This window comes from Callospermophilus lateralis, chromosome 8 (genome assembly GCF_048772815.1).
Source record: "Callospermophilus lateralis isolate mCalLat2 chromosome 8, mCalLat2.hap1, whole genome shotgun sequence".
Classification (NCBI taxonomy): domain Eukaryota; kingdom Metazoa; phylum Chordata; class Mammalia; order Rodentia; family Sciuridae; genus Callospermophilus; species Callospermophilus lateralis.
This window is the reverse complement of record NC_135312.1, coordinates 122,819,096-123,395,811: the sequence shown is the minus strand read 5'-3', so window position 1 is coordinate 123,395,811 and position 576,716 is coordinate 122,819,096. Positions and strand designations below refer to the sequence as shown.

The window sequence follows — 576,716 nt, the reverse complement described above, 5'->3', positions numbered from 1 at the left end:
CAGTGCTATGTTAGGTGCCTTGCCTTGTCCATCCCTACAACAGTATAATTCTATATACTTAAACATTGTTTATGTTTTCATAAAATGGTCAACAGATGTATTTAATTATGTAATGGTGCAGATGTTTCCCAGAGTGCTCTATCATGACACAGGTTCATTTAAAGATCAAATAGGGGGGCATACAACCCGGTTTTGCTGGGAACCTGTATCCCTCACTTTAGCCATCCTATTAGGAATAGGAGTTGCTGCAGGGGTGGGCACAGGAACCACTGCCCTGGTCCATGGGACACAACTAATTGCTAACTGTAGGACCTTGTTTGCTCAACTGTGTAGTTTCCTTTCTCCGAGCTCAAATTGGACAAGTTAAACTTATGGTAATCAGACAACAATATACCCCATTAGCAGACATAGAATGTGACACCCCCCAATGATCACTTTTATGATTAAAAGTAGCCAGAAGAAGAAGTGGAAAATGAAAGGTTAATAAAATAGGTACTTGTCACTCCGTTTTTCTGTATGCTTAACAAAACACTATTGAAATCTTAAGAACTGTTTGCTAATCTTGTCCCCAGAATGTGCTGTCCCCAACTGCGAACTGTTTGCTAATCTTGTTCCCAGAATGTGCTGTCCCCAACTGCCAAACTGCAGAATGTAACTTCCCTCCCTGTCCTCTCCAAGGAAAGTATATAAGCTCTGCTTAAGCTGTTCTCAGGGCTCTTTGCTCTATTCAAGTGAGCTCTGAGCCCCAGCATGCTGGACTCCCAATAAACCCTTTGCTGTTGCATGAGACAGTCTCTTGGTGGTCTCTTCCTCTGACGCTTGCCTGATCTTTACAAATGAACCTTTAAATTCCCATCCCTTCAACCTGGGGTGTGGGCTCTGCCCCCCTTTCTTTGCGATCTCTGTGGGGTTTCCATTTGACGTGGGTCAGAGATCCCAGTCTGATGTGAATGGAGGGCAGCCTCACTTCCATCCTGTACTAGATGCGGACCCCACCCCCTCCCCCTGGGTCTCTGATGTCACAGAGCCACCCGTGTGTTCCTGGTGGGTTTGGTACCGCAGACCCTCCACTGAGTGTTTTCTTCTGAATTGGTCCCTTCCCCATGGACAAGAAACGTGAGGCCAGCTTTTGTACTTGCCAGGAACTGGCCTTTCCAGTGACCCCTGTGTCTTCACCCATCTCTGAGTCCTAAGGTCATTCAGTCCACCAACAGGGACTCCTCTCATGAAGGGCAGGGGCAGGGGAGACCGAGTCCTTTGCCGTTGGTTTCCCAGGGCCGTGGTTGGAGGAGTGTGTTTCTCCAAAAGTGCTGTTGAAACTCCCCTCCCTTTGAGGGTGTGGTGTTGTGGTCCTTCAGGAGGGTGAGGCCCTGGGACCCTGGCTTCCCAAGGGGATGTGTGCCTCAGGGCTGGACCTCCTTTGGCTGGCACTAGGCCCTGGTTGTACCCTCTGCACCACACATGGTCGTGCTTGGTCTCAGGTGTGCTCATGCACACACACACACACACAGACACACACACACACACAGACACAGACAGACAGACAGACACAGACATGTCACGGTGGGCAAGGTGGTGACTGCCTTTCTACTTGTGGGTTGGGGAGGCTGAGCAGGGGCATTGCCAGTTCAAGACCTGCCTAGGCAAGTGTGTGAGATCTTTCGTCAAAGCAGAAAGGGCTGGGAAAGTGGCTCAGGAGTCGAGCGCTGGCCTCACATGCATGACCTTGGGGTCTCCATGACTATGACCAAGGAGGAAAGAAGGGAGGAGAGCGGGGAAAGAGACTGAAGGAGCCCAGTCCTCGGCCTTTCAGCCATGTGGTGTGGGACACAGCTACAAGGTCCCTCCCTGGAAGGAGAGAGCGAGACCTCCCTAGACACCCAGCCTCCTGGTGCCTGACACATGGATGCCTCAGGTCCCAGAGCGGGGAGCGGTCAGTGTGTGGGTTCCAAAGGAGCCAGCCCAGGCTCTATGGACAGAGCAGCGGGAAGGGACCGGGGCATCAGGGACGCCTCCATCTCTCTGCACCCCAGGAAGGGCACCTGCTGGCCCTAGGGTTCTTGGCTGGCAGGTTCGGCCTTCATCCCTGGAAGGTGACCCAACCTCTCTCTCCCCTGTAGGCTGCAGGAAGGGTTCTGGTGAGTGACCTGATAGGACCTTGTGGGGCAATGATGAGGCAGGTGCCCTGCCCTGGCCCCCACACCTCACAGAGGTCGGGAATGTGGTCCTGGAACTCAGGGGGCAGAGCGTCCCGTGACAGTGTCCTTGCATAAGGGGACTGCTACCACGCTCTGGACGCCAGTCTGTCTGAATTGGAGGAGACGGATGCTGAATAGCTCCAGAAGACCTGGGCTGGGGTCTTCACGGGGCAAAAGCCACGACAGAGTTGTGTACTGGCGAGGCACGGCCCCGCGCTTGGTCCAGCTCCTCCTTTCTCAGCAAGCAGAGGTCGGATTCCTGAACACACGGGAGCACCAAGGTTCCACAGACCCTCCTTGTTCTGACCAGGAAGGTGGCCAAGACCCGGAGGCCCGAGTGGGAGATGCCACCGTGGGCCACCCCCCGGGTGTGAGTGGGCCACTCCTGGCTGTGTGTGACCTCACAGGAGCAGCATTGTGAGGCACTTGAGCCAGCGGGGATATAAGGCCCGGCCGAGGTGGGGAGCTTGTCCACAAGCACAGGAAGCTCTAGGCAGTGACCTGTGGGACTCCCATAGTTAGCGCGTTTGGTGGTTGGTGGTTTGGTGGTTTGGTGGTTCTGGTTGCGGTCTCGGGTTGGTTCTTTGATTTGGGGCTTTCTGTTGGGTTTTGTTGTGTTAGTTTTGCTTGTGTTCTTTGCTTTGTTTGTTGTGTTTGTTTTTAGCTAGCGGCCTTAGTGGGCGTGGGGTGGAGGATGTCTAGAGAGAGCAGTGAGCGTAGTGCGGTGCAGAGGGTGTGGCGGGACCTCGCGGCCAGCTCCTCCTTGGAGGAAGCCCTGACAGGCCGCTATGAGCCCCTGGGGGTCGTCGGGCAGGGCAGCTTTGCCAAGGTCTTCCTGGCCCGACACATCCTGACGGGGACGAAGGTGGCCGTGAAAGTCCTGCAGAAGGGGGTGGGGGCCACCTTGTCCTGGGTCTTGTCGGAGCTGGACATCATGAAGGACTTGGAGCACCCGCATGTGGTGCAGCTGCTGGAGATCGTGGAGACCCCCAGCACTGCCTACGTGGTGATGGAGCACATGGCTGGGGGCCAGCTGGGCCAGCACATCCCGGAGGTTGTGGGCCTGTGGGAGGACGAGGCCCGCATGCTCTTCCGGCAGGTGGCCAGCGCCGTGGGTTACTGCCACGCGCAGGGCATCGCGCACCGGGACGTGAAGGCGGACAACGTGCTGCTGGATGCCGCGGGCCGCGCCAAGCTGTGCGACTTCGGCCTGGCCTGCAGGTTCAGAGCTGGAGAGAAGCTGGGCCTGCTCTGCGGCACCGTGGCCTACTGGGCCCCGGAGCTGCACCGGCAAGAGCCCTACGATGGTCCAGCGGTGGACGTCTGGAGCCTGGGTGTCCTCCTGTTCCTCATGCTCACGGGCTGCATCCCGTTCACCGGGGCCAGTTATGCGCAGGCCAAGGAGCAGGTGCTGCAGGCCAGGTACCACCTCCCGTTCCACCTGTCCCTCGAGGCGCAAAGCCTGGTGTCCTGGATGCTGACCCTGGAGCCGGCACACAGGCCCACGCTCCAGCAGATCCTGGGGCACCCGTGGCTGAGCCAGGATGGGGATCGCTGCCCGAGTCCTCCCGCTGAGCTGCTCCCCAAGCGCCCGGACACCTCCATCCTGCTGGCCATGCTGGACCTGGGCTACGGGCTGCAGGAGACCTGGGTGTCAGTGGCCACACGCCAGTTCAACGAGGCCATGGCCACCTACCTCCTGCTGGGCCACCAGAAAACCCAGGGGGCGGGTTGCCAGGTGCGGCTGCAGATACCTGGGTGGCCACAGGTGGGGCCTTGCCCGTCCCAGTCCATCTTCTCCAGCTTGACTCTGGGCCCAAGGTGGGGCGTCAGCAGGCCAGCCATTCGCTCCTGGCCCCTCTCGGCCTGTGAGCAGCAGCAGCAGCAGCAGCAGCAGCCTGAGGAGCTCAAGCCTTCAGGGCAGGTGGGCAGCAGGAGAGCCAGCCTGCCAGCCATCATGCTGTGCAGCCTGTCGGCCAGCATCCCTGCTCCAGGCCCCACCGCCCCTCTGCCCGGGTCCTCCCAGGCCCTGGCACAGGATCCAAGCTCCTACTCCACCAAGCAACCCCCGACTGGAACCAGGACCCCTGGCCTGACCCGTGACACCACCAGGGGATGGAGGGGAGTGGTCCGGAGGATGGCCACCTGTCTGGCGAGGCTGTGCTGCTGCTTGAAGACCCCCAGAACCAGCTCCGGACGCTCCAACAGAGTGGCTCCTGCAGCTGGAGGACCCGCGCCACCACCAGCACCGAGGGACCCCCCGGAACCTGCCCCCACCAGAGGTCAGGCCCTCAGAAGATTCTTCAAAAACAGAGTGGCTCCCTGGCCAGCGCCCAGCTGAGACGCCCACGGAGCCGAGTAGGTGGAGTAGTGCCGCCTTCTCATGTGCCTTGATGAGTGTCATTTCCAAAGGATGCATGGACACCCTCTGCCCTTGGGGGGAGCCACCCGGGTTAGGTCCACCTGGGCGCCACAGGGTGGGCAACTCTGACTCCTAGCCCTTCTCTGTGTCCACAGACAGGTGGAGCGAGAAGTGCAACCTGCCCTGGCCGCCGCCTCTCGGAACCCTCAGGCAGGAGGACACCTGAAGACACCCGGACACCAGTGGGCCCCTACGCCCCACCCGGATCCCACATCAGGGACTTCTCCTTGGATATGTGCCGCAGCCCTGCTCTACTCTGCTCTCCCACCCACCCTCTGGGGCAGAGATGCTTCCCAATAAGCTCTTTATCCTTTCCCGCATCCCACGGATCTTGGAATAAATTTAGTGCTCCGTGGGGATCAGCTGTTGCGTTCCTTGGCCGCCTCCTGGCAGCAGTGAGAGAGTGGGTGGTGGTGTCACAGTGGGGAAGGTGTAAGGGAGCAGTGACAGGAAGCCCTCCGGAGGTCCCCAAGGGCAACACGTGACCCAGAGTGGTTCCAGGGGAGGAGACTGACTGCAGGGGAGGAGGCTGGGGGGGCAAGGAGAAAGGCAGACCTTGTGCCTGACCTGACACTGATGGTGCCCGGTCACCACTTTCGGAAGTGAACCATGGACAGGAGGAGCCACAAGCCCAAGCCCATCCTGGGGTGACACCCAGATTGGCATGAGGAGGGCCCCATGTCACAGGTTCCGGGGGCAGTCAGAGTAGAGCTGTGGGTGCCTCCCCCAGAGTGGCTTGCTCCCTCCTCTGAATGTACCTTCCAGGGGCTGGCTCTTGCCCTGGTGAAGCTTTATCCTCTCTAGATCTTCGGCTGCGTGGGACCGTCCCTGTGAGCATCCTGACCCAGGGACGGGCCCTTCAGCCTGCCACCCTGAGCTCCCCAGGGCTGCTGAGCAGGGAGCAGGGCCACCTATGGGCAGGGGAGCTGGGGCGCAGGTGTGGGCAGGGGAGGGTGTGTTTCCATTTGATGTGGGTCAGAGATCCCAGTCTGATGTGAATGGAGGGCAGCCTCACTTCCATCCTGTACTAGATGCAGACCCCACCCCCTCCCCCTGGGTCTCTGATGTCACAGAGCCACCCGTGTGTTCCTGGTGGGTTTGGTACCGCAGACCCTCCACTGAGTCTTCTGAATTGGTCCCTTCCCCGTGGACAAGAAAAGTGAGGCCAGCTTTTGTACTTGCCAGGAACAGACCTTTCCAGAGACCCCTGTGTCTTCACCCATCCCTGAGTCCCTGCCTAAGGTCGTTCAGTCCACCAACAGGGACTCCTCTTATGAAGGGCAGGTGCAGGGGAGACTGAGTCCCTTGGTTTCCCAGGGCCGTGGTTGGAGGAGTGTGTTTCTCCAAAAGTGCTTTTGAATCTCCCCTGCCCTTGGAGGGTGTGGTGTTGTGGTCCTTCAGGAGGGTGAGGCCCTGGGGCCCTGTCTCCCTGAGGGGATGTGCACCTCAGGGCTGGACCTCCTCTGGCCGGCAACTAGGCCCTGGTTCTACCCTCTGCACCACACATGGTGGCGCTTGGTCTCAGGTGTGCTCATGCACGCGCGCACACACACACACACACACACACACACACAGGAACACACAGAGACACAGACACACACATGTCATGGTGGGCAATGTGGTGACTGCCTTTCTACTTGTGGGTTGGGGAGGCCGAGCAGGGGCATTGCCAGTTCAAGATCTGCCTAGGCAAGTGTGTGAGATCCTTTGTCAAAGACACCAGAAAGGGTGGGAAAGTGACTCAGGAGTCCAGTGCTGGCCTCAGCAAACTTCTAGCTGCCAGCTGATGATTGGCTCACAGCGACCCTAGCAAACTTCTAGTTGCCAGCTGATTGGCTCCCCTTCAGTGATGCTCATTAGGCTGTTTCCTGGCCCTTTCAGACCACGGAGGTGCTCAATGGGGGACTTTTTTTTGGCTCTGCCCACACAACCCAGCCAATCAGCCTCAAGAGCAGGAGGAGAGGGGGTGTTGAGAGGCTTGTGGGAAGCCGGTGGTTGCAGTTGGGCTCTGAGGGGATTCCTGAAGAGCTCATGTTGTGGCGTGTGTTTGTGTGTGTTCTAAACATAAAGTTCGTTTCTGCTTGACAAGTGGCTCCTGAATTATGCCCAGCCAGACTTCGGCAACTGCTCAAACCTATAAGCCTTTTTTTGATTTTAAATCATGGATCACGGTGCCAAAGAGAGGTGGGTATCCTTTCTCCACCAAGAGCACTCCCTGGTCCGACAGCCTGGCTCAGGTCAGGACAGCAGCGTTGTACACACTAGTTCTGTTAAAGACAAACCACTAATTCCAGACCATTTTACTTTATTTTTACACAATATATATTTTTTTTTAATGTGGTGCTGAGGAACGAACCCAGTGTCCCATATGTGCAAAGCAAGCACTCTGCCACTGAGCCACAACCCCAGCTCCAGAACCATTTTAAAAAGGAGAACTCAGTGACCTTCAGTACCTCCCTCAAAGTCTTATCATAAATCACAGTAATTCAGAGCATATGGCAGTGGCCTGAAGGCAGATATCTATCAAATACAAAAGCATGAGATATCAGATATAGCAGAGGCGCAAACGTGTTCCAATTGTCTTGGTCAAGGTGGCAATGAATCAGTGGAGATCCCACTCTTCCAAACAAATGTCCCAGAACTTGGATATCCAAATACAAAAGTGAAGCCTTGGTCTGTACACTAAATCTGTGGTGCATAATAAGTGAGTTTTGTATATAGTATTTTGTATAATCTATGAAATACATAGAAGAAAACCCTCATATTCTGGGTTAATTGGGCACTAAATGCAGAAAACAAAGAAAAGATTGATAGAACTAACTTTGCCAAATTTCATAACTTCTGCTGTTTGAAGCACACTGCTATGGAAGTGAAAGACAAGCCACAGATTAGGAGGAAACGTGTGCAGACGTATCTGGGGAAGAGCACATATCCATCATGTATGAAAAACCCTTACAACTCGATAATAATGCCTGCAAAAAAGACCTCCAATAGGCACATGAGAACATGCTCAACCAGTGGTCATCAGAGATCCAGGAGAAGAAATGCCAACAAGACAGCAGCGCAGAGCCACCAGGAGCTAATAAGAATTGGCAGTGTTGTGTAACTGGGATTCCTGTGTGGGGTGGAGGGCACGGAAGATGGCACAGCAATGTGGGAAACAATTTGCTGATAAGCTGTATTTATTCTGCACCCCACGAATTCTACTCCTGGATAGTCCTTCAAGAGCAATTAAAACATATATTCATACAAATACCTGGACCTAAGTGTTCATAACAGTTTAATTCATGATTTAAAAAACCTGGAACCCAACCAAATGCTTATCAGCTGACAGATGGATAGACAAATTGTGACAAAGCTGTCCGACTGCATGACATTCAGCAACAAGGAGTGAGCGATGATACTTGGCCCAGGTAGCATTGATTTCAAAAGCACTGTGCCAACGAAAGAAGCCCCACATAAAAGACCTCACACTCCGTGGACTTCCAGGGGAGACAAAGGCTTGGGGCAGAAATAGGCAGGGGCCAGGGGGCTGCTCAGAGCTAGTGAAGTTTAGGCAACCGGAACAAGGCTCGTAACATTGTTTTGTATCATAAAAACTGATATTTTGATTCTGATAATGCTCATTTGACTCTATATACTTGTCAAAATTCACTGAATTTTATACTTTAAAATGATAAAATTATTACATGCAAATTATACTTTGATTTTTCAAAGTAAGTAAATTTCGCTTTGAAATGTAAATTGCCTACTCCTCCACTGCTTTCCCCGCTGGAGAGCAAGGCCAGCTACAAGAGGGAAAGGCTCTGAAACTGCCTGCCACCCCCTAGGACCAGACCGAGGCCATGCTGATTCTTCCCAAGAGAACAACAGACCAGTGCTGCTCTTAAGGGTTTGTGCTGTGACAGGTGTCCCTGTCCCAGACTGCCTGATTCCCTAATCTGACCTCTACAAAACCCCGGGTGGGGTGCGACCAATGGCAGTAGGCCACCACAGACCTGAGCGGTGGCCAGATGCCCTGCGGTGCTGGCCCTGGGACCTTGCTGGGGTTCACCATAGCCATAGGCACGCTGTGTACAGCTGCTGGTCAGGGGAATGGGATGCTTTCAAGCCCAGACGAGGAGCGCAGCAGAGATGTACATGACACGGTGGAGCCCATCATCTTGACCAGGGCACTGTCCTGATAAAGGCCTGAGCCTGCCTGGATAGGCGACAGAGGGTCACCTGGGCCTGGCGTATTTGTGACATCATGTTATCAGCAAAAGAAAAAACAATGGGGAAGATTGTGCTCTGGGAGGACACCTGTGCCCAGAGAGTGAAAGAGCCAGAGATGGGACTTGGAGAGACTGAGAGGTGTCTCCCTGGGAGTGTTCAGAGGTTGGACACCCCTCTAAAGCGAGTCAGCAGCTTTGTACCTTGAACTCCTGCCACTGATCGATGATCACGAACCCTCGGGTCTGGAGGCATTTTACTCTGCTCCAAGGGCACAGCTTTGACCTGCTATTGGTGGAGTGGCAGGCTGGTGGCTTTGAGTGTGTCCCAAAGTGAGGAAGAAAGCTGCAGCTCACGGCTGAGTCCATGTGGCCTAGAAGACCCAGTGGTGCAGGCTACAGCCCATGAGAAAGCCCGTCACTTGGATTAGATGACCCGTAAGACCCCATAGTCCTAAGGTGTCTGTGTAGACAGGGGTGTGCCTTGGGGCCTTTGGGAGGTCCCTGTGTGGGGAGCCGCTGTGTAGGAGCTAGACTTCTGGAACGAGCAGCCTCCTGTAGCTGACAGCTGTCCACAGTCCAGTGGGGCCAGGTGGAGACTACGTGCTCTCTCCAGCACTCTGTGACAGCACACCTTGTCATGCATGGGTCTGTCATCACCATCAATATCAGTAATGGATGGAAGTCGCTCCTCCAGTGTCACGGGAGCAGGTCCAGGACTCATAGGAAAGTCCCAGGAACTTCCCCTCGGCACCACCCACCCTGGGGCTTGAGCCAGCCCGACCGTCAGCTGCTGAGAGGCCACTGCATCTCCACTGTCTCCACCGAGGTCTCCCCTACAGCTGCCATCTGTGCCTCAGGTACCCTCGTGGTGAGGATACTTGCGTCCTCTGGTTGGTCCATCTATCATTATGAATGTTCCGTTTTGTCTTTTAGCAACTGGACGAAAACTGCATTATTGAAAGACCATTTCATTTCTGAATATACCTGATACAATGTCTAAAAAATTGCATACTGCTGTTCAAAACAGAAACACTAATTCAAAAATAGAAACAATTTTTAAAGGGCTGGGGTGTGGCTCAGTGGTGGAGCGCTTTGCCTGCATGCATGGGTCCTGGCTTTGATCCCCAGCACTGCCACAAACAAAATCAAACAAAAAAATGGAGAAAAAAAACCCTGCGCACCTATCAAGAAGAAGGTCAGAGGGAGTGGGCGGCAGCCCCCTCTGTTTCCAGGGTGCTCACTGCTGGGGCAGGCAGGAGGTCACACTGTGAAACCTTCCCCTCTCTGGAAGTCCTGAGGGTGAACCTGACCTTCTCCACTCCCACCTTGACCTCTCCCCGCCCCTGCACCAGGAGTCTCAGCCCTATCTCCGTGGTCTGTAAGGTCAGCAGGCTCTAAACACAATGTTGAGAGCATTTCTACTCCTAAAGTAAAGAGGCGGTCGGGCCACTCACAGGATATAGCATCTGGGGCTTTCTAGGGAGCCCAGGCCTCAGCTAAAACCCAGAGCATCTCTTGGGAGCCCAGACGGACAGTGCTGTCCTCATTCATTTACTCAACAATACTTTTGAACCTCAGACGGAGATACCCTCCTTCCTTCCAGATCAATTCTTTCTTTTCTAAACCAGGTAAGGTTGGAAAAGGTTGGTTGGCAAATTAAATAATAGAGGAAAGAATTTTATAAAACCCAAATGACTTGTAAGCTTCATTGGCAGCCATAACTACTGACTTAGCCCTGAGGCCCCTTCTCCTACTGGCTAGACTTCTGTTTTTCAGAACTAATGTTATGATTTATTGATTATTATTATTATTGCTTTTTGTTTTTTGGTACTGGGGGTTGAACCAGAGGCACTAACCACTGAGCCACATCCTCAGCCCTTTTTATTTTTATTTTTTTGAGACAGAGTCTTGCTAAGCTGATTAGGGCCTTGCTCCTGCTGTTGCCGAGACTCACCTCTAACTTGCCATCCTCCTGCCTCAGTTTCTATAATTTGTTGATTGTAAAAAAGAAATAAGTGAGGTATTGTGGGGTTAAGAACAAACTCTAGGAGACAGGAAGTAGACGAACTCTTGCTCTAACCCCAGTGGCTTCTGGTCACCAGGCCAGCCTCCTTGGCTGCTGCAGTCTGCAGGAATGTGCTCACTCAGGAAAACTCACAGAGAAGCCATGAAAAAGGAGCCACCTATCTCTAACGACTTAGCAAATGCAACCTTTAAAGAAGGAATTTAAAGGAAGAGAAACATCTGAGAAATGGTGCTACAGGTCCTCCCTGAGGGGAGCAGTTCTTGCAGGGGGGACAGCTGTTCTCTGATTCTGCCAGCCCAAGGGGCTTCAAAAGCAGGTGTGGAAAGTCTCTTCCTGCAAAAGGCAGTGAGAACAGGTTTATCCTCTCCCCCACCCAGGATCCTACCAGAATGGTCCTAGAGGAACAGCATGAACCCAAAGCAATCAGGAAGAAGAGGGCCATTAAGTGCATAAGGACCCTCAGTTAGTTTCTCAGGGGAAACTGGATGTTGATTATTCATGATTGTAACCTTGAAGAAAAACAGGAGGTCATGCCCAAAGCAGAGAACTGTGTCTTCAGAAGAATACTGGACTGGGGATCTTTTATTTTTAACTAATGGAAAAAGAGAGACAGGGTGGGGTACAGAGAGGGGGAGGAAGATGGGGGAAGGGAGGTGAAAATGTCTGCAGAGAACAACTAGCCCTTCTGGTCTACCCCATGAAACACCAGGAACAGAGCAGCCATCCAGAAGGCACCACCCCACCCCAGTGCACACCCATTTCCTCTGTTAAGAAATTGGAGGTGTCTGGGGAACGCAGCAGTTAGTATAAATATTGGCAGGTTCTGGGAGGCTGGAGCGCCCATGCCTGGTGACCCAATCACCCCAAACCACGGCCAACCCAGGGCCACCCTCAGCCTCTGACCCCAAACACACATTTCTCTACTCTTAAAGGATGTTAGATGTTTTGCAAAACCCTGAGAAATGGAGGAGCAAGACTAAAATAAAGAGATGGATAACTCCTGTGGAATCATCAAATAGTTTAAGGTAGCAAAAGAGAACTTAGAAATGGAGCCTAGTTAGTGTTCTCATGGGGCCTGAGAGCCTGTTTTTACAAAATCATGATAAAGTGTGCTAATGAAAGGAAGAACTGGATCAGTAAAGCTCTTAGGGGTTAAAAGCAGATTGCCAGCTCAGCGTCTTCATCTCCCATCTTCATCTCTGCCGACGTCTTCAGAGGTGCTCTGCACCGTGGGCAGCGGAAGCCTCTGGGGCCTGAGCACCTTTCAGAGCACAGGCTGGACACCGGCATTTCCCCCAAGTGGCCTGAGGACAGATGCACAAAGGGACCGTTACAGAGAAGTGAGCAGAGTGCAGAAGGCAGGAGCGTAGCACGGTCTCGCCTCCGGTGATGGCAAGGCCCTGTTGCCACCCCAGGCCCGATGGGGAGACAGGCAGCCTGGGGTGGGGGAGCAGAAGGCCTGGAGGGATGACCACCTGTGTGGAGCTCCAAGCTAGGCAGAGGCGGGCAGTGTAGGCCACCCTTGGAGGAGATGCGTCGCCCTGACGCCAGCCTGCCTCTGACCTGCTGGTCACCTCCATCCCCAACACTAGGCATGGCGAAGGACTCTCAGGGGCAAGGAGGGTGGTTCTGGGCAGGAACAGCCCAGTCCAAGGCTCATAGATCAACAGTGGCCTACATGGGTGTCAAAGTCTAAGTCACAGGTCCACTCCCTTCAGCACGTGCAAGTCTGTACTGCTGATATATCTGTTCCGAATTCTGACATCAGGCTGAGATCCCAGTTTCTCCCTCCAACGTCTTTTCAGACTTACTCCCTTGCCTAGATCCTGCACATCTCACCCCCATGCAGTTAGGCGTAGGTTTTGTATTCTGTCAGTTTAAGATTTTCCAACACCTGAAGTTCCTAACTTCTGCTTTGGGAAGTTCTTGGTCATCATCTATCCCTCTCTCTTTTTAAAAATTCTCCTTTTGGAATTTCTAGCATATGGATTTAACACTTCTCTATTCATTTGACTTTTCATGAATAGTTTTTTCATTTTCTTAAGCTTCCTTGATATTTTTTAGGAGGTTTCTTAATCTGATATTCTCACCCAATGATTTCTTCCTTTGCTGGGTCCATTCTACTCTTTGTCCCAACCTACAATGCTTTCATTCCATTCTGCATTTTGCAGGTCAAGTTCACCCACTTGGTCATTGACTTACTGTCCTTCTCCTCTTCCTGCTACCAGAACACTCTCACTCTCTGGGGGCACGTTCCTCAGGCCTACTTCAATTCTTGAGTTCCTCATTCATTTATTTTGCCTGGTGACTGTGGATGGGGTTGCCACTGACTTTAATGGCAGCTGTGTTCCTCGGAGCTCTCCTAACTTACCAGTGGTGCTGAGGATCGAACCCATGATAAGGCAAGTGCTTTACCACTGAGCCACAACTCCAACTCCAATGACATACTTTTGACGGTGGCCTTATTAAGAGCCCTGAAGTGGGAAGAATCTCATGATCTCTGCCCTTGGTGTTTGCTGTTTCTCAAGACGGCAGAATACACGTATGGAAACATAGGAGCAAAGGGTGGTGGGAAGAGAGACAGGCATGTTACCATGGATACTCGGAGCCAGTGCCTGTGGAGTTGGGCAGACAGCAGGGAAACAGGGGGACTGGACAGCTGAGACCAGTTATGGGGTTGCTGTGATCTGGGGGAGAAGTCGTGTTCCAGGTAAGGAAAATGCTGTCAATAGAGATTCCTGGACGTGGTGAGGGAGCATTTTGCAGGAATTAGAATAAGGCAGTTTTGAGTCAAGGTCATTTATTCAGTGTAAGACTGGTATATGGAGGTCAGATGGTGCAGAAATGGCCCAGAGCAGTCACCTATGGGGAAGGTGGTCACCGGGGATGGTTGAGGGGGATTCTGAGTGGACGGTGGGGCACAGAAGAATGAGATTTCACAGGCCAGGGTCAAAAAGGCACCATGATCTGACCATATTTCCCACCAATGCCAAAGAGAAAAATAGATCAGCAAAGATGAGGATTACAAAGAGGTGTCTCCTGAAGACATAGCTGTTCTGCTTTATTAATGGGAAAAAGTGATGAGAAGCAGAAGACAGGGTGGGAGGGAGCTGACCTGCTCAGGACCAGTGGATGTGGCAGGTCACCTGGGTCACCAAGCACACGGGGGCTGGGAAACATGTAGGACAGGCTTGTGTGTGTACGCGGGACAGAGGGTCGTCCTCCGTGTTGTTCCAGCTGGAGCCTGCATGTGGCCGAGCTTGGGGACCACTTGCCCTCACAGGGCTCTGAACGAGTGAGGTCTCTGGTTTCCACATCTGGGGCTCTGGCCCCTGCAGAAGACCTTTAGGAACTCAGCATCCTTGGGAAATGCAAGAGGAGAAATGCTCGACACCAAGACTGCCCGAGAGGACCCAAGTGCTGTCCCCTAGTTAGGGCCAACATCCATCTCCCCAGCAGCTCTATCCTGGACATAAGCCCATGTCGCAAGACAGATGAGGTCAGATACGGAGCTGAGTCTCTTCCAAGATGTCAGTGTTTACTGGGCAGAGAAAGGCAAAGAAGTGCCCCGATCTTTATATTTTCTGAGCCATCTCCCTGTGTGGTAGACAGAGCAGGGCATGTTTTCCTGAAGAGCTCTCTCCTGGTGCCTAGGGCATGCACCCTCATGGCACACGTCTCCGGCACTGCTCCTGCACTGCCTTCTGTTGTGGCCTGCGAGCTCCTTGGTCCTCGTGTCCCCCGTATCGTGTACTTGTGGATAGACTTCTGTCTGTCTGGGGCAGGCTCCCTCGTTTCGCCCTCTCTGGGTCCCAGAACCTGGATGGCGGGTGAAGACGCGTGGCCCTGTGCCTCAGTAAGTCCTGGGGCATCATTAAGCCAATGGCAGTTCTGACTCTGTGGGTAAAGAGGCGTCTGGGCTGCGCTGATGCTGGGCTCATGGCCTTGCCCAGTGAGGCTCCCCAGGTCATCCGAGACCCGCATTAGGAGGCTGGGGTTGGTCTTCTTTCACCTCTTCTGAAAGTGGAGCTCTCTGTTTGAGGACTCAGGTGTCTGGCTTGGTGCTGCCTCGTCTCTGGCTGCTCCTGTGGATGCCAGCACTTTCCTGCCCTGGCACAGTGATAAAGGAAAGGGGCGAAGTCCCGTGGGGCACCTTGGTTCCCAGTATTTGCCACACCAAAAACGTTCAAGCTCTTTCCTGTGAACATCTCCTCCTTCCCCAGGCCTCTGACTGGAAATGCCTTACCCCCAGCTCCAGAAACTTCCATGACTAGTGGAAGCCCAGTGGTTGGCTCAAGGATGAACACATGGCCAGCGAGTCAGCCCAGGTGTGTCCTGCCCGATAGGAATGGAAAGCCTTGGCTTTCCTGTGCTCCTGGGATCAGGGCCCCGTGACAGTCTTGGGAATGACAACTGAAGAAGTGAGACACAGAGGAGGAGACCCTAGACTCCGAGTGCAGGGTCATCCAGCGAGATCAGATCCAGGGGTGTTCAGATACGTGTGCCAAGAAATTTAATTTAGCTCAAGCCATTTATAATTTATTTTTATCACTTGCCATTAAGAAAATATAATCAGCTGAATGTGGATTTCCCTCACCACTTGGAATTTGAAGTGCAGAGGGATCCCTGGAGTACTGCCTGAGGCTTTCCTAGTGTCCATTTATTCACTCATTCAACACATCTGTTTGGGGCTTGTTCTGAACCAGAAATGTTGCTGGTTCTGGAATCCAGTGGTGAACCAAGCAGATGTGTCCCCTGCTGGGAGGCTGGACACTGGACAAGGAAAGGTCACCTGGAATCAAGGCTGGAAGAGTCAGAGAGGTAAAGAGCTATCACAGGAGGACAGGCAGGCTTTGCCGGTGCCTGGTGCTGAGCCGGCAGAGAGCTGGACCCAGGCTCCCGGCATGTGAGAGGTGGACGGCACACCACCTACAGAGGCAGAGAGTCTGGAGGGGAGCAGGTGTCCGCCTGCTAGACATGTCCAGCTGACTTGCCTTTAGACCTCCAAGGGACCCCCAGGCCAAGTAAACGGATGGGTAAAGCACTAAATGTCCTCCTTGACAAGTGGCTTCAATTGCCACTCAAATATTTCATGCTTAATATTGTGTGGCTCACATTTATGTCTTGTCTTGCTAAACAATTCTCAGGCCCCTGGGCAGGGGAAGGAATACGATATGTATATTTATATATGGGAACCAAAGCACAGGGCTTTAAACATCACAGCGATGCAGTCTGAGTTGGTGGATTTGGGTTGACATGTCCCTTTCTTTTGTACCCAAGAGTCATGTGGATTTGTTTTCACTCTGTATTTATAAACAACTGAAATGCTCTCTAGGCAAACAAGGCTGTGATCTTGAATCTTTGCTCTGGAGATAGCTAATGTTTTATATGTCTCGAACATGAAAGTTCTGAAGATTCGCATGGGCAGCTCAGATCTTCCAAAGACCAAACATTTTGGCTAACGGGAAGATGGAAGATGGGCCTGACTGAAGCTCTGCATGTGGACTCGCCTCTGTTGGTCGAGAGATGAGAGTCTGAACGTGACCACGGGGTTCACCCCAAGAAGTCGGACTTTCTAATGTGAGTGGATGACGTTCGTTGTGACCTGGAGCAAACACCGTGTTGTCCCCCACACCCACCGTGCCCTTAGTCATGTATGCAGTGTGGACAGAGCAGGGCCAGGAAGGCAGCAAGGTTCCCGAGCCCCCTCTGCCACCTGTTGGTGGAGTCGGCTTGGTGGGCTGCGTCAACACTCTGCATCTCAAGTTCATGATTCATAGATTAAGGTGACACGATCCACAGAGATTAAAAGTTTAAAACCAAAAAATCAGAAATGTAAAGCACAGCATTTCAACTTTTCTACACACATGATTTTCAAAAGAAAAAAAAGGGACAGATGAGATGCATAATTAAATAAAAATAAACAAAGTCTAAGTTTTCTTTTAGCAAAAACAATAGAGATTTGAGATACATGATAAAATAAATGTGTTTAGGTAAAGGACTAATTTAAATTGGAATAGTTCAAGCAAAATTTTATCTCCATTAGCTATTTGGGACCATTTACCTGAGGTTTACCTGACCTTCTCAAATCATGGAGAGAATGAAACTCAAGACCTAAAAGGAAAGCAGATATTTTTATTTGTCCACTGTGATTGAAGTATAAAACAGTAATTGAATTTTAAATTTTAAAATTTCCAGACTTAAAAATTATTGTTGCCTCATGATTATAAAGATAAAATGGAAAAGACAGAAAATAGATAAACCCACTTGTATTTGGCATTAAAATTCAAGTGCATTTAAATCGCACCATAACTGTGCTTGGTGGTGGAACTTTCTTACTTTGCCAAAACAGTGACGTTGTGCTGATGTACTCATTAGAGTGACATGTATTTATTAAGTGGATGCTGTAGCTAATACTCTGGGCATTTTTATATTTATATTTTTACTATATATATATATATATATATATATATATATATATATATATATATACACACATATATTTATATTTAACACAAAATAAATGCTCACCCTGGGGACCTCTATTCCTTATTGGTGTAAGGAAGGTAGAAAATTTTCGGGCAACATGTGCAAATCAAGGAGAGTAACCTGAAACCATGGAGGAACAGGAAGTCTGGAATGGTGCCGGGCAGGGAGACCAAGCTGGAGATGGGAAGGAAAGGGAATCACCAGCCCATAAAAGAACTGACCATAAATTGGAAGGAAAAAATGTAAATAACAGGCATTTTTAAAAAAGTATTTAATAATTTTAGTCAGAAATTAATTTATGGGATATTGAATTTCTATGTCCTGACATTTTTGATGGATATATTTTTTCTCTTATTTTGCTGTTGTTCTTTTCAGGAGTTTTGCAGAAGTGTTTCCCTGTGTGGCTTCTTTTCCCATCTTTCTTATAGAAGATACACATGATACAAGATACCCAGCACTTCAGCCAGGGTAACTGTGGAGCACAGCTGTGCTGCTGTGCGACCTCCACTCCAGCCATTGCTATCACTCTTCTGTCTTGTGAGACTGAAAAGCTATGTTCCCTAAGTAACTACTGTCCCCTTGCCCAGCCCCCAGCGACCACCATCCCACTGTCCATTTCTATGATTTTTGTAAATTTCTTCTTAGAAGTCAAACCCTGCAGTATTTCTCGGGACTGGCTTATTTCACGTAACCTCATGTTTTCATGGTTCATCCATCTTGAAGCAAATGTCAGAGTTTTCTTGCTTTTTAAGGATTAATACTAGCTGGCGCAGTGGCTCATGCCTGTAATCCAAGAGACTTACTTGGGAGTCTGAGTTCAAAGACTTACTTGAGGATCATGAGTTCAAAGCCAGCCTCAGTAACCTGGTGAGGCACTGAACAACTTAGCAAGACCCTGTCTCTAAATAAAAAATAAAAAAGGGCTGGGGATGCAGCTCATGGGTTAAGTGCCCCTGGGTTCAAGCCCCAGTACCCCCCCCCAAAAAAATCAATATTATTCCACGTCTGTGCCTCACATTTTGCCTGTGTCCTCTTCTGTCCATGGACACCGGGTGCTTCCACACCTTAGCTGGCGTGAACAATTTGTGGTGAAGCTGGCACAAACGTGTCTTCAGGACCCTGCCTTCCATTCCTGTGTGCGTGTGCCTGGGAGGGGGTTACTGACTTTTAAGGAACAGTGGGCTCCCCATCCATAGGGGAGGGCATTCCCATCCCCTCGGTGGATGCCTGACATGCTGATGGTACTGAACTCTGTACGTGGTATGCTTTCCCATTCAGCACATACATACCTGTGATAAAACCTAATTTATAAATTGGATACAGTAAGCAATTAATAACAACTAGCACTAAGAACAATTGTAACAATGGACTACAATAACAATTTATTTAAATTCATGAATTATTTGTAGAATTTTCCATTCCATATTTTCAGACCATGGTTGGCCAGGGGTAACTGAAACTGCAGCAAATGAACCCGTGGAGAAGGGGAGACGACTTTAATGCTATTTTTGATGAGAGTCTCCATACGGTTTCAGTAGCGATGGCTGATCACAAATCCTACTGGACAGGAAGTATGGTCTATCTCGCATACAGCCCCCTTAGGGACCTGGTGGCCATCTCTCCACCCTGACGTTTGTCAGCTGGCTATCGGTCTTTCCTATTGGGATATCCCTGATAAAGAGGATCCCACTAAAATTCTATTAAATCCCTTCCATACCATAGATAATGGAAACAAACATTATAGATATAGGGACACGCGAGCCAGATGCAGGTTGGCTAACCTAGATTACTATGTTTGCCCAGCGGACTATCGAAGCCACAAACAGTCACAGCTGTATGGGGGAAAAGCCAGCTTCTTCTGTAAGTCATGGGGATGTGAGCATACAGGGGCTACCTGGTAAAACCCAAACTCCTCATCAAATTTAGTACACAGCATTGGCCATATTACCAATTAGATAACTAAAACCGATGGCCCCCAGAGGGGTCTCTAGGTCCTCAAATTCTGCGTGACCTTCTTAACTTCTGCAAGTGCTCAAAAGGGTGGAAGGAGATTCCCCTATGTGGAGGCCTTTTCCCTCCTTCACTCACATCCTAAACTATGCTTCTCCAATAGATCCTCACCCTCTGCCTTCTGCTCCAGACTCTGCTGTCACTTCCACCTCAGCAACCTGATTTCTCCCCTCCAATTACTAGATCAAAAACCCAAACCTCCGCCAGTTCTCAGACCATTGCCCCCTTGCGGAGGTAGCAGGTACTGAGGTACCCCTCCACCCACTCACTCCTCTCCTGTCAGTGCCCACACCGGGTCCCACCAGGTCCTCTTACCAGCTAACCCAAAGCTCAAACCAGCTGAGGAGAGCCCTCAGACCCCTATCCAAGATGTAATGAAAATAGCCTTTAAAGTTGCTTTGTCATCACTGAAAACAGGTTACTAAGAATTTAAAGTCCCTCACAGGCTTTTTGGGATACTCATTCCCGTCTTCCCCTCTGCTCTACCTGTTCTACTACTCAAGATTTTGTTGCTAGGAAAATCCCAAACCCCTTTCCCATTATCCACGGAGCTGCTCTCAGCCCTGCTTCCCCGTATTCCCCCTCTGTACCAGGCCCACAGAAAAGTCTTAACTGACCTTCTCCAGAAGTCTTCACCATGGCTGACTTTAGGACTTTCAGCAAAAGAATCCCTATGAAAGAGTTCAGTGTAGATAAACTTCCTCTTTTCGCATTGTCCTGTTCTACTTGGCCACTGGCTAAAAAAATCAGCACTCCTAAGCTAGACACCCCCTTACTAGTTTTTCACAAAATATGTGAACAAGGCCTCTGGCCTTGAGCTGGGCTTCACAGAGATGGCTACATTTCTAAGATAAGGAAGTTACCAACTGGGCTCCATGGGAACAGCTGGCAGGGGGAAATTCCTCCCCCTCCCAGGTGTCCTTGAAAAGTTAACTTGCCCAGAACAGAGGAAAAAACAGAAACAAAAACTGCTTTTTATAAACTTCTGCAGACTGTGAACTTCTGAGCCCCTTCCCTTATATGTTGGGTACAAAATTCTGAAACTACCTAAACTTGGGGTTCAGGGGATTAATTGATTACAACAGAAACACTGCCCTCTAAATCCAGTTGCAACCAAATAGGACTGCTTCCCTGTCTTCAGTGCTATGTTAGGTGCCTTGCCTTGTCCATCCCTACAACAGTATAATTCTATATACTTAAACATTGTTTATGTTTTCATAAAATGGTCAACAGATGTATTTAATTATGTAATGGTACAGATGTTTCCCAGAATGCTCTATCATGATGCAGGTTCATTTAAAGATCAAATAAGGGGGCATACAACCCAGTTTTGCTGGGAACCTGTATCCCTCACTTTAGCCATCCTATTAGGAATAGGAGTTGCTGCAGGGGTGGGCACAGGAACCACTGCCCTGGTCCATGGGACACAACTAATTGCTAACTGTAGGACCTTGTTTGCTCAACCATGTAGTTTCCTTTCTCTGAGCTCAAATTGGACAAGTTAAACTTATGGTAATCAGACAACAATATACCCCACTAGCAGACATAGAATGTGACACCCCCAATGATCACTTTTATGATTAAAAGTAGCCAGAAGAAGAAGTGGAAAATGAAAGATTAATAAAATAGGTACTTGTCACTCCGTTTTTCTGTATGCTTAACAAAACACTATTGAAATCTTAAGAACTGTTTACTAATCTTGTCCCCAGAATGTGCTGTCCCCAACTGCCAAACTGCAGAATGTAACTTCCCTCCCTGCCCTCTCCAAGGAAAGTATATAAGCTCTGCTTAAGCTGTTCTCAGGGCTCTTTGCTCTATTCAAGTGAGCTCTGAGCCCCAGCATGCTGGACCCCCAATAAACCCTTTGCTGTTGCATGAGACAGTCTCTTGGTGGTCTCTTCCTCCGACGCTCGCCCGACCTCTACAGTAGAATGTGATACACCTGTATCATGTTAGTGTTCTTTTTCAGGAGGTAAATAATTTTGTGCATTGTTCACATATTATTCTTTGATCCAGTGAGATAAATGATTAGGAAACCAAATAATGATACATTCTAAGCTCTTGATAATGTTTGCTGCTTTGGCTTGGCCCATGATGACATAAATGTCAAACTTATTTGAATCCTTTGTGGCTCCAAATAGTAATTCTATATGTTCATTGGCCCTTATGCTTACTCCTCCAAGCCAAGGATATTTTCCCCAAAGGCATCTTTAAATGATTAACATTCAACAGTTTCTTACCACATTAGTGATTTAGTAAGGAACAAGTAGTACATGTAATTATTCCACACATTATTTCATGACTTTGGCACCACCATGCCAACTCAAAGTAGCTATCCAGTGGCTGCTTCCAGGGGATGGCAGGCCATCAGTTTGGCATCTTATTCACCTAACATCATCCCATAGAAATCCTATAGGGTCTTCCATAATTGAATCTCTAGTACTAGAGAATTCCTATTGTTAACTCATCAAGATTCTTACATTCTTGACCTCACAGTTAAGCCATCGGTTACTGTCCATGACTCGGGCAAATATCCAAACATCACCCAAAGTAAAGAACTAAGTTCTCCCTCCTCTGTCCTGAACAATGCTCTCAACTTTGCCCAGGGCATGAACTTGCCTTCGCATCATGTGGGTCTTTTCTCTCCATAGGGCGAAGAGTAGAAGGTTGTACAGGCATTCCTGATATATAGGCATTCTTCTGGATAAATGAATACAATTCTCCAATTTTGGTGGAAAGAGAGTAGTGATGTCTAGACCATTCAGCAACAGAAGTGGGCTGCTTGTCGGTTCTAAGACAGCGATGCTATCTGCTCAGGTATGTCTCATAACTCCCCAGAGACACTTCTCATGACAAATTCTTTTGAGAATTTTATTGTTCTGCTTTTATTCTACTTCTTTGTGATATCTCCAACTTATAATAGGTAGCTTTGATTTTAAAATAATGTGATGCTCTTAAGTTGTGGAGATTGTTTTCATGAGAGCTCAATAGCATACTGGCAAAAGTTCCCTAGTCCCATCATCAGGAAACCTTCTAGGTCAAAATCCTGGTGGTTGCCACAAGATGGCAGTATTATCTTTCAATCAAAGCCTTTAATTCCCATGTATCTTGGAGTTAGAAACTTACACAATCATGTGAATGTGCTGGAATTGGAGGGTCCCAGTGATGTACTCAGGTCACCGACCATTACATATTGGCCACAGCTTGTCAAGTAACCCCTCAGGTTTTATGCCTCCTTTTTACTGTCAGGATCCTGGAGGGAGAGGAATTTATTATTTACCTTTTGTGGAATACCTCTAATGGTCCAAAGTTATCTTTTGATATTTTGCTGATTAAGGTAGGTTCTGAATCTTAGCAGGATGCATTAACCAGTCATAGGCTGGTAATGGGTATCACTACAACTCTCAAATCTTTCTGAGTTTCTTCTTCCAAGGCGAAATCATCCTAATGTCATCATCAAAGCAATGAATTAACTTGATTTTCATTAGTGATCACATCTAAATCCAATCTCACCAAAGTGTGACAGCAAGTTGAGGAGGTCAAATGTCATCATAGAAAGGCCATAAACATGCACAAGCAAACTAAGCTGACTCTTGAGTGAGTTCAAGGAGACAGCGTTGGCCTAATCTCTCACCTAAAGGTTCACATTCAGCATATTAGACCTCTTGTGCAGCTTGTGTGATGCCTGGAAGAGCAGACATTTGTTTAAATCCTGGAAACTACATTGCTTAAATTCAACAAGAGTAACCTCCAAGAGCTGTCTTGTGCTCTCCCTGGCCATGCAAGATTAATAGAGAGCCATGCAAGATAAACAGAAAGTGTCAGTGGAGATTAGCATCTCTTTCTCCACTGCTTCTTAATGAAAGACAAGATGCCTGTGTCCTTCCAGCATTTGATACTTCCTGATACTTATTATAGGGCTTTCTTTATGCATGTCTAATTAAAACTACGTGAGGGGCATATTTATCTCTCTTAAAGACAAGTAACTTAAGCTGGTAATGACAAAGGCCTTTAACATATCTATTCTAATTATGTATTTAGGAAAAAGCAAGAGCTCATTATGTTTTCCTTTTTATGTGTCCAAATACATTTTTATAGTTATTCTGGTGCCATCCATTGGTAACATGGTAATATTTCCATATGTTCCAAACTTCAGTTTCCATACCATTATATTGTCTTTTCATTCTGCTGCTTGTATTTAGTCATTTAGCACTGTCATAAAGGTACATTCAATAATTTTAAGTAATTTTAAAAAGCTTTCTACTATCCTCTGCCATTCAGCATTAGCCATATCATATTTTGGGCCATTCACCAGGAGTCAAGTGAAGGTTTCTTCCCCCACAACCTTAATAGGTGAATTAAAATCTCTACTTTGTGCTGAATATACAATTAGCCCTCTCTACCCATGAGGTCTGCGCCTGTGAATTTAACCAATTGTGGGTGAAAAATATTTGGGAAGACATTATATCTGTACTGAGCCATGAACAGATTGTTTTATTGCCATTATTGCCTGAATAAAAGAGTATAACTCCTTACATTATATTTACATTGTCTAGGGTGTTATAAGACATCTAGAAATGATTTAAAGTGCAATACCTATCTAGGAGGATGTTGTAAGTTATATGCAAACACCACCTGATTTTATATAATGGATTTAAGCATCTGTGGATTTTGCATCAGGGTGGATCCTGGAACCAATCCCTCATGGATAGCAAGGGACAACTGTCCAGCATTTTTCTTCTCAGGATAAATTTGCTATGTTCCAGACTTTACACATTCCAAAAGGAGTATTGACTTGGACATTCTGTGGATTAAATGCTGGATATGCTGTAACAAGTTGCTCATTAGTAGTTATGACAGACAATGTTTTCCATTAAGCAGTTCCTAAAATCAACAGTTCCATAGTTGTTTAGTCTGAGAATTCAAAAAAAAGCAGGAATTCTTCATTACAACTAAAAAATATAAGCAAACTCCACTATGATGTAGCCTTTGATTTCCACGTAGGTATTTGATAAGGTAAGGCAGAAGCACACAGGTTAGTTGAGAGACCCAGAGACCTAGATGAAGAAGGTCCCACCTTCTCCATAAAGCCAAAATCTAAACTGTAGGATAACCACCCCTTAGCCAGCTGCATGGAAGAAGAACAGATATGGGAGAAAGAAAGATGGCCAATCTTCCCCGAGGAATAGGACTGGTTTAATACCTGCATCAGATACACACAAGAGAATTCATGGAAAAGAGAAGAACCACGAGTACATACGATAAATTTAAATATACGGTGTTTCTGCTTCTCATAAATGCAGTTTAGCCAATTTCTCAGACTGTGACTAAACAGATCAGCATTCAGTTTTGATAATTCTAAGTTCTCCTCAGGGCCTAGGATCCTATGATTTTATTTTCATAGTATACATCCAGACTTCATTACCAAGTTCATTGTAATAATGAACTTCTGTGGGATAAAGGTTGGTGGTGCACATGTCCTTCACATGTCTAGTTTTCCACAGTGAATATCTAACATTAAAATACTATCTGGGATGTGGGGAAGTGTATTTTGCTTACTTCAATTTTTATTAACAAGGAGATGGAGGAAATATATAGATAGATAATTGCAGATAATATTTTTAAAATATAAATAAGAAATTAATACTAGTTGCTTCTGTGCAAGAGACTGAGGTCTAGGAATCTTGGGTGGGTGGGTAAAGTTATTGTTTAATGTAAGCTATCTTTTGTACTTAGAGTCTTCTCTCTGCCTTGCTCTTTCTCCTCCAGCCACACTGACCTTCTTGCTGTTCCTCCAATATTTCAGGTCTGGGTACTTGACGTTCTCGTACCTGCAATACTCGCTAGCCCCATCCCCCACTCTCCTGGGACACTCTCTCCCTTCATTCAGTGAGGCGCAAAGGTCACATTATTCCTAAGACTGCTTCAGAGTTTTCCCACACACTCCCTAATGTCCCTTCCAATACCCCCCTAAAACCCTTAATACTTTGCACCATCTGACATACTAAATATTTTTCTGTTGGTTTAGGGTATGACTCCCTTTTGGAACATGGTATGGTGATAATAGGTAATCAACAAACATTTATTGAATTAATGAATGTAACTGTACCATTTGATGTTTTTCAAAGAAAATCATGTGCATTAATTACTTTTCCAGTGAAAACAACAGTTAAGGAGTGAATGATGTATTAACTGTTAAAATGTTTACTATTATAGAGGGAAAATGTCTAAATTCTCAACATGTAAAGCGTTCCTTATTAGCTATGGGCAACTAAATTGACCTGTTTATCAACTGGAGCAATTAATTAATTGGCAGAACTAAGATTACATGTGGGTGAAAGTGCTATAAAAGTTACCAAAAGCACACAGTTACTTCTGTGCGTGGAGCCTAGGAACAGTACATGGCTTTAACTCGCTCTGAGGTTTAAGGAGAGTAAAGTACCGAGAGCAACTAGGAAAACCCACGCTGGCGCTGGGCGTGTCTGCCAGGCGCGGTTGCCACGGTAACCAGGAGAGCGTCCCGAGAGCCTGGGCACGCACGCTCTGGCCTCCCGTCTCGACCCGCCCTCAGCGAAAGCAATAGGTGGAGCGCGGGCCAATCGGAAGAGGCCGCAGGGGCGGGGCCGCAGGGTCCGGGGAGGGCGGTCCCGAGGCCTCCCTCCCCGACTTCCGGGTCGCGGTGTTTGCAGGGAGCGCTTGGCTAACAGCGTCGTTTCCGTTGCCGGCTGTTTGCAGTTGGGGAAACCGAGGCAGCTCCAGCTTCCCCTAGTTCTTCCGCTGCTGTGAGGTGGCTGCTGTTTCTCTTTTCTCACCCCGCGCCGCTTCCGTGCGGCTGCGCCGAGGGCAGCGCGAGCCCTGCGCCTTTCTGCGGGAGTTGCGCGGGCGCCTGGGCCGCGCGGCTTTGTGCGCGCCGTCCCCTCCCACTCGCAGCAGCGCGCCAGCGGGACTCTGCGGTGCTGCGCTGGGGGCTCGGCGCAGCGACGCCCCGAGGTCTGGGAGCTGCGGCGCCGCGAGTCCAGCGCTGCCTCGGCTTCTTTTGTCCTGAGGAGCGCGGACCCGATGATTGATGATTTCAATTTAAAGATACAGATCATCCCGTCGGTGCTGTGCACCGTCTCCGCACTGCTCTGCGAGGATTTCGAATCTGACAAACCCTCGGGCCCTGTTTCAGAGAGGCAGGGTCTGTGGGAATGTTTAGTGCGGGAAGGAGATGAGCATCTTCTTTTTTAAGTATCTGCCCCTCACTTGCATCTCCTCTTCATTGAGGAGCTGAAGAGTTTCCTTTGAACATCCAGTTTTATCAAGCGTGTAGTGTTTTTGTTTTCAGGGTGTGGGGGGGTTAACCTCTTATTAGTATTTCTGCCCTTCATCTATTGAATGGAAAATGATGAATTAGCTGGAGTGTGATCTACTCTGCTTTCAATCTTTGTGCTTGAGTTTGTAAGTCATTTGTGGTGTCTTTATTTGCTGACTTCAACTGACTGTGCGACAGTTGTAACAAATTATCCACAAGGGTTTAGAAGAGCTTCTTCCTTATAGAAACAATTCTGATGTTAGATATATTATACTGGTTGTTTAGTTGGGGTCCTCTTGTTCTTAAACTGCTTAGTCCCAGTTCTCAGGGACAAAATAGGAAACTATGAAATACTTGGGGGAAAAAAATGGAGACCTTCTATTAGCTTCTTTTAAGCCATTAAGTGACTGATTTTGAGTTCTTTTGATTTTTACAATTTTTAAAGCGATAAAGTGACCTTCTGGCTAGCCATCATTTAATTAATCTGGGCTGTACGGATTACACCTGTTGTGGTTTTCATATTAAACATCATCACCAAATGGACACAATGAGTTAATAGATTTTAATATAATCTCAGATTTGGTGAGTTGGGTGAACAATTTTTTTTTTTTTGTAGTTTTAAAATTCAATTTTAAAGTCATTAAGTTTGTCTTATGTATTTTCTTCTCCAGGAAAAAATGTTTGTTACTTTGTGGGAGTTCTTCTATGGGCACTTTTTTCGATTTTGGATGAAATGGCTCTTACGACAGATGACTGGAAAGTGTGAATTGCAGCGAATTTTTGATACCTATGTGGGTGCCCAAAGGACACACAGGATAGGTAATGTTATTCAAAAAGATAAAAACTAATAAAACTAACTCAATATATTTTAGTTCACATGGTGATGATGTACTTCTTGTTTGTTCTGATCAAGTTAATTAAACTAAGTTTCATAAACTTTGTAATTTCTGAATAGTTTCAGCTTTCAATTTTCTTACTTTATGGAAAAATGTTTATATGTATATTTACATTTATGTATTCCATATCAATGCAAAGAATGATCCTCTCTGGCTTCATAAATTTACCAGTTGTTCCTTAGATACTAGTTACAACCTGTTTCCTGAGAATGTTTTTTTATATTCTATTTGAAACAGTACACAAATAATGTGAAGAGTGCTTCAGTCTACATCCACTTTTATACTTAGCCTCAGTTACCAATCTTAATTTCTTACTGTTACTTATGAAAGGACAGTAATTAGTCATTCAGTAGTCCCTAGAAAAGGTTATTAGACTCAAAATCTACACTGTCCAGTACCATAGCCAGTAGCCACTTTTGGTAATGGAGCACCCGAGTTGTGACTAGTGTGAATTAAAATGTGCTATAACTGTAAAATACACACTGGATTTCAAAGACTTTATATGAAAAAGATTTCAAAGGCTTTATATGAAAAAAAGAATGGAAAATGTCTTATTAATAATTGCTTATGTTGATTATTGAAGTGATATAATATTTTGGACCTATTAAAGTGTATCAAAGTTTTGTTTCTTTTACAGTAATGTGGCTATGGAAATTTTAAAATACATATTGGCTTGCATTATATTCCTGTTGAACAGTGCTACTCTCTTTGTAAAACATCTTAGTTTTTCAATAGCTAATTAAGAATATTGCTGTAAATAGAACAGAAGAGTGAAAAATGTGGTTAGAAGTTACTTTTTTAGCCAGGGTAAGGAAGATCTGGGAACTGCTACAGATCATGAGCTCTGTATTTAATGGAAAGTCGTAAACTAAGCAGGTCCCCTTTTGTGTTGATCAAGTGTGCTTCAAATGTGAAATCATCCCTGTAAAGTGGAGAGAGTGGGGTGTTGGCAGTCTGAATGGGCATCTAAGACAGCATTGGAAGAATGACAGAAGCCGCCTCAGGGCAGCTAGATGATTGAAGTTTTAATTACTTTCCTAGTTCTCTTACAACTTACTGGTTGACTTAAATTATTGTCTACTCTTTTGACTTGCCCTTTTGACTGCTCAGAAGAACAAAGTACCTCTTGATAAGAAGTCTCTACAGGAAGCATTTGTTGGTGTTTTCTAGTGTGGGAGAAGAATATATGTTAAAAAGCTTTACTTTGTGGTAAAAGCATTTTTCTTGAATTTTTCAAATTGCTAAGAAGACTGTTAGTAACTGTGCCACACAAATGTTTTAATAGATCAGTAGAAATGTTCTTGTCATTCTTGACACAGAAGCCAGGAATGAAGAAGCTATTTTGCTCTTGGGTGAGTAGATGGTTAGCCAGATAACCTAAAGTCTTGGTCCCTTTGTTCAGGTACAGTTCAGTTGCTAGCACCTCAGGTCTTAATGCTTAATTCTTCAAGGCTGACAAAAGAGGAACATGTAGTAGAGAGCACACTGTGGTCTTCACATGAGTTTCTGGAACCTGAGCTATTTGTGGTCACTTTGGGGTCTAAACATGAACCAAGACCCTGGAAAAATTAGGTCAGCATTGCCTGTTTGGCTTGGTATGTTGTATTTGGTTGAGGTTTTTTTGAATGAAAGCTGCTTCTTTAACTGTAAGAATAAATTTTAAAATGTTTGCTATGTTATATTCATGTATAAATTATATCTTCTCAAATTGAAAGTAATTCGTGTTTTGCTATTTTTACTGTTTATGGAGCTATTTATAGAAACATTGAAGTGATAAATTCCTTTTTTTTTTTTTATTTTCAGAAAATTCCTTGACATACTCCAAGAATAAGGTAAGATCATTTTAAGACAATGACTCTAAAAAACAAGAAAATACCATTTACTTAAAAGAATGCCTCAATTTAAGAATTCATTATTTTTAGTGTCCATGACTTTATGCTATAAAGAACATTGAGAAATTTTTTCCAGAATATAAAATAAGTCTATTTTCAAAAAATTTTCTTTTTGAGTGTGTGTGTGTATGTGTGTTTGTGTGTGTGTGTGTGTGTGTGTGTGTGTGTTATGAACAAAGATGATATTTGAATAGTTCTGAGTCGTTTTCCCCTTCTACCCCCATTTAGTTTGCCTTAAGAGTTGATAGTGTTTGGGAAAACAGGGTCTTAGGGTAGAACCTTCTTTGAGACTGTGTCCTCAAAAGAAGTATATGTGAGAAAAGGGCGAGCAACTTTGCATCAAGAAATCTTATGTCATGCACCTGTGTACCTGTGTACCTTTTGATCCACAATAAGCCCTGATATATAGCAGCTTATGCTATATATTAGTCAGCATTTGCTGAACAAGAAACTTATAAAATCTCAGGAGCATAAAGCAGTATGTCATCTCTTGTGTCTGGGTTAGCTGGAATAGCCCTTCTTCGAGTTCTTCAAGTTCAGCTCTATTTCATGTGTTTTACTCTGGGACCAGGTAGGAGATGCAATTGGGTATCAACAGAATGCTCTTACAGTAGATCACTGGTGTTCAGCCACACAGATGTATGGTAAACCTCATGTGTCATTTCCATTAGCATCCATTGTTTAAAATAAGTGGCCAAGCCCAAGTGAAGGAGAGGAGAATTACACTATGCCCACCATAAGATTGTGGTAGGCAGGTAGGTCTATAATTGACTTTCAGGGCAATGAAAACTTGGGACCAATATTTCAGTCTATCACATGCTGCTACTTCCCTTAAGTAAATTTTGTTATGGCCAAAGATTGTTTGAGTCATGTAGATTCTCTGCTCAATATGCCCCCTCATCTCTCCCTGGAGTCTTTCTTTGGTTGTTTCACCTTTTTATTTTTTCCTTTTTCCATTCTCTCCTGCACAAAAGAACAAAACAAAACAGTGTTGCTTTTTTGGGTTGTTGAAAGCCCATTAATAGATCACAATCAACACTAAACAACAATGAAAGGAATAGAGTAGAAAATATATGAGATAGATTTGTGCTAGAAACAGAATGGATGTTGTTGAGTGTGAAAGCGATCTGTTATGTTCTGGAGAGTGACCTATAAAGTAGGTGCTTTACTAGTTCAGTTGTAGTCTGTTATTTTTGATTTGTCTGTGTAAGGGGAGAGGAGGCCAGAGTCCTCTTTTGTCAGAATCATAAATTGTGATTAGTGTTTTTTTTCTTTCTAATGAGACTGTGGAATCCAGAAAGCTAGCAAGTTACTGGTTCGAAAGATCTTTTTATACCTTACCCACCATGTAGTTCCTTTAATTGAAACTTATGACGTAGCTGCCTAAAGGAACAATATTTTAAATTGTAATAGATGCACTTGACAAGTGGTTTATGTCAAATCTATTAAAAGAGTAGCTCTCAAACTTGAGAATGTGTCAGAATCTTCTGGAGACTTGTTAAAGTACAGATGGTTATGCTTCACCTCCAGAATTTCTCATTCACTTCTGATTCCAGTCAACATGTTTCCAGGTGCTGCTGCTGCTGCTGGTCAGGGCCCTGCTTTGAGGATCTTCATATTTATGCTCTGGGAGGGATCATTTTGCCTCATAACTGTTCTTTGTTTCTCTAGGAAACAGTATGTGCATTTTCCAAATGACCTTAAGCAAGTTGTGTTTCAAAATGTCAAAAATTTGGAACTATTTGGATGCTAAACCCTCTAGAATAAATTGTCCTGTGAAATGTGCTTTTTTTCAGTTTTGAAATTGCAGAGTATAAAACCATAACTAAGCTCTTTATGCTGCACCCACAATCCTCAGCCATCACTCCCAGTTCTGCAGGAGTGTGTTCCTTCAAATACCTTGATACCCTCTGCCCCAGAGTGTCCCTCAGAACTCCACCTTGCCCCTCAGAATCAAAATTACCCTGCCGCAGGACCTTTATGTCTCATTTTTCTTCCTGCAGTTAAAAGCTTAACTTAATTCCTCATCCTCGGGTGTTTGCTCAGTCTTGACCCTCTTCAGGAGCCCTCTGACCACTCTCTGCTCAAAATTATGCCCCCCCACCTCTCCCTGGAGTCTTTCTTTAGTTGTTTCACCTTTTTTATTTTTGCCTTTTTCCATTCTGTCCTGCACAAAAGAACAAAACAAAACAGTATTGCTTTTTTGTTTACTGATATATCAGTGGTTCCTGAAACAGAGTCTAGAATGTAATAAGTGCTTGGAATATAAAAGGGCAAAGAGTAGAAGGTAAATGAAAGTTTCCTTTTTCTCCAAATAGAGTCTGTAGCATTTCTTTCATTGCTCCTTCACTAGCCAGGTCCTAGAATTGGGATGGCATTGTATCTGACAGTGTAACTGTTATCACTCTAATAGATTTTAACAATTTGTCTCAGAATTTATTAATGGGATCGATGCATGGTAAAATCATGCCAAGCTTAAGTGGAATAGTACATAGGGTATTACTTTAAGAACTCTGCTACACTGGTCAAATCTTAAATTCAGAATGAGTGACTACCATATGTTCAGTATTCCACTTGGGGCTTTGATATATACAAAAGAAGTAAAGTTTGGTGTGAATTTCATTATACGTAGGAGAGAAATAGAGACTGATATCAGATGTTATTATATACAGGAGTTCAGACAAGGAAGAGGTAAATTGGGACTAGAGCATTTGGGGACTCTTTCGGTACTGGTGGTATTTACTAGCTTTAAAAACTCATTTGGAAAGTAAAAATTAAATTTGTATTCTTACGACTTCATCATTAAAAAGTATAAATTGATAATAGTGCACAGGCATACTACTAAAAGATTGATCAACAAATGAGTACTTAAAAACTGAACAAAATCACGGGTGCTTTGTTCTTTTGAAGTTTTAAATCTAAGGCAAACTTGTTAAATATTAATACGTAGAGAAAGCCTATCAATTTACACATGTAGTGTGTGTCTCCTTTATTTGTATATGTCATTTACTTTAAAGAGAAAGTCTAATTCTGATTATAAGATATTTCTGTTGACCAGATCTACTTATTTATCATGTAAAAAAAGGTCTAGGTTTAATTTCTGGTTTTAACTGCTTACCAGTTGTCCTACCTTGTATAGGTTACTTATTTTTGTGTTGTAAAAACTATTAACATCCACAGGGTTTTTTTTAGGATTAGAGATTTTAATATGAAAGCAATCTTAGGGAATGCCTAATATTGATAATACTAATGATAATGGAATTAAACCGATATATATTACAAGAATTTCAGTAGTTTGATACATTCATGAAAATCTCGTAGGTTCTTAAATGTTTGTCATTACCATAATGTCTAGAATAAAAGTGATTTTATCTATTAAGGCTGGTTCTTGAAGTGGTGATCTCAAAGCATGTTTTTGTTGGGTTGTGAACTGTCCCTTATTGGATATTCTTTGATTGTTAAAAATTTAGATTCATCATCTTGTTTTTAGACTAGGGTCTCCTTATCAATGATATATTAAGGACTACTAAAAAATTAAATCCCTAAGTATATGGAAAATAAACTTTTAAGTAATCTATGGGTCAAAGAAGAATTCATAGGAAAATATAAAAAGAAAATTGAACTAAATAATAAACTCCCATCAAAATTCCAATGATATTCTTCATAGAAATAGAAAAAGCCGTCATGAAATTCATTTGGAAAAATAAGAAGCCCAAAATAGCTAAAGCAATCCTTAGTGAGAAAAACAAAGCAGGAGGCATCACAATATCAGACCTTAAGCTATACTGCAAAACTATAGTAACAAAAACAGCATGGTGTTGGCACCAAAATAGACAAGACCACCAATGGAAGAGAATAAAAAAACACAGACAAACCTACTTAAATGTTACTTCATACTAAAGTGCAAAAAATACACTTTAGTATGAAGAAAAGATAGTATGGAGAAAAGATAGCCTCTTCAACAACTGGTGCTGTGAAAACTGGAAATCCACATGTAACAGAATGAAAGTTAGCCCCTATCTCTCACCTGCACAAAAGTCAGCTCTCAGAATGAAAGTTAGCCCATATCTCTCACCTGCACAAAAGTCAGCTCTAAGTGGATCACAGACGTAGAAATTAGACCAGAAACCCTGCGCGTACTAGAAAAAAATGTAGGCCCAACTTGACTTTAGTATGTTGGCTCAGGAACTGAATTCCTTGACAAGACTCCAAAAGAAATAAAATAAAAAATCAATAAGTAGGATGGCATCAAACTAAAAAGCTTCTTCATATCAAAGGAAATAAGAGCATGAAGAGAGAACTTGTAGAATGGGAGAAAATCTTAGCTTCCTGCACATCAGATCATTAATTTCCAGGATATACAAGAACTCAAAAAAAAACTTAACACAAAACAGATAATCCAATTAATAAATGGGCAGAGGAATTGATCAGACCCTTCTCAAAAGAAATAAGAATGATGAACAAATATATGAAAAAATGTTCAACATATTTAGCAGTTAGAGAAATGCAAATTAAAACTACACTGAGATATTATTTTACTCCAGTCAAAATGGCAACTGTCAAGACTACAAGTAACAATGAATATTTGCAAGGACATGGGGAAAAGGGAACACTCATACATTGTTGGTTGGACTACAAATTGGTGCAACCCCTCTGGAAAGCAATATGGAGATTCCTCAAAAACTAGGAATGGAACGACCATTTGACTCAGTTATCCCACTCCTTAGCATATATCCACAGGGTTTAAAATCAGCATACTGCAGTGATGCAGTCACACTGATGTTTATAACAGTACAATTCACAATAGCTAAACTATGGAGCCAACTTAGATGCCCATCAACAGATGAATGGATAAAGAAATTATGGTATATATACACAATGGACTATTACTAAGCCATAAAGAAGAATGACTTTAGGTCATTTGCCAGTATATGGATGAATCTGGAGACTATCATGCTAAGTGAAATAAGCCAATCCCAGAAATTCAGTCATATGTATTATTCTTTTTATGCATTATGTGGGAGAGAGGAAGAAGAGAAGCTCAGTAGATTAGACAAAGGGGAACAAAAGGAAGGGAGAGTGGATAGGAGTAGGAAAGACAGAATAAATCTAACAGTTCTCCTATGTACATATATGAATTAGACCTAAGTGAATCCCGCTATTGTGCCTACCCACAAGAATGGGGTTGTAACTGGTATAAGATCTATTCCATGCTTATATAATTTTATCAAAATAGATTCTACTGTCATGTATAACTAAGAACAAACAATAAAAAATTTAAAATACAACAATGATATATCATCTCATACTTGATAGAATGACTGTTAAAAAAAAAAAAAAAAAGAAAGAAAGCCAAAGGATAAGAAATGTTGGCAAGGATGTGGGGGAAAAAAAATCAAAATTTGTGTAGTACATCAAATCAGTTTTTAAAGGTATATCTGTGTTTATACTTTGAGAAACTGTTAAAAAATAAAATGAAGCCCAAAGTAAGTACAAGAAGGGATATTATTAAAATAAGATTTTTAAAAAATCAGTGAAACTAGCAAACAAAAGGTTTATCAACAGCTCACAAGTTGGTTCTTTAAGAAGGTTAATAATATTAATAAGCTCTAGTAACACTGACCAGATAAGAGAAAACGCAGATTACCAATGTTAAGATTATAGAAGGGGCATTGCTCCCACCTCTAGTTATTAAAAGTCAAGGGGTACCATGAATTGCTTTATGCCAGTGAATGCCATAGCTTGGAAGAAATGATCAAAGTCCTTGAAAACAAGTTTGTGAAACCAATACAAAAAGAAGTGAAAACCAAAGTAACCATGTACCCAGGAAAGAGATGAAATATATGAGTTAGAATTTTTGCATAAATCTTCAATCTTAGCTTCACTAGTGAATTCTTATCAACATTTAAGGAAGAAGAACCAATGCCACTATGATATGAAATCCAAGGATATAGAGTAGAAACAAACACTTTATGAGACTCGTATAACTCAGACACTGACAAAGATAAATGAAATTCCAGGGCAGTATCCTTCATACATATATAACAAAACATTAGTAATTTAATTCCAGTAATGCATAAAGAATAATACATTATGACTGAATTTTCAAAAATCAATGAATATAATTTACCATAGCAACAAAGTAAATCAAAAAAATATAATTTCAGCAAATACTAGAAATACTAGAAAAACTGTTTTAATACCCATTCATTATTATAGACTCTTACTTAACTAGGAAAAGAAAGATTTCCTCAACCTCTTAAAGGTGAACTATGAAAAACCTGCAGCTAACATGATGGAAAACCTGTGCCCTGCACATTTAATTGAAAAGAAGGACAAGCATGTATACTGTCTTTATTTTTGTTCAGCATTGTGCTGAAGTTCTGGGTAGTGCAATAAGCAAGAAAAATAAATTTAAGACATAATAATCAGAAAGAAGTAAAATGTTATTAACAGAAGACAGAGTTTGTAATTAGAAAATCCTAAGGAATCTGCAGAAACTACAAGCATATTAATAAATAAATTCAACTGTCTCACAGAACACAGTGTACTTCTATATGTTAGTAACAAACTTGGACAATAAATTAAAAAAGAATAATACCATCTGTTTCATAAAGTCAGTTAAATGCCTAGCATTCAGAAACAAAATACTTTGGGATCAATTTAAGCCTTCTACACTCAAACTCTTGGAGAATAGGGTTTTTTGTTGTTGTTGTTTTGGGTTTTTTTTTTTTTTTGTAATTGTAGGTGGACAGAATGTCTTTATTTTTATGTAATAGTAAGGATTGAACCGAGTGCCTCACACATGCTAGGCAAACACTCTGCCACTGAACTATAGCCCCAGCCCAGAGAACAGTTTTGAAAAAAAGTAAAATGGAAAGATAAGCTATGTTTATCAATTGGAAGACAGTACTGTTAAGAAGTGAATTCCCAAATTGACCTATGGATTCAATTCAGTTCCAATCAAAATCCTAGCAAGTTTGCAGAAATGGTAGGAACCTACAGTAGATCAAATCATCTTCTGATAGAAGTTAGAGTACTCACACCACCTGACTTCAGGACTTTTCTGGGCAAATAGATGAATATAGCAGTTGAAAGACCAAAACAGTCCCCACAAAGAGCTCATAGAACTTTTAATAAGGATGTCAAAGAAGTTTAATAAGGAAAAAAAAGTCTTTTCAATAAATGGTGCCAGAATAACTGAATGGCCATGTAGGAGCAAGAAAACTCTGAATTCCTGTTCCTGGTTTTCTTTGATTAAAAACCCAGACAAAATATGCATATGATAATCCTTGAGGAAAATTTGAAACAAATTGGTATGCTTTTGCATTTTCATATCTGTTTCATAAAGTCAGTTAAATGCCTTAAAATATACTTCTTTTTTGGCTTTCAGGAACTTTTCTCATTTGCCTTTCTTTCATATAAATAGATTTTACAGAAAGCAACACAAGTTATTCAGAGTGAAGTGGACAGATGTGTAGAAGATATAATGAAGGAAAAGAACATTAACCCTGAGAAGGATACCAGGTGTGCTGTGTCCACATTATTCTCTTTTGTTACCCATTTACCTTCTGTGAGGTGTTGAGATCACGCACATTGCAAACCTTAGAGCTGAAGGTTTTGTGGAGATAATCGGATTTGACACTGGCTTCACTAGATGAACAGTGAAGGTCCAGAGAGGTAAGAGATAGACACAGGACTAAGACCTGTACCTCTTGGTTCCCAGTCTGTCTGCCTCTTAAGGTAGCTTAGCATTACTTTCCTAAGGTTGAATAACTTACTGTCCTTCAAAATTCAGTTCTGTGCCCTCCTCTAGCAACGTCCTCCGGTGGCTCCTCCTCCGGTGTTGGGGGCATTGCTGTGTCCTACTTGAAGCATCTGCACTGCAGTTCCTGCTGTGTTCTTCCATCAGAGGTGACTGAGTGCTGGATTCACACATTGCAGAGTTTTGCTTACTGTACTCAGGGATTTAGATGTTATCCTTTGATTTTGAAGCAAACAAGCTGCATATTACATACGTATTTAAGGAAGGAAGAGATTAGATTAGGGTGCGTGAGAGAATGGTAGGGAATAAAGGCAAAACAGGAAACCAAATCATTAGGAAAAAAAAAAAAAGATCAAGGATCAAGTCATAAATAAAGCAGGGGAATTAGTGACATGAGGATTGCTTTGAGGGACAGAAGGGCTTGAGACCTTTTTTATTATTATGTGTTTTAATTTCTTTCTCCCTCCCCACCTTTTTTTTAAAAAAATGCCTTTATTTTATTCATTTATTTTTGTGTGGTGCTGAGGATTGAAGCCAGTGCCTTGCATGTGTTAGGCGAGCACTCTACCGCTGTGCCATAGCCCCAGCCCCTCTCCACCTTTTTATTATTGGTGCATTATAGTTGTGCATACTAATGGGATTTGTTCTTATATTTTTGTACATGCACACAATATAATTTGGCCAGTATCATTTGGGGACCTTTTGATGCATGAATTCTTGATGGAGAAAAGTGGATCAGAAGTGTTCTAACTTGGGGAACTAATGTTTAGTTATGCCATTATAGATTAGAGACTTAGCATATTTCAGGGAAGATAAGCTGTTATTTTTGGGAAAACTGAGATAACCTGTCATGGAACTCTTTGTTACATATGTACTTGGAAAATTTAGGTATGTTGCTGTCTGCTTGTAAAGATTTGGTAATGTGTGGGGTTGCCCAGATGAGTCCTGAGAAGAAGAGGACAAATGCTTGTAATTGCAAAGTTTGCCATTCCTACTGCATCTTGCCCCCTTTCTAGGCCCTGATTTATCATGTCCTGTGTAATACTTTGCACAGTGTTCAGTGTTGAAGGATGCTGTTGGTGTTTCTTCTATTAAACTGAAGGCCAGATGCTTCCTGATTAATTTAGGCACCAAAACCTGGGTAATGCAGTGTTTTATTGTGCTAAAAAGGTGTGTGTTTAAAATCATGATAATGTTATCATTTTCAGTTTTAAAATCTGCATGAGGACGTGCTTACTACAGATAACTGGTTATAAACAGCTATATTTGGATGTAGAAAGTGTGAGGAAAAAGCCATATGATTCTGATAATCTGCAGCATGAGAAGCTACTCCTGAAGGTAAATTTTTGTTTGCTATATTTGGAATTGTTCAACACTGGAAAACTTCATCAGGTATGAGCTGAGTACATCTGTGAGCAGATTCTAGAGACTCATTTAGCCATACAGTTTCTCTGCCCTTTGGAAAACTTTACTGTTAGATTTCTTATTATGGAAAGTTTTCAGTCAACAATTTTTATAATTTTTTGATAAGCATCAAAGATTTTCAAATGAATTTTATTCTAATGCCTTTAATTTCAAAATAAATTACAAATTCATAAAGGGAAATCTTTTCGACCAAAAATATAGGTCTACAAGCCTCAGATTTTTCTCTCTACTTTTTATATAAATTATTCATGTAAGGTTAGCATTTTTTAGCTATTCTGAAATTATGAATATGGATGACTCATTACAGATTATTATGTCAAACCTTTGGAATTTATGAATGTTGAATGTTAATTGCCAAATAATGCCACAATAGATTGAAATATTAAGAAAGTAAGAAGAAAATTATTTAGTTTTTCTATTTCTTATTTCTGAATATAAATACATAAGGCCAATGAGGTACCAAAATTAAAGAATGTCAGATCTAGAGTAAGCTCCACAGATGTCTTCTGTGCCCTGTTGTTGTAGGGATGAGGATTCTAAGACCCAGAGGAGATGAAGTGATTCCCTGTAGGTACTAGGTCGTCGGACCTGGAAGAGACCTGAGTCTCCTGCACGTTGTCTGTACCTGTTCGAATTATATTTTAAATTGGTTAAAATGAAAGAAAAGCACAGTGGAAATTTTTATAACTAAAAGTACTGTGGAAGTAAACATTGGCAGTATCTAAATAAGAGACGAGTTTAAAAACAGCACAATCCTTTTTTCCCCAGGAAAAGTATAAAATGTATACTTCATCTAAGTGGGAAAGATAAATAAAACTTGATTTTGTAAAATGAAACTAACAAAGGGCCATTGTGTAGATCGAGTTTTTGTATTTGAATTGTTTGAAATAGTTCATGGCATTCACTGAGGATTAGCTTTCTGTCTTTGTCGTCATCATTTTTTCTTTAATTTCAGACCCTTTCTACATAATACCTTCCCTTAAGGTTCAGGTACAAGTCGTAGGATTCTAGTCCAGGGACTTTTTACCTTGGTGATTCCTTAAGAAATTTGGTTCTAGAGGCAGAGAACCAGATGGTGGTGGTGACTTACAATGGCACATATTCAGCTGTCTTACTGGGTATAGAGCTGTGGGATCTGTGTCGCTCTGCCTAGTCCAAGGACCACCTTCATTAGACTTAACCAGTATTTAATATTTATCCCTCCCACCTTATGAAATCAGAATCTCCAGGGGTGGAGTCCAGAAATGTGATCTTTATACATATTAAATCTCTTGAGTACTAGTTAGTGGTTTTACACTGCAGCTCTGACCACAACGTGGCATAACCAAACTCCTTACCAAATTCCTGGGGAATTGCTAATATGAGCAAACCACATGTGTTGGCAATAAAAGTAGGGACAAGATAAAACCCAATCTAATGATTGAATTTAGCTTTAGAGCCAGAATCCTGGCCCTATAGTTTCTAAAGGAATGTCCCAAGTCTTCACATTTTATTTTAGGTAACAAGAAACTCCTTTCATTAGGAATCCTTTACTCAACAATGCCTGAAGTATTAATGGAATGGGGAAAAATAAAAGTTTTCACAAATGTTTTTTATCAACTTCTGTAAGTCTGTTTGATGACTTGTGCTATTGATATTTGAAAATAACTAAGTTACATTGCATTGATTAGTTGATTGGTATCTAATATTTGATATCTGTTTTCAAAATTCTCAGTTTTAATGGTTATATTTACTTTAAATGAAGTCATATTTTTCCTTTCAAAACTGAAGATATTTATAAGGTAATTATCCTAAAGGTTGGAATATTGTCAGAATCATTTCTTCATAATCGCCTCCCTCAAACCTATTTCCTTTTTTTGAATTAAGGATTAATCACCCACTGTTATGATAAAGCCTAGTTAAGTATTTAGGGTTAATGGCCTAATTGTGTGTTCTTAAGCAAGCAGTTTACCAATCCTGATATATATGCACTAATTAACAGATAAATGCATCTCATCTTGATGTTTGAGTTTGTTGTGTATTTTTTTTTTTGCTGTATATTATTTGCTACCTTTTCACAATCCATACCAATCTTTTTTCTTCTTTTTAAAGATGATTGAAAAGTTTTCTGAATATAGTCTTTATTGAACTTGTGATTTGTCTGTAAAGATTGTTTAATTGAAAGTATTCAGTGACTAGTTATATAAGGTATATGAAGGAAAATGTTCTGGTAAATTAAGAACATTACTATTATTTGTAATATGGAAGCATGTTTGTGCAGCTTTGGAATCTTCTAATGCCCACAAAGAAGTTGACAGCCAGAATCTCCAAGCAGTGGGCTGACATTGGTTTCCAGGGTGATGATCCTAAGACAGACTTCAGAGGCATGGGTATACTCGGATTAATCAATCTTGTGTAAGTGAAATTGAACTTTCTTTTTTTCTCTAAATGAAATTACTTATAATCTCCAGTCTAGTTCATTTCTAATAAGAATTGATCTAGGTGTTTCATACTGTCTCTGAATTTTAATAGCTGTTGTGCTAATGTGCTGGCATCAGTCTGAAGGCACTGGAAATACACTGTGTGTGTGAGAGAGATTTCTTTACTTACCAGTGCTTTCCTCTTTCTGACCCCCTTTTCAATGCCTCTTGGAGGATTAGGTACTTTCTTTTCTTACTCTTTTTATCCTCTTGTCTCTCTGAACTCTGATTCCATTAAGAGAAGTATAACCAGATAAGGAGATAGTCTCTTCATGTGTGTTCTTCTCCACCTATGATAGCTGATCCAAATCTCCGACTTTTCAGAGTCTACATGGACTCACTCTTATTTAATACTTATAATTTGGTTCATGTGTGAAATTCCAAAATATGCAACTTAGATCTCAATTGAGAGCCAAAACTATACTAGAAAAATTAGAAGATTAATTTCCTCCTATAAGGATATGCAGATGACTTACCAACAATAAAATGTCTAGAATGGGAAGTTAAACATTAAGTCTGAATAATTCTTACTGTGAAAAGAATTACTAAACCTGAAATTGAGATATATTAGATTAATATTGAGAAAAACAATTTAGTCAGTATTGATACTGGGAAAATAGCAGACTTATCTGGGCTCAGGGGCACATGCTTGTAATCCTAACACTCATGAGGTAAAAGTAGGATGATTGCATGTTTGAGGCCAACATTGGCAATTTATACCCTAAGCAACTCAGCCTGTATCAAAATTAAAAATATAAAAGGGCCAGGGATATAACTCAGTGAGTGGTAAATTGCCTCTGGATTCAATCCCCAGTATTTGGGGAAAAAAAAAAAACTTATGGTAAGATGTCAATTCCTGCAGTTTTTTTCAGTTACCAAAGTACTTAAATTTTTTGTATTCCCTAAATTTTATAAATCCTTAAGTTTTATTGTCTGATTCTTTATACAGAGAAAACAGAATAATCTTAATTTTTTAAAAAAAATTTAATGTACCTTGATAGGGTTAGTGTACTTTCACTAGAATGCCCATGAATTTTTCCATGAAGGAATTTATCAGTACAATAAAATGATAATCAAGAACTGTGTAAAACTGTAATAGCCCTTTTCTTAAAAATGGCTATCAAAATAGTCCTTAAAAACAATTACAATAGCCAAGCATGGTGGCTCGTGCCTGTAATCCTAGTGGCTCAGGACGTTGAGGCAGGAGGATCACAAGGTCAAAGCCAGCCTCAGAAAAATTGAGATGCTAAGTGAGACCCTGTCTCTAAATAAAATACAAAATAGGGTTGGGGATGTGGCTCAGTGGTTGAGTGCCCCTGAGTTCAATTCTCAGTGCCAAAAAAAAAAAACAAAAAAACAAAAAACCAAGTACAACAAAACTGTTTCAAAGTTGAGAAATAATTACATATAATAAAACATGATACTGTAAAAAAAAATGGTTAGCATTCATCAGAAAAGATTTTAGTTTAGCTTAAAGTATAAATAATTTAATAGGATTTGACTCTAGACTGTGGGTAGGGATTCTGTTAAACCTTTAAATGATTCATAATATTTCCACACTATTTAGAACTACTGTCAAATTTTTGAAAAATGACCAGGACTCACATATATTTGTAATTATTTGATTGCCAACAATATACTAGAAATGAATGAAAATATAAAATCAGCTCTGACTCCTCCATAATTTTGCTGTTTTCCTGCATATGGAGCTATGATATTGCAATATCCAAATATACAGCTAAGGAACAAGCAAGATATTGAAATGCCCTTATTTAATATATTATCTTTTAAATTTCTTGGCCTTTGGCATGCGATCTCTTAAAATATGATTTTGCTGTGAAAGGTGGATAGTGGTTTGATAAATAACAAGACTTTAGATCATTGAATGACAAGTCAGCTGTAGAAAATGAAAGGAGGCCACACAATGCATTCAAGGGAGACAGAAGAAATCTAAATAAATTAGGCGGTAGAAACAGTAAAGAAGAAGAATCTGCAAGTAAAGGCTAAAAATGTGTGTAGGGAAGAAGGAAAAGGACGTAAGTAGAAGGGGGGAAATGAAGTAAGAAATTCAAAATGCAAATCATTTGTAAATAATAGTTTACCTTATTGTATAGATGTTTATTTTTTACCATTAGATACTTTTTTTTTTTTTTTTTTTTTTGTACAGCAGATTGGAGCCAGGGCTGCTCAACCTCTGAGCCACATCCCCAGCCCTTTTTATTTTTTATTTTGAGACAGGATCTCACTAAGTTGCTTAGGACCTCAAAAAGTTGCTGAGGCTGGCTTTGAACTTGCAATCCTCCTGCTCAGCTTCCCAAGTCACTGAGATCACAGATAAGTACCACTGTGCCTGGCTTCACCATTAGCTACTTTAAGATCATGGATAGCTAAATAAATCCAGCAAGGAGATTAAGTTACTCTATTACAGACTGAGTATTTTAAAAGTAGTATCACGTCTACAGTGCTGATGAATGCTTAAATATATGAGGAGTATTGTGCACAATGTGGAGTATAAACAGACCACAAAGGGCATTTTGGAGCTAACTTGGGGATAAAGTAGAACCTCAGAGCACTTAGGAGGACTTTTTACTGTTTGGGGTTTCTGGATCCCATGAAAGGCTTGAAAGCCTTTGGTGCTCTTTCCCCAAAAAAAGTATCCACAGAAAAATTCGTTCAAAATTTAAGGTAGTTCATGGATCCCCGTCTTTATTTATAAATGATCCTTCCTTAATGGACCTCTAAATCAACCATGCCTGGATTAATGAGTTGAAAATTCAAGCCAGGGAAACAAAATGGAAGTGTATGTATAGTATTATTCCAAGAAGAAAAATAGAGGGGGAAGATAAATTAGAAATTTCTATGCTTTTGATGAAAATTTCAGTGATTATATCCTCTAAATTTTAAATAAACCATGGAAGTCAGGTTTTATGTATAATTTGGTCTTCATATTACACCTGATCTGTGTGTGTGTGTGTGTGAGTGTGTATTTGTGTGTACGCACCACTGCACTATGAAGTGAGACAAAGGTTGTTGCCTTAATATAGGCCAAAAGGACAGATGCACCTACAGATAGATGTGTTCTGTATTTCTCATGTACCTACTGACAGTTCTGTTTACAGCCAATATTGTAGTTTATACCATTGATCAAGAAGGGTGTGAGGTACAAAAGGAAAGTTATTTACTTTTTCTTTTCTGATTGCATTGAAAATGCCACTAAACAATACAGACTTGTGTGATTCTGCAATCTGTACAATTAGAAAAATGAGAAATTATACCCAAATGATACAAATGTATGAATTGCCAAGATCATTGTAATGTCATGTGTAGATAATAAAAAAAAAAATACAGACTTAAGTTGTAGTAGAAACAGTAAGCTTAGGAGAAAAGGAAAGAGTGTCTTAACAGGTAGAGATTAACTTTTTTATAGAAATAGAATGAGCAAATTAAAGAAAAATAACTCTACAGGGTTTTTTTTTCTTCTTTTGTCTTTTTTAAGTAGGTAGAAAGTCTCTTTTTAAATGATCTATTAAAACCTTTGCAATTTTGCCAAAGGTCCATGTCCTAGAATAGATAGGCCTGATTGGGATTGAATGTTCGTTCGGAAACATCTGAATCACTGAAGTGATATGAACTGGATATCAGGATGACAGGTCAACACTGGGACCATCATTTTGACAGTAACAGTGGCTTCTGAATATATTGAATTTGAATGACATATACTTCCTTCATTATTTTCCTTATTTTTTTTAGGTATTTCAGTGAAAATTATACCAGTGAAGCTCATCAGATTCTTTCCCGCTCAAATCATCCAAAATTAGGGTAAGCTGGATGACACTGAGAAACTAGTCTCTTGCTAAGGTGATTACATGATTAAGTGAATTTGAAGGTATTTCTTAAAATGAGATTATTTTAAGAAGAAAGTTCAGTAGAGTAGAAAACAGGAGAGGAAGGCAGGTAGGGAAAGGGGAAGTTCTACAGACTGAATTGGAGCAAATTATATTTCATGCTTGTATAATCATGTCAAAATGAACCCCCCAATATTGTGTATAGCTATAATGAACTAATAAAAAAAGCAATTGTTTTATTCAGAACTTTATAAAAGGTGGGCATGGTGATGCATACCTATAATCCCAGCAGCTTAGAAGGCTGAGGCAGAAGAATTGCAAGTTCAAAACCAGCTTCAGCTGGCCCTTAGTAGGGCCCTAAGCAACTTAGCAAGTCCCTGTTTCAAAATTTAAAAAAAAAATAAAAAAGAGTTTGGGCTATGGCTAAGTGGTTGGGTGCCCTGAGATCAATCCCTAGTATCAAGAAGAAGAAAAAAAAAAAACTTTATGAAAGATATTTCATGTTACATTATTTTTAAATAAAAAATATAACCATAAACCAATTTTGTGTATGTTTTAATATATTTTTATCACAAGATATAATTTAATCTATACAATGGAGAATAGGTGTCTTTAGAAAATTTTTTCAAATCCAGGCATGGTGTCATATGCCTGATCCCAGCCACTTGGGAGTCTGAGAAGGAGGATCTCAATTTCAAGGCTAGTCTGGGCAACTTAGTGAGATCATATCTCAAAATATTAAGAGGATATAACTCAGTGGCAGAGTACTTTCCTAGCATATGTGAAGCCCTGAGATCAATCCCCTGAGATCAAAAAAAAATTTTTTTTCTCAAAATGGAGTTGAAAATAGGAATAGCTTCAAAATAGGAAAATGGGAAATAGCTTTGAAAATTATTAAGTGAAATGCAAATTGAGGTCATGTAATTAATTAGTTTTACCTTTTTATATTCTGATGAAATTAATCTTTGGAAAAAATAATGTTAGATCATAAAAATAAGTAAATATTCTTATAATGAAGAAGAAAATATCAAATTATTAAGTGTAGTTTAGAAACCAGTGAAATTTGTTGAATGTAATTCTCTTTGTTTTAGATGTCATGAAACAGAACTTTATTTTTATTTCTTATATTAAATACTCAGAAAATGAATAGACTTTAGAAAAAAATTTTTGGAACCATTCACTTTTATTTTTCTTATTTTATAGAGATTGTTATAAAATCAGTAGTGTATTAGAAATGAAGCAATTCTAATTTTACTAATTGATTGCTTACATAATTTAAAATTTATTTTATGAGTTATTTGGCTAGCTGGTATAACTGGTGATGTTTCTGACATAGGTATTCTTATGCAATAGTTGGAATCAATCTCACAGAGATGGCTTATAGCTTGCTGAAGAATGAAGCTTTGAAGTCTCATCTCTACAACTGTGTTCCTGGTGTGCCAACAATGGAACATTTTCACCAGTTTTATTGTGAGTATTAAAATAAGAAAGTTAGCTCTAAGAGAATTTTTAAACCATTAGTGTGTATTTTAATCTGATACCTCTATCACGTATAAAGTTTATATTATTTTGTTATTTTTGATCTTTGAAGCCAGGAAAGTAATGGGATAGTCCGTAAGAGTATTTGGTACTTCGTTTCTATATTTGTTTATTAAAAAAAAAAAAAAAAATTGTGACATTTTTCAAGTGTGCAAATTTAGAATTTGTGTAGTTTTTCTGTAGCTTTTCATTTTCCAGTTAACCACAAAATGAATTTTCCCTCTCGAATACTCCCTAAGGAGTCAATGATACATCATTTGCAGATTTTTTTTTATACTCTTATAGGAAAATAAATTTAAAGGAACTTTGCACCCCCTTATTTCAAGGTCAGGTTGCCTGGTGTTAATACTAGAGCAGTTCCTTTATTACAGTAACTTTTACTCTGATAATATTTGAACACTGATAGTTTAATTGAGCAAATCCCTCTTCTAAATCTACTGCTTAGAAGCAAAGAATTCAGATCTAGCTTAGCTTTGCACTCTACTTTCCTTGGTATTTCTGTGGCTTTGGAATATCATTTGCGTGTTGGGAGGATATGGGAAGCTACTTAAATACTAAATGGTCCAGTGGCTTCCTCAGTTCTGTGTGGAAAGTATCATTCATGGCTCCTTCTCGATCTCTCCTGCCTACTTACCTGCTTCAGTTTTGTCTGCATACTGAATTTCTCCTGCATTTGTCTACTCTTCCTATCTCCTTTATAATACATGACATCGTACTTGTATCAGTGGACAGTTTGGGTGTTAATTAAGGCTTTTCTTCCCAGGAGTGACCTATTCTAACTAAAGGAATAGTTTTAAATCTTGTCTTCTGAAGTCACATCATTTTGTTATTGGGAAAATGGGCCCAGTTAGCACAAATCAGTTCCAGCATCATGAATCCTTTCCAGACGAAAAAAACTGTAGAAAGATTAACTTTCTTTTTTTTTCTTTTTTTCTTTACATATGACAGCAGAATGCATTACAATTCATACTACACATATAGAGCACAATTTTTAATATCTCTGGTTGTATACAAAGTATATTCACACCAATTCATGTCTTCATACATGTAATTTGGATAATGATGTCCTTCTCATTCCATCATCATTTCTAACCCCATGCCCCCTTCCTTCCCTTCCAACCCCTCTGCCCTATCTAGAGTTCATTTATACCTCCCTTGTTCCCCCTCCCTACCCTATTATGAATCAGCCACTTTATATCAGAGAGAACATTCGGCATTGGTTTTTTGGGATTGGCTAACTTCACTTAGCATTATCTTCTCCAACTCCATCCATTTTCCTGCAAATGCCATGATTTTATTCTCTTTTATTGATGAGTAATATTTCATTGTGTATATATGCCACATTTTTTTAATCCATTCATCTCCTGAAGGGCATCTAGGTTGGCTCCACAGTTTAGCTATTGTGAATTGTGCTGCTATGAACATTGATGTGACTGTGTCCCTATAGTATGCTCTTTTTAAGTCCTTTGGGTATAGACCAAGGAGAGGGATAGCTGGGTCAAATGGTGGTTCCACTCCCAGTTTTCCAAGCAATCTCCATACTGCTTTCCATATTGGCTGCACCAATTTGCAGTCCCACCAGAATGTATGAGTGTACCTTTTTCCCCACATCCTCGCCAAGAGAAATTAATTCTTTCATATATTTTATTTCCTGGTACCCACATTTATCTCCCTCTTTCTCTTTATTCTCTTGGCCATTTTTTTCTTCCTTTTTTATTCTTTGTATGAAAGGCTGGGAATAACAAGTGGTAACTTAGCTTCTTATCTTGATTGTCACCTTCTGACCTGTGAGCAGGTGTCCACTCTCACCCTGGCAAGCTGCTGACCACAGGTCTAGCAAAAGGGCTCAGGCCCTCCATCTTTCAGATTCTGCTGTCTAGATGTCCCCATTGCAGGATTTGAGTGCCGTTGTTTGAACAGGACTTCTGGATTGGTGGTTCCAAAAAAATGACATATCCATTTTCTATGATTAAAAAGTTATAACTCAGTAACAAGTTTATTGGGGGATAACTTATATACATAAAGTTCTCCCTTTTTAAGTGTATATTCCAGTGAGTTTTAGTGAGCTTCACAAGTTAGCCAGTCATCATCAGAATGCAATTTTAGAACATTTTTTGTCACCTTAGTGAGATCCCTCTTGTTGTTTTACCATTAATCCCCCCTCTTGTGTTTTCCTTATTTTTTACCCCTAAGTACAACCATGCAGAAATTTTTAGGTTTAGTACTTTCTTAAGAGTAACTTCTATTGAGTCCACCCTCTGAGTGTCAAAAGGACAATATATATGCTTCATGAAGATCGCTCTTTTCCATTACTTTCTGTAGGGCTTAAGAGGCTTGACCAAGATGTCCTGCCCACTTCCTGGAATCTTGATATCATTTTGTCCTATGTTTCCTGATGTTTTCATAAATCAGACTACTATTGCAGTCTCAGTTTTCAGGGCAGGCTTTCTCAGACACTCAGTTACATTATAGACCAGCAACTTCTCTGTAAAGCAAAAATTTCTAGTACTTTACCAGTTTGTTCCAGGTCTGTGTAATCATTTGAATGGATCACATTGCTGACAGTAATGCAAAAGCAACTTACCATAAGGAGGGGGAAATGGCCACAACCTAATAACCAGAAATATTTTTTAAAAAGTATATCATAAGCCTTGATGATTAGCTGATTTTTCCTGCTATCCAGAACTTTATCTCTAGGTTTTTATATTGCACATCTCTACCAATCTATTAAGAGTGAAGATGAGCATAGATTCAATTCATGTATTACAGGTAATTTCTACCCATATACTATTGCTTAATGTATGTACAGAATAAGTTTTGAATGAAATAAAGATAGGAAATAGCATTGAAAAACAATTACAAGTTTACCATTCTCAGTCCCTCTTTTGGTACCCAGAAGCAGAGGATATTTTTCTGGAAGTTTCATTCTTTGATTTTTCTCATATATTCTGGTTGACAAAAATCTGTTTTATCTTACATCAAGAAATTAACCTGAAATCTTTTTATTTTGATGTTTGTTTGTTTTTTTTTATTATTTTTGGTATTCCTGAGTATCAAACCCAGTGCCTCAGGCATGCTTAAGTAAGCATTCTACTAAGGAGCCACATCCCCAGCCCCAATCTGTAATCTCTCTTAAGGTAACCTTCTTATGAAGTAAAATGTAATTGAAACATTCTGGCTCCTAATATTAATCTTTGCTTCTCTTTAAAATGGAATTTCTATTTGTTTTCCTCATACTAGGCAATAGTAATAGTCTAGGCACACTTTATATAAAGTCATTGACTTATTTTCCTGACTTAGCTGAAATAAGTCACTTTTATCCCTTCTTGAAAGTCCCTTTGGAAGGCATAGTGAGGCTCTAATGAAAACAGAAATCCAAGACCACTTACAAACTGTGCATTTGGGGCACATCATTTGGCCTCTGTGCTCCTCTGTTTCCTTTTTGGTAAAATGGAGGAAATAACACTGGGCTTACAGCATAGGGTTGTTAAAAGAGAAAATGAGCATATGGTGAGCCCTGTATAAGTAATTTAAAACTATTTAATAAATATATTTGGTTGAATGTAAAATAAGATTTAGGAGTGGTTTTAAATTTACATTTAAACTCATGTGTTTAGTTTTACAAAATACATTTTTAACATTTTGAGGCTTCATTTGGTTTACTGTAATGAAGGTATTGAAATAACAAAATTAAACCTATTTGTACTTCACGTATTCTTTTCAAAAGAGAAAGTGCTAATAGTTCATAGAAAAAATGAATCTTAGATTTAGAAATCAGGTGGGAACAGTTTTTCTTTATCCTAGTCCAACATTTTCTCATTATTCTCGTTTTTGTGCTTCAGGTGTCTCTGGGAATATTTTTTTTTCCTTTTTCCAAGGCATCTTTTTAAAGTACTGTATCTCTCAAATTTAAGAGATTTTTTAATTTTTGAGACAAACAGTAAATGTGCACTAAATATTCTATTGAATTGTTGTATATTTTGAACATAGATACTATTTCTTACAAAGTTTCACAGATTTCTTTTAGTTTTATAGCTATTTTTGATGATTATATCTGACTGTGGAATTTAAGGGTGATTATATGCTTTCTAGAAATAAGATGTTTTTAATGTGGTTTTACTGTTGAGGGCTTTATGTTTTGTTTTTCTTTAACTGCAGGTTATCTTGTCTATGAATTTGACAAGTTTTGGTTTCAAGAAGAACCAGAAAGCATTATGTATTTCAACCTGTACAGAGAGAAGTTTCATGAAAAGATTAAAGGACTCTTAATGGATTGCAATGTAGCACTTACTTTAAAAATGTAAATCATCCATAGTATCTTCTATTTCTACCACATTTTGCACACACAACAGAATTTATATGTTGTAATAGAAAGTATCTGATCAATTACACTCTTATATATAATTTCCTACGAAAATACTTCAGAAATTCTATTTAAGAAAGCTAGTGGACAATCAGTGTATGTTTACAATTGTTTATACACTGTTCTCCAAAGGTACCTTATGCTTCCAAAGATCCCCTCTGTAGAGCCATGTCAGCTACAGTTTGGAATTTGGGACTTAGCCCATTGTGGAAAAGTATAAATCAGGTATTTATATTAAATTGGTTGATTAAAATGTGTACAAGTCAGTTTTCATTCTTACGTGTCATAGCTATCAAATTGGTATCCTTTTCAAAACCCTTTAAGTGTTTTGGCTGAGAATAACTGTTTTTAATTTGTTTTGTCTTCTTTTTATTTCTAGGCTAATTAACAGCAAGAGTATTTCCTTAGGACTTTCTTTGCATCTCAATTACTTGTCTTGATGTCACTGTATTAGTAGTAACAAGAGCAGAGATGTCAGACAGGATCAAGAATCATAACCTCCTTTTTTGTTTTCTTTGGTTACTGAACATAACAGATAATGAGAGAGTGATGGTGTGACTAGCTTTGTTGTTTTTAAATAGTGCTTTAAAAAATCAGTGTTAAGGCTTACTGACATTTTCTCATTTTCAGTATTTGCTTTGTTTTTTATCCATTGTAGAAAAGAACCTTATTTACTTAGTGGTTTAGTGTGAGGGCTTCTACCTGTGTGTGCTTATGAAAAGCAGTGCATTTGCTTAAAGTCTTTTTTTCCTTTTTTTTTTTTTTTTTTTAATCCCCTTCTTTCCATACTGAGGGTCAAGCCCAGTACCTCACGCATGCTAGACAAGTATTCTACCACTGAGCTGCTCCAGCCCAGGAAAATTTTAATTTTATTCAGCAGTTTCTACTAAAATAAAGCAGTCTTGGAAATTTAAGAAGAAAGTTTAAAGCTTTTTAATAATCTTTTTAAGTATCATTGGTTTGTTTGACTGAACCATTAACTCTTACTTCTCTTACTTTGAACTCTTGCTTTGACTTCATGGTATTTCGAAATAGCAAGTATGGACCTCTGTTAACTGTCTGTGGGACACTAAAATAGCTTGACTGTGCATTTTGTATAGCTTTATTCTCCTAAAAAATCTCAGGAGGGCAGCAGGTGCTGTCAAAGATTACATGTGATGAGATCCTATTGGGAATTTCTTCTTGATGTGATTTACATGTTTGTACTCAGCAAAACTAAAGGAGCTTAAAGATAGGAAAGTTCATGTGATAACTAAGACCTCCTTAAACCCTATGGAATTCAACTTATTAAAGACATAATTTAAAGCATGATGATATTTTGCACATCTTTCATACACGCAGACACACATACACACACACATAAATATACTGTTTAAGTACTGACTTGTATGTGATATAGCAAGACATTATTTTTCAACTGTTTGCTCCTGTCTGTTGTCAGATCTCTCTTCAAACTTGTCAAGAGTGGTAAGAAAGCAACACATGCAGTGTTTTATACCACATACATTCAAGTACATGCATTAAAACGATTTTTTAAATAAAACTTTTTAAAACTTGGTCCATTTTGTCATAATAGTGACAATTTAGCTTTTCAGTATTATAGGAAGTTCATAGTTGATTTCTTTTAGGGGACTTCTCACCCTTTGGGAATATCTTCAGCTGTTTTTCAAAAGTGTTTTCATGCTCTTTCTTTCAGCTGGAGTCTTCTGATGTGTAGCAGAATTCCAGACAAATCAGGTGTTAACCATGAAGTTCACTCTGTTACTGTATTAACTATTCTATGGAAAGCAATTCAGTTAGTCTTTAATTTTTGTGCTGAAAATATTTGTTTATGTTTTAATCTTTCAACAACTGAGATCTTGATCTGATTTAACCTTTGTCAGGATGCTTATTAAAAGAATGCTTGAAGTATGGACGAGAATATTGTTAAGTAAGTTTTTCCCCTTTTAGAGGGGGAAACAATGAATGGGGTTAAGAAAATGTCATTATAAAGTTTTCTCATAACATGTTCTTCAGATTCATCTCTGTACATTACAGATGTTGTCTTGTTTTTTCTTAAAATAACCATAACTATTTCAGACACTGTGTTGTCAGTTGATCTAATGACCACCAGCAGATTCTCAGATTTGATAGTTTGGAAGGCAAGCTCTTCCCAGGTATAGTGTAGCATGAGCCTTCTGACCTTCCGAGTCATAGTGACATAAAGAAAAGGACAATATAATGTTCTTTCCTTCCTCCTTCCCCTTACTTTGAAATGTATGTTAGAATGTTATGTATTGTAAAAATCCACATTTAGAATCCCACCTTTTCTATGATTAGTAAAATGCCAAAGTAGTGAATAGGATATTATGGCATTGAAGTAGCAGGAAAATTATGTTAGTTCTAGCATCAAAAAGTAAAATCAACATGGAAATGAATTTTTGTATATGCCAGGTTGAGGAGATTACATCAGTGACAGGAGTAGTGTAAAAAAATACAGTTTAATCATTTGCAGTTTAAATACATTCTGAAAGACAATCTAAAACAGGAGAAATCAGGAGGTTATCGGTGAACGTACACCAACCTCTGGCAATATAGCTAGAGATTAAAATCAGTATCTTAAACTGGCCATTACAGTTAAACCATTTATAGTTTAGAAAGCACATTTTTTCTTACAAATGTCTGTTTTGGTTTTTTTCTAAGAGCATCTTTAATTTTTTGTATGTGTTTACACTTGTATGTATGTACATTCTTATTATTCTAGCGTTCATACAATTGTGCACGCACTGTTTCTCCCCTTTGAGAACATTCAGTTAAATAGAATTTGATCAAAGAGCTGCTCAAAGGATATATAGCATATGAGCATGCAAAGGGATGCTTATTCTGGGATAGAAAAGGTCACGCAGACGCAGCTTTGTGGCTTGCAGGACAATAACGTTTATCATCTTCCTTAAAATGGTGACTGGGGACCAGCAGCTGATTTTCTCAGGATGTGTTCACCCTGCCTCTCTGAACAAGTCTGGGGAGCCTAAACTTCCATTTTCATACTTAAGAATCTGTTCACACAAGCAATTTGTAGTTGAAGATTAATGGAATTGTTAATACTCTAAGAGAAACCATGACTTGAATTTGTGTGTTTTCTGTCTTCACCTTTTGATGAGAAGCATTAAAAGTGTAGTGCAGTAAGACCCAGCGACTACAGTACTATTAGAGAGCAATTCTGTGTTTTTGTTGAAGTATTTAAAAAAATATTTAAGCAGTAGTGTTCCCTGCAGGAAAAATTGCCAGTTGGCAACTTAAATTAATTTTTTGTCTACTTGGATAAAGCGGTTGACTTCTTAAGCAAAAGCAATAGTGTAAAACGTGATGTCATTTTGTTTGTGATGTTAAGTGATCAAATAAAAACCTGTTGAAATTGTTGTAAACCTTTCCATTGATGCACTTGCTGTCTTCTTGTCCTACCTTTATTTCAGTTATTTATATTCATAAAACAATGTTATCTTGTTTAATCATCTATCGTGATGCCATAGGTGAATCAGAATATACGGAAATTTTTATTTTTGTGACTTTTTAACTCACACACAAATTACTACTTAAGATGTTATTTAATGAGAAAAGGAGATTATGATGCTGTATATTTGCTTCATTCTAAAACAAGCCACTGCTTCCACCCCACCCTTTACAAAAGGGAGGGACAATTAATACTGTAGTGTACTATTTTTTCCTTAACTTTATGCTGTGTATCTTTGAGCTACTTTCATATTAATACATAGTGTCCTTATTCTGTTTTTTACACCTGGGTAGCATTCGTGTGTGTGTGTGTGTAATTTTGATAAACAATAATACTGTATTGAGAACTGGCTGAATAAGGCTGAAGCAGAACTTAATATTACTAATTATAAAAATGCATATGTTAGAAAACAGACTGAAAGCTAAAGACAGCATCTTAAGAAGTTTGGTTGAGAAGAACAAAACAAATGTAAAGAAACTAGAGAAGAAACTATTAAAGGTAGAGATTAATTGCAGAGAATAGAAAACAAATGTGTCATGAGATCAAAAATAAAATGTTGCTTGAAAAAGATGGATATGAATATACTTCAGTGAGACAAGATAAAAGAGCAAATAATTATGTGAAGAATGAATAAGATTACATCATGACAGCCTACAAATTTTGGAAAATTACTAAAAAAAACTTTTTGTCAAATTTTGAAAGTTAGATGAAATAAATTTCTTTTAAAATATGACATCAAAATATACAATTAAAAAAAAGGAAAAGAAAGGTTCTAGAGCCATTAAACTGAATTGAAAACCTTTCCACTGAAAACTTTGCTTGCATCAGTGAGTTAAATAACACATTTAAAATGGTGTCATTTTTTACAAACTCCAAATAATATTGAACATTCTGCAATTCAGAAAACTCATAATTTTTATTTTTTATAATTTGATGTGCTGGGGATCAAAGCCAAGGACTGATGCATAATAGGCAAGTGTTATGCTACAGAGCCACATCCCTAACCCAAAGTTGTCATAATCTGATAACCAGAAAGGACAGTATGGGAAGGAAAAATTTTATGCCAATGTGACTTAAGATGCAATGATTTAAATAAAATGTTAGCATACTGAATCCAGAAACATACCAAATTTATTATGTTGACTTAGCATGTGTGTATATATAGGTGGTGTGTGTGTGTGTGTACATACATACTATGAATTAAATATGTGATCAGTTGTGGTTCTGTTCATTTAATATCATGATAAAACTAATGCTATTTGCCACATTAACATTTGAAAATCATAATGATCTTGGACGCAGCAAAAGGACTTGATTAAAAATTCAGCTTCCATGTGGGCTGGGGTTGTAGCTCATTGTTAGAGCACTTGTCTAGCATGTCCAAAGCATTGGGTTGATTCTCAGCACTGCATATAAATAAAATAAAAGTTTATTGACAAAAAAAAAATTTTTAAAAAGTTCACTTTCCATTCATGTTGAAAACAATAGGAAATATAGAAAATGTATCTTAAAGGATAATTTTACAAAATGTATCAGTATACATCATAATGAAACATTGGGATCAAATTAAGAATTTATCATTTGTATTGCCATAATAACCACAAAACAAGATATTTATATATGTATATATATAGTACATATATATTTATATGTGTGTGTGTGTGTGTGTATATATATATATATATATATATATATATTTTTTTTTTTTTCTTTTGCACACAGAAAGCATTTACTCCACACATCTGTGGCTAGCTAGTCAGGTCTGATCATCTTAGCTGGATTCAGCTGCCCTGAAATCAGGGCCATAGGTTTATGACCTGTTTTGGTCAGCTCCATGTGACGATTCTTCTGGGGCCAGTGGAGACCCTTCTTTTTTTCGTGGTGATGGCAGACGCACAAGAACGAGCCCAATTGCTCAAACATTTTAGTCTTTCACTCACATGTCTGCTAATATTCCATTGGTCGTGACAAATCCTGTGGCCAAATCCAATGTCAACGGAGCAGAGAAAAACAATCAACTGGGAAAGTAAGAGGAATCAATACTTGCCATATAAATCCAAATTGTTACAACATTGTACTGGGGATCCTAGCTAGTACAGTAAGACAAATGGGTGGAAAGAAACAAAATTCAAAAGAAATGATATATAAAAGTTTGGCAAATTGCTAGCTATCAATATAAAAATAAATTATAGATAATAATGAACTCTTTCAAAAAAAGCTAGAAGAATTTTGAATAGTCCCACAAGAAATGATAAATTTTTGAGGAGATAATTTGGATTTGAACACTATGTAATGTATACATGAATTGAGACATTCCATGGTACCCCTTAAATATGTACAATTTTATGTGCCAATTGAGAAAAGCTATGCACTATTTCTAACATCCTTAAAACTGAAAATTATATATTGAATACCCAAATAGACCTACAGAGTAGAGTCCAGAACTGTTCTATAAATAAAAGGATACTATTTCAAAAAATAAACTACATTTTTATATATCAGCAAAATTAAACTAGAAAATAAAGTCATGAAAGTTTTATTTGCATTTTTAAAGTACCTAACACAAGAAAACTCATATCCCTAAGGATAAGACTATATATAATATTAATGAAAACAATTTTAAAAGCCTATCCTATAGTCATACATACCATATTAAAGGATTGAAAAGCTATTCTTTATATTGATCTAGTAGATTTAATGCATACTGTAGATTCAAGGCATTTATTTTTCTCATTTCTTCTCATTCATGGTGTGTACCTAGAGGGGCATTATCTGCATCAAACTGCTCCATAGGTCTCCAACATCCCCTTAGATCAGCAGCTACCAGGGCATTTTACACTCAAGGCAGATATTGGAGTGCCTGTGGGCAAACCAACTATACAAATACATTTAAATGTTCTGTTTACGTCATGTCTGTGTATACCAGTGGATAAAGCAATTGACACAGCCACACTGAATGTAGTGAGGAGGTATAGGCCATTTCCAGGTGAAGAGAGGAGTGAATATTTTTTCAACAATGATCAGTCTATCACATGTAGTAAAGAAACTTGACCCTGGTGGCTACCCTATAGAAGTTGGTGATTGTGTGTCCCAGCATATATGTATACATGTATGTATATAGACTAAATAACCCCTTCCCCAAATGACCAAGTTGTACGCACCACAACCTATGAGAATGTGACATTGCATGGTAATAGTGATCTAGTAAATGTCGTTAAATCAAGGACTTAAGAATGGGAGATTGGGGCTGGGGATATGGCTTAAACAGTAGTGTGCTCGCCTGGGATGCGTGCAGCCTGGGTTCAATCCTCAGTACCACATACCAACAAAGATGTTGTGTCCGCCAAAAACTAAAAAATAAATATTAAAAAATTCTCTCTCTCCTCTAAAAAAAAAAGGGAGATGATCTGATTATCCAGATGCATCCCAAGGTAATCATAACTGTCCATAGAAGAGGGAGGTTGATGGGAATTTGACTAAGGAGAGGGTGATACAATAAAACAGAGATAGTGGATATGTGGTCATAAGCCAAGGAGTGGCTCAAGAAGCCGAAGAGCAGAGTCCTCTAGAACCCGCAGCGGAACACAACCCTGCCCAAGCACTTTAGATTCTCAATGACACCTAGTTTGTGATGATTTCTTACAGCAGAAACAGGAAACTAATATGTCATAGGAATTAATACCAGCACTATAATAATAGAAACAAATGTTCATCAAATAGGAAAAATTCTTGAACAATCATACAATAGAACATGGTACAGCACTGATCATGAACAAACTACAGTTATATCAAACAACATGGATGAATCTTAAAATATATTGGTCAAAATTTGCTACAAATAAAAACATACTAGATGAATCTTTTTAAATAAGGATCAAAAATAAAGTAGCTGCTTTGCTTAGGGATAAATACTTAATGGTGAATCTATAGTTTTAAGAAAAAAAATCATTTACTGTGAATGTGAAATTAGGATGGTTCTGAGTGGTGCTTGTGGAAGTGGAGGCCAACCTGGGGTGCTTGCAATTTTGCTTCTTAAGCTTTGCTGTGACTACTTGTTTATTCACTTGGTAATAAGACATTAAAATATTCATTGGATTTATGCACTTTTATATTCATAATTCTATGTGTTATAGTCTAAAATAAAAATCCCATTTTAAAAAGAGATCTTTAAAAAAAAAAAGCAGGCAAATGTGATTTTTTTCTTTTTTAAAATTTGTACGGTACTTGGGATTGAACCCAGGGCCTCTAACTATTGCCATTTACTTTGCATGAAAAAGAAAAATCACTGCATAGTGATTCTCAAGCCCCGTCTAGGGGCTCTTCCCCAAGTTGTATTCCCTACCAGATGAGATTACTGAGGCTTCTTATTATGGGATGAGGAGGTCACTCAGAAAATGGCTAGATACCACATGTCTGGATACCACATCTATTCCCCTCTGGTTCCTCAGTGTAGGGCAGCGCCCAAGCCGGTTCTATTCACCACTGCATACAATGTCAGACTCTCACGTATGTCTGCTGACTTTTCTGCATACCAGGAATTTGCCAAACTAAGTTTGTGATTTGTCTTGGTTTGGATTCCTTCAGAATCAGACCTTGAGTAAAGGATTTGCAATTCATCTGGGAGATGACCCCAGGAAACACTGATAAGGGAGTGGGGAACTGAGAGAGGGAGTTGAAGTCAGCCCACACAGGGACTTTGTATCAAGCAAAATGCCACTGGCGTTTGATCATTTGATGGCTCAGCTGTATTTCACCTGGGGGTGGGGGCGGGTCCAGAGAACTGAAATACTGATACACCATCTTCAGCAAATCACTGGTCCAGGCTGTGTCTAAGGGTGTTATTTCCCAGTCATCTAGCGTGCCCGGAGCGGATGGGCAAAGCTGGGAGAAGATCCTAAAAACAGGAGGTGCTGACATGGTAGCCAGAAGTCAGGCCAGCATGCACCAACTTGTTAAGAGGAATCCTGTATGAGGGGGCCTGACAGCATGTGCCACAAGATGCTCTTACCTGTAACATATGGGGAAGGAAAGGGCTATGGTTTGAGTGTGGTTTGTCCCTGAGATGATCCTGTGCTCGAGGGTTGGTCCCCAGTATGCAGTGTTGAGGTGGAGGAGCCTTTAAGAGGAGGTACCTGGTAGAAGGTAATTAGGTCCTGAGGGGCTCCTGGTATATGGGTTGAGTCTCTGAGGAGTGAGTTCCCTTGAGAATGGATTGTTATAAAAGGAGCAAGCCTGGCCTCTCCCCAGACTCTGCCTCCTGTCTCACCATGTGTTCTCTTCAGCATGCACTCCCTCTATTGGGATGCCATAGGCCATGAGGCTCTCAGCAGAGCTGAGTAGATGTTCCAGATAAACTTCTTTTCTCTTTAAAGTACCCAGTTTCAGTAATTTGTAATAGCAACACAAACTGGTCAGACACAGTTAAGTGTGAAGTCTTAAGTGTGAGGAAAGCTGTGATCATAAATGTAATGTAAGGTTGATTAAAACAGAAACAGAATAATGCTTGGATGTCTATAGGCTCCTGGGTCCTCCTGGCAGTCCTTGTTTGGGGTTTAAAACAAGGTTGGCCTTGTCTTATACTTCTATTCATCTCTGGTCTCTGCTTTCCTTGTCTCTTCTGCACTCATTTTTAAGCATAAAAAGCTCACACATATGGATAATAAGTTTGGCTTTTCTGGAAAGATCCCATGAAGTTTTACTTTTCCTCGTAGGAATCTTGGATGCTTCCTCTGTCTGCCCAAATGGACATTCCAACTCTAAAATTCTCTGATTCCATGACGAATACATGACTCTAACACCAACAATGCCTCACATTAGAAGTGGTTATAGCTGTCATAAAGCATGGACTTGAAAAATCTATATTAACCACATTCCGTCAGTTTTTGCCAGTTAATTCTAAATACCTTCACTTGCTGTTGGATAATGTTGTGTTCGAGGTGAACCCTCCTCTTATATCCAGGTGCAGATCCCAAAAGACCAACTTCAAAAGATATTAGCAATATTTTATTGAATATATTAACTGACAACTGTGGTTAATAAATAAAACAGTAAAATTTTCTGTGATAACTTCATCTTTAAGTATTTATAAATGTGAAATGCATTTATTTTTCCTTTTCCACCAGTTGACACTATAGTTAAGACACGTTAAACTTCTTTATATTTGCTCATAGAATCCCATCCCTCAAATGATTAAACGAAGGCAGTAACTTATCAGGGCATTAACATTTCCCAGGGTGTATACTGAATGTAATGTTTTCTTCCTCTTAGCATTGACAATAAAAATCATACAAAATTTTCCTTTCCTGTTTTTTTAAAAGAAAGTCCCAAACTGTCTACCAGAATTTCTTTATCTTTTTAGAGTGAACTAAGGGCAATAGGGTCGTTTGGGGGTTGTTTTTATTAGTGATCCAATCAGCAAACGTTCCCTCTGATGTGCTACATGCTTTTCTGGAAGCTGATCATGTGGCGCAGTCCACTGTCTGCCTGGACTTCATCAATTCTCGTTTCAGCTGTTCAAAGCTCACGAACATAATGACGTTCCAGGATGCCAGTCGCAGGAAGGAAGGTACAAATCTAGAAAAGTGCATGTCACCATTCTATTAGTGTTTAACATTCTTAAAGCTTTTATGGTACAGGTGGTTAATGCCTCTCATTAGGGTTGGGGGGTGGGGTACTGGGGATTGAACTCAGGTACATCCCCAGCTGCTCAGGGCCTTGCTAAGTTGTTGAGGCTGGCCTCAAACTTCTGATTCTCCAACTTCAGCCTCCTGGGCCACTGAGATTACAGGCATGTGCCACCACTACCAGTTTCCTGCTTGTTTTACAAGGTTTGAGACATTTACTATCACTAGAATAAACCTTCTTGAAAATATTCAGAAATTAAATTCATATTATATTTTCTTAGGAAAGTGATTTATGACATGATATGATTCATATGATATGTTGTAGTTTTATGGAAAAACGACCTGTTACTTAATACTAGTTTCTAGATGAGTTAAGCCACATCATTTTCTGCATCACTTTTCTAGATGGGTGACGATGACTTTTCTCTAGTTTTGCCTTAATAAAATTGTCAAAGTTGAATCAATCTATCAAATTCAAATAATGAAAACCAAATCTTATTTTCTCATGGCCCTCTATTATTCTTTCCTCTAGTTTATAGTTCTCCTGCTCCAAGAACGGTTTAATGATTAGAATATGGTCTTACACACTTTCCTATAGACTGAAACCAATAGGAAGGATATTGATTTTGAATAAGCCTCTAAGCAAAGCTGAGAACTTATTACCATTACAGCTGTTTCTTTTCTGGGACAGTGAAATTGAGAATAGATTGGAAAAGTGGATTGGCAAGGAAAAGTCCATTCTGAGTCCACTGCGCATGCTAAGGCTGGAAAGCCAGGTTCCAGCTGCTCAGGTGAGACAGAATCCAAGGCACACAGTGCCCTGCACACCACGCAGATGCAGAAGAGCACAACCTACCCTTTGAAAAATGCCGATGGCCCTTCCTTGTGGAGCATAGTCATTGCACAGCTGGGCACGCTGGTATACTGCCCTGGCGGAGAGTTAATAAATCTGGTCTTCACTACATCAGCGGGCGAGGACAGAAGTGTGGTGCAAAATCCAGCGACGAAAGCGGACAGCAGGTGGCAGGGGACATCATCTAGAATGTATCGATGGGACAGGTCAGCACCAGGCTCATTGTAACCCTGCTGGTCACAGGAGCTCAACGTGGATGTCTTATAATTAATCATAAAACACAAGGTCATGCTGGCATCTAGGCAGGTGGTCAACAGTACCTGGCAAAATGGATTGTAAACACTTGAGAATAACTGTTTGCCTCGTGGCCTTGGGGCCCAGCATAACGCCTGGTACATGGGCAACTGACACTTTTTAATTGAATGAAAGTCATTGTCAAAAGAGACTGTCAGTGTCTCTAGAAACAATATCACTTTGAGGAACTATCCTGTGGAAGATGAAATCACTGATGGACTCCTTATATAACTAGCTTTTTTGGCTACAGTGCAGAAGGGACTTACTTCCCGAATTCTGCCATAGAAGGAATATGATCCTCACAAAAGTTCATATGTTAGTATTAAATGAGAATAATGTTGATATGAAGGGTAGTTGAATTTTGGTTTTGCAGCAGCAAAAGTACAACAAAAATTTATTGCGAAAAATTTTATTGCCGCAAAACCGTAGCTCTTTTTCTGCTTCTCAAAACATTATATTTAATGTTCAAAATTGCTTAAGTTCTAAAATGGGAAGACTATTAGGAATAAGGGATTCAGCTGGACACAGTGGCACATGACTGTAATCCCAGAGACTCAGGAGGCTGAGACAGGAGGATCTCAAGTTTGAGGCCAGTCTCAGCAACATCAGTAAAGCCTTAGGAAACAAAATTAAAAAATAAAAAGGGTCTGAGGGTGTAGCTCAGTGGTTAAGTGCCCCTGGGTTCAATCCCCAGGACCAAAAAAAAAAAAAGAGAGAGAGAGAGAAAGAGAAAGTAAGAGATTCAGTAGAACATGGCTATAAAAACTCCAAGATGAAACAATAGAGGTGCCAACGTGTGTGTTGCATGTAATAGGAAGCTACCTTCTAGGATTTTGTTTCTCACAAGAGCCCCCTTCATCAGGTCATATGTTACCAACTCTGTGCAATTGATGATGACATTTCTCAACAGATTAGGAGTAGTCCCTGGAGAAAAAAAAAAAATACAAAGTTTAATGAAGTACTCTTGGATAAATGTGTTTTAATGGTTAGAAAATGCGCCTAGAAGTTAGTTACCTTTCCAAAGACTCCTGAAGCTCTCTGTTGTTGCTATAATTCTGTACGCATTGTAGGTTCCAGTGTAGCGAGGTTTGAGACCGTGTAGGTGGCTCTGTGCTTGGAGCCTGACCTTCACGACCTCGGTGGGCTGCCCAATGAACACTGCCACTCCTCCAGTTGTGAGTCCGGCTGAGATTTTGCTTCCCAAACTGGGTGCTGCTGTCCAGAGAGAAAAAATGATTTTTCAAGATACCAAATTCAAAACCCCAAATGCATTCCTATTTCTCTTAAATATTTCGTGGTTAGTGTTTTTATATTTTTACGTCTTCTCTATTTTCCCAATTGTGTGTTCATGTGTTGACCATGTACTAACAAAGGACCAAATCATAGTTGGGCTAGGAAAATTCAGTTGCCTGAAAGTTTTTTTAAAAAATAAAGACTTTCAAGGAAAAAGTTAAAATGTCTAAATGGACAGTGGTTTCGTTCTTTCTGGCATTCAGCACAGTTCGTCCTGTGTTTTGCTGTCTTTTTCAATATTTCCCAACTATGAGGAGGCACCGGTCACCTGTGATGCTTGTCTTCCTCCTTTCAAAGACGATGTTACTCACTGGACTCTGTAGTCTTAGGAGAAGCCCAGTAGACAAGTTGCTTTAACTTGTAGTAGTAGGCTACACCATAGAAAGAGGATGAAAGTAAGAAGAAGGAAGTCGAGAAGGTGATATTTGTCTTGAAATGTTGGAAAATTAGCTAATGTCACTCAAGACAGATCTCATTTAGCGGGGCCCGGTGATGCTTTCCTGTAATCTCAGCTATTCAGTAGGCTGAGGCAGGAAGATCACAAGTTCAAGGCCAGCCTGGGCAACTTAGGGAGACCCTGTATCAAAACAAAAAAGCTGGGGTGTAAGTCAGTGGTAGAACTCCTCTGGGTTCAACCCCCAATACCACCGCAAACAAAACAAAACAAGACAGGTATCACTTAATACAACTACAAAGAGTCATGAAGCCTAATACAACTTAATACAACTACAAAGAGTCTTGAAGTCATGAAATATAAAGTTATGGTCCAATAACATTTACTCATCAAGGACTCTCTCAGTCTTCCTAATTCCGTTTCCTAGTCTGTGAACAGGGATAATAATCTAATATTATTTATATATAATATTAATATCATATATAATATTAATATTATATCATATATAATATTTTATAATTTATATAATTATTATAATATTTATATTATAATTATATAATATTATAATATTTATATTATAATAATTGTATAATATTATAATATTTATATTATAATAATTATATAAATTATTATAATATAAATATTATATAGAGAAAATATTTATATTGTATAAAAATATTATATAAAAATTAATATTATATAAATAATATATTATCCCTAATATTATATATAATATTAATATTATACATAAATTATTATATAAATATTATATTTAATTATATACATAATTATAAATTATAATAACATTATATTATTCTTAAATAATATATTATTTATGAAGTCAATAATAATATTGACTTCATAAAATCATGGTGTGAATTAAAATAATATAGACAAAGCCCTCAACACACCGGATAGTACAGAGGAAATACACAAAACTGGAAGCAAATTTTCATCTCTATTCTGTTGTGTATTTGCTTGGCCAAGAGCTGAGCTTACACTTGTTGATGTCATGGTGAAGGCTGCCTTCACTTAGTCCCGTGTCTATGATCTCACTCAGGTTCACTTACCCTACATGCCAGTCTCCTTCCTTCCTGTCCTTCTTCATCACAGGTAGGCCCCTTGAGAGAGGCCGAGTTTGCCGCCTCTTTTCCTCCTCAGTCCTCCGCTCCTCCTCAGTCCTTCCACCCCTTTACTCTGATGAAGGTGTTTTTGCAATTCTGCTTCCTGGAATCTCACGTAGATCTGTCTCCTAAGCTCATGTGCCTACTGGACATCACCTCTGGGTGAGTCCTAAACTGAATCTATTTTCCCCCCATGAGATAGCTTCTATATTCCCTCCTGAAGAAGTGGTGTCTTTAGCCAGAAACTCAGAACTCACCTTACATTCCTACCTCTCCCTTAATCCTTACTTCTAGTCCTTCACCAAGTTCAGTCAATTGCACTTCCCAAATCTTTCTGATTGACCTCTCCTTCCCTATTGCCAATGCTTTGGGGCATCACTTGATTATTTCTTACTTTCTGACTCACCCCTTTCTTATCCTTTCTTTATATATACTCTATGAGATGTGTTTATGCCATTGTCCCTGCTTAATATTTTTTCAATAATTTTTCACCACTGTCAGCACAAAGTCCAAACTCCTTAGCATTAGCATGGCCTATGATCTGCTCCTTCCTGTTTTTCTCCCTCCTGGACAACATGCCCTCCCCCTCCGCTCTGTAAGTTCTCTCCATCCTGTCTGAATCTTTTTACATTAACTTCACTCAACTTGAAAGGTCTTTTCTTACCGCTTTGCCTGGATTACTCCTACTGATCCTTCAACTCAACTCAGACATTAGCTTTAGGAAAATCTGGTATGACCACGCCCCTGCAGCTAGGTGTGTTTCCCTTCACTGTGACATAGCACGTGCCATGATATATAGTTATCTATTGGCTCCTCCTCCCCACAAGTCCCCTACTCTGAACCATGAACATCTGTACATCTAACACAGTTTTTGGCATGTTGGCAGTTCAACAAAGATTACCAAAGGAACCAAATAGTTGCACCATAGAATAGAACCAAAATATATCTCATTCATTTGGCGCCTAAAGTACTCAGTGACGGATCAGAAGAGTCATTCTGTGAAGAAAACCACCCGAACGGACAGCTTTACGTCCTTTGTGTTTCATGCTCATCTTTACCTTGAACAATTCAGTATTGATCTAGAAACATACAGACTTTATTTTCACTTTGAGAGTACTTGTGTGGATAAGTTTAAGTTATATTTGTACAGATACATAATAATTTAAAATTATCCCATATACTTACAGTATTCAAAAGTTACTCAAGACAAATTATGAAATCAAGCCAAGGAGTTACTTCAATGGTTCCTTGTTAGCACATCTCCCTGGTTTGTCTACTTCACATGACAGCATCTCTACTATGTACTGTGTGCTTTTTGTGTCAATTGACTCCTTGGATACACAGATAATACCTTCTACTCATGGCATTGCTGTCCGGACTGAAGGATGTAGAGGATCATATGCCAGGTGCAGAGGGCAGCAGGTGTAGTGGTTAAAAGCTGGGGTCAGAGAACAGACTGCCTGGGTTTGAACTCTGGCTCTGCCCCTTTCCTGGTATGTGAACTTGGGCACGTTATGAAATTACTCAGTTTCCCCATTTGCCAAGGGATCATAATATCAGTATCTTTTCAGTTGTGATGTATCTCAACTAAAAGCCCAGGATACTGGAAGGACTTAAATACTTCCTGGCTAAACGGATAGGAGCTCAGGCTACACTGGCACTCAGGAATCATCTGATTCCTCCCAGGTGTTTCTGATATACTTTGCTGTTTAGGGAACTTTGCAGCCCATTCATATTCTCCAGAGGGAGACCTAAATTAGACCCCAAACTTGCATCAAGGTCTGGGTGATTTTTATAAGTAAATTGCATCTGAAAAAAAATGATTTGCTCACTTGTTTTTCTTTCTATGAACCTGGTGAAAGGACAAGAATTCAAATATTGATATTTTGTGGCCAAATTGTTATGGAGACCACTACCCTGTTTGTTGGTTTAGTGGTGCTGGGATAGAGGCAGGGCCTCCCATAAGCTAGACAAGTGGCTCTACCACTGAGTTCCACCACAGCCTCCCAGGTCACGTTTTCAAAGAGCCCAGCCCCTCCCGGGAACCCCAGTAAGGCTGTTTGCTTACTTTCATTCCCTGAGGTGAAGAACTCCTGGACAGAATCGTAGAGGCCGATCCTAAGAGAGGCGAAGCTTATTTGCCTTTGCAATCCCGCAGGCAACCCACTGTACAGTTTCACGGGCCCCTCGGTTTTTGCCAGGGTGGTGATTGTTCCCAGGACACCTTTATACGTAATACCACTGGAGACTGGGAATTCGCCTTGGATCTGGAAATGAGAAAGGTACAGGTTAGGGTTAGTACTTTGGTGCTTAGAACTCTTAGGGCCCCCAAATTTGGGGGGGGGGGTTGGCAGTAGTTATGGTCAACCCATCATCCTTGACCTTGGTTCAACTAGTCCCTGGAAAAGTTTCCGTTTCCCATCCCAAAGCATCCAATCCCAGACAGCCACGCTGCTCTCCAAGATTGCCACCATCCTTCCCTTATTGAAAGGGTGGTTGAGCCCAAACATTGCCTCAAAGGGACACACACCATAGCGGGCGGTCCTCTCTCTGCCCTTAGACCCCCAGCTATCCGCCTCTGGCTCGCTACCTGTAGCCGGACTTTGGCGGTGTCCAGCGGGAAGGTGATCACATCCGCCAAGCAGGCTGACACTCCGGCTGAGACGATCTTGATGCCCATGGTCGGGTGCACGTCGGAGGCTGTGGGGCTCACCATCCTCACTCAGAAAGCGGGGCCAGGCGCCTGGCAAGAGCGAAAGGCTCCAACCTCCAAGGCGGAAGTTCTTTTCCCTCCCGGCCTGGGCAGCGAGCCCACTCTCTGACTTCTGGGACAGCCACCACCAGGGAGGTGGCAGTCCAGAGGTGACGGCTGCAGGCGGAGCGCAGTGGTGCAACCGAGCCCGCGCGTCTCCCCCCGACGCTCGCGCCGGGGTGACTCGCTGCGCCCAGGCAGACCCGCGGTGGCATATATAGCCGAGAAGACCTGGGCGGGGGGACCGGCAGGGGTGTGCTCTGGTGCCGGTACCTCCCACATCTCCTCGCCCAGCGCCTGCCCAGCCGTCCTTCAATCACTAAATCCTTGGCCTGGGACCCCACCGTCTGCGCCAAGCTCCGGACGTCACCCCGAAGGCGCATCTGCTACAGGCAGACATCCCCTTCCTAGGCGCGCGGCACCCTCTATCACTCTCCTGCTGGGACCCTCGGCTGGGGCGGGAAGCTCATTTAGGGATCCCTAAATGAGCGCGATCTCAGAGCTCCAGCTAAAAGGTCCCCGCCAAGCCTCCTAGAAGAGACAAGTGGCCGGCGCTGGTGGCATTCCTCATACTCCTCGGGCTCCTTGCTGGCACCTGGCAACGTTTTCTGCTTCCATTTCTCTCCATTTTTTTTTTTTTTTCACCATTCTCTTTCCTTCCCGTCACTTTTCCATCACCAAAATCAGACTCGGAAAAAAATCCACGTAAAGACCAAGCGCACTCTGAGCTTTCAAAAGAAATAAAATGTTTGATTACTTTTGTTAGGAAAATGTCCAGTGAGATTATAGACGCCCTAGAACGCGGTCAGCAAGTTGCTACAGCACTGTACAAAATGAGCTATCCCTTGCTCCTTGTAGGTACATTTCTTAGGGGACACAGAGGAAGGGATGCAAGCAATAGGCAGGTGGCTTGGCTCCAGATGCAGCTCTACCACCTTATCAGCTCCGTGACCCTGGGAAAGTCATCTTTACTCCGAATGTGGTTCCAGGGCTACCCCAGGTCTGAATCCTGCTAACTATAGTGATAAGTCAAATACCCTAATGTGTGTTTTTGTGGCAGAAGATTTTCATACCTCTACCATTGTGCAAGAATTTATTTTGAGCATTTATTTATATGTTGAAAACATCTGAAAATGCCCTTTAAAAAATGTAAGTGGGAAACCACAGGAAACAGGAGAAAGAAAGAGGGCAGCGAGAAAGATCAGGCCCCCATCTTTCAAGACCTCCCAAGATAAGATCCTATGGATATTACCATCATCCACAGTGAGTCATCTGGGTCCTGCTGGTACTCAACACTGAATGCAGCCCTAAAAGAGTGAGTGGAAGTTGGAGTCATCAGAGGAAAGCAATTAAGACATGAAGCTCCTAAAGAATAATTCTCAAATCCTCTATAAGAAAAGGGGTGTGTTCTCTGCAAGAATCCAGTTTCGTTTTTTTGTTATTGTTGTTGTTGTTCGGTTTGGTTTGGTTTGGTACCAGGGATATGAAGCCAGGGGTGTTTAACCCCTGAGCCACATCCTCAGTCCTTTTTTATTTTTTATTTTGAGACAGGGTCTCACTAGGTTGCTGAGGCTGCCTTTGAACTGGCCATCTTCCTGCCTCAGCCTCCTGAGTCACTGGGATTACGGTGTGCGCCACCTTGCCTGGCAAGAACCCAGTTCTAAGGAATTTCCAAAGGAGCACACACTCTGAGGGCTTGCCTGAGGAAGGCCATGTGCACCAATGGGTGGACTCAGAATAAATAGGAGGAAGAAGACAGAGAGGTTTCTCCTCTACAAAGACCTGTTGAAATAAAGAGCCACTAAGGCAAATGAAGATGCATGTGTGAAGATGTACAGCAGGATATACAGGGAGGAGTCAGTCTTGGAGAGAAAGGAGAAGGGAAGGCAAAAAGTTGGAAAGAGATGAGCCCATAGAAGTCAAATGAGGAGCAGATCCTGAAAATCCATTCTAATTGTGGATTTATATTGTCGCCTCATACCTGTGAAATGCTTGTAAAATGCTCTCACATAAATATCACTTTTGATCTAATAGACAATACAGATTTATGAAAGTTTAGAAGTGGAATCAAAGATTTTTCAAAAGTGAATTGTTTAATGGGTAGCAGGTTCCGTGATGTAGCAAACTTATTGTCATAAGGAAGCTGGGAAGGGAAGGTGATTTTAGAGGCAAGGAGATGAGAACAACATTTAAAATCTTGAAATTATTTGGAAAGAATGGTGTTGTTACATGTGTAGCAGCTACTACAGGAAATTGCCTATAATTTGCTGAGAGAGTGAGAACTTGAAGATGGGGAGGTACTTGGGAGTTAGTGACATGGACGTGTTGAAAGGGGGGGGCACTTGCGTGGGACTAGGAAAAGGGGTCAAGGGCCCCACTATAGGGGAACCCAGAGTTCTCGCCTGAGAAGAATGGCCTCCCACAGGAAGAGTTAGGATAAGAAACAATATTTTGCCCAGTCCTGGAATCTGGATCTCAGATATATAATTAAAGAAAGATTGAGTCTTGACCAGTGTCAGGTTTGGGATAAGTGTCAAAGGACCAAAACAAAGAAAATTCTATTTTTTGGATTTGGTTCTCACATTCTTTGTGACCTTAAGGGACCCTGCTGTCGTGGAATTAGTATGTCATGAGGTTGATAGCCAAGCAGAGATTGGGTGTATCCAGCATGCTCCAACTAAAATGTATGAGGGAAATTACTCCTTAGTCACTCCAGGGACCCTCAAAATCAACTAGTTAGTCCCCAACTCTCACCTGTACCCTACTCCTGAATCTTTCATGGTGGTTCTATATGGAATGGTTTTTTAAAAATATAATTGCAAATTCACAACATTCTTCCTATCAAAAAAAAAAAATATATGAGGGTCCATGTCCCTTCTCCTTGCCTCTGGCAGGTTTGTGAATCCTCTGACTAACGGAATAAGACAACACCAAAGCTGTGTGGTTTCCAAGGCTGGGTCATAAAAGTTTTTGCAACTTCTGCTTTATTCAGTGGGACACTTGCTCTCAGAGCCTTGGGTCACTATGTATGAAATCAAACATCCCACCAGGCATCTGGTATACTCCTATAATCCCAGCTATTAGGGAGGCTGTTTGCAAGTTTGAGATCAGCCTGGGTAACTTAGCAAGGCCCCGTCTCAAAATAAAAAATAAAAAGAGCTGGAGATGTAGCTTGACGGTAAAGCACCCCGGGTTCAATTCCCAGTACCATGTGGGGATGGGAATTAAATTTTTTTGAGGTCATCTTGCTGAAGAGGCTCCATGTAGGCATTTCTGTTCCTTCCAAACAAGACACCAGACATTTAAGAGCAGGTATCTTGGACCCCACCAGATAAGCCCATCTGCCAGCTCATTACCACTAAGTCATCTCTGTCAACGCCAGCAGAACAGAAGAACCACCCAGTCAAACCCTGCCCAAGTTCCTGACCTATGAATACATGAGATGAAATCAAATGGTGTTGTCTTTAGGTAGGACAGGGTGAGCAGAACAGCAACTTCATTTATTTGGGGAGCTGGGAAAGGCATGAGCTCTCTCTGCCTCTTCCTTCAACCCTACCATCATGATGAGGAGCTGGATGCTATGGTAGGTGTCGAGTCTTTAGATTTGGAATCTTAAATGAAGTCCCAATACAATTGTAAGGAAGAAGCAGAGTGCACCAAAAGTTGTTTTGGTTTGCATAAAACATGTGCTGGTCTATTTTAAAGGCAAAGTATGATAAACTAAAGGAGAAGGAGAGAGGGTGACTTCTAAAAGGGGTGTATGTTAGAGACACAGTTAAAAATATTAAAAAATAGATCGTGATACAGAACAGGTGAGGACAGGTTGGAGAGAGGACCCAAGACAGGATGAAGAGGTTAATTTGCTTGAAAATGTAAAGAAGAATGACTGCATGACCTTCTGGGATATTAATACTGGGCTAGACACGATCGACTGAGACTTCTCCAGGAGACAGCATCAGTGGAGCTCCGTGGTGACTGGGGACCTGGGATGTGCCAGATACAATGCTGGCTATGAAGGATCAAGGAGAACCAGAACTGAAAACCTAGGCAAGGAGACCCTGCCAGGTCACAGAAGTTCAAGACCAAGGACGGTTGTGGATTCCCAGGAGCAGACTGACCTCACAGCCTCTGGGAGGCGCAGGGAAGTAGGAGAAAGTTTGTCTCAGGTTGGAGAGAATAGTAGGGGAGAGGGTGGCATCCCAAAGGGTCAGGTTTCTGCTGTTCTGGCACAAGAAGTGGAGAGGTAAAGAAGTGCAGTGTGAGCAAGGGTCATCAGCCTTCTGTGACGCTGCAAAGGGGTGGCAGCAAATTCCAAATGGACTCAATTCCCAGTCCTTCTTTTAAAATTTGGAACATGAACAAGTGCATTTGCTCAAACTGTGGTCGGTCAATCAGGAGCCACTGGACAAAATGTGTTCATCTTAAATCCAAAAGCAAAACAAGCCATTTTTTTGATTGATTTTATTTTTTTAAATACATGACAGCGGAATGTATTACAATTCTTATTACACATATAGAGCACAGTTTTTCATATCTTTGTATATAAAGTATGTTCACGCCAATTCACATCTTCATACCTGTTTTGGTGGGTTTTTTTTTTTACATTACAATTCTTATTACACATATATTCCACAATTTTTCATATGTTTGTATATAAAATATGTTGACACCCAATCGTGTCTTCATACATATACTTTGGATAATGATGTCCATCACATTCCACCATCCTTGTTATTCCTCTGCCCCCTCCCTTTCCCTCCCACCTCTCTGCCCTATCTAGAGTCTATCTATTCCTCCCATACTCCCCTTCCTTACCCCACTATGAATCAGCCTCTTTATATCAGAGAAAACATTCGGTATTTGGTTTTTGGGGGATTGGCTAACTTCACTTAGCATTATATTCTCCAACGCCATCCATTTACCTGCAAATGCCGTGATTTTATTCTCTTTTATTGCTGAGTAAAATTCCATTGTGTATATATGCCGCATTTTTTTTTATCCATTCATCCACTGAAGGGCATCTAGACAAAACAAGCCTTTGCATCTGAACCGTGTTCAATGCTCTCCTCAGCCACAGGTAGGTTGTATCATAGTGTAGTTATGCAGATGAATGATCAAATGGAAGAAGGAACAATTTATAAAGGAGGAAAAACAAACTTAAAAAACACATGCAAAAGATAAATTTGATACAACTAACAAAGAAATGTGCATCTTTCATCTAGTAAATTAATACCTTGTCCTTATCAATATAATAACTATTGTAACATTTATACATAGTATAAATTTGGAGTTAATATTACAAATATAATTAAGTAACTTGTAAATGTTATAATTAAAAATTATGAATGTTAAACAGATAATAAGTATAACATCAATGCTGTATTAATGGTGGCTTTATAAATGACACAATTCTTTTGAAACCCATTGGTAGTGTGCGTTGAGTTAAGAAAACATCTAAGTTCTTTGATTCAGTAATACAGCTTCTGAATTTCTACCCTAAAATAATTCACCCAAATATAAAATCAGTGTATACAGAATGATGCATATCACAGTTTAACATTTTAAAACTGTAATATGCATCATTCTGTATACACTTGGAATCTATATGTGCATATCTGGGATTGTCTGAAAAGCTGTGCATTATTGATGGTCCATAAGTGTCCTCTATTTGGAATTGATGTGAAACTGGGAAAGGAGACTGCTCTTAGTGATAGAGAAAGAGTAGGGAGAAGACAGGATTGGGTTTTCCTGATCTAGCTCATCCCAGAGACAGGGGAACTCCCGAACTGTGATAAGGAGAATATTCCATTTCTGTTCTGGTTAAGGTGGCAGATGTCCTACTATTTGAGAGAACAAAGGCTCTATGTTCAAATTCTGAGATACTGACTAGATAAGAATGATCAAATTACTTTATTCCACTGAACTTCAAATTGTTTGTTGTTTTGATGCAACAGCAAACAATATTCCTGCACCATTAGGTTGTTCTCATTAATAAGTCACTCTTTGAGGAAAGCACCTGATGTACTGATATACATGGGGTACATAACCCTCATAAAAACATGAAGTATTATTTCATAAACTTAACACTTCTGTAACATCACCCACATGACACACACTGTTCTAAGGACTGTATAGAATTTAACACACTTAGTTCTCATTGTAGCCTCGAGTTACATACTCTTGTTATCCCCACTTTACAGGAAACTCAGAGGCTCAGAGAGGGTGGGTGATTTCTCCTAGGTCACATAACCAGGAAATGGCACAAGGGTCTACAGATCTCTAGGTTCCGCTCCTATGTGATATCCAATGTGTGTGGCCTGATACTTTCCTATGATGTGAAGGTATATAAGGACTAGCTACCCTAGGAATTGTTTAAGTAAGTCAAATCAAAAGTTTTTAAAGAATCACATGGAACATGTATTTTTTACTTGGTTTGTTGATATTATTAGGGGACTTTCAAAGACATCCATAAACATAATGCCACTTGTACTTAAACAGAACTTTTTTCATCTTTGGTAGCACCTGGTGGAAGAGATTTAGAATTTAACACATTTAGAATTTAACGTTGACTTTGACAGCACATTTATTCAGATTGAAACAATACAGAGAAAATTAGCATGGCCTTATTCAAGGATGACACATGAATTCATGAAGCAGTCTGTATTTTTATTTTTACCACAACCATAATTCCTCTAGCTTGCTAAAGGTGCTTCGTGCCTAACTCCCACAAACACTGTATAACCTTGGTAATGACCTAAGGGCTGAGGAAGTTCCTGGAACCTGATATAATAGTTAAATTCCTACTTTAGAAATGCTGAACTTTCATAAAATAGCAACACTAAGAAAAATCTTTCAGTTATGCTGTGTATTATAACTTAGAGGCAGTTCCTGGGTTCATTTGCAAGTTAATATAGGGCGAATACAAGCTGTAGTCAATAACTTACGAAGATGCATTTGTTAACTGAACTAGGCAAGTATAGATCTTTATGTAAATTAGTGCTTTATAATACATATGATTGTAATTGCTGTTCAGAACTACAATTAAATTATATGATTGTATTTAGAAAAGACAAATGAGATTTGTAAAAATGGAGACCAGTGAGGGGACCAGAGAATGAAAAGGAAAAAAATGACTCAGAACAGGACGTGACAGTCCTCGGACCCTGGAAGGCATGTCCGATGCACAGGCTGGATTTGTTCTGCACACAATTAAAGAAAAACAGTTCTGCTAAGGTCCCTTCCCACCCTGAGATCCTATGAGCCTACGGTGCTATAGTCCAATCAGGGACAGTTATTATCTAGGCAAAGCAGGACAGGCTCCCAGATCTCTTTATGGAGAGCTCCCAGGAGCCATATGAAGGTGAAATGGGGACATTCCAGCTGTGCGTCAGCCTTGAGGCTCCTGGTGTTCAGTGGCTGCTCAGTCCCTGTTTGAACAAGGACACAGTTGCCATGTTAGAGGTCACAGACCCACTCCAGGACTCTCCTTCCACTGTCCCTCCTTGCTAATCTCCCTGACAAGTGGATACTGTGGAGTGGTGTGAAAGGTGAAGGATTGCAGCCCAAGTGTGAACGTGACAGGCACTGGGGGAAGGAGCAGAGATGAACCGAGGTGACGAGGTGACGTTGGAAGAGTTCCTTAGGGTGTCTGTGCTTGTTGGCTGATTTCCAGGCAGCGCGTGGAAGTTGGGGGACAAGCCAGGAGACCTTCTCTGCTGGGACCCTGCCTCTGTGAAGAAACCCTCGTGTGGCCATGGATTATTCCAGAGTGTCTAGGAAAGATGAGGTTCAGACACCAGGAAAAAGATGGATTTGATTTCCTCTACAGCACAATGGAGAGGGAATAATGTAGAAACCACTACCTCTCAGAGTTTTAACTTGCTGCTTGAGCATGTTAGCTGGAGGGCAGGTGACAGGGAACCTCCTAAAGGGGACCCAGAGTCTCCACATCTGAGCTGCCCAGGGTGCTGTGGTTGAAGGAGGGAAAAACCACTGAGGAAGCGTGTATTCATGCCTCACCGTGTGCCCATACGTTTGTATGCTTAAAATTCCATAAGAGTGCTAGGTGCGGTGGTGCACGCCTGTGATCTCAGTAGCTTGGGAGGATTGGAAATTCAAGGCCAGCCTTAGCAACTTAGCGAGGCCCTGTCTCTAAATTAAAAAATTAAAATGGCTGGGGATGTAGCTCAGTGGTTAAGTGCCCCTGGGTTCATTCCCTGGTAGGAAAAAAAAAAAAATTCTATAAGAGCTTTTTCTTGTGAATTTCTTTATATGATGAAAATGATTATTTGGAAACACAAATATGATGATTTAAATGTCTGACTCTCACAGTTAAGAATGAAGCTTTTTTTTCCTATTATTGTCTAAAATCTGTAGAATGATTTTTGATGGCTCTCAGGAGGCTTTCTTTGCCTGACAGAATGTCATAATAAAACAAATCACTTAGAAACCATTCTTTGGCATTATGTTTTGGGGTCACTGATCTTTTGGGGTGTTCCTCTTTGTTAAGATCCTTTGCTAAAAACACCCTTGTTTACCATTTCTTGGTAGAGCACAAAGGGGATTTGTATTGGAGGCATCTCTCCATTGAGCAGACATCCTTGAACTCTTTGTTTATTCAGTGAATGCCTAATCACACAGACCTTTACTGAGGACCCCGGCAACCACTGTGCTAAAGTCCTGGGAGATGCTCACCTGAACAGAGGGTTGCAGTCCCATATGGTAAGTGCAGTGTTAAACATGTACCCAGGTGTTTGGGGGTCAAAGAGGAGGAGTACTGTGGGCATTTAGGAGGTGTTTTAGTCAGCTTTTACAACCCTGTGACCAAGAGACCTGGCGAGAACAACTTAGAGGAGGAAAAGTTTATATCGGCTCCTGGTTTCAGGGGTTCAGTCCATGGTCGACGGACTCCACAGCTCTGGGCCTGAGGTGATGCAGAACATCATGGTACACGGGCCAGTGGAGGAAGGCTGATCACCTGATGGCAGCAAGAAAGCAGTGAGAGAGAGAGAGAGAGAGAGAGAGAAAGGACCAAGGTGCCACAGGGAAGATGAGCCCTTCCAGAGCATGGCCCCAGCAACCCACCTCCTCCAGTCCCGTCTCACCTGCCTGCAGTTACCACCCAGTCAGTCCATTCAAACTAGGATGGGATGACTCGTTACAGTGCTCATAACCCAACTGTTTTATCTCGGAATATTCCTGCGTTAGCAGGAGCTTTGGGGGGGGGGCACCTCATATTCAAACCATAATAGAAGGCTTCCCAAGAAAGGTACAGATGGACCCAAACATTGAAGACTGAGTGGGAGTTACTCAGGCAGGGGACAGGGCAGAGGAGTGGGGAGAGCCGTGTTGCCTGACGGAGGTGACGGCACAGCCAAGATGTGGAGCCAGGGAGGGGCCTGGTGAGTCTGGATACCCAGAAGCACGTTGGTAATTCCAGAACAGAGCAGACAGGGCAGGAGAAAGCAGGAGTCAGGCTGGAGCCTTGGGAGTCAGAAAATCCCAGAGGGTTTGATCCTATTATCTCATAAATAACAAGGAGGTGTTTAGGGGGAAGCCACAAAGTGAACTTTATGTTTTGGGTAGATTTATGGGTGTAGGAGGGAGAGCTTGAGGGCCGTGAGAGGAAATCTGCCCCATGCCTCTCTCCTAGCCTCTGGTAGGTCACTGGCCATCTCTAGAGATCTTTGGCTTGAAAATGTACCACCCCATCTTTGCCTTCATCTTCCCATAGTGTGTGTGTGTGTGTGTGTGTGTGTGTGTGTGTGTGTGTACGCGTGCACAAATTTCCCCTTTCAATGAGGGGACCAGTCAAACTGGATTAGGACCCACTCTAATGACCTCATCTTAGTTTCACTAATTATATCTGCTATAAAGCCACATTCTAAAATACTGGAGGTTATGATTGCAACATATGAATTTGAAAGATGGGGGGGGGACACAATTCAACCCTTAACAGTGACAAAAACAAACTGCAGAGGCTTTTTTATTTATTTATTTTTTAGCAAGCTTTGAGTCTGCATAGGTTCCTCTTTGGGAAATGAATAAACAGAGAAAGAAGACATGTAGTGGCTAAGAGATCTTTTTTCTGGAACTAGAGGAAACTGTAAGAGAAATTGAGTGACCTATTTAAAATGAAGTAGGAAGATAAGATTTTTGAAAACAGAAGCAGAAGGTCAAGGGCAATCGTGTAACGGTGAAAGTTAAGAGGAGGAGATGCAGACAAGTTGAGAGAACGGAGAACAGGGACCTGGGAGACAAGAAAGAAAAATGTCAATGGCCAAATAGAAATCTGAGGGGGTGAAAGAGATAAGCAGACCCTTGTATAGAGCCACTTAGTATTCTGAAATGTGATTGTAAGAGTTCTTTCCTCCCTATATTTTCTTCTTTTCCTTCACCTCTTTCAAACAGAATACTGGTTCCCCAACCTCCCTGTTTTAGGAGATACAGGGTAGGATGGAAAGACATGTTTCCTGAAAAAACCTTCCTTCCTAGCTTGTGTTTTCCCAAAGAAAGGGAAAGGGAGTTAATCTTTTTTAAATCAACATGTACTAATTGTATACATTAGTGAGGTGCAGCATACTACTTCAATACATTAACACCTTGTGTGCTGATCAAATCCACCCTCCCTTTAGCCAACCTGCCCTTTCCTAAGCTCTAGAAATTACTATTCTACACTCAGGTTAACTCCTCTCCCCTGCCCCATTTTAAACTTTCACACATGAGAAAGAATACATGGTACTTGTCTTACTATGTCTGACTTATTTCATTTAATTTTCTTCCAGTTCTATCCATTTTACTGCAAATGACAGGATTCCCATACTTTTCACAGTGGAACAACATTCCATTGTGTGTATGGATCACATCTTCCATATCCATTCATCCACTGATGAGCAGCTGGGTCGATTTTATAACTTAGCTATTATGAATACTGCTACAACAAATATGGGCAGATAGGTATCTCTTTGATATGCGTGATTTCATTTCCTTTGATTACACCCAAAAGGGGGGGTAGCTGGATCCTGCATTAGGTCTATATTTAGTTGTTCCAAGGAATACCCTGTTTTCTATAATGGCTATATGCACTAATTTGCATTCCCACCAATATATGAGAGTTTCTTTTTCCTCTACACCCTCCCCCAAAGTTATATTTTTACTTTTTTGACAATAGCATTGTTTTTGTACCAGGAATTGAACCCAGGAGCACTTAACCACTGAGTCACATCTCCAGCCCTTGTTTGTATTTTATTTAGAAACAGAGTCTTGCTGAGTTGTTTAATAACCTCACTAAGTTGCTGAGGCTGGCTTTGATCTCAGGATCTTCCTGCTTTAGCCTCCTGAGCCACTGGGTTTACAGGAGTGCGCTACTGTGCCTGGCAACAGTAGCCATTCTAACTGGGGTGAGATGGCATCTCATTGTGGTTTTGATTTGCATTCCCTGTGGTATACATACCCCTGCAAGGATGGGCTGTTTAAAGAGCTTCCTTCCACCTTTGACGGTGTAAGATCTACAGCATGCCCTGGGTAGGAGGAGGTCCAATGAAAACTAAAACTAAATTTTCTATCAGGCCTTCAGAAATGAGCTCTGAATCAGAAATTATCTAGCATCCCTGCCTTTGCTAAAGTCTCAGAGGCAGGAATCTAATTTAAATCAGCTATTGGAGAAAACCTCCCAAGACAAGAAAATAAACTGATCAGAGAGATGGTAGTATGGAAAAGTCAGCCATAAGATATGCAAAGCTCAGAACAGCATCCTCATGACCTTGGGTATAAAGTAGTTGAACATCTGAGCCAGACTAGGGGCAGACCAATCAAAACTAAAAGCTAAAGAAGCTGGAAGAGGCACCCTGCCACCAGCTCCTAGACTCTTTCTGGATGTGGCTCCAGCAAGTAGCGTCTCCCCGAGCTGGGCCGGTTGCAAAGGGACTTGGTCACCAGGTGATCCAGGACAGGTGCACCGGCTTTGGGGCACTGCGCTGGACGCCAGCTCCTGTCAAGCATCCAGTCCCTGTGCTGCGGAACCAGGTGCACCCACCTCCATCTCTTGTTGGGCAAGTGGGAGAGCAAGGACCCTCTCGTGCCCAGCTATCCAGCCCACGCCAGCCATGTTGTGCACCCCAGATCTCTGCCCCGGAAATCCCCCCACTTTGAGAACCTGCAGATCCAGGAGCGGAGCCCAGCAACGTTGGGGTGTCAATATCCACAGCTTCCAGGCATGTGAACACTGAAATGTACAAAGAGAATAAGCAGCACCCAAACAGAGGGAGTCCAAATGACCCAAACAATGCTATCTGGTATTAGACCATGCTAGAGAAGACAGCTAACAGGAAACAAAGCCATGCAATATGACTCCCCCTTTTTTCAGTAGGACTTCTGAAACTTAAAACTTAAACTTAAAACTTAAACTTAAAAACTTAAAGAGTGCCTTTCCTGACAGAACTGCACTTCTTAGCACTAAGAGCTATCAAGCAGCAGTGGCTGGATGCCAGCTCCTGGTTTCTTGAGATTATACTCAGGAAAAGAAAGAAACTCTTCATGATAGATGAGAAAATCCTATCAGAATGTTATACAATAGTATGCATTGTAATAACATTCATCAGTTTTTAACTTTAAATACATCCACTGCTAAAGAGACTGGGGTATAAATACACAATGGAATATTACTCAGCCTTAAAGAAGAATGAAATTATGGCATTTGCTGGTAAATGGATGGAAATGGAGACTATTATGCTAAGCGAAATAAGGCAATCCCAAAGAACCAAAGGCCAAATGTTTCTCTGATATGTGGATGCTAATTCACAATGGGGAATAGAGGTAGTATGGACTAGACAGAGGGGAGTGAAGGGAGGAAAAGGAGGCATTGGGGTAGGAATGATAGTAGAATGAATTGGACATTATTACCCTATGCATATGTGATCACCTGACCTATGTGACTCTATATCAGGTACAACAGCCGAATGAGCAGATATATTCCATTTACGCATGATGTGTCAAAATGCATTCTGCTGTCATGTGTAACTAATTAGAACCAATAAAATATACTTAAAATATATTTTAAAAAATAATAAAGAAAAACATCCATTGTGCTGGGTATAGTGGTGCACACCTGTAATCTCAGCAGCAAGGGAGTCTGAAGCAGGAAATTGCAAGTTCAAGGCCAGCCTTGGCAATTTAGTGAGGCCCTAGCAACTTAGTGAAATCCTGTCTCACAATAAAAAATACAAACAAGAAGTGCTGGGGATGTGGCTCAGTGGTAGAGTACCCCTGGGTTAATCCCCAGTACAACAACAACAACACAAATCTATTATATTCTTTCAAGAATTTGTATATTTATGTGGTAAATTATTAGTTTTCTATTCAAATTATGTCCTTTATTTATGGCTTTTTACATTGGTAAATTGTTTGCTTTTCTACCTAAATTTATCCCAGATCCACTAAGTTTACTTGTCTTGCAGTTCCTACATTTGTTTTAGGAGCTCCGCTACATACTGAAGTCTGAATTTGAGCTTAAACTTTTCCATACCTTTTCTATTAGGTGGCGACTCTCACAGGTCTGGCTTCTACAAGGAAAAAAGGCCAGGGGCCAAACTAGCGTATCCAGTGTTCTGTCTGGTTGGGAGAAGCTGTTACTCTGGCACAGATGGTTAGGATGGTATCGGGGAAGGCAGCCCTCTGCTTGCTGTCTTTGGACCTTGAATGGGCTACTCAAAAGAGCCCTTGACTCTGGAAGACTTCCTCATCACTAGGTAAGAGCCCCACAGTCTCTGCCCAGTTCATAACTTTGTTCGGGAATCTCTTTCCCTGTTTCAGACTCAGTGTGTTCTCTTTTGTTCTGCTTAAGCATGTGCATCTGTGTTCCCAGTTTTCAATATTTCAGACTCTACCAGGGAGAGATGGGAATTTTTCTACTAGAGGGGTGCATGGAGCCCATTCAGGCTGGGAAAACACTACTAAAGCTGATGTTGCTGTGTCTTCTCTCTGTATAAGTAAAGCATCACTCCATCCAGGGATGGACTGCTGTTGTGTTCTCCTTGTCTACTCTGACGGCAAGATCCTCCTCTGGGATCACTAACCTGTGCAAGGTGTTCTGCTCCCTGGGATTGATAACTGGTGCACAGAATCTTACCAGGTAGTTTCCAGTATGAATGAACCTTGCCTTTTTTCTGTGATGCTGTGGATTGAACCCAGGGCCTGACACATGCTGGGCAAGGCCTCTACCACTGAGCTACACCCCCAGCCCCTTATTTTCATTTTGGATGTAATTCTAGGCTGTGTTCTTACCTTAGTTTACCATTTCAAAAAAAAAAAAACTGGACACTACACTATTTTAATAATAACCTTTTTTCTATACTACAGTGCAAATTTCAACCTGTATCAAGACGAACATCGTGTATATATTGTGTATGTGTATGTATACATATATATATATATAATCAATTTTCTTATTTTTATAGTTTACTAGTTTAGTTATAAAAAGCTCAGTTTTAAGAGGCCAAGTATCACATGTGAATACACTTATGAGTGGTCAGTATAGCTTTATTTAAAAAATTCTGTGTTATTGAATGAATGGAAAAACTTCGATAAAACACAATCTATTAGTAACTTGCCATGATAAAACAAAGCCAAAGCAAGAGCTTGTTACATCAAAATAGTGTGGGGGGGCAAGTTTATATACTTTGTGTTCAAAGATTTTAAAAATTCTAGAATATCCTGAGAATGATGGTTCAAAGCATTTTAAATGTTGATTTAGGATTGGGAGTACAGCTTAGTGGTAGAACACATACTCAGCAAGCACAAGACTTTGGGTTCATTCCCTAGCAACACACACACACACACACACACACACACAGAACAACACAGCAATTTGATAAAATGGTATTTTTAAAAAAGAAGACATAGTACATAGAAAAGGGTAGTATAGCAAAGACTGTATTCCTTAAACCCATATTAGATTATCAGTGGCTAGAAATTAGGGGGTCTGGGAAAGTTAACTGGTGAATGGATAAACAAACTGTGGCACAGTTGTACCTGGATGAAATCCTACTCACAATAAAAAGGAATGATGTGCTGATTATGTGCAGCTACATAGATGGCTTATGAATGAATGATGCTAAGTCAAAGCAGCTAGACTCAAAAGGCTACACAGGGTGAGCACATTTACATAACATTTGGGGAAAGGCACTGGATAGAGGAAGACAGTTGATCATTGGTTTCCAGGGGGAGGGGAAGAGTTTGAATAAGAAGGGCTTGAATGAGGAGGGTTGGAGGACAGTGGATTTCCAGTGGCTCATCATTATGGCAATGGTGGTTACATAATTCCATGAAGATACCATATGGTAGAGTTCATAGAACCATACACCAAAGAGACTGTATTTCACCATATGTGAAAAAAAGAAAGTTAAAATGACAAATCAACCCTCAAATCAATTGTCAGATTGAGAACAAAATTAAAGAGACTTCTAGGATTCTGAATAATTTGACTATCGTCTACTTGTTGTAATTTGATATGTGGGGGAAATGACATTGCAGACAGAGGGATATCTCTTTTTAACATTATTCACAAAATTGCTTGAAAAAAGCTGACAAAAAAAGTACTAGAGAAAATACAAAAGATCACTTTTATCGACCTGGGATAGGAAAAGCATATTAGAATCACACAAAACTGGTAAAAAGAAACAAGAAACTACCGATCGATTTTGTTAGGTCACAACGTAAAACTTCGGAGAGTTAACCACGAATACAGCTAAAATCGACTCAGTCAGCGATGCTTTCCACACCCCACCGCATCACGCGGGTACCTTTCTCTCCTGGGTGTTCTTTCTCACCTGCGTTTCACTCGCAGGCTGCGTCCCCTGCTTGGAAGGGCTTTCTCTCCTGGGGTTTGGCCAACTCCTCTTCACCCCTGAGACTCAGAGGAAGTACCGCCTCCTCCAGTTCATCCTCCCTGCGCAGTCCCCAGGCAGTGAGGTACCTTTCAGAGATTCCAGGTTCCCTGCACATATCCCCGCCATGGCTCTTCCCAGTTTTTGGATAATTGTTTATTTGTGCACATGTATCCTGCGGTGGACAAGGAGAGTTTCTGCACCAGATGCTACATCACTGTCTCCTTCCGCCCTGCACCTGCCGGGCACACACAAGCACAACCCATGTTTCAAATGAGCTAATTTGGCCCCATTCAAGCTACTTAATTTGATTGGGACTTCTTAACAACTCAAAGAAGTCCCTTTCTCTCTTAGACAACCTGTTCTTTCCAAATTTGCCCTTAGTAACTGGTAGCGACTATGTAGTTGACTATGTAGAGACAGTTGGCTTCAGTCTCTTAAGTGGATTGATTCACTTGATTTCATTGGTGGTTTTGGAACCCCAGATCTGTGGCTAGCCTACATTGCCATATATGGCCTGGCCTATAATGAACTGATTTAGGTCCTTTGATCTCAGCCAATCTTTTAAGTGTCAACCAAAACTTTGGCTAGCATAAATCAGTTTTTTTTTTTTCATGATTTTGAGGGTGCTGACCTGGAAACAGGCAGAGTTGCTAATATTAGAGAAATATATGAAGTGTACAGCTTTTATATTATTGTGGCTATCATAAAAAAAAGAGCATAAAAATAATAAAATGAAGCTTAGAAAGGTGGGAGAAGATATTTGTAATGTCTGCTATCTCTTCTGGGCCTGAAAATACTGCTTACCTCCTCTCAGGCTCCTGGGATGGACGTGTACAGTGACCCTCCTCCCACCTGCCCTCCTGTCCCCAGGGCTGGTTCAGGGCCCACTACAGGTTGGCTGTCCTGGAGGCTGGATTCTAAAACTTGGCATAAAGTCAACAGGTGTGATAACTTGGAGTGGTCTGCTGTTTTCATTCCCCTCTTGGGCGTGAAATTGTATCCACTTTTTAGAGACTATGATTGTAAGTTCGTTTAGAACAGGTTTTTGTTAACTCGGTTTTTCTTCCTATTTTGCCCTTTTGAATATGATTTAGGAACTCCATCATATTTCTTTTACTTAACAAATACTTTCAACACTCAATATGCTTCAAAAACTGTTCTAGGCCCTATAGATAAAGCAGTTTATTTGCCCTCCCCAAATTATATTAGGATTAAAGTAGAGGGTGGGGAATGATAGTAAACAAGTAAGTAAATTGACAATATTTTAGGTAATAATCAATGCTATGTAGAAAAATAATGCAGAATAAGGGATGGAGAGTGACTGGCAGCTGTCATTTTGATGCACTACTCAGAACAGGTGTCACTTGACACCTGAACAGATGACACTTGAGCGGTACCAGAATGAAGTAAAAGAACAAACCTGAATCTAATTCAGGAGGTGATCACAAGTGCAGAACTGATCGGGAGAGACGGGCTCCGAGAAGGGAATGACTACACAGGGATTCCAGGTGTATTACTGAGCACCTCAATGCCTTTGTCTTCCTCCCCTCACACCTCACCTATCTGTGAGGGTCCTTTCTTCTCTGGGTGGTGATTGATTGCTAAGCTGAGCTCAGGAGTACAAAAAGAAGGGTCTGAAACCAGAAAGCACTACTTCCCTTCCAAGGCCAGGCAAATCTCTAGGATTCAGAGGCTGAGGTTCCAGAAATGGCGTGTCAATGACATGGGAGCTGGAGTGTTACAGGGCCATGAATGTGGGCAGACAGGAAGGTTTGAGTTTGAATCTTGGCTGTACAATTTGCTCACTACATCAAACTAGGCAACTTCCTTTCTTTTTTAAAAAAATAAATAATAATAATAAACACTTCCCTTACAGTTTTGTTATAAGATGCAGAAATCACAGATTGCATGTAAAGCACTTGCTATGCAGTGTATCCATGCTAAATGGAAGCTGTTGTTATTGCTTCAGGTAAAAGATAAAGGCTCACTCAACTGCAAATCAGTTTGCTGGAACTTGAATGGGAACAAGGGCTGAGAGCAGAGGAAGACAAGTGGGAGATGAATGATTAGTGACCAGTGAGGGCTTTGACAGTGCTCCTCCAGGACAAACTGAAGTCCAGTAGGACTCAAGTACCAAGATGAGTTAGAGGATCATTGGCTCTTCACTCCTGCCCTCCAGGAAACCTGCAGAAGGCCCAGGTTTTCTCATAGGCTTCCTGGCTATGATCTGACTGCCTCCTGGGACTGACCTTGCGGGGCCTAGGCCCAGCCACCAGGCTGCCTGACCTTCAGGGCTGGCTTTTCAATCTGAGACAGGATTGAAGACAGAGAGCTAGTCAGCCATTTCTGAATCTCTTCAGGGAGGGCAAGAATTGGGAGGCCATTTACGCAGGCTCCAAATGATGTGGCAACTGTGGCTAAGTTTAAAAAACCCTTTGGGATTTCTCCTTGAATTTGCTAAATAAGCACTATCAGTATTGACCTTGAAGAAAAGGTCAAAAATCTTTGTTTCATACAGAATGGTTTGCACTATTATTTGAGAAAACCACTCTTTCCTCAATGCTCTTCATTGTAGCCTTTGTTGTAAGTTGAATGTAATCAGTCTGTCTGTCTGACCTGTGCCACTTGCATGTTGCCAGAATCATCATGGCTTTAAAATGAAGTTTTGGTACTTCTTTTTAAATTTTTTTTTTAACCTTTATTTCACTTATTTATTTTTATGTGGTGCTGAGGATTGAATCCAGGGTCTCACACCTGTGAGACAAGCACTCTACTGCTGAGCCACAACCCCAGTTTTGGTACCCCCAGTTTTGGTACTTCTATAACTCCACTAAGATTGCTTTGGTTCTTCTAGATTCTTTGAATTTCCTGTTAATTTTCGAACCAGGTTTCATTTCCACTAAAATAAGGCATAAAAAAATTAACATTTACTACAAGTTTGCTTGGAAATGGACATCTTTATAATATTCAGTCTTCCAATTCATGAATATGAAATTTGCTTTCATTAATTTTTCCCTCTTTACATTTCTTCAACAATATTTTATAATTATCAGTAAAGAGGTCTTAGTACACATCTTGTTGGATTTATTTTGAGGTAAATCATGAATTCTGATGCTACTGAAAATGACTTCTAAATTTTCTGTCTATCTTCTCTCCTCCTCTTCTGAGTCTGCAATAATGTATTTCACACTTCTCCCCTAAGCCTCATTTATTTTATACTCTTTTCTGTGTTCTCTATATTGTAGACCTTTCTCCCTAAGTTCACATTTATTTGATACTGTTTTTGGTATCTTTTATTCCATTTTTTTCTTTCTCTGTTTCTGTCTGGACATTCTATTGACTTTTCTTTTTAGCTCATCAACAATTTTTTTTGGGGGGGAGTGCATCTGACCTGTACAATTTATTACTGAGTTTTTAACTTTTATTATTATTTCTATCTGCTATGAAACTTATATTCACATTTTACTCTCATAAAATTCTTCATTTTAAACAAATTAAACACAATCTTTTAAAAGCTTGTGTCACAAACGTCAATATCCAATCATCTTTGGGTTTGATTCTATTGTGTATTTTTTCCTCCCAATCTTGCGCCAAGGTATGCTTAGTGACTTTTAAATTTAATGCCAGGCATTGTATATGAAAAATGGCAGAGGCCCTGGGTGATAGTATCATCATCCAGAGAGGATCTACCTTCCTTTTGACACCCCGTGAAAGTAGTCGGAGATCTCCCTGACAGAGGTTGAACTTGTTCCTGGGTGTCAGTCTTGATGAAGACTGGTCCATGTGGGGTCACGCTCTTGGGATACAGACTAACAGGAGCTCCAGCCAGCAGCCTGGGGTGTTGGCATCACCTCTTTGGCTGGCCCTGAGACCTCATTCTTACCTCCTTGGTCTGTGAGAAGTTGAGGTCAACCTCTTGCTCATGTGCTGCCTGGGAATCAGCAAACTCCCGGAAGGGAGAGGGTCCCCCAACATCTGGTTCATGCCTCTTCATTTGCCCTCCCTCCATGACATGAGCTCCATAGGTCCTCTGCGCCTTATCATTCTCAAACTCTGATTTTTGTCTGTTTAGCCTCAAGAGACTGTCCAAATCTCTGATCAGTCTCTTTGCCTCTTCATTTGACATACAAAACTCTTTCCCCTGAACTGACAAATAATTGGGGAATTTCTTAACAGAGAAAGCTGAGCAGAATGTTGTGGTCACCTCCACCCACAATTCCTCGGTCCAGGAGCTGGATCCCTGAAGTCCTTGCTTCCTTAATAACTTTCTTATGCAAGGGGGTTTTATTCAATGTTTTGGTATCTTATCCAACTTTTCCAGTTGTTTTTGCAATAGTGCTCATTTGCCACAAGACAGATGAGCACTTGATAACAAACTTGTTGTTTTTTTTGTTTTTGTTTTGTTTGTTTGTTGGTTGGTTGGTTGGTATTGGCAATTGACTCTGGGGTGCTTAATCACTGAGCCAAATCCCCCAACCTTTTTACTATTATTTTTTTAAATTTTGAGACAGGTCTTCACTAAGTTGCTGAGGTTGGCCTTGAACTTGCAATCCTCCTTCCTTAGCCTCCCAGGTTGCTGGTATTATACACATGTGCTTCTGTGCCTGATATTGATAGCATACTTTTTAAGAAGAGTAAAGAGAAGTGAGCAGCTGCTTGATATCCAAATTATAGAATTATTTTTATGTATGATAAATTATTAGTGAGCTACCATAAGTTAAACCAACCTGTACTTTAAAATATAAATTTGACTTTAAAAATTGGTTTGTACTGGAAATCCTTAAGAATTTAAAAGGATCAAAAACAGGTAGATTATTTGCTTTCACACATATCTCCTAATTTTTTTTTTTCTTTTGCATCTATGAGACACCCTGGACCAGTTTGTAAAAGTGACTGGGTTGCACTGTACTCTGCAGCCATAAGCTTACACATGCCTTTTGTGCAGACTGAGCAGTGTTTGCTACCAGCTAAAAACTAAGACGACTGTTTTTGCTGTAAATAGTGAGAAGCAGCAGAGAAGTTTATGTTTCCATGATCCAATGGAGTCTAATGCTTCCTGGGGACGTGGTGGCCTGTGGCTACAACAAATGCTTCTGTCCCCCATCTGTCTAGCCTGTGCTAGGAAAAAGTGCTCAGGACACACCTTCTGAGAGGAAAGACTGCTGAGTATCTTTTGTCAGGGCTGGGTAGAAATATTGGCCATCAAGCAGAGTTGTAGCAAAAGATTGCTGGGTTTGCTTTTATTCTATAAAATTCAAGTAGAGCTTAAACATCCAGAGTCTCAATTCCCCTCTTGGCAAAATTAGGCACTTGGGGGCTGGGGCAGTAGCTCGGTGGTAGAGCATTTGCCTTGCACGTGTGAGGCATTGAGTTTGATCCCCAGTACTACATAAAAATAAATAAATAAAGATATTGTGTCCATCTACAACTAAAAAAAAAAAAGTTTCAAAATAATTAGGGATTTTGGACCGAGTAATTTTTGATCTCTTTTAAAACATAAAAATGATAGTCTGTAAATGGGGAGTTTTCCGTACTGTGGGTGTAGAACCTCATTGTCTCAGTTACCTCCTGTCAGAGGCAGATTCAGAGTTCAGAATCCTAACTATTTGGATCTGTTACTCTAGTTACTTGGGCCCACGCAGAGCAGACTGGAATGTGGGGAATCCTCTGTCACCCATCAGCTCTTCCCAAGTGCCTGAGGTTGCTTGGATGGGCAAAGTGGGGTCACTGCAGCGCATGGGTGCCAGGAGAAAGGCCCTGGTGAGGACAGAGGGCAGCTTCCAGAAGAAGGAGGGGTTCCGGATAAGCCATGACCCAAAACCATCCATGAGCATGGGTTAACAGAAGGGACGTGTTCTGGTGTCCAGAAAATAAAACCTGCATGTCCTAAGAGGAGTCTAGCCTTGACCTGTTCTGCTCTCCGAAGGACTTTCCAGGGTAAGATAGGACCCAGTCGGAAGGGCACGTGAGTAGGAAGTATTAAAATGCTTGTTCTCAGGGGTCGCAGACCCTGGCATTGTATGGCTCTTCTCTGTCCTGCTGCCCTGGTGGACCTGGCTCACTGATCATGGCACCTTTTGTCGGCGACTCCAGAGAATGCCCCAGAGTCACCCACAAAATACACAAGCTAGGACTTGGCATAGGAAATGAAACCCCTCGCAGGCCTCAGCTGGGTTTGGGCCAAGTGTAATGCCATTAGGAGTGTGAACCCCAAAGTTAGAACCATTGATTAGACGCCTGGAGGCCTACTGTGTTAGCTTAGGACCAGCTGTGGAGCCAGACGGCCCCTCTGTCCCTCGCTCTACCCTACCTACGTATGGTGTTATGGTCAACTGGTTACCTTATAAATTGATTTCCTACTAACGGGTAGCAGCCTCCATCATTGCCTATCTCACCGGGTAGCCTGTGCGTAGGGATGTGAAATTCCAGTTTACGCACCGGAGCACCACGTGTCAGGCAACTCACAGGCACCTTCTGCCTTGGGTGCCCAGGTCTAGGACTCATGGATCTGCTCTCAAGAGGACGGGGAGAAGGCTGTGCAGGCCAGGAGGGCCTCAGGGCTGTCCAGGCAGGGACTGTGGGCTTCTGGGTTCAGGTGAGTGTTGAATGAGAGAAGCCCAGCTCCTCCGACGGCCGTCTCCTTGGTCCTTCAGGAGTGGCCGTGTAGTGGTATTCCTTCCTTTCCTCTTCTGGATCAAAGTAAAATCTTGGGCCTGCTTTGCAATTCACAAAAGTTTCAATGGCCCCCGCCTTTAGGAGAGGAGGAGAGAAAGAAGAGAGACAGGAGTCCATTTAGACAGGAGAGTGTGTGGGAGGATGTTTTCCTCTCCGCAGGGGCTCCAGAGAGCTGAGCTCTGCCTTGCTGAGGTCCCCACCACACTCCCACTCCCAGGTGGCCCCGTCTCAGGTGAGACACTTGAGACGGGGCCACAGTAGCTCTTTCCATTCCAAGCTCCCTAATCTGTGGATGGGGAGGGAGGCCCAGGAAACACGTGGGAGGTAAGCCAGCACCTGTTACCTGCTGACACAGGCTCAGCTCACAGTGTCCCTCAATCTCTCAATACCTCGGATGTCACATCCAAAGGTGACCTTCAGAGACCCCCTCAGAGGGGGCAAGCCTCCTTTACTCCTGATGATTTTGAAATCCGTTTTCCTCAGTGAGCTCACTGGGTCTTCCTCTCACATATGTTTCTTGCTTTCTCCCTCTCTCTCTCTTTTTATCTATCTATCTATCCAAGTCTGGGGAAGAAAACAATCCCACTTTCTTTGCTGGTGGTGCCGCCTTTGAGCTTTTAGTAGAAGGCTCAGACTGCACCCATCCTTCAGTCAGGGCCCAGGCTGTATTAATTTTAAGGTCACACACATGAACCCTTCGGTGGTTGTTTCATTTCATTGAGATCCTTCGGACATTCATTCCAGTTTCCTCATTCAAACCTTGATTTTTTTTTTTTTTTAAATTCAGATCTTGAATATTTTTAAGGGAGCTTTTCAAAGAGCAACAGAATTGGCCTCCTCTGTGGAAGAAAGAAAGTGTGTCATCCAATCGAGTGCCCTGAGAGTGGTGGAAGATCTTTCCAAGGTTGAAGGGTGACCTGATCTTTTCTGTGCATGATCGTGGGGCAAATGGAGAAAACTGGCCTCCAGCCCACGTTCCTCCGTGAGCTTGTGATTGGCAGGGGAGGCCACCAGGGAGTCGCTGGGGTCCTGGCCAGCACCCTGAAGGGAGGGTGGCAGACATGGCTGGCTGTGACCCCTGAGACAGCCTGTGCTGGCAGAAACTTGGCTCTGGCAGGACTAGGAGGGGATTTTGCCAGCTTAAGGCCATGAACTCAAGGGGAAATTACATTTTAAGCAGAAACAAAATTTTTGAAAATATTCGATACTAGGTAACATGTGTGTCAGGAAAGACACCTTCTCCCTCTTGGTTCCTCTTCTTTTCCTCCATTGGTTTCCTGTGTTGGTCACAGAGTAAACCCTCCTTAGAGTTGCATGGAACAATTGTTTTGGCCAAAATCTTTGATAATGTCATTTTTGTTACCCTTGAATTCATAGCTCTGCCCTATTTTCTGCCCCAATTGTCTCTAGCATGAAGAGGCAATCTGTGCTTTTAGTTTTGACCAGACAAATAAAACTTGAGTGAGAATATATGGAATGTGGGCTTCAGGTTAGGAGGTGACCATCCTTAGCCCAACACTGCCCCCTAATGGGATACAGTGGCCTAGATGTTAGTGGGATAAAATAGAAGAGATGGTAATGAGGTTCTGTGGGATGCCACGGGAAGGGTGGGACCTATCAACAGACAGTGACTGGATGCAGAGTGATGGAAAAAGAGGAGCAGAGAAGAAGATGAGAAGGTGGGTGGGGCTTGGTAACTAGAGGTGTGTCCCAAGCAACTCATGTTCAGGAAGAGAGGGCTGGACTGCAGTTGCTCAGTGTTATGGCTGCCATTGGCCACACAACATACTGTCAAATGAGATGGCTCCGGAGGGGAGCCTGAGCTGGGAGAGCATTGCGGAGTCAGTAGTAGAGAGAGTGGCATTGAACTCATGGAAGTGGGTGAGCTCATTGCAGGCAAGACCTGAGAGCGCAGGGCAGATCCCTGTGGTATTGTCACTGAAGGTTGGGCTAAGAATGCAGCCAGGAAAGTCAGTGGAGGATTTGTCAATATAATATTTTTTTTTCTTTTCTTTCTCTCATTTATTTATTTATTTATTTGGACCAGGGATTGAACTCAGAGGCACTTAACCACTAAGCCATACCCCCAGCCCTTTTTATTTCATATTTTGAGGAAGGGCCTTGCTAAGTTGCTGAGGCTGGAGTTGAACTTGAGATCCTCTTGCCTCAGCCTCTTGAGTTGCTGGGATGACAGGCATGTGTTATTGCATCTAGTTGTTTTTGTCAATATTTCAAAGATATTGGCATCACAGAGACCAGGTGAGGGAGGAGAGGATTTTAATAAGGGAGAGTCAATAGAACCAAATGCTGCAGAAAGAAGAAATAAGTTAATCAGTAGTCAAGGCTGGATGTGTGGCCCTGTGAGCTTTGTGTAGCTCAGTGAGGCCCTGGGTTCCACTCCAACACTACAAAAACAGCAGCCAGCACCACTAAAGAATCAGAATTCACTGGATCCGGCAGCAGGGAGCTACTGGTATCCTCAATAAGAGTGGTTTCAGTGCAGTGGCAAGTCCAGCAGTCTTGCTCACCTGAGCCGGGGTTAGACCGCAGTTGAAGAAACTCATGTAGAGGACTCTTGCATGGTGTTCTATTGCCTTATTGAACACAGTTAGATAAGGCAGTAACTACTGGATAACAGAGTGAAGGGACTGAGAACACACTCTCACTATCTGATGCCAATAAATCTATTGTGTGAAGACGATGTGGAAGATAAAGGAGGATAAGTGTGCTGGTTTCTTTTCTCCCAGCAAGAGGATAGAGGAAGGGAGGTTGCAGGTTCGCATGGGAAGTTGTTGTGGCGGGGCTAAGAGTTGACGGTGGCAATTGATGGCTCCAACCATTCCTGTAAACTCACCATTTATTTCCAATGAAGAGGGTGAACGTGTGGGGTTAGGGGTTTTGAAGAGACTAGTAAAAAAAATTAAAATGTTTTGGGGAGTAGGAGAAGTGGATATGGAAAAGGGCTTGTTGATTGGCATTCAGGACTCATCAGAGGAGAAAAAGACATAAAATTGAAGCATGAATCTATAATGTGAAATTTCTTCCCCTGGCTCTCTATTAATCAGCAGCCCAGATGTGAGTGAAGAAGGCAGCTGTTTCTAACAATTCATTAGGGGGTTATGGAGTGGCCAATGTGGGTGGTGGCCACACAGGATCAGGGAAATTGTATTGAGTTGGGAAGAGAGTGGATGAAGGGATAACCAGACAATCAAGCTGAACAGGAGCATCAGTGAGAGACCTCACAGAGAAGATAAAAAAACTAAGTGTCCTGTGCAGGAGTCCTGAGATCTGGGAGTGACCCAGTTGGAAAGTCATGCATCATATTTCTCAGATACAGTAGCGATAGGTAATAGATAATAGATGGTAATAAACCATCTGTCCAACACCTAAGGTCATAGGGATTCAGGAGATAAAGATTGGAGTGTTTGCTGAATTCTTTTTTTTTTTTGGTACAGGGGATTGAACCTAAAGGCATTTAACCACTGAGCCATATCCCCAGCCCATCATCCCAACAACTCCAGAGGCTGAGGCATGAGGATTGAAAGTTCAAAGCCAGCCTCAGCAACTTAGCAAGGCCCTGTCTCATAAAAAGGGCTGGGGATGTGGCTCAGTGATTAAGCACCCCTGGGTACAATCCCTTGTACTAAAAAAGAAAAAGGAAAAAAAAAAAGCCAAAGAACTTAAATGCTATATGGAGGAATCATATAGAGTGAAATACTTGGATTCTTGGCACTCACCCCATCACTTCCTGTTCTTTTCAAGTTGGAAGGTGATGCTGGAACAAAAGAACCTTCTTACAAGACAGGCAATGAAGAATGCACCATTAGAGCCCTTCACTGGAGGTAGGAGAGGTCAGGTGGCTGCCGGCTCCTCCCCTTGGTCTTCCCTGTTGAATTCAGGAAGTGGAGCTGCACTGAGACAAAGCTTCAGTCAGGGGGTCCCTGCCAAGGCTACTCTGCTAAGATCTAGAGGCCCCTGAGAATGTCTTAAGCCTAGAAGGCAAGAAGCAGAACTCTAGCCACCCTACCTAGGAAAGTTGGGCCTGAAGAGATCAGGCCGTAGAGGTGCCCTCTGCCTGCTGCCAGGGTTCCTGGCCTGTGTCACCTTGTGGGGAGGCTATGTTGCCTGGGGCTGCTTGTGGTACTTCCACATGACTTAACCCCTTCCTGGCCAGAATCAGGTGTGAGGTGGTGCTGGAGGGATTGTGTCCCCACCCCTGTTCTGGGCACCCTCATTTCCCTCACTGTGGTTTGTTCTCTTTCCCTGCCAGGAGCCTGTCCCTTTAAGTGCTCCTCTGTGAAAGCTCCCCAATATTCCACTGCCCAGGGCTCTGGAGGTGGAAGCTCAAGTCCACTGGGGTGGGACACTGAGCTCACCATCTGCAGTGTAACCATCTTGGAGTCAAATCAAATAAATGGCTAGATACTTGATTAAACTGACCAAATGGTGTTAGTGTACTAATCAGGATTAAATAGAAAAATTTCCAACCTGTTCTTACTTACCTGGGACAACTATTTTAAATCAGATGATAGACAACACTTCTCTTCCTTATTTCACATGCACTCATTAAAATGACACACGTTTTATTTCTTATCTCAAAATATTTGCCTATAAATAACTTAGTCAAACTGGTTGCCTAATAAAATTTTCCCTACCAACTTGTCAAAGAAATAACGTCATTGCCGTAGGCAGGAACTCAAGCACAAAGATAAAAAGCCATATCTGAAGTATTTTATTTCTTCACATTTATCCTATTTGAGGTTAACTCTACTTCATTTGACAGTTTAAAAATCGTTCTGTAAACAAAATAAAAAATTACAGCAGCAACAGCTAAAACGAGGACACAAGGTATAATAAAATAAAGGAATGTGTTGAAAGGAATATTCAGAAAAAGCAAAGGAAATGTGAACATGATTTTGAATTCATCAAGAAGGAGAAAAACCTCCCAACATCTGTAAAAAATGAAACCATAACAACAATAAAAAAAGAAGCAAGAATTCAAAGTGCAGGTGTGCTAGTTTTCATTTCCACATCCACTCAGGAAATAGAGCATACTATTCTTTTATATAAGGTGACAAGCCCTGTTTCAAAACATCTAGTTACATTACCTTGCAGGATTTTTTTTTCAGTTTACATGATCTCTACATCAGTTTAACAAAAAGATGGTCATATGCCATACACGGTACAACTTCTAGAATCTATGGAGAGTATGGAAATGGTACAGTCCATTGTCTTGGGTTTTTTTTTTTTTTTTGCTTTATTTGCATAACAAGAAGCTAAAAATCCAGTATCAGAAGCATCAGTATTTCTACTCTTTCAAAAACAGAACCAAACAAAATGAAAAAGCCCATCCTGAGTTCTCTCCTCTCTGCTGCCACATGCACATTTTCTGTAACAAAAGACTGTTCCCTTTCCATGGATTTTGGCCAGATGACATAAATAATCAGAACCATTTGTTAATGTAAAATTGGTCTGGTATTTGTATCAAGTACAAGTGCCCTTGCCACCGTGTAAAAAATCAGTTACACTTCCATTATTGTTTGGAACCCCAAATGTTTTCCCCTTAACGGGGAACATCTGTTGGATGTGGTTTTTGAATAGAGGATTTTTAGGAAATATATTTCAAATCTTGAAAAATATTCTCAATACTTGCTAGAATGGTGCAGGATATCCCCAGCCAACAAGACCTTCGCCAAGAACAGCTGCGTGTTTGTGGCATTTCCTTTTTCTTACAGTTCTAATTTTATTTAAAAGCCCGAATACAGAAACGACTGCTGCCTTATTTAGCATTAAACAGCACTATGTTTTTTTAAACCATGTGTACAGTTCAACAGCAAGATTAATAAGTTATAATACAAGTCACTGACAGATTCATCTGTTTTGGGGGGAATTCACTGAATAAGCGGTATTCTGGGAACCCCCCTCCCCCAGCAAGAGAGTACAGTGTCTACATTGAGGTGTTTAGATATTTCGCCACAGTTTTCACTGTATCACATTATGAAAACACTAGGCTTCGAGCCAGATACTAACAAATATTTAATTTAAAAGGAAAAGAGACCCCCACACAGAACACATGTCAGTCGCTCCGCTCCGCCGCGCAGGCGCCGGGTCAGCCCGACAGGGCAGAGATTTCGTAGTCACTGGCCGAGGTGAGGGGCTTGCCCATCATCCGGATGTTTTTTGCACTGGTGATCCTGGCCATCATGCACACGGGCTTGTCAAAGTACTTGACCAGGGCGGGCTCAGTGAGCAGCGAGGCCAGGAACTGCTCGAAGGTGATGGCCCAGTCCCGGTCCACGCTGGTGCTCCGGGGCAGCGCCGACGTGCCCTGGCCGCTGCGCACCAGCACCGTGTCCTCCCCGATGTCCTCACAGTGCAGCTTGTCCTCCTCGTGCGAGCCGGCACTCAGCACCGAGTAGGAGGACATGGAGCTGTCGTCCTTGGTGTCGTCGTCGGAGATCAGCATGGAGGAGCAGGCCCCGTTGTCGCGGGGCGAGGAGTCCTCCAGCTTAATGTCCTCCATCTGACCGCCCAGGGAGTGCTCCTCACCGTCGCCGGCCAGGCTGGCGGCCAGCGGCTCGGCGGACTCCACCACGTAGGGCGGGCCGGGCCCCTTCTTGGGGAAGAGCACGCCCGGGATGCCCTGGTGGCAGGGTGGCCCGCCGCCTGTGCCCTCCTTGGCCGGCGGGGTGATGAAGAGCTTGCCCACCTCCCCGATCTCCAGCAGGAGGCTGGTCACCGCCGCCGTGGCGTGGTACAGCTCCTGCTCGTTAGGGTCCTCGCTGAACATGTTGTACATTGTCTTGCAAAGCTCGATAAACTGTCCCTGGAAAGCCATCAGGAAGGACACCAAGAAAGTGAAATCTGGTGGGTGGGGGCGCACAGAGACAGGGCTGGTACCCCATTAGCCAAGATTCCAGAGATCCCCAGAAAGTCCCCCCCCCCCGCCCCGCCCCGGAGGAGGGAGGATGGGTACGACGTTTCTAGTCAAAGAGTTTTCATTTCTTTTTTTTTTAATTTGAAAGTTTCAACATCCATGAAAGTGGAACTAATAAGTAATAAACCATCTATCCAACACCTAACACGGAGATTGACTATGTCCTGCTTTTGCTTCGCTGCCCCCTTGTCTTCCCTGTTGACAGATCTTAAAGAAACCCTAGACTTAGCTCTCCTCACACCTCCACACTTTAGAATCCAAGGTTAGCTCCCAGGCCCTCTCCCATGATACTCCCTCCATCTCCCCAGACAGAAGCAATGCCCCTAGCAGATGATTACGGGTCCTGCTTTTAGGAAACAGCATTTTCATCCTGTTATCATTACTTACATCTTTTTTTTTTCTCCCTCATTACACTTTAGCTTTCTAAGGAAAACCTGTGTCAGACATCTTTATATCTGAGCACAGCAATTTGAAAACAGCAGGGGTTTTTCTTCTGAGTCTCTCAGGGTATTTTTTAATGACTGAGATGAGATGTGTGTAGTCTCAAAATTGAGTATTTTGGGGTTCAAATTTTCTCTGAGGAGATCATTTTCTTACAACTGAGCATATTTTTGGTGCATAAAAAGTAGATCCAAACAGATACTAATCAAGTGCCCCAGGTTACCATTATCTTTGAAGGGTGTTTATTCTACATTGATGTATGACCGGAAAAAACAGCTTCAGGATTAGAAAGTAAGCACTTACCTGATTTAATTTGGGTAAATCTTTTGCATTCTTTGATTTAGACTTATTTTCTGGAGTCCAGAGTCTCAAGTAATTACGGTTTTCTTGAGAATTTGCTCTCTTCCCTGAAACCCAAATGTGAAAAGGTAAGTGTTTGCAGGTCAAGAAACAAGGGTTCTCTTGGCAAGAAGGGAAACACAGACGAGAAAACATGTACCTTTGTCCGGCTTCAGACTCACTGTAACAAAGCCATCATCAGCACTGTGTTTGCTTCTGCTATCCAATCCAACAACTACCAAGAAACATCCAGAAGGAAAAAAGTAACGTTATACAATATTTCCTTGTTATGGAAAACAGACTTCTAGCAGGGCTGTCTGATTTAGCAAATAAAACAAACAACAAAACCAGCACACCCAGTAAAATTTGAACTTCAGATGAACAATGAATACCTTGTTGTAGTAGTTGTTGTTTTGGTATAAGTATATCCCTAATATTACATGGGGCATACTTACACTAAATAAATCACTTCTTGAAATTAGAATTTTTCTGAAGGTCTCATATTTTATTTGACAGTCCCATTTCTAAGTGAAGGACTCCCCCAGATTTCTTGCTCACACTTGGGGTTCTGTGTACAACTAAAAACTAAAGAGTTGAAGCCCCACAGTCTTTGGAATTTACAAAACAAAGGTGGTGCTTACTGCCATGAATGTGCTTTCTTTCCCTTCTCTGTGCTATTATCCTCTTAACTTTGTAGGTAGAAAGTTGATTTTATCTTTGCCAGGCCCCCCACAAAAGACCAGGAACTCACTCTTCCAAGGAAATTAAAATCTATGTTCATAAAAGAAAGATACTTTTTTCTAAACTGTTATGTGCCATAAAATATTTCAAGATTTATAATTTGGCATTTCAAAAATATGACTTTTAAGGAACCCACTTGAAACTGTTTTCTGTTTTCTTCTTAAAACAGCAAATTATAGGGCACATAAAGACTTCAAAAGGCAGGGGCAGTGTCCTCAGATGAAGACTCAGTTTGCCATCTGCAAGATGTATGGACCGCAGCACCTCTCTGGCCAGCCCAGAGGAGGCTGGTTGACCAGGTAGGTGACCTTCACAGTAAGTAAGGTCAGACTATCCTTAGCAACTGTTCAGACAAAGTGAGGATAATGTAGTATGTGTCACCAGGAAATTCCTCTCCTCTGAATATCGAAAATCATTTAATAAACAAGTAGATATCAAAAAATATTGAAGCAGATATCATGTAGACATCATGTAGACATTTCAAAAATCATGCTTTCAGAGAATTTTTAGTGGAACTATCATTCTCACTGGATTTTTAGTGAGAAAAGCAGGACACAAAGCTCTATGGGTATAATTGATAACACATACACACACACACACACACACACACACACATTTTTTCAGACATTTAAAAACAACAACAGAGGCTGCGGATATAGCTTAGTTGGTAGAGTGCTTACCTCGCACGCACAAGGCCCTGGGTTCACTCCCCAGCACCACCCAAACACAAGACAACAACAACAAAAATTGTATAGGTCATTTGATATGTGTGTGTATACCTGACAATGTATATTACATGAAAAATACTGAAAAGAAATGTTTTAATATATTAAATGCTACCTTTGTGTGGTTAGAATTTTAAGACATCTTTAGCTTATCTTACATGTTCTATCTACCGTCTTATAATTTTCAGAGCAAAGCAATAGTGCTTTTGGAATGATTAAAAAAAAAAAACATTCTTTAAAAAGAATCTTTTGAGGCTATCAAATGCTATCAGTATGTGACCATTCCTGAAGCATTTCCCAAACAAGAGATTCCTTTCCAGAAATATGTATCCACTAGGAAAGATATGTCTACATTTTGTAGCCAGAATATTATGGCTAACGATACTAAGAATATTGTAGATGTGTGAAGGCACTATGGGAAAAGCCTTCCTACATTATCTCCTTAGGTCCTCACGCACCTAATGTGACAATGATCCTTTCCATTTTCACACAGGGAAACTGAGGCTCAGAGATGCAGAACTGCCTGCACTGGCCTAATAAGTGTCCAGATCTCTCCCCTCAACTTGTCAGTCCTAAGAAGAGTGAGTCTGGCTCAATCTCTCTATCCACTCACTTAGGTGCTTGCAGTTTAAGGGCAGGTCTAAGTTGTGCTTATTCTGGGATGGCAAGATTTAAGAGGACAAAGAACCCAGGAACAACCTGATGTTTACTTTCAGACTTAGGAGAAGGGATGAAGCTGAAGACAGTAGCAAGCTGAGGAACGGTGCTTGGACTCATACAAGACAAGACAGCACAGAAGTTAATACATGCATTTGGAAATATATACAATGAACTGCATCTACACACATAGGCCTAATAATCACACAGAGGAGAGGTTGGCACACTTCCTCTGTAAAGGGTCAGATGGTAAAATATAGTCATCCTTGGTTTCTGTGGGGGGCTGGATCCAGGATACCCTTGTTGATACCAAATTCCACAGATGCTCATCTCTTATGTACAACGACACAGTATTTGCATTAACCTATGTGCACCTCCTGTATACTATGAATCACCAGTAGAGACCTAAAATACCTAATAGTGTAAATGTTATGAAAAATGTTGTTAATACTGTACTGTTTAGAAAATAATGACAGGAAAAAAAGTCTGTCCATGTTCAGTATGGATGCATTTTTTTTTTCGGAATATGTAATATGCATTTGGTTGAATCTGTGGCTACAGAACCAGTGGACACAGAAAGCTGACTGTATTTCAGTCTTTGCAGGCCATATGGTCTGCTTAATTCTGCCACTAGAGCATTAAAACAGCCGTAGGGAAAATGTAAGTAAATGAGCACGGCTGTGTTCCAGTAAAACTTTATTTGTAGGCAATAAGATTTAAATTTTATAGACTTTTCACTTGGCAAGAAATACTTTATTCTTGGTTTTAAGATCCACTTAAAATATAAAAATATTCTTGGTTTATGTGCTATACAAAATGGACAGTGAGTAGGATTTTGCTGACGGACCATGACATCTGCACCTTCTTAACTGACTACCTTCCAAGGCAAGTCTGTTTCTCAGCACAGAGGGCTCTGAAAGAGAAGTAGAGTACTCTTGGCGAAAGGATCTCCTACCATGTGTACACTCCGGAGTGACATCTTCAAAGAAGTACTGAGTTGCTTCAAAGGCAGAATCTGGCTCATCTTGATCAGAGGATGGCTCTGCAGAAGGAGGAAACAACTGTCATACTGTAGTGACATGACTCAATCAAAGTGTGCTTGAACTACGTGATAAAGTGATGGGGAGAATGAAAAGCTAAAGTTACAAGAGTGGGGTGGAGGCCCATTACTGGGGGCCTGGGAGACCCTACCATCTCTAAAACTTTAGTGGAAATCACTCCATTTCTAACCCAATCTTCCTTTTTAAACAGCCTCATACCAAACTCTATGTTTTCCTTTGTATAAAAAAAATCCCCAAATTTCATGGCATCATGCTTTATAAACCAATTTTAGGCCACTGTATACTATAAACAAAATCCCCAAATCTAAAGTTTTCCCTGTCTCTATCCTCAGTGCCAGTCTCTATTTTGTACTTCTGGTAGTTGCTTAGATACATCCCAGCTGAGAACAGCCTTGTTTAACACTGAACTCAAAAGTTCACTATTGTGTCCACTTGTGCCTGCCAATGTGAAGAGGGGTCCCCTGAGACAGGTTCCCAGCACCTCCCAGTGTCATCTTCTCTCTCACAGTCCTGGTTCCCCAGAGGTGACCCAATTTCTCTTGCAGATGCTCATGCTGTTTTCTATTAGCACAACTCATTGTCAGACCATGGTCAAGCACAAGATGATTCAGGAACTCACATCATCTGTCTCAGTGTGTCCATAGTGACCAATGAATGATTTTGCATACCAAAAAGAGGCAGAGTTGACACAAAGGACAAAAAAAAAAAAAAAAAAAAAAAAGAAGGAAAAAGAAAAAAAAAAAAAGAAAACTTGTGTGGTGTGTGTTTGGGGGTGGGGGTGGGAGTGAATTTCAAGTCAGATCCTGGTTCCTGTCTGTGTAGCTCACTCACCAGGCAAGACGTGCATCTTGTACAGAAGTTTGAGTTTCTCTGTGAGGTCCCCATGGCATGCGGCACCTAGAAGTCACATAAGTACCAGGGTGAAGCAGGTCGTGTGAGCTAGTGATCCTCCCAAGCTTTGTGCTCCAGGGGAAAGTCCACTTCATAATGCAAAGTGGAACCAAGACACTGTGTGACAACAAGTCTGTCCAGGACTTATTTGGATTAGGAGCTCTGGAACCAGGAGCCTTATTTTCAAATCCTTTGTAACTACTATGTGCTGTGGGAGAGTTAGCATTTCTGTATCTCAGTTTCCCTTCTGTGAGGTAAGATGATAAAAGAAGATTCTACCCATGATCTTGACATCAGGACTCCATGAAACATGAGAACTATGGGTGTTACACACATAGAGCACTTTGAATAGTGCCCGACATGTAATTAAGTACAGTTATTGATGAGGAAATTCATGTAACTGGATCTCGACATCCTAAGTAACCATGAGAATTCAGAAACAAATGCACAATAAGTTTGAGATTGCTTCACATTACTTATCTTAGAAATCCTTTTTAGTCATTTCTGAGTTCTCCTAAAAGTTTTTTCGTTTTAATTTAGTTGAATGTATTTGCCGCTACGTCATTATAGTTTCAATCTCAAGAATCCTGCCTTTCTTTTTCCTTTAAAGTTCACATTCATTCCTGGAATTTGAAAATCCTTAATATGTATTCTCAGAGTGCCTAAAGATGATCAGATTTGGAAAAAGAAGAAGAGGAATCCTATATCTGGGCTGGAAGGGATAGGAAAGGTTGCCTGGGCCAACCTTCCACTTAACCTGGGGCTCTCCTGTCCCCACCCAGGGGAGGGAGCAGTCTCGCCTCTGCTAGACAGTCACAGAGAGCTGCAGGTTACAGCCAGAGGCGTCCAGTCCCAGTGCACTCTCTCAACACTGAAAGTCCTGCAACTTCTACTTTAGTCTAAATTCCTCTAACCTGTGGTCTCACTACAAGGTCCATGAACCCCATAAAACGTGACATTTTGTGATTATGTACATGTGTCACTCCTTGGGAAGACAATGCCCATAAATTTGTGTCAGATCCTAGAAGATCCGTGACTGGAAAATGGCTCAGAACCACTTGACTTCCCCGTGGTCGCCTTGCTGAAGCCAAACAGAACAGACCCATGGCCTCTTGTAGGCAGTGATATTTCAGGTCTTCAGGGAAGCTATTCTGTCCCTCCTAAGCTTATGCATTCTGAGCAATTTATGTTCCCAGGTCAGGCATCTCCAACATTTCTGACTTTCTCATCTGACACAGTTTGTATACTCTTTACTTTTTTTTTTTTTTTTTTTATAGTGGGGATGCCTAGAAGTGCTCAACCACTGAGCCACATTCCCAGTCCTTTTCAGAGACAGGGTCTCTTTAAGTTGCTTAGGTCCTTGCTAAATCGCTGAGTTGCCCTTAAACTTGTAATCCTCCTGCCTCGGCCTCCTGAGCCACTGGGATGACAGGCATGTGCCACCAAGTCTGACTCTCCTGTCTTCTTACCACATCCTCTTTCTATGTCAACTCTCAATCAATAATTTCCCTGGACAGTTTCTAGAAGATATTTCCCTTTGTTATCTCAGTAGTAAAAGAATGAGCTTTGGAAACAGGTGGGCCTTACTTTACCCCTGGGGCCAGTATGTCCTAACTGTGCCTCTTGGTCCAGCTTCATAACAGATTTCTTACTGATTGCCTGAAAATCAATGTCTCAGCAAATTACTTTTCTGAACTCTCATTGCATCGACTGAAAAATGGGAACAATAACAGTAAGTAGACAGGGAATGCTGTGGCTGAATGCCCGTAAAAGTCCCGTGTTGATACTTGAGCTTCAGTGTGATGGTATCAGGAATATGGGGCTTCTGGGGTATGATTAGGGCCTAAGGAATTGGATGAATGGGATCAGCATCCTCAGAGAAGAGGTCTGAAGGAGCCTGTTTGTGCTTCTAGCATGCAAGGACACACAAAAGGAGCCACCTATGAGAGGGACAGTCTCTCCACAGAAACTAACTATGCTGCTGCGTTGATCTTAGATTTCCTGGTTTCCAGAATGTAAGTAATAAATTTCTGTTGTTTATATATTCCCTGGTCTAATTTACTTTGTTACAAGAGCCTAAGACAGGTAATCAAGCATAATAGTAACAGTATAAACCATGCCTCTAGGCTGCCTGGATTCAAACACCAAGTTTGTATCTGTGTCCCTGTAGGCAAATTAAAAACACATAAACCACTGGAGCATCACCTGACACAGAGTAAATCCTGCATGACTGGTAGCTGCCTTCATCATTATTAATTCAAAGGGCTGTTGTTTGGATTAAGTGACACAGTACCAAGTTCCAAAGCTTCAGAACTGTTCCTGTCCTTGGCAGAGGTGAATTCCTCCAAGTCCCATCGTAGACACATGGAAAGAGCTTTCCAATGTGGACATCGTTTAAACATCTAAGGCAACATTGCCATTTCAAAAACTCTCCATTTCCCCTGACCTTTATACCTTCTAGATATTACTGTTCCAGAGTTAGGATGTTCTTTAGAATCCTTGCTGGCTGCCTGCCTGCCCTTTCATCTTTCCTTGGGCTCATCATTTAAAGTATATGACCCACGGTCCTGGGCTGGCACAATTAGGGCTAAAGAGTTCTGACTCCATCCTGACGGTCTGACATAGTGCCTGCTACACCCACCGCCTCACATCAGCTGGGCCAAGCTCCAGCATTTTTGCCCAGTTATAAATGGAGCAAGAATCCAATAAGAAAACAGCGGTAAGGAGCCAGGCAAGAGGCTGGCGGACAGCAGCAGCTCGGGAGCTGCTGATGAGGTGGAGGGCGCGGGTGTGTGTCCTCCATCCCCAGGAAGTGGAGACCAACGACTTCCATTCAGCCTGCAGTGATCTCGTGTTTCTTCAGCCCTTTATTAAAAACATTGTGAAATAGTCTTAAGAAATTATATGTCATAAAATTGTGTATGATTGCATACTCTATCCAATCAATGATATTCTTTTGTCAAAGACAAGTTATACCACCTAGAGATTACTTTTCCCTGTTCACCCTACTATGGGTGAGGTCACAGAGTGTACGTTAACGTTTATTGCCTCGTGCATTCTCTGACATGGTGTTTTGAACTTGGGCTGACAGCTGCCTAATGAAGAAAATGAATTATCCATACACTAGAGCCCTAACTAGAAACACATTTTACGATCAGTTTGCAAGCCATGCACGTGCTTCTCTGTCCTCAGGACCCAACCTGCAGGGGTCATGCAGGGTTGCAACCCAGAGAACAGCATCAAGGGACCCTGGGGTTCTTGCCCCATCATCTCTGTCCCATCCCAACTCAGACTCGTCCAATAAGAGCCCGTCCTTACTTAGCCCAGAGACAAACTCTCGGAAGTTGATCAGGGAGTCGCCATTTTCATCTAATAGCTGGAACAAGCGGGAGGCCAACACGTCAGAGTGAGTGCCACATGCCCAGGGAAAGAGAAGGGCGAACATCCCCTTGAACTGCTCGAAGTCGATGCGGTACTGCTCCAGGTAAGGCAGGCTGGGGTCATGCCGGTCCAGCGCGTTGCTGCTCCCGCCCCAGTAGCAGCTGGTCAGATGTTCTGCCTGAGAAAGAATGAGCGGGATGATGACCTCCTGCTCCCGTGGCCCCCAAACACAAAACTATCACCACAGTCACACAGTCGTCCATCCGCAAGTGTGGTCTCCTGGCCTCACACCTCTGCAGACACCTCCAGAAAAATGCCTCGTATAGAAAAGCTAGGTAGAATAGCTCCCAGATCCTGCCCTGGAAGACCAGGCAGCCTCTTCAGGCACCAGGTCACTGGTGACTCTGGGAGAAGTATGAATGCATCTATGCTAGGAAGATGACAAGAGATAAGTCTGTGGTAGAAATGTCTGGAAGGAGGGCCACCCCCACACAGACATTAACAGTCTGCTCTAGGTGGGGAGGCCAGAGGAGCATGAACAAGAGGACTCTATTTTTACTTTATTCCCTAGTGGACTGTCTGGGCATCTCACCATGAGCAAATGCAATAGAATAAAACTCTTCCATAGCAGACGGCTCCCTGCCCAGGCGTTCTGAAGAGCCAGGGAATTGCATTGTGACCATGAGTACTTCAATTCTGCACTCAGAAAAGGTGCTCGGAAGACCAATGTCTAAAGCAACCACCATTATTTACTGGGAACTGAGCTAAAAATCTAGAAGGGAGTGGTGAGCAGAACCGGTCAGGTTTTTTTCTTTCTTTCTTTTTTTTTTTCAATGCAGCACCAGCAGATGGCAGACAAAAGGAAGCAGTGTCAAAGTCCCCCAGGGCCTTAGACTACCTTCCTGGCTGCAGGGTGGAAGCACCACGTGATGAGGGTGGGCGGAGACACAGAGGCGCCAGCAGCCTGCTGGTTTGAGCCATACTCTGAACTCTCCTGGGGGGAGCCCAGGAAGCCCCTGTGAATCAAATAGCCCCTTTCTGCTCAGCTGTATCACTGATAATGGTGCCCAAAGCATTTTCCCCTAAGACAGCCCCTGGGCTATTCTGAGCCAGGTCTGAACACAGTGCTGGTGCTCACAAGGGACCCAAAATAATCAGGAGGAAACAGTCTGCAAAGATCCTCTCCTCTCCTCATTCAGGGATGAGACCCCTCTGACACCACTTGGGGACATGGAGATTGGAACAGAAGAGACAATGTGAAAAGTGTATAAGAAAGACCAAAACAAAAGGCCCCAAACCACATATTCTATCAAATCTGTATCAGGTGCAGCCAGGTTTTATCCCAAAGTTAAGCAGTGAGCTCCTTGGAAAGGGGACTGAAACATTCCTTTATATTTGCAGGAAAACACCCAGAAATGGCTTTTTGTTGGGGGGGGGCGGTATTGGGGGTTGAAATCAGGGGCACTCCACCACTAAGCCACATCCCTGGCCCTATTTTGCATTTTATTTGGAGACAGGGTCTCAGTGAGTTGCTTAGCGCCTCACTTTTGCTGAGGCTGGCTTTGAACGCTCGATCCTCCTGTCTCAGCCTTCTGAGCTGCTGGGATTATAAGCATGTGTCACTATGCCTGGCCAGAAATGGCTTTTCTCAGAACTAAAAAAATCTGGCAGGGTCCCTGGCACACCACAATGCTCAATAAATGTTTGTGAAATGATTCTAAGCTAATTAAAATGTGCGGAAGACTCAAGAAAGCTTCATAACTGATTTTTATTTTTTTTAATCCCACAGTGCTGGGGCAAGGGTCGCAGGTTCTCTTCAGGAGTGATACAGACCTAGGGAATTTGGGTTGGTCACTGTGCCTCCAGGGCAGGGGTTGTGAGCATGAGAAAAGCTTGCTTTCTTCAGGCAATAGTCTCAGGGTCAGATGACACACCTGTTACCTAAAGGTGCACAGAGCAGAGTGCAGTAGCCCAGGTGAGAAGTGGCTTCAATAATTTCAGGATCTGGGACAGCCCTGGTCCTTCTCTTCTTCCTGGCTGTCCTACAGCATCTTTCTACTGTCAAAGCCTTGTCTGTTTACCTCCAGGCGCTACTCCCACTCTGCCCTCCAGTGAAGCAGATTTCTTCAGCATCCCTTTACAGTCTGATCTCCACTGCATCATTATTTTCCCCTATAAAACAGGTACCCCTTGATTTGTATAACCAGTTTACACTGAGCAATTAGCTATAGGTGCTTAACAGGTATAAAATCTTACTGAGCTGGTGCAGGCTCCCCAGTTTACACTGAGCAATTAGCTACAGGTGCTTAACAGGTATAAAATCTTACTGAGCTGGTGCAGGCTCCGTCACCCTCAGGTGCTGATCAGAGGTTGATGGGGGCATGTGGTCTACTCTGTTGGTAATGCTGCTGTAGCCTATCCTAATCGGCTGTGAAGTTAGAGTCTCTCCATCTCTCCTGGCCTCTGTGTCCTCTAAGAAGAATTCAGGGACTCTAATATATTGATAATTAATTATTAATTTATATAGGTATTTGACACACACCTTTGGCACACTTTCTAGGGGAGGATACTTTACCAGGCACCAGGGAAACAAATATTTAATAAGGCACTGGCGCCCTCTAGTGGCTAACAGGCAAGAAGGACTGTTAGAACTTTCGCTCCAAAGTCAACAATATCTAGAAGGATTGGTGTTTGGCCCTGCTGCTATTTCTTCCTCTGTGTTTTCTCCTGTGCCATCTTTGCATTGCTCTAAGTAGCCAAATTTAGTTCTGACAGTCAACTACAGATGGTGATAAAACTGGTACCTGCATCAAAGACAGTTTTTAAATATTTTCCCCTATCGATTTCCACATTTTAACCTATGATGTTCATAATAATATTTATGACAAAAACCTTTTTTTTTTCCTAGAAGAAAAATATTTACATTAATTGAGTTATTAACATAGTATTTTCTTTCAAGGATCAAGGATGTGCTGGGTCCTGGATTCAGTCCCCAGCAGTAGGGGGGAAAAAAGAAAGAAAAAGTAGGGTTCAATCCTAAAATGAAAATCCAAAAATTTAATCCATGATCCTTTTCCTGGAGCATTTAAACAAATTTGTTCTAGTTCTAGTTGAATTATCTTTTTAAAGGGCACTTTATAGGTTAATATTGGAAGTTATAAATTTTGAGAATTTTTAGGCAGATTTACTCTCATTCTTCTAACAAGCGTTAGAAGGCAAATAACCTTTTTGCTTGTCAAACAAAACAGTGACGGTATCATCTGGAGAGGAAAGAGCTAAGACATCAGCTTACACTAGTGAGGGGAATCTGTTTATTTTCTTTTTCCTACTAAGTGGTCTGGTGTTGCACTCTTAGTGTACCTTGCCACGTAGGCACGTGAAGACTCACGCAACCCCTTAACGAGTTAAAAGCGGAATCAAGAACTCACTGAATTATTAAAGCCAACTCCTCCATTCCTTCGGGCAGGCCTGGGTTTACTTTGAAACTCACCTTGAAGAGAGCATAAAGCTCTTCCAGCTCATCCATGGTGAAGGAAGTCTCCGTCACAATGGTTCGTACCTATAAAAAGAACGAGCAGGGTGAATTTCCCCAAAAGTGTCCTACTGGGAAAGCCCCTGACCTCCTTCCTCCAAGTTCTACGAGCCGGCAGGAGCAGGAGCAAGGGTGGGGACAGCAGGCCCTGCTGCTGGCGCAGGCCTTACCACGTTGCGTTTGGTCGTGTCCTCCAGCGTCTGGATCACTTTCAGTCTCTGTTTGAATCTCATCTGTTCAATTAAGTCTGCCCGGATGGTTCCAAATTTCTGCAAAGGAGCAATATCAGTGTTTCTGAAAAAAAATCTGCTGCAGCACCGAGCATCATGTGGGCAAGTTGGCTGACACATTTGTGACACAAGGACAAATGACTTGTCACATGCCAGGCAACTGGACTGCAGTTCTATTGACCATTTAAAGCCATTTGGTGACTCCAAAGAGATATCTGGAAATTCTCATGCATGTGACCAGCTGAATGACGTTTCTAAGTCAAACGTGTCTTCCATAAGTCAACGAATCACCAAGAAGATGATTTAAATAACGTTCGTTACCAGTGTTGAAAAAAGAACCCTTTAAAGAAAGACTTTTCTTGCCAAGGAGAAGGAAGTATCTAATTTAAAGCCACCTATTAGACTAGCAGGTTGGAAGAAATGTCTGCGAGAGGCCCCCTGCTCTCTCAACAGCATTTGTCTGTCTGGGCCAGAAATCACCACCGTGTTTTCCAGATGGCACTTCCTGTGAGCGAGCCATCTCTTCAGGTAAGATGCCTACCACTACCTGCAAGTCTGTTGAACTGTTTCAAAAGCCAAAGTGAGTCTTCCTATCTGAAGGCAGAGGAAGAACATGTAAGGTTTTACGTCTCTTAGTAATGCAAAAGGAAAACAAACAAACTGCTTAAAGCCTGAGGCTCCACCCACAGAATCAATGGCTACAAGGGTTAAATACACTGGATGGATAAAAGCTACAGACAATACCAAGCGTTGACAAGAATAAGGTGCAACCGATATGTTCAGATGCTGCTGGTTGGTGTATGAAGTGGTACAACCGTTCTGGAAATACATCTGAACAGATGTATTCCTATAACCCAGAAATCCCATTTCTAAGTATGTACCCCAAAGAGGGCATCAGAGATCAGAAGAATTCATATAAAGGGCTCGCAGGCCTTGGGATTTTATGTGCATGACATGTAAAGCCACTGAAGATTTAAGCAGGGTAGTAGTATTCTCTCTCTCTCTCTCTCTCTGTCTCTCTCTCTCTCACCAGATAACTATGTGACTAGACAGTTTAGTGGAGTCTTCTGATGCTCTGTAAAGTGAGACCCCAAAGCTGTTCTTGTAGAACTGCTATGAGACATACAGATATATCTCCAAATGCACTGATAATGATAACTGATGTTAAACACTGGCTTGGAATTGCTGCAGGCTGCTTGAGAGAAAGTCCTGTTTTCCCCCAAGCCTGATATTCAAAGAGCTCTGCACATTTGTAACTAAATCCACATGGCTGTTCCTCAACAGGAACTGAATGCTGCTATTTGTCAGAGAGGACCGTTCCCGGCGCCAGGTCTCTGCAACTCGTCACAGACAGAACACAATGGCCCCAAGCTCTTCTGGAGCAAATGTCCCAATCTAAGAGGAAGCTGTGGATTCTAAGGTCCAGGCTGGCTATTTATGGACTATGTCTAAAGAAAAGCAAGTGAGATCAATATGGAGGGGCTTGTCCGCCACACCCCACTTCTGGAGGAGCTCTGACAGAATGAAAAGCTAAAAAACAGGCAAATAAAAGTGGCTTGGCTTACCCTGTGGCCCAGAATAAAGACAAAAGTCTGGACACAATGCTGTCCCCCTGGCTTTGCACACCTAGGTTCCATGCAAAGAATGAAGGCACCAATGTGACGGAGATATCTTCCCCAATCAGCTGAATTCAGTGCTGGTGGTATACATATTAAAATTATTTTAATTTTCTAAAACCTCCCTTTCCTTAAGTAATAAACAAAATCATCCACCTTCATTTGTATCTCCAACTCATTTTTTTTTTTATCTGAAAAATGGTTCTGTGGCTTGTTTCTCGTTTTCTAATCTAATTTCCTACGTCTCGATGCGCACAGAGGCCGTTTTCCATGCAGACAGTGCTTCCTTCTTGCCTCCTGGCCCCTGGTTACTGACACCAACAGACAGTAGGCAGCCCTGTTCCTGCCACCTCACCGACCCTGTGTGCAGAGGTCCCCCCAACTCCAGGGACTTGGAGCAACAGCAAGTGGATCAGATAAAGGAATGAGGTGGAGCCGAGTCCGCTCAGGTTGTGTTCTCTGGTTTCTGCCACCCCTACCGTCATTTCTTCAATGTCAAAGTTTCCCACCACCCCAGTGCTGGCATCAAACCCAGGGCCTCAGGCACGCCAGACCAGTGCTCTGCCACTGAGCTGCATGCCCAGCCTAGCCACCATATCAGCCCTTCCCATGCTGGGTAGTCAATTTGTGATTCACGTTATCCTTGAAAAACAGGGACAGAATGAAAACAGATGCGCATCTTAAACAGAGACCATAAGAGCCAAATGCAATCAAGTTCAACAGGCTCCTTCTTTCTAAATCTTCAGAGAGGACAGGAAATATCCAAATGTTACAGCTTAAAAAAATAAAAACTTGGGCCATAGGTCACCGAATGATCTCAACAAGTTTGTCTATCACAGGAAATTTACTGAAACAAAAGAAGGGCATTGTTTCCGATATCCAAAGGCCTATGATTTATTTCTGTTTTTAAAAAAGATGAGGTCACCAGATGCAGTGGGGTATGCCTGTCATCCCAGGGGTTTGGGAGGTGGAGGCAAGAGGATTGCAAGTTTGAGGCCCAGCCTCAGCAACTTAGTGAGGCTCTGTCTTAAAAAACAAAAAGGGCTGGGGATAGAGCTCAGTGGTAATGTGCCTGGGGTTCAATCCCCAGTAACAAAGAGAAAAAAAAAAGGAGAGACAAAGACTTTCAAATTAGGGTAAAAAATGCCTTTACGTCTTTAAGTGCTTCTTAACTTGTGAGGTGCACAGAACAGGGCTCACTGCTGTTAGCTGGGGGCTGGGCATCATCTCCCTAGAGAGCCCTTTCTATAATCAGAAAATCTCCAAACACTAAGTGTCCTGCAAGGGTCTCCACCTTGGAAGAGTGGACGGGAGGGAGGAATCGATGGAAAATGAGTGTAAGTTCCAGGAAGCAGAGACCAGGCCCCCCCAGACCCACTGCATGCTAGGGTGGGGGCGTCTGTCTGCACTTGTGGACTCCAGGGCTGGCGGGAACCCACGCTCAGGAGTAGAGCAGGTCAGGAGGAGGAGATAAGGAGCAGCAGGGAGGGACCTGAGGTGAAGTGAAGGCTTCGCTTTTGGGATCTTCATGTTCTAGAGCAGGCTCCCCTCTCCAGGGCACTCAGATTTTTCGAGAAGTCGCAACTCGTGACTATATTCATAATAAGGAATGCTCTCATGGTTCCTGGCCAGCAGGCAGGTTTACATTTCATATATTTTAATCACATGTATATTTTATTTAAAAATCTATCACATGGTATTTCTACATTACATTTTACGCCCCTCAAGGTACTGTATCTCTTGAGGTCTTTTGCCTATAGAAAGGGCTAGAGAAGAGGTTCTCGGGTTATCACAGAAGGTAAATATGGAAATTACACAGTTATTTTAATCAGTTTCAATGTAAAACATCCTGATTGGGTTGACTGGCTCTTGGTTGTAGCTTCAACATGCTTCTAATACGTAAGAAAGAAGGAAAAGCATGCTAGAGACAGACAGGCTGGGATCTGAATCCTAGTTCTACCTACTGGAAACCCTTGAGTTAGGTTACTTAACCTCTCTGAGCTGCAGTTCTACTATCTCTAAAAGGGATAAATGAATCATCCTATCCTCAGCCTTGTGGTCATTAATTCTGATAAGATCTGAAAAACTGATGTCCTGTATTATTATATTTTGGCTTGGAATTTATTTATTTTTATTGTTATTTTTTGTGGTGCTGGGGATTGAACTCAGAGCCTCATGCATGGCCAGCAGCTCTGGACCCCTGAGTCACATCCCTAGTTGCTCTAAAGCAGAAATTATGAACAGTATTCTAGAAAGTCCATGAGTGCATTGCTTGATCCAAAGAGCAATTTAAAAATTAGGGCAGCTGAATAAAAGCAAGACTTTCAATTTCTCTTACAAAATTAAAAGTTCTGGCAGAAATGGTTCCTCACTTCAGATGGCAAAGAAGCTTTCGGTTCTAGCAGGTCCTCACTGCCTATTTCCCTGAGTTGACGGCTCCCTGGCCCCACCCCTGCCCACCTGTCACCTGCCTTGCTGCAGCACCCCACGGTCATGGGAATCTGTGACTCCACTCTGAAGCACTTTGAATACACACCACTAACACAAAGCTCGGCCTCCAGAAAGGAGACTTGGATAAGTGGGCACTGTAACGGGAACACGTGCATGGCTGGTATGGGGACAGCCCAGATGACATGGAAATTTCCCAGACACATGACTCTCAGCTTCCTCATCAGCAAAATAGGGAAAATATTCCTTCTTCCTTGGCTTGGTGTAAGAATTCATGTCCTACCCAGGTAAAGCCACTGCCATGGTAGCTGTTATTCCTGATATTGTTGACAAGAGGTAGAAGGGGGAGCACCCATTTTTGTTTACAGTTTGCGACTAACAGTCCACTCACAATAAGTGCATTTAACTTATATCCTTTTTTTAAAGGTTAAACAAATCTTTAAAAATTAAACTTGAAAATCACAGTTATAGATTAGCAAAAAACATGTCAGTTGCCAAATATCTGATAGGGATGGATCAGGAAGGGTTTGCAAGTGACACAACACACTCTCTGGAGTTGTCTTTAACACACTCCAGGAGAAATCTAAAAAGGAAAATTGATGAAACAAAGGTAAGGACAACAGGACAGGGGATGTGACTCAATGTAGAGCGCTTGCCGGCCCACCCGAGGTCCAGGTTCCATCCCTAGCACCACAGGAACAATGAGGAAAATGCTGAGGACTATTGGGACTGAGTGATGGGCTACTGGAAATGTATTATACTAGCTTTTTAACTTGTACTGTGATTGAAAATATCTATATGATAAAAACAAGGAATGAAAACAAATTCATACTGGGGCTGGGCATGATGGTTGGCATGAGACAGGCACTTATAAAATCCCGACTAAAGAACTTCTAGCTGGATGTGGTAACTGCAATCCCAGTGGCTCAGGAGGCTGAGGCAGGAGGATCTCAAGTTTAAAGCCAGTCTCAGTAAAATTGAGGTGCTAAGCACCTGTCTCTAAATAAAATACAAAATGGGCCTGGGGATGTGGCTCAGTGGTCGAGTGCCCCGAATTCAATCCCCAGTACCCCCCTCCCCATCAAAAAAACCCTTCTGAATAAATAACAGAAAATGGCTATTTAATAGAAAAATGTCTATTTCCTGCATCTGTTGGGTCTTCCTTTAAGACAATTACAGTACCTTTTTTGCTTGCCCACCCCTTCCAATTTGTTGCACAGGAAGCAGAAACAATGAACTTGAAGAAAAACTCTCTTCAGTCTCCCGTGGCTGTTGCCAATCCATTAGTGGTTTCAAGACTCCCCATATGCACAGCCACAATTCCATCTCCATTCTAATCAGCACAAACTCCCTGGCTTTAATGCTAAGGAGACTTGGATCCTGGCCCTGACACTTTCCAGCTGGTGATTTGGAACAATTAGATCAACCTTTCTTAACTTATATTATCATTTCTTACATTTGTTTCTTTTAACCTGGGAGGGCTGTCTAAGATGTAACCAGTCCCCTGCCCCATACAGCAGGCTCTCCACTAGGGAAGCTCAGTGATCACTGACAACCAGACACGCACTGCACCTTCCTGATTGCCTGTCTGTCTGCACAGGCTGCTTTCTGCACAGGCACATCCCCAGCTGCTCAACAGATTAAACTGGCCGGGCAGGGCACTTGAACATCCAGAACCTCTGCGATGGCTGTGTGTCTGCGGAAACATCTGGAAGAGTCACCTTACAGCCTCTGCTATAAATTAAACTTCAAGGCTGCAGCTCTGTCTGCTTCTCAGTCTCAGGGCTCACACAAAAGAAAACTAGAGCCTCAAATCACCCAAACAATCCTTTCCACAGGAGCTTGAGAAGACTGACAAGACAGATGTCATCCATGTGGCGTTTAGGAGATAGAGTCACCACCTCTACTTACTGGCTGATCAATACCAGACCAACCAGCATCAACCTGGGGAGCGTGTGCACCAGATCTCAAAATATGAATGTGCTTTCAGCATTTCTTGCCTGTTTTTCAACATTCATGCTAATTACCCCAAAGGACAGAAGGAAATGTGTTGCATGCCTCAGAACATTCAGGTGTCCTGCCTTAGCCTAAGACGCGGCTCCGTGCCCTGTCTAGCCCAGTGAACCTCAATGCTCAGGGATATTTCCGATCTTGTGGGGAACTTAAAAAAACAAAACAAACAAACAAAAAAAACTTATTCTTGGGCTTCATGCCAGAGATTCAGATTTAACTGACCTGGGATGGAGCCTGGCAATTTGTGTTTTTAAAAGCTTGGCTTCTGAAAAATTTTAAAGTGGTTTAATGCACAGGCAGGACCCAGAGCCAACCATCTGACAGGAGGGGGAAAGAAGATGGGCAAGTTCATCTAGAAGACTCAGAGAGCCACTGGAAATGAGCAGGGCCGGCCATTTCAGCAGAGAAAACAAAAAATCAGGCACCGCACACAGCAAGGCCAGGTAGTGTAGGTGGTGACTGGTGACGTAAAGGAGAAGGCTGTCTTCCCAGGCAGAGGAAGGAGAGCACTGCGCTGCTCTACCCTGCAGGAGGGCGTCTGGCAGCCCAAGGTCACCTCAGGGACCAGCCAGACAGGAGGTAAAAGAGACCAGCCCTTGCCTTTCCCTCAGTCTGTCACTACAGCATGAGGCTAGCTTTTCTGCTGAATTTCCACATATCAACCTCCTTTATTACTCCGGTCCAGAACTCTAACAGCACACGTTCAGGTAATGATGCCTTTAGAAAAGCACCCCACAGCCACGATAGCCTATGGCCTGCAGCCGTATGGACTCTTTTTCTGAATGAATAAATCACTTAAAATCTCTGATTTAGTACTATCCACAGGTTCACTAGCCCTGGGGCAATGATTCTTTTAAACACATTAGGATAACAACCAGTCTTGAAGACAGAGAAGTGAAACAGTGATCCTCAATCTCTACGAATGGAAATCGAAACCGGACAACCTTTGTAGAAAGTGGACAGTGTGCGGCAGAAGCTTAGAAATCGTGTTCATTTTTTGATCTACTGCAGCAAATTCATTTCTAGGATCCTAGGAAAATAATCAGAGATGTGGTATTTGTGTATAAGTTTACCACCAAATGCTATATCATGCTGAACATTTGGAAGAAACCAAAGTAAATGTCCAGTGAAAGAAGGAGACCAGTTAAATAAATTTTGTTAACTCATTAAAGCACAGTACATATAATTTTATTAAAAGCATGCCTCCTAACAAAATCTAATGTATTAGAGAATTTTTTTCTTTCTTTCTATCTATCTATCTATCAATCAATCAGGGATTGAATCCAGGGACACCACTGGGCCACATTTCCAGCCCCTTATATATTTTATTTGAGAGACAGGGTCTCACTAAGTTGCTTAGAACCTTGCTAAGTTGCTGAGCCTGGCTTTGAACTAGAATCCTCCTGCCTTAGCCTCCCGAGCCACTGGGATTACAGGTGTGTGTCATCTTGCCTTTTTTGAGGTAAAAAAATAGAAATGTGACAAAGTAGCATTTAGTAGGACCTCATTTTTTAAGTGTATGTTGCAAATATAAAAACATACTTAAGGAAAATATGGTAAAAGGCTCATAAAATAGTTATTTTTTTTCTTCATAGTCGTCTACAATTTCTACAATATTCTTGCATTTCTTTTATGATTTTAACATGTAACTAAAATGTTATCAATAAACATGATAGAGTCTCAATGAAAATCTAAGAAGTGAATTATCAGTCTTTCTCCCATATTGGATTAAAGACATACATTTCTGAAAAGCTCTCTATATCCACACCAGTTTTAATTTTTGACTCAAAGAGAGACTTTCTACCTCACCCCAAGCTTCACAATTTCTCTTGTATCCAGTGTGTTGCTAGCTGGAATACAGAATCACCAAGCACAATCCCAAAACATCTATAGAAAGCAGAATATCATTCTTTCTCTTACTTGATAATCATTTCTGCAGAAATTTGAAACCAGCCAGTGTTATGGGCACTGAATCCTTGGGGCACCCAAACCACTAGTTGCTAAGGAGGCACATGGCACTGTGGTGCCGCTACCCCAGAAGTTTGTTTGTTTTATTCTGGAATTCAGTCAGTTCTATGGCGTCTGGAGTATACTAGACCAGAAGGCTCCTCCCTCATCCAGCCCAAGCAACTCTGGAGGAATACTCGAACTCTGGTCCACTCCGGCCTGCTGAAGGGTCTTGTAAGAGTCTCAGACTGTCTACTCCAGAGGAATCTAAGTACTTAGCCCTGAACAGGAAATGAACTGAATCTCAGATGCTGCTATTAGACCAGGCTTCAGGGTGGGCATAGCAAAGAACCAAAGGCCCAGAGCCTGTCATGCCACTTACTGCCAAGGTATTAGACCCCTGGGAATTCTACGCCCACTCAGTGTCCATCTCCAGAGACCCAATTCAGACCCTGTCAGCTAGCGGGTAGCTACTTAACTCTGACAACTCGCTCTCACGGCATAAAAGGAAGCAGGTAAGCCAGTGGTCAAGGCTGTGGCTCCAATACTTTTGTCCCCTCCCAAACTGGTGTTGAGACTTATTCCCCAGTGTGACAGGGCTGGGACGTGGGGCCTCATGGGAGCTGGTTAGCGGACCTCATGGATTCAAGCTGCTAATAAAACCTCTTGCAGGAGTGTGCTCTCCACTCTGCTCTTCTGCCAGGTGAGGACGTGTCGCTCCTCCCTTCTGGAATACGAGGTGCCATCTTGGAAGCAGGAAGACAGGGCCCTAACCTGCACCTTGGTGTTGGACTTCCCAGCCTCCAGAATGATGAGGGATGCATTTCTGTGCTTTATAAACCATCCACCTGTGGTGTCTAGCGATGGCAGCAGAAGACAGGCTAAGACAGGTCAGCCACGGCGGCAGGGAACCCACATCCAGCTTTGCCCTCCCGGCAAGCCATTCACAATCAGGCAGGAACCAAGGCCCACCTCGTAGGACGTTCCAATGAGTCTGAAGATGTCTACCGCAGGGTAAGGCTCCACGTCGTCGCTGAGCAGGGAGTGGAGGTGAGGGATGGGGGGCAGCGTGCTGTCCTTGTTGGTCACGCTGTCCAAGTACCTGGAGAAGAAGCAGACCCACGTCACTGGAGACCAGCTGGGATTGTCCCACTCCGGTTCCTCACTCCCGATCCACGAACAGCAGTTTAGAAGAGGAAGAAATGCCCTTCGCTTCAAAAGAAAAGCCCTATGGAAATAAATCCCCAGCCACAGAGATTTTATGATTATCATCAAGGCCATTAAGACTCAGGAAATGAGGGAGCAAGAGAGAAAGCACAGGGAAGAAGACCAGAGAGGGTTTCCAAGGCAGGTCGCGGCACAGCAGCACAGTACCTTCCCAGGACGGTCATGGCCTCGCCGTCGTCCTTGCAGTTCAACAGTTTGTCCACGTTGGCATCCAGCACAGCCAGGGCCAACTGGAATATCACTTTGATTCCTTCATAGAAGAAACAGTCCACGACCACCACTGCGCTCTCGAAGGGCATCACGCTGAGGAAGAGGGTGAGGAACCAAGACAGGGAGATGGTGGAGATCACACCCAGGTCCTGCATGCAGTCGTACAGCTGCGGCACATAGTCCCGGGCCAGCTCCTCGAAGACACCCTGGTCCACCAGTGCGCCTGAGGGGGTGACACCAAAGGGCTCAGGTCGACCAGCTGTACCTTCTCACCAGAGAACCCACACAAGTGGCTTCACTGTGACAACCCGATTCACACCATTCTGCCAGGACTGTGTCACTAGACCAAGTGTCAACGGAGCTCAGTCTCCAGGGTAAGTCTGTGTACACCTTCTCCCTGCTGTTTTCCTACCATGAATGAGCACCAACATGACAATTCTAAGGGTTGTTGGAAAAACTTTACAAAATTTTCATGACACATGCTTAGCTGTTGTGTTGGCAGCACCATATTTGCTTAGGAATGAAATACACATCCAGGATGCTCCAAGTGTACTCCTAAGTAGTTTACTCGGTAAACTCTTCTTTATTTAAAAAATACTCTTTGGACGCATGCTCCTCACATATGACATCACTTTAAAAAAAAATAGTCGTATTTTTAAAACTTAAAGCTGCACACACTCACAAATGACTGACTGATATTTTTAGAGAATATTTTCCGTAAGTCATATTAGTATACAAAAATCTAGAAATACAGACAGGACACAAGAGGGTAACATAAAGCATATGTTGTACTATACCAGGAATGAAGAGCTTGTCCTGCTAAAGTTAATGTCTGATACATGAAGGGGTTAGAAGGAGGCAATAATTCAATGGTTGTTTGCTTTGCAATGAAACCAGTTCTGAAATATGCCTTAGGAATTCAGCTTTGGATAAGACTACATGCTGTGTTTCCCACCCCAGATAACATTTTTTGAATATCTCTGCTTTCCACGGGCTCCATCTTCTTTATTAAAGAGCACATAGACATTTCAGTGGAAATCTATTTTTCCACTAATGGTCGTGAGCCCTTGGGGTACCTCTCACATATTATGCAGTGACACCACATCAAGTGTTTCCTAAGATAACATCCGTGATAGCAATATGTGCCACACATCCATGGGATTTTTTTACTTAAAACCTATATTTACTTAAGCTCTTTCATTTCCGTCTTGGAAAACTGGAGTAGTCTGAAACTACTGGCTAATGTGACTAACTTTTTAAAATAACATTAAATTTAATGCTAATGTGACTAGGAGTGGAGCATTGGCTGCTAGACTCTAAAACCATTGTCCCCCTGAGCTGAGAGGGTAACACACCCACATACCGACAACCCTGGTGTTGTAGTAATCTGGAAGCATCCGCTCACACAAAGCAACCAGCAGCCAGAAAGCCTCCTCCTCTTTGGCATAAAGAAGTAGCACTGAGGTGACAATATTCATGGCCTAGTGGAATGAAAGATAAAGTCATCCAATACATTTTGAAGACATCAAATAGATATTAAAATACAAGCAATTTTGTTAACCTAAAAAAGATGATTGAGTTATTCTCACAGAGGCCATCAAACTCTCTGAAAAAGTCCAGATGAAATTCTGAGGCTTTGCAGGACACATAGGGGCGCTGTCTGTATTCTGAGTTTTGTTTTTTTTCATGACCCTTTAAAAATGTAAAAAATATTAGTCTTTGAGCCAGTACCTCATCGGGGGATTGTTAGCACCAATATTCACCAGAATCCCTACACAAAACATGTTCAGGCAAACCCTCCTTTCAAAAACTTTGCCCCAAAGCTATCTGACAAAGCTTTCAACCTGTAAAAATCTCTCAGTGTTCTTAATCCTTAATTCAAAGAGGTAAATATTTCCCTTTTTAACCTTCTGTAACAGTTTCTGTAACCAAGTACACATAGCTCCAGGCTCTCCTCAGAGAATAATGAAACCTTTCAAAGTTAAAGCCCTGGCCCATTATTTCCTCTGGATAAAGATGGTCCTGATAAGGAACTGTGATTTAAATCCTAAAGCCACCTTACTTTCTTAGAAGATCTTATCAGAGAGCTCATAACCACTCAACAGCTCAACTACCTTAATAGTCCTCTTAATTAAAAAAGGAAGATCAAAAGATAGGTGCAATTTCTATTCTATTAACAGCCTTCTAACTACTTTGCTTCTTTTGATCTTCTGGAAACCCGGGAGTCTGCTCATCAGACTTCCTCAATGAAAAATTCTCTTTTGGTATAATGGGCTCTTTCTTGCAAGTCTTACTCAATATTTTCCCGAGTGAAATCATTATTAAAATTCCACTTGAGAATTAACCTGTCAACTCTAGTCCATGGCTGTGGTTACAGTCAATTCCTCAGTCATTCAGTCAGAATTGGTTTTTCCAGGTTCCACCCTGTGACAGGCTCTGGTAGAGGAATTGAAGGAGGGGGATGGGAGATACTGCTTAGACAAGCCTTCCAGGGCATAGATGCTGGTATGAGAGAGAAAACACTAAGACATAAAGGTAATTGATCAATTTGGGGGTATGTTTAAATTTAATGTTATTTTAAAAAGTTAAATAATGTGGTAAATGGAGAGAGAGGGGGAGTGTGTGTGTAGGAGGGAGACAGATGTATGGATGTAAGAGCAGGAGTTCAGCCTCCTTTAGCCCTAAAATGCGTGGTCCAGGAGGCCTCCCTGATGATGCAGTCTTCCAATCTAAGGTCACGTTATCTGGAAGCCTCCCAAGTGGTCACTTAGGTTCCAGTACAGGGAATGATTTTAGCGTGTGGGCAACATTTTGCCTTCTCTTTTTGTCATACTGAGTAAAACCAAGTTGATTCTAATGTGTATTCAAGTACAACCCTAGCATACACACGCTGTAATTTCCAAGGACGTTACAGTTTAGGAGGAACACGTGGCAATCTACAGGGAAGGGATGTGTGTTTAGGATGCCGAGGGTAGACCAGGGAGTGAGCTAGACCTTGGCTGACCCACAAAGGGCATCATGTTTGGCTCCTGTCTCAGGTAGTAGGCCTTGACCCAGGGTGACTTTGTTCCTCGGCGGACATTGACAATGTCAAGAGACAATTTTGACTGTCACAAATGGGAAGTTTTATTGGCATCGAGTGGGTAGGGGCCAGGCATGTCATTAACACTAAAGCACAGGACAGCCCCCCAGGAAGAGATTATGATGCCAACTGCACTGAGGCTGAGGAACCCTGGAGCAATATTTTCTTCTGTGTAAACTCTCCGAGACACGCACCTGGCAATACCCTATGTTGGGATTTCGAAATGCATAAGCTGTTAAGACCCTCCTCAGAGCAGCAATGCCCATTTCGTTCTGGAAAGCTGGGTGCTCCGGAAGGGAGCGGTGTAAGTCCCTCTCGATCTCCTCCGTGGCGAGGTTGTACTTCCCCATGGACTTCTCCACTAGGTCTTCGTAGTACCCAGGATGTGTGGCCTTTTCGTTGATAGCACCTGGGGGAACACATACAGATTCAATATCCAAAAAGTGGAAGCCCTGCCTTGCTCTATAAATTAATGCTTTATGATTTATATCGTTGTAATTGTCCAGTCAGCTGGACCTCTTCATTTTTCTGTCACTCATAGAAAATTGGCAAAAAAGATGAAATCATGTGAAAATATGAATCAGATGAAAAATGTGGTATATTTCTATCATGGATAGCCTAAGGTCGATGACCTTTTTCAGCCCCAGAGCAAGGTGGCTGCATAAAAACCCCTTCAGGTAGAAGTTTGCAGGCTATAAACCTGTGCTCCAAGGAACTTCCACAGTCTCAAGTGGCTGCTTAAGAGAAGAGGGAGAGTGACCAGAGTAAGCCAGGCTGAGTCCTCCTCTCACCACCCCCTTTAACCACTGTGATAACCCGATAAAAGCTTTGCTTTTATTTCATGGGGAGTTTTATTTATTACAATTTGACTTGGAAATAAAGATGTCTCTCAAATTAAGTTTGAACACTATTTGCTAAAGGGCTAGCTATGAAGGACTTCAAATATGGAAGAGCAGGAAAGGCTGTAGTACACTTGGAGGGATTTTTGAAGTTGCAATCAGTGGTGAGGGTGTTCTTAGTAGTGATGAGCTTGTTACCTGTGGGAGTTCTGCAGGAGAGGGATGGGAGCCGGGCTATATCATCACCAGTTTAAGATGTTTGTATTAAGATTCTTGAAGACAGAAAAACTCTGTATGCAAACAGCTAAATTTAAATCTAGATATAAATTTATATTGCTGTTGGGGAAAATGGATTTTTATCATGCTGAAGAATGAAATTGGACCCTTACCTCACACCATATACCACAACCAGCAGCACAAATGGACTAAAGACTTAAAGAAGAAGACCTGAAACCATAACACTGCTAGAAGAAAACAGGAGAACTGCTTCTTAAAATTGGTCAGGGAAATTATTTTGGATATGACACCAATCACAACTCAAAGGCACAAGCACCAAAAGCAAAAGAACAGACAAGTAAGATTATACGAAATTCTGCACATCAAAGGAAATGATCAGCAGAGAGCAAAGGCAATTTACAGGATGGAAGAAAACTTTTTCATATCAAATATCTGATAAGGAGTAAATATCCAAAATGTAAAAAAGATACAAGGAACTAATACAACTAATAGTTCACTCAACTAACAGTAAACAACAACAACAACAACAAAAATCCAATTAAAAATGAGCAAAGGAAATGAACAGACCTTCTTCAAAGAAGACAAATATCCAACATATATGTGAAAAGATGCTCAATATCATCAATGCTCAGGAGATGTAAATAAAAATTGTTGTAGAAAACATACAAATGAATTCATTGAGGCTGCAGGATATAAGATCGATACCAAAAAATGAACTGCATATCAATATGCTAGCAGTAACCAATCTTAAAATGAAAGTGAGTAAACAATTGCATTTATAATATGATAAAAGAGAAAATAAATATTCAGAATAAATACAATGTACCTTGCAAGCTATAAAAGATTGCTGGAGGATATTAACAAAGACAAAGTGAATGGAAAGATACCCCATGTCCATAGCTTAGAAGACTTAATATTGTTAAGATAGGGAAACTACCTAAACCCATGTACATATTCAACACAATACCTACCAAACCCCCAGCTGCCCTTTTGGTAAAAATTAACTAGTTGATACTAAAATTTGCAGGAAAATTTAAGGGCCCCCCAAATGACCGAATCAATGTTGAAAAAGAACAAAGTTGGAGGACTCACACTTCTTGATTTTAAAACTTATTACAAAGTTATAGAAATCAAGACTTTGTGGTTCTGGCATATTAGACACATCAATAGGTCAATTGAGACTCCAAAAATGAACTCTCTCCTTAATGATCTATTAATTTTTGACAAGGGTTCTAAGCCAATTCATCAGGGAAAAGAAGAGGCTTTCCAACAAATGACCAAGAGATAACTGGCTACCTATATGGAAAAGAATGAATTTAGATCATTACCTCACACAACATAAATATTAAAATGAATGAATCACAAAAAACTGTCTTAGTAGAAAATATGGGCTGGCGTAAATCTTCAACATATGAAAACAGAATGATATAAGAAAAAAACACATAAATTGAACTTCACCTAACTTAGAAATTTTGTGTTTCAAAGGACACCATCTAGACAGTGAAAAGTCAGTCAAAAGAATGGGAAATTTTGAAAATCTGATAATGGATCTGTGTATAAAATGTGCTTAAAAACTCTTAGCACTCAATTAATAAAAGACAACCTAATTAAAAGTGGACAAAAGATCTAAGTAGATCTTTCTGCAAAGAAGATATACAAATGGCCACCAAGCACATGAAAACATGCTCAACATCATTAGCCATCAATACCACAGTGACAAATCACTCAACACCTAGGGTGACTTCAATAGAATAGAAAAGAGCAAGTGTTGGTGAAGATGTGGAAAAACTGGAAGCTGGTTTGGAAAATGACCTGGCAGTTCCTTAAAAGGTTAAAAACAGAGCAGACAAACCAGAAATTCCACTCCAGGTACATACTCAAAAGAAATGAAAATACACATCCCACCCCCAAACTTACATTATTCACAGGAGACAAAAGTGCAAACCACCTCAATGTTCAGTAACTGGCGAATGGCTGAACAAAGTGAATGACAACCGTACGAGGGGGCAACGTTTGGTTGGAGATGCAATGAAACACTGATACATGCTCCGCACAGGTGAACCTTGAAAGCACTACGCCAAGAGAAAGAAGTCAGTCACTAAGAACTATTGCAGGATTCCATTTATACGAAATGCCCCGAGTAGATGAATCTATAGAAATAAAAAGTAGTTTAGTGGTTGCCTACGCTGGCTGCCTACAGCTTGGGGGGAAATGGAGAATGACTGAGAAAACATGGGGTGGCAGGAGGGGTTGACGACAGAGTTCTAAAATTAACCGTGCTGACAACAATTCTGTGAATATCTTGAAATCATTGAATTGTACACTGTGTTGAATCATGAGTTGTATCTCAATAAGGCTTTTATTAAAAACCAAAAATATTAATAATATATAAAGACAGGGTAAACATTCACAGTTCACCCTTTAGAACATAGAGTCCCCAACCCAATGGCTCGCCCAGATGGTCACAAAGAGAGCCAACCTGTCATTCACTCAGGCCCTGGGAGGGGAGCCTGGCTGACGGTAAATAACCTTGGCTTTTGCTCTGTTCTCATGGGGCTGTGCTGCACTGAGTCCAAGTCCTGGTGTAGTGGCCTTCAGGGTCATGGGAGGGAGCTGGGTCTCAAGGTGGGCTCACCTATTAGAAGCTGGGTTCCATGTGAACCCCACACTGGATGGATGGGAACATGGGCAATATGTAAACGTGTCACTCTATGGTCACACACTGCCCCTCACTGTTAAAGGAGACAGTGGATGTAACCCACCCTGACTCTATCTCTGCAACAGGGCTGTGTAGGATTCTTGGTGCTTGTTCACTCTCATCTAAGATGTGGTTAAAATAACTTCTAATTTGATTAGGGAGGATGAAAATGGACTTTTTCATTTACTCTGTGAGTGATCAGAAGCTGGTCACCCAGGTGACCAGTTCACCCAATTCAAGGAAGACAAGAGGAGACTGTGTAGTGAGGCTCTTGGGCTTCATTTGTAATTAGAGGTGAGTTGACTCAGATTAGGGCTTTTAGGTAATAAGGGAGGAGGGCTGTAGCTGGTCTACTCAAGGAAAATGAAAACGGCAAGTAAATGGGGACAGAACAAACCCATTTCACATGAAATAGACAAAGTCAATGATTTTTTTCAGGATTCTGTTGCCTGCCCAGACATTTCTAGATCTCACTGTGGGACATTTTACCACTTATATGGACTTCTAGAAATACTTGTAAAAATTTCAAGGCTTTCCTGTAAGTCTGAAAACAATTCTTTTCACTTTAATGTCATTTTATAAATTAAAGGGTTTAATAATGGTCAAAACACCTCAGATTCAAATAAAGTGATTCACATAAGCTTATTTAGAATGATTACTTTTTAGGCCTCAAATCAGATAAGAGCAACTGACTTCTATGATAAAGTAAAGGTTTGTGGAATTTGAAGGCATGCCCTGGTGTTTGAGATAGAAAATATCCCTGGGATACTCTGTATTCTCAGGATGACAAGAAGTAGTGGCTGGTTAGCTGAAAGATTAAAATATTAAAATGGAAAATTCCAGAAATAAATAATTCCTAAGATTTAAATAACTATTATTATAGAATATTGTTGTACTTTGTTCTATTTCATTATTAGTTATTGTTTGTTAGTCTTTTACTGTGCCTAATTTGTAAGTTAAACTTATCATAGGTATGTGTTTGTAGGAAAATACATGGTAGACAGGGTTTGATACTACCTGTGGTTTCAGGCAGCCAGTGGGGGTCTGGGAGTGTATGTCCTGAAGATAAGGAGGAATACTATCCAAGGCATATATAGGAAGCCACCTTCATGGCCTCAGTGACAACCAAAGACCTCAGGAGGGGGCAAAAATCAAGAATGGGGTTTTCACCAGGTGTGGTGGTACACGTCTATAATCCCAGGAGCTTGGGAGGCTGAGGCAGGAGATTGGCCAGTTCCACGTCAGCCTTAGCAACTTAGAAGACCCTAAGCAACTCAGTGAGACCTTGTCTCTAAATAAAATATAAAACAGGGCTGGGGATGTGGCTCAGTCGTTAACACCCCAGGTTCAATTCTGGTAACCCCACCCCCCAAAAAAATGGGGCTTTCTCATCCCTCCACTCTTTCTCCATTTTCCAGCCCAGTGAGGGCTCTCAAAAGAGGTGCTTTCAAACATTCTCCGTGAAGTCAACACAGCCAGGAGAGAGGAGATGCCTCTGAATCACAAAATGCTGCACTCTGGCACATCCGGCTCTCCTTTTCCTAAAAAGTCTCACTGAAGAAATGGAAGAGACAGAGGACTCAGGGGACAGTGGCACCAGCATCTGGGGTGCTTACCTTGGGTCCTGGATTTTGATGAAGAGTAAAAGATTTTTGACAGAATTCACAGATTCTGGTGGGGAAATGAGCTTTAGCTCTGAATTGGAGGTTTGCCTATTTGGAAGAACCCCTGGTGCAGGACGGAAGGTGGAGGGGAAGCCCGGGTCCCCTGGACTCAGATGCCCATGCTCCAGCCCTGCCCAGGTCGTACCTGAGAGCAGCAGCCACAGCTCGCCCCGCATGCTCTCGGGAATGCCCTTCAACACCAGCTCCCGGGTTTTTTCTGTGCGGTACATGCAGATCCCCTGCCCATACTCAGCAAAGTGAATCTTCCAGGCTTGCTCTTTCAAGAACTCTTTGGCCTGAAAGACACAAGGAATGTTATTACATCCCAAAAGTACTGCGAGGCTGGTAAGGAGAGTAGAGATGGAAGGTCAGAACGGTTTCCCTGTTGAGCGGGGTGGTCAAGTTCTGGGCAGAGCACATGAGAAAAAAGAACTCAAGATTTTTCTGGAATCCTCCCCTAATTCCACACATCCATCACAGATGGCAGTTCTGCCTCAAAGCTCTCTGACCCAGTCAGAATCCCACTTCCCCAAGATGGGTCAGTAGGATGCCAATCATATTTTTAGTTTTATTTCTATTCCTCCAAGTGAAAGTGAATTCATGTTTTTAAAACGTGTGCTGAGAAACCGTGTACTTATTATTTATTGGTTGACTTACACAATAGTTAAAATAAAAAGAGTTAAAATGATTCTTGTCTCCTCCCTTAAAGCCACTCTGAAACCTAACAGCATATTTAGATAAAAACTGCTTCACCATTTACACAGACATTTATGAGTTTATTTACATTAAAAACTATTTTTAATGGTCATGTTCTACCACAGTTTGGGGGAAGAGCAAAGGGTGCCCACCAATTTGGGGTTGAATTCCTCAGGAGACCGCCGCCGGTACATGGTCATCAGGGTCTGTGTGGCTGTGGGGACGCTGTTGCCATTCAGGTTGAACTGGCGCTCTCCATCCGCGTCGGAGCTCAAGCTTCTCTGAGGGCTGGAGGACACGAGGCTGCTGGGCCGAGAGTACACCTGTTCATGAGGAGCAGAACAAGACATTGGAGGGATTTGGGCACAGAACCTGCGTCTGCAGGGTCTTCTGAGTAGCTATCAGTAACTCCGTCATGTTTTCCTGATGTTTCTTGCTACAGGAAGGACCGGGAGAAAGGCAGCAAGTTAACATCTTGTCAGGGATCAGACAGTGGCTGGGGTCATAGGCTGCAGCATTTCAATGCTCAAAGTTGGTTTCCTTGGTATTTTTTTAATATTTTTTATTTTAGTTGTAGATAAACATAGTACTTTCATTCTATTTATTTATTTATTTGTATGTGGTGCTGAGGATGGAACCTAGTGCCTCATATGTGCTAGACAAGCACTCAACCACAGAGCTACAGCCCCAGCCCCTTCCTTTGTATTTTAAGTGCATTTTTGGTAACAGAGGCTGCCTATTTGTCTCTCTGATTTGTATTTATGATGATGAATGTGTTTTAATCCCAACAGCACAGAGGGCTGAGGCAAGAGGATCACAAGTTCAAGGCCAACCCAGGTAACTTGGTGAGACACTATCTCAAAAATAAAATAAAAAGGGCTGGGGACATAGCTCAGTGGTAGAGCATCCCTGCCATCCATTCCCAGTAGCACACACGCATGCGCATGCACGTACACATACACAGAAAACCAACATAAGTGAACTGGGTAGGCAAGGACGGGGTGTTACATGTGACTTTTCCATGTTTAAAGCTTGTTCTAACTAGCAGTACCTTGCTCAGTAATTTACCTAGTCCCATGTCTTCTCAGTGCTCTATTTTCCTGGATGTGGGTCCAAATTCAATAGGGATGATGCAATTTGTATTTTATTGTAATAAAATCATCATAATGATGCTGAATTTCAGATGTGAGACTTTATTTACTGACTTCTGTACCATTCCAAACCATGTCACTCTGTGGGCAAGAGTCACTTGCTATGTCACAGATAAATCACTTAATAATACTGGCAACGGTAGAATAAGAGGTTTAAACCAAACTTCTTGAGTTTACCCAAGAGCCTGCTGAGATACTGCCTGAGAGCAGGTGGCTTATCTTAGAATAGCTACAGAGATTGCAGAACTGAAAAAATAGGAAGCAAACACTCTTGGGCACAGGAATAGGGCAAACCCCAACACCTGCAGCTATTTTCTACAGACCTCATCGTCTGAACTGTTGTAGCTTCCGGCAAACTCTTTGTCCAAGTATATTTTGGAAGTCGTCTGCTGCAGGAAATCTGAGATCCTTTGCACTAGAAAGTCTCTATCTTTCAAATTGGCAAATAGGAAGGTCATCCTGTTCCTGGTGCTGATGGACAGAGGACTCGGGAGCACACTGGAACTGTCGGCTTTCTCCACAATGGTCACCTAAAAAGAAACACGAAGCACAGAGCATTACTTTCCAGGAATCACCCCACAGCAGCCCACAAGTAGCACTACAAGAGGAACACAGCCCTCTCACCACTCTGTGGAAATCACCCATATTTTCTGGGGCAAACCGAGATTCTTTGTCTCTTTTCCAATAAAATAAAATAGCTCTCAGCAAATCTAACTGGAATTTAGAGCAGAAACTAGAATAATCTTGCTGATCTTTCAAAATCAGTGGTTCTAAACTGGGAATGATTCTACTCTTTCCCACACACCCTGGAGACATCAGGCAATGTCTGAAGGCATTTTTGGTTGTTGCAAATGGGAAGGTGACAACCATCTAGTAGGTAGAGGCTAAGGAAGCTGCTGAATGTCCAGCAGTACACAGGGCAGTGCCCAATACGAAGTCTGGCCCTAAATGTCACTAGTGCCAAGATGGGTCACTTGGCTGAAAATGAATTTCATTAAAATCTCAGGGAGTCACGAGAGCTAGGACTCCTAGCTGTCACATCACTCAGAGGACATGGAAAAGAACTAGTACTGGTTCCTTGTACCAAGCTTAATGTTAGGGAGGTTTTCAAGACCCCATCAATCTTTCAATGAATGGATCACTGATCTGTGGCTTTGCATCCAATTTTCAAGGATCTATTCCTGGACAGACATGATATAAACAGCTTAACTGCAATGCTGTTTGCATTAGCAGATTGTGTGTGTGTGTGTGTGTGTGTGTGTGTGTGTGTGTGTGTGAGAGCACAGGTGTGCATGAGTCTATGTGCACACATGTGTGTGACCACTGAAGTCACCCACAGCGGAAGAAAAGAAGGAAAGAGAAACATCTGTTTTAGCTTTGAACTGAAGACATATATATATATTGGTGGGTTTTAGTAGGATTTACATAAAACTGGAAGCAAGGATAAATGCAATAAAACTATTTCTTTAGCACATTAGGAAAAACTTCAAGGTGAGCTCTAAATGGTTTATTTATAAGAGCTCTGATTATGTACCTACAGCTAGGTCTCTTCTCCCCTCTTCTTTTCTATCTGAAGGCAGTCTAGACAGAATTAACTTTAATCTGCATATTAGCATTTTCATATGAAATATATCTTTTCCAAACAATACTTTAAAAACCCTTTCTTCTGCTCTAGCCTAGGAAATATATTAAAATACCTTAAAAAGTTGCATGGCCTCAAGTGCTGTGCATTATATGTGATATATATTAGATAACATGCATGTGATATATCAATATAGTCACATATCATGTATAAATGCAAATATCTGTTTTAAAGGAATCCGAGTTGCACCTGCAGGATTTTTCGTTGTGTTTTGTTCTAATACAAAAAAACTGCTAGAAAAACGGAGAAAAGAACCTTTTTTTCTTATGAAAAGGATTTCCCCTCAACACTTGAAAAATGTTTGTTTTAAAACTTCTGCTGGTTCTTTGGGTCATCAGGCGTCTAGAACTAAATGGCAGAGGCCAAAGGATTAAAGGTTCAAATTTTGTGTCTCAAACAGACAGGGACATGGATTTTGGTAAAGTCAAATGGAAAGCGTCTTCTCATTTACCAGAATCATGACCACCGAAACAGGAAACTCCCACATAAAGCACGGGAATGCTCACGTGGGTTATGAGACATTTTTCATTGACAAATGAGTTCTAGTAAAATCTATTCCATGAGCTTTGCCCCGCCGAGTAAAGGAAGCCAGCTGCCTCAGCATTTTCTCCACTATAATGAGACATGTTCATTACCAACGGGGCTTATAAAACAGACTGGAACTCAATCAAGTCTTGGTGGTTCATGATGAACATTTATGAGGCAATTTGTGTTGGGGGAGACACTTCATCTGGACTCTCTCTAAGTGACGATAAGGAGGAGCCTCATCAGATTCCTGTAGCCTCCTGCTTCCACTACCCCAACAATTAATTCAAAGATCTACAGCCACATGATTCGGCATAAATCTTCACCCTCTGTCAGTATGGCCTAACTGAATTCCATGTGTAGAAGGTAGGCTAACAGTCTGCAGCCCAAGGGGGTGTCCCACTCCACAGAGGCTCCTGCTGCTCCCTCAGCACAACTAGGCTCCAAAGGGTACCTGCTCCTGTGAGAACACTCTACTCAAACACCCACTGCTTTTCTGACGTTATCATTACCCACAGGTAATAAAACTTACATTAAGGCCTTTGCCTCCTCCATTAGTTGGGGTTTGGGGATCCACCATTAACATCCCTCAGCGATTCATCGGGTCAAAGGGAAGCACTGAGATCCTACCAGGCAAATTTCTTTAAAACCACACCTTCCAACCACTTCATGCTTCAGGTCTAAACCCCACCTCTGCAGACTGTCTTTGCTCTGATTTACCCTGAATTATGACTGAACGATCTCTGCTCTACTAGGGAAAACCAGCAAGCCAAAGAGAGGTGGAGAACACCAGCGAGGGGTCTCTCAGTCCTCCAGGGCTCTACTATTGTGTTCTAAATCTCACTCCAGTACAAACAGAGCTGGCTGGACCCAACACCCAGGGCGCTGATCAGAAGCAGAGCAGATGTCTGGATACAGGCTGCAGGACCTTCTCTGCACCTCTGGATGAACAGAGTGGTAACACGCTCAGAGTCACAAATGACCCATCTGCAGTACATTCTTAATCCTGGAGTGGACTTCCTAGCCATTCCAGGTTGGTCAGTGAACAAAGTTATGCCTACTAATGGGCTATGGTGGAGACCATGAAAGAGGTTAAATTTGCTAGAAAAATTATGAACCCCATGTAAGGACAACTGATCTCTCCACTCCAGCAACTTATCCTGGCCTCAAAATGTGTTCAACACCAGTTTTGCTGACCCAGAATAAGAAGAACCAAATTTGTCAATTGTTTAATGTTTTGCATTCTTATTTGGGGTGGGGGGGGGCTGGGGTACCAGGGATTTAACTAAGCAGCACTCAAGCACTGAGCCACATCCCCAGTCCTATTTTGTACTTTATTTAGAGACAGCTTCTCACTGAGTGGCTTAGCACCTCGCTTTTGCTGAGGCAGGCTTTGAACTCGAGATCCTCCTGTCTCAGTCTCCTGAGCTGCTGGGATTACAAGCATGTGCCACCATGCCCAACTGCATTCTTTTTGATCTGTCTGTTGGATTCTAGGAATTTGTAATTTGTAACTTAAGAAAAGTTTACAAACTAATTTAGGTAAAAGAATATATCAATAATGTATATATGCAGTCGTTAAAAACTACATTATAGAAGAATATTTAATTATTTAGGGAATAGTTTGAGATATATTTACTGTTAAAGAATATAAATAAAAGTAAAAATTCCATATAACATGTTTTAGATCTGAGTTATAAGATATGTACACAGCAATGCATAGAAAAAGCCTAGAAAACTGTGTACTGTGCACAGTTAAGGTGATTGTCTTTAAATGGTGAAACTAGGGGTAAATTTTGTTTTCTTTTTATTTGTTTGTACTTTTGAAAAATTTCTGTGATAACAATACATTACTCTTAAAATAAAAAAGAAAGGAAAAAAATAACTCCAGGGGCATTTGCTTACTTAAGTAAATTTTTAAAAGATATACAAGATAGAGAAACTTTAATCCTTCACTATGGGGAAGATTTTCTTTCATTCTTGTTTTTTTTTTTTTTACCAGAAATTAACCCTGAGCCACATCCCCAGCCTTTTCTATTTTTTATTTTGAGACAGGGTCTTGCTAAGTTGCTTTAGGGCCTCCCTAATTTGCTGAGGCTTTGAACTGAGCCACTGGGATTATAGGCATGTGCTACCACACCTGGCCTATTATGGGAAATCTTGACAAAGAGACACTCTCTACTAAATGTTCAAAACGTTTGACTACTTTATCTTCCAGGAAAGGATCAGGTTAGGCTGGAATTTGCCAGAAACTTGAGGGCTGCCAGCTCCTGTGTTTCCCGACCCCTGACATATAACTGGAAGTCCTTCTCAACCTAAACCTCACAGGCAACCCTCCAGATGAGTATCGGACTAACCTCCTATCCCAGGCAAAAGGAAATCCAGCTCCAACCCAGAGCAAGTATAATATCTTTTGGACTTTCCTGGACATGAGAACTGGCCTGGAAATTTCTTGAAATACAGATTGCAAAATCTGTAGAGATTCAGAGTCAGTGGATCTGGGGTGGACTAGGGAATCTGCTGCTCACCAGCAGTCTAGTGGTTCTAACGGAGGCTCTGGCAGATCAGGTGGGAACAAACACTTGCACTTCTAACCCACCCACCCACTTGCTCCTATTGACCAGGCTGCCCACGGCCGCAAGCCAGGCTATTCAGAACTGTATTTTCTTGTTTTTGTATCTGATGCTTTGATACCTTTAGGTCTTTCTGACACCTGAGAGATCACCCTCACTCAGTGCTGGCCAATTGCTAGAAAATTGTTTTTTCAAGCAAACAAACCATGCAGAGCCCACACCCCAACCAACTCCTTTTTTTCTAGTGCTTATAGTCAGGGCCACTATTGTCCTGCCCAACTCACCCTAGGGCCAGGAATTAGACAACTCCTGACAGCCACTATGCCTCAGAGCCCACAAAACTGTGCAGACTACACAATCCTAAGTCTGTCCAGTTGGTTTTTCCCCTCACAAAACACAACGAAGGCTCTTGCCCATGAGTTCCCTTATTCCTTCTGCCTCTTGACCCATCTGGTCCCTCCTGTGTGGCCCTGGTCGTGGCCTTTCCTCTTGGGATCTGTGAATACAACAAGCAGTCTTTCTAGTAGCAGTCATCCCTTAATCTGTAGGCCTCTTTATCTTTGAATGATAATAAAACCCTTATTATTCCTGGAAGATGAGATCTCACAGGTCCTAGAGACACTTCCAACTGGGACAACTGAAAGGGTAACAAATGCCACCAGTGAATTAAGCATATTCACAACGTTAAAAACCAACCAACTACTGATTTAAAAAAATGCAAAACAACAACAAACAAATTAAAAAGCAAACCAAAAAACAACTGATTTACCCAGAGAAGCACATTATAAATGAACGTCCTAATACATCCTTTCTTGCCTGAAACTTACCTCTCGGAGTGGGATTATGAGGCTGCATAGGTTTTCCTCCTTGCTGGTGAAGCAGATGTAATTTGTGGAGACAAACATTTGGCCCAAAATGTGCATTTTGTTAAACGGAGTCCAGAGGGTGCAGTCTGTGTGGCCATCTAATTTTTCATCTTTGGGCAGCCGGAATAGGGCACGGTATCTCTCACTCTTGGCCCTGGCATCGAGATCACTGGGAAGCAACAGTTAATTATAATTCACCTGAGACAAGAAAAAGGTTTCAATACCTTCTAAATAACACTGCAGGGGACGCTCCCTCAGCCTACCTGTCCACTCCTTGACCTATCTATCCTCTGTTGTCACTCCGCTCTTTAGCTTTACATTGGTGTTAACTCTAACTTAAGGACCCCAAAGCACAATAAAGTTATTTTACTATAGTTAGGTCCCTTGCAGAGCCATTTGACAATCAATATCTGTAAATGTCAAAGCACCTTGGGAAAACAAAGCCTGAATACAAAATTCATTGTCTAAAGAATGCAATAATTTCGAAAGAGGCTGTTAGAATTACTCATACCTGGAGCCACTTTGGGGGGCTCTGTCTTTTAAGAAAAGCCTTTAAGAGAATGCAAACAGCCCTATGTATCTGCTGGGTGTTGCTCTTTATCCTAATTGGACAACAGAACTACATGAAGAGACCAGGGCACAACCCAGCTCTTGGGCAACTATGGCTTCCAACCTCGGCTGGGTCCTCTCTTGGCTACTCCCTAACGAGCACCTTTTCCTGTCCGCCATGTCAGTTGTTTAAACCTTTCCCTTCCTCCTTCCCGCCAGCCGATTTCCAGCTTCACAGAGCAAAGAGGGACTGACTGGTGCAGAGCTTCCTTCAGCTCCCTCCCTTCTGTCCCCAGGATGACCTCCACCCTCACCAACTCTTACTTTCTTCCTGTTTTAAAAGAAGAGGACCCGACACACATAAGCACAACTTCCACAGTCTACAAGACGCCACTTTTTACATGATTCATATTCTTACAGCCTTATCCCTCTCTCCCTCCTGTCCCCTGACCTACCCTCACCAGCAACCTTCCCATCTGCCTCCTTCCTTCAATCCTAATGTTCAACTCTTTTCCATTCTAAATAAATAAATAAGCAAGACCCATCTCTTCATTAACTGAATTTCTTGAGAAAGCAGTCTACATTTGCCCAGTTGCCTTTCCCTGCCGTTCACCTGCTGCCCAGCTCACTGCGGTGGTGACATCTGCCCTCTACCACTGTGTCAACACATCTCAAGTCACCAAGGACATCTTCATAATAACAACCTCATTGCAGACTCCAACTTCCACCAACGATGTCCAATTTTGCAGTGATAGGGATTCAAGCCAGGGACATTCTACCACCGAACCCCATCCCCAACCCCTTTTATTTTCTAAGACCGGGTTTCACTAAGCTGTTGAGGCTGGCCTCAAACCTGCCATCCTCCTGCATCCTGCCTATCTTACTGGACTGATCTCCTACTGCATGTCCTGCAGGTAACTCTACTCAATCTCATCAAACTCAGCTATCCTGTCCCCAGGGCCTACTCTTCCTTCTCTCATTCCCCATCTCAGGAAGGGCAATTCCAGGCAGAGAGTCCCACTTTGGAAGGCATCAGCGTCTCCCTCACCCTCTCCCTAGTTTAACCCTCACATCCAGCCTTCCAGGCTTTTCTGTATCCTCTCCTCACCCCCTGCCTGTCCACTCCTAACCATGTGACTGAATTACTTCCTTCTGTGCTTTTCTCTGCATACCATGTCCCTTCCTCTGTCTGAAATTTCCATCCTACTCCTCGCCTGGGGAACTTCTGCTACCATTTTTCAGAGCTGCTATGGTTTGGATATGAGATGTCCCCCAAAAGCTCGTGTATGAGACAATATAAAATGTTCAGAGGTGAAATTATCTGTAGCCTAATTAGCGGATTAATCCACTCATATGGATTAATTGGGTGTTGGAGGTGGGTCCCTGGAAGCATGACTTTGGGGTTTATATTTTGTCCCTGGTGAGCAGAACTTCCTCTGCTTCCTGAGCTGCCTTCCTCCACCATGCCCTTCTGCCACCAGGTTCTGCTTCACCTTTGGCCCAGAGCAATGGAATTAGCCATCTGTGGCCTGAGACCTCTGAGACTATGAGCCAAAATAAACTTTTTTCTTCCTCTAATATTGTTGTTAGGCCTTTTGGTCACAGTGACCACAAAGCTGACTAAAACAAGAGCCATCTGGGCAGAGCTAACCACCCCCCATGCGTGGGCCTAGGCCCCTCTGTCCCTAGGACCCAAAGAGTTCCCATTACATTGTGTGGGAGCTGGGCACATTCATCTCTTTCTAAAGTGGAAGTCTTTCTCAGTATTGTTTCCATTCCCAGAAAAGTGTTCTAACCCTGGAAGCTATTCACAGAAGGTGCGAGTTGATAAATTTATGGGTTTCTCGGTCCTGAGGACAGAGAGACTCAAAGTCCCTTACCACCTACCGTTTCAGGGCAGACACTTTTTTGGGAGATTTCTTCTTCAGTTTGGGCAGGGACCGATCTTGCTCAAAGCCTTCGTTGTCTAAGAGTTGCCTCATAGCTATGTTGGCAAGCTGCTCCATCAGCTTGAACGTCTCGTTGATATTGAGGAACACAGAGAAGAAATGTTCGCTGGACCGTGTGCTCACTTTGATCCCGTCGGGCAAGAGCAGCGTGGCGTTCTTCTCAAGCTGAGTAATGTCCACCCACCGGATCACCAGCTTGGCTGAGCACAGGGGACAAGGCTGGGTCAACAGCAGGCTCCAGGAAATCTTTCCAAGGCACTGACTGCTGTCTCTCAACCCCTGAACTCCTGATTGCCTTGTTTGTTGGTTTTAAGAGTCAAATTGGAGCCACTTAAATTCTGAGATCAGAATTATTACGGATTTTCATCCATGTTTATTAAATTAATTATGCCTTTTGTGAACCTTTATTACTTAATGACAAAATTCCTTTAATACTGAATTGAAAATAAATGGATTCGCTTGTTAAATATTCAAAAAAGGAAGTGTCGACTCGATTATAGCTATGGATTTTTGATATTTTGATTTGGTTTATGAGTACACCGAAAGCCTTAGTAGACTTTCCAAAGATTCCCTCTGAAATTCTAGACCACTCACCTTCCTTCCCCATAAGGAAAGAATAGAAGCACAGGTGGTTAATACTGAGGTACATCCAACCCTGCCGGGGGACCTTCCCCTTCCAGTAGCTGCAAGAGTAATAGTTGACAAGCTTCTCTTCTTCAGGCATGCCAAACAGCCTATGGAATTTCACGATGGCCTCTTTAAACTTTTCTGTGTCATCGTCTTCCTTGATGTCATTGATTTTGTTATACTCTGCAATGATGCCCTAATCAGGAATCAAAACACAAAGCATACAACCGGTATCAATATGACAAGCGATACATAATAGAAACAAAGAAAGATTTCTAAGATCAGCATTTTTTAAAAATCACAAACCCTGTCCGAGGGCAATCCCCTAAATTTCAAGCCAATTAACAAGTGGCATTTGCATACTAAAAGAACAACAGAGATCTTATTATGTTTATTGGAGCCAATTATTTTCAAGTCACTCAGAATGCAGCTCATCATTTTACTCAAATGGGGAGGTGTAAACATTTTGCCAGTTGTGTTGTGTTTACTAGAGCTTATCATGACAGAGTCTTCCCAAGTGCCAACTCCTACCTTTCTGAAAATCAACAAAAATCATCATGAGAGACAAGAAAGGAAAGAAAGACCAAATGCATGTCACTTAGATGCACAGGGCCATGGACTCCCTATCTCAGGACCGTTTATGACATCCGGGACCCTAGAGAAAAGGAACAAATTGTCAGTGGAGCAGAGAAAGGGTGAATGTGAGAGCAAAAATGATACTAGATAGAATGTGTTGACAGCTGGACAGGAGATGAAGCATTTGCATAGCAAGTGACAGGCCTACTCCATTGTTTCATGATTACAGCAGCTTACGATGCTATTTCATTGTTACCCATTTCCTTTGTAATTCTTTGAAAACTGGTTTCTACATTTTCTAATAGAAAATGCCCCCCTGAATTCCACCTTTTTCTTTGCAATGTCAGATCCCCCGCCCCTCTTCCTTGTCTCTGCCTCAAGGCAGCCTGGGAATGCACGTACTGGACAGCACAATGGTCCTGGGGTTCAGATCCTGACAGTATTACTCATATCTCTGTGAATTGGGCCACCTCTTAATTCTCCTTGACGTGATGCAACCCTCCTGAATCCCTAGGACGGAAAGTTGCACCTGCCTCATTGTCCCTAGAATTCCTGCCTTTGGGTTCTTACACTTCTAGTGTATCCTTCATGTGCCCTACAAATCTATCTTCTTAAAACTAATTTTGACTAAGACATTCTGATGGTCAAAATCCTGTTTCCCCACCAGTTAGTCTGAAACTCTAGGCCTTGTACAGTTTGGGTCTGTTTTAGTCAACTTTTTTGCTGCTGTGACTTAAAGACCTGAAGAGAACAATTTAAGAAGAGGAAAAGTTTATTCAGGGGCTCACGGTTTCAGAGGTCTCAGTCCACAGAAAGCCAGTTCTGTTCCTCGGGGCTCAAGGGGAGGCAGAACATCATGCAGAAGAGTGTGGCAGAGGAAAGCGGCTCACGTAACGATCAGGAAGCAGAGAAGAGAGACTCCACTTGCCAGATACAAAATGTACAGCCCAAAGGTATGTTCCCCAATGCACCACCTCCTCCAGTCACACCTTACCCACGTTCAGTTACCACTCAGTTAATGTCATCAGTGGGCTAATTCACGGAGTGAGTGAAGGCTCTCCTAACCTAATCATGTCACCTCTGCATGTTCTTGCGTTGTCTCATATAAGAGCTTTTGGGGGAAACCTAATATCCTAACCCTAACACAATTCAACCAGCACTGAACCTTTTCAAATTCCATTGTACTACACCTGACCACAGTTTTGCATTAGCAACTCTGCCCCAGCCAGCCTTGAGGCAACCTCCAGGCCTGGACATGTGTTTGCTCACCTTCTGGCTTTTGATCCTACCATTCTGTGTGTCTAAAATCTAGAATGAGGCTGTTCTGTTTCATTAATCCTACCACACTCCAAAGTGTGGTTTAATTCTTTTCCACCTCCATGTGCACCTTCTCCCAACCGTGATTCCTTTTCCCATATTAAGTACTATCAATTTTCTCTGCATCATGTGTTGAAAATATGTCCTGAATTTTATTTCCAATACCAGATCCCTCTTCACATCCCCACTTCTGTTACCAGAAGTTTTGTTCATGAGTGATAGCAGGAGAGGGGGCTTTGGTTTTCCAAAATCTCCATCATGTTCAGTTCTAGTAAAAGTAAGAACATGAACAACAACCCTAACAGCAAACAGTGGACCTTTGCAAAGATCCCCACAAGTCTCCAACCTGTACTTCTAACAGAACCCTGCCCTCCCCTCCCCCCCACAGGCCCACCAAGCAGCCCAGGAATGAATGTGATGGCTTCCCAACTCTCTCCTATCATGACTGTCTGCACACTGATTCTGGAAGGCCACTTTCTGAAAAACATACCTGACCATAACATTCCCACCTTAAAAACTTCCCTAGACCATGGGTGAAAGAGAAGACAGGTCCACACCAAATCTCTTCCTATAAAATCTCCATTGGCCAGAGTCAACCTTTCTAGGTTTGGCAGAGATAAGCATGTTCCCTGTGACATTAAACTGATCTTCAATGAAGTCCAGGCATTCTCACCTCTAGGCTCTCTTAATTTATATGTTGGTGGAAAAAAATTGCTTATATTTTATATTATATTCATAATTCACGAATTATGAATCCCCAAAATAATAGTATCTTGAACATTTTTTATCACCGCTATCTATCATGTAAGAATAATCAATAAATTGTTATCAAATGAGAACATGTCATCTTTCCAAATTAAAATGTCACTTATGGGGTCACAGTGGTTTTGATGTATAGTCCAGAGTTGCAGATTTCTAAATCTAAAATTGTTTCAGAGTTGACTGTGCTTAGGAAAGTACACAAAAAGCTGTGAGCTCCTGGTCTGTCGTCACCAGGATGACGGTGTGGTTGGCATTATCAACAGCGATGACATTCCTAGAAAATATCTAAAATAGGATTGTTTTCTGTCATTAATTTTGATACTATTCCACCGACTGAGCAGAGACGTTGAGCTCCATGGAGACCAGGAGAGAACACTTCTGGACCCAGGCCTCCCAGGGTTGAGCAGGCGTTAGCAGAGGGATGTGTTAGGGACCAGAAAGAGCCAGAGGCAACATGCAGGCATCAGACCTCTGGGTAGGGAGAAGCCGGTTCAGAAGGAACGGGGATGAAAAAGCTATTCCCAGTTGGCAAATACACCTCCAGCCTATGTGACATTTCAAAGTTGTCAATGCCTTTGAAGACAGATCTAAAATAATGCAAGAATGAAAGAGAAATAAATGAATGAGTTATTAAAGGTGACAAGTGAAAGCCCACCAATAGGAAGCAGCAGTAAGGTCCCCGGGCAATCCCAACAGCCAATCAGCTCAGAGTAAGCCTGCAGCCCTCAAGTGGGCTAAGGTTTGCTCTTCTTCTGGACCACTCTGGTGGAGGTCTTACCCAAAGTCCAAATAGGGAAGATGTTAGAAGAGAATGATGCCCAAAAGACTAAATGACACCCCTATGTTTTTGAGTGGAAAAACACTGAGTCAGACTATAGCATAGTCAGACTATGCTATCATAAGACCTTTCCAGAATGCTCATTAAAATTTCAAAAAGAAAGTGTTTCAAAGTATGAAATGATTGACAAAAATATGAAACTGAGTAAATATCACTCTGAAACACTCCAGGGCCTAATAAACTTGTATCAGTAGACCAGGTTTTGCCAACAAATTTCATCATAAGGCTAATTAATAGGCCCCACATCTAACTCTCACACCTTTACAAAAAGACAGGGTCCAGAATGCAGAACCTATAGTTTGCTCTAACTTTTCAGCCACGAGGACTGGGTGATGAAACAAAGGGCTGGAATATCTTCTCCCCATAAGTTCTCTGGGTTCCACAGAATATAAAATTGGTCCCTCTGGTTCTAGGCAATAGCACCTTGTAACTTTGGAAAATTGATGCAATCAAAATGTGTGAGATGCCCGATGCTAATTTAAATATGCAAAAGGATATGGACAAGGATTTTACAAAAAGAGTAAAATTAACTTGGCAAACATGAAAAAATATTCACCTCATAATCAAAGACAGAAATTTTTAAAAATTAAGATATTAAAACTATAAAATAAGTGAAACAACTATAATCCTGAAAAGTAAGCAGTGCATAATCACACAGGGATTCTAATATATTGATAATATCTATTTAGGTCCACTAAAATGTTTTAACTACTTAACCCCCTAATCCTCATTTTATAATCTATTCCAAAGAGAGAGGAAAACACAAAAACCTGTGGGGAAAACTGTGAACAAAATGTTAACTGTATTTTTCATTTATACCTCTCCTCCACCACTCTAGAAGCTATTAAGGAGACTACTGGAAAGAGAAGAACCATAAAGCAATTATGGAGTCATATCCAGTTATTGAAAAAACAACTAAAATTATATAACAATATGGAAGATATCAGTAAAAGAAAAATGAGTGGACTGTCAAATTATATGTACACTGAGACTACTATTAGGATTCACAGGCATAGCAGAAGTCTAGAAAGAAATACACAAAACAGTATGTGTGGTGTTTGGATTATAGTTGCCTCTGTAGTATTCCATTGGTAATTTATAAAAGTTAATTAGATTGCAAAACAAATAAGTCTGCTGGTTCCCTTAATTAGTGGATACTCTGCGAAAATGTAAACCATTCATTTGCACATGAATGACATTCTTTTATACATAATCGATGTAATAGTAATTCCCTCCTCATATTGGTTTCAGGGGAATTAAATCTGACATTTTTTGGTGTAATGCAAATAGTAAAAAAGAATGGCAACTTGACGTAGTTTGGCCTTGATTGACTGACTCATTCACTCATTCGTGCTCATAACTACTGTCTTCTAAGCTTTGGTTTCTTCCTACAGCTCTTTCTTTGTGCCAGCTGCCTAAGGATGATGACATTTGAGGGAGGGCTGTGACAGGTGACAGACAACCTCCAGTGAGTGACCCTGGATGGAGATGCTGCTCCAAGTCTCTGTGTTTTTCTCACACCAGTGGGTGACCCCTTTCATCCAGACCCTCCTTCATGAGCAAATTAGGAGTTCTCAGACACTCCACTTACGTTATTTCAGAAATTCAGATACATGACTTAGAAATAAAATGCTGATAACACTTGGGTTCCATCAATAAGCTCTCAATTATTCAAAATTTGCTTTTGGTTTTATTTTGGTTTGGTTCAGAAGCTGCCACATTCTAGGAGATGGCCCTAAAAGGAATCATCTTCAAACTGATCCTTTCCAATGTGTCCTCCTGTCCCAGTTTTACCTTTATCATTACTCTTCTAATCTCTCTAATAAGGGTGGTATAGAAACTTAAACCACAAATCCTGTAGGTGTGCATAAAGATTCCTCCTGAGGGGCAGGTGGAATGGAGGCAGAGGCTGCTGTTCCTACCTGGGCCTTTTTATATGGTCCAGTTCAAGTTCAGCTCTCTCCTTTAACAACATCAGACCCAAAGGGGAAATCAAAGTTCAATGTATTTTTAAAATTATTTTTCTGATTATAAAATTACTACATGTTTGTGTGAAGTTTAGCAAAGTATAAAAATTAAAATAGAACTGAACATATTGGGAAATTTTATAGGAACTGTCAGACCACTTCCTAGAATTCCACCTTCCATGGGTAAAAAGGTTTCTAAACTATGCCTAAAAATCCTGATGCTATGATAGAAACAACTGCTGATCTTGACCAGATAAAAACTTACAACTTTGCAAGGCAAAATTATCATGAATGAAGTCCAGAAGACATATGATAAACCAAGGGAAAATTTCTACAACATGTATCCCCAAAAAAAGGCAGGTGGCTTTTGCATACTAAGAATTGTAACATATTAAAGAAAGATAAAACCAAAAGCCCTGTAGAAAACCTGGCAACAGGTATGAGCAGACATTTATAGAGATACAAAACTGCCTTTCGACATATGAAAAGTTGATCAATTTTTCATAAATGAGACAAATAGAAATTGAAATAACATGAAATATTATTTCTTCCTCATCAGATTAGCAAAACTCCAAAAACCTGATAATGCACATTGTTGGTGAAGCTACGGGAAAAGAGGCACCCCTTTGCCATTTGGGATTTAAAAATGTACGAATCTTGTGAAGAAATTTGGTAGTGTTTTTGCAAAACAACACAGACATTTGCCCTTTAATATGGCAATACTACTTCTACAAGCTCACCTTAAAAATACAATCCTGATAATACAAAAATATGTTCACATGAATATATATATACACATAAGAATATTTAGAGTTGCAAAATACTGGAAAGGACCTAAATGTCCAAGTACAGTGCTTGGTGAAGTTAGCTATGGTACACACTTAATAGGTAATTGTAAAAACAATGAGGAACTAAAAAAAAATGTGGGATCCTGGATTGGATCATGGAATGAAAACAAGGACATGGAATTTTAAAAACTGGTACAAATCCAAATAAAACCTGTTACTAACATTGTGCCAATGTTCATTTCTTATTTAGATAAGAATCCTAATTATGTAAGATGTTAACATTAGGTGAAGCTTGATAGAGTGTGTAAGGGGATTCTTTGTATAATCTTTGCATTCTTTATAATTATAAACAATATTTCAAAATAAAAAAATAGAACTACAAAAATGTTTTGTTTTGCTGTTCAAAAAGCATGTGAGAGAATTCTATGAATTGACGTGGCATATTATCAGGAGATTTCAAGTGATGAAAACAAAATAAATAGCAGCCTATATATGGAATACATTTTGATAACAATGGAGTTTGTAAAGTCTTACATATAAGAATTAAAGGTCAGTAAGTAAAATGTTAGTCTTAGCTTCTTTCTTTCCTTCCTTCCTTCCTTCCTTCCTTCCTTCCTTGTATGGGAATTGAACTCAGTGGGACTTGGCCAACTGAGCCACATCTCTAGCCCTATTTTGTATTTTACATAGAGACAGGGTCTCACTGAGTTGCTTAGTGCCTTGCTTTTGCTGAGGCTGGCTTTGAACTTGCGATCCTCCTGTCTCAGCCTACCGAACTGCTGGAATTACAGGTGTGTGCCACCACAAGGAAGGATAAACCAAATCACGATGGCACTGATTCACTATGGGGAGTTGGGGGAAAACAGGGTAACATACAGATACAGAACAAAGTAATGCTTTTTGACTTTTGGAAACATTCATATTCCCTGTTTTGAGAAAAAGAAAATAAAACTAACAATGTTGAGGAGGAGGAGGAATTGAAAAGCAAAAGCAAACTGAAACATATAGGACAGAGAAGACACAAAATAGGCCTGGATCATCCTGCATTACCACATGTCGGGACATATTTAAAAAAAAATTAGTGGAGGATGTCACAATGACAAAGAGGCATTTGTAATCCGTACCAATGATAAATTTGGGATTGTGAGAGTAGCAAACTAATTAGGTCCAGTAATAAAATATACACAATGGAGACACCCAGCAGTCCACATCAATAATACAGAGATACATAAACGGAGGGAGGCTCTTGCTTACGGTAGAATAGCAGTTGCTCACTGGTGAACATGGCTGAGGGCTGGGCTGGAAAAACATCATTTCCTAAAATCATCATTTTGCAAACCATCATGGCAAAAACTGATTCAGACAAAAAAATCATCAATGGATGCTAAATCCAGATGAAAATCTTGATAAGGAGCGGAATCTTTGTGGAGTCCTAACATGTTCTCCTACAGAAAATTATTTATTATTTGCAAGAATAAAAGTAGTAACTCTGCAGTGGAGAAAACAGATAGCACCTGACTGGGTTCACAGCTCCACTGAGGGGCAGGTGAGCATCACTACTAGAGAAGTTGAAGCCTTGGGTAGGACACAGGGTCACTAATGTGGCACCCCTTCAGGAGTGCACAGTGTGAACTGAATTGTAAGGAAATACCTAAGGAAACCCCAAACTAAAAGTGTTCTATTAATAAAACCAGAACAGTACAACTTTAAAACCATTTATGTCATAGAACCTAAGACAAGGCTGTGGGACTCTCCCAGACGGAAGGATGCCCAAGAAACTGAAGTGCAATAGTTTCCTAGACAACATCCTGTCCTGGAACAGAAAACAAACAAACAAACAAACAACAACAAAAAAAAAACCACACCAACAACAAACCTACAAAGAGCATAATTGGGCCATTTAGAATCAGAATATATGCCAAATAGTATAGTATTAATGTTAAATTAACTTGTAAAGTTAACTAATGAAATTGATAATGGTAGTGCTCTTGTTTTGCAAAATATCCCTGTTCAGAAGAAAACTTCACAAATTGAGTGAACAGGCGAATAAAGCAAATTAGGCAAAATGTCAACAACAGGTGAACCCGATAAGGGGTACATAAGTGTGTTTTCAGGCAATTCTGATTTTTACAATACTTCTGTGAATTTGAAGTTAGTTCCACTTAAAAAGTTGGGGTGTGTGTGTGTGTGTGTGTGTGGTGCTGGGGACTGAACCCAGGGCCTTGTGTATGCGCTGAGTCACATCACCAGCCCAGTGTTTCGCTGTTGTTGTTCCCCAGCTCACTACCTGTATTTTTCCTCTCACAAATGTGGTGATATCATTCTCGTTTTCGAAGATGGAGAGCGTCTGCAGTAGATTCTGCTCCAGCCATTCCCAATGTTCAGTGATTTCCTTTCTGGAGCCACCTGGATAAATGTAAAATGATGATAATGAATGTCAAGTTCTGTGCCTTTTTTTTTTTTTTTTTTTGGTATCAAGGTTTGAACCCAGGAGTTCTTAACCAGCGAACTACATCCCCAGCCCTTTTCAATTTTTTTATTTTGAACTAGGGTCTCACAAAGTTGCTTAAGTCCTCACTAAGTTGCTAAGACTGGCTTTGAACTCAAAATCCTCCTGCCTCAGCCTCCCGGGCCACTGGCATGCACCACCACATTCACCAAGATATTTTAAAACCCAAGCTCCCTTTATCACGACTTGACACCACCAAAGGAGACTATCCCTGCACATGTCTCACTTCCAATGCTACCTGTCCTCCAGAGGAAAGAGGTGAGACCTTGAAGAACATGGAAACTCAAGAGGAAGCAGGGCTCATTAGTGAAGTCTGACCAGGTGGGTCCAAAACTTTTAGGACCCGGTTCAGAGTGGATGACAGCAATGTGTTCTACACTCATTTTTCTGCACTGGGAGTTGACCACTTCTCTCTCCTCCCTTCCAGAATTTTCACTTTACAGGGTCCCACAGATCTTGTTATCTACGAGGTTTTCGCTGTTCAGCTGCAACACTGAGAGCTGTGGTATATGAGCCAGTGGACATGTGATGAACCACCTCCTCTGATGGGCAAAATTACCCTCACTTCAATTATGAATGAGATGTGGAAATGGACCATCTCGGGGAACAGCAGCCGTCCCTCACTAGCACAGCTACATCTCAGTTTTTAATAAGGAGCATTTATCATCTCACCTAAAGACCTCCAGATTTAACAGCCCAGGCCTTGTAGCACACAGAATGACACTCTGCTTTCTGTTCACACTATGGGCGTCATCACAGGGACACTGTCAGGATATAGCTAGAAAAACACTAGAATAAATTCCTTTTGTGATTGATAATGATCTTGCGGAAAAACTTTTTGTGAAATAAATTATCCACATGTCCTATGTATAAATTGTATGCACTACTCATTCCAAAAGTTGAGAATGATTGTGTGATTCCATTGATTTATCCTTTGGTCATCTCCTGATTCCGAGTTATCTTTTGATTGATTTCTCCCAAGTATCCTTTTTCTCTGTTGTTTGTCACTAGCAATTCAAGATCTCTCAGAATTTCAGTCTCACTCCAGATAAAGAAAGAAAGGCAGAAGACACAAAAGTATCTGCAATTATATTCAGAACTCTGGTTCCAGAACTCAACTCTCATAGAGAATGAGAGGTACGCCCGAAGGGCTTCAGACCCACTGTTCAAGGAAAGGCTAAACAGAAAAAAACCAAAGTTCATTTTCTTTTACTTTAAGATTAAAAACCAACATAGCCTCCACAGGATGCTCATGGGGCTGGGGACATAGCTTAGTGGCGTAGCATGTGCAAGGCCCTGGATTTGATACCCCAGCTTCAAAAAAATGAATGAATAAATTAAAATTAAAATAAAGAAGTATTTAGAAGGGTTGTATACGTAAAGAATAAAAATCAGGGGCTGGGGATGTGGCTCAAGCAGTAGTGTGCTCGCCTGGCATGCGTGTGGCCCGAGTTTGATTCTCAGCACCACATACAAACAAAGATGTTGTGTCCGCCGAAAACAAAAAAAAATATTAAAAATTTCTCTCTCTCTCTCTCTCTCTCTCTCTTTCTCTCTCTCTCTCTCTCTCATTCTCTCTTTAAAAAAAAAGAATAAAAATCAGATTTCTTAGTGGAGAGCTGTCCTGTGAAAACACGAAGAGAATAAAATTCTCTTCTCCGTGGGTTCTTTTCACAGCTCACTCATTTGAGGTCATAGTCAAGCACATGTAAAAGCAACAGGAAGACTCTTTACTATATCACAGCAAGATATGGCTGGTCTCCTCTCTCTGCCACCAGCCTCGTTGAATGACTATAGACAATTTGCTTAATTTCTGTCTCAAATTCTTTACAAGGAAAATGGACACACATTGAAATAATAAAAATTCTTACCCACTTTAAATTAATGTTGTGAAAATCACAAGGGAAAATGTCTTATAGACATAATTTGAAAAGTAGAAAATACTTTTCAAGGGTCTATTTGGAATATTTAGGAAATGAGTTATTTTGGGGGAGTCTGCCAGAGAGAGAGCTTGAAAACATTTTATAGTTAAAAATTTTAAATCCTAATTATAAAATTTTCTATAAGTACTGGCCCTTCCTTGTCTGCAGAGGCCACTGTCATCATGAGTCATGGTACACGGCAGATTCCAAGGGCCCTGTCCAGAAGGCGTTGGTGATGTGCCTTCCATCCATTGTTCGTCTGTGCTGTTGGCACTGACTAATGTACTGCACCTTAGGACAGAGGCACTCCTGGGGACCGACAGGACTGCTGAGTGTCTCCAGAGCCACGGGGCATGATTCCCAGCCTCTGATTTGCCTCTCCTCTGCTCCTGTCATACATCAGTCAGAGACATGCCTTCCAGAGGCGTTGGTCTGGCTGTTGACTGGTATCTCGTAATGCTCTGCCCACTAACAGGTCATCAGAACCCCGACTTTTCTTTTAGATTCCCTGTTCCATCGATCACAGAATCCAACCCAAGCATCTCACATCAAACTTAACAATCCTTGGTTGTCATGAGTACAAAAGTCCGTCAGTTGCAAACCTGGGCAGAACAGGCGGGTCCTCAGGTTTGCTCATGCTACCTTCAAAGTTTCCTTTGTGCACACGGCCAGGTATGTGCATCTGCACTACACACACTCAGAGCGTGCAGGCAAGTGCTCCTTCAACAAACATTTGCTCATACTTTCATGGCATTACATGACAATCCACATGGCTGATGTGTCTTCCCCACCCATTTTCAAATACAGTCATGCATGCCTTAATTATGGGGATGCTTTGAGAAATGCATCATCAGGCAATTTTGTCATTGCATGAACAACATAGAACAGACTTATGTAAACCTAGAAGGTCTAGCCTACTACATATTTAGGCTATGGTCTAGCCTACTGCTCTTAAACTACAAACTTTTACATCATGTTACTGTACTGAATACTATTGGTAACAGTCACTCAATGGTAAGTATTTGTGTATTTAAACAGGTTGGTTTACACCAGCATCACCACAAATACATGAGTAACACACTGCATGGAGATGTTGCTATAGCTACTTTGGTAGGTGACAAAAATTTTTCAGCTCCATTTTAATCTTAGGAGATCACTGTTTTATGTGGTGCATGACAAATGCCATCCAAGATTCTTGCAGGGAAGTTCAGGTTTACTATCACCATTGTTTCCCAGCCACGTGTCCCCACTGTACCAGGACTGCCTGCCTTCCACTGTTCATCAACCCCATGGTGCCCACCCTCTACCACCCAATGACATTTTCACCTGTGGCTCTTTCTCTACTGCTCACCTCTGGAGAGGTAATACCCATATTTTGGTCTTGCTGACCACTTCTGGCCCCCACTTCCATGGCTGTCTCTTGGCTGTTTCTCTTCTGTCCTACACCTACTGCTGTTTCTCCCACATCTGTCAGCATCAAGCAAGAAGGAGGGCCCTTTAGGGTCCCATGAGTTCAGTGGTGCTTACTCTAGAGGTCTCAACTCTTCAGCCTAGTCAGTGCTTCAGGTTTGCTTCTGTGCTACCAAAGAGGGTTTCTGGCTAAGATTCCAAGAGTTCCAGAAGATTCCAAGAGTTCCAGAAGTCTGGATTTCAGAAAAGAGAGAACTTAGTATGTCATTATATGAAATGAACCTCATCACTATTTGAGGAAAGAAAACAACAAATGCCATCAGCCAATGGTAGCTACAGGAACTAAACTATAGATCCATACCCAGTGGATACTTTCCAAGGGGAATAATATGCAAGTAACTTTTACATTTATATTAAGTGCATAAATGCACCATATTCCCTAACCACTTTCCTAAATGAATAATAAATGAGGAATAATAAATAAGAAGAATATTTTAGGACCAGTGTCTGGCCCCAGATATGAAGACAAGAAATATGAGGATACCTGTAAGGTAGGTCTGGATTCACTCCCCCACCATATAAGACAAACCTCCAAGATCTAATCCAGGAAGAAAACATTTCTGGAAGGATGTGCCCATATATTTCCACTTCTCATCTCAGAACAAAAGGTATAAGTTACCTCTCAGAGACAATAAAGCAGATGTCCCTGGACAGTTTGGGAGCAATTATCATTTTTTTTTCTGGACCATTCTTGCTGATTCTTAATAATCAGCAAGAGGCCAAAGGAAACATGCCTGAACACATAATTTGCCTCAAAAGTATATAAGCACAGTGCTGCAAGAACCAAAGTCCCAGAACTCTTGATACTGTTATTTTTTTTTCTTTCTTTTTTAAAATTTTAATTTGTGGTATTGTTGTGTTTGTTCAAAGTGAGATAATGTGACGCTATTTTGCCGTGAGTCTGAAAGGGACTGGTTTATTTACCCAGCCATTCATGCAAAATTTGTTAAGAGTTCAGAAAAGAAAGGAAGGTTTTGGCTGTTGATTTTCTGGCTCCATTTATAGATATAGAGCAGGAAAAACAAGCCGACACACTGTGTAATCAGCTGGGATGACAAAGGAATTTGGGGTCAGGTATGAGAATCCTTCAGGAAACCCCAGTCAGAGAGCTCCACTGTGACAAAAACTAGATCAGAACATGATGGGTTCGTGTTATTTAAACATTAATTTCTGAAAAATAAGAATCCCTCTCATTTAGGACAATTTTTTAGACTATCAACCACAGGTCCTCTGCAGGTTTCTGGGCAAATTTTAAATACTATCTATGATGATGGAAAATACTATGTCATTCTAGTCTAATTTCTCATCTGGTTTGAAATATATCTTGAAGTACATGAAGTCTACTTGAAATTAAGAGAAACAGTCAAATAGACCCACAAATCTTCATATCTGGCCTCTGAGGAGTAAGAACAAAAGTTTAAGGGCTCCAATGATGGAAATTTCTCACTAATCAGGAGTCTGTGCATACATGAGTTCAGCTGTATATTTGTAAGTACACACAAAAATAAAAACCACCCACAACACAGTAGAAGACAAAACAAAACTTTAAAGACAACTAAACCTTCTAGGGATTAAAAAGCAACCAAGATAGTATTGTGAGATCCAGAACAGGCTGTGTGGATCACTGAGCTGATCCAGGCTTCGAAATTACTCAAATAAAGGGAACCAAATGAAAAAAAAATTGTCTATTTTATGGTCTTGTCCAAATAGAAGTAGAGCCTCAAAGATTAAAATTTAGAAGTTTAAATGCCAAGTGAAGGCAAGAGCAATACCCAGTAGGCTGCAATAACAATTACACAGCCTGTAACTATAAAACTGCGTAAAGAAGGAAGTACAAACTTGTATTTGGAGAGGGCAAAAGAAAATCCCCCCAAACAGTGTTTTGGTTTGAAACAGTTTTAAAAACAAAAGGGAAATCCACTTTTTCAAAATCCCCACCTAATTAAACATATGGTTATAAGCACTTTAATAAGATAACACTAAAGCCAGATGCCACACTTTATAACACACAGCATAGTCACACAGTTGTGGTCTTTTTTTCTGGACAGAGAAATGGAGGTTTTCACAATTTTATAAACTAAATCTAGACTTTGTAGGTTCAAAACCTGTGCTCTTATTTGCTCCATTTCACTGCCTCCTCACATATTTTATAAGTGTGGTGAGTATGAACAGAGGCTGGAGGAGACAGGCTATGAGAGAGGCAATATAACAAAATACCTCAGACCACAGACGTGGATGTCACCAGGTACACCAGGTTTCAAATCCCTGCAGAGCCACACATTAACCCTGGGACCTTGGGTAAATGACTTAACTTCCTCTGTGCCTCATATTTTTCATCTGTAATATGTAAGCAACAGCTGAGACCACATGGTTTGTGCTAGATGCTAAGTAGATAATACACACAAAATCCATAGCATAAACCTAGAATATACAAAGCCCTGAACCGGTACTTTTGCTGCTACCACCACAATCAGCAAAACAGAGACCTCATCTTGAAATACGATGCAGAAAATATTTCGAACTTCTCATGTCAGGACACAAAGAAAAGAGCTGCTTAACTATTGCCTAACACACATGCAGCAGAAACCTCTGTGGCCCTGACGCCCTGATGTCTGGATTGCAGTGTCCACACTACCTCACTAGAGTGTGGACAGAACAACTTCTGAGTGAAGATGGTACACTCTTTATATAACTCTGGTCTTAATCTCCTCTGGGTCGTAACTGCTCATCGCTCCATAATCACTGAGAAAACAGAGCCCCAGTAACTTATCCGACACTGGCAGGAGGAATCCGAAGCTGACATTCTTATTTTACTTAAGGGCCCTCTCCTAACTCAGTGATGGGAATGTAATGACCATTTTCCTGGTGGGCAATCAGTCTAGCCATATTAAATACATACATATTCTTTGACTCATCGTTATCTACTTTTATAAATTTATCCTAAGGTCACATGCGCAAAGATTTTGCTAAAGAGGATGTTCCCTAAGGTTGTTCAAAATGCTTTACAGCAGAGGAAAAAAACCTAGATGTTCAATACAACATATTGATTAGATAAATTACATTATATGCACAATAAAAAAGTGTCCACCTATTAAATTGATGTTATAGAAATATGTTGTTGACATGAAAAGTATTCAATATATTAGTTTTCATCCTATTTCATAAATTCTAAATTTTATAAACAAATAGCTCATATATTTACATATAATGTATATATAGTATATACATAGAATGTGTATATATTATTAGGCTATTAAGTCTGGAAAGTGATAATTTATGATGTGCTATTATGGTTTTCTCTTTTTATTCTTTTTACTTATCTGTATTTTCTAATTTTCACAATGAACATGTATTACTTAAAGGAACAAAAGCAATTTTTTTTTTCTTTTCTTTTTTTAAGTTGCTGTTAACAAGGATTAAAAAAAAAATCCTTGAGATATACAGACCAAGAAAGTATTATTAAAAATACTTCAACCAGATGAATGAGAAGTTATATTCCATTTATGTATGATATGTCAAAATGCTTTCTACTGTCATGTATAACTAATTAGAGCAAATGAAAAAGAGAGAATAGAAATACCTATAACCTTCACGTTATGTCTATCTCATGTGGAAAGTAACTAAATTACCCAACATTTTCTCTGTCTACTGTAGAGAAACAGCAAGAACAGGTCAATTAGCAATCTTTAATTAAAGTCTGGGTCTTACCAGCTCAGACTAAAGGAATGTTTAATCATAAAAGCCAGCATGGTGCCACTTAGAAAGTCATGGAGTGGGAGGAGGAGAACTGAGAACTTGGCTTGAGCGCCACCTAATTAGTTAAAGCTAGGAAGGCTAACTTGGGCACATTCACTTTCCCTCTGTATCCTCCTGAAATAAGTGGGGTAGACAAGGGGATGATTGACGTGTCTCTCAGTTCTGGAACGGAATGATCGGCTAGGACCAAATGAGATTCTGGAATGGTAGAGAAAAGGAAATCTAAGTCAATGGGAAGCCATATTCAGGCACTGTTCAGGGCTATTATCAAACTACAGGGTCCATATTGCCCGGGGCCAGCTGATTATTATACTGGCAGTAAGCTACTCTAGGTCCAAAAGATTCCTGTGAATCACGTCTAAGGCAAATCAGACAACTAGGATTTACAGTTAAGACTGCTGCTGATTTACAGAAAGTGGTCAATGTTATATAACATGGATGGTCCAGCCCCTTTAATTTAACTGACACTAATGACACTTAAGGTACAAGACATAGGACAAGATCTTATACTATGATGGTTTCTACAGGGCAGTGAACCAGACTGCCCAACCTTCTGCTGAAGTTCCTCTTACAGCAACAATTCATGAAATTCAAGACAATCAGAAAGCTGTCAACATATTTTCCTACTAAATAGTATTAATTTTGTTGTTGATGAAAAAATAACATTCAAGTTGAAAGCAGAAAAGTCAGCATATTTGAGAAATCCTTTTAAGGTAGCCGCTTCTGCTCTTAAAATCTTGTCCTGAAAGGAAGCCAGTCATTTGGGTTTTAAATGCTGAATCGGAAATCGTTAAGAAAAAACAGTTAATGGGTGAATGGGACTTTCATAAAGGTTGTCACTTCCGGGAGTCTTCCATAAGGAAATTCTGGAGCTACCTCTATGGGTAATCGATACATACAAAAGCAAAAATCCATTCCGGGCTTATTATAATGAGATCATGCAGTTGTGACAGGCAATACCAGGGAAATGAAAGCACACCTCTTTGAGGCGTATTTTATGCCATCAGCAGTTACAGCCGAGTGTTCCCTAGCCTTGGCTTGGCAAACAATTCAGAACTAAATCCGCTTTGTAACTCTGGGTTCTACCCCACCTGAGCATTCACAGGAAGGTCTACTTGACAGAATGACAAAGCCCCAGAAACAGACGGAGGAACAGCAATGTCAGGCAGTGACATAAATGTCAATGACAAGAAAGGCGACAGATGAGGAGGCACAGGGAGAAGAGACACCGAGGCACATATAGCTCCTCCTATCACCAGATGCTGATAGGAAGACCAGGGTCCTGGAGGGCTGCAATGAGAGCCAGGGGTCGGAGACGCCCCTCTCCCCACCATCTCAAAACCACCCAGGGCACAAGTGATGGGATTGCTGGAGCTGAGAAGGGGGCACACCCTCATCAAGGGAGGGGTCTCAGGGGTTCCATGACCTTTCATGTCCTTGGGTTGTACTTCTTTGCTTGCTGCCTACAGTGTCTAGTTTAACACTTTCTAGACTGTTCACCCACTAAATGCAACCCTTTCCCAACCACCTACCACAGCACCCATGACACATCAGCTTCTGGTTTCCCTTTGTGCTAAGTGGACCTGCAGCTGGATGCCACCTGTGAACCTTGGTACACCAGTAAGTCTGTCTTCTTCAGAGTCCCAGTTTCCTTCCTCCTGTATCCTTTACCCCCTTCTTGCTCATTCACATCCTTCACTTCTAGGCAGTTTTCCCCAATGCCTTAAATCCTAAAGCTATTCTTTCATTCACAGAAACGTGTGAATGACAAGGAATATGTCCAACCGTCTCTCCTGAGGCTGTTTGCATCTTAGCCAGGATACTTTTAAAAGGATACAGCTATGATGTTAGAATTTCAGGTACTACTGAATTCTTGAAGGAGTAATACTAGGTCACCTAAGCCTTCCATCAGCCTGAAATCACACCAGATACTTCCCCTATTTGCATAGAAGGCTGGCCTAGAATCCTGTGTTTAGCTGGGTATTCAGTAATCAAATAGAACTCTTATTCACCTAAGGCTGCAAGTGAGTATTTACTTATATTCTCTTCAGAATTAATTTTACAAGAGCAGAGATCATCTAATTGCTTTCCTATCTTTAGATTCTAGCAAGTTACTTCTTTAAAAAGAAGAGATCAACTTAAAAAATGAATGAAGTCAACTTAAAGAGCTTAAAGACTTAAAGAACTTAAAGTCAAACTAAAGTAGCACTGGATTGCAACCCAGGGTAAAAATGTAAATACCCATGAGTCTATAGTGACATCAATAATTGAATAAATTAATAATGAAGGGAGAAAACAGAACTTCCGTGAAGAATAAATAAATTACCTAGATAGTCTATCCTCAAGAGCCCCCATCCCTTAAGGATGGACCATGTGTAGTGACTTTCTCCCAAAGAGTGCAGTTACAAAAGCAAAGAAGAGAGTGACATTATAGTGGAAGAACCAGAAGGACACTAGTTCTTGCAGGTGATCAGGGACTTTCATGGCCATAAATCATGTTGATAATATGTACTCATGACACAATAAGATGAAAATGGCATTTTATCTCTAGAATCTTCCCCATAAAAACCCATCACCCCAGTATAATGACAAGGAATAATAATAATGACAAGAAAAACATCAAAGGAACTTTCTACAATACATCTAACCGATATTCCTCTAAAAAAATGCTAAATGGGAAAGTCTGGAAAAATTTCTGAGTCAAGAGGAACCTGAGAATATGAAAAACAAATGTGTTATGGAATAGTGGTAGGACCCTGGGACAGAAAAAAACATTAGGAAAAACAAGAAAATCTGAATAAGCAATGGATTCTGTCTTATACTAATGTTCAATATTGGTTTACTAATTCTAACAAATATAGCATACTAAGATATTAATGAAAGTAGAAACTATGTATATGGGGGGTACACAGGAGGTCTCTGAATAATCTGTCCAAACTATCTGTTCAATTATGTAAAACTAAAATCCATTAATATAAAAAACCTAGGGGAAGCAAAAAAATGAAGCATTCAGTATCTATGGTGATTTTTCTGCATTTAAAAGAAAACTACCTGCAAACAAATCACTTTTAAAAAATCTGGTCATTTTGCATTGGAAGTTCTTGTGAAACACTGAGATTCTATCTCACTCCAGTCAGAATGCCAATTATCAAGAATACAAGTAACAATAAATGTTGGTGAGGATGTGGGGAAAATGTTCACTCATACATTGCGGTTGGGACTGCAAATTGGTGCAACCACTCTGGAAAGCAGTTTGGAGATTCTTTAGAAAACTTGGAATGGAAACACCATTTGACCCAGTTATCCCACTCCTTGGTTTATACCCAAATGACTTAAAATTAACATACTACAGGGACACAGCCACATGAATGTTTACAGCAGCTCAATTCACAATAGCTAAACTATGGAACCAACCTAGGTTCCCTTCCACAGATGAATGAATTAAGAAAATGTGGAAATATATATATAATGGAATATGACTAGCCATAAAGAAGAATGAAATTATGGCATTTGCTAATAAATGGATGGAACTGGAGATTGTCTTACTAAGTAAAATAAGCCAATCCCTAAAAAACCAAAGGCTGAATGTTCTCTGATATGCAGATGCTGACTCACAATAAGGGGGGAAGAGAAGAAGAGAAATTCATAGGATTAGACAAAAGTAAATGAAGGGAAGGGAGGGGGTGGGAATAGGAAAGACAATAGAATGAATTGGTCATCAGTTTCCTATGCTCATATAGGAATACTCGATCTGTGTAACTTCACATCATGTACAACCACAGAATGGGATCCTAATTAGAATAAGTTATACCCCATGTATGTACAATACATCAAAACACATTCTAATTTCATGTGTATCTAAAAAGAACAAATAAATAAAAAGAAAAAAATTCTACAAGAGATCCAATAACAGCAGGGCTGTTTGCAGCCATTATAAACACAATGTAGTATCCAGATTCTCATCAGGAATAATAAATGATCTCTACTGACAGGAGGTACTGTGTGCTAAGACAGACTAAGTACTACTCAGTACACCCAAGCAGCCCACACATTTCTCTTCATTTCCCAGCTTCCCCTGCAGTTAGGCTGGACCCACATGACCAGTTCTAATCAATGGAGAGTAAGCAGAAGGGTCTGTGCCACTTCTGGGCCAAGGAAGTTCATGTTCAAGCCTTCTCCTCCTTGCAAGCTGAACCTGGAGGACTCGTGTTCCACAGGGTGTCACTATAGATGGAGGACGCTATGTGATCCAAATAAGACTTGCTCAGAATGAGCAGGTTTATTGGGTTAAGCCATTAAGACGGGGTGGGGGGCGGTTCTTGTGCTCAAACAGCTAAAGTTCATTCCCTGAAATACCAGTGATTGCATTCACAGGTACGTGTTCCTCCCCTTCTGGCAGAAAGCTGTGGTTTAAAGCTTTCTGTAAACTCATGTCTCACCAAATACTACTTACCACAGGCGATGGTCCAATAGACCAGAGAGTCTGGAGTCTGGTACAGGATTCGGTAAGGAGCAACCCGGGCACTGGAGTCCAACACAACATCAAGGGTACCCACCAGGAGGCCTGCGGATGGAGAAACAGGGAACAGGTAAGAATTTCCTCAGGACTTTCCCCAAATCCCTGAGGCAGTGGGAACATGCCCGTTCTGCTGGATCTCCCAATAGCCCATCTCCCATTTCACTGGCTTTGATAAAACTTTCCTCTTGGACATTGTGTGCTAGCTCTCTATTACTTGTTTCAACAACCTCTAAGAGAAATTGCCACAACTTGGAAAACAGTAGGTTTCAAACCACTAAGGCTAACAAAGCTCCTAGAACAGTTCCTGGCATATGGTAGCACTTCAAAATGCCTATTAATAAAAAAATAAGTAGTAAACACTTATTATGCTGGGTTCCTTGCTTTATCCATCATATGTTTGGTATGTATTATCTGTCCTCTTTTCAGCCATGAAATAAATCCTTACTCTGAGTAAGTGGGGAGCCATGCATGGTCATCTGACTCGCTGTGCCAGGCTGCCCCAACTACTTCTTGAATCTGCCCAACTTTCCTTTTGCATTGAAAAAAAAATTCAGCTCAGCCAGCACTAGGTTTCTACTACGGGCAGGACAAACTGTGTGGGCCTAGAGCAGAATGAATAAGCTGGAGTCCCTAGAGCATCTGTAATCTAGGAGAAGAGGCCACACAGTGTTTTCATGCTGTGTTTAGCAGTGAAAAAAAGATGTGAAACCAAGACACTTTCTTCTTTCCAAGGCAGTTTTTGCCCTTTGTGATATCCATCACTATAACCACAGATAACGGGAGCCTTCCCCGTACTCTGAAATGATGCAGTCGTGAGACTGAGGCTCAAGACCTGCATTTTTTTTGCAGTACAAAGCTGACTTCTTTGTTAGGAGCCTCCATGATTCACCTCTCTGGAGCCAACCAGGTCTTCAGGGAGACCAACTCACATTTGCCAAATCCCAGAAAAGCCTGATTATTCAGCAACTGAGGTTAGCCATTTCCTTGTAAGAAATACAAATGCCAGGTACACTCTTTAAAGAAGAGACAATATTTTCTCTTTCCAGGATGGAAGTTGACAAGAAAAAGGAAATTAAGAACAAAAGGCTTCCTGGTGCCCAAAGCAGGAAGGCACCTGTAAGGAGAAGGCTGCCCAGAAGCATCTGACTGGTACCCAGTTAGCGCAGCCGCAGCAGCCACCACCCTGCTACTCAGACAGCAGCCCTTTCAGTAGTGGAAGCCAAGCTGTCAGATTCGGTGGTGACAGCAAAAGGATTCTGACAGCTTCAAAGTGGGAGCTGTCGTCAGTGCAAATTTCTCTTTTAACACCTTTCATCCAGTATCTCCAACTAAGAAGGTTGAGTCTGCATCAGACACCAAAGATGTACGCCCTATTCTAAAACACGGACACACACACACACACACACACACACACACACACACACACACACACATTCTGCAAGGTTTAATAAATAGATCTTTTCCTTGGCAGGCCCCCAGAGGCCATGTGTTCAAGGCGTGGTCCTCAGGGTGGTAGGTATTCTCTTAAGAGGTGGTGTTAACTTTAATAGGTGGGGGCTATTGGGAGGTTTTTAGGTTATTAGGTCAGTGTCTTCCAAAGGGATTATGGGACCCCGGTCCCTTCTTCTTCCCTCCTTCCTCCTGGCAGTTTGCCCTGCCACACTCCCCACCATTGCCATCTGGCACCTCCAACAAGGGAAGGGGTCAGCCCAATCTTGGCGTACCTCCAACTAAATAAAACTTTCCTCTTATAAGTTAATTATCTCACGTATTTTGCTGCAGTAACATCAAGCTGGCCAAAACCACACCCATAATTTAACTGTCCATAATTAGTCTAAAGCTGCATAGAACCCAGCATAGCAAAGGGTGTGGATTCAGAAGGACCGACTGGGAACACGGAAGAGTTGAATAACGTTGGGACATTACACGTTTATTTCCAAAGCCTGGGTTTTCTCAATTACAAAATGGAGAAATACACTGTCACAGGATTGGTTTTGAAGACTGAGGATACAGGAGTCAGTGCAATGAGGCTGGGTGGAAGGAGGGGTTTGGAATGCGGGGCCAGGCTCCTGACTAGAGCCTACTGAGACTCTCCTTAATTTAATTTTACTTTTACTTTGATTGTAGGATGACTCATTCCCGATGACTTGGGGATGCAGTGAGAGTGGCCAATGCTGGGAGAGAGATGTTCAAGGCCTACGGATTCCCTTGTTCTATCACCACCCAAACTAAACATCCCACCTAAATGCCCCAAGCACAGGCTTCTCACGAAGTTCTATTGAGCAAGAACCACAAGTTCTTCTGCAAATGTCACCACCAGTATCTCTGGATGTGCCATTCTGTGGTAGTACCACGGAGACTCACTTCTCTGCACTCTGGGAGCCAGGGGTAGCGTCAAGAGCCATGGATTAGTCACCTCGTTCAGAAAGCTCAGTTCCAGCTCTGACTCTGTTACAATCAATTCTGTGGAGGGGACAGGCCATTTAACTTCTCACTACTTTGAATTCCTCAGTTGGACAAGAAACAGAGCATTTGCCTTTCTGAACTAGGGCCATTAATCAAGATGCCTAAGTGAGGTAGACCACAGGGAAGTCCTATGATTGTCCTTGGTCTTTATCAAGGGCAAAGCATCCATTAAGACTCCCTCCAAACCACAGTGACCATTAGTGAACCTAAGCACACCAGAAAAAAAGAAAAAAGAAAAAAAAAAGACTTTTGCTAAAGTGAAAAAATAATTCACTTGCTTGGGTCTGTATAAAAAATATATCAAAAATAAAATTCTCAGAGTATGCAGTTTCTCAAGGGCATAGATTTCTACATAATGTGCTACACATGTGTATTTTTGTTCACTTTATTGTGACTAAAATTTACTCTGATCATCTCTAATTTATTTTCATTATCTATAGAGGAAGAGTATGTTAACAAGAAAATCAGAAAATAGTACTGGCTGGGAAAACTGGGTTTCCTCTTATTAACCAGAAATCAACTACATGTTAACTAGAAATGCAGACCCATCACTCGTGATAACTGAGTGTTAGTAAAACTTCTTTTTTCTTGAATCAAAAGAAGACATAAGATACCAAAACTTCCAGAAGTATCACATGTTGGTTCTCAGGCACAGACTTCAGTCTGGGGTCAGGGAACATTGGTCAAGAATCAGCCTATGTGGTTTAATAAACCTCTGAAAGAGAGTCATTGTAGACAGAGAGACTCTTCCAAGGGCACACAAAGTTCACTGAGCAGAGTGGAGGGCAGAGGCAGCCCAGGGGTGCCACTGCCCGACTCTAAGACCCAGCCTCTTAGAGGCTCAATGTCTGTATTTTTACTGGTTCACTCAACTTCTATACTCTCTAACACAAAAGAAGAAAGGCCTCTGGAAGAGTCCAACCCTAGCCACATATCTTGATCACCACAAATGGCCCCAATTAAAATCCATCTCCAACATCCATCATTCTAGTTAAGGAAATCTCTGGAGTCAATCAGAGATAAAGAAAAGTGATTTGCTTAATGTAAAGTCCCCTGGGGTGAGGTGCCAGTCCCCAGCCCTGAGTGTGCATGACAATGGGCACCTCCCAACTTCTACTAACATTTCAATGAAAACTTAACAGATATGTCCATACTTACCACAGGGTCCATAGTAAAATATTTCAAAGTAAGTTACAGGCACTATAATACTGGGATACTCATATTAGACAATTTAAAAGTCTGTGTGTATAAACATTTGAGGCACTGGATATCCATACAGAAAACTATGAGCTGAGCTGTGGATTGGCCAGTCAAGTCCATAAATACACGACACCCCAGAATCCTCAGGCCTGTAACGTCTTTGTCACCATGACCAGACTTTCCTCTCCGTTTGGAACATAGCGCTCCTTTGCCCATTCTTGACTCTTGCTACTTCAAATGGAAAACTCCTAATTATTTAATGCCACCTCTTGCCAACTGTATTCTCCATTCCAGCTCTTTTTCTATAATGCTTAATACATTTATTTAAAATTACTAGCACATATTGTTTTGTCTTCGCTCCAGACTGGGAACTCCTTGACAGCAGCATCTGATCCACTCTTGGACCTAGAGGACTTGCACTTTTCATAGAGGTCAGTAAGCATCGAACATGTGTTTGATGAATAAACAAGTCAGTATTTTTTTGAAAAAGTCAACATAATAAATTACTCTTGTGTGGCAGAAACTCTACAGATGCAAGACTCTAGAAAAGAGAAAAGACTCCTATACTTATCCTCTACCCATACAGGATACCAGAAGATGGGAAATCATCTGGTCTAGAGAATCCAAAAAAACAAAAGCAGTAATCTGAATTCTCTTAGAAGTCTTATTTCTCATAGCTCCGAAATAGCTGTCAAAATACTGAACCTCTTCATCATTCCCCACACAAAGCACTGTTTTAACAGCTGTTCTAGTCAGCTATTTCTGGAGTTAAACAATCTTTGATCGCCTGAGATAACTAAATCAAATTATGGCCCTCAAAATAACTCTTGTCTGAATCTACCTATTACATTAGCTCGGGAGCATCTTGTAATGCAAAAGAGCTATTTTCAAGGATGGTCAGAACACACACCCACAAGCGGCACGTTTAGACCTCCCATGCGGCTGTCTGCACAAGAGGGGGTGTCAAGCATGCAGTCACCTCCACACCTGGAGCGCGGGCTGGGACTAGTACAGGCTGGCAGGCCCACAGCACAGCACAGAGGCCCCCGCTGCCCTTCTGGGAGCCAGTAAGGGTCAGGAGAATGCTGGGGACTTAAAAAGGTGCTCAAGAAAACCATCAATCCACATACTGATGATCTCGGATAATTTAAGGTCATGCTGGACAGGATCTGAAGATCATTTGTCCCTACTCCTTCAGTCATGGAGCCAGTTAGAGATGAGGTCAGGATCTAAGAAGTCCCCAGCACAGTGGGCAGGGGAGCAGGCTAGTCCTTGGCTCATGCATTGCCCGGCTCTTAATCTCTCAGTTCCACCATTTCCTGGAAGTGCCTGATATGTACTAAATACTATTATTATTTAAATATTAAATATTTTAAAAATATTATTATCAATATCTAAAATGATAGGAAAGTATAGGATATTATAGAGTACAGGTACCTTCACTCCAGTGTTAACACTTTGTCTTATCTGATTCAGAGCCGTATTTTACAAGGAAGATAATATACCAGACACAGGAAAGGTCCCTTTGTATTCCCACAATGCTGATTCCCTCTATTAACCATTCTCAAACTGTACTATATTCCTCCCATCCAGGTCATTCTCCTTTTACTGCCCATGTGCATGTATTAAGGCTGATGAATATTTTAAAGTTTATATGAATGACAGAGTAGATATCACACAACTTATTTGTGCAATAAGGTTTGTTAAAATTTACTTGTGAATCTGATTAATTCACTTTTCATGTGCTGCCATATTTCACAAAATAAATGTAATGCAACTTATTCATTTTTTCCAGTAAAGAACATTTGAATTTATCCCATTTTTTTTTTTTTTGTTGTTGTATAGACTGTAATTAGATTCTAGATGCATGAATCCTTAAGTATATGAGCACATTTCTTTAGAACAGAGTTGCAGGGCCCTAGGGTGAGTGAATTTTGAAACCTTATTAGATATTACAAAACTTCTTTCCAAACTGGCTGTGCTCATTTACATCCTGACCAGGAAAGTCATCTCCAACATTTATTGTCACTAGATTTAAAAATTTTAACCAACCTCAAGGGTGAAAAATGTATCTATTTTTTGTTTAAATTTGCATTTCTCCAGTTATTAATATTTTGAATTATTAATGTCCTGTTTACTGGCCCCCATTCCAGCTTCCTTCTCTATACATTGGATGTCTTTTGTGTTGACATTTGCTGACAAGGTACAGATTAGACATTCAGAGTTTACCATTTTAGAGGCCTTCACTCATATGTACACTAGATTTTGGTTCATTTCAGCAAATATTCATGATCTCTCTAAGGCCAGAGAAGCAGAATACTTAGATTTACTTCTTTATATATTGTCTACATAAATCCAAACAATTTGGATCCGCACATGCAGCCCCTGAGCCTCTCTCCTGTGTCTGGTGAGCCACCTGGGCCAATACAAGGTTCCCCTAGGTCACCCGGCTTCATCCTTGTTCTGCTTATGGCTCCCTGAGATGTAACTGATACACTCCCTGGAAATCTTAGCATTTGCGTGGGCTACATGATACTCAGCAGAAGTAATTACACAAAAACATCCAGAAACTGCCGCCAACAGCCATTCAAACTACACCATAAATTTTCTACTTTGTTTAACAAGACATGTTTGTTTTAAATGCCTTCAAGGCTTCACAGTGTTTCATCTGATCTAAAATGTCCTTTCTTCTTCTTCTTCTTTTTTTCTTCTTGACAAACTTCTTCTATTTCCCTCAATACCCAGGTCCAGGCTCAGCTTGCTGATGTGTTTGGCTTTTTTCTGGCTTTCTCCCTCTGCCCCCAACACTAACCCCCCCAATCTCCTGACAATTAACTAAGTGTTCCCTTTTCTGAGCTCTGCAAGCCACTTTGCACTTGATGTTATTTAATCAGCACATGGTTTCCCACTTAAAAACTTAGAAAGTACTGTTTTCTCCCACCAGACTGTGAGTTCCTGGAGGGCCACACTGCTCCTAGTGGCGGGCAGCACATTATGCTGAATAATTATGACATGGACCACAAGGTGTTTGATTTGATGGACGTAAGGAGAAACCAGGAATTGCTGCCAGAGCTTATTCATCTTTCTACCACAGTTCCCAGTATAACACGGGTAGCAAATTTGCTGAAAATTTAAACTGTCGAAGAATCTCATCATCAAAGGAGAGCCAGACTTAACGAGGCCAGGAAACCCCATCTCAGACAATGAGTTCAGATTCATCTAGAACTTCTACCATAAGAAGTCAATTTCTCTAATTTCCAAAGTAATTATCGCTCAAGTTTGAGATTTTTTCATTAATTTGGATCAAATGCAGGGTATTTAGGGAAAAGAAAAGTCTTCCTATTCCCCTACTTTAGGAAATTAATCTAGAGATTAGGAATTGGTGCCAAAAAAAAAAAAAAAAAATCAAGAAAACTCAAAGATTTAATTACCTAGTTGAATACTTGTGCTCAACACAGATTGGTGAACACTGTTTGCACACCATCCTGGCCAGCGGCCCTGGGAGAGGTAAAGGAAAGAGTCTCATGGGCAGCTGTGAAGAATGAAGACATTGCCAGATGAGGGTCATCAGCACCATAATGGTAAGTGAGCCTGGGTTCCTAGTATCACTGTGAACAATGTGAGGAACGCATGGGCTAGCGCTGGACAGCCTCTTTATGTAAGAAAGGAATACAGGCCGTAGCTGTTCTCTTTAAGAAAGTGGGGGATTTGGAAGGCCTGATGGGGAGGAGGCTGTAACAGGAGATGGGGCCAATGTTCTTCTGTTTCACAACCTCAAAGAGGACTACAGTCAGTCTCAAGTCTAGGTACTACTGGACACAAGGGAAACAAATTTAAAATATATAGAGACACACATAACAAATCCCAAGATGAGGATTCTACCTTCCATCCAGAGAGTCTGGAGTATTGTGTAAACATGGTGTATTCTCCCACTCCTTCCTAAGTATCTTCAGGTAAAAGTGGTTTCTCAACAAGCCTACTCTGAAATGTTGATATAAACGGGCCAGCCACAAGTCTTTCCTCTCAAGGTCAATAGCTGCTTCTCACGACAGCATTCCAGATGTACCTCTATCATGGGCCTTCAAGATGGGAGGAGCCAGTCATGTCACACATAGGAGGTGTGTGATGGGAAGATGAGTTAATGAGAAGTCTAGTAGCAGAGCAAGTATATCACTGTCTGTCAATTAGGCAGTGCTTCTCAAATTACTTATGCTTAAGAATCAGTTTTGGTATGTTTTTAAGATTCTAATTTATTGCATACTGATATTTATATGAAATAGAATGCATTTAAATACTAAAGAATATATAAGTACTATAAAAAAGACATGAAAATACAAGCCTCCAACTATTTTACTATTAAATCCAACAGACAAAGTGCTCCAGATTTCTAGATGCTTAATCTCAATTTCTGTTCTTAGCTGGAGGCAGAATAGTAACAAAGAGTTTAAAAACCTGCACTTTAAATAGCACTAAACTAGGAAAAGGGAGGTTCAAGGGCAATCTTTTTCTCAGAATTCTGTTTATTAGAATCAGAGTAATTTTAAAGAACAAATTGAATTCTAAATCTTTTAATTTGAGAAAAAAATTATTGTTTTCACAATTCAAACTAAAATGAAAATCAACATTTCTCAATTGAAGGCCAATATATGTGAATGAGGGCAACATGAAGTTTTTATTGTGTCTTCAACCCAAGACGCTGGTTCAAGGGTGTAGAGCATGGGATCCGGTGTATCAGGTGACTCATCTCTACAAAGAGGGGAGCAGGCTAGAGGGAGCAGAGCACCTGCTCTGTAATTCTGGATCTCCGGATCTTTGAATTTTCGTGTTTTCAGAAGCAAACAGAAAGGGAAAACTCAGTAGTAGGATAGAAGGAAATCATGACTTTCATATTTTCTACCTCCAAACATAAAGCACAGGCTGGTTTAAAGATAAACAAAGAGAGCAAAAAGCTGAAATCAGAAGAGCATTTAATCTGCAGAGCCTTTGTGCTGCTGGCAATGAACATGTGCAGCTCTAATCTCCCAAGCACCTTGGGCCAAGTCTTCCAGGAGCTGCTCCAATTCACCCTGCAGGCCAGGCTCTTAAAGTCACACACACCCGGCCTGACTCTCCTCTACAGGGGAGACACCGAAAGGGATTTTTCCTTCCTTTGGGGGCAGTGTCTTAGAACATACAAATCTCTTCCAGTGTAATACCTTTCTTGACACCCAGTCAGTACTAGCTATGATTTGTGGGTTCAAAATGAAAATATAACTCCCTTTGTTTAAAAACAAAAAAAAAAATCCTTAAGAGTTTTGAGATGGCGATACTGGACACAAAACCAAGCATAAGTTGCACTCTTAGGAAGTAGCCCTGAACCCCAGCAGTGTGCTGGTGATTTCATTTCACAAACTAGCTTGTTGTTCTCAGACTGCATCCAGGATTCAAGTCCTTTCCAATATAGATCAATAAGGACAATGCAACCAATTTATTTCAAAGACACTCCAAGCACCTGCATGATCCAACTCCCCAAACAAGCCCTCAGCCCTGTAAGGAAGACAGCTGCTGTTTGGTTAGACTTATGGCTACTTTCATTTATGTACCTAGAAGGTAAATTGTTGTCTAGAGGCAAGCCAGAAAGTGAAAATCAGGGACAGGGGGCCATCTCAGATCATCTCCAGGACACTTGGCTGCAATGCTACTGGGACCCCCTTCTACACAGATGGGACACATCTGTCTGAACCACTGGCCCAGCATGACCGTCAGCCCTTCTTCTAACTCATGCATCCTCCTATTTGGTACATCTGTGAATAACTGAGAGTATCTGTAAGCTAAAGAGAAACTCCACGGGGCTGGGGATATGGCTCAAGCGGTGGCGCGCTCGCCTGACATGCGCAGGGTGCTGGGTTTGATCCTGAGCACCACATACAAATAAAATAAAGATGTTGTGTCCACCAAAAACAAGAAAATAAATATTAAAAAATTCTCTCACTCTTAAAAAAAAAAAGAAACTCCACAATGAAATATTATTAAATAGAAACACTGATGACATGATGAATTTAAAATTACATTTAGAATGTAACTTAATTCTAAATTTAAAATTATATTTTGAAAAATAATTCTAGAACAACTATAATAAATTATAGTGCATCTACATAATGATAGTTAGACATTTAAAATCATTTTCTCAAATAATTATTTAATGCCACGGTGAAAGGCGTCTAATATGTTATGTGAAAGAAAGATTGCACACAACTAATCTTTTTTTGTATAATCCCAATTGTCAAAGAAAGTATAATCTAACCTATATTACAAATTATAATAAATTTTTTAATGTTATAAAATTAAAATATATTTAAAATTGTAAAATTAAAAGAGATATGAGTATTAGTGGGTCAGATAATTTTACTTTCTTCTTCATGCTCTTCTGTTTTCAAAAATTTCTCAAATGTGCATTAGGACTTTTGTAATGAGAAAACAAAAGAAATTTTTTAAAAAGTACTTCCACCCTAATGCTTTGGAGAGATCATGCCATCAAGTAAACAGATCCTGTGCTTATAATGCTATTGCTACTTCATTACAGATAACCTTGGGTTTGAGTCTTGTTGCTAGGATACGACACAGGAAGGGTTGGTACCTCAATGAGCATCACTACAGAAACAGATGCTGATGGAGAAAGGCCTGGGCTTTGCATTTAAGCTCTTTTAAAAAGTTTGTTTTTCTTCTGTTGTACAAAGTTCATGGATGCTAGCGCTGGTACATATTCCCACACAGCACTGTTCTTCTTAACCCACTCATAGGCACTGATGTTTAAGTAAAAATGTTTATAGTCTCAAAAGCTGCAAGAATTAAATCCATCAAATCTGTTTCACCAGGTTCATCACTGAATGCTCATTAAATGTAAGAACCTATATGATGTCACGGTTTGCTGTGTATAAACAAGGCAAAGAAAGAGGCTACTACCTCTGCTTCTATCAACTTAGGAAACATCTGGAAGGATATGAACTGATACTGGTAACCTTTGGGGATGACATTGATATGGGAGAAATTGGACTTTTTTTGACTATTAGAACTACATTTTAAAAGTAATTATTATACTGATGGAACTGTACTTTATAGTCACAGTTTTATAAAATGCACATGTAATAAAGTAATAATAAAATACATACTATAGGAATAACAACACACTATAATGAAGAGCCTACTGTAGGAGTGTATACATGATGAAACTATGTAACCAATCAGTTCCAGTTACTTTCCTTTTATCCTAAGAACTGGTAACTGTCGGGGCTGTGGTTGTAGCTCAGTGGTAGAGCACTTGCCCTGCATGTGTGAGGCACTGAGTTTGATCCTCAGCATGTAGAAATAAATAAAGAAAATAAAGACAGTGTGTCCATCTACAACTAAAAAGAAAAAAAGAGTTGGTAATCCTTAATGTTTGTGGAGGGGTAAGCTAGAGGGAGATAGGTAACATATGAATAGGGCTGCCTTTGACCAGAGACGACAACCAGGGCAAACTCCGGATTAAACTGTGGCCTAAAGTGAGAAGATGAGGCAGAACCGTCATGTTCGCCTCAAGAATCTGAGCTGAGGAATGTGAAAAGTCAGGTAGCCACAGAAGCAGAAGGTGAAAGGACTCCACAAAGAAGAGATCACAGCAAGCAAGCAGGACTCCACCGCGGTAGAAGCACAGAGCAGGGGCTGAGCAAGACAGCCATCAGCAAGAGAGAGAGAAGGAGCAAAAAGGTGGAAGGAAGCCAACAAGCAGATCCCGTGGCATCCTAGAAGCCAGAGAGTGGGGAGAAAGCCACTTCCATACAGTGTTTGGCTTCTGGTCAGCTTTCCAAACCTGGGTCCAGTTCCACATATCCTGGCAACAAGACCCAGCTACTTGAATTCAAGATAACTTTAAGGAGTGCCCCACTAAAGCCCTTACCAGCCCCATGACTGCATCCAGATGGGCTCTTGGACCACATGGTTCCTCCCACACTACAGCAAGTCAAATGTAATATACCAAGGTGCCCAGGCACTAACAGCAGTTTAATAATATGCTTTCTAGCCTCACATCCAGATACTCTAAAACAGATAAAAATAGCAGCTAAAGAAGTGTAATTAAAATAATTGTGCTATTTACAGGGGACAGACACGGTAGCAGCTTGGCTTGATTGGGGGCAGTTAGGTACAACCTCTTCACTTTGAGGACCTCCAACTTCCTCTGCATTGCCTCCAAAGAATTCCAGTTCTAGCTGAGCCTCGAGCCACCTGGACAAACTGAGTGCTATTTCCCAGAGAAATTTCAGTTTGCAATTGTTAAGTGAGTGCAATCCCCACCAGATTTCTTTTAAAAGGAAACAGAGCTGGGAGAACCTGAAAATCAAGAGAAGACCATGTACCAATGCTGAGAGAAAACAAGGAAGTCTGCCAAAGGTGGTCTGATTGCAAAGATAGGCCTCCGGTAACCAGGATACACCTTCATCTTGTCAAGTGTCTATTGTAGCATTATATTTTTCAACATATGTATATAACCTGCACATGTGAGTCCCTTATGGAATACATTAGACCCGATGGAGACTTCCTCAGAAGTAGTTCAGAGTGGCTTAGAAAGAACTTTTGAAAAGTTTTCACAATGGATGGAAAGAAAGGATCACTGACAATAATAACAACAGCGTGATACTGGGGTGCGGGTGCACTTCTTTACAAAGTGATTTCAAAATCATTTCCAAGAAACTATTTTGTTTTTCATGATATAAAACTTTCACAACAGACACAGAGCAGTCTGACACCAGGTTTCACTTGTTACATATGCCTTGAACTGGAGACTAGAGAGCAAAAATGAGAGGTAGAAAATTATCTTTCATATTATTGTTTTATTTAGGAATGGGAAATTTAAAGTAACAAAGGACTTGCTAAATTGCTTTCACCTGGAATTATGTCTGCATCACCAAGCTCCCTCTTCTTTAAGGAAAAATCATATTCACCATCCCTTGGAATTTACAAGAGTGTTAAGATTTGGATATGAGATGCCCCCCCACCCAAAAAAACTGTTAATGCAGGAGGTGAAATGATTAGATTATAAAAGCCATAGTCTAATCAGTGTATTAGTCCATTTGAGGGATTAATTATTCAGATGGATTACTGGGTGGTAACTATGAGCAGGTGGGGCACAGCTGGAGGAAGTAGGTCACTGGGGGCTTGCCTGGAGAATTATCTTTTTGTTCCTGGCTTCTCTCTTTCTCTCTCTGACTCCTGGCTGCCATGGGTTGAGAAACCTTCCTCCACCATGCCCTTCTGCCATAGTGTTCTGCTCTACCTTAGGCCCAGAGCGATGGACTTAGTCACCCCTGGACAGAACCTTTGAAACCATGAGCCCAAAATAAACTTTCCCTCCTCCAAGTTGTTCCTGTTGGCTATTTTGATCACAAGGATGAAAAGCTGACTAACACAGGGGGATTGGTTTCAGGGTTCCCAAGGATACCAAAATCCACTGATGCTCAAGTCCCTTAAGGAAAATGGTGCAGTATTTGCATATAAACATATGCACATCTTCCCACAGATGCTTTAAGTCATCTCTAGATGACTTATAACACCTAACACAATGCCAGCGCTACATAAGTGGTTGTTATAACATATTGTTTAGGTAATGATAAGAAAAATAAGTCTAAGCGGTTGGGGTGGTGGCTCAGTGGAGAGCACTTGGCTAGCATGTGTGAGGCACTGGGTTTGAGTCTCAAACAAAGGTCCAGCAACATCTAAAGAAAAATATTTTTAAGTCTATAAAATACAATTTTCCTCTCAATATTTTTTATGTATAGCTGGTTGAAACTCAGGAAACAGAATCTGTGCATGCCAAGGGTCCATTACAATACACTATGCTTGTTTGAAGCATGTTCATTTAAACTGGATTTACAGTAGTTCGGACTTTAAAAAAATAACTTTCAATATGTGGTCCCAATCTATCTTTGGATTTAGTGAAATACCATGATGCAATAAAAGAGTAGGATTACATTAAAATAAATATTGTAAAATTTTTAAAAAGACAATTACATGCAAGAATTCCTTTTTTGTCAGTGTTTTTCAACCAGCATCCTCTTTGAATAAACGTAAGAGTCTCACTTTCTCCCTCAGATCCTGTTAAGGCACCCAAAATAAGAGTTAGGATTCTGCAGAAAATAAGACTTTGCTCCCTGAACTAGAAGATGCAGACAGAAGATTTTGCCCCACTTTTCTAACATCTGTACTGAGAGGAGATGCAAAGAGACATGAGAGAAAAATAGGGAGGGATAACTAAAGGTCCAAATAGTTCACTATTTAGTTGCTTCTTTAAGCCCTATGGGCCTTTCTGATTGATAGCCACTGCATAAATGGTTAAAGAATGCCCACAATTCTTCTTTGATGGTCTGCTCTCCAGCCCTCATTCTTTCAGACATGATCTGACTTTCCCTTTGTGACAACATTTTCCCTTTGTGACAATATTGTCATCCTTTGTCAGTCTAGCTGTGGACCTTCCCCTTCAGCCCAACACCAGCAAGGGTGGCCTTGGGCATATCGGCACAGCATTTGCTGGCTTTGATGCCTCCCCATGGCCGGTTGAGTCCCAGGCCCTCCCTGAAATCTAGATGACAGGTCCCTCTTGACATGAAGACTGTGCCATTTGGAGAAGTGTGTGTGCCTTGTGCTCTCAGAGGTGTCCAGTGGGTGAAACACTGCAGTCATGCCAGGTGTTCTCAAGTGCTGCCATCTCATCCCCCAAGTCTACAGGCCGCCACTGCCTAACAGTGCTCCAGGAAACAGTGGCAGGCTGGCAGCACACCTCTTCTCTCAGCCCTTGGGGCAGCTGGCAGTTCCTTGGTGGGCCCAGCAAATACTACCATTTTCTAATTGTGCTATGGTGTGAAAACAGGTGTGAGCTATGTAGTAGACATGACAAAACATAGAAAACCTTTCAGAAAATAGTGCTTTATACTGCATTTCTACAACTTCAATTTCAATGCATACTGACAGTGTCCATCAGATATTATGTCATTTTCCCATAGTTTGCCTATAAAGCCACTGTAAGAGAGGTTTGCTTTATTTAAATGCATACATGTTACGTTTTCCCTCTTTTAAGAATAAAAAGTAAATTTAGTATGCACATCAAGAGGTAACCCACATATGTGACCTTTGCCTAATCTTTCCTTCTCTTTGTGCAAGTTCTTAGAAAGCTCTTTTTAGGACAGAACAATTCTCCCTTTGTCAAAGTGTTAGGATCTCCGGTCTTCATGCTCACTTCTGTAAATGAGCCCTGGAAAAACTGAGCCTGATGGGCTGGGGATGTGGCTCAAGCGGTAGTGCGCTCGCCTGGCATGCGTATGGCCCGGGTTCGATCCTCAGCACCACATACAAACAAAGATGTTATATCCGCCAAAAACTAAAAAATAAATATTAAAAAAAATTCTCTCTCTCTCTCTTTAAAAAGAAAAAGAAAAACTGAGCCTGAAACAGGCTGAATTATCCATACCAGAGTCTCTGACCTCTTGGCTTCCCCCAGATAGGTCAATGAATGAGCAACAAGGATTGGCCATTCTCCCAGTGAGCAAGCCACATGGTTAGGAAATCACCAATGTTCCTATTTTCCAATAATTTCAAAAAAGATCATCAGGGAAACTCTTTTAAAAACCAGGCTGTTTTAACTTAAAATAAATAATCCCAACAATCCAAAGAAAACATTTAGATGTTTGCACTGATCAATGTCTTTACTGGGAACAGGAACATTTCTATCAGGGCAGTGCCAACTCGGTGTTGTGCGAAGAAATCCAAGGTGGATTCAAGTTCCCATTTTCCTCACTTGCAAGCTGTGTGACTTTAGTTAAGTCACCTAGCCCCTGTTAGCCATGGTTTCCTGCCACTAAGTCACTTATCTTCCCCACCCATTTCCCAGGGTTAATGGGTACATCGGATGATGCATTATGTAAGTTAGTGCACCATAAACTATATATTATCTTGTTCATGTCACGGAACTAGAATTTCTTTTGGGAATAATGTTTAATTTGAGGGCAAGGCCGGAGTTTCTGATCATACGCTTCCACGTTACAGAGAAGGAGACAGAGTGTTAGATGAAAAAGTGCTTGCTAAGGGTATATTCTGGATCTTTTTGGGGGGGGGCGGGTACCAGGGATTGAACTCAGGGGCACTTGAACACTGAGCCACATTCCCACCCCTATTTTGTATTTTATTTAGAGACAGGGTCTCACTGAGTTGCTTAGTGCCTTGGTTTTGCTGAGGTTGGCTTTGAACTTGCAATCTTCCTGCCTCAACCTCCCGAGCCACTGGGATTACACGCAGAGGTTAACAGGGTCTAGAAGAGGGAAAGGAAGCACGAGAGTCCATCCTCACCATGAGACTAAGAGGTGTAGAGGACCCTTTGCTGGGCATGGGAAAAATAATTTCTCTCTGCCATCCTTGAGAAGACCAGGACCTGGGTGGCAAGACAGAACAAGCACACAGCAACTATTGCGGTCACCTACATTCCGTCAGCTTCTCACACAGGAAAAGGCAAGGGCTGCTCAGCACCAAGTGGAGGGAGGTGACCCAATCCCAGTGCAGGGCTGGGGCAGCAATGAGGGCCACTCCGGGAAAGGCCAGTTCTCTGTGTTATCATTTCTATTAGGGGAAGGCTTCTTAATCCGACCTGTCCCTGAAGGACCAGCCTCTCTGAACAGCTGGTTTCCAAGGTGACTCCCGGGCTTCTAACCACAGTGACAGGTTCAGGTTGAGCAAGTTTAGCAGTCTCTGTTTGTATGCCTGGAGGTGACCACGTGACTCTTGTCATTGGAACTACAGAAAGATGTGTGCACCAAGGTGGGGCCCTGCGGCCCAATCAGCAGCTCAGCTCCTCTCCTGGCTCCTCACCAAGGTCAGTGCCCTCACCCTTCAAAGGAAGTCTCCAGACTTATTATGCTGACATTTAAGTGGCAGCAGATAACTAGACCCAAAGAGCAAGGAAAACCCTGGAGATCCTCAAAGTCCTTCTCTGAGTGTTCAGGGGTAGTCTGGGGAACAAGGTCCCCATTTTTACTAGCATCTCTGGTTGACGTCATTATGAGAAGGAAGAAATAAAATTAAAATGTGCCCCCTATGCCAAGCTATAATTTCAATTAACCCTTCAAATGATAATCAAAAATCACCAGCAACGGCTACTACCAGCAACCATAGACCAAATGCTGTCCTAATTATTTCACATGCATTTTCTAATTTAATCCTCAAGATACCCATGGCATACATACATTTGACAGAGGAGAACACTGGGCTGAGAGAAGCATAGTGACGTGGCCAGTGGTCATGGAGCTACAGGCAGCTCAAGACTGTGGGGCCAGCAGGAGGCCTCCAAAGCCCAAGTCACATCTGCACATCGGCTGCTGGGTTAACTTCCTTCAGGGAGCTGAGGATGCTCGAAGGGAAACAGCACAAATAAGAAGGGGAATAACAGGACTTTCTCTAGCTTCCAGTAAATTCAACTGTATTTCAGTCCTTTTCTGCTTTAGACCCTACAACTTTCTTCCCACTTCCATTTTTTAATAGGCAATCTATAAAATTTTCAGTATTCTCCTTGGTCCCTACTTGTGTAACTGTTAGAAACTTTATAAAATAGAGGTGTTTCCTTCACAATTGGCATGATCTTGGAAACTGTGAGCTGGTGCTTGAATCCATAGCTGGTGCTGTGGTCTGGGCGTGTCCCCTGGAATAACCCCCAAAGTCATACAGTAATGATATTTGCAGGTAGGACCTTTTGGAGGGTGGTATCCCCAATGATGGTATTAGAATAAAGGAAGAGAGACCCCAGCTAGCATGCTTTCTGTCTGGAAGTGAGATACCCTCTGCCAAGTTATGATACAGCAAAAAAGGCTCTCGCCAGATGCCAAAGCTATGCTCTCAGTCTTCTTATCTTTCAGAACTATGAGCTAAAGAATCCTGTTCTTTATAAATTACCCAGTGTCCATTATTTATGTTTTAGGAACAGAAAATAAAACTAATTGAGCTGAGCTGTTTTGGACCCAACTTTAGTCAGGCTATGAGCCTTCAATGGTCCAAAGAATTCCAACACCCTCTTCATCTTCCTAAATTTCAGAGTGAAGTAACATGAAACACTGGCGCTTGTCCAGGCTCTGGTTTGTGAGAGAGTACCTGAGGAATTCCCATCTTCCGACTGCTCTTATTAATAACAGATTATTTTGACCCAGTGTCTTCAATCCTTCTCCAGAGGCCTGTCCTTATACCATTCCCAACACCCCATTTCTCCTGAGCACCTAGTCCTTCCTTGCTTACTAAAAACTGCCATCCCTTCCCAGACCTTAGCCAAACGCTGTCTGCTAAACCCCTGCTAGAAAACATGTCTTAGCTCCGTTCTCCCATCAACATCCCCAGGATTCCCACAAGGCTTGGAGTCTGGTTTTCAATCAATGAAACTAATAACTGGTGCCCAGGCCATAGGAGCAGGCATCTTTGAGGAGGGAGAAAAGGTTTCTCAGGCCGAGCTGATGCACTAGATTCACATGGCAGGAAAGTAGGAAAGGGGTGTGTCTGAGAAGTTCTTCTGATCCCTTTTCCACTCACTCATCTGCCATCAATCAAGGAGGGGGGAAAAACAAAAAAGCTCAGAAACAAAGAAGCAGCAGTGGCACTGTAAACTGCGTCCCAGTGTGGCTGCTGAGACCCTCTCCCTCAGCCTTTCCACCTGCTCCTACCAGCAGACAGGTGAGTCGCTGTCTGAGCAAAGTCCAGACCATGAATATTTTTATTTCATCTGAACACAGGTCAGATATCTAAACATGATAATTCACTTATTATCATTTGTTTATTGAAACATTTACCGAGTGACTTGCCCGTTTCCAGCATGGCGTGAAGCCCTGGCAATGCCTTGCTGATCTTCAGAACCTTTGGTCGAGTGCAGAGTTAGTACTCTGATAAATAACGCAGGAAAAATACCACCGTGACCCAGAGCTCATGATAATTCTCACACGTGGTTCTATTCTAAACTTTCTTTTTACTCTTCAATTATTATTAAAGCAACAAAAGCACTGTTTTCTGGTGGAGAGGACCCTTTGCTGGGCATGGGAAACACAATTTCTCTCTGCCATCTTTGAGAAGACCAGGACCTGGGTGGGAAGACAGAACAGGCACACAGCAACCGCTGCGCTCACCTCCATTCCATCAGCTTCCCACACAGGAAAAGGTAAGGGCTGCTCAGCACCAGGTGGAGGGAGGTGACCCAATCCCAGTGCAGAGCTGGGGCAGCAACGAGGGCCACTTTGGGGAATGGGGAAGGCTTCTTAATCCAACCTGTCCCTGGAGGACCAGCCTCTCCGCACAGTTGGTGTCTACCCCATGCTGGTGTTAGGGTTTGTCTTTTGTCTTTTTCTGTTTTGTTTTTCCTTTTACCTTGAAGACGCCCATGGCTATGTTGTCTGAAGTGTCACCCATCTCCTCCTGGATAGACCTCTAATCCCTGTCATCTTTCCTTCTCAGGACACTGGATTCCACCAGCAATTCTCCTCTCTTTTCATTGAGGTATAGCTCATCACTCTTTGGGGTTCTCTCTCAACACCTCTCATGTTCTCTCCCCTGCCCCCTCCTTTCTCTCTCTTATTTCTTTCAACCTCCTTAGAAGGGGATGAACTTAACCTTTTCTTAGGCTACCCACTGAGTTATAAGATGAAAATCCATGTACCCACTTGTTTGGGTTCTTCTAAAGGAGAAAGGCTTTACTGAATCTGCAGGATTATAGCATCTTGGATCTCAAACTCTAAAACCTCCTAGTCATTACACTCTGTGTGTCCTGTAATTCTCAGATTCTCTTCTCAGGACCCTGGGTGGCTTGCGTAAATGAAAAGGATGTCCATCTACCATGATTTATAGCCACTATATGTTTTCAAACTAGATGATCAAATTGCCACTGTCTTTGAAGGGTTTAATAGAAGATAGTATCTCCAACAGACCTGGCATCCAACAAACTGATTTACTTCACTACTTCCCAGTCCTTGTCATAGCGTCATTCCAATCTGGACAGGTTCTCAGAATTATGGAAATAAAATTTTAATACATATGCTTCACAAAAATGCCAAGTTTAAAGACTAAAGTGTTACTTCTCCGCTACTGAGGTAGGTAGTAATGCTTTCTTGATATTTAAGCAGACTCAAAAATAACAAATGGTGGTACATTTGTGAAATGGGACAGAAGAGACCTGGTTGATTCAAGGTCACTGCAGTTACCCAGGACAGATGGTCATTTCTACTCTACCCTCTCTTCTCTCTTACCACCCAGAGCCTCAAAAAGTGCCAAGAGAAACACGATACAGGTAAACGTCAGAGTTGGGCTGTTAATAGTTCAAGAGGCAACTGAAATATCCTTGTCAGCTCCCTGAAGATTTGCTATATTCAAGAAAGGTGCAGGTTGAACCACATAAGCTCCCATGCCACACAGCTGTATCCAGCCCAGGCTTGTGGCTGCCATTTTTTTTTTCCAGTGGCAATCTAATCAGCCGGTGAGTAAGAGCTTTTGAAAAGTTCTTTCAGAATTCTCTTTGAACCTTGGAGTGATGAGGCTAACAATAACTCACAATCCAAAAACCATTAAAAATACAGGCTAGGCACAGTGGCACACGCCTGTAATCAGGCTAGGCACAGTGGCACATGCCTGTAATCTCAGCTATCCAAAGGCTGAGGCAGGGGGATTCCAAGTTTGAGGCCAGTCTCAGCAACTGAGTGAGACCCTGTGTAAAAATATAAAGGCTAGGGCTAGGGATTTGGCTTAGCAGTGGAGTGCCCCTGAGTTCAATGCAAGAACCACAACAACAAAAACAAAGCAAAACAAACCAATAGGCAAAAACACCCTGAACTTAAAAGATAAACTGGGAAAAAAGACGTGCACGTCAGATCACAGACAAATACGTGAACAATTCCTACATGTTTGTAAGAGAAGGAGCAACCACCAACAGAAGTTAAAGGAAGAGCATAAACAGACAATTTACAGAAAAGGAAATACAAATAGCTCCCAAACACGAAAAATGTTTAGCATCACTTAGAAGAAAAATGCAAATTAAAAATACCCTGAGATACCATTTTCCCTTGTTAGAATGGCAACGATCCAAAGTGTGGTAACACATTCTGTTTAGCTTGCCTGGGAAAATAAGCATTCCTCACACATTATTTGTGTATGTGTGTGCAACTTGGTAAAACTCCCAGGGAGGGCAATTTGGCAACAACCACCAAAATTCCAAATGAATATACCCATGGCCCTCCAATTTCACCTGGGGTTTATCCCACGGACACACTCTGCTTGGATGTTGACATGAGTACAAAGCCATTTTTATTTATTTTTACTGCTGCATTGTAATTATCCATAACGGTGGGATTCATTCAAAATATGCACAGAATATCATCAATTCCACTTCCCCTCTTCCCTCCCTCTGGTCTCTTCCTCTACTGGTTTCCCTTCCATTTTTATGACACAAAGTCATTTATTGCAGCCCCAGTTTTACAGTAAAAGTTTAAAAACAATATAAAGTCCATTAACAGCAGGGTGGTTAAATAATGACAACATTGTCCTATAACGAATAACAACCATCATAAAAAGTGAAAAAAAAAAGACATTTATGTTAAAAAAAACATGATGCAGAAACACCTTTCTGTACAAAATATTGGGGGGTGGGGCTGGGGTAGAACTTGATATTGGTACTTGCTGGTACTTGTAAAAAGGAACCTTGGGAGAATGGAAACACTGGTGAACAAGACAGGGTGATAAGTGAGTGGCTGGGTAATGGAACTGAGTGATTTTCTAATGCATACACTTAGAATGTTGGATATATTGGTATATTTGGATTTTTGAACCATGTGAATACACTATCATCCAAAACTTATTTAGATTTTAAAAAGTGTCTTTGTGACTGTACCAGAGGTGTTCTTTGTGTAAAATATTAATAAACCATTAACAAACCTCAAAAGTTGGGGGAGACTTGACAAGAGTTGTGAACACTTATCATTTGCAGTTGCTTCCTTCCTAATCTTTTCCCAAATGTGACCTGTGGACCTTGAAGGCAGAATCATTCTCACAAAATCGTTCAGTACCACTTCTTCTTAAAATGGTGTTACTTGACTCCACACCAACATAAAACCAAGCATAAATTTCCTATGTTCTAAGCATACTTATAATTATATATTGTACTGCAAAATAAATTTAACACATTAAATGCAGGAGAATTAGAAAGTCAATAAAGGTCTGAAATAACCACATTACTTCTTGTGAAAGATGAGGTGGTACTGCTGAAACTAAATGGCCACTTGGATCAGGAATACTGTAGAAAGCAATTAGCATGGCCCAAGTTCCCTTGAATTCAGCATACTGTATTTTGTTATGTGATAGCTACTCTACTACAGTTTTTTGTCTATAAAATTCAGGAAATTCTCAGAGCACTCTGAAACCATCAAAGTGCTCTAAGTGAGAATTGGAAAAAAACAAAACAAAACATTTTTTTCCCTCTCTCTCTTAGCAAAGAGGAAGAGCTTCATTAAAAAGTGAATGGTGAAGATAAACATTCTCAGAGCAGAGAACATTCTCAGGCTATCTCTAGAGTGAAATACACCTCTAGGGCTGAAGGTCGGAGTCCTTATTAGCTTACATGATTAGGTAGAATATGTATGATCCAAAGGGCTGGACTTCCCTCAGAATTAGGAAGTATTAAGCAAGACCATGTTTTCCCATTAGGGGGTTGGTCTGGCAAAGCTTTTCAGCTTACATCAGGTGGTCAATTTGATGATCAAGCCAGAGGATCCTGGTCTAATCAAATGTTAGCCTCTAGCTTCAGAGGGACAATGGTCTCTTTCTACCCCTTAGGCTCCTTTGCCCAGCTCATAGCTCAGAGTCCAGGAGCCGTCTGAACTTCTTTTGCCCCATTGTACATATTCCAGTTGCCTCTGCCATTTCCTCAGTGGCTCATAACCACTCACATGGAACCAACACAATCATAAATCAAAGTGCTAACTCAACTCAAATTGGGTGTCAATTGCAGACAATCATAAGGTGATCCTTCTGACCACACAGAACACACCTGAATTAAGGTTGTGTCTGTATCAACACCATAATAAAAATGAAAAATACCAAAGTTTAAAATTATAGGGAGAACCTAGACTCTGAGTTTGAACAGACCCACAGAAATTTAGAGCCTCTAGGGCAAAACGCAGCTGGAATTAGTTAATACCTGACTGGCTATCATTAGTTTGAAAGGCAGTAAGGGTTTCTATTCATCGTCCAGGTGGAAGACTCTTGGCCATGACTTTCATTCTTCCGAGAGGTCAGATCCTTCGGCTCCTGAGGATCTTCACCTTTGATTTTTCCCTTCACGTTGCAGGCCCAGGCCCCATTCCTGTATCCATTCCAAGTTCTCAAACCCCAGCCTGAGACAGAGCTTCAAATTGCACATAGCCTAGAATGGGAGTGTGGCTATTCTGTGACGGTACCCCAATTTGGCACAAATTTTTCTCCACTGAGGGCACATGTACTTTAATGTGCATTCAAAGCCCCTGTCTCTCTGACTCTTAGCAAAACCAATAAAGTGATCTTTTTACTCAACATCTGTGCAGATTCCTACTGAATCAAGTACCTCAGTCAGAGGGAGAGGCCCCATGTTTTTCAATGTGATGAGCATCCGATATCTGGTGAACAAATGAGCAAGTGAGCGAAGAGATGAATGAGCAACAAACTAGCCAGAGAATTAAAAAGGCAAAGTGAGGCCAGGCAAGACAGCGCGTGCCTGTGATCCCATTGGCTCAGGAGGCTGAAGCAGGAAGATCAGGAGTTCAAAGCCGGCCTCAGCAACTTAGCGAAGCCCTTAGCAACTCAGTGAGAACCTGTCTCTAAATAAAATATAAAAAAGGCCTGGGGATGTGGCTCAGTGGGTAAAGCACTCCCTGGTTCAATCCAAAACAAAGGCAAAATGAAGACTGCGCCTGAGAGCGTGGTCAGCCTGATCTTGGTATATCTACTATTTCTCTTTAATGACACTGAGGCAGATTAGTTTACTCTAAAACATTTCTCCACAGAATAAAAAATAATGATGCAACAGGGTTTTGGTTTTGGTTTTGACTTCCATATTCCCTTATACAAACTCCCTTGTGCAATTATTTTTATTTGGATCTGGTCAAGCGCTGTTTTGAAGGGGAAAAAAAAAAAAGATTAAAAAAAACTCAGTCTGCCAGAAAAAGAAGAGTTTCCAGCACATTCATTGTAAAGCATTTGCAGGAACAATATAGGGAGTAATTCTGATATTTGGCCTACTGCCAAGGCTAAAGCTAAAACCACTAGATCCCACTGGCCCCAAGTTAATAAGAATGTAAGGTGGTAAACACACTTCCACCCAGGGCAGTGTGTTCAGAGATTTGTAAAGGTCACTGGCTACATACTTCACACACATTCTTTTGATACCATGTTCAACATTAGTCAGGAATGTTGGCCATATTCCAATATAAGGGGAAAAAATATACTTCTCCACTTCTAGCAGTGTCTGAGTTACATCAAGAATTTTTTTTAACTATAAATGGAAGAAAAACTGCTTATAAAGCTTTGATTTCATTTAAAGTTAGCCAATTTAGAAAAGGTTGAAATCTACTTTCTTTGATGAAAAATTAGGCAAATGGTATGTGAATAAAAACTTAGTCCTGTTCTGGGGCCCATGTGAAATCCTTTGGGCAATGTTTTATTTTCCTTTCTATTCCTAATTCTTACTCCTTCCCCCTTTTTGGATTTTCTATCTGGATTTTTTTATCCGTCCTCATTTATCTCAGCTACATAACTGCCATTAATTGCTTATCCTCTCTCTTGGTTGATATTCAAGGTCTTACATCACAACAAGATAAAACCACCTTAACTGGGATCAGAATTTGATGTTCTCATAAACACAGTGTGGGTCAAGATGTACATTAGCTGATTTGGTACTCATAAGATGTTAATGATACGCATGGTTTGAATAAATGCCCAAAGTATTAACAAGTTTTAACTGATGTTGGGAGATTCTGATGACATGAAAATGCGATCACATTTACCCATGTTCTCAAGGTTTAACTCGTCCATTACAATAGCAAAGAGCCCAACAAAGACACTAGGGTAACTGCAGTCCCATATGACAGGAGGAATTCTCCTTCGTTTTGGTTTTCAAAATAAAATAAAAAATAATAATGCAACACAGGTTGGTTTGTTTGATTTTTTTAACCTCCACATTCCCTTGTAAAAGTTCCCTTGAGCAAGCACTTCATTCAGATCTGGTCAGGCACTATCTTGAAGGGATATTACAAATGACCTCCCAGACATTTTCTTGTGATCTCTATGAGGCCCCAAATCTCAACATATTTAGCAAGTGGCAGGGACTAGGTTCTCCTCACATAGACTCCTGGCTAAATAGCCAGAAAAAACTTCACCTGTGTGTTATGTAGCTATACATCGCCATGACAAAATACCTTGGATAATCAACTTATGCGGAGGAGAGATTTATTTTGGTTCATTGCTTCAGAGGTTTCAGCTCATGGTTACTCGCCCTGTTGCCTTTGGAGTTGTGGCAAGAGAGTACACCAAGGTGGGAGCACATAGTGGGGTTAGGAAAAGAATAGAGAAGAGGGCCAGTCCTCTTTCCCATTCAAGGCTCACCTCCAATGACTTAATTTTCTCCCTCTACACCCCACCTTTTAAAGTTCCCACCACCTCCCAACAGCACCACAGGAAGGCAACCAAGACTGAAATATGCACTTCATAGGGACATTAACCATTCATACAGTAACAACCCACTTTGTCTCTTCCCAGGATTTCATTGAGTCTCAAACCTTAAGTACTCGTCTGAATAAAGGCACTAAAAAGCCTTTTCTGAGAGTTTAGCCCTTGACCTGACTAGTAAGCCCGCATGGGACAAGAATGAATAACTTCCTAACCAGTCCACTCTGACAACCTACAGCTTGAAGTGTTTGGTTGGTGACTCTGAGACCAAGGGCACCTGAACAATAAAAAGCCCTCCACTTTCAATGGTCAGAACCAAGGGCAATTTGTATATCATATGAAACATTCAGAATCCTGACAAATAATGAGTCTGACTGCAATGTCTACCTGAGATACCAAGAAACAGGACATGTATCTAATGTGTACAACAAAGCCACCAATGCATGAAAATGGCAGGAAGCTGGACATCCAGGTAACGAATGCCAGCAATGGATATTCTCAACCCCAAATGGAGACAGTGTGGACAGACCCCTAGTTACTGCTCGAATAACCACTGTCCACCCTGAATATACTGACAGCTGCTGTTCCAAGCAATTGGTGGGCAGTACTTGATTGGCAGCAATGAACTCAAGTTAAATAATACTTGTCCCTTATCCAAAGATGATTAGCCATATTCTTAGTCCATGGAGCCATTTAAACTTGTGTTTGATGTTCTAGAATTTCAGAGGTTAAGAGGATTAGTTACAGAGAGCCTAGACAGATTCAAGGCAGACTGCCCAGGGCACTCACCACCACCTCTAGCACTTACCGGATGAGTGATCTCAGGCTCAGTCCCCTCCTATGCCACTCAGGAATAAAGTGCTAACATGTTGATCAAATGAGAGAACAGGTGTAGGGTACTCTCACAGTACTAGGCGTTCAGAAAGCACTCAACCGCTATTACATACGTGATTAGGATTACTAATCACTGCCAAAATCCAGAAGCTGTCTTCTGACTACTCACTAAAAAAGTTTCTGAATCCACCAAAATGACTGATTCACAAAAGCATAAATGTTTTGCAAGCTAGCGCCTGTCTTAACAGAATGAATACTTATGCTAAAATCCTACATGATCCAAAGGCAGAAACAAAACACATACACACCAAAAAAGCACCAAACATCTGCACAGTGCTTCAGGGCATCCCGATTCATTACTCATGAGATCTTTGTAAAGATCCTGAGGAGCAGATGTTTTTCTCACTTTTTACCTCTGAAAAAACTGAGGCTGGTAGAAGTCAGTCTCAAAGCCAGGTCCTCTTAACTCAAATCCTCTCTTCTTTCATCAAGAGGACAAATGTTCCTTAAGCAGCATGCTGAATCCAGGAAGAAGAATGACTACTTCAAGCTTGCACTCTGGGGTCAAGGCAGCCACAGAGAATGGGAATGAAGTCGAGGGCCACAACAGCATGCACCCACTAACTCCTCATTTTCTAACTCTTCATGATACCAGCCAGAACTTGAACTCTCGGTAGGTTTTGCATGCTATTCTAAACACCTTATGTTTACCAATATAAATAACCTCAATACATAGGCACTACCTTTATTCTCATTTTACAGATGGGAAAACCGAGGCTGGGAATTCAGCTTGTCCCCAATCACACCAGTCTGGAGTGAGAAGTGAGTTTCAATTTCAGACACAGAACTATTCCACACCTCTGAGCAATCTGTGCAGGGCATCAAAGCACTGGGTGAGAGGGATGGAGGTCCCAACATCTAGCCTCACCTCTGCCTGGCAGGCTGAACTTCCTGGTGGCCCAGTTTAGAAGGGACATCTTTTTATAACTGCACAAGGTTCTGGGTAGGACCTGCTTGGGTAGTGGCTCTAAAGCCATGTTCTTAACCACATATCTATACTCTTAAACACTAGACTGCTGGCCCTAGAGGAAGAACCAGTAGAAAACATAAACTTCACAGTGTAGTGATAAATGTATGAATAATGTATAATATGTAATAGGTTCCAAGTTATTACAGGGAAATGGGAGTTCGAGGTACAGGGCAGACTATGCTTTAATCTTCTCCAGCTGACGTCCAGAACATCAAGTCTCCATGGACATATGTCCGTCCGTGTTGGAAGGAAAGCCAAACACTGATAGTTATCTTTGTGCAGTTGTAAATACATATAAATCTGCAAACACGTTCTACATGAACAGTTAGACACTAATGTCAGAAACCTCAAATATAATTGCAGAAGACTTTTGGGAAATCAGAATACCATTCCCCACTAGGACATTGTTACTACTTATCCACTCCCCTTCTTGAAGTTTTAAATGAAACACTGCTCAGTTCTTGCCTCATTCAGTGTATTTAATTAGCTGAAATAAAATCTGGTCTTGGTTCAGGAGTATCAGACACATGATTACCAGTCAAAATCAGTTCCTCCAGGGCCATCTGTACCAAGGGTCAGGATACTCCACCAAGCCCCAGAATTCCCTCATTGTTATCAGGAAACCAGATGGCAAGTGTGATTATTTGAATCAGTAATACTTTGAGGCTAATTTCAGGGCAATGAGTGAATAACAGGAAAAGAACATTCCTATTGATACAATTCAACCAACAACATATATTTGAAAACGATAATGTTTTGCATCATGGTGACATACCCAAAATACAATTGTAGTGTAAACAGCGGCTTCTGACAGTTATTTCCATAGGGCATAGGCTCCCCCACTTCTCTTTCCCTGTCACTCCTGATTGTTTCTCTGACATTGGAGCCAAATGTCGGTTTCCATTTATCACCTCCTGCTCTTAGAAAGCACAAAACATTGTTTGTGGATATATATCTCCATAAAAATAAACTGTATCCCTACCAAAGGTGGAAAAATAAAGGACAGGCTGGGAGGGCTACACGTTTCAAAATATCTGGAGAAAGACATTTCTTTGTGTGGTAAAGCATTCAAAAGTTTTGGAAAACTGACCTTTAAAATACAGGCAATATCCCTCTCTCCTCTATCCCATCCCTCTCACTCCCCTTCAAAATAATTATTTGACTTTTAAATGCCAGGAGTTATTAAATATCCAGGAACTAATCCTTCCTTTATTTAGCTGGCATGAGGCCTAGACTTGCCCAGGAAAAACAAGTCTCTCCAAAGAAATGTCTTTGAGCATTGTCTTCTAGAGCCTTCCAGGCTTTGGATGGTTGAAAGTCCGATACTGCTTGATGTCTGTTCAACTCATCAAACCACCCGACAACATTAAGCTAGTCATTAAAGCCTGATGAACCACATGGGTTTATACTTCCCTCATTTACCCAAAGCCAGCGTCTTTCTGATTGTTCCTGGGCCTCCCGGGAACAGACCGGCTTTCTCTGCTTCTCTGTTTCCATTGTCCCAGAATGGCAGGAACCAACTCTTAAGAAGGTGCAGGAATCTAAAGAAGCTTGAACTCCCAAGGTCCACAGATCTACCTACGCTGTCTATTTACCCCTACATGATGTACAAAGAACCCATTTAACCATATCCAAAGAAAGAAGCAACAGTCATTTTGCCTCACCTGGATTGAAAAAAAAAAAAAAAATAGGCGGGCGATTTAGTCTGACCAGTGGTTTTCTCCGTTCTCTCTTCTTCCTTCCCATTGAAGGTGTGCTCCCTGGGGACAAGGCTGTTCTACTGACACACTATTCTCACTTGCTTCCTGCTGTCACAGAGCTGACGGCTGCCTAGTAGATTTCTGACACTGGCACTTCTTGTTCCAACTTGGTTGAGCACAGGGAAGATACTTGGGTAAGACAGAACTACATTTAGGAATTTACCACGTTAAACCTGACTAGCCGCCAGGTGTGGTGGCACATGCCTGTGATCTCAGAGGCTAAGGAGACTGAGGTGGGAGGACTGCAAGTTCAAGCCAGCCTCAGCCACGTAGCAAGGCCCTAAGCAACTTAGTGAAACCCTGTCTCTAAATAAATAAACAGGCAGAGGATGTGGATCAGTGGTTAAGTGCCCCTGGGTTCAATGCCAGGGGCATTGGAAAAAAAAAAAGTTATTAGCCCCTTTTTTTATCTTTCAGAGACCCAGTATCTCATCTGCTCCTCACAATAAACACATGGTGTAGTAAGAAAACCACTCCCTTTTCAGAAGGAAAACAGTCTTAAGAAAGTTAAAATCATAGTCACACATTTAGGAGACAGAATTACTAAATCTCTTTCCATTCTAGAAAGTCCTTTATCAATCACCAAATATGTTTAAACTCTTTCCCCATAAATATGATTTACAATGAAGGGTAAACAGGGTTTTATCAAACTCTATCTGCCATAAATAATCTCAAATAAGAACACACCTTCTCTTTAACATTTATTTTGTGTTTGAAGGACATTCCCAAGGTCTTTTCAAAGATGATTATCCCCCAAGATTCTGCCTATATTTACTAAAGGTTTTGAAAATACTCTTTTCCATTCTTCGTAAGCATTAATTACTATGGGTCCTCTTAAGACAAAGATCTAGCTGCCTATTAAGAGTGAAGGAGGGGCTGGGGCTGTAGCTCAGGGGTACAGCACTTGCCTCACACATGTGAGGCCCTGGGCTCAATCCTCAGCACACCAATAAAAATAATTAAGTGAATAAAATAAAGATATTGTGCACATCTATAACTAAAAAAAAATTTTTAATGAAAGAGTAAGGGAATAGAAAAGACAGTAGAATGAATCACATAACTTTCCTATGTTCATATATGAATTCACGACTAGTGAAACTGCACATCATGTACAGAATAAGATTCTCATTAGAATAAGTTATACTCCATGGATGTATAATACGTCAAAATATGCTCTCATGTATATATAAGAAGAATAAATTTTTTTAAAAGAATAAGGGAAAAACACAGTTTAGAGATAGAGCACTTGCCCAGCATGGATGAGGCCCTGGGTTCCCTAACCAGCACCAAAAATTGTAACAATAATAATGAAAATACATATATAATCCCCCATATATATTCACCTAAAGACTTTATAAAATCCTGTGTTAATCTAAACTTTAATGAAAGTGGATAATAAGCACAACAGAAATAAAAACCTGCAAGTAGCCTTTGATTAAAGCACACGCACTAGCCTGGCTCACAGGCACATGCCTATAATCCTAGCAGCCTGGGAGGCTGAGGCAAGAGGATTGCAAGTTCAAGGCCAATCTCAGCAACTTAGTGAGGCCCTAAGCAATTGAGACCCTGTCTTAAAATAAAAAATAAAAAGGGCTGGGGATATGGCTCAGTTGTTAGGAGTCTCTGGGTTTGATCCCTGGTACCAAAAAAAAAAAAAAGAAAGAAAGAAAAAGAAAAAACAACACACAGAGTAAAGTTTTGTGCAGCTTAAATACCAAAGTGCACGTAATCCCTGTACAATCCCTGAAATGAACACAAAAACAAAAGTAAGAGGTGACTTTTGCTAGACAACCAAAATTTTTATGAGCAAAAAATTTTTCCTTTTTTAAGAAAAGGGAATGGATCATATTTCTATTAGGGTATGACCTGAGTTGTGAAAACCACGAGGTGCTTGTGTGGGCAAATGCCTACCCTGAATGCCAACAAGGTCAGTAGAGTTCTGAAGACAATGGCTCACAAATTTACAACTCTATTACAAAACAGAAGGCCTCGACTCCTCATTAAAACTCTATAGAACTAGGCATATAAAGTGGGGGTCAAAGGGAGAGGGGAAACTGGGTGTTGGGGGTGAGGGGGAGCAGGCAGGGGGCCAGCTGAGCAGGCGGGGGCAGATAAACAGGTTAAAGAGGATTGGCAGGTGGCAGCTTCTAGGAATCACAGGTTCCACTCATGCAGGGCAGTGTCTGGGAAAGTAGAGGTCCAGCTGCCAAACACAGACCAGGAAGAGAGAAAGAGGTTCTTATCCTGTGATGAGCCTCCTGACAGCTGTTCAAGGGAGCAGTGCATGGGTCCTAGCGATGTGCCCTGCTGTCCAGTCAGAAACGCACCAGATGGGGCTGAAGGCTCAGCTTCAGAGTGCAGAAGGGAAAGGCCACTCACTGTTCTGCACTGCACCCCAGGCGTCTCTCCATTCTCCTATGAGGAAGGAGAGTTAACCAGGGGAGCCAGCTCTATGCTCTGTGTTACAGAGAATCCTAGTGAGGCCCTGGGAGGAGCTCTGCAGGGAAGAGGGACACCTCTCTCTCTCTGCCACCACCCCCCAACACCCCTCTTGGGTCTTCCCCACAATAAGAAACTGAGAACAGTTAAAGAAGCCACATGTAGGTATTAGTACACAGTAAGCTGGGCATGGTGGCACACACAGGTAATCCCAGCAACTCAGGAGGCTAAGGCAGGAGGATCCTAAATTCAAAGCCAGCCTTAGCAATTCAGTGAGGCCCTAAGCAATACAGTGAGACTCTGTCTCAAAATAAAAAATAAAAAGGCCTGGGGATGTGGCTCAGTGGTTAAGCACCCCTGGGTTCAACAGCTGATACAAAATAAAAAGAGTATGAGAGAACTTAAACAATTGTATCATTGTAGTCAAAAACAGGTTACATTTCTATTGTTCAAATAATATATAGCAAACCCTACATTTCTAACTGGTCAGAAGTCCAGAAACTTACCTGGAAATGGTAAGTTTTTACTAATCCTGTTGCAAGCACAACAATTAATTTCAAAAATAGCTCTGGTAGAAAGTTCAGAGCTGAAAAATACAAGACTTTAGGGTACTGGCTTCTAATGTTTTGAATCATAATCCATTTTCAAGAGCTGTAGGAAGGGGTATGCCTCAAGTCCAGAAAAATATACTTCGCTACTAAGTCTGAAAATTTTATATCTACTTGTAGGTTGTTCAAGGACCTTCTAAAATCTCCATCAGTTTAACCAATGTCTAAATTGAAAAGCAACTGAGGTATCCCAAGTTGTGTTGTTACTGGCAGCCACACCGGAGGCCAGCATGGATCCTGGATGGTCAGATTCCATTGCCCACCCACGTAAGAAATAAGCAAATAATGGAAATGGGAAAAGAATGAATTTAATGCAATTTGTACAAATAGTAGTCTCCCTCTCTCTGATCCTGCAGAAAGCAGCTATGGTTTACAGAAACAAAAGCCAGCAGACAAGACAGATATAAACTGAGCCAGGTTATAAGCATGCCAGAGAGCTGGCCACAATTCCTGTTTGCTAGATCACAGGATAGCTTCTCAGTTTCCATTCTCAGGATGAGAAGGTTCAGAGAGGAAATGATAACTTTTATCAGGAAGTTGAGGGGAAAGTAACAATTTGAGGCTTCAAATTTTAATTGGACCCTTTTACGATAATGCTCCTACAAAAAACTTGATAAGGTCCACAAAAGAAAAAAAATGATGCTAATAAAAAGTCTGAATGCTATGTAACACAAATGACATTAATAAAAATCAATGTGGCACATTGAATTTATATTTTTCCCCTCTAAGTAGACAATACTTTTCAGAGATTGACCATCCTCTCCATACACCTAGACATTTCTTTTCTGGGTTGGATACCCCTATAAACAGGTACCTGTCTAGTCTTCCTCAGAACCCTAATTTCATAATCCTGGAATGGATCCAAAAGAGCTGAACTAGAAGGCTTGAAACGTGGCAACTCTGGAAAGCTTTTTTGGGAAGCCCAGACATGGTTACAGACTTCCTCCCTGGCATGGAGCTGTATAACTATAACCCGTGACAGCCACTATCCAGTGACACCAAAACTCAGGAAAAGGTACTGCCTGGCTCTGTTAGGTCCCCTCATCTCACAAACAAGGTTTCACTTCCAAGACTGGGGCTCACCTTGCCTCAATTTCCTAGTTTACCAAAGAATGCACTCTGAGGGCCTCTTCCTCTTTTTCCTCATCTCCCCTTTTTGTCCTTCTCTCTTTCCAAACTCAGTCAAAACTGAGTACAAATCCAGCCTCGGCCTGTTCCTATCAGGGTCTCTTCAGGAAAGACACTTCTCTGCGTTCTCAGTTTCCTCATCTGTTACAGAGGGTATAAGAGCTAACCTACAAGGTTCTTAACGAAAATCAAATTGGCAGAGGTATGAAAATTTCCTGGCAGAATGCCTGAAACACAGAAGCATTTCAGCGAATGTTATCTCTTCTGCCTCTACTATATGCTAATTGTAACACTAATTTTTTTAAAATGTAATTGTGCATTAGCAAAATAATGCCACTACAATAACAATCATGTTTTGAAATTTAGCTTTGGACACGCAGATTTGAAAATTTATAACAAAGATGCTTCTAGAAAAAAAAATGTATCCTGCATTATTCATTATAGCAGTATATATGTAAATGTGATAAAAAATTTGGATTAAAAAAGAGTAAATGAATTACTGATTTCGTTTTATGCCTCAATTGTGGAGCCCAAATGTAAATCTGCTAAGTCCTGTTTACTTTTTATTAAAGACTACCCTAGTTCCTAAGTTAGCCCAAAGATTTCAAAATTCATTTGTACTATTGAAACATATAGTTTTATTTATTAAGAAACATCAAAGGCAAATAATCTAGAAAAAAAAAAAAAGAGAACAATTAGGTGGGCAGAGCACACCATTTTTTGTCGAAGTTGCGAAAGAAGTCCAAGTCCCTCATGACCTTCGCTTTGGCAAACAGCTGCTCAGCAAGCCTACGGAGAATGGGGCTGAAAGGAGAGCAGGTGTGGTCGGCTGGTATGCCTCTCCCAGGTACTAGGCACCTCTGGGCCTATCCACCTAGCCTCACACTCCCTGTATGCAAACACAGAAGATTCCAGTTGATCTTATCCACAGGAAAATTTCTTTCTTTCTTTCTATCTTTTTTTTTTTTTAATTTTTTTTTAGTTTTTCACATACATTCTTCTATTTTAAATAAATTTATTTATTTATTCTAATTAGGTATATATGACAGCAGAATGCATTTTGATTCGTTGTACACAAATGGGGCACAACTTTTCATCTCTCTGGTTGTGTACGATGTAGCGACGCACCAAATGTGCAGTCATACTTGTTCCTAGGGTAATGATGTCCACCTCGTTTCACCATCTTCCTGCTCCCACGTCCCCTCCTCACCTCACCCTCCCCTTTGCCCAATCAAAGTTCATCCTTCTTCCTACGCCCCCTACCCCATTATCCACTTATCAGAGAGAACATCCGGCTTTTGGGGATTGATCTATCTCACTTAGCATAATATTCTCCGAGTCATCCACAGGAAAATTGCTAATTCAGATGTCCCGGTGACAGGAGAAGCACAGTGTATCTCTTGAATGGATCCCACAGCTAGGAAACTGAGCCATCCAGGGCTCCCTGAGAGATGTGTCAATAACCTAACAGCAAAGCTGTGAGACACCATTTGAAGCAATCTGGAGGCCAGAGGCAACTGCAGAACCCTTTGAAAAAAATATCCAGCCTGAGCCCCTTAGAACATGCACTTGACAGGGGAAACTGGCCAGAGGAAAGTGGGATAATGACTTCTTCGCGGTGGTCTGGTTTAACCGTGTTTTCCAAATACAACTCCTGTAATACAACCATATAACAGAGAGGGACGGACAGATGGGAAGTAGCCTCTCCTCCGTCTCCCACCCAGTACTCTCCCAGGTGACCCCGGTTTGCCACCGTCGGAGAGAACCATTTGGGCAAGAAGAGGGAGAAAGAAGGTGGAAGAGAGCAGGGCAGGAAGGATCGGGGAGAATGAGAGGAAAACTGACCCTCTCCACCCACAGAGAATTTAAAATGTGCACAAAGGGAAGGAGGGAAGGAAAAATGGGAGTAAGGAACGGGGGAAAGAGGGACTGGGTAAGGGATAAAGGACCAATCCAGGCAGAAACGGAAGGCTGCTGGTCAAAATGTCTTCTTCAAAAAGCCCCAATACTGACTGAACCTTGTTAAGCTGCCTGACCATCAGACAAACATCCCTTGGCTTTAGCAGCATCCTGGTGAAAAGTGCGCTGTCTCTGAACGCAGAAGCCTTCAGTTACCACGCCCAGGGTGAGTGGGGACCTGTGGCTCCTGACACCCACAGAGAACATCGGCAAGGTGGGACTCTTCACAACAGGTGCCAAAAGGTTGTTAAGCGACATCTTAGACAAGAAAATCAAACTCAGAAAAAGAACTTCACACAGTACAGGTTTGGTGACGGGGACACTGTGATTTGAACCCAGTGGAGCCCAGCAAAGTGAGAGAATGCGAAATAGCTATGCAAAGAGCAGCCCCAAGCTTTTCCGTTTGCCCCTGGTGTTCCCTGCGTACCACGGGGCCACCAGGCATGCATGGGCTTCCACCTCCGAGGTCCAGAGCTGGTGGCCACCATCACAGCAATGAAAAGATGCCGCACTTCCAATTCCTGATTTGTATACAACTACAGACCAGGTTGTCGCCAAGCCTGGGAATCCTACCATAATTTCCAACCTGACTTCATAAAGCGGGTCCTGCCTGGGTGTGAAGATGGCAAACCAGGACAGTATCTGCAGTGTTCCTAGAACACGAAACCTGCCTCAACCTCTCAAATTGCTCACATTTCTTCAGGGAAGCTTGGAGCAGTTTTTCTCTTGCCTTAGTTTTGAGAGCAGTTTATAAATGCCAAGATGTCAAAAGTCATCTCAAATCCTACACAAATGATGCATGTTTGTTCTTATTGATTCTTTGTGGAACAAGGCAAAGTCTCAAGTCAGCTTGATGCGGGGACTAAGTAAAGCTGTCTTGAAGTTGATAATAACAGGGAGGAGGAATTCCTAAATAAAGCAAGCAAAATCTGCTGTTGGCTACTCATGCTTCTGGCTAGTAGCACTTGCTTGTTATGCAAGTTTAATAAGCCAGACTTACACACAGATACAGATTTCCCTACATGCGCAAGTTATGACATTAAGCTCCATTAGGGACGAAGACAAAATTTAACTGTTTTTGTATACATGGGACAACATTTACTAATTAGTGCACCTGGTAGTTACTTAGCTAACACTCAGAAAGATGAAAGGATTTACCCTAAAACAAGCACCTGTTTACCAGTTGGGGCTTCTAGAACACGGCTCTGTTGTTTTTCTCTCACCATGGGGAGATCTTTGGTTGTCAGATGAAGAATTCTCCTACTTGTGAAGGTCTCCATCGCACTAAATCAGATGCCATGATTTGATTCAGCCTTAATTAATCTGCACCCATACGGCCTCCACGTCTGTCCTCAGTTCTCTTAAAGGTATTCATTCAGCTCTGATCACTAGGTTAGTAATGGCCAGAAGCAGAAATTTGCCTGTTCTTTATTTCACATCTCTGTCAAATTAGCACTCTAAATACAGCTAGTCCTCAAGCACATTTCCATCAGGATAGTTTGCTGAAGAAATCCCACTTTTGATTTTGTGTAATGAAAAATTGCCTCCATCTCTGGTGACATCCCCTACCCTGAAGCCCTTACGTTCTAGTTCACGGGGAATCCATGAAGCTCCTAAAACTTTCTGGCAAGTTTTGACGCTGTCATTTTTTTGCATGGAGTCCACAGCCTTTTAAATTTTTTTAAAAGATTCTCATAGTAGGTGGGGTTTGGGGCAGGAAAATAAGACTAATATATGCCATTACAGTTAGTCTTAAAAAATACTAAATAAATACAAAATTAAATAGGCTCTCGCTTATTTGCTAGGAAACCTACAGCAAGTCACTGGATCTCTGTAAAGCCTTTGTTTCCTTTTGCATAAAAGGAGGTTAATAATAGCACCTACTTTATGAATGACAAAACGATCTGAACCAATATCCACCACGGACGACATCTGTACAATTGAACAAGATGTACTTCAAAATATCAAATAATTAGAGAGACAGATTAGCTCACCTGGGGGAAAGGGAAGCTGCAGAGCCCTGCCCTTGGGACAACTATTATTTTGGAAGGCATGTGCCTTTTCCAGAGGGGGGTCCTGAACCCCTGACATTCTAAATGTTCTTTTTCTTTTTTAATGCTTTTATTAGTTCATTGTATTTATACATAAGAGTTGGGTTCATTTTGACATAATCATACATGCATGGAATTTAATTTGCTCCCGTGCTTCCTCTTTCATGCTTTTCTTCCCTCTGCCATTTGTGTCCTCTATGCTTCTGGGCTACTGGTCTTCCTCCTGTTTGTTTATTCATTTGTTTGTAGTTGGTGTTTTATAGATACACCTGAAGGTGGAATTCACTGTATTATATTTGCACATATACACAGTGTCATTCTGTCAAGTTCATTCCACATTCCTCCCTGTTCCCATCCCTCCTCCCTCTACTCCAATGATCTTCCCCCTATCTTTATGAGATGAATGTGCTTTAAAGAGAACTGTGGACTGGACAGACCAGAACAGGAGTCAGTGCCACCAAAGAGGTAGGGAAGGAACGATTCCTTTATTTGGGATTGGGATGCACTCTAATCTTAAATGCAATCTTTTGTTTGTTTGTTTTTGATACTGAGGATTAAACTCAGGGGCACTCAACTACTGAGCCACATCCCCAGCCCTATTTGCATTTTATTTAGAGACAGGGTCTCACTGATTTGCTTAGTGCTTTGTTTTTGCTGAGGCTAGCTTTGAACCCATGATCCACCTGTAATCTTTTTATTTTTTAATTTTTATTTATTTATTTTTTGTGGTGCTAGGGATGGAACCTAGGGTCTTATGCATGAGAGACAAGCACTCTACCAACTGAGCTATAGCCCCAGCCCCCTCCTATAGTCTTAAGTGGGCAAAAACACCCAGGTTACAGCTTGGTTTTGAAATCCATCATTTAAAGTGATCTTTGCTTCCAACTGGACATAATAAAAACTCTTTTACAGAAAATAATATTGTCTTCTGCTTCAGATTGCTTCTACAAAGTAGAAATGCAATAGTCAGTACATAATCAAAAGTGACTTCACCGGGCATAAAGGATGACCTAATAGCATGAATAAAATAACAGACAAAAGGAGAGATGGGTATGGGCTCAAGATACTGAAGTTAATATAGACTTTAAAAAAACTACACTCACTCAAAAAATGATAACAACAAGATTGAATGTTATAATAAATGTGAATTATAAAAACGAACAAATTAAAATTTTAAAATTTAAAAAGATTAAGAATTATTAAGCTTAAAAGGAGAGTAAATATAGTTGAAAAATGGTAACTTGAAACATATTAAAAGAAAAGAACCAAAACCCCCAAATCAGCAGATAACAGACATAGTAAATCCAATTAGAAGATCAAATATTCATGCCATTGGAAAGTCAGGAGAAACGGAGAAAATGGTAATAGGGATGAGATGTTTACAAAACCAATGTAAGAAAGATTAAAGAAATCATACTATTTCCACACAGGAATTTTAAAAGTCCACAAATATCTTGACCATAATACAATGACAGAAAACCAATGTCACAGAGAAAATCTTAAAAGCCGTTAAAGAGCCAGGCACAGTGGTGCACACCTGTAATCCCAGCTGTTCTGGAGGCTGAGGCAGGAAGACTGCCAGTTCAAAATCAGCCTTGGCTACTTAGGCAGGTCCTGAGCAACTCAGTGAGACTCTGTCTCAAAATAAAAAATAAAGGGCTGGGGATGAGGCTCAGTGGTTAAGAGTTCCGGTTAATCCCTGGCACCAAAAAAGAAAAGAACAATTAAAGAAAAAAGACATACGACCTACAAAGTAGCTACAATTCGGAGTGAGATTATATTTATCAATGTCAATCAGAAGACAATCGGATAGTATCTTGATCATGCTTTAAAAAAAAATTAACTACCAACCATTCAGCACCAAAATATACTTCAAAAATGAAAACATTGGCAAACATGTGAAAACTGAGAAAATGTTCCACCAACAGGCTCTCACTAAAGAAAGAATAACGGGTATTTTTAGACAGTAAAAAAACAATTCCAGAAAAAAAAAAGATCAAAGATGGAAGAAGAAAGTACAACAAAAATTGTAAATGTGTGAAAATCTAACTGAACACAGGCTTTAAGAACAGCAGTAATTACACATTTTTGAGTCAAAAAGATGTAAGAATTAAAATGTTATAAGAAACCAATTAATAAAATAGGTGAAAATCCAAGTCACATATACAATGACTATCCTATTAACAGGCAAATATGTTCAAAAGGAATTAAGGAAACAAACAACTATTTATAAGACACATCCAAAAATAGGGTGCATAAAGGATGAAAGTAAAAGTATAGAAAACATACCAAACACTGAAAACAAATCAATCCTTTATAACTATAATAATGACGTGTTAAGCAACTCTGGGAACATGGATAAATAGCTCATAATAATAAAATGCCCAATTTTATTATTATGAAATTATATGTTACAATTATAAGTATATATACACCTAATACCTCAGCCTCAAACCATATGAAACAAAAACTTAACACTAAGAATAGTCAAAACCATAGGTATAATTGAAGAATTAAATATAACTTCTATAAGTGCAGAACCAAAAGATTAAAAAATTAGTTAAGATATGAACTACTTGATTATAAGCTCTCATCTTGATCAAATGAATATAAATAAATCATTTAACCAGCAATTACAATATACGTGTTTTTCTCAAGCAGAACATGTTAACATTACAAAACATTAACCACAAGCAGGGCACAAAACAAGTCAATAAATTTCAGAGCACTGAAATCATATAAGACAGGACTATGGTTTCTAATCAACATGTTTGAAAATCAAGAAAAATGTATCTAAATAACTTAAGATTTAAAAAAAAAAGAAAGAGAAAATAAAATGGAAAATAGAAACTATTTTGAGTGCAATGATCATCAAGCTACTCATCAAAATTTAGTTGTGGAATGCAGATAAAGTCATGTTTAGACAGAAATGCACAGTTCTAAAATGCATGTGAAAATAAGGCTGATGATCAATTAACTAAGCACTTTATTGTTTGGTTTGGTTCTGTTTGGTTTGGTTTGGTGATGGGCACTGAACCCAAAGCTTCACACAATTTAGGCAAGTACTACACTGCTGAGCTACACCCCCCACCCCAAAGTATCATAATTCAAGATGTGGATAAAAAAACCAGAAATTTATATATAAAGAAAATATTAAAAAGAAATAATAAAGATAAGAACAGAAATTAATGAAATATACAACAGTAAAGGCAGACATATCCAGAAGCTGATTGTTTAAAAGACATAAAATTTATAAATTCCTTAAAGAACAATTAAGAAAGGGAAGGTTCAAATAACCAATATCAGAAACAAAAAGGTGGCATTCCTGTACATTCCACAGACATTTAAAATATGAGGATATGATTGACAAATTTATGTTAATATATTTGAAAATCTAGATGAAAGGATAAATCCTACAAATATATGACTTATAATTAAGAGTCAATGAAAGGTATTTCAGTTTTTTAAATTTTGCTGTACTATTCAAAAAATAGAATCCAGGATTTAAAATATTCTCACAAAGGAAACTTCAAGGTCAGACTGCCTCACTGATGAGTTCTGCCAAACACAGTAGGATGAAATAACACTGATACCACAGAGACCCTTCCAGAAAACAGAACAGAATGTACACTCTTAAGGCCAATATGACCCTGGTGTTAGAATTTGACAAGATGTTATTAAAAAGAAAAACTTCAGGCCAATCTAAAAAAACACAGAAGTTATAAATAAAGGGTTAGAAAATGATACTGAACATAAAAAATATAGTCAAGCTGGGATATTCTACATATGTAAGTCTGGTTAAACACTTGAAAATCAGTTAAAAAGTCAACATCATGTAAGCAGAAAAATTACACCTCAATAAACACAGAAAAACATTTGAAAAAAAATCAGGATCCATATAATCAAAAATTCTTAGCCACCTAGGGATAGGAATACCCTTAAAATGAAAAATATCTACAAAAATTATCATACTTAATGAAAATACATTCAAAGTCTTTCTTCTAAGACCCAGAAATGGGCAAGGATATGTACAATAAACACATCAATTCACAATTGTACCTAGCATATGAAGGCAAAGAAAATTCTTAAAAAGCATAAAGGTAGGAAATAAAACTACCAATATTATCAGATGATGTAGTTTTGTATTTAGAAAATACTAAAGAATCTACAGATAAATCACAAAAATTCATTTCCTAAGTTAGTGACATCCTGGATGTGAGGTCAATATAAAAAACAACTACTGTTTATTTCTATATTCTAGCAAAAAAAAAAAGAATTATAAAATTAAGTTTTTAAAAAGACACAATATTCAACTAATGAAAAAAAATGCCAAACACCTAGGAATAAATCTAGTAATATGCTACAACTTCTACACAGAAAAACTATGAAATATTATTGAAAGGTTTTTATTTCTTTGAGGTTCTGAAAAGGGCCTTCACATCCAAGGCAAGTGCTCTATCACTGACTGAAACCCCGGTCCTTATTGAGAGACTTTTTCAAGGAGCTACATAAATAGAGCAGTATACCATTTTCATGGACTGGAAGACCTGATATTAAAAAGGTGACCATTTTTATAAAATTTGTTTATAGACAATGTAATCTCAATCAAAATCCCAATAGTTTAAGCTTTTGTTATTGATGTTGATTTGTTTTAGTGGAACTTAATAAGATGATTTAAAAATATTATATCAATGTAAAAGTCAAAGAATATCCAAGAACAAAGAACAAGAGAACTTTATCTACTAAACATAACCTTATGTTACAAAACTACAGTGTGATACTGGTGCAAGAACATATACAACAAACAAAAGAAACAGAAAGCCCCAAACAGGCCATACACATTTGGATACTTGATTTATGACAGGGATACACAGGATCAAATGGAAGCTCACTTAAAAAAAAAATGTGTTTAAATACAACTTGACTCCTGCCTCATACAACATGCGAAAATTAATTCCCAGAAAATATTAAATATAAACTTGGGAAACAAAGCTGTAAACCTTCTAGAAAATAATATAAATGAATATATAACAGAGAAAGAAAAGACTTACTGAACACTCAGGATACAATAAAACAGTAACATAAAGGAAACAAAACCTATAAAGGATTTGGATGTTAAAATTTTAAAAACCTGAATAGATGTGCAAGAGAAGGAAGAGCCTGCCACACATTTAAACAACAAGGGGTTCATATCTAGAATATTTTTTTAAATCCTACAATTTAATAAGAAAAATATAAATAATCCAGTTGAAAATGAGCAAGAGACTTAAACAATAATGTCACAAAATATTTCAAATGGCCAATAAACAAAAGAAAAGGAGCTCAAATTCATCAGTCAGAAAAAAAAACAAAGTAACCTCACAGTATGATATTCATACAAAACCAACATAATGGCTAAAATCATGAAAACTGACAATGTTGTCAAAGATATGGAGCCAGGGAAACTCCCAGATGCTGCTGGTGGGAGTACAACTACTTTAGAAATAGTTTGGGATTATTTACTAAAGCTAACACTACATGCATCCTTTAATCTAGCAATTCCTCTTCTGGATATGAACCAAAAAGAAACGTCCAGCCACAGGTACCATGAAACATGCACAAAAGTGACCAGAGCCACATCGTCCATAATGCCCCCAAAGGGACCACCCAAAGGTTCACCAACAACACAGCAAATAAACTGGGGATTCATAAATCGTACAATATCGTGTCACAGTTTTCCATACAGCAGAGAAAAGTGAACAAACTCTAAACACAGGCCACAACATTTATGAGTATCACCAACAATGCTGAGCAGAAAGGTCCAAGCACAAATCTATGATTTCATTTTATTCCTTTCTCAAAAAAAAAAAAAAAAAAAAAAAGGCAAGCCCAACATATTGTTTTTAGGGATATGTTCACTGTCAAAAAAACCACAAGGAAGTGTTTGCCAAGAACATCAGGAAATGTTCACCTTTAGGGTGGGTGAGAGTGGTGATGGGGGGCTTCTGGGTCATTGGCGATATTCTAGTTTTCTTAAATCCTAGTGTTGGCTGCAATATATTTACCTTGTGATAAATTACAGCACTCTACATCATATTTTGTGCACTTTTCAGTATGCATGTGAAATCTCAGTTAAAAGGTTAAATAAAAAAGTCCACATAGGACAGAAGGCTCCATAACATCAATACCTATGCACATTGCTAGAACGGAGAACAGAATTGCTTGATTTTTAAAAAATTGGCAGCATTCTTACTTTGGCTCATTCTTTTGTACATTTCCTGTGCTAACATCTTACTGAGCACTATAGTGACCACCCATGCCAGTTCACACTGGACAGCTTCCTCACGTATCTGTCATCATCCGTTTCCTGATGGACACTGTTACCTTGGTCGGATAATGCACCTTATGTAAAAGTGCTGAGATCTTCCAGAAAATCTCCAACAATTGATACCCAACTCTTTCTCATTCCTCCTCTCCTCACAGGCCTCTCTCTTTCTTCTTCAGCTCTCAGCTCAAAAGTCACTTATTCAGGGAATTGTTCCTTTGCCCCCACCTCCATCCCCATCACGTTCCTCTCCTTGTGACATCTGCACTGGTCATTTTTAGTTGTCCGCCCCCCCCCCCACCTCCCAGGTCCATCCCTAGGAGAGGAAATCAATCCTGAAGGAGACCCCATCACTAGGGTGCCCTGTCCATCTGGCTTCTAATGGGCTCTGCTTGCAAAAGTAACAGCAGAAACTGGGAGTGTGGGGGAAAAGCAGTCAGGGCCCATCCACCCCTCCGGCTGTGGTCTGTTTGCAGGGCTGACTCCTTCTTCTGGGCTCAAGCTCCTCCTCCCTGGACTCCAGCATTAATGGACTCTAGTAACATCATCCCTGCCTCTTGTTTTTCAGGCCTGAGGTGATAACAGCTTCCCACCACTAAGCCTTTCACTGATTCTGATAAACTAGCCTCCATCTCTCTAAATTGCCCTTCACTAAACTCTCCATCTGAACTAGACTGAGTTCTGGTTTTTGTTTGTTGGTTTGTTTTGTTTTTGCTGGGACCCCACAGAGCAGTAATTTTATATTAATTTATGTGATGATTTCTTCAGCATCTATCTTTTAGACTGTGAGTTTCATGACACTGACACTTCAGAAATTGCCCCCCCAAAAAACCTGTAAATTATTTAGTAAGTTAATGAACGAATAAATGAATTCACACTAGAGTTACAACATACTATATACATCATAAGCTGGTCACGGTGGCCCAGACCTATAATCCCAGTGACTAGGGAAGCTGAGGAAGGAGGATCAAGTTCAAAGCCAGTCTCTGCAACTAAGCAAAGGCCCTAATCAACTTAGCAAGACCCTGTCTCAAAATAAAAGATAAAACGGGTTGGGTATGTGGCTCAGTGGTTGAGTGCCCCTGGGTTCAATCCCTGGTACCAAAAAAAAAAAACAAAAAAACCAAAAAACTATATACCACAATTTCTAAAATGTCACTACTACATTTGAACATGATCATAATCTATCAGACCAAACATTTTACCTCTGTTGACTGAAAATAAGCTTTTGTTGGCAGGAATATTTGTACTCAGGAAGATAATTTCAATTATTTCAGAAATAAGTGCAATAGTTTTGAGTTTCTAATTTAAAAAAACTCATCTATCTAAAATAAGTCATCAATGACAAGACTCTAAGTGGACAAAATGAGAAATGGGTCACTACAGTAGACTGTAATGAGTTACAACTCTAAGTATCAGTAGGAACACAATAAACACCTTAAGTAGAAAAAGAAGGCTCTACATCCCTGAAGTGTTCATATCCTGTTGCAAATGACTGGGGAAAATAAATATTTAGTGGATATTAGTCAAAGAGAGTTAACCAATTGGATATGTTCTTTGTTATTATGATAAACTATCCACATTGCTGTCTGGAGTTTAAAGAAGGGCTATCTAGGCTGATCCCAGTATTAGATATGCAAGTTACACACTAAAGTTTATACTCAGATAACGCCTACAAAATGAATTGGAAAATTCTGATTCCAATTCACCAGTCAGAATTTCCATAATGGCACTAGAGTGTTACAGATTTTCTTTTAGTTGAAAAGTGCAAAAAAATCAGATTGCTTATCAGCCATCAGATGTACTAGCAAATCTTTCAAACATATGCCAGCATATACTGTACCACATGACTCCTGAATTTTAATCTTGAGAAATCCAGTTTATAAATATATTCACAATAAAATACATACCATATCAAGATTTTTTTTTTTTTTAATTTTATAGCAGGACATTGTGAAAGCAATTTACCTAGCAGGCAAACTCTGAAAAGAGTGAAATAGTCTCCAGCCTAAAGAGGTCATAGGTCATTTCTTCTGTAGCCTCTTTCCTAGTTAAACTTGTGTATCTTCTGCTAACTTTTTCACTGTAAAAAGCATTCCAGTTCTGTTCACTCTAACGAGGGGAAGGGAAGGATCAATTTCTCCAGTATGAGTTCAAGATTATTTGTAACCTCCCGCCATGTGCTACTTAGTTTATAAAGGAAGATCTTTCTGATATGGCACTACTTGGGATATGGGTCTGATTGATACTATAATCCTGAAAATGGCATGGCTTCCGTTAGTTACATTAGTAATACCTTGTGAGGGGGTTAGAGAAGAAGTGGCTGAGGTAATAATAGCATTTAGCTAAAATGCGGTAGTACTGCCAATTCTTTTTACAAAAGAACTAGATCACTCGCTTTTTTTAATGCCTAATTAGGTGCAACAAAGGAATTTCTTTTTCCTTATTCATTCTGTTTGGTCATAACTAATATAGGAAATGACCACATCAGCTCCTTACTGATTGTTTCCCTGAAAACAAAAGAGCGTTTTTATACCTGATCCTGCTATTGCCAGTAAAGACAGTGAAGTAAAAATTAACCATTCCATCTCTCTTTTCTATCTGTAAAGCGATGTTTTTTAAAGGAGGGAGGGGGAAGGAATAACGTATTCAATTCATAAGGGATGAGGCTCCCCCGCCCCAGACTCACTCATCCTAGTTCTCATCAACATCACCCACTAAGGGGGCGCTCAGCACGCGAAGACCCCATTGCCTGACAGGGCCAGAAAGGCAGCACCCCTCGCCCAGTCTGAGAATCCCGACTCCCGACGCCTTCCACACACCCTGGCGGGGCGGGGGGCCGACCCGGGGGACCGGGCGGCGTCCCCGGGGCCCGCAGCCCTGAGCCGCGGGCGGGGCCGCAGTGCCCGCGGTCTCCCTCCCGCAGGGAGCGGCCGAGGTCCTTACCGGCCAGTCCGCCACCGCCGCCTCCGTCGCCGGCGTGCCCCTTCCTCCGCTGCAGGATGAAGTACGGGTTGGCCCTCTCCGTGATCCACAGCGCGTTGGCCAGCAGCACCTCCTCGGGGTTCACCCACATGGTCCCAGCCGCCGACGGCGGACGCACAAAGGGGCCGCGGGTCGGGTCCTGCACACTGGCGCGCACGGGCGCGTACTCCCGGCCACACGCGCGCCCGCCCGCCGGCTAGGTGAGGCTGGCACCAGCGACTTCACCAGGGGGCGGCCCGCGGCGCCAGGGCCACAACGAAACCCCCGCGGGCGGCCCGGGAGGACCGCGAGGACCCGGGTGCTGCGAGCAGCATCCTCCTCTTGGCGCCGCCGCCCCCCGCGCGCCCGCGGCCGCAGACGCCCAGGCCCGCCGCTCCGCAGCCCGGCTCCGGCCCACCGCGGCGGGAGGAGCGGGAGGAGGATGGAGAGCGGGAGGAGGAGGAAGTGGTGTGGCTTGGTCCCAGGATCCCGCTCGGCGGCGGCAGGGCTGCGGGCGACGCGAGTGGATCGTCCCCGCGGTCAGGGCCGAGCCCGGCTGGGGCGCGGCTGCTCCGGCAGCTCCGGCTCCGGCTCCGGGCCGCCTGGGTCTCTAGCTGCTCAGAGCTCCCGAGGGCGCCGCGCGTTAACTCTCCTTCTCAGGGCCACTTGCACCAGCGGCCAGCCCAGCTTCCTCTGGAAGGACGCTCCGGACACTGCGAATGAATGACGACAGCGCGGCTCAGTTGGAGCGAACCCGGGAGACACCAGTTTTCACAGGCGCAGATCCTCCTCGGACTCTGCGCGCCGAGCCCAGCAGCCTTAGCTGGCTTCGCAGGAGCCTTCTGGGGACCTTGTGCCAAGCACTGAGCCCCACGCCCATCCCAGCAGGGAGGACGCTGCCAGCCTCTGTGAGCGTGTGTGCGCTGTTTGTGTTTCAGGTTGACAGTGAGGATAGCGCCACCCTCTTCCCAGGAAATGTGTGTTTCAAGGTTCCAGACGTGCAGCTAGATCCGAGGGTCGGAAGTGGACGCAACCAATGGTTGTCGATGTTTTTGTTTCCTGCATCCCTAGGGCAAGTCACGCGCCAAACTTGTCCCCGCCTGTGACCCCTCCCCCTCTCCATTCCATTGTAATTAAAGCGGCCCAGCTAAGTGCATTACATCACTTCTTTCCTTGACCTGTAGGGCATGAGCAATTGCGAAGTTGGAAGCAGCCCAAAAGCTTAGACTAACTAATTCACACCACAGCTGTTCCTATATTAGGCTTTTTTGGAGCTTCGAGGACCCGGCATGGCGAAATTCAGAGATTTATCCACGTTTAATAGATGGATTAAATGTTTTAAGAAAGTGAAGCCAGAGGCACAAGAACCAGGCTTTATATCCCTAGACAGTTTCACTTTCCCGCACATATGGAGTCTTTGATGGTGATCACAGCCCATCCACCTGCTTATCTGATGACTTCTGGTTTGGGCAGATCTGGTAGTTCATCTAAATAGACCTCCCTTCCCTGATGATCAGCGTTTGCTAGACTCTGCGTTGCTGAAGATGTCTGACAATCCTAGGAACTTCCCCCTTTCCCAAAGAGCAAAGCATTCAAATGAGACATTCTTGCTTTGCTAGGGTTTGAATGTGTCACCTCCCAAATTCAGGTGTTACCATGGGATAGTATTAAGAAGTGGAGCCTTTAAGAGGTGATTAGGCCATGAGGGCTCCACCCTCAGGAATAGGATTAAGGCCCTTATAGAAGTTCCAGCTCAGCAGCTTTAGGCTAGTTTACCCTCCAGCCTTTGCCATATGAGAACAAGGCAAGAAGGCCCTTACCAGGGGTGGCCAAGTTTATCATGAATTTCTCAGCCTTGGGAACTATGAGAAATAAATGTATGTGCTGTAGAAGTTACTCTGGCTCAGGTACGACATTACAACAGCACTGTGGACTAAGACACAGTGGACTTCAAAAGTTTGCTTAAGCAGCTCGGACTTGTAAGGGCGAATCTGTCAATTGGCTGGAGGATCCCCTCCACTCCTCTGAGGCTGCCAGTCAGTGAGTGCACTACTACCCACTTCCCGTGAAGGAGATGGAGTCAGGGTCACTCCATGTGGATTGGATTGGCAACTAAAGGACCACATAAACACAGAAATACCTTTTGGGGAGTTCAAGGATGGCTCTCAGACCTCAGCTCCCATGCTGGAGGGCAAGGGGAACAAGGGAGGCAGGAGGCAAGAGAGCGACCACACCCAGAACCCCTGTTTGTATTTAGGGAAAAGACATTCAGAAGAAAATTCCACCCAAATAAGGAAGGGATTGTGTAACAGCAAAGGGGGGGGCAGGGGGGGGATGTAGCCCAGTCCCACTGTGGGACACCAGAGCTGCACTTCCTTGCCAGGCGAAGGTGAAGCCCACCTGCCTCTGGCTGCTTGCAATCCCAGTTCCCACCCCCATTACTGAAGGCTAAGGGGGTGTACCCAGCTCCTGTTCTGGGTAGCCCCCACAGGTCCCTACCCTGAGCGCTGACAGGATTGGAAGGCCTCCTGTGCATGACCACACTGGCAGATTTTCTGCTCAAAGGAGATACTAGACCTCCAGGCATTTGGCACCTTCACTATTTAACAGACTCAAAATGTCATTTGGCACTTTCAGTCACAGCACAATGCCTTCACTCACAAATCTGAAAAAAAAAAAAAAAAAAAAACACAATAAGATTACTACTGAGACACATGTATTAACATATCTTTACAACAATATTTTTGAAATGCTTCTAGATATTCTTTCACATTATATAACTAGCATTTAAAAAATCATTACCAAATGCTTTAATTCTGTCGTTTGAAGGGTCCTTACATTGCTTAAACTTGTGGCTTGACATCCAAACCTCTATCCTGGCTCCAACATGTAAATTTAGCTTAGGCTTTTTGTGTTTTTAAATAAATTGGTTACCAAGGTACAACTTACTTGTACAATTCCTGCATTTGGTCAATCATTTATTCGTTTTATTTATTATATAATTATTGAATGCTTATCATACTCTAGGCCCTGGGGATGAAAAGTGAACAAAACATACCAAAATCTTGCCTTTGTGAAGATAAAAGCATAAAACTAACAAGAAAAACCAAAACAAATTTACAAAAATTTGCCTGGAAAACCAGATTGGACACCGAAAGCAAAAAAAGAAAATTTTAAAATCCTTGTTATTTTCCAGTGTCTTGGAAGAATTAGAACATATTTTCTGGGAAATCAGGGTTGCCATTATAATAAATTGCAATAACTTGTAGTAGAAGGACACTGCAAAAAATCAGAGGAATTACCAGCAGTTGATGGTGACTTGCGTGTACCATCCTGCCATGGTTCATTTATTAAAATGTGCCTTTTTTTTTTTAGGAAAACAAAGACATCAAATATGCCTGAACTAGAAACGACTCAGGAGAACCTAATTAATCTAACCTGTTCCTCCGTGAAATAGATGAGTATTTTAACTGTTCAATTCGTTCTCACTAGTTTTAAACCCAAGGATGGTTTTGAACCACCTGAAAAAAGAAAAGCACTCAGCAGATGCCTAGTAGGGTTAAGGGTAAATAATCTCATTGTGTTGGGGGTGGGGGGTTCTCCTTGAAATCTCCCACTCTCCTTCCCCAAATCAATCCACATAGGGTTTTGATGGCCTGACCCTTGAGCAGTTAGTTGGTTTATTGCTTACTGTTTATCCAACTGAGGCAAACTTATGAGAGTTGTCATTTGTCTTTGGCAGTTCTCACCCACATTCATGCTGTCCACAGTGGTGTGTTTCCTTCTAATTCTCACTCCTTTCCCAATAAACCCACTACCTTGCCTTCGTGGGATTTACCCACTCTTGGAAATATCAGAGTCTTGGATACTTTCTTATGTCTGCCCACACTCCCTCCACACCAAGTGCAGTGCCTACTCCTTCCTAACCTGGTTCTCCCAGAATAGACTAGGGATTTTACAGAGTGCTGTATTATTAACTATGCCATGTCCCAGCAGGCCCAGGAGTGGTCAATCAGAAATTTGGTTTCAGTTGCAGCAGAGAGAATTCACTAAGCAGACTAACAAAGTGCTAATAATTCAGGGAGAAGTCCATTCCTCCTCACCCCACCCCCAGGTTTTCTGTTGGAAAATAATATTTTAGCAATGAACATTAAAAAAAAAAATGCTTGTCCAACCTAGAAGGGTGATGGCTCTAGTAAGCTATTTGGAATTTTTCCTGTCTAGTGAAGTAGGAGAAAGGTGGCCAATTGGGGTAGCAAAGAATAATATTGTTTCAAAGATCCAAGGCTTTGCAGTAAAGTAGCTTTGATATCTGATATAGAGTCCTTCATAGAGGGTCCAGTTGTTAAACCAGCTGGAAAAACAAGATCAACCAGTCACCACAAAGTCAGCTCTGCAAGTAGTAGAGCTAATTGATGATAAGAAGCCACCACTTGGTTTTTCCAGCTTTAAGTGGCTGGAACATATTACAGCCAGAACCATCCTTCTGTATATGATAGGAGGGAAGAGATTCCTCAAAATCACTCTGACCTGTAACAGTACCACCACGCACCCATTCATACAATCACTCCACTTTTGAATTCTGTGCTGCTCTGGTAATTTTTAAAAAATGAATGAAACATAATTTTTTCCCCATGTTGGAATCACTTTGGACAGATGAACTCTGTCAATGCATCTGTGTTCCAGGAAGGAAGAAAGAGAGAAAGGGAGGGAGGTAGGGAAGGAAGGAGACAGGAGTTTCTGGGGTGGGGTAGGGAATGAAGCAGGATATTAGTGGAGATTTCATTTTCAGATTAACTGGGTTAAAAAGGGCACATTGTAATAATTGGAAAAGAGTGATGGAATAAAAATTTTAACTCACAGGTCAGGGAAAGGAAACACTTTGTCTGCTTCACAATTATCTCCTGCAGGTCCAATGAGGGTGAAGATAATTATTTTCCCAGGTTGAGCACCCATGAGTCTGTTAGTGCCCTAGAAGCAGGTGTGTATATCACTACCGAATTCCTAAACTTTAGTTAGGTTTCTGTGTTTAGGGAGGAAAAGGCCTGAGTATAGACTGATGTTACCCTTGTATGTAACAAAGGGAGCAAAGAATACCTTTGTTACATGCAAAGAAATTGAAACCCAAAAGAGAGAAAGGAATTGACTATGGAAACTTGGGTAATTAAATAGCAGCAGCGTTAGAAGTGGGTTTTGTTATTTTGAAGAGTATTCTGACCCAAATCCTAATTTTAACTCTTCCTCCTTTTCCACACGATTTTCCATATTTTCTCATGAATTAAATAGTTCGTATCTATATAATGCTTTCACAGCACCACCCATCATTAGGTTCTGGATGATGAGATTCATCTACTGATTGGCCGGATCTGAGTCATAAGCCTGCCCTGGTGAAGGGAGTAGCAGAAGGGTTAGTGTGTTGGGGGGGTGGGGAATAATATTTCCCAGAGGAAAATAAGAAAACCATTAAAATCAGTGACAGGGTCACAGACCAGCTTGAATATATCCTGCATTACAAAAATATGACATAATTTCTTTTGTTTCCTCTTAGCCAAACTAATTATTTGAATTTCTTGATCTAAAAAAAAAGAAAGAAAAAGAGAAAAAGTTATTGCATGGTCTTAGATAGACCAAATTAGAACCAGGGATCTTCCAGAAGCTCTGGAATTTTTTTTTCTTCTCTTCCTCACCCTACAACCCCCCAGACCCTCTGCTTATCTCTGCATATTTGCACTGGTGTCTTTCCACATTGGCTGGTCTCTTTGCTCACCCCTTGCTTCTGTTCCCCCATAATTTTGACATACACAGGACCCAGAATAACCTCTCTGGTTCCAACCTATAACTTCCTCCATTCACTCACGACTCTAGAGATTTCTTAGCTATAATCCACAAGGGAAATTGACTCAGCTTTTCTATTTGTACCAGGGAGCAGGCTGTTGCCCAGACTGCCATTGGCCACCCTATGGTCAGATTACCAACCCATGGTAGTTATGTATGAATATGTATTTTGTGCAATTGATTATTCATAAACTCTCACAAAAAAATAATGTTTATTATAAAATTAGCTATTCTAAGAGTGCTCCTTCACTTGGCCTTCAAATACTATGCTAATTGGGAAACGTCTGAAATTGCCCTTGTTTTACACAAGCCAATCAACCATCTTCATAAAAGCACCCGGTCTTGATGTGGTGCATAGTTATGGATTCTGAGAACCAGAAAACACCTGTTTCTTCCTTTTAAGGGTATAGTGTGATTGTTTCACAGTTATTCTGCTCTTTGCCAGTGACTTACTTGCCCCTTTTCTTTTTTTCACTGAAAACACACACAGGTTGGGTGTGGTGGCATATGCCTATAATCCCAGCCACTCAGGAGGCTGAGGCAGGAGGATGGCAAATTCAAAGGCAGACTCAACAACTTAGCGAGGACCTAAGCAAATTACAAGACACTGTCTAAAAAGAAAAAAAAAAAGTTTGAAAAGAGGGTTGGCAATGTGGCTCAGTGGTTAAGTACTCTTGGGCTCAATTCCCCCGTCCAAAACAAAACAAACACGAAACAAAAGAAAACAACAAAAATAAAAACATCATCAATAGGATTTCCTAAAAACAAAACAAAAACAGAAATATTAATACCAACCATATAAATATTAAAGGTAAAAGAAGTTTGGACCTGGTGTGGGACCACACACCTGTAATCCCAGCTACCCAGGAAACTGAGGCAGGAGGATCCCAAGTTTCAGGCCAGGCTGAGCACCTTAGTGAGCAACTTTTTCACTAAGTTGAAAAAGGCTGGGGTATAGCTCAATGGTAGAGCACCTGTAGGTTCAATCCCCACATCAACAACAACAACAAAGAAGATGGTAATATATTTTCTAATTGTGCAAGTGCCTATAAATATAATAAAAGGCTTTTGTCTTTTTTTCCCTCTGAAGATTAAAACTAACAGATTTATTGATCTTTGGAACATGAAATACTTTTTATTCACACATTATTTAGTATATTTTTATGGAAGACGGTGGTTAATTCTGCATAGGTTCACCTAAGAATTCAGGAAAAGGTTACGTGGTTTCCTTTTGAGGATTAGAAAACCCCAGCTGTCTTTTAATTCATTATACTGACAGTGTTCTGTGAGAGAAATACAGTATCTCTATCTCAAATTTCAAATCTTCCAAACATTTTTATCATATGAATAAATGATAAAAAATGAAGAGGAAAATCTAATAGCAATACCAACACAGAATATCACCTGCCGCCCAAACCCTCTGATTTACTAACTGTATATAAACCCTCAAACTTATCATCTGTACAGAATGTATCAACTGTAGGGATAAATTTCTTGATTTCTGTCTTCTCAGAGCTTTCAGATAAGGTTACAAATCATAGAACAGAATATAATCTGAGGATCTAAAATCTTTGAAAATTTTCAGTTATACATTGAAAAAACCACCTCCCTTTCTACTCCAAAGGAAAAACTCCCCAAGGGCAATAAGAAGAGTGGGCTATTGGGTGGCCCTTATCAGTATTAAGAAAAAAAGAAAAAACAAACAAAAAAGTAGAACAAAACATTTTAAACCAATTTTTCTTTGTCCCAAGATTCTTGAAAGTCTCATTAAGCATTGACTACTTAGCTCTCTTTTGCAAAAGATACGGTTCTCAATGATGTCTTTTACTTCTTCTATAAAATACAGACCTAAGTAGACATTTTCATCATAAAATCTTACTGACGAGGATTTTGCTTTTTTTGTCACTTGCAACCCTCTTATAGGCTGTGAAATGTAATCTTCCATAAAAAGGGAATGTGTTAAATCACACTGATTTCTATTTCAATGAAAATTACAGTTTGCTTTTAACGGGAATGACTCAGTCAGATTGATGTTCTGTCCTTAAATGAAACTTTCAAAAACATAATTTCCTCTTTTCTCCCTACACAGAACCAATCCTCAACCACCTAACAAATACTGGAAAGGCACTTATTGAACACAAAAATAAATATCACTGACTACAGCCTTCTCTACTACCCTAGAGCCCTTGGATTTTAAAACCAAGTCTCAATTAACATGCATTTTGAAAAAGATGAGAAAATCTTTCTCAGATGTGCCAATAGATCACAGAATTCTAGATGATAGTGGTTAAGTGAAACAGTGCTTTACCAGAAATTACAATTTATTAGATCAACTCTATGTGTCTATTTGTAAGCTGAAGTGGGACCCCTTGATGGTAATACCAGTTCATACATAGATTTCACTAAAACCTGGAGCAAGTAACCAACTATATCATAAGAAGCGTGTGTGTGTGTGTGTGTGTGTGTGTGTGTGTGTGTGTGTGTTTAAGGGAGTCACATGAACTATATTACAAATTTATGCACCTCCAGCTAATAGATATTTGTTTGTTTTGTGGTAGTGAGCATTTAACCCAGCGGTGCTCTACCACTGAGCTACATCTCCAGCCCTTTTAATTTTGTGTTTTGAGAGAGTCTCATTAAATTGCCAGTGCTGGCCTCAAATTTGTAATCCTCTTGCCTCAGCCTGCCTAGTTGCTGGGATTACAGACACGTTTCACTGTGCCTGGCTTGATGTTGAATTCTTTTCACACAAGTAAATCATGTTGATTTTTTTAAAAGTTTAAAAATACAGATAAGCAAAAAGAAAAGATTCTGAACCTATATGTATTAGAGATAACACTTTGAGTGAATGTCCCTCCACATGACTATCTATGTTTATTAGCACACATGAACAAAGGGACATCTTTTCTTTCTGTGCTAAGTGTTATTTTGAGACCACAAGGCTTTGCATCTGTATTCCAAGGATTTATCTGAGTAAAACCAAAGATCAGGTCTGTAAGGATGACACGACAGGTAAGGGGCTCTGGAGGAGGAAGACAGGTTTAAGCTCCACGTTCTTATATGTGTAGACTGTGACAAGGTCCTGACAAGAATCATGAGGATGTATGCAAAGCTCAGGGGGTTACCCCAGCACCTTACCGAAACTTGAAAGGGAAGCAAAGGACCATGCAAAAGGCTCCACATTTCCACCTTCCCCAATTCTGCGGTAAACTGTCTCCTACAGCTGCCAATATAGATGCCCTTTTATTCAAGAGTGGGGACAGCGGTTCACTCCATAGGGAGGGTCTCTACTGTCAACACCTGCTTGACCAAGTTCCACGCATCTCATGGGATTTGAAAACTGCCTTCTAGAACTGTTTTATAGTCAAAAACGCAGATATTTAATGCCATTTTTGTGATCTTCCCCCACCCTGCTTTTTTCTATAGCTTTACCTTGTCAAATGTGGTTTTTCCAAGCACAGCACTTAATGGAATTGATATCCCTCTTATAGTGAGGGATTGCTCTGTGTGGGATTCAGAGTAAATAGTTGTCTTTTGGGCCATTCATCCTCTTACCACTCTTCCTCCTCTTATGGAAGTCCCTCAAATAGCAACCAGACTTTATTGGTCAAGACCCACTCCACCAGAACCTGGTCCCGTTCTGCTGATGATCCACCCAAATAAGCTGGGGGTCCCTATCCAGTCCCAGAGTCTGCACACCACGTCCTCTGACTTGAATCCCATTTTTCCCAATCAACAGAACCCTTCTAGCTCTCTGGCAATTTTTATTCCCTACTAATGATATGTGGGGTGGAAAAGGAGAAAACAGAAATTTCTGTATCCTTCTCTGCCCCTCCCAATTAGGTTAGCCCTCTCACAACAGACACTGTATACCTTATGGGTTGCAGCTACTCCGACTTGATGGCAGGTGTGTGTGTGTGTGTGTGTGTGTGTGTGTGTGTAAGAGAGAGTTGGGTGGGTTAGGAGTAAGTGCAATGCATTGAATGTCTGTGTCTCCCCAGAACCCCTGTGTTGAACTTCTAATCCCAGTGTGATAGGATTTGGAGACAACACCTTGGGAGGTAATGAGGTCATGAGGGTAGACCACTGATTGGGATCAGTGCCCTTGTAAGAAGAGGCCAGAGGCCAGCTTGTTCTCATTCTGCAATGTGAGGGTACCATAAGAAGTGGGCAAACTACAGCCCACTGGAGGATCCTCACCAGAACTCAACCATCCACACCCCCTAACCTTGGACTCCCAGCCTCTAGAACAGAGAGAAAATTGCAACTGCTTATAAACCACCCAATCTGAGGTACTGTTCAGTTATAGCCGCCCCAGACAGGGTTTGTCAACTAGTGTTCTCACTGAGGAACATGATTTTCTTTGGATAAGAGGCCCAAGTCCTTTTTATTGTTGAATCTTAAACTTCAGGTAAAAACCCTAAGGTCACAACCCACCCTAAGGAGGTTAAGGACAATAAAATTTGTGTGTGTGTGTGTGTGTGTGTGTGTGTGTGTGTAGGTATATGTACACACATTCTGTATGTTATATGGTTAATATTTATTGGAAATTAACAATGTGCCAAAGCCATATCATTTATTTTATATTTTATTTAATCCTTACAGAAACTCTATGAGGTAGGGATTGATTGCACTATTGAACTCCTTGTTGCACGGGATGAAACCAAGTAACAAAGGCAAAGTCACCTGATCATGACACTCAAGCAGAAAGTGATAGAGTCAAAATGTAAAACCAGGAAGCCCACAGGTAGACTGACTCTTAATCATTATGCTACTTTCCCCATTATTATTTGTTGTTGCTTTATATTACAGTTGTCTCGGAATTAATCCTTAATAAGCTTCATTAAGTGGTGGAATTTTTCCCAGACCACCTTGAGTTCTTGTTCCAAGTGCTTTGTACACAGGCATGACTTTAAATGAGCTGGCAGAGCAACACTGAAATGGGATGGAGAGAAGTATGGTGGGGCTCTTCTCTCCAAGGTACCCTTATCTGAAAACCATTCAACACTGCTGAGAACTCATGTGTAGATTTGGTCTCCAGATCTTTTCTTCATTTTTTATTTCAATTTCCATCAAGAAACTTAAGACTCTTGTCTTTTAATTGGTTTTCCTTTCCCATTATTTGAGTGATAAGCTGTGTGGATGTCAGTGGTTCTCAAATTTTAGCATGCACTACACCAAGAAAAAGCAACTGAAGAACTTGTTAAAAGAGAGGGAGCACATCATGGCAGAAGCATGTGACAAGCATGACCAGGAAGAAAGGTATCATCAACAGAATTTAAGACTGAGTAGGCCAGTTGAAGCCTGAAAATGTGCATTTCTAACAAGTTTCTGGGTGATTTGATGCTATTGATCTAAGGAATACACTTTTGGACCACTGGTGTAGGTCAGAGAAGGGTGCTTCAGGGGGATGCTATTGTTTTAAAATAATCATGGATTTAGTTAAGTGTATAAATGGGATCTAGATTGGGGCTTTCAGCCCTGCATTGATTTATCCTTTGATACCAGGCTGATTTCATGAAATGATCCAAACTCACCTCTCAATTTTACATTGGGTCCCAAACCACCTTCATGATTTTGTATTCACTTGATGCACTCTCTTTATAGCTAACACACTACTCCACTAATTGTTAGTGAATGCATATTAAATGTCTGGTACTGGGCTAGATGCTGGGAATGCACTGCTACAGAATAGCAAACATGCCTGGCATGGTGGTGCATACCTGTAATTCCATCAACTCAGGAGGCTGAGGCAGGAGGATTGAAATTTCAAAAGCCAACCTCAGTAATTTAGTTAGGCTCTAAGCAATTCAGCAAGACCCTGTCTCTAACAAAATATATGTATATAAAGGGGGGGCTGGGGATATGGCTCAGTGGTTAAGAGCCCCTGGATACAATCCCTGGTACAAGAATAAAAAGAAAAGCAAACATGATCTGGACCCTCATAAAGTTTACAGAAGGTAGGACACAAATATCAATCAATGAATTAAATACATGTAAACTTCAATCCATGACATGTTAGTCAGCTTTCGATCAATGTAGCAAAATGCCTGAAACAATTAAGTTATAAAGAGAAAAGTTTTATTTTGGCTCACAGTTTGTGAGACTTCAGTCTGGGACTGGTTGACCTGTTGCCTTTGGGCACATAACAAGGGAGCACATCATGGCAGAAGCATGTGACAAGCATGACCAGGAAGAAAGAAAGAGGATGAGGCTGGGATCCCATTATTCCCCTGTCGGATGTGTCCCCAGTGACCTCTGCTTAGGCCTCACTTCTTAAGATTCCACCACCTCCCAGTAGCATCAGGTTGAGGACCGAGCTTTAACATGTGGGCCTTTGGCAGATAATACTTAGGTCTAAATGACAGCTTGTAACAAATGTTAAAAAGGAGAAAGATTTGGAGCTCTTCAATCCAGAAGATGGCGGGGTTGACATAAATCCTGGTTATCAGCAAAGCACTTCCCTCAGGTGATGTGTAAGCTGAGAGCCAAAGGATAAAGAAAATCCACTAAAAGACATTTCAAATAGTATTTAATTAAACAATAAATAATTTTAGCAAAAATAAGAAATGTGCAGCTATAGTATCCAAAGCCCAGGAAGCCCCTGTGGATTATTCAATGGACTAGAATGTACAAGTATTTTCATAAAACTACTAATCCCCAGGCACCTCTGTATTTTGGATCCCAAATCAAATCCCTAATTGTTTAAAATATCATATGGCACTGGAAAGAACCAGTCAGGGTTTGTTTCTCACTTCCCCAGTGAATCCACTTGTGTTAGGAAAAATATCCAGTGCGAGTTGGGAAAATCATTGCACTCCAATGTCTTTTGGTGAAGTTTACAAGTGCGGAAGGAAGTTTCTTTTTACGTTGCTCCTCCACTGAGAGAATAAGGAAAATAAAAGCTGAAGTAGCTTTGACTCACCTAAGCAAACCTGGTGTCATCCTTTGAAGTGGTTCAGCCCTGTTCAAAGTGTCCATGAAGACCCAGAATGTTTTCTCCAAACAAACAAAAAAACCCTCCTCTCTCCCAGGCTAATTAAAGAAATGTAAAGACATTCTCCAGGGTAGGACAATAAAATATAGTTCTATATTTTCTTTCTCTCTTATTCCTAGGTAGAAACTAAGAGGAAAAATTGAGTTAAAATTCTGGCAGCAGCAGAATGGAAGAGGAAAAGGATCCCAAGGCTCTGTGTAACACTGGAGGAAGAGCCTGTTTGCTCAGCATTGAGATGACTTCTGGTGACACAGCACTGTAGGTGTATTCCCTAGGTCAGGTGATAATGACATCATGAGGAGGTGTAGCCAACAAATTGCTTCCTGATACCTCTGTACATTGGGAGAATGACTGAATCTGGCAATCTACAAAATATCTATTAAAAAAATCAGAATTCTGAGTCAGTACCTCATTTCTAAAATTTTATCCTACTTACACTTGTATATGTGACAAAATTGAATGTACATCTATTTTATTGTAGCACATTTGAATTCAAGTTTAAATATCCTTTCAACAGAAGACAGACTATAGAAATTGTGCTACATGTTCATAATGGTATAAGTCACAACTTTTAAATATAAGTCCCCTCTTCTTGTATGTATACTGTGAGATGAGTTTACATGACAAATTCATGAGTTAAAAAGCTAAGGTTCTGGCCAGAATATGTAGAACATTCTCATTCATGAGGGGGCCTTATTTATCTTCTATCCATTCTTTTTTTTTTTTTTGGTTCCAGAGATTGAACTCAGGGGGGCTTGACCACTGAGCCACATCCCAGCCCTTTTAAAAAATTATTTTATTCAGACAAGTCTGGCTGAGTTGCTTAGGGCCTCACTAAGTTGCTTAGGCTGGCTTTGAACTCAAATCCTCCTGCCTCAGCCTCCCAAGCCACTTGGATACAGGTGTCTACCACCGTGCCCATCTAATCAATCTGTATTCTATTATGTTAATAGTAACATTTTCCAGTGGTTGCCTCTGGGGAAGAAGGATTACAGGAGTTGGGGGCTGGGGTAAGAGAAAGAAGTTAAATTTCTTCAGATCTCATGTGTCTCAGTTAGCTAGAGCTGCCATAACAAAATATCATGGACTGAGTATCTTAATCAACAGGCATCAATTTTCTCACAGTTCTGGAGGCTGAAAGTGCAAGACAAGAGTGTCAGCATAGTCAGGTTCCTGGACAGGGCTCTCTTGCTGGCTTGCAGATGGCTGCTGTCTTACTGTGACCTCACATGTTCAAGAGAGGAAGAGCCAGCTTTCTGGTGACTCTGATGACTCTTCTTAGTAAAGACATTAATTGCATCATGAGGGCTCCACCCTCAGGACCTTACTTCCACTTAATTATTTTCCAAAGACTCCATCTCCAGATATCTTCACATTGGGGATTGGGGTTTCAACATATGAATTTGAGGAGGACACAATTCAACTCACAGAGTCATGTCTACTGTAACACTTCACTATGTCCATGTGTGTTTCCTATACTATTAATTTAAAACAACAGGATTTTTTTGTTTTGTTTTATTTGTTGCAGGAAAAAGAACTGTGTACAAACCTGGCCTATTTGAGCGGGGAGCTGTGTTCCATGAATTCTGCAAGGCAGAAGTTGCATTCAACATCTTGGCTCTCTTGGTATATAGACCGGTCTACTGTAATATGATAGAGTGGGAAGCTTGAGCAATTTATTTTCTCAGTTTCGGAGGCTGGAAGCATTACCGTGGTCCACTTTATGCTTTGACTATAGCCCTTGCTGCTCTGCCACTGCGGCTTATTTTTAAAATGGATATATTTCTTTCTCTTCCTCCCTCTCCCTAAGTCCCCCCCTCCCTGCCACCTCCCTAATCTCAGGGGAAGCAGGATTACTTTTCTTCCCCATCGTAGGCAGAGTTATCTGTCCTTGAGCACACACCCACCACAGGAACTAAGGAATTGACTTTGGGGATGGCACCAGAAGATCTCAGAAATGACTCTCTCCCAAATTAACAAGGGAGTTCAACTCCAACAGAGAACACGTGGAATGTAGCCTTTGAATCACCTCTTTAAAAGCCCCCAGTTCTCCCTGATGGGCAGAATCACGGTCTCTGGAACAGGAGTCCCATGTGTTTCTCCTTTGCTAGAAAAGCTATAAACCTTCTTTTCCCTTTTTCTCCAAACTGTGTCCTTGTTATTAGACTGGCATCGGTGACAAGGACTGGGTGACAAGGACCGAGCTTTCGGAACAGTAGTGCAAGATCAAGGGGCCAGCAAGGTTGATTTCTGGTGTGGCCTCTCATCCTGGTTTACAGATAGCTGACTGTTTTACTGTGTCCTCATGAGACCTTTCCTCTCTGCCGGTCTTGGGGAGTCAGGGGCAGAGGGAGAGGGAGAGGAAAATGGAGAGAAAGGGAAGAGAGGAGAGACAGAAAGGCCTGTTGCCTCTTCTCCTTCTTTTCTTCCTCCTCTTTCTTCTACTTTTTTTTCTTTTCTTTCTTCTTAGTACTAGGAATTGAACCCAGGGTACTTTACCACTGAGCTACATCCCCAACACTTTTTATTTTTTATTTTGAGACAGAGGGTGTTGCTAAGTTACTGAGGCTGGCCTCAAACTTGCAATCCTCCAGCCTCAGCCTCCAGACTTGCTGGGATCTGAAGTGTGCCCCACAACACACAGTTTTTCCTCTTGTTATAAGACCATCAGCTCTATTGGATTAGGACCCTACCTGCTGACCTCATTTAGCCTCAGTTACCTCCTTAAAGGCCCAGCTTCCAAATACAGTCACACTGGGGTCATGGCTTTGACATGAATTTGGGGGAGGGAGGCACAATTCTCTTCATAACACAGGGTAAGCGAATCGCAGAGCACCTGTGTATTTTTGGATCAGCCTGGCTTTTTACCCTCCCATCAGGCCTTGCCTGTGTGCTCCTTTTGGCACCAACAGAGGTGAGCAGGGAGGTCAGAATAGAAAGGTTGTTGGTGGGAAGAAGTTGGCTGCTAACTCTCAACCTGGTGTTCTTTACGGCTCTCATCTTCTGTCACCACCATTGCCCCTCTCCACCCTCCGAAGTCCCAATGCAGTCACTGGAGGTCACATAGACACAAATCACCTTATACGGTGCTGCCTCTAGGAAGTGCAGGATAATCTAAAGCAAAGTCAATGGTGAAATAAAGCAGAGTCCTGGGAGAGGGAACTGCCTCACTGTCACAGGAACTTCCTCCTCGTCACTCCTGTTTGGATGGCAGTGGGCCTGAGTTTGAATGCAATGGCTAAGGGCTTCGGCGTCTTCCATCTGAATGTCCTTGGTTTTATCCGAGAGGTCTGGCCTGTGCCATAATCACCAGAAGTGAGCTTGTCTCATATGGTGGTCTCCAAAGTCTCTGGAGGAGACTAGATGGTCTGAGCTGGTGACATTTTTGTGTACATTGCTTTCTGAACAGAGCACATCCAGCATGAGTAACATACACAGAGGCGAAGGACAAGGAAAAGGAGAAACCAGAAGAGGAGTCAGAGGTCACATGGCAACTCAGACATGAGTAAGATGCACAGAGGCCAAGAAGGAAGGAAAAGAGAAGTCGGGAAGAGGTCAGAGGTCAGATGACAACTCAGCCGGTGCAATTGGCCTTGCTTGTGATCCTTTTTTTTTCTTTTTAAAGAGAGAGAGAGAGAGAGAGAGAGAGAGAATTTTTTAATATTCATTTTTTACTTTTCTGCGGACACAACATCTTTGTTTGTATGTGGTGCTGAGGATCGAACCCGGGCCGCACGCATGCCAGGTGAGCACGCTACCGCTTGAGCCACATCCCCAGCCCCCTTGCTCATGATCCTTATCTCTTCTCCAAGGCTTTCTGCATGAGGTCTAACAGGTCTGCAAGGGCTCTGAAATCTGCCTTGCATCCTCCTCTTGGCCTCATCCTCATGTTCCTCCTCCCATTCTGGGCTCTCAGTCACTGGCCTATACCCAATAATCAATTTCATTTTCATATTTCTTTGATCATTGTAGCTTACCTTACACTCTTCAGAGCAAGCCTCCTCTCCTCGTGGGCTCTTTTGGACAAAAGGCTAACTCTACTGACAATTTATACTACTTATTTCCCCTTCCAGCCTTCTATCTCTCTCTCTCTCTCTCTCTCTCTCTCTTTCTTTCTCTCTCCCCTGTCTCCATAACTTACTTCTGTATCCTAAGCCACTGGCTCAGGCCCTGGAGCACAGCATGTTGTCTTGGACAGTGTCATTTTAACAGGGAACTTCCTAGCCATCCAATGAGTCTGATATCTGCCCACAGCACTCAGTATCTCCCCTAGTGACAACCAAGATTGGAAAAGGCTCCTCTGGGGACCACCAGTGACATTCCTATTGTTCACTAGGTGTTTCATGCACAGATTTGCTTGGAACTGACCCTTTCACATGTTTTCTGGAAATAAAATTAGAAAACACTTCATAAGCTGGCACAGTGGCACATGCTTATAATCCCAGCAGCTCAGAAGGCAGGAAGATTGCAAGCTCAAAGCCAGCCTCAGCAATTTAGCAAGGCCCTAAGCAAGTCAGCAAGACTCTGTCTCTGAATAAAATATAAAAAAGGACTGGGGATGTGGCTTGGTGGTTAAGTGCCTCTGGGTTTAATCCCTGGGACCAAAAAAAAAAAAAAAAAAAAGAAAAAAGAAATCACTTCCCAATATGAGCAGTACGAAAGCAGGTGGAATTGCTGAGCACCTTACCCTATCTGAGTAAACACCCTTTCATTTCATTCATTCATTCCACTGTGGCCTGCCACCCTTGAGGCAGGCCTCATACTAGGTTCACACCTACTCACCTGGAACTCTCATCTTGCACACCCAGCTGATGGTTGTGTAAATAAACAGCTCACTCTGCCTTCAAGCATTTAGTTTCCTGTTTTGACCAGGAAATGGGTCAATTTGACTAGCAATTTCATATCTCAAGGGTTTTCCCCGGTAGTGATCCTTGGACTGAGCCCCGAGTATGAAATACAACTAACCCCTAGATGTTGAGTGAATCAGCTCCAACCTCCAAGCCTACACTGACTTGAATCTCCTTTATTATTCTCTTTTCAAAATTGAGATTTCAGCCGCTTGATCTACTCCTCAATGGAAGAAATTAGGAGGTAAATTAAAATTTTCACTCTAGTATATTTAAGAGGGAACTATGTTCCAAATAAATTTTTGAGAATTTGGATGCTTGCAAAGATATGTAACATTTCCCTGTAATTACAGCACACTTGTGTTAAGTGCGTTTCTCTAACATCTGTTCCTGGGGAAGGGATAGACAGGTAGCAGAAGTTCTGTGAGAGAAATTGCAAATAAGGCAAAAATCCTATTGTCAGCATGAAAAACATTTCTTCCTTTCAGACTCCTAACAAGACTTACAAATGCAAGCATTGGTTTCCCCTCCCCAAGGTGTGTTGAGGGCTAAAATCTAGGACACACCTTCTTTAAGAAACACATACTTGGCTCTAGAGAATAACAAATGCAATCCAGTCTGACTATTCCAGCAGTGTCTGTAAAGCTCCAAGTGCAGCCAGGGAAAGATAAAATAGGGCAGTTGACAGCCAGGCTGAGGGTGCTGGGATTCAGGGAAGACACCAGGACCAAACCTCCAGGTTCTTCCTCTGTGTAGAGTGACTCCCCATTGCAAAGGTAGACCAGTTGTCTCTACTTGCAATGTCAAATTATGGAGGTTGATTTCTTTTCTAAGAAATAGAATTTGTATGCACAGGCATTTTTCAGAAAGTATAACATTTAAATGTTTGGGGACTGGCATACTTCGTTAAAGAATAAGAAAGGAGAGCACCAACTCTGGCCAATTCTACTCTGTAATTTAATCCGTTGTGGCTGTTTTCACTCTAGAACATTCTATGAAGTTGAATAATACTGGGTTCACACTAACATACTCTCCTGGTTCAGAAAAAAAATTCTCTGTCACCAGTGACTGAATTCAATGGACTCTGAAGGTCAGAGGGATCAAATTAAATGTAATCTGGGTAACCAGATTCCATACATAATTCAAATGGTAACTCTGTTTTATTTTTTAAAAATGAATACTTCATAAAATACAATTTTATTCCTAAAACTGGGTGGCACCACTTCATGCTTTTTATTGAAGCTCTGTGTGTACATGTTAGCAGACCCCATACTTACCCTGAAAAAATGTCCCCAAGTTTTGGAAGGATACAAATTACAATGAACAAAATTAGCTCTTTCTAAGAATTTTTGACCTTATATATGGATCAGTTATTTTGACTGATAAACTCATTTTTGCCAATTCGTTCAGGTCAACTGTCCTGACTGATGTTTTTTGTTGAGCTGACTGATTGCTTAAAGCCTTAGGCAAAATTGACTTCATTTTTTATTTGGTAGTCACAACTAAAGAAGTTCATTAATGTTTCAAAAATAGCCTATTAATATCAATTTTAAAGAGAGCTTCTTAATATCAGTAGCCTTTTAGGCAAAATGGTGTCACTACTCATCATTCAGGAAATGGGTCAATTTGACTAGCAATTTCATATCTCAAGAGTTTACCCGGTTTGCATAACATAAGTAATTTTCCTATTTTCTTCCATTGATGCAGAAAGAACAGAAAATTCTTTACTGAGAGATCTCTTCCATCTCTAACCCTATGTATTCTATTTTTGAACAGATGGTAATTCATTTTAAAATGAATTAAAAGGTTGGGTGTGGTGGTACACATGTGTAATCCCAGTAATTTGGGAGGCTGGAGCAGGACTATTGGAAATTTGAGGCCAGACTGTGAAACTTAATATGATCCTCACAATTTAGCAAGACCTTGTCTCAAATTTTTAAAAGAGGACTGAAGATGTAGCTCAGTGTTAGTGTGCCCTTGGGTTCAATCCCCAGTACCAATAAAGAAAAAAAAAAGTGAATCATTAGATTAAAATTATTGAGTATCCAAGTGGGAATGGTTCACTGTAAAATAGCACAAAATCCTGAAGGGCTATTTATAATTACGGATTCAAGAAATATTTATCCAGCATTGAGCATTAGCAAGTGTAAAAAGATGTGGTTTCAATTTAGCAGGGAGGGTTGGAACAAGAATACTAATGGATGGACACCAAAGGGCCATGGTCAAGAAAGAAGGGGATATTTATTAAGGGTGTGACTTGGGCATGCTAACTTGAAGTCTCTGATTTTGTTTCCTTGTATCTAAAAATTAAACAATAATACCAAATTTACATTGTTGTTCACACATGAAGAAACTTTGTGTATTGTAGAGATTTCCCAAATCTTGGGATCACACATGCTACATTTACATGTGTAAGTATCAAACATATGTACTATTCATCCCATAAAAACATTCATATCTATAGCATGTAGCATGTATTTAAAGGAAACTAGAATGTGATGGGATTTCAAAGGAGATTCATGGATGGAGAGTTTGGCAATTTTCATGCAGGAGATATGTTATGAAGGTGAAGGGTAAATGAAAGAGAAGATGCTTGAGGCAGGAAGAAAAGTACTTGCAGGTGGAAAGCTTGTTCAGTGGTCTTGGAAGACACTTGCTCACGCTCTTGATGCTTGGAAACACTGTGAGCTGAGGAAGAAATCTAATCACTTACTTTGTATTTCACCATCTTGTGGAAAATGGCCAAGAGGGTGGGGAGGGGAAAGATTTGGGTAACACAGGTGCAAGGTTTATGCAGACAAATGCAGCCCTAGATGAGAAAGGCTGATCTTGGGAAAATTCTGGTGAGAGTTGGTTTTTCTTTAATTTTTACATTCTCCCATTTTCTGTTATTAATACACACACGGATACTTTTTTTTTTTTTTTTTTGTACCTGGGATTGAACCCAGGAGTGCTTAACCACTGAGCCACATTCCCAGCCCTTTTTATTTTTTATTTTGAAACAGGGTCTTGCTAAGTTGCTTAGGGCCTCGCGAAGTTGCTGAGGTTGGCTTTGAACTTGTGGTCCTCCTGCCTCAGCCTCTGAGCTACTGGTTTACAGGAATGCACCATAGCTCAGTCACTTTTTTAAACTATAAAGTTCTCTTACTTTTAACTCCATACCCAAAGCCTCACAAGCTTCCTAGACACCAGTACTTCTCATTTGCTCCTGACACAAACAGAAGCAAAATAAAGCATTTCTCTTACTTCCCCTTAGCCAGGTCAAAGTACAGTGGGATTTTTTCAAGTGTAAATTTAGTAAAATTTAAGAGCATCCAAAAGAAAAATACCACTCCAAGAAAAAGCATGAAAGTGTCATGTGATGCTGCACAATCTTTAGCCCCCACATGACCTTGTACACAGTTAAAGATCAAATCTAAGGCATGGATTCCAGCACTGCCTGTTGTCACCTTTGAAGAAGGTCAAAAACTCTCTTCTAAAGGCTAGGCGCAGTGGTGCACATCTGTAACCCCAGTGGCTTAGGAGGCTGAGGCAGGAGGATCAGGAGTTCAAAACTAACCTCAGCAACTTAGCAAGGCCCTAAGCAACTCAGTGAGACCCTGTCTCTAAATAAAATACAAAAAAGGTCTGGGGATGTGGCTCAGTGGTTGAGTGTCCCTGTGTTCAACACCCCCATATCATACTCACTTCCAGATTCTTAAGATATCCTCCACTCCCTTATTCCATTCCAAATGACATAACCAACAGTGGTATGGAGATGAAGGATCCCCATTCAACAGATGCTCAGAGTGGAGGGTATAGGAGGGAGATAAGTGGGTATGATGGCTCATTTCCTGGATTGGAAAAGGAATCTTTCTTTTGCTGGCAGGTATGATAGTCAGCTTTCCATTACTGTAACAAACCACCTGAGATGATCAACTTATTTTTTATGTTTTTATTACTGTATCATAGTAGTACATAATATTGGGAATCACTGTGACATTCTTATGTGCATGAAACATAATTTGCTTCCTTTCATTCAGCAGCACTTCTCCTTTCCCATCCCTCTTCCCTCTCCCTTCCCCTTATTCTACTCTACTGGTCTTTCTTCTATTTAATTTACTTTTAAAAAAATTGGTGTGTCAGAATTATACTTACAATGGGATTTATTGTGATAAGTCCATATGTACACGTAGAATAATTTAGTCACTTTCACTCTGTTCTTCCTCCCCTTTCCCTTGATCTGCCTCCTCCTCCGCTGCTGCTCTCCCTTTTCTCTTATAGAGAGAAGGGTCTCTTTGGGCTTGCAGTCTTGGAGATTTCCATCCATGGCTGGTTGGCCACGTCACTTCTGCCTGTGGTGAGGCACTGCACCGTGGCAGGCAGGGTGGCATGGCAGAGGAGTCACCTCCAAGGCCAGGACAGAGAGCGGAGGAAGAGGAAGAGAAAGGACTGGACTCCCAGTTCCCCTTCAAGGGCATGTCCCCAGTGACCAGAAGACCTTCCCCTAGACCTCACATCCCGAAAGTCTCACCACCTCCTGGGTGCCACGGGTTGGGGACCAGGCCTTCAACACATGAGCAACCCTCGGCAGGAGGGTTCCTATGGAATCCAATAGGTCGGCACCAATTTAAACTTCCTTACCTTTGGGAAAGTCCTCTTTGGGGTTGATTTAAGAAACGTTTTCTTCTCCAGGGTATTAGAATAGAGTTATGCATAAATAAAATTTTAGAAGAATCACATATTTAAAGCCAGAGTCTCAGGAAAGCCCATGACACATTCTTCATTGACTGCAGAGACAAACGGCTCTCCTTCCCCCTCCATTTAGTTGGTGCTCAGAGTCTTATTACTGTAATGGGGTGGAGAGTACGATGCAGGCACGAATGGTCACCATTTCCTCTCTTCTCTAGGCCCCTCGGGAGACTCCTACCATCATTAACCCAGTTTCCCTCTTTTTTCTTCAAAAAAAGATGGATTTTTTTTCCAGCTAGGCCAGAAACAAAAATAATTCTACATAATCAAGTGTTGAGGAGGAAAACAAAAACAAATAAACAAACAAACAAACAAACAAATACGAGGAGGAAAGAGAAAGGAGGAAAAGGAAAAACTGTTATTTTGAAGGTGGAGAAAGTATTCTTCCTCTGGACGGAGGGCCTAGGGAGGGCTGAGCTGGAGCATTTGTGAATGTGGAGAAACACGTAAGAGAAGAAGGGGGTTTGGGTAAATGTTGCTGTGCACTGTGCGTTTGGCTGGGTATTGGCTATGGTTTGGATATGAGGTGTCCCTCCCAAGCTCTTGTGTTCAATAGGAATATCTGGAGGTAGAGTAATGGGGTGTGTGAGCTGTAACCTGATCAGTCCACCCTAGTTTGAATGGACTGGTTGGGTGGTAACTACAGGCAGATGGGGTGCAGCTGGAGGAGGCGGCTCACTGGGGCCTGCTCTGGAAAGAGTTGTTCTTCCCTGATCTCCCCCTCCCACCCACCAGCTGCCTGGCTGCCATTGAGAGGTGAGCTGCTTTTCTCTCCTGGGCCCTTCTGCTGAGAAGAGCTGCTTCACCTTGGGCCCAGAGCGAGGGACTCAGCCAGCATGTATGGACTGAGACCTCTGAAACCATGAGCCCCAGATAAACTTTCCCTCCTCTGAGTTGTTCTTGTCAGGTATTTTGGTCACAGCCACACAAAGCTGACTAACACAGTATTTGAGTAAAGAATGGAATTTATTTTTAACTACTTCTGCCAGTTGAAGTGTATTTCTTGAATACCATACCAGGACTCAGCTGCATGGCTTCTGGGTGTAGGATTCGTTACTCAACAGCATCTCATAGCTGTTGACTGTGCAGCAGGCCAGTGTGGGTCTGAATGTACAAGGATGAACAAGATGACCATCACTGTGAAGAGGTCAAGGTGTCTATAGTAAAGATGGGCGAATAGAGAATAAGTGAGATAAAAGGCTTCACACCAGACCTATGCTTTTAAAGCATGGCAGTAAGGGGTGTTCAGGGCACCTGGGAATGGCAGGCACCAGGAAGATCATTACTTCTCCAGAGAGGTTTCTGGACTGACTAAGGGAGGTGTCAGTGGAAGAGGGAGGGAATGTGGAAGAGAATGCTGAAGAATGGAACCGTGTGTTATTTTTTTCCCCCTGGAAAGACTGAACTGCTAACATCTTTCTACAGATGCAGTTCAGGTTTGATTGGCAATCCAGATAAGCCAAGAAAGCCAGAGCGATCTCCTAATTTTTAAATAATTCTGTTGCATGAGAAAACAGAGGAAAAAGTCAGGTGGCCATCTTTCACAATTGGTACAGTACAGGGTTTCTTAAAAGGAGAAGATCTAAATGTGCACTGTTTCTAAAGACAGAGCAGGCGATTGTCAACTTCCTGCAAAACTGAAACTCATTTGTCCATAGTTTCAGCAAATGTTGACATTACACAGTCAAATGTGCAGTGTGCCTGACATAGCTGGCCATGAGCAGGTGAGTAAGCTAAGTGTCATGTTTGACACGAGGCATGTGACGCATCATTGCTAACCAGGGACACATTCTGGGTCTCGGCAGTTTTAATAGAATGGAACAAGATAGTAATGGACAAGGAAGATGAAGCCAGGTACGAGAATGTACTTTTGAAAACTGTGTCTTCTATTCATGGACTTCACTTCTTGTCTAATTCGTGAGCTTGAGAAAGGGAACATGAAGCCTGACTGAATCAGGCTTCCTTTCAAAGTTGTGCACTACCTTAGTTAAGAAAGTGTCCCTGTGCCTTGGCTTCTCCCTTAGTGAGAAGGAGGGAGAGGTGGGAAAGGAATAAGGCAAACATTTCCTGAGTGCTGATTCCTGGCTCAGAGCAGCAGGCGCAGGTGGGTTAAGGGCGGGCTCTGGAGTGGGTCCCTATGTGCCATGACTGTGCCTTTGGGCCAGCTCTTAACCCTCCAGGGCAACTGACAGTGAGATTTTGCCCCATCCAAGGGTGAAATATATGATTATCTATATTTCAAAAAAAAAAATGGAGGCAAATAAACATTAAGTGAGAAAGAATGGTATAAAGACCAAAGGCATCTGGGGTCTAGAGAAATGCTGGCGGTGTTCCCATCTCAGCTGGGCCACTGTAGGCAGATTACTTCACCTCTCTGGAGGCACTTAACAGCATGCCGGGTGTTGGCACAAAGGAAGACTCTGCGAATGTCAGCTATTATTTTGACACGGTGACATGACATGGCAAGTGCCTCTGCTAGAGAAGGTCAGAAAATGCTTCATCCCGAGTCACCAAGGCAGACAGGAGATGTGCCTTTAGGACAAGGATTTGAAGCCAGTAAACGTACAGCACTCACAGGTGTGGGTGTGTGTCTTCAGGGCTGTGCAAGGGCTCCCTGGCCCGCCTCCCCCCTGCCAGGGTTCCATGTTCCTCTTTCAGTTCTCGTCTGAGGTCTGGGGGGGTGAAGAGTGAGAAGGGGAGGGATGCCATGCTTTTATGATCTCACCGAAAAGCAAATCAAGCCTGCCCGGAATGAGTGTCCTAAAGAGCTAGGTCACACCCAAGGCAAAAGGGCACCAGCATCCTGATAAGGCAATACTCTATGACATGCAGTGTGTCCCATGGAAATGAACCTCGTTACTCAGAATTCTTCTGTTTGGGGGACTCTATTTGTGCTTCAGAACTTTGAAGCCCAGTGGTAGGGCTGATAAATAAATAAAGACACTTCTATTTTAGAATGTCAGGAGGATGCTTTAATCAACACTTGTAAACATAGCCAAAAAAAAAAAGTAGTTTGGAAAATGAAACTCTCATGTATGTGACAAAAAAAAAGAAGTGCTTATTGATTACAATAAAGATGAATTGGGTTTGTGCTTAAGCTAATTTTTAATACTGGTGCTTGCATTTTTAAAAAATTGCCCTTAATTGTCAAACCACTCAAGATCAAAAGAGAAGATAGTCAATAGAAGCACAGTTGCCATTAGCCATAGAGGGCCCTCGATGCCGGAGACCTCTTCCAAGTCCCCTGCCAATTTGGCAGTCTAAAGAGGACATCTTGGAGACCCACCAGAGACCCATGATCAGTCCACCATGAGTGGACTCCCCCATTCTGTTGGGCAGCTCTGCTCCTTTCTTTGCTCAGGTTTGACCTGCAGCTTATCATACTTTTGAGCTGGCTGTACAGAACAATCTTCAAAGGAGGCTGAATGATCCTGGGAACAAAACAGCAACATCGCTGGAAGGTTTCCATGGATTCTCCCCGGGGATATTTGATTTGAGCATCTCCCGTGTAACCTGAGTGGTTCAAGAGGCACACTCAGTGCTTCCCATCTGACTGCAGTCAGATCCTCTTGAGGTCACCATGGTGATCTGTTCTGAAGAGTCAAAGAGGCCTGGTTAAGGCCTGTAGCACAGACAAGAAGGCTCCATCCCGGGGCTTGGAGGGTATATAGTGTTTGCTTCTTCCTAAAGACTGCATTTTCTGTTTCTAGTGTGTGAAAGTAGATAAATCATAATTTTAAATAAGCTTTAAGGATAGTCAAGTGGTGCATGCAAAAGTTAAAGAATGTCTAATACCAGTAAGTTAAACCATAAATAACATTTACAATTAGCTTAATATTTTCTGACATACAAAAATAGCACAAAAATATGTGCACACTAAATGGCGTGTGTGTGTGTGTGTGTGTGTGTGTGTGTGTGTGTGTGTTATTTTTAAACTAATTGAATGAAACAAAAGGCTCTGGACACTGCTGGCAATGGCAATGGCTGTTTTTTTCTAGCATGTTGGTTCTCTGGGAAGGGATAGGGAGTAAGGGAAGGACTGTCCTCTATTGTTCTCAGTGTCCCCAATTGCTTTTCCCACTATCTGCTCCAAAATAGACAGGAGGGATTTTGAGAAGCATCAGCCTGATGAGCTGCCTGAACAGGACAGGAGAGAGATGCTCTGCTCTGCATTCGCAATGGTGTGCCCCCACCCTCCATGTTCCTTCTCCTGCCCGGGGGCTGCTGAGGACTAGGGAGCCGAATTTCCCCTCCCTGGATGGGACTGTGATGTGCCTCTGCTGCTCAGGCCGGGCCCTGCCCCTCCCACACTCTTCTCCATGTATTCCAGGGGCCTCAATCTGATGATTGGCAGGACACGAAGAAAGCTGAATTATGTAGCTGCCCTGGGCATCTGCAGAAGCTTCCATACCAGCCCTGTAACCACGGGCACTAAAGCATTTGCCATCCATTCTTGGGAAAGAGATGATCAAAGTTTCAAGGTGAAAAAGAGACTGAGTATTTACACAGCCCCTTCCTGTGTCCTCTTCTGTTCCACTGAAGAGCCTTTGCTTGTCCCTTGGCTGCCAAACTTTGGGATACTGAGTAGAGATGCCAACCTGAAGGGGTCCAGGTTGGGGACAGGTACCTCTACCCATAAAAGTCACGGCATGGAATGTAAAAATCACTTCTCTCATAAACATTGAGGCTAGAGTGTGTTACCAGAGACTGGGGAGGTCCGGGGTGGAAAGGATGAATGAAGGCCAATTCCTGGGTGATAAGTTAGGTGGGAGTTAGTTGTAGTGGGCTCTTGCACGGGAGGGTGGGTATGGATGAGGAAAATGTGCTGTACATTTCAGAGAAGCTAGAAGAAAGGGTTTTGAATGTTTTCTCTATAAAGAAATGATAAATGGCTAGGTGCAGTGGCGCATGCCTATAATCCCAGCAGCGTGGGAGGCTGAGGCAGGAGGATCTCGAGTTCAAAGCCAGCCTCGGCAACTTAGTGAGATCCTGTCTCTAAATAAAATACAAAAAAAGATTAAACATAGACATGTTTAATCTGACTTAAACAGTATAATATATATATATATATATATATATATATATATATATATATATATATATGCCTCAAAGGCTCACATGGTACCCCATCAATATGATTTTTTGTGCATCAGTTAAAAGATAAATTTGATTTTTTTAAAAAGGCATAGAAGAAAAATCCAGGAAGGAAGAAGGGGTTTGGAATTTTATACCATGACTGTGTATTTTATGATGATTTCCTGCCCTGTCTCCCAAGGTCTGCCTCCTAATTATTCTCATTAACACATCCCATATAATTTTTCTTTTTGTCTCAGAAAACATTTTTAAATCTATCTTTGGAAACACTTTAAAAACTGCTAACAAACACGTTTACTGTGCACCAGTTGTTTTCTAAGTGGTTTTAAAAATAATTGAATCCTCATAATAACATGGTGAGTCAGGGACAATTATCATGTTGGTCGTACTATTTAGGAAACTGAGGTGCAGAGAAGAAAAACAATTACCAGATGAGGCCCAAGGAGGTCCCCAGAAAGGAAAAGGGGACCTTCTCTAGCCCTGATAGGTCCTTGACTTATACCCCAGAAAGGAATTTCAAGATGCGTCAAATGAGGTACAAGTAGAGATTTATTTAGAAAAGCAAGATTTGTTCAGGAAAGGAAACCACGGAGCAGGGTATGCTCTCACGTGCGGTGCGGCTACTCCCAAGTGAGACTTGCTCTGGGGCTTCTGCTCTGAAAGGGAACCTTGTAAATGGTGAACATGGGAAGACTAAGGGGTAGTGTTGGCCTGATGCGCTGGATCCCTTGACTGTGAGGCACAGAGCCTTCATGGTGTTCTGGTTCTTCTCAGAATATTCGGGCTGACGTGATCTAGTTAACATAGAGCTCTTGGTCTGTACCCAAACCATGGGTCTTTAACAATCTCTCTAGGCTTCTATTTGGAGGGGGGTGACTGGGGATTGAACCCAGGGGTGCATGACCACTGAGCCACACATCCCCAGCCCCTTTTGCTCTGAGTTACTCCACTTTATAAAGCAGTAGTATGACCTGCGTTACCCCATTTTGAGTACAGGTGTCAAGGTAGAACGACCCCACACCTTGTTTGTACAAGTAAACAACTGCCATCTGCAACGCCAACCATAGGCACAGACTGATAAATTGTGTTAATAAAAATGACCACCTGTGGATGGTGGAACTAAATCAGAAGCACAGGATGCATGACTATGTCAAACCCATACCAGGAAAGCCAGGCCTAAGAGTTTTTCAAACACACCAGACCACCTACTGAAGCCATCTTCCCCTGAGACCCATAAAAGAAGAAGCCCCTCAAGACTGGGTGTGTGGCACACTCTGACCCACCACTGGCTGGCCATATAGTGACTGCATCGAGAGGTAAATAGGCAACATATTTCCAACCCGTCTTCCAGCCTTTGGTTTAGCTCTGCTCGGTAGGTAGGAGTTCAGGGACGCCAAGGTGGCAGGGCAGAGGACAGGAAAATGCGCTGGAGGACAAGACAGGGAGATGAGCCGTCATGTCTCTGTTTAGGATAAGTCCCGTTACCATGACGACTCCTGCCACTGAGGACTTATCACCCATGATAACTCCTGCCACAGGCTCGGTATTCTAAAATGACCAATGGGGGTGCAGTAGATGATATTTCAATTAGGTTTCCTAAAGTAACCCACACAGGAGGAAATCGGGCACTATTCTAACCAGGTCTTATAAGGGAACTAATGGGAGCAAACGGGGTAACCTGGGCCATATAGGGACGAGGATGCCTCACAGTTCAGCATATGAGACACTGATTTCCAGACATCAGGGGCCTGGATGTCTCTTGCTTGGCCCACTGCACTCTACCCTACAGAAGGATACTTCCACCTGCATTTTTAATAAAAGTATATTTTGTCTGTTATTTCTCTGTGTCTTTCTCAGTTTTTTTGTTTGGGACAGCAAGAATCTGGAACCCAACAAGGATAGCAGCTCCGTCTCCCTGTTGGACACGTGACCCACTTGGAGACCACCTGCTTCTGGACCCTGGTCTAGGATAAGTTCTCTGTCTGCTCTGACGGCTCTACACTCTGCAGTTCTTCAGCTGGTCCTCAATCTTATCTGACCACTGGGCTGCCTCTTGCTTTTATAACTTCTCTCTGCCTTGGCCTCTTGGACACTTGCAGCCGCCTTAACCCTTTCTTAGCCTTTCTGTAACACATATATATGTATTTGTTTAAAGTGTGTCCTGTGACTTGAATATTATAGATATTAGTAATTAAGATTAGAATAAATGAACCTGTGATAGTCTGACTCCTGATGACTAGTTGACCCATGAGTACATGGTGAATTGTAACCAATGAGAGTGGTACACCTTGTGATTGTGAATTTATTGTTATTCAGTAAACCTGACATTGTGGAAAGACACAAATTGTTTGGTCTATGTTATTGGCATAGCTTATGACAGATTGATTTAGAGGCTCTAAGGTATTCTTTTAAATTGACTTTCTTTTTTGTTTAAAGTATCTTGTTAATTCTTTTTGGAACTACAGATGAGTCTCTTTCATAAAAAAGATAGCAAAATGGGAATTGAGGATTTCTGCCTTTTTCTGTAACATAGATTTTTTTTGTTGCTAATGGAAATCTTGATTTATAAAATATCATATATAGACAAAAAATAGAACAGGTATTTAAAATGTCCTTTTTTTTTTTTTTTTTTAAGAAATAATGAAAAGTTCCCTGCAAGGGGCAATAACTATTAACGTATTTCTCGGCGAGGAGAACGTTTGTGGCCAAAGTTGCTAGGTGTTCCCCAAGTTACGGGTGGAACTGTGTCTCTTGCAAATTCATATGTTGAAGTCTTGACCTACAGTACCTCAAAATATGACCCTATTTGGTGACAAGCTCTTCACCAAGGTCCTTGAGTTAAAGTGAGGCCTTTTGGGTGTATCTTAAATCATCATAAGTGGGGTTCTGTAAAAGGGGGAAGTTTGAACAGACTTGTGCAAAGAAGGAAGGTGCCATGGAAGAGCTACAGGGAGAACAGAGCCATCTACAAGTTGGGGAGCATTTTTTTTCTCAGAGCCCCCAGGAGGGACCAAAGCTGCAGACAGTGATTTTGGACTTCCAGTCTCTCAAACTGTGAAATGATAAGTTGCCTTTGTTCAAGTCACCCCAGTTTATGCTCTTGGGCATGGCAGCCCTGGCAAACCATGACACTCAGCTTGAATACATTTTATCACAACAGTTCCAGTGGTGGCCTCCCAAGAACCATGCCACCCAGTATCTGAGCCCTTATGGGTCCCCTTCCCTGGAGTCTATGCTGGGCCCGTGACTTATGGTAAATGTGGCTGAAGCGATGCTGTGCCAGTTCTGGGCCTGATCTTCAGGAAGATCTGGTGCAATATATTTTGCCCTTGGGGGATCCCTGAGCTACCATTTAAGATGGCCACCCAGCTGGAGAGAGGGTGTGGAACGGTCTATGGAAAGGGAGAAACCTGAGGCAGAAGAAGTCAACACTCCACACATTTCAGCAGCAGTCAGTCTCCCAGACACCCCGATGGAGGCACCGCAGATATCTTAGACAGTGAGCTGCAGCCATTGCTGACTGTGATTACAGGAGACATCCCCATGTGACTTCAGTAGAGGACCACCATTAAATTCACAGAATCGTGAGTGATGATAAAAAGGTATTATACTTTAAGTTACCAAGGGTTGGGGATAGTTAGTTGCATAAAATATATAATTGAAATGTTCCCATATTCTACAATTTTGGAACTCCCAGGAGACCAAGTATTGGACAGGGGATGTTAGGGGCAATGATGTATCTAATTCCCTGTCTTTAAATCCCTTCCCTTATTCTTCCTCCAACCTGCTCTCTGGAATATGGTCATGGGGATAATATAAAAGTAATATCCTGAACATAGCTAAAGAATAAGATATAAGGAGCTTGGGTCCCAGTCATGCCAGCCCCAGACTGTTACATGAGAGATAAATAAACTCCTGTTGACTATTATTTCATGCTTCAGTTATAGCAACATAATCCACATCTTAATTAATCCTAAGGGATAATCCACAAATGTATTCCTTTTCTAAAGAAGTTTTCTCTGCATGTTTTATCATATTTTTTTTAGACAGTGTAGTCAATTAGGAAACTGTCTCAAAAGACAGAAGAGAAGTAAAATCTAATGAGTACATTAGATAATATATGCATAAATATGGAAACATTTCCTTAGTTTGAAATGCTAGTCCGTGTACTTAGTAGGCCTTTGTATACCTCAGAAGGAGTTTGGGAAAGACTGCAGATCATGTCTGTCTTGTATCTCAAGGTTGGCAACACACATGAGCCTTTCAAAATTAGGTTGTGTTCAGGCACCTGCATGTGGAGTCTGAAAAAATAAATGCAATGGAGGACTAGGTCGTGTTACTCAGTGGGTTGGTGGGTAGAACCTGGTTTCTCCTTTCATGGCCCTTTTGGGATTTTATATTCCGGTGATGCTTATCCTGAGGATTTGGGAGGCAACTTGAAAGTCTTCCTTCCATCTTCTGGGCCTCTTCCTCCATCTGTCGGTTCCTTCTTTCTTGCTTTCTTCACCCAGTGTCCACTGTGTTTTGATTGGGGTCCTTGCTCACCCCCTTTATGCATGCATTCTGAGAGCTTCATCCCAAGTCCACTGCCACCCCCTGCCCTGGCTTCTGGAGGCCTTGGCAGGGGCCGTCCCACCACCTTCTGTGAGTGTATGGAGTTATCTGAGCTGTGACGTGGAGGGAGCAAGAGAAGGAAGAAGCTATAGAGAAACACTGCTGAAGGTTCACTTCTGCTTTCCTCCTCTTCCCTGCAGAAACAGGAGCTGAACACTCTAGAATCTCTTTTCACCCGAGGAACCACAGATACATTTTGAGGGGACATGAATATTGAATTATAGTCTTAGTTAACCCCATATACTAATATTTCCTGCACATGCTGATTAGATACTTCTACTTTAATTGTTTTACATCTCCTGGGGCCTTTGGATCACTGTCCCAGTCAACTTGGGGACAATAGAGCTGCTCTCTCTGAGCTACACTCTCCACCCCTGGGAAAGGAAGATTGAATGGGCTGCAAGAGAGTCCTTCAGCCAGAAGGGCTGGCAGAGGAGACAAAGCTTCCTAGTTGAGTCACCCCAGAGCCCGTTATTGGAGCGTCACTTTGCTAGTTCCCCATATTCCTATTTCTCATTTTCCCTTTTTGATTAATTCCCTCCTTTTGCTCAATGTCTATTTATGGCTTCCTCAGAAACCCACTGAAAGATATTAAAAACCTAAGAAGACAAAACCAAGGGGGGCTGCTGACAAGGGAGAGCAGGTTCCTCTTGGGCCAGAGGAACACTAATGTGGTCAAACAGCACACAGCCTGCCCCCGAGGCTTCCCTGATCATTCATATCCACCACCACAAGGAGGAAATGAAGACGCTCCTGCACCTCCCCCCACGGCCTAGACACTTCTGCTTTCCTCCTCTTCCCTGCAGAAACAGGTGCTTCCACTCTAGAATCTCTTTTCACCTGAGGAACCACAAATACATTTTGAGGGGACATGAATATCGAATTATAGTCTTAGTTAACCCCATATACTAATATTTGCTGCACATACTGAATTTTTATTAATTCTCAGAGATTTACTGCAACCAGCAAATCTTGATAACAATGATGATGGGAACTCACATTTTTGAGTCCTGACTATGTGCTAAGCCCAGTGCTAAACACTGTGGTGCAGTAATTTCTTAATCTTCATATTAACAGGAGTTATGAAACTGAGGCCCAGACAAGTTAGGTTTATCACTCCAGTTACACAGGTGAAAAACGGTGGTGCTGGGAAAAGGACCCAGCAACTCCCAAAGAATTAAAATAGAAGGCTGTGGAATAGTTCGACCCACCTTCAAGAATTATTCTTTTAGATGTTCAGACTGCAGCTTCTTCCGGAGTTGATATATAAAACTGTAAGCACTTTTTATGACTTTTATTGAGGCCACCTTGGATTTGGATTATAATAATCAATTTCCTCTGTTAAATTGTCATCTCTAGGTCAGAGAACTCATCTTTTTATTTTGTTTTCCAAGGCCCAAGAAAAATGACTAGCCCTGAGTAATGGTCCCATCTATATATATATATATATATATATATATATATATATATATATATATATATATAAATAAAAAATACTTTTACTTTGTTTTACATCTGAGTTGACTGCCGTATTTTACTTCTCTGCTAGTCTCAACATTTATTCTTTTTTTTTCCCCTCTGTTTTTCCCCTGCTTTGGTACTGGGAATTAAACCCAGGGGTGCTTTGCCATTGAGTTACATTCCCAGAACTTGTTATTTTTTTTTTTTATGATTTTGAGATAGTGTCTCACCAAGTTGCTGAGGCTGGCTTCAAACTTACCATCCTCCTGCCTCAGCCTCTCAGGTTACTGGGATTATACTCGTGAGCCGTCATGTCTCAACATTTATTCCGTAGTTACATGTATCCAGCACCGGCCGTGTGGCAAGCTCAGACATGGAGATATAGTGGTGATGGACTTACTCATGGTCCTGGCCTCAAAGAGTTTAAAGCCCATCAGGGAAGACAGACACTGAAGGAGGCATTAAGATGATCTGAGGGCAAGCATCATCTTGCGGCACACGGTGAAGGAGCAGATCCTAAAGACTAGGGGAAGTGTTTAAGGTCAGAAGCTGAAGGCCGTGTGGGGTTAAGCCAGAGGAGAGGAGGAGCGAGGAGAAGTTGGAGAGCCAGTTCTTGTAGAGGGATGGTGTGTTGAAAGGTGTGGGGACAAAGCCTTTGAGGGCCCACAAGGATGTCACTGACTCATCAAGCCCACAGGACAAGAGGGAGAAAGCCCAGCCATGAGTCGGGGCCTGGCCATCTCTGGGAGGATAGTTTGGAGTGTGGACTTGTCCCAGGGCCCTGGGAAACCATTGTAAGGTTTTAAACAAACTTTATGGTGCCTCACAAGGATTTTCAGCCAGGAAGATTTCACTGTTACAGCAGAGAGAGTGGACTGTGGGGAGAAAAATGGAAGGCAGGGAGGTCTTTTAGGTGGTTCATTGCAATGGCTCTGGTGACAAAGGACGGTGATGGCTGGGACAGAGAAGCCGTAGTAACACATGTGGAGTGGATCAAGAAGATCAATGCTTTTCCTAACGAAAGCATTAGAGCAAAAATTTCTCCAAGGGCATCACATTAATCTCACCATTCATGATCTTTGTTTTGTAATGTTATTATTTTGGTATAGGGATTGAACCCAGGGGTGCTTTACCACTGAGCCTATCCCCAGCCCTTTTTTAAAATAATTTTTAATTTTAAGACAGGGTCTCGCTAAGTTACTTCAGGATTTGCTGAGTTGCTGAGGCTGGTCTCCAACTTGAGATCCTCTTGCCTCAGCCTCCCCAGTTGCTGGGATTATAGTCATGTGCCACCACACCCAGCTGCCATTTGTGATCTTTGCAAGGACAGGGGATATGCTCTGGTCATTGTTTATTTTAATCTGGTTTGAAGGTTAAAAGCACAGGACTATCTTCACAGTGGGCATGAAACCGGAAGCAGAGTTTCAACCACAGCAGGGTGGGGCAGAGGGGCCAGAGGGTGGATGCTGGCGTTTTCACGCACAGTTGTGCATTGTGAGTTGAACCATTTAAACGATGCAGATGCTGGAGCCCCAGACTAGAGATCACTCACAGTCTCCAGAGGGACTGGGGAATGTCCATTTTATAAAGCTCCGTAGAAGAGTATAGTGGCCCATACAAACAAGCCCAGTAACTTGGGAGACTGAAGCTGAGGCTAGAGGCCAGCCTGAGCAACTTAGGGAGACTCATCTTAATTTTTTATCAATTTTTTTAATAAAAGAAGGCGAAGGAGGAGGAGGAGGAGGAAAAAAAAAAGAAAAAAGAAAAACTCCATAGAAGATTCTCATGCACTTTGTTGATTTGTATACAGGACACTGCTCTCAGTGTAAGCAGATGTGGGAATCAATACGGAAGTATAATTTTCTAGACCAGGCAACCAATTGGATGAGACCAGAAGGCAAAGAGAGGTTCCATAAGTGCAGGTGTCTATCAACCTCCTTCCAGCCCCACCCCAGGCTCTTTATGACCTAGGTAGTGCTTTTGTGAGCACTAGATACAGACTAATGCCTCTAGGTTTGAGCCAAACTGGATTCAGCCTCCCATGGACCCCTCTGCCAGGCCTTTTGGTCCTGTCATGAGCCTTAAGTGGCAGGCCTGGTCCCTTCTCTGAACTGGAGATCTTGGCAGCACAGTGGCTGCTTAGCAAACAGAGTGGAGGGTTCAGTGTGGGTCAGGATGTGTTTGACAGGTTGGAGAATGCCTATTTATCTGCAGGTGTAAGAGAAGGTCAATGGAGATGGCGGTACACTGGGAGGGGGGAGCTCTCCTGCTTTTCAGGGGCAGCGTTGAGGAAACTGGCAGATTGGCAGAGGTGGAAGACCTGCAGTGTTTGATCCTGTCAAAGAGAAGATCACACAAAATAGTCTCCTGTTATTCAAGTGTAACTGGTTGCAGTTAAATGCAGGGGGAAGAAACAATCTGAAAGGAACCTCAAAACTTAAATGTTACTTTTCTGAAAGCTTCAGGAAAGTTCTCTTGAAACTTAGCCTTAAAATATTAAGATTTTTTTTTTAGTTGAGTAACTTCAGGCTTCATTGGAATAGTAGGAAAGAGGAACCAAGCAGGAGAGTCCCCTAACTAAATAGACACAGTAACATTAAACATGACTCAGATTAAAGGGCACTGGACAGTTAATGACCATGTACCACACCCTGGTTGCTAGATACATTTCAGGATTTCTCCTGCCATTTATATGAAGCTGGTGGTAAGTTCATTTTGCATTATCAAAGATAATGCTTAGTTGCATCTTAAGGTGTGCTCCCTTTCCCCCTCTGTCTGGCTTCCTGCTTAGGTGTCCTGCCTGATTGGAGTTGCTTCTTCCTGCTTTCTAGGGTAACTTGGATGTTCCTGAAAGAGTATTGCATTAACTGAGGAAGTAATTTTTCAAACTCCTCTCATTATGCACGGATCATGAAACCTCAGCTGAAGAGAGCAGAGCCCTGCAACCCGGCACTTCCTCCTGGGGGTTTCGGTTCTCTTCTCCCAGGCTCAGTGTTTTTCTCAAGTGCTTTTTACTCTTACCTTATCATTGTAAACTAGGCAGTGCTGTCTCCACTTTAGAGATGGAGAGACTGACCCTTAGCCTACAAAAACTGGTCAAGGTCAAGGTGGTATCAATAGTCAGTGCCAGGGGCTGGGATTGCAGCTCAGTGGAAGGGCACTTGTCTCACATGTGTGAGGTACTGGGTTTGATCTTCAGCACCACATAAATAAATAAAATAAAGGTATTGTGTCCATCTACAACTAAAACAAAATTAAAAAATAGTCAGTGGTAGACAGAGGTCTGAACATGGGTCTGGATGACACTAAATCCCTATGCTTTTCTCCCTCTCTACTTCTTCTTCTTTCTCTTCCTTCCTTCCTCTCTCCTCTCCTCTTCTCTCTCTCTCTCTCTCTCTCTCTCTCTCTCTCTGTCTCTCTCCTGTCCTATTTTTTCTCTCTCTCCAACTGTGGTAAAATCTTCATAACATATATTTTTTATTATTATTATTATTATTATTATTATTATGATGGGTACCATGGATTAAACTCAGGGGCACTCAATCACGGAGCCTCTTCTCCAGCCCTATTTTGTATTTTATTTATAGACAGGATCTCACTGAGTTGCTTAGCATCTCGCCATTGCTGAGGCTGGCTTTGAACTCACAAGCCTCCTGCCTCAGCCTCCCAAGTCCCTGGGATTAGAGGAGTGTACTAGCACACCCAGATTAACTTTATTTAAGTATACAACCTTATTTTGCCGCCATCACTCCCATTCATCCACATAATTTTTTTTTTTCCATCATCTCAAACTGTGACTGTACCCAAAGAACATCAACTCTCTATTTCACCTCTGCCCCCAGGTCCTGGTAACTGCCCTTCACCTTTCTGTCTCTATGAATTTGACTACTCTAGGTACCTGATACAAATGGAATCATAATATTTGTCCTGTGTCTGTTTTATTTCTCCTAGTGCAGCATCCTCAGGGTTATCTATGCTGTAGCAAGTATTAGGATTCCCTTCCTTTAAGGCTGAGTAGTATTCTTCTGCATGCATCAACTTTTGTTTCTGCATTCATCTGCATTTTACTTTTGGCTATTGTGAAGAATGCTAAATATGAACACAGGCTTGTAAATGTCCATTCAAATCTCTGAAGACCCTAATCTTATGAACTATCCAGTGAAGCAGCAAAATTACAGCTCTGAGACGGAAGTTAAACAGTCTGCAATTTCCTTTATATGATCCAGCACAAATGGCATCAGGAGAGAGCAATGGGGGAATACAGGAACTGCCACCCTCCCTAACAACTTCCCAATAAAAGTCCACATTCCACCATTCTCGGTCTGATTGTATCTGAAATCAGCTGCAGAAATGCTGAAACATTAATCAAAATACTATTTCTTCTCTTTCAGAGTTAAAAAAAAAATTTGATTTGCAATGGCATGGAAAACACTTATTTAAAACAAATGTTCTTGGGTGTAATCCTGACAATGCCACTTCAGCTCCACTCTGGTCCCTGCTGGTTTGCTCCCTGCCCATCTGCGGGAGCCTTTGTTCAGGCTGGTGTTTGCACAGACCTATATCACAGGAAGACCCATTTCTCCAACCCTTCAGTCATTTTCTATTTTGATGGACCAGGTGTGGTTTATTTCTTGGTAACTAATTAGGAAATGTGACTATAACACTCTTCCTTCCAATTCTTGCTCATCTCTCATGCTAATCCTTTTCTACAGCCTCTGCCTCAGGATCCCTAGAAGCTGGATGAGAGTCACCAGTGTCTCAGGGTCTGGGGGGGAGGGGCCTTACCTGCCTTTGGATGCTGCCATGTTCCTGCCCCCTACACTGCAGGTGTTCCCTAAGGCCCCGCCCACCTGATCTCACTGCTCTCTTCCTAACTCTACTCTGTCCTGATTATCTGTCATAGGGATGGCTCAAAATCCACAGAACTCGGACCCTAGTCCTTATGGTTCAGGGAAAGGTACACAAAACTAACTATGAGCACAGGATGTCTCCAGCTCCTGTCAGCCAGCAAGGACATAGCTGTCCCTTAACCACAACTGCAAGGACAAGAAAACAAAACCAGTGTCCAATATCTGACACGGTGCGAGGGGAGAACTGGGGAGTGAAGTCAGACTAGAAAAGAAGGCAAGGAAGGCTTCATACCAGCGTCAGAGTACAGAGCGAGCAGTTGGGCGAGTCCTGTAGGATGGTCACACCATGAAGGGCACCTGAACTGTTGACCTGCCCACCCTGGCTGGGCTGGTGGGCTCAGCATCGGGGACAGAGCCCACAACATCACTCCTAGGGGTCAAAGGGAGAGTGGGAGAGCTATGCTGAATTTGATTGGTAGATCTTGAGGAATTGGCTTTTGTAATTGTGAAGCATTGGAGTCCAGAACCCGATGGGATAGCCATAGGCTGGAAGCCCAGGAAGATTAGCAGTTTGAATCCAAAGCCCATTTGCTGCAGAATTCTTTCCTGCTTGGGGGAAGGTGGGTCTTGGTTCTCCTCAGACTTTCAACTACTGTCATGAGGACCTGTCCCATTACAGACGGTGCCTGCCTTCCTTAAAATTAACTGGGAGAGTTATTCTCATCCAAAGATCATCACAGAAACATCCAGAAAAATCTTTGGCTGATTATCTAGACACTGTGGCTCAGCCAAATTGGCACATAAAATTAACCCCCACAGTGGGATAAAGAGGAAAAGACAGGAAGACATTTATCTTAAATAGGGCAGCTTTACCACCTGCTAGATTGATGAACAAATAGAGGTTTCAGTGGATGAGCGGCTTAGAAATATCTCCTAAAGAGACTAGAAAACGAGTAATCTGGCTTCTCAACATGGGAAAGGTCAAAAAGGAGAGGCACCATGCAGGTCGCTGTGGGTTTTCTCAGGATGGTGAACAGATGGGAACTTCCCTGTGAGAACAGAAGGCAATTCCCTGGAGACTGCCTCTCCGGAGCCAGCCACCGGGGGGGCCTCAGAGCTTCCCAGCTGGTGGGCTCCTCCTGAGCTGGCTGCGGTCCAGGGCCGGCCCCTGACCCCTCCTCTGGGCACCCAGCCAGAGCCAAAGATTGAGCCACAATGCCCTTGTGCCTGTGGAGCCCTGGATCTCTCCCCCTGGGTCACTGACAGGTGGGGCCTTGGGTCTGTGCCCCTGCCATAGCCCCATTTTATCCTGCTCATCCCAGGGGACACTCCCCGCAGCTTCTTCTAGGCCCTGCTCAACTGTCTCTTTCACCATGTGAGGCTGGTGCTGGAGCGTCTAGCTGAGACTTATTTCTCCCCATACAAAACTGTCGTCTCTGTGGCCTAGGGTCCTCAAGGCAGGAGGATCCCAAGTTCAAAGCCAGCCTCAGCAATTACTCTGAATTACAGAGACTTTACTCTGAATTACGCACGCCTCACCTCACTGGACATTATCTCCCCGCTATCCACGTGACTGTCCTCATCTGCTCGGGATGCCGTAACAAGGTGCAGCCATCTAGGCGGTTAACAGGATAGATGTATTTCCTCACAGTCCCAGAGGCTGGAAGTCTGAGATCAAGGTGGCAGCAGGATGGCATCTCCTGAGGTCCCTCTCCTTGACTTGAGATGTCTTTGGCCCCTGTCTTCTGTGGTCTTTCCTCTCCACACGGCTGTGTCCAGATTTCCTCTTTTTGTAAGGACAAGTCACATTAGGTTAGGATTTACCCTAATGACCTCACTTTAACTCACCTGTGGTCACCTATCTCCCAAGTCACTTGTCCCCCCAAACGTCACACTCTGAGATTCTGGGGTTGGGACTTCAACATGGGATTTTTGGGACATGTTGGGGGGCATAATTTAGCCCATAAGAGTGTTTTAGGGAGAATTGTTTGATGACTCAATTTCCTCATTTTGGAAATGGAAATAGGAATTACTCAATAGTGCTTTGGTAAATATATATGTAAAATAATTAGTATTGAACCAGACAGATACTAATCATTTTTAAGTAAATGCAATTACTTAATGATACTTAAATTATTATTTATTAAACAATAAAACTTATTATTTACTCATTTTAAAATAGTTGTAAAGAATTTGACACATTCAGTCCTAAAAAAAAAGAAAAAAAAATCCTGTCATTTGCAACCACATGGATAAACTGGGAGGACATAGTGAAATAAGCCAGGCCCAGAAAGACAAATGGCACATGATCTCAATTATTAGGAATCTAAAACAATTTCACTAGCCAGGCAAGGTGGCACATGCCTCTAATTCCAGTGACCTAGGATGCCAAGGCAGGAGGATCACAAGTTCAAAGCCAGCCTCTGCAATTTAGGCAGGCCCTGTCTCAAAATAAAAAATAAAAAATACTGGGGATGGAATGTGGCTAAGTAGTTAAGCATCCCTGAGTTCAATCCCTGGTACCGAAAAAGAAAATAAAAACAATAACAACAACAAACAACCAATTGTACTGGTAGACAAGAGAATTCTGTGGGGGAGTGGGACTTTGGGGAGATGTTGGTTAAAGGATATAAACTTTCAGTTAGGAGGAAGAAGTTCAAGAGATCTGTTGTGCAAAAGGGTGACTATAGTTAATAACTATTTATCAGATTTTAAAAATAGGTAAGTCAGGAATTTTAAGTGTTGTTATCACATACAAAAAAATGATACCTTGGTGAGGAAATATAATTGGCTCAATTGATCCATTAAATGTATGCATATTTCAAACCACATGTTGGACAAATATATGCAATTTTAAAAACTTTAAGAAGAATTTAACACAGAATTTTTCTTATTAAAATAAATTATCTGTGTGTGTGTGTATGTGTGTGTGTGCGTGTGCACACGTGGGCTTGGTGCTCAGAGCCTTGTGCATGTGAGGCAAGCACTCTATCAACAGAGTTATATCCTGAGCCCAAGAATTCTTAATAATAAAAGAATTGGGTTAAAAGTGTGTCTTTGAGTTCATGACATGAATTCCGCACTCCACTATTCATTAGCTTTTGATCAGGGACAAAATCCTGAATCCATTCATTTCCTTGTATTAGATCTGTAAATAGGACTATGAAAGAGTCAGAGTTGTATAAAAATCCATTGAGCTCATGTATAGAAAACATATTAATCATTTAATAAAGTGTTTGTATCAGGTTAAAAGCTAAGGCAGATGCCCAAAACCAAGTGCTCAGGTGTAATAATCCATGGTGAGCAATCTGGGCTGAGAAGGCGCTCTGTGTCACAAATTAGTGGCTCCTGTACCCTTTCCCTTGTTGTTCTTCCTCCCTTGGGTGTTGTTTGTGTCCACAAAGCTGGAGTGGGATTATTGCAGGGTCCATGTCCCAGCCCATGGGAAGGTGGAAGGCAAAATCTAGGATGAGAGGGAAATTTTTGAATCGCTTTTTCCATCTTTGCTAAGAACTTGATCACCTGCCATGTCTAACAGCAGGAAAGCTGAGGAGTCATCCCTGGCCTGTGCTGAGCCCGATCCCACTGCTATCATGAAAGATGAGGAGAATGGATGGGGTGATGATGGCAGCAATGAGCAGCCTGCCACATTACCTTTGATATTACCCCTGCATGGCTCAAAAACAAAACCGGCATGACGCCAACATCTCACTGCCCTCATTACACTGTGTGGTTCTTTTTTTTCGGTGGGGGGTATCAAGGATTGAACTCAGGGGTACTCGACCACTGAGCCACATCCCCAGCCCTATTTTGTATTTTATTTAGAGACAGGGTCTCACTGAGTTGCTTAGTGCCTCGCTTTTGCTGAGGATGGTTTTGAACTTGCAATCCTAGTCTCCAGAGCCATTGGGATTACAGGTGTGCGCCACCAAGCCCAGCTATACTGTGTGGTTCTTGAAGGGAGGTTGCCTCATATCATTCTAGTTTCTGTCTCAGGTCCAAAGAGCCAAGCTATAAATGCATTTGAAACATAGCACTGATATGATTATACTTCAAAGCCCAGTTTCCTTCAATTTTGTAAAATAAATATGTCTTTTAAATACACCCTCAACGTAGTAAATAACACTTTTCTAGTTTCCTTTCATGACAAACTCTTAAATGTGTTCCCAAGAGAATTCACCAATCTGTTTGGTAAAGAAAAATTAATCCCTATGAAACACTAAAAGGGACTTAGTGTGAAAACTTTTGATTTCTTGGTTGAGAAAAAGTAAGAATTTTAAAACAAATATTTCATATAAAATTATTTAAAAGCATTCAGCAATAACATTTACAAGTTTTCCCTCTGTTCCAGCATGGGGCTGGTGCTTTCCTGGCTTTAAGATCACATCTTGTTTCTATCTATGTCATAGGTCACCTTTTTCCAAGTTCTTTATCTCTTATCGACCTGTAGACGCTCCCACTGATTCCACCATTCTTCATCCTTTCCGATTATTGCTTCACCCTTTCCAGAAGATGGTGTTCATTCTTACGTATTTTCTATACCCAGATTCCCATTTCATATTGAATTCTAGACAATGGAGGGCCTTGTCAGACATCTCCCCCTCAGTGTCCTGCAGCTAGCTCCAACAGAATGTGCCCCAGACCGAGGCTGTCATCTGATCTGTTGATCTGCTCTTTCTTCTGTATGCTTAATGAAGAATACTGTAGTCCCCATAACCTAAGCCAGGATGTTGGGATACCTGTGCTCATTCTATCCTTTGTCCTCCCCATCCACCCTCCTCAGAATCTAGTCAGTGAACGCTGCCTATTATTTGGGACATTACAATGCCTTCAAATCCATTCCCTCTTCTTCATTTCATCTATGAGCATTAAATAAGAAAGCTTATTATTTAATCTTTTCAAATAATTTAGCACATTCTGTCCTAAACAAGAAGGAAATTCTGTCATGTGCCACATACATGAACTTGCCACAGGCTTTGAAAAAAAATCTGTGGCAGTATCATGTTATCAGTTCTACCCTTTACACGCTGTTTTCTAAAATACGCGTCTGTGCTCTTTATTTCCCTTTAAAAATATTTTATGGCTTTTCATGACCATTAAGAGACTGTGTAAATGCTTTGGCAAGAGGTTCAATAATCATCTGGCTCTGAATTATTCTATACAAGCTTCTCTCCTACTGTTATTGATTATGCACCCCACAGTCTGACCCTTTGCCTCTTAGGCATTTCCCCAAATGTCTTGCAGAGTCCCATCTCTGTATTTTCTCCCATGCTAGTCCTCCATCTGAAAGAACTAAGAAAATACATAACTGCAATGAAGGGTGAGAAACAGGAGTGATTGCGGTTGTCTGGAATCACTGGCAAAGCCCGCCCTTTGGAGAGAAAGGCTTTGGGGAATAGTGAGGTACATAGTGCTGGATCTTCATGATGGGGAAAGATGTAGATGACATTGAGTATCAGGATAAAGTTTGAAAATCCAGACTTTGCCACTTTGGAACACTTAACTTTGGGCAAACTCCTTTATCTCAAAGAACCACAGGTTCATCAACTTAGAGAGCCTTGTCTCTGCTGCTGGCGATAATACCTCTAGAAGGGATGGTGTGGGGACTTCTGAAGGTTAGTGTGTGCTGGAAAACATCACCAAATCCAACCAAGGCAAACCCGAGTCTCTGCCATTGCTGGAGCTCCTTAAATCACAGAGGCTGGATGGCGCTGAGCAGCCCGAGGTGTGAGATGAGAGTGTGTAGGAACCAAGTGGATCTTAGGGGGTCCTCTCTCTTGGTGTCTTTGGGATGGGGTCGGCAGCTAGCTCTTCTGGGAGGCAGCAGAGCCAGCATTTAGCCAGGAAGTAGCTGGTTCCCATGGCTTCCCTGCTGGTGATGAGCAACACGGGAACATGCTGGTGAGCACTCAGCAAATATCCAATGGCTGGCGGAAGCAGCTACATCACACAAGATTACTGTGGGTGTCCTTTAGGTATCTGGGTAGATGGGATGGCTTTTAAGGCCAGTGGGATGTGTCCCCACGTGTGCCTTCTCTCTAATACCTACTTTCCCCTCTCTTATCTTTGGGCCATAATGAAATGTATGCTTCAAAGCTTTTTCACAAAACAAACTGTCTTACCTCATTAGAACACTATTCTAATTCTAGGGGTATTTGATTGGCCTCGACATTTTGTTTTGCAGCATTGAATAGATAATTTTGATTGGGGAAAGAGATGGAATTGGAATCAGTTCTGTGTTCCGAGAACCATTTGGGGATAGCACATCAGGCCCATGGGCAAGGTGCAGGTGGTAACACCAAGAGAAGAACATATAGAAGAAAATTCTGTAAATAATGGAAATCTTCCACATGGGGGGGGGGGATTGTCCCATTTTGTTAGAGAATAGATTGACTAGTGCCAGAACAGCACTCTCTATGACTCGCTAAGGCCTCTGGTAGTTCCACATCTACCACCAGGCTGCCGTCTGCACGTATCATATATGGGGTGTTAGCTGATGAATGAGTGCCTTAAGATATAGCACCTATACTACACTGCAAACTTATAATGAAATACACCTCTTCATTAAAGTGAACTTTAATAGAAATGACCTTGCTACAAGTGGCCAGTGTGAGAAAGCTTTTGGGATAGAAGAAAAAGAATAAGAAGTTCTGATGACAGTACTGGGTTTGTCTGAGGGTTCTGTTCCATGGACTTGTCCTTAAATCTTGAGTGGGTCTTCCCACCCAAGCAGAAATGAAGAGTGGAAGGATGGTTTTCACACATGGCTGACTATGGGCATTGCAAACCAGGGCAAGTCTTCTCAGGGATCACGGTGACAGAGGGACGCAGGGGAGGGCACACTCCTCACTTTGGTATGGCTGCTTTGGAGCAGATCTGTGTTGACCCAACCTGACCTTGGTGGTCAGCTCCAGTGCTGGAGGAAGGGTCAACTTTGATTTTGCCAACAGAATTGTGGAAAAGAGAACAGAACAAAAGGAAAGGACACATGTCCAAGAGGGGCATTAAATGTTTGGGAGGTTCTCTGTCCCAGGAAAACTCTAGGGAGTGCAGTAGGAGGCCCCACCCAAGCTGGTGGGAGTGAATCAGATAAATGTGTCATATTGAATCACCAAAAAGAGATGCTCCAAATACCCTTCGACTTAGGCCAAATCCAAGCCATGACATCACTAGAGAGACTACTTGCCGTTCTTTTCCCAATTGAATTTGCAGACTTGCAGATTTCATTTGACACAGTCCTGTTAGGTATCAAGAGAGCTTTCACATGCCACTGTGAATTTGCTCTTCCAAGAAAAGCCTGCAAAGATGCATCTTGTTTTTCTGCTGAGTCTTCTTCCATAAAATGAAATTATTAAAAGATGAACTTCAAGTTGGGCATGGTGGAGACTTGGGAGGCTGAAGTAAGTGGATTGCAAGTTCAAGAACGGCCTCAATAATTAGTGAGACCCTCAGCAACTTAGAAAGACATTGTCTCATAATAAAAACAAAAAGGACTAGGGATGTAGCTCAGGGGAAAGCACCCCGGGTTCCATTCCCAGTACCAATCCCCTGCTCCCCCAAAAGATGAGGTTCTATTTTAGATTCTACTCTGGTTCTTTTTTTTTTTCTCTCTTGCTTCTTGGTTCTTTCTTTTCTTTTCTTTTTTTTTTTTTTTTAATTATTAGGAAGGATGGCTTCATACCTGAAAACCAGCTGGGTGTATATTATCTTTGCATCTGCTACCACCTGGACCTCTCAGGGATCATTGTAGATCATTGCCAAGCAGCCTTTCTTGATATTACTAATAATTGTACATTTCTGCAGTGCTCCTAAGCTCACAGAGCACAATGACCTAACACCTTAATACATTTTCTTCTCACAAGAAAGCATTGGCTTCAATTTATGAATCAGAAAACCAAGACTCGAGTGTCTTCTTTGAGGACCAGCTGCTAATGAGACACATGCTACTAAAGTCCAGGCTTTACACCTGCATTCTCTCTGCTGTGTCACGGATGTTGTAACTACCATACATATCACCCGCAATCATTTCTAAAATGTGATCTTATGCAGACTTTGTCAACCAATGTGTTGAGCTTGAAAAAGTGTGATAACTTTTTCCTCTCTTTGATATAATTGAGCAAATAGACCAACATGCAGCTGAGAAAAGAAGAAAGGTACTGAGAAGTCTGAGGATATAATTCTGCTGTCTGTTTCTGAGACTGAAACGGATACAATGCAGGGTGTGTGCAGTGTGGCTCCCAGGGCACTGATCTTCCATACAGAGCACGTGGCCTAGGGTGTGCTCTCTATCTACAAGTGGGCTGTCTTCTTCTGTCCCTGTTCTGCTCATCTGAAAGCAGGAGATGGTGCTGGAAAGTCCAGGAAGAGAGGAGGGGTCACCTGTCGCTTGAACAACTCTTGCCTGAAGCTGCTAAACCTACAACCATCCTCCCTGAAAACACCCTGGGGCAAAGTGGGCATGGCCCATCCCTCTCCCTTGGTGGCCCATCCCTCTCCCTTGGTGGCCCATCCCTCTCCCTTGGTGGCCCATCCCTCTCCCTTGGTGGCCCCTTAATCTCTGTATTTTCTGATTTCTTTTCCCATTTACTGCTCAATTTAATTAGATGTCTTGAAAATGTTAAAGATGACCACATGATTTCATTTGCTCTGTTTAGGCATTAAAACAAATATTTTTTTTCTTATGGAATATGATTTTGAGTGATTCTTTTAAAATATATTGCTTAAAGAATCTGCTGGAGTTCCATTTTGTCTCTAGGTAAAATGCTTATCTGATTGACGTGGGTCAAATGTTTGAAACCCTGGCATCTGGTCTGTGATCACTTCTAGACTTGGGCAGGTTAATGTCTCTTTTGCTATTTTCAGACGAAAACCTCTTACCATTTGTTGGTAATTGAACATAATTCAGGACCTTAACTGAGCAAGGCCAGGTGTGATCTTCTTCCACACACGATTTCAGTATCACACGTGCTGGTTTCAGTTTCTAACATATAAAACAGGGACAATGTTTGAAAACTGCCCATTGTCTGCTCTTTGGAGCACCTTTTGTTTGTCTGGTTCCTAATCTAGTTCCATTGTGCAGTCCCTGCCTGACAGGGAACTGGAGGTCTAGACCTTGTAGCAGTGCTCCCCATGGCTTTGGACACATGGATGGGACTTGATTGTTAACACACTGGAGCTGCTGCAGAATAACTGGTTCTCGCCCATGACCTGTGTAGACAAGACAAACTGGGTTTTAAAGAGCTGGCTGCAACATTAAACTAAGAAAGCAGCAAAAAAATCACGCAACACAGAGAGGAGTTTTCAAACTGAGGGTAGGACGGTTCTGTGACCTTAAGGGTCAGCTTTCACCCTGGAAAGAACACTGGAAAAGAGAGCTCCTGCATCCAAATCCCTTTATTTATAGCATCAGAGGGGGATAAGGTTTCAAGGGTGCAGTCTTGCTTTGTGTGGCCTCCTGGTCAGCAGATTGATTGACATCTTGGCGAGTCACACCCATCTCAGGTGCTGTGGGGGATCTTAGAGCTAGAGGGGGAGGTGCACCTGCATCATGTGATCAATCCCTTGACAGGGAGCCTGTAATGCCAACCGTGTCCCTTCAAGAGGCTACAGTGTGCAACACAATCCACACATAGCACACGGATGGTTTGTGACAATTGGTCCCTTTACGCAAAGTTACTGGTGAGCCATATTCAGTTGCAGGAAAAGGAGGTCTCTTGAACTTTCCAATCACTTGTCATTTGTTAATAATGTCTTTATATCTGATATCTACATTTGAAATCACTTTCAAGTCACACATTCTTTTTTTTTTTTTTTTTTTATTTCTGGAAGAATTCTGGTTCCAGAAAGGATAATTAATTATCTGGAGTTCAAAAGTGAAAAAACTAAAAAACCTAGGAATAAATAATAACATAAATGAGAACAAAGATGACTTCTCACTGCCATTTACTAAGCACCTACTATGTGCCTGTGCTTTGTTACTGCAACACATTACCATTGACGTGGATACCAAGGTTTCCAGAAGGATCTTTAGTGTCATATCACAGGCACAGAAGCTGATGTTCAGTTGTTTATTTCTTCCATCAAGGATACACAGAAGGTGCCAGAACTAAATTCGGGAACCACTGCTACAAATCCCAGGGTCTTTGTACATGATGCTCAAGAAAACTGAGATCCTCGAACTATAAATACAGTTCTCTTTCCATTGATGGAGATGTCTCTTCATGGTCTCCTTATAGCTATTTTTGAGCTCCACCTTGATTGATATTCTCATCTACCTTCCCTTTCTCACACCCCCAGACCTCCCCATCTAAGAGGGCCTGATAAATAAGCGTTTCCCAAGATGGTGTGGTCGCACTCCAGGTTATAACCATGATATCCCCCTGCAACAGGAACTATACACTGAACCACAATTATGAGAGAGAAGGGGGTGACATTGTGGAGTATTATCCTATGCAGGGCATGGAGGGTAGAGCACGTATACTGCTCTGTCACTCACGGATTTTTCACAGTAAGTGTCAGAAAGTCTACTTGAAACAGCTTCAGGGGAAAGGCACTGACCAGTTCAGGTAGGATCTCAGGTAGACCCTGAGGAACAGCCATGTGCAGGCTCTGGCTTTTCCTGTTCTCAACACTGTCTTCCTCTGTGCTGTTCTCAGATAGGCCCTCTCCAAGTTGGTATCTTCACTTTCTAGGGCTGCTTTAACAAGTCCTGCTCACGGGGTGGCTTAGGAAACTGAAATTCATTGCCTCCCAGGTTCGGAAGCTGGAAATTCAATACTGACATGTGTGCAGTTGGTGCCTTCTGGGGGCCCTGAGGGAGAATCTGTTCCAGGGCTCCATCATTGGTTTATAGACAGTGCCTTATGTCACTTCTTGGTCTTCATTCTGTGCGTGTCTGTGTCCAAGTTTCCCCGGACATGGGTATTTGGATTAAGGCCTATTCTAATGACCCCACTTTCAATTTGATTGCTTCTGTGAAGATCCTATCTTCAAATAAAATCACCTTTTGAAATATTGGGGGCTGCAACATATGAATTTGGGGGGGGACACAATTCAATCTATATCAAGTAGGAAGATGGCTACACAAGGTTGCAAAACCTGGATGGGTCAGTGAGAGCCACCTGGAGAGGAGGTCTGACTGCCACTGGCTGGTCAGGTGTGCACACCTTAGCCAGTCGCTGTGCATGTGTGATGGCTTTTGCAGAGGTGGGGAGTCACACACATTCATTTGTGTAAGTCGCCGTCCTCAGTGGTCTAACTTAATGAGATTGTCAGTATTCTAGGGGCAGCTTCCCAAAGGCTGGGAGTCACCTTCATCTTCAAAGGTTTTATTTGTTCCTTTGCTTATTTGTTTTAATCAAGGCAATACCCATAGCAAGAATTCACAGAGCTCCCAGGAAACCACTCACTGTACCGTTTCTTAGATTCGTTCATGGATAGTCAGGATAGGCTAACTGCTCCAACAACCCCCAACTTGGGTGGAGTTACTTCAAAAGCTTTATTGTTAGTGCCATTGTTGATGCAGGACTGGCAGGTTCTGCTCCAGACAGTTGTTCAGGGACCCAGGCTTCTTCCATTTGGCTTCTATGCCATGGCTCCTTGGTCTTCCATTGAGTTCTCTGCATCCACCTGGCCACAGGGAGAGAAGATGATGTGGAGAATTGTGTGGGATATTTTAGGGGACTGTTTGGGAAGTGCCGCACATTATTTTTGCCCATGTTCTACTGGTGGGAACTTAGTCACATGGTCATTTCCAGATAGAAGAGGATGGGAATAATATAGATGTCTGCCTAAGGAAAAGGGAACACCCACCCATTTATCCACCTACCTATTGATTTGGCATTTTTTTTCAATACCAATTAGGTGCTAGGTACTTTGTCTTTCAGGAACTCAGAGCCTTGAAAACAATGACCTCTGGAATAGGGTCAGCATTATAAGGCAATATAAATAGGGTATTGTGGAAATATTAAAGAAGGGGGCATTGACCCTGTCTAGGAGTTGGGGAGCCCTCTTGAGGATGATGCTTGAGGTGGGCTATGAGGAATGAGTAGCACGTAAGGATGTTCCGTAGAGGGGACAGCATTGGCAAAGTCACGGGTCATGGACAAGCATGGTGTGTTGGAGCATTAGCCACAGTTCATGCGGTTGGAGCAAAGGCTGTTGTTTCAGTCAGCTTTTTTCACTGCTGTGATTAAAAACCCTGACAAGAACAATTAAAGGCAGAAAAGTTTATTTGGGGGCTTCCGGTTTTAGAGGTTTTAGTCCATGGACAGCAGGCTCCATTCCTCAGGGCTTGGAGCTGAGGTAGAACTTCATGGCAGAAGAGTGTGGTGGAGGGAAGTGGCTCACACGATGATCAGGCAGCAGACACAGAGAGACTCCACTCACCAAATATAAAATATATACCCAAACCCTCATCCCCAATGACCCACCTCCTCCAGCCACACCCTACCAGCCTTCAGTTAGCACTCAGTTAATCCCTATCAGGGGATATTGCGCTGATTGGATTAAGACTCTCATAACTCAATCATTTCTTCTCTAAACCCTCTTGCATTGTCTCACACATGAGCTTTTGGGAGACATGTCACATCCAAATCATAACAGGTGTGTTTAGAAACTTCTTCCCCAGGACTTTGTAGTTGCCCAAGAGGACAACTTGTCTCTCCTGGACCTTGCTTCTATGGTTCATTCAGTTATTACCTACAGTTCCTTTTTTCTTTGTTTCTGTAGTTATGATCCTCATATCAGTAAGAAGATCCCATACCCCTGTAAATTTTCTAGTTCTAGGAGATGCAGAGAATTAAAAGGGAGGAACAGTAAAAAATGAGGAGCTCATGTGTGGGTCTAATTCCTTTTGAAGTCTAAGTTTAAGTGTCATGGGTTACATGGAGATTTTGTTGTGTGAAATTAACTTAATGAACAGAATTGCCTTAACCTAATCTAACGTTAATCAAGAGAACTGTCTTAACCTAATCTAAAGTTAATCAAAATCTTCACCTTCTTCTGGAATAAATCAAATCAACCACTGTTGAATATTTTAATTTGGATCACTCCTTTACGAATTTACATGATTTTATTAGCTTTATAAGTTAATTTAATGATGGTTGTCAGGTATAAGCTCTCCCAGTCTCTCTCTCTCTCTCTTATTTATCTATCCATTTATCAATCATCTGGAACATGTCTTTATTTAGGCCACAGACTGGGGACCAGGAGAAGATGATGAAACACCAGATCTACCTCCCACTTGCCTAGTGCCTGCCAGCATCACGTTTCATCTGGTCTCTCAATACTTCCTTATTTTCTTTCACTAGCTGTTTATCTGATGCTCTTCTAAGTGCCTTATATTCTCCTGTGCCAGACCTGATTTGATCTAACATTTCAATTAGGACTTTCTTAGAAAAGTCTCAATGAATTGTCCCTTTGCTTGAAGGATTCATCCAAATAAAATAAAATAATTTTTTTTATTTTAAAAGGATTGGGGATTTACAAATGTCTAAGCCAATTGAGACATCCCATGTACCATACTCTAGGTATTACTCATGGCCTATAATTTTTAAAGTTATATAAATCTTGAGATATTTTCGAATTTACATAAAATGGAAAGATAATGTGGCAAGTTTCTATATGCATAGATTCAGCCTTCCTTGAGGTTATCATCTCCCAGTACTAAGAAATCCACATTGGCATGTTCATATCATTCAACTGCTGACTTTATTCAAATTTCACTAAATTTTCACTAATGCCCTTTTGCTGCTCCAGGATCTCACGGAGGTAAACATTGCATTTAATCATCATGTGTTCTTATTCTCCTCTGGTCCATGAAAGTTTCTCAAAGACCAATCCTGACCAGGTACTAGTCAGGTATTTTGTAGAATGTGCCTTTGTAAATTAGATAAAATTTCCAAAAGCTATTAGAAAAGGGTTGTAGATTTGGGGAAAGAGTACCACAGAGGTAAATTATTCTTCTTAATATATGATGTTGGAGGTGCACTGAACCATTATTTTAAAGAATCTATTTCTTAAAATATTGAAGGTCCTTTAGCTTGTATTTCTTCCAATTATAGATGTTTTACGCACATCTCTTTTTCTGACTTTGTTCCTTATAATCTTCCTACAAATGTTCTCAAATTTCGTCCATAAGTTATATTTTTTTTAATCTTGCTTTTTCTTTAAACTACTTATCTTCCCCACCATCTTTCCCTTCCTCTTTCTTCTCCTACTACTCTTCCCCCTTCTCCTCTTCTCTCCTCCTCCTTCCCCTCCTCCTTTTCCTCCCTCCTCCCTCCTTATCTTTCTCTTCCTTTCCTTCTTCTTTTCCTCCTCCTCCTCCTTCTTTTTCTCTTCCTCTTCTTTTCTCTCTCTCATTAACACCTTTTAAATCCTACTTTGAAATATCAGTTCACACCTTAATTACTTACAGTTTGGCTCCGATTTTGGATTTGTTCTTCAATGATCTAAAATGATCATTGTCATGGTTAATTTTGTGTGTCAATTTGACTGAGCTAAAGGATACCCAAATAGTTAGTAACACATTTTTCCTGAGTGTGTGTGAGGATGTTCCCAGAGAAGACTAGAAACAAATGAGCAGCCTGAATAAAGAAGATGGTCCTCAACAGCGTAGGTGGGCATCAGAAACTCGCTGAAGTTCCAAATAGAACAAAATGGTAGCGGAAGAGCCAAGTCTTTTTCTTGATTGGGACATCCATCTCACCTTGACTGTGAACATCAGAGCTCCTGTCCTTGGGCCTTTAGACTCTGGGATTAAACCATTACTCTCCTGGTTTTTAGACTTTTGGACTTGGACTGACTTATACCACTGCTTTCCTAGGTCACCAGCTTGTAGATGGTGTGTTGTAGGACTTCTCAGCTTCCGTAATCAGGAAAGCCATTCCCGTAAAAAGTCTCTTCATATATTATATATTTGTTTCTTTTTATCTGGAGAACTCTAATACAATAATCGCATGTCATGAAGGAGGAAGGGAAATCAGGAAAAATTTTGAGAAAGATTAGAAAAAACAGTGTGACATTGTGGAAGAAGGCACAGCTAAATCTGAGACTCTGTATGGTCACTTCTGGTTTCTTTTGCTCTTTGCATGCCCCAGACTGAGCTATAGTTTTCTATAATAGACTTAATGGGAAAAAAAGGTTTCCAATCTTGATGTCATTAGACAGCATCATCTCCCTTACCCGAGCTTCTGCTCTTCTACTCATCCTTTCTATAATCTGATAGTCTGGTAAATTTCAATTCACTTCTCAATGATCTCTTCTGAGAATTTCTTAAATCTGATGGTCAAGTTCATCATCTCCACCTTTGTGTTAGCACACACCTAGTGCATGTCTTCATTCATGTATGTAATTTACTGTATGGTAAGGTCTATTTGTTGTTTGCTTAATTTACATATACTCTATAATTTGAGGTTTCCAAAGAGAGTAGTTACCATGGCTTATCCAGGTTTCCTTTGTATTCATCACGGGGATACATTTGTCCAGATACATTTTCTCCATGTGGACCTCTCCATGGGCCACTCACAACATGGCAGCCATGTGGACCTCTCCATGAAGCCACTTCCAACATGGTGCCATATTCTTACAGAGAAAAATGAGAGCAAGAGAGAGGGGAAAGTCTTCTTGTAATCTATTCTTAGAAGTGACATCTCACCACTTTTGTGAGATTCTATCTGCTAGAGGTGAGATTGTAGATCCAGCCCATACTCAAGGGCAAGGCTTGCAGAAAGGCCTGAAGTATGGGAGGCATAGACCATTGGCCTCATCCTAGCAGCTGCCTGCCATAGCCTGTCCCCTGCTTTGGAGACAGGTACCCAAAAGTGTTTAGTAAATCGACTGAACTAGAACAGAGCTTCTGACACCCCGAGGTAGAACATATTCTGCCACCTTCCTGCCTCTCATTGCCACCAATTTGCTCCTCTAGGTGCTCTGATCTCCTGCTGAGCAGAGCAGGAAGTTCAACTCACCCTATCGAGGGTATTGCTCCCATGTTTTCTGCCCATTGTCCTCTCTGGAACTGTGCTTTATACATATATACCAGGCAATCACTTAATCATTCATTCAACAAAAATTAATTGAGCACTTTCTATGGGTCACGCCCCAAAGACTCAATGGGGAAGAAAAGGAAATCCCTGCTCTTGGGCAGACAGCCTTGTAGTAATTATTTTCCTTTTGGTCTTGAAATGGTTCCTCTATTAGTTTGGGGGAAGAGAAGCCAGGCTTAATTACAACTTCATTGCTTTGTCATGGAGATCCTGGTAGAAATATCTGAAAAGATATTTGTCCTTAACCTCCTGCTTTCCTACTCCAGCACTTTCTTCACATTGTTGCTCACCCATTCTAAGGACTATCTAAACCATTCTCTTTAATAATGCACACAGATCCCTCCTACACCCACTTCCCTATTACCATTAACCTCTCAGATTCTTTTTTTCTATGTAATCTACTACTTTCCAACACACTTATAATATACTATAGTGTCAATCTCCTCTCTGCTTGAACCTAATCCCCTGCAAGGGTAAAAATCTTCAACTACTTTCTTCTCTGCCATATCCCCAAAGCCTCGAGCAGTACCTGACACATAATAGATGCTCAACAAATATGTACTGAATGAATAAATTGAGTCCCATCAGTTCAGGCTCCAATTTGAGGCCCTGCTTTGTAGATTGAGAAAATTTTTATGAAGGAATAAAGATGCAGAGAAATCTGACCATGCTCTTGGCCAGGACTGTAGGTTCCAGGAAAAAAAAAAAAAAGAAAATTAGATTTAATTTGTTCATAGGGCTGAGAAATGGGATGTGATTAACGGATGCCAAATTGGTCAAAGATGGATGTGCTGCCGTATTCTCTCCTGCTCACTCCCACAGCTCACGGGGTCTTAATGAGTCCTTGCACATGCAGGGTGATTTGGAGTGAGTGGTGCCTAATTGGAACAGAATCAGCTGCCCTTGCCCTTTATCCTCCAAAGAATGAGGGGTGCTGGGGAGCAACAATTGCTTTCCCCCAAGCAGTTCAGAAAGTTTAATGCTGCATTTTTTTCCAGGCGTCGCAAATAATAGGAAGTGATTATGGGAAACGAAGCTACTCTGGCTGACCTCACCTTTTTGGTTTAACTTTGTTCTCTCTTCCATCTACTCCCTCTGCTCTTAATACTTGCTGGGTTTGAATTAAGTATAAATCCTCAGCTAAGCCCTTAACATTTAGGAGTATGGAAAACCTATTAAATTTTTTTTTACTTCATTATTGAGCGAAGTTCACACACACACATCCAGAGGAGGATGAGAACCAGACCTCCCCCGGTCTTCTGTTGTAGCTTCAGGCTCCGGAAGGACAGCCAGTCATCCTGTGGTTTCTCATCTTCTTTCTCTTCTGTCTGCCCTCAGGTCTCTCATCTGTTTCTTCCTCTCTACTCTAGGTTGTCATTCCTTTGTTTCAGTTTTCGTGAATTTTCCTTGGAAGTGGTTTCATGTCACGTGCAGATAATGAATGCAGGAAAAAGAATCTTTGAGGTCCAGACCCAATGTTGCTGTGACATCACGTCATTGCATAATTCAGTAATCCCCTCTTTTCTTTGCCTTATGGAAGTTTCCTTTCCAGTTAGGTGCAGTGGCACAGACCTGCAATCAAGTGACTCAGGAGGCTGAGGCAGGAAGATTGCAAACTTGAGGCCAGCCTCCACAACTTAGTAAAGCCCCAAGAAACTGAGCAAGAGCCAATCTCAAAAAAAAAAAAAAAAAAAAAAAAAAAAGTCCAAAGGGCTGGAGATGTAGCTCAGTGACAGAGTGTCCTGGGTTCAATCCTTAGTATAAACAAATGAACAAAGAAACAAGTAAACAAAGATTCCTTTCTTTTCTTTTTAGAATGCGGCAAGGCCCAGAAGTGAAGAAGGGGTGTAGCTTTCCACAAGAAGGGTACAAATCCCTCCTGCCATTTATATATCCGAATGGAAATAAAATTTCTAGAAGACGGGGCTCTCGGCAGCGTGGAAAACCTGAGCAAAACCGCAGACTCATGGCGCACAAGCATATGCTTCATCCTGGAGGGTGAGGCCCTAGTGCACCAGAGGCTCATTTCAGTTTTGTTTCATTGCTATTTTAAATTGGTATTTATTTTTGCACTTCCAAGGGAAATGCATTCATTGATGTGAGTTGAAGCCAAGCAGAAAAGTAGTAGAAAAGTAGAAAGAGGATAAAGTTTAACCATAGCAATTGAAATAATGTTTCCATTTAATTCCTTTTTAAACGCTTATTCTTCCCAACATTACAACTATAAACAACCTATAATTCTCTATTCTCTCATTTTCCATAGCATGAAACATTTTCCCATTTATTTATGAATTTCCCCCATGACCTATTTTTCAATGGCTGCAAAATACTTTAGAAAGCTTATAGATGACCAATCAATAGTCATATTGTAAAGTAAGGGTCAGTACATTTTTTTTTCTGTAGAGGGCCAGGTAATGGCTACTTTAGACTATGGGCCACTCAGTCCTGCTGCTGTAGTGGCAGAACAGCCATAGGTAATATATGAACAGATGAATGTGTCTAGGTTCCAATAAAACTTTATTTACAAAACTGAGCAAGGGGTCACATCTGGCCCACCCGCTATAGTTTGTTGATGCCTAATTTAAGCATTTTCTTTGTGTTTAAGTTTCAAGAAGATTCTGTGGGGAACATTGTACTTCCTCATCTTAGGGTCACTTCCTCAAAAAAATTTGTATTCAAAAAAATCGAAGTAAATGTCAAAAATCTTTGAAAAAGCTCTCAGGCTCTTCGTCCATAGCTGAAACTCTCTTCAGAGGACACGGCCACCAGCAATGGAGGATCCTGCCAACTTTAACACAGTTTTTCAACATTTGTTTTATTCATTTAATTGGAAGTCATGTTTAGAAAAAGAACTTGCTAAGCAGAAAAAAGTAGGTTAGAAATGTATTTAAAAAATTTAAGATGAATCAAAAGTTCGTTGTTATTTTGATGGGCAAAACCCTGAAATTTGGTCATTGTTTTAAATGGCATTTTTTTTTTTTTTCTGTTGTTGTTGGCTGGATGTTTTCCCACAGGCTTGCTAATCTGTTCCACTTCCTATTTTGTGACATGTTAGCTTTATCTTTTGTCACTTAGAATCTAGAAGTAGTTAACTATTCCACTTGACTCTTTCACCAAGTGTTAAAGGCAACCTTTGAAATCATGTAAGTCCAACTGAAGAGGAATGTTTAAATGAATTTTGGTGTATAGGGAACAATGTTATTTTCTGTGGCCATTACAGATTTTTTTTTCTTTCAAGACTGTAAGTGGACAGAAGACTTCTACAGTTGACAGACAAGCCCAGCAAGGCAACAGGATGCAAGCTCATCACACAAAAATCGATATCTTTCTTATACCTTAATAATGAATATGCTGAAGAAGACATCAGAAAATCAATCCTATTCACAACAGCTTCTAAGAACAAACAAACAAACAAACAAACAAACAAAAAAAAAACCTTGGGAATAAATCATGACAATCTGTATTCTTAGATTCGTGTAAGTCAGCTTGTTTATTTTACCTTATTATTTTTTTCCTTTTTGCTTTATATTGGTTTCCTGTGATTGCAATAATAAATTAGCAAAAATCATGTGGTTCAGAACAACAAAAATTTATTCCACCACAGTTCTGCATCTCAGAAACCTGAAATCAGTATCCCTGGGCTGAAATGAATGTTTATTGAGCCCATATTCTGTCTGAGTACTGTTCTAAAACCACGGATATTTAATCAAAATTCTGTATTCAAATCAATGAAGTGGAAACTATACTTTCCTAGTTTCAAGATGCAGAAACAAAGGCCCAGAAAGGTTAAGTAACTTGCTTGAGATCACACATCTCTATGTCTCAGAGTTGGGATTCAATCCAGATGGTCTGTAGATACTAAGCTTTTAACTGCTGTGTATGCTACCCACTTCTGCTTTGCTTTCTCTTTCATTCCCTTCTTTTCCTTCCTATTAATTAGCAAATTTTGAAGTATACAAATACCTGTCAGTGGATAAAGCTGTTGTTCTCAGGCATGCATGGTGGCTCAGATGTGAGTGTAAATAAACCAACAAGCAAGCAAACCAACAAATCCCACAGAAACAACTAAGGAAGGCTCAGCGCACTGGGCTTTTGCTCTCCTTTGCCTATGTCAGCACCTTACAACCAACTCCACTATAGAGCTCACGTTCTGTTTTGAATGTTCTGGAAGTCTTTGTTCACAGCTCTTACCATCTTCACAAGGTTCATATTCGAGGAAGTGATGGTTTCTCTTCCATGCTCAGTCAGATGGGCACAGTGAGCATCAAATGAGCTGTGTCAATGGATCTATCCAGAAACCCTTTGTGGCTGCTGGCTGTCCTCAGGCTCCCTTGGGTCAGACCTGGGGCCTGGCATGGGGACGATTCCAGATCTGGCTGGTCATTCCAAAGGATGCACAGAGGCACCGCCCTCCGAGCTGAGCATGAATAATATCTTGACGTGGATCTGAGCAAGGCCCTGGCGCTTGAAGGCCAGGCCACCTTCAGAAAATCCCAAGACTGCATTTTGCTAAGATGCAAATATCTGACTGAGAGGATATTTTCCATGTGCTTCGGCTTTAGGCATCCTTTAGGATTGGTGAGTTTTTTAGTATCTAAACCAGGTCAGGATGAACTCTGGAAGATTCCAATCTGCCATAAGCAACACATTTTTCTGAACCTGAAAAGATGACTGGGGGTAAGAAATTTAGCTTCTAGAAGAAAGCAGGCACTCCTGATGCCAGAAAAACACACGGAGTCAAATGAAGTTCCCTCTGTGCAGCGCTGCCTTCCAGAATGGGAGGGCTGGCGGGACGGCATCTCTGTGCATGGTGAGAGGCGGACCACCAGAGGTCCTCCGAATTTAAAATCCAGAGCTGTGCCTTTCAAATTCAAAGCCAAGCCTGCAGAACACTGTAGCTGGTGTCCTTCTCTGCCCAGCTGGCTTTCCCCGTGTCACCCCCTTGATGTATCTGGCACTCCTGATTTCTTGGGAAGATGGCCAGTCTTATTCTGGTTCCATCACGATGAAGAGTCTCTGCAGGAAAGTTCTGAAAAACTTCGATTTCATTCTTCTAGTAAACAGTTTATGACTTTATGCCTTGATGTGTCTATGAGAAAATCCATGTGTCAGCTGTGTGGAGTTTATGGAAAGTAACAAAGTTTGCAAAAAATATTTATTCACCCTTGTGACACCCAATTGTCTAAATAATAATAATAATAATAATAATAATAATAATCAACTTCCTTGAAGAAGAGACAGTTTTAGACTCAGTTATCCTATGTACCTCTAAGTACCTCCACTGAAGCCAGGGAAGTTGTCACAGTCTCTATGGTCAGAGATGGAGGTGTCAAACAAGGTTCCTGGGTACCAGAATGAATGACACAAATCATTCTTCTTTCCCAGTCCCTTCTTACCCAAATTTCTGCCACTATGGTAGATTATGTCCATATAGACCTCGGCTGGTGAACACCCTCAGGAGTGCATGGGATTTTGATTTGATATTTATACTTTATTTACAAAGCATTATTTATTAACACCTGTGCAAATCTAGACAGATCATATAATATTTCAATTCTAGATTTTATGCTCTTCTTATTTATCACAAGGCAGCCAGCAACTCACCAGGGGAATTTTTCCTACATAGGAGGGGATAAGTCACCTGAGAAAATAAAGTCTGAAACAATTAGTGAAGAAATAAGACAAAGTCAGGATTAGTTTTAAAAAGCATGAAGCACCTGATAGGTCCAGCTCATACAAGAGCTGGAGCTGGACAATTAAAAAATGGCCCCAGTGTTTATTTAAGGTGGTACAACAAAGTCAGGGATAAGGTTTCAGGGGTGGAGCCTTGCTTTATGGTGTCTGGCAGTCAACAGGTTGGTTGGCATCTTGGCGGGCTACACCCATCTCTGTGTGGCTGCAGAAGTTCACCCCATCTTTGGCGCTGTGTAAGATATTTGGCAGAGCTTGGTGGGAGTTCACCTGTACTTGGGCCATTTTACAGCAGAGTTCTTAGTTTTTAAGAACTAAAGTTCTTAAATACCAGACTTTCCCATTCAACTGGGTTTCCATGCCAATCTGGTCCAGGCATAGTCCACAGATGACTCTCAACACTTATTCATCTAACATTGTCCAGAAGAGAGTCTGCCAGACATCTCTTCTGAGAGAGTTTATTTATTAAACAATTACCATTTGTTTAATAAATAAACTAATAAGAAATGTTTTTTTATAAAAATATAAAATAAATGGAAATATATTAAAGTTCGGAAAAAAATGAGAGCCTTCACCAAATCAGTGAATTAATCACCTAATGGAATTAATTGAGTTGTAACTGAAGGTTGGTGGGGTGTTGCTGGAGGAGGCGGGATATTGGGGTTGTGACTTTGCGATATGTATTGGTCTGGAAACTGGTGATTTCTCTCTATGCTTTCTGACCATCATGTGAGCTGCTTTCTTCCTCCATGATGTCCAGCCTCACCTGGAGCCCCAAGGAATGGAGACTTGCTGTACATGAACTGAGACCTCTGAAACCTTGAGCCCCGAAATAAACTTTTCCTCCTCTACAATTGTTCTGGTCAGATCTTTTAGTTGTAATGGTGAAAAGCTGACTAAGACAAGTCTATTCTGATATATGTTTACTGTAGTATTTGATGTGTGTTTTTCTTTATAAGTAAATAAGTACCAGTGCTTTTCGTTATATGAGATTTTTACTCCCATTCTGGAAACAAGTAAACATGTTGAGAAATTTCTTTCCTGGCGATTCACTCCTCAGGCATAGAGCAGTACTGATTCCTGTTGACTGTTGTTGCCAAGACTACATGTACTTACAGAAGTTATGTAAACTCACAACTTCATCATGCAACTTAATGGTTTTGCTCCTATTCCTTCCTTGCCTTTTCATACTCCTTCCATCTCCTGCTGAGTGTCTTTGGCAAAACTTACAAAATTTGCTTCTCTCCTTTTCTATACCTTGTCTCTGTCTATTGTGCAACCCTCCCCGGCCTTCCAGCACTGTCTGCTACCTGTATCTCCTCATCCTGTGACCTATTCCTACCAGGTCTTGCTTTCAGATCCATATGTACCCTTCTATTCTTTCAATTCAGGAAATTGGATGGATTTTCATAGGAAATGGCTGGAAATTAAGGGTTTCAAGACTCAAATGAATTATTTTGTAATAGAGGAATTTTAGGCACAACAACTTTTTTTTTTTTTTTGCTCAGATACTGAAAAATGTGTGCTGTAGTTCCTCTGCCTTACAATGTAAATTTTAGAATAATCTTATTCATTTCTACAAAAGAAAATATTGCTGGAATTTGGATAGAAATTATTTTAAACCTGTATGTGAATTTGGAGAGAACTGAGATTTTTACTATGTTGAGTCCTCCAGTCCATGAACATGGTATGTGTCTCTATTTATTTATATCTCCTTCAGTATCTTTTATCAGCATTTTATAGTTAGTTTTTACTGTTGTGTATAAGTATGCCCTGTGCATGTCATATTTACACATACTTCTTCTTTAAAATTGATTGCTTCTGGTATCGTATTTTAAGTGTCCGTGTGTTCATTGCTACTGTGTAGAAATACGATTGATTTTTAGGTGTTGACCTTGTATCTTTTGACCTTGCTGAACACTCATTTATTAGTTTTGTGAGCTTTTTTTAGTATACTCTATGGGATTTTCTATGTAGTTATATCATTTGCAAATAGGGACAGTTTTTTTCTTTCTGATATCTGGGCTTTTTACTTCCCTTTCTTGATTTACAGCACTGACTGGGACTTCATGCATCCTGCTGAGTAAGAGTGTGGGAGCAGACACGCCTGCCTTCATCCCGTCTTGTCAGGAAAGCATCAGCTTTTCATCATTAAGTACAGTGCTAGCCATGGCTTCTCTGAAAACTTCTCAAGTTGAGGAACTACTCCTTACTCCTTTTTTTTTTTTTTTCCTTAGAGATTTTTAAATCATGAGTGGTAATTGAATTCTGTTAAATGATTTTTTTCTGTATCTTTTAATTTTTCTTCTTCAATCTGTTAGTATTATAGATTACTTGATGTCGATAGTGATAAACTAAGTTTCTTTCCTAATATTGGTGATTTGTCTTTTTCCTTTTGCTTGTTAGCAGTCTTGCTAAAGGTCTGCAATTTTATTGTTTCAAGTGTCAGCTCTTTTGATTTGTCTCTAATTTTTAAAAAATGTTAGTTGTAGATGGACACAATACCTTTATTTTATTTATTTATTTTTCTGTGGTTCTGAAGATTAAACCCAGTGCCCACATGTGCAAGGCAAGGGCTCTACCACTGAGCCACAACCCCAGCCCCAATTTTTGTCTAATTTTTTTCCCAGTTTCATTGATTTCCACTCTTCTATTATATTTTTTCCCACTTTCTTCTTTTTCTGGGTTCTTGAGGCAGAAGCTTAGATTATTGATTTGATTATTGATTTTGAGTATTGATTTTTTTTCTTTTCTAATGCATATATTTAGTGCTATAACATTCACTGTACTTTGGACTCATTGGGCCTCTCGCTCTGTGGAATGGCGCTTTTCATAAGTTCTGAAAACTTGAATTAATTGCTTCTTCATATACATCCTCTGCCTCAGTCTTTCCATCTTCACTCTCTGAAACTCCAATTGTATATTCTCTAAATCTCTTACTTTTTTTCTGTAACATTAATAATCTTGTTACTCCATCCTTCAATGTGGGACTGCCCCTTCCCCATTTTCCAATTCATTCACTTTTTCATCTCATTGAGTTTTGAATTTGGTTATTTTGACTCTCTTGTCTAAAAGTTTCACTAATTCTTTAATCTCCTCTCCTTTTTTTTTTTTTTTTTTGTTCTTGCTGAAGATCAAACCTAGGGATCATGCACCATTTGAGTCTTAAAAAAAAGCCCTGTTTTAAAATTTTAAACTATAGAAGTGTAATTTCATTTATAGTTTCCTTTTACCTTCAGATGTTATTAACTTCTAAACAAAAATTCTAAATATAGTAGAGTTAGTGTATATAATTCAAAGATTTGCTGCCTTTGCAATTGTTTCTGTGGTTTGCAATCTGCAGTACATTGCTTGTGGCATTTACTTTCCTTATATGTGTAGTTATCTTTGACTCAGTCCTGCATTTGGAAAATGTATTGGATACATCATCTGAGGCCTAATATGAGATTGCTGTTGTTTTTCCCAGAAGGGATTCACATTTGATTCTACAAGGTGCTGGAGTTACCACCAGGTTAAGACAAATTCAGTCCAAGGTTTGAAGGTCCCTGGGAAATAGAGATGTTCCAGGAGAGTTTAACCTGAGCTGTCATCCTGTGCCAGGACTGGTCTACATGAGGGCACAGCTCCTTATAGTCCAGATCATTATGGGGTAAATCTCCTATCAGGTTCCTATTTTACTGTGGTCTCTGAGCTTTACTTTCTCCCTTTCCCTCCCAGAAGGTCACCAAATGAAAACCTTACATTTTTAGGGTGGATAAAAATGGACAAAGGACACTTCTGCTACCTTTATGCTTCTGGGGTCCTAACTTTTCCTTACCAGAGGCTGGAAATTTCTTCCTAAACTCTCATTTCTTTGATTCTCTTATGATGTATTTTATATGTATTTTACCTTCATTTCTTTATCTTTATCCCATTTAAAAAGTGATTTTCTACCAGAAGTCTGAAAAATCTGGTTCAGTATTTCAGCCAAAAGGGTGGACTTTGTAAAGACAGTAAATGTCACGGAACCCCCACACCCTGGGCAAAGGGACCGCCACTTCGTATCTCTCTGCTTCAATTCCATTGAGGTCAGCAGTCTGCATTTTCTTCCAATTGGAAGTAGTAAATTCTGAAATCTGAGTGTTTTTTTTTTCCCTGAGACTGTTGTGTGTGTAGAATGGGATAAATGAATTATTAATAGACCTTTTCATTCTGTCATTCCATGTCCTTGAGGTTCTGAGCTCTCACCATAGAATAAAGGAGACACACAGATGCAACAAACTGGCCAATTATAAAGCTTTGCAGAGCTGAATTTGCACTGGAAGTATCAACGTAAACTCAAGAAATATTATTATTTTTAAATTAAAATGTATGTATCAAGGAAGAGGCCTAGAAACATTGGCCGAGGCAGGAGCCAGGAGCATGGCTAATGCCCACACTATGTCTTGACATATTATTTCTTAGAGATCAGGCTGATTCCATGTTTGGGAAGGAAATGTACAAGATGATCCTGGGAGATTTTGTTATGCCAGATAGCTAGGAAACTCTCCAAGACTAGGATTATCATGTAGAAAGGATTTAGGAACCAACCCCAAGACACCCCCATTGATGAAAGGTGGGACATTTTACAGCCAAGCCTGGGGGAAACGTATATCATCACTGTTGCAGCCCAGGTGAACAGGATCTCCCACCGTGCGCTGCTTCCTTGGCATCTATTACAGGCCCTTGCTCTTCAAGGAGAGGCTGAACTGAGTCAGCAGCTGACTTTTTAGCTTCACTTGAATCAATATGGAGTCTGAGTTTTCCAGCTCATCTCAGTCAGTACATAGAAGTGCTTACCTGCTCCCCATTCACACAAGCTTCTTGGGAGATATTTCCTGAGAAAGTTTGCCCTTCTGATGATCTGTCTCAAAAATGACAAAAATGTATCATGTGGCCTTACCTTTAACTCTTTGCTCTGATTTTTTCCTCCATGTTCTGCAGCTACACTTAAGTGTTTCCCTTACTACATTATTATGATTTCCCCCTCAAAATTCTCCCAGGGATCCAAGTGTGGAACCCAAATATTACTACTTCTAATTCCCGGGTTGAAGTGTTTTATACAATTTGGATGAAAAGAGTAAAACACGTTGGAGTGAGTTACAACAGAGGGTAAGTAAGTGATCATTCCTTTATTTATTGTTCCTTGAATACATATTGATATTCTGCTGTAGCAGGGTGCGGTGGTGCTTGCCTGCAATCCCATCAACCAAGGAGGCTGAGGCAGGAGTATCACAAGTTCAAAGTCAGCTTCAGCACTTAGTGCTGAATGTTATTTAGTGTTATGTTTATTGTATGGAGTGCACCTATCATTAGAGTTGTGAAGGCAAAGCTCACGGTGCTACATAAACATTTAGCAGGGATATATAACCTAGGAATGAGAGCAGTTTTCTCTAAGGGGGAAGCGGTTGAGTTGAACTCTGAAGGATAAATAGGCATAACTAGAAGAAGGGGGAATAGGATGAAATCATTAGGCTAAGGAAAGAGATTGTGTAAATGCTCTGTGGTAGAAGAGTGTTCTGCATGTTAGGCTAAAAGATGTTAATGAATATGAATGAATTGGAACATTTGTAACAGGTAAGAAAGGGGCCTAAGGTAATTCTGGAGATGTCAGAGGCCAGATGGTGCAGGACTCAGGAAAGTAGCTTAGGATTCTGTTCTGCAGGTAGTCTTAATAAATCATTAAAGAATTGTACTTGAGTCATTGTGTGTATGTGTATAGAGGCTTGGTCCATTTGATAAATAATTTAATACATGAGCTATATTGTGAAATGCTACATAGAATATGATGTCTGTAGTCAATCAAGAAGTGCACAGGTACCACTCCAAGAACATTTTTTTTTTTTTTTGGAGGGGGTGCATATTGGGGGATCGAACCCAGAGGTGTTTTTCCACTGAGTGACATAACCAGTCCTTTTTAATTTTTATTTTAAGACAGGGTCTTACTAAGTTTCCCAGGTTGGCCTAGAACTTGTGATCCTCTTGCATCAGCCTCCTGAGTTGCTGGAATTATAGGCATGTGCCACCAGGCTGGCCCAAGGATGTTCTTGCAACATTACTTTTCAGGCCGGATGTGGTGATGCATGCCTACTGACTCAGCCTCTCCCAGCAGCTGGGGGAGGCTGAGTCAGTAGGACCACAAGTTTGAGATCAGTCTGGGCAACTTTGCAAGACCTTGTCTCATGAAAAATAAAAAGGGTTGGAGATGGAGCTCAGTAGTAGAGCACCCCTGGGTTCATTCCCTAGTACATCAAAATGAAAGGGTGGGGGAAGACTTTACAGGAATATAAGTCTGGCCTGGGATAAGGCATTTCTATTTTTGTAATTTCTAACCTGGTTTTCATCACTTAGGGCAATGTGGTTGCAGTAGTACCTAAGCCTAAGAACATCTCTAGGGCTGTAATAAACCCTCCTCTTTTGTGAAACATCCCATAAACAACCTTGATAGTTGGTGTTGTTTAATATCCCTTTCATACTATACAAATATTACAAGAAAAATTTTGGAATGCTTGCTCTTCCTCAAAGTTATCTTGTTAACTATTCAAAATAGAAACCACACACCTCTATGGCAGGCATATTTTCCATTTGATGGTCAACAGCGCCCCCTACTGGGAGAAATAGGTCAACTACACAAATACCACCCAAAGAGTGAGTGTTGTGTGACCTCTGGCGCATTGGGCCTGTGTACTTAGCCAGTACTAAGCTGGAGCTGAGCACCAGCTAAAAGATCTACTTATTACCTTTGAATAACTCTGACATACAATTACAAAAGATCTCACCCAGCATACTTCCCTGCCACTCTGCATTGCCCAGTGATGTAAACAATTACTGCAGATCAAAAACATACAGTCTTAAAAATTGAATAAATGTCAAGAAATATTTTGGACCAATATCTTGCCTCAAGGAGAAGAACATCTGAACTTTTCCGGACAGTGGATTTTTCTGTTGTATTCCTAACATTTCTGGGGAGGAACAGTTGACAATAGCATCAGAAACCAACTTTTATATTTCTAATAATCCGATGGGTTCTTGCATTTAGCAAAAATATCTCCTTAATCCTCATTTTAGAATTGTTATAGATTTGCAGAAAAGTTATGAAGATAGTATGGAGAGTTTTTGTATATCTATCACTCAGTTTTCTTTTTTGTTAACATCTGACATTACCATGGTACCCTTGTCACAGTCAGGGGATCTACTATATATTACTTTACCATTAACTGAACCCTGGCCTTTATTCAGATTTCACCATCCTTGTAACTTCCCCCACTGCCGTCCATACCAGGACCTCACTCGGGCTACTGCATTGTATTTAACAGGGTTGACTCCTTGGGCTTTTCTGGATTTTGATGGGTGTGGCAGCTTTGAGGAGTATTGCTCCTATGTTTTGTACAAGTCAACTTGCCTGGTGTTTTCATCATGTTTCTGCTGGGGTGCCATTATTGCTGCTTGGGGAGAAAGTCCACAGAGGTAAAGGAACGTTCTCATCCCAGCGCATCAAGAGAACGCAGCATCGACATGGTGTCCCTGGTGCTGGCTTCGATCACCTGGCTGGGATAGCTTTGCTAGATTCCTCCACCACAAAGAAACTTTTGGTGCTTGTTCTTTTTGTGTGTGTGTTAATTTAAATATCTTTATTTTTATTTTACAGAGATAGAGAGGGAAACTTCTCAGCTTTGCTTTCAGAAGAAGGAAGGCAACATAATATGGTGATAAAGAACAGCTTTTAAATCAGACACAGTGACACAGGCCTGTATTACCAGCCACTTGGTGGGGCCTGAGGCTGGGGAATAACTTGGTGAGACCCTGTCTTAAAAAAAAAAAAAAAAAAAAGGTTTGTGTATGTAATTCAGTGATAGAGTGCCCTACGTTCATTCTTGTCCATGCATCTTACACACTTACATACATACACAACGCATACACCAGCTTTTCAGAACCTGAAAAACTTGGTTGTGTGAATAGTTTTACCACTTTCCAGCTGTGTGATCTTGGGCAAGTTATTCTTAGTGCCATCATCAGAATCTGTACAATGGGGTTAATAATAGTAACTTCCTAAAATTGTCATGGTGAAAGCTAATGCCTACAGGGCACTTACCTAGCCCCTGGTACACAGTGATCACTCAGGAGCCTGTCATTAGTGATAGCAGTGATCAAAAGTACTGTGCATTTATTTTAAGGACATTCCTGAGTTTATTCTTCGCTGGGAGCCAGTGCTCAGCATGCAGTTCTTTCCATGAATATGAAGCCTGGACTTGGTGACTTGGGCTAAATCCATCAAGCTTCCATGGTTTGCAGCTATTAGCTCCTCCCTGGTCCTGAGTGCATGTGGTCTAACCCAGAGATACAGTGCTGTTGGAGCCTGTGACTCAAGGGCAGAGTGTTCAGGCAGGTAAACTGGAGACACAGCCATGCTCAGACCCTGTGGGACCCTGGGGGTGAAGTCTAAGAATAAGCTTGGGGGCTGGGGTTGTGGCTCAGTAGCAGAGCCTTGCCTAGCATGTGTGAGGCACTGGGTTGGATTCTCAGCACCACATACAAATAAAGGTCCATTAACAATTAACTAAATAAAATAAATAAATAGGCTTGGCTATCCATTCCCCACCAAAATATAAAATAGGCTAAAGACGTCATAAGAGCAATGAAACATTTTTATAGGCAATATTTGGTCTTCTTCAAATCAATCATTGTAAGATCAAAGTGGCCAAGCCAAAGGAACAGTTTTATCCATTCTTTATCTACATCGATTTTGGTAGCTTGGCTGTTGAGCTCTGAACTGACTCCAAGGGTGGTTTTTAAGCTTTAAGGTACATAAGAACTTTCTGGAGGCCCTTTAAAACATTTATTTATTTATTTATTTATTTATTTATTTATTTATTTATTTATTTATTTATTTATGGTGTTAGGGATTGAACCCAGGAGCTCTTAACCACTGAGCCACACACCCAACCCTTTTTAATATTTTATTTAGAGAGAAGGTCATGCAAAGTTGCTTAGGGCATCGCTAAGTTGCTGAGGCTGGCTTTGAACTTTGATCCTCCTGCCTCGGCCTCCCAAACTGCTGGGATTATAGGCATAGATTATTGAGTCTGGCTTCTAAAACACTTATTTTATATCCTGCCCCTGATATGTTCACATCACCAATATTTCTGTACCTTCTTCCTCACTGAAACCTGTTTTATTTGTGTAATTTGAGTTTTTTTTTTTTGATCATAAATTTGGATTATATTCCTCAGAACTTGGCTTGTGAGAATTTTCTTGAGACCTGGGTTCAAAGAATGTTATTCTGGCACTGATACCCATTTAAGTCTACAAAATGCATGGTCTAACCTTTACTCTGGGATGGCTTTATACTAAATTTGTACTCTTGGCGTTCAGGCTACAGAGGCAGTTGGATTCTGCTGGTTTGCTACCTATGAGCTTGTGAATGGTTAGGGGACCACAGTGGGTGGGAGAGGCATGGTCTTTTCCTCACTTTATCTAGAACCCAGACAGTGCTGGTGAACACTGGCTACCTCCTCAGATAGGGATATTTTAAAATAATTTACCCATCAAGGGAGTGGTTTTTTTTTTATTAGAGCATTTTGGTTATACATAGTAGTTAGGTTCATTTTGAACAAATCTTACATGCATGAAATTTGACTTACTCTATTTCAGTTCCTATTCCCCTACATCCTTCCCCACCTCCCTCCCCCATTCTCCTTTCTCTACTCTATTGATCTTCCTTTTGCTGGCTTATGTATTTACTTTATTTGATTCTTTTTACATATACACAAAGGTGGAATTCCCTGTGGTATATTTATATACGCACAGAGCATGATTTTTTAAAGATTCATTCTGCATTTCCTCCCCTTTCCCATCCCTCCTCCTCCCTCTCCCTCTCCTTCTTCTTCTCCATTGATCTTCCCTGTGGTTTATGATATGCAATCCACGCCCCCGTCTCCCCTTATTTTGGTCTAACTTTTACATATGAGAGAAAACATTCAGGGCATCAGCTTTTGCGGGTGCTGTTTATGCCAGGTCTCAGGTTCTGTCCTTGAGCTTGGTTTCTGTTCCTTACAGGAGCATCCCAGACCCATCCTGCAGTATCCTTCTGTAGGGTCTTTAAGCTAAGAATGGGTGTCACATGTTTAAATGATTCTTAAAACAACATCAAGGAAAGTAACAAAACTCATATGTGGCCTATGAAGCCTTAAATATGTGTTACCTTTAACATATTTATTTATTTTTACAGGAAAAAAATATTTATGGATCCCTAGACCAGCAAGGATCAGAGAATGCACCCAGGTCAGACCTCATTTCTGGTGGTCTTGTTCCCCTGGGATAGACTTGCATTTTTCCTTTTTTATTATTTTGAGAGTTCAGGAATTTCTCTTCATTTCCCACCATCTTAGATATTCATCTTAAAGGGGATTTAATATATTTTATCTGTTGGGACTGGGGTTGTGGCTCAACAGTAAAGCTCTTGCTTAGTATGTGTGAGGCGCTGGGTTCCACCCTCAGCATCATTTAAAAATAAAAATAAATAAATTAAAGGTATCATGTCCATCTACAATTAAAAATATTTTATCTGTTATTTCCGGGTGTTCTGTAGTTGTGTGATTTCTCTGGATATGGAGTCCCCTGTAATAATTGGGGAAAGGAGTGCTCTCTCTTTACTTCCAGTCTTGCAAGTCTCTTGTCTAAGAAGAGTGGCTGTTGTCTGTGAGCCACTTTGGAAAGTACAATATCATAATGTAATATGCTTTGAAGGATAGGTCTAGAAGGTAGCTGCTTGCATTGGGATCGTTTTTTAAAAAATATCATTTATTTTAAAAAGCTTTATTGAGATAAAGACCATAAACCCCACACATGTGAAGTACATAATTCAATGGTTTATGGTCGCATTGGGAGATTAAGGCATCTTCCTGAATAGCTCAAAGTAGACAGCGTTCGCTGGGGACTCACGCTGTGGGTACGGCATGTGTGTGTTTGTATGTGTCCCTGTTTTACTGTGGTTGCAACCATCCTGTTTCTCAAAATTAGAATTTGCCTTTTTCAGATAGTTCATGTTAGGTGATAACCTTCCTATTAGTAGTCCACAGCTTTCAGTTTTTCATTTCCATTCTTGAGATTTTTTTTCCCCCTTGACCAGGTACTGAATCCAGGGGTGTGTAACCACTGAGCCACATCCCCAGCCCTTTTTCTTTTGAGACAGGGTTTTCCTAAGTTGCTTAGGGCCTCGTTAAATTGCCGAGGCTGGCCTTGAACCAGAGATCCCTCCTGCCTCAGTCTTCCAAGCCGCTGGGATTACACGAGGGCACCATCACGCCCAGCTTCATTCATGAGAATTTTGAGCAAAGAGGAGAAACCTATCTACTTATGGGAGTTATGTGGTACTGCTCAAAGTACTCTAGAAGGGGGGTCAGGGACCCCAAGTGCTGCCCCTGGCCCTGCCCCTCCCTTTTCTCTTCTTCCTCCTTGCTTCAAACTAAGGGAAACAGACATTAATGAGGCCAAAGGGCCACTTTTAAATTCCCCTAGTGCAGGGAAAGTTCCACGAATTGGACTTGTTCAGGTGCTGGCATTACCCCTCCCTCCCAGGCCACGGTCCCCTGCATTAGCCTTCCTGGGAGCTTTGTTGGTGCAAAACCCATCGGGCCCTGGCCCAGAGTGATGGAATCCTTATCCTCAGGACTAGCCCCATGTGTCTTCCACAACAGAAGAGCCTGAAGGGTCAGGGGGTTAATTTTTACTCCCCAGGATGCCCATAAAGATTGTCCCACACTGGTTGAGGACTTGGGGCGGTGTCCTATTTTGCTAGGTGCTGTGACAGAATCCAGGAGGGGGGATTTGATCATGGTGAGCAGAGGCCCCTGGTCTTTGGTGATGTGGTGGCCTCACTGTCCCTTATTTTGTTCTCACAGTTAGGAAGAAAGAATCAGCAGGTCTTGAAAGAGACACGTTTCCAGCCAGTATGACCAAATAAGAGGCAAAATAATTTCTGTTGTTGGATCACTTGTAAGAATGGAGCTAATCTTTTAAAATAACTCATACATATGAAACCTGTCCATCCTCTGGGTTTCTCATGACCTGCACTCCTCTTCCGTGGATAGCAATGATCATGGTGCAAAAGGAATTCACAGTCTCCCCTGCCCTCTCTCCCACCCAGCCTCCCCCACGCTGGAGCACTGTGTTCCTCCACCAAGGCAAGGAGCTGAGTGGCGATTCTAACGCTGGTTTGAAAGGAATTGCTGGGAAAAACTAAACACATTGGTGCTTTCAGAACTGCTGTTAAGTTTATAGTCCCTCCAACAGTGGGGACTAGCGGAGTAAGAGTTACAGGGTGCTTCGACATGTGGCTAAGTCATCCAGGGTCACTCCAGGTGATTTGGGGTTGGCACAAAATGACCACACCAAGGTGGAGAAAATACCTTTTTCTTGGGATTCTTCAGTGATGGTTCCTCTGCTCCAGCTCCCACAAGAGAAGAAGAAAAAAGAGAGAGAGAGGACGTTCTGAAGCCCCCCTTTGATTGAGACACTGGAGAAAGTTCCACCCCAATAGGTGGGGTCAGGTTTCAGGGGGTTGAGTCTAGCTTTGTGGTGTCTTGCTGTCAGCAGACGGACTGACATCTTGGAAGGCCACACCCATCTCAAGTGCTGTGTGGGGATCATAGGCAAATTGAGAGAAAAGGACACATCTGTCGCCAGCCCACACAGAGAGGCGTCACTTCAGTCCACTCAGGTGCTCATGCTCATGGCTCACAAACACACAGCCCGTGGCTGGCCCGACAACAGGGCAAAACTCTGGGGAGTTTGAACCTTCCATTCTCACAGGACGACTCTGCTGCATGACTTCTCCAAACTCCACCAAGCACAGTTTCTAAGTGGGGCGGGCCTCTCCTTCCCTGGGAACAGAGAGATACTTTGCTAAGTGGCTGCCCACTGTTCCCTGGCCTGTGTGTGCCCTGGGCAGCATCCGGGGACCTGTCCCCAGCACACACTTGTTGAGGTGGAGCAAGGTCCAGGCTGACAAGACCTGACCTTTCCCTAATGGACTCAGGATCAGGTTCAAGAGAGGCAAGGGTCTGTGGACTGTGTAATTAGACATATGGCAAACCGTAACCAGCAGCCCCTCCCACCCAGCTTGAATACCAACCTGTTCCACCCAATATGCAATGTCCAGTGCCATCCTGGAAAACATAATCCTTGCAAAAGCAGATTTTATCACTAATCAGACTCAGGAAGCGCTGTTATACAGTCCGAAATCGGTGGCATCATGAAGGGCTTTGTGAAAGTTTTAATAGCTAATACGTATTGTAGGAAGGCTGATCTCCCCTAGTCCACCTTGGAACTCTGTGCTGTCATCTTGAACACATACCAGCACGGGTCCCACGGGAACCCCTATCGAGTGGAAAGACTGGAATTGGAGTCAGGAGCGGTGGTGTCTAGATCCCAGGTCACAGTGTCCTACCTACACATCAGTGTCACAGCTGACCGTGGGTAACGTGTGGACGCAGGAGCAGAGGTCAAAGTGTGTTCCAATGTGGTAGGCTTCTCACTGCCCCAACGAACCTCAGACCCACCTTTCTATCTACAGACTAGGCATGGACCTCCCTAGGCAAAGCCTCCAGGTCACCTGTGCTTTCTGTTATCCACTTGGCAATGGAAGTGTTCTGAGTTTTTGCCAGTGGATTCTATGTGATCCCGAGTTCCAGGTGTGGCGCCTGGCCAGGGGGAAGTCCCCCACACAGGCTGAGCTGCACTTGGCATGTCCAGCCCTGTGCTTCTGCAGGAGGACTTACCTATCAGGGATCTTGGATGGGTCAGATTCAGGAAGCATAAACCACCCCAGGGAGCATGCACATTTTGAGGAGGTGACACCAACAAATCGGGACACCGTGGCCTTTGTCCTTTCCTGCCCCATCTTTCCACTCCAGTAGCCTCGTTTTAAAAATTTCCATCACTAATCCCTTGCTAATCCTAAGGGATGGCTGTTTGAAATCCTTTAGAAACGTACAAGTGGATATAAAAAAGGATGTGGCTGTGCCAACCCACCGGATGTCCCCACAGTGTAACCCTGCTTAGGGACATAAACCTACCTGAGACAGTAATGCCCATTAGCACTCAGTTCTCCCCAAATTGTACCCCCCCCCCAATTCAGCAGCCATTCTTATTCAGAATTGCTTAAAGGCTGTCAATCAATTCACCCAGGAGAGCAGAGCTCAGAGGAGGTGCGTGCCTGGCACTTGACTTACCTGAGAGAAATGAGGCAGTTATTGTCATCATCTTTGGTCTTTTGATACACTTCACAATTCAGCTGTAAAGAGATGTTTTGTAATCCATAGTGCTACTTCAGGAGCTTGAGGACAGGTGACAGTGTCAGGGGATACAGATGACACAACACAGGCATATGGTTCCATTTTATTAAAAAACAAAACCAAACAAAATTTTGCAGTGAAATTTCCTGCAATTCACAACCCTTGTGTTAAAACCTTGATAGTTGCAATATATATTTTTTAACCAGTACATAAGAACACGATTGCACTTATTTACATTGTAGTCTTCTATATAACAAAAATAATCACGTGGTATGGTTGCAACCAACTATCATCCTGTCTCCTCACTAGCCCAGCATGATACAAACTGTTGATTCTCTCCAAGCACACAGAGAATAGAATAAAGCAAAATAAAAATCTGTCTTCTAATAGAAGATCAATTCTTTCAAAGACAGGTTTTTTTTTTAAACCCAAATTTCTTTGTATATTAAGAGATAAAGTGCTTTGAAAAGAGTAGGGCAGGTGCCTGTGAAGGGGAAGAGGGAAGGAGATCTATACATAAAAAACGAACAACTGTATTGCCTTAACCACCCTCTGAATATGCAGATGACTATGTACAGAAAACAGTGCTTGGGTGAGATGGCTATATAATCCACTACCACATTACTTCATCAATTAAGAGTTCACCAGAGTCCAAATTCAAAACTCCCCATGAAAAAGCCACTAGGAGTATTTTTGTGTTTGTGTGTGTGATTTTTGATTCAGATGGCAACTAAATCAAGGAAGATCTTGATCTGACTCTGGCAAGATGAGATGGGACTGAAGACCTCTGGAAGCCTAGTGAAATGCGAACTGCAACACGGTTCATTTTAAAACAGAGCAAACGGTGTTAAGAAGAAAAAATAAAACCAGTGGATTCCCCTCTTGCTAACAGGGAGGTGCTGGAGATTGATTTATGTCATGTCTGATTAGTTCATAATTGTAAAAATCATTCTATGTAGCTTCTTTCTCCCAGTGGAAAATAATGATGTGCTATACAAAGGGCTCAGAAGAGTTGGAAGGCCCCCACCCCCATTTTTAAACTGGCAATTGCTGGTTATGGTCTGGTCTGCTGTCTACAAAACTGGGTGCTGTCTACAAAACTGGGTGTCTCACATGTACTGCTCAGGAGACTCCTGGAAATAAGAATCATCTCCCCCCAGCTCATGAACATTTGAAAGAATGGTACCTTTCAATTGTTTTCCTACAGGAAATGGCTGGAATGTAATTTTCACAAATATAAAATGACTTCAAGTTTTCTAAGTATAAGGGACATCCCACTATAAAAATAACAGCCCCTCCCCACCCTCTCCCACCCCAGAATCTTTCTAATTATAAACTGGTACAACCATTTCAGATTACTAATGTAAAAGCAGGAAGTAAATATAGTATGTACATGTACCAAACACATCAGCATTTCACACCGCTTGCAGGAAAGAAGCTCTTTTATGGATCTTCCTTCGCGATTTCACGAGAAGCGAGCTGGTAAGTTACGGGTCAGGCAGATCTCTGCTCAGAGCTCCGGACACATGTTCTAGCTAGAGGCGTCTTCTTTGCAAACAGAGCAAGAGTCCACGTCGACATTTTGCAGGAGAAAGGGCTGAAGATCTTCCACGAGGTCTCAAACTTTTAACTTTTCAGAGTTTGTGACATTCTTTCCTCTTTTGATAAACGTAGACTGAATGTTCAACTAATGAGGAGGAAAACTGTGATGGAAGGCAAATAACAAATTGTGGGAGGAATGGTGACCCAAGCCAAATTAATTTGCTGAAAGAGTAGCAGTATTGTTCCAGCAGAGGGCACCCTGCCCTTTGCAATATCATCCTACAGAACTGTAGGTACCACTGAGGCCAGCACTAATTCAGACTGCTAAGTCCACGCGTCTTCCTTAGCTGCTCTGCTGACGATCAGTACGGGCAACAGTTTGTTATTGTCTTCAAAGAGCAGGATATACTGCCACAGGCTAGCTCTTACACATGAAAATTCTTTGGCTATTTAAAATCTTCACATTCTCAAAGAGAACAATATTCTGAGTTCAATAAAGCGCTAGATTTGTCTGAAAGTTTTGCAGAAAAAGGGGCCTAGACATTAGACTTTCCAGATGGTGTGGTACTCAGGCCACAAGTCATTTATTTTAGATTTCTAGATTTAGTAAGGTCAGTCAACAGCCTGAAAAAGAAATCCCCTAAAGTTTCATTTAACAATGAACACCCCCTCCCTTTTATTTGTGAGAACATTAGGAGCAAATTTAGTCAATGGAAGAAACATGTGTCCATTTGGATGGCGATCAGTCTTTGGTTTATATAGCACACATGGTCCTCACATTTCTCTGTGTCCCCAAGTCCCTCCCTTGAGTATGAAGGACAAGCCCACGGGCATTCTGCCCAGAATGGCTGGGTCACTCAGGCGGAGTGCCCTGCTCCATGGATTTTCTCTCTTCCTGTGTTCAGAATGCAGTCTCTGAAGAGATGTATTCTCTTGCCTTATCGTTATCATCAGTGAATACCTATCAGGTGTTCGCAGAGCCAACAGCCCTGGAGTAAGTGCAAACATCAATCGTAGCACAGGATTAGACCAGCTCTGATGACAAAGGCTCCTGGAAAAGCCACTTGACTATGAAGCACAGGAGGCAGGGAAGGAGATGTAACTGACCTCTTCAGGGTCTTGTAGAACAAGCAGTTTTTGCAATTAAAGGGTGATCTGGACTCACTTTAGTTCTGGGATGGTAACTTAGTGCCATTAAAAGGCTCAAAACGGACGACTGGCTAAGGATCTCTCCACACTACCATTCCCATGACAAAGGGTCTGGGGTTGTGAGGTGGGAGGAAAGCAGGGAACGGAGAGAGGTAAATGGTAATGAGATCTCAGAATTCACTTATTTTTCAGGCTGTCTTAATCTTCACAATTATGAGGGTTTCAGCTCATGAATATTTAATTCCTTAAGCCCCGCCCCCGCCCCCCCTACAAAGCTCAGACCAGCTCTTAGTGCAGGGGATGGGCATTTCTCATCGCAGAAGCTTCCAGCCCTGCTTCGACCAGCTCTTGGCAGTCCCCGCTCCTGCCTTCCTGCAGGGTACGGGTCTGGTCCCACTGGAGCTTCATCATCAGCTGTGCTCATCAGTCCTGGACATGGAACAGCATGGACAGGGGCTTCTGAGGCACTGGACACTGCACAAGGAACCAGAGAGACCCCACTTTTTGGGGATAGTCTCTTTGGGCCTCCTTGTGAGTTTTAAGTGGCCCTCTGATCACTTATAAAGAGCAGCTGTTGTGCTACAATTTAAAAAAGCATGGGCGCCTCTCAGATACAGTACAACAACCCTGACCCTGGGGGCACACGGTGAACTAGGAAGGTCAAAAAGTCTAGTGGTGGAAGATCACAGATGTAGACAGCATTCTGGAATTTTCCACTATTTCTTAGGAAACTTTTCTGACAAGAAAATATGAAAAAAAAAAAAAAAGAAAAAAAATGGTAAGGGTTGGAGCTTGAGACAAAATTGATGTGAGAAGTGAAGGTGAGGCTCCCTGGTTTCAGGAGGAACTTAATTTGCCTCTAAAGTGACCTGGCTTTCCTATCAGAAGTAAGAATCACGGGTATGAGCGCACAATAAAAAGAAGAAAAACTCCAGCACGAGTAACAATCACAATACAAGAGCAACTCTGTGGCCATGGATTGTTTTTTTTTTTTTTTTTCTTTTCTTTTGGTCTTGAAGGTTAGAGTTTCTTGCAAGAAAGAAAATAAGAAAAAATGGAACATGGGAAAAGAGAAAGGAGGAGGAAAGGGAATATGGGAAAAGACAGACAGACAGACACCCTGTGTGTGTGTTTTGTTGTACAGTCAAACACATACACACAGAGAAGGAAAGATAAAGAAGTACAAGTAAGAGAATAGAAAAATGCTACTGGACATAGCCTTAGTGGCCCAAGTACCACAGAGGGATGGGTGCTTGCTGCACATGGGGGGGACTCCATACCCCAGATCTTCTGGAAGCATTTTGATTCTGTGAGATTTCTCTGCATTCAGCCAAGGTGATGCATTCAATGGACAACCACGTGCCATTTACTTCCTATGCTCTGTAAAAATGTTCTGCCCAAACAAAAGTCAGAAATAAGAAAGAATCCTATGTTAGAGTATCTGTCATCACGTTTGGTCCTGAAAGTTTGGTAGCCACAGGGATGTCAGGGAAGAAACTGAGATGACCACTGGGCACTGTGACTTTGGAGATGACCACACCCAGACCCATGAGCACCCACACGTGTTCCACTGGGATGAGGAAGTGCTAACAGCAAAAGAAAACAGCATGAAAACCTCTTATGAAACACAGTCACAGTCACAAGGACTCCCCTGCCACGTGACATCAAATCAGCTAGGAGTCTGCTGCTTTTATCCTTCTACCTTCTCCAGACTTTCTACCTGTCCTCTTGGCTGGGTGACTACAGTTGACCTTCCAGGGCTGATCAAAGTGAACAATCAATACTCAAATGCCATATTTATGATCAGAGCTCAGCTCTTCCAAAAGGACTAGCCACACAAGAAGTAGCAATTCCTAAAGGCGATTCTAAATTATTCTCAGAGATGCGAATGTTTTCTTCCCCACAGCCTCGGGGTTATGGGGAATGCTAATGTTGAGAGGAAAACTGGCTGCCAGAGTGGTCACAAGCCACAAGACCTAAAGATTCTTTCTCAGTAAGGCCACACAAAGTCTTGTATATAGAGTTACTATGTAATTTTTCACTCTTTCCTCCCAAATACATGAATACTAGCTGGAGCTTTAGGGTGAGGGTATACTGGAACTGGGCATAGGCCAACCACGAAGAAGAACTAGAGGATGAGGTACAGTTGGATGATTTCAGTCTGAAATTCTCTTTGGCTCCTAAGTGCCACCTATTAGCCTAAGGGTTTGTCCCAGAAGTGAGGGATAGAATTTCTTTCAGCACCAAATCCACATGGTTTGTGTGACTTAAAAAAAAAAAAAAAAACTGGTCGGAGAAGTGACAGTCAATGATAACAGACATCAGTTGATAGAAATTCAAGTAGAAATTTCAAAAAGGGTTGCTGAATCTTTATTCATTACAAAATCTGTGGGTCTCTGGGCCTCTCGTTAGGCGACTTGGGTGGTGTGTAGTTCTCCCTGTAGGTAATTAAGGTTTTAACTTACTCTTCTTTAAGGGAGGAATATTGGAGGAGCTCTAGACTTATGCAGCCTAATCGGTCACCACTAGACAAGTGGCCATTAGTGCTTGACATTTGTCTAATCCAAATTGAGATGTTCAGTGAGAGCAAAAGACACAATGGATTTAGAAGACTCAGTACAAAAAAAAGAATGGGACATGGTTCCTTGATGTTTTTTACACCAATTACATGTAAACAAAAATACTGAGTCAAATAAAACTTATTATAAAAATGACTTTACCTGTTTCGTTTTACTTTTTGAAATGTGGCTGGTAGAAAATTTAAAGTCATAGACTTCCATCATATTTCTACTGGATAATATTGGTCTACACCTTCTCTACAGAAAAATGCACATCTGCAAATACACATATAGATTGCATCACGTGTCATGTACCCTGTTGACCCTCATGTGAGGACCACTGGGTCCCCAGGTCAATCTCTTATTTGGGGGAGAAAGTAAAAAAGGCTACAAGGAAGGATTTTTCTCATTTATTTTGAAAGACAAATCTTCTGGTTAAATTTTTTTGTTTGTTTGTTTAATTACCAAGGCCACAGGGAAAGCCCTTCAAAACCTTCTGGTAATTGGAAAAATCTCACAGGCTTGGGGTGTTTGCAGCAGAATCTCTTAGAGGTTGGACCTACAGGCCTTGGATGGGCTTCTGGGTTCTCATATCATCCACTCCGTATTCTGTAGGGGTGGCTGTAGCCAAGAATTGCATATGCAACCAAATTTTGACTTACCTGATCATTGGTAGGAAGATAAAATACTTATCAGAGCTCTATACAGGCCAAGGGAATTTTCTTTCTGGGTATAGAATACAGTCATATTCCTATCGTTGTTGACCTACCCTAATTCCTCTATATTTAGGTTAATACCAAAGTTTTGCGGGCACAGCTTACTGAAAGAAGAACAGGTGATGCAGGTCGAAAAAGAAAAATAAACATCACTGAGATTAGGAATTCCACAGGGAGAATGAGGCTTCAAAGGTAACCAGAGATTGAGAACTATGTGACTGACAATAGTTCCGGAACGAGGCAGAACAAACCAACTTCTACTTGGTTTTAAAACTTATATCATTTATATCTTTTTCTCAGCCACACAGGAGTACCCAATCTCAAAGGCTGTTATTGTATGTGATGAGTCACTATGTCTTCCCTAGCTATAAAGCCTGCTTGCTAAAAGACATGGCTACCTGCAAAAAATGGATCCCACTGGCCAAGTGCTCAATGGGATTCTAAAGCTGGAAGGAGCTTTGGGAATTATCCTGCAACACTCTTCACTCAATAGGTGGAGTAGCCAGGGCCCCACAAGGGGGTAGCTGGTCAAGGACTCCTGTCCCCTGAGTTGGCGCTCTCCTCATTTCTTCCTGCCTGCTTTCCCTACCCCTAGAGGCTGGCTTTTATAACAGGAAGTGTTGGGTTAAATAAAATATAGGGACTTATGCCTGCCTGAAGGTAGGCATCATTTTCCCTGCTTGCTGCCTACTTAGAAACCACCAGATGGAAAATCATTAAAAGTGGTGGGAAAAGGAGAGCAGGTATTCCTCCACCTACACTCCACACTGAAGCCGACAGCGAGAGTGGACTGTAGGACCACGCTCTGTGTTTCAGTGAGTGGTAGCACAATGAGGTGTAAAAGCTCTCATCAAATATGAAAATACAGCTCAGTGAGAAAAATCTCTTCCTTTGTAGCTAGTCTAAGCAGCAGCATGGACATTGTCAGTTGCTTAGAGATGATAAGGTGGCCCATCTGATTGTCTGGGGACACAGGTCACTACCTGTCATCTCTGTATTATGGATAGTCTGAATACGTTACAAAATTACCCACTGGAAAAATAGCACATTTCTATCATAGTTACAAAAAAAAAAAAAAAGAAGAAGAAGCAAACATTTTAAAAACACAGGTGGATTTTAGAACTCATGGGATACCCCTTTTTTCTCTTCCTTTTATTTGTCTTTCTTAATCAGGATTAGCTTGATTTAGCAAATTCCTATGCAGTACTTTTTTGGTTCAAATGATTTATCAAGTGACATCTCATTCCTTACTTGGTATCTGCACACTCTCAGGGGACCCCTGGGAAGGTTATCTACTGAGGATTCACCTCAATCCTTCCACATGGTCTGGTGAGGTTAACAGAAGGGTATAGGCAGTAAGGTACGGTCCAGGTGCTACTGCAGCCCCCCCACTATATTTACCACTGGGCTTAAAGAGGATTGAGTTTTTTCTAAAGCTTCCATCCCCTGCAGAACCCACCTAAGGAGCTGACTACTTGCCTTGGGGAAATCAGCACAATGGGTATTTTGGTTTCAATGGAAAGAATGCGTGATCTTGGGTTTTCAATTTAGGTCTGCAGTCTCATAAGCAGCTGCCAAAGATTGGCATTTATACCTTGGAGGGGACCTCTGATTTCAGAATTTCAGCCAAAGACCCTAAACACCTGGGTGTACCTCCATGGAGCCCCTTTCTCATGTGGCCCTTGGCAGAACCCAGAAAGTGGGGGCCACTGTGATGTTCCCTAAAATAGTGAGCAGCGACTTCAGCAGAGTTAGAACTTAGTGTTGGGGGTCTCTGGCAGCTGGGATTTTCAAGACCCAAAGAATTTAGATTCTTAAGAAAGCTGGCCTCCTGCTGTTTCCGGGTGCTGAGGCACTTCTCAAAGCCATGCACAGTTCATGCTGAGAGGTCGAGACCAGAAGTCTCAGGGATGTAATATCAACCAGTCCTAACAGGAACTGGTGCTTCCAAACCGGACTCTTCATGAGAGCTAGAGTGAATCAAAGGGAAAAAACAAAAAACAAACAAAACAAAACAAAACAAAACACCCGAGTAGATGTAAACTACACACAGTCTTTACAAAGAAATCACCAAAGAAATCAATCTTTGAAAAACAAGGACAATAAGACTTGGAAAAAATTGAATTAAAACTAAGAAACCCTAAAGGTTTCCTTTCGTTCTCTACTTTAGGAGCTTTTGAAGTGTACGCCTACAAGGACACGGGAGGGAAGAATCAGCCTTCAACTTCCACACTGTCAATCAAGGACAAAGACTGTCCTGGAGATGCAACAGCATCCTGATTAAGGAGACTTTGGGTATTGCTTTCGTTATCATTCTTGGACGGAGCAGAGCGTCCTGGGGTTGCCAAGTGTCTGAAGGTGTGTGCCCGGTCCACGTATCGGAGCACTCATCCCCTTAGGTCCTACTACCTCCTCTTTTCTATGTTCGCCATTTCAAGATTTCACCTCTTCGCAGTCTTGGTCGGTGGAAAGTTCTACATCGGACAGTCCCACCTCCATTGCCATAATCAAGGAGATGTCAGAGTCGCTGCTTCCAGCCGGCTCCTGCTCACCTACGAGAACAAGCAAAGTCCACGGTGAGCACTGAGCTCTGCCTCCGCATGCTGCTTATGTGAACAGAACTGCTTCTAAAAACATTTCTTTTGGAGTCCAAGGGGAATAGTGATCATTCCTTAAACACTCCTCGCATCTCACACTACACCCCCAAATAAATTCTAAATGGGTCAAAAATTTAAACAATGACAACAACCCAAACTTAGTAAGGTTGGAAGGAAACCAATCATCTGAGCATATTTCTAAGTAGGAAAATATATATCGACTGCATCTGCCAGGGAAAGGAAAGTAATTGAATAATTTGCAAAAGAAAAGATCGACAAATGTGCATCCATTTTTAAAAATGTTACGAACATATAAAATAAAATCCAAAGGCATATGTCAGACTGGTTGGCCAAAAATTTCTCAAAGGATTGTATTCTTAATGATACAAAGCTTTAAGTTCATTAGGAAAAGGGTACAACAGAAAAAATACTCAAAGGTTACATTCACAGAAAAGTGTCATATAAATGACAAATAAATCAAAGGTAAAAATGATGAGCTCCTTTTTGCCTATGTAACCTTCACTTTTTAGAAACATGGTTTTACATTGATGAGTACATTCATAGGTACATTGGTACACTGATATAGAACTGTGGAATTTTCTTTATTATTTGAGGCATATTTGTACATTTTATGCAGTATATTATGGTAACTGAATATGTGTACCCGATGTATATTAATCACATCAAGGCAATGAGCTTTTCCATCTCTTCAAATATGAATCATTAAATGACTAGAAGAGTCACTTTGAAACATATCATAGATCATTTTAGCTGATATTTACCCTACTGTGGTACAGAAAAATCAGAAGTAATTCCTCCATTCTTGCCACAGTCTGGCTGGGCACAAAATCACGAGCCACTCACAGCTTTGTAGATTCAAACAGCAATTCTTTATTCCCGATCTCACACTGGCCCTCTACAAACACGTTCTGGGGAAATCCACGTTCTTTTCCCAAAATCACCTCCTCTGCCTCCCAAAAACTCTCTGAATCCCGGGAGAACTAAAGGGGAACTCAGGCAGCAGGATACGCCCTATTCCCAGCAGGAATAATCTTAAACCTGGAACCACCCTAAACCTGGATTGTCCTAAACCGGGAACACTATAAATCCAAGGAGAGCCTTAAACCCTGATCCGCCCTAAACCCGGATCCGCCCTGATCCTTGAGCAAGGTCACTTTACATGCAATGTCACTGCAAAATGTCCAAGGCAAGTCCTATTTCCACGAGTCCTTCCACTAAGCAACATGGGGTACGCTGGCAAGGAAATTGTCATACCTACTTGGCTAATGGCTCTCAGCACATTCTGTTTTCTGCTGCCCCTTATTGAACTTCTTCCCAATCCCCCTTCTTTCCTGCCCATCTGAGCTCTAGTGACCACCATTCCATTCCATCCTTCTGCCAGACTGCCTGGTTAGAATTGTGAAATTTAACCTAGAGATTTCATTTCTAGAATGTATTATAAAAAATAAATGAAGATGCAAAAATATTCTCTTAAGCCATTTTTTTTATAATAGCAAAAAAAGGTACCTCAAAATCCAAGAACAGAAAATATCTGAACAATCTATGCTACTTCTAAAGGACAATGTTCTTCTTACAACCATTAAAGTGAAGTTTCCAAAGAATTTGCAGTTACATGTGTAAATGCTTAACAGCATTTTCAGTACAACACTGTAGTGTTAAGTGAAAACAGAAGTACTCAAAGCTCTAAATGCAGAAGGGTTGATGGAGAACATTCACTAAAAGCAAGGAAACCCAAAATGCTAATGTGAGTTGTCTCTAGTTTGGGTAGTTACATTCATTTTCTTTAAAAGTTTATCTTGAAGTCCTATCTCCTAATATTCTGCAATGGATGTATCTCATGTATTCACTCAGACATTTATTGAGTCCCTATGACAAGCTAAAGAAGGTGCTAGATGGTAGGAATGTGAGAGCAAGACAATCCCTGTCTTCAAGGAACCTATTCTCTGGCTGGCAGGCAGACCACTAACAGGACAATTGCAACATGGTGTGTCAAGCACTCGGATGGAAGACGTACCAGATGCTGCAGGAGCAGGTGAGAGAGCTACATAATCACATGTCTGGTTGAAGAAGGTGTCCCACAGGGTACACTGCCTAAACTGAGTCACCCCAAATAATCTGCATTTTGGTGGGATGAATAAAATGGAGTAATTTTTTAAGCAATAGTAGTAGAAAGCATAGATGGCTGGAGGTGACGGGGAGCTCCGGGTAGTTAAGTATGTGTGACTGGAATGCAGAGTCAAGCTGGGAGTGTGCATGGGGGAGGCTGTCGAGCTGGGCTGCACAGAGGCAACTTTAAACCCAGAAGGTTTTGTACATTCTTCTGCCCTGCAGAAGAAACATGCAATTAAAAGACCAACAAAAATGTCTAAGTGCTAAAGAATGATGGTAGTTTTAAAATGTTTGCTTTGATAACCACTGATATTTTTTTTCCATGTTGAGGCACAGTTAAGGAAAATATATGAGTTTCATGAACGGCAGTGAATTCCTAAGATGCTTTAAAAGCAGACTAATAAAGAGACCTAACAAAGAGTTATGGCCTGAAGACTCAGTTTTAGAGAAATGGAGTGTTTCACAGGGGAATATAAACCCAAAGACTAAGCTCTGATATTTTTCCAAGACCCCTAAGTGCACGAAGCTCCCAGGGATATAATAAGATGAACAGCTAGAATATAACTTTGGAAGCAGCTTTAGCTTCTTAAAGGATTTAGTATTTAGTATTTGAAAATGGTGGCATTCTACAAATACATTGAGTCGTTTAGAAAAAAGCGAAGCTGTTTGCTTCACAATTCACAATGAAATACTTTCTAGGCTGGACACATGCACTCACAAGCACAGAATAATGAAAACTGGAATCTTTTTTTTCTCACATTTTTTATTAGTGTATTATAGTTGTACATAATGATGGGATTTGTTGTTGTATATCTGTACATGCACACAGTATAACAATATAATTTGACCAAAAGAAAACTTATTCCTAGAGATAAAAATGAGGACTATACACTGTAGGGAGTTTAATCTTTGTTTCTTCATCTTTCTGTGTATATGCACATTCACACACACACACACACATACTGGGATGGGATACCAGGGGTTGAACTCAGGGGCCCTCGACCACTGAGCCACATCCCTAGCCCTATTTTGTATCTTAGTTACAGACAGGGTCTCACTGAGTTGCTTAGTACCTCGGTGTTGCTGAGGCTGATTTGAACTTTCTATCCTCCTGTCTCAGCCTCCGGAGGTGCTGGTATTAAAGGCGGAGCCTCCACACCCAGTCATACATATTTTAATATACAAATCTTTCATCTTTATTCTTTGTCTTCAGAGCCAAATGATGCTTTCAATCTCCACCTTTGGGGAATTCCTAGTGCAAATTGGGAGGGTTCTCCTTCCCCACGGCTGCTTTCCCAGTAATCTCAGCACACGGTGGCTGGGTGGCCGAAGTGGAGGGCATGCCCTGGGCTGCTCCAGAGCGTGCCTTCCCTCTGCTGCCTGTGAGCAGTGGCCCTGGAGGGGCATGTCACAACCTACACGGCCAGACATAGAGGCTTGCTCCGTTTCTCGGCTCCACTGTGTCATTGGCTGCTCATCCCTTTTGTCCATTCTCCAGACTTTGTTATTGTTCTTCATTTCCCTGTCCATGTTGGTCTCTGTCTTAAAAAAATAAAACCCCTTTACCAGGTTTTTGAGAGGTTTCAGCAGAGACTGGAACTAGTTTTGTGTGTTTGATGCACTTTTTTTATTTAATGTTCTTCTTAAGGATCATAATGAGAAATATATATATGTAAATATGTATATACATATGTATATATTTTGTTCTCAAATATATATAGGTTTATGGTTCTCATAAATAGAATTATAAGTATGTATACACACACACACACACACACACACACAGATATATATGCTTGAAATTCTATTTATGGAGAAACTGGGAACCTATCTTAACTCTAGACCATCTTCTACCCAGCCATTAGTAATCACATGTGTTATTTCATGAAAGTCATTTTTCTCCTATAGGACTGAAATTTGATTGTTAAGAAAAGGAGAATTTGGAACTGTATGTACAGAGTTCTTTCTAGTTGCTGTTTACATATGTGTGGGTTGATGCCATTCTAGTCCAGTGTCTCATATGTGGTGGATTCTTAATAAGTAATTATTGAATAGAATTACTATAAGAAACAAAGTTGTTAAATATTTCTCTTTTTTACAACTTTTCAAGTTGTTATTTTTATTAAAAGTTTTTTTTTTTTTTTAAATCAAAACAAAGGCCTGCTTACTGTATTAATGTGTGTAAGTACACACTAACAGGAGAATTTGATAGTTACAAATATAATACAAACTAAAATCTTCTTCTTAAATCTTGAATCTTCATAAAAACGAGGACTGAACTCTGCAGGGAGGGTAGCCTTCATTTCTTCTCTCCTCCCTTGCTATGGTTTGGATCTGGAATGTCCCCAAGGCCCACATGTTAGGGTCTTGGTCCCAAGCTTGGTGCTAGTGGAAGGTGGTGGAAGCTTTAAGAAGTGGGGCCTAGTGGGCAAGGCCTTAGTTCATTTAGGGGCTGCCCTCAAAGTGGATAGTGGGATCTGGGTCTCTTTCTCTCAATTTTACATCAGCCATGAGGTGACTCGGCCATCTCTGCTACACATTGCTGCCGTGACACACTGCACCATGACAGATCTGAAGCAATGGGGCCAATGGCTATGGACTGAAACCTGCAAAATTGAGCCAAAATAAACATTTCTTCTTCATAATTGATTTACCTCCAGTATTTACCTATAATAACAGAAAGCGATCTATTACATCTCTCCACCCTCCCCACCCCTTTCTCTCCTCTCCTTCCTCCTCTTCCTTCTCTTTCTCCTCCTTCTCCATGGCTCATCAACCAGTTCAACTTACAAGAAGGCAAACTTTCCAGGTTAACATTAAACTGGAAATCAGCCCAAGAGCTTATTATGATGGAGTGATTTTATGACTTCCATATGGATCTAGTAAAATGGAAACACAGATGAGCAGCTCACTTACAGCAGCTCTACAGACACAGAGTTCATTGCTACGGGCAGTGGCAGCTTCTCACCTTCACTCCCGGCTCTGCAGCCACCAGCCTCAGCAGACTTCATGGATTCCTTCTCACCTTGGTGTTTTCTAAATGGGAAGGTGCAAATTGGAAAAAAAGGGAGGAGGCCATAGGGTTTGCTCTAACTATGGGCTGCTAAATTCATGGTGCTACTTTAGAAATTAAAATTGTCCTGCATAGCTTAAGAAAAAGTGAACTGAAATCAACAAAAAGATAGATTTGCAAAAATATTTGTATGTTGTAAATTGTTCCAACTTCATTCTCTAATTATTTCCCATTTAAAAATCTTCTTTTAAAAATGATTTGCAGACATTTGAAGTTATTCTTTAATATATCCAATGTTTTTCATTGAACTTGGTTTGTTCCATAATTTCTAAAAACAACCTTTTATTCTTTAATCAAGATAGATGTTTTTACTTTGAAGCCACGATAATATGAATGAAAACTCTGTCACTTAAACATTTAGAAGGCTCTCTGTTGGTGGTACTCACTGGAGATTGTCAGTAGCTGTCAACAACAAATGTTCACTACATTTTTCCTCCTTCCCTGTAAAAACTAATATAAAACTAATGCAAAAATAATATTTGCTTTCATTTAGTACAGCCCTTTGATGTAGGCATTATTATTCTTATTTCACAGATGAAAAATACTTTTATTCCATTTGATCCAGTAATGCAACATCTACTTAATATACCCTCTTCTCTGTTTTTTTTTTTCATTGTAAAGACATTGAGAGATTTTTAAACAGGGAATGATCTGACCTGCTTAATATTTTAAGAACTCATTAATGCTGCTAAGTGAAAACAGAAAAAACAAATGAACACGGTGGCTTGTTGTGGCAATAGGGCTGGATGTAAGGGCACAGAATGAAGGATAATTTTGAATGTTAGAAAAGCTATGGGCTGGACAATGGTAGCAACAGAGTAGAAAGTAGAAAATAATTATGTTTCTTGAGCGACACAGGAACCATTTATGGAGCTAGAGAAACTGGAGGAGAACACGTGCTAGAGATAGATCCAGAATTTAGCTTTGCATGTGCTTGAGTGTAGGATGCTTTTGAGACACAGGGGAGACGTGGAGGTGGCAGCTAGACAGAGAAGTCTGGAGTTTGGAGGGGAGGCCGGACCATTAACAAATTTGGGAGACTGCAGTACAGAGAAGGCATTTTAAACCGTGGACACAGATGATGCTCTCTAGGAAGAGATCGTAGAGTGGGAAGATAACTCTAGGGGGAGGTCTCTCAGGAACCCTAAAACTTACAGCCAAAGACTCAGACTGGTGCTGTCTGATGTTTTCTTTGGCCTTCATAATGTGTTTTTTTAAAAACATGAATTAGTCACCCATATTTAAAAGTCAGGATATTTTAAAATACAAATTTACATTTAATTTATCTTGGAAAAAGGAAGCTTTGGCAGCATACACCTGATTGCCAGATGGCAGCTGAATGACTGCTGCACTATGGAGGCCGAGGCACGTGGGTCTGGACTGCCACCAACACCAACAGCCCACTTCACTGGTTCACATCACTCGCCTGTGTAGACACTCACATTGGAAACCTCACATTTATCAGGACGGCACAGGACAGTGGAGGAGGTAAACTCTAGGGAGACTGGCAGGGATCAGGGTGGTCAGAGAAAAAGAAGAAAAGGAATGTGTCATTTTATTTTCTTCTTTTATCTTAAACACACGCCTTTTAATTTTTACCTCCTTCATAGGTTAAATCCATATGCAAGGAAATGAGATCCTGGGCTAATGAGTTAGCTGGGGTGGCCTTAAAGACTGATCCCAGGTCATCTCGTTTCAGTCTCAAATCTCTTTATCACTATGTTTTGGAACATTTGATTAGATGGAGCAGGAAATTCTCTATTTAAAATGAAACTTCATGACGTATTTGTTGACCTGTAACTACTGCTTGAATAGATTTCCACATTTGTTTCTGAGTAAAATCTATCAATAGCCTTACTTTGGTCAACCAAAAAATCCTTAGTGGTGGGATTTATTAATTCCACACATTATCAAGGTATTTGGTTTATTGAATACATAAAATGTTGCCTAAAGAGTCACAGGTTTCCTTTTGTGAAATAGGCTGAAGCTCTGGTTCTACTGGGGGTTGTTGTAATTCTCTGCTAACAGAAACCCAAGTAACTGTTAAAGTTCTGTCCAACTGAGAATCTAAGATCCAAAGAGCTTCCCCGTGCAGGACTGGTATTATGGTTTGAATGTCCTCTCCAAAACTCACGTGGAGGTGCTGGGGTCATAGTCCAGTGGTAGAGAACTTGCCTAGCATGTGTAAGGCACTGTGTTCGATTCTCAGCACCACATATAAATATTCATTGACAACTAAAAAACAAACAAACAAACAAAAAAACATGTTGAAATTGAATTCAGCGTTGAGAAGCAGGACCTTTGATTAGGCCACAAGGGTTTTGCCCTGGTCAGTGGATTAATGCCATTATTATGGGAGCAGGTTCCTCATAAAAAGGGCAAGTTCAGTTCAATTTTCTCCCTGTATTATGGGCAAGCTCCTTGGCATTCCAATGCCATCTTAATAAGATGCAGTAAGAAGAAGGTGACAGATGTGTCCCTCCAGTCGTGGGCTTTCCAGGCTCCAGATCTGAGGCTGAAGACCTTTCTAGTATGATTTTCTCAGCCTGTGACACTGTGTTATAGTAGCAGAAACAGACTAAGACGGTTGGGCATATCTGGTTCGTCTCTCCCAGCTCCCTGGTTCAGGCAGTTTCAAAGACTTACCATGTTCTTCCCTAAATAAGAGGCCCTCGGTATAAGTGCTTGTAGAATTAAAACTGAATTGAAGTTGCTCTCTGATTGTGCAGGGCTTGATTATTATTATTATTATTTTAGAATTTAACCTGTATTTATTTGTTTCTGTTTGTTTTCATGTGGTGCTGAGGATGGAACCCAGAGTCTCACCCATCCTAGGCAAGTACTCTGTCACTGAGAGCCATAACCCCAGCCCAGGCCTGATTTTTTTTTTAAACTGCTTTTATTGTACTTTTTAAAATAGCTAGTAACAATTTTAATAGTTACTGAGTTTCTGAGTACTTAGTACATGCCAGGACCATGATACAGACTTCAAATAGATTCTCTAATTTAATATTCATAATTAACCACGTCCATGGAAAGTATGACTATTTCTGTTTTCAGAGAGAAAAATCCAAACTGAACAAGGTTAAAAATTCCCCAGGTTACCTGGCAGTTAAAGTTGGAGCCAAAATTCATACCCACCACTGACTGACTCCAGAGTCTACAAATGTGACAGTTTAGATTATTCTAAACTGTATTTGAGTTATGATTCTTAACCTAGAGATTCGTGGGGCATCCGGGCATTTAAAATCATACAAACACTTTTGTGGCTACATACACATAGGCATTTTTCTGGTGTCTTTCTCCAGATTTTCAAAGAGCCCCAAAAGGGTTTGGAGTGAAGAGAATATGCTTGCTTGGACAACTGAACTGTAAGCAGCAGACCACCTGGGTCTATTTATTTTTTAAAATGCATATTTTGGTTTACATTTCACTAGCTAGGTGTACCATGAACTTGACATAACAGTCATCACATTGTCACATGAAGTCACTCTTTTTGTACTTGTTTCTTCATGGTGACTGTTCAAAGCTATAGCAGAGAATTATCCTTCCCAGGATGAGGTTTAACCTTTACTGTGCTGCCTGGCTTACAAAAGAAGCATAGAGCAATTGCAGATTGGAATAAGTTCTCCTCTGTTAGGAATTCACAAATACCACCCTGGGAATAAGTGAGTGTTCTCTGTTTTGAGAGAAAAATAATACCGTGGTGACTACAATTCCCCAGGTTCTGGATGCTCCAGAAGGTTTGGTGTGTACATCCTGGAAGCTGCTCAGTACCCATCAAAGCTTATTGTCCTTCATGCACTTGAAAAGTAAGGTTTCAAAGAGAAAAAACAAAACAAAACAGCATCTTTCTGTCCACTGCAACTGATGCTGATCTTCTTGAAAACAGGACATCATTTCCAGTCAACGCCACATTATACAAGAGCACTTGAGAGGAGACACTTTCAGCCAGGCTGGCTGAACTGTAACCTTGCAATCTTTCCATCTCATCTCAGGAGGTGGGGCTGCCTGATTCAGGCTGGAGCAGTGCCTGCACATTCTCTGTCTTCATCTTACGAGAAAAGTTAATTAGACTTTAACTGCAGCATATTTTCAATAAGAAAATGTGTTCCTTGCATGCTTTGGCTTAATGAGAATTTCTGAGAAGATAAACTACTTTCAATTTGGTTTAAATTTTCCTATTGATGAGTAACCTCTGCTGGAAGAACAACAGGCCTGGGGGCCACTTTCCCTTCGGATATGAACAGCCTCTGATATGCTCTGATATGAACAGTCACGGCGGGAAGGCACCGGCTCCTTCCTGGGTGCCAGCCCCTGTGTTCTGTGATGATAGAGACTAGGTCTTGCAACAACTCTCTGAAGGAGGTATGCAATTACCCCATGGGTGCTTGCCTCACATGTTATGTGTGAAGTCAACTTGTCCAAAGTGGAACATATAGAAAGTGGCAGGAGCAGGATCTCAATCCGAGCCAACACTACTGACATCTGTTCTGATCTGGAACAGCCCAACTGCCAGATTTCTCTCTGGCCAAACCGTTCTCACAAACAAATGCTGGGCTGCCTTTGGGAACCGTGCATTCCTGGCTTATGGTACAAATTCGTTCACTTGGCCAAGGGATTCCTAGAATTGTTTAGACATAACTGGCCATTTTGCCTTTGAAATTCCTGCTCCATAACTGCAAATACACACACACAATGAGCTCACATCAGGAATAAGCTTTCCTACCTTTCATATGGGGAGGTTTAAAGCATTGTTTTTGTTTGGGCTTGGTGAAGGAGAATTCCCTTGAAGCCGTGTATTAAATCATATCACATAGTTAAGATTTCACTTTGCTTTGATCTTTTCCCCATTGGTTTTCTTTTCCTGTGACACTTCACCCAGCAGGAGAAAGATTTTCTGCAATTGCTCACACTCTTTACTGATTTTCTTGGCAGTTCATTCATTGATTCATTCCCTACTCCATGCCAAAAGAAGGGGAAATGTGATTTCTGCATTAGTTTTACATTCAATTTTACAGGGCAGGAAGCAAAATATAGTGAACATTTATGTTGTCAGTAGCTACTTCAAACCTCCCCATTCGTACCACCTGTAGACAACTTTCTAAGGCATTAAGCATGATATGTGACAGACGGGAGACTCTTGCACAGAAGACTGGAATGTAAAGGGAAAGAGATATAGACACATAGGCAGAGATCATGCAGATTTATCCACTTTTGTAACTATATAAAATTATCTGTAGGACTCATTTGTTCAACCATCCATTTCTTTAATTCCCCATTATTCAACTGGTATTTATTGAACACTACTAGATACAAGGCACTGTTGAGCAGACATACATCTATGTAAATTTAATACATGGTAACATATCATAAAAGAGGTATAAATAAAATGTGAAGGAAACAAAGGGGTGGGAGAAGTTTCACCTCCAACTGGTTAATCAAGAGGATTCATGAAGTGGGTTATGTGTGGAACAGCAGCGAGGATCTGATTAGCACTGGCAAGTAAGGTGATAAGGCAAAATGGCATTCCTTTCAGGAGAACCAGCATGTAGGAGTCATCAGAGCCAATTTTCAGGGCATATGGGTCATTTCGATTGGCTGTAGCTTACATTGCAAAGACTGATAAGCTATGTGCCAGATGTAGTCCAGATGTCCAGGTACTTTGTCCCCTTTCTGCCCTGTGTTCTCGTCTGTTTCACTGGGGACTAGAAGGCTACATTTTCCAGACTCCCTGGCCAGCTTTCTCGTAGTTTCTGCCAAGAAAATTAGAAGGCAGAAGGAACAGGGAAGCTATTTTACTTCCAGTTCAGGCAGGTCACGGTGACTCCAGAATCAGAGGGAGGAGGATCTGGGTTCCTACTCTAAGGCAGGGCTGGTGACTTCCTGAGCAGAAGCAATAGCAGCTCCAGCAACATCAGAATGGTGGATAAAGGATGCTGAGCTCTGGGCAGCATCCTCTCCTCCTCCATTCTTCCAAAGGTATTTATTTTTTCTAAGTTGGAAATTTCAAATCTCTATAATTGTGTAAGTCAATTATACTGAAGCACAATTTAACTCCAATAAGTCACACCTATTTAGGTGCATGCTTTGATGAACTTTGATGGAAGTGGCAAGTGTATATACTTGTGCAACCCGCATTAATGTCCCGATTTCTTTTTGAAAAAATTTTGAACATTTCTACTTCTTCCAAGAGTTTTCTCAGGCCACTCTCTTTCTCCTTGGTCTCAGGTAACATTTGATTGTTTTTTTTTTTTTTTTGAATAAATCTTTATCAGGATTTTTCAGTAGTATGATTGACATCTGGGGCTGGATAATTCTTTCTTGTAGGGCATGTCCTGGGAATTGTAGGGTGTCTCCTCAGTGGTGACAACCAAAATCATCTTTATAGACTTGCCTGGGAGGCAAACTCACTCTTCCCCACCTGGTGGAGAACCATGGCTCTAGATTAAAGTATTTTCTAGAACTTTAATATGCTATAGCACATGGCAGGACTCATTTCATTTTTAGGACTAAATAATTTTAAAATGGATGTATATACCACATTTTCTCTATCCATTCACCCATCAACAGACATTTGAGTGGCTTCCACCTCTTGGCTAATATGAATAATGCTTCCATGAGTATCGGTGAACACATGGCATTTCTTTGAGAACATGATTTCAATTTTTTTTTGGATATACACCCAGAAGTGGGATTACTATATGGAAATTACTATATTAATTTTTTTGAGCAATCTCCATATTTTTTCCTCCACAGTAGCTGTACCATTTTACATTTCCACCAACAGTGTACAAGGATTCCAATTTCTCTACATCCTAACCAATATTAATTACCTTTCTTTCTTTTTTTTTTTAAACAATGGCCATCCTAACAGGTATGAGGAGATATTTTATTGTGGTTCTGATCTGCATAATGATCAATCTTGGGCATCTGTTCATATGCCTGTTGACCATTTGCATATCTACTGTCTATTCCACATGGTCATGGTGTATAATATTTTAATGTATGGCTAAATTTGATTTAATAGTATTTTGTTGGGGATTTTTGACTGAATATTTATCAAGGGGATTGATCTGTAGTGTTCTTTTCTTGCAGTATCTTTGGCTTTGGTATCAGGGTAATGCTGGCCTCATAAAATTGGTTTGGAAGTGTACTTTCCTCTTATATTGTTTGGAAGAGTTTGAAAACAACAGACATTAATCTTAAAATGCTTGGTAGAATTCCCTAGCAAAGCCATCTGGTTCTGGGTTTTTCTTTGTTGGGAGATTTTTGATTACTGATTCAATCTTCTTACTAGCCATAGATCTGTTCATGTCTCCTAATTATTCATGATTTTATCTCTTTAGGTTGCATGTGTATATGAATTTATCCATTTCTTCTAGGTTATCAAATTCATTGGTGCAGTCTTTTCTATGTTTTTTTATTTCTGTGATACTAGTTATTATGTTTCCTATCTAATTTACAACGTCAGTTATTTGAGTCTTTTCTCTTTTTAGTCTAGTTAATGCTTTGTCAATGTAGTGGATCTATAATAATACTCAAAATTTTTGTAGATTTATTTCTTTTGTTCTTCCATTCTCTACTGCACTTATTTCTGCCTTAATCTTTGCTATGTTTTATGGTTTGGATATGAGGTATCTCCCAGAAGCTCCTGTAAATGTGGGAATAGTCAGAGGTGAAATTTTTAGATTATGAGAACTGTAACCAAATTAGTCCATCCTCGTTTGAACACTGACCGGGTGGTAGTGGAGGCAGGTGGGGTGTGACTGGAGGGAGTGGGTCACTGGGGGCATGCTCTGGAAAAATGCATCTTCCTATGGTCCCTTACCCCCGCCACTCTCTGCTTTCTGACCCCACCTTGAGCTAAAGGGATAGTGAGACAGAGCCCCTCTTCTTTCCTTGCCACGATGAGGTGAATAATTTTGATTCACTACATGCTCCTGACAGGACGTACTGCCTCTATCTGGCATTTCTTTTTTTGAAAGTAAATTACTGAATTGTACAAATATTATGGGAATATTTTCTCAATTCAATTCTTTTTTTGGTGTTGGGGGGACACCAGGGACTGAACTCAGGGCACTCGTCCACTGAGCCACATCCCCAGCCCTATTTTGTATTTTATTTAGAGACAGGGTCTCACTGAGTTGCTTAGCACCTTGTTTTTGCTGAGGCTGGCTTTGAACTTGTGATCTTCCTGCCTCAGGCTTCCAAGCCGCTAGGATTACAGGTGTGTGCTACCCGCCCAGCTCTCCCTTCAACTCCGTACACGTTTACTTTGCATATATGTGTACTCTCATGTTAGTGAATATACAATTACTACACCTTCCTGGAGAATTGAATCTTTTATCATTATATAGTGACTATTTATTGTCTCACCTGATAATTCTTGACTTAAAGTTGATATGTTTGGATACCCTGATGTCTGTTTAGTAAACATTGGCATGGAATATCTTTTTTTTTTTTTCCTTTCTGTTTAACCCAAATGTGTCCTAAGTCCAAAATGAATCTTCTGCAGCCTGCACGTAGTTGGATTTTGTTTTTTTATTCATTAAGTCTTTTGACTAAAGGTTTAATCCATTTTCATTTAAAATGATTACTCCAAGGGAAACTCTATTTTCCATCTTATTATTTTCTGTTATAAGGATTTTATCCCTCTCTTCTTCTTTTGATTTTTACATTTATTTGTAGTGACTTACTTTGATTCCTTTCTCATGTTCTTCTGTTATCTCTATAGGTATTGTCTTTGTGCGTATTCTAGGATTTATATAAGTCATGTTATAGCTACAACAATCTACTTTAAACTGATAACTTCAACCACAATATAAGAACTCTAATCTTTTACATGTATCACATGCTTTAAGTTACTGGTGTTACAAATCATATCTTTTTTGGGGGGTGGGGAAGGACTGGGGATTATATCCAGAAGTGCTTTACCACTGAGATACATTCCCAGCCCTTTTTTAATTTTGTATTTTCAGACACGGTCTAAGTTGCTTAGGGCCTTGCTAAATTGCTGAGGCTGTGATCTTCTTGCCTCAGGCTTCTGAGTTGTTAGGATTATAGGCAAGTGCCATAAGTGCCAGGCACAAATTATATTGTTTTATATTATGTATCCATTAACATTTTTATCTTTCATCTTTTAGATTCTATATTAAAATAGAGTAACTTATTATAGTATTACAGAAGTCTCTATTTGTCTATGTATTTATTTTAGCCAGAGAGCTTTATGCTTTCATATGCTAATGCTGTTATCTAATGTTCTTTTGTTTCAACTAAAATGAATTCCTTGGCATTTCTTATAAGGCAGACCTATAATGATGATGAATTCCTTTAGCTTTTTTTTTTTTTTAAAGTAATTTGGGAAATCTTCTTCAATTTTGTTGGATAGTTTTGCAGGATACGGTATTGTTGATTAGCAGTCTTTTTTTTTTTTTCTTGTAGTATTTTGAACATATCATTCCACTTCCTTGTGCCCTTTAAGGTTTCTGTTGAGAGCTGGTGATAATCTGAGAGCTCCCTTGTATGTGATGGGTCATTTTTCTCTTGCTGCTTTTAATATTTCCCTTTGTCTTTGACTTCTAACAATTTGATTTATAATGTGTCTTGTGAGCCTCTTTGGAGTCATCAAGAGTCCATTGAGTTTCTTGGATTTTAACATACATTTCTTTCTTTAGATTTCAGTCGTTTTCAACTTCAAATAAGTTTTCTGTTTCACCTCCATCCAGAATGCCACTTGATGGAGTCCCATAAGTCCTTTGAGTTTTTTTTTAGTTTTTCTTCATTCTTTTATCTTTTGTCTTTTCTGACTCCGTTTCAAGTGACCTGTCCCTAAGTTCACTAATTTTTTCCTTCTGCTTACTCATGCCTACTCTAGTAAAATTTTGAACTCAAATATTATATTTTTCGATTACAGAGTTTGTTAGGTTCTTCGTATCTTCTCTTTGTTGATACTCCTATGTTATTCAGGCATCATTTTCCTGATTTTGTTTAGGTATCTGTATGTTCTCTCCTTTGATTAACTGAACATCTTTAGGACCGTTACTTTGAATTCTTTGTTTGAAAATTCATATATCTTCATTTCTTTAGGGTTGGTTTCTGGAGATTTCATTTGTTCCTATAACCAGAACATGTTTCCTTATTTATTTCTTTGAATGCCTGCTAAGTACTATTGGGACTTCAACCTCTGAAATATGAGCGGTCTGGGCTAGTCTTTGCAGACTGGTCTTATACAGGTACAGATAGCTGCCAATCTGTTTAGCTACAAATTCTGGTGATTTCTAACCTTTCTCTGAGGTGTGTCCTTTCTGGGCTTGTGCATGTAACATAATTGAAGAGGTTTACCAGTTTTGCTCAGGAGCGCCCCCTGGTGTCTGCATCACTATGGCTTTTCTGGGTGCTGTAGAAACTATACTAACAGAGCCCCACCCGCTGCGGGCGAGTGTTCAGTGTTCTTTGAGACTATGGTGCTCAACCAAGTCTGTTATTAGTTGCTCCCAACATTTCCCTGTTCCTGTCTACCCTTAGATTCAGGCAAGATAGAAACCAGTTCCACAGATAGTTCCCCAAGAGTCCAAAAAATTGAACATACTGTTTTTTTTTTTTTTTCTCTGCCCAGAAAGAAGTTTTGATTTAAGAGTTTTCTCCAATGGCTCCCTGCTTTGTAAAAAACTAAAAGTTTTACAGTGTTAGTTTTTACGTTGAAATGTATAGCCTATTTCAGGTTAATTTTTAGGTATGGTGCAAGGTAGGGGTTGATTTCTTTCTTTCTCTCTCTCTCTCTCTCTCTCTCTCTCTCTCTCTGTTTCTTTCTTTATTTTTACCAACATTCACTTTCTTGGTTCCACTGTCTTCATTGGTCTTACTTGATGTAGGCAATGCAATTAGAAAGGTTCTACTCAGACTGTGGAGGGATTTGAATGCCAGGCTGCACTTTCAGAACTTTATTTAATTTATATGGATGACATTATGCTGGTTCTCAAGAAGTGTTTATTTATGTAAAGTGCTGAAAAATGAACTTCCTTATCAGTGAAGTGCTGGCAATAATATTTTTTTTTGTGGTCTGAAATGAGATTTTGTAAATATACACCGCACACAGAGTACTGCCCATTACGTCTGGCATATGCTGTACACATATGTATCTAGTGTTGCATCTGATAGGGACTGAGACCTGCTTTATGTTTTCCCTGTTTTGACTTCTGGCTGCCTTCTTTTCCCACTGGTGTGCTGTGGACCAGGGACGCCCTTCCTTTTTCTGGCCAGTATCCCACTGTTTCCGTAATGTTCTATTTCTTTGGTGGTGTTGGATGTGGGTCAATGCATCAACATCTCATAAAGAGATCATTTGTCATGTGACAGCCTTATCCCTATCGCTTTTACAAGTGTCACCCTGTTACAAGATAGTGTAGCAGGAGAGCCAGAAGAAACTAGAGAACAGAGCTCTGATGGAAACACAAGGTCTAGTTTAAAGGTCAAGTTGCAGAACGTAGCAAAGAAGGGAATCCTGTGCATTGCTCTGGGAAGAGCTGGGAGGAGAGGACAGAGGTGAGGACATACTTTCTTAGACAAGCATTTTCTTTTCTTTTTAAAAAATTTTTTTGTAGTTGTACATGGACAGCATGCCTTTACTTTATTTGCTTATTTTTTTGAATGTGGTGCTAAGGATCGAACCCAGTGCCTCACGCATGCTAGGCAAGCACTCTGCCACTGAGCCCAACCCCAGCCCCTTAGACAAGCATTCTCAAAGAGAAAGAAATGTTTTCAATAGAGAAATCTGTGAAATATACAGTCTCCAGGAAGTCCATAAACAAATTATAAGGCTGATAGCTCAGTGCTAAACTGGAGATCCACATGAGCACATTTGGCTTTTCATATACAGGCATCATTTTACATCAACCTGTTCAGCTACCAAAGTCTATTTAGGGTTTTGAATATAGCTGTCATTTCTCACCATTTTGACCATCTGCTTCCTCCAGAAAGCATGTTGAAAAGCCTGTTTCAAGAGTGTTGAGGCTGCAGGTCATTTATTTAGAGGAATCCCTGGTTGCCTTCCCCTCCTTCAATAAATATTGTGTGATTCTCCTTTAGTTGGTTTGAAAGCAGGTCACACCTAGTGTACTGGGGGAAGCAGGGGACAAAGGTCTTGGAGAAGGAGCGTGAACAAGTCTCAAAAGCTGATAGACTCAAGTCTTCATTACAGAAATGAGGCCTGAGGTTTTGACCTCGTGCACAATAAGCGACTGAAATTCACTGAGGTGGATGTGTTTACATGCCTTCATGGAAAACCTAATGGATAATAACTAAAACGTATAATGTCGGAGCAATGGTCCAGTCATGCACGACATAACATAACCCGACCCATTCTTCCAGCTCCAAGACTGTAACTTCCAGCTCTTTGTGTTTAGAAGCAAAAATGGAATTTATAATCGACATTTGTCCTTGAGCTGGGTGTTCCTTGCTAAGGGATTAGGGTGAGAATAAAAAATATAAAATGAGGCAAGCAGTTCAGAAGATGAAGGTACACGGAAAGGCAGAGGGAATAATGAGTGGCTTGAGGTGGGCCAGACAGTCTCCCTCCATTTGGCCCCTTGGGGTCAGAAACTCCTGCTCATCTAGTTTCTTGTGTCTTCTGCTTTTTTTTTCATCATCAAGCTGATAAAGCTGGAGCCTTAGATTACCTTACCATTCAGTCAATAAAATAAGATGATGCACATGGGTCACTGAGCCCAGCTGACTGCTTCAGAAAACCCTTAAGGAAAAGTTGGCTGATGGTGACAACAATCGAGCTGGAGCTGCCGGCTATGTGGTTGGTCACGGCTGGCCTGCCCACCAAGAGTGAGGTCCCACCATTTTACAGGGGCCCAAGGTCCAGCTTTACCACATCAGGGTCAAGATCAGGCCTTCTCAGTCCCTAAACGACTCTTTTAACTTAAGATTTTTATAACTGAATATTTTCCCTTCTGGTGCACATTTTCAAACCCTTTCAAACTGCCTACTGTGGGAAGGTTTGATACCTGTGTTCTTGCCCCTCTTGTCCTTGGAAATCACAGCTACCTTTTCTGAATCCCCACGTGTCAGGAAGACTCTATTAAATTTAAGTATTGGAATTTAAAACAAAAAAAGATTAGCTTTTGGTTGTTTTCCAGATATAAAACTACATCAGCACGTTATGGGATGTTTTCCCAGACACATTCCTCTCTCACTCCAATGACTGGTTCAAAAGAGCAATCCCTTAAATACTTCGTCTGAATTTGGTACATCTTTAAAAATCTCATGGTACTGTGAAGCAGACTTTTTTTAAGGGAGGAGCTAGATATTACAAGTGCTCCCCAGTGGACAGAGAGTAGAGTGAGTGACAATGACATGTCTCTCTTAATATTGCAGCTGTTCCCTGACATTCAGGCCATTGCTCAACGTTACTTCCTTGGTCAGGACCTTCTTGGATGTCTGACCTAACAGCCCCAGGTGACCCTCTAGCCCCTTATATGGCATTATTTTATTCTGATTATCTTTAGCTATATCTCAACATTAAATTCTCAGCTCTGTCCTGTTAGATAGAATGTAACCCCTGTGAGTTGAGGGACTGCCTATGTCTCTACAGACTCCCTAGTACAGGAAGAAGGCTTGAATCACAGGGCTCTGCAAAAATATTCACTGGATGAATCCTATTATATTTAAACCTGTCTTTTTTAGTAATGCAAAATGAAAAACAAACAAAAACCCCATATTAATTCTCTTTGTACCTTCTAGATTGAAATCTCCCCAGCGAAGCAATCACTGCTCTGATTTGATAGGAATCCCCCATTGCACATTTTATACGAATGATGTGTACAAATGTGTGCGCTTCTATTTGTGGAGATAATAAATCCAAGAACAAGTTGGGTCTGTTTTGTGTATTGATTTTTTTATATTAATGAAAGCTTGCTTATGCTATTATGAAACATGTTTTTCTTTTCATGTTACTTTTCAGATTTAATCATATATTTAATCTCTGCAAACTGCTATTAACCAGCGTGTCCATCTAAGAATGTGCTATATTTATTTGTCTTTTTCCAGATAGTTAAGTTAGTCACATTTAAATCGTTGTAACCACTTCCCCTGGCATGTGTGTTATTGTTGTGGTGTATGTATTATGTGCATGTCTTCCTAATTCATATGCTGAAACCCTGCTCCTCAATGTGATGGTACTGGGGGGTAGGGCCACTGGGAGGTGACTGGGTTTTGATGAGGGGCTGAGAGTAGGGCCCCCATGATGAGATCAGTATCCTTAAGGGAAATATGAAAGACTGGCACACGTGTGTGTTCACTCTCCATTATGTCTGAACATAGCAAGGAAGAAGAAAGCTGCAAGCCAGGACTCAGACCACACTGCCACTCTGACCTTGGAGTCCACAGCCTCCAGATGATGAGAAATGATTAGTTGCAGTCAAAGACACCCAGTCTGGGGTATCACTTGTCATAGCAGCCCGAGTAGACTAGCACATTGTGTCTTTTGACACGTTCTCTATGAACGTAAGTTTCCCTCTCCTTTCCTTGTTTTCGGAGCTAAATATATAAAATCACTTGCTTCTCCTGGGAAGGGACATTTTGAAGAGTTTAATGAAGCAGCTCCCAGATGCTATTGTTTGTTTTGGCTTTCCAGAAAATAAATGTCAAATTAATAAAAGAAATGAAGAGGTGGAAAGTACCATTTAAAATCACCGGTCCCTCGAGATTAATTATAATTGCTGGTCAGATGGCTGCATCTATTACTGTATCCCACACGTATGGCAGGGGACAACGAAGGTGGGAGGAGCAGGTGAGTTACCAGGAGAAAATGGCTCAGATTTGGCCCAGCACTGTTGTAATGCGTTTTTACACAACCACATCTACTTTTATTTTATCATCATCATCTGTCGTTTTTACTTTACTTTATGGTGTTCTCTCACATATTTGAGACTGCTTTCCAGTCGGCTGCCTAACTTTTGGAAAGGCTAAGTCCCTCTCAAAGTCTCTGGAGGAACTAAGTGGCACAACTAAGAAGTGAACCTAGCTCTTCTGCCCTTCTTTGCTGGGCTTTGGGGTCCTCCATGAAGTCCTAGGGGTCTGCAGAGGTCCCCAGGGCTGCCAATGACAGTAACTGGAACAAGGACCACTCAGGTGGTCCCTTCCAATCCCATCCGTTCCCTGGTCCCTGGTCCCTGAGCCTGCAGGATAGCAAGCTCCAGAGGCAGATGACTAATTAAGAGTGTAATGAGTCTTTGTTGGGACCGTTTGTTAAACCACTTCATTTACTTCACTAATCTGATCTTCATTTCCTTTGCTAATCTGATCTTTACTTCCTGGAAAGCCAAAACAAAACAAAATGAGCATGTGGTAGCTAAAATTAACTCGGCCAAATGCCTCTTCTTGAGGCCATTCAACAGGAAGGGGAAGGGCCAGCACCTCACTAGACTCTGTGCTGAGCACTTTCCACATATTATTAGTTGTTTTTTTTTTTTTAAGAGCCTAACCTTACCTTTTTACTACACTGCAATTATGTACAAATAGAGTCATTTCTTGTTCATTGGGTGTGGTTCCTTGACTCTCCAAGGACACCTAGTTCCCTCAGCTAAAATGGTGTAGTATTTGTATATAATCTGAGCATTCCCTCTGGTACACTTTGAATCATCTCTCAATTCCTTATTATCTGATATAATGTAAATGCTAGAAAATTACTATCCTGAATTGTTTAGGGACTAATAACAAGAAAAAAAAAATATGTGCCTCTTGAGTGAGATGCACTTTTCTTTGCCAAGTATTTTCCGTCCACAGTTGGTTGAAAGCCATGTTGTGGGTCCTGTGGAGATGAGGGGTGATGATGGTACTGGGTTTGAAAGGCTTTTGCCATAAAAAAATGAAGGAAGGGTTGCAGCCAACTCACGCCTTCCACAAGATGGCAGTTTGCATCATGTGAGTTGGGTCTACTGAGTGCGCCAGGGTGGCTGGTCTCCTTACCTGGTAGGTTCCTTCCCACTGGGGATTTCTGCAGCTGGAAGAGTGCACCCTAAGGTTCAAGGTCTAGGGGTGGCGCTGCCCCATGATCCTTCCTTTGTCTGAAGAATACATGGAATCCACAACTCTGGACACCTCATTAACAGCACTGCTTTATTTTCATTATGTAAATATTCCAACACTGGATTTTTTTTTCTCCTCATTAGAGCAGAACATAGGAAATTATTTTATGCAGACAATCTCAAGACTCCATCCCCCAATGCTTTCAAAAAAGAAATGTAACCCTAATAATACTTGAACATATTAAATAACTAAGTGGGAAAATTTGAAAAAAAAATGTGGTGATTAATGAGGGCTAAAACCCTGGGGAGGGGAACTTATACTCTTCTGATTTCTACTACATAGAACACATCATTCCAAGGCATCAAGGCCAGTCTGTAGAAAGAGCCAAACCACACAGTAAGCCACAGGGTTTCATTTATGTGTACAGCCAGGAAGCTGATTCCTGCTCTTTCCAATTCTTCCACCTTGCAAGGAACTTTCTGAGACCATTTTCTGGCTTTGCTTTTGTGATTTTTTTTTTTTTTATATTTTGGTTTCTCCTTAATCATTTCAGAATCATGCTCAGCAGCTGCCTGAGAAAAGCCACCACGGGTGTGGAATCCTATCTTTGTCACCGGCAGCAGTGGGGGTTGAGTGTATTGGTTGTTCAGCTTGTTAAGCTTAAAAGTAAAGAGGTGAGAATTTGCAAAGGTGCCATTTATAGCTGGGCTGTCATGATAAGCACGTGACAAACATAGAATTGGGAAAAAGGACTCAAAACTAGTAGTTTTCCAGCATCTGGAAAACTAAGAAAGAGACGTTTCATCCTAATATTTTCCAGTATGTGTTCAAGAGCCCAAGTCCCCTGCATGAGCACACTGGGAGCTCCTGGAATTTAATGTTAGGGCTAAGGTCTTATCATTTCCTCCACCAGCAGGAGAGCGGCCAATCTGCGATTTCTCCTTTTTAAACCAGGGCTACACAAATCCCTCATGCAGACAAAGCCTTTGGCAGATCTGGCGAAAGAGACCAATTTTTAAGAAACAGAACTTGGCCAAGAAACTTCTATTTTGTCCACATCTGTTTTACATCTGTTAGAATCTGAATTCCTTCAGAAGAGGGGAAATTTCATCCTATCTCAAAATAGGCACTCATAAATATACTAAATCACTGACATCTTTGGCAAAATGTCTTCGCCTATTGTGAAAGAGACTTCCAGATTAACTTCCAGCGCAGCATTCTAGATATTTGCTGGGTGTTTTATAATTTCTTCTTTTCTTCCATATTCACATGTCTTATGACCTTCCCGTAACAAAAAGTCATTTCAGGAAGTGGCCCATGTTGATCCTGATTCTGCTTTTTCAAAAAGTATCATGCTGCTGCTCTTTGGAATGATTACTGATGTTTATAGTGATTTCCTCCTTCCTTTTTTAACCCCAGAAATATTTAGGTCAGATTATTCTAAATATTTGTCCGGGATAAAGCTCTGCCTCACCCTTTGATTGCTGCATGCTGAGCTTGTGGTCTTGCCAAGGTTTCCCAGTAGTGCTCAATCAATGCCCATTTGCAGCTTGTTTCTTTTGAAAAATCAGCAGCCGAAACTACGGGCCACGTCCTAAGGTGCAGGTACTTAACTGTGACTAGGTCTTACCACAGGGTCTTTGAGTTTTTGTTCTTTACTGCTTGCAAATATTTCACATTGCTTAATCGCAGAAGTCTAGCTGCCTTAGACCATTGCTAGCATTTCCTGAGATGTGGGATGCTTCGTCAATAACAATAAATACGGTGCAGAGTGGTTAAAAAGCCACAGATCCCAAATCACATATAAGTTGCCCATCTGGTTCTGAGCTGCCCGAGTCTCCATGGATACCAAGGGAGCATCCTCAATTCAGGGAACTTCTGTGGAAATTAGACTCCCTGAGCCCCTGGGAATCTACAAGCCTGGCAGAAAGAATCCAGGGCCTTTGAGACCCACACCTTTGTGATCCTGTTCATTAGCCGACTGGAGATGGAGACCTGTTGTCTGGTTTGCTTCCACTGCCCCTAAGACAAAATATCCTATAGAGGTTCAGGGGCCCAGCCAGCAGGAGACTGTTTGAACAATTTCCCCTCAAAACTTTCGCTGTAATCTCAGTTTTAGAGGGAAGGTGTGGCTTTTCATTTTACAGCTCCAGTTTTAGAGGAAGGGGTTGTTCAAGGGGAGAGGCACATTAGACATAGAGACCCCCTGGCAATAGAGGGTGAGCATATCCTAAGCATGGGTACGCACTGATTAGAGTCAAAATCCCAACATATGCTTTGGAAGACAAAAACATTTCTGACTCTGCAAAAAATTAGCTATAGCGGGGCCTGTTGGCTCTCCCTGTAATCCCAGCAACTCAAAAGGCTGAGGCAGGAGGATGACAAGTGCAGGGCCAGATTCAGCAACCTAGTGAGTCTCAAAATACAAAATAAAAAGGCCTGGGGATGCAGCTTAGTGGTAGAGTGCTCCTGAGTTCCATCCCAAGTCTCTCTCTCTCTCTCTCTCTCTCTCTCTCTCTCTCTCACACACACACACACGCACACACACACACCCACCCTACAAAGTATCTATACATATTATGAGAGTTAAGTCATGGTTTCATGGTTCTATAACTGTAATTATCTATCAAGACAGAAAGATAAAAACAAATAGTTTCTACCATTATTAATCCCTTCCAAGTATCAAACTCCCAGAGTATATTTTCTACCATATCTCTTTGGTGGAAGATAATACTGTTTAGCAGTTACAAATTAACTAGTACTATGTTGCAGTTCTTGGCTTCCAGGAGTCTAAAATGTAACGTTGTTGTCTTATTTTTTTTCTTTTAAGTATTTAATTTTATGATACCAAAGAATTACTTCCTTGGTAAGTTATGTATCTGAGAAAACCAATTTTAAGTCTTTCAATCATCTTTCACTGTACAGGTTCAAGGAGTTATTTTAGTATTTCAGATGTTTAAAGTATTTTCTTCATAGAAAAATGTTTCCTTTTTTCCAGTAGATAATTTGGGAGTTACTGCTCATGCTCAGAATGTACGTGGACATCTGCACTGTTACATTTGGGCCACACGTCAGGTCCACAATGTCTCACTTGCAAAGAAGTGATTATTATAGAAATGAGGGAGTGCCGTTTTGCCCCATGTGCAATTTTGGCTCCTGTGATGAAACTTCTGTCAATATCACAAGCCAAGCATGGAAAAAAGGAACACCTACTTTTACGTTCTATCCTTATTCTTTTGGGATTTGGATCCATGTTTCAAAGAGCCACTGATCACCTTTATTGCATGCCTGGATAGATATCATGAATCCATTATGAGGATTCCAACCACAGACAAAGAACACAACGTGGGTCTAACGTGTTCATTTGGGAAGTTCTTAAAGCCAAGTCAACAAGAAATAGGAGAAGTTGGTTTGCTTGAACAGAATGTTCTAGCTCTGATGGCCCTGATTAAAATAAGTATCTTGGTAAAGATAAAAAAAAAATTAAACGAACTGTAGGGACAAGAGAACACTTAGACTTTGTGAATTGTCCTGGGTTCTGTTCCCCTTGTGCAGAACATTAGCCCTCTCAGGTAGGGGCATGAGTTTTCAGACTCTAGTTTAAAAAGAACTGCTTAGGAATCCCAGAGGTTCCAGAGGCTGAGGCAGGAGGATCTCGAGTTCAAAGTCAGCCTCAGAAACTTAGTGAGCCCCTAAGCAACTTGTCTCTAAATGAACTTCAAAAAAGGGCTGGGGCTGGGGCTCAGTGGGTAAGTACTTCTTACAGAGAGTGTTATGGCATGAGATTGTTTGTTGCCCAAAGATTCATGTATGGGAAGCTTTGTCCCCAAGGTGGTAGTATTGGAGGGTGGTGTGAAGCTTTTAAGAGGTGGGGTCTAGTGGGAAGCCCTTAGGTGAACTGGAGGGGCTGTGTCCTTGGGAAAAATTGTGAACCCCCACTCTCTGGCTCTCTGTTTAGAGATGTGATCTCTTCCTCTAAGCCATGCTCCTGCCATCTGCCATGAAGTAAGGCTGCCAGTGGGGTCCTTGCCAGAGTCTAAGCCATGCTGTTTGAACTCTCAGGATCCTACACATGAGCAAAATCAACCTCTTTTCTTGGTTAGCCTGCCTCAGGTGTTTCATTATAGTAGTGAGAAACTGACTAAGTAAGGAAACCTGATAACAATGACAATTCTCAGTCCACTCCTGGAAACTGCTGTTAAGTAGATCAGGGAGGCCCAGTGAGCTGGATTCTAATTATAGGCCAGGTGGGTGCTCAGACCACACTTGAGAAACTCTGAGGTACTAGAAAGAACCTGGGCTTTGTAGAGAGTGACAAAAGAATCCTCATCCCAGCTCTGCCACTTAGTCCCTGTGTGATCTTTTACGTGGGTCCCAGGCTGCTCTCTAACTCAATTTCTTATTTGTAAAAGAATGTTCATAATTATAAAGGTTAATTAAAATATGTAAAACTCTTTGATAGATTCTGGCACACGGTGTATACCTAATAATGTGTGAATCCCATCTACCTTTTCCACTATACAATAATAACAATGGCACACTTTTTTTTTTAATGCATATTGTGGGCCAGGCACCTTTCTAAGGAATTTGTGCTACATTTACTCCATGAGGTATCTTTTTTACCTTAGTTTTTCAGTTGATGAAGCAGAGGTACAGAGAGGTTGAGCTATTTGCCCAAAGTCACACAGGTAGCCAGAGGCAAGGCTGAGCCTTGATATAGTTTTACCACCAAAAACTTTCATATTATTTTCAGAGATAAGGGGTAGGAAATATCAATACTTCTCTCTTGACCAACAAGGACCCACACTTCACCTTCCAGTGCCTTTACCATTTGATGTTCTCTGATGCTTCACCAGGTAAAATACTCTGGCTCAGTATGGATGGTCACCTATAATTTTATTAAGCTGCAAAAGTGCTGTCAATCCTAAGATATGATGCTAGAAATACACTGAATATAAAATTGGGGGTGTCTTATTCTTAGGGGAACATTTGGTTTTTGCAGATATTAAGCCTACTGAAGAAACAAGTGATACTCAAATTTGTTTTGGGGGCTGTTCTCTCTCTGGTAAGATAAATTGGAACTAGTTTTATTTCCAGAGTCATGACTAGAAATTCCAATTGTCTTTGCTAACTACTATGACATAGTTGATGGTAGTAAGTAATACGTACGTGCAGCATCTATGTATATTAGATACGCACACAAATACCTATGTCTGTATAAGTACTGCTTAGGAAGATGAGCAAGCTATGCATGAGATGCACATGGAAACACATGTATATATGCATACATGTTTTGTGCATAGATAGGTGTGTTCACATTTTCACATAAGTGTGCATACATGTGTTATGTATGTGCATATTTATGTATCCTACTGCATACATTTTATTCCACTTTAAACATGCTTTTTAATATACTAAGTTCCTGCATAAAGCTTAATTTCTAAATCCAATTTTCTAATTAACTCCTTATTTAAACAGCACTGGCAGTATTTATTATAATATTACTTTTTCTTAAAAATCTCACTCCAGCATTCGTATTGCACAGTGGGAGTTTAAGTGCAGCCGATACAGTTCTGATTAAGGCATAAGTCTTTATGTATAGAAATGAATGATGTGTTTGATAAAAAAAGTTTCCATGGAATTTTGGTCTATAAATCTACTAATTGATCTTCCCTGCTGTGAACATGAATTGCCAGGGACAGGGCTGAGGGTATGCTATTGGCTAATAGGCACACACTGTTTTACTGTACGATTTTACCAACAGGTTCTTTATTTTAAAAACTATTTCTGTGAGACTTACTAGGAAAACTCAAAACATTGATCTTCCATTGCCCTACAATTGTCCATAAAATTTGGGGTTGCAAAGCGGCAGTGAACTGCAGAGGGCATGTTTTGGAGTCAAGGGTCACTACAGGCAAACGAGGCCCAGAACTGTGTCTTGCAACTTTCCCAAATTGGAAATTCAGGTTTGTATGCAAAATCTTGCTGTATTTAAATGATGGCTTCTATTAGAATTTCATCAGAAGCATTCTGAGAACCAAACAATACATCTGCCAGCAGGGGAGTCACATGTGATACCCGTTTACCAACTCTGCCTGGAATCATCCCTGGAAATTCCTAGATAGCTAATGCCTAGTGATTTCAGGTGTTGAGCTGAGGCCTAGGTGAGGTGGGGGGCGAGTGTGCTCCTTTGCACACGCGTGCCTGAGTGTGCAGGTGGGCCAGCGCGTGCATGGGGAACCTGGCTTGATTCTCACTGTGGGGTCCTGATGCTACTCTTTGGGAGGCCTTTGGAGCAAGGAAGGACAGTTTTCAGTCACCCTGGCATTTGCAGACTTATCAGGACAGAGTAGAGGGTGTCTCAGGTGAGAACAACCCAGCTGGGCTCTAGGCAGATGTAGGGAGGAGAGGTTGGCTAAACTACTTAACCACAGACATTTTCTTCTCTCCAGGAGTCATCCTTGTAAATTTTTACCCCAAGGGGAGGAAGAACTGCAGTGAGGACCATGACAGAAGAAGCCAGTGAGTTAGGCATTTTTGTATTTTAAAAGGTCTCCCAGTGGTTTTCTCTGTGTGTGTGTGGTGGGGGGGCTGGGGGTGGGAGTCTGGAGCAAACTTGGAAATGTATATAAGACCATATTTACAAGTTTACGCTCCAAGTTGTAGACTGAAGTTGAACTTTAGAAACACATGCAAAATTAAGGCTGAGCAAATCTGAGATACTACTCGTTTATTCATAAATCAGTTGTCTGTAGGTCAGTAAGCTCAAAACACCACCTCAGGTTATTGGGCCATTGTCTGTTGAATACAAGTGGAACATCACTAGGCCACAAATACACAAAATCCAAACTGCTGCAAAGTCTGAAACCTTCTTATCACCCCACGTAATGCCACAAGGAGACAATTCCAACCTGCCCTCATATGATGAGTTATCAAAATGCAAGCACACTAAAAGCACTGTGTATTAGTACCTCAGGCTATGTGTGGAAAGCATGTGAAACATAAATGGATTTCATATTCAGATTTGGGTCCCTTCCGCATGATATCTCATTATATATATGCAAATGGTATCTCCCAGTCTGAAAAAAATCAGAAATCCAGGACACTTCTGGTCCCAAGCATTTCAAATGAGGGTCATTCAACCCGTATAACCAATGCAGAGCTGTGTATAGAAAGGGTGTGATTCTGACTCTCTAGGAATCCACTCTAATGGGTTGCTGGGTGATTGATGGGCTGATTCATGATGATGCAGATATCCTCCTGAGCGGTTTCTCTGTAAATGGTGCTCTAAGGACAGTCATTATTTTATATGAGATCATCGTCATAAAGATTGCAGTTAATAACTCAGTTGTTCTCAAATGATCAATTAGTGAAAAAAGATAAATAACGCCAAGCAAGCAGGCAGTTCTGGCCCAGGCACTAATGTAATTCTGGTAATGGAAAAAGAGCAAGGTGAGGTCAGTTTTTGTTCCCACAAGCAGATGGTTTAGGATTTACCCTATAGCTATAAGGTTTTGGAAATGTCCCTTGGAACCAATTTGACAGAGACACTTTGCAGGCATTTTGTTTATATTTATATTTTAGTTGTAGTTAGACACAATATCTTTATTTCACTTATTTATTTTTATGTGGTGCTGAGAATTGAACCCTGGGTCCCACATTTGCAAGGTGAGCGCTCTACCACTGAGCCACAACCTCAGCCCCTGCAGACATTTTTTATATCAAAAAAAATTTCAGTTGCACAAATAGATACTTGGGACATGCCTGCCCAATGTACATTCTCATGGGGAGGTGGTGTGAGGGGTGGGAACAGAAGTGATATTTATGATTTACTGAGCCAGAAACTTTACACTCAGTGACTCATTTCATTTTCACAATGAACCTGTGAGGTAGATTTGATGTTGATGATTTTAACGATGAGGAAACTGGAGCCCAGAGATGTTAAGAGAGTTGAGCTAGAGCTGGCAAGTCAGTGGCCAGCCTGGGATTGGAACTCAAATCTGCCTGATTTTCCCAGCCCTGAATTATCTCTCAGTATCATCTTCATTTCTCAAGGATTAAGATGAAACTTTTGCTGATGGCACAAAACAAAAGTAAAAAGCATCCTATGAGCCTGTATTGGCTTCTGGATATTTGGTTTTATGGCACTGCCAGGGCTTTTGCAGAAATTTATGTGCAGTTAGGCATTGAGTCTGTCTGGAACACTCTCCCTTTGCTGCTGTTTCTGATACTTCATCTCTTTTCACCGCTTTCAATTCAATTTCTGCTGTGTAGTACAATATCAATAATGATAAATAATAAATCACTAGTTCATTTCTACAAGGCATTAGTCTCCCTCCTTCCTCATGATGGGGGACCAGCTTAACATTATGGTCTCCTGTCACATGGGGACAGGGTCACAGTGTCATCCCAGGGGGAATGGCTATAGGGAGGCTTGGCTCAGCTTGAGTATCCTTGGAAGACCTATTTACCCTTTTCATTATCAAAGTACAAATACATATTATAATACAATCTCTCCACCTTTTCAACTACCACTATTGTAGTGTCCCTTGAAATTCACCTTATTCACTCATTTATCCAACTAATGATTATTGAATCTAACTGCATGTTTTGAAACAGAGGTGAAATGTCCAGTCCAAGCCCATTGAGGACCTCTATGTTCAAGGGAGGTGACAGGTAATTTCTCAAAAAGTTGTGACAGAAGATAATGGTAGGTGGTTCTGCTTGGATCAACAGAGAAGACCTCTCTGAGACTCCAGCAGATGAGATGTGATTGAAGGACACAGAGATTGGCAGGTGGAGGAAGAAGCATGGGGGACCATGTGTCTGGAACCACAAGTGGCTCAGAAAAGTGGACAGAGGACAGGGCCAGACGGGGGAGGTAGAAAATCAGGGAGAGGGGCTGGGGATGTGGCTCAAGTGGTAGTGCGCTTGCCTGGCATGCGTGCGGCCCGGGTTCGATCCTCAGCACCACATACGGGCAGAGATGTTGTGTCCGCAGAAAATGAAAGAAATAAATAGATATTAAGATTTTCTCTCTCTCTTAAAAAAAAAAAAAAAAAAAAAAGAAAAGAAAATCAGGGAGAGACATGCAGGGGCCAAAGCATAATGATCTGGTAAGACTGGCCAGCTGGAGATTTTAAACCACAGCTGATAAAACTGCTTTGAGCAAAACAGTGGCAAAATCAGATTTCCTTGGATGAGGACAGCCTGGCGGAGGGCAGCAGAGGCAGGGAGAGGGAAGTGGTGGCCGGGGCAAAAGCCAAGGGAAGAGATGGTAAGGTGGGCATTACAGTGGTGTCCAGGGAAAGGGTGCTGGAGAGACACAAGGCAGAAGGAACAGGGCTTGGAGATGATCTTACTACTGAGAATGGACGGAATATCAGGTACCCTCAAGTTACTGGATTGAGCACTAGGAAGGAATTTCACTGTAAAAATGGAAGTCACCAACTTATACAATAAACCAATACATGAGTATATGGTAAGTAGAATACAAATGTAGCCTATGAAAGGGAAATACTTAAAAATTTGGTATATGTTTTTCTGAAGTGAAAGGAGCCAAGCAAGGTTGTTTTTTCTTTCTTTCTTTTTTTTTAAAGCACATTTTTGCAGAGGAAGCTAATACAAGATGTGTGTCGAATTCGTGGATTAATTCTTCAGTGGCATGCCAACAGAGCTTTTTTTTTTTTTTTTTTTTTTGCTTTTCCTTTTCCTTATTTTTAAATTTAATTTTAAGTCAGACTTTTTCCCCCCAATGTTTACTTCACACTGAGAACATGGTTTAACAAGACAAACAGTATTCTATCTTTTTATCTTTTAATCATTCTATGGCCATTTTTCAATTATACTGCATTTTTTCAGGAATTCTTTCTCCTTCTCTGGAGACTTTCCATGTCTCACGGCGTCTGCTTCTTTTTCTGAACCCCACTCCAGCCAGGATTGGAGCATACCAAGCTTCACAGCTGCTGCCCCTTCTCCTGGGCTCTTCTGTGCTGAGTGTGATACGTTTGCCCCTGACCCCCTTAGGAGGTCTGTAGATTTCAGCTAGCTCCACTTTCCAAGCAAATTTCTACTCATTATCCATGCTAAATTTGTTGTCACTTTATCTATTGTCATCTTTTCCCAGATCTTAGTGTCCATGTAGGTTTATACCTTTTGTCAATCTTTGGGTAGATTTTGGGTAGGTAGCGGAGGTGAACCTGCCACACAGCCAGAAATCCTGAGTACATGCTAGATGGTTCCTTTGACAAGAAAACCAGTCCTGATGCCCTTGCATCTTAAATCACCCCATATGGTCATGTTTTAATTAGGTTTTCAACTCTTCTGTATTAGTTGGAGACAAGAAAGCTTTTCTGGCATTTTTTCCCCAGGAAACCAGTTAAGCCACATGGTCCAGTCTTAGAAAGACTCTTAGGCTAGAGCAGGAAACTGGATTTAGCTTCTCTGCTTTGATTTTCCCTTTTGTGATGGAAATTACTGTTTTTTCTACTGTTGGAGAATGTTATGAAGACAGAACAAGATGTTATGGGTGAATTATGTTCTGAGATCTTGGAAAGAAAATTAAAGGTATTTCTTTCTGTCAGGGGAGAGTAAGCCTTGAGTCCTTGAAAGATGATATTCAGATTTCTTATTTTTGCTGTTTCAATAATGGCTTGACATTCATGATTAAATTAATCATTCTTTACAAAACATTTTTTTTTCTGCTTTATATTTCACAATGACAAAGCAAGAAATAAACTTACTCTTTAGCATCCATCTTGTTAACCAATTAAACTAAATCCTTATTAAAATGTCTGGAGCTGAAATATTTTGGTGACAAGTAAAATAAGGCCTTAAAATACTTGCATGACCCAAAGTTATTCCTGGGTGATTAACACTAGTTTTCTATAAAATAACTGATACATAAATAGATTCACATAGCACAGACCACCCTGGAACTGGGGTCAGATGAGAGGGTTTTTTTTTTTTTTTTTTTTCCTTTGACCTGGGACCAACAACTCTGAATGTTGTACTTATGTCTACTTACAAAATGAAGATTCCAAATGAGGTCACAAGGATTTTTTAAATTTTTTCTACTTCCCTGAGAATATATATGGTATTTCCTGTAAAAATACAAAGCATTATAAATATGCAAAAATCCTAAATATAGAAATGTTTAACATATCTACATTTATCTAATTATAGATGTGTTTAGTCCTAAGAGTACTAAATGAGGATGCAAGATCTTGAGCCTTTCCTACTTAGAACCCTGCCAAGACAGGGATTCTATCTTTAATCACAGAGCTATGGGGAGGATCTTGGAAATCATGGCTAGTTCAATTGGCTAATAGACAAGCAAAGAGGGCAAATGACTTGCCCAAGGTGACACTGGTCATTGGAGGCCACAGCAAGCCCAAGGCCCCCACTTCCTGCCTTTTCTAGTCATGGTCCCACTATGACATCACACTTCAAGGAGATCCAGCAGTGTTCTGGTAGCTTTGCTGTGTTTTTTGTTTTGTTTTGTTTTTTTCCCTGAATCACTGGGTTTCTGTGATACTGTGACTCTCAGATTCTGAACTGCCAAAGACAGTCCTTAGTTCAACCAGAAGGCATTTCAGCTGTCTCTGATTTCTTGATCTTTGAACGATGAAACTTCCTTGCAATTTGCTTTTAGAACTGAAATGCAAAAAGGAATGTCATCCTACGGACACCCGATGCTGCTCAAAAACTGCAGAAGTGCTGGCTGCCACTTGTGCTTCCTGCTGCCGTCTGTTGCTGGGGCCTGGCTGGGGAGCTCCACCTGCAGCGTGTCAATGTTTGCTCCTTTTTCCAGCTCACTCTGGGAACAGCTGTTGAGCCTCGACACTTATCAAAACCAAGATCACATTGTGAGCAATTCATCAAATTGGAGACAGCATTGTCAAGGAGTAGCAAGAGCATCTGAGACCAACTCACAGCAAGGAACAGAGTCAAGCTGCAGGCAGAGTCATTTCATTTTGGGAAAGACAAGCTTCTTCCGGGTGGATGGCGTGTATCAGATCCAGGCTGAGGGCTGCAAGGCGGCAATGTATCTACGGTTGAGATTGATTAATTCTCTCACAGGCTGTTGGTGAATCTGCAGGTCTTCAATCCTCCCTGTCAGAGGGACCTGACACACCAGACAGGAAAGCCCTGCGAGTCTGGCCCTGGGTGGGCTTTCTTGGATTGGCAGGTGTTTTTAATCAAGTAGGAATGTTATCACGGAAAACCCTGTGGATTGTACATTGGATAGCTGCGCCTGCAGGCTGGATGACAGAGGCATTGCTGATTGCAAAGATCTTTGCTCTTCAGAACAGCTGTCCCTCTGCTGAGGCTGCCATTGAGCTGGAGAGCTGGAGGACTCAGAGACAAGGCGGTGATGTTGCTGCAGGGGCCTGGCACATGGGGTGTCATGGAGATGATTGTTGAGAGCATTGTCACAATCTGCAAATGCTTCATTTTGAATAGAGATTGTCCACTGTGGCTTAGCTATTTCCTGAAGGGGAGATGGCAGTGGGGTCTAAGCTCTTAAAAGGGCTGGCTGATTCCTTTGTCTGCCACAATGGAATATGCTCACAAATCAAAGCAATCATCTTTCCAGGGCTAATGTGAATCTTATGAGCACCAGGGGAAATCGCTCTCGTGGCTGGTTCCAGCCAGCATATTTATCCATAGTCAAGGGCAGATACTTTGCCATTTCTGGCTTTAATGCAAGTCAGAAAAGCAGATGTGGCAACTCACTCTTGCCGCTCCCTTGTAAACACAGGAATGCTTCATCTAGATATGTTTATTTCTGAATGCGCCCATATTTTTTATAGTCACGTAAAACCTTTGCAAACCTGTTTTGCAAATGCAGCAAAGTATAGTTGCAGATCTGCAGGGCAATGTGATGTTCATTCCACTCTCTCTCTTTCTCTCAGCTGCTTTGACTCTTAGAGGTTGAAGTTCTGAGTTTCCTGGAAAAATCCTGAACGCACATTCTTTCTGGTTTTCATGCTGAAGTTGAGGTCAGAGTAATTTGAGGAGCACTTACAACTTTTGAATATATATATATATATATGTTCCTAATGCTTCTTCATCAGCTGTTCCCTAAATAAACTTAAAACCTATGAGCAAATGTCATTTCTGGTCTGATATGAAGACCATATGTCCTTAGGAGTGGAAAATCCCCAGGGAGCTTTTATTGAGTTCCCTGAATCACAGAAAGTGAATCACTCCATGGGCCAAGCACAAGTGTCTGTATGAACACTTTGGAAGTTTTTTCCATAATTAGTTTGAAGTGTTTGTCCCTGGAGAGTCCTGGGTGGTTGCGGTGATAGCTGTTAGATCTGGCATGAAAGTGACTTTTTTTTTTCTTTTCAATGCTACAATATCATCCTGCCTTAGCTATTATTTTTGTCTCATGAGTACATTTTGAAAAGTATGTGAATGTATATGTGAAATCTCCTCCAAAAGGGCAGGTCTCTAGGGTCTTTTAAAATGGACTGTAGTTTAGCTGAGGTCCTCAGGTGAAGATGATGAAAATATTCAGGAAATAATTCTTTTGTGCTCTCTGGGATTCTGCCTGCCTCAGTTTCTCCTGAAGAGTTGTGAAGAGCCAAGAATCAGGAGACAGTCTGTACTGCTGTACCTATCCTTCTGCTGCCTGTTCATCTTTCTGGATGTACAATGGACACGAAGGGAAGCTGTCCTGTGATTCTTGACCCCATCATCCATTTAGAGGCAATACAAAGGACAGCAAAGAAGAGGAGGGCTGGAGGATGATCCATGGACACAGTGTCATCAAGCAAATCCTCTAGCTAAATGGGTAGGAAGGGAACCGCCCAGCCCTAAACCTGTGAGGGGCTGCTCACAGGACTTTGAAGCACGTTTCAGCCAAACTTCAGAAAAGATAGAACACAGTATGGACTCCGGGGTCCCTCTTGTCTGCAATGTGAGGTTGGATGTTGGAGATGGTCACTGCTCGCCCCCCCAGTGTGTGGTCAGGGGGGTGGCATGTGAGTGTACCAATGTGGCCATGTGGGAGAGTGAGCTGGATGAGGCTTGATGTGGACTCCAGGTAAAAGGAGCTCCTGGAAGTGGGAGGGAACCTTAGGAGGCAGCAGCCATTTGGGCTGGTGGGGACTGCAGAAGGTCTTGCCCAGAAGCCTCATAGATCTGTGGAATTACAGGAGAAAGGGCCTGGTGGGAAAGCAAAGAACAGCAAAACCAAACCAAACAGCAGAACAAAACAAAACGAAACACTCTGTTTCCCTGTGTTTGGTCTATAAAGGGACTCAGAACTGTCAGTTACCTAAGAGTTAACAGACGATTCCTAGGACTGTTGGGATTTGCATCAAGGGTCAGGGAACATTCCTCCTACTCCATACACATTAAGCATTTGTGTGGCAAGAATAAAGATGTGATTTGAGACTCCACAAATCATATGTGTTAATCACATTAGATGTTAGATGCACTATTCTTTCCCCAAGGATCAGAGATGATAGGAAGTTAGCAAAGACGTTTCCAGAGGAAACCCAAACTATCTTTCATTTCCATTGGCCAAGTTTTATGAGCATCCACACTAATTGGTGAGTGTTGCTTCATTTTGTAAAGTTTGGACACCAGATCTCTTCTGGCCACAGGTGTCATGCCAAGGGCTTCTCAGAATGCCCTGGGGCAGATTTCTGATTTCTCCATTCTGTCCATCTCTATCCTCTAATCTGTAGGCTGAGTGTTGGTTCCTTCCCGTGTGAGGTGGGAGGATGGCAAGAGGGTAATGACTTGTAGGCAACCCTGTAGGACTCGTGGTGATTCAAAAAGGAAGTCAAGGAACGGAAGGTGGAGTTAACAAGCTCTCTGACTGAGGGAAGGGTTCAGGCCCTCCTGAGCAGATGCCAAGTGGTGCTGTGTTGGGAAGGAGTGATGAAGTCTTCTCCCTCAGTGTCTTTCTCTGGCTCCTCTCTGAGATCTCTAAACACACAGGGCTGTTTGTTTAGGTGTGTTTCCCTTTGCTCCTTAGAAACTTTTTTTCCCTGTAGAAGAAAACACAAGAGCCTGCAGCTGAAGCCTGGGGAGGGAGATGGCGGCGTGCAGTGGCACCAGCAGGCCTGCAGATAAGACTGGCGAGTGGCATAAGGACATCCATGCACACGACTCCTTGCGCTAAGGCAAGACTGCCATGGGGACCTACCCTGTGAGGTTGCAAAAGGAGGACCTTTGGCAGCACTGGATGTACATGGTTAAGAACGTCTCTCTCCCAGAGTCAGGCTTGCATCAAGCTTGGATTTCCTTGGTGCTATAAATGCTTTTCTTGTTTCCTTTTCTAGGTGTTCACTCTAAAGCCAGTCTGCTCTACACCTGGCCCCCAGGAGCGCTAGAACGCCTTGACATGCTTTGGATCAGCTGCACATCAGCACGATTTGCCAGGAAAGGGAGAAAAGAGATAGGAATGAAGGTGGAGGAGCTAAGCAAATTATTGATCTTCTCAGAGATCTTTGAGAAAGCAGGAAATGAATAAGTCAACAAAGTGAGGAATGTGTAGGCAACTGTGTTAGACCCCCACTTTTCATTATCTGAGTACATACAGTCCTGGAGCCAGCAGCCCTGTTTGAATTCCAGCTCCACCTGTCACCAGCTAACAACCTCAGGTTGGCCACTTTGATCTGTGCCTCCCTTTCTGCATCAGAAAAGTGAGGATACAGATGATATTTACCTTGAAGGCGGTTGTGAACTAACAGATAAACAGGCTTAAAGGGTGCTTGGTATGTATCTGGGACCATGTATTTGTTAGCTGCTATTATTTCTTTCTTTTCTGTAATTTCCTGGATCTGTGGAGATGTGAGGAGGGAAAAGAGAATTTGGAGCAAAGTCAAGTCCAACCTGTTTATTGGTGGTTTATAGCTATATTGTATCTTCATTTATATTTATGTCTCCATCTACATTATTTTTAGAAATATTTAGAGAGTTGATTACACTAATGTTGATTAGAACTTGGATCTTTTCATTTATGTAGTGATATATTTGTGTTTGCTCATTTATTGATTAAATACTTACTTGATGAAGACACCAGGCAATTTAAAAATCTGTAGAGAATTTTTCCCTTAAAGAGTCTACAGCCATTTCATTAATGGTTATGGCCATAAAATTCTGTGAAAGCCCAATAAATAAAATTAATCAGACATATATGGTCTAGGAAAATATTTTGTGAGAAAAATTCCATTTCTGTGCTCAGAAATGGATCTTTCTAGCCACATTGCTATTTGCAATCAGTCTTCGAACTAGATGTGATCTTGTTGCTCCCAACTCTTCATCTCACTTTTGCCAATACCTTCCTTTGAAATTACCTGGCATTTTTAATATGTGCTTCAAGCCTAGGTTGAATGCTTTGACCTCAAGTTATTTACCAAAAGCCTGCTGTCACCCAAACGCCCCGACTCAAATACTTTGCACAGAGTAGTTTAGGGATTGTGAATTACATGGACACAGTCTATTTCATTTTTTGATGTATTTTACCCACAGTATACTTACATCTATTTCACTTTAAATGTCATTTAACCCACATTAAATTAAAATGCTTTTTCATTTGCCATCTGGGCTTTGCTAAAACACAGGAAGTATGAAGACACTTTCAAAATAAGGAATCTCACAGAGGACAAACTGTCTCTTGAAAATCAAATAATCATTCTTTGTAAGGATAATGATCCATTTTTTTGTCTTTTATGGGCTTAAATGTATTCTTGCTTTATATATTCTTGAACTGCTAGAATAATTCTATCAGGCCTTCCAATATTCTTCACTAAATCATCAGTGGTTATGAATCATGATTGAAGAAGATGTCTGATAAATGGTTTAACGATGAAACCACCTGATCCACTGAAAATTGAACTTACTCTTTGACCTGGGTCAGCCATTTACTCCTCTGGGCCATTATTTTCTCTTGTTAAAAATTTACAACTTTATCCTGGTAAAAGTCAAATAATCTTTCAGGTTCTTCATTTTCAGAAATTCCTGATCTATGTTCTCCAGTATGGTAGCCACTGGCTACATGTGATTACTGAGTTAGTCGAAACTAAAATGTCCTGAAATACATTCCAGATTTTAATGATCAAGGATACACACATAAAAAGTAAAATTGTTTTAGAAAAAAAAATTTCCAAAAGTTTAGATTTTGAAGTTAAAACTCTTATTTATCCCAAACAAATAAACCTTACCTGGAAGATATTTCCCACCAAATCCCTCTTCAAGTTACCTTGGGTGAAATGCTAAAGTTACCATCCTCAAAATGCAAATTCTGTAACATCATCTCAACTCTTATCACCAAAGATGACCAGGAAATGGCCACAATATTAAAAGCCACTATTGCTAGGTGGTGGTGTCTTGACTGAGTTTTCATTCTTTTTTTATTCTTTATCTTTCAATCTTTCAACAGGATGGTTTTTTTCTTTCTTCATCAGAAAAATGCATATCTTTACAGTTTAGCATAATTTTTTTTAAAAAGAGGATGATGTAAAAGGAACTACACCAAGATGTTTCAATTTGCTTTTATCTATTTCCAAATTTTCTATAGCGAATAAATTACTTCTATCAAGAAAAATATGCTTTGTTTAAAAATTGTAACATCCACCTACTCTTTTAATGTTAAACCTCAGTTAATTTGCATGCTGATTTTCTTAGAACTCCTAAGCTTTTATCTCTGTTACATTAGACTAAATAGTAGATACATTAGATTTTAGTTTTGATCTTTGATGCCCATACAGATATTTGGGCACTGAGACAGAACAGAATCCAGTGACCATCTATGCAGGAGATGAGATGAAGATATTTAAACATGCAGGGCACCATTTTCAGGACTTTAGGCTATGCTGCAAAAATGCCCATCTCAAGGGGTACTCAAGCTGGACATGGTGACACCCTGGCTGTCCAGGAGGCTGATGAGGAGGATCTCTCGTGTCCAGGTGTTTGGGACCAGCCTGGACAACTTAGAAAGACCAGTCCCTTAAATAAAAATAAAAATAAAATAGGTATCCTATATATCTGAGTCCTACAGCAATGGGTAAAGTGACCTTCTGCTCATAGTCCAAACTAGCTCATATAGCTACAGGCACACTCATGGAGCTCAAGTATGCACATATGCGCACCTCACGTTCACAAGTGGGCAGGACTGTGTCCTATCCAGTCTTCCTGGGCACACCATGCTTCTCTCACCTGCTGTCCACCCTCAGAGACAAGACCTATTCCCTACCTGCCTCTGGACTTGGAGAACGTGTGGTGCTGTGGTGTGTGCCGCTGGCATGAGTGTGGATGTGCAGGGCCAGGTGTGGTGTCTGCCCTGCTGGCTCTGGAAAGATCTGGACTTCTTAGGGTCCAATAGGCCTGGCTGTTGATACTGGCAATGATATACTCATTCAGTTTATACTTTTCTTCTTGGGAATAGCTATCTTCTTCTAATCCCATGAGGCAATGAGCCACTTGGGATTGGTAACAGTACCTTTAAGCACAGCAGAACTTACTGTTGGTGGTGAAGATGGCTTCTCCCTCCTGGGGCGTGGGGTCTGCATCCTGGACCACCTGCAGGGCTCCCACAGTCCGGACAGCAGGGTCCAAGGTGACTGAACTCTCGTTCACTGTTGTGTCGCTTGCGCCTGTGATCTGGTTGGTTGGTGGACCTCCCAGAGAGCCCTCGAAGTCAGTGGGTAGGTCGTCCATGCAGTCAGCATTGGGCTGAGGGAGGGAGGGAAAGATCTATTCTTAGAGTGTGTCATCAATTTAGAGATGCTATGTATACACCCTAAATATTTTGACTCAAAGAAGTATTAACATTTTTTGTACTGTTTTCTTAAGCTAATTTTTTGAAAACAGTCCAAATTTGCATTAACATGAGAAGATTTTAACATGAGCATGAAAAGATCTTCTAAAATTCATTTTCAAAGTTTCCTCTGACATGTTGGTCTATAAAGTTTTAATTCCAGGAATATCAAGATCTCTACTTTTAAAGAATTAGTTATGGAGATATTATATTTATTTATGGTGATAGAAGAGCCTTTATACAATGTGCACATCCCACATAGAATAGATAATTATCCCCAAAGATTCTTTCACTGTTTACAAATATACTAATACTCAAGTGTGAATGGGACAGAATTTGAATTGTTCCTTAAAGATATATATGTACACACAAATACAAGCAAAAATCAACTATAGAAAAAAATATCCTAAATTTCACATGGAACTGAACATACATTATTAGTCAAATCCTTTAAATTAAATCTTAGAATCAAAAAGCCACGGTGAGACCATCTTATTCCATCACCCTTTCAATACAGTATTTCTCCTCCCTAAAAACATTGACTTCTCCCTTTGAATAGCAAAAGTTGCTCTCTGCCTTGGTAGGCAGGTTGTGTTTGGTACCATCATTGGGCATCTCTGTTATTGGGCAAAATCTTACTCTTTTCAAGTCTCACTCTGATCTTAGTTCTGCTTTTTGAAGTAATAAAGAATATATTTCCCTCTTCCACAAAAAGCTTTTAAAATTACTTTCAGTTGTTATGTCTTTACCGGAACTTATGAAAAATTTTTTTTTAAAGGTAATGGTGAAAAGATAGGGTCTTCAGTAATATTAAAATAGCTTTGGTCTGAACTTCACCTTTGTCTTCAAGGATGATGATTACATGTCTTTCCACTCCCAGGGTTTATAGAATGTGAAAAGAATTTGGGGTTGACACTGAATTAGCCTCACAATGATAACACTGTATTCAAAGAGCCTTCAAAGGCAAAACCTACAACTCGTGGACTCATGGGGGGCACAGAGCAGATCCAAGTGCTGGACACTTGCCCAAGCTTTCCCTCCATGGCTGTGTAAGGATGTATCTTCCGGGACACCCCTGTGTTTCCAGTGATCAGCTGGAAGTCTCCATCATCCCACAAACTCCTCACAGTTACCTTATTCCTTTCTTCTATTCTTCCTTTTTCTTTCTCTATATCTACTGGAAGTGAGTCATTCATTAAAACTCCATTTGTCAAAAATCAACTTATAGAATGGACCATGAAATTTACTATATTTACTGGTTTTGAAGTTGGACACAAGTAGGTGTATTTATGAACATGCCTCCCCATCCCCAATCATCTTCTTCGGGTCTCTTCAGTTCCCTTCAGTCTCCATTCTCTCATCATGACATTTTTTTTCCCCCAAAGGAAACACAGGTATGATTCTTCTCTTCTCCCAGGGAGTGGATCACCAGCTCCTTAGCTTGCCGAAACAGATGCTCTGCAGCCTGATCCCACCTACTCTTCTACCTCACCTTTAGCCTTTGGCGAGGGAGCACCATACATCCCCTATCTCAGGGCTTCAGTTACACTGTCCCTCTGCTCAGGATGACATTTGCCACAGTCACCCTCCCATTCCCATCCCAGGTCTCACATGATGTCTGGCAAATTCCTAACCACACTTTAAGTCTCAGGCCAATGCCACCTTTTTGGAAGCATGTTCCCTCCCAGGGAGCTGTCCTGACTGATCCTGGAGCACTTCCTTGACACTCTTCCCACTATGGATGGTCATTTGCTAGTGTGTCTGCCTTCTGCTAGGCCACAAGCAGAGTAAAGAGAAGCAGCCATGTCATATTGATCTTGCATTTCAAGCTTCCACATAGTAACATTGATAATTATCAGGTGCTCAATAAATATTGATTTGAACATTTTATTTGAATCTCAGATTTCTGCTGTGAAAACTTGGGCACATTAGTATCTGCCCAAGATTAATCAAGGGGCAATTTGAGGAAATACTTCTAGAACTGTAAAGGTACGCTATTTAAAGATGTTCATTAAACAAAAGTAACTGTGTGTGGGGTCCTGGGGCGGAAAGGATTTCATAAGGGGGACACGGTGCTGGGTGTTCATTCAACCATGAAGTGCTGAAAGCAATCCCATGTAACAGCAACTGACATGCTTTTGGAAATACTGATTCTGGTTGTTGATACTGTTCTTTCATTTCATTAATTTCTTAATTTCCATGCCGTGCATTTCTTTGCTTTTATTTTGTAGGCCAGTAAGAGAGGTGCTATATCCTCAACAGAGGAGACAGAAGAAGAGAAAAAGCTGATTAGTTGAGTGAGACTCAGTGGTGGCAGGCATGCATAATCTGGCTTGGACATAACATTTAATAGACCATCTTTCCAGAGCCTACCAGCTTGAATCCACTTTCCATGGTTCATCTCCAGAATAATGTGTTGAAAAGAAACCAAATTTGTACCCTTCTAAGAAAAGTCTCAATCAGAATGTTTCCAAGAGAAGTCCAATGCTATCTGCAATTGAACACTGTTTAAGCGTTGAAATTCAGGCCAGCATGGGGAAACTCCTCGAAGACTTAACTGCTGACAAAACTTGTGTGTAAACTTGTGGTTACAGAAGATGTTCTGCTCAGTGGTAGTTATCACGATATTCATATCAGGATCACAGAGATAAGGGTGTGTATGCTGGCATATAAAAGACCCTTCCCAGTTCCATGGGACCTTAGAACTGTTTTCCTCTAAAGACAGACCTGCCCCTCACTGAGCTGCAAGGAGAACTAAGCACTCTAATGTAGACCAAAGGGTGACAACACTTTCTGAGAGTAAGGGACTTCTGCACAGGTGTCGTGGGCGCACCTGAAATCCCAGTGACTCTGGAGGCTGAGGCAGGAGGATGGCAAGTTCGAGGCTAGCCTGGGCAATTTAGCAAGTCCTTATCTCAAAATAAAAATTAAAAAGGGCTGGGGATGTAGCTCAGTGGTAAATCACCCCTGGGTGCAATCTCTGGTACCAAACAAACAAACAAAAAAACCCCACACAAACTTTCTCCTGTTTTCGGTTCATTCTTATATTTCTTTTGGCAAAATATGATGGAAAAAGGCATTCATCGAGATGGCACCTTCAGATCACTGAGGTGTGCTCTCATTCTGTGGTCCAACGTAGAGAATTGTATGATGAAAATTAAATGTCCCAGCTCTTGGTTTTCAACTTATATTATATTTGCCTTATAGCACAGGCAGCCGAACGGACACTCAATCAAAACCAACAAAAATGAAAACCACAAACAAAAATAAGATTCCATATGGATCTGGACAATCTTATGAATCAGAATTACAACCAAGTTGTTTGTGAGTTGACAACGTTTCAAGGGGAAACAGGATGTAATTCACAAATACAGGTCATGCACTGCCAGCCCGCAATACTCTGGAGGGTTACAGCTCTACACATTTTTGAGCTCTTCACATATATTAGGGATACAGAGTTGGATTAACAGATGTCGATTATCAGAGTGTGACAGGCTCTATCCAATTTTCCTTACAGAAGAAATGGTGTATGAAGATACAGGAAAATTGTAAGACAGTGTCTATAAGTTGCATAAAAACGGTTTTAGATAGCACAGGAATTATTTTCTAATTAAGGCTGTGTGCATATCCAATGATATGGGAAGCTATTAGAATGAACAGAAGTCATATCATTGGTATATTTTAGGCATACTGTTCCCCAAGGGTAGGGCAGAATGAAATGAAACCCCAAATTCCTGCTGGATTCTGACTTTATCATTCTCTAGGACAAAAACGGAAGAGCCCTGGAGACAGGAAGGGTAACCGTATGTCTTGGTGCTTCGTCAGAGTTGCACACACCACGGGCCTTCTTCATGGAGGATGTTCTGTTCTGTGGGGCAGGCTCGGATGTGTGTCATGCTCTTGTTTGGGTGGCCTTTAAAATTCCTTGGCAAAATACAAAAGATGCCACCGACGTTTCTTTTTCTGGGAATTCAGTATGATAAGCAAAATCCTATCCAGACAAGTGTCCAGGCCTCAAACCATGGCCAGAATATGCTCAATCACTAAAAATTAAAATGTTATTACATTTGGAAATGAGCCCAAAGGCCACTTAATAATTCTGCTTGAGCAACAGTAAGAGTGATAATTCATAACTTCTTTACAAGTACCTTCTGGAGAAACTGTACCCATGTGGGAGTTATATTTGAAGCCAAATATTATTTAGTACAGAATTTAACTCAGAGGATTGTCACAAGGAGTGGTAGGACAAACACTTACAATCTTGAAAAATATCCTGAACAATAGGAACCAGATGAAAGGATGCAACTGTGTCCTTTAATTGTGAGGATTCTGAAGACTTCAGACACCAAGGACACACAGGCACATGCAAGCACACTCATATGCACGTTTCCCCTTCCATCAAACAACTGGTCACAGCTAGGGATGTGAAAACTGCCAAAACTGGGTTTGATTTTTTTTTTTTTTTTTTAAGTCACCAGTTTTTGGTAGCGATGCTGGGTTTTCACTAACATTTCACATTCTCTGTAATTGATTTTCACCTTGAATGCACTACGCATTAGCAACTCTGATCTGAAAATTGAATGCATTGCCTTTGAAATCTAGCTCAAAGCTCCAGCCACGTGAGTTGATTTGTGTTTTGTGTATTGATCGTGAAAACCAGCACACAGCTGGCACGGGGCAGCTGATGCAGGGCGAGAAACCCAGCCAGTGCATGTCCCCAGAATGCATTGGGGGTGTCTTCTCTAACAGTCACTCTGAAGTTCCTAATTAGCCCTTTGGCATTAAGGAAGACTTTGATATGTGATCTGATGCCTTGCTTTTTCAGTGGCATCTTGTGACTGTGAACATTCTCTTTGTTCTCTGCCATTAGTAGTGAGAAGTGACAAACTGGCAGGTTGCAGCAAATACAGCGGGATGCGGGAGGCTGGCTCTGTGTGTTTGTGCGGCTTCTGTTAGACAGTGCCTTATGTTTTTGCACATCTCTGAGACTGGCTCATTTCCTACCCTCTTCTGCTTAGAGGGGATAACACACAGCAGCTGGTGCCTCACCAGCCACCACTTGTGGGGTTCACTTGATACTGTCCCAGGAAAGTCTTTCCCTGGAGCATCAAGCCAGCTGGCGGGTTCTCCTTGCATTGGAGAGAGCTTCTGAAAACATGTGACTGAGGGAAGCAGCTTAATAATAGTGCAAAACTTAAGTGTCTCTGGCTCTGCTTTCCTGTTTGCTCAAACTCTCTGCAGAGATCTCTGCAGGTCTGGAGCCTGGTTCTCAGCCGCTGTCCTGCCTTCCCTTAGCTGGAAGGGACTTGTTGCCTCCCCAAAGTAGGTGGCCATGGGGCAACACCTGAAAGTGTGGCATGCCGATCTCTTTGATGGCTAGGCTGGGGTGATGACCACAGAGGTGGTCAATATGCAGTGGCCCAGCATACCTCTGCTGGTGTCCCAGCTGCCCTCCGAAAAGACGCCTGTGAGCTGCACCAGTGGCATCTTGACTCATGGATAAATTCAATGGATGTGGTGGAATGGGTGATGTCCTCAGATTGAGAAAAAGTGACAGGAGAAATGTTTTCAAACATGGAGTTCTCTTGGGGCCTCACTGGATGATATCATTGCTACGTGACTGAGGGGACATAGACAATCCAGGTAAGAAGCTTTCTCACTGCTCTGGGGGTAAAGCAGAAAGACAGACATTACGATGGTGTAGGCTGTGCTGTGCTTACCGGGATCCCTAGGGCTTTAAGAATGTTCATCTTGCACATGGGGCAGGTGCGATGGTCTAGAAGCCAGGGGTCAACACAGGACTTGTGGAAAAGATGCCTGCAATGAGAACCATACATCTTAGAGCGGTGGTGGCGGCAGAGACTACCTGTTCCACTATAGACCAGCAGCCTGCCCAAGGTCCCTCAATTGCTGGATGGGTGGCAGGTCCAAGACTCGAAACTCGGTCACCTAGTTCTTGGGCCATTGGGTTTCCCACTATACCCTGATCCAAAATCTGTGTGGATCCCGGGATTGACCTATCTGATTTACAATGGACTTTTCCACGCTTCAGACAGTATAGAGAATGTAGAAACTGAGGGATTTCTCTTTTCCTCAATAGGAGGAATGTTTAATGGTAAGAACACAAGTGGCGAAACCCGAATAGACCCTGCAGGATGACGTGGTAGAGGCTAGTTTTTTTTTTTTTTTTTTTAAATCCAAATTCCATTTCCCACAGTCAGAAGACGACTGCAAAGTAAAGGCTGACTTTCAGGAATAATTGGGTCAAACATAAAGGGCGTAAGAGCCCCTGGGAGCATTTAATAACACAAATAACTTCCTGGTTGTCATGGCTGCTGTGAGGTCAGGAGACAGCGTGAGGGGCTCTGTGGTTCCCCTGGGGGTGCCTGTGGCTGGCTGCACCTTGGTGTGCTCCACCAGGTGGCCAATCTCATGTGCCAGTTGGGGCCTTCATATGATGGCAGAAGGTGAGCATGAGGAGGGTTTCCTAACAGAACTTTCTCTCAACTCACAAAATCCCACACAGAGATATCAGGAGCTTCTAACTCACAAGACTCCAGACCATGCATAAAAGCAGTCAGAATTTCCTGCCTGAAGCAAGGAGAGCTTTCTAGGACATTCCATCCGGACCTGCATCTGTCTGCTGCATAGAGCTCTATTCTTGAATCCTTCCATTCTGTTCTCTCATTTTCATCTTCTTCTGTTCTAACAGTTCTGAAAAAAAACTCATTTGCTTTGTATTAAGGGGCTTTGGGCTCATATTAGAGAAGAGTCTTGGAAATGCCAGGATTTAGATAGAAATCCATAAGAACTCAAGTGCTGAGGACAGGATGAGGGGTACCCAGGGTGGGATCAGACTGGGAACTAGAAAAGCAGAGGAGCAGCAGGCTGTGCTGTGGTATTTCCAGATCATTGTCCAGAATGCCCTGCAGATCAACTGCTTGGAAAGCATATATCTCATCCATTCATTCCTTTATCCATTTGTTTATTTAACAGGTAGCATATGCCAAGAACTGGGCTCAGGACCATGAATCAGCACAACAGGGACTTCGGTCCTTTCCTCAGAACAACAGGAAAGGCAGATATGAATAAAACAGTATTTGAGTAGACTACTTGGTGGAAATAATACCACTTTGGAAGGTCAGAAGGTTTGGAGGTGGGGCTTAAAGTGTGAGATTTATCCAAGTTCAGAGAAGGTTTACCTGAGGAAGTGACACAGCCCCGAGCTGGGCACTGGAAGGCAGCCAGGCCTGTGTGTGGGGGTGGGGGGGTGGGTAGGGGAACAGGGCCACAAAGAGAAGGGTGACTGGTACCTGGGGATGAAACCACTCCCTGCATCCCAGGAAGCAAGGCTGACCTCCCTAGGTTAAGGTTCCATGATTACTCAGAAAACAAGGGCCTAATTGAAACTCGCTCACCAACTGGTGGTGCTCTTGGGGAAAAGGTCAGACATCCCGGTCCCATTTGACTGTTCCTGGGAGGCAGATGACTCATCTGTTTTCTGCACGAGCGCAGGACTAAGGATGGTGACAGCACCAACCATTAGGGCTTTAACATTTTGGCCTGCATTTATTCTCGAAGGCCCCTGGTGATTTCTGCACGTCAGCTTTCTCTCCTCTGTGATGGTTGGTATTCCTGTGCCCACTCTCAGTGCTATTGTACCCAGTTGTTCAGTCAGTACTAATCCAGGTGTTGCTGTGAAGGTGTTTTGCAGATGTGGATAGTATCTATAGTTGGTTGACTTTAAGGAAAGGAGATTATCCTCAGCAATTTCCCTGGGTGGGCCTTATTCAATCATTTGAAAGGTTTTCAGAGCAAAGCAAAGTTTTCCCTGAAAAGAAATCCTGTGAGACTGTAGCATCTGCTCCTGGCCCAAGAGTTTGTAGCCCTAGGCCTGCTCTGCAGACTTCAGGCCTAACAGCCCCTTTCCCCATGCAAGTCAATTTCTGGAAACACCTCTGTATATATTGGGCGCGCTCTCTCTCTCCCACTGTTCAGTTTTCCTGGAGAATTCTGAGACATCCTCCAGTTAGTATACAAGGTCAACAAGAGCAAAATCCACATTTGTTTGATTCCCTCTTGTATCCTGGCATCTCCATTAGTTTCTGGTATGCAGCTGATGCTCAGGGCACATTTACCACGTGAGTGGATATTTACTTATCCAAGGAACCGCCCTCTCCCTGCCTCCGCTCACTCATCAGCTTTCATCTGTGCACTCTTCCTGTCTTTGCCCATTCATGGCTTCTCTGCTCTCCTCCGTGGCTCCCTCATTCACCATTCCATCATCTTTCTCCCTGTATTACTGCAGGAGCATCTTAGCTGTTCTCTGAGCTGCCAGGACTTTCCTGTTCTCTTCATCCCACTCGTTGTTGCCAGATTTATCTTCCTAAAATAGAGCCCCAGCTATGTCACCCTCTTGTTCCATTCTGTTCTGTGCCAGGAGCTGGGTACAGGGATGAATAAGACAAGGCCTCTCCCTACAAGGCACAGTCCCCCAGCCTTGTCAACTAAAGCCTTGTCAACTAAAATGAAAAGACCAAGGAAAGTTTAGAATCCTGGGTTTAGTTATTTGTTATTTTCAGTCTTAGGCAATTCACCTTAGCTCTCTAAGACTCAGTATCTCATGGTGAAATTTCATCTTGTAGGTTTTGAGTTTGCAAGTGAATGACTGTGGTGGTGGTGGTGGTTGGGGGTGGGTAGAAAACACTGCCCACAAAGCTTAAACACAATTCTTGGTACTCCTTCATATTCAGCCATCGTTCCTCTTATTAATAGCACTATACTGCACCTTAATTTCAGAAATTATGATTACTATGATTTCTATACTTCAGTAGAACCATTTTAACATAGAAAGCAAATAACTACAATTTTTAAAATTATGAACTAAGAGAAAAAAAGAAAAAGACATATAGGGCGATCATGGTACGATTAACAAATATTTATTAATTTCTAGCACCATATTTCTTGTGCCAGTCACCAAATTTGTAAACTATATCTCCATAATTAGGGTTGCAAAATAGTTTTCCCCTTCTAAATGGAAAGAAAAAGTCACTAAAGGAATAGAGAGAGAATCTAGAATTAAGTGAAACATATCGACAGTTCAGGAAACATCTTTAAGGTGCAATCTGAACCCATCTTATTTGTTCAATTCACAGCAGAGCCCTGATCCTTCCCACATTGTAACAAGCGCTGCCTAGAAAGGACATAAAGGGGAACAGGAAGGACACATAGAGGAGCAATAGGACATGACAGTCTATCTCTTAACAATCCCAACAAATTGGAAATATAACAGAAGGTTATGTAGGAGGAAGACTCAAGCTTTTACTCCTCTTCATCAAAGGGAGGCAAAGACTGTGGAAAGAGTTCAACACAGCCGGGCACAGTGACACATGCCTGTAACCCCAGCAGCTTGGAAGGCTGAGGCAGGAGGATTGCAAATTCAAGGCCAGCCTCAGTGACTTAGCGAGAGCCTCAGCAACTTAGAGAGACTCTGTCTCAAAAAATAAATAAAAAGGGCTGGGAATATGACTCAGTGGTAAAGTGTCCCTGGGTTCAATCCCCAATCCTCCTCATCTCCCCAAAATGCAAAGAAACAAGAAAGAGTTCAATACCTACAAGTGCAAGTGAAGATGCTCACGGTTACAGGATGATGCTGAGATGATTACAAATAACAAGTTCCTACATTTTTAGCAATATGACAAACCAAGCTAAACTAATCTCCACATCTATTGATTCTGGTTCTCTGTTGTTCTTTCACCTAGTTGTGGATTCCCTCCCCTAGGAAGTGACATTTCTTCTCTGCCCAGAGAAGGAAGAGGTCTTTGTGTTTGTTCAATCTCATCTACTTTTATTGGTTTCTTTGACCCTGACACCCTGCAGCTGAGTTTAGGATTCTGTGGGTGTTGGTACCAACGCAAGCTGTTTCATTCTTCTTAATGAAAGATTATTAAAAAATGTGAGTCACTCAGGTACCTGAGAATCCCATACTGCCAGGCAACATCGACTATTTAAAACAGATACCCAGAGTGTTGATGGGTAGCTGAAATGTTCCTTCAGAGCCTCTGTGTCTCATATGCAAAGTTGTCAATGAAACCAGGGTGAGTTTTAAATGGAAAAACCCCACCGACAGTGTCTGCCACCTCCTGTGTCCTATCATGTACCAAGCATGTGACATACAGAACTGATTCACAACCAGCCTTTGAGCTGAAAATTATTAGACTAGTTTTATGGAGGAGGAAGTTCAAGTTCATTAAAGAAAGTTACCTAAAGAGTTGGTAAGCTGTAGGAGAGAGGACTCAAACCCAGTCCCAACCTTGTTATAAAGTCAGTGCTTTTACCAATTCTGTATTCCTTGAGTCTTTTTGCCATGAGTCATGGGTAAGAGAGTAGATGAAAGTATTCATACTTTTATATTTTTTTTTTACAATGAACTTCTGTCCTCCAGCTTCAAGTGCTTGACCTCTCTGAGCTTTAGTTTCCTCATTTATGAGACGAAGGTAATAATAGCATCCATCCTCAATACTATTCTTCCAATATGCCAGCTCTCCCTCTTTTAGGCACCCCAAAAGACCACAGATTCTCCTAGTGGCAGCTGTATCAGTAAATAATTCTATCCAATAAGCTACAAAGAAAATAATCAATTTTACTTTGGGATGTGGCACTTCATGATTGCTCTGTCAATTAGCAATTGCTCTGTCAGTTAGCATTATAACTTGCAGGTTAAATGAAACTTATGAGTGACTGCATCATCAGTCTAGCTGTGGTGAGCAGACTCTCCACTGATACATGACAGATATGGAGCACAGGAAGTCTTTGTCATGTTAAGCCATGGGCAGATTTTGTTACTGCAGTGAAACCTTGCCTATCCTGACTAATAAAATACCTACTAGGGTGGATGTAGGGATTAAGTATTTGTTTGGTAAGGTTTCCAAGGATTAGAGTGATGTTAGTTATTTTGAATCATGTAGGTGCAACACACAAAGTGACAGGTCATTAATAGATACAAGTGAAGCCACCTTGGGATTCAGAGAAAGGAGCTATTACTTTGTGAGGAAATTAAGAAGTTGTGTGATGTCATATGGCCTTTTACATAATGTAAAGGATGGAAAGAACTTGGAAGTGGGATGATAGGAGGAGAACATGTCAGGGAGAAGGAATTTCAGGAGTCAAGGTAAAGAGGCAACATCATGGCAGGTGTGGGAAACTCAGGTTGGCTGAAATGGAGGCTATTCTAAGCATAAAGCAGAAAATAAAGTTGGAAAATAGGTGTCCACATTAGCCTTCTGAGATGGACCAAGCAGGGAGCAGGTCTGAGCAATGAGGAGAATAATGATGGGCCTCCCTGTGAAGATGGGCTGACTACCACCACGTCACTTCCTTCTGCCCCATTTCACCTTTCCATGTCTCCTATAGGGAAAGCCCTGTAATAAGGAGGCTGCAGTCACCATGTACTTGGTACCTGGTATAGATCAGGACAGGTAAGCTGGCACCTGCCCTCCTACCATCAATGCCATCCCTGGCCCAGTGCTTACCATGGGCATAAATGCTGTTATTGGTCTTGAGCTTGATGGGAAATGGTTGGGCCAATTATGAGAAACCTGTTCTCCTGATTCTCCTGTTTAGGTTTATGCAGATTCATTTAAAAGAAAAAAAGGGGACGAGACAGCAGGTACCCCAGAACCACTACTAACCATATTATGGACTAAACATAATTACTTTGTTTTGGCAAGCTAATCTGACGGCAATTTCATGTGATGGAGTGGCAGGGCAGGGGGCAGAGATAGAGAAGGCAGTACATAAATTCCTGTGCACCTCACAACCACTGTCCTTCTATGAAAAAAGGCTGCTCTGTTTCAGGCCCATGATAATAAGCTTGGAAAGTGAAACTGGACAATTTGCAGACAAAATCTTGATTTGGTTTTCTTAGGGTGTTTGGACATTTGGCTTAGAGTCAGTTGGGGATGTCTAAGAATTTGAGCCAAAACTACAGCCCCAGAGAGATGTGTGTTTAGCAGAGCTGCCACACAGAGCAGGGATGAGGGAGGGCAAGGTGTCACACGCACTGTCCCACTGTGAGGACACCTGGCTTGGCTCTGGGCCCTGAGACACCCTCCACCCTCTACCCTCTGCCGAGTTAGGATATTCTCTTGATAAAATCCAGAAGCTTGATGGTACTTGCCCTACTTGCATCACAGGCTGTTGAGATACAGATAAGACATTATATGTAAATGTGTTTTGTCAACTGTAGAGTGATTGTCACAGTTAAAATGTTATAATGACCAACCATTTATTTCACCAAGCTCTCCATTGTATGGGGCTTAAATAGCATGAAAAGAAAACCCGTCAAAACTAAAATGAACTATATCAGAATGTCTTGGCACTAAACTCAATTTCTATTTGAACTACAGGGGAGGTTGTGGATACTTTGGGAATGCAAGTTAACGGGGACTCACTTCACAGGGAGTCTCAATCCTTGGGGTTCTGCAGAGTGAGGCTCTGTGCTTAGAACTTGGCCCTGGTCTAATTATATCGCTTGGCTGGGCCAGTGAAGCTGGTTGGCATCATCCTGTGTGACTTGATGGATATGACTGAGGATCAGGATATTTGAAGTCAGAATGCCATATTTAACCAGGGCACTGCAGCGCAAGACTTCTTTCCTAAGCCAGCCTTTGCTCTGCTGAAAGACAGCAGAAACAAACAGGTCAGATAACTTGGTCTTCCTGCATCGCCTCTTCTTTCATGTTTCCTTCCTTTAATCCCTTAATTAAATGATAGCTACGTTAAATAGTGAACATAGAAATCTGAAGTAATGGAAGAAAAATGGATAGGAAACACCATCAGCAAACTTTGAACTTCAATGTTATGCCATTTTGACTAAAGTATAAAGTCAACTGTTATTTTCTTTAAAATTCTATGGCTTCTTTGGTCCTTTTGCCCTCCATTACTTTAAATGAAGGTATGATATGCATTGAATGTATAAATTGTAAGCAAGCTTGGGGCTACTTAGGTGTGAGCATATTTATGTACATACCACCATGTGAAGAGGCCCACTTCTCCATCACCCCAGAGACCCTCCTTGATCCTGGCCAGTCTGTACCCTCTCCTGCCACGTGGCCACCACTCTGGCTTCTGTCAGCATAGGCTAATTTTGTTTGTTACTGAATTTCATATAAATGGAATCATTAAAATCATCCTTTTGTTCCTGGATTCTTTTGTTCAAAATAATGTGGGGTTTTTTTTTTTGTTGTTGTTGTTGTTTGTTTGTTTCATACCCTGGTGGACATTGATCTATTGTTCCCTTTTTAAGACTGAGTAGTATTCCATGGAAAGGATGTAATCCAATTTGTTTGCAGATTTTTTTTCCTGTAATTACTGGGATATTTTCATTTTCTGATTACTGTGAATAGACATGATATGGCCACTCCTATTCAATTTTTTCTGTGAACGTGTTCATTTATTTTTCTTGAATAGGTATCCAGGAATGAAACAGTCATGTCACAGAATAGTGTGCATTTAATTTTGCCAGAAACTGTCAAACAAATTTCCAAAGTGGCTGTGCCATTCTAAACTTCCACCACTGGATGGCTTTTTATTTAACCAAGAATGTGAAACTATGTTCTCAAAAGGATAAGTTAAAAACATTTTTTTATAAACCACCACCATTGAGTGAGATATATCAGCATAAATTTTCAGATAAATTTAAAAATGTAGTTAAACCAATAAACTAGATTATTTCTTGATAGGGAATTATTAAAATAAGGAGAGAGAAAAACACAAATATAAGAATTCATCAATTTTATAACAAAACTACTTCATTCTGCTAATCAAAATATATCATTAAAAAAAAAAGCTAGGTATGGTGGTGCAAGACTTAATCCTAGTGACTCAGGAAGCTGAAGGAGGAGGACTGCAAGTTCAAGGCCAGTATGAGCAACTTAATGAGACTCCGTATCAAAATTTTAAAAGGGGCTAGGATGTAGTTCAGTGGTTCAGTGCATGTCCCCAGTATGAAAACAAACAAAAAAATCCCAAGCAGCATTTACCCAAAATACAACTAAAATGTTAAAACTACCTAATACCTACTCACAATTTATAAATTCTAGACTATACCATATCCCCCTTATTTTGACATATTTAAAATTAGGAAACATAATCAATGATAATTTACATCAGATATCATGTTATATAAAGAGCTTATAATAGAAGTAATATTCCAGAAAAAAATTAAAGATATGGAAATTAAATGCTAATATTTGACTATCAGATGACAAGATACTTTAGAAATGTGCAATTTCGTGGCCCTGGAGGATCACTAATGTAAGCACTGCTCCTACTACTAGTGAGCTGTCAATCATTACCATCTTTATCAACAGCAATTGGCTAAACTTCTCCAGATCCTTCAAAATCACTGTTGACCCAGTATAAAGATTCACTTTTAAGGATGCATTCTAGGGTTAAGTTCAGAAACAAAACAAAACTAAGGTCATAGTGATTAAAAAAAAAAAAAAACTTGTAGCAAATTAAATGCTGAAAAATAAGAGTGTGAAGTTCAACACACTCCCATCATTATTATTATACAATGATGAAATTATCTTTAAATAATTTTAAAGTCATGGAAAAATGCTTCCTTTTTAATGTAAACTGAGATAGTAGAATAAAAAACGGTATTAATGACTCTACAATATTTAAAAATATACACATATGGTGATAATATATGCTTTATAAAAATGAAATTTACCAATAATTATCTTTTTGAGGAGAGATTATTATCTTGGTTAGCTTCTTTATGCTTCTATCTGTTTTCAAAAATTTCCACAATTAGGAATGGAACCTTGAAAGCTATTTTAAAAGCATCGCATATATAAACAGACAACTTTAAATAGAATGCCCCCAAACCTAATTTGCATAACATGGGAATGAAAGAGTAAGTTGAAGCTGATGAATACGGCCAATGATAATCATTCTTTTCAAAAAAAGAAAGAAAGAAAGAAAGAAAGGAACTCGGAAGAAATCTGTTCCTAATCGAGCATACCTAACAGGCATGCTGAGTAAAATCAGGACAGGCACTTTCTGGCTAGAAAGTGCTCTTTGTTTTCCACTTCACCAATTAGAGGGCTTGTAATCCAAATCCTGATCACATTACAGCATTTTATAAAATTCTTTTACTTACAAAGACCTTGGCATTTTCTGTCCACAGAGACATTCAGTTCACTTTACTCATCTTAAAATCAGACTGATCTCTAGGTTTAAAACTCTTAAGGGGTGAGTGTCTATTTGTAAGGGTTCAGTAAAACTTGATTGGGATTCTTTGAATTTTCAAATATTAACATGGTATTCATCGATATATCATGATCTATACTTTATTGTATTATGTTGTTTGCTATGATCGTGTGCTGGGCAGGGTGCACCAATGACAGCCCCTCCTCCTCAGAGCAAAAGGGAAGTTCACAAGTGAATCTCATTCCAACTTTGATTTTGCCTTTGGTTGCCATGAAGGATTCATGACACAACAACCACAAGACTCTTGAGAAAAGCACGGGAGGTTTTGAACTGTCCAGGTGGGCTTGTTTGGAAGTATCCATTAAGGACAAGCAAATTCTCCGAAGGCATTTTTGAAGTGGACACCATGTTCTCAGCCACACTAGCTCAGTAAATCTCACTAATTTGATTCTAAGGGGGGACTTCTGGCAGCCAACTCATCTTTGAGCCTTTGTATACTTGCATGTTCAGAAAGCTTTATTTAGGGCTCCTTCTACTATTCACCCATTACTCTACACTAGATGTCTCCCAAGCTGCTTCTCTGGGAGGGGAAAATACCACCTGTCCTTGGGGACAGGAGCTAATGGAATAAAGTATTTGAGAGGTCAATTAATAAGTAGATCTGTGTTAAAACCCTTATCAGTCACATCAACTGAGAAAGAGAAGCAGCTGACAGTCTGACTAGTTAGATGATTTATGAGCATCTTGTCAGCTGCAGACACATGGGATGTGCGTAACAGACCTTTGAAGAAGCCACTGAAACTAGAACACCAAAGACAGACAATGACTTTTCAGCAGCCCTCAAAAAATCCCTTGTCCAAGTCTCCAGACCTGACCTTTTAGGTTCAGTCTAACTCAGCCATTGCAATGTAATTAGGACTTTCTTCAAAAGTTAGGATATCTATTCCCCCAATTAACACACACAAGCTTCATTTTTTTTTTAATTTGGTACCAGGAATTGAAACCAGAAGCACTTAACCACTGAGCCACATCCCTAGTCCTTTTTAAAAATATTTTATCTAGAGACAGAGTCTCTTTGAGTTGCTTAGCGCCTTCCTAGTTGCTGAGCCTGGGTTTGAACTTGGGATCCTCCAGCCTCGCCTTCTAAATTGCTGGGATTACAGGCACACACCATGTATCCAGCACAAAAGTCTCATATGTCCCTTCACTATTACTTTGTGTTGTACTTTAACAGGAACCACCATTTATTCCATTTAAAAAATTTTTTTAGCCTGGTATATCAATGTGTTTAAATCTCCATGTCATCTCTTTTAACACTAATGATGCTATTAGTCATGTTCTGATGTTTATAAAAGTGTAGCCTCACATTTAATGAAGAAAATAAAGAGAACTGATAGATAAATTTAGCCACATTTCTAAAAAGGAGAGAAGAAAAAGGAAGGGTAACAGTTTTACACACAGAATTCAACAACTGTCTGTCCAAAATAGAGCTCTGTCTACATGACCCAGTGTTGGGAGTCTTGAGGGCTGGAAAACTCTCTAAACGAAGGTTTCTGAAGATAAGCCAAAGCTGGTCAAGTGTTCTTGTTGTTGTTTATATAATTTGCTTTGTTTGTGTATGATTAAAAAAAATCTGTTTTAGTTGCTGAAATCTGCTCCTTGTGCTAAGGTTTTTGAGTGATAGTGTAGAAGCTACTGGGCTTTTTGCTATTTGAAATCTGAATGAAAAGACAGGATCATGTTTTAATTTATTTATTATATTTACTTTTTTGTGTGTGTGATGCTTGGGATGGTGCAAGGCCTCCCACACCTGAGACATGCCACTGAGCTACCATCCCAGCCTAACATGACCATGTTTTAAATGGAAAGAAACACAGATGCAGCCATCAGTCACCAACCTGAGGAATGGACATCCATTCTGTGGTGGCTTATTCCTGGGTCTCTGGAATAAATAGATCTATGTCACCACATACCAACACAAATACATGAAATAGTCTCCTAACTGGTCTTTGGACTCCAGCTACATCCCCTGGAGCCACACTCCACTCTAGAGCTAGGGTGCCGGCTGTGACTCACGAACCACAAGGATCCCCAGCACTTGGCCACCATGCAGGCCCTGCAGCTGGGCACTACATCTTTATTTTTTGAATTTAAAACATGTTAGGCTGGGGGGGTAGCTCAGTGGGAGAGTGCTTGCTTGGGAGGGAGAAGGCCCTGTACCATCCCCAGCACCACAAAAAATAAGTAAATAAATAAATTAAACTAAATGTGCTCATGTCTTTTCATTCAGCTCTGCACAACCTGGGCTGCTTCCCCTCATTTCTGTCATGGGTCTTACACTCCAGCAGCTCCAGGTTCCCACTGTTGTCTTTCCTTAGAGTGTGCTTATCTGTAACTGACTGGAAACAACTTTGCAGAATATAACAGTCAATCTGAATCATTACTTAGAAAGAAGGAAATAATGTGAAATTGTGAGCTAAGATTTACACACAAAGCTATTTAGCACAGCCTGATTGGTAAACAGCAACAAGAAGTGTGTATGGGGAATAGCTTAAACATTCAAACAAAGGCAGATGAATTATGGTACAGGGGTGCTACAGTTTGGATTTAAATGTTACCCTAAGGTGGCCTGTCAGTTAAAGCGTGGTTCCCCAACCTGGCACCAGTGGAGGTGAGGGAAACTAACTGGTGGGCTCTAGTGGGAGGTCTTAGGACTCCAGGGCTGTGGCCCTGAATGAGACAATGGCATCCCAGCCTCTACCTTGCAACTTGGCCGAGAGGTGAGTGGTTTTGCCATGTGTTGCCACACTATGTGCTGTCTCACCACACTATGTGCTGTCTCATCATGGGCCCAGAAGCATGAAACCATCAGAGTAGGGACTGAAATCTCCAGAAACGTAAGACCAAATCAGCCTTTTTTTTTTTTCTTTATAAATTGATTATCTCAGGTATTTGTTACAGTGACAAAAAACTGAGTAACATACTTGGTATGGTATGTGGATTTAAAATGACGTTATTTCAGCTTTTAAAGACATGGGACACATTTATTCTAGAAAGGTCTCTAGGTAACTTAGAAGGTGCAAATATCCAACAAGACACTTACAGTGTCAAACAAGAAAGAAAAATGAAAATGGAGATCCAAAATGAAATCAGAAATGAGGGTAGAAATACATTTTGGGTATGAGTGAGATATAAATCTGGCTCTTAGCTCTCTATCAACACAAGAAATCTGGATATGGGCTGAGGATATAGATTGGTTGATAGAGTGCTTGCCTCACATGCACAAGTCTGTGGGTTTGATCCCCAGCACCACACACACACACACACACAGAAATCTGGATAGTGTCACAATTCAGTATCTACAAAATAAGAACATTTCCCTTGGTTGGGAAAAAGCTATTCTACAGGAGAAGTGCTCTGGTGGGTCCCCATGCAGAAGTCAAGGCACAAAATCCCCACAGCAAGTGCCCTGAGACTGCTTCCACAGTGTTTGCTGGCAAAAGCTTTGGAGATGGCATGGACCAGCTCACTTCTCCTCTGGGGAGCTAATTCGACAGTTCTTGTTTTAGGTTCTTATGAATTTATAAAAGTATATTTTAGAAAAACATAAGGACTGGATTACATTTCAATTAGTTTTCCCAAAGAATATTTTTTTTCCTAGTCACAGTTTTGATATACTTGCCAAAAAAAATTCCTGAGGTCTAGCTAATCTAGATTTTAATCTGACAATTAAAAATAGACTCATCTGAATGAATATTGAAGGGGCAAGACACAAGCAGGAACTTTAGTGGGAAGTCAGGACAGAGGTGATGGTGGTAACAATGTTAGTAATGATGTAATGTAATAGTATGAATGATAATGAGAACAATGATCTTAGCAACACTTACTCTTGGTATTGCAATAATAGCCATAACAATAATAATAATAGACATAAAATTATTATTCTTTGTCAGATTTGGGGTATATAAAATTCAATTTAGTCAACCAACTTTAATTGGGTCCTAAATCCAAATATCAGTTCCAGTTTCTTTTTAGTAAAATTCAAATTGAAATTAAAAACAAAACACACGCACATACACACAAAATTCATACTTGGGGAATGAAGAGTCATTGTTTAGTGAGTTCAGTGTTTCTGTTGGGGACCAAGAAAATGTTCTGGAGATGGGGCACAGCAATGGGAATCTACTTTACCTTGAACTACAAACCTGAAAATGGTCAAAAAAGTAAAATTCGTCATATATATTTTCCAAGCCCAGAAATCTACACCAGAGTTACGTGCTTTAACAGAGGATCTTGCTCAAGCACACCTCAGATCCCATTGTGAAGAGCAAGGAGTCCAATAAACCCTGGGCCTGCGGAGCTGCTGCCTTCCTGTCAGAGCAGGCATGGCCAAGGGTGGCATCTCCATGCTGTTGGAAATCAGTTTCAATGTTTGGATGTTAAACATCAGGGGTGCACTTTCTGATTAGAAGGTTTCAGGATAGGTGTTATTAGTTCTTGACTTTATTCAACCATCTCCATGTACCCTGCTATCAAGACCTCTTTCAATTCCAGGCAGCATTGCCAATGCTGCTTCTTGGAGTACCAGCCAGGAGGCACTATTTACAAAAAGTAACTAGAGGTCAGAGGTTGTGAACAAGGTGAGAATTGGGGACCATCTGCACAAGATAATAAATTCTGTTTGAGAGGATTTTACTTGTCACCCAACTCTGCTGATAACAACCCAGCAAGACACAGTGCCTCTGCAGGACACATCAGCCAATGATAGCATCAACCATGAGACACTGTTCTCTGTCTTCCATAGTGAGGTGGAAAGGTGAACTGTGAACAGCTCATCAGTGGATTATTAGGTAAGCTCAAGGGGGCCAGGACAAGCTCCTGTTTTCCCTCCGTGGAAAAGTCTGGCTGGGCCATGAAAAGACTTTCAAGAAGGGTTTCTGCAGAAGTACTGACATTTCTAGGCTATTGGGTTGGTTTATGTAAGGAAGAGCTTGATTGGGTCTGGCTGCAGCTTCAGAGGTAAAAAAAAAAAAAAAAAAAAAAAAAAAAGGTCAAAACAGGGCACAGATAATCTAGGTCTATCTCTAGTAAATTCTCTCAATAATAAGGGAAAAGAAAAGGATATTAAATGATGTTGACAATAATATCTTGACCTTGCACAAATAGGCACAAGAAACAAAAGGAAAGAGATACGCAAAAATGTTAGCAGTAGTTACCTGCATGAGGGAGTTAGACAGATATTCAATTATTTTATTCATTTTGCAAATTTTCCATAAATTTTTTATTATAGTTGCACATATCATTCTGTATTCTGATTACTTATTGAATTTTTTTTCCCTTTAGACTATTTCCTTTAGAGCATGAACTATGCCATTTATCTTTTCATTTCTGGTACTTTCTACTACTCCTGAAATACAGCTGCTATAAAATATTTGTTGTTCCAAAGAAAGCATTTAGTTGCTACAAAGTTTTTCATAAAGATCTACTTATTACTATGCAGCTTTTAAGTATTTCTTCAATTCTGGAGGAGATTATTCCAGATCAAAGGGAAAGAATGTAGTAGAAACTAATATTTGCACAAATGAGTGATAATGATATATGATAAATTAGAGATTGGAAAAAACATTTTGTAGATTGTTGGAAAGAAATGCAAATATTGCTTTGTTTTTTTAAAAACATGGCAAACATGAACTTTTGGTCTGCCCAAGGAATTCACATTCTTTTTCAGACACTGTGTGTTTGCAATTGGATAAATAGAAATGAATAATTATTGAAGAACAGTAGGAATATAATAAGATAAAAGCCATGGAAGGATCAGAGAGCCCAACTTATTCTCCAGACAAAGGAAGACAACAAAGCTTCAATAAAATGTTGTTAAAAACATAATCATGGATATTAACCCATCACACACACACACAAAAATCTAGCCTTAAAATCTAGCAAAAGCTTAATGATGGAGCAAACCAAAGTTTCTTGGAAAATGCCTTAGCAGTGTGTTAGGATCAAATCCAAAGCACACAAGTTAGACCCATGCCACCCGACATACTAGGTGTCCTGCTGTGGATCTGTGCCTTACACTGTGCACGCATGTCCAAGCTTACACCAAGGCACCTCCTCTTTTTGTATTTTTTAATATTTATTTTTTAGTTTAGTTGGACACAATACCTTTATTTTATCTATTTATTTTTATGTGGTGCTGAGGATGGAACCCAGGGCCTCGCATGTGCTAGGTGAGCGCACTACTGCTGAGCCACAACCCCAGCCCAAGGAGACTCCTCTTTGAGTGCTAGAGAGGAACTGAAAGAAGGAAGAGTCAGCAGGAAGGAGCCACGGGTTTGCATGTGCACAGTGTAACTTTAATAACCACCAAGACCACAAATGAGGAGGAGAGGGCATTGACTAATTATCATCATTTGTGCAGGGGTCTTGGAAAGAGATAAGAGAATGAGTTGGAAAATGCTGTGCAAAAGTGTGAACCTGGGTGATTTGGAAAAACATCCTAAATGAGATGCACCCAGCATGTCAGGGGTTCTGAGGCTATAGACAAAAGTGTGAGAGAAAGGACTGGATACATTGGGATATTTTTTGGAAACCATCTTTTACTCCAAAGAGATGCAAAGAATGCTGTGGATGAGTCAGCCTGAAAATAATAGGAAAGGGAGACCTTGGTGTTCATGGGAGCAAAGGTTTAATAACACCCCAGAGGAAATTATCTAGCAAAAACCAAATGTCTCCACATTTGTTTGATAACATCCATTAGTGCAAACCGTCTGGCAGGAACCAGCAACAGGCATGAAAATATTTTGATTTGAATATCAGCATGGAAAGAAATGCATGAGCTATTTAAAGAATACGTATGTGTGACTAGTGAAGCTCAAACAGTAATTAACTATAACCTATGTTTGGTAATGAGGTGTGTTTTATTATTTAAAGCAGGATACTCAATAAGGAAATCAAAAAATAGATGAGTGCTAAGGAACTTGAAGCAAAAAGAATTAAGGAATGAGCTGAGAACCAAAGAACCAGGTAAAAAGGAGGAGCCTAAAGCCAAACTGAAAAGAAAAGAATGTAGTAGAAACTAATATTTGCACAAATATTCCTAGGTCGAGCACCAGTGGGAATAAACTAAAATTTCCCGAAGTCCTTTTTCTTTGTGGAAAATATTAAATGTTACTTTTTCTTGATGAATATTTCCAAAAAATTACACTATAAAAGGAGGTCTGGAATAACATAAAAATCTAAATACCATCACAGCAATGTAATTTGTCATAATTAGAAACTGAAACCAGTGAAATGTTCCCAAACTGGGTATGGTAAATTAAATTGTGGTACAACTCTGTGTTGGCTATTATGTAGCCTCCAGCAATTGCAGAGAGGAACATGAAATTCATGCATGACGGAGCTTTAAATGAATACATTATTTTATGCTGTATGACTGTACAGCTAAAGCAATGCAATATATGCATACGTATAATTTTTAACACAGATTTTCTTAATTACAATTGTAAAGTTCTTAGGATTCTCAGGAAAAAAGCAGCTGTTTAACTGGCTTGGGTTATTTTTTATTAGTAGTACCTTCATAGGGCTCTAAGCAGTCTCCTAGTAGGAAAGTCAAGACAAGCACTGGACTTACTTATAACCACAGGGCTTTACAAATCCTTAATAAAATGCCGCAGAGATGAAAGACGTCACCCTGGGAGGTTTTCCATAGTTTAGTGTCATTCTTTGCCCTTGTTCCTGGAAGTCATCCAGTAGACATGAGGCGCAGCGTGTAGAAAGAATTTACATGGAGCACCCTCAGACAGAGGAACTACCAAGCTTCCATGTGTCCCTGTTTATGATTTTGTCCCACAGGCAGATGGGCATCTACAAACAAAACCTGGGACTCTGGATGGATTTTCCTAATGCCCATTTTCATAATGATCAGTTTGCCTAAGAACATTTTGAGAAAGATCCATTCCCATTCTGCATCAGTTGGGGTATTCCAATCCTTTTGTGTTATTTTGAGATTATTTGACAAATCCTCTAAAGCCATATTTTCTTTCTTTTGTATTTCCAATAAATAGTTCTTAAAATTTGCATTGTTTCAAGAACCAATGGATTGATGAATATCTTTGTGGTGTGTTTTTCTATGTTATTTACTTTTAAACTCACTCAGAATTAAAGTCATTCTTTTTAAGTGAAGAATTCCTCATCAAAGCATAATTCCATTTTTATTTTTAGGATGCTTGCATGGATGCAAAAATACTAAAATGGATTTTCAATTAAGGAGGATGGCTTTTATGAAACCTTAAATTTCTTGATTTAATTAGAGTATTTAAACTGATTGGATTTTAACAATTTTAAAAGAATTCCAACACCTTCACAGTGAATTTCAATTAGGCAGAGGGACGAGGGTTATGTGAGGATTGCCTGGGGAGCGTTCCCAGCTCTACATGCCTACTTCTTCTTCTAAATTCCAAAATTTGGGGAAAATTTGATTGTCATGTTCACTTTCTGTTAGTTAAAAAAAAAAAAAAAGGGGGAAGTGGAATCTGCTTTTGGCTTTGTACTTACTCCTGACTATATTCTGATGACTGAGCCTTTATGATCTTCCACAAAACATTTTCAAGAATTATTTTAATTAAATTAGCAGAACTGATTCTGAGCAACAGAGAGCTGCTTTTTCTTTTTTTCAAGAAAACTCATATCTGGATTCACATCAGCAGGTTCTGTATCAAGAGGGTCCAGATCATAACGCTATCCTCCTTTTGATGCAAAGGGGATCAGGAAAATATATCTAATTCCATGAGCCAAAGCCTTTATTGATTGATTGATTGATTGTACTGAGGATTGAACCCAGGGGGCCTTAACCACTGGGTCACTTACCCAATACTTTAAAAAAATATTTTATTTTAGAGACAGGTTCTCACTGAGTTGCTTAACACCTTGCTTTTGGTAAGTCTGGCTTTGAACTCACAATCCTCCTGCCTCAGCCTCCCAACCTGCTGGTGTTACAGGTATGTGCCACTGTGCCCAGTAAGCCAAAGCCTTTCCAAGGACTAAGGTTACCAGAAAAGAAGGCATGCTTGCCATGTCTAGCTGGCAACACGGAGGCCCACTGACATTGCCCAGCAAGGCCGGCGGGTCCAAGCCAGGGTGGCCAACAGGCACTCTCCACACACCACCATCCAGGGCAGGCAGCCAGTCACTCACCGGCAGGGCAGGATCCTGACCACGTCGTTGGGCTTGTATCCTTCAATACAAACTGCACAGTTGTCAAAATCCGGCTCTGTTTCCTGCAACAAGAGCAGTGCAGATGAGACCACCCTCCTGGCTTCGTGAGTAAATACCAAATAAACCAAAGGACAGCTTGTCTGGAGCCAGGCTTTCAACAGCCTTTGCTAGTTTTCTTCATCAATAATTTACTGGCTATCGGTGTAGCTGGCATTCTTCCCAACCCCCACTTTGTATTTCTAGGTGCCACTGCAAGTGCTTTTGTGAGGAAAACCATTTCCTCATGTACTTTTACTAATAATGCTATCAATTACAAGGAGAGGTGACATATCAGAATCTTGAGGATAACAAATAACATTTATGGAGAACTATCTGAATGATATTTAATCCACCTATTCCTCTGTAATCTAATACATAAACTAAACAGAAACACAAAAGAATGTTTTTAATTTTTTTCAAGTACATAAATTTCTTTTAATACCTCAAAAATTTATTACTATGTCATAGCCCTTGGACTTTTATTATTATCTGGTTGAAGGGGAAAAAGGAATGATCAAAATGGACTTCAAATTTAGGAAGGCTTTTGAAAGAATTTTATCCTAATGCACCCAATAGTGTTTTCAGAGAGTTGAAAAGTAATAGCATATAATAGTAATAGCACATCAATCCTTCAGACTACAGTCAATAGCTGCTACATATGTGGAATTGCGGATCCCTTACAATGCTCCAAGGAGCCCCAGTTCTTCGAACTGTGTTGTAATCCATTGATCTAAACATCTCCTGGGAGATCAAAGAGACCTTTAAAGGCCTGCAAGCCTGGACTGTACTCTTTCCTGTCCTTTCTTATGATGCTATGATTGCTTCTGGCTTTACTTCATGATTCTACAGTGAAGGAGACTGTTGCAATGATATTGGGGTGTCCTGAATACTAAATTTCATAGGAACTGATATACTTTCTATGTTTAGACTCTAGACATGAGTGTAGAACAGAGTTCTGCACATAGCTCTATCTTCCCTGCGAGGATTACTGGACAAACTTTCAGGTCAAAATACTGGGAATAACTCTTTTTTTTTTTTTTATCTTGTGGGACACTGCAGTCAAATATCATTTGAATATTGAATTTTGTTTCCTTCTTTGCACTGGTTGCTGGAAAGCCCCGACCTAATTAAGTATCCATTTCCATTACCTGTTTCAGGTAATGCATTTGGGCAGTAATGTCATCCTGGCTTTATCCATTTTCTTGTACACTTACTTTTCCATTTCTCATATTCTGTAGTAAATGGGTTTTTTTGTCCTACTGAATGCATTTTATAAACTACTTTAAATAATATTTAATAGCATATAATAGTAATAGCACATCTATCCTTCAGACTAAAAAACGGGCACATATCAGATGCTTACAGGACGACTTTAAACACGTATTTCCTTTTTCCATCCTTCACTCTCTTCTACTCTGTCAGAAAACCAAAGGAGAGCAACTGCTTTGAATAGTTTCCCACCAAAAAGAAAAGAGGCTGTTACCTTGTCACCCTTCTTGATGGTCCTGACCTGGAGCTTGCTGATGGCTTTCTTTGCTGCATCTCCCAGTCGGCGCTGAAAACACCAAAAGCTACTTGTTAGTAATGAAGATGTGTAATTCTTGACTTTATTTCTGATGGCATTTAATAAATCAGGGCCGCTCTCTCTGAAATCACGCACACCTGGCATGAATGTTAACAATGATGGCTGGAAGAGATGGCACAGTGGCATCTGTGCAGAGAGGCTGTGCTGACCAGGTCTGTGAAAGAGAGTCTGGTTACACCTTGTGTTAGGCACACAGCAAACGATGCAGGAAGATCCTGCTCTTGAGTAACTTCAGTGCAGTGTGCAAGACAAAAAATATTCAGTATTCGCCACCCTTAACTGCTCAGTCTGTAACACAATCTAGAGAGTTTAGAATAAACTTCATCTCCTATTTTTTACTATTGGGGCTATACTGTTTAATATTCCCTTCCATTTGCTCCTGCAGACCTACCTAGGTTTAAATTCAGTCTGTTTGATCCTATTCCATCAAATTTCATATGTCAATTTTATTTCCCTTTGTATGGGTGTTGAGAGTATATATTAAAAATACATAAAAAAACAATGTTCAGGTTAGCAAATAATTACAAAGCAAAGATCTAGGTAAACCACTACCATCCATGTGAAGAAAGAATGTATTATGCCCCTTTAAAATTTTTTTATTTTTAAATATTTTTTTAGACCTTGATGGACTTTTATTTTATTCATTTATTTATATGTGGTCCTGAGAATCAAACCCAGTGCCTTACACATGCTAGGCAAGCACTCTGACACTGAGCCACAACCCCAGCCCCCAAGCCTCCCTTTTTTTAACAGAGTAATTACTTTCCTAATGAGCCCTGTAATAATGTAATAAGAGGGCAATGGAAGAGTCAGGGAGGAGAATTCAATTTTAATCTGTCAAGGAAGAAAATCGCTAGTTAGTGTGCCATTAGTTTTCTACATGTTTTCCCTTCATCTTGGGTATATGTATTTCTGCTTTATAATATATGAATATTTGTAGCAGTGAAACATATTTCAATGATTAGAATTAACAATGTCATCATTTAAACACTCAAACTTCTTTCTTTCTCTCTTATTTATTTTTTGTGGTTTTGGGAATTGAACCCAGGGCTTTATGCTTGCAGGGCAAGCCCTCTGCGACTGAGCTACATCCTAGGCCAATTCTTCTCTTAAAAACAGTGAACAGATATTGGTGAATGCTTAGTATATCCTAGGTACTTTGCTAAAACTTTATAAGTAATGTTGCCTTAATCCTTACTATAGCCTGTAAGAAAAGAACTTTTTTTTTTTTATAAAGAACGAAGACTTATAGAACGTGGGCAAATTTTTCAATATTTTAGAGCAGAGAAAGTTTGAAACTGAATAAAATCAAGTTTGACTTTAACATCACAGCTAATCTACCACCTTCACCTTTATTCACTAAACAACCATCCAATCAATCAACCAGCCAGTTAGCCAACCAAAAACATCTGACTTCTAGTCAGCTAATCATCCAATTAGTTAGCCAACCAACCAACACCCAGTTAGCCAGTTAATCAGTCATCCATCCGCCAGTTCACTCACCCACCCATCCATCCAAGCAACGAACCATCCAACCTAATGACCAACCAATTAAAGTCTATTTAAAGTACATATCATAAGGCACTTCCTTAGCACGCAGGAAAGTGAATAAGCAGAAAAGGTGATGTTCTTTTTAATTCAGTTTCTCTTTGATTTTCATTCTTGATTTCTAAAATAACACTGGCATTTTTAATAGAAGACAAAGTTTTGGCTGTTTCCTAAAAGGAGGGCTAGATACACTTGAGATTTACGCAAAAGTCCATGAGTAGCCAGCACACTAAGGTAGCCAGAAAACTTAGGAAGAGGCTGCAATGACAATTACCAAAGGTAGCCATGAGAGTGAGAGAGAGAGAAAGTAACTGAGGGGAAAGTAAACACGTGGCCTTTCTTCTCCTTGTCCTCTGGTTACTACCTTAGTCATCCTTACATCTTAGGTCATTCTTCAGGGATCCCCCAGCAAGATCCCTCTACTCTAGACCCTCATTGCACATTTTCGACACACCTCTGCTTTGCAGCACTGTCACATTGGGTATTTGATATTTGTTTTTATGATCAATCTCTGTTATATTTCCCTCAAGTAAGCTCTTCAACAGGAGCTCTGTGTATATTCTTGCTTTTTACTATATCCCCAGCTCATAGAATAAAGCTGCCTTCAATCAGCGGCACTTGATTATTTAACATGTATTTTTGATCTCTTATTCTGTGCCAAGCACAGCTTTGGGTTTTAGAAAATTGGTAGTGGGGAAAAATAATGCAGACTTTTTTTTTTCCTCTGTAGCTTATCATCTAGTAGAAATTCCATAAAATATGATTGAATAAAATATTAAGCCAATAGTTTTTTTTTTAAGCATGGAAAACAACCTGAGAAATTTAGCCAGTTCATGAAAAAATTTACAGATAAACTATAGTGATTTGTGTTCTATGTAATCAAAGCTGAATTTCTAGCCCCAGCAAACCCAGCTTGTCTCAACTAGTAGGTGCCATCTATTGCAACCCGGGCCGTGGATGAAAAGCCCTGAGAAAGTGTTACTGGTCACTGGGAGAAAATGTCACAAACCTACAGAATACTACATTAACACCAAGAAATCTGGGCCCTGAGTAAACAAATGTTGATTGCTTTTAAGCCAAGAACTCAGATATTTTTGCAACTGTTTAATTGGTATTCTATAATGTTTGTACCCAATTCAATTACTTAAATTGTTTTTGTTTTCAAAGGATGAGCAGGGTAATTAAGCAAAAGACAGTGTTTTCAAACAGGGTCATAGATTTATACTCAACTGAAGCCAAATTATGTTTAAATCAGGTGAACTAGAAATGATGTTTTCAAAATTTAATTTTCATTTAGAACGATTCTTTAGCAAATGAAAGATGCCTTCTTAAATGTGAACACATAATTTAATTTCAAGGGATGGGAGAAAGAGGAAGGAGAGGAATCACCACTACCACCCAAAGAGGTAAGTCCATTCAGGAAACGTAGAGTAAGCTAAAATTAATGTATCAAGGCTTATGGCTAACAGGGAAGTTAATGGTTGTGGAATTAGAAAGATGAATTCCATTAGTGGCATTTGTATGACTGAGTCCAAGAGAGGTTAAGGTGCTTAATGAAGAATAAAGTCCTTTAGGAGACAGGCTTCCCAAGTCAGCAGAGCTAAGACTTAGAGACTAGTGCAAAAGAGAAAGTCATGAGGTTCTCTTCAATGTTTCTACAAGGTCTTTCTCTTTGGGAGTCATGAAAAAAATCACATGGTTCACAAAGGCAGTAAGACATATTTTCCTTAACCATTGTGAAAAAGGGTACAACGCTGTCTTTTCCCTTTCATGCTCCTTGAAGGTCCTGGAGTCAAGCCTCATTCCATAGGTTATGGGTAGATTGCACCCATTTGCCTCCTTTGAGGATCAGAAAGATGGAATTCTCCAGACTCATGGAGGTTATGAATGTCTGTCCTGTCGCTGGGGGAATACCCAGCTGCCTGAAGAAGATAGGAAAATCAGCTTCCGAGAAATACATGATCATGGGGCCAGGTAGCATTGTTTATCTATTTATTTTTTGAGAGAGTTCTGGAATAGCAAAATAAGGGGAGAAGCCCCATAAAGTTTTCAAAAATGCCACATGCATTTGCATGTAGCCAAATATTGTCAGTATGTCTCAATTCTTCCTAAGTGACATTAAAATTATATGTAGGAAAAAAAAAGTCCCACTTTCAACATTTAAAACAAGTGTTGAACATTTAAAAGAAAGTTCTACTTCCAACAATTTTCACACTAGTGTTGGATTTCCAAAATGCAGATTAAAGAGATAATAAATGCAAACATAAATATTCTTAATGAAACGACCCAGATAAAGTAGTTGTTGCTTTTGTTGTTGACCTCTTCTTTTTGGGGATTTTTTTTTAACTGTGCCAAGAATAAAGGAGGAAGAAAACGACAGGCCCTGCTCAAACTGAGTCTTGCACAGGGCCCAAGCAGAGAATCTAGACATCAAACCTGAAGTCAATCATAAACAGAAGCTTTCCTTTGTGATTTTCAGAAATGCAGACTGGAAGAGTTAGGGACCACCTCAGGGGGATGAGGGACCACTAAAGATTTGGGTCAACGCTTTGTTTTGGGTGGGGATGTATGGTTGTTCTCCAACCCAACCAAATCCAAATCACACTTGTTACCAACAATGGTCAGGACTAGGCATCTTGGTAATCAGATTTAGCTATCAATTTGATCTAATCAGGCATGAGAAAATATTTTCCAAGGTTACTGGTTTCTCGACAATGGTGAAGATAAAATGCTTTATGGAAAACAAAAGCAGAATCACACATTAACAGAAAAAGTCCTCCATAAGTACCCGTGAGGATGAAAAAACAATGACAAACCCCAGTTCAACTTAAGACACAGAAATCAGTGATCTTCCAAATGTTTAAGAAACTAAAAAGGAAGACAGTTTCCTCTTCATCTGCTCTGTTAGAAATTCAATGAAGGTTATTTAAAAAAAAAAAAAAAAATCCGGAACCAAAATACAGTTCTGGGACTCTGAAAATGATACCCCAGTGGCATGCTCAGTACCTTGCACTAAAGGAAACTGGAGGCCTCGGGAGCAGCCTCAGGGCAAAGTCTCTTTCTGCCCTCCTGCCCTCCCATTTCTAGAAGTGAGTGGAAGAAAACAGTTTTCTGTCTCCAAGGTGAGTCGTAGAAGCTAGAGCCCTCTTTTGAAGGAAGCCATGAAATCTGGGGTGGGGGGGTGCCCCTCTGAGTTTCTCTTGAAGGCTCTCATTCCAGAGTGTCCTGTCCCATACCTGGGAGGAAGGAGTGTGCACAGAAGATCCACAGAGGGTCTGAACAGCTCCCCACTGACCACTCCACTGTGCATTCTGGCCTTTTGTCCAGTCATCTTTCTCCGTGGCTGTTCATTCTTCATTGTACGGAGGAATAAAAATAAACAATTTCCCTTGGGTCTTGGGTCACCACTTTCGAAGATTCCCACATCACATTTTAAACTTTCATTCATGAAATTGGTGATGCTCCTATCAGTGTCACCCAGGCCCTATGATGGGGGAGGAGATTTACTGCACCTTTCCATGCCTAGGACCACATCAAAACTGAGCTGACCTTCCCCCATCTTATCAGATGGGACAACTTGGTGTCATATTTGCCCCAACAACTGTATTTTATGCTTATGTTAACTATCATCATCACCATCACCAAGGGGAAAAACAACGACATGTTCTTATATTCTAGGTGAAGGGAGGCCACTATCAAAAACAAACAGAGCGGGTCCTGGTCATCTGGGAGTTCATGTGGTCATGGTGACACAGACCTTTTCCTCATAGCTCTTCTACATAACAACGATCCTCCAGGACTGGCTAAGGTGACCGAAGTCTCATCAGTTCCCATGACATAGAACTAGATGATCAGTGGCTATGATGGTCTCACAGAACAATGGCATGGAGCTGTCAAGTGTGATCCCAGTGTGAGGTTAAGCCTCTTCTGTGTGAGCTGTAGCAGAGGAGAAGGTTCACTAAATGCTTCCTGGATTTAGCATGTGTCCTTCCCCCTGAGGGCTTGGTGTGTTCTCCTGGAGCACTCTCAGGGATAATTTTAGTTTTTATTCTTTAGGAGATAGATGCTTCTCTGCCTGAAATCTCCCTTGGTGGCTGACACTTGGCATATTCCTTTTCTTTCTCTTTTCCTGTGAAGTTCAAATTTGTTTTAAATTCCATCACTTCTTTTATTCCAAGGTAACTTCACCAAAATGTGCAAAAGGGATCACAGGGACGTGAGCCATGCAAAGGTGTCCCCCCGGGAGAGAGAAATCCTCCAAGAAAACTTTGCTCCCTATCATTACCAGGCCTCACATAAATCAAAACAGGTCGGGTTTCCTTGGATCACCTTCAAAGGCAATATTGTCTAGGAAAATCAAAAAAGAGCCCCACATAGTTGATCTAATATGCCTGAATTTGAAATAGCTACCATGTTTGAGAGTTGTGTGGTTTTCATGGCACAGACTAAGTCCTTGTGTCTGAGATGATAGTGAGACAATATTCTAGATCATGGTAAGAAGAGACGCTTAGCTGGGCACAGTGTTGCACTCCAGTAATCCCAGTGGCTTGTAGGCTGAGGCAGGAATCACAAGTTCAAAGCTAGCCTCAGCAACTTACTGAGATCCTGATTGTAAATAAAATATAAAAAAGGGCTGGGGATGAGGCTCAGTGGTTTAGCACCCCTGGGTTCCATCCCTGGCATGAAAATCAGAAGATAGGCTTTTATGGCCATGGAGGAACACTGCTTGCTGGCTTCACTTTGCTTATTCTTTAGGGTTTTCATAAGCAGGACAGGAACAAGTGAAGGGCAGGAGGAATAAGACATCTGGGGAAAGAGACGCGCATGCCTCATCAACTTCCTGGTCGGCAGCAGGGATTGTAGTGCACTCTGGTGTTCAGGATCAGGGAATCTGCTGAGAATTCGGCCTCCCCCCCTTTCTTCAGTCAGCTTTTGCATCACTGTGACCAAAACACCCAACGATAACTTAGAGGAGGAAAAGTTTATCTGGGGGCTATGGTTTCAGTGGTCTCAGTCCACGGATGGCCAACTCCATTGCTCAGTGTCTTCATAAGGGAAGATCTCAGAGGAGGGGAGTGCTCAGCTCATGATGGCGTCAAGAAGCAGAGAGAGGAAAGGAAATGGGAACACGCACCCTTTCACACTCTTGCACTAATACAGGAGATTTTTGTGGGACACCTCACATCCACACTATAACATACCTCCAAACTCAAGAACAGGCCGCTAGATGTAGGTCATTAGGTGGGTAGAAGGGACACAAACCCCTGGCATCCTCCAAGAAGCCTCCTCATGGGCTAAGTCTTCTCTGTGCCCCAATGCTATTGAGGTGCCTTGATCTGATAGAAGTCACTTTAACTTGAAATCATCAACCTGGTTATGTGTCCTTGTTAAAAATGATTTATCAAAGTCATTGTCCCTTTAAGTTCTGAATCTATATCCTGAGACTTCAGCGAGCATTCTCAACAAGAGCAGAATTATAAGTGGGTGATTTTTGCTTCTCAATTCTGTTTCCCATCCTCAGCCATTTGGAGAACGTGGGTAACCCCTGGTTATTCATTGTAGAAGCCCACACTGGTGCATCAGTGGAATATTTCCTTAAACCACTCACAAGGGACATCCAGAGGATATGTAAGGAGAGAAAGAGAGATCTGTTGTGGTATTTAAGTCACCAGGATATGTGTTAAATGGCTAGTAAAATGTTTTCTTCTTTTGGAGGGTTCCGGGGATTGAACTCAAGGGCACCACCCTCAGCCCGATTTTTTTGCATTTTATTTAGAGAGAGGGTCTCACTGAGTTGCTTAGTGCCTCACTTTTGCTGAAGGTGGCTTTAAACTCGCAATCCTCCTGTCTCAGTCTCCAGAGCTGCTGGAATGATAGGCATGTGTCACCATACCCAGCCAGTAAAATGTTTTCCATAATCATTATGAAGGATTTCTTTAGCTTAAAAGTAGAAGGAACCAACTTCTCTTCCCATATAATCCTGGAGGCTGTACTCATGCCCTGCTCCTTTGACAGGTCAAAGTGTGACCCAATGGGCCCATCCCTCAGCACCATTCCCCAGCCTTCCTCTCCTGACCTGCCTTGCTTTGCTCTGTCCTGCTTGGCTCCTGTTCCCACCCTTAAGTGTCAGATGAGTTCCTAACTACACAGGGCCCTGCTCACTTACTAGATACCATTGTCCTCTTGCCAATGACCTTGTCCTACTTTACACCCAAACCACAGTTAGATGCAAAACTTCACACTTTTAAGCTTTCTTAACTCCTGAAATTCCAACCTTTATAATATTCCAGACTCTCCTTTGCTGCCTGGGGGTGTCACCTTTTATGTCTGATTATGAAACAGAGTACTGTGGGCTTGGACAGAGATGAGATTTCACTGGGCTGGAACATGACATTAGGAAACTGGCTCTGAAAGGCCCTAAGTGTGTTCAAAACAGACCTGCATGGTCGGCCACATGAGACCCTTCCACAGGCTCTCAGCTGTCACAGGGCTTGTGCAGCAGTGGGGAATAGGAGCCACACAGCTCCTGGAGTTCTGTGCAGAGGGCCTGGAACAGTCGTACCTCAGGTCATCTGACAGAGCAAGCACCCCAAAGGAGGCTGGACTCAAGAGAAGAGAATGGGCTGAACAAGCATTGGGAGTGCAGAGGGTTTCAGGGTAGGTACGCTGAACAGGGAGCCATGGATCTGATGGAGGCAGGCTTTGCCAGATCTCTGCAAACCAGCTTCCTCTCTCAGTGAGCCTGCGTGCCCTCAGAAGGTAGGTGTGAAGACAGAAGGTTTCAGGTAGGAAGCATTTGGATAGTGGTAAGAACTAGGAAGAAAATCAAATGAATATGTAGAATTCTATGATCCAGGGAGATAGATTGGGGAGGAGGTAAGGCCGTATTTGAGTATCTCAGTTTCTGGCCTCAGACCTCTTCTCCTGGGATATACCCCTTCCAGGTGAGCTCCACCTGCCTGATAATTTGAAGGGCATCTATTGACAGATGACTCCCATGTTCCCATCTCTGGCTCCGTCTTCTCTCCTGCCTGTATATTAAAAAACATACCTGGCAGGGTTGGTGATGGGGCTCAGTGGTAGCTCACTTGCCTAGTATGTGTGAGGCCCTGGGTTCTATCCCAGCTCTGCAAAATGAAAAAGAAAAACCTACCGGGAATCCCTGCTTCAACAACCAGTAGACTTCTAAATTTAACATTGTCAAACTCAGTTTCTTGGCTCTCCGACCCTCTGGATCTTAATTTCTTCTGTCTTTTCCCTTCCAGTCAATGCCCCAAGAGTTGACCTAATTGCATCCTTGATTCCTCTCCTTCACTCAAACATATGGTAACCATATGACTTATCATCTGATCGGGGACAACTGTGTGATATGATGACATAGAAAACAAAATCTATTATCTTGGTCTTTATCCAAAATCTTGGCTAGAGCTACTCAAACCCTTGTCATTTTCTAAGTAGTGGGAGTGATAAGGTGCAAGGACAGCCTTTTGTTATTCATAACAAGCCCCTTGTTAATGACACCTGGGTTTACGTCATTGAGGTCATTGAGGAGGTTTTAAAAAAATTTTTATTTATATATGACAGCGGAATGCACTACAATTCTTATTACACATACAGAACATATCTCTGGTGGTACACAAAGTATATTCACACATTGAGGAGGTTTTAGGAAAGTCTCTAAGGATGGAGGCAGATTGCCTGAGGGAGCCAACCAGTGATTAGAGGTTTGGAATTTTCAGATCTGCCACCACTCCCACCCCAAATGCAGTAGTGCTGGTTGCTGCCACTATCATACAAGCTTTGGGAGGGCCGAGTCCTGGTCTATGTAACAAGTCTTGAAAATAACTTTGTGCAGGTGCACGTGGACACACACAGACACGTGCTCTGAGGGAGGAGAGGGACTGAAGGTTGATTACATGGCCATTGATTTCATCCATCCTGCATGGGTAATGAAACCTCCATAAAAATCCCCAAATGACGGGGTTTAGAGAGCTCCAGTTTGCTGCACATGCTGCACGTGTGGCAGCTCTGTGCCCTTCCCCTAGACCATGCTCTGCGCATCTTTCCTGCTCTAACAAGTAACCAAATCTGAAGAGGGAGCCCTGAGAACCTCCCATAGAAAGCCTCTCTGCTAGAAGCACAGGGGCACGACTGGATATGCCCAGGGTCTGAAATGGCACAGCTTTGAGGAACACATTTCTTAACCTGTGGGTTTGCTACTATCTCAGGCAGATCATGTCAGAATGGAGTTAGGCTGTAGGACACTCAGGTGGTGTCCTGTGGGGAACACCCACACATATGGTGACAGGAGTCTTCCGAGTTGAGAGTATGGGGGAGAAAACAGGGATCTCCCTCCTACTACAGAGGCTGGGACAGCAGGCATGAACTAGGACGTGTCTTTTATATTCTACATTTAACCCATAGGATTTTAAAATATTGCCTTAATCTGACTCCTTAACTTTTCCACCTCCCTCCCTCTAGTCAAATCCATCCTCTGTGACCACGCTCCTCCCCTTCCAAATTGTCTCCCATCCATTTTCATGGGCATTGCTTATTGATGCCACTATGATACTTTGTGAAGGCAGAGTCCTTGTCTACGTAATAAATGTGGAAAGTAACTCTGTGCACACACACACACACACACACTCTTCTGGAAGTGAGTAAGGGAAGTGTTAAGAGTCGCTGCTTCTGGGGAGGGCTGGAGGGCAGAAAGTTGCTAAAGGGAGTTTGGGGTAGAAAGAAGACTTACTCTTAAACATGTACCTCTTGTTGGCCTATTATTTTTCCACTGTGTACATATATTATTATTGCTAATTAAAAAGAGGTGCTGTGTGGATAATTATTTTCCAAGAAAGTCAAATATTTTCTCTGTGGTGTATTTATCTAGCTTTGCTTGTCCCATAATCCTAGAGGAAAGATGGAAAAAATATACCTCATTTTGTTTCAAACGGTGTCAACTGAGATCCAAAGCCCATACCTAGACCTAAATACATGTGAGTTATGTAAGAAATGAGCTATTTACCTTTTAGAAGGAAATACCATTCTCCAAGAATTCTTTTGTCCATTGAAAATGACCTCATTAACAACCCTCTAATAATGTCTTACAGTTTTCTCTCCATCCTTACATCAAGCCTATGGGGCTGGCTTATCGCTCTCACTTTGCACGGGATGGGGATGTAGCTCTGCAAGGTCACATCGCCAGGAATCAGCAGAGCAAAGATTTGAACCCAGATCCTTTTGATTCCAAAGCCATCATCTTTCATGTTGCCCTGAATTGGATTTAACGTGACAGAGTTGCTTTAGGCAATATCACAGCAGCCAAAGGTCCTCTGGACGTGCCAAGATCTGGCTGTGAACTTCCAGAAAATCTTACTTCCTGGGAAATGTGATTGAGAGGGTCTTCTCCAGGGCCACTGTGGCATGAAAAGGTGCATGATCATGTCCTTTAATTGTCACCCACACAAACTGAGGCAGACCCAGAGGTGCTCAAAGTTCACCTTCTCTTCCCGAATGTCTGGATACTTTGCCAATGTAAAATTAACGCCTTTTATATTCTATTTCAGGCTGTGGTCCTACAGAAACTGAGAGTCACTTTTTCTAAAGGTCAATAATGGTTTAATAAAAATAAGTGATTTAAGTTTAACCTGATTCTTTATATAGCTACAGCTTGCACACTGCAAGTTTCTGTTGAATAGAGCAGAACATTGCCTATCAAAAGAGAAATATTTTTTTTTTTCCCTAAGGGAAACTATTTGTTCTTACTCCATTCACCAAAGGACTGAAGTATATGACCATTGTTAACTTTTAACATGATCCCAATTCACTGAGTGACCCTCATGCTATCATCCTGTAATTTGAGAAAAGTTAATGCAATGGGAGCAGAGTTAACAACTTAAACCCTGAGAACCATACCATATCACTTCCATTCCGTCATCTTCCATTTTTTTTTAAATATACATCACAGAATATGTATATGTCTAAAAAGATACATAAGCACTATCTACCTGTACAAAGTGAAATGACTGAAATAATCACTCAACTAGTTCAATCTTTAAATGCCATCCTTGCCTCAACTACCTAATTATCTATAGGTTCAAATATCAAGAAATGCCACTTCCATTTATCATTGTCTGATGCACTTGCTGACTATCATTTTCATAAGTGATATATGTTCCCTCATATGAAATTCCAGAGGAAACAAATGCATTATTCCTGAATGTATTTTCAACACCTTATGTCTAACTAGTATTGTGTTTATTTGTGGCCTGGAGTACTTAATAAAAGAAGAAGTATTGACTTGTATGGTATGGAGTCATCAAGTATCGTCATGATGATAATAATGGGCATACTTCATGGGAATTTTAATTAATCAAATGTTCAGTGTTTCTTATTTGTTCTTTTTAGGTAGACATGATGGTAGAGTATATTTTGATATATTACATATCCATGGAGTATATCTTATTTTAATTAGATCCCATTCTTGTTATACATGATGTGGAGATCCACTGAATGTTCTGTGTTTCTTAAAATAACATAAAGTAGCTCATTTAATCCTCATAAGAGAAAGGTAACAATAGAGAAAGGTATAGTATATTATCACAGTGTAGAAAAAAATTAAATAATTTTCTCACTTTTGGTAAGTGATAGAACTTCACTATCATATAACAACCAAAGTCATGTTTTTGAAGATTATTTAATAATGGTGAAAATGCTCACCATTTAATAAAAAGAACATAAAATATATGTATGTATTTGTCTCATGCATACAGAGGTACACATAAAATGATAAATTACTGAATAAATCCACAAGATAATAACTGACAATTCAGTTGTGGGAATGGATGATTTGCTTTTTCTTTCGGTGATTTTTGAATGGTTAACAAAATTTGTTACATTTGAGTCTGCATCATTTCAAGAATAAGAAAAAAAAAGCAAGAACAATTTAAAACTAATTATTCCAGAAGCCACAGAAAAGTCAAACAGACCAATAGCCATAAAACAAATAGAAAAAGACCTATCCCTCTAAACCAAACAATTCAGACGTTATTAATTTATAAATGATTTCTACTAGTTCTAAATGATTTCTACTAGCTGATTAGAATCAGCCACTTGAAGTGCTGTTCCAAATGCCTTAGAGCACCACTGCCCAGTAGGACCTTCTTCAAAGATGGAAATGGAATATATATGCACAGCCATGTGGTAGCCCCGGGGATTGTGCCAGAGTGCTAAACTATTTTTATTACAATTAATTTCAATTTAAACAGCCACACCTGGCGAATGGCTGCTGTGCTGGACGTCATAACTTGAGATCACAGAAAGTGGAGGGCGGCTTGCCAATTGTTCTTATAAAGATTAGAATAACCATCACCTAAGCATGACAAAAACGTACACCATAGACAAATTTCACATATGAGTTCCAAGGTAAGACTAAGTAATATTCTAAGTAAAATACTGATAAATGTAACCTAGGACAGATTAGAGGAATGGTAGGTACTGGAAATTCAGGATGATTCAGAACTGGGAGATTCATTAATAGAATCCAGTCTTTTAAATAAGGAAAAAGAGAAAACTTAGACCACTGCTATTAAAAAGGCATTTGTTAGAACTAAACACCCACTCTTTATTAAAAATTCATATTCAGATAGTACTGTAGACACTTCTGACATTAATATATATTTTATAACATAATAAAATATATACCTTAACCTAGAAGACTACATAGGGAATTGATAAAATGAAAAATGGTAGAAACAATTCCATTGAATTGAGATATTCCCATAAATATTACATGAAGAGCCATATTTTCATTATATTATTTTTGGTTATTCTGTTGTTTATTATACAAGTCAATGAAATAAGATAAAAAATAAATAGTACATTTAAAATTTGAAAGAACTAAATTATCACTAACTGTAGGTGTTATTGATATAATTTTGAGAAATTAATATAAATAATCACAAGTATGGCAATGTAGTTATTCAGTCCATGGACTCTGAAGTTCTGCCGTGGTTCTATTAGTGACAAGCTTTGTGACCTTGAGAAAGTTACCTACCCTCCCTGTGCTGTTTTTTCCTTTATGAGAATAATAAAATACCCTACTACAAAGTTATTAAGGGCTTTTAAGTATACAAATTAAATGAGAGCTCTTAGCACATGCCTGTATACAAATTAATACTATGTATTATTATAATTATTATTAAGGTGGTGAGACTGATGCTATTTAATAGTGTGCCAAACGTACAAAAATATGAAAAAAATTAAATTTATAAAAGAAACATGATCAGTGTCTAAGAATAAATATAAAAAAAGAATGTTCAAGATTAATATGTATTTAAACGTGCTTCTGGGACAAAAAGAAGAGTTGAATAAAGGAAAAAATATAAATTATACTTGGATACAAAGATTCAAGTCATAAATTTCTCCTAAACTGCCTTGTGAATTAAAAGACTGATATTGAGTTCAAATTTCTATAAAGAAAAATGAAAAAAATGCAGATAGAGCAATAAGGAAGTTAGCACAAACAGCCATGAGATATCATCATAGAGCACTCAGATCAATCTGGTTCAGACAGATGACAGTGGACTAGTCCTGAGAGCACAGAGACAGCTCAAAGGGGTGTTCAGTGTAAGCCAAATGGGGCTACTGCATATGAAGGGAAGATCAGTTATCACCAAACACCAGTCATAAAATGGTAGCCCTCCTGAAAATACTGTTCCTCCTCAACTTCATTCTTTACACTGAAAAAAATTCTCTAAATATTTAACCTTACAGGGAAATTTAAAAAATAGTATAGGATAACATAAGAGAATGTAGTCTTGGGCTGTAGAAGACCTGATTATGAACAACTTGGGAGCTACATAAAAAAAAATTATAAATTTAGTTGTGCAAAAACCCCAAGATTCTGCATGGCAGAAAACACCATCCCTAAATCCAAGGTAAAGACAAGCTGGGGGGAAACTGACCATAATATCATAAAAGGTTAATTTCCTAAAAGATTTTATACACATTTATTAAAAAAAAACAGAAATGAAAAGGATTCAAATAATATAAACAGATACTTCACAGAAATAACTTCACTTATCCTATTGTACTTGAAAAAATGTTTAATGTTTAATAAGAAAAATGTGAAGACAGTTTTTTTTTGTTTTTTTCCCCCTGGTGCTGGGACTAAACACGAGGCCTCTGGCATGACAGGCAAAGTGCTGTCCCACTCAACTAACCTTTCTATCCCCCCAAATGTGGTGACATTTTAAATTTATCAGATGGCACGCAATAAAAATCTGCAAAATATTTTTTTTGGGGGGGTGATGAGATGAGAAAATAATTTGTATATATTGTTGGTTAAAGTACAAATTGGTACATTTTTTAGCTACTTGCCAATATTTATCATAGTTTTGAAAGTACATGTATTATTGGTATTACTGGTCTAATCACTAAACTTCTAGGATTTACTTTTTAAATGCACTCACAAATGCGGTTAGCATCACGTTTACATTTTTTTTTTTTTTTTGGTAAGAGAAAAAAATGTCTATTAATAGGACCTGGTTAAATAAATGTGAAAAATGCAGACTCTGAAAACTATCTACTCATCAGAAATGAGAAGGTAGCATGGTCTATTGATACAAATTCACCTCTGAGATAATCTCCAAGATGAAATGAGAGAGAAGGGTACAGAGCTAAATGTGTTATAATTTTTTTAAAAAAAATGCATAAGCCTATGCGTTATTTGCCTATTAACATATCACTGTTCATGACCTCATTCACCATTTATTCTCTGCCCAGTTAAATTATTATCCAAAAAATGAGCAACAGGATGTGAGACAATTATCTCTATTTTACATAACAATACCAGAAAAACATCAAAATATGTCTTTTTGAAAAATATCTGAAAACGATATAGGACATATGGATTATGTTTATGCTGAGTGGAGGTATAACATGTAATTTTGGTTTTGTCTTGGTACTTTTCTGTGATCTTTCAAAGTTTATACAGTAATGTGGACTGCTTTTGCAAGAATTTGTGAAAGTTATTATCATTTTTAAAAAACGTGGGCTACTCACCTGGTTCCTGTCCCTGGCATTTGCATATCGAAACCTCTGGATATAATAAAAGACCAGCCATGCGAGGGAAATGATCATCAGGACAATGAAGGAGATGGAGACGAACACAACCGAAGTGCGGCTCACATATTTCTGCAAGTTCCGGGTCCCAATGGTGATGTACATGGTCACGGTGACGTTCCTTTCCAGCAGGCTCACGATCTCCTTCCCCTTTGGCTCAGGAATCATAATGGCCACGATGTCTTCGACACCTGGGGCGGGAGAGGGAAGAAAGCCGCAGTTGGGGTGAGGTGGAAATGTCTGGATGAAGTACCATGCAGGGACACTGCTTTTGAGTGTTCTTGGCGGGGGCTGGGAACACCTAACAGCTGGAAACTGAGTCATATTTTCTCTTTCTTCAGCTACCTAGAGACGTGGCTGTCTTGCACATGAAAAAAGGACTTAAGTTGAAATCATGATTTGGTACCAGTGAGGCCATAATCAGGCCATCTTTTCCACTCTGAGATGTTGACCCTGGGTCTGGTACAGGTGCACCCTTTCCATCTAGCCCGGTTTACAGTTATGTGATGCGCTCTCCAGATCTCCCGAGGAGGGCAAAGGGCACTTTACACCCCATGGCAAAGGGTGACCTGTCCAGTGTTATTTCACCATCCTGAGTGCTCTGTTCCTTTCCCCTGCACAGACGCTGGCATTACCCATGCACAGATCTCCGTGTATCGTTTCCAGGGACTGTAGGTGCCGCTCAGTGGTGGAGCCCTTGCCTAGCATGCACAAGATGAGATCCTGAGTTCCATCCCTAGCACCAACCTAACCCAACCCCAAACAACAATAAACAACAACACCTAAACTATAACAAAACAACAAAATAAAAGTTCCCGAAGCAATTTTCTTTCTTTGTGAGTACCTGCTCAACCCCAAACCAAAATTTCTTAAAAACCTCTGATATGATCTGCCAACATAAAATATTGGCTCAGAGCAATTTTCTGCTTATTTTAACCTAATTCACTGGACACAGCTGTGCAACCTCATCCCAAGCAAAGAAAAAACAGTCTAGGATTTTTTAAAAACATTTTTATCCAATGCACCTACAACATTGCTCCTATTATTTGGACAATTTGAAGTAACTGAATCTGAGTTATGCGGGTCATTGTCCCCATGCTTCATGACAGCTCTTTGGCGAGGAGTTCTGGGATCTCTATGTGGGAGGGTGGATTTAAGCAGGAAATGACACCAGATTCAAAGGACCCAACCCAACCTGTCATTGTGGCAGATAATATATAGAAGAGAATGTCAGTTTTACCAGATAGGTTCCCAAGAATCACCCTAATTTAAATCCACCAGAAAGATGTAAGGTGATCCCGCACACAAGCTCTACTCCATTTGGGGCAATCCATTACTTGAGGCGACTACAAATTAAAGGGAACTAATATGCAATTAGAATGCTGCAAATTCAGGACAAAATTAAACCCTACTAAAAGCTGGCCTATGCACATGCTGAGGTCAGCCAGGCAGATGGAACCAGACCATGTTGGCTCAGGGTGTTGCAAGCCTCTTAGAAGCCACTTAGGCCTTTCATTGTATCTGGTTCTTTATGCAGGTTTTCAAACCTACATTCCACGATGATGTTTCACTCAGGCTGAACAAACATTCTAAAAGCAAACTACATTAGAACCACTGATTTGTGATTATGAAATACTTAATATATCATTACCAAAAAAAAAAAAAAAAACCTGCACACAAAGGTATCTTGCATGCTACATCAATTACATATCTAAAAAATTCCTACCACCTTTACATTGGTACAATTGCAAAATCATAAAGCCACAGAGTGTTTGAGTTTGGACATTGTTTCCCAGAATGACTGAAACTCACAGTTTGAATTCCAATTCGGCAGAATTTACTGAGGATTCTGCGGCTCCTTCTGCTTTAGTGTTTACTTTGGCTAATGGCTGCATGTGGTCTGGGGTTTGGTGAGGGATTAAGGCTACTGGCAGGTTTTGTCTTTACAGAAACATGATCTTCTTTGTGTCTTGCACTAATCTGGCTTGGTTCATCCTGGTGCTGCCTTTATTTTAGAGACATTTGAGCAATGGTAGGATCATAATTTTTCATTGATTTCCTTATTTATATTCTTTAGGCTTGTTTATTTAAGCCTCTCTAGAATTCAATTTTTTTTTTTTGAGGATGGGCGTTTGGGGATTAATTATGGTACACAAAAGTTTTATATTTTTCAATAGTTAAATTTCATAAATAGATTGCTTAGTGGCTTCCAGTTTTGATATTCTACTTAAAAAATTTGCCTCCAATTTGCTGGTAAATGAATGGAATTGGAGATTATCAAGCTAAGTGAAATAAGCTAATCCCCCCAAACCAAAGGCTGACTGTTTTCTCTGATATGCAGATGCTAGCACACAATAATGGGGGGGGATAGAAATTCATTGGATTAGATAAAGGGGAGTGAAGGGAAGGGAGGAGGGATGAAATAGGAAAGACAGCAGAATGAATCAAACATCACTTTCTATGTTCACATATGAATACACGACCAGTGAAAATCCACATCACGTATAACCACAAGAATGGAAAGTTATATTCCATGTATGTGTGATATGTCCAAATATACTATACTGTCATGTACATCTAAAAAGAACAAACTTTTTAAAAAAATTTGCCTCCACCCAAGATTCTAGAAATATTTATCTAAAATAGCATTTGAAACCTTACAGTTTTACTTTCTACATTTAAATCTTGAACAACCCAAATGTGATTCAATAGCAACACGCTGTTTACTGAATTCTCATCATGCATAGGTGGAAAACAGGAGCATTGGGATGTGATTTCTTTCCACCCTAATTCTTCTAATTTGGGCATATTTTACACTTGGCTTTTTCCTGTGAGGCTGACCTGCTGAACCTGCACCAGGCTTTCAGTTTTACAGCTTTCAACCCATTTCCTCTCCGGTGGCCCACACACTCCTCACCACTTCCCCTGCTCCCACTCTAGAATTTTCCCATTTGTACTTACACTTCAGAGACACAGAGTCTAACAGTTAAGAATTGGTTTCTGGAACTGGATGATATATTTGAAACCCCAGTTCAGCACTTTAAAAACTGGCAATCAACTTCTGGATCTCCACAAAGCTTCAATTACTTATGATCCATTCTCAGAGATCCGAGAAAACATTTTCTCTTGCGGTAGAGGAAAGTATAATGAACTATTTAAAGCATCTGTTTTAAACTCAAGTGCTTAGTGACATCTCTAGGGTTGTCTGTACCAATGTTGTGCATTTTCCAGCCACTGGGAAAGACAAACTGCAGATGACAGCAGGGCACGTCTGTTCATCTGCACTCCAACCTTATTCATTTTTAACATTCATAATTAATTCCCAAGCCTGATGATGGTAAAAATAGATGTGATTCAGGGGTCGTGTTCTTTAGACTGTGTACTGTGCATGGTAAAAGTTATCATTGAAATAAGTGTGAATTTTATTAATAGTTTAGGAAATTAGGGCTCCAAAAGAAAGAAAGGAAGAAAGAGAGAAAGAAAACCAGTACATGTTAAGTAGCTTTGGATGAGCTGTCATTCTGACTGATGCATAAATTTCAGGGCAAAAATCTACTCCAGGAACTAATTTTTCCAAATGAGACATGTTCATTGATGTGAGCTCTCAATTTCCTGACCTTTGCTTCATTTTAGAATATGTAGCTACAGAGTCAGGCAGAATTCAGCAGAATGTTCCAGGTACTGCAGTGTAATTGCACCCGTGGGTGTGTGTGAGCAGGAAAGGAGTGAACCAGGGCCAGGTGGGGTGGGGGAGAGAAATCTCAAGGTTAAATGTTGCCCTCAGTAGCTATGTAGTATGCATCTATGACATACCAGAGGCTCTAAAGTTCAGGGGAGAGAAGTTAACTGAGAGCATATTTTGTAACTTTCAAATGTACAAAAGAGTCCCAGTTCTTTGGGAAATTCTATATTTATGGTGACATCTTCTTTTCGAAAAGTTCCATCGGATTGCCATCTATTTGCTTTCCAAAGGTACTTCATCCTTCTGAGTGGTAATTGCTGTTATGTAATTACTGTGTGTTCTGTAAAAGCTCCCCATTCCTAGGGGAGAAAGTGTGAACAGGACTCATATCACCTAGGTGCCAGGCCAAGAAGGGAATCTTGGGTTTTGTGCTTCTTTCACCCATGAGAGTGTTTGGCTGCCATAATCTAATTTGATAGGCGCAGTTAAGGAATCCAAAGACAAAGAATGTTCAATGACAAGAAAGCCTTTATTTGTATATTCAAGCCAGGTTGTTTAAATAATGAAAAATATCCAGAACACTAGCAGCGAGCTAAATGTTGTACAGAGCCTTCCTGTGCACATTGGAGGATGTGAACATGACTTCCTGTGTTCATGGGATCAAATATCCTTCTTCCATCCCCTGCATCCTTCTGTCCTCCATAATCAGGACTTTCTTCTGCCTCACCGATGACTCTCTAGGATTTGGGCAATTGTTAAAAAAAAAAAAAAAAAACTTGTAGAGTTCCATTTGTAGATATTTTCTTTTTACACACTTCATATCAACTGTGTTTTAGTCAGCTTCTGATTATGACATATTCTCAAGCAAGAAAATGTATGTGAAATGATTTTAAAACCTGCAAAGTACCATGTAAGTGTACACAGTGTTATTGCTACTTTTTGCACCCACAAATGTATTTTTATTATACAAAGATACAAAAATTCTAAATAAAGCACTCCCAAACAGAATCCAATAATCTGTTTCCAATAAAACAAGTTTTAATCCAATAAAACAAATTTCATTCCTAAGAGGGATTTATTATGGAAATATGAGGATGATTTTTTTCGGGGGAGGGATTGAACCCAGGGGTGCTTAGCCACTGAGCCACATCTCTAGCCCTTTTCATTGTTTATTTTGAGACAGGGTCTTGCCAAATTGCTTAAGGCCTTGCTAAATTGCTGAGGCTGGCCTCAAACTTGAGATCCTCCTGCCTGAGTCTCTCAAATCACTGGGATTACAGGTGTGTGGCACCAGACCTGGCTGTGAGGATGACTTAAAGTCAGAAACTTTATTGATTTTTTAGGACATTCACAGGTTAAAGGAATAAAGCACATGATTATATTGTGTAGCTTGTTATGCTCCAGTCTTTACTCTGCCTTTCCCCCGTAGCATTATTGCTTTAGCTAGGCACAGGCTGTCCAGAAAAACATGTTAATCTGCAGGCTCCCTTGCAGCTAGAATTGGCTATGTGATTAATATTTGGACACCAAGATGTGAGCGGAAGTGATGTTTTTCAATCCAGATTCTTATCTGGAAGAGGACTGAATATCTGCTCCTCAAATTCCACCTGCTTTTCTAAGTGACTTCAGTTGGAAAGAGGCAGGACAGCCAGCATCTTAAAGAAGGAAGCCATCTGCCGAGGATGGCACCCGTTCCTGATTCTTAATAAGAGGAGACATTTCCTTAATGTGATAAAGAGTATCATTCAGACACATTACATTGCAAGGGAGAAAAACATCAGAGGTTTTCCAGCAGGAATCATGAATAAGATGAGATGTGCCAACAGTGAAAGCAGAAGTCAGAGCTGGAGCAAGAGACATACGAGTGAGTCTTGGAAAGGAAGAGCGCAAACTGTCATCGCCTGGGGTCAGCGCTTGTCAGTGCTGCTAAGATCAGGAGACTGCTTAGTGAAATGCAAGGTTCAAGCTGAACAGATGGAATGAAGAGCCTTCCATACCCCAGTAATACCTAACCAGCCAATGTAATGGAAAAAATGGCCCATACGTAACAGCAGAAGTCCAAGATATAACTAATAAAATATCCAAGAATAAACTAATAAACATGAGCCCCGTTTGAAGAAAGCTATACAATGAAAAATTTTCTATAGAAACAGTCATCTTGAAACTAAAGGCTGGCTATTTAATATTATGTATTTGGCTTCCAAACATGTGATTTTTCAGTTATTCGTTTGTAATCACTTTTTGTTGTTGCATTATGGTCAAGGAATGTAGTCTCTTAAAGTTGATGCTTAATCTCTCTGTTGCCCAGCTCTGCTGGTTGAGCTTGCTGATTGCATTCAGAATCTCCATCTCTCTCCTTTTCTGTCTGGTCAGTCTTTCTCTCAAGCTGGGTCAGCTGCTGCTGGGTGTACTTTGAGTTTGTATAGTTAACGGCAAGCATATTCCCGATGGTTGCATATGCCCGGTATTGCTGCTATGGAGAGGTGTGATGCCATCAGGACTCTCGTTCTTTGGGAGTGATCTGCTCTTCCTCTATAACCTGGAGCTTTACTTCAGAACAGTCTTTAACGTTTGTTAAGTGTCATGATGTCATGATGTCTGTTGTGAGTACTCATTAGCTATTTTGGTAATGCATGAACATTTTCAATATAAGGTATTTCATTTTTATCTTTAATTCTAAACATATGATCTCATACTTTTTAAACATTACCTCCTGTATTTTTCCTCCCCTATGATTTCTTATTAACATATTGCTATCACTCATTTTTCTGTCTTACATAGTTCTTACTGTTTTCCCCTCACTTTAAAAAAGAAAAATTAGTTTGAAAGTAATGATAGACTAATAAGAAGTGGCAGAAAGAGTGCACAGAGGTCCCGTATGCCACCTCATCTCCCAACTTCCTTTGGTGGTGTCAGCTGATTTAATTATATGCATTATTAAAATGGGAAATTGACACTATTAACAGTTACGGAACTTACTTGGATTTTACCAGATATTGAGTATATGGATGATTAAACTGTCTTTGACTTTACGCAATTCTGTGATATTTTATCACACGTGTAGAACACACACACAATTAATATACTGATACATTGTATCACCACAAAAGAATTTGCTCCCTCTCCCCTTTCCCTCCCCTAACCTCTGATGACCACTTACACATTCTCCATCTTTATGACTTTTCATTTCTAGAATGTTCTGTAAATGCAATCAAATAGCATGTAACCCTTTTTTTCCCACTAGCATAATGCCTTTACATCCATGCAAGCCCGAATCAGCAATTTATTCCTTTTCATGGCTGAATAGTATTGAAAAGTATTTTTGGTACTAAATATTTCTCATTAGTTCCTTTTCATGACTTCTGCCTTTTCTTGTGTAGAATATCCCCTTACTTAATATCTGAGGCTCATTTTAAAAATCATTCCTCCTCAGGTGATACCTACTCATTTTGCACTGTCATTAATGATGGTGGTACTCCTGGGTTATCACTTTAACTCTCCTATAAGCTCTGGTTTCCCTGGAAGAACCAGCTATTCTGCTTGGGTCCTGTTTACTGAAATAAAGCCAAGTCTGTCCGACAGCTCTGTTGCTCCAGGGGATGGAGAAGAGACATAAATAAGCATGGATGATAAATAAATAAGCACCAAGCTATAACTAATGACTGTTCCCTCTTTAGCCTCCCTGAAACATTACGATTGTTCAGCCACCTCAGGATGAGTCCAGTTACCTTTTCATCTGAGGCCCTGCTGAAGTTCAGGCTGCCTAGGTCATAAATTGTCACACAGATCCTATGGCCCTAGCTGCTCTGTACACTATGTAATCCAACCTGACTTCCTGCTCTAAAATCCTTCCTCTGAGATTCTTGGAAATTTAAGTCTCTGGTCCACAAATGCCCTAACAGCCTCAGAGTCTCCTGGAATGGTCCCCTCTCCCCCCTGATGATTCACTTCCTAGTTCTGATGGAGCTGGATGCTCTGGGAGGACACTGCTTTCTCTGAATTATGGTTAAGGGGAGACTCAGATTTCTTAAACATTTTATTTTTTAAATTTGTAAACCACACTCCACAGACTTCAGAGCCAGAAGGAGGTTTGAAACTTCTTGCTACTTGCAGACCATGACTCCTCACCTCATCATATCCATCTTCAAATACCACTTATCCTGTGAGAATCCCTCTGCTGGATTGATAACCCTGTTCCCCATCTCCTGGCTGCCACCTGTCAGCCTCTTGTTTGTCCCCTCTACCTCCTCTTCAGCTGCTAGTTTAATAATCCTCCTCCTCAGAGTCGAACTTCAGTGCTCACAGTGATAACCCACCTGGAGCTCTGGCCTCCTCCTCCATTAACCTTTCCTGCCTGTCCCCTTCAGACACATGTTCCTGCTGTCTTGTCTTGGACCTTGTTACCACTAGAAACTGTATCAATGATGAAATCCTGATTTCAAAGACATGGATTTCCAAATGCCACTTCCTCTCCTTCCGGCTCTCTTTGCTCATTAACCGCCCCCTTTCTTTCCATCCACCTTCTCCTGCCTTCACCCTTCTCTTACCAGCGTATATCACATGATTCATACTTTCAAACTCTATTAAAAATACTCTTAGCTTCTTGCTCTTTCATTTCTCCATAGAACCTGCCCTATAAAATTTGCCTTTTCTGTGCTTCTGCTTCATCATGTGAACATTGCTAGAAGAAAAATCTCACGAGCCATCTGTTTCCACTTGAACTTTATGATCCTTATCCTCAAGTGAACACTGAATATTGCCCTGTCCTACTCTATTCTGAGCCCCCTCTCCCTTTGTCCAAAGGATGACCTCACATCTTTATGTCTCCCCAGGAACTGCTCCAACCCCTTCCCACCCACATTCTCAATTAGTGATCTTAACCACAGGAGTATTTGAGGAAGACATACCCACCAGTGGGAAATATCCTGTCCTATATGAAATGAGGTAATCCACAGTGAATCACTTGGCACAGGGACAGCCATATAAAAACCACTAAATAGATGTTAACTTTTATTATTACCATTACTCTTGTCTTTCCACTGCCAAATACACAATCTGTAGCAACCACACCACCCTCCTCTGCTTACAATGTAGTACAAACCCTTCTGTGATGGGGGTCGAATCCAGGGAGTGACCGGCTCAGGTGCAGGCAGGGCATGCAGAAATTTTGAATTATGAGGAAAGCAAGTCCCTCTTCTCCCGGTGGTTTTAAATAGGAGCATCTGTGAGGCTAAGCTTTGGGAGTTATTTTAGCATCACAGTCTAAGAAGGGAGCTTCACCAAAGAAGGAGAGCCATTAGTCTGGGAAGAGACATCCTGGGGATACGAACTGAGCCTTGAACAAGCCACATCTGAGACAGTTCAGCTTTGGGATTTGTAGTTATTTTCCAAAGGCACGTTGGATTGAGCTTTCTGCCATTCATTCCCATATTATATAACCAGGTAGTGACAAAACCCCAAATTCTGAGAATCTAGGTCTTTGTAATTCCAAACCAGAGTTTCTGAACTCATCATAGTTTCATGTAATTTTTTAGGTGGTCTCTTAAAAAGTTAATTTTACTCCAATTTGTTTGAACTCATAACAGAATTCTCCATTAATGTTTCCATATATTTTGGAAAAGATGTCGATATTGTGTAAGATGATTGTCATCTACCTGGCACATGTGATTCTACAGGCATCGTGGACCATGAATGGCTTCTCCTTCTGTGTGGCTCCATGTATGTTCTAAAGCTTCCTAACCCAAGGAGAAGTGGCTGCCACCCCAAATCACACATCTCTCATGAAATCCATGCATTATCACACATCTTAGGGATAGGAAGGATGTTATGATTAGATATGAGGTGTCTCCTGAAAGCTCATGTGTGAGACAATGCAAGAAAATGTAGAGGTGAAATGTGTAGGTTATGACAGCCTTAACCCCATTGGTGGATTTATGCACTTACTTGCATGGATTAATTGGGTGGTAGCTATAGGGAGATAATGTGTGGCCTGAGGAAGTAGGTCACTAAGGGCATGCCTTTGGGGTATATTTTGTCCCTGGTGAGCTGAGCTTAGTTTCTTTGCTTCTTGGTTGCCAAGTCCTGTGCTTCTTTGCTCCTCCACACCTTCCAACATGTTCTGCCTCACCTCAGGACCCAAAGAATGAAGTCAGCCGTCTATGGACTGAGACCTCTGAAGCTATGAGCCCCAAATAAACTTTTCCTTCTCTAAAATTATTCTTTGTCAGAGCCATGAAAAAATGTACTAGAACAAAGGATGTTTCCTGGGACACTCTTAGTCTGGACAATAAAAATTATTATCAGGGAATTAAATCTTAAATTCACAGGACTAATTTAGGGGTTTGAAAATTTATCTCTTAAGAACCAAACTGATGAACTGCTGTACAAACCAAATAGAAAATAGAAAGCTTTCACTGTGTTTTTGTGTAAATACTGGCTAATGCATGCTTTTAAATTCTCTGCTGCAAACCTGAAATATGTCAAACACCGCCTCTTACTGAAATGCATCTTAATTACACACCAGATCCTCTCAGTGGAGATCTGTCATAACAACTAACTTTTATGAGGCCAAAAGATCTTTAAAGAAGATGCTAACAATAGCCAATTTTATTTTCCCTTGGAATGGTCTAGTAACTTAATTAACACACTGATGTCAATTCCTCAGCTACTCTTGGCATGATAAATGACTCATGCTTTTGCAAAAAATTCATTTATGTTCCCACTGTACAAGTGTGTAGAATTTTCTATGAATTTGTGTGAACTGTAATAGGAGTGATGAATATAAAATATGATATTTATGTCCCCATCTGTGGCGTTTTCTTGGAACATTTTCAGTAAGTCAGACTCAAAAATAATTTACTTCTAGTTTTTGTGACAACTTTAAACAGTTAAAAATGATACAATAGAGTCCAGGCTGAAATAAAACAAACTATAAAATACTAAATTGATTTTAAAAGAGCTCAGTTTTAGTTAATCAGGTGTCTGTTTTTATTAGAGCAAATAATCATGCTTTAAGAATCTTTTGTTTTTATATATAAAATGCTATTAATGCTAATTTTTGTTTGAACAAATGTAAATCTCATTAAGCAGCAGATTCATGGAATCATGGGATAGGAGACTATGAAAAACTAAAATTCCTTAGCAATTTTTCTCTTCCTGATAAATCTCATAAATAAAGTTTAAAAGAATCATTTTCTATAACTTCTAGCTAAGGGGCATTGGAAGATTTATTAGAGCTTTCATAACCTTTGAGTTTCAGGATCATTTCTTTCAGAGCTCCAATAGTAAACAAACCTAGTCCAAAGGGTTGAGTTAGAATTAAATGGAAGAATGCACACAAAGAACGTCAAACACACATGCTTAGTAAATATTAATGATTGTTACCTTCATGACATAATTTATCAAATAAATATTTATAATACCACAAAACCTGAATTTAGACCAAAAGAGGCAGGGTGGAGAGGAGCACATTAAACTTTGTTTCCACTGGTGCCCAGGAACAAGGATGAGCTTTTGGACAACTGAGAGCACCTGAGTCCTGCAGGGAGCCCTCCAAACAGGTGGGGACCTGGAAACCCAAGGCTGGCAAGTTGCCTTGCTATGGTTGGATAAAGGTCCCCCCAAGGACTTTGGTGTTGATGTCCTGGTTGCCAGCCTGAGGCCTACTGGGAGGTAGTGGAACCTTTAAGAGCTGCACACTAGTGGGAAGAAGTGAGGTCACTGATGCATGCCCTTGAAGGAGATATTGGGACTCCTGTCACCCTGCCTTTTTTTTTGTTCCCCATCTTCCATGAGGTGAGCAGCTTGCTCCACCATGAGCCCCTGCCATGATACGGTGCCTGACACAGGTTCAAATGCAGTCTGACTGCCATGGATGGAGACTTCCCAATCTAAGCAAAATCAAACTCTCTTTCTTTATAAGTTGATTATCTGAGGCCTTTTGTGACAATTATGAAAAGCTGACCAACATGTCATTTCTGCAACATTAAGTGGTTAATGTCCTATTCACACTGGTCAAGGAAAGGAAACTCTAAGGCTGATGAATAGAAAATTAATCTTCAAGGTAAAAAAAAAATGAGGTAGGTAGCAATTACTGGCCTAGTTCATATTAATTTCTCATGGTGTTAAGAAATGACAATTGCATAATTTTTAGTCTGAAGCAGTCAAATAAAGGAAAATATGCATTTTGTGTTTTGTCTTTCTTTGAACTACTGACGAAAATCATAACTATTCACAATTAGATTATTTTTGGTAATCCATGGCAGGAACCTATAGTTACAGTTAAAAGCAATCCCAGTGTCTTGGATCAAATGAACTTCTAGATGTTTCTGATGTATGATCCCATACCATTGGCTAGAATAGGAAAACACATGAAGTATTTCTTCTCAAAATTTTTGCTTATTTGCTTGGCAGAAGTGATCTGGAATTCCCAATTTAATACATATTTATTAAATGTCCAATTATTTGATTCATCTCTGTGTTTCCTTTCAGCATTCAACCAGTTATCTGCATTAGTCTTTGAAAATTAGAAGTCAGAACTCCTTTCATTAAAAGTTCACATTGGAAAATCCCTTTTTTAAGGCCAATTGAGGTTTACTCTTTTGGTTTCTAAAAGCTGGGAATCCCCATGTTTTTTTCCCTATGGTAAAATAACGTGGATCATGAATTCAACAAGTAATATTAAGGTCAGTTTAAAAACTAACTACTAATAATCAGAACAAATGTAGCAAAAGTGGGATAGAACTTGATGATAAACCTTGGTGGATGAAAAATCTGGTTTCCCAAAGACCAGAGGTCAAGTTCCAAAGAAGCAGAAAATGTTGCATACCCTTTGTTCTGATATGTAAATTGTAGGGACTAGCTGTGATGAACATTGGTATGAAAACGCTTTTTAGACTAATAGGTAGTTGAGTAGTCTGTAAGTCTCACTGGTCTTTATTTTCTCCATCAGTAGTTCTCAGAGCAGGGGAATTGGTGCATTTTGACAGGATTTCAGGCCTAGCGTGGGAAGATGACTTAGGCAGTCGAATACATATTTAGAAACAGTTTAAAATATCTGAAACACACCTTCCTGTCTTTTGTTCAATACATTCTACACTATACATCAGAGATGGTCTATAATAGATTTGGCCCATTGCTCTCCTGTAACCCGTAGCCCATGTATTTTAGTGCATGTTTTCCTGAATTTCCAGTTCTGGCACTGGATTTCTCTGCCTAACAGGCCTTCCTCCATCACTGGATCTCATTCTGCCGGTGGGTCAGGAGAGAGAAGGAATTGGGAGCACCCTTAAACTAATGACTGAGGAAGTGGGTGCACTGATATCTCCGTCCTGCTGCCTGGGCTGGTGTATCGGCAGCACATTCTCTACACCATTTCCCAAGTTCCCAAGTGGGATTAAGCATCACTAATCACAGCGGCTTGCTCGATGACACATCCTTTGCTGACAACTTTCCTTCCCTGCTGTATTTCTCTGTATTGAAACAGGTGTTTCCTGGAACTCTCTCTCAAATAAATGGCCTGGCCTGAAATCTCTGTCTAGATCTTGTTTATGGGGGAAATCAAAGCTAAGACTGGGCAAAAAATTGTCTCTCTATTTTTTTCTTCATAGTTCTCTGATGTCCTAAATACTAGCTCGATTGGCTCATGCTTCAGCAATACACTCTGCTTCCTAAATGCCATGTTTTAATTTGTAACTGGTTTACAAACAGAAAAAAGCCACCCAATACAGACACAATAATTCCACACTCTACTTTTTAATTAAAAAAAAAATTATTCAGTAGAAGTTGCTCTGGAATTGTTTAGTCATACTTTCTTCTTTTGAGATACTTAAATGTTTTTATTAGTACATTATAGTTATGAAGAATAGTGGAATTAATTTTGACATATTCATACATACGTGTAATATAATTTGCTCCATTTCAATCCCCACTATTTCCATTTTCTTCCCCTCTTCCCATTCCCTGCTTCCTTCCTCTATTCTATTGGTCTTCCTTCTATGTATTTATTAATTTATTTTTAAACTGCTATTTTATGGCTATACATAAAGGCAGAATTCATTGCGGTATATCTTCTATGTCCAGTTGCTTGGATGATAATTATAAGACACATATAGTTTCTGAAAACCACCATCCAAACAGACTATCTCTTCTTAGAAAAGACTGATTTTTTATTATATACATATTGAGCAGATAGCATTTACAGAAATTACTGAACTTATCAAATATTCTATAGGGCTTGCTCTCTAATATAATAGTCATTAGCCACCTGCTGCTATTAAGTACCAGAAATGAAAGTAGGAGGACTGAGGGATTAAACTTTAATTTTAGTTAATGTAATTTAAAACCATTACCTGGTTTAATAATCGTAAATCTTTTAAAACATATTTGAAACAACTTGGTCATGAGAAACCACTTTTTCAATGACAAATTTTATAAAATATAAATACAGATCAAGTATTTCTGATGAAAAACTGGCATTTAAATTGAGATGTGGTGAAGACATACACTGGACTTTGAAGATCTAACATGAAAATAAATCTCAATAATTCATATGGAGATATTTATAACAGTACAGATTTGTATGAGGAGATACTGAAATGAATTTTGGATACACTCGGTTACACAAAATATATTAAGTTTAATATGGTCACCTTTTTTTTTTTTCAAATGTGGTTACTGGAAAATTTAAAATTAAATGTGTGGCTCACATTATATTTCTATTGAGTATATTGTTCAGTCATATAATGAACATGTACTATTTTTAGCCCAGTGGGTACAATCGTTATTTAATAAAAATATTACTACAAGACAAGAACACCCAGGTCATCTTAAGGAGTTGACATTTTAGAGGGAATATCACAGGTTCAGTAATAATATTGAAGCCAAACTAAAAACTAAAGGCATATAGCATGTTCTCAGGGAACATCACGGTTCCTTTATATGAATAAATTACTGATATTAAGGTAAATTACAGAAAATGATTTAAGAAATAGGGTTACCTTTTTAAAAGACCTACAAAACTGCTCCACCTGAACTATGAAATAAATGCTCTGCCCGAGTCAGATTTCTGGAACCTAAATGGAATAACAGAACTCAGTGACTAGGTTCTGAAGGGGAGCTTCCTCATCTTCTCTAACATCTACTTCTTCATCTTAACAGAGAAAGAAAAGGAGGCCTATCTGGTCAGGCCCACTCTCCAATATAATTTATGTTACTCTTAGCAACAGAAATCAACTTTTTTTTTCATAGGTCTTAAGTTTATATTAGCAGTTCTCACATGTACCTACCATCAATTCTTCTTGACCGTTTCCCACACATTTCCTTCCATATTTCTAAATAATATGTTAAACTAACATTTCTTGGTTTCTTAATTTTAGACATTTTGTATTGAGACCCCCACCATGGTAGAGGAGGACTTAACTCATACACATGCCTATCACCCCTACTTCCCTTTTAATCCCTCCCTGGATGGATGAATAGTCATTTGATGTAAATATTGTTCATTGTAGGGTCAGGTGGTACATTAAAATTATATACCTGATGTTTGTTTTTCCTGGAGTTAATAATTGCCTCATTTTTCATTTGCCTGGATTTCAATATTTCTACAGCTATTCCCCACCCCTGCAATATTATCTCTGCCACATATTCATCAGACACTTTTTCTGTATTCCTCAACAAATTAGTTTCATTTGTCTTTTTGACTGGAACATTTCCTTTCTGAAACCCACTATTCTTCAGCTTTCATATGGACTGATTGCCTTGAAGCCTGAAATGCAGCTATCGTTTGGGAGCTTATTTTAGCTGGTAATCAAGTGGTGGGGAAATTTCACCCTCTGAATCAACTTTAAACTGACTTCCATTAATAGTTTGCAAATACATCTTAAATAACAGCAAAAGAGTACTGCCAATACCATCATCCCTCAGATTCTCCATGTACTTCAAATATTGATTGAGGACACTCTTTCTACTGCAGATATTCAGGAAAAACTATCAAGAGTGTCCTTATTTGAAGCATTCTGGTTGCCCCTCCAGAAAACGATTTGTTGAACTGCGGTGGTTTAGCCTCATCATAGCTAAGACCTGGTTGCTTCTAAGGGGGCCTGTAGGCTCTAAAGGGCATGTGTGTTACTATCAGTGATGTTTTCAGAGTTATTCTGTGCTTAAACCCTAGTTGGATATATCATCAATGTAGGAAAATAGGGTTGAGGCCTTTTTATCAAGGTAATGTGGATCCAGTGGAATCTAAAGGCAGGACCTTATTACTGTTGCCATGGAGATGGATTTTTTTTTTTTTTTAGCTCCTCTTCCTCCAAAGAATGTAGCAATATTAAGCTGATGATGGAGGAGATTTCAGATGTGCACAGAGCCATTTGAAAGACTGCTGCAGAATGGAGAGTACTACTTCTGGGAACCAGTCAGGGAGCATCTGTCAAGTTCAATTTCCATATTTGGCAAAAAGAGAAAATGAAGGCCTGGAAAATTATTCAAGACAAAAAAAAGGTGGGAGGCAGCCTATTAAGTAGTTTTTTTAAATGTTCACAATGATAGAAAAAAAATTATTGCTAACAGGTAAATTATGATCTTACAGATGGATGTTGTCATTTGCACAAACTAAGCTTCCTGGGAGAGATCATTTAAATATTCACATCAATAATTCTAGCCCTAAAGTGTTTATTGTGCAATATTATAACAACTAAATGTGTAAAATGAAGTGCCAAATCCCAGTCCTTATTTTGTTTTGTTTTGTTTTTTTTAACCACATGAAACACAAATCTTTAGGACTTATTAATTATTCATAGTCTGGCTTTGAAGATGATAGTACTTGAAGCAAATTATAGGTACATGCTTAAATTGAAGCTGGTTCTATAAAGATCCAGTCAGTCACAGGTTACTGAACACAGAAATGATGAGCATTTCCAGTTCTTGTTCAGAGAGAGACCTGCCCTAGATACGCTACTGAAATTACAAACCTATATGTGTTATAATTTGAGTGAGGCCTGAAACCAAAGAGCCAGGGAAAATGTTCTTGCTTTCCTCTGGATCTGGTTTTGGGGATCACTTGAATGTTCCAAACTATAAGTAGCCTGTTTTAGTAATCCCTGTTTTTTACCCCCTGTGAAGCTGGGGACCAAACCCAGGGCCTCATGTTGTATACTGAGCTGCACCCCAGGCTCAGATGACCCTTCCAAATGCATTGTAATTTTATCATCTGTATCCACTTTCTTATATGGGTCCACAGACTGCATTCTATAGACCTCGGAGCTAAGCGTCTTCTGACACCCACTGCAGCCTTGCCAAATATTGCGTTCCATTCAAAGCACAGTAGTAACTGTCTGGTGCTTATAATTTACCTTTACTTATTCTTGAAATTACCACTTGTTTTCTCTTTTGCAAGCTACCCTGAAATGAGATAAAATGACAGCTTTCCTAACCAAACTAACAACTTTCACTTAGAATCATGGGCAAATATTAATTTCTGGAGGCTCAAAACTATGCCAATAAATTATAAACACAAAACTTCATTTCCTTACTAGAAATACGCAACTCTGAATGTCAAGATTTCAACTTAAATAAGATTCTAATTAAGGCAAAGATAGTTACATATTGGGTTGCCGAGCAACTGATACGGCATCTTTCCAAATCTGAACCAAGTAAGTGTATTCTAACTGAAATTCTAGAACAATAATTTATATGGAAATAATATTAACTAAAGGATAAATTTAGAGAGCAGAGAAAAGCATGATTGATTTCCCCCAGTGTAGTGATAGAATAATTATACAAAAATACAGAAAGCATGAAATCACATTAATAATCTTATCTTTAAATAGCCTAAATCCTAGTAGTGGTGTCGTTTAAGAACTGAAGTTCTTAAAATAATACAAAATGTCTTCTGAAAATACATACTATACAGTAAACCCGACTTTCTCCCAAGAGGAAAGGACTTTATTGATAATATCTGGAAAAGTCTTCAATTTCTTGGATTCCCTATCACCAAAGAATGTGCAGCTCTGTTCCAGCTTGAATTCTCTTTACAAAACTTCAGTATAGTTGGTCTATTTTTCTGTACTGTGTCCTCAACCTTGAACATTTTCATCTGAGAACCTGGAACTTTAAGACAAACTTGCCAGGGATAATAGATGAAGAATTTACCAGGGATGGGGAAAGAAAAGGAAGTCAAAGCAGAACATGGGGTAGGAGAGCAGCTGGACATACACAGGAGGCTATAATGTGGTCAGCTGGGCTTTGTTGCTCCTCCTGCTGTGAGCTGAAGAGGAGCCACAGACAGGACCAAAGAACCTGAAGGAAGAGTCCTGGTTCAAACGCTTTAAGTTAACTCACCTTTAACTCTGGGAGTGACAGGGCTGTCTGACCCTAGTCCTCCCTGAAAGGAAGGCACCTCTAGAAATACCTATTTGGAAGGTTGGTCTGGGAATGTTAATGAGACATTCTCCTCCCCCTTCTACTCCAGAGACAACTAAGAAGATGACAGTCCTACAAGAAGAGACAGTCTACTTCTTGTCAGGGGAAAGGGTTGGGTTTGGTGGCATAGCAAGGGCTCTGAGGCTGCTGAGACTGGTGCAGAAGAAGCCAACTGAGATCTGCCAGTAATGACAGGGCAGCATCTCCCTCCAGCACAGGGATCCACTGAGGGACCTTGGTACAGAGCAGTAGGTGGCCAAAAGCAGTGGTATCAGTTCTTCTCGCTGGGATCCATGGAGGGTGGAGAGGATGGGGAGAGACACATCCTCCTTCGAGGTATCAAAATCAGTCTTGGTGAAACTACTTGTTTCCTAACATTGCTGCAACAAATTATCACAAATGCAGTGGCTTCAAACAACAATAATTTATTATCTTACAGTTTTAAAGACCAGAAGTATACAACAGGGGTTGCTGGCATGAAATCCACCTGTTGGCAGGGCTAGGAGAGATGGCTTCTTTGGCTTTCTGGCTTCTACAGGCAGTCCACATTCCTTGGCTTGCAGCTGCAACACCCCGGCCTTCATCATATCACTTTCTCTCTCTCTCTGACCCTCCTGCTTTCTATTTAGAAGGATTCTTCTAATTACCCTGAATAATGGAGCAGTTTCCCCATCTCAGATCCTGAATCATGGGATATGTCTTTTGCCATGTAAGATGACATTCACGGGACATCTTTGGCAACTATTATTGTGCCTACCATGGTGAAGGCAGTAGTAGATTTGTCCCTGAAGGAGGCCTCCCAGGCTCATGCATGGGTCCATAGTATAGTGTAGGCCCCTGATTTTCCCAGCTCTTTAGGGACCTTGTTTATGTGGCCTGCAGATTTAAGATGGTTTGTGATGTCCTTCAAAGTTTGCATGGTGCTTGAATAGATCAACTTCAGTTAAGAACTGATTTCAATAAATGTTTAAGCCATTTCTCATCAATGTTGAGAATTATCTTCTTTCTCCCCTCTCTCCCCACAAAAAAAAAAAAAAAAGAAAGAAAGAAAGAAAGAAAAGAAAAGAAACTCCCAGTGTCTTGGTAGGTGTTCAGCCATGGGAGAGATTTTTTTTGGGGGGGTGTCTTGGGGATTGAACTCAGGGCACTTGACCACTGAGCCACACCCCCAGCCTTATTTTGTATTTTACTTAGAGACAGGGTCTCATTGAGTTGCTCAGAGCCTTGTTTTTGCTGAGGCTGGCTTTGAACTTGAGATCTCCTGCCTCTGCTTCCTGAGCCACTGGGATTACAGGTGTCTGTGATCTTGGGGCAAGAATTCTAAGTAAGGCAGTAACACTCATGGTAGACACTGCCCCAGGAAGATGGCGGCCCAGTCCATTTTGATACAAAACAAAGCTGCATGTATGGGAGTAGTTGGCATGACAGAGATACTTTGCAGGGCCTAAAAATAGCTGCCAGCATCTGACAAGTGGGTAAGCTTTCCAAATAATTCTTACTCCCATCCTGCTCTCTGCAGACCTAAACCAGCCACACGGAGACACGCGTGCTTCTGGTCCCTCCAAGAGAAGTGCTCTCAGGCAGCACAGAAACAAGAGCCAGCAGATTAACCATGTCTGGAATGGAAATCCAGGGTCATTATTGCTGCAAAACAGCCCAGCCCGATCCTGCAAGTTTTTCTTCTTTTCTGTTTTTTAATGGTGCTGGGGACTAAGCCCAGGACTTTCCTTGTGCTAGGCAAGTCATCTACCATGGGCTACACCCCCAGCCCCCTGCAAGATTTTTAAGAGTGTAGAGTGTTAAAGCTGCAGCTAGATCCCCCCAAACTAGGAGTGACTTGGTTGTTTGGAAAGCAAGGACACAAAGGATATGACAGGACAGGCTGCTGGAGCACCAGGCCACTTGCACACCTACTGGACAGTGGGCACGGGCTGAAGGCAAGAGGGAAACTGATCAGGTGGTTATTTATAACCACTGCATATTAACCAGCACTAACAAACTTAGCCAGAGGGTAATATTGAACAGTGACCTTATTGTGGTGGTTGGGCACACAACAAAAACCACATTTAAAAGGCATCCAGACCAAAAGTGAAGTCTGAAAGGAAGAAAATCTAGGCAATGAAAAAAAATGAAGGAAGGATTTATGCATTCCCTGAAGACTGGCACACGGAGGGGTGATGTGATTCACCAGTGAGGTTCACTAGAGTAAAGGGCAGGGCACATGATCTGCTCAGAGTTGTCATTCCTTGGCCCTCGCTTTTCACAGGAACCATCTGGATAGGAGCTTATGTTAAAATATTTATGTGGGGGTGGGGCTAGGGACAGAACCCAGGGCCTCAGGCTTGCTAAGCAAGCACTCCACCACTGAGCTATACTCCCAGCCTGGGAGTTTATGTTCAATCAATCTACAATCCTTTGTATATTTAATAGAAACATAACTTTAAATTTAGAAATACAATCTAAGAGGCCATCAATTGCAGGTTGTTTAGAAAATTATAGCATACCCACAATAAAGTATTTCAGAGATTTGTAAAACAAACTAACAAAATATCAGCTGCATATGCACTGATTTTGAATAACTGTCATGATTTATTATTAAGTGAAAAAATGAAATGTCTAGAACTGTGCATATAATATGCTATTATATTCATGTAAAAAGAAAGATTCCATGCAGATTGCTTGTTAATGCATGAACTGTTGGTATAAAAATACAGTTAGAATGAAGGAACAAGAGGTAGACATCCTTTTCACTGTATTTTCTTTTAAATCCTACATCATATTCATATATAGCCTATTAAAAAATGACTCTGATGTATTGTGTGGTGACTCAGTACTTTCAGGGACTCCTGATAAATTTGCATGCCTTAACTTCTATTTAGGAACATAAATTAACAAAGTTCTCTGAAAAGCCTTTAACTAAAATTGCTTCAGGTAGACTATTTGGAGATGAATGTTTAAAGTAGTAATTAGGTTAACTGAGGTCATACCAATGGGGGTCTAATCCGATAGGACTAGAGGCCTAATAATAAGAAGAACAGACACAGCAGCAAAGTCCCTGCATAGAGGACACACTCTGTGTGGACACAGTGAGCCTCTGATCACCCACAGGCCAGGAACTAGGAATCAGAAACCAACCCTGCTGGTAGTTAGATCTTGAATGTCCAGCTACCAGAACTGCTATTCAGGCTACCCAAGCTGTGGCGTTTGACATGGCAGCCTGAGTGGACTAACTCTGGAGCACCACGGCCTCTTGTGGAGGAGGGTGGTCCTCCATTGGGATTTAAGATGCCTGGCTTGCATAGGAGCACTGGTAACACAATAGCACTCAGTGCACCCCTAAGTAAGAGTGAAAGAACGAGCAGGAGTCGTCCAGGGTCCTAGTTCCGGAGCTGCTGCCCCTGCCGGTGTGAGCACAGATGATCAGCAGGATTTGTCTCAAGAATCTCTTAGTTCCTTCCAGCTCAAGGGTTCCAGGATCCATGACATGTAGCCAACAAAATGTGCCACTGCCAGTAGCCAAGTAAGCTTCCAAAAATAGTGCAGCTTCATATTTGTGAGAGATAAATAGCAGCCTGTAACCTGGGAGTCCTCAATCCCTGCGAGGAGATCTACTTTAGATCTCAAAGCCTCACAGCACAGACTGCTGCCGCCCCACTGCTGTTCAGAACCTGTTTACCAGCAGGCTCAAGGTGGGGAAGGGGACACAAGATCTACTCTGAGAAGTCACTGCTTGAAACCCCACCTTTCAGTAACCTTGGCATTCTTGGAAAGGAAACTGAAGAGGTATTGGATCTCACCAACAGACAAAACTGTGCCAGTTCCTGTTGCCAGTAAAAGGAAGAGGGGTGGTCAACAGCTACAACACACATTGCACTGGAATCATTCATTGTAATGATCCAGGATGGGACATCTGGGTGGGACTGTTCTGATAAGCTGATCCAACACCTAAAAGAAAGACCAGGCTTACTTGGGCTGTTGACACCTGACACCTTATCCTAACAAAGAAGCAGTATGTGGAAGGGCTGTTGCTTCTCTTTTCAATTTAATATTTGAAGGGGTTTGCAATAAAATATTATATATTTAATTTTTTTAATTCCCTCACTTTAATACTTTTAATTTCTTGTGAATGACTATGTAACAGAGGGATTCTGTTACAATGTGCTCATAACATCTTCTGAGAATATTCATCTCAGTCTCTGTGCTTCTTGTCCTCCCTAATTCATTCCCAACTAAATAAAACCACTTATATATCTTTCTAGTAGGTCTATCCCAGGATTTTGCTATCGACTTGAAGTCAACCTGCTTCTAAATGTGTATTCATCTATTTTATTTCTAGATAAAAGGAAGTTTTATCTAAATGTCCTTATTTGCACTGGACTCTTTTAAATGATATTTTGGAAACTGAACAGTGGGATATCATCATAAATTATTATTTGCTAGTTGATGAAGTATAGAAGTAGAAAGTAGTGTTTTCCAATAACTTGCAGGCTATTAAAGGTAACCTAAAGGCAACAGCTATGATAGTCATGGAATCTTTACTATCATGAAAATTATCTAAAATAAAGTTTTCAAAACCCCACTAATATTTTTTCCTTTTTTGTAAAAAAAACTTATTCACACATATTTTCATATTTCAAGGTAAAATTTATTTTTTTTTGTGAAATTCCCTTTTGTACCTTTACATATGAATATAACCTGATTTTGCTAAATGCAGTCCATATTTCTTCTCATTTTCCCTCCTTCTCCCATTATTATTTTTTATATCATCAAATATATTTTCCAAAAGCAGTATTTTAAATTTTTTTCTGTGGCATTTAAATCCACAAAATATACAACCACAAGAATGGGAAGTTATACTCCATGTGTGTATAATATTTCAAAATACACTCTCCTGTCATGTATATCTAAAAGGAACAAATAAAAAAATAAATAAATCCACAAAACAGAAAAACAATCAGACATCTTTGAGAGAAAAATGTCAGTAATTTAAAAAATGGTTGATTGAGGGCTGGGGCTGTAGCTCAGTGGTAGATTATTTGCCTCACATGTGCGAGGCACTGGGTTTGATCCTCAGCACCATATTAAAAAAAATCTACAACAAAATATATTTAAAAAAATAGTTGCTTGATTAAATAGTACAATTATATTTGAATCTTTCTCTGCAAATAAATAGATATTGATTTTCTTCAAAACAAAAATTCTTACTTTCAAACTTTTATGTTCACACAAGTGAATAACATGTGAAACAAAGTGTTTGATCTGATTGACGTGTATGTACACATATCTACAGTGCATCTACCTCCATCTCATATTGTTCTCTGAAATTGGACCTGAAATCCTCTCATGGTATGAGTTGGGGAAACACAGCATCTCAGTTCTGATTAGAGAAAGCAAACAATTTCATTACAGATTATTATATAATCTGCATTAAAGAGCTGTAATTCTGAGTAACAAAAATGTTTTTAAACTGGGGTTTTCTTTGAACCAGTCGCGTGTAGCACAATCTTGATTGTACTTGATTAAGCCTCCACCAGGACATGTTATTTGACTCCTATCACAGCTCTATCAACAGTCTCTCATTCTAAGAACAGAGCTATGACGTCAGCCTTTAATCCTCTGCCTCCCTCAGCTCCTTCCTCTCCTCAGTATCTTAAGCTATGCCACAAGGAATGATTAAGAGCTCGGGTCAAAGTGATGTGGTTACATAAACACTCACTATTTCTGTCTTAAGAAAACGCTCCCCCTGTGAGTTACTCAATATGCTGCCAGGGTCAAAGAAAGCATTTCCTTCCCGGGCTTGCACTGGAAAAATACTGTTTGGTTTAATCCCCCTGACAAACTGCTAAACCTTTTACTCAGCGCTGCTGTGTGCACCATGGGACAAGACCATGATTTGAACGGGACCTGTAGCTTATCAGCAAGCCAGATGTGCACCAGTGGGGACCAACTCAGAGGCAAGGCTGAGCAAGAGACCGCGTCTTATTCTAGCTCCAGTGGTGCTGCCCCAGCACCTCACCTTCTGTCCAGAGCCACTGTTTTTTTCAACAGTAAATTCAGCTTCAGTGATCTCAAAGGTGTCCTCTAGGTGTTCTCTAGCATTTAAGGTGTTCAAGGAACTCTCTCTACACTCCAAAAGAGGAAAAAAATTACTCTAGTATTTGCTGTTCAGCATCTTCAGTATTATTTGACACACACAGTAGACGCTTGCTTAAAAGGTACCTACCTGCTGAAAGAATGAACAGAGGCAGGTTTACCATCTGCAGGGAGTAAACACCTCATGCACAATCATCCTACAACAGGTTCTCGGCGTCAGGCTCCATTTCCACCCCAGGAAAGCACACTGCACCTCCCTGAGGAGATGCAGAAGAGGGACCTAGCAGTGTCCCTTCAGGCCACATACACCGAACTACAGCCCTTGCAAACCACCAGGACAAACTGTCTGCTGAAGTCCTTGGAGTGAGTGCATGGCTCAGAGGAGAGAAAGTGAGAGAAAGAAGGTGAAAGCATTCTATTCTCTCGTTCTCCCACTTTTCCCACTGCCCTTTTCTACTTTGGTAACCTGTTTCCCATTCCACCCGCTAACGCTGACACACACCCCACCAGTTCTTCTCATAGCCCTGGAAGTCTAAGGAGAGGGAGGAAGGCCACAGGCTCCTGTGCCCATCTGCTGGGCAGAGACGGATGTAAGACGGAACTGTGTCCTGGACCACAGAGAGGAGAAGCCTGAGGAGGACGGCAGGTGTGGAGCTAAGGAGTCCATCCCCACTTTGGTCCAGCACTGTCTCCATCCTGTTCCCCCTTTCGAGTTCTTCCTCACCCCCATCTTTCTAGGGACAGGCTCTTGGCATTGGGATACTGTCAGCTGCTCAGATTTCAGAATGGCCTGGAGGTAGAGGAAGACCCTGGCATCAAGACAGGACTCGAGAGCTTTTCTCCTGAGTGGCAGGAGTGGGGCTGGGAAGCCAATCAGAATTCTAAATTCAGCTTCTCATCGTACCTGCCGCAGTGGCTCTAGGCAGGTGCAGTTCATGCACCAAACAAGAAGTATTGAGCATTTACAATGTGCCAAGCTGGGTTCTGGGGCTAAAACCAGGATGAACAAACAAATTTTAAAAAGGCATGGAGCCTGCTTTCATGGGGCTTAAAGTCTAGGGGAGAGGCAGAGACTAATTTAAAAAATTCTCCACCCAAAAATGTGAGTTATTAACTGAGGTAATTAATAAAAAGGAAAGAATCGAAATTCCCCAGGAATTTTCAAGATCGGAGGCTGCTGTAGGGCCAGGGGTCAGGAAAGTCTTTCCAGGGAAATTGACACCAATGCTGAGTTCTGGAGAATGAGCAGGAGATTTCTCAGCAGAGGAGGGGGTGGAAAGTACAAGGAAAATGAGGGGGCAGACAATTATAACCCCTTGAACTTGAAAGTCAAGTCAATAATTTCTCTACATTATCTTATTCAGATGTCACTGATAGAATTGTGTCTGAAAATGTTCTAAAAATGGAGTCACTGGTGAGAACCCTATTAGGACAGAGGACACCTGAGTATGTGAAGAGGGTTCTGATCAATGGTGCTTGGGGCATCAATTCTATATATCATCATGACCTTTCCTGTATTTTGTAACTATAAAATTGTCCCTGTTAGATTATTTTTCTGAGTTCTCTTTAAGACAGGTGGACTTCAAAAGTTATTGCCTTTGTAATATATCCATTAATTCTCATTGCCACAAGAAATTGCTCTCAACCTGATAGCTGATAGTAGAGTTTCAAATTTCTACTCTCCACTTGTCTCCATCCAGGCCTAAATGGACTGATAAGTCAATGACTACAACAGACATTTACAAAAAAGAAATTTCAAGTGAGAAATTTTTGTTTTAACAAAGAGAATGATCAAAAGATCTGTGCCAAGAAAGAACATAATTTGTAGAGAGAGTATTGGACAAAAGTGGGTAGATTAGGAGGTAAAATCAGAGGTCAATAATTGGGATCTAAGGGATGGAGGAGGAAGGGGTAGGTGTTGAGAATGCTCCACCATTTCCGACCTGGATAGATGGTGGAGCCATTCTTTGAGTTGGAGGACATGAATGAAATCTAAATTCAGAGGTGAAGGTTAGAGATTGTACTATGTCTATGGTGATGTTGAGAAATCCAAAGAGAATGGATGGGCCTGGGGAGAAGTTTGAGAGAGGGGGAAGTACATTTGAATGCTGTCATAACGTATATGGTACTTCCTGACGCATGGCTACAGATGAGAAGAAACAGGCAGGCAGCATAAAGAGAAAGTGGCTTCAGATCAAGTGCTGAGGAATTCCACATTTAGCACTAAGTAGAGGACAAGGAGTCTGTAGAAGAGTCAGGAAAGACGCCAAGAGTCTAGAGAAAAACCAGAAATGACTGATGCTGCAATTAGGCTTGCTGAGAAAGGAAATACTTTCTCAGGTGCTAAATTTCTAGAATAAGTAGACTTTCTAAAGATGGTTTAAGAATCTAAGTACTGTGCAAAGACTTGGAACATTTTTCCTGAACTGCAGACAAAATCTATGAGAAATGGGACCACACCAAAATAGGTGTGAGTCAACACATCTTAAATATTGAATTCACCATGCACCATGACAGGGAACACATTTTACTTTAATTAGAGCTCCAATTTTTTGAATGGTCAGAACTATTTTTTTATAATAGCACTTTACTCTTGGAATTTGTTATAATTTTAATTTATGTCTTTAAAGACTAGAATAAAAATTAAGAATTACACACACACACACACACACACACACACAAACACACACGTATCCACTTTTTGTTTGTTTTTTCCTCTGTCTCAGATTGAGCAGTTCTGCTGTCCATTATGTGGGCTTCTATAAACTAATTAACCCTCCCTTCTGTGTAACAGGGTAAAAATTGACCCACACGTTCTCTGGGAAAGAAACATCTGGTGACAAGGAGCAATGGAAGGGAATACAGGTGAAACCCCAGGCAAACGTATACTTCCTTTTAATTGGATACTCTCAGTGATACACGATGACACTGGAATGGCTGATTAAGTAATAGATGCTTGTTTTATTTGACATTTGGAAATCTGAGCATGTGGCTCTGCCAATATCCTTATCGTTTTCACAGGGACAAGGAGGTGCCCTGATAAAGAAGGGGCTATAGATTCCTAGCTGTCGTGATCATAGACACCCAACAGATTATTAAAATAACACATTTTCTCTAAATATTAAGAAGATTTTGGGAGATCAATATATCCCTTTTTCCAAATTTCAGTTCTCCTAAATCTATATATTTAAGTCTCCAAATTGTACTCAAGAGTTTAAAACATGCCAAACAAATAAAATTTAAGATATTTCTTTTCTTTCAAGCAAAATATTTATAACTTGAGTTTACACTGTATTTTCCAATACATATATATTGTATATAACATAATGCAATGTGTTGGTAAATACAGTATTACAGTATTTATTGGTCCAACATAGATATTTGTAAGAAAACTATAGATACCTAAGAAAGTTATTCTCTAATAGAGAAAAAGAGTTCTGACTCCTAATAGACATTTCAAAGTTTCCAGTCTTTGCTTGTTTTGCATGTTATTAACTTTTGATTTTCTACATAAAATATTGATTTCCAAAGGTTAGAAAGGGATTGAGGTACTAATAAATCCTCATCCCTTCTTTTTGTAGTCTAGCTTCTATGATTCATATTCTCACATCTGAAATACAGAATATATTCTCTTTGCTCTTATCCTTATTTCAGTATAAAAGCAATTTATTAAACATTCAAGCTTTTCTGGAAACAATCTTCTTTAAAGAATCTGTGAAAATCTTCCTCCTTGGAAGGTAAAAGGTCTTGTTGGGGTTTTGGAGACCTGGGGTCATGTTTTGGTTCTGTAATAACAGGTGTGTATCTTTAGCCTAGTTATTAAATGTCTCTGAAAGTTACCTTTTTTTCTAACATAAGGTGAGTGGTAACCTTTAAATTTTTTGCTGGGTCCATAATCAGATTGTTTCATGTTTGGGCTGATTTTTTACAACCTTAGCGGTCCCAATCATCTTGGGTACTTGAGAGGCAGTCTGATTTATTCCCCATGTATTTAAATTTGTTAACTTCCAAAATCAAAATGAGATATTGAAATGATTTCCCAAATATTTCACCAAAATAAAGACCAAAGGTTTTATTTGACCAAAGACAGATCCAGAAATTGGTGTGGTTCCCACTTGTAGGTATAATAAGATCAGCAAATGAGATGTTCCTCACTGCAACTCCCCACCTCACTCTTCTCCACCTTTCCACAGAGTAAGTGTTCCACACGAGTTTTAATTGAACTGCAAAGATAACTTAATTCATATACCTCTCTTTCTTTCTAGGACATAATGGAAGGAAAGACTCAGCTGGAAATGTGAGAAGACCTTTCTCATTAAGCTGCCAGAGGGTTACAACTGGAGGTTTTAGAAGAGTCAGTATTCAACTCATGGCTGGCTAACTCCAAATCCCAATCTTTCCAATATACCAGTTTGCCTCCAAGAGATCAAGTTATAAAACTAGGAATTTCTTGAACTTAAAGGGAAAAGTGGCTTCCTATTACTATGTGTTCCATTTTTTTTTAGACACAAAGGCTTAAGTAAAGAACTTGGGAAGCTCCTTAAGTTTGAAAAGGTAGATGAGTAAATGACTGACATTGCTAATGTTGCAAACTTAGGTCACATAATTTGCATTGCATACTAAATCAATTACAAATACTTTATGTCTTACAAGTCTTTGTAGAGGTGGATTAAAATGACTATCTTGGTACTTAGAATGTTTGATGTTCTGGTTCTTGGTGTGTCAGCTACAGAACTGGGGGTGTGAGTTGTGTGCAACAGTATTGTGAATTGCCATTCATTACAATCTGCCCAATTCACACTTCCCCACCTTCCTCCATTTACGTCTTACTGATCCCATCAAGAGACAGTATCATCATCTCCATTCAGGTCTGCAAACAGTAAGCATCTGTTCATGAAGAGGTCTCCATATATTTGTGAGCATGAACACATTTTCATTTGTTCAAGTGAAGGTTCTAAGTGAAAACCCTAAGCAATAAAAACTGTGAATAAAAATTGTGACAAGATATACCCTTCTAGGGCATGCTCCTCCTGATCTACTTCCTCCAACTAGGCCTGCCTCTTATAGATCCCCACTGCCTTCCAATAACCCCATCAAACTATTAATGCATTAGTGTATTAATCCACTGATCAGGTCACAGTCCTCAAGATCCAATCATTTGCCGGTATGGGAGTGTACGCCGGTAATCTCAGCAGCTCAGGAGGCTGAGGCAGAAGGATCATGAGTTCAAAGCCAGCCTCAGTAATGGCAAGGCGCTAAGCAACTCAGGGAAATCCTGCCTCTAAATAAAATATTAAAAAGGGCTGGGTATATGACTCAGTTGTTGAGTGCCCCTGAGTTCAATCTCTGGTACCATAAAAAAATAAAAAAGAAAAAGAAAAAAGAAAAAAAGATCCAATCATTTTCTAAAACTCCATCTCTAAACATTGATGCATGGCAGACCAAGCCTTCAACACATGAGTCTTCCGGGAAGCATTTCAGATCCAAACCATTGCACTATGTAAATATGCGTGAACTGCTTGGGTTTTAATTGGGATTTTATATCTAGGTATCAATTTGAGAGAACTGCTATCATTAATTAAGAGAGAAATTAAAACTACCTTACCACACCATATCCACCAAGAATGGCTGGAATTTATAAAATAAGACTGATACTAAGCAGGTTGTCTAGGATGTGTCTCTCCTGTGACTGGTGTGATACCGTGTATCTACGCACTTGGGGGAAATGTTACCTAATACCTACTACCACAGTTAAACCTAAGTGACTTCACTCAGATCTTTCACACTCTTCCATGCCCAGCATATACCTCCTCTTCTGTGAGGAATACCTTCCCTTCCAGAGTGTTGTGATTTAAAGCACAAACTCTGGAGTCAAGACTCCTGTGTTCACCCCAGCTCCACCCTCCTATTTGCGTGACTCTGAGTGAATTGTGCAACCCTTCCCGGGGTTTCAGGTGGACAAGTTAGTTAGCAGGCCTCCTATGGCTTATCCTGTTCATAGGCACCCTGGGAGAGGGGGTGGATGATACTTATCTACCCTGGGGGTGCTGTGCTGGGAAGCTCAATGAGACAGTCCACACAACAGTGAGAGGCAATTAGAATGGACTCACGCAATATTAGTTATGATTTTTCTACCCATGATAACCTTATTTGTCTTTCAAAGTTTTACTAGTTCATACCTTCCATTAATTTTTTCTCCAGATGAAGGAGAAGGAAATATTAATCCTGACAGATACCCATTGCCTCTCCCTCTCTCCCTATCCCCAACTCATACCCACGGTATCTGATTGGATCATGGCTGTGCTCTTGGGGTCCGTCCACTCCATTCCAGATTGCAAGCACTCCACAGGTGGGCATCCTGCCCCTCCACACCTTTGAGTGGTGCTCAGCCCTTCCAGGGTCCATGGATATTGGTGACCTTGTACTGAACAGAAGCAGGGAGGGCTATCATAGGGTGCCTGTGATTTGTGTCCCTTGATGTGTTTATTTTCCAGAAGGTTGTCCTCTGAACCGCTCTGAAATGCTTCAGTTCAACACAGTAGAATACCCCTTATCCATGCTTATTCTTTTCTGCCATTTCAACTCACTGCAGTCAACTGAGGTTCAACGATATTAAATGGTTAATTTAAGAAATATGCAATTCACAAATCTCACATTTAGTATTAGATATCATTATAATCATTTTATTGATTATTACTGATAAATCTCATAGTGCACCTATTTTATAAATTCAACTTTTCATAAGCATGTATGTGTAGGTGAAAACACAATATATGCAGAATTCAATACTGTCCATGTTCCAGGCATTACCCAGGTCTCGAAGGAACATATCCTCACTGACGAGGGGGACTATGGGACTACAGTGGAGAGTTTCTTTTCATTTATCTTTCTTTCCCTTCCTCCCTCCCACCTTCTCTTTCTTGAGACAGAGACTCACTACATTGTTCATACTGCCCTGGAACTCCTGGTCTCAAGCGATCCTCCTGCCTCAGTCTCCCGAGTGGCTGGGACTACAGAATCATGCCACCACACCGCCCTGGTTATTGTCAGTTTCTTAGTGCTCCAACAGCAAGGCCATGAGCCATTGGGCTAAGATTCAAAAAGTGACTTAAAGACTGGCATGAAAATATTTGGTCTGACTGCAGCGAATGAATGAGGTATAATCTGCTTTTATTATGAAAATGTAAAGCTGCCAGAGATTTTTCCAAACATCATTTTTAAAGTAGTAACTGCCTCAGGGGATAGAAAGATATTTACATTTTTAACACAGGGGAACTGGCATTTTACAGGTTGAGTTTGTGGTTAGCAAGCCTTGTGCTATTAATAGCAGGGTTTTGGTCTGCTTAGGTTGAACCTAAAGAACAACTTGTGCCAAAGGTTTGCATTCATCTTGCATTGAGTCTTATATGGCTCAGGTCACACATTTTCAGGTCTGCAAGCAAGACTGGGGACTCCATTCACATGTGTGAATATTTACAGACTATGCATTAAGGTAACAAAGTAAGTTCTATCCTCCTACCTTCATAAAGATTTAGAAGACAGGCTCCCATTTATAACTCTCAGCCTTCCTGGAGTTTCAGACTGTTCCGTGGTGTCATGGGGCTTCCCTTCTCTTTCACCCCAGATCTTTGGAGGGGCCTCATGAGCATGTAGGGATGACCCGCTCCTGGCAGCACTGAAGGTTACCAGAAGCTCCTGTTCCTGCCATGCAGAGCTGCCCTTTGGGCCTAGAGGAGTACACAGAGACAGCATGGTACCCCCCAGAAGATGGCCCCAGGGAAGAGGGCTGCCTAAGCCTGGCAGGGCTGATTATGGGATCCTGAGCACTAGAGCATGGGCCTGCTGGGAAGAAAGTGAGTGGGCTCTGTGTGGGCCCCTCCCTTGCCTTGAGTGGAGGGGTGTGGCTTGAGGAAGACCAAAGTGAGGTTCTCTAAAGAGTAGCACTGATTACATAAAAGACATCTATTACAATACGCCTAACAATGCAATATTTTTATCTCAGCACACTTAAAAAACATTGTTTATAGGAGCCACTGGCATCCCTAATCACTGTTATTATAACATTAAACAAAATTCTGGAATTATTCTCTTCTCCCCAGCAACAAAAGCCTTAAACTTCAAAGAATTTGTTGTAATACTGAAATATAAATAGTTGCTGGAAAGCAAGCAATTGTACTTTTTCTTCCTACCATCATTCTGAAAGTCATGAACTTGATGTCATTTCTATCTCATCCTGACAAATTCAAAAGAAAAGGAGAAAACGATGTGGATTTTCATTAAAACCATGCCACCATGGTCCACTGTGTGGGTAGCCATTGATGAAGTTCATCAGAAACTTTCTTCCCTGGCGATGGACTGAAAGGTCTGCCCATTCCAGACCCTGCCTCTTGGTGGTCCCCCCTTACTATGAAAACACAGCTGTCAGAACAGCAGTGCTATTTACTTATTTTGGGAAGACCAAATTCTATTATATCCTCTCTCAGATGTACCTCCTATCTGGACAAGTCTCCAGTGTAACTAAAAATAGACATTGAAATCAAGAAGATTTGATTCTCATTTTAGCTCTGTCGTTTTTATCACGTGTGACATGGACTTGGGTAACAGCACATTGTCCATATGGCTGTAAGGATGAAATGGAATCATTATGTAAAAGGGACTGGAACAGTGCCAAGATATTTAATAAACATTCCTTACCTTTCCTTTCCCAATTCATTCTCCCCACCGCATTCAATGCAAATTTCTAAGTCACAAGAAGCAGACCAGCCATCATAAATGAGACTACTGGTGACTTTCATTCACTCAATGATTACAAAATTCTGTATTAGGACATATTAGAACAAGATTCAGATTCATGTGTGCAGAAATCTCCTTAAGAGTGAAAGGAATTTTGGAAGCTTATCAAGGGATGTACCTGAAGAACAAAGAAGCCTTTTGATATTACACTGAGCTGAGGCTTTAGCTGCGTTCTGGTTCCTCCTAGTTCTTTTTTGAATACAGCCACCCTTTAGAAATCACATTTTCACAAATCGCAGCCAATCATATCGAAGTTATTGTGAAATAAAGAATCTTTTCTTTCAGAGAGCCACAATTCAAATCATAACATGGGCCCTACAAAGAGCTTCTGACAGCTCCTGAGGCAGCTGCTGCCTTGGAGAGGTGCCGCAGGCAGCCTGCAAGCCAAGGCGGATTCCCGAGTCCTGGGCAGGTGCAGCGGGAGGCGACTGACCTTGCTGGGCCACAGTCAGAGCTGGCTGTGAAGTTGCAAGAACTCAGTTTCCCTGTCCCTAAATGTAACAGCTGGTTAAGAAGAGATAAACAGATCGGCAAATCCCACTTTGCACTATTGAGGTATTTTGAGTTTGTATGTTCATGTGTGTTGTGTGTGCGTGTGTGTGCATGTGTGTGGGGGGGTATACATCAACTTGGTGAAATATAGACTCACCTGAAAGTCAGAGACTCCATATACACACATTTACAAAATACTGTTAATTGCTTTTTCTTTTTATAGGCTAAAGATGTTATTGCTTCTTTATTAAAGAAAGGAAAACCTCTCAAAGCTGATTGTCACAGGCACACCAGTGATGTTGAAAGCCAGCCGTGTGGGGACATGTAAACTGCTAGTGTTTATGTTCACAAATAACTCACTGCAACTTCTAACTGAGGAATTCCTCATGAATAAGCACTATTCTAGAAGCTCCAAGAAAAATTTTAAAAATAATAAAAGTCCTGGTCATTAGGAGCACACTAAGGTTATATTTACAAGAACAAAGGTTTCTAAGAACATATGAAAAATGCCATGATGAAATCCGAGATCTGGAATCATCTTTTTTTTTTTTTTTTTTTGTTTGGTACTAGGGATTGAACTCAGGGGTACTTGACCACAGAGTCACATCCCCAGACCAATTTTGTATTTTATTTAGAGACACCGTCTCACTGAGTTGCTTAGTGCCTCGCCATTGCTGAGGCTGGCTTTGAACTCTATCTCAGCCTCCCAAGCTGCTGGGATTATAGGTGTGCACCACCGCGGCCAGCTGGAATCTTCTTCATTCACAGTGAAAGCTTCAGACTCTGAGCTACTCTGAACCACTGCCGTGAATCCTGGAGTTGTTGATTAGCAACGCAGAGGACACAGACATGCCAATGAATTCAGAATCCAGGTGTCACACTTGACTTGAGAGAATCACTGAGTTTCTCCCAGAGGAAGTGAGGCTTTCGGCAGCAAGAGGTTTTGATAGCACAAATGCTTTGGTGAGCTGAACCAACCAGCCAACTCCCAGGCACAAACAAGAAAAAACATAAACCCCTGCATATTTGTTTTAAGATGATGATTCCAGCAGTAGAACGCTTGACTCTCAGTTAAAACCAGATGCCAATGTTCTTAGGAGTAAGGGTGGGGAGAGGGAAGTCTGTGCCTGCTCTTGCCCTTTCTGTGGCCCTTTGCAGCCCCTTCTTACCTGCTGTCCTCTCAGCCCAGCTCCTTCCACCTGGCTGTCTGTCCCCAACATATACCAGCTCTTAGTATGTCCCTTGCGACACTGCTGCAGGTCCTAGAACTGCCATCCACCCCAAGCAGGCATCTTGCTCCCACTTTTCCTCTCCCAGTTCTGGAAAATTCATCTTCATAACTCTTGGAGAACCTGCTTTGGCAGCTCCTGTTCTCTTGAGTGACTTGGTCAAACCCCCCCTTTGACAATTCAGGCCATTTGACCTCCCTTGCCTCTAGGCCCTGTAGGGCCCTTTTATTTGTGTTCTGAGTTACATTTTTAATTTGATTTAGAGTAGACAGTATAGAGCAGTGCTCAGGCATATAAATGGTCTCTGATGACTTTTTGTTTTGTTTTGCTTTGAGACCCAGCTCCAACATCCCACAAGCTGTATAACTTTGGGGAAGTTCCTTAATTTATCTGTACTTTGGTTTCCTTATCTCTGAAATAAAGGGAGTGGAACGACATACTCCTAGGGTTATTGTGAGGAACAAGTGAGTTAATGCCATTAAAGGTGCCTGTCACCCAGCTACACAGGACAATGATTACCTAGTGTCTTGGCATCAGCCGCAGCTCTGGATATGGGAGGCTTTGTGTTCCATCAAAGCTGGCCAGCAGACCCCTGCATCCTGTCAACTCTACCCACCAAGGGGAAGATCAAGGGGCCATGCACTAGCAGACCTCAGATGCTCTACCCCTCCTTGTGTTGCCAACACACCACCCAGAGGGGGAAGGGTAAGAAAGGGAAGTCCTTTGGAGTAGCTGTGATGTGCCAGGAACCTGGGCAAGGTACACTCATATTCCTTACCTCACGAAGTCTTCCTAAGAGACCTAGGAAACCAAGTGCAAACACAGGCCCTCTCTGAATCCCAAACGAAAACAAACCACCTATCAAAACTCCACTGGGAAAATGGACAAATGAGTATGAACCACTCAGAGGACACTAACCGTCAGAGGATGCTAAGTTTTAGTACCTATGATAAAGTCATGGTGGTTATATGGTTTAAAAACTACCCATTTTTGCCAGAGACCAATATCAAAATATTTACATGTGAGATTACATGATGACTGGAATGGATAATAAGAAATCTCATTGATTTTCTATATCACAAAAGTATGTGGTACACAGACGACAGGATTGGTACCATTTTGATATTTGTTGATGGAGCATGATGGGAACATGGGGTATTATTATTCTTCCTCGGTTGTATGTCTGAATACCCTCTTAATAAAACAGATGTTTTTTTTTTTTTGTTTTGTTTTTCATATCCAAACAAGGAAACTGAGGTCCTTATAGATGAAGTAACTTGTCTAAGGTCATGGAGCTCATATTCAAAGTCTCTTGCGTTAACAAAACTGCATTCTCAAGAGAGGCTCCTCTCTGCTCTCCTTATGCTTACGTAACAATTTTTTGTTATATCTTCAGTCCAGCCTCCGATGAAGTTTTCCTTTTTGCTAGTGTAACCTCTCTCTGATCCTCAGCCAAGAAACTCCCTGAATTCTTCACTTCACCCTCCTTGAACACTAACAGAGAGCCCGAGGTACTCTCCCCTCTGCAACCAACCCCCTCCCCGCACCAAACACACAACCCTTGCCACATCCCATGCCAGTGTGGCATATGGGCTAGTCAGTGAACCTGCACTGGCACATCACTATCAGTGAATCTGTCAATCACGTTTCGATTCACTCTGGGTGTTGTATATTCCATAGCGTTTGACAATGCGTAACGACATGTGGCCACGGTTGCAGAATTACACAGAACAGTTTCACTGCCCTAAAAGCCCTCTGTGCTCTGCCTCCTCATCCCTTCCTCCCCATAAATCCCGAGAAACCTCTCATCTTCTCACTTTCTCCAGAGTTTGCCTTTTCAGAATGGTCACATAATTGGAATCATACACTATGTATACTTTTCAGACTGCCTTTGGTCACTGAGCAATATGCATGGGCTATCTCATCTGACATGGGTATTACAGCTTCCTGACTATTATTTATGGAAAGTCAGATCAAATATAGGAAGAGAGCATCCAAAGCTACACAGCACAGAGATGGAGAGCAAGGACTTAAGTCCTCTAAGCATGTGACTGGTCCGCTAAGTTGCCTAACATGTTCTACCTTCTGAATCTTGAATCCAAACCTTTTCTTCCCGTGTCCACTGCCAACCGTGTGGCTTGGAAAGGATCCTCCCTCTTGTGCCTGGATTTGCAAGATGCTCCTACTTGGATAGAACCTCATTTTACCCTCTGACTGCATCATGCAGGGTCTAAAGAGACTACCCTCCCTGCTTTTCGAGCCCTCAGTGTTTCTGATGCCTGCTGGACGGAGCTTGAGTGCCTAGCGAGGCACTGGGAGCCCTCCAAGCTGTGCCTTTGCCTCCCTCCAGCCCCTGCACATTCTCTGTATCATGAAGTGTAGGTGACACCCAGCCCTACCTGCCTTGCTCTGAGTCTTGCTACCCCAAGCCTTCTGCCTGCAGGCCCTCCCCTGTCACCTTCTCTGATTCCAACAGGTGGCTTCCAGACACAGGCAGCAGAGACCAGGGTGCTCAGAATGAGCCCTCTGCTCAAAAGTGTGGTCACAAAAGGATTTGGGGAAAAAAATGTCACCAGTCACTTTCCCAGATTTCTGTAGGTATATTTTTATATAATTTCAAAAAGAGGGGGCGGGTAATGGGCTGAATATTGACCTCTAACTTTTTGATCTGAGGAAGTAAAGAGGAAGGGGTAATAAATTCACAAAAATCTCAGCCTGGCTCTTTTCCTGGGAGTTGTCCCAGTTACACGGCACAGCTGGGGTTGTCCTCCTAATTATCTATGGAGTTACAGAAAAAGTCTTTGAAGGCAACATTATAGCAATGAAATGTATAAAAATGAACTTTACCCCAACAACTTTCCAAGTGCACTGCAATGAATAAAACAAGTTCAGGATTTCCTGAAATGTAATTATTTTCTCCATAAAACCACATTAGCATTGTAATCTTGTTTACAAAAAGACAAACATTCTTGAATCTCAGAATGTAATTAAAATCGAGATCTGGAATGAAAAGATCCACATTAAATGTCAAATACCTTATGCTCACCAAGAAAACAATTTCAGATGTGTGTGGTTGAAACCTTTCTAATTCTATGGAATTGATCTAAAACTATTTTATCTAGGTATGAAAAAAAAAAGATATTTTTTTTAGAGTAACACTGTCGTGCTTCTTGGTAGTCTCTCAGAGTTAAAGACTATATTTAGTTTTTATTAGACGGAGAATATAAACAATTCCACAATCAAATATTTATTTTAATAAAAATTTTATGGTTAAAAAAAAATCCCAGAGCAAAATATAGTGACCCACTCCTGGGTCAGAGATTTTTTAAATGACTGAAACTAAAACATCTAAAACTGAAGCTTCAGAAGAACCACTTGTTCTTGCCTGCTTTACAACTCTCTTTGAACATGACCTTGACCATGAGTTTAAGAGCAGGGTCTCTGAAGACATTCTTGCTGACTACAGTTTTGTCCAAGGACATATCCCTAGAGAACCTTGTGGGCACAAGTGATTGTGTTATGAGCTTTCACAAAAGAATTGACCTTTGACCTCTTAGTGATATTTCTTTTTGCCCATGGCAGCAGTCACTGTGCTGGGACAGTGGTCACTTCTGTCATGAGAGCATGGTTTTGCATCTGGAGCAGCATCCAGCCACCCTTTCCTGGATTTCATGAACTTGCCCATTTATTAATGCAATGTATCTTAGCTTGGATCAGTGTTTCTCAAAGTGTTAAAGTGACTGCTTAATTGAGCTGTCTAAAGGATTAGAAATATGTGCTAAATTTTCATTATCATACCATCACACTCCCTGTCCTCCACTGCCAACCCCCCAGCATATGTTTGAGAACTAAACTGAGATTTAAATATCTACCGTCTGGAAATGCATACGAAAACCTTTCTCCATTTCCAAGTCTGCTGAGAGGAAATGTCTGTTTCATGTGTCTTTAAAGCTAGTCAATTCAAGTGGTTTTCTGAACAACAGGTATTTAATTGTAGACAGTTCCAGCAGCAAGGTGATTTCTTTGGTCCTCTGATAAACCCTCTCAAACTTGCAGAGAAGACAGCTTGAAAACAGAACACAACAGCATTTCATGGCTAGACTCTAGATGCAGCTTGAAAGTCAAAATTAGCCTGGCAAACTCCTGAGTCTCCCATGAAGTACAATAGAAACTGCTAGTTTGTACACTCCACAACCTGCTTGGCATCACCCTCCTTAATTCTTTGGTAGTTGGTGTTTCTCCAGCATCCCAATTACTCAGTCAATCTACAGAGCACCCTTTTCTCAGTTCCTTGGCCACTGGAGATTTTTTTTTGGTTTGTAGGTTTGTTTTCATTTTATTATGCTTTATTGGCCAATGACAAACAAACAAACAAACAAACAAAAAACCTTCTTCAAATCTCTCACACATGCATTCTGTAAGTATTTCTAATTGTGTTTGGCTTGGTTGCACCATTATCTAGTATACTTTCATGAAATCTCTGGTTACTGGAAATATTTAAAGATATTTTCCTCTTCTTCCCCTTAGGCCCTCCCTATAAAGTGAAAGGTACATGTGGGTAATTTACATGCAGATGTGATCCCATTTCACCTAAAGAAGGTATAGGTGCTGTTAACTTTTGTAAGGAAACTAGGCTACAGGGGCAAATGGACACTAGAATCCAGATGAATCTCTGCTAGCAACTGTATCCATAGAGCTGGATCTGCTCAGGGAATTTTTCAAATTCTCCCAGAGGCACCTTCCAAAGTGGTTTGGCTTTAGAAAATACCATTCCTTTGTTTGACCTATTTGTAAGGTCTCTTCCTACTGCCCAGGGGACTTACAGTGATAGGCATCTTTACCCCCATCCTTCTAAACAGTCCTACCTCCTCAGCTCAGTCTGACTAAAGCTGGAGCAAGTGGGTTTGGAACAGAAGCTTATTTGGTTACATTACTGAGTAAGATCCAAGAAGGCTGAGGATGAGCTCCCGGCTGGACTTGACCTTTTACATTGGATGCAAAAATAAACACTGTGGTGAATCTGCATCTAAGAAATCCAGAGCTTGATTGTAAAGTGGTAAAGACAGATTGTACTTAGCACCACCACAAGAAAGGGAAAGAGACCTCAGCAGAGAACTGGGCTGAAAACAGTGGGAATTTATAGCCAAAGAGCAGAGAGGGGCCAATGGGATGAGAAATTGCTCAGAGAACAGGACGTAAGGTGGGATTCTGGCTAAATCAACTGAGCAGGGTCCTTGGCAAAACCAACTATGCAGATGAGCATGGAAATCCAAAAATCCAGGCCTCGTTGAAAAAGAGCTCGGGGAGCCTGAGTAATTTGGTCAAGGAAAGCTACTTTGTCGGCTGTGTCACACAAACAATGACACTTCCTTGTCCTCTCTAGGCTGCATGCTCCAGCAATGGTCCTCAAACACTTCTGAGTGGCATCAGAAATTTGAGTGGTCAGAGGTAACAGAGGCTGAAGGCCTTAATCTTAACGCATCCCAAGGCCCCTGCACTCAGCTGTTGGGACCTTTTGTTCTCCCGGCTCACAATAGAGGTATTCGAACAATTTCTTGCCTGTGAACTGGAACATGACACATATGGACTGAATCAGGAGGACATCTGATAAAAGTTAGAGATAATTCCACTTCAAAGCAGTTGTGTTTTCCATTTCCACATGCTTTAATCATGTGGTCCACATGCCCATCTCCCCAACACAGGCCCATGGGGGAACAGATGTGTCCCACTGTTACAGGTAGGAGCTCAACATGTGGATGTCAAGCGATGGGTAATGCCCCATGCCAAAGTCCCTCTGTCCCTAGTGCCCCACTTCAAAATTCTCAATGAGATAAACTTGCGGTGTGCAAGACTCAAAAGGGAAAACATGAGATCCTAGCTGAGCTGCCTGCCCACAGCCACCTGCAGCCAGTGAACACAGGAGACTTTGTACCACAGCTCAGGCTCCGTTCTGAGCAGAATGCTGGGACTGTGGCTTCAGTGGCAACAAGGATCACAGGCCTTGTAATTGTGCAAGACACTGGTGCCCATATGAAGAAATAAGGGGTGCTTCTTCACATAAGCAGAAATGGTCCCCGGGACAGTCAGCAGGTCCACAGTTTAGATGAAAGGCCTATGATCCCTTTGCACTGGGGTTTGCTTTGCTGGTCAGAGAACTGCTCCCGGGAAGCCCGAGATCTTTCAGTGGATGTGCTGTTTCCCTCCTCCACCACCCATTTAGAAAAAGAATATGTGGACTGTGTTAGAGAGCTACTGAGAAAAGTATAGAGTGACAAAGGCAAAGCACCCTTAGAGATGTCCTGCTCCTGGCTACATACAGATGGGAGTAGGGCAATGCCTTCAGAGATGGTTTGCCTGGTTGGCTGACTTGGCCAGATATAACTCATTTCTCAATCCAAAGAACAAATTCCACCTGGTGACCAAGCAAGTTTAAAAGTCCAGGGAAGAAATAGATCCTTCACATAAATGACACTTTCCTCATTCTATCTCCCTCTTTTTCATTCTTTATATCCAAGTGATGAATGAATAAAGGATGACATAGGACAGCAGACTGGGCTAAAATCCTAGATAAAAGCCAACATCAAGTTGAGAACGTTTTTATTGCATTTTTGAGATTCCTTTCCTGGAGTGCTTTTCGTCATATATCATGTCAAAAACTTTTCTACATCATGATAAGTCTGGCAAAATTTTCTGGAATAGTATTACAGTAAGTATGTATGCTATTCTACTCTAGTGACTGTCAAAACCCTTAGTGGAATCCATTTCCATCTAAATTTGCCACACTGCAGCAAAGTAAGTTCTATTCTCTTAGCTCAATCACACTCCCATAGATGTGAGATTATGAATGGGAAGTGCCTATAGGTATTGCAGAATACATCATTTGCCAAGTCTGGGGACAAAGAGAGACAACTTGAGGACACCATCTGCCTTCCTTCATTCATATATTTGACCTGTATTTGACCTGTGCAACTGCAATGTACTCCACTGCTGGGCAATAGAAACAGAAGATCCACAAACAAAAATTTAAAATTTTCTAACATAAAAGAGAGATTTATATTAATTTTAATATATTTTATTTTACCCACATACCCAAAATATCACCACGATATATAATCAATTGTAAAAATTACTGAGATATTTTACATTCTTTTTAGACTAAGTCTTCAAAATCCAGTGTGTATTTTACACCTTCATGATGTCATGATTCATCATCGACATCTGCTCAACAGCTGTATAAGTGTATATATTGAATGCCAGGCCAGATAGCACGTCTCTGGACGTACCAAACTATAGCAAACTACCACTGTGCTTTCCTGCTTCTTGCAATTTGTTTACTCTTTGCCTTCTGGAATGTTCCTCCATCTTATCTATACATTTGTCTACTCATTTAGCACAAATTAAAACTCAGACTATAGAAGAATAAGTAGCTTGAAATCCTCCTCCTACAAAACCCTAACGAATGCTTGTTAAAATATAACAAGTAGTCTTTGAAACACAAGGCTAAGATTATATAAAGGTAAGGAAAATTCTAGAGGAAGAACTAAAGAGAAAATTAAACCTGGACAGGGGACAGAAATGGTGGTACTCCAGTTGCCAAGGGGTTGGTCCTGGCAATGGAGGGGGTTGGCTTCCACATAAGAAATGAGACCAACAGATGCTCAGGATGAGCTGGAGTTCATGGCCATCTCCAGCAATGAGACCCCAAAATGGTATTCCCCTAGTAAAACACAAATTAGGAAAAATACTTCTCTCTGTCACAAGAACGGACATAAGGAGAAGCTTAATGATCTCAATATGGCCTCTGGATAGGAAAAACATATCTCCTCTTAAAATTCATACCTATGGGTCTCTTCCCACTTACCCTTGGGGTCAAGTTTAAACTAACATGTTAGAAATTGACATTATGTGTCCGTATGGATATATCACAATAAACCTCACTATTTTGTATAATTATAATGTACTGATTAGAGATTCGATGTGTTTTTTAAAATTTAAATAACAGTATAAATGCAGATATGTTCCAGTAACTTCTGGAAAGCAGGTGCAAACACAAAACTTCTCATGGGAGATAGCCCTTCATCCTGGGGCACACAAGACTCTCCTTGGTTACATACCTCCAAATACAAGTTCATGAGTCAAAATTAGAAACCAAATGAGAAAACCGGGCATCCTGGGCAGAAATTAACTGGCAAACAGCACCATAAGACCTCCTCAAGAAATTCTGATATAAAAATATCATAGCCTATAAAAATAAGTATACCTACATTACTGAAGTTCTAAAAGGAGTCAGCAAAAATATGAGAAAAGGAAAAAAAGACCAGGGAAAGAAGACCAGGCAGACGAAACCAACCAACTAAACTGTATCTGAAATAGTGAATATTGTCATTCAATTTAAGAAAAAAACCCTAAACCTCCATAAATGTGTTAAATAGTGACTTAGACCTAATTTAAAGAGAGGATTATTAAACTGGAAGGGGATAGTCTATAATTACAGAACTAAACAACTATTATTTGAGAATTGTGTTGAAATAAGAGCATTTGGGGGCAAAGATTTACAGATCCTTGATAAAACAAAAAATTTTTAAAAAGAGAGTACTGAATGATACTTTTTAGGAAGAAACAAACTCAAAGCTGAAGAAAGAAATGACAGGTGAGGAAGAACAGTAAATAAAGGAACTGGTAAGTCTGGGTTTACAGTTTAAACAAATACCAATTATTTAAAATAAGTCTTACTGGCTGGAGGTGTGGCTCAGTGGCAGAGCAGGTGCTCAGCATGCAGGTTCTGGATCCAATCCCCACCACTGACAAAATATTTAAAAAATTTTAAAAATAGGTATAATAATAACAATGTTACCACTGATTTGGAAGATACAAAAATGTATACCTACAAAATAACACTATGAATGGGGATGATCTGAATTAAAGTGCTCTGAGTTTCTTCTAAGAATAGCTTATAAGCTTTACGCTTTAATTCTGATGTGCATGCTAAAATTTTAAGGGTAAAATTAAAAAGTGTAATTTTTTTCTATTTTTAAAACACACAAAAAGGGGGTAAAAGGCTGCTGTGAACTGAATGTGTCCTTACAAAACTCATATGTTGAAATCCTAATCCCCAATGTGATATCTGGAGGTAGGGTCTTTAAGAGATATTAAGTCATGAGGGTGGAGTCCTCATAAATGGGGCGGGTGCTCCTATAAAGAAGAGAAAGGGAAGAGCTTACTTCCTTTCCCTCTGTCTGCCCTGTGAGTACCCAGCAGAGGTCTGAGTCTAAGAACAAGAAAGAGGGCCCTGGCCAACGACCAAATTAGCTGGCATCTTGATCTTGGACTTCCCAGCTTTCAGAACTGTAAGAAACAACTTGTTGTTCAGGCTCCCTTGTTTATATATTTTTATAATAGCAGCCCAAATCTATCAGAGAGGGGACAAACAAAAGCCAATATCATCATTACACATCAGGCACCATTCTAGAAACTGGAACCCCAGAATGAACATAGCAGTTTTCAAGGGGGAATAGTCATGATACATTACAAAAAAAGATACAATGTGAATGTACAGGGGAGGGGATGATTTATCCTGTATAGAACATTCAGGAAAGGACCTCAAGAAATCCTCCAGCAATATTGTGGAATACAGTGTGAGGCACAAGTCAAGGGCTCTATGGCTCCTTGTGCCTAGTGTCACTTATACTGGACCACTTGGGAGCTCACAACAACTTGGCTTCTGCACATCAGTGCATCCCAGATCATTTCAACGGGGCATGAAATACATTTTTCTGCATTCAGCTGAGTTTGGTAAATACAAGAAACAATGAAATTAGACAAAAGCCTAAGCTACAGAGCTCCTCACGGCCTTCACTACATATATGTTATCAAGGAGTAATTTGGATGCTGTATAATGTTTCACAAATATAGTTGCTCATATAGAGATATACTTTGGATATGAGGTGTCAAACCTGTTACCCTCCACAAACAGAAAAGCTCTTGTGTTCATGCAAGAATTTTCAGAACTGAAATGATTTGTTTATGAGAACTGTAACCTAATCTGTGAGTAAATCCATTGACAGAATTAATCATTTGAAAGAACTATTGTCCATTGGGTGGTAACTGCAAGCAGGTAGGGTGTGGCTGGAGCAAACAGGTCACTGGGGGCATGACTGTGGGTTTATATTTTATCCCTGGTGCCTAACTTGCTCTCTCTGCTTTCCTGCTACCATGAGTTCAGTGGTTTTCCTCCACCATGCCCTTCTCCCATGAGGTTCTGCTTTATCTAGGCCCAGAGCAATGGAGCTGGCCAACCATGGACTGAGCTTTGAAACTGTGAGTCCCAAACAAACCTCATCCTGTAAATTATTGTCAGGTTATTTTGGTCACAGGGAAAAAAGCCGACTAATTTACATAGTACTTTTTGTCTATAGTATATCTTCTAGTGCCACTCTTGAAAACTATACAAAGGGACATCAGTTCAAGGAACTCTGGTTTCCATCACAGGGAAACATCAAAGGAATTGGCAAGATGAAAGGTACTGGCAAGATGGAAATACAGTCTGTAGGCTAAGAAGTTCAGCTCTTTCAGTAATAAGTAATCCAAAGCTCTGAAGATGCCTGAGCAGGGGGAGTGAGGAGTCATGCATCTAGGTTTCAGGTGTGGCCACCTGAGGCTCTGAGGTGCTGTGTCTGTGGCTCCCTACATCAGATCTGGGGTGTTTCCTTGCAAGAATTTCTCCAGGGGCCTGGGCAGAAGCTTTCCTCTAGCTAAAGCCAGGCAAAGCCAGGCTCCTTCTTGTTGGCTGATTGTGCAGGCTTTCTTCTTCAGTGGGTCTCTTTCTTCTTCAGTGAGGAGTCAGAGATGACCGAAAAGGAAAGGAATCCCCCAAGCATAGCGCATGTGGGTCCTGGGGAAGCTTTCCTTGATCTGGAGCCAGTTTGTTTCAAAAGGAATAGGGCATGGTTATAAGTGATGATAAATGACAAAGTTCTCTGGAATACATGACTAAGAAGTAGGATATTGTCTCTAAGTATTGTACAAACAATGGTTTCATTTTTTCTAAAAAAGGTGATTTTTTTGAATCTGTGGTATATTCATATTGTTCAGATTACACACACACACACACACACACACACACACACACATACACACACATGCGCGCACACACACGCACATACACACACGCACACGCGCACACACACACACACACACACACACACACAAACTATTTATTTGATGAAAAGTCTCACTCCTGGCTCATGTTCCTCCTATACCCAGTTCCCATCACCTCTGTAGCAGGACTGGAGAGCTGGGGTCTAAATATGCTTCCTACCCCTCTTCGCAGACAGTCAGACTTTGTTTCCCAGCCTCTCTTGCAATTAAATATGGTCATTTGATTAAGTTCTTGTCAGGGGAACACATGCCATATCCCAGCGTGGCCTCCAAATCCCTCTCACGTCATTAGCCTCCCTCTTTTCCTACCTGCTGAATGAACACTGACGTGTACAGCAACCTCAGAAGCTGTACAATAAAGTTGGCAAGGCCTCCTTGAGCCTTGACCGCTGAAGGGAGGAGCGGAAAAGCATGCTCCTCACATTGCTTCTCTGCTTTGTGCAGACAATGTGGACATATCCCACTGTATTTAACCAGTCTCTTCATGGACCTTTGGGCTACACATTGATTTCCCATCTTCACTACTCTAGTGTTCTTCGAGACCATGAGATAGTTAAATAAGCTTGGAATATGTTTATTTCCAATCCTGCTTGATTAAGATGTATATCTAGTGCAGAATAAATCAGACAGGAACTTAAAGCTGGAATGTGATGGATGATGGATCTCAGGGCTGAGACTGCTCTGCTACCGACAGAGACACTGTTGAAATCTCACTCTTTGCATAGACGGTGCTGGAACAATCTGGTTCCAAAATCCCCCTCTGCAGAATTAATCATATTACTGTGGAGAGCCCTAGACAACTGCTCCATTCAGATGTCAGTCATGTCATGCGAAAAAAAGGGGGATGGGTTCACATTTGACATTCATTAAGAGCATAGTGGCTGGAATTAGTCAGAATCCTTGGTGATTAATCTTTGATATGCTTGGCCACAAATGGCGTTGGGTCACTTAGCCAGCCATGGCGTATGGTTCCTCCTTGAAGGACTGGAGCTTGTCTCATAAACCATTTGCTTAGTCATTTAACTAGAGTGCTTTCTTTTGCCAACAGCCTGACAGTTTAAAAAAAAAAAAAAAAAGCCTGTTCCCCACTGGAAAATTCTGGAATTTTGCCATAATCATTACAGACAGGCTCTTAGGAAATTCCAGCTTCATGGCTCGTTAGACAAATGGAGTATGAATTTTACTGTCAGTGGAGAATACTCAAAAAACAAAGTAAACAAAATAAAAAGGAAGAATTAATGCACTATCGTGCTCTTTAGTATCCTTCTTTAAAATTAAATATTGATTGTAACTTTACAGTTGATTTTCAAGTAACAACTGTAGATTATTTGAAGTTCTGAGTGGTGTTGGAATTATGGTTAAAAAAAAATGAAGTGCTTCTTAAATTTAGAACACTATACAACCCCCAAAGGTAATCTTGACATTTCACTTTATTTCATAAGTTTTCCAATAGTAAAAAATATTATTTCAAGTTTTAAAATGAACCTCACCAGTAAAATTCATGTGCTAAAAGGCAACCAACTCTATTGGGCTTTCTTTGATGCGATAGCATTAATTTAGAAAAGATTCAGAAATGACCAATAAAAAACAACATTAAAATAAGCTATAATTACTGACAATTATTAGTTTCTCAGTGCTCAGGAATTATTTATTTCTCATAATGGATGCCCCAGATATTTTTCATAGCTATTCTTGCAGTCACCCATGATCTGACTGCATTTTAATGCAGAAGCTGGCTAAATATAACTTGTGAACACACTGATATTCCCTGCAATGAAAGGTTCTGTAGAAACCACAGAATGTGTACATTTCCTAGAAGAAGAAAAAAAAAAGGAAACATTTCTCCCGGGTTCCACCCTGCTTACTTAGTACATCATTTCCTTGATAATTAATAGGAACAGACTCTGTCACCATGCAATTCCAAGTAACTTTCACATCCTCCTTACTGGGATTGCTTATATTTTATCAAAAGCCATGGGAAGGATTGCACAATACTAGCCAGATATCCTCCGTCACAAACTCAGGGCCAGGTGTGCCAGGCTAATGGCTAAACAGCCTTCCTGTACTCCAACTCCCTGTTCCATTCATGGGACAGACACTGAAATCAAGTGCCCTTTAACATTTTGTATACATACATAGTTAACAGGAGGGTTATGCTAAGGTTCTTATCAAAGCTTTAGATTACAGAAAAGTTGAAACCCACCCTCCTTTTATTGATTTTGTGGAATGTGGATAACCTTGTCACAGAATTAGATCTCACATTCAGTATCTATTTGAGCAGGAGAAAAGACTGGTTGTGCCCAACAGGTCAACCAAAGAAAACTCTTTACAAATTGTGGCATCAAATGTCAAAGCCTACTGGTCAATTTCACTAGTTATTAGGGAAAAGCAAACCCAAACCACATGGTATCATCTCTAACACGCTAGGATGGCTACTATTAAAAAAAAAAAAAAACACAAATCAGAAAATAACAAGGATGTCAAGAAATTTGAATCCTTGTGACCATTGGTGGGAATGCAAATCAGGCTAGCCATTATGAAAAACAGTACCCCAGTTCCGAAAAACATTCAAAAAAGAATTTTCACATGGTCCAGTCATCTGACATCTGTATACATACTAAAAAAAAGTGAACACACTGTACAGTGTGGCATTATTCACAATAGCTGAGATATGAAATTAATCACAAAGTATCCATCAATGAATGAATAAATTTTAAAAAGGTGGCATATGCATGCAAAGGAACATTATCCATTCTTAAAAAGGAAGGAAATCTTGTCACATGTTGTTATAAAATGGATGAACCCAGAGGATATTAAACTAAGTGAAGTAAGCCAGACACAAAGATATAAGTATGGTATGATTCTTCTTCTTTGGGGTATCTGTCAAATTCACAGACACGAAATATTAGATGGTGGTTGCTGGTGGTGGGGGATAGAGGATGGGGAGCTGGTGTTTAATGAGCACAGCATTTCAGTTTTACAAGAGCAAACAGTTCTAGAGTCTGATGCACAGCAATGTGAACGTTATATACTCCTGAACTGTCCACTTAAAAATGGCTTAGATGGTAAATTTCATGTTATGCGTATTAACACAGTTAAAAATAAATTTGCTTTTTTCAAAAACAGTCCTATTAGCCAGTCTTAGAAGCTATCATAGTTATCAAAACCCCATTCAAATCCTGTGGCTCCTGCCCAGGAATCAATCCACACATTTACAGTCAATTGATCTTGGACAAAGGTGTCAGCATCACACAAGGGTGAAAAGACAGTCTCTTCAATGAGTGGTTCTGAGTAAACTGGATATCTACACACAGAAGAATGAAACTGTGCTTTTATGTCATACCATACACAAAAATCAACTCATATGAATTAAAGACTTAAACACAGGAACTAAAACTGCTCAACTACTAGAAGAAAACAGGAAGAATCTCTAGGACATTGGTCTCAGCAAAGAATTTTTGGATATGAGCTTAAAGGCCCAAACAACAAAGAGAAGACAGAGAAATGGTGTTACATCAAACTAAAAAGCATAGCTAAAGAAACAATCACAGAGTGAAAGACAATCTACAGGATGGGGAAACCATACATCTGATAAAGCATATGGTGAATAATGCTTGCACAATATTTCAGTGCAAGCATTATTCACAATAGCCAATGTCTACATATATAAAGATTCAAATAACTCAACAGCAAGAAAACAAAACAACCTGATTGAATAATGGGCAAAGAAACTACAGAGATCTCTCAAAATAAGACATACATATGGTCAACAGGTATATGAAAACTCATCATCACCAATTGTCAGAGAAATTCACATTAAACTACAATGAGATATCACCTCACACTGAAGTCCTGGCAGACATGAGGAAGGGCATCCTTGCAAACTCTTTGGGAGAGGGAACTAGTACAGCCATTGCATAGAACTTGGTGAGGTTCACATGATCTAGCAATCCACTTCTGGATGTATCCAACAGAAAGGAAATCAGTACATCCAAGGGAAATCGATGGTCCTGTTTTACAGTGCAAGCATTATTCACAATAGCCAAAATAGGGAATCAACCTGAATGTCCATTGCCACATGAATGGAAAAATATAATGTGAAAATGTGATGTGTGTGTGTGTGCGCACACACACGCTAATGCAGAGGAATATTATTCGTTCTTAAAAGAACTTCTGTCATTTGTAACAACATGGGTGAAGCTGGTGGACATTATGCTAACTGCCCCAGATATGGAATGACATGATTCCACTTGTATGCAGAACCTAAAAAATTAAACTCATAGAAGAGAGTGGAATGGTGGCTGCCAGGGGAGAGGGAAATGGAGAGATGATGGTCAAAGGGTACAAAGGTCCATATATCTAATGTATATAGTTCCAGATTACAGTTCACCTGAAATTCATGTACCTGGAATTTGCACTGGCTGCAGGTGGTAAACGTTCTGACCACACACAAAGGTAACTGAGTGAGGTGAGGGATGTGTTCACATCATGTATCGTGGTACATCATAACATCGCGTAGTGCAACATAATATATACAACTTTTATTTGTTAATTGTAAAGCACTACAGGTTGGGAGGATCCTGTAGCTCCCAAAGGCAGGGCTACTTGCTTTTCATCTGACCCAAACAACTCTTCAGGTATCATGAAAGTATCATTTTCCCTCATTTTGAGACTGGCTCTCATTCTGTCTTTGAGGCTGGTTTCCAGCCTCCTGTTTCTGCCTCCCAAGTTGCTAGGACTAGACACACCCTGCTTCACAAACCCACTACAATTTAACTTGGAAAGCCAGAGCATCCACATGTGTAATGACTCGGAAGTTCTAAAGTCCTCTCCCTTCCAAAGCTGGGGGAAGAACCAAGGATCATACTGAAAAAACCATTTACTCACAATGAGCTGTTTGTTGTGGCTCTGAGAAAGGAGGAAGTGACACTCATCACAAGGTTACGAGTCCATGTGGTGTGAGACAGATGGCACCCAAGTTCCACTCTGCTACTGCTAGCTGGTCCCCTTACCAGACGTCCATGTCATGGACACAGGAGTCCTCATTACAGTCCAAGAATGCACACAATGTTTGTGAGAAGACGATCAATGATGTGCATAATGTGTTTGATATCAATGGGGAAAATTTCTGTGCTCTAATGTCCCAAGTGAAAAAAAAAAAAAAATCTAATGTGCAGCAAATGTTACTATTGCTTCAAGAGACTTTTGGTGACCAGGACAAGGCAGAATGAGGTGGTGATTCTCATTAATTCCTCTCCTTATGAGTATGTCCCTGTGCTCACTCAACTCCTTCAGAAGCGTGTGAGCCTGAGGCCACACAATACTCATGACAACCTATATGTGACATTTGGTAGTACATAACTGAAACGTTACAGCCAAAAAATGTAAGAGAGTACACATCTTAAGATTAAAACAATGTATCTGGTATATACCAGGAAAAGACATTCAAGCTATTTTAATGGTGTCACTTCAATTTAACAAATGGTTTTTAGTGCCTGAAAAATGCTCTCTCCAACAGCAGGTCAGGCTGGTGGGTGGGGAGATAAAAAATGACGCAAGACAACAGAAGCTTCATCTCTCAGGCTAGGTTGGAATGGAGTCTTAAAGAGACCAAAGGACTGGTGATGGGTTTAGAAAGAATGAGGAGTGAGGAGGCAGAATCCGAAGCCAGGCAGGCATTTAGGACTGAGAGAGTATCATAAACAGAGCTTTAGAAGTACATAAATGTGAGGTATGTGTTGAGATTGCTAAGAATATCTACAGCACAAGCATAAGGAACAAGAACAAATATAGTAGCCCTTTCCACTCTAGCGATATTTTGTTTTAAATTTTGCACACGGGGCTATGTTTATCTCGTTCATTGCTGCGCTTCTGGCATATAAGAGGTACTTGAAAAGATGTGTTGAATGAATAAGCAAAAGATGAGGCTGGAAAGACAGTCACCACTGCCCTCTAATGCTACTATTAGAATTTGGATTTTGTGGGTTTTTTTCATTATGGTAGAAAACATGTCACATAAAATTTTCCATCAAGACCATTTTTAAGCATGCAATACAATCATGTCAACTGTATGTACACATTGCTCTTCAGCAGATCTCGAGAACATTTTCAGAATGCGACTTCCCATTTAGAAGTTGAATTTTGTTCTGTACGCAATGTTTCTGAAACTTTTTGAGAAAGACTTGCCTGCACTTTGGGAAATAATTGGTAAGTGTTGCTAAGGTTATGTCAGGGCTTCCATAGGTTTGAGCAGGGAAAACCATTAGTTGGTTACTGAATCTCTATAGTGAATTAACTACAACTTGATATTCCTGCTTTGTTAAGGAAAAACTCCACTGTAATGCATTTGTGAGAAATATTGATGTATAGATTTATCTGAAAACTATTGATAATGCTTGCTTATACTGGATTCAATTTAATTGAAAAATTATTTAAAATAATACCCTCATATCAAACAGTAGAGTACAGTTCAAAAGAAACACTGTTTAACTGTAATTTACTTATCTTACTCTAAAAGGTCCTGTACTCAAAGTTGCTACAAGTCTTTGACTGTTGGTTTGAGTTTTCCAACACGATCCTATTTTCCAACAATCTGAGGCTCAAGCTTTACCCTCCCATTCTCCTGGCCTTGACCCAGTATTTACCACAAACTCACTAGCATTTATTTCTTTCATGTTATTCCCTTCTCATGGCATAAGAAGAGAAACATATCATGGTTGATTATAGAAAAAACTGCAGACTGGCAGACTGCCTTTATTGACTCTAATGGACATAATAATTTATTTCTTCTAAAAAATGTGAATTTCCACTAAAGGTATGTATTTTTTTTTCCTTTCTTTTTTTAAGCAAGTGAAATTGCTTTTGCTCTGCATCCCCCTGCCACTAAGTTTTCTTTTGCTTTTTCGAAAGCATAAAATGTAGCACCCATCAACTCACTGTGTATCAAACAGCCAGTGTGATTAAATTACCCTGCTTTAAGTCAATACATCATAATTCATAAAGTGGTTAAGAAGCCAATGTGTGACGTTTGCTGGGGAAACGTTCTTATAGTGTGAGGATACACGAGTAACAAGAAGAGAAATAAATTTCATCAAGAAAAATTGGAGGAAGACAGAAAACACAAACATAATCTGATAGGAACATTAAATCTGCATTTTCTTCAGAGAGAAACAAATAACTCAAGAAGATTTGGAATTTCCAAGTTGCTTTGAAGGCATTTTAGTCCCAGTTTCCCAATAAAATAATATCATTTATTTTGCCTTTTCATCATGTAAACAGAAGCCTGAATCATTTTTGCAATAAACCATTGGATTAAAAAAGCATTTTTCCCAAGATAGAAGGCTAAAGAACTCCATGCCAAGGACTAAATTATTTCCAGCTGTAAAAGATTTCATTTTTCCTGGGAAAGTTGGCAGTGGCCAAATTCATGCCATTTGTATAATACTTTTTAAAAAAAGAAAGAAAAAAGACAATCAGTGGAGGACTGACAGTGCAGGTCAGTTAATGAAGAACCATCTACACACATGCATGGGCAGACTTAACATGCTTGGGGAAACACTTAAATTCCCATCTGGTAAATCTATGTCAAAATACAAACAGTTGACATGTAGTCAATATGTGAACATGTTAAAATATAAGTGAGTTTTTATTCATTAAGCTGTAGCACTTACAGTTCATGAAATTTAAACTATACAGAAAGCAATCATAATACCTGCTGAGAAGGAAGACCCTAGTCTGCTTCCTCACATTTTCTGAGAAATGTAGGACATCAGGTGCATCACACCTGGGCCTGTCTGTGAGTGAGGCACCACAGGGTTCCAGGTGAAGAGAACACTTGACTGGTTTTGAGGTCCCAGAATAAGACTAGTCAACACAGGGGTGACAAGGAGTGCCCTCAATCTCTGGAGAGTGCTAGGGACAGCTGGGGGAACACTGCACCCTGGGACCCTCTTCAGAACATGACTGTGGGTGGTAACACTTAAATAGCTTTCAACCCTGGCCAAAGAACTTCATCCAGGGCATCAAGGAGAGATGGAAGGGACCCCAGGAGAGGCAGAGATGATGGTCTTGGAAGCAGAACTGAGAACAGAGGAGGACCCCTTCCCTCACAACAGGCAGAGGACCTCAAGTGAGAGCCCCCTTTATACCAGAGGAGGAAGAGCTGCCAGATTACAGGCGTGCACCACCGTGCCTGGCTGTAATAATACCTAAAATCTGTGCACACATGCGCACACACACACACACACACACACACACACACACACACAGAGACACAGAATTTTGTAGAGCAAATCAGGCAATAATGAGACCTGATGACTTTCAAGCTACTCCAGAGAAAAATGAAGAAAGGAAGTAAGGACTAACTAAACGTGAGCAATCCCAGAATTGCTGAGAGCCATGGCCGAGTCTGTATGGCCCCTGGCATTTTGTCAACAGTATTGATTGACAGGCGAGGCAGTACTATCTGCCTTGGCTGCTACTTTTGAGTTCTTGCGCTGCTTTGGAGTTCTTGTGGGGATTCCCGGGGATTCCCTGAGAGTTCCCATTGGTTGGGGAAGTGCAGAAGGAGGGATTTCCAGAGGAGATATTTCCTGCTTCAGTGGCTCGAGATTTGTGCCCAGCCAGACTGTGGCATTTGGCGGCCAGTGCGGGGAGCGCCTGAAGCTTGGGGGTAAGTGAAATTGCTCGCCCCTAAGGAAAGGTGAGAGAATGGGTGACCATTTTAAAAAACAATGTGTTCTTGTTTTGATTTGTTTTGTTTTTGTTTCAAGCTGCCTATCCCTAGAACTTTCTCAGGCAAACTGGGAAAAATGGTTGGCTTAAGGTTTGAAGTTGTTCGCCCCTGAGGGAGAGACAGAAATAGACCACAAATGTCAAAATTGTGTGACCTTATTACCACAAGTTAATCTTGGAGTCAATCCTAGAGGATTGATACCTAACCATATTTGGCAGATGGACGTCACACACTTGCCAGAATTTGGAAAATTAAAATATTTGCATGTTACAGTTGATACTTCTTCCGGATTTTTGATGGGCTCCCTTCATGCTGGAGAAAAAACTAAAGATATTATAGCTCATTGTTTAAAAAATTTTGCCACTGTGGGCGTTCCAAAATAGTTAAAAACAGATAATGGTCCTGGCTATATCTCTACCTCTTTTAAATAATTTTGCTCATCATTTGGCATTATTCACATAACAGGAATCCCATACAATCCACAGGGACAAGGCATAGTTGAAAGAGCTCATCAAACTATTAAAATGTACTTATTAAAGCAAAAAGAGGGAATTGGAAAGGGGTATATATCCCCCAAAGATAAACTTAAAATAACGCTTTTTACTCTAAACTTTTAAAATTTGGATTCATTAGGGCTGAGTGCTGCGGAAAGGCATATGTGTCCAAAAAATGTACATAAGCCTAAGGTACTTTGGAAGGATATTCTAACAGGACAATGGAAAGGTCCTGACCCAGTGATTGCTGGAGTCGGGGTTCTGTTTGTGTGTTTCCACAGGGAGAACAACAGCTGATTTGGATTCCAGAGAGACTAACCAAAGCGATTTCTACAGACCAAAAAGAAGATGATTTGATTCAAATCCATAACAGCTGATATCCATAGCTCTAGCTTGGCTATTCTTACATCTGTGACAGTGATTAACCAGGATGCTTTTTTCAATATCTATTTTATTATTGCCTTTTCTCACATCATAAAGTTCTATTTTATTTTTTGAGCTCATAAAGACCTAGGTTAATGTTTTTCTGATCAGTTTTATTTTTTGACTGTGGAGTTTGCAATGGAGATTTCACCTGTGTAAAGCTACAAGGCCTTTACTATTGTCTTATGTGTTGTACGTTTGTGTGCACACTTGTGTTTGGTGTTGTATGTCTGTGTGTTTGTATGTCCATATATCATATATGAGGAGCGCTCATGAAAAAATGGATCTGAATTTTTTTTATTCACATGATTTTAATGGTTTAATTTAAATTGGGTAAACAGCTGTTGAGGATTGTTTTTATATGTGTACAAATAAGGAGGTTAACAGATCTGTTTGTTTACTTTCACCTTTCCTTTTCATTATATTTAATAATTCTGTTCAGGATAATGTAAATTGTTCAGAAAATTGTTTTCTTAGTACCTGTTGGAATGTTACATAAATTTTTTTTAGCATCATTGCCAGAATTCCTATCTTCATCCCAGTGCCGGTGAAGACAAAGATAAAACCAAACTATAGCTTCTTCGATAGTTAGCACAACAAACTGTATAAACTGATGCCATCAATGAATAATAACTCAACAAGTGATGCTCAATCAAGAAGTCGATTTACTATGGGAGGAAATGGACATATTGATGGATTCCTCTGCTTTGAACTGCTTGCAGAACTTGCCTGGACTATGTATCACTTGTATGCATTGTGAACTATCTGTTGGTGCAACGAATTGTGGTAGTGCTGGAGTATCTTTGCTGATGGTGTCACCGGTGGTACAATTGTTCAAAGGAGCCCTCAATTGGCTTAGTGTCGTGGCATTTTGCATCCTCCTCCCTTCTCGTAGTGATGGTCTAAAATTTGGGGGCCAACAGAGGTGAGGCAAAGAACCTCACCCCACCACTGGTGCAAAGGCCTATCCACAAGTATGGCTGTATGCTGGACTGGTAGTTAGTGACGGAGTGGTACCAATTGCAGTGGTACCAACCTAAGACAGGAGGCTGACGCCTAGAGGTCAGGTCATCTGATGATGGGTAAGGGCCATATGTTGTATTGGACAACCTAACTGGCATGGTCCCTAAGCCACATTGCTTGTTGTTTAATTAAACAGAAGGGGGGAGATGCTAAGAGCCATGGCTGAGTCTGTATGGCCCCTGGCATTTTGCCAACAGTATTGATTGACAGGCGAGGCATTACTATCTGCCTTGGCTGCTACTTTGAAGTTCTCGTGGGGATTCCCAGGGATTCCCTGAGAGTTCCCATTGGTTGGGGAAGTGCAGAAGGAGGGATTTCCGGAGGAGATATTTCCGGTGGGTGGTTCCTGGAAGAGCCGCGTGGCGTTTGGGAGGAGTTGCTGGTGGAGTTCAAAAATAAAGTTTGTTCTTGCTTCAGTGGCTCGTGATTTGCACAGAATGGGTTATTTTCTAACTTAACTATAACTATGGATACACACAGGAACTCAACATATACATTTGATCAAGGAGTCATGTTTTAATGGTTAGAAATGATCAATTAAAGTGTGTACCACTTTGCGCACAACCAGAAAGAGAACTGAAATCAAGTTTATAACAATATTCATGGAGATGAAGAATTTAGAGATGGAAATAAATGTGCTTCTAACACTTTTTTTGCATAGTTTCTATGGGTCAAGATAAAACAGATGTAATGCCCATATCTGCCTATAAGTAGGGAGACCATCTTGTCCAAATCATGGCAATTCTGAGAGTTAAAGGGGAAGCCGTTAACAATGGACAAACACTGGGGTACTCCTGGGCAAACTGAGGAGTCTGATCCTCTACACATAGTGTTAAATAGCACATTGGTGGCCTCTATAAGACACAGAAGTACTATAACAAATACAGAATCCCATGCACAACAAGAAGAGCCCGTAGATGGAGACATAACATATACATTTACATATGTAGCATTAATTTAGAAATGTCTATAGAAAACACTGTTTTACAGAACTCAAGCCCACTTCAATATTATGGCATTCATGGTAGATTTTGTTCACTCTTTATTGACTTAATAATGTGCTCCTCAAAACAGCATCAGTATCAGCATCAGCATCAGCCTGGCTAAGAAAACGTTTAGGTGTTCACACTCATTTTTTGGTCACTGTTATCCAAAGTATTTACTAACCTGTGTAGTAAATGTTGGCTGTTACTATGAATAGTCATTCATTTTAAAAAAAATACCATGCCAATTAATTGAGCACCTAAGCCTACAGCTAAAAATTTGAATGTGTTGGCTGTGGATGTAGCTCTGTGGTAGAGCAGTGGTCTAGGATGCATAAGTCTTTAGGCTCCATCTCAGCAACACACACACACACACACACACAAAATCTAATTGTGTTTTCGATCCTTGCGAAGCTCAAAGCCTAGTGAGAGGAAAGATATTCAAACAGTTACAACCTCTTGTGTTAAATGCTATAATGTAAATACAAGCCAGTGCTATCAATGCCTTATTTAAACAGACAAATCATAATACATCATGGCAAAAGCAACAATGAAATATAAATGCAGGATTTGGAGATCACAGAGGGTGGGATGAACACCCCAGGAGCAGGAAGAAAAGGCAAGAGGCTGAGGAGGACTCCTTGTGGGGAAAAAACAGTACTCCACAAACAAAAGAAGAGGGAGGAGAAGCCAAATCACCCTGAAACAGCATCCACACTTACACCCAAATTACAGGGGGAAAAAAATGTACTTCTCACACAGAGTTACATCTGGCCAAATCTAAGACTCGATAAAGTAGAATTTGAAAATCTCAGACCAGGAGCAGAACTTTCCTTCTGTGGGCTGTCATTAAAAACAAAAACAAAACAAACAATTTAACTATGCTCTATATAGATGAATTGCAAAACATTTGTAAAACTTTATAGTATAGCACAGTTGTCTGCTCTTTTAAAACAGAGGCCTGCCATATTAAATATTGATGTTCTTGTAAATCACTGCAGAACTCTGCATTTATCTATAGAAATAGTGGGAACCATATGGTATCATGGAAATTTACACTGGAATAAAAATTAGATTTAGAAAAAAACAAACAAACAAAAACCCTACATATTACATTTTTTTTTCTTTGCCCCTGGGAAGAATTAATGAAAAGCATATTATCACACATGATGAGATGTCAACAGATACTTACTTAGAACCAAATGTAATATAAGAAAATATATATAAGAATTGATTAATGTTTTCAAGCACATTTCTATATTTTTATTTTTTTAAAATACTTTTTAGTTGTCCATGACTTTTATTTTATTTATTTATATGTGGTGCTTAGTATTGAACTCAGTGCTTCACACATGCTAAGCAAGCGCTCTCCCACCGAGCCACAACCCCAGCCCCACATTTTTATATTTAAATAAATGAATGGCATAAGAAATATATGAGTGAGATTAAACCTTGGACCATTTGCAGAGCCACATGAACTATACCTAAAAAACCAGTTGCCGCCAAGCATTATGGTACACGCCTGAAATCCCAGAGGCTTGGGAGACTGAGGCTGGAGGATCATGAGTTTAAAGCCAGCCTCAGGAACTTGATGAGACCCTAAGCAACTCAGGGAGATCTATCTCTAAATAAAATATAGAAAAGGTCTGGGGATGTGGCTCAGTGGGTAAGTGTTCCTGGGTTAAATACCTGGTACCAGAAAAATAAAAAATAAAAAAGTATCAATTATTGGGTGAATACATCTTATTTTAGGAAATGAAAGATCCTGATGAAAATATAAGATCTTTTTTATTTTCAGAAAATGCTTCATAATCTCAGGTCTCCATAGGGCCAAAACTAGAATTAAAGCTACTTTCTCAATGAAAATTAATAATTCAAGAATATGAAATAACTAGTAAAAATTAAATATGAATTTGTTGGGCATTTTCTGGCAGCTGAGAAATAAATCAGTAAATCCCATCACGAAATCAGATTCGGGTTTACTTAGAGTGTTCATACAACATTTTACATTTGGAGATTGTCAGTCTTGCATAAAAAGCCAGACACTTTTATCTAAAGAATGCAATTGCTCAAGACAAACAAAATTTAACTTCAACAAACTCATTAAGTAAAGGGCAAATCAACACCTCCAGATCTATCTCGCCATCAATGCCTGTGACCTAATTATGAAGGAACAAACAATTCCCAAAGTTCTCTCAAAAACTGGCTCCATTCTAAAATTTCAATTAGTTTAATTCAAGTTGGTTTTCCTTCCTTGAAGCGTTTTCCTATACAAAATGAGATTAGTCTTTAAAAAAATGCAATTTAGCTACATTACTGTAATGCATAATTATTTTTTACTATGTCCTAAGAAAGCCAAATTCTAAAAGCTTAGGAAACAAAAGATACTAGCAATTGCCCCAATACGAAATAGAAAAATACATACCATAATTTATAAATTGAACACTAAAAAATCAATTTGTATTGAAGGTAGTGATTCTTGTCTCCCTTATAGTTATTCTACTTCATTTTCTGATATTCATACATTCATTCCCACTCTCTCTCCTCTTCCTTCTGTGTAAGCACTTGGGGCATTGTGGGGGGCGGGGGGCGCTAGGACTGGCAGTGAGCATCTTCCTTATACCCACCACAGTGCATATATATATATATATATATATATATATATATATATATATATCACCCTCAGGGAAGTTTCTGAAGTCCTTGAGCCCTGCCTTCAACATACTTTTTCCCATAAGCTGAAAGAAGCATTAAATATTTCAGGGAAAACTTGGTAGAGCCATTTACAATTATTCTGTGGATTTAAAATTTGTTTCCATGACCAAGTCATCATTGGAAATTCTTTGACTTATTTTTATTGGAAAACATAATCTGAATGTTAGTATGCAGAAAAAAATTCAAATATAATTTCTCTGTGGGTAGTGAGCCTACAAATAATTAACACAGACATACTGGCAAAGGAAACCTGGAACTCTTCCCAAGAGATAGGCAGGTAATTAGTTAAGAGGAGAGAGCAGTTATTAACTCATAAAAAATGTGGTGTGCTTGTGAAGGAGAGGGGTCAGCCATGACCGACCTCTGGATTCTTCTGATGAAGGCAAGATGCCAGTCTATACATAGGTGATGGCAAAGAAGGGTTTCTGGAAGGAGTGTAACTATTAATATGGGAGTGGGTCACTATTTCTTTGAGTAAGAGTTCATAAAACATTCATTCCTGCACAATGACTGGGCAAAACACTTGTTCCAAAAGGCTGAGTAATGGTAGTTAAGAGAAAGCCCAAATTTCCACATGCCCAAATTCACATGATGAGCGAGTCTTAACGTCTTGTCCAGAGAAGCTCTACATAGGGAGACTAAAACTACATAAATGTTTTCTTCTTGTGCATGTGGCATTTAAGACCAGCTTTGGATTTCTATCCTCTTGTATTTTTAGACAGATAACCATGGGTACAAATGTGAAATTAAGGAAAGTCAGTCTGGCAGGGATGGCTAGTGATTGAATCAATGAGCAGACAATATTTGAATTCAAGTAATTCAATGGCTTGACTTGTTATCAATCCCTCCACATTATGGAAGAGAGCCAAAGAGTTTGCCATATCAGGTACATACAAAGGTAAAAACAATACTAGGGATTTAAGGATCACAACCCAGATTTTGGACCCCAGATAAATCATCTCCCCACTTCTAATGCATGCCAAACAATGTTATGGTTATCTGGAAGTATCAGAGAGAATTCAGAACAACTAATATTTATGAAGTGTGTGTGTGTGTGTGTGTGTGTGTGTGTGTGTGTGTGTGTGTATAAATATATATTCTCATTTAACACTCCTAACATTGGGTCTTATTCTGTTTTATGCAACTATAACAAAGTACCTGAAACTAGGTAATTGATAAAGGATAAAGATTTATTTCTTAAGGTTCTGGAGGTTGAGAAGGCCAAAGCCAAGGGGCCCACTTCAGCTGAGGGCCTTCTTTCTGTGTCATCCCATGGCGGAAGGTGGAAAGACAAGAGAAAAGGGGCATGATAGAAGTAAGGACACTGATCACATTCTATATAAGGAGGCCATAACAGCATTAATCTCTTCTTGAGGGTTTGTCTCTATAACCTAATCACCTCTTAAAGGTCCCAACACTGTTGCATTAGGGATTAAGTTTCTAGCACATGAACTTTGGAAGATTCAAACCATAGCAACATCCTTATAGGGTTTGTAGTTTTGTTGAAGTGAAGATATTCTCTTAATATATCTCAAGATTTCCTTCTTTATGTTAATTAAACACAAACAGGAAGGCAATGCAGATGTTTTTAAAGGATGCATATGTGTTGAGCATTGCATGTCAAATACATCAGAGAGGCCACCTTTTGAAAAAAGGGAGTGCACATACATAGAATATTGTCAGAACATCTCATTGATCTTTAAATGTGAATCTTTTAGTTAAATGACAACCCTCAAGCAACTATCGTGATCTTGACCCTTAGTAGCCCAGGAGCAGACTTGAGTTTAGAGCCATTTCTTGGCAGAAAATTGTCTAGATGAGCAGTAATCAAAGGTTCCAATTGGTGGTCTTGAGTCTACATCAAAATCCTGGTGATGGTGAAGAAATTATCAATTTAATTTAAAGTAAACACATATAAAAATGAATGCATAAAATTTCTCTAAGCATTCTTATTCTCTTAATCTTCTATGCTAAATATTTACATAACATGATTAGTTGGTAGTTGAAAAATAAAATGGTAGAAAAAGTGTCTTGGACTAGAAAACATGCAAATAATACTTTGTTGTAGCTGCATAAAATATCCTTTTTTCTTGCAGTTGCAGAAGATCAAAGAAAGCTAAAGCCATCAAGACTTAGATAAGAAGCCAGGTACTCCCTCAAATAATTCAAATTTAACATACCTAAAACCTCACATTTAAAGAGTATCCCTTACTCAGGTTTGTGGGTCATTTTTTCATATAAAGACAAGTTGTGAAATATTGTTATAGAAAAGAAAACACCACACACACACACACACACACACACACACACACACACACACATAGCTAGAGTGAACACCTGGGAAGGTTTAGAATTCAAAACTGTGAAAAACATGGCACACCTTACTGGAACATCAGTTGACCTTCATATTTGTTTAATTTTGGAAGTGAAAAATATTTGAAAATTTAATATATGAATGTATTTAGTTTTAGTTATTTTTTATGGAGAAATCAACATGTTCCAGATCTGAGCTCAGTATTTTACATGAATTATCTCCTTTAATTCTCATAATGATTCTCTGAGATAGTTCCATTTTATAGATAAGAAAACTTGTGAGAGGAAGGAACTTGTACTTTGGCTACAAAGTATTGGTTCCAGGACTGTACAGCCACACTCAGAAACACTAAATTATATCGAAACTTCTAAAATTTATAAACTGGAGTAGTATGCCACAATTTGAAATCAAAATATGTAACTTTACAGAGACAACCTGCTAACAGAGGGGCCACACAGCCCTTTTGCTCTCCAGTATGGACAGGTGTTTCAGAAGTATGATCAGCACTGCCAAAATCATTTTCATGGATTCCCCAAAGCCTGGGTTAGGCTGAACAGTGAACACTTACCAGGTTCCCATTCCATTCTGAGCTCCTGCTTTGGATCCTGGGATGTCAACATTTATGGTGAGGTCCCAGATTTTAAGAAATTATGTTGCTATAGCCACCTATGCAGGTTCATAGCATTTTTCATTTGCAAACACATTCTAATCAGTGACTCTAATCACTTTTGGACCAAAACACTCTCAGCAAAGGGTTCCTTTCATTTTTAAGCATTAATATATTTACAATACAATCTATAAAAAATTGAAATCCACATATGACACACTTTTCAGTCAAGGTGTCTACAAATGAGCCAGAATTGAAATGAATAATAAATGTAAAGGAAAAAAAAATGACTTAATAAGGAAGCCACAGAAAGGGGGAAAATAGAGAAGATGAACAGAAATTAGAACCTTTTATAAAGGCAGGAATGTTGAAACTGTGGTTCAAAGTTGGGACTCGGCGCAACAGGCAAACGGTTGTCAAATACAAGCTTGGCCTGATGGACAGCTGATGAAGTTCACCTCTCTGTGGGTGGGGCCTGGGGGAGCTACGTTTCTACCAACCGTTGGCCCTTTCCTTCTCCTATCTAAACAGACACTGACACTCCTCTTTAAATAGAGTGCATTCTTCTCTGTTAGTCACCTCCATGGCTGGACTGGAGTCCACGCTTCAGTTGCCAAAGCTTGGGACCGGTTATGTAAACTTGTTCTTGGAGCATTCTAGGAAACACACGACCACAAGTCTGGGAGGAAGTTGCAGAGGAGACTTTGCTTTCATAAAACTGTTATTTACTGACACCCACCAGGGCCAAAATTGAAGCTCCCGCTTATGAGTCAGTGGCTGCCCGTCCTTGGAAACATGGCGCATGAAGAATTCCCAAACTGCTGACGGCTTTCCCAGCTTCAAAACATCTGTGCTGCTGGGTTCCCATGACCACTTATTTTGTTTTTTGCCAGTTGAACAGTAATTCAAATCAAAAGGCAATTCATCATGCTCAGTTTTCTCATATTTATCCCAATATTTAAGGAATTACTGCCAGAGAGCCTCTTGTGGCTTCCCAATGCCCAGGCCCAGGTAAGAGGAAGTATTTTTGTCATTACTTAGAAGTAGATATTAGGATAAAAGGAGATATCTTGCATGTTCCAGTCTTATTTGGAGTACACTTGGGGATGACATTACTTTTTAGGCTTAATCTTTACTTTACACACCAATTAAAAAAAAAAGAAGAAGAAGAAAGAAAGAAAAATCATTTCCCCCACTACCAAAAGGGAAAGAAAAAAAAAAAAAGTCAGTTTTGAATCCAGTCCAGACCATCTCAGGCTCATGGGAGTATAGTGTGTGTGTGTGTGTGTGTGTGTGTGTGTGTGTGTGTATTGTCTGCCTTAACATTTGACAGCTTGCCTACATCTGAAAAAAGTTAGAAAAACACGTGCAAGGAATTGGCTTTAAATGCTAGTTATTACAGACGTTAAGATGTGACGGCATTCAGAAGGAACCCATCATTGCTTTCACCCTCTCCTACTAAAGGAATTCAGACCCCTTCCTGCACCGGCACAGTCCTCCATGGTGAGCAAGATTTCCATCTGCAGCCAAGGAAGGCAGAGGCTGGTTCAGATGAAGAATCTGGTCATGTGTGACTGCAAATGTTCCCAGAACTGATCAAAGACAGACGCATGCACAGATGGTGAGTCACAGGACAAACGATTCATCATAAATAAATAAATTCAAGCAATATATCAGGAAATATTGGTTATAAATCATTTTACCTTAAAAACAAGAAAATAGAGGGCAAATACATATTTCTAAAGGCTCTTCCTCCACAGAAATCCAATTAAGTCAGGGTAAAATGGATTCCAGCCACTTCTTTATATACTATGTTCTTGAATCATACACATACAATTTTTCATGGATCACAAAGCAGAAGAACTATGTGCAGGCCAGCTCTGAAAAGAGGCTCATCCATCCTTGTATAAGTGCTCTTTTTCCATGACTCCTTCTTTTTAAAATTACATATTGTTTTTTCATCAATAAATTTAATGCATCATATGTTTCTACAGAATATAGATGTTTTTAGAATATAGTGTTTTTTTTTTCTCTCACCACTGAAAAGTGATCATAGCTGTCACCCATAACGAAGAATTACCCAGGCAGACCCTATTGATGATAAAACAACTATCTAGAAGAAAAGAAAGAAAATGATAGTATGCTTCTAGAGAAAGACATGTGGGGGACTGGAACCTCTAGAATTGCAAGCTACTGCAGTGTCTTGGATCAGGATCATAGCAGAGTGGGCACACAGGGGTGTGTGCCCTTGCTATGAAGTCCTTAGACATCTACTCTGCACCCTCCCTTCGCTTTTATACACACCTCCATTCACATCATATAAAACCCCATTTTAAGTTTCAGGGAAAACAAAGTTTTGAATGGAACTGGTAAAAACACTGCTTGCTATAACACACCATATCCTGGCTGAGAGTACGTGAGAATATGTGAGGCAGGATGACTGACAGCAGCAGCTGCCCAGTAAGCTAACTGCTGCTGCTGCTATGAGCACAGGAAAGCAAAAGGTCTCCATTGAGAGAGGTTCTAGGGAGAAAGTACAAATATGGTTTTATGCATGGAGGACCCCTGGGGAACAAAGACCACCAGAAGACCAAGGGCAGGCAGCTCTAGGGGTGGGCCATGAGAACTGCGTGTGAGTGAGGAGGAGATGGCCAATACAACTATGTGGAAGGCGGAGGTCTCTCCTAGTGAGTTTTATTGGCTATTTTAAGCACACCTAAAAATCTTCCTTTGCTGCAGAAATCTGCATTTGTTTCTCTGTTCCACACAAACTAGAGTTTTCATGTTCAACCGATCCTTTCACAGGAACCAATTGACTTTAAGTACTTGAACCACTTGAGGATTTTGCACTAAATTTTCCCTATCATGCTCCATACTGTAAATTTTTTGTGAACAATCAAAACCTCTCAGATAAGCAAGATTCCACATTTGCAGGAAAACCTTTAAGTATTAAATAGTACAAAAATTATGAGGGGGCATGAGCCAACTGTGCCATGCCAGGAGGGAGTTCACCCCCTCTAAAGGAACAGATTCTGCTTGGCTCTAGCATATTGTAGCCAGACATCTCTATTTTTTTTAAGAAAATTCAGATGCTTATATGCAATCTCCCAAGTGATGAAATACTGAAATGAAATATAATCTTTCAACTATCCCTTCCCCTCTAGCCGTGGTGATTTTTACCATCTGATGGCTCATTTTGGAGTCTGGGATTCCCTCTCAAAGACTTCCTTTCCTTGCTTAACCTCACTATTCCTAGGTGTCTTAACTGTAAAAATGGGATAATAGCCACAGCTACCTAATAAGGCTGTAGTTAGGAATGAAGAATTAACAAAAAATGTTTAACTTATTTATGACCACACAGGATGGCGTCCAAAAAAGTTACCATTTTCATGGTCAGTTTTCCATAGAAAATAAGCAGTTGCATCTGCCAACTTTAAACTATCAATGTTTCTGAGTCAACTGACTGTATTTCCTGAAACACAATGGAAGTACTCTGAGGGCTGTGCAAACAGGCAAGGAGATGGACACAAGATACCTCAGTGATACAGATCTGTATTACTGAGATATTTAACTTATAAAGTTAAAAGCTTTATTTAGCTTGCAATTCTAGAGGTTCCAGTCCAAGATCAGGTGGACCCATGGTTTCGGGGTTCTAGTAAGTGTACCAAGTAGCAATAGTAGGAAGCACGTGGCAGGAGAAACTGTTTACCTCATGGTCAGGAAGCCGAGAGAATAAAGAGAGGACCAGGGTCTCATGATCCCTTGTGAGGGCATGCCCCCCAGTGTTGGGTGTCAGGGCCTCCCACAGCCCTCACTTTCTACAGGTCCACAGCACCTCCCAACAGCACCACCCTGGGAACTAAACCTTTAACACATGGCCCTGTGGGGGACACTCACCTTTGTCAATAAAATGAGGACGAGGACTGAGGATCCGTCAGTACTCAGCCAACCAAGGATGTGCACCCAAACTCCAACACACCCAGAGGGGTCCCTGAGACCAGGGAGCAGGGTGAGATGGGGGATGAGGGGACAGGGCAGGGGGACACCACGCTGCAGGGTTTCCTCAGAGGAGTGAGTGCTCAGAGAGGTTTAAAGGAGGACAGGAGATCACTTGTGAATTGCAGGTAAAGGGGGAAGAAGACTCGCTGGGAGGTGAGGGAAGACGTCACTGAGGTGGTCAAGGCGGGAGGAGCCCCAGCGGGTGGGCGTGGGAAGAGAAGAAACCTGCAGTGACCGTGAGAACCAACTGAGAAATGGCCCAGCTTCCTCTCCTCTACTGGAGCTGCCCCTTCAAAATGCATGCTCTCTGTCTCCCAAGGCCTGGTTTAAAATGTGGCCCCACACCTCCCTCTCGCCAGGGAGGATGGGAACTCTACAAAGATCTGGCTGGGAGGCGATCCAGAGGTCCTACATTCGTCCACTCCTTCAACCCCTGGCTCCTTACAGCCAAGTCACACCTTTGCTTTAAAAAAAAAAAAAAAACACCTAAGGGCTGGGGTTGTGGCTCAGCTCGTCTCACAAGCACGGACCCGGGGTTCAATCCTCAGCACCACGTAAAAAAATAAATGAGTGAAATAAAGGTATTGTGGATAAATATTAAGAAAAAAAAACACCTAATAACATTTAAGGGAAATATTTCAAATGAATAAAATTACCTTTCATTACCAAAGCAAACACAACTTTTTGTTTCTGTACTTTCCCATCTGATCTATGTCCATACATCTATTGCTTTGCCAAGTTATCATCACTGTGTATATGAAATGCCATTATCTATTCTGTTCATTCACATATCAAACACTGCCCCTAGGTGTCTACTGTCGCCATTATGACCTGTCTGCATAACAGTCTTTCAGATCAATGCCTCATAATTTGATAAAAATATGACATTAAACAAGGTCATTTTTTTGGATCCTATTTTCAATATTTTAATTTTTATTTATTTATTTATTTATTTATTTATTTGGTACCAGGGATTATACCCAAAGGCTCTTAACTACTGAGTCACAGTCACAGTCCCAGCCATTTTGTTTGTTTTTAAAAAATATTTTTTTAAGTTGTTGATGGGCCTTTATTTTTTATCTATTTATATGTGGTGCTGGGGATTGAACCCAGTGCCTCTCACATCTTAAGCAAGTGCTCTATCACTGAGCCACAACCCAGCCCCATTTTTAATTTTTTTTTTTATAATTTTGAGACAGGGTCTCACTGAGAGCTGAGGCTGGCTTTGAATTCCTGATACTCTTGTCTCAGCCTCCCAAGTTACTGAGATTACAGGCATGTGCCACTATGCCTAGCCACACCTTTATTTTTAATGCTGTTGAACTATTTCCTCAGAATAAATTCAAAAGAATAAGAAGAAAGGGCCAAAATCATGCACATTTTTATCTCCCTTTACCTTACCTGTTAAAATATAACACAGTTTTAAGGGAACTAGGGGAACTTTGGATGCACAAGCTAAGACACTCTGCCTGGAGTGATTTATACCAAGTCACACTTTGGCTCTAAAATGGCTCCATAACCTCATAGGATCTGAATATACACAGAAATTGGCTTTTTAAATGGAATAAAACTGAAGATTGAGGTATCTTCTTCCCTGTACAGAGTTAATGTGCTTACGGTAAAGATAGAAGTAGCAACGCTCTCTCTCTGGACAGACTGCCCAGGAGAGACATGATAGTGAATGTGCGGTACTGTAAATCTAATAAACAAGAATTACCCAATACTGAGAAATGTGAACAAGGCATAGCTCTGAACTGTATTAGACACTAATGTAATAAGAGGATAAGGTGAGTGCATGTAGTCAATTGGAACCATGAATCACACAGAGCAAACTGCTAAAGCAAACCTGATAATAAAGAATAAAACAGAGCTTACAAAATCTGCAGCATTTTGTAATATGCCATTACTTTAAAATTCACACCAAAAAAAAGAAATCTCAATGTCGTTATTTCTGAAGAGTACAATAAAAGAGAATCAACTTTGGCTACAGTATTTATTTCAGAAGTTGGTAATAAAAAGTGGTTTGGAGTTGGCCAGGATGAACCCAGCTAAGATGTGTGACCATAAAGCTCTAATAAAAAAGAAAAAGTGTTTTGGAAGGCATAATGGTGTGCTTCCATAATGATGGAAGGCTTTGGGAATGATTATGAAGTCTAGCCTCACGCAGGTAACGCAAAATGAAGAATGGTTAGTGTTTTGGCTAATCTCATCAGGATAAAAGAACCTGTTCTGGGAGCTGCATGATTTCCCCTTGACCACGTGGATATAATAACTCTTTATTGCCAGGTGCCCATGCCCCTTGGTGTTAGGCACACCAAGATCTACCTCTATAATGAAAGTGAACAGACACAGAACAAGAGCTGAGCTTCCCTAGGCCACACTACACCTGGCTGGTAGATGGCGTCCTTGAGTACACAGCAATCCCAACAGAAAGCTCAACTTAATGATTACAGTGTTGCCTGCGCATAGATGTGGTGTCCCTGAGACTCTGTCTGGTCTCATGACATCACACCATCAGGACACTGGTTTCTTAAAGCCAGTTTCTCAAATTCCAAAGGAAATTGTACATCTAAGGTTAGGCAGTGACGTTTAGTTCTACTCCCTGTAGGGTGGTGTTATGGTTGAGATGTGAAGTGTCCCCTGAAAGCTCATGTGTGAGACAATGCAAGAAGGCTTAAAGGAGAAATGATTGGGTTATGAGAGCCTTAGCCTAATCAGTGTATTAATTCCTTGATGGGGATTAACTGAGTGGTAACTGAAGGCAGGTGAGGTGTGGCTGGAGGAGGTGGGTCATTGGAGGCGTGGCTCTGGGGTATAACTTTTGTATCTCTTTCTCTCTGCTTCCTGACGATCCTGTGAGCTGCTTCCCTCCACCACATTCTGCCCTGGTCTTCTTCCTCACCTTGAGCCTTGAGGAATGGAGCAGGATATATATGGATTGAGACCTCCGAAACCATGAGCCCCCAAATAAACTTTTCCTCGTCCTGCAGTTGTTCTGGTCAGGTGTTTAAGTCTCAGCAGTGAAAAAGCTGACTCAAACAAGTGGTGATTTAGATGTTATTGCATTGCTGAATTCACAGGCTGTGAGAAATTTCAGAGGAGAACAATTAATAGCTGGGATCTTGAAAAAGTGCGCCTACCCGAGAGCAAAGGTTTTTGTTAATGCCACAGTGAGAGACTGGGCAGTAGCAAGGTGGTGGGGGTGAAGCACGGACTCCTAGATTCAGCCTGCGATGCTGGTGAGAGACTAAAGTGACCCAGAATCAGCAGGTTCTGGTGACAAACGAGTCTCTGGAGAAAAGTATCTCAACTAGACCTTCCAGTTTTTCAGTTTAACATCAACTAAATCTGAATTCCATCATAAGGGAGAGATAGCAGAAAAAAACAAACAGTAGCGGTCAGACAACAGGGACTTCCTATATTGAAATAAATAGCTATGGAATGTGTTATAGTTTGGATCTTCAATGTCCCCCAAAGGCTCATGGGTTGAAGGCTTGATCCCCAATGCAGCAATGTCCAGAAGTGGGGAGGTGAAGGGAAGGAACATGAGGGTTCTGGCCTTATCAACAGATTAATCCACTGAGGGATTCACAGTTGAATGGACATGGAGAGATGGTGAACTCTATAGGATGTGGAGCCTCATTGGAGGGAGTCAGTCTTTGGGGACATGCCCCTGAGTGACTATTTGGTCCTTGGTTCCTTCCTTTCTGTCTGCTTCCTAACTGCCACGAGGTAAGTAGCTTTGCCCTTCTGCCATGATCTACTGTCTCGTCACAGGCCTAGAGATAAGGAAAGCAGCTGAACATGAACTGAAATCTCTAAAACAATACGCCAAAATGAATCTTTCCTCCTTTAATTTGTTTTTCTCAGGTTTTTTGTCATAGCACCGAAAAGCTACAACAATGCACAAAAGTTGAAACACAAAAATAAGCAAGCAATAGGAGATGACAAACAACCAAGAAAACAACTAGGCCATTGAGAAATGGGAACTTCAGAAACAAATGTAACTCTTGAAATTTTTAAAAATACTGTTGATAGTTTAATTCAGAGTATATAAAAAAACAAAAATACTAATCATACTGATCACCATGTACCATCTCCATCCAAGAGATGGGAAATGTGAACAAGGCATAGCTCTGAACTGTATTAGGCACTGATGTAATAAGAGGATAAGGTGAGTGCATGTAGTCAATTGGAACTATGAATCACACTGAGCAAACTGCTAAAGCAAACCTGATAATAAAGAATAAAACTGAGGTTACAAAATCTGCAGCATTTTGTAATATGTCATTACTTTAAAATTCACAGCAAAAAAAGAAATCTCAATGTCATTGTTTCTGAAGAGTACAATAAAAGAGAAACAACTTTGGCTACAGTATTTAGTTCAGCAGTTGGTAATAAAAAGTGGTTTGGAGTTTGCCAGGATGAACCCAACAACGATGTGTGACCATAAAGCTCTAATAAAAAAGAAAAAGTGGTTTGGAAAGCATAATGGTGTTCTTCCATAATGATGGAATTTCTAAAATAATTTTTAGAAATAAATCATAGAGAGCTGGGGGTATAGCTCAGTTGATAGAGTGCTTGCCTCATATGCACAAAGCCCTGAGTTCAATCCCTAGCACTGCCCAAAAGAAAGAAAGAAATGAATCATAGAAAAGCAAAGTGGATGAAAGGATCCAAAGCAATGATGTGATAGTTTTAAGACAGAATAAATTTTATCCTAATAATAAATGAATAATTTTTTGTCTTCTTTTTGATGGCCCTTAAGAAATATTAAAGGATCATAAGATATCAATTCTTAAACATAGTTAGAACTGCTCATGTAAGAAATCTGAAGGGTAAAGTTGAGCACATAAACCCAAAGGATTAATCAAGCATTGAAACACAGTTTTAGACAGAGTTAATAAACAACATGACGGCCCAGAAGAAACTATCCAGATGTAACACGGAGCCATGGAGACAGAAAAGATGCAAAAGAGTTAAGATATGGAGGATAGAGAATGAGGTCTAATAAATATCTAATGCTAGTCTCAAAAGTAAAAACTGATAGAGCAAAAGGAAGACCATATTTGAAGATATGATATTTGATGGTTTTCCACAAGTGATTTTTAAAAATCCAAATAGACAGGAAAACACACTTATTATTCAAATAACTCAAGAATTCAGACTTCAGAAACTATTTTGCCCATATACTCCAGGCACAGATGTGGATTTTGAGAAAACATGATCCATCTCATGTTACCATTTACCAAAGGCCTATGGGCCAGGAACCAGGGACCTCAACTAGGTCAAGGCAGTTCATAAAAATGTAAGGATTCCTCTTTTATACCAAGGGGACAATCATTGATCCTAAATTTTGTATAACTATTTTTACTGAATCATATTTTAAAGGCAGTATAGTATATTTGTATTTCAAAATATCCTATTATGAAGCCCTTGATAAAGATGGTAATCTTTCTATAAAGCAAGCACTAAGAAATTGTGATTTTCATATATTGCATTTTTGAAAAACAAGATGTAAACATATACCTGTGAAAGCAGCAACTTATTGTTAACATAAATTTCAAAATGCCTAAACACCTGCCCCAGCCCTTAAAATAGAAGGAAGGGGGTGGATGGGGTGTGGGCTGCTGAGAGAGAGAGGGCTAAATATTCGGCACTGACAATCTTCACTGGATCATCAAGGTCTTTTTTACACTCTAAAGTGTCTTACGTTGTTCCTCCTCTCCTTTTTCCTCTTTCTGAAGCTTTTGTAGCACATTTGAAAATAAGAAATATAATATTTGTATTCCTTTCCTCCCCTACAGAAGGAAAAAAAAAAATCACTCATTTTATCTCCCTCACTTTCCCATAAGCATCCTAGTTCTCAGGACGAGGTTGGAGTATCATGGCCCACTGAGGCCTCTTGGCCTCTTTATAATATCTTTTTCTTTGACAATGACCATAGACAACTGTCAAGAATGTCCAGTGAGATGCTCTGAGATCCAAAGTTGACAAATCAAAGTCAATTTAAAAATGATACAGGGTTGACTCTCAAGGTTTCAGAGTCCCCAGATGGGGTGTTTCCAATCATTCAGGTTAGGGTTAGGGTTAGGCAGACTGATTACAATCACTGGTGAGAGGTAATAATGGGACAGATGATGAAAAAGGAGACTCTATTTGGAAAAGCTCTCTATTTGTATTTGGAATGCGGTGATGACTCACTTTTCAGATTCATCATGATAATTCTGGAGGGTAAGCAGTCCAGTAACATGCTGGGAAATCAAAAGAAGTTGGTCAGTATTCAATTTGTTTTTTTGAAAATCCATAAAGCAAATAACTCTCATTAAAGTAATTAAGAGCATCATGCTTTATTTGTGTTCTAAGCTGGGCTTTAATATTTAAAAGGACCTGCAAAACCAGTCTACTTGGTTAGTGTCTCTGTCGTCCTTTGAAGCACAGAAAGGGCCCTCAAGTCCTGCAGCAGGGTCCCTGTTAGCCGCAGCAGCCCTCCACCCTCACTCTTCTGAAGGACCGGTTCCTGCTGACCTGCCCACTAGCCTCCCAGCGGACTTCCTTGATTTCCCAATGTCCCCTGGTCCCTTTCACACACAGTGGCAATCCCTTTACTGGGCCTCTGTGTTCTGGCATCTGCTGCTTCACACACAGGAAGCCTGAGCGAGAGATCAATGCCCCGAGTCCTGCCCCACTAACAGGACAAAAGCCACACCACACCAACGAAGCCCTTCTGCTCTGAAAGTTGGTGTAAAGACTGAGCTTTGCTATTTGGGACATAATATCTCAAAGTGATTTTTCTCCTAATCAAACTTACCACCATTACCCCTTAATAAAACTGAAACTTTATTAAACGATTAACTATTCAATTAAACTAATTGAAATTCGTTTTGGAGCTAACAATAGGGAGCTCCGGTGGCTGGGATGCTGTGAGCTACCTAAAGAGGCAAATCTATTCCCCAAATTAAAAGTACATAGTACCAAGAAAATGTGTGTAAATAAGCTGTGTTCTGATCTTGATCCACTAAATGAATGCATTCCTACAAAGATGATTCGATATTGGCTTCATTTTCCCATATACAGAAAATCTGTTCTTTAAAGGAAACCTTTAATAACATGGGTCTCATTTTTCAATTAGCACATATTCATTGTAAATATTGGGAAAACACACAAAGGAAGAAGGCAAAGGGATGGACTGGGAGAAGAAGAGGGAAAAAATCAGAGGAGGAGAGAGGAAAGGGAGAAGGAAGAGAAAAAGAAACCCTCGCCCTTAATCTCGGCACCCAGGGACAAATACTGTGAGTATCTTAGTAGCTTTTTAAAATAGAGAAGAGGCATATCTTTGACTTTGAGTTTGCCTTTACCTACAAAACACACTGAACATTTTGGTTAACACACATCAGCAGCATGATGTTGAAGAGCTGCACAGAAGCCCATTACGTCAGGATTATTTCTTGTTACATCAGGATTGTTTCATGTAGTGGTGTGAAGGGCGCAGGTCTGAAGTCTGACTGTCCCCTGTTGCAATCTGGCTGCCACTCATTACTAGCAATGCCACTTCCAGTGACGTACTGAACTGTCCTGTGCCTCAATTTCCCTCAAAGAGGGTAACACTAAAAACTACTTCATAGGGTGACTATGAGTATTAAACAGGATGAGAGCTTCAGCAGGGTGCTTGGACTGGATGCATGTTCACAGTGACATCCTCCCATCTGCCCTGGGTTGTCCCTTGACCCAACACAGCTAGACTCCCAGTGTTCTGAAGGCCCCTGCTGGGCTTTGAGGGTCCAGTTGAAACATGGTAGACGTGTGTTGAACGAGTGGCTGGCCCGATGACAGTGTTAACGGCCTCCTCTGAGTTAACTGGTAGGTTTTAGACAACCAAACAATGTCATGTTTAATGACCCAGAGAGGACAGTCATCTCACTCTAAGTCTCTTTACAATGTTTTCAGAGAAATGGGAAACATTTCGCCCTGCCTGCATCCTATGATTTCTTCTTCTACTCTCTATTTTAATCGCATCACCTTTCTCCAGACATCTGCCCCACAGTGTTTCCTGCAGTCCCTGTTTCTTCTCAGAGGTCCCTTTTCTGATGGGATCTGGTTGGTCACCAACAACACAGTCAATGTGCCATTATATGTTGGCAAGTCTCCTTTGTCCTCCTGCCTTTGATTCTATCATCCTTTGATTTCTTGTCCCATATATATCTATTTTCCACAAAGTCTACACGCACTAGGTTTAAAGAAAGTGTTTACCCTCTCTAATCAGTTTTCCAATGGGGCATCCTCTTGCTGATCTGCTTTTGTTTCAACCATAAAGAGACACACATAACATCTAACAGGATGTGGCTTTCATCAGAAGTTCAATGGTTTTATCCCCAGGCCCAATTCCCAACATTTCTCTTTATAGTTAATCCCAATGGCAGCTCCCTATTTGGGGCAGTAACTTTTTCTAACATTCTTAAAAGTTACTCTTGAATTAACTGGTAAGAACTTTACTTTCACTATAAAATAGAAAGTTCAGGCAATTCACCTGAAAATTTTATATGGGAACAACAGAAAGAAATCTTAAAAATAATGAGACAAGCAATATGCATTATTTAATTCCAGCATGGTCCACAAAAAAAAGTAACATTGTATCTCTAAAAAGATGGAAGGAATGAACATAATCCACAAAAGTGATCAAATTCACTATAAAAATCTGACTTGTCTTAGAGAAACTCAATTATAACCTATCAAAGAATAATGTCAATAAATTCTTACAGATGCTTCAAACGAAGCCTGGCAAATTTAGGCTCACTCTGCCTAGAGATCATGGTGGCAACTACACATGATAACACTTAAGAAATAATATGCCCATAAAAATACAACATTGGAAATATTTTATCATGAGCCATGAGCAAATTAATTATACCATATTCTACCTATCTACAAAAAGATATGAATTAAGCAGAATCTACCTCAATAGATGTAAGTAAGTCAAAATTCACAACTGACTCCCCAAACTACATAAATTTTGAAACCTATTAAAATACTTAATTAAGTGCTAAGAGCCACAGCCAATTAATATGATGCATGGCATTTTTGATTGAAAGGTGATGCCAGCTAGCCATTGAGATGATATGATTATGTTAAAAATTACATTCATGTGGATACCGGACTCCTGCTGTTTACCTAGGCCTGCTGCGGGACTCCTGGAGAGTTCCCATTGGTTGGGAAAGTGCAGTAGGAGGGAATTCCGGGGGAGGAACTTGCTCTGGGGTTCAGGTAGGAGACCAGGGGAACGCTGCGTGTGTGGATCAGGAATCTTCCCGGGCGCCTACGTGGTATTGGCGGCTATTTCAAAAATAAAGTTTGTTCCTGTTTGAGTGGCTCGTGATCTTGTGCCCAGACAGACTGTGGCAATTAAGGAAATAAATCTAATCAGTTAATGAAAGGTGGAATTTAAAGCAGAGTTATTAAAAGTACACTATCTTCCTGAAACAATCTGTAGCTGTTAACTTTTGTTTTTTTAAGGTTCGAAGAATGGAAGGCTCACTATTATGCTAGAGCAGAATAGCAAACTTATTAAAATGAAGCAATAAAATACTATCTACCATGCCCAATATAATAAATAATAGGCAAGTTTAGAAAAACTGTATTCAAATCCACTTCGCAAATGTTATCAAATGATAAGTTTTTTCAAGTCCTTGTTACAATTATTTCAAGTTTCTTTAGAATGTGGGAAATACACACACGTATACACAAATATCTGGGTGCATGCACAAGAACACAAGTGTGCACACTGTGTGTGAGGGACCTTCTCGAGGGAACCCTCCCTCAGCCATCACCACTCAGGGGCACCTCTGACAGGGTGGCAGCCGGCCAGCCCCTCCAGTTCCTGGGCAGTCTTTGGATCCTTGAGATTCTACCTTAAAGACAATTTTGTATTCTGCTTATTTCATACAACATTTTCTATAATGTTATGTTTACTGTTTAAAAATCTTTTAAAAAACAACTTTTAATGACTCATAAGTGTTCATAAGCTTTCACATACAAACATTATATTAAATGAGTCATTAGGAAAGTGATTTATTTATAGCATATTCCACCTACTCACAAAAAAAGATCTGAATTAAATAGATGCTATCTAACTTAATTGGGATAATTAAACCAAATTTCAAAATTTGGAAATTGCTTCCCCAAAGGATATGGATTTCAAGTCGGACTATCGTACTGAAGCATCTAAGTTTTATTCACTCATCTTCCCCTCTGTTCTTACAGCTATTTATTTAGCTTTGTGAAAATTTATATTTTTTAATCAACAAGTACAGACATACATATTTTTGTGCTAAAGTTACTACTTCCTTACACTAGTGTCTCAAAAGTTATATTTGTAGGACAAAGTTTATGACCCTTTTAAGGTTCTTAATAAAAATATAAGCAAATTGCTTTTTGGAAAGATTGTGATACAGACTAGCCGCACGGAAGGTGTTTGTTTAGGGTGAACATTGTTTTATTTTAGCTCTTCAAAAGGATCTGAAAAAAAAACTGGTATTATGTGTATAATAAACGGATCCCTCAAAACATAACTCTGGATAAACTGCCATGCTACACTCTGAGATAAAAGACGCCCCTGCAGGAATTCCCACACTCACAGTTCAGCATGTGTCTATGTGCTCACAGGTATTGGTGATGGTTAGGGACTTATAAACACAATAGTTAAATATGCAAAAGTCAGACCCTTTGTCTAGTCCAAAGCCTTGGCCTTAGGCTCTTCTGCTTATTGAACTCTAAGAACCATTTCATAATGAATCAATTGCAAAACGTCATAAACAACTGATAAACAGATTCCATCAAAGAAAAAATAAACAATCCCAGACTCCCTGATTGAATCAAACAAGTTTGACATTTCCTTATTTTTTCATCTTACTTTTAAAGCTCTACTCAATAATCATGAAATATATATTGAACATTTGCTGTGTATTCACCACTATTCTAAGCACTTAGCCTACCTTAACCAGTCCTATGAACTGTAACATCCCTATGAGTAAAATTCTATTAATCTCCTCATTTTATAACTGCTAAAACCAAGGCCATAAGAAGTGGCAGGGGCTAGATTTGAACCTTGTGGACTAAATAAGAATTTTCATACTACTCTGTCAGATATATGCTAGGCACTAGGAAAAGCTTCACCAGTATGGCCTATGTTTTCCCCTTGGCTTACAGCTGTGAATGCTCTGAGGCTAAGGGTTATGGATAGAATGCCTGGTACATTGGTACATGGCTTGGCTTTCTTTCATTAAAAACTAAAAAAAAAAAAAATACTGACATTATATAATATATGATTATTTAACATGCTCATATTAAAACCCAATAACACAAAAAGACCAAACAGTAACAATGACGATGAGTAGAAGCCATAAGGAAGTGGATCAGTAAAGGTGGGGTGGTTAGTGTCCTGAAGCATTGTTTGTTGAATTAAAGGCAAGGCAAAAAGTCTGGCACTGTGATGTGGCTTTATAAGCTGCAAGGTTAATAGGCTGACAATTCAGTTCTGTGCACATCAGAAGGCTCAGTGTCTCCAGGTCAACTTGGTTCTCTAGTCTCAGCAATGAACCTTTCTGTTCTGGATTACTGCCATCTAAGGAGTGGTAATGTACTGAATATGTTAACCAGCTATAGTTAGTCAATTCACACTAAGTATGTATATACATGTTTATGTATGTGTGTACATATATGTATTTCAAACCATTATATTGTACATGATATATACAGTCTTTGTAAATATTAAGAGGATAAAATTTTGAAATATTAAAAATTTAAAAAAGGATTTAAAAAGACAATAACTTGGTGGTATACAAGATAAGAAATTCATTATAATTCACTCTTTGCAGATACACTGGACTCAACAATTTAATAACGATAATATCTTTGCCTGTGTGGTCAAAAATTGTAAAAACTGACCTCAATGTCCTCCAATGTTGATACTGACCTCTCCAGGTCTATCAAACATCCAGTCTCTCAAATTAGATGACCTCCTTCTTACCACTCGAAATCATCCAGCATGCATATGATGCCTCACATACAGGGGATGTGGAATTAGCATACCCAGCTCCTCTGATGTTGAAACAGGCTGGAATCTCAGATCCTCATACAGCCATCTCAGAAAAGGCCTCTCTCCTGAAGCTGTTCACGCTGGGATGCCAAACTGCAGGCATTCTCTCTGCGTGGGTGGTTTCATCTCCCCAGACCTTTCATTCTCAATGCCTTCTAACCCTTCCCTCTCACTGTGATTTTATTCATCTGATCCAAGGGTGTTCAATTTGCAGAGGGATGAATCGGCATGAACTTCTTCCTCCTACTGTTAATGTCTTCCTCCTTCTGACCCTTCGCCTCTGGATGCAAGAACAGTGGCACAGGGTGCAATTGCTAAAAGCCATTATTTGTTCAGTGGATGTGCAAAGAAATTAACCCATTCCTCAGTAATTTTAACATTGGAAAGTTATGCTTTATCTTCAGAAACCCATATCTCCATGGTCTAAAAGGTCAGTTTATTTTTTGAGCAGTGCCAGAGTTTTCTTTCTGTGGAGACAGTGTCAAAAGTTTCACTGACTGTCAATAAACAAGGAAACAGAAATTCAGACTGAGGCCTAATCTGAAAACAAGATGCCAATGCCTCTGTCATGTAGTTCTTCAGTTTGTTCACACTTCTAAAATATTTTGAACACAGCTCCAAATATGTCTTGATACTGAACTAGTTATCTGTCGAGAATTCATACCAAAAAATTTACATCAAGCATATACATTCTAAATTTTTCTAAGCAAAGAACTATAGCACCTTGGTAAGTGTTGTTCTATAGAGATTTGTGAAACTAAAAAAAAAAAAAAAAAACCTGTGATATAAACTCTGCCCAACAGTAGTTTTACAAGTTTTTTCAAAGCAGATTTTCCCTCCAAACACAAAATATACAAAACCACAAAATATAAATGATGTAGAATATTTATTGACTTCCATGTAAATTAGTGTAAAGTCTGAATTATTAATAATGCATACCCAAAGTATACCCTATATTTTGAAAGAACTTCAGGTTAATTATTAGCATATACATCAAGGATTGCTTCACGTAGATGTATGTGGAATTTGTATGTGGAATTGCTTTAATATTTTTATTGCTTTAATAAAAGATAAAATAACCTGTTGCTTGAATATCAATTTGTTTATCCTAAATAAAAATAATGAATATGGAGTAATTTTAATATTATCTAAAAATTACCCTCTCTAAAAGTATGTAAATCATCCTTGGGTTATTGTCACTCTAAATCAACATTTTCTTCAGGAATAACAGAGAAGCTGCACGTCAGATGAGCCAAAGCATCTCCACTGCTGGGTTAGTGGACTAAATAGATTGGCTTTATTAGCTCTTGCAATGAGTTGCTGGGCTGTTTCCTGGATCTACTGAGTCCAGGCTGTGTATGCCAACAGAGCAGAAAAGCCAGACCAATGTGCAAGAGCAAGAAAGACCCAAGCTAAGCACTTAGCGCCTGTCTTGTCCTGCTCACATTCAAAGACACCTTGGTTGGATTCATTCAGGGCATACAATGGCCCACTGTTAAAGAAAAAAATTCTTTGTTGCTAATGCTCCATCTAGACTGTGCTTTTTAATCAATCAATTTTACCACGTAATTATACATTTATTTGCTAAAGGACTTGACTGAATTATTGAAAGGTAGTCTCAGAACTCCCTGCTTAGGTTTCCATTTTTAAGTTCACAGAGGTGATTTTTTTTTTTTAATAAAGCCTTTTATGCTAAGATTGGCAACGTCTCTTAAAAAGCCCAGAGATAAAGCCTAATATTAGAGTGCTGATACAATCTAAGAATACAGGTAAAAATTAAGTGTCTCTGTAGAAAAATCCATATATTAAATATCTTTTTATGTAATTTGGGAAGGGACAAGATACACTCTTCTTAGTACTAAATTGGCATCTGTCACTCAGATTATATAGCAAGTTTCAACAGTGAGATTGGGCAAACAATTATACAGTGTGTGTGTGTATGTGTGTGTGTGTCCCTGTCCCCAGTTATGGCTAGTAAATTTTGTGGTCTTTTTAAAAGGGAATAAGAAAATTAGTCAGTGTTCCCAGTTTCATTTATTTACCCTTGAGGACTTTAAAATTTTTTTTTAACTGATAAGTAAAAGCATAAAAGTAGTATGTATTTATGAGGTATCATGTAATGCCCAACTTAATTCTTGTGTGTGTGTGTGTGTGTGTGTGTGTGTGTGTGTGTGTGTGTTAGTTACAAGGGATTTAACCAGGGGCACCTAATCACTGAGCCATACTCCCAGCCCTTTTTATTTCTGATTTTGAGACAGGGTCTCAAGTTTCTGAGGCTCTCGCTAAGTCACCAAGGCTGGCCTTGAATTTGCAATCCTCCTGCCTCAGCCTTCCAGGCTGCTGGGTTACAGGCATGTGTCACTGTGCCCGGCTGTGTTGAACTCTTTCCACAGTCTGCCTCCCTTTGATGAAAAGGAGGAAAAGTTTTAGTCTTCCTCCTACATAACCTTCTGTTGTATTTCCAATTTGTTGGGATTGTTAAGAGATAGACTGTCATGTCCTATTGCTCCTCTATGTGTCCTTTCTGTTCCCCTTTATGTCCTTTCTAGGCAGCGCTTGTTACAATGTGGGAAGGATCAGGGCTCTGCTGTGAATTGAACAAATAAGATGAGTTCAGATTGCCTCAGAGGGGTTTCCTGAACTGTCGACCTGTTTCACTTAACTCTAGATTCTTTCCCTATTCCTTTATTTCCTTGTGATTTTTTTGTTATTTTATTTTTTAATAATGTATTGCACACAACAGTGGGATTTGCTGTGATGTATCTGTACATACACATGATACAACAATATAATTTGGTCAATATTGTTTCCTGCCGGGGAATTTTCCCAAAAGAAGATTCTGGGTTTCTTATTGTTGTTGTTGTTTGTTTGTTTGTTTGTCTTTGGTACCAGTGACTGAACCCAGAGGAACTTAATCAGTGACATCCCTAGCCCTCCTCCCTTTATATAATATATATAAATTTGGAGACAGGATCTCACTAAGTTGTTGAGACTGACTTTGAACTTACAATCCACCTGCCTCATTCTTCTGAGCCACTGGGATCCAGGTGTGCACCACCATGCCTGGCTCAATTGCAGATTCAGTAGGTTCTAGGCCTGAGACTTTGTGCTGTTAACAAGCTGAGAGGTGATGCAGCTGCCATTGCTGAGAGAATCCACAAGGAGCTGGGTGGTTTCAGGGCCCTAGAACTGAGCACCTTTCTTAGCCACATCCACAGGAAATGTCTCAGAAACCGATGGGATAGTTTGCTTTACATTATGAAGGGACAGGTACTATGAAAGGATGATATTTTGTGCTTCTCACTGGCCACTTCTGAAAAACAGAAACTGGATCTTCATGAACCTCAATTGTGGCTGAAGGTCTTTGCAGAGTTATTACAGGTGGCCACATAATAAGAATGGCACCCTGAGTACAGAAGGATGACTATCCTAGTTTCCATTTCTGTTGTATTCTGTGGTGTGGGCATGTGTGCTTTCAGTGGAACTAAGAGGAAAGGAAGATTGACATGTGAATTTAAAATTTATCTCATCTTCCCTACTTTGTTTTTGTGGAACATTCTAACTATAATATCAAGTGATGTAACAGTATAAATATCCTCACACCATCAAGAAGCATATAATGAGGTAATTACATATATAATTGCATTTTAAAATAGTTTTGGATCATACATTTTGTTTATTTATTTGTTTATTTATTTGTGCAGCACTGGGGTTCAAACCCAGAGCCTCATGCATGCTAAGTAAGAATTTTACACTGCTGACTACACCCCCACATCCTATTTAAACATTTTTAAATTATGAATTATAATATAGACAGACAGGTGTAAAGTACCTGTTTAATTTCCCATCCTTGTTCAAAGTAATTTCAGTTCTCAGTCTCCTTTTTACTTGATGCACTGCTAAAATCTACAAATAGAAGTGCACTATATTCCATCTGGCTACTCCTTGCATTGATCAGATCACCTATAAGAGTCAAACCCAAAGCAAAAGGGCTTCCCTATTTAAAACAATTGTTCTTTATCCTTTTAAGTCACTACACTTTGTAGGTAAGCCACCCCTAGAGGAAACATAACACAGGGGTTCCACGTCTCTACTCCTCAGAAACAGAATCCGGGCATCGTGTGGCTCACGGTACTGATGTTCATGTGCAATGTTCGTCAGGTCTGGTAAAAGGGCTGCCCATACTCTGAATCCAACCTGCAATAAAGGTCTAGATACAGACCTTGTCCCTGGGGCCAAATGCCTGAAGACCAACCCTTCCCATTTGAGATTCTTGTGCTTCCATTTCTTAACCTTTATAACAGCAATAGTGTTCCCCACCCACTTCATGGAGGATCAAAATAAAATGAGCTAATATGGGCAGAAGGGACTCTAGAAAGAAAAAGGACAGTGTAATTCATTATTACCAATTATTCACAATATTTCTCATTACTGTTTTTCAAATTTATCACCTAGAGTGCTAAATTGATCAAAGAGACCAACTAAAATATTATGTTCAGTGAGTAAACCAAGGAGGAAATGGCAGGGAAGTGTAAAGTTTTACATTGAAATTCCATGTGACTCTTGTTCTTGTGCCTGGCCAGCTCTGTAATCCTGGCTATAAAGGAGGGTGACGATAATGGGGGGGGGGGAGTCTTAGCTAAGATATCCAGGGAAACAGGATCGCTCAGGCTAAGGGAGAGTAGAGTTAGGGTTCTAGAAAATGGAAGATGGGTGGGGGCTTGCAGATCTGGGGGCTGTAGCACTCGGCCAGCAGCCAGGCAACAAGAAGATTCCTAAAATGGAGGATCATTCCTGAGACTCTCCTCTTCCTGGATTTCAGGATAAATAGAAGAATACAGTAGTAGTAGTTTGAAGGCAGTGGAGGAAGGTATAGCTAATGACATAGAGGCCGGACCACAGTGTAAGATAACTGCTGATCTTGCACATCGAGAAAACTCTTTTAGACAAGAATACACGATGAAGAAAATATATCAACCTCAGAAGTGGCTGACATTAAGCAATAGCCCATGCCGATGACTGGCACACAAGCCTGGCTTTGCCAGTTGTGTAACATCAGTGAAGCTAGTGACAATGAGAGGACAGACATGCCATGCAGCAGGGGAAAGGAGAATTCTGAGAGCAAGAAGGTGGAAGGGCACTCCAGGATTATTTTGCACAGAGGGATTGATGCCACTTATCAGTCTAGGTCACATGGGAAAAAACATTCCAATTATTTCAAACCAAAAAAAAAAATTGATTCACTGGGTGGAAAATCCAAAGAGAAGAGTTTGAGGCAACCTAGAGATTAGTACCAATTTGAGGTCCTTCTCCCACTGGAGGACCAGAGGAATTAAAGCAGAGAGTAGGTACAGAAGCCCGGAGGCTATGCCATGGGATCTAGACTAAAGAAGATGAGGACAACTGCCCCAGAGATGCCACCCAAAGCAGAAGGAGAGAAACACGCCCAGTCTTCTACCTGGTGTCAGTGCCTCCCACCACCAGACCTTCCCAGACACCAGCTGCCAAGGGAATGCTCCCCATGCTGAGAGCCAACTGGCAAGGCAAGGAGAGCAAGACTGGCCTTCTCCAGTCAACCCCTTGCGTTCTCCTATCCAAACAACCTCCGAAACACCATTTGTTTGGTGAATGGAAACCACTAACTAGAGTAAGACCTATTCTGTTTCCCTTGGCAGCGAAATTTCTGGCTGTAAAATAACAAAGTGCAGCTCTTTTGTTTTAAATATAGGGTCCTAAGAGTTTTGTTAGTGTGATTCAGTCCTTTTGAATGGAATCAGGGCCTTGGCTCCTGGAACTGAATCTAGACCAAGGCCACCAAAATGGGAACGTGTGGATTTCACAGCAAATGGGCAGGCTCTGTCTTGAGAGTCAGAGGGCAGACACTCGGGCATATTATCTGTCACCACTATCCAACCAGGCACTACACGTGAAAGCAGACAAAACCGAAGCCATGGGTGTGGCCACATACCAATAAAACTTTATTATTGAGAACAAACAGGGGGCCAGATGTGGCCCTCAGAGCGAGCCAGACTCTGCTGACTTCTGAGCTATCCCAAAGTCGGCCATCCTGGGAAGTTCACTTTGAGGTCACTCTCAAAATTAAGCACTAGGAAGCTAAAAATTTGAGGGTATGGCTAATATCCACTGTTATGTTTACTAATTGGAAGTATATCCTCTAATCCCAATTTATTGATTAAAGATTCAAAGAACTGTAATGCAAAAAAACAAAAAACAAAAAAATATGACTCTATTTTTCCCCTATTTTACTCCTTTATGGTAAATTAAATAGAAAAATCTCTTTAGTTTTACTTTTCCTCTACTACAGTTTTTATACTTGTCATAATTTATGGCTTTTAAAATGATTTTGAAATGCATCTAATTAAAATTAAAATAGGACTTTAAGGGAGCTGGGAATATAGCTCAGTTGGTAGAATGCTTGCCTTGTATGCACAAGGCCTTGGGTTCAATCCCCAGCACCACAAAATAATAATAATAATAATAATAATAATAATAATAATAATAATAATAATAATAGACTTTGAATTTTTTCTGTTGGGTGTTTCAAATTATTTCCATTCCTTATATTTGAAAACGTTTGCTTTGTCATTTCCTTCTTAATTTTTATTAAGTGAAGCTTGATGGAAAAATCTCTAGCATAAGAATATTTTCTTTTAAAAAAAAATTTAGCTCTGACAGAGAAATGATGAAATTATTTGGCTGACTGTTTTGATAAAAATGTATGAGGATGAATGGATAAAAGGAAAATGTGATCTATATACACAATGGAAAATTATCCATTCCTAAAATACAATGAATTCTTGTCATGCTATCATGGAAGAGCCTGGAGAACATTATATGAAGTGAAAAAAACCAGGCCCAGAAAGACAAATGTTCACTCAGATGCAGAAGCTGCACACGGGGATTTCACAGAAGCAGAGAATAGAAGGGTAGTTACCAGAGGTTGGGGAGAAGCAGGGTGGGAGAAGTGCAGAGAGGATGATTAAGGGGTACAGGATCACGGATGGACAGGAGGAATAAGATCTAGCACTTGAAAGCACAGTAGGGTGACACAGTTAATAATTTATCATATATTTCAAAACAGCTAGAAAAAGGACTTTAATGCTCCTTGTAATCAGAGGAATGGTAAATATTTGAAGTGATGGATCACCTAATTACCCTGATTTTATCATTACACATGTTATATGGGTACTGAAATACAAAGAATAGGTCCCATAAACATGTACAGTTATTATGTATCAATTAAAATAAAATAATCAGGACATGACATCCACTAGAAGATGATACAGCTCTAATACCACTGCAAGTAGGAACTACTCTTTAAAGACTTCCCTAAAGTTTTCTTAAAGTGTATAAAAATATTTTATAAATGAAAAGTTGAAATGCCCAAGCTGAATAATTTCCAGATCCTTTCAGACTTTGCATGCTTTGCTCTAATGACCTGTGCCACTTGTCATCTGCTCCAAACATATTTCTCCTCTGCACAACCGTTTAGTCAGGCCAACTTCTCATTTTTGCATTAAAATTGCTTTTTTAAAAAATAGCAAGCAACTAAATCAGTCATGTCCAGCTTTCCTTTTCATTTTCTCTTAAAACAGGGGCCTGTTATCTCTTCCTTGACCTGGAGAATACGATTAGGCCACAGACTGAAATAAGCACAAATCGGATTTGATTTGACCAGTCAGTGGGGGCCTGGCTCCCCACCTTCTCTGGGTGCATTTTTCTGTCCTGGCTTCAAACTGGGTTTTTGCTCTTCTTTATCTATTCTTCCACCTGCAGGTGTTCATCTGTTAAATCCCAGCACCTGCTTATGGATAGATTAGGATGTGTCCTTCCTAAGGATCCCTATACCATAAGCTTTGAAACCTCTATCAGATTGCTGTGCTGGCCTTTTTGAGAACTTTACTTGTAGTCTCTCAATAAAAACGAATTGCCCATGTACACAGATATCATTTATAAGACGATTTCAGATTGTAAATATGAAATGATTTTATTTCCTTATTTTAAAATATTTAGTACATTCGTATGCTAGTAATTTGCAGTCCTCCCAAGGTCAAGATGCTCCTGAAGGATGGCATCATCTGATGGTAAAGGAATTGTAATGCTTGCTTCTCAAACCCCCAAATTCAAGTCTAAGGGTTTAGCTTGAGAGTCAGCAGGTGTTGACCCTAAGAAAAGTCACCTGGTCTGAGCCTGTGTCATCCTGGCTGTGCTCACTGCACTTCCTTTTCATTATCCTAAGGGACAAAAGGCAAAAAAAGGTGACAGAAATCAAGGAATCATATCCAAACCGAGAGGGGACCCCAAACACATGAAAACATGTCCATGCAAAACCCTATACATGAATGATTACAGTAGATTTATTTGCAATCACCCCAAAATGGAATGGACCCAAATGTCCTCAGCTGAGTGAACGCATGATCAAGGGCACATGCAGAGGAATACCATCTGCGGTGAACTCTGGATACGCACAATGCAGAAGAACCGCAAATGCCTTCTGCTAAGGAGCCAGAAGGAAAAGGTTACACACCATATGATCCCATCTCTATGACATCCCGGGAGAAGGCAAAACAACAGGGACCGAGAGCACATCCATGGTAGGATGGAGTTAACTGGAGGATGAGACTACAAAGGGGCCTCACAAGAGAATTTGGAGGTGACGAAAGGATTCTGGATCTTGATGATGGCACGTGGCTCTTATCAAAACCCACAGGCTGATGCAAAGAAAGAAGTGAAGATGACTGTACGCGAATTAACAAACATGCTAAACAATTCTTTTGCAAATACAATAAAAGAATGGGGAGCTGAACCCCTCCTGGCAGTGGAAGTAAGAACGAGACCCAAGAAAACGAGAGTCTCCACTGCTTAGTGAGGAAGATTGCAGGCTCTTTTCCTTATGTTTCCTGTCCTGGGGTAAGGGAGCAGCCAGGCTCTCGTCCCTCCACACACCAGAATTCTGCACTTGTAGAGGTTCTGCTTGCACTGGCCTGGCGCCATGCAGAGGGCAGACTGCAGGCCACCTCTGAGGCCCGAGAGGACTGGCCACCGATGCCCTTTGCTTGGAGCTTTGTCCTGCTTCTTTGATCAGAATCTAAGTTGTTTCCCTAACCGTGAAGTTGTTTCCTAATTATAAAGTCCTGGATGTTTTCTAACAGCAGCTCTAAAACAAAACAAACACAAACCCAGCAGCTGTTGTCTGCATCAGTGTCTGAGATTTTGATCAGGAAAAGAAATGAATCACTTTTTTTCTTGAAATCGGAGTCTCAAGGGAATCAACAGTGTTCTCTCTCTCTCTCTTTTTTAATAAAATTTCATCATACTCTGAAACAGAAGAGGCAATACCAGTGGCATAAATTGATGCTCTGGGAATTTATCCTTTTCCACAGTGAGACCCAGTGCAACCACAAGGTGCCTGTGCCTGACCGTTCCCTGGGCGGATGGTGCACTGTGAAGAGTGACAGGTTAGTCCTAGACCAACAGGGACTTCAATGCATAGAACAAACCCGGAGTCCTTTCTGTCTCCTCCTCACTGTTAAGATCTCAGAAGACATTGTGGGGTTTTGAAAAGCTGTATGGGGGGGGGAGTGGCTGCATTTTATTTTTATTTATTTATTTGTTTATTTATTTATTTTATTGGTTGTTCAAAACCTTACAAAGCTCTTGACATATCATATTTCATACATTAGCTTCAAGTGAGTTATGAACTCCCATTGTTACCCCAAATACAGATTGCAGAATCACATCGGTTACACATCCACATTTTTACATAATGCCATACTAGTAACTGTTGTATTCTGCTACCTTTCCTATCCTCTACTATCCCCCCTCCCCTCCCCTCCCATCTTCTCTCTCTATCCCATCTACTGTAATTCATTTCTCTCCCTGTTTATTTTCCCATTCCCCTCACAACTTCTTATATGTAATTTTGTAAAAACAATGAGGGTCTCCCTCTATTTCCATGCAATTCCCCTTTTCTCTCCCTTTCCCTCCCACCTCATGTCTCTGTTTAATGTTAATCTTTTCTTCCTGCTCTTCCTCCCTGCTCTATTCTTAGTTGCTCTCATTATATCAAAGAAGACATTTGGTATTTGTTTTTTAGGGATTGGCTAGTTTCACTAAGCATAATCTGCTCTAGTGCCATCCATTTCCCTGCGAATTCCATGATTTTGTCATTTTTTAGTGCTGCGTAATACTCCATGGTGTATAGATGCCACATTTTTTTAATGCATTCATCCATTGAAGGGCATCTGGGTTGGTTCCACAGTCTAGCTATTGTGAATTGTGCTGCTGTGAACATCGATGTGGCAGTATCCCTGTAGTACGCTCTTTTAAGGTCTTCAGGGAATAGTCCGAGAAGGGCAATAGCTGGGTCAATTGGTGGTTCCATTCCCAGCTTTCCCAGGAATCTCCATACTGCTTTCCAAATTGGCCAAACCAATTTGCAGTCCCACCAGCAATGTACAAGAGTACCCTTTTCCCCACATCCTCTCCAGCACTTGTTGTTGTTTGACTTCATAATGGCTGCCAATCTTACTGGAGTGAGATGGTATCTTAGGGTGGTTTTGATTTGCATTTCTCTGACTGCTAGAGATGATGAGCATTTTTTCATATACTTGGTGATTGATTGTATGTCCTCCTCTGAGAAGTGTCTGTTTAGGTCCTTGGCCCATTGTTGATTGGGTTATTTGTTATCTTATTGTCTAATTTTTTTAGTTCTTTGTATATTCTGGATATTAGGGCTCTATCTGAAGAGTGAGGAGTAAAAATTTGTTCCTAGGATGTAGGCTCCCTATTTACCTCTCTCATTGTTTCTCTTGCTGTGAAAAAACTTTCTAGTTTAAGTAAGTCCCATTTGTTAATTCTTGCTATTAGCTCTTGTGCTATGGGTGTCCTATTAAGGAATTTGGAGCCCGACCCCACAATATGTAGATCGGAGCCAACTTTTTCTTCTATCAGACGCAGAGTCTCTGATTTGATATCAAGGTCCTTGATCCATTTTGAGTTAACTTTTGTGCATGGTGAGAGGAGGGGGTTCAGTTTCATTTTGTTGCATATGGATTTCCAGTTTTCCCAACACCATTTGTTGAAGATGCTATCCTTCCTCCATTGCATGTTTTTAGCCCCTTTATCAAATATAAGATAGTTGTAACTTTGTGGATTAGTCTCTGTGTCCTCTATTCTGTACCACTGGTCCACCCGCCTGATTTGGTACCAGTACATGCTGTTTTTGTTACTATTGCTCTGTAATATAGTTTGAAATCTGGTATCGCTATACCGCCTGATTCACACTTCCTGCTTAGAATTGCTTTTGCTATTCTAGGTCTTTTATTTTTCCATATGAATTTCATGATTGCTTTATCTATTTCTACAAGCAATGCCATTGGGATTTTGATTGGCATTGCATTAAACCTATAAACAAATTCTCCTCAAGTTCAAGAATCAAAGCGGCTGCATTTTAAATGCTTCTTTCCTGCAAAAGGAACTGAGATTTCACTGTAGCCCATATTAATCAAATACCAGGCTTGCTTTCAGAATCGCAGGCGATTCTAGCTGTTTTAAGAAGGAATATTAGGCTTAAAGATAGGTTCATAAAAAGTCTTTTTCCATTTCACATGCAAAAGAGCTCAGTAAAACTCAGTACTGGCTTTGGGTGAGATAATGGTATTTAATGTGGTTTCCTTGTCTCAGTTCTGTCCAGTTCTAATGGAGGCAGTTTGTTAATGGATGTGCCCCATTCGCTGGAAAATGTGATAAGGAGTACTCAGCTGCAGCCTTAGTGTGAAGATTGCTTGGAGAGGTCCAGTCTTGGCTAAGAAAGTTGGCTTTCTGCTTTCCCAAACCCAGCTACTTGCATTCAACAAATCCTACCAGATTTGCAAAGATCAAAATAAGTGCTGTTTTATTCTGAACAATATTAGCCCACGAAAACACCTAAGAAAGTCCTAGGCTTATTTTATATTTTTGTTTTCATTTTCATTTTTTTGAGGATAATACATAGTGATCCATGGGCAGACTAGGACTGCCTGGGCCTAAAATTCCAGTTTTGCCTGGAAGAGTCATGTGACCTTACGCAAAGTTATTTAGACTCTGAGCTTCTATTTCCTATTCTGAAAAATAACGGGAATGACAGGCATATAATCATCCATTGGTGTCCTCAAATGTTTGTTTCAGGACCCCCGAGAGCACCCCAATCCATGTGTGCTCAAGTCCCTTAGATAAAATGTGTAGCACTTGCATATAACCAGTCCACATCCTCCCATACCCTTTAAAAGGTCCCTAGATTACATATAATAACTAATATGATGTAAATGCTGTGTGGATAGTTGTAAAACTGTATTGCTTAGGGAATAATTATAAGACAAATTCTGTACTCATTCATTACAGATGCAATTTTATTTCAAATATTTTGGATCCATGGTTGGTTAAATCCAGGGATATGGAACCCGGATATGAAAGGCAGACAGTCCTTACCACATGGGAGTTAATGTATGTGAAGTGTTCAGATTAGTGCTCCACACACAGTACCGTGGAAGTCCATGCAGCTGCAGCTGCCTCTGCTGTTACTAGGTCAACATCTGGTGAGCACCGCAGTGGCCCAGGGAGAGCTGTGCAAGGGGGTCAGAGAGATATGACTTTAAAACACTACTACTTGCTGGCCCTGCATCTGCTCTGAGCCTCAGTCTTCTCAGTTTGTAAAATGGGGCCAATAACACCTCCTGACAACGCTGTCACATAGAGGCACTTACCTGGCGCCAGGATCAGAACAGTGTGTCAGAACTTCAGGCCCTGGAGTCAGAGAGCTGTGAGAGATTGGACAAACTGCCAGTCTCCCTGACCTCCAGTTCTCTTCCAAGTAAATGGCAATGAAAAGGGCAGTGATTGGCAGCCCTGCTCCATGAGTATGAGTTACACAGAAAAGCCAGTCAGGACTCCACAACCGTGGCTTAAAACCAACAGATGCGGGCTGGGGCTATGGCTCAGTGGGAGAGCACTTGCCTAGCAAGTATGGGGCACTGGGTTCGATTCTCAGCACCACAGCTAAAAAAAAAATATTTTAAAAAAATAAAAAAAATAAATAAAACCAACAGATGCCCTTCTCAAGTGGCCAGTGACATTGTGCTGAAAACTAGGGGGGGGGGACCTAATTCAAACAGTCACACTTAGGTAATATTTTAAACAATCCACTTCTCCCCAGTGTGGGGATGGGAAAGCTTCTTCCACAGAAGTCAGGTTAGTCCACTGTGACAGGAAGACTTAGCTGCAAATCCCACCATAATGTCCTGAAATCCACTGCTTCTCTGTGTAATCTCTGAAATCTGTCTTCCCGGACTCCCGGTACCACTGACTGCTCAGTTAATTGATGACTGCTTTGTTTACTTTTCGTTCTTGCTATGAAAGACAAGTATAAGGCACAACCCCGGGTTCATCATCAAGTCTGAAGTTGCATCCTGCCGCCCCCCACCCCCAATCCCAGTACCAGGCACTGGAACCAGTTTAGATCTTCCTTTTTCCTTGTCAAAACGCAGCCCTGTGACTGCTGGAAGCATGTCTTCTAATTTCTTAATTAGCTTCATTTCCTGTTCCCTACTTATCTCAGATCTGTCCTCTTTCAAGAACATCTAGGAAAAGTTCTAGCCTGTGAAACACTCAACTGCTTGACTGAAATTGAACCTCCCCCCCACCCCCGACACCTTTTCTGTCTCTAAATGAATCTCTGAGGATATTAATTAGAGTGTGTGAGAAAGGGCAGGGGGAAATCGTGTCAGCAGTGATAACTTAAGCTTCCCTGTATGGAGGGCTTTAGCGTTGATCCTGAGGACAGGCTGATGGTAATTGGAGGTAACTAATATGGCGGAGTCCATGTGTCCTACAGGGGAAGCAGCCCAGAGGCACAGGGACAAGAGAGGAGGTGGGCACCAGGAAGTTCTGTGAAGGTGCTACCACAAGAGCAGCAGTCCGTGGCCAAACGTGGGAAGTCGTTTTACCCAATGGGCTATAGGTCAGGCTAGGGAGAGGGTGGCCTGTTTGTTGGACCACAGGCCCAATGCCATTGCCCCTATAGAGAATCTGCAGTTTATTTCTAAAATGTGATCCTTGGACAAATGGCCACTCAAAGGCAAGCACTCCCTTCCCCAGGAGTCCATCTGTGGCTCTGTCTAGAGTCTTTCACGCTGTTGGCCCCACGAGTACAGACCCAGACACCATCAGATGCTGGCAGCCATGACTGCGATACCGTCTTCAGTTCTAGAAAAGGGCGAGGCACATCCGGAGACAAGACAGCCTCATATTCTGCACACGGCCCAATCAGTTATTGAAATAATGACCTTTAAATGTTACTTGAGCTGCTTTTCTAAGCGAGGTAATCTTCTCTATCTCTTCCCCATGTCATCTCCGAGCTTAACTTCACCTGCAGGCACTCACTCGGAGCCAAGAGAGTCCAGGCGGGGACTTCTTACGCTTAGTTGAGAGAGAGTAGGAAAGAAATGAGGTGGCAGGACCTTCCCTATCCACAGTGGAAACAGCTGAAGACCACGGCTTCGACGGGGCACATAAGAGGACAGCACTGCACAATCTCACCATGGGACAGATCTTCTGTGTTTCATATTTGGAAACTCTAGATTCGTGAAATTTCCCTATTGAATGAGTTATACTGTTATCTTCCAAAATCTATTGGAAAAAAAAATAAAAAGAAGTCCTGACTAACACTGCAAAGAATGTAAATATACAAGAAAAGACAAAATAGAAGTCTACAAGGTTCAAGATTTTTTTTTTTTTTTTTTTTAGTTCTTATTTTTTGGTGCCGAGGATGGTACCCAGGGACTTGACCCTGCTAAGCACTTGCTGTACCACTGAGCCACACCCCAGCCCAAGGTCGTTCAGAACAGAGTAATACTGAGCTCTTCTTCAATGTGTGTGCATCTACCTACCTAGACTTAAAACAGTTGGATAGGTATAAAAACAATGATTCTTTTAAGATAGACGATATTCATGTGTGTTCAAAGAACCATTCAAACTAATTCCTTCAGTAGTGTTTGCATACAGCACAACTCCAGATCAAAGCAACAGAGAAACTTGTAGTTTTCTACTCCCTGTGGAGAGTCTTTCTTTTTAAAAAAAAAAAAAAAAAAGAGAGAGAGAGAATATTTAAAACTGTAAATTGTTCACTTGTGCCCTCAGGTTCCTGGAATCTAAGGTCACTGTGCACTCAATACTGTTTCACTCTCAAGCTATAATTATGTTCTGTACCAAGAAAGCACATGCAGTTTGCTTCCCGAAAGCATGCTTTGGTTTTGCCATCTGGGTTCATTCCTAGTTACAGCACACAGGTTAGGGACACTACGGTGGTGACAACCGGAGCTCCCAATTCCTCCACTCTTCTGAACTCTTTAGAGAAAAGGGACTAAAATAATCCAATGTAGTTTACATATTATTGACCAAATTCTCTCAAGGATTAAAAAAAATACGCCTACAGGCAACGTGCATCATAACTGAGGGATCACTCTGTAATTCCGGCCCCGTACACAACATGGGCCACGTTTCCTGGAAACAATGACGGCCAGGCTCAACGTGCAGGGTCACCAAGGGATTCCACTCAGTTCCTGTCCAAGGGTCATGCACACCATGCCTGGCTTTCCTAACTGTGCTGCTCCTCGTTTTCTGAGCTGAATGATTCTGTGAGCCCTTAGCACACTCTTCAGATCCTCACTTTTTAGCTCTTTTTGTCAAATTTTATGCAAGAAATTTTAAAAATGTGTCTTGATAAAGCAAGAGATTGGAAAGTCAAAAAATACACAATAAACTTATTTTTAAGTAGAATGTTGGCTGTATTTACAAATTTCAGGCTCTGTATTTTTTTTTTTTAACCTTTGGGCAAAGGGCTGCCACATTTAAAGCAATGGTATGACAATTAATCGGAAAAGAAATAATAATATGACCCTTTGTTCATGTTTCCAAACCCCTTTAGACCCTCTATACACACGTATTAGATTGTTCACAAATAAGGTATATGCCTAATTGCTATCCAAATAGTTGGTAAAAGATGGTAAGTCAAATGACAGGCTAAAAAAATGTCCCCACTCAAACCATAGAGTGACTTCTCAAAATGGCCATTTCTTTTGAGTTTGTATAACTAGGAACTGAGATCCTTAGATAGTGCCTTTTTTCCATGAGCATGAAAAAACATCATCAATGCCCATATTCGAAAAATGAATCAAATGACTCACAATGAAACTTCTTTGGGCTCAACACAACAATCTTAATCTTAAATTAAACTCTTTTTTTTCCCTCTTGTTCTTCTTTCTTTTCTATGCTAGCTCATAACTATAAATAGGTTTGATTTACACGTTGGTGGTGTTAGTTTTAAGGAGAAATTCTGGCTCTACCTTTTTTGGAAGTTATAAAGCTGAGTCACAAGAGATGTTGAACCAAACCGAGACCCAGCATCATAAAAAGACATGCGCGGGTGTGAGGAGAAGGGGAGGACCTGACCCCTGGGAAACCAGAGTCACCGGAGGAAAGTCCTGGTGTACGTCTCCATTGTCCCCTTCTCTCTTCCACAAAGACCCAGAGACCTCAAGAATGGACACAGAGCTGTTTGTGAAGCCTGTTCTCCCAGGGTGACAGAACGAGAAGTAACTCACTTCACACACATGGGCAACGAGTTCCACAGTTCAAATCTCTCACATGACTTAGATTCTTTCCTGGGCATCCAAGAAAGGTATAAAGACAACTGAATGAAGATTTACTAAAATATGCATAAATGAAGACTGAGCAAAGACTAAAATGATGCCTTTGGAAATGGAGAGAAATCAAGTTAACAGATTTTTATAACACCCCCATTCCTACCTATGCACATATAGATCTAATTTCTATTTCTTACTAAGCAGTTTAAAGTAGCATGGTTAAGACTGCCTCTAATTTGAATCATGATGATGAAATTTAAGCAGATGCAAATTCAAATACAATACACCCATTTCATTCCTGGGCATGAATCCCAAATAAAATGCCAGCTTATCACTCCTAAGTGTTCACCATTTAAATGACAATTTCAGCTTAGTGGATATCTCCGTGACCTGAAGTACTATTGCTCTCTCCTAAATAATTGGGAAGATTATTATCCTTCATCTGTGTTTATGGCAATATTATATATTCTGAAATATCTGCTCAAGCTGTATATTGTGAAAAATTAAAAAAAAAAAAATAAAGAATTCCATGATACAACTTTTCCCCAGGAAACTAAATGAAGAGTTTTACCCTTGCAAACAAAGAGCAAGCAGATTGACTTCCCACAAAGCTAAAATCCAGAGATACAACATTTTGAAAATAAAGTCAGTGTCTATTTTGACTTAAATAGCCTCTGAAATTATGCCAACTATGGAGACAAAGAAAACCTCAAAATTAACAGAGATACAGTTTTGCTTTTCCCACCAAGTCTGTTGTTGGCAATCTGTGGAGTGAGTTAGTCCTGAAGGACTCCAAGGTTCTGATCAACAGAGAAGAGGCTCACAGACAATTCTAGAACAGGGGTAGCATGAGTCAGAGCGTGGGCCTGGGAATGAGCCTGGAGAGCAGAGATGTGAAACAACTGGTTGAAATAAAGATTCGCTTTGGCAGAATTTGGGCAGGACAACGTGGTAGATTGTTGGACTAATCTGTTATCATAGTGTCTCCATCACCCATGTTGCTTTTTCAGCTGCACCTGGACACTCTTGAAGAAGTTGGGTTTACAGCCCTTCTCCTTGACCCTGACCAGGCAGACCTTTGCCACTTCCTCTGCCAACACAATATGGTAGATGTGACACTCTGTATCATCCTAAATGCCCTGTTTTCTCATGATTCTCCCTCTGGAGCCTAGCTCCCATGCTGTGAGGAATTTCAAACCAGCCCAGTGGATACCACATGGAGAGGCCACAAGGAGGTGTGCAGATGGTGCCAGAATCAGTTGTTAGACATGTATATACAAAGATGTCATCAGATGGCCCCAGTCACACATCCCTAGCTTTAGAGTCCTCTCCTTTGAGATCCCAGGAAGTGGACATACAAAGCAATGGTTAGCATAGATGCTCAATCCAGATTCCTGATTCACAGAATCTACGAGTAGACAAACCGTTGTTCTATGTCCCTTAAGTTCTGGGGCAGCTGGTTATGTGGCATAAGTAAGAGGGAACAGACACCTTGGTGAGACAAGTGCTAGAATTCCCATATGCCCAAGCTAAGAGGTGTGATGGGAAATCGTGCTACATTCTCAAGCAGAGTGATTTTGTAATTGGGGTTCAAGACATCAGAGGTGATAAGTTAACAATAAGAACAAACCACTTTAAAAAACAATGACATTGCACTGGTCTAATGCCGTTTCAGTAGAAGAAGATGAAAGAGAAGGAAAGAAGATATATTTAATGGGACGAATCAGTACATCTTGATGCTAACAAGTTTTGAAAGATAGGAGTGGCCAAATAATATAGATATATAGTGTGCATAAGAATTGCACTATTATGTATAATTCTAATACACACACACACACGTATATTTGAAAAAGACAGGAGAACACACACACACACACACACACACACACACACACACACACAGATACACCCACACGCTCTAATACTTTAGGTGCCAGTGGCAAGCAAGATAACACAAGTGGCAGCCAGTTGTCTGGAGGTGATAACTTCAGTTCTAGACTCCAGAAATTGAATGCAGTGGTAGAGGATATTTCCTCCAGGCAGCTGGAAACCAAGGTTAAAACCCAGATGGACAAAGACCTATGTATGGTCTGCATCGGGGGATGGTTTAAAGTGCAAAGCAGAACACACCAAGAAAAGAAAGGGAAACTAGAAACAGGTGGGCCAACTACTGACGCCTTGCAGGGCATCTACAGTCATTAGGGCAGAAAATGTCAGCACAGCGCCCCCTTCCAGGCCTCCCCTCCCAGGCCTCTGTTCTGCATCCTCCCCCCTGTGCCATTCAGTCCTTCCCTCATCTTGCCTGTCAATCCTCACTTCTGTATTTATTCCCTGTGAACCGAACTGCACCCACCCCCACCCCCTAATTCACACGTGAAGCTGTGACATCTGATGTGACAGTATTTGGAGACAGGGCCTGTGAGGAGGTAACAAAGGTCATATGGGTGGGCCATATATGGGTGGAACCCTATATGATTAAGGCCCCCCTGCTATGACCACCGCAAGTGGCCTCTGAATGAAGCCTCCCTTAGCCACACCAGCCTCTTTCTACAGGATTCGTAGCCAAGATGCCCTTCACACTGTCTACGTCCTTCAAATGTATTTTGTTTGACCTGCCCATTTCGGATGAAGGTGTGCTAACATCTCATACTATAAGTGTTGATTTCTAAAAGTTTCCAGTAGCTTTCCTTCTTTACTTAAATAGTGTACATATAGCTCAAATCCCTGATCACAACATCTCCTCACTGGGCCATTCTTGTTAGTAATAAATGATATTCCACTTAATTTCTATTATGGTCTTTAGTTTTTGTTCATTAATTTTTTTAGCCAGTAGGGGTGTTTATATATAAAAGTGATGTATTGCCATAAACTTAATCGGTACTATTGATGAACTATACACAAATAATATCACTTTTTTTAAGTAAATACATATAAACTGATATATATATACTTAAACTGCTATACTTCATCTATCAATGCACCCCTTCAGATGTCTCAGTAAAACACAGAACAAATCCTTCAGATACTGAAGAGAAGTTGAAATTATGTTCTCCATCCTGGTGAGGCAAAATAAATGACCACAATTTATTTGAAATAAAATAGATATCTTTTACTTTTTGCAACAGCCCAGCAGAACAGGACATGGATCACGGCCAACGAGTGTGCACTTCAGAAAGCCTTTCCATTACACTCTGTCTCTCTCCCCCTTCTCTCATTTCTCAATATGGGCACAGTTTTGTTTGTTTGTTTTGTTTTTAATATTTTTTATGGTGGGAGGGTCTCGCTAAGTTGCCCAGGCTGGCCTGGCACTGTGGTCCTCCTGCCTCAGCCTCCTGCATGGCTGGGGTCACAGGATCACACCCAGTGGCACTCTGCCCTCCTTCCCTCTCCCTCCTCACCCACTCTCTCCTTCATCCTACTCTAAGAAGCTAATTATGTGGGGGCTGGAGATGTGGCTCAGGCGGTGGCACGCTCGCCTGGCATGCGTGCGGCCCCGGGTTCGATCCTCAGCTCCATATGCAGACAAAGATGTTGGGTCCGCCAAACACTAAAAAATAAGTATTAAGATTCTCTCTCCCTCTCTCTCCTTTCTCTCACTCTTTCTAAAGAAAAAAAAAAAAGAAGCTAATTATGTATTTTCACCTTAAAAATTTAACTTCTCCTTCCCTCCTCTTTTCTCCCCCTCTCTCTTTTTCCCTCTCCTTCAACTTTCAACACTCTGAAATCACAGCTGCCTTGACATACTGGTTGCACTGTGGCTAATTAGTCGTGTTTTATAGTCCTGTTTTATTTTAAAAACCAGCCACACTTTCATATTCTTTAAAACACACACAATGCACTATTTTTCTTTCATAATGCTCCTGATTAATTTTTAATGTGGCTCAGTGACCCTTATTAGAGAAAAAAGTTCTCCATGCCACAAGAAGGAGCTGGGCTGGAACAATGAGCAAAGCAGAACACACCAAGTTTGTCTGCTTTGCATAACAATGGGAGTGACACCTTTTATGACCACTGCTCCACAGATACAGTTTATCAACAGGAAAAATGAGATGTCTACAGGATTTTCTGAATTCCTCAGGCGGGTGATTCTGGGCTGCTCTAGTGAGTCCCTGTGGTGGTGGGCAGTGTCCCTGCACTTGGTGACATACCCCTGCCCTGCAGGGAGCAGTGTGCCTTCATGGAAGGACAGGCCCCCACATCCACCAGAGCAGCTCTGCACTTTAGCTCTGCCCCTTACCAGCTGTGTAAGTGTGCAGGAACGACTTCAACTTTCTGAACCTCCACTTGCTGGGTAAACTGGCTTATCAAAGACTACAACCCGTGGGCTGTTAGCATCGAATATGTTACCTAATGTTCACAAGGGGCCTGCCGCACATTGGCATTCACTGCACAAGACTCTTCCTAACCTCTGCTCCACTGGCTCACACTGGCCCTTAAACTCAGGAGCAAGCCAGCCCCCTGATTTCTTTTTCTCATCTCATGAAAGGAAAAGAGAAAAAAGATGAAACTACTAGGTTCTCATCGTGATTGGCATTTAAGGCAGGCTTTGGCAACTCAGAGGAGAAACTGGGTTTGAAAGTGTCTGTTTGTATGGTTAATGTTAGAACTTTCGTCTGACAACTTCAATTAGTATTTTTTCTTGCCTTTTCATTGCTAGTGAAACCTTAGGAGAAATTTGCTTGGGAGGATCTGCATAAAAAAGAAAGTGAAATAAAAGAAAGCAAGCCATTAAATGGGAAATTCAACTACACCTTTCCTGTTGATGTTGCTTTATGTTAGTTACCTGTGAACTCTGGCAGCTCTGAGGTTGCCAAGAATCGCTGAAATATCACCTCAGAAATATAAGGTGGAGAAACACTTTCCTTTTCCCTTAACACACACACACACACACACACACACACACACACTCCCCACATGAAACAGGACAAGTAGAGGGAGGGAGGAGAGAAAGGGCGAGGGGCCCTGTGAATATATACAGCTTTCCTAGGCATCCACACTGGTCCCCAGGAAAACATGCCTACATGTCCATAGCTCTCACCTTCTAGGCTAATGCAATGTTTTCCTAGGGAAGAAACTCCCCCAACAATAATGCTCCATAAACCACTGAGATAAGGTGGGGGAAACCGAGGGGTCAGCTGTAAATATATCCAATGACTGCTAAGAAAATCTCCAAAACACCGAGATGAGTTCTCTTGCTGAGTGAACCACTTGGAAGATTGGTCTTCAGACAGACAATGTCCAGTGAGGTATCCTGCAGCCTGGTGGCCCTCTGAAATGCAAAGGAAGCCAGTGATGGTGTGCCAGGTCTAATTTTCCAAGTCAGAGAGAACACGGATCAAATCCCAGCTGCATTCTCTACTAGTAACGTGGCCTGAAGCAGTTTCCTCCGGGACACCGAAAGGTCCAGTTTCCTCATCTGTTAAGTGGGGGGCAACCATAATACCCCACTAAGACTGATGTGAGCATTAAATGAGCTAATGTGTTAAAGCCTCTGCTGCATGCATTCGATTTACATAGAAAGTGATAAACCCTTAAGACGGGTTTTGTAAGGATCTGCAGGAGCTTGAGATTTTTTTTCCTCTCAGATTAAAAAAGGATTAAATAACAATACAATATTTATCTTCATATATTCATATCTTCACAATACACATCTTTATCATCTCCATGGGGGTAGATTAGCCTTGTTGATGGGGTCCCATGGCAGGACTAAAAAGGAACTGTGGGTGACAATTTTTTAAGGGAGATATTTAGAAAAGAAACAATCACATAATTAAATAGATTTCTCGGTCTCCAAAAATGATATTGCAGCTTTCTTTGCACTGGTAGACATTAAACCCAAATTAGATAGCCACTGGCAGGTACACAGGAGGGAGGCCAAGTATGGAGCCAGGGTAGGTGTGCACATTAGTAACTAGGATGCTCCACATTCCTTTCCAGCCGGAGACTTAGTGATGATGTGACATGGAAGTAAATACATTCAATTTCTCAGATGTCCCGTAGGACTGACCCACAGTCCTGTATGAAGCAAGCTACCAACATACAAAGGAACTGCAAGAATATACTGAGAAGGAATCCCTACCCAGGCTGAAGGTGCCAAATACATACACATACATACACGTGCACACATGCACAAACACACACGGTATTCAAGGTCAACACATCTGACTACAATTTCAGGCATACTCACTATACTGGCTTTTCCTTCCTCCCTCCCTCCCTTCCTTTCTCCCTTCCAATACTGAGTTGTTATTCACTATGCTGACTTTTCTTATTTTCTTTCCTTCCTTCCTACCTCTCTTTCTTCCTTTTTTTGCAAGGCTGGAGACAGAACACAGGCCTTAATCATGCTAGGCAAGTGCTTTACCATTGAGCTACCTCCCCAGGCCCTGTTATACTGACTTACACCAAGACTACTATGATCACAAAAACTCTCAGATCTGATATTTTATTTTGTGGGAATTAAGCAAAAGGAAAATAAATGCAACATCTTGATGAAATCTGTATTTATCAGTTTTTTTTTATGCCTGTTCCTGTCACAATTTTATTCCATTTCTGTCTGGCATAGCTGGCACTAGGCATCTAAAACGTTTATCTCCACATCATTGGTTAAAAACAAAAGCATACATTAATGGAGTGTTTGATGATTTATGACTATATTCAGAGAGATAGATTATCTTATTATTTTTTCTTACAGCACCTCAAGGAGCAGGCAGAGCAGAGAATATATTTTCATTCTATAGACCAAAATTCTGGGCCCTAATGGAGCTAAAGGGAATCAGTGGTAACGTTGGGCCTTCTAATCCCAAATTCCACTTTCTTCCCATCAGGTCACATTTTTAAAGGGCCAAATAACTGGGGTTTTGTTTTTGTTTTGAGAAGAGTACAGGTATTCATATTGTACACAGATAAATAGAAAAATGTTTTGATCACCCATTCCTGTACCAGATGGGAAAAGACATTTGCCCACAGATTCTCCATAAAGAAACATCAAAGGAAACTTCAAAAAGATGCAAAATAACACCAGAAAGTCTGAGATGTAAGAAGAAATAATAAGTCAAAGGTTGGTAAATAGATGTGAAAAATCCAGATAGACATTATGTACCTTATATATGAAAAAAGAAATAGAACTGAAACACTAGAAAGTGAAGCTTCTCTTCTGCCTATGATTTAGAAAGATGGAAAGATCACTGCTGTCCTTTAACATCGAGGAAGAACCACCATATGTAAATTTTCTAGACCCTTTCACAGAGCTGAGAGCTGAGAGCAAAGAGTAAGCAAAGAGAATGAATTCCAGGGAGGCAGAGAGGGGAAGTTTGGATGGGCCCACCTTGGGCACACAGCCACCACACAAGGAGAGAAGGATAGATCAGCTACCATTTTAAGAAACAGTTGGAACAAAACGTGGGCTGGCATTTCAGTCTGGAACACGTGGAGCCCCCAATGCTGAACTTCTGCACTCAGCAGTAAGCTCTCTTCCACGAGCCTGCACTGAGTGCCCAGGAGAACCAGGGCAAGCCAGAGACGGGAGATGTCCTGCTTGGAGGAAGGGACCAGCTCCTTCTCAGTAAGGGTAGGAAACTCACTCCTTACCCAGACCATCCCCCACATGGAGCACAAGCCTCAACTAAAGAAAACACTACAAGCCAAATGTCTTCCAACCAAAGAACTGATAAAATGGATGAGTACATTGTGGCATATTCAAAGAATGGGATATCTGACACACTTAAAAATAGTAAAATCACAAAAAACTCAATGCTACGAGGAAAGTCACATACAAAATGATTCCACCTATGTCAAGCTAACCAGTTTAGTTGCATAAAAATCTGTACACCAAGATTATAGAGAGTTGGTATGTATACATATTTTTTATGAAGTGTATCAAACAATTAAATAGAAATATGTGTCCATATGAATGCTTTTTTTTTGGGGGGGGGTACCAAGGATTGAACTCAGGATTGAACCACTGAGCTACATCTCCAGCCTTTTTAAATTTTATTTAGAGACAGGGTCTTAACTTGCTTAAGGCCTCGCTAAGTTGCTTTGAACTTGTGAGCTGCTGGATTATAGGAGTGTGCCACCGAGCCCAACTGAATGACATTTTTTTTTTTCTTTTTTATTGAGAGTTGCATACAAAAGATCCAAACAGCAAAGAAAGATACAAAAATGTGAAGATAGTGGCTGCTTTTATGAGAGAGGGCTACAAATATGAACAGGCACCCAGGGCTGCTAATAGATGTTCTTTATTTACAACCTAATTAGTATACTGAGTACTGGAAATATTTTTTTATTCATAGCTATTTATCTTTATTCTTTAAACTTCATATGCTACATAAACTTTTATGCAAACATGGTATATTTTGTAATTTTAAAAAAGGTCCCTGTAGATATACATATAGGAGATGCACGCTTTTAGAGAAGAGTACAGGCATTCATATTGCACATAGATAATATGCCTGTTAGTGGGCGGAGGAGAGACTTAGAGGCCACGTTGACTTCTTAAGTCAATGTGCTTTCCTTCCTGTTTGGTTTGTTAATGAAAGGAGTGGTGTGCCTTCATATCTGTGTGCATTTTTTGAATGCTAGGGATAATTTTTAACTTCTAAAACAATGAATTATACCCATTTTAACAAGACGTTTAACAAGACGTTTTTCAGCTACACATTAAATATACCTAGGATGAGATCAGGGGTCTACAGATTTCACTTTGCTAAGCTGCCAGCAGCCATGCAATAAATGGACCAATAAAGATACCATCATTAATACTTTAAAGTCTTGCCACAGTTGCTCACTTTAGAAAAGATGGCATTCAGATTTGCTGCGATCAAATACTCCTTTTATTTTTATTCTGGGCAAGGCAACCGAGTGACTTACAAGTCTGCATATTCCCTTACACAGACAAGGGCCCTCCAAGTCCTGATCAGCCAACTAGAGAAAGTACTCAGAATACTTGGCTGAAATTCCAAGAAACTTCAAGGATCGTGGGTGTTGGATTTCTTGTATCCCTAAATGACTTCAAAATTCCTTTGTTTGATAACAATGACTTGATAACCAGAGTTAAAAGATCTTTATGTGGGACTTAATGTTCTCTAAAGCTCTTTCTGGGCCTTAAAATCTTTGGGGCTCCATTTAAATACAGTCAAGCCCTCAAGAACTGGAAAACGATGGTACAATTAGACTCTCTTCATGTGGCATTATCAGAGACGGCAGCTGGAATATTGACACATTATTTACCAAAGCAGACCATAACCTGCAGAACCATGTTGTTTAGGAATCTTCTACTTCTCTCCAAAATGAATGAGTTCCATCCAACAACGGACCTTCTTGTGTGCATCTCAGTACTGCCAGAGCCTAGTTCAGTGCCAGGAACTCCCTGGGGCCTGATCAACTGTTTGTTGAGTGCCTCTACTTGCTTTGCAGCTCAGAAAAATTAATTCCTTTTAGCTGTCCTTCCATCTGTTTTGCAAACTTTATATATACCAAAGCTGAAACAATCTGAAGTAGATGTTTTGATAACAAATATGATTAATACATTGTTGTGCCTTTGAAAGGTAAGTCTGTAACAAAGTGAAGTTTGAAACCCCATCAACCACATGAACGAAGCTCAGAAGCCCAATGTTGAGTGAAAGATGTCAGGCGATGAAGAGCACATTCTAGGATTCCGTTTATATATAGTGCAAAACCCAGGCAAATCTAATCTATGGAATTTGAAGCAGAGACAGTGGTTAGTTATCCCCGGGGTGGGGGGGGGGGTGGGGGGGGTGGTCTATAACTGAAAGTTGGCTGGCGGGGTGCTAATAAGTTTAGCTGGTGCATTGCTTCTTAAACTAGGTGTTTTTACGAATTTTCAAAATCCACCAGGCTGTTCATTAATGATTTGTGCCCTTTTATACACGTGTGTGCTATACTTTTATAAGTTCAACTTTTTTAAAAAAGAACAATACTCAAGGAACACAGGGCTTGTGTAAGTAGATTCCTCTTACTGTTCAGGCAGTTCAACAGCATTCCCAACGCTTTCCCAGTCTTGTTCTACCTCAAATGCCACCTCCTCCAGAAAGTCTCCCTGGAGTCCCAAACTTGAATGAATTCTGTCCTTTAGAACTACTGTGGCATTCGCTGATGCATCTCCCCCACCTTCTTTAAATGCCCTAAAGGTTCACGCCACATATCACAGTGCTTAGGATGTATCAGATTTTCAAAAGTTGTTAAGCAAATAGTCACTTCATGTTCTGCTCCCTGATCTGCTGGACAAGGGCACTTCCTGTGCTTCTGAGAGCTCTTAAACCTGTCCTTCCACTCAGCGGAAGACAGCATGCATAACCTGTGACAGTCTACTCTAAATGTGATGGCAAGACACCTGACACCCTTTCTGCTGATGGCTTGGACATACTGAAAAGAAAACAGCATTGTTCTTTTATTCTAACTTTATATGTAATATAAAATACTCAAAATACTAAGAACTTAAGTACCGGTAAAGACTATTCATGTTGTTTCACCACTCACTCTTCACTCTTAACACACAGGCATCTTTTTATGTGTGGACACACCGTTCTCCTCAAGTTCATCGCATTCTGGGGTAGAGGGATGACCAACAGCAGCTGCATGCTAAAGGAATGTTTAGCCGACTAAACATGTATGGGCGTCTCCAGCTTCTTCCAAAGTTCTGACTTTTAAGAGCAACAAACATCTTAGTAAGATTCTCATTCTCTAGAACCACATGAGAATAAATTCCCAGAGTCTTACTTTTTGGGCCCAAAGTGTGCACATGGCAAAGGATTTTAGGGTACCCACTGTCCAATGGGAAGAAGACCATGGTATTGTATGTTTCCATAACAGCAAATTCCACATTGCACTGCTGCGTTGTTTTGCAGCTAACATCTCTGAAATCAGAATCCTCCTAATCTATAGCATTTCATAATCATGATTGGCCAGTTGACAGTTGTGACATGGTATTCTCTGCCACCCTGCAATGCTCCAGCCAGAATACTATTCAGCAGCCATTTTCAGAAGAGGTTGTAACTGCTTACTTTCTTCTTCTTCTTTTTACTGCTTACTTTCATCTAGAAACATCTGAGATCTTCTCTAAGATAAAGGAAGTGTCAGCATCTCACAGAATGGGTGTCAGTGACTTGGGAAAAAACGTCTGGACACCTAAGCAGATCTCTCCATGTGACATGCATCCTCAAAGGCGAGGGAACAAGTGGCATCCAAATACGTGGATGTGATGACCATGTTGAAAAGTGATTCAGGAATGCTAGATTTCATGAAAAGGTCTTAGAAAAATGCTACTTTAACCAATTTACTTTGCTGATATTTTCTGCATATAAACATTCAGGAGTAGTCAATGACTAAAGACTATATCTAAATGAGTATAAAGAACAACTCACAACTATAACGTAAGTTTTAAATAATAGGACAGCATCATATCAGTTTAATTGGTGGCTTTTTTCTTTCTTAATAATACATAAAGCTGGGTGTGGTGACAATGTCTATAATCCCACCAGCTTGGGAGACTGAGACTGGAGGATCACAGGTTCAAAGCCAGCTTCAGCAATTTAGTGAGACTGTAAGCAACCTAGTGAGACCTTGTCTCAAAAGAAAACTAAAATTTTAAAAAGGGCTGGGGATGTGGCTTAGTGGTTAAGCACTCTGGTTTTAATCCCTGATGTCTATAAATAAATAAAAATGTTAAGTAGTGATAGGCCTTAAATTTGATAGCAGTTTAGATCTCATGAAAGAGAATCCAGTGTCCCTAGCTCCACCCACTACTGGGTTTGTACTTTTTTTTCTTAATCTTTGCCAATTTTATATAAAAATGATACAATGGTTTAGTTAATATAACTTTGATTAATAATGAGGAGAAATTTTTTCCTTTTATTTTTTAACCATTTATTGTCCTTTTATGAACTACTTGTTTTGATAATTTTATGTGATTTTTCTATTGAGATATTTGTAATATTTGTAATTTCTTGCTGATTTTGTTTCTATTTGTAAGTTTAAAATGCCAAATATTTTCTAATATATGCCACAAACATCTTTGACAGTTTTTCCATCATTTGAACTTTAATTTTATATATATATATCTCCCCATTTAGAGACAAGTTCGACCACTAAGAGTTGCCAGGAAACTTCATATTTTCTCTAATTGTACCAGTCTTGTCAGACACCTTCATCCCTCACAAAAATCCTTCATAGATAGGGAGAAAAATCATGTATATATAAATGTTTCACCACTAGAAATAACTCCCATTAGCATTAGCATATATTCTAAATACTAAGTCACCAGAATACTGCAGTCAATTTCCTGTCTGGGATCACAGTCCCCCCCCCCCCAAAGAATAATGTTCTAGGTCTTTCCAGAGGAGCATTGACTTTGTGTCAGGCCGCAGGCTGCTTGTGCTAATCAAGTGCTCAGCAGAGGCAGCACCAGCTATCCTGCAGGCCAGGCCTACACTCTGCAGCTGTCCTTGCAGCCAGACAGTCCTAGGACAGTGCGTGCACACAAGCCCCACCAGGACACTGCAATGTCCAAGGTGTAGTGCAACCGTCAGCATGGAGGCACAGTGCACAGTAAGAGTCAGAAGACAGGTCCTCACAGTGGCTGTGCCACCATCTAGAGAAGTGACCTTCAACAAATACATTTACCTTCTAGAGTCTTAGTTCCCTTATCTTTCCGATGGGAGCAGCAGGCACACATAACCTCTAAGGCCTTTTCCCACACCCACACCCTGGTGCCAGGGTGCATACCCAGTCTCCACTCCTCACTGCTGCCCTAGTAATAAAAGCAATGATAATCAACTCAGGTGTGTCTTTCTCTGAAGCTCTAGTAACTAAACATTTTGCTGCACCACCACTCTCACAGTACCAGGGAGCAATTTGATTTGTGTTTTCCTTCCTCATTGCATAAGGACTGGGTGGACTTGAAAATCAAGGTTAGAAACATCAAAAAGTTTTATTGGACTTCTGACCCACTCACCTCCGTCAATACAGAATGTCTTAACAGCACATCTAATTATTTTACCAGTTGTCTGAAACAATCACAAGCACGGAGCTCTTTCAGCTTCCCTTGAAAATCCACTCTGAATGACGTAACTCTAGTGGAAAACTTTTACTGAGGCTTTCCTGTCCCATCTCCTTACCTTCTTCTACAGGTCTATTAAAATTAATGTGAAGATTTATTATTTATAATTTCAATGTGATTTTGTATGATTACATTTTATGTTATTGCTGATAACAAAAGGGTAAATAAAATTACTTTCCCAAGAGCTGGCATTGGAATTATTCTAAAAGAGGCTAATGCCTTTGGTTAGGGCAGGAAAGGAAAGAATTCCAGAATACAGCACCCCCTGCTTCCAAAGCCTTCAGGAAGCAGAGGAACACTTTTCTGCAACAGAGCAGGACAGATGTGTGGTTCTGCAGCTGGCGGGGGTGGAAGACAGAGGAGAGAGAAGCTCAGGGGAATGGGAGGCTGACTCTGCACACAATAAGGACCAAGAGGAGCTCTGGTGACCAGTGGTCAAATTCTTATTCAGTCACCATGGGAACTGTCCTCCAACCACATGTCTCTCACCCAAAATGAAGGAAATGGGGCTCCTGGGAAGTGTGTTGAGAAACCACAGGAGAAAGCGGAAAGGCTAGCAGAGATTATTTTAAGTTCAGGGGCAGTATCTATTTCATGGAAGCAGATGGAAAAAAAATCGAAGAGATGGCGGTTTGAACAGAGGGTTATACTAGGGAGTGATCTGACACGATGACAAGGAGCAGGATGTGCCACCCACATGCCTAAAGTTTAATTAAAAAAATCTTTTAAGAACAAGGATGTTATCTTAGATGCAATATTGAGCTCAACATTATGTGATGGGACCCCCTCAGGTTTTCGCAAAGTTCTGTTCATTAGAACCAGACTGCTTGTGTGTGTGTGTGTGTGTGTGTGTGTGTGTGTGAGAGAGAGAGAGAGAGAGAGAGAGAGAGAGAGAGAGAGAGAGAGAGATCTTGTGTACATGTGTGTAAGCAGGGCATTTGTACTGGAGTGCACACCTGCCTTCATCTGGAACTTAACCAGGTTTGGATCAATACAGAATGCAAGAGGCATCAACAAGGTCTCATGGTAAACCCAAAAATATAAGACCCTCGGGAAGCTCAGAAAATTCTCAGAGAAGAGTCAATATGCACACCTGTAAATCCCCAGTGACATGGGAGGCTGTGGCAGGAAGATCATAAATTCAAGTCCAAACTCAGATTCAGCAAGACCCTGTCCTCAAATAAGACATAAAAAGGGCTGGGGATGTAGATCAGTGGTAAAGCACCCCTGGGTTCAATCCTCAGTGCCAAAATAAGATCTTAGAGAAGTATTTTAAGCTTTTACAAAATAAAGATCAAAATCAATGTAATCTAGACTAGTAAAACCTACATGATACCTGAATTTTACTTCTTTACCCAAATGTTACTTATGTAACTCTATACTGTGTTAGTTATGTTCTAGTCTTTATTCACATTTTCAAGTTCTTTCCAGATTTTCTTAGAAGAAAGTAATTTCCAGAAAAAATAAAATCTATAATTTTTTCTTGGAAGAACAAGGTGAGATTTGCATCTCTACTCGGAGGTAGAATTCTGAAATCCTTTCACTAGTGGAAGGGAACAATATACCGTTTTCCCCACCAAATCCAATGTGACAATAATACCCAATATATCAGATTGTAACGCTGTGTATCTGCTATTAAATAAATAATGGCATCAGGAACGTTCAGGCCTTCTTTCTGTAGACTGATTCCTTGTAACACAAAGTCAATACAGGGACACAAGCTCATGGTGCCCTTTCTCTTTTTGACATTTACTCAACATCAGGTGTGGAGGATACTGCACAAAAATGCATGTTAGAGGGGCTGGGGATGTGGCTCAAGCGGTAGCGGTAGCGCGCTTGCCATGTGTGCGGCCCGGGTTCGATACTCAGCACCACATACAAACAAAGATGTTGTGTCCGCCAAAAACTAAAAAAAAAAAAAAAAATGTTGAAAGTTCTCTCTCTCTCTTCCCCTCTGTCTCTCTCACTCTCTCTTAAAAAAAATGCATGTTAGAGAAGTAGACATGTTTTTGATCAACTTTCAAGTGCATCCTCATAAGGCATATTAAAAAAAAAAAAAACACGTTTTAGTCTTCTCTTCAAATCATTTCTCCAGCACACTATACCAATGTCGATAGCAAGAAGAAAAAAAATAATGATTAGACTTTCACTGCTTAGATCGTCCTTCTAAAAAAACTAGAATAAGGAAATCAAGGACTAAGAGGGAAAAACAACATGCCATATATTAGATAAACGCTCCCTCCCTGATAGTGCTTTCCTTTTTGAAAGGTCATTAACATTTCACCTTTTAGCACAAATACTCCAACAGCCACCTCCCACCTCCCTGGAGATGCTTCTAAGCAGCCACAGGTTTGCTGTTCTCATATTAAAACCGAAGCAAATCATGTCCTTTTCACCCTGTAGTTGCAAAATTCCTAATAAGTGTTCACAGACAAGAATAACCCCTCCAGAAATCACAGTACAGGTGGCCCTGCTTTCCTGGGCATCAGTACAGTGACTGCAATGACAGGTGAGTCAGTGGGTGAGCCTCAGACTGCTGGTACTTCACAAGGAAGAGCCTATTAACTTAGGAATGTGGGTAGCTACGGCCAAGATTTAAACTCACATCATGGAATGAACCATGTGTGGTCTACTAAGCAGTTGTCTTGAGTCACATAAATAACCAAATAAGTAAAAGAAAAAAGAAAACAACTGTAGATGGTACCAATGGAACCATGTTGGTTCTTCACCAATGAGTCACACGGAACCTGGGGTGGCCTGGGTGGTCATGGGTTCCACAAGCCTTTCTTTCTCATGTCCAGACTATGTCCTATCCTCATCTACTTCCATTTCTCAGACACAGTCAAAATGAAGACACAGATAACAACACCTATGCCTCACCGTCCACTGGAGTCTGGACATGAAGGCACAGCTGGGCCCTGGACTGGGCAGGCTCCATCCATTGTCCTCCTGTTGTTCCAGAGAGTGTGTATCCCATATGCTAACTCCCACAGAGGACTCTCCTCCTAGGTGAACCCACTACCTCTGCATCCAATAAAAACTATAAGAGGCTCGCCCTGCACAACTGAGGGCAAAGTGTGATCCCTCTTCCTGACTTAGGACAGCCAAGACTTATCTTCTGAGCTATGAAGAGCCTCTGTCTTAACCGACAAGCCCTGTCCTACAAGGATAGCTCCTGTGTGCTAGAAATAGAAATAATGAATAAGCAATAAAAATAAAAGCTAAAAATAGCTTCTATTAGCCAACATTCTGGCAGCAACAGGTATCAGCCTGCTCCCTACCGGCTGGGTAGCTAGGGAGGTTACTCTTGGTCATAGTGCTTGTTTGTCCCTGTGAGCATTTTTACAGAATAGGGAATATACTACAGTGAATCGCTGGGATATTATCATCTAAGACCATGGCTTTGAAATCCATTGTGACTTCATACACATGCATGTGGGTATGTAGTAAAACCAAAGTTTTACAAAACAATAGCTACCTGTATCACACCCAATGAACTGTACTATTTTCTCTACTTCATTTTTTTAAAAGTGTTATATAATTCCTTGAATTTATTTCTTGAACTGTGGTTAGAAAAACAATACTATAAAAGGCTAATGACCCGGGTGGAAATGTAATTGAGCTGATCTATTTGTAGGTAATCTCAGGAACTCTAATGTGTAAGTTGGAGATGTCAATTCTGGCCCTTTGGGTCTTAGGATTATTCTATTTACAGAAAATTTCAAGCACAAAGGTCTGGGAACAGCCACTGAATTTTTATTAAAGGAAAAGGCAATGAAGCTGGGTGGGGGCAGGGGGCAGGGGAGTGTCAGTTTTAGTTCCATTCTGAGTACACCCATATTAGACCAGGCTGCACTGTGGTAGGAAATGCTTCCTGGAGATGGTGTGTTCTAATGCAAGGACAAGCAAGAGGTGACAAGGTTTGGGGGCCCACAGGGAGGGAGTAAAGGTCATGTTTCCTCAGTCTGTGCATATCACCTAATCGGCTCCGCCCCAGGCCCAGTGGAGAACATTCTGCCACGGGTGTGAGAGCAACAAGAGATGACTGAGGTCTTCAGTGCAGGTCAGAGGTCAGAGGTCAGCTGCAAAGACCCAAGGCTTCTGCTCCTCCCTATGACACGGGTACCAAGAAGAACCACCAGAGCACCTTCCCACCTGCTCTGGCAAAATTCTTATGCAGAAACCTGTGTCTTCTGTCCATTCTGAATCATGTCCACTAATGCCAATGGCAGTCAGAGCTGAGTAGCAACTGGCAGCAAAGAGCTGTGATATATTTGCTTTCTAAATATATTTTAGTTCTTTGTCATTTCTCTGTAGGCCCTTTTCTGTTTATTTATTTTTCAAATTTTAAAACTTTTTTGTTAAAAACTAAAACGTAGACACACATTAGCCTAGGCCTACACAGGGTCAGGATCACCAGCGTCACTGTCTTCCACCTCCCTGTCTTGTCCCACTGGAGGGTCAAGGAGAGAAAAGGGTTAAGTGAAAGAGTGTAAGGCTCTAACGCCTAGGTTTCACTTTTAAATATCTTTCTACCTAAAGATGTGCAAGATATTGCTTCCCCCTCTCTGAAGCCTTTAACAAATGACATCCTGTGTGGCAACAGCAACTGACAATTCCGCTCAATGTTCCAAGTCCAAATTGGTTGCAGTCAGAAAAAGAGCCCAAATTGTCAACTTTCCTTTTCCCCAAAATAATGTTAACTGCCCGGCCAGTATTTGCAATGATATAAACAAAGATGACCATTCAAAAAAAAAAAATGGAGATTCTAAAGCATTGGTTTATAACTTTGTAAGTTTGGAAAGGATGTCTAAGTTGAAATCATTGTAGTAAGGCCTAAAGAGACATCAAGTACTATCTCAGTGATGTGTCTCTGTCTCCTTCCCTCACACACACCCCTACCCTTTTTTTTTTTTAAAAGAAAGATTGAGAGAGAGTGAGAAAGAGGGAGAGAGAGAGAATTTTAATATTTATTTTTTAGTTATCGGCAGATACAACATCTTTGTCTGTATGTGGTGCTGAGGATCGAACCCGGGCCGCACGCATGCCAGGTGAGCGCACTTCCGCTTGAGCCACATCCCCAGCCCCACCCTACCTCTTACTTGTAGCCTCCAGACATTGTTTATCCTCACTATGATTTGATGTAGCACCCAAATATTAATATGAGGCTTTGCTCTCATTTTCATCATCTCAATCCTATATGCCTGTTAATTTAAGTTAGATTTAGAAGGTTTGAGTTCTATATATTCTATACAACCAGCCATTCTAAAGAGCTAACTGTCAGATTTAGCAATGATCGTACCAAATCCATACCCACAGATAAGCAGCAATAAGCCTGTGGTGAAGGTTTTGTGAATTAAAGGATTTCTCCAGATTGGTCTATTTAACTTATTTTATTATTCACCTTTAGACAAAGCTACTGAGCACTTCCAAATGAAGGGCCAGCATGATAAATGGAGGGGTCTTTTGCCATTACTTAATCCACGTACAGTCATATACTCGATATCAACATTTTGGTCAGTGGTGGACCCCATATAAGCCAGTGGTTCCATAAGATTATCATGGAGTCAAAAGTATCCCTGTTGCTTAGTGAAGTCGCAGCCGTCACAATGTAACACATTCCCCGCTTGCATGTGGTGATGCTCTCATAAACAAAATACTGTACTGCCGGTCCTACAGAGCCATGGCACATGTGGTTATTTACAGCACCTATAACTCTTGACAATGATAAATGACTATACCGCTGGTTTATATATTTACTACACTATCCTTTTAATCATCAGAATACAACATAAATATACATGCATCACACACATGTATACATACATGTACATACATGTATACATACATGCATGCATATGTACATATGCTAACTGTTAAAATAGCCACAGGCAGGTCCTTCAGGGGGTGATTCCAGAAGAGGGTACTGTTATCATAGGAGGTGACACATCCATATGTGTTAATGCCCCCAAAGACCCTCCAGTGGGACAAGTCAGAGAGGTAGAAGACAATGATGTTGGTGATCCTGACCCTGTGTAGGCCTAAGCTAATGTATCTGTGTTTTAGTTTTTAACAAAAAAGGTTTTAAAAGTTAAAATAAAAAAATAAACAGAAAAGGGTCTACAGAGAAAAGATACAAAGAACTAAAATATATTTTGGTAGCTGTACCATGTATTTATATTTTAAGCTACATTTGTTACAAGAGTCAAAAAAGTTTGAAAGTTTAAAAGTAAAAAAGGCACAGTAAGCAATGGTTATTTTATTATGGAAGAAAGAAATAATTTTATAAATTTTGCATAGCCTCAGTGAACAGTGTATAGGACGTCCCCAGCAGTGTGCTGTCATACCCCGGGCCCTCACATTCATGGGCCACTCACTCCTGATTCACCCAAAGCAACTTCTAGTTCTGCGCTCCATTCATGGTAAATGCCTCATGGAAGGGTACCATGTTTTTATCTTTTACATCTTAGTTTTAGTACCTTTTTGATGTTTATATATATATTTAGATACAGAAATACATACTACTGTGTTACAACTGCCTCCAGTATTCAGAACAGTAACGTGCTGTGCAGACTCAGAGAACAACATGCTACATAGCCCAGGTGTAGAGCACACCCTCCCATCCAGATGGGATAAATACACTCAGTGATGTTTGGTGGAATCACCCAGTGACACATTTCTCAGAGTGTACCCCTGTCATTAAGCAACTCTGTACTAGATATCATTACATGTCACGTCTGAGAGCCTCAGCCTCTTGGCAGCCCTGGGCACCCATAAGATACCTTTTCCCCAGAATTCTCTCATTCCTTGGTTTCCGTAATTTCAGCTCTCCTCTGAAAGGTTCATTTCTGCTGCCATTCCCAAAATGCCATTTCTTCCCCCAGATCTTCTTCCTCAACTTGCACCTCCTCCTGGATTGGCCCCCTTCATTCTCACATTTCAATGTCAAGACCAACATCTGCACGTGCAGCCCCAGAACTGCAAATTCAATGCCCAACAATAAACCCACATCCACCTTCCAAACTTCTATGTGCTTATATGCCATTTTTACAAGATCATCTTCCATCATTCACCCATTTCAAAAATGCCAACTATTTCTCCTGTCCATTCTCATATTCTAGTGCAGATTCTTAGAAATTATTTCTGAAGTCTGTGGACTATTGTGATCAGACTCCTGATGACTACTCCCTAATCCCAGTGTCCTCTAGGCACCCTCTTCAGTACAACTGTTGTCCATATTAGACCTCTGAATGTGCTTGCATGAACACCTGCCCTGGTTCCTGTCACCTAGAAGAAAATGCCCAGCCTCCTCACACCTTCCCAGCTCCACCTGTTTTTCAGCCCACCTCACCGCATAACCCACTCACTTGTCACTCCGGCCCACTCAATGTCCTTCAATAATCACACTTTTCCCAGAGTGTGCCCATCTTCTACTTCTCTCACAGCTCGGCTTATTTTCAAATGTCACCATGTCTATAGAGGCTCTCACAAATCTCGAGGCCACTGAAAAGCCCAGGGTTGTTCTCAATAATAATGCCACACACTTACTACACTATTCTTCCCTGTTAGAGGGCAACTTCCTTTAGGAAAAATGTGGTGCCAGGCTCTCACCCGTCAAGGAATAGGTACTCAATTAACAGCCACTACGTGAAGATGTGCACATAATAAATCACCCTCCTGAATTAAAAGTGAGAAGACGCTGAGTTTGAGTCCTTGTCAATTTAGCAAAGCTAAGACACACTCTGTGAGTTTCCCCTTCATCTGCAAGATAACAGTATCTTTTCCAAATGTGAAATGCTACCACAAGAACCAAAGGATGCCAGTTAGAGGAGCCACTCTGTCAAATACAGACCGTTAAGTTAAATGAAACCCCAGGGCATGAGCTTTTGCCATCTATTATTTTACCTAAAATATATTAAAGGTTAAGATTATAAGGCCAACGACCAAACTGAGCATAAAAAACACAATAAGAATACTCTCTGATATGCAGATGCTAACACACAATAAGGGAGGGAGGGAAGAAGAGAAGTTCACTGGATTAGACAAAGGGGAATGGAGAGAATGGGGGGAGGGTAGGAATAGGAAACACAGTAGAATGAATCGGACACAACTATCCTACATTGATGTATGAATACTCAACCAGTGGAACTCCACATCAAGACCAGAGTGAATGTGCTGTGCAGTCTCAGAGACAAGAATGGGAAGTCATACTCCATATATCTTTAATATGTCAAAATACACTACTGCCATATCTCTGAAAAGAACAACAACAACAACAAAAATGGATATTGTATTGATCTTACAATTACCTCTCACAATAACTCCATGAAACAGTCCTATTATATTTATTATTTGCATTTTACATACCAGGAAACTGAAAAGCAGGAGGAAGGTGTGACTTGTTCCATGTATTATGAAGCAGGGTCAGGATCTGTGGCTTATAATCTGGGTCTAGTCTGGCTCTAACCACACAGCCTATCTAAATAATGATCTGAACCACTTAATTCTTGATAAATGATAAATTTCCTTTCCTTTTGTACATAAAGGTGCTCAGGTGACCGTAGTGATACATTCATGTATATATGGCGTCTGCTCCATCATCTGCTAAGAATTCTTCCCTGCCATAAGGCTCTGGAGAATGGATTTTATCTATGTAGTATATTACCTTCCTTTCCATATGGATCTTACCCTTTTAATGAGCTAATATTTCAACCATCCAAATGGGATACATGATACATGTTTATCTTCTTAAATCATTAGAATGTTTTAGTGAGGCAAAGGCAGAGCATTCTCCAGTTCTGTTCTTTCAGATATTCTGGTTGTGTGACAAATCCCAATATCTGCATTACATTTCTTACTATGACCCAAGAGTTCCCTCTGTATCAACTGGCTCCAGTTCCTGCTTCCCACTGATCATCCCACAGTGAGACTCTGCAGTTCCCAAATCCTTTGTGTATTATTCAGGGAGGAATTGTGTGCACACACTGTCTCCAAACATGGCTCTAGTTTTGGCAGCACCTCTGACTGCTTCCCACTCAGAAGTGCGCACGTGAACACAACTAGAGGGGACACCACCCTCTTCACACTTCCGACTGGAAGGGTTAATTTTCACATAATCTACTTGGTAGCAACATTCTTTTCATTGTCTTGTTGAAAAATTTTCCAGTTCAGTATTGTATCCTATTTTGGTGTGTTCTCTTTCTCTACTCTGTCAGCTACAGAACTTCTTGGATTACATATCAGTGCTTTATCAATATCTTTTAGTTCTATATTTAATAATAATTTATTTAACACTTTCTATGTGCCAGATTCTATAGTAAGTGCTTTACATACTCTATCTCAAAACAATACCAAAATGAAGGACAAATTATATTTTATCAATTCTAAGAAGATTTTTAAATAATCATTCTAGCAAGACAGTAGAATGAATCAGAAATTACTTTCCTGTGTTCATTATGAATACATGACCAGTGTAACTCCACATCATGTACAACCACAAGAATGGGAAGTTATACTCCATGTATGTATCATATGTCAAAATACATTCTAATGCCATGTATAACTAAAAAGAACAAATAAAACATTTTTAACAAATCATTTTACACATCTCTGAAATCAGGATGCTTCTTACCACCAATAAAAGGCATGTCAAAGTGGGTGACATCATTTTTCTACACACATACAACACTGTTGTCATCTTAAAGCCAGTGGTATTTCAATGAAATTTATTAAGTACCATAGTTATTTCCATTGAAAAGCTAAACCAGAGGCCCTGTATATTGAGCTGTCCCCAAGATTCCGTGGACTGACATACAAACTAAATAAACATTGGAAAGGACTTTACTGACTTGTCTTCTTTTTAATAGTTAACTGAGCATGAAAACAGGGTTCCGTCTCAAAATTTGCACCCTTAAGCATTGTAATTGCGGCTCTCAAACTCCACTGAGGCTTGAGTCCCAATTCCCCCAATAAACTAAGTCTGAAGATGTGGGCATATTGCTTAAAGTTAGAATAATAATCCTAACTCCAGGTTTCTGAGATGATTAAGTGAGATAATCTATGTAAGCGCTCCTGGCACAATGAGAGACACCTCATAGTGACCGAATGACCGTGATGATGATACTTTCATGAAATAAAATTAGGAAGAAATAAGTAACTGATTAGGTTGTTTTGCTCTTTACCCCCAACCCAATTTACTTCCAGACAGTATGGTAACATTACCATGATCTCTTTGTTGCCATGGCACCAATATTTCATTTGGTATAAATTTAAGTTCCAAACTTGGAACCCACTACCTGTTCTACACACACAGCTAAGATTCTACATCACTTGAATTCTATGAGCATTTTCTGAGCATCTGCTCTTTGTAGTGTCCTGTTCTTTGTACTAGGAGGTGCAAAGGAATCAAGGAATAAGGAATTATCCTCCCCCGAGTCATTTTTAATTTAATGGGCAAAGAACATTGTTTGTGAACATAAGATTTATGGTAAAATATGATCAATGCTTTAAAACAAATACAGACAAAAAGCTATCAGAGAATGACTATGGAAGAGTTCATATTTTGATGGATCATAAGGGAATCCTTCAGAAAGGTGACATTTAAGATGCATCTTGAAGGCACAACTACTTGTGGCAGATACTAGGACAATTCTAGGAACAGAACTGGAAAAGAAAAAAATAAATAGGCAGACTTCTTCATCCACCTTTGATGCAGCATTTTATTATCAGAATAGCCTTTCCACTAATAGCAACAGAAGATGAATTTTAAAAAAATCAAACAGTATTTAAGACAATAAGAGAACATGCAGTGGGCCAAGATCCTGGAAAAAAATTCGAGCCATGCTCATCACCTGCTGCTGTTTTTTGGCTCAGACACTTTGCTAATTCAGGTCTCCAAACACAGTAACCAAACAGCAGCAGCAGGAGGCTTGCTACAATCTTACTGAGCTAGAGAGTAAAATATTGGAGGTAAGTTTACCAAAGGACCTAAGACCAAGGACTAGGATAGAAGAAAACCAAAGAGTAGAAAGAACACTCTGCATGCAATTGGTCTTGAGGCGTTTGATCACTTCCATACTACTCATAATCAGTGAGATGCCTTGAGCCCAATAAACTGAACAGCTACCCTGGCATGGTGGCCCATGCCAATAATCCCAATGACTTGGGAGGCTGAAGCAGGAGGATTGCAAGTTCAAGGACAGCCTCAGAAACTTAGCAAGACCCTTAGCAACCTAGTGAGACCCTGTCTCACAACAGAAAATAAAAAGGGCTGAGGATGTGGCTCAGTGGTTAAGCACCTCTAAGGTATTTAATCACTGGTACAAAAAAAAAAAAAAAAAAAAAAAGGCTGAGAAGCTAAACAGTAATTTCTACAATCAGAAAGTACTGGACACCACCAGCCCTCACAAAATCTATTATATACGGGGAAAGGGATCATCAGGCAGAAAATGTCAATGGTGCAGAGGGTAAAAACACTGAGCCATAGGAGTGGTCTTGAAACTTTGCATAGTCAACAGTCAACTCCTAGTGAGCTTTCCTCCAACTGTACCTCTTCACCTCTCTTGTGTGGTCTTGAGTAAGGCAATAAATTTGGGGGCCTTGTGCTTTTCCTTGACAGAAAAAAAGGATTGGTTTATACTTGTTAATTAGTAAAATAAAATGGTTAAACATGATGATGTCTAAAATCTTTTCCCATTAGTAAATCTATTTTGTGATTAATTTTAAAATACTAGAACTAATACATGGGGAATTTTGATGCTACTGACAGAAAAAGAAATCATGAGTCCTTTGACCTTCACATTGCAAGGGGCTTTCTGACCACTGCCACTGAGAAAATCTGTGGATAAGGCATGGATGACTTCAGAGGGGGAAAAGTTTATGGAATACCAGTGCTTTCTAACAAAAAATTTTTATAAGTACAAGTGCTAGAATTTATATTAAAATATGCAATGAAAGGGAACACTAAAAATAGACAAATGAATTACTGAGCATGAGGAATCACAAATGCAATTAAACAGAATCTTATTTAAAATCAAGTCTGCAGCAATTTAATGAGCATGTAAAACTGTTCTGGGGTTACATGAATCAGCCACTATCCAAGCTGAATTAAAATTCAGAATTTTAACTCTATATGCTATATAGACACTTCTTTGAATGACAGTAATAGTGTCACTGTTTTTATTTCAACCTTGAAAGATGAAATTCAATATTGGTTTGCATGTGTTAATAGTAGTCTACAAAGAAAATCACAGTAGAAGATATGTAAAGAGAAGAATTTATTTATAAAACTAAAATTAACAGTGGTATAAATTTGCAGAGACCCCTTTATTTTAACAGCATAAGCAAGCAGGAGCCTGACTCAGTTCTCTAAGAACATCATCATTTTTGACTGATGGGAATAAATAACTCTGTGAAAACTGTAACTATTCTTTAAATCAAAATGTACAGACAAAGATTATAATATACCAAATGTATTATCCTACACCCAGAGGGAAGGGTTTGACTTATAGAATAATTAAATCCATAAGAGTTCATACCTTATAATTCAATAAAAAGTTTCTTGTGCAACATAAAGAACCACAAATCCAAGTGTGGTGGTGCATACCTGTAAAATCCTAGCAGCTAGGTAGGCTGAGGCAGGAGGATACCACGTTCAAAGCCAGCCTCCACAACTTAGCAAGGCCCTAAGCAACTTAGCAAGACCCTGTCTCAAAATAAAAAAATATCAAAGGGCCGAGGATGTTGCTCAGTGGTTAAACACCCCAAGTTCAATCCCCTATACCAAAAAAAAAAAAAAAAAACGCATGCAAATATACAATAAATTTAATATCTGCAAATTATTAAGTTACTTAATTTTTGTGGGAAACAATATTTCCACTTAGCTTATTAAATTTAAGGAGGTTTTTGCCCTTAAAAAATATACTGGAACATACAAATTAGTAGTAATTAAACTTTTAAAACCTCTACACACCTAATAATATAGTTGAAATCTACATGGCTCTGGATTCCAATCCCAGTTTTGCTTTTATCCATGCGACTCTGGGCAAGTTTGTGAGATGAGTATTATGGAAATACCTGGTGCAGTGCCCAGCCGTGCATTCAAAATAAGTATCACCTCTTGCTAATATGCATTCAGTCCAACAAGATTCACCCAGTTCCTCTGAGTAAGGTGTGAAATTAATACACAAGCCCAGAACCAGAAGCCATGATTTGTAGAAAGGATGCCTTGGCTTATTTAAAAAAAAAAAAAAATTGAGAGAGCTTTCTTCAGTGGTGAGGTCTCCCAAGGGAAGGAAAGGTAGAGTGTGTGAGAAGCAGGGCTCCATGGCTGTTAGAATGGCCCATCTGTCCCCCAAGGAGAGGCTGCTGACAGAGAGGCTCCTGCAGAAGCATCTGGCCATCTCACATCAAGCCTTTGTCAGAGCTACCCAGGTTCCGGTCCCTAGTGCCAGGGCTGCTACATGGCCCTCAGTTCATCAGTGCCAAGGCATGGCATGAATTTAAAACTCAGAGGGTTTCTTAGATAGCAGTCTTTGGGACATGCAGAGGACTATGTCACACCCACCTGCATTTGATCCCTGCTGCTCTGTAACCTTGGCAACTGAACACAACTTTTAGATGATCCTAGGTTCCCAGTATCATGAGTTCTTCTCCTTTTAAGCAACATCAAATTCTACATAGATGGGTCTATCTTCAGAAGGATACATGTCCTCTGCACCAAAATCCCTGTTTTGGAAAAGATGGATGAAATTTGGGACTGATACTTACCCAGAAGCACAAGTCAATACAATGAATGCTCAGTGACACTGAGCCCCCCAATCAGTTTTCTGCCTGACAACACATTTCTGGTGGTCACCAAACCACCCAGGCAAGGTGATAGCTTTTTTTCTGGGCTATCATTCCTTTTGCAAAGTGATGCCCCATTTCAGTTACCACCAATCAAGGTTCAAAGTATGAGCTGTGTGTTTTTTCTGTTTTCTTAAGTTGTTCTAGTGGATAAGTGTGATAAATTTTAAACAGGAAAATCAGCCAAATATATTTGCATGAGTCAATGAACTGGGCTTGCTTTAACCTAACAATGATGGTATGCACTGTTCCAATACCTTAACCCACTCACAAATTTTATTTTAATACAAAAATACCACTCATTCTGGAATTCACAAACTGTACTGTAGTAATTATGTGCCAACTTCCTTAAGACTAAATATAAAAATATGGAGCCGGCTCACGGTTGTGCTGTGGTTCAAAATGAATCCTAACTAGCTTCACTAAAGAAAACGGTCTTTTTTCTCTTACTTATAACATAACGCATTTTTCACACTATGACTAAGTTAATAAACTTAAACAAAAAAGGCTTTTTATGAGTAATAAACTACTACTTAATATAGCGTCTCAAAAGAAGAAAGTTGATTAGCTGACTCAGAAGGTAGGAAGCCAAATTATAAAAGTCATTTAGTTCTACTAAAAAGCCGGCTTTCTGATTTAAAAGGACAGAGTTTTAATTGGGTAGAGAGGTCTGCAAGGGAATCACCAAGGTCAAGAAGATGAAAAAGACTGTGGCTTTTTAATCTGTAAAACCTGGATTGGGATCAGCCTCACTTGGTGCCTTCTCCGAGCAGAGCCCTGGGAGACATCTGCCTCTCCTCCGTGGGCCTCCTGTTGCCAGTGGAGCCTCGCAGATGTTGATGACTTCCTCTCAGCACTTGGTGTGAAAGCCAGGTGACTCCCACCAGGTGAAGGACATCAATACAGGTTGCAATTAATTAGAACAATTAACTAATATCACCACAGATGGGGACTCATTCAAGAAACCCGTGCTAGCTATCTGTGTACAGGGGCTGGGTGCACAAAACATCTCCATCCAGGAAGCTGGCAGTCTAGCAGGAGTGACAGGAGGAGAATCAAATCCAGTAAGACAGAAGAGTTTCACATAATAAGTGTATTTACAAAAAGGGAAGATCAAAGTAAGGATACTATGTATGATATCATCTTCAGAAATGAACTATTAAGTGACAAGGATATTCCTTAATTGCTTCCAGCCATCTGTGTATATAGTTTTATTGAGCTAAACAGAGAAATGCAAATACACAGATTAATGTCATTCTAGAACTTCAATGACTTTAACACCCCCTCCAAAAAAAAAAAATTGCTTTCACTATTGCCACTTTTCTTACTCTGATTTAAGCAGAAAACTTGAGTTTTCTCTCATAGTTCTCTCATTGCCCAAAAGGTCACAAGTGACACATCTTGCTGGTCATTTGTCATTTGCTGTTTCCTTCATCTGAAAGAATCCTGACATCCTTCTTCCTGTCCCATTGCCTTTAAATTCTTCTGGAATGAAGCAGTGTTTATATACAATGACAGATTAGCATACACACACACACACACACACACACACACACACACACACACACACACACATATACAGGCAGTGTTTACCATCCACCCCAGAGTTTCTTCTGGGGGCAACCATGGCCTCTTGAAGCATCAGGTTTACCAGATGCCCAAATGGCAGGAAACTCAACCACAAGGTACTGCCCAACTATTTTTTTCACATTTCCTTCTGTGTTTGATAACGCCTGACTCTGAAAGACATTTGTATTCCATTATCTATAAAAAAAGTCTCCTTGAAGACCTCCAGAGCAAAGCTCCTTGGAACAGAGAAGCATTGCTTGCAGGCACTAAGAAGCAGGCTTCTGGGTCTTTTCAAAAATACCACATGAAATAGGACACCCTTGGAAATAAGGACCGGCTTCCTGCCCCAGGCCTCCCACCATCCCAAAGGGAAGCCAAAAGATAAAGGGTCTAAGGCACCATCCTTCCCTAGTTGTCTACTGTCAGCAGATGGAAAGGGTGGAACAAGAGATATCAGAAGTTAAATCCAAATTAGAGAGTACACAAGTCCTTAGCACAGTAAGGACAGCTCTGCTATGCACAGGTCATGAAACCAAGTTTTCAATAATTCAAATTAAATTTTGCCTCCCTATGAGGCAAATAAAACACATATAATATAAAGTTATAAGTCGTCATTTCATCTCTTAAATGAGCAGTGCCCCTGAGAATTATGGACAGCACATAGTTTGTCATTCACTCATATTTTCAGTAGCTACTTACTGGATGCCTTTCAGTGCCAGGCCCTAGGAAAACAGATGCTGACAAGATAATTTTACCTTTGCCTGCATGGAGTTTATATTTTCATAGGAGAGACAGAGCGTAATGGAGTAAATAATGGATGAAATCTAATTCCAAGGTATGAAAAGAAAAATAAGAGCAAATAGAGAATGAGGAGCAGACTGAAACTGGGCAAAGTTGGGGACATGAAAAGTGATCTGGGAAGAACCTGCAAAAACTAGGTTGGTGACTGGTACAATCCCTGCTCACCTGAGCAATAAACCCCCAGGATTCTCTAATGCTGCCAACCTATACTTTGCTAGCAGATATACTGTGAGAAAATAACAAGCTAAATTTAAAAGTTCCTGATTTGGTTAAATATGAGGGAAACAGATACGGGGCTGCTAGACGTTGTTTGGGAGTCATCCTCAAATATTTCAGCAGCATGAAGAGATCTTAATTTCCTTTAAAAATCTGGGGAAAAGGGTTTCAAAGACCCTGAGGAAGGACCATGGTCGGAGTGTTTGAGGACCAACGAGAAGGTAAGAGGAGCTGAGGAGGAACCGGTAAAGAAGTGACAGAGGAAAAGAAGCTCGACAGGTGGCAGGAGCCAAATCAGGCAGGGCCCTGGGTGCAAGGGAAGATCTCTGACTTGGTTCCACATAGGATGAGAAGTCTCTAGAAGATTTGAGCAAAGGAGTGACTGCCTTTGGTGTCTATTTTCAAAAGTCCACTGTCTGCTGGCAGGGGAACAGATGGTAAGGGCAGGAATGGAAGCTATTGTTGGTGGAGGGTGACAGCCGCAGTTCAGGCCAGAGAATCTGATAGCCCAGACTCATTGATGGTGATATCCGTGGTAGGATGTGATCAGATTCGGAATATGTTTCTTTGGACAGTGATCATGGTCCATATTAATTCAACGCTCAGAGTTGCCCCTTTACTGCACGAGGTAGTGTGACAATTCCAACAGCTCCGATGGAAAACACCAGGCTCAGTTCACAAGTGAGGACTTCAAGGCCTGGGGTTAAACACTTGCTTCCTGAGCTTCCAGACCCTCTCTACAAGCAAGACTTGCAGTTCCTGGTGGCTCTTCACTTCCTAGAATAGTGGAAACTCACCTTCAACAGCCGAAAGACTTCAAACTTCTACTTCCAGCCCTGTGTAGCTAACATGTCCCTAGGCAAGAGGCCGTACCCTGTCCACATCCAGAATGGTCATGTCCCAGAGCCCATCCTTCACCATTACCCTATTCTGCCTCAAAAACTGGGTAACGACAACCACAATGAGTGAAACAGAAGGTCTTCCTACTTGTTCCAAATAACCCAGGGTGACCACTTAAGACTGAGAGACTACAATCAAAAAAAGAAGTTTATCATATAAATAAAATATCCCCTGATTTAAATAAGATGTCAAGTCATCTTGCATTCATTTTTCTACCTTTTGACTATGTTGTGGCAATGCGCATCCTTTCCCATACCTAGCTGTTTCCACTTGTTTTCTTCTTGCTGGTTCCCTGGATCCAGGTATTAGTGATCTCTCATCCATGGTTAAAGCGATGCCATAGTGCCTGAGATCTTTTAGCATTACAATCCTTAGGAAATGTTTTTTGAAGTATTATTTCTTTTTATTTCCTCCCTGGAGGACTTTGATTCTTTCAAAGAAAAAAAAAAAAAAAAAAAACCTCCAATTCCCTAAATAATTAACAAAGGAGGAAGTCGGTCATTGGGTGCATGCCTTTGGGGTATATAGTTTGTATCCAGTCAGTGGAGTGAGTGTGTGTGTCTCTCTCTCTCTCTCTCTCTCTCTCTCTCTCTCTCTCTCTCTCTCTCTCCCCCTCTCCCTTTGTCTCTCTCTGCTTCTGATCACCATGTGAGCCACTTCCCTCTGCCACACTCTTTCACCATGAAGTTCTGCCTCAGCTTGAGCCCCAAGGAATGGAGCCAGCTGTCTATGAACTGAGACTTCTGAAACTGTGAACTCTCAAATAAACCTTTCCTCTCCTAAAATTGTTCTCGTCTGGTCTTTTAGTCACAATAGAGAAAAAGCTGCCTAAAACAACAGCTGAAATGAGTTTCCCAACTGCTGCTTCAATCTGCATTCAACATACCCCAGGCACAAGTGTGTAAGGGAAGAACAGGGTTTCACCAGTCAAGGTGCTGATGGTTCTATCACTGGGGCCTCCTCACCTCTGAGTCTTCACCTTGTATGTCTTGGCTTAGCTGCCAAACTGGTCTAGCTTGTGGCAAAATGATGCTGGGAAGCTGAGACAGGACCATGCGGCAGCAGGACAGTTGCTACCACTAGTAACTGACAAGATACTCTTCTCCAAAGGAGCACCAGGTCAGTCTGTGAACGTTCATCCACAAACTTCACTAACAGGCTATTAAAAAAAAAAAAAAAAAAGCAAAATAAACAAAAACCCTTCTCTATAGCTATACACAAATAGCCTTTGACTAATCCCATGTTCTGGAACTTGACCTAAGAAGGTAATCATGGGTACCCACCCATGTTTAGTTCCATCAGGATGTTTACTGAAGCACTGTTTGTATAAGAGAAAAGAGGAAACAACACTGAAATATCATGGACGCATTAAGGAAATTTCAAAATGGACCATTACATTTTAAAATGCTACAAAACTTGTATGCAATACATTCCCAATCTGGTAAAAGTCAATACAATATAATGAAGTATATAAGTAAATAGAATAAGGGAGTAGTTATGCTATTTTTTGTATGTGTGTGTGTGTGCTAGAGATTGAACCCAGGGTTGCATCAAGCACTCTACTATACTCCTATTCCTGGTTATGCAGAGTTTTTATTATTTTCTACTACCTTTTAAGTGGTCTACATTTTTAAAATTTTCTATTTGACACGTGTTTCATTCAAAATAAAAAACAATGTATATGTTTATGTATTTTTAAAAGCTTTGGGACAACAGACATCTGATTACCAATGTTTTAAAACCCAATGTTCTTCAACTGGTTACAGAATGTCTTTTCCTTAGACCAAGGACTAAATCAGGCACCTGCTTTATGCCTCACTCTACAAAAAGATGCATATTTGGAAAGAGGAACTCAAATTAAAAATCTTTCTGACTTCATTTATATGAGCCAAAAGCTAAGGAAAAAAAATGCTTGGCATCATGGAACTATACTTGTAATGAAGTAGAGAGGAACAAATATTAACACAGTTCATCTTTCTGGGTCTCCAGATAATTTAACGATATTTACTGAACTCTTCTAGGAATGGGGAAGTTAATCATGAACAAAAATGCCTAAAAACCCTGATCTTGTGGAGCTTATGTTCTGGCAGGACGAGATAAAATCACCATGTTACTGGTAAGTAAAACTGAGCAGGGAGAGGGGTAGAGTGGGCGTGGATGCGAGGAAGGAGATGTTGCTGCTGATTTCAACAGAGTGGCCAAGCCCCCGTGATGGGGTCACATGAGGGAGAGAGTTGAAGGGGCAGCCAGCCCTGTGAATGTCCAGGAGGAAGAACATTCCAGGCATCTTCCTGATAAATGAAGGGAAAACATCTTTTCTCTTCCACTATTCTTTGGGCCATCTGGAGTTACATTTCTGATGTAGATTTAGTCAGCTCACAGCTACAGAATAGCCAGATGAATAGCTTCTGAAGAACGTGAGGTCCAGAAAAAAATAAAAAGTTAAGGGGAATGTGTTAGTCAGCTGTTCATTACTGTGACCAAAATACCCAACAAGAACAACATAGAAGAGGGAAAGTTTATTTTGGCTCATGGTTCCAGAGGCTCAGTTGAAGGTGGGATGAATCCATTACTCTGAGCCCAAGGTGGAGCAGCACTCATGGGAGAAGGGTGGGGCAGAGGAAAGCTGCTCAGCTGTGGCGGCCAAGAAGCAGAGAGGAAAGCGGGCCACAGGGATGGTGAACCCACCTCCTCCAGCCAGGCCCCACCTGCATGCACTGAACCACCCAGTGAGTGCCTTCAGACTAAAATGGACTGAGTAGGGGAGGGCTCTCCCAATCCAGTCATCTCACCTCTGAATATTCCAGCATTAACACGGGAGCCTTTAAGGGACAACTTGTGTCCAAACCATAACAGGGGAGAAGAGGCATTTGCACGTGCCCACTGACAATACCTACAAAAACTCCTAGAGTCTTCACCTCGCCACTAGTGCATACGTGGACTGTGAAGACAAAAGTAATTCATGGTGGAGAGATGTCAGGCTCTACTGGTTAGGAAACAAAGCATTTTCTTACAGCCTTCTCACCTACTATTTCTGCCTGGATAAGATGTGAATGAGCCATACATTTAGTACAAAGTTATTTCTAAGATCTTTTTTTAAAAATCTGTTACTATGGGGCTGGGGTTGTGGCTCAGTAGTAGAGCACTTGCCTAGCATGTATGAGGCATTGGATTTGATTCTCAGCACCACATATAAATAAATGAATAAAATAAAGGTTCATTAACATCTAAAAAATTTTTTTAATAAAAATCTTTTACTATGAAATGTACATTCACACATTGAATATGAAAATATCCGACATGTAAGTTTTAATTTTCTGACAAATGATGCTTGCTTCCAGTGGAAAAGTGTCTTTAAATACTACCAGGTGTGATGGAACAGGCAAAGCAAAAAGGCAAAGGTTACTTATAGGAATCAGTTTATAACCACAAATTTGAAACAGTGAGATAGAGGTAATTTTCCTGCTTTATTACAGAAAAAGTAAGAGCTAGATATAATCATGATCATTAACATTTAGGCTTTCGAAGACAAAGCACATATATCATGCCACAAATTAAACCACCAAGTGATTAATCACTCAAAGTTTAAGAGTAAATGTTATATTATACCTATCATAGCTGTGACTTAGAGCAACACTGCCCAGCACAACACCATTTTGTTTCCCGGGGGGAGGTTTATATTACCAACAAAACCCTCAAGAGCATAGATAATCTGAATTGGATGTGAACTTCATTCTAATTCAAATTTAGCATCTCTCAATTTACATGATCAAATGCACAGATTGCCAGCATCGCCTCAGTCACTCGGCAATACATGAGATCCTATTTAGAGTATACACCAGATAAAGTGTCTCTTCTAGGGATAAACTCAACTTAAGAGCTGTCAAAATACGAAAATTCTTTGGAAAACCAAGTTTCATGTTCAGAAAGACAACAGTGATGATCAAGTTCCTTCATTTCAAAAAGCAGACATAGGTTTCTAAACAAATGAACTTTACATCCGAAGCATAATCACTCCTTTCTGAAAACTATAAGAAGGGGCTATAAATAAAAAGCTCCAGGTTCTTCCTAGAACTTCCCAGATTTCGTGGTCATAAAATCACTTCCTTTTTTTGAGAATCCAGGGGATTTTTAAGAAGTAAAACACAAGGAGAGATAAAGATCAAATTCTTACTACACTAAAGATTAGAAAAGAGAAGGTAGAATTCCTTCCAAATCCCCCCAGATACGTATTTCTATGACCAAAAATATGTAAACAAGCCATTCGGTGTCGTGAAATGCCTAGGCCACATTAATTACACTGCCAAGAGTGTTATTTAACACTGACAATGAATTGTGGCTTTTAATAACAGAGGCTGGAATTCCTGGCTACTGGATAGCTGCCTGTAAGTAGAGAGCGAGGTGAAGAGTCATGGTTTAGTGAAAAATAAATAAATACACATATAGATATATAATAAGTGGAGAGAGAGAGATTGGGTTGGGATGATTAAGACTAAGCATTAATGATATAGTTTCTGTATTGCATCAGAGGAGAAAAATGAAGTGGGAACTAAGACTCCTGGTATATAAATAAATATACGTGTGTGTGTGTGTGTGTGTGTGTGTGTATGTGTGTTCATTTTCAATACTGGGGATTGAGCCCAGGGCCTTGAACATACTAGGCAAGTGCTATACTGTGGAGCTATATCTGCAGCCCCTTTTTACAAATTTATTTATTTATTTATTTGGTCCCAGGGATTGAACCCAAGGCACTTAACCAATGAGCCACATCCCTGGCCCATTTTTTATTTTCTATTTTGAGATTGGGGGCTCGTTAATTTGCTTAGGACCTCACTAAGTTGCTGAGGCTGACTTTGAATTAGCGATCCTCCTGTCTCAGGTTCCTGGGCTGCTGGGAATACAAGTATGCGCCACCATGCCTGGCTACAAATTTATTTTGAGTCTGGGTCTTACAGAATTGTCCAACTTAATCTCACACTTGCAATTCCCCTTTCTCAGCCTCCTGAGTAGCTGGGTTTGCAGGTTTGAAATATTTTTCTTAAATACCCAAATGATAGAGAATACTATATTTTCGGGCTTGGGGAAGTCCTTCAAACTTCATCCACTGGAACCCTGTGTGGGAATCCTGGGATCAGCAACTCTACAATGTTCTGGGTCAGTTTCAATCTGAATGCTAAAGAATGCTTAGGCTTCCAAAGAAATCTCTTTCACTTCTAAACTCTTTGCAGAAGCAGGCCTGTTTTTATGGCATCTTCTCCTCACTGGTCCCAGTTTGACTCCATAAAGCTGGGGTTCCAAACTCCTTGCCCCTGGGCAGGATGGGAATTAAACCATTGGTACCCACCAGCACAGGAAAAGAGCCTTTGTCAGTCAATTAGTTCCCTTCCACCCTTGAAGAAATCTAGAACACATGGATCAACTCCATCTGAGTTCCTGCTTTCCAAGGACAAGGTTGTCTCTAAATCATTTCTGTAGCCACCTGCTCTCTCTGCTCATCCCCAAGTTGATATTAGAAACTCAGCCTCTCAAAAGTTCTTCCCAGACAGCTAGAGGCTTAACTCCCTCTTAAATATGTACTTGTAATTAGCAGACAGAAAGCTAGCAAGCACACTCTTTTAAAAAATGAAAAAGAGAAAAATCACCACTTTCAGGACCTGGCAACTCAGAGAGCAAAGCCACACACATTTACCTTGTGGATCACGCATGTCTATGCTGTGACAACACTGCACTTCAGGCCAAGAGTAAGCATGCATGCAAAGGAGGTTAGAAGATGCTCACCAATCTTCAGAGGGGGCTGGAATGCATCTCTCAAATCACTGAGGCCACAAACCAAAATGAGCCTGACTGTCTGGGCCTCTAAAGCATGAAAACGTAAATAAAGAGAATGTTCCCAAGGCTTCCAGGGTCTCAGTGCGTCCCAGGGGTATTATGGTCCAGCCTAGGGTACCTGAATGTCAGTGTGTATCACTGAGTTCAGGGCTCATGAGGGTTAATGTTGGCTGCTATATGTCAGCTAAGGTATGAGCCCGGTATGTGTTAACCCATTTAATTCACAGAACAAGCAACTGAGGTAGATGCTACTATCCTTTGTGTCACAAATGAGGAAACTCAAGCCCTGAGAGGTGGAAAAACTTACTCAAAGATATACAAAGAGAGTAGCAGAGCCAGGACACAAACCCAAGTGGGTGGCTCAGAGGCTGCTCTCCTGGTTAATGGCTCCTGTAAATGGTTTCTAGAAATTTCTGCTATTACTTCCCTCAGAGCATATGGAAAAAAGGTTTGCAGGCAGGCATCAGACCAGCTCCCACTCTTCACTTCCAGGGCTCTCACCATGGCGGGAGGGCTGCATTCCAGAGCCCCTTTTTGCTCTAGCTCCCAGGCTACTCTTCTACTACAGATGTGGCCCCTCACAATTCTTGATAGGGGACATATAAGTTTTTGGGCCACTACTCCCATATCAGGGAGAGGCAGTTTTCTCTATTCATCACTCTCTCTTCAGAAGGACAAAAAGTATATGACTTGAAAATCCAGAAATGAACAAAGACTGGCTGTTAAAAAGAGGAAAGGAAGCAAAATGAGAAGGAGAACATGAATTAAGTATATTTTTCCAGCGACTTGGGAAGCTGAGGAAGGAGGATTGCATGTTCAAAGCCAACCTCAGCAACTGAGCAAGAATTTGTCTCTAAATAAAAGGGCTGGGGATGTGGTTCAGTGGTTAAGCACCCCTGGACTCAATCCCCGGTATAAAAAAACAAAACAACAAAAAAAAAGAGTATATTTTTAAAGTACCTATTAGTCATCAGGGAAATTCAAATTAAAACCACAATGAAGATAAAATTTCACATCCACTTAAATGGACAAAATGAAAAAGATGGGTAATAACAAATCCTATGAGGATGTGGAGAAACTGGAACCCTCGTGCACTGCTAGTAGAAATGGAAAAAAGGCTTGATCTCTTCAGAAAAGAGTCTGGTGGCTCCTTAAAAGGTTAAACCATAGACTACCATATGACCCAAAAAGTTTACTCAGAATATACCCCAGAGAAGAGGCACACAAAAATTTATGCATAAATATTCACAGTAGCATTAGTTAAACAAACCAACAACAAAAAAGAAACAACCTAAATTTCCATCAATTGATGAACAGATAAGTGCGGAGCATCCTTAGTATAGAGTACCATTTGTCAGTACAAAGGAATGAAGTCATGACAGGACACGTGCTACAGCCTTGCTGGACACTGGAAACACTGCTGTAAGAAAGAAGTCAGGCACAGGAGTCCCCAGACCTGATTCCATTCACATAAAATGAACAGACGAGGTAAATAGAAAGATGGAAAGCAGATTAGTGTTTGCCTAGCGCTGGGGGTTGGGGCAGAATGGGGAGTAACAGCCCACAGTTATTAAGGGTTTCTTTATGGAATTAGCATGATATTGTGTAACTCCATCACTATACTAAAATACATTGAGTTGTATAAGTAAATGACCTGTTTAGTATGTAAATCACCATCTCAATAAAGCTGTTATACTGGGCAAAGTAACTTCTTATAAAGTAAAACTTAGACTAGTCTATCCTAGGAGACTCTGTATCTTTGTGAATGAGAAAGCACAATCGCAGAAGTGGCAGAAACTAAAAATCATTTATTTGGGAAAAGAAAAAATCAAAAAAGAAGGGCTTATAAAAGAGAAAAGAAAAAAAAAGTCTTTTTAATTGAATTTCAAGATATTGATTGTGTTAGTGTCCTATCACACAGAATGCATAGATACTCAATGATGGTCGGCATAACTCCAAATCCTTTTCACCAAAAGCTACTAAGTTAAAAAAAATAAAGTTCTTTTTTAGAACTAACTTACTTCTTCCTTCGTCTCACTTTTTTTTTTTTTGGTGGTACCTGGGATTAAACCCAGGACCTTAGTGCATGCTAGGCAAGCACTCTACCAACTGAGCTACATCCCCAGTCCATATATATATATAGTGTGTATATATATATATATATATATATATATATATATATATATATGTATGTATATATGTATATATATGTGTATATATGTATATATATATATATGTATGTATATAGGTAACTGTATGACCAATGTGATTCTGCAACCTGTACAATCAGAAAAATGAGAAATTATACCCCATTTGATTAAAATGTATGAATTGTCAAGATCATTCTACCGTCATGTGTAACTAATAAAAAAATAAAATTAAATAAAGGACCTAAAGGAGAGGAGATATAACATCAGCTTTTGAATTTTTTTTTTTAACTTTTTGAGGACTGAATTTAAAAGTCCACCCCTATAAGGATCTCTGATACATAGCATTCCAAATTCACAAAATAAGAATATTTGATTGGCATCTAAAATGTATAATTTCCTAACATGAATTTAGAACTCTGACTCCAATTTTACTAGAAAAAGTAACGACTTTTAAGTTCTGGAACCAAGTATAAGGCATTGACCGCCAGATCAGTGCTGACTGTTTTGAGATTCAGACAGAGGAATGTGAGAGTGAACAACAGGTTCACCATGCTACCCTGTCACATATTACCTTATATTAAGACTTTAGCAGAAATCAGTGCAACCTCTGGCTAATGTGGCAAAACGTCAAAAGATAAGATGGAGCTCTGTGGCTATTCTCAGAGCATTAACACATTTTTGGAAACAGGAAACTATTAGACAGTAAAGAATCTCCTTTATCTTTTTTTTTTTTTTTTTTTTTGTCTTTAACTTTACTATTAGTATACCTTTTACTCCCACTGTGCCTTAATCAAGCCTCACTTGTATGGAAAATCAGCTTAGTGCTTTCTTTAAGAACAGGCCAGCCATTAATTGATCCAGTGTGTTGCCAGTTCTGGAAAACCTTTTTAGACAGGACCAAATGATGCCTTACTTTGTGCTCAAAGAAGCTGAGTTTAAAATTTCATGCTTATGCACAAGGACATATTTAAAGAATCCTGTAAAGTCAGTTAACAATTCTCTTGGAGTTTAAGAAACCAAGAAAACCTTTCCTTCACACCTTTCTTCCCACCCTCTGGATCTTCTACATTAAACAAAATGTTTATTTAAAGATACTTTACATGACTTAAAGTGTTCTTCCAGAGTCCTAACATCTTTGGACATCAAATTTAAGCAGCACTCCTCTGATTAGGGTCAGAGAATAATCTTTTTTCTCCTTGAAAACTGTTAAACTCAAGGAAATATACAGAATATTTCTAAAGAGCTGTATCCTAACTTTTCTAAGGTAACTGGCCTCCCTCCTTGTTGTTAACTAACACAGCACTGTGTTTTTTCTGGCCTGTGTTTCCTAAGTCTCTAACATTTCCCCTCCCCACCTACTTGTGTTAAGGTTGACAAATTTCCTTGACTATAACAGCTGGTGTTGATTACCAGAGGCAAATCCATGATATATTTCACTAATAGGAGACATGAGCTCTTGGAATGGAAACTTGTCCCCAAAGGGAGCACCTCCATGAATGTAGCCAAAGTTTGGTGTTCCATTTCAGTGGGTTTTTTTTTTTTTTTTTTTTTTTTTAAATCTGGCTCCAAAAGAAAATATTTTTGATTAGGCTACTCCAGTCAGAAAGCACATCTACCACTTCTGTCCCTCTTGCCTTCCACTGTATGCCACAGCCTCAGGCCAGGAGCCCCTCTAAGGAAGGAGGTCTACTCCTCAGGCACACAGATACAAGCAGTACCCTTCCCTCAAGGAGGCTCCTCTGCTAAACCTAATGGCTTATGCTAACATCCTGAAAAATAGAGCTTTTAAAATTTCTTTTTTTCCTATCAGGGAAGCATTGCTTATGTCAGGCACAAGTGTCATCAAGTTGAACTTTGGGGTGTATTTCTAGTTCTGGTACTTAAGATCATCAAGAAAAGCTTACTTTCTTTCCCACCCTGAAATCGCCTTATTCTTGCCAGAAAGAAAACTTTGAACATATTTAAATTTCCAATCAGGCAATGGGTAGTGGAACACTGGAAAAGTAGTTATAACTTCATAGCCACGATGCTCTTCTTCGCTTGCTGAGGATTGTTTTTATTCACCAATGTGCGTGCCTGTCAGTTTCTCAGGATGACAGCCTGGCAGAGCTCAGTACTTTCAATATTATTTATGACGTGCGTACAACCAGTGGGGGAGGGGGGGACTGTTAATCTCCCACGAAGAGCGGAAACCTAACTTGCAGAAGAAGCAAGTTTGCAGTGGCAAGCTGCTAGCAGGTAACTCTACCCACCTCCTGATACGCAGACGCATGCATCAGGGGAGCACCTGATGCATACACCCCAGTGCAGAGCGAGTTATCAGATACACCGGTTTCCAACGGGTGCAGAACCGGTCATTAACCAAGACCAATACCCGAACCCTGTCTTCCAAAGCCCACCTTCCAAAGTCTTCTCAGAAAAGTTAGCCCACCTCAACAAAGCCGCGTCCCAGCGGTGCTATGCCAAGCTCTTTGATATTTGCCTAATATATTGCATCCTCTACTCTTTGTAATCCCCCGCCCCCAAAGTGACGCGGGGCAAAACTTAATAGGTCCGGGGAACCGAGACGCGTCTTCCGCTCAGCACGGACTTTCCAGAAAGGAGCTGGGCTGCAGGCGCTGGATCTTTCTCGGCGCCTCCGTCCTCTGGGTCTCCCCTCCCCCGCACCCGCCCAGCACCGGCCGGGGCAGCTCACCTGCGTGGGGCATGGTGATGGTCTCGTTGGTGTTGGAGCCCGCGTTGAAGATAACCACAGCGGAGGCGTTCTGCAGGAACGCGTTCCGGATCTTATCCCTGTACGTGCAGTTGCCCTTGGGGATGAGGGCTATCCAGTTCTTGCCGTGGGTCGGCGCGGCGAACTTGGTGTTGGGGTCGCAAGCCAGGCGATCGTGGGCCGAGCTGGCCATGACCACCTCCCCGCGGGCGTCCTGCTTGGGCGAGTGCTCCCCGTAGCGCCCGCACTCGGTCTTCTCCGTGTGCAGCTCGGCGCCGCCGCCGCCGCCGCCCGCAGCCCCGGCCCCGGGGTCCGGCGCGGGCTCGGCGTAGGTGATGTTCACGAAGGCGGTATACCATTCCTCCTTCTCGGCCACGGTGAAGTCCAGGCAGAGCAGATGCACGAAACAAAAGGAAAGCAGCCATGTTGAGAGAGCCAGACTGCGGCACGCTTGGATGAGAGACATTGCCATCTTTATCCGCCGGGGCCCCCTCCCCGCCCCCCGCGCCCTCCTCCCGCCCCGTCCCTCCTCCCCAGCCCGGGCCAACCCCGGGCCGGCCGCTTCTCCAGCTGCTGCTGCTACTGCTCACTCCCGGGCCCTTGGGGCCGCGGCTGGGACGCGCAGCCGCCTCGGGGACCAGATTCCGGGCGAGCGGGTGGCGCCGGCCCCTTCGCCTCTTAGCCGAAGCGCGGCGGTTGCATCTTGCTTCTCCGGCGCGCTGGGGGTGAGAAAGGAGGGGGCGCTTCGGCTTGCGGAGGAGTCCAGCTGCCAAGCGTCCTGCTCCTTCGGCCGGCTTCTTCTCTCATGGGGTGGCAGGGGGCCCAGGAGCGTGCGGGGTGGCAGCTCTGCCCACTCCGGCCCCGGCGGGGGCGGGCGCGGCCGCTCGCAGGCGGGGTGTCCCAGCCGCCGCAGCCGAGCGACGGGGTGAGCGGGTCCGGCGCAGCCCTGGCGGCCGCCCCCACTGCGCGCCGGTTCGCTGGGGCAGCTGGCGTGCGCTCCTGGCCTGACTAATGGCTGTGCCGGGACACCCACTTGCCGCGGGAGGGGTCGGCTCAGGGAGAATGGGAGCGAGTGGGAAGAGAAGAGTTACGCGGTCCGTGTGTGTGTGTATGAGTGTCTGTATATGTTTTTGTGTGTGTATAATGTGTGCGTGCAAGGAGGAGCTTAGTGTGATGTCAAAGCTTCTGGGCTTCACTTGCCACACTCCCTCAGTCTCTCTCCATGGACAGCAGCGACCCCTGCCGGGTCTCACATTCACCATCAGTTTGCGACATGATCCAGGTGGGGGCAAAAGGGGAAGCGACCCCTTGACCTATAAGTACGGAAACAACTTCCTGCGCCTTAAATATAGCAAAACGTGCCTCTTGTAAACAACCTTTTCATTTGCTGGAAGAACTACGGTGAGCTCCCAAAGTACCCGACCCGGGACCAAAGTCTAAATCTTGTTAGTCTCAAGGTCTTTTGACACTGCTCCTGAAATATCTAGAACGTTGTCTATTAAACTTTAGTTTTAAAACAGACTAATGGGCCTTGTGAAGTTTCTGGTCTAGTAGGTCTGGGTTGGGCCCCAGAACACACATTGCTAAGGAGTTCCCAGTTGATCTAATGCTGCTGGTCTAGGGACCACCCTGTTAGGGTGGGTATAGGAATAGGCAGGCTTCTTTTCTCCCATCTGGAAACAAACACGTGACATTTTTCCCCCCTTATAAAATGGACATTGTCTAACTCTGGAGGAAAAGAGACTGGATGAGCCATTTCTCTCTGTATTTATTTTGGTTGTCATGACTGGCATCAGAGCACTCACAACATCAATAGGCAAGGGAGATTTGTCTGGGTTACTGTTTAGCAAGTGCTCTCCAGTTGAGCATGTAGATTACAACTACTCAGCAGAGAATACGGTTTCCCTAGAGTAATCTTAAAACTGTGGCACAGCATAATTACTTACCAATTAAGTGCTTGGTTATTATCCTTTCTCACCTATGGTTTCCTTGGTTTGAGAAACCGAAAATATAAAGTGTTGAAAAATATTTGTGTGGTGGTTCTCAATCACTCACAGGTATTTCTCCCCTATCACTCACAGAACCAGGACCCAATTCATATCAAAAAGCAAAAAGTCCACCATTTCCCCAGGACCTGAATACATGTACAGCTCTCTGTTAATGAATGTCCACCAGCAAAACTTCTCTTTTTTGGACAGCAGTACAAACAGCTGGTGGCTGTTAGGGGAGAGCAGAGAGCCCCAGCTATACCCAAATTAGAAGCAGGCACAAGAACTACTTAGAAGAATCTGTCTCTATGGTATTTGATGTGCTGGATTTGTATGTGTTCCTAGCTTATTCCTTTTAGAAAATAGGCTTCTAGGCAATCGGGACAGTGCTTTTTATAGTGCCTAATGCCCAAGGAGGCAAAGTGGAGATGCCTGGCTGCTGGTTTCTGAACCACCAGAGATCTGAGGGAGGAGTACACTGACTCCAAACCCCCAGGTAGATTCTGCAAAAATGCAAACCACGGTGATTCCCCAGACCTATCTTTTAGCAGTTTTCCTCTAGCCACAAAACTTGGAGAATCTGTGTCATGAAGAATGTATGACTCTCCTTCTGTGCCCTTTCCCTTAGAGAAGTTAGGGACTGAAGATAGGCAGTCAGGAAGGTAGCAGCGTAAGTACTCTCATAAGGAAAATGGGAGCCAGCTTCTTACTGTTGGAGAAGGAATTTGTAAATATTGAAAAAAAACTATAAGAAACTCTGAGGTATGGGATTGGATTAAAAATGAGCATGGAATTACTTTTTTTAAAAAATATATGTGTCAGGTTGTGTTGTGGCTCAGTGGTAGAGCACTTGCCTGGCATGTGTGAGGCACTAGGTTTGATTCTCAGGACCACATATAAATAAATAAAATAGAGTCCATTGACAACTAAAAAATTTTAAAATATATATACATATATATATATATGTATATGTATACACACACACACACATGCACATATATACCAAATCTCTCTCCATTCAGACTCTCGAAGCAATGATCAGAAATCTTGCTTTCTAAATATTCACCTTCAAAATGAAAGGTCTATCCTCTCCAAAACTCTTATGAAAGAGAAAGAAGAACTAACTGATCCAAGATGAAGACACAAGACTTGATGATTAAATGCAACAAATGTTCCTGGATCCTCTTCTGCACTGGAAATGAAAACTAAACACTTGACAAAAAATGAATAAAGGCTGTAGATTGGGTAGTATATTTCACCTGGGGTGATTTCCTGATTTGAATATTTACCATGTAGTTTTGTGGAGAAGGTCCTTGTAGGGATATGCCCACTGAAGTATTTAGTCGTTACGAGGTGTTCTATCTGCAACTTGCTCTTACATGGTTCAGGAAAAAAAAAAATGAGAAAGAAAATCTACTATAAAATCTTTGTTTTCTCTGGCCACACTTCAGAAAACTTGGGAACTCAGTTCATGATGTTAAAAAGTCAAAGTTCATTTTTTTTCTGGAGGAGGGACATAAATATGCTTCCAACTTTGTGCTAATGATTCTTCTCCAGCACAACTATGCACATTTTCAGTGGCATATTTGACCTACTGATCTGGTGTTTGGGGAAAACATAGATCCCTTATCACATCTGCTGCCAAATATATGACATTCTTATAGAGCAAACACCTCTGTATTTCTTCATATCACAATTTTTTTTATTTTTTAGTTATAGGTGGACACAATATCTTTATTTTGGGATGGTGCTGAGGATTGAACCCAGTGCCTCACACATGCCAGGAGAGCTCTCTACCACTGAGCCACAGCCCCAGCTTTATATCACAATTTTTACTGAGCATTTTGATACATTAGTTAGTGGTCCAGGCACTAAGTTTACAATTGGGAATGGAAAAAGATAAAGTTCTTGCTCTGTGGAATTGACATTCTGTAGCCAGAGAAAACAGAAATGTTTGAGAGTTTCCATAATGACAAGCAATAACAGGTGCTATGAGGAAAAGGCAGTAGAGCACCTGTAAGATAGGTAGTTTATTTTGCATAAGGTGCTACTTTATATCAGGGTCAGTTGCTCTGATGAAATGATGTTTTAATAGAATCCTGAAAGAAGTGGAATTCATAACAATGTTTGGGAGACCAGCTGTACCAGGAAGAGGAAATCAGAAGAACAAGGTCCCTGAGGGCAAGATTGTTTATATACAAATAAAATTTCTTTTAGTTGTCAATGGAACTTTATTTTTATTTATTTATACATGGTGCTGAGAATCAAACCCAGATCCTCACACATGCCAGGCAAGCACTCTACCACTGAGCTAAAACCCCAGCCACTGAGGCCTGAGAACAGTGACAGAAACAGAGAGTAAAGGAGATGAGATCGGAAGAGATGGGAGGGCAGATCATATGTGGCAGTCAAAGTGAGAATGCTTTGGATTGTATTTTGGGTGAGAGGAGAATCCCTTGAAGATGTTTGAGTTCCTACTTGTCCAAGTATATGATGTGTTTTAAACGGTTTATTCTGACAGTTGTTGGAGCAAGTATGGAAGCAAGGAAGACAGTTAATGAACTATAACAATTTTGGAAATGGAAACTAGTGACTATGACAGGGAGGTGGCAATGAACCTGTTGAGATGTGATTATCTCCTCAGTGCCTGGTATTTTTCCCTGGTACCTTTGATGTGGAGTATGAAAGAAAAGCAACTGGCAAGATGGGGTTGTCATTTTCCAAGATGAGGAAGATTGCAAGCAGAACTGGTTGGGATAAGAATCAAGAGTTTTGGAGAGGTAGAGTTCAAGGTGCCCAGAGGTATCCAAAATGGTAGTTAGATGCAATTTGCCTCAGCATTGTGTGTGAGAAGGGAGATTACTAGATCAAAGCACCTGAAGACTTTTCAAGTTATGTGTTTTACCATATAGGATTACCAAATCGCTTTTTCAAAGGTTGGCATCACCAGGCACCAGGGTAAAGTGAGCTCCCACAGACAGTTTTTGAAATATTCTCAGAGGACAGCTCAGCAACAAATCGTGGCCTATGGGAGGATTTTCTCCACCAGTCAAGCGGCCTAGGCCAAATAGAATTAGTAGTTTCCACAGGGTTCTTTGATGTAGGGAGATGATCTTGTTTTAGACGGGGTGGGAGCAGATTTGACTTAAACACATGCAACATGTTTGTGTCTGAGTCAGAGACAGAGCAGCCAGTGCAGAGAGTGGTAGTGCCCTGGTTCTCTGGGTGCTAGCTGATTGGGCTTTCCCTAAGAGGCTCTCAACCTTGACACTGCTTTTTTATCTCACCATTAATGTGCACAGCTTATTCAAAGGGAATCTGACCTTTGACTTCTAAGAAGTGTATAGTAGCATTTGACAACACCATTCCTCCTACGCTTACATACAAATTTTTATGCTTTAGTAGAATTATTATGCACAGATGATTTATTATACAGGGTTTAATGCATACCGTAATTATCATTTACACTGATTGATTGACTGCATTTTTAAAAAGTTGATACCTGTTCAATAATTCTTCTGCATATGTCCTTTTGTCACTATATGCTCCTAAATATCTAACTCCATGCTGAAAAGGGAGGAAGCATAACTGTGAAGGAGGGGGACTTCAAAATATTATATGGCATTCATGAACCCTTATGTGTAAAGGCTGGCATTATTATTTTTAAAAGCGATTTCCTATGGGATCATATGCTGTGATACTTTGTTTCATGTGCCCTGTCCTAAGGAAATTTTTCCTCTCCTCAGTCTTCCACATTTGTTTGAAGAGAAGTTTGTGTGGCAGTGGTAGCGTGGCAACTTTGACGCCAGACAATCCAGGATTAAAATCTCAGCTCTGCCACACAGGCAAAATTTAACTATACTGAGCTACAGTTTTCTCTTTAAAACTGGTAGGATTTCACCATTCCCAAGAATATTGAGAGACATGAAAGGCAATGTATGATTTTTAGGGACAAAGAAGAATGAGAGAGACCTCTAGGACTCTGGAGGAGTCAAGACCAGAAATGCAGGAGGAAACCAGAGTCTAAAACTGCAGTGCCTCTAAACAGTAAAGAAAGTCAATTTTTAAATTTATGTTCTTGACTTACAAGGGGATCAGTCCCAGTAACTCCATTATAAAGTGACAATATCAGAAATTGAAACGCATTTAATATACCTAATCCAGTGAAACTGGTAGCTCAGCGATGCAGCTCACCATGGAGTATGCCTTGTTCTCTTCGTGGTCATCGGCTCACTGCCACTGCCCAGCATCATGAGAGATTATCAAACTGCATATCACCAGCCAAGGAAAAGGTCAGAATTCATAATTCAAAGTGCAATTTCTACAATGCACATTGCTTTTGCATCAATGTAATGTGATGCAAAACTCAAACCAGTGTAGGTCGGACCATCTGTAGATGGTTGTCTCCTCGGTAATAAGCTCTGAGCTGGAGGTGCAAAAGAATAGCATAGAATCTCTCCCATCAAGGATTTTGAATCTAGTGTTAGAGGCAGATGAGATCATCCAAGTGAGTTGGGAAGGTAAGATGTGGTAATTTAAAAACACACCCATGAGAATAATTCAAGGAGAACAATAATTCTGCATAGAAATGGAAAAAATATAGTAATGATTGAGCCAGGTTGATTGTGCATCACATTTAGCATAAATAACCGGATTGAGGTCTACAAAGCTGGTGCAGGGAGGATTTCTTACTTGCACTTGTAGTCCAAGCATTTGCTGCAGGGTCTGGCCCATAGTAGGCATCCATAAATGGGTTGAATAACAAATTGTAACAACAAGCTACATTTTTGAACACTTAATATATATATATGCACTATTTGTTCCCAGCACTTGGCAGAGCCTCTCTTATTATTTGTCAGGATGACTGGTATCATTATTCCCAATACACAAATGAGGAAACAGAAACTCAAGAAGTGGAGTAACTTGCCTGAGGTTGAACAGCTGGTAAGTCCTAAAGTGGGGATTTTGTTACTGGAAGTCTGGCTCCAGGCTACAGTTTTAAGGGCTCTACCCTGGTATTGGTGTTCTCTTTGTCTTAGATATTCACTCTCGTGTTAACTTGACTCTTATTTGTAACTTCACTTTCTTTCTTTATTAACTTATTTATTTTGCCTCTGGCTAATACTCATTTGCTCAGTTCAGGACTATTATTTTTGCCTTCAGTTTTCTTTCACAGTCCACTCTTCTTGCTCTTGAGGGTGGGCTGCATTGCTCCTAGGAGGCCACACACTAGCCATACAGGCAGAGCATAAGAACATCCAGGTCCAAAAGCCCCTTTCAACTTCTGTTGCAAGTATCACAGATGGAAATGGGAGGTTTTGGAAAAGTATTTTGGGAGAGTGCACATGAAACTAAGGATACTCATTTCTTTGCTCTTTGTTCCTAGACTAACGTCTCAATTTTCAGAACAATAGAATTCGATGCTAAAATTAACCTTTTTTTTTTTCTTTTTGTTCTCCTTGGAATGATCAAATGATTTTTTAAAAATTTAAGTCTTCAAAACAATTTTGACATTTAATTTCGACTTTTTTCACTCTTATTCTTAACCACAACCCATCCAAGCAATCTCCTGTCTGAGAGGCCAGATAGAGAAAGTCAGCTAAGAAACACTCATTTGAGACTTGAGCCAAAACCAACACAACACTCTTCACCACAATACATCTGTTTCCTTTTTCTTTTTTATTATTATTTTTTTCACATGGTTATTCATTTTTTGTTGTTCTAAACCATTGCTCCTTGTTGGGCACAAGGAGTTGTTTTTCTTCTACTACTCTTTTTAAGATCATCTTGTTCTTTCTCATTGGAAAGCTGGGGTGGGGGAGGGTGTGTCTTCAAGCCAGGACATTCAGAGCATTGCACACTGACCCTCCATGGCAGCTGGTAGACGCAAGCGTCTTCAAACTACACTTTGTCAAAATTACCAAAGGAGAGAGAGAAACTGGGTCCGCTTCCTGCCCTTTCAGTTTGGCACTTCAGAAAGATGCTCTTCCACATGGCTTCCCTTTTTACAAGGAAGCCCATTCCCACAGAGTGGGTGAACAGCCATGGAGCGCATCTGGGGAGACGAGATGGCCTTAGGACTGAAAAGCACAGGTGTCCTGAGTTTTAATCCCAGCTCTGTGCCTAATTTGCTATTTAGGTCAAGGCTGCAGCATGACTAATCACTCATTTTGGCATACTTTACTCTTGGTACTAATTCCTAAACATCCACTGAGCTGTAATCACACAGAGCTGGTCACAAGACGACAGCGTTAATACATTTCCATTGACTGGCCACATGGTAAGGTCACTGGGGAGGAACAGGGGATAGAAAATAACATTTATTATTACCCTTCAGCCGCGCCCTGTGCTGGTTTTCACAGAGGTTCTCTAGATGGAATGCTTGCCCGGGTGCTACAGATAACTAATGTGAAAGCCCAGACAGTCCCTTTCTGCTCCAGCTTCTGTCCTGTAAAACGGAGGTATTGGCATTGATGATGTCCTCGGCTCTCTCCAACTCTGACAATCTGTGCATTCAGTGATTCTCTTGATCAAGTCAAATACACTTCTCTGTTTGGTTCCTTGTTATTGCATTGTGGTGACAAAGGTAAGGACAGGTCCTTTCATCCGTGATTATTATTAGGCTTGACTCTTGGTGATTCCAAGTGGATGTGGAGAACTCACCTAGAATTTCTGATTGAGGACACTTGCCACCAACACCACTGGCACAGGAACAGGTCTCCTCTCTCTCTGGAAAAGCATTTGACTTTGGATGGGTTAAGAATAAACTGTGAGAACGATGACACTGAAAGGAAAGGGAGGAACCCTGAGAAGGGCGAGTGAGGAATGAAGACGGAGACCAGGCAGAGATACACATGAGAGTGTATTTGTCAGAGATGACAAATAAAGGCCACTCTCCAGAGACAGAGACAGGCTTGGGGTTTGGGACTTTTATGGGCAGGCTCAGGTATTAGAGCCGGGCGGGTCCTAACGCAGGCGGTTAAAGGTGGGGTTGGTATGAGGGTGTGGGGAGTCTTTCTCAGAAACTCCCTTGGACAGGAAAGTGAAATTTTTAAAAAATGGTGGCTGTCACTTAAGATGGCTGTCCAGATGCTAAGCAAGGACCTTACAGACACTAGCATACCAGTCATGTGGAGAGCATTGGGGTGGCAAAAGTGAAAGAGGCTCCCCTTTATCCAGTGTTTGTAATAATAGAAATAAAAAGTTATGTTATCGAAGATGGCACTACTGAGCAGGTCATGACACAAGTGTCACGTTGGCATCTCTAGGAAATCCTACTATGTTTCCCTGGTAGGTTCTCTCTCCACACCCCTTTGCATATTTCGCACCTATTGCTACCACTTCCCCACAGTGTGTGTGTAAACTGCTTTCCTTCCCTAAACTTACATATCGCATCAAACTTTATTTATAAAAGAAAGCCTTCCAAGCCAAATGTTTTCTCTGATATGTTGGTGCTGACCCATAATGAGGGTGGTGGGGAGCATGGGAGGAATGGAGGAACTTTAGGTAGGGCAAAGGGGAGGGAGTGGAAAGGAGGGGACTTGGGGGTAGGAAAGACAGTGGAATGAGATGGACATCATTACCATAAGTACATGTATGAGGACATGAATGGTGTGACTGTACTTTGTGTAGAGTCACAGATAAATGAAAATTTGTGTTCTATGTGTGTACCATGAATTGAAATGCATTCTGCTGTCATGTATAACAAATTAGAATAAATAAATAAATTTTTTTAAAAAAGGAAAGCCTTTCAAATTGAACTTCCCATTTTCCCACCATTTGACCTAAAATCTAGTCTACTTTCACCCCAATTTATTCTTCCTCACTGTTTAAATGGGGAAAGTACCTCTAGCCTATCAAGACCAACTCTCCAGCTCTTGCTTGGACCCTCGTCCCCTCTTGCCTTCTTAGGAACTTTTCTCCTATAGTTCCTCCGTCCCTCTCCCACATCATTAATCACCACTTGTTAATTGAAGTAATCCCAGCAACACACCAACCAGTTCTAGCAGTGCCAGAAACCCAGTCCTGCTCCTCAGCTACAACCTCCACTCTTCTCCATTATGACAGCAAAACTCTTCAACAGTGTTTGGCAAAGTAGTTGTCCTTCTCTTCCATCCTTTCTCCCACCATATTCTGTCTTCTGCCCCACTATGATTTGAATATGTCCCTTCTTGTGTAGGAAACTCAATCCCCAAATTTGTGAGTAATTGGAAATAAGGCCTTTGGGGTAATTTAGGATTAAATGAGGTCATGAGGGTGGGAACCCCTGCAATGACATTAGTGACTTTATGAGAGGAGGAAGAGAGAACTGAACTGGAATGCTTGCTTCGTCTTGCTAAGTAATGCCCTCCACCATGTCATGATGCAGCAAGAAGGTCCTCTCCAGATGCAGAGCAGACTTCCAAGTGGATGCAGAACAGATGCTGGCATTGCCGCAGTCTGGTTGGGCACAATTCAGGAGCCACTTGTCAAAAGAAACTAACTTTATTTTTAGAACCACACACGCCAAACAAAACAGCTCCTCAGGAAAAAACACTCAGAGCCCAACTGCCACCACCGGCTTCCCACAAGCCACACTCCCCAACCACCAGCCTCCACACCTCCCACAATCCTCTTGCTTTTGAGGCCAATTGGCTGGGTTGCATGGGCGGAGCCAAAAAGTCCCCCAATGAGCAGCTCCGTGGCCTGAAAGGGCAGGGAAACAGCCCAATGAGCTTCACCGCAGAGGAGCCAATCAGCTAGATGTTGCTGGGGCCGCTGTGAGCTAATCATCAGCTGGCAGTCTGAAAGTTTGCTGGGGCCCCTTCGGCTGTGGCTCTCAACAGGCATCATGTCTTAGACTTTCCAGGCTCCAGAATCATGAGTCAAACAAATTTTTATTCTTTATAAATTACCCCATCTCAGGTATTTTGTTAGAACAACAGAAAATGAACTGATGACATGCCCAGACCTTTTATGGAAACTTCTCTGGTAGCCAATGAACAGTTTTGTCAAATCCAATGGAAACAACTCTTTTCTCACCTGTCTTACCTCTCACCAGCACTGGACTAGGTTGACTGGCCTTCTGTGGACTGTGGCCTTCTGTTTGAAACACCATTTTCTCTTGTTTTCCTTATCACCATTCTTTTGACTCCTCAGGTTAACATGCAATGTTGGGGCTCCTTACAATGTTGGGGCACCTAAGAATTGCTGTGATCTCTTAACTTCCTTTTATACTCTGTTTAGGTGATGTCTCCCAGTTTTACGTATCATCTTTCAACTGATGACTCCTGAATTTATTTTCTTTGAGCCTCAGACTCACTTATCTAACTGCCTGTTTTGTACATTGATATTGATGATTTATGAGTATCACAAAATTAATATGTCAAACATGGAACTTCTCATCCCAGCCTTCCTAATATAGTGTATGGTACCACTGCCCCTCAGATTCTCAAACTAGGAGTTCTCAATTCCTCTTTCCCTTACAGGTCCCAGTCACACCCCCAAATAGCAGATGTATCAGCCTTCTTAATAAATCTCAAATTGATCTTCTTCTCCGTGGTTTCATTACCTCCTTATGCCAGTCCACCAACCTTCCCATCTAGATAAATACCATAAACTTCCAAATGGATTATGGGCTTGCCCATCCAGGAGTCTTCACACAGCAATTAAAGTGAACTTCTTAAAAGGTAAATCCTCAACCTCATTAAATGAGTCTGTGCAGGCCCTAAGTTTTCTGGTGTATAAGAGCATTCCTGCTCCTGAAAGCATTAATAAACATCTAATTCCAAACTGGGCTCATCAGTGACAAAGTCCAATTTCAAGGTCTAGACAAATACAATCTGGTCATTTAAGACATTTACTTCACATTTGTATTCTACCTATTCCAGAAACACAATTAGTATAGGCTTACAAAGTCAATCATAATATAAAGTAGTCCAATGCCTAGTAAAAAAGAAAAAAAACCATGAAATCAAGTAAAAGAAATAGAAAAAAATATTATCAGTACAAGAATGTATTAATTATTATTCTTGAGTGCTGAATTTGATCAGCATGTCCTAATTAGGCATAAAATGAAACATAAGAGGGATTTTATTTATTTATTTCATAAAGGAATAAAAACAAATTTGCCTTTAGGTGTATATTTTCTTACTTATAACTTATTTAAATATATTTACAACAGTCATTGTATTATCATAGTATAATACTCAAGGTCTCAACATTTTTTTTTTTTTTTTTGCAAAAAGTACCGTCATATTTAAATGGTTATTTTGACACTAGCCCCTTGTAAAATTCAAAGGAGAGCACTGACTAATAATGCAACAGAGAAAGCATTTCTATGGAACATATAAGATGGAAATGATAAGAATATCTATAAAATAGGCTAAAATTCACCATGCAAAGTTCGTAGAGTGGTGACTTCCTCCTGCCAAGTAGCAGTGAATATTTGCTGTTCTGCTACCACTTAGTACCACTTCTGTAATCGCACCAAATTCTCAGACATTAAATGAGAACCTTAAGTGTGTAAAGAGTTATAATGGGAATGATTCCTGTGTTGTTAAAGTGACTCACTGGCAAGGCTATACTATTAGATCCTCACCATAAGAAAACAAATATATAATCAGATGTGCACACAGGTATATGTTTGTGAAAATTTGCATCTTTCTCTCTTGCTTGCTATAGGAGTCACCTTGAGAGTTTTGCAAAACATTAATTTAGGTGTAGGTATATGACCAGACTAAGTGAGAACATCTAGGTAGTTTTCAGGTTTCTAGTCATGGCATCCTTAATTCTCCATTCTCATTTCACATCCTCAGATTTGTTGATGGTAGCAGGAAGCAGGAGCCCCAAAGTACTTCATTTAGGCCCAGATCTCCAGCTTCAGAGTCAAATTAAAAAAACTTCCTAACCAGGCTACATGTTAGAATCACCGGGGAAAGCTTTTTATTTATTTTTGTTGTTGTTGTTTTTCTTGTACAATACTTGCAGAGTTTTAAATTCAACAGACCTGAGTGGGACTCTGATAATGACACTCTTAAAAGCAACTCAGGAGTCTCTAATGTGAGGCCAGGATGAGAATCATTTGGATAACCCAGGAAAAAAAAATAGATCATAATTATATTACCTCAATTTCAATAGTCAGTGCTTAGAATTGGCTAACTAACTTCCTAAATTGTCTAAGTTCTATTATATAAGCTTTTTAGTGGCAAATAAAACTATAGAAATTAAATAAATACAAAACACTAAGGCAACAGAAAGAAAATACATACTGACCCATGGAAAAATGCATACAAATTGACTAGGAAATATTCTCATTTAACATGAGTAAGATTAAAACTAAAACACCAGCGAATTATAGACTATTGTGAAACCTAGTTAAATATGAAACCAGAAATAAAGAAGTATAAACTATTACAAAGACAGATTTTTTAAAAAAAAGAAGCCCAACAGGCTAAGAGACTAAAATATACATAGATCATTTCCAGCTATAAGGGAGTGAGTGTGTGCGTTCATAAGAACAATGTGGTTATCTGTTTTATCACAGAATAACTTCTGTGGATTAGACAATGATTTATAGCCTATTTTAATTCTTGCCTTATTTGTCATGGCTATACTACACTGAGTAATCTTTAAAACTGGATATTACAAAAAGAAAAAGGAAAATCTCATTTTTGGGTGTGGAGACAAGAAAAGAAGACAGACATGAGATCAATTGCACAGCTCATTTATTAGCTCAGGATAGAGGCCTGTGATAGGTCAGGACCTACTTGGGTGACTGTATCTCATGGAAGATCCAATGCTCATGTTCTACGATGGTTCAGGTTCCCGACTATCATATCTTGTCAAGAATTCATGGAGTCAAGTTATGTCTCAGGGTATCATTATGTCAGGACAGATATAGTGTCAAACAGCTGCCTCCGGTGGGGACTGGGGTTCACAACTGTTCAGCAGCCCACTTGCCTCTGCCTACGTCTCACTGGGACATAACTGACTTCTCCCTGGTCTCTGTCCCTGTTACACCAGAAGGGAGAAGATAACTCTACCAGTTGAATCAGAAATTTCTAAGACACAGCAATAGAGAATATGTTCTAATCAATAATTGGATCTACTACTTTGTATTACTTAGGCTACTTTGTATTACCTAGGCAGGGATAAATGTTTCAGGAATCAGAAAAAAGTTGGTCCTTTTGACTAAGCCATTTGCTAATTTACATCATGTTTTGAAACTAAATAATAGAGGGTTTGACCCTGTTTTCCTGACAAGGAAAAATGTCTGCAGGAGGCAGACATTCATTGAATCAAGAAAATGTTTCCTAGGATATTAAACTATTCCTGAAATTAAAATTTTCGTTTTGTCTCCAAGATTATCTTAAAGTTACACATAAGCATGTTTGGTACTGACCGAGGGTGATGGGTCTTCATGCAACAGGACCCCGGGACGGTTTCAGGACCCTTACTTTGGATCCATATTTCCAGTTGCCTTCATGCTATTTAATCCTATGTAGTTGCTCTAGGGATCAATCCTTTAACACATGAGCCTTTGGAGAACATTTCAGATCCACACTAGAGCGGATGTCAAATTAAATCACAGGACCATTTATCAATAAAGTTTTGCAGCACTTCCCATAGACAAAAATGGTGAATCTATATTACAGAACTCAAAACGACTTCATATCAGTGCTTGGTACCATGTAAGTAGCCTTTCAGTTTCAGCAAAGCATCATCAGTTAATAGCCACGTCTTCCTTTCAGTGGTTCAGAGTGAAAACTCTGGTGTCATCTCTGACTCCTCACTTTGCTTCTCCTTGTGTCCAGGATCTCAGCAAATGCACCACATTCTGACCACTTCTTAACTGCTTCACTGCTTTCACTGTGGCCTGACCCACTACCATGGACCACCTGGGTTATTGTAATAGATTCCTTCCTGGTCCTTGGTTCTACCCTGGCCTCTATTACATGGCTGTCCAAGTCATCCTGATGAAACACAAATGAGATGAAGCCACTCATTTGTTCAGTCTCCTCCATGTCTCTCAGCCTAGAGCCAATGTTTAAAAAATGGCTGACCTCCATGAGCTGGTTCTGCACTTAACATCCCTACATCTCCCTCCTGTTCTCCCTGTAACATCATCTTGGTCTCTCCACCCCAGCCACAAGGGTCTCCCTGCTGTTCCTTGGAGAGGCCATGTTTGTTCTGACCCCAGATCTCCTTTCTGGCTGTTCTAGCTGAAAGTGGTTCTCCAAGCTATCTTCGTGGCTCACCCCTCATCTCCTTCAAAATTTTTGTCAAATGCTTGCTTCCCCCATCACTCAGCTGAAAATGATGCACACTCTCCCTTCTTACATTCCTGACTCTTTTCCTCCTGCTCATTTCCATTCAGCATACTGTGCTGTTGTTTTAAGATATGGATGTTATGTGCATTCTCCTTCCTTCCCACTTCCACCCCTTTCCCTCCCTCTTTGTCCCTGTGTCTCTCTTGCTTCCACTCCATAGAATGTGAATTCCGAGAGAGCAGGGACTTTCATACACATTCTTTCCAGTGGTGAAGCTAGAATCTGCACTAGCTCCTAGAATGCAGTATATACCCAATAAAGAACTCTGGAGTGAGATAATAAATTAGGTATATTAAATTAACTTTTAGCATCATTTGATCTGCAAATAAGTTTGGTTTTCATAGTTGTATAAGCATTGTAAGAATAAATGCATGGTCCAATATATTTAAGTAATAACATAAAATTAATTTAAGTAACACTGAGAGCTATAGGAATTCTTTTTTAAAAAAAGACAATTAAATAATTATTACATGCTGTTTTTTAAAATATGCTATTCTAGGAAGGTCAATAGTAAACTGGAAGAATCATAAAATAGAAAAAAAATATTGGAATTCAGAAGAAAAAAATATTATCTAGTTTAACATTTTACCTTAGAGTAGGATAATTCCTGACATTATGGAAGTTTATTATTTTCATTGTTTGGCTTCTTGTTTACCAGGGTTTGGGGATTTTATGGGCAAGGAAATGATGTTCTTAATCTTTATAACATTTGTACTTACAAATTGAAAATTCCCCAAGGTAGGCAAATGTGTTCCCATGATATAATCCTACAGACAATTTGTTTTCTATGCCAGTTTCAAATTTCATTCAGATGGAAAAGCTATTTTAATTGATTTAACAGATATCTATTGTTGGGCATATTTAATTCTTAAAGAAATTCATGATGTAGGTCTGCCACTTTTTGTTTGTTTGTTATTATTGTCTAAGCAATCTGTTAATCCCTCTCAATTGATTTTGAAAATTCTACAATGAGTCATTAGAAATATATGAAGGTTTGAGCTGTGAAATTTTATTAGGAAATGATGTTATGTCCCAGGGATTCTTCAGTGGGTGAGACATTGCCAGGATGGAATCCACTTAAGATCACAGATATATAGCTTGTATATCTATCTGATGGTGGACTTAACACTCATGCAGGGATTTTGTCTAGTTACATAAAAAGAGAACATCAGCATTACCTTTCAAATATTTTGAGTTTTGAGAAGAGTATAGCTAAGTAATTAGTGCTGGAAGGGAATATTCTACCCTCTTGAAAAAGTGAATCTAGAATGTTTGAATTTCTTTTTGGCCTATAACATGATTTTTTTGCTGTAATGTAATGTATTACAAATCTTAAAACACATTCATATATTTACTTGTTTCTATTATTTTATTATCATTTGTTTTTATTAAAAAATATGAAAATTTCCATGGAGTCATTGTTTTTAATTTCACTAAAGTGAATAATGGCTCTCAATATGAATTACGCAATTAGATTTTTCCAACCTTTTTATTTACTTCTTAGGACTCATTCTTAATTATTTCCTGCCCCAGATATTTGACACATGCTAATCACTTCTAGGGAATAAAAATCAGGGAGTTCAACCTATATTTTTTGTTAGATAAATGTCATGTGTCATATATATGTAACATTTTGTGATTAGAATATTAAATTAGCCTATGAAAACAATTTCAGGCAGTGTTTTTGAATAACGAAAGCATATCCCTAAGAAACATTTACAACATCATAATTGTACACTTTGCTTACGATATACATAATTGTGTTCTTCTGTTCCTTCCTCAAGCTGAGAATATACAGTAATTGAAGATGTCCAAGTACTTTTTGGAGAAACTGGTGGGAAGGGGGATTAATACAGTACTGAATTGTGTCCCTTCCACTAAATTCATATACTGAAGCCCTGAGCCTTGGAAGAGGAAATATGGACAGACAGGTGAAAAGGAAAGGCCGTCTGCAGTAGTGAATTAGGGAAGGCGTGCAGCCATGAGCAGGCACCAGCAGCAGTACTCGGTTAGGGCAGCAGGCTTTGGAGTCAGACTGCCAGGGTCAAATGTGGCACTTTCCTCATGTGTAAAACAGAGGATTGCTATCCCTACCTCGTCAGTTTGCTGTATTTAATTAGTACTACATATGAAAGCTCTTAGAATGGTTCCAGAAAGGTAAAAGGCACTCAGCAAGTCTCTTCTTAAGTGAATCATTTCAACAATGTCCAGAGAGTATGTGACAGGGGATCTCTTCTTGATGGTTGACATAAAGCAGAAAGACTCTGTGTCCAGTTGATAGTGCTATCAGTTCTTTGGCCAAATTTCAACTTACGTTCTTCCCATATAAGTAGCCAAATACTCCCCCTCTGGGGAGAGGAACTGGCTTTTATAAAGCTAAAGAGGAACTTGAAAAGCCTGCAAATAAAAAGGGAGGTCATCCTGTCCTTCCTTAGCTTGCCTGCAAAGCATGACATGATGTCAGTAGGGTTGTTCAGCAAGCTGTTCTGCCTGTCTTGTATATTGGATAATGACTGTGTTTAGATCAGTAGGCTAAATATTGGGTAGCTGAGAAGGGTTGAGAAGAGTCAGAGAACACACATACTCACAAACAAAGTCTCTACTTCAGTTGACCTCCTTTCAATCCCAGTACATATTTGGAGAGAGAGAGACTGTATCCCTGTGTACCATATCTGAAAACAAGCAGCTGTACTTAAAATGCAGACCATAGATCTGAGTGTAAAGGGGCCATAAATTAACAGCTGAATCTAATTTGGAGAAAGCTTGTCATGACAAGGTGAGTCTCAGAAAGGTTTGAAGGTTGAAAGTATGTAACGTGTAGAGATGATGAAAAAGAGGGCCACCATTATCCAACAACACTTTGAGATTTAAGAACAGCATCACATTTAATTCTATAGTAATTGTAAAGGTGGGTAGAGGTGACTATCTCCTTGCATGCGATGCAGGGTCAGGAGATAGAACCTGTCTATTATCCAAAATAAATGCCGAGCGATGTTACCCTTCATCAAACTCAGATAAATGACCAATACATCCTCCTTCATAAGCATTCCTCTATGGCCTGAGTTTCTGCTGCTCCATGTTGGTATGCAGTATCCATAATTTTTGTTGTAGATGATTAAAAGAAAGAAATCCTTTTACTTAGCAACAAAAGAGAATAAAATTATGGCATTTGCAGGTAAATGGATGGCGATGGTGTTGGAGAATATAATGCTTAGTGAAGTTAGCCAATCCCCCCCCAAAAAAATGCCAAATGTTTTCTCTGATATAAGGAGGCTGACTCATAGTGGGTTAGGGAGGGGGAGCATTGGAGGATTAGATCGATTGTAGATAGGGCAGAGGGGTAGGAGGGAAAGGGAGGGGGCAGGGGAATAGCAAGGATGGTGGAATGTGATGGACATCATTATCCAAAGTACATGTATGAAGACACGAATTGGATGTCAACATACTTTATATACAAACAGAGATATGAAAAATTGTGGTATATATGTGTAATAAGAATTGCAATACAAAAAAGAAAAAGAAAAGAAAAAGAAATCCATCAAGATCCAGGCATTCCAAAGTAAAGAGGCCTTAGAGAATGGCAACACATTTTGTTGAAAATATGAGGATGCTTGCAGCTGCGAGTAATAGAATCCCTAACTAAAAATAGCTTGAAAATCAGTGGACTGAGTATCTTATATAGCACAAAGTCTAGAGGCAGGCAGTTCTATGGCTGGTTCCGTCCACAGGGCAAACCTGTTATCAAAATCCAGGTGCTTTCCATCTCTTTACTCCGCCCACTCCAGAGTGTCAGCAGTCAGCAGCAGAAGTTTCAGGTGTTTCATGAAAAGGCAAGAACACACGTTAAAAAATTGGGTGTATGTTGCTTCCTTTATGTTTTTTTTTAAATAGTAAGAATAACCATTCCTAGTGTGGCCATCCGCACTGCTGCCCCCAAGACATTCAGATCCCACTGACTTGGGTTGTGTCATATAAACCTGACCAAATTCAGTCACAGGCAAGGGGAGGAGAATCATGACTGACCTAGTGACTAGGGATTTACAGAACACGGGAGAGTGAACTGGGAAGGCCGTAGCAGCCCGCCATGCCTGCCTTGGTAAAGTCACCACAGTGAAGGGGAACTTTACGCTTCTATTTCTCAGTCCACTTGGAATTCACTTGGTGTTTTAGCTTTTGGAAGCTAAAATTTCTCTTATTAGGCTGATCTGCTCTATTGTCTGTTTCTCTATCAATCCCATGTGTCTTGACTTTGGGGGGTATGTTTTAAAAACGTTAAGGCAGGAACTCTACATGATAACCTATTACCATCTCCTATTTGCAATGTGCATTATGTACAAAGAGGGCTTCTATCTACAGCGTCACTGTCACTGTTACCCCCAGCGGTGCTATGGAATGGCCAGGGCTCATGTAGGTTAAAAGGGTCTTGTCCACACTAAAGTAGCTCTTAGAAGATTGTATTTCCTTAAGGCTCGGGGCTTCTGACTCTTTACTTGTTCTTTTCTGTCTCCCCTTATAATGCCCAGAACTGTGCTGACATCAAAATAAATGCTTGACTGACATCTAAAATTACCTCTAGATAGGGAATAGGGGTGGGAGGGAACGGGAGGGGGAAGGGGAATAGCAAGGATGGTGGAAGGAGATGGTCATCATTATGCAAAATACATGTATGAAGATGTGAATTTGGTGTCAATATACCTTACATACAAACAGAGATATGATAAATTGTTGTATAAAGGTATATTAAGAATTGTAATGCAAAGAGAGAGAGAGAGAGAGAGAGAGAGAGAGAGAGAGAGAGAGAGAGAGCTCATGTGTAATGGCATAATTTCGTGTGAACATACTTTACACACTGAGTTACGAAAAATTGTGCTGTGAATGGATAATTATGAATGTAATGCATTCAACTATTGTCATGCATGTAAGGAATAAATAAAATAAAATAAAATAAAATCTGGGAAACATGTGAATATCATTTCTATGTTCTTTCAGGAGAGGCTGGGAAAAATGAAGCACTAAGACAAAGTGGCCACTAGAGGTCACTATTATATCACAAAAGGAGAATTTATTACTTTTTCCAGAAAGACCATGCTGATCCCATTTTAAAATTCCAAGAGAAATGGTGTTTGTGGTTGTTATGTAATATTTAGTTATTTCCCTCTGCTTCAGGAATATAGCCACAGAAAGCTCCTCTTCAGTGTTTTAGTATTAACATTTACATTCTGTTGGAACTGACATAGCCCTTTTATCTTTCTGTGACATTTCACTTATTTATTGTTACTACTTTTTTTTTTTACAATGTCAAGATGTGGGATTATTTAATTACTTATTATTATTATACATAGCATTCTTTCCTCAAAGCTATCTCTCTCTCTTGTTATATTCCCAAGAAAGAACTGTCCATATTTCCTGTGGGTACAATATGAGAGATATTGAGAACTCAAGCCATTTTTTGTTTGTTTTGTTACCCTGGACAATGTATCCAATTCACCCACAGATCATCTGAAATTTCACTATTAGCTCTTCATTGCTTTTTGTTTAGTTTTCATCACTTCTTTCAGGGCCTGTGCTTCAAAATGGCATTTGCTGACTTGGTATTTTTCAAAATATATATAGCATAAAATATTCCACAAAAAGAATTGTTCCTTTGTCGAGTTATTTTGGGAAAATGCTGCAAACTCCAGCTCCCGTTTGGTGCTTCAAAGCCCCATGAGCATTTTAGATGGAGAGATGGAAGTTCAACAGGGAGGGAAGAGTTGGTGTTACTTTGTTGACCCAGACGTTTCCAAACCTTTTTGACCAGAGGTCCATTCATTTCTGTAGAAGACCAGATAAGGAAATATTTTAGGCTCTCTTGAAACTACTGGTCTCTGTTGAAACTACTCAAATTTTCCCTTGAAGCCCCAAAATCCACTATGAACAACAAGTAAGCAATGAGGGTGGTTGTGTTCCAACTACATTTTGTGTATGGACATCGAAATTTGGAGTTCACAATTTTCATGTCATGAATAATATTCTCCTTTTGATTTTCTTCCAAACCTTTTAAAAATATAAAAACTTGCAGCCATAAGAGTTTTGTATGCAGCTCATAAAATCCATCAAAACAGCTTTGGCCCAGATTTGGTCCTTGGACTAAGAATGTATGGACTCCAACTTTAGTCCATAACCCCCTCTCATTACCCATTTTTATTTTCATGTAGCACCTATTAAAATGGACTGAGATATAAGGATACGATTTGGAAAATAGTATATACCTTTTGTGAGTTGGCTTTCTAACCTAGCAGACGACTTGGTGACTTTAGATACTAATAGGAGAAAAAGAACCCTGAGTCATCCAGGGCTCTTTGGGTGCAGAGACATAAGAGGGTCCAGGCAGCAGACAATCCTTCCTCTGACTGTCCATGCTACTGTTTTGTTAGTGTTGTCTTAGTGCAATGGTACACAGAGGAGCTTAAGTCTTGAAAATCTTTAAAATACTGATACTCTGCTTTGCATCTAGACAGGGACTTCTTCACAGGCCACTAACAGAGAAATGAGACTCCCACCCCTACACTAGTGTAGAGTATTGGATTTAGGCAACTTTTAGTAGTGACTGTAAATGCATCTTCTCTGTGGCCTTATTGTCTTCAGATATGTGAGCTTACGATACTGCATATAATATTGCATATTCCTGAACCTCAGTTTTCATATCTGTATGACAATAAACCCACCTTTAAGGGATTGGTGTGAAAACTAAATCAGTGCTTACATGCAAAGTCTGTACGTGGTACCCTCTTATCATTAAAATATAATTCAGCCTCGTTTTCTTTAAAACCATGTGTTGTGGTTTGGAAAAGTGGTGTCCCCCAAAATTCATGTATGAGACAATGTAGGAAATTTCAGGGGTAAAATGATTAGGTTACAAGAGGTGGAATCTAATCAATGGCTTAATCCTCGGATATGGATTACCTGGACTGAAGGCAGGTAGGGTGTGGCTGGAGGAGGTGCGTCCCTGGGGGTGTGACTTTGTCCCTGGTAGTGGAGCTCTTGGTGCTCTGTTTCCTGGTGCCAGGTCCTGAGCTGCTTTCCCCTGTCATGCCCTTCTGCCCTGATTCTACTTCACCTGGGCCCAGAGCTATGGAGTGGGCTGTCTATGGACTAAGGCCTCTGAAACTTCCTCCTCTAGTTGTTCTTATCAGTTCTTTTGGTCACAATGACCAAAACACTAACTAAAACACCATCTCTGCGTTATTTTTTATAGTTAAGTAATTCTCATTCTCTTTCATGCCAAACAAAAGATATATATTACAGAATATTGAGACAAAAATAAAAAAAATAAAATGAATTGAGAGACACCAATTATTTCACCATGAATACCTGATCGTTTTTTTCTTCCCCCATCATCTATATTTTGGCATTTGGGGAAAAGGGTCATTACAAATATAAAGGGTTTTTTTTTGTAAAGTTAAAAATGAATGTGCATATGTGTATGTGAGTACGTGTATGCAGATATAGATACATAGATAGATATAGATATGTATACTTGTTACCTTAAGCTTGGTCATTGTCCCTGATGTCCATCCAATAACAAGGACACAGTTTGGAGAAAAAGGAAGAAGGTTTATTGCTTTGCTAGCAAAGGAGAAACACAAGGACCCCTGTCCCACAGGCTGTGATTCTGCCCATCAGGGGAGACAGGGGGCTTTTAAAGAGGTGATTCAGAGGGAGGCTACATTTCACATGTATAGTCCAGAGTTGTAATTCACTTGTTAATTTGGAAGACAGTCCTTGTTGATATCTTCTGGTATCCCAAAGTCTAGATTACTTCATTCCTGTGGTGGGTGTGTACCCAAGGGCAGATAACCCTACATAGGATGGGGAAGAAAGGTAATCCTGTTCCCCCTGAGAATAGGGAGGAGGGAGGATTAGGGAGGAGCAGGGAAGAGGAAGAGAAAGAAACCAGTCCATTTTAAAAATAGGTTGCAGGGACAGAGCAGCAAGGGCTACATTCAAAGCATAAAGTGGACCATTGTTACAAACCTGCTTAATTATCCTTACCACAGTGCTTCCTTCCCCAAAGGTACAAATCCACCTTGGGGTAACTCACCATACCCAAAGGAGAAGGTGCTGGTGGATTATCTCCACCATCTGCTCAAGTCTCCTACACTTTGCAGTTTATTTAAGGCCATGTGACTAGTACTGCCCATGAACTTGGCATGGTGCATGTCACTTCTGGGGCAAGGGGGTGCTCACTCCACTTTATCTGGCCATCGAGGGCTGCCTTAAGAAGCAGAGCCTGTGGGTGGAAACCAGCTCAGTGGACATTTTGCTCATTTTTAGTTTTTGATGTTATGACCCATGTTGCATTTAATCCATTGGTTCTATGCTCTTGTCTCTCTCTGGACAGATAATCTTCTACTCTCTATTTGCTAAGATAGTAATTAATAGTGTCTTGGGTACTGGTACTGGAAGAGAGCAGAAAGGCAAAATCATTCAAATTCCATGTTTCTTTTTCTTTTCTTTACCTTTTTTTAAAATTTATTTTTAAACATTCTATTCCAAAGGTTTTAAGAAAGGACAAAGAATGTGAGGGCAGAATAACTCGCAGGGACCTGACTACAGATCACTTCAGCAAAGTTGTACTCTACTGAGAGAACAGAGGACCCTTGAAAATAAAAAGATGAGCAGGACTAGTCAAAACATGTGACCTTCTAGAATGACGCTCTAGAAATATCAGGTCAAAGTACATCAAAATAACTTTGAAAGCGTACTAGAGAATAAGGTGACTATGTGGAAGTGTCAACATGGCAGACACCAAGAGGGGCTCTCATGGAACTTGAAGAAATCCTAAAACCCCTTGATGTTGTGGAGTCTTTGAAAAATTTTTGAATATTTTAAAAATTTGTTCTTTTTCGTTATGCATGACAGTAGAATGTATTTTGACATATCATACATACATGGAGAATAATTTCCCATTTTTGTGGTTGTACATGATGTGGAGTTAGGAACATAGGAAAGTGATGTCCAATTCATTCTACTCTCTGTGCTATTCCCAACCCCTTTCCCTTCCCTCTACTCTCCTTTGCTTAATCCAATGAACTTCTAATCTCTTCCCCACCCCTTATTGTGTAAAAGCATCTACGTATCAGAAAGAACATTGAGATTTCGGCTTTTGGGGATTGGCTTATTTCACTTAGAATAAAAGTCTCCAGTTCTATCCATTTACCAGCAAATGCCATAATTGCATTATTTTTTTATGGCTGAGTAATATTCTCTCTTGTATATGTACCACATTTTCTTTATCCATTCAGATGTTTAAGGGCATCTAGGTTGGTTCCATAGCCTAGCTATTGTGAAGTGAGCTGCTATAAACATTGACGTGTCTATGTCACTATAGTATGCTGATTTTAAGTCCTTTGGGTATATGCTGAGGAGTGGAATAACTGGGTGGAACGTTGGTTCCATTCCAAGTTTTAACATTCCTTCAATTCTTTATTTCTGATTTGTTCAATTAACATTGCAGCCACAGTCAAACACCAGTTTGTTGGTTTGGTTTTTTAATTCTTTAACTACTTCCATCTGTCACAATCTGCAATGACTGTGACATTGTGACAATTTTGCAAGAGTCCTTGGTTGTATAGCATACCCTTGTTTACAAATGTGCTACACCTGTGATCTAGAGGCACAGCCCCAGAGACCAGCTTCAGGGTCACCTGGCCCCCTGTGAGAAATGTAGATGATCAGATCCCACACCAGACTTACTGGGCTTGCCAGCAGTCTTGTTCCACATGTCCTCCGTGGTATGCAGATACTTGCCCAAATTTGAAAACTCACTGTTCTATAGCCACTAGTTAACAACTTTAATATACTATAAGAAAAGGAAAAACAATTCTGAAAGCTATTGTGGATTTTCTGGCCCAAACACATCAATGACTATAAGACTGAGAATGAAAAGAAATTTTCCTTAAGTTGGAAGGAAATGACTGACTGAATTGTGAATCTGTATTGCATGGGGCATGCTGTTTGGAATCCTGATGAACCTTATCCCTGGTGACACACCTGTAGATTTGTATAAATCCAAAAATTATGTAACTTTGTATAAAACATCTTTGCAAAGAAGAATAATGATGAAACTTTCCAAGTAAGCTAAAAGAGGGTGTCAACTTATAAAAATTATACAACCATAAATGTGTTAATTTATCAATAAGTAACCACTTCATAGGTATTTTTAATGGACATAATTTAGTAAGGAATCAGACTAACTCATTTAGGAAGGAAAAACAAATATTCATACTCTGAGTGGCAGGAAAAAACAATAAAAATGTTTAATTTTTAAAGGAGAATATCTGGGATTGGATTCATTTTCCTTTAAGTGATCTATCAGGTTTGAGCCTAAGCTGTTACTGTTGATTATTCTACTCATTTTTACATTTTAGTTCTTTTCTTATTTCTTTGTGCTATTTGCCACTCATTTTTGACATTTATAAAGGTAATTATAGTTCTGGTACCTTTACAAAAATGATTTAGCCTGTGATAGTCATGAGTCATTTAAAGCATTTTTCTAATCTCTATGACTTCAAAGGTCTTCACCTCCCTCAATTATGACTCTACAATTTCTAACGTGTGCAATAGCCTAGAAATACCACGAAGAATAATAAAGGAAATGGATGAATTCGTCCAGAAAAGCATTTCAGAAATAAGAATCCCAACATTAATATTTATCTTGCACTAAACTAAACATGACTTTAGATTTAGGGATGGTTCACTGCTCATATAATTAAGCTAATATTACCGAAGCATAGAGTCATGAGTCTGCAAGTGAAAAGAAATGGAGATACTGAATCAAATTTAAAGTTAATGAGCCCTTTCAGGCATCATTGTGTTAAACAATATATCCTATTATAAATATTTGTAACAGTTATAAGTCAGATGACAAGCAACATATAAATGAATATGATTTGGACCAAGTTGCCTGTAATTTCTCCATTATTTTGAGAAACTCTATCATACCGATGACATTGATTCCACATCTTGAGGCCCTTGAAGATGGTTTTTTAGTGACATGAATCACCACGTAATGCTTGAATAGCTGAAGGTTGCCTCTAGATTATCAGAGCTGTCAAAATAGATTTTTATAAAGCAGGTTGAAAAAATAATAAAAATAACTCTCTTAATTTACTCTGGTTATTTCTAGTGTGAGATAATTCCTTTTCTGCTTGGGAAAGTAAAATCTATCAGAATGTTTCCTCGTCTCTGTGATGGAAAGTCTGTCATTCAAGCCATCAAAAAGACTGATTGATGATTTTTTTCCAAAGAAGGGCCATGACTTTCATTTTGATTTGCAAAATTGCACGTTCGTTACAGTAGTAGTCTCAGGTGGGCTCTCATTCAGGAATACTGAAGCAGTCAGTGAACAATCTCATTTTGAAAATGGCCACAGAAAGCCAATGGAAAACCACTTCATGTGTCACTTGGCTTCAGAGTGTTCCAGAGAACAATCAAACACTCTCTGAAGAACCAAATTGCTATGAGTGGGGTGTCACAAGGACAGTTTCCACTTTACCTCCAACTGGATGAATATAGTTGTATCTAAAGTGAGGCACCAAGGCCAAGGTTCAGTCCAGAACACTTATGTGTCAAGCATGTGCTAGAAGCTGGGGACACAGCGGTGAATGAATAAAAGAGAATCCTTCAGAGAAGCCACGGTCCTTCTGGAAGAGACAAAAATGCAAAAATGGAATTTCCAGACTGTTTTAGTCAGTCTTTTCATCGTTTGCAACCAAAAGACCCAACGAAAACAACTTAAAGGAGGAAAAGTTTATTATGGCTCATAGTTTCAGAGGTTCAGTTCATGCTTGGCTGATTCCAAAGCTCTGGGACTGAGGTGAGGCAGAAAGTTAAGAAAGAAGGGTGTGGTGGTGGAGGAAAGCAGCTCAGGACATGGCACCAGGAATGAGAGAGAGAGAGAGAGAGAGAGAGAGAGAGAGAGAGAGAGAGAGAGATCTGTTTACCAGGGAGGACAAAATATAAGCCATGCCTGCAGAGACCTACCCCCACCAGCCATACCCTACCTGCCTACAGCTATCGTCCAGTTAATCCATATCAATGGATTAATCCACTGGTTAGGTTATAACTCTCATAGTATAATGATGTCACCTCTGAATTGCATTGTCTCACACATGAGCTTTCGGGGGCACCTCCTATCTAAAACATAACAAATGTGGTCATATCAGAGTCTGTTCAGGAAGCAAGAAGAACTGGCATCCAACATCAGGCTGCATGGCCCAGCTCTTGGGAAGATGGATTGGCAGTGGAAGACGTCTTCCCTCCAGCCCACTGGCATGGTCAGAGAAGAGGTCCATCCAGCAAGTAGCCTAACAAGACTTGATGCTGGACTTTCCACTCGTGGGCGGGGGCGGGGGGAAGCTTCTTGGTGAAGATTGTCAGACTGTCCTTCTTGTGTCAAGGATTGAAATTTATAGTGGATTCTCTTCATCTGTGATTCAGTAAAGCCTGTTTGGTATGTGTGTATGTACGTGTGTGTGTGTGTGTGTGTGTGTGTGTGAGAGAGAGAGAGAGAGAGAGAGAGAGAGACCGTGATTTAGAGAAATTGAGGATTCTCACCACTTGTTCACAAGAGCACAAAATGGGTTAAATCTATTTCCTTAATTAGTCTTGGTTTCCTTGCAGGCCACTGTAAGAACTCTGAGCACAACTGATTTTTGAGTCTTCTTCAGGAAAATGTAGTATTAGGGTATCCGTGTCCCACATTATAAAGTTTGCATATAATTATGAAAGAACTGAACAGAATTTCTGTTGAATACTTGACATAAAGTTTCATTTTGTAGGCATTAAATTCCATGCTATTTAAATGTTTAACTCATTTTGGAGCCAAGGATTTTCTTCAGGTTTTAGACATATCCCGACGCTCCTTATAGAGCTAATCTCCAGGGGGAACTGTGCCTCTTTTCTGTGAGCATCCAACTCCACTTAGGGTAAGTTAAAATATTTAAATTGTACTTTTATCATATGCTCTTTAAAACAGACTGTATAACGCTATAGCCACTGTATATTAATAACTGCATATAAGATTAACAGCAGATTTTGTAACAATAACACTCTCTAGAAAAGAATCACAAAATATTTCAGTGGCATACTACAATAGGCTTTTATTCTTCCCTCTAGAGTCAGCTGATCAGCAGCTGCTTCTTTGCTCCTAGCTGTGGCTCAGCTGCTTGCTTCTGCTTGACATGCTCCCCAGCCTTCTGCCAGGACCATGAACTAGTAAGAACGTTTGCTTCCCGTGGCGATAGCAGAGGTGCAAAAGGGCAAATGAAAATTCATGAGATCTCTTAAGACTTGCAACTGCCAGAGTCACTCCAGTCAATATTTCATTAGCCAAAGCCACTCACACAGCCAAACCCAAAGCCAAGGGGCCAAGAAGAGCGTTCTTCATGTTTGAGACTCTGGCAAGAGTGTGGATGCAGATTGGGTGAAAAATTGGAATCAACCCCTGGATCTATGAACTCATTCCCTTCCCCCTCCCCCACATTTGCAATGCTCTATGGGTGTTTAAAAGGAATTTCTAGATATTATGCTGTTACTAATTAACCTCATCCTTTGTATGAGATATGAATTCACTGAACCTCCCACCATATGCCTATGATAGCAAGTCACCTCAGTGATCTCATTCTCTAGGTCTAAGATAACATCACTCATTTGAACTTTAATTATGCTGGGGTCAAAAGCTGGGTTTAAGAAAAACAGGCAATTCATCCTACTTTGACACAAAATTTGATGGAAGACATGGTTTGCAATCGAAAGGTCGCCTCCACCAGCTCATTACCTTGAGATATTCCAATGATTATTTTATCATTAATTTCCATGTTAAGTATCTCTTTCCTTCCTTCCTTCCTTCTTCCTTCCTTCCTTCCTTCCTTCCTTCCTTCCTTCCTTCCTTCCTTCCTTCCTTCCTTCCTTCCTTCCTTTCCTTTCCTTTCCTTTCCTTTCCTTTTCTTTCTTTCTGCCTATAATGAGCCAGCTATCTCTATAAGGTTTTTCCATATTTTCAACTAACCCTTGGTGCCTTCATAACTTATTGTCCTTTAGTTTCAAAATGACAGCTTGCATCCTATATAGTAGATGTCTTTTAATAATTTTTGAATGTGTATTTTCATTTTATATATGTACATACACACACAGTATATTTACTATAAAAATTGAAAACATTGATAGGTAAGAGAGAGACAAACACTGAGTGTCTTATAAACCATATTTCAAACATTCCCCACATCAACCCTGCAAGATAAATATTGTTGGTATAAGGGGAAACTGGGAGGAAGGGAGGTCAAGGAATTCACTTAAGATGCCCTGTGGGTAAATGCTGTCAGGATCTTCTGGCTCCATGGCCAGTGTTCAACCATTATGCTGTTATACTGACAAGAACTCTATGTGGAGCTTCATGGTGTCTTGATTTCTCTGAATTTTAAATGAACACAGATAATAAATGCCTTCTCAGATGAAAACTGAAACCATTTGGAAATACTCAGAGTAAACAATGAAAACCCCTCCAAAGGAATTATGTGATACATGTATCCTACAATTTGCATTTCTTACCTAATGTTACATTTGGAGAAGTTTCTGTGGCAGATTCTAATGGACTCCATTTCCTCATTCTTCAGTAATAAAAGGGTTATTAACTGAGTGGCTGCCATTCCCAAATAGAGTCACATTTCCTGCTTTCCTTGGCAGCTCGGTGCAGCTACCTGATGAAATTCTGAGCACAAAGATGGACATCAAAGGAAACATCTCCTGGTTCCCCTGTTTAAGTAATAGTTGGTATGTGCTATTTGGGTCTTTCCTTCATTGTCTCTTCCTCCACTCTGCTGTGTATATGCAGATGACACCATCGTGAACCATACATAGGTGCTGTACTTGGGACCTGGATTTTCCCCCAAAATCCCATGTGTTAAAAGCATGGTCCCCATCCTGGGAGGGGATCCCCGCTACTGGGAGGTGGGACCTTTAAGAAGTGAGGCCTAGTGGGAGGAGTTAGGTGACTTGGGGTGTGCCCTTGGGAGATACGGGAGTTCTAGCTGCTCTCTCTCTCTCTCTCTCTCTCTCTCTCTCTCTCTCTCTCTCTCTCTCTGTCTCTCTCTGTCTCTTGGCTGCTTGAGATGAGCAACATCTATTACTACCATGATACACCAGACCCTGAAGCAACAGCTCACACAGTCATGAACTAAAACCTCTGAAACCATGAGCCAAAATAAATCTCTGCTCCTTGTATTCATCTCAGGTATTTTGTCACAGTGAGGGAAAGCTGGATAACACAACAGGGTTGGGACCAAGCACACCAGAGTGATAAAGTATGGAAGCCCCAGTCTCCATACCGCAGGGTGCCATACTGGTCCACCGTCCTCTTCCTGAGAGACAAATGCATCTCACCTTTGGCTAAGCCACTGTTATTTTGAGGTTTTCTGTTACCTGAAACTGTTTTTACAACTAGAATGCTAAGTTTCAGCAAGAAGGAGAGCTGAGCGTGGGCTACTGGCTTGGTTAGGTGGTAGATGGCAAAGAATAAGGTACTAATGAAAGTCCACTCTCCTTACTTGGTTCACTGGTCCCTACTGAGACTTGAAAGGCCCACTGTAAGCTGACTAGGGTGGTACTGCTTATTTTTACATATAAAAAAATCACAACTTAACAATTTAGTAAGAAATTGTCTAATTATCAGGTAAAGATCTAATGAAAAAGGAGCTTCACTAATACAGCAATGAATGATGCATCCTCAAGGAAACTAACTTGTAAATATTTCCTTGTCTTTTATCTTTATAATAAAATAGCTCATTCAATGTCTTGTAGTATCAACATTTTGTGTCCTTAGCTCAATGATTATTAGCCTTTCAAATGTTCTCTACTAAATATGCTTATGTCTGCTGGTTTTATTTTAACTTCAATCAATAATTAATAAAAATTTAAGATATTAAACATTAATTCCACAACATGTCATCAATCTATACTTACATTTAGAATGAGGAATATGGCAAAAGAGATAATATCTTGGACCATTGAAATGCACATTTCTATGAAAGGGAAAATTATAGTGCTTACTTCAAAATGTGTTCATAATTCCTTTCAGTGAACCTAATATACAGATTGGAAAATAGAGTACTGGGTCTTTACTGCTCCATTCTGATACATCCTCAACTCAAGTCTGTGTTTATCCTGGGAATAGTTGGGTCTAGAAACATGATGCTAGAACTATATATTTGATACATGGGAACATGGATGCAAACTTGAGATCTCTCTCTCTCAATATGGCTTGCAATGTATAATTATACCAGGGCAGAAACCTAGAACAGGGCTTTTCATTATTGTGATGTCAAATGCTCCTAAGAAGAGGATTTTTCTTTAAGGGGATCTCTACAATCTCGATGCATGTACTCATATTCACTTTCCTGGGTATATTGTTTTTCATACTCAGTTCTTATTTTGTTTTCTCTCACATTATAGAAGAAAATTAATGGAACGGAATAAATTAAGAGCCCTGGTACTTTATCATCTTAACTGTTGAGCTCATTAAATTGATACCTTGGGGAGATCAGGAGGTGCTTGCTGATAACTCCTTTAGAGAGAGCTTTTGTTTTATTTGCTTTTGTTTATTTTTATGTTCTATTTACCATAAAGGATCTCTTACTTTTATTATGCTGCATATATAATAAACACAATAGCAAATATGGTAATTAAAGTTTGGGGGACATGACAGCATTACACTTTTCAAATTACATGGCAATGTTTTATTCCAAAATGCATACAGAACTGACAATTCTGGTCAATTCGGTTAGAAAGAAATAAATTAAAAATCTCCAAATTTCCTTAAAAATTCTCAAATATTTGTAACATTGAAAGAAGTACATAGGAAGGCTGTAGAAAATCTCTTTTTGGAGCTATCTCTTTCTGGGGTTCCTTTCTTTTCTTTTGGTAAGGTTAGTGCTGAACTTCAGTATGTTTTCTCAAAGTCCTACAACCTCAGTGTGAAGCAGACCAGGTACCTCCACCAAGGAGAGGCCCCCACCATATTTGTAACATAAGCTTCTCCAGCAACCCCATCCCCCATAATTGAGCTTCTCTTCTTCTTAGAAAGTCTTTTACACATGATATCAGCAAAGAACTTCCACAGAAGACATATTATGGTTTATACTCCCTCCTTTTTTTTTTAATGCCAGGTTTGCAGAAAAAAAAAACAAACTCAAAATTATAAAACCTCTGTCTAGCTTAAAAAGAGAGCAAGAAGAAAAGAAAAAAATGGAACAAAAAGCACTTGTCATGTAAACCTTCAAACCCCTCCTACCACTGGTTATAAAGTTCAAAAAATTTCCAGACTTCTGGTCCAGAGAATTTCGGGCAATGGCTCCTCTGTACCCTGAAGCCAATAAACCTGCTTCCTGAAAATCCCTTGGGTGTTCAGCATCATCTGTCCTAGTGTGTGTGTGTGTGTGTGTGTGTGTGTGTGTGTGTGTGTGCACGCACGCACGCATGATACACATGTTACTTTCTCTAGAACTGAATCAACAGTGCTAGCATAATGGAGCCTTTCTGATTTTAGCTTAAAAGCAGTATTAAGTTTTAAAATGATAATTTTGCAGGTGAGTTTTAAAAGGAGTAATCTTTGTGTTTCAGATCCAAACAAATTAATTTTTCTTACATTTTCTTCATTTTGTTTTTCCATGTGAAAGGTGCATCAGGAAGAACAAGTTCTAATGGAATTTTAGGGGAAAAATGTGGGCTTCAATTGCTAAAAATTACCTGCTAAGAGTCCAACTGTCATTTACTTACTGTCTTTTGCTCCTTGGGTTATAGGAGTAGGAGCAGGATGCACACTAGAGGTACAAAGATTGAAATGGTACTGACAAGGACCAGGCAGTTCTAGTGGATGCTAGTTTATGTTTCCAACTTACTATAGTTTGGATCTTGAATGTTTTCAAAGGTCGATGTGTTGAAGGCTTGGTCTGCAGGCCGGTCCTGCTGAGAGGTGGTGGAACCTTTAGGAGCTGGAACCTAGTCAAGGGGCCTGTGCCTTTCAGGGGAATGTTGGACCCATCATGGTGGCACACACCTTTAATCCCAGCTACACAGGAGGCTGAGGTAGGAGGATCTGAAGTTCAAGGTCAGCCTCAGCAACTTAGCTAGGCCCTGTCTCAAAAGAAAAGAAAAATAGAAAGAACTGGGGAGGTAGTCAGGGATTAAGTGCCCCTGGGTTCAATTCCTTTCGCTCTCTTGCTTCATGAAGTGAGTAGCTTTCTTCCACCACACACTCCTGCCCTGATGTTCTGCCTCTCTACACAAGGTTCAAGGGCAGCAGGTCCTGGCAACCATGAAATGAAACCATAAGCCAAAATGAACATTTCCTTCTTGGTTCTCAGGTGTTTTGTCAGCGTTTGAAACCAAGTAGCACACAATTGCTTCTTAGTGCCGAGTTTAATATTTTTCATGTTCTTTGATTATGTTATTAGAAGTATTCCTGCAGAGCAGAGAGTGACTGGGGTATATGTTCCTCTCACCTGGAATTCAGGCTCTTCCTATAATCAATACCCTCTTCAGGTCCAAGTTCAATGCCAATTTTCTCCAGAAAACCTTACTCAATCCTTAAATACAAATTAAAACCCTTTTAAAATTTCCTTCCTTAGTTAATTATAATATTATATCCCTATACATTCACATATATTTCTATACATACATTTCTTTGAGAAATATATTAATGGCATAGTTATATATAAGAGAAATATATTAATGGCATAGTTATATATTAAGAATTCTTATTTGTAAAAGTTTCCCTACCATGTTCTACTACATACTATAGTGGTGCAGGTACCGTAACTGGACAGTGCAGCACTTGGTAGATTGATTGGTTAAACAGCCAATCAATATTTCCTCAGTGAGTTAATACTTTCTCCCTCTCTCTTATTGGAATTTGTAACACTGTCTTCATTTCTAATAAACCTTTTATTGACATTATTCATTATCATTTTAGATTAAGAAATTAATTAAAAAATATAAAAAAAAGAGTGTAGTTCTTCCTTCATTTCTAAGAGGATTTAATATTTAATGGTGTTTAATAGTGATTTTTTAATAAAGAAAAATATTTGTGTAATTATTTCATACTTTTTAAAGGCTAAATTTATTTTCTCACAAATATCATCTTCTACACTGCTGGGGTACTCATATCTCAGTACAGGACACTTTGCCCTTCTGCCATCCCCTCAACATGTTTTAGTAGGATTTGGGGAGATTCCTTTCCTTTTTGTTTGTGGAGGGCCACGGGCAGTCATTCTGTCCTGCTAACCTCTAGATGCACAATTGTTATCAGCCCTCCTGTTGCTGTACAATCTTCATGCAATACAAAGCCCCCAGGGAAAGAGAGTATGATTAATTAGTACTAATTACCCTTGGGTCAGAAGATGTCCTTTTCGTATGACAAAATACAATGAAATTCATTGCATGGTTTGCACAACTGGTTACAGATAGGGTCCACACTCCTTGTGTGTATGACATTCTCTTTCCTTGGAAACAAAACAAAGCTAAGTAAACAAACTAAGAAGCCCTCTTTGACTCTGCTGTCACCTCTGGTTACCATCCACTTGGTCTTTTTGTTCTCCTTCTGTTCACAAGCATCTCAGATAGTTGGGTATCCCCTTAGAATGGGCTCTGCCCCACTGTCTGACTGGTCATTGTTCAAATAGGAGGAGATTATTTTTCTCACATAACAAGAAATCTGGTTGCTGTTGGTTGCTGGTTTTCATTTGGTGGCTCACCAAGCCATATCTTTGGGTTGATGTCTCTGTGATTGTCACAATCCTTTCCATGTGGCTGTCAGAGGGTTGAAGGAGTTCCCAGTGGCCTCTGTTCTCACACCATATTCAAGTGCAGGCATTTGGGGAAGCAAGCAGCTGAGTTCATTCTTCATACCCAGCTCTTGTAGCCAGGAAGATCCCCACATTAAGATCCCCACATTCCTCTAGCTTCCCTAACATTTCATCAGCCAGAACTGGATTCCATGGCTGCCCCAGCTGGAAAAAAAAAAATGAGTAATTTTTCCCCAATCTTTCAGTTTCTTTGTGATAGAAAGTGAGTAAAAGAGGATCAGGGACCTTAAATAGATATCTAAAGATGTGTGACAGAGTCTGACCTGGGACTCTGCTTAGCCTTTTGCAATCTCACTTTTTATTGGACCAAAAAGTCATTCTTCTTTAATTTAGGTTTCTTTCCCTATTTTGTGCCATAAGGAACCTCTGAATTTTCCTAAAGAACAATATTTGGCACAGAATCAGCAAATCACTGACACAATCACAGATTAAGCATATCAGTAGAATGTGTGCTATTTTTTAAAAAATCATATCTTTCTGCTTATTTTCATGTGTTTATCTTTCTCCCTCCCACTGGGAATATGTTTTCCTTTTTCTATAGACCTTTTTAGGGTGTTACACTTCCTAGCATAGTAAATATAGAATTTGACACCAAATTGCAGTATATTTTTTTAAGATCTAATAATTTCATGAGTTGGAACATTTGAGAGAATCATTATGATGGATTTTTCTTTATTATTTTTGAGAGACTTCAGTACCAGATAGAAGCTCCCCAGCTTTTCCACAATACACAGATTAATCAATACCTGTGCATGCTAGTGATGTTATATGCTAGCAACTCACCATTCCACTGCAGCCTTTTGGTGTTATTATTCAGCTCAGAGCATATTATCTATCATTGACTTCCTACCTGTGGCATCTGAAGTCACTGGGTGTCCCTGCAGGGCAAATAGATTCACATTTCACTTCAACAATGAAAAGAGAAAAGGGGACAAATGTTCTTGGTAATTGTTAGTAATTCAGCATGCAATGGCATAGAGTTACCCAACGTGTTAACCTTTCACATGAAAGAAAGAAAATAGGATACATTTAATCTTCCTATAATTATGATTAGGTGAAGAAATTGATTGACCTGAACCATTTAAAGGTTTTCCTCTGTAAGTAATTAATAATAAATGCATTCTGCAGGCTGAACAAAAAATTTTTTTTAATTCATTTATTTGATAGTCTTGATTTGACCTCTTTGAAAATACCCTGCAGTTCTGCTTTTTGTTTGCTTCTTTGATTGGGCATTGGCAATCACTCATGCATACAAATTCTTACTGACTCACTCAATGACACTTCCTCTTTTGCATACAAATGCTCTCTCTAATTTTTTTTTTGTTGCTGTCATTAAGTGTCCACGCTCCATGATGTATAAATATGAAGACAATGTTCATCCAGAGTTCAGTGTTTAAATAAAATATATAGGAAATTTAATCTGACACATATTTAATGATGTGTATAATTGTTCTTGGGTTTTATGATAATTGGGAATAAATGGTAAACTACTCATGACACAGTAATAGAAATACATTTGTAGATCGACCCAGCATGATTATATTCAATACCAGCGTGAAGAAGACAGGAGTAGGTGGAGAGGGAAAGGGGTCGAGGATCCAAACCCTTCCCTGTTGACTGAAGAGTGAACGTTTACCTGTTTCCTCTTCCCTCTGTGACTTCTCACCTAAAGAATGGCGGCTAGCATCTCATGGTTACTCCTGAGTTGATTGTCCCCAGTTTTAGATAGACATGTCAATCTGAGCTGGGGCTTCTCAAGCACTGGGATTTGTTGATCATTTTCTATTTTTATTTTTTGGGATTTGTTGATCATTTGGGGAAAAAAAAAGAAAAAAACTCATCCAAGGAGTAGGATGTCAGACAACTGTTGATGTAACAAATAGGAAAGGAAAAGTTTTACACATACAGTTATCTTGGCACAAGATCCCAAGAAGCAATGGTGCTTTATGGTCATGTGTGGAGATATAAGAGAGTTTGTGTCCTTATCCCCACAGGATTATAAATGAGCAATGGGGTGGAAACCACTTCATAAGCCCAGGTGATCATGGTGGTAGTTCTATTACTGACTCACTAGGTATGGTAGGCAGAACACTGTCCCCAAGATTCCTGCCATGTACCTACCTCACATATTCCTGCCCTCTTCAGGGAGGAGAAAATCTGGGAACATGAGGGGACACTAGTCTTGTGATTAGATTACATTATAAGGCCAAGGTGAAGGAATTTTGCAGAAATAACAAAGGTGTCTAATCATTTGACTTTGACTTAGTCTAACGAGGGGCTCTGCTAAGTAGTTTGACTTAATTAGATGAGCACTAACAGAGATGTCCTCTTGGCTTTGAAAAAGTGAGCTGCCGTTCTTTGAGACGGTCATGTATACGGGATCATAGGGCATCTGTGGTAGCCAAGAGCCACCCGGTCACCACCCAGCTGGAAAATGGCTGGGGTAGGTGTGGGGGGCTTAGTGCAAAACCTACAGGAGACTTAATTCTGCTGACAACATGAGTGAGTTTGGGAGAGGTCTTTGGGCTCCACCTGAGAGCACAGTTCTTGAGACACCTGAATAGAGGTGAGCTTGTGAGACCCTGAATAGAGGACGCGGGTGAGCCATGCCTGGATGTTTGACCCATGGAAACTGTGAGAATATAAGGGTCTTGTTTTAGGCCACTAGGTTTGTTATGCCAGAGTGAAAACATTTGGTTTTATTTAGTATTACATTTAGAAATACATTTGGTTTGATTTAGTCATAAATTTAACAAATATTCATTGGACACTTACTATGTCTCCTGTCTTATTAATCCATCTTGATTTTGAATATGGAGGAAAAAATCAGCTGTTTTTATATAACTGATTAGATTTTTAATGAACCTTCTTCTTCAGCTTAAGTGACAGAGGGAAAAATTTAAACTTAACAATTAAAATGGGTTCGGCCCCTTCTAATCTCAAGCAGTCTTATTTCATGAAAGAATTCAGTTATTTTGAAGCCCGCTCCATGAGGATCATTTCAACACCCTGTGCCTGTCTCCACCCTAATTCCCAACTTGGCCTATTCCATTGAGAACTTAAGCTTCCCTGTGTATTCCCTGTGGCAGATGAGAGTGTGCCCCTTTACTCCGTACAGGGACGTGGTCCCTCAGGGCTCTCAGCTGTGAAGTGGCTGGCCTGGGCTGCTCTCTGCATGGTAACTACTAAATCGGGACTGATGGCACTAACCACCCTGCCTGCTGCTGATCTCCAGCAGTCGTCCATTGTGGCTGTATCTCTCTTGGTTTGATGTGGTCCTCAAGTTCTCCCTGACTCACAGCCTCACTTGGCCCGTCTTCTGAGCCTCTTCTACTTGTCTCTGGATTGGGTGCTCCACCTCAGTCCTTGCCCAAGTGGGTCACGTGCTCCCCATCCTGCTCTCAGTCTCCAAAAGGCATTTCTGGATCTCATCTAATCTGAAACAACTATAATCCTGACTTTGTTCTGTCTGACCACAATATGCTTTCCTCAAGGTCTGGACCCCCAAACCCACTCTAAATTGCCACAAGGATGCATGGCAATCTCCTCCCGGAGTCCTGGATGTGAAGAGTGGGCAACACTCCCTAACCTCAGTGCTCCTACTGACTTACCTGTCACATACCCCCAACCTAGAGCAAAGCTTGAAGAAGACAGATTTTGACAAACACAAGTCTTCCCCTGACTACCCTTCTTAAGTCTCTTCTCTTACTACAATCTCTTAATGCTCTAAAAGCAAACGGTCATTTCATTTCTTCTTTCTGTTCTCCCAGGAATTCCCTGAGTAGTTCTGGGTCAGGAAGGGAGGCCCTGGACTCCCAATTCCTTATTGGAGGCTGGAAAGTGGTAGAAAATGACAGGCAGACTAATAAATACATCTACAACTGGAAGGCATTTCAAAAATATTATGCCCAATTACAATTGTATGTAATAAAGCCTCCCTAAACTTAGGGTATGTTTACTTTTATTTAGGGACACTTTTCCCCTTTCCAGTAGGGAAGGAGCTAGATCTCTGTGCCCATCGAGGACTTATGGACTGGGCATTCCACAGATGTGGACTCCTGAAGCCTACACGTGGTACATCCTGATCTCTTTCTACTCATCTTGATCAGAACCTATTTGTTTTTCCTTCTGCCTTTCCCTCAGCTGGGTGCTCACTAGCTTTGTAGACTCCCCTACCTCTGCCTGCTCCTACTCCCCATCTCCATCTGGGCTCTTTCTACCTTTTCTAGTAAGAAAATTTACCCAACATCATCACTACTTCCCTTCTTAGGGAAGCAGTGATCTGACTCCTCTAGGTTCCTTGAGGTTCTTTTTTGCTGGAGAACTAAGCAGATACTCTTTGATCCTATGGCCTTATTTAAGAAAAAAACAAACTCTCTTTGGAATATAAGAAAATGGAAATTTATTTAATTTTCTCTCCATACCTAGTGTAATAATCTTAATACCTTCTCCCCAGTTCCAGCAGGTAGTGGGATGCCTCAGCCTATGTGGAGAGAGAGTCAGGTTCACAGAAGCCTGGGAGGAAAGCATGGGATTGAGTGGGATTGCTTTATCTACACTGAGCACTCAGCTTGGAATAGAATGGAACAGGATCTGCTTCCTGGAGATCACGTCTTAGGGAGGCAGACAGAAATTATGCGAATCAATATATAATGCTATTCTGGGACAAATGTTTTGAAGGAAAACAGCTGGTGGGAGAGAAGGTCTGGGGTTGATAGTGGTGGAAGTGGTTTAGACAGCAGCATTGGGAATGGTGTCTCTGAGCACCACAGACAAGATGGAGTTAGTCAGCCTGAGCATAGGGAGAATCAGCCATGAGCTGATTCCAAGGTGGGCAGAAAAGGGAAGGTACAGAGTGTGGCCCATTTATTTATTGGACACTTTGATCACACACAGAGCAAAAGCCAAAGTCATGCTACAACCTTACACACTGTTGTAGTATAACTGCCCATTTCCTTTCTGACCTAATGCTCTCTGACCTCACTAATCTTCTTCTATACTCTTTATTTCCTTTGGAATAACTATGCTTGACCCCTTGTTGTTTCTTTGAAACACCAGGCAACCATTCACCTTAGGGCCTTTACGTGTGCTGTTTTCTCTCTCTGAAGCTTCTTTTGCCAGGTAGCTGCAAGGATCACTTCTCACATTCTTCAAATTTTTACTCAGAATATAACTTCTTTATAAGATCTGCTTTGGCCACTTTATGTAATATTCCCAACATTCCACTTTCTCTTACTCCCACATTTTTTGGCACCCTTTCCTATTTTTAATTTTTTTCTTAAGATTTCTGCTTATCTGTTGTACTATATATTTTATGCATGTATCTTATTCATTGTCTGCCTTACAGGTTATGCAAGGTAAGCTGCTAGAGTAGGGGTTGAGCCAATTTTTTTTTTTTTTGATACTCTAGTCTAGCAACTACCATAGCACCTGGCATAGAGTAACACCTTCAATATATTTGTTGAGCAATTAAGTGAATGATTGACACATTTGTTTGGTTTTGGTTATAGCTGATGTCTTTGCTTCCCTTGTGATGGTGTTTATGTCACTCCACCTGTAGTGTCTCATGGCTGAGCCCCGCTCCATGTGATCTCAGTCTCATTGCTTCAGATTCTTCAGAAGTCTAAAACATCTCCTGGCTTTTTAGCTGAGGATTCTAACTGTGCTCCTTCCGTCATGCCTTTGGTGATGATTTGTGGGGTACTTACAATGGACCAGGTTCTATTCTGGATTCTAGTGGGGAGATAGCAAGAGAGACCACATTTGTTTCTTTAAAGTGCTCAGACATTAAAGTTCACTTTTTCCCAGATATTTTCTCTTGTGACAAACACACCAGCCCTGTCATAGTGCAGCAGGTACAATGCAACTAGCCCAGCCCAGCCTCCCGCAGTGGAATCCACCAAATGTTGCACCGAGGAGCAGGATGTGGGAGCAAGAATGAGAGATGAGCCTGGGAGATGAGCATCCTCCAGCAGGTGCAGAGATGCCTGGGCAGTGACCCCTGAAGGGATCATTTAGTGAGGAGGGTTAGTGAATTCCCTGTTTGGAGGTAAGTGCAAGTTGGCCATCAATTTCCCCACTCCTGTTGAACTTCCTAGTTACATGGAAAGGAGGATTATTTTATGCTAAATGTGTCCTCAGATAAATTAGAATGGCCACCGAGGAAAAAGGGCTACATCTGTGTAGGTTATAAAAAAAGCAAGGAAGTGCTGTTCTTTGGATTCTCATAAGAACATGGTTTTACAAAAGTTGCACCCTCACATTTGAACATGCCATTTGAAACCCTCAAATTGTGCACTCTAAACTACACACAGATGACTACAAAAAGCTGGCTGAAGTCATTCCTGGAAAAATCTGGAAGGTGGACCTCTAGCTCACGCAAGTGCTTTTTCTGGTTCTCGTCTATTTTCATAGTTACTATGAATGAAACTGGAGACAGACTTGCATAAATTCCAAGTTGTTAAAAATAGCTGAAAGAACTCTGGAGCCAATTAATTTTTACTGGTATATTATAGTCAATAAGAAAGAGTTAAAAACTTTATAGAAATATTGTTTAGTTATCTAGGTATTACGTTTTAATAAAGTCTACAGTATTTTCACAGATAACTAAATCTTAGTAACTAATGTCATTCTCATATTTTCTACTGGACCATACAGAATTCTTCCCTCATAAATGACAGGTGTTTTCCATAACATGTTAAATTGTGGTATAATTTTACAGAAGCATAGACCTTTTTTTAAGTCTATTTGACAAAATGAATGCTATCACACTGTCTGTTACATATTATAATTGCCAGCTTTTTCTCAGGATAAAGAGAAGATGTTGCTCATACTTGTTTGGAAGAACACTCAATTCTCTCTTCCCTGAGGATCCTGATGTAGAGTGGGCCCCTTTAAATGAACTCAGCCTGCTCTTGTAAGCCTGAGCCGCATTATGTAAAGGGCCCCTGTAAAGCCTCCAAATTCTGTTCCTGGAATAATTCCAGGCCATTTTCCATCTGCTAGTAATGCTCATCCTTGATCTCTGCATGACTAGATAATCTTTTCAGATATTAATTTGTGTGGCTTTCTCCTTATCCCCTTTCTATTTCGATGTTCCTGCCAATCTCCCTCTCTCTTTTTCTTCCTCTCCCACCCCATTCAAACTGACCCTTCATCTCAGACCTCAGCCTTCAGTGACTGGTAGGAGTGTGTGTGGGCGGGGGGGGTTGCAGGATTTGGTTAGGATAGAAAGCTGAAGTATCCTCAAAAATGTCTTGATTTTCTTTGCTAAAAACCAAAGTCCACGGAACAATTAGAGGAGTTATAAAAATGGGAGAAAGATCAAGTGAATTTTATTGGGGTAGGCTTTAGTCAGCTGTACCCAAAAGTCTCGAAAGAATAATTTTAGAGGAGGAAATGTTTATTTGGTGCTCACTGTTTCAGAGGTCTCAGTCCATAGATGGCTTCCAGTTTCACCAAAACTCCTTGGGACCTTATATGAGGCAGAACATCATGGCAAAAAGGTGTGCAGGAGGAAAGCAGCTCAGGACATGGCACTGGAGGGCGGGGGAGAACTCTGCTCCCCAGGGACAAAATATAGACCCCAAGGAAACATCCTCATTGACTCACCTCCTGCAGCCACACCTACCTGCCTACAGTGACCATCCAGTTAATCTGTTCAAGTGGATCTATGCACTGATTAGGTTAAGGCTCTCACAAGCCAATTGTTTCAGCTCTAAATTTCTTGCACTGACTCACAGAGTTTTGGGGGGGGGGATACCTCATATCTAAACCAGAACAGGGTAGAATAGTCTAAAAGAAACACAAGGGAAACGAGATTTTATGCACTTTTAAAAGGATTCTACTGAGTTGTGGCAAGGTTTGCCATCTGAGGGTTCTTCCAGCAGAAGAGAGCTGAACCTCGTTCCCTGACACAGATGCAAATATGGGACAAGGCTCCAGAGAGGCCTGATTGCACAGTGGACTTGGAATCCGGAGTCACAGGCACCTCACTGACATCCACATGCAAAGCTCAGGTGGGAGGTGATAAAGAGCCAGCAGAAAGGGGACACTTGGACAAAGATTATGGGCTTCTCCAAGTCATCTGGATGAACAGTACAGCCCAATCCAAAGTGCCCCTTCTCTATCCTTTGACAATACATAAAGCTTTGGAAATGTAGCAACAAACCTGTGTTCCAAGGAACCCCAAGAAATAACAAGTAAAATTTCCCTCTTGTCTGGTGGGATGGGCCTCAAAATAGATGACTATTAAGTATGATGGTTCCAGCAGCTGTGTGTCCTTTCATGGCTGCTGACAGACCCTCATTCCCTGTAGGGGACTTGCATGTCCTCCACTTGAGATTTGGTGGAAATGGTGGTCAAGTTTCCCTGTCGTCCTATAGCTAAGGCAGAAGGACAAAAAGACCCAAACTAGACCAGTTAGACTCCTTCTTTGAGGACTTTGATTCTTGAGGCGAGTGATGCAAATACTGTTGGATCTGATTGCTCCAGCTTCAGTAGTAATCAGTTCCTGTACTTATTACCCCATCCCATTGTTTACATATTTGGATTGAGGAACCATTGATGGATTGCAGTTGCAGTTGTCTTTGGCTGCTAACTGAGATATGCATTCTGACATTTCCTTTAGTTTCAGACATGGATCCTTTTCACAAGATGTGTCCCACCTTTTCCTCTGTCTCAGCCTAAGGGATGATTTCCTTTTATTGCCTTTTTTTCAGAATCTGGACAAATGCCAGAAATATGCCCAGCAAATTCAAAATCTGATGAAAAACGAAAACAAAGACAAAAAAAAAAAAAATGGGCTGTGGATATAGCTCAGTGGTGCACAGCCTGCTTAGCATGCATGAGGCCTTGGTTTCAATTCCCCAGTACTATTATAAGGAAAAAGAAAGAAATCTAAAGAGTTAGATGACAATGATTATCCATCATCTCTCTGGTATGTACCAGGATTATCTTGGATTTGTTAATATTCAGTTATGAAAACAGTAACATGAACTGATCTTTTCATGTCAGGGCTGAATTAAAATTTGTCTCAAACACAAAGTATTTTAACAATTTTTATTTTACTCTTTTGTACCATTTCTTTTTTTTTTTTTTTTTTGAGTTGTAGCCCTTTGTTTGCTGATAATGTTACACTAAAATTTTCTCATAAAAACTACTCATCTCAAAATAATAGTATCTTTACATTTGCAATCCAAAATTTTAATACCTTCATTTGTTTTTTTGCAAAAAAAATTTGATTAAATATATATATATATATATATATATATATATATAAAGTTATTGTTTTGAAACATGCTATAATAAATTTAGCTTTAGACATGCTAGAGACACAGTTTCTTATTTTCAAGTGTTTCTATTTTCTCCTTTTTACTTTAAGCAATTCATCATCTTAGTATTTCAAAACATATTCTAAGAGGATAAAAGGTCAAAGATACCTGCTTAAATTTCTTAACATTTCATATGTGTAATTTATTATATCATTGGATAAACTGTTTTTAGAATACCACAATTAAGAAGTTTTACATTTTGCCTCTAAATTTACTCTTACTAAACATTTTTAATCTGCATTTTATAAAGACAAATGATCAAATATTTAGAAATGATGTAATTAAGCAGAGTGCCCAACACATAGAAAGTACTTAATTAAATATTTATTGACTTAATTAGCAAGGCAATTTGATTTGTTTGTTTTCACTACACTCTCATAGGTTATTAAACTACTCTTCTTCATTTGTCCCTTTCCATAGATCATGAGAGATTAACTCACAGGTACCCACAGTATGTTCATATAGAAGTGCTCTTGATGTGTCAGAAGTGTTCCCAAGAGGTACGATTTACTCATTTCATGAAATTTTATTATACATTTATTATGTATTGGACATTAGGTAGACACAGAAATTGAACATATCATCCCTGCTATTCTGGGGAAATCTGGAATCAAAGAATTAGCCACTGTAGGTACTACAGACTTTAGAGAGAGGCAGACAGATCCTGGATTGCACAGAGTGGAACTATTGCAAACTTACTGACAGAAGCCTAGCTAAGGGTGGCAGGAAGACCAGTGGATCTCATGATTTGGGTCTCAAGGAGGGAACTTATATAGTGGTCAGAACAAAGGTGATATTCATCCAAGCTAAAATGTACCTGGTTGATCTCAAGCTACTATCAAAAGATGTTGGGCACATTCCTGGTGCTGATACATCAGGATCTGGTTGTAAAGCTCCACACACCACTCTGATGGTTTTGTTAATTCATATATGCTGAGAAACCGTGCAGGGAAAAGGGGCCAAGGTTACTCAGATACAATCATGGCAATTTTGATTCAAGATGGCTGCAGTCTGGTTAAAATGAATCCCTGCACTTGCCTTCAAAGATTTGAGAGCTTTGGAGAAAAAACATTTGCAGAAAGCAAAGTTGGTAAGTACAGTTAATGTTATCTTCAGAGGGTGATGGGTTCAGAGATTTTAAAAAGGTACAAAATATCAATAGATGTTTTCTTGCCCTGTGTGGGGTAAAGGCATATCAAGGACACTCCTCTCTGACTCCAAAATAAATGTTATCAGCTAAGGCTGAACTGGAGCAAGGAAGTAGCTTAACAAAAAGTAGGCATTCACAACACCACAAGTATAATCCATAAAAAAAATAGACTTTATCAAACTTGAAAAAATTTTGATCTACAAAAGAAATTGCTACATATAGTAGTCAGATTTCTGTTACTGTAGAAGACCGTCAGAGATAATCAACTTAAAAAGAGGAAAGGTTTATTTTGGCACACAGTTTTGAAAGTTCCAGTCCCTGGTCAATTGGTGCTGTGCTTTTGGACTTGCGGGAGGCAGTGATACATCATGGCGGAGAACAGGATGGTGAAATAAAGCCACTTAGCTCCTAGCACCCAGGAAGCAAAAAGAAAAAGAAGCCATGGATATCACCACAAGCCCTTTTGAGATTACCATCCAATGACCATAATCCGCCCACTAGAACCCACCTCTTAAAGGTTCTATCACCTACCAACAGCATCAAGCTGGGACCACACCTTTAACACATGGGCCTTTAGGGGACATTCCAGTTCCAAATTATAGCAGTAAGAGAACCAAAAGACAAGTTACAAACTGGGAGAAAATATTTGCAAATCACAGTGTCTTACTCAGATTCTTTTATCCAGAAGACACAAAGAACTTCTCTCAAAAGTCAACAATAAGGAAAGAAAGATCCCCCCAAAATGAGAAAATGAACAAAATATTTGAATAGACACTTCATCAAAGATGGGTGACAGAATAAACTCAAGAAAAGATGATCAACATCATCAATCTTTTGGAGAAAGGTAAGTTAAAGCACAATATGCTGTTATACACCCATTAGAAAGGCCAACATCTGTTGAATAAAAATACAACAAGACTAAGTGCTAAGAAGAACACAGAACAGCTGCAACTTTCATACTTTGGTGATGGAATTGCAAAATCATGCAACCATTTGGGAAAAACTTGACAGTTTCTTATAAACGTGCACTTACCATATGACCCAGTGCTCTACTTTTGATTCAAGAGAATGAAAACTAATATGTACATAAAAGCCTTTACATGAATGGTTATGGCGTTGATTCACAATCCCCCCAAACTGGAGACTTCCCAAATGTCCTTCAACCAATGAATGAGTAAGCCGACTGTGAAGCGTCCAGGTAGTGGAGTACTTCCCTAAAATAATAGCACTGCTGCTGTGAAATATGCCTATGCTTTTGTCAGTCACAGAAGTGCATACCACAGAGAATGAATTTTAAAGTCTATATATTTAAAATTGAAAAAGTAGACTTTCTGCTTTCCATTCTCTTGCCCAGAATTATAAATAAAGGAAATATAAATAGATTCAATTTTCAGTAAGCCCTCGGTATTGATAGTGGGTGAGCAAATGTATACCCACTTAAGATTCAAACTGCCAAGTACATAAGTGTAGGTCAGCTGTTTGATATATAAAAGGATGAACAGAGAAAATGCATTTGAAGAACACTACATTTCTGATAAAGCTTTGTCTAAATCAATTTTTGCTACCATCAAAGTGTTAGGGGACAGACAGATGAGTACGATAGGAACATGAGGTTACGAGAATAATTCTATAAAATGGGACCTCTGTGCCAAACCCCACCTGCTTCCTTTTCCAAGAAGCCATTTACCTGCAACCCTTCCTGGCGTGAGTGGACAGAACATGTCACATTCCTCAACAAACTACCTGTTATCTGCGGCAGAAAGGCAGCACTGAGATAATGTGAATGGTAGAAACCCAGGAGACTATTGTGACGAGATCCTGAAACTCAGGGAGACACAGATAACTCCTCCTAACAATAAAATCTGTAGGAATGTATGCTTTAGAATCCAATTAGGACTGCTCAGCATGAGCCAAGGGGACACAGAATTGTCATGGCAGTGGGTACTTGAAAGTCTGATGTCATCTGGCTGTCAGTCAAAAGTCAAGAGGTGGACCTGGGTGGGATTGTGGAGACTTCTCCAGATCCCTGATAAAACTGGAGTGCAGGAGGGGCACATTGTCCCTCTCCTCTCTGAGAGGACCCAGGTTCTCACTTCAGAGTGTCCCCCTTCCCTTGCCTGTCCCTTCAGTACGCTCATTCCTGTTACTTTGAGCAACATGTCTGAAATATTTCTGACTTTATCACAAGAATCAGGGTGTGAAGGGTGGGTCTTCAGTTTCCCAGAAGGCCTCAGCTCTGTAACAAAAGGGTACCGTATACTGGGGGCTTGTGAACAACAGAAATTTATTTCTCATAGTTCTGGGAGCAGGAAGTCTGAGGTCAGAGTCCCAGCCTGGTTGAATTTTAGTGAGGGTCCTCTTCTAGGTTGCAGACCACCATCTTCTTGTTGTGTTCTGATACCATGGAAGTGCTGAGAGAGGGTCTCTTTCATAAGGGCACTAATGTCATTCACCAGGGTCCCACCTTCAGGACCCAACTGCTTCCCAAGGACCCCATCTTCCAATACCATCACAGAATTTTCAGAGACACACAACATTTTGTCCATCACAGGTTTTTTTACCAAGTCCATGAAAACAAAAATTAAAAGGTTATACACACAAGATACAGAGGCCTCATCAAGAAGAATCTATGAATCGTGACAGAATCAATCTTGGCACTTTGTTTTATGGGGGCATCTCCGTTTTCTATTCTGGCCGACCACTGTCTCTACAAGAAGTTTGAAAAAGTAGGCACCTAAAAGATCTAGTACCGTGAGTATTGGGAATTCTCTCCAAATCAGATCTATTGAGCTGCATAGGAATCATCCGTTTCAAAAGCAACAGAACCGGGAGGGTCATTTGCTGGTCCACAGAACCCAGAGGATGAAAGAAAAAGGTCTGTGAAACTGAAATAATACAAAAGATCAGATCATCAAATCAAACTGACACAAATTAGACACTCATTCTGTGAAGCTTTCCCAGTAATTTGAAAGACCCAAGTAATGTGAAGCAGGGGAGTGCAGGTGTGCATGTCCTTCTTACCACACACATCTGGATGTGCTGTGGCCAGGGTGACACCTGAGTTCTATAAAACATGCAGGAGGTCACAGTTCTCACCCAAAATAATGTCTGAATATGAAGCATCTCTGGTGCTTGAAGAGTTATATAGTATGTGAGATTTTCTGGGGGAGCCATATCCCATAAACTCATAGGTTAGCGTTTGTTTATTATGGTCCCATACAGACCAGGGGCACCCTTCTCAAGGTGACTGGAAGTGTCACTGGTAGTTTTGCCAGAAGCTCAGTCATTCAAGTGTTTACAAGGAGATTTAGACAGGTCATTTTTTTTCTTTCATTTATTTTTTTCTTGAAGATTTTACCACCCAGTGCCATTACAAAAGTGAGAGAATAGGACTAGGGTTGCTGCCATTCCTTCTTGGAAACAAAGCTTTGGAGACTTCCAAGATCAGAGACTCCACCTCAGCAACAGTTTCTTTCATTTCTCTCTCTCTCCTCTCTCTCTCTCTCTCTCTCTCTCTCTCTCTCTCTCTCTCTCTCTCTCTCTCTCTCTCTCTCATCCTCTCTGTTTCTCATTGTCTGCTTGGCTTTATTTTGCAGAAAGATTCTTTCCTTACAGTTTGGAAGATGGCTATCAATAATAAGCTTGGTCTTAGAAACCCGTGCTATGGGCTGAGTGTTGGGGTCTGTGGAAAGTCACATGTTGGAACTTAAGACCCCCATGTGATGGTATTAACAGGTGGGGACTTTGGGGCTTCATCCTCCTGAATGGGACTAGTGTCCTTAGGAAAGGGCTTTAAGGTGCTTGCTTGGCCCTTGAGACATGTGAGGACACAGCAAAGGCGCCATCTCTGAGGAGCAGGCCCCTCACCAAACAACGAAACGACTTGTGCCTTGACCTTGGACGTCCCAACCTTCAAAACTGTGTGAAATAAATTTCTCCTGTTTGTAAATTCCTCAGTCTAAGTAGGTATTGTGTTATAGAAGCCAAACAGGTAAGATGCCCAGAGAATAGAAAATAGGGAAGATTTACATGTTCCCTGTTTGGCTCACATGACATGTTATTGGTGTTAGGAGATCAAATTCCTGATCTAGTGAGGCCAGGAGAGCAGGACTGTTAGTTTCAAAGAGAAAGGAAAACCTCCCGAGCTGATCTAAAAACAACAGCCAGAATCCACTGACACATTGGCATCATTCTTGTCCTGAAAACAAGAGTTAAGTCAGAATCCTCTTATTTTAAAAATATTTTAAAAGATACTGTTTCATGTTTTACTAGGTGTGAGATTCCTATAAAACTTTTGTGTGAAAATGTTACACCAACTTAACATGAAATATTTTCCAAATTAGTTAGTTTTTTTTTTTTTTTTGAGGAAGAGGAAGTTACATTCTTACTTAAAATATTCTGCAAATACTTAAAAGTCTTTTGGAAGTGTGTATGAAAATACTTTGAGAACCAATGTGCAAGTTATAAAAGAAAATTATTTTTATTGATATTCCTCTTGGGAAAAATCTCTGAAAGTTATTAAGTATTATAAGTGATAGAAAAATAACTTCAAAAGTCTTTAGAGAACAGGTCTCTACAAAATTACAAAACAATTTTTTTCTCTATAACTGCAAACCATAAAATGGAATATTGGCTATAGAGAATACTGTGGCAACAAGTTCTTAAAATAAAAGAATGCATTTTTGACACCTGCTTAAAAATAGAATTTATTGGTTTTGGGGGGAATGGGGTGAGGGAAATGTTGGCAGATTTATTTCCAGTTTTGTTTAATTTGATGCATTTTGTCTACATGACCACTCAGTTAAATCTATCTTCAGAAGTGTTTCTTTTTTTTTAAATAGGAAAAACAAGTGATCATAATGAAAGGTGGACTGTGCTCCTTCTGTGTGATTACCTGGGAACAAATGGATCTAGTCTCTCTCTGTTTCTTACTTCTTTGGGTTTTTTTTTTGTTTTGTTTTTTTTTTTTTTTTAGACAAGAAGCATTTCACCTTAATTTACTTGAGATTTAAAATGCACCAGTCCTCCTAAACAGACCCTCCTCCAACATTTAGGTTCTTTTCCTGTTTTTTGCTAATGAACTTGGGACCATCTTCAAATGGAGATGCTTTGCTTTGCCATTGCTCTGACTGGAGATGCTGTTTGGATTCTGAGGTGGCTAGAGTGAAAGTGTGTGGCTTTGGATATAAGAACAATGAATTAGCTTATGACTTCTTGGCTTTTAATTATGGAAATAATAGGAGGGCTTTCCCATATACAATGAAGTAAAAATTGTTGTCTTTTGGTATCTACAGGGGATTACTTCCAGGACCTCTGAGGAGACCAAACTCCATGGATATTCAAGTCCTTGATATAAAATGGCATGGCATGTGAATATACCCTATGTGCATCCTCCTGTACACTTAAATTATCTTCAGATTACTTAGAATACCTTGAAACAATATAAATGGTAAGCAAATAGTTCTTATACTGTATTGTTTAGGGAATAATGACAAAAAGCAAGGTTTGCACACATTCAGTACAAATGCTTGCCCCAATATTTTCAGCTCAAGTTTAGTTCAATCTGTGCATATGAAACCCTCAGATATGGAGGGCCTACTGTATTTCTTCTCTAGACCTCCTCAAAGTGAGGGACATTTCTGTTAAGAAATGTGAAAGGATTAATGGGACTCAGCAGAAGAGCAGGGGAGAGGAGGGAGGAGAGAAATCCAAGCTAAAATAGCACAGAGGAACACACAGCCACTCAGAAACTGGAGGCAGTGCACAGTGGGCAAAGACCTAGGCTCCAGGCCACAGAGCATCCTGGTTTGCTAAGTACTCTGAACTTCATTCTATAAATTATGTGGTCCATTTGAAATAGAGAATCAATATGAGCAGGATGCAGTTTTGAAGAATCAGTCTTGCTGTAGCTGGAGGGTGGATGGAGGGAGATGCTATTAGAAGTAGGGATGACAGCTAGAATATTCCCATGAGAATAGTCAGAAACCTGAGCTTCTGCCAGAACCATTAGAATAGGAAAGAAAGGAGATGCTCAATAGTTACCATGGACAACCTAAATTGTCATCATCTATTGGACTGAAGATTGAGAGGTGGGGAGTCATTCTCCATCCTATATTCAGAAAGATCTTTGCAAAAAGTTACAATGTGTTCACTCATCTTGCTTACAATGCTTTCATTGACTGGTTATTTTTAGATAAAAAAAGGCAAAATTCCTTACCTCTGTACTGGTATACTAATATGGCTATATACTTGCAGACAATACATACAAAAATTCTGCATTCCAATTCTTTCTCCCTGTTTTATACGTATGAACTATTTAAATTGATGAATTTTGCCCCTGAGAGTGTAGAGAGAAGAAAAACCATGGGGACTGTCAGTGGCAGGGCTGGAAGCAACCCTTGGGACTTACAGTGCCCACCTTGACATGCATCTTATCCAAATAAGATAACAAAGACAAAATTCTCAACAAGTGGTAAATTTTAGTACAAATATACAGATGATAATTATACTCTTTGGTACTTTTTGCACTTGGTGAGATGGTCCTCAGTCAGAGTTTTTAGGGTCAGGGATATTATGAGCATTCTAGTCTCACCATAACCACAACGCAGGCTACTATTTTAAAGGACCTTTCCCATATAAGAAAAACCCAGAGGTATTTTAGAGTGTGAAATGTTGGTAAGGTCATCTGGTATATTCCTATAAATGCATGCCTTCAGGTCATTTTCTGTGCATGGTTAACCCATTTGGGATAAACATTCTTAAAATAAAATGATTTTATATCAAATAAATATTGACATGCTTTCTAAAGGTCATTTGACACAAGACTAGAATATTAAAAGGAGGATAGATTTGATGCATGTGTTTGTTTGCACCAGTAAGTGGAATTGAAATTCACTCCATTTAAAAAAAATAATGCATACCCCCTTACACAAAATTTGGCATGTATTAAGGATTAAGAAGTCATATTAGCTTAGTCTGAGTTTCTGTAGAACCTGTCATGCCCTAACTGCCCAATACAGGTACACAGGTTATTCACAGACAATGCTCATCAAGTATGTTTTTGTACTCCATGTTTTATAAATGCACAAAAACCTAAGGATATGAGGTGATAAAACAGATGTCTTCAAGCTATCATTTATCTCTGCAAATTTCATTTTTTCCTGTACTATGCTTCACAGAAGATAGAGGAAATAAAAGAATGAGAATAGGATCAGGAAAGATAAAATTAGAGAGGAAAAATGGTTTCTATTATTGAGATAAATGATGAACTCATAGAGGCAGGATAAAAGACACAGGCATTCTTCTAATGCATATTTTTTATTCCACATCAAAGCACAAATACGTGCCTGGTTTTGTGTAAGGAGGTATGCATTATGATCAGAGATATTTCTTCCTGGGTGCCAAATATGAGAAAATAAACCTCATGCTACTATGCAGCTAGACACAGTGTGCTTGTTTAAAGAGAGTTGTTTTTATATTCCAGTGAATAATTTCTTCATTTCTAGGTCTGAGAGAGCAATCCAAAATTATCTTTCCATTTCATAAAAGGCTTTTTAGCTAAAATTCGTTTTGAGAAACTACTCTGTTTCCCAATGTTGGTCCTTTAGTGAGTGTGTGTGGTAGGAAGGGAGACTCTCCAGTTAGCGAGCATCAACATGTGTAATGGCAAAGTAGCTCTGGTATTCTCGTTTTAAAAAATGAAATCGTTCTGGTGATAGCTCTGTCAGATGGTCCACCCTTCCCTGTGCACTCCTGATCACTCTTGCCAGACTTCCTACCTAAAGTCCCCTTGGGGTCTGCTTCCTTGTCATTCTTTCCTTGCACACGCAGACCCTCCTACCGTTCCCTCTCTTTCTCCTACTTAAAGGATTGTCTCCAAATCAAACTCCAAGGTTAAAAAAGATGGCCACAGTCAAGGGCAGGTCATACAGATTTCAAATGAGGGTGTCAGGTGAAGAAGATATAATAGGTAGATTAGATTCAAATAGATTCAAAATTTTATCGCTGATCTGGTAGGCAGAATGACCTCCCCAATTCTGTGATTGTCTTTATCCCAGGAACCTGTGAATATGTTACGTGGGACTTTGCAGACGTAATAAAATATAAATTAAAATAGATAGATCATTCTGGATTATTTGGGTGGGCCTGCGAGCAGAGGAATTTCCCTGGGTACAAGCAGGAAGATGCAGCAGAAGGGTATATCAGAGAGATGAGAAATGCAGGGGAGGCTTAACCTCATGAGTCTGTTGTTGCAAGACCCAGACAGAAAGTAGGAGAAGGAGCCTGGGCAGCCTCTGAAAGCAAAGACCAACTGCTGAATAACGCCACAAAAATGAGCACCTCAGACCTACAACCACAAGGATCAGAATTGAACCAATGCCCTGAATGAGCTTGGAAGGGGTTTCTTTCCCATGATGCCAGTAAGGAAATCACTTGGACCCCTTAATTTTGGCTTTGTGAAACCTGAAGCAGAGAAAGCCCGCCCACCAGACTGCTGACTGACAGAAGCTGTGAGGTTACAAAAGTTTGTGTTTTTTTAAGCTATTAAATTTACAGTGACTTGTCATGATGGCAATGGAAAACTCACACGTATGAATCTAGATTCTGACAGAGTCTGCAGTTCTATTTTTTACCGTAAGAGTTTTGACAATCAAAAGGGGGAAAAATAAAACACATCTTGGGTAATTTTTTTCTCAACTTCTACTTTCTTTTATCAGGAGTATTCAGTTAGAGCAAGAGAAACCTCTGCAGGTATTTCAGGCAGGAAGGCTTTAACACATATTAAGCATTTTTTTTTTCATTTTTTAAAATTGATTTTATTTTTTTAAAATGCACGACAGCGGAATGCATTACAATTCTCATTACACATATAGAGCACAGTTTTTCATATCTTTGTATATAAACTATGTTTGCACCAATTCATGTCTTTATATTTATATTTTGGGTTTTTTTTGCATTACAATTCTTATTACACATAATATCACAATTTTTCATATCTCTGTATAGAAAGTGGATTGACACCCAATTCGTGTCTTCATACATGTACTGTGGATAATGATGTCCATCATATTTCATCATCCTTGCTAATCCCCTGCCTCCCCCCATTTCTAGATAGATGAATTCTAGATATTAAGCATTTTTAAAGCCTAAAACCAAAAGCCAAAAGGGGTGAAGGATCAAAAGTCAGGAAAACCACTTCTCATGAAATATGGAATGTGAAGGCAGCCTTGGAAAACCCCTACCTCAGTTACTATGGTGGAGGAAAGTCAGTGCTCCTCTGAGGAACTTCTGGTAGCCCCTGGTAAAACTACATTCTGTCCACCGCTAGAGCTGGAGCTTGTCAGACTCTGCTGCAGAAAGGGCAGTGGCTTTGGCCTCTGTTCTGCTTTCTGGATGTCATGTGAATGCCTGTCCTTAGTGGGATCTAACTCAGAGCCCAGCTTCTAACCCTTGTTCTTCGTGAAGAGCAAGAAGAGCACCGAAGGAGAAAAAAGAACAGGACAGAAAGAGGAAAGTAACACCATCCACTGAAGCACTTTATGACTTAAGATATAGCCATTTAGGGGGCTGGGGTTGGGGCTCAGTGGTAGAGAGCCCGCCTAGCATGTGTGAGGCCCTGGGTTCGATTCTTAGCACCACAAAAAAAATAAATAAAACAAAGGTCTTGTGTCCAACTACAACTAAAAAAAATTTTTTTTTAAAATATAGCCATTTAGAAAGTGAAAAATTAAAAGAGTTTCGATTCTTCCTAGCAAGACACATTTTATCTGGATTAGTACCATTGTGTTAATCCTCAGGATTTTTTGACTTTCTGTGCTCATAAGATATAGAATAGTAAAAAGAATTAGAAGTTTATAAAAGTTGTCAAATGTCCAGTCAAAGTAACTAGTTAGTAACTAAACAGGGTCAAGATCTTCTGAAGTTTTTCTGCTCTCCCAAATTACTGTCAAGGACAATGAAGAGTCTGGGAATGGCTCCTATTTGCAGTTCTCCAAGCTGGCCAGTTACTATTTTATGGACATTGGGAGTAGACACAGACTCTTGGGGTCAGGTACTCTTAGTGCTCATGGTACAACAGTGGTTGACCCGTCAGCATGGTCATACTGGTTGCCTTTGATCCTCAGGTCTCATAGAAATGATACAGAGATATTATTCACATAGTAGGTTTGCACTATTCAAGGAACACTGATTTGAGGGGTTTACTGTTGTTTACCCCTCCCAGCAAGTAGAAGCAAGCATGCTTTTTTTCTGGTGACACATGGTGCCTTAGTTCTGAAGGGTGCTTACTCCAAATAAAACCCTAAGAAATGGCTTTGTATTCTGGGCACTCCATCACAAATATGCAGTTGAGGTACCCTGTCGAATTGTCTCTCCCAACACCTACCAAGGCAGGGAGCACATACAGGTAGTTAAAATACAGATAGTAAACCTTTATCATTTAAAATATTTTATATTTCCTATATGCAAAACAATATGTGTAACATATTTCTATTCTATTTCTTAAATTTGTCCCCAGTTTTGCAAATTGCTGCAGTTCATTAATTTTCATTCCTATATTACATTTCATTGGGTAAATAAGAAATAATTCACTAATCATTTTTCTATTGAACAATTGAGCAATCTGCACCATTTTTCTACTATGCTGGTATGAATATTTTTGTATACATTTCTTGCTACATATATGAAGAAATTTCTCTGGAGCATTTGATTAGATATGGAATTACTTAAGCATTAATGAGGCTAAAAGTAACTTCAGGCTGGGCACAGTGGTGTGTACCTGTAATCCCCCCAAAACCTGAGGGCTGAGGCAGGACTTTAAGTTTGAAGCCAGCCTTAGCAAATTGGCAAGGCCCTAAGCAACTTATTAAGAGCCTGTCTCAAAATAAAAAATAAAATGGGCTGGGGTGTAGCTTATTGGTAAAGTGTCCCTGGAATCAATCTACAGTGCCAAAAATAAAATAAACTTCATAGGTCTACTCACAATGTATGTTTTCTTGTGAATTGCCTCATTCACCTTCTTTTTCCATTTTTCTACTGCCTCTTTTTAAGTTTAGTAAGAATTTATGATTTTGTCATTAATTCACACTTAAAACTGAATCTCTTAGTGATAGGAAAACTTTTAATACCTATCTGTCTCAAAAGGGAAGCTATTAAATCCTATAATTTCCAACATCACTCTAATGGCAAACCACTGAAAGCATTCTTTCAGGAGACCAGACAAGGATGCTTCTACCTTGACTTCTATGAGACATCAAAAAGAAATCCTACTCAGATCAATCAGGCAAGCAAAGGAAATATGACATAAGAGCTGGAAAGGCAGAAAGAAAAGGGTCACTAGTCAAAGATGATATAATTGTTTGTGGAAAAGCTGAAACTATGTGCAGAAAAATTATTAGATATGGTAAGTGAATTTTAGCATCATAGAGTATGTCAAGAATCATAAAGGAGTTATTAGTACAATGTTTTTTTGCAACTACTGAGATGAAGAGGTACTTTTCTGTCTTTAAGCTCTTAATGTGATGAATCACATTTGAAGGGTTTTTTTTTTTTTTTTTTTGTCTTGTTGTTTTAGCATTTGACCTGTTCTCTGTGTACTTGACGATCTTTTATTATGATCTCATGCTTGGCTGATTTCAATCTGTGGACAATTTGGAAGCCTAAGTTGACTTTTTTTCTTCCTCCAGGGACTATTTTACTTGCTTCTAGTTGGAGTCAAGAAGGGCTGCCCACCTGGGGCCACCTGAGCTGCCTTCCGGGTCCCAGGTTGGACCCTGATTTCTGATGCTCTGTTGGAGCTCCTGGAACTGTCACTTATAGCTAAAAAGAACCCATTGACAAATGAACATGGGTGGGAGTTGGGGGGGAGAAGGAGGAGGAGGAGGAGGAGGAGGAGGAGGAGGAGGAGGAGAGGGAGTGCATACAGGTAGGAGAATAAACTAGCTGGGTATGGTAGAATACACCTGTAATCTCAGCACCTTGAGAGAATGAAAAGTCTGAAGCCAGCCTTGGCTACTTAATGAGACTCTTATTCCTGGAAAGGTTATGTGTGAAACCTGTACCACAGGGAGCAGAAGGATTTCTATAATAATAGAGTTGCATCCATTTCAGGGCAATGTGGGTTGGCTGCCACTGGGGTAGTGCCTAGTCTTCACACCCACCTACACGTCCAACCAGTCTGTCTGCTTCCCTCACCCTTGCCCAAGAAAACATGACTTCAGAGGAGGGTTTTCAATAGTGTAGGTCCTGATTTGAGGTGGGAAGGTTGGCCCCAGACTTAGTACAGAGTCTGCTTATGTGTGAGGCTGCTTCTGCCCTTGATTTTGCTTGCTGTCCTTGTCACAGGTCTGTGCATCATACTGACATGGGTCCCTTACGATTCAGCTTACATTTAACATACTGGTTGCAATTACAGCTTGTTCTTCTGTGGGGAGGGGCTGGCAGTGAGATTTTCCTTACTTCCTATGAGTCCCCCAGCACATTAAAAATATGTTTCACACAACGTCAAATTCCTTTGTATTGGAAGGGATTCTTAAACAACATCTCCCCCCCCACACACACACACATTATTTGGACCCACTATTTTTTTTAAAGCCATCTTTATAGTTTCAGATTTCTTGTCTTATGTAATATCAAAGATCAAGATGTGGCCAAGAGTGCTACTTTTCCTACATGATATTTTTCTATCCATTTTTCCATCAATAACACATCCACCCTTTTATTCAGAGTTGCATTGTGTCCAGCTGAGCAATTTTATTTGCCAGTCTTTCAAAGACATGTTCCTGTGACTCAGTTCTGGACCACTGTCTGAAGCCAGAGTCATTTGGTTGGGGTTTTAGAAAAATTTGTTGATGGAGCTTGACTCAGTTTGGGGCCTTTTAGTTTCTCCAGCTCCTTCTTCAATTTCCCTGCCTAAAAGTTGCTTGGTGGTAATTATCCTTGAAAGCAGGGCCAAAGGAATCCAAAAGACTTCAGCAGCCAAGTTCTTAAACCACTGTACCTGTCCTGGATTTCCTGTGACATGAGAGAAAAATAAGCTACCTGTTGAATCCATCTTTATTTAGGTTTCCAGTTACATGTAGTGGAGTGTAGTTACTACGTGATATATTTGGAACTTGATTTTTATATAACTTTTACTTGTTATCATCTTTAAGTAGCAGGATTTAGGAAAAAAATCACACTAACCAATCATAGCCATTTTATGTTTGGCGATTTAAAATGTTTTGGTTAGTTATGGTTAATTACAGAAACAGCTGGAGGTTCGATGTATACATGCTTCCTTCAAGAAATCCTTATTGAAGTTAAAATTTGAAACCATTCAAGGAAAAATAAAATCATAATTTAAGTCTATAGTTATCTGATGTTATCTATTTATCATGATCAACGCATTTTACACTCTCAGTGAGAACATGATGTGATTCCATTTATAGCAATGCTGTCTTATTTCTTCTAAGTACAATCATTAATGCATTTCAAATTTTACACAGTAAGTCTATTTTAAAGGCAGTATAAGTTATCTGTGTCTTGTGATTCCACTAGTCCTCTTTATTTGAACTTAAACTTAATATTTGTTAGACGTTTGGTAAGTATGGTCATCCAGATGGTTGTATTGGGCAAAAGTCACACTCTGTGTTTAAAATTAATAGTAAATGACTTTTCAGGATTAGAAGATAGAAAGCTTTGACTTTTCTGTATAATCTTTATTGTCAATATTTTAATCCATTTTTAAAAAGTCATTCCATCTCAGTGAGGTTCCTTACTCAGGCAGGGTTGTAATAGTGATCATTCCTAAATTGAAGGGAAGAAATGAATAGGAAAGGAAACTAAGAAAAAGCAGATGCTTTCTGCATTGTTGATAGAATCTTCACAATGTAACCCCCAGATCTCCTTCTGATTTAAATGCTTTACTTCGTTATCCCACAATATTACAAAAACAATACCTTCCTGGATAATTTAGAAGGCCCACTGGGGACCACTGAAAGACTGTAGCCCCAGGGATCAGGGATGCAGGACTGAGATGTGAGTCAGGGCTAAGTCACGAGCAGGAGTCTGAGCTCTCCAGAGCCGGGTAGTGAAGGAAGAAGGAGCTTGGCATTTATGGTCTTCCATGTACTGGGCACTGTGCTAAGTGTCCTGCCTACATACATTGTCACACTTAATACTCTCAATAGACCTGGGAAGAGGGGACTTAGTAACTACAGACCAGGACCTCAATTTTTTTGAATGATGTGAGTCTCTTCAGCTTCTTTATATTTATTATCCTTATTTCACTGTAAAAAACTTAAAATCAAACAAACTATACAATACTTGAAGGTGGACTTGTGGTTAGGAATTCCCTTGTACTTTTTAGAAAATGTTCCTACTTCACTAAGAGACAAAGATGATAAAGGGAATTGCCCCTATATCTTCCTCTTTGTGGCACATATGTTTTAACCTTGATTTTGCACTGAGATTATTATATGTTCTGGCTTTATTAAAGGGTTTCCTACTTATCTTGGTCATAGGGCCTCTGTCTCTGATATGGTTTAGATATGAGGTATGTCTCAAAAGCTCATGTGTGAGACAATGCAAGAAAGTTCAGAGGCAAAATGATTGAGTTATGAGAGCCTTAACCTAATCAGCGCATTCATCCACTTGAATGGATTAGCAGGGTGGTCAGGATAGGCAGGTGCAGTGTGGCTGGAGAAGGTAGGTCACTGCAGGTCTGCCTTTGGGGTACATCTTTTGTCTATGGTGAGCAGAGATCCCTCTGCTTTCTGGATGTCAGGTACTGGTCTGCTTTTTTCTGCCATGTCCTTCTGCCTTGGATGTTCTGTCTTATGTCAGACCCAGAGCAGTGGAATTGGCCATCTATGGACTGAGACCTCTGAAATTGTGAACCCTAAATAAACTTTTCTTTCTTTAATGGTTCTTGTCAGTTCTATTGATCACAGTGGTATAAAATCTGACTAAAACATCAGTGTACAAGTTGTGCATTAGCATCCAAGTTTTAGGTCACTGGGGATTCCCAGATGGTTCCACATAAATGCCCGATGCAGAACTTGCTCACACTGTGGATTCCCAGTTTCTCATTTCTCCCGGTCTCCTTGAACTTGCATTCCATTTCTCCAGGTTGAGTCAAACACTGGAGGAAATTTTTGTTTACTTTTGCTTTGTTTCATCCAGAATTTTATGTGCACTGTTCTTACAGAGTTTCTCCAGACATCTTGCCAAGAGTAGAAATCTGGATTTTACTGAGAGACTGTACTGGACAGAAAATTTTGAGACCATGTTACAAAGCCTTAGTGATTAGGTTACTGGGTTAGAGAGATGGGAGAGTCCGAGTTGATGTCCAGATTTCTGGTTTACACAGATGGATCAGTGCCCTGTGTTTACTAAGTTAAGACACCAAGCTGCACCTGTTTTTAGGGAATGGTAATGAATTCAATTTCAAACACATATCATTTGTCACTTCGGATACAACAAACTTTAACTTTCTATTTGGAAGCTGGAGATAATATCTATTTTTATAGCAGATTTTTATGGGTATCAAATATAAGAATGAATGTGAAAACCTTACTAAACTACAAAGAATTATATATAGATTGGTACGTAGAAATTCGGCCCCTTTCCCCAAAGCTAGTTGGTTAAATGAGATGTGTAAAATCTTATTTATGATACATTGATTCAGTGGATACTAAGTTGTGATAACTAAAAAGGTGAAAGGGAGACATAAATTGCTAGACAGTTATGAACAGTGTAACACTTTTTCATAATACACAAACCTTTTGTAAAAGGATCATTTACTAGCCTAAATTAAAATGGTAATGCTTTAATAGTGAGGTGGAATTGATCAAGTAGTCACTTTGTGAGCCACAGTTACTTCCCATCAATCTCTTTAAGATAGTGAGATGCACAAAAGATGGATAACACAGGTGTCTGAATATGGTAAGAAACTAATTTTATGAGCTAGAAAATAAGTTAATTTTTTAAAAGTTTTACTGTGGTAAGCAACACTTAACATGGGTTTTACTCTTTTTTAGTTTTTAAATTTTTTTGTAGTTGCAGATGAACAGAATGCCTTTGTTTATTTTTTATGTGGTGCTAAGGATCAAAACCAGTGCCTCACTTGCTAGGCAAGTGCTCTGCCCCTGACCTACAGCCTTAGCCCATGAGATCTACTCTTTAAGTAAACAGTACAGTATTACTATCCACAGGCTCAATGTAGCAACCAGATCTCTAGAATTTACTCACCTTGCATTACTGAAACTTTCTATCTCCTGATTAGCAAATCCCCTTTGTCCCAGCCCTTGGAAACTACATTCTACTGTCTGCCCCTATGGGTTTGACTATTTTTGATACTATATTCAGAAGACACAGGGTGTATTGGGATACAGGTCAGTGCTTTACAAGATCTGCCACTGACGTATAAAAAGTAAAGAGAAAGTAATAATAATGGATAAATCTCCTGGCAATATAAAAAAAAGAAAAATTAGTAAGACATTAAAATGGAAGTAGAATCATAAGGTAGTTGTCTTTCTGTAGCTGGCTTATTTCACTTAACATAATGTTCTCATAATTCAACCATGTTGTTTCGTTATGACAAGATTTCCTTCTTTTTAAAGGCTAAATAATATTTCATTGTGTGCACACACCACATTAGGAATTTCTCATTAGGAATGTATTTTTTATTTGCCTAATTAAACTCTAATTCCTTGAAGGAGGATAAATTAAAAGCCTTTAAATGGGTAAAGGAGTCCTGTAGTACAGAGCCCTTCATTGGCCTGATCCAGCACATTTGTGTCACAAGTCTGCCTAAAGAAAAAGTCCTCTTGCTTCTAAAAATAATATGTTTTGAGATGTGCCTATCATGTAACAGCAATGAATACTTTTCAGGAAGATAACTGAATAGAGAGTTTTTACCTTCTTACCAGAGGCAGAAAAGGGAAAAATGCCACGAAAGTTACTTCTACCAACAAACAGATCTGTCCAGTTATCCCTGGGTCCCCTATAAATATCCCTTTCTCTTTGTTACAGCAAGTAAATGTTTGGGAAGGACTGCTATGGATGCTGCTTTTAAGTATTTCACTCAGATTTTCTGCATCTGTTTTTTATTCATATTCTTTTAAAACCCATGTAAAAAGATCTACATGTACATCACGTGAATTACAGATCTGCAGGTTGATGAATGGTCGTAGATTAGAAGTAGCCATCATAAAGAGAGCACTTCCAGTACTGCAGGAACTCTGCTTGTTCCATTCCCATCACCACCTGCCACAGGGAGCCACTGTCCTTAACTTTAATTCCATTTTGACTATTTTTGAAACAGAATTATGGTTAGATTGTTTTCCCTTTTTTTTCTTGTTGTGAGCTACTAAGCATTATTTTGGTGCGATTTATTCATATTGTTATATGAGGTTGTCACTATCCATTCCTGTTGGTTTATCACATTTTGTTATATGAATGCCATGATTCAATAGGGTTGTCTTGAGTTTGAGGGCTATTACAAATAGTGCCACTATGAACACTCTTTTATATGTATTTTAGTAAGTTTAGGCATGAATTCATAGGATATATTTGCATATATGTATTATTTAATGCATGATAATAAATTTCAAAGAGATAATCCCAATTTACACTCCATAAAACTGGATGAGATTTCCCCCAAACAAGTTGCTCTACATCTTCACCAACACTAGATATTGTTAGTCTTTTTAATTTCAGCTCTTCTGTTGAATATTAAGGTATTACATACTTTTTGATTTTATTGCTCTGACAATTAAAAGCAGAGCTAATGCCCCATGTCATTCTCTTGTTGGAGAACCAAAATATGAAGATAATATTTCTAGGCATGTTTTGATATGTTGTGTGTCATAAATAGTTCAGGAAATTGGATTTTTTCTTTATCATTTTAAATACATAGTATTTAAGTTGGATTTTTCTTTCACTAAACATAATGTTTTGAGACTACTATGTGGATAGGTTAGATTAAATTCATGAATTCTAATTGCTAAATAGTTAGCATATATTTATTGCTTTCCTTAATGAAGGATAGGTTACTTAATTTTTTTTGTATTAAGGAGTGGTATGATATCTTTATGTAATTCTGCACAAAAGTCATATGATAGTGACCTAAAAATGGAATTGCTGAATCTTTGGTTTTGCATATATTAACTCCTACTCAACATTGCCAAATGCCACTCTAGCATTTATACTCTCAACAGAATTATTTAAAATTTGTTTCTATGCCTTTTCCAAATATTGGAATCGGCAGGACTTTAAGTTTTGGACAATCTAATGGATGTAAAATAGTATCCCATTATGGTATTGATTTGGGTATTTTAAGTGTTATTAGATTCCCTTTACTATAAAATCTTTCAATCTTTTGCCTAAATTTTTTTGGATTGTATATGTTTTTTTCACAGAATTATATATTTTTATTTTGTATATAAATCTTTTTCAGTTACATAGGTGTCAATATCTCTCTCTCTCAAAAATTGCCCTTTTTTTTGCGTCTGTTATGTCTGTACTCTGAAGTTTTAACTTTTATGTCAAATTTACTATTTATTTTCTTTTTTGTATTTTATTTAAGAAATGATTCCTTCCTCTATATCATAAATCATTATTTAGTTTCTTATACTAGTTTCAAATTTTGCTTTGTATATTTAGGTCTTTCATTCATCAGGAATTTATTTTTATCTGTGCCATGAAATAGGTTTCTATTTTTCCCTCCTTATGAATAGCCATCAGTATCTGCTTCTCTATTAAATAATATTTCTCTTCTCATTGCAACCTGTAGCACTTATCGAGTTCCAAATGTACATGCGTTTGTACCTACAATTTCTGTTTTCAGTATTGAGAATTAATTGAACCCAAGGGAATTCTGCCACTGACCTACATCTCCAGTTCTTTTAAAAATGTCTTTTATTTTGGGACAGAGTATCACTAAGTTGCTCAGGCTGACCTCAAAGTTGCTATCCTCCTGCTTTCGCCTCCCACTTAGCTAAGATTACAGACGTGTGCCATAATGCCTGTCTAGGATTTTTGATTTACTTATATTTATGTATTTGTTTACATGTGACACTGTTCAAAATTGTTTTAGTTATTGGATCTTTAAAATAAAATATCCTTTTTCTACTTGTGTTAAAAACAGTCTGAACTTTTCATGGCTCTTAAGCTGTTCTTATGAATTTTAGGATCCATTAATCAAATTCTATTTTAAAAATCTATTACAATTTCATTTGAATTAGATTATGGAGAATTTATATACATTAGATTTATGGGGTTTTTAAGTAATATGTAGTTTCCATAGACCAAAATTATTATTATGGTTTTGTATGTATAAAATTTTCAGATTCATTCTTTACATCAAATGAACTGATTACACACTTTCTGCTTTTTTTGTATTACCTCCTTCAAATTACAGTTCTATCTTCCTCTGGAATTCTTTTAGGGAGTATCATGAATGCTAATTAGGATTCTTCCTCTTTGTCTGAATATTTATTTTGCTGTCACTCTTTGTAGTTTGTACCTAGATCTCTTTAGCAGTGAAGAACTTACATCCTGAGTGCAGGGAGTAGAGCAAGCAGTCACTACTCAGCTGTCAGCCTCTTTGGGAATATTTTAGCCCTGGGTCTCATGCTTTTCCTTTGGTAGTCCTCATCCAATGACTGTCACAGGTATACAAAGACCTCATTCTTTTCCCTAAATTAAGACAATTACAAAGGGACATCTCAGATGCAAACCTGAGTCCTTTGTTGGGGTGCTTTGAAGGTTAACTCTTATCTCTGTCTAATCTTTCTATCATCCTTTCCACATGTATTGTTCCCAAATACCTTCCCAAACACACTCCTGAGACCTATCTCTAAGAATATGCTTCCTGGGAAAGCCAACCTAAGCCAACCAGTGTGTGCCAGGACCGGTTTGAGAAAGCAGGAACTCAGATGGAATTTATGATTGGAATCATAGACCTGATTGCCACTGAGGACCTGCTCAGGTGTTAGGACTGATAGACCTTGGAACAAGGCCGCAGGGCCATAGTTAACACTTCGTCAGTAAAGAACCTGAAGGGTGTTCTAATGAAAGTAACATAGTAGTGAGTATAACGTATCAGGCATTTGAGAAATATGAGGGAAAAGTAACCTTAGGAACAGTGGCATTGACTATTCAGTAAAATTGATCCTTCAGAAATAGTGAAAAACTGAGAGTGGTTAATTGGCTATTAAAAATCTAAGAATAAACTGGAGAAGGCCTATTTGATAGCAAATAAAGAGGCCTTTATCCTGCAGTAGGAAAGCAGGAAACAAACAAACAAAAAAAAAAAAAAAAAAAAAAGAGGAATGGGCCCAATGTGTAATCATAAGTGTGGCAGGGCTCCAAAGGAGATTAACCGTGAAATACAGCTAGGTGCACTATGCCAAGCTCAGGGAGCGGATGAGAGAGAAAAAGACTTCGATGCAATTGGCTGGGTAGTAACACCTGAAAATCTTAAATTTCTAGTTTCTCCTCAACTCTCTGAGCCTGAACATAGTTTCCCATTTCTGATTAATGGCTAGAGTCCCCCGCCCTCGCCCCTCTGCTTGAAAACCATGCAGAAACCTCCACTTTATGATATGAACTGTGCCTCTTTCCGCCCAAGTTCTCCTTGTGGTCATTAGGTCTACGGTTCAAGTAGTTAGAGTTCAGTTACAACATGGCCTGCCAAAAATATTGTCATGAGTGGAAAAAAATGCAGCAACAAGGGAGTCCTGACCCTTAGAAGATTAAGGAGATGGATAATACAATATGGTGTTTCCAAGAACAAGACAGATTGTCAGCAAATAATGATACTGCTCAATCAGTACAATCAAAAGAAATCAAGGAGGGCATTATCAGCAAATTAAGGAAATACCCCAAGAAGGAGTCATAATTCCTTGTCTAGTTTCTATGTCTGAGCCAGTTTGAATCTAGAATCTATCAAGAGAGAAAATTCCAGGTTCCAAGAAGAAGGCACTGAAATATTATAAAAGGTATACAGAGTAATAGTTACCTCAGTGTTTCCCAAGAGGATTCTTGGCAATTTCTCTGGCTACCTATGCCTCGGGAAAGGTGGAGCATCAGATATTTTTCTATAGTGACAAACAGAAATCCATCTGCCTTAAGCATTACATTATAGAGTTGGAAAACTTAAAAATAGTTTCACTCTTCTATTTTGTCTGGGAAACTAGTTATTTTTCATGCAACTATTATTCATATTAACATGTAATATGCTTACAGGTACTATTTTTAATGAATTAGGAAATATTTTTAAATTTTATCAATTTAGATTTCTTAAATGGTAAATGGCAATCCATATAATCCACACAAACAATAACTTTTTAGGGTCCTAAAAAGTTTTTACAAGTTTTTAAGGGTTCCTGAGACTAGAAAGTTAGAAACTTCCGTGCTAGGTGATAACAAAAGCCAAACTAGTTGTTTAATCTTGGGGCAAATTGTATAGTCTCTTTGCTTGAATTTCTTTATGAGTAAAATTAGGAGTTAATGTTACACTTGTAAAGTGCTTAGAATGTCAGGAGTAAAAATGTTGTTACATGCTAATTGTTATTCATATCAACCTATTTTCTCTGTGAAACAGGAGTGGTAATAACTTCTAAAATTGACAAAAGAAGAGGTGGAAGGTTGAGGAAAGGAAGACAATTGGATACAGCCATTGTGGCTAACTGGAAATGTTAGAGCTGATTATATAGAAGGATTGAAAGGCAGTTCTGAGAGGCTTGTTGAGTCTGGTGACCATGAATTTGGAGTAAATCATGATTGTGTGACACGCCCCTCCCCCCAACACTCAGAAATTCAGTGCAGAAAAGGAAAGCTGTTGAATCACCAGAACTGAGAATGTTACACTTGGTTTGATCAGAAAGAAAGCATGATAAACTGAACAAAGTGGTGAACTGTGTTTAATAAAGTGGGAGTAAGTAATAAAGTGGGAAGAATGGAAGAAAGCAGGTAATTGATTAATAGAAAATAAGAGGGACCAAGAGATTTGATCAAGTCTCCATTAGGAGGAAAAATTGAGTAAGGGAGTTGGCAAGATGAGAGGTCATGTAGACATGCCTTTGAATTCTGAAACAGTTCCATCTGCTGACAAGGCCCAAGGTGTAGTCAGGAAAGTGGACTGGTGTAGCATAGTGGAGGTAATGGCTACTGCAGATGAAGAAATCACGATCCAAGAGGAGGGTCTTCCCTCTAACACATGAATGTGACCAAGAATGAGAGTAGAAGTTGACAGGCAGGTTCCAAAGTCTTCCCTTAGTAAGGGGTGAGTGTAAAACACTGAAGAATGGAAGGTGGTAAACCAGGCAGAAAGCAGTCATTGTCTGAGCATGGTAATGCGGAGCGATGGCTGTGAAGTTCAAAGTCTTTGCTGGGAGAGGACAGCCAGGTTTCAGTCAACCCAATAAGTCCCAGGTTTTCAGTTCTCTGTAGGACGGTGGGACCTAATGGGTTAAGGACGGGCAGGAAGAGCACACAACAGAAGCAGAGACTGGAAGAGAATTTGTTCTAAAGGAATGGAATCCAGAAGGCATAATGGAAACCAGAGACCAAGGAGGGTCAGTTAGAACTCGTTCAGGACTCTGAAGGCAAAGCTTGGGAAGCTACCTATAAAAGGGAGGATGTGGGGCGTGGAAGATTTCTATACTAGAAAGGTTTCCAAAAGAATTATGCAAGGATTTGCCGTTTGAGCAAAATCGTTTTTCTCTTCCCTTTAGACTTTTTCTGTGAGTTCTTATTTGTCTACCTTTGTGTGTCCCTTCCCTCTAGATTTTTCTTCTTTTCTGAAAGAAAAAAATAAAGTTAAAGACGTCTTCTGTCCCCCTCCCTGCCTTCTGCTTCCCCAATGTCCCTCTTCTCCCTAGCCTCCCCAGGCCTCCTACAGGCCCCAGTTTGGGAATGAGTGGGCGGGACCAGGGCGGAGCGAACAGAAGTGGGCGGGCCCTTCTCCGTCGACGCGGCCCGTAAGGACGCTGTGACGTAAGAGGACATCCGGTCTTCCCTTAGTGTCCGATGCCGGCTGTCTCCGCCTTTCCGGGTCTCCGTGCCCTTTTCCCCTGAGTCCTGGTCCACGAGTTGGATTTGCTGCCGCCGCGAGCCAGCCTCACGCCGTTCCGTGTCCCGCGGTCCCCGAAGAGCGCCGGCCTCCCCGCGAGGGTGAGCGAAGCCGGCCGGGCGTGCGCGGTGGGGTGTCCCGCGCGGGTGGCGGTCGGCGGTTCCCGAGCCTCGTGGCGCCTCGGCCGTCTCTGGACGCCGCCTCCACCCAGCGAGTGCTCTTGCTCCAGGCCTTGCTCGCCAGTTCCTCGGGGACCCCGCGCTGGTGGCCTCCCTGGGTGACACGGCGGAGTCCGGAAGTTAGTGTGTTAGTGGAGAGGGCGTGGACCCGTGTAAGGCTGAGACGAGGCGTTCGCTCCTCAGCTGCCCAAACAAGTTGGAGGGAAAAAAAAAATGAGGCTCAGTTTTGTCATTGAGTTCGAAAGCCCTCTCTGCCTGGGCACGCAGACGTTCGTCCTCATGATCTCCGCGTGATTACTCTCTGACCTCTGGGCAGGGCACTGCGCCGTTTAGAGATCTATCTATACCTATGAAAAGTGCCCTGGTGGCTTGGACGGTATTTAAGTAACCACCGTTAACTCTGTTGGCCAGTCTGCCCATAGTGGAGAGTTTGTACCGTTTTGCTTACTGCTTGGTTTTGATTGGATGTTCCGAAACTAGTTCGGAAGTTTTCCTAAGTGAGGAAAGCCAGTTTTGAAGGCCTTACTTTGATAAATATGGTAAACATGTGTACTGTTGAAACATAAATTTGAACCCTGTTAAAATTATATGTTCACTGTTTATAAAGAGAAGATAACTAGAACAACTGCCAAAGAAATTGTGGTACATATGTTTAATATCTCTTCAGGCCGGTTAATGGTGGCATTTGATATCAGGAAGTAAGACATTGTACTTAATGTCTTGGCAGACTTAGGTCATCTGACTGTGTAGTTGAAAAAGTGATTTAAATTGGGTTCAAATGTGCTTTTAAATGATTTCTTGTTCTATATCTCATTGAATTTTTTTTTTAAAGGTTACTTAACATTAGACCAACTTTTTTTGGAGGGTGGGCAATAAAACTACTTGGCTTTTAGCATAATTTCTTTTGATGTTTATATATTTTAGAATTGTTTGGTAATACAACTAAGTACCTTATTTTAAAGACATTTTTTGGGGTAATGTGTGCTTAATATTTCATGGTCCTCAAAATAAGAATTTAGTTTAGAATTTAACAACAATAAGAACACTTTGTTTTACTGTTTTTGAGTTTATTAAAATAGTAAGTGCAACTAGGCAATTATATCTTCTGTTCTCTTGTGTAGAAAGAGGAGAAAATGCCAAAAAAAAAGACTGGTGCAAGGAAGAAGGCTGAAAACCGCCGAGAACGTGAAAAACAACTAAGAGCATCAAGAAGCACTGTAGATTTAGCTAAACACCCATGTAATGCTTCAATGGTAACACTTTTTTCCCCTAAACTATGTCATGTTTTATCTGAAATATACCTGAAGAAATTTTAATAGTTTCCCCCATTTATTTTATTGATGAGTCTGAAACTTATTATAGAGGCAT

General features: G+C 40.9%; 6 protein-coding genes and 1 non-coding gene across 13 annotated transcripts in view; 4 read left to right on the top strand and 3 right to left on the bottom strand.

The window, feature by feature from the left end:
• Nucleotides 1–2,325: 2,325 nt before the first annotated feature.
• LOC143642066 (sperm motility kinase 2B-like) lies at nucleotides 2,326–4,786 on the top strand. The gene is made up of 3 exons (XM_077110158.1): nucleotides 2,326–2,568; nucleotides 2,863–4,480; nucleotides 4,716–4,786. The coding sequence occupies exons 1-3, from the start codon at nucleotides 2,326–2,328 to the stop codon at nucleotides 4,784–4,786; spliced, it is 1,932 nt and encodes a 643-aa protein (XP_076966273.1).
• A 21,249-nt stretch (nucleotides 4,787–26,035) lies between these two features.
• On the top strand, nucleotides 26,036–54,235 carry Elmod2 (ELMO domain containing 2). Of its 4 annotated transcripts, XM_076864332.2 has the most exons (11): nucleotides 26,438–26,539; nucleotides 27,099–27,235; nucleotides 27,325–27,472; nucleotides 29,353–29,381; nucleotides 36,871–36,968; nucleotides 38,415–38,544; nucleotides 40,892–41,025; nucleotides 44,841–44,909; nucleotides 46,272–46,405; nucleotides 50,633–50,774; nucleotides 52,534–54,235. In XM_076864332.2, the coding sequence occupies exons 3-11, from the start codon at nucleotides 27,331–27,333 to the stop codon at nucleotides 52,703–52,705; spliced, it is 1,050 nt and encodes a 349-aa protein (XP_076720447.1). In that variant the 5' UTR covers nucleotides 26,438–26,539; nucleotides 27,099–27,235; nucleotides 27,325–27,330; the 3' UTR covers nucleotides 52,706–54,235. The 4 variants fall into 4 exon arrangements, with proteins under 4 accessions (XP_076720446.1, XP_076720449.1, XP_076720447.1 ...); XM_076864331.2 differs by lacking the exons at nucleotides 26,438–26,539; nucleotides 27,099–27,235 and adding an exon at nucleotides 26,036–26,146; XM_076864333.2 differs by lacking the exon at nucleotides 27,099–27,235 and having other exon boundaries at nucleotides 26,438–26,799.
• Nucleotides 54,236–60,317: 6,082 nt separating this feature from the next.
• Nucleotides 60,318–67,860, bottom strand: Ucp1 (uncoupling protein 1). Of its 2 annotated transcripts, none has more exons than XM_076863937.1 (6): nucleotides 67,499–67,860; nucleotides 66,977–67,175; nucleotides 63,112–63,312; nucleotides 62,920–63,021; nucleotides 61,807–61,987; nucleotides 60,318–60,900 (listed from the first exon to the last, which is right to left on the bottom strand). In XM_076863937.1, the coding sequence occupies exons 1-6, from the start codon at nucleotides 67,622–67,624 to the stop codon at nucleotides 60,786–60,788; spliced, it is 924 nt and encodes a 307-aa protein (XP_076720052.1). In that variant the 5' UTR covers nucleotides 67,625–67,860; the 3' UTR covers nucleotides 60,318–60,785. The 2 variants fall into 2 exon arrangements, with proteins under 2 accessions (XP_076720052.1, XP_076720053.1); XM_076863938.1 differs by having other exon boundaries at nucleotides 63,112–63,309.
• A 6,364-nt stretch (nucleotides 67,861–74,224) lies between these two features.
• Nucleotides 74,225–74,328, top strand: LOC143406646 (U6 spliceosomal RNA). Its single transcript, XR_013092279.1, has one exon. It is a non-coding gene; the product is annotated as a U6 spliceosomal RNA (small nuclear RNA).
• Nucleotides 74,329–94,965: 20,637 nt separating this feature from the next.
• Nucleotides 94,966–204,916, bottom strand: Tbc1d9 (TBC1 domain family member 9). The gene is made up of 21 exons (XM_076864543.2): nucleotides 204,571–204,916; nucleotides 158,072–158,182; nucleotides 146,249–146,367; nucleotides 137,681–137,909; nucleotides 137,025–137,286; nucleotides 134,550–134,757; nucleotides 129,306–129,512; nucleotides 127,984–128,154; nucleotides 127,281–127,431; nucleotides 121,892–122,106; nucleotides 119,979–120,096; nucleotides 118,553–118,838; nucleotides 118,151–118,280; nucleotides 109,095–109,193; nucleotides 108,883–108,951; nucleotides 105,330–105,570; nucleotides 101,952–102,017; nucleotides 101,015–101,101; nucleotides 98,097–98,171; nucleotides 97,901–98,004; nucleotides 94,966–97,045 (listed from the first exon to the last, which is right to left on the bottom strand). Exons 1-21 carry the CDS (start codon nucleotides 204,698–204,700, stop codon nucleotides 96,329–96,331), a joined length of 3,795 nt encoding a protein of 1,264 aa, XP_076720658.1. The 5' UTR covers nucleotides 204,701–204,916; the 3' UTR covers nucleotides 94,966–96,328.
• Nucleotides 204,917–280,356: 75,440 nt separating this feature from the next.
• Rnf150 (ring finger protein 150) lies at nucleotides 280,357–506,921 on the bottom strand. 2 transcript variants are annotated; one of them, XM_076864194.2, is made up of 7 exons: nucleotides 506,412–506,921; nucleotides 369,322–369,572; nucleotides 353,611–353,682; nucleotides 352,068–352,150; nucleotides 333,374–333,470; nucleotides 327,358–327,568; nucleotides 280,357–287,586 (listed from the first exon to the last, which is right to left on the bottom strand). In XM_076864194.2, exons 1-7 carry the CDS (start codon nucleotides 506,899–506,901, stop codon nucleotides 287,468–287,470), a joined length of 1,323 nt encoding a protein of 440 aa, XP_076720309.1. In that variant the 5' UTR covers nucleotides 506,902–506,921; the 3' UTR covers nucleotides 280,357–287,467. The 2 variants fall into 2 exon arrangements, with proteins under 2 accessions (XP_076720309.1, XP_076966257.1); XM_077110142.1 differs by lacking the exon at nucleotides 280,357–287,586 and adding an exon at nucleotides 292,239–292,367.
• A 68,199-nt stretch (nucleotides 506,922–575,120) lies between these two features.
• Nucleotides 575,121–576,716, top strand: part of Znf330 (zinc finger protein 330) — a 12,956-nt gene continuing 11,360 nt past the window's right edge. Inside the window, exons 1-2 of one of the 2 annotated variants that reach the window (XM_076864545.1) lie at nucleotides 575,121–575,270; nucleotides 576,470–576,601. In XM_076864545.1, coding sequence (XP_076720660.1) covers nucleotides 576,482–576,601 — 120 coding nt within the window. In that variant the 5' untranslated portion in view covers nucleotides 575,121–575,270; nucleotides 576,470–576,481. Of the gene's footprint in view, nucleotides 575,271–576,469; nucleotides 576,602–576,716 lie in introns of those variants that run through there. The other variant, XM_076864546.1, reaches the window with a different exon arrangement.

Bases quoted from the DNA above. Each gene is read 5' to 3' on its own strand.
- LOC143642066 (XM_077110158.1), top strand. From the start codon at position 2,326: ATGCTGAATAGCTCCAGAAGACCTGGGCTGGGGTCTTCACGGGGCAAA. The intron at 2,569-2,862 runs GTGAGTGGGCCA...GTTTGTTTTTAG, and splicing joins CCGTGGGCCACCCCCCGGGT to CTAGCGGCCTTAGTGGGCGT. The intron at 4,481-4,715 runs GTCAGGCCCTCA...CTGTGTCCACAG, and splicing joins GGAACCTGCCCCCACCAGAG to ACAGGTGGAGCGAGAAGTGC.
- Elmod2 (XM_076864331.2), top strand. From the start codon at position 27,331: ATGTTTGTTACTTTGTGGGAGTTCTTCTATGGGCACTTTTTTCGATTT. The intron at 36,969-38,414 runs GTGTGCTGTGTC...TATCATTTTCAG, and splicing joins AACCCTGAGAAGGATACCAG to TTTTAAAATCTGCATGAGGA. The intron at 50,775-52,533 runs GTAAATCATCCA...TCTTTCTTTCAG, and splicing joins GTAGCACTTACTTTAAAAAT to CTGGAGTCTTCTGATGTGTA.
- Ucp1 (XM_076863937.1), bottom strand. From the start codon at position 67,624: ATGGTGAGCCCCACAGCCTCCGACGTGCACCCGACCATGGGCATCAAG. The intron at 67,176-67,498 runs GTAGCGAGCCAG...TCTCATTTCCAG, and splicing joins CCGCCAAAGTCCGGCTACAG to ATCCAAGGCGAATTCCCAGT. The intron at 63,313-66,976 runs GTAAGCAAACAG...CTCTCTGGACAG, and splicing joins CTTCACCTCAGGGAATGAAA to CAGCACCCAGTTTGGGAAGC.
- Tbc1d9 (XM_076864543.2), bottom strand. From the start codon at position 204,700: ATGTGGGTGAACCCCGAGGAGGTGCTGCTGGCCAACGCGCTGTGGATC. The intron at 129,513-134,549 runs GTAAGTTTCAGG...GTTTCTTTTTAG, and splicing joins TCATAATCCCACTCCGAGAG to GTGACCATTGTGGAGAAAGC. The intron at 98,005-98,096 runs GTACATGTTTTC...TTTGGGTTTCAG, and splicing joins GAGTCTGAAGCCGGACAAAG to GGAAGAGAGCAAATTCTCAA.
- Rnf150 (XM_076864194.2), bottom strand. From the start codon at position 506,901: ATGGCAATGTCTCTCATCCAAGCGTGCCGCAGTCTGGCTCTCTCAACA. The intron at 352,151-353,610 runs GTAACAGCCTCT...CTCTTGTTGCAG, and splicing joins CCATCAAGAAGGGTGACAAG to GAAACAGAGCCGGATTTTGA. The intron at 333,471-352,067 runs GTGAGTGACTGG...TTCTCATTGCAG, and splicing joins GTCAGGATCCTGCCCTGCCG to GCATCTTTTCCACAAGTCCT.